Raw genomic sequence first — 576,716 nt, 5'->3', positions numbered from 1 at the left:
CCCTGCCCCTTGAAGTGTTGTGTTTAACTTTTGATCTTGTGTTAAGGTAATAATTAAATTAAATTGAAAACATGATTAGGTCTGCACCTAGAAGCAAGAACCAAATGTTCTGTTGATATTTAGGAACATTTTAGAATAAAGATAGCTTGTGTTATAATAGCCGGACAAAAAATGGAGTTTGTGTGTGTCCGTTCTTTAAGCCCTCCCACAAAAGAGAGAGACTTTGGCCCAGCTTACAAAGAAAGGTTCCTTTATCACATATAAATGAACTGAAACAGTTGCCTGCCTCTGTTATTTCTAATAATCGTTTAATATGCCTTGCCAAATGTGCTTGGGAAAAGATTGCCTTTAGCTAAAGCCTGCAGCTCTAACTTTAAAAGGCTTGACAGAAGATTACATCTTTGCAAGGCAGGGTTGCTAATAAATAGATTAGTTACAATCAGGTGGAATGATGAACTTAATTATCCTAAAGGGGAATGCAGTTATACATTAAAAGGATTGGTGCCAAAACAGAGCTGGCTTAAGCAACTGTGACCCACCTGGTGAGATGTAGAGATAACTGATAGACTGTGAGACATAAACGATAATTAAAAGAGCTGAACCAATCCGTTTGCCAGGCGCTGTGGTCCAAGGGATGGCAAAGTCCAGCTTGAGAGGCAGCGTGCAGCTCGAGCAGATGAGGAGGGCAGGTGGACAGATGGTGCTGGAACACAGAGGGAGAGGAGTTTGGCTTCTTAAAGCAAGAAGTTACCCCTCCTGGGGAAGTGCAACAGGTCTTGGTAATACTTAAACAATGGGAGGAAAAATGTGGGTGAGATGTAATGAAAGCCAAATGGCCTCCCCCCACGTCACTCCCTCCTCAATATTAGCCAAATCATGTCTCTCTTGTAGCCTTCTAAACAGCAGCTGTTTATTTATTATTTATTGCATTTTTTTATACCGCCCAATAGCTGAAGCTCCCTGGGTGGTTAAGGGGACCACCACAAAAGCGAAGGGAGCAGACCCCCTCTGGCTCCCTTGTAATTTGACCATGGCATCATCTTGGAATTTTCTAGCAAGCAATAGCATGGGTGTGTCTTTCAGGAATCACCTGATTTAGGGTGACCATATGAAAAGGAGGACAGGGCTCCTGTATCTTTAACAGTTGCATAGAAAAGGGAATTTCAGCAGGTGTCATTTGTCTGTATGGAGAACCTGGTGAAATTCCCTCTTCATCACCACAGTTAAAGCTGCAGGAGTGACCAGATTTAAAAGAAGGCAGGGCACCTGCAGCTTTAACTGTTGTGATGAAGAGGGAAATTCACCAGGTTCCCCATATATACAAATGACACCTGCTGAAATTCCCTTTTCAATACAACTGTTAAAGATACAAGAGCCCTGTCCTCTTTTTCATATGGTCACCCTACCTGATTCCCAGACATGAAGAAATCTGATGTTCCTGGCTGGAAAGTCTTCTTTTCCAGTGGAGGCTGGTGGCTCCAATGTCAGCAGGGTGGTAAATCCACTCCAGGTTTCAGTCAGAACCAGTCTGAACTCTAAAGGTGCTTCCTTGAGAGTCCTGCTTGGTTCTAACCGAAACCTGGACTGGATTCACAGCCCCACTGACATCAGAGCTATCAGCATCCGCGGCTCTTTCCCTCCCTCCAACCAACAGTCTCTGCCCTAAAGCAACTGTTTGAGTTCATGCAAATGGATCACTGTTTGGCATTTTTTTGTAACTGGCCCTTCCTCCATAACAAAGAAATTCCAGTATTTCTAAAGAGCACATTATTCAGGACCTCCAGCTCCATTTTCAGTTGTAACTGCACTACCTTTTCCTTCTACCACATTTCCCTTCTCCCCTTTTGTACTGGATCCTACCAAGGACAAATTTCTCAGAAGTCAAACTAATGATTAACAACGGTTTTACATATGGCAGGCATGCCCCCAACTCAGATCTTGGTTATAACCAGCTCCAGAGGGGGAGGTATTGCTTTACTATTAGACAGGCCACCATAGTTCTGACTTTTAGGTGCCTTTTGAGGACCCATCTTTTCACATAGGCTTTCCCTGAAGTCTGACCCAGCCAATTATTGTCTGTACCAGAGCAGAAAGTGCGGTTCTACTGTTTATTGACCTTTTTTTTTTTTTGGTGTGATTGATTTTACTGGTGCTTTGATAGCATCACACCTCTTTGATACCTATATCAAAAGAGAGATATAAATGTGTGAGAATAAATAAATAAATGTCCCTCTACTACCCACATTATGATCTTGATCCCTGTGCTTACTGTAGAGTAAGGAAAGGGGAAAAAAGATGTAGCTGCTAGCTATATCTTTAAAGTAATGTGCGCCTTGCCCTCCAACGTCTCCTGCTTGGAATATCATGATGCCTGACATCCATGAGCTATGCATGGAGGCAGTGACAGATTTTGTATTTCTGGGAGCAAAGATTACTGCAGACGCTGACTGCAGCCAGGAAATCAGAAGACGTTTACTTCTTGGGAGGAGAGCAATGACAAATCTTGATAAAATAGTTAAGAACAGAGACACCACACTGACAGCAAAGGTCCACATAGTTAAAGCAATGGTATTCCCCGTAGTAATCTATGGCTGCGAGAGCTGGACCATAAGGAAAGCTGAGCGAAGGAAGATAGATGCTTTTGAACTGTGGTGTTGGAGGAAAATTCTGAGAGTGCCTTGGACTGCAAGAAGATCAAACCAGTCCATACTCCAGGAAATAAAGCCAGACTGCTCACTTGAGGGAATGGTATTAAAGGCAAAACTGAAGTACTTTGGCCACATAATGAGAAGACGGGATACCCTGGAGAAGAGGCTGATGCTAGGGAAAGTGGAAGGCAAAAGGAAGAGGGGCCGACCAAGGGCAAGATGGATGGATGATATTCTGGAGGTGACAAACTTGACCTTGGGGGAGCTAGGGGTGGCGACAGCTGACAGAAAGCTCTGGTGTGGGCTGGTCCATGAAGTCACAAAGAGTCGGAAGCGACTGAACGAATAAACAACAACAAAAAAGCCCTTGTTATCCATGTAGGACAAGGGTAGACAGATTTGGAAGGTCCAAGGACATTTTTTGACAATCCTCTGTAGACTGCACCCCTGCTGCTGACACTCCACGGAATTCAGCAGCATAAAATTCCCCAATTTGCCACCTATTTTCAGTGGCAAACTGCTATGGAATGCTAAACCGGCCAAATTTTGTTTGGAAACGAGTTCAATTCGGCTATTGTAGCATTCCATAGTGGTTCTGGATGATTAAAAGAAAATGGATGTGAGTAGATTAATATCATAGCTTGATGTAGGCCAAGGGGGAAAAGATAAAACTGCACACATTTCTAACAGTATGAGACATTTGGCATCTAAGCTGGATAGCTGAGGGGAATAGAACAGGGGCACAGATGCATCAGATGGTGGCAGAAAGCCAAATTTGACAGCGGAAGCCTGGATGATCACCCTTCAAACCAGGGACTCCTGCTAAAAGTGGTATAATTGGTACTGGTGATGGCTGCACCATAAATTCGTAAGATAAGTGTTGTGCTGCATCCATGCGTTATCCATCTCTGAGGAAGAGGCTCACATGCAAGAATAATAAAAACGAACAGGAGCATTAATATCAATGGAGTGGAGATAAAAGGCATGAGACAGTGGCGATGATGGGTAGTTTAATTAAAAGAGTCATATGGAAAAAAAGCATCAGACAGTAAATGATATTAAGGCCTTTTATAACTACCCAATTTAATAACCAGTTTACGCAGCAAATTCCTTCTCTTTTTGGAGAGTCATTAATTTCCCGAGGTCAAGGCACTGGATAAACTTCACCAGGGCATGGACTTTGACTTATGCAAGATGCTGATCACTTTGCAGTATAGCAGTCTCAGTGCTGCCTCTAGATTTTTGAATGCCATTGCACAAGACACCCTCAATGGGCCGGCTCTGTGAGTGATTCTATCTTAGAATCACAGAATCATAGAATAGTAGAATTGGAAGGTTCCTATAAGGCCATCAAATCAAATCCCCTGCTCAATGCAGGAATCCACCTTAAAGCCTACCTGACAGATGGCTGTCCAGTTGCCTCTTGTAGGCCTCTAGTGCGGGAGAGCCCACGACCTCCCTAGGTCATTGGTTCCATTGTCATCCTGCTCTAACAGTCAGGAAGTTTTTCCTGATGTCCAGCCAGAATTGGGCATCCTGTAACTTGAACCATTAGTCCATGTCCTGCACTCTGAGATGATTGAGAAGAGATCCTGGCCCTCCTCTATGTGACAACCTTTCAAGTATTTGAAGAGTGCTATCTTGTCTCCTCTGTGTCTTCTCTTCTCCAGGCTAAATATGCCCAGTTCTTTCAGTCTCACCACCATTCTCACCAGCTGCTATTGCTCCTCATCTTCTTTCTCATGGGCTACCACTGGCTTGCTTGACAGGCAGAGAGCCAGTGAGCAAATAGGCAGGGACATCTACCTCTCCTCCTTTTCATTAGAGATGTCATGGGTGCCTGGCTGAGTCCAGGTGTCCAACAGACTCCCCAAATCTGCCCCCTCCCATATCCTGCTTGCTGGGCTGCAGTGCGTTTGCAGGCCTGCTTATCATGCATCCTGTGGCCCTAGGGAACATCCACGCCTTTGATCTTGCATAAATGGGTCTTTACGGCCAAGAGCCTCCATTGTGCCCAACAACAGAGGCCCCAGACCAGGGTGGATGGGCCTGCAGCCTCTTTGGGTGCTTGCCAAGCTGCGAAGAAGCTCATGGGGCACTGCAAGTGGGGGGTCGGCGGCAGCTTGGCAAGCATTCAACAAAACTGGACATGGGTGAGTCCATCCATCTCTCCTTCTCATTGCCTAGGGTGACCATATGGAAAGGAGGACAAGGCTCCTGAATCTTTAACAATTGTGTGGAAAAGGGAATTTCAGCAGGGGTCATTTCTATGCATGCAGCACCTCCTGAACTTCCCTCTTCAACACAACAGTTGAAGCTGCAGGAGCTATACTACAGTGACCAGATACAAAAGAGGGCAGGGCTCCTGCAGCTTTAAGTGTTGTGATGAAGAGGGACTTTCACCAGGTGCTGCATGCATACAAATGAAACCTGCTGAATTTCCCTTTTCTATACAACTGTTAAAGATGCAGGAGTCCTGTCCTCCTTTCCATATGGTCACTCTTTCATTGCCATCATTGTTTGGGCAAGAACAAGAGGCAGGTGAACAAGCATGTTGCAATGATGAAATGGAGGAACAACTCCAGGGAATTCTTGTCAGTGGGTCCCTGCAGTGGGGGGTGGAGGGGCTTGGCAGGTGCCCAACTGCCCCTATCCTTGTTTTCACCCTGGGAGATCCCTACATCTGTGTAGACAGGAACCAGTAAAGCCAGGGCATCCGCAGCCATTCCAGCTGTGCTTCATTCCAGGTGCAACAGCTGCAGAGTAGATCCTGAGCCACAAAGGAATTGATGGAGAAAATAAACAGAAGTGAACACAGATGACAGGAGGTAATCATGCAATGGCAGGCGTGTGCTCTATAGTTGCGTATGAAACAAGCCTATAACGCCATGTATTGAGAGTGTGATGACTTTTTTACCTAGTTGGGAAGAAGTCTATATGAAGTCATTCCAGCAAGAAAGATAGAAACAGAACCATTGCCAGGAGAAGGGGTGATGGGGAGGAATTTTGGGGTCCAACTGTCTCAGAGGTTCAAAGCTGAACTTTCTCTCAATACAAATAGCCCAGAGTGGTTATTGTGCTTGCTTGCTATTGTTATTGGTAATTTTGTTGTTGCCATACTGTTGCTTTATGCTTCTTTATGATTCTTTCAGAATACCTACGAGAGGGTGGGGGACCTCACAGGGAGATGTGCCTCAGGCAAAGAAAACATAGATCCTTTTATTTGCATTGAAAGAGCTGTGGGGGACCATTGGATTTAGCTGGGGTGGACAACCTCTTTCAGCCTAAGGTCTGGATTCCACTTTGAAGAAGCTCTTGGGGCCACATTCCAGTGGTGGGCATGGAGTAGGGCAAAAGGGGTAAGGCCCACACAGCCTCAAAATACTAGCATATCTTAGCTTAGAGCTCTTGCTGATAGTAACTGAGCCTTAGAGGAGGCATTTCAAACTTCTAGAAATGGGGGAAACCATGCAGAAGCCAGGAGTCAAAGGAAGGGGTGGTGCTTTCTGAGGAATCCTTCTGGGGATCCTTGGAGGACCAGGATTGGCTCCTGGGTGTGAGATTTTGCAGCACTGGTCTATAGGTCGGCCTTCCCCAACCAATGATCAAAAATGCTGGGAGTTGTAGTCAAAACCATCTGGAGGGCACCATGGGTAGAATCGAACTAAAATCCTACTCAGAGTAAATCCATGAATGGTACTTAAGTTAGTAACTTAACTAATTTAAATTGTTTTCATTTCACTGGGTCTACTCTGAGTAGACCCAACAATGAGTTCTTCAACATGCTTTGCAGCTTTCCAGCAAATACAAATGAGTCTAGTGGCAGCTTAAAGACTAACACATTTATTATCACATAAGCTTTCACGGACTACAAGAGGGAAGGGGTGTTTGTTGTGCAGGCCTGGGATAGAAGATGGGGAACAATAATCCCTATATGCTAAAGTATTTGTATTTATTTATTACTGTTCCTCCCTGCAATCCTTCATCCACTGAACTCAGAGTGCCACATAAGCAGCCTTACTGTCCGTTGAGTCAGACCATTGGTCTATCTAACACAGTAACACTGACTATTGGTGGTTCTCCAGGGTCTCATCCAGAGGTCTCTCCCAGCCCCAGATTCTTTAACTGGAGATGCCAAGGAGCTTAGGGAAACACATTCATTTGCATGCACCATTGCTCCTATTGGCTCTGGACACACATATTTTATAATCCCAATTCTCAAGAGCAGTCACACAGAATTGGGAATTTATTATTGTCTGCACTAGCTTTCCCCAACCTGTGTTTTGGATGGCAACTACCAGCAACCCTAACCACTGTCCATGTTGGCTGGGGCTGATGGGAACTGTAGTCCAAAACAAGTAGGGCACACCGGAGCAGGGTCTACATTGACTGGCAGTGGCTCTCCGGGTTTTCAGACAGATGTTTTTTCCCCTTTAGCCCTACCTGGAGATGTCAAGGATTGAACCTGAGACCTTCTGTATACAAAACAGGAGCTCTACCACTGAGCTACGGCCACTGTCCCACAGCAACCCCCTATTATCCCTACAACAACCCTCACAATCATGTAGGTTTTGCAGTCACAGGAAGGGCAAAAATCATTTTCAGTTTAATGTGTACAAATGGACTGCATGCATAGCATATATCCCCAGACCAGTTCTACATCACTGGATTGTCAATAGTGTGCTAAGAAGACTGTAACATGTGTCATTTTAACTCTTCTACAACTTGGTTAGATGTTTCTAATTTCCTCATCCTGTGAAGGGAAAGTAAATGTATTTTAATTTTCATTTCTACAGGGTACTGTTTTGTCCCCCATGCTATTTAACTTATACATGAAACCATTGGGAGAAACCATTTGGAGGGTGTGGTACCACTAGTACGCTGTTGACACCCAAATCTACTACCCCTTTCCACCCAATTCCAAGGAAGCTGTTTAGGTGCTAAACTGGTGTCTATCGGGAGTAATGAGGGCAAAGAAATTGAAGCTTAATCCAGACAAAACAGAGGTGCTCCTGGTCAGTCGAAAGGCAGATATAGGGATTCTGCTTTTGCTGGATGGGGGTTACACTCCCCCTGAAGACACAGGTCTACAGCTTGTGTGTACTTCTGGATTCAGCCCTGAGCCTGGATGCCCAGGTTTCAGCGGTGGCCAATTTGCACAGTTAAAGCTAGTGCGCCAGTTCCGCCTGCTCCTATAGACGTCTGACCTAGCCACGATGACACATGCCTCAGTTACATCCCGATTGGATCACTGCAACATGCTCTACATGGGGCTGCCTTTAAAGGGTGTTCGGAAACTTCAGCTGGTTCAAAGAGCTGCAGCCAGAGTGTTGACCGGGGCTGGTTACAGGGAGCGTACAACTCCCCTGTTAAAACAGCTCCACTGGCTTCCAGTCTGTTTCCAGGCACAATTCAAAGTGCTGGTTATGACCTATAAAGCCCTATATGGCTTATGTCCAGGTTATCTGAAAGACCGTATTCTCCCCATTCTTCAGGGGAGGCCCTTCTCTCAGTCCCACCACCACCACAGGCATGACTGGTGGGAACGTGGTTGAGAGCCTTCTCAGTGGCTGCTCCAGGGCTCTGGAATTCCCTTCCCAGGGAGGCTAGACTAGCTCCCTTCTTGATGTGCAAAAACTTTTTTTGTTCTGGCAGGCCTTTGGTGAATCTATGCATAGGATTTTTAAAACTGTTACCTGTGTTTTAAATGTTTTAATATTGAAGCATATTGAATTATATTTTTTAAAGTTTTGTATATTTCTATTTTTAGGTTTTAATTGTATATATTTTAATTTTGTAAAGGCTCCTTGAGACCCAGCATTGGGCAAAAGGTAGGATACAAATATAATAATAATAATAATAATAATAATAATAATAATAATAATAATAATAATAATACATATCAATAAGTATATGCTAATCTTATTCAAATATTCATCCACTATTGGCGTCACTTTGTTGTTGGTAATGTATTTTTTCTTTTGGGGGGCAATGTGTACATGACCACCCTTTCTACTGAGCTATGGACCTACATGGGTGAGAAGAGATTTGAACCCAGTATTCCCTGGTCATAGTCTAACACTCTACCCACTACTCTACACTGGCTCTCCTTCTTGGTTCTCTTCCTCTTATATACACATTTAACCCAAATTTTACTTCATGTACATCCATTTTAGGCCTGTATAGTTTGTGACTTCCCAGCCATTTCTGTCCAAGGTAAATAGGAACCATTTGACTCATAGGCCATAAAGTTCCCACCACATTCAGAAATTTGTGACAGTGTTGTTGTTATTGTTGTTTAAATGGGTGCTACTAATAGACGTACAAATTAGTTACAGCTGAGAAGGAGTCATCACCAGCTTATGATATAATTTGCTCAAAGTTAAAAAGACTGAAAACACTTGACTTCTTCCATATTCATTGAGTTAGCCTGATATCTCTGTTGTATGACGTTAAATGAAATGAGAATAAGTACTGAAGGAATAAATTTAAAAAGATCAGTGAGCGAGGAAGTTAAATGCTCCTCATTAATCTGCCAGGGAAGCAAGATTAAAATAATTACAGTTTAATTTTTTTTTACATAGGTTTCATTAAACTTTATCCAGGCTTCCCAATAATAGATTACTATTCAGCAACAACGGCTAGAGATGCAATCATCTCAGAGGACGGATGTATTATTGGTATTTTATAATAATGTTTTAAAATATATATTTATTTTCTGGACCAGAAGGCCAACCAAATGCCCACGGGAAACTCATGAGCAGGACACAAGAGCAATAGCACTCTTCTTCTCATGTTCCCTAGCAACCAGCATTCAAAAGTATACTGTCTCTGATATTGGAGACGAATACGTATAGTCATCCTGACTAGTAGTCATTGATAATTTTATTCCCCATGAATTTGTCTACTACCCCTTTAAAGCACTTTAAACTGATGGCCATCTTGTGGCAGTAAATTCCATAGATTAATTATGCACTATGTAAAGAAGTACTTCCATTTGTCTGTTCAGAATCTCCCACTCATCGGCTTCATTGGATGCCATCTTGAGTGCCATTTTTCTTGGTAAAAATGTGGGGTACAAATCAATCAATCAATCAATCAATCAATCAATCAATCAAGTTGTAGTATTTTGACAAAGGGAGAAAAATGTGTCTTCTCATTTTTTTTTAACATGATGAACAGGAGGAAAGGAAAACCTAGTAGGATTTGGTGCAAGAGATAGTATTAATGTGGGGGGTGTGTGTGTGTGTGTGTGAGAGAGAGAGAGAGAGAGAGAGAATGAGTGAGTAGTGGATTTGTTGAATCAAACAGTGAATTTGTTGAATTTCAGTTCAGTAAGATCTAGATGAACACAATATATTTCAAGAAGGACCAATACGGAAATCAGATAAAGGGCCAAACTATAAATTTCATTAAAAACATTATCACATTCAATTTGTCTGATATTTTTATAAGGAAGGGGGTGGTATTTGAAGTAGAAGTTGACAGATGGCTCCCTCAAAGAAAGGAGAGACCCACGGGTAGGGTGGCAAATTATGAAGTGTGAAAAAAGAAGAACTAACAAAGAGAGGATACACATCTGTATAAAATTTGCATATACTAATTTATAAGTATAGATGCAAATTTAAAAATAATTACTGTAATTTAAAGAGAAACACGGTACATCTCACCATAGTGTGGAAGACTATGACTAGATTTAGTTCTACGCTGGTGCTTTTGATTGGTATTGGGGCACACTAGGCATCCCATATATGTCACTTTTCTAGAATTATTTCCAGCTTCCCCCACCCCTTATTCTCCAAAACATTGCAACAGATGTCACTGTGTGTGTCACGAGGTATAATGGTACCAAAGGTATATACAGTAGAGTTGGAAAGGGGCAACAACGCTTGTTGGTTGTTTTGAAGGGATTAACCTGATTAACCTTCCTTTAATTTGTCTTTATTGGCTTAATTGGTTCTGCCCTTTCTTCAGCTCCTATATCTTGACCACTCCCTTTCCCATCTGCTCTGCCTTCACTCCTTCATTTCTTATCTCTTACCTCCTTGTTTTGTAATGAGATTTGTTTTCTCTTTCTCCAGTATATAGTTTTTACTCGATGACTTATGCATTTTTTACTTAGAATAAAAGCTATTATTGTTTTCTTGTTTTTTACCTTCACCATAAGACTTAGGGCCTTGCTAGACGAGGCCTTAGCGTGCTTTGAGGGCTGGTTTCCCTGCTGTGCGTCCACATGACGCACAGGGGAATCCGGCCCCAGGCTGCACCGAAGCCTCCCTTAACGCGCCATAAGCGAAGTCGCTTATGGCGCGCCTTTTCCACAGCTCCGGCCTGAGGCCGGGGCTGCGGAACGTCTAGCGACTTCCGTGGCTTTTTGCGGCTACTCGCTTATGAGTAGCCGCAAAAAGGCATGGACTGGGCACAGCGCTGAGCGCTCTGCCCATCGGGCCAGGGGGGGATCCTGGGGGGCGACACGGGAGAGGGGGAGGGAGGGCTGGCACAAGGTGACGAGGGGGAGGGAGGGCTGGCACAAGGCGACAAGGGGGAGGAAGGGCTGGCACAAGGTGACACGGGAGAGGGGGAGGGAGGGCGGGGAAAGAGGGGGCAGGGGGCTTAATTTTTTAAAAAACCCTTACCTTTTCCACAGTCTTCGGGGCGCACGTGGCCTCTTTAACAAAACTTAAAAAATGGCCGACGCTGCAGGGCTTCTGTCGTCCCTGCGTGTTGGCCGTCTAGGAGGAAGGGCGGCGCGTGCTAAAGTTAACGCGCTGTCGCCCCGCCTCCCTGCCGGCTTATCCGGCAGGGTCTAGCAAGGCCCTTAGACTGTTTATTGCAACTGCTATTTGCACACTCATTAAACTATCTGCATATATCCTACATATAACGTCAACATAATGGCACGAGGTGGAGATCTGACGCAGGTGACCCGTGTGCCTGCCTGTTCAGTCTGCTGTCCAGGTGCTAACGGCACATGGGAATGTTTTTATGGGTCTTTATACACTGGACTTGCACCTGGCAGCCCTTCGAAGAGAGGACATCTTCAAAAACATGATGGTCCTCTGGCAGCCCTCCAAATAGAGTCCTCCATCTGACCAAGGTCACTCTCCATTCCAAAACTAAGTAGTTCACACTGTCAGCATAGCAACACTGAACTGGAACCTCCTGATTTTGGGTGGACAATTTATCTTCCAGCAGCATTTAAAGTTTGCGAGACCCATCAAGCTGTGTCACCTAGATTCAGCTCACTAAAACCGGAGCAAGGATGCTCATATAGTAGAATATCATACTTCGGATTTTCATCCCACCTTTGGCTATCAAGCATGTGGGAAAGATTGCAGTAGACCGATTCTGTCCATGGTTTCTTTCTCATCCTGGTTTTACCCATGTTGAGCTGCTTTAATTATTGCAGCAGCTCCTCCCCTACAAATAATGGCCCAGAGAAACAATGTGAAACCCAGTCTTGCTGAACGCAGGAATTTGGAGACTCAGAAGTTTGACACCAATATAATGATTATATTAAAGTCACTAAAGAGATTCAGATGTTTATTAATATGATTTACTGAAATGTTGTTTTCATTTAAACCCAACTGTTTTTATTAGGGCAAACACTAATGCAACATTCACACAGAAGATGAAATTATGTTTCGACTCTGGCTGGGACACAGGGCTTAATTGCAACCTATTGGTGATTTTTTTTTTTTTTTGTCTTGGCATTTTAATTATGATCATGTATTATACTTCTGTACTGTTGCCATTCAACAGGACAACAAAACATAATTAACACAATAAGGAACATGGAAATACCTATTAGATCATGCAGTTAGATCCCCAAGCCAGTAAAAGGGTTGTTCCTTCCAGTAAATGTATCTAAATTAACATTTTTCCACAAACCAGCCACAACAGAGATCCACCAAAACTTTCAAGTTTGTTGCTTTTATCTTCAAAAGGACAGAATTTGGCTTTAATGTCTCTGTAGAGTCCCCCCCCCCCATAAATTTACAAATATCTCTCATTCCATTGCCCCCCTTTAAGAAATAAGACCAAGTTCATTATCAGACAGTAATGAGGAAAAACACCACAGTTGCTTTTGAAAAATGGCAAATATCTGAAAATTATAGCTAACCCAACCATTCCCACCCCTGCCTTTGCACGTACATTTGCCAGCTATATTGCATAACTGGTTCACATTATTCCCACAGTTGCTGACTTCAGGCTATAATCCACAACCCAAGTAAGCCAGAGTACTTGGAAGTAAACCACTTTGGGTTGCAATTCATGTCCCATTAAGAAAAGAAAAGACAAGAAAAGACAAAGGTCCCATTGATTTCAATGGCTGATAATTGCATCCTAATTCTTATTGACTATAATTATCATCGGCTGGGAACTTCTCCTGCAAAGGACTCTCTGTCCCACCCTCTGGAAAACCCTCTCCTATGTAGTTCGGAAGGCAGAAAATGTGGCATCTTTCAAACGTCTCCCCAAAACACACCTTTTCAACCAGGCCTTCCTTGGGCTGTAAGAAAACTAATTATGCCACTCTGTTTTGCTGCTCCTTCATAGTTTTTTAAGTAGTTGTTTTAAAGTTGTGTTTTAATGCTGTGTTTTAATGCAGTGTTTTAGTATTGTATCTAAGGGCATGTCTAGATGAGTTGTTATCCCGGGGATGGCCCTGGGATCATCCCTGTGCGTCCACCTGACGCACAGGGGACCCTGGGGACAGGGGGGGATGATCCCTCCCTTTCTCTGGGATATCCGGGACAGCTTTAATCCTGACTTTTCCCGTGGTCTCAGGATCGTCCCGAGATGGTGGGATATGTGGGCGGCCGTCCCGGCTCCATCCTGTTTCCTTGTGAGTAAACTTGTGGAGCCGGGAACTGGGCATGGGGCGCGGAACTCTTCAGGAGCTATGTGCCCATCAGGGGTGGGAGGGGGGAGCGGGATCTTTTTTTAAAAAAAACAACACCCAACTTTTTCAATGGAGCACTCATGCATTCTTCTTTAATTTTTTAAAAAAGCCCAAAATGGTGGGTGCGACATCCTCCTTCCTCCTGGGACATCGTGCACTGGCTCTCGCGAGCAGAATACCGCGTGATCTTCCCCCCTCCCTCCTGGAATGCCGGGAGGTCTAGACATGCGCTAAATGTATTTTAATATTGGGAACCACTGAGGGTTTTTACTATATCCAGCAGTATATAAATGCCACAAATAGATACAATCTCAGCATGGGGAAACAAATTGAAATCTCTAGAGTAAAGCTCCAATTTTTGAAGGAAAGCTCAGACCACAATGAGAGCTACTGACTTAATAAAACGCATCATCAGACAAGCGTTTTAGCACACGCTCATTACTGGCCACTCATGTTTCCTTAAGGGTCCTTTTGACAATGCCATCCACCTCCCGTGTGTCTCCCACTCCTTCTGCTTGTTTTTCCATCAAAAAAATAAGACCTGGTAAATCCATTTTTTTTATTGAAGCGAAACTTGCCACCGTTTCCTGCTGTGCTCAGGAGAAGCAGCACGATAAAAGCGCCCACTGAATGGGCCATGGGGTCATTGCTGCTTCCTCTTTCTTCCCTGTGTAAAGAAAGAGGAAGCTGCTCATTACTATTGTGGGACAGCAGCAGGAGGCCAAAGCGATGGTAGGAAGATGTGATCCCCCCACCATCTGATGATGCTGAAAGAGAGGAAACAGTTACAGATGGCTAATGTCTATCACTGAAGATAGAATATACGCAATGTTTATTGAAGCTACAGACAGGCAGGGAGGACTCTTCCATTTTCGCAGGATAACTGGTTGCCCGGTTATCCCGATTTTGCCCATGGTCCTGGGACCATCTGAGGACTGTGGTTGGTGTGCCATGTGGTCCTGGGGCCAGAAATGGGCACGGAGCCACATGGGGTGGCTCTGTGCCCATCAAGATGGAATGGTGTGGGTGAGTGGCCATGGGTGTGTGTGTTTTTTTACCTTTTTTGCTGCGCATATGTGCGCAGCTCCTCTTCTGTAATATTTTTTTTTAAAAATGGTGGCCAGGACATCCTTCCTTACTTCCAGGATGCCAAACGGCCATCTAGATGCTGGGGGAGGATCACAGAAGCAGGTAAGCCTGCAATCCTCCCCCTCCCTCCCTCTACACCCTTAGGTGGAGATATGCCCCCAGTGTTCTGAAAATTGGCATTCTGAAACGGATGTGGCATTGGAGAGGCGTGGGGCTGGAGTGCTCCCTTTCATTGCATGTTTATTTATTTATATTTATTTAAAACATTTCTTAGCCACCTTTCAGGGTGGAAGCCCTCCCAACGTGGCTTACAACCATACATAAAACAGTATTGTACAGAACGCCTGAACAGGACTCTTGAAATGCAAACATCTCATGTAGAAGCACCCCCTTGAGAGATGCTCTCAACCAGAGCAAATGAGTATGGGCTAAATTCTTTGATGGTCTGACTCAATATACAGCAAAGACCACTTGCATGACAGATTACAACCTAAATGTAAAATTGTAAGAATATCTTTAAAAAAAAAAAAAAAAAGATCAGCAATGCAAAAGCTAAAAACATCTAAGCCAATCCATTAGAACAGAGATCCAATTAAGTCACAACAACAGAACCAACTACCTCACTGACCAAAAAAGGGAGTATTCAGTCACCTTCAACTGCCCCTAAAGAGTTAGTTAATGGAAACATAAAAGACAGGGTCTGTAGCCAGAACAAAGCCGCAATGTGTGTAGGGTGGCCACTTGTGAATAACCCAAAAAGAGAGGAAATGTATCACTATAAAAAAGGAAAAAGTAGAGACCAATTTGCATAAAAGTGCATGTACTGATCAATATGTATAGATGCAAATTTAGAAATAATTACTATAGTTTTATTTATTTATTACATTTATATACCGCCCCATAGCCGAAGCTTTCTGGGTTGTTTAGAAAGATTAAAACAGTGAATATTAAAAAACAAATATACAATTGAATTCAAATAGAAAAACAGTACATCTCGCTATAGTGTGGTAGGCTAGGACCAGGTGGCCTTGGAGATAATATGCTTCTATGTTCCCCAATATTTGCAGATATTTTCAACAGGTATATTCATATAGGACTCCTTTTACATGTTTTAAATGGGTTATACTTTCATTTGCAGTATTAGTAAACCTTTGCAGTCGCATCCCTCTTTGTGGGCAAATTGGATGGGGCAGAAGGTAGGTACCCCAGAGTCCGAAGAATCCAGCTTTGTGTCAGATTGTGCCATTTACACAAGAATGTGCTGTGGCAGAAGAAGAGAGGAGACATACTCTTGAACACCATCTGTTAACTGTAGTCAAGTGCTGAAATAAGACATTATCAAATGCCAGACACTATCAAATGTTTAATGAAGATGCAGCAAATATTCAGAGAGAAGAATATCAAATAAACATTGACATCAAGATTCACAGAGGAAAGTTCTGGGGAGAATTTTGGAGAACAAATTTGCTACAGCTCTCAGAAGCAAGTCTGCTAATGAATTAAAATCGTTTTAAGTAGTTTTTATTATTATTAATAATCTACCTTGTAACCAATTAAATTTAAATTTATTCACAAAATTCACTTATTCACTTACATTCCAATTGATCTATATATCATCGGTCCCTCAAAATAGATGCCATGTTACGATGGTGAAGGAAACACGAAGTAATTTTAAATGTAATAAACAAAGGCCTACAACCATTGTTAGAAATTTAATCTTTGTACTTTCTACCCCATCACCTTATGATAGAAACACACCAGAACCAAAATAGCTTTAAAAAGCATTGTTAACTCATCTACTTTGATGAACATTTGTACTCACAGATGAACATTGCCACAAACAGATGAACATTGAAACATCTAATATAGGGTTGGTGAACTTGCAGCCTTCCAGATGTTTGGGCTTACAACTCCCATCAGCTCTAGGTATCACCAATGATGTAGCTTGATGGGAGTTCTAGGCCAAAACATCTGGAATTCAAATTGTCCACTTCTGATCTAATGATTTAAGGCTACAATCCTATATGGGGCCTGTTCAGACAACACACTAAGCCATGGTTAGGCTTTGCAGCAAATGGTTAGTGAGCTTGTTTAAACCATGGTTATGAAGCCACCATGGTTAGAAATGGTTCACATGACATGCTAAGCCATAATGTTTAGCTCAAAATGCTTAACTACCATGGTTTAGCATGTTGTCTGAACAAGGTGATGCACTAACTTGAGTGTAAGCCTACTGAATGCATTGAAATCTACTTCTGATAAATATGCAGAAGATTTCTCTGAACATTTCCTAGCTCTACTAAGAGTTTATGCCAGAAGACAAACTAGCTGTTAAATAGCATTCAGTTTATGCTTCCTCCATATGGGTGGAACATTACTCATTTGGTACAGTTGTTTGGGTGCATTGTCCCAGCTAAATCCTCAGGGCCTCATGTAGTGGTACATTTTGTCTCTTCGTTTTCAGCATTGTGGGATTCTTTTTTAAGTGCTGTGTATCTGATTTATGGTCGGATATTCCATATGAGGGCTACAGTGAGACTTAGTGACTACAACTCCCTCTGATCTCGGATTCCATGCAATCTATTTCTTTCTTCATGCTGGTGGCGAGTGACATATGCTGCACAATGGAAGAAGAATAAGGGATAGAAACAGCACATTCTACACACTGGAAGAAATATTTTTCAACATGTGAAATCATGTTTAAGATCTAACCCTGCTAAATCTTAACAGATGAAACCAATTTCATAAGTTTGTGGGAACTGAGATCCTTTGTCAATATGTACCACAACTCAAGCCCCTTGATTTTCAAGTTACACCATGGCTCTTCCCATAGTAAATATGTGGATATTTTGAGAAAGACTAATTGTTACTATATGTCAAGCATATGGACCTTCAATAATGGGCTGCCTTAGACAATAATCCTTTGTTGGCTACTCCATTTTGTCACCCATGGCTAATTCATTTTTTTTTTAAATAGTTCATTGAAAGAATAAGATGGAATAAGTGTAAATCAATCTTCCCCAACTTGGTGCCCTCTGGATATTTTGAACTTCAATTCCCATCAGTCCCCACCAAATAGGCCAATGGTCAGTCCTAATGAGAACTGGAGTCCAAGTGACGGATGCAGGATCTGTCTTCCACTGACAAAAGGCCTCTGCTCATGGAAGGTGCATCTGCCTGATTTTTGGGGAACCCTCCCACAAACCACAGTTCATCCCATTTAGCAAGGTCCCCCAACCCTCTCTGTGTAGCATTTTTAGGGGTGGAGAGTCTCCTGTGGGAAGACGTGGGCTGGAAAATTTGTTTCTACTAGCCTGGTTGCATGTGCCTTAATCTGGATACATCCCTGGGGAAGGTTGGTATTAGTGGAGGCTGGTGGCTCTGATTTTGGTGGGGAACAGAGAAAGCTGCCTGCCTTGTACTGAGCCAGACTGTTGGTCCATCTAGCCCAATACTGTCAGCCCTGACTGGCAGTGGCTTACCAGGGTTTCAGGCAGGATTCTTTCCTTGCCCTACCTGGAGAAGTTAAGGATTGAACCTGGGACCTTTCGTGTGCCAAATATGTGCTCTATCACACAGAGCTACAGCCCCTCCCCAAAAGGACTGTAAAGGTGCTGAACCCTATCTCCAAAATAGACTAAGAACCATGGAGAGCTCCTTTAGAGTTCTAACCGAAACCCAGAATACATTCACAGCACCCCTGGTATCTAAGCCACAAGCCTCCACTGGTATAAGCAATTATACAATATTATAATAATGGATACTCCAATTCCATTAGTGGCCATATGTGCATTATATCAGCCTTCCATTAATGTCTTTCTCAGTGGTTGGAGAATTCTGTGCAATCTCCCTACCTGGTCAAACATCTGGGGTTGAGCAGCAAACAAAGATGGAATGTTATTGACCAACTGTTCAGGAGTAGAAGTAGGGAGTTGGATTACGACCCCCCTCTCCATACACACTCCCTTTAGCATCCCAACTTTACACATTAAGTTTAAAGTTGGGAACAGGGATGGGCAATCCTACTTTCCATCCTCCACACATTCCTGTAATGGGTGAGAAGTGCTGTTTCCCCCTACTACCTTAAAATCCTTAGGAGCACATCCAAAATATTCAAGGTCCTCACTTGACTTACATTTCTCTAACACTGCACTAAATCTCCCTCCACTCACACACAGGGCTCATCTACACCAGGCAGGACATTCCACTATGAAAGTGGTATGAAAGCATTATATAAAAGGCAGGAGCCACACTACTGCTTTATAGTGGTACTGAAGTGCACTGACAACTGTTGGGGCCCATAGACACATTCCATATACCGCTTTCATACCACTTTCATAGTATTATATCCTGCTTGGTGTAGATGTGTCATGGGCCCCAACAGTTGTCAGTGCACTTCAGTACCACTATAAAGCAGTAGTGTAGATCCTGCCTTTTATATACCACTTTCATAGTGGAATATCCTGCTTGATGTAGATGAGCCCACACTCACAAGCTTTAATTCTGGAAGAATCAAGAAAACTGCAGTTGACTGTCTTGGCTAGGAAACAAAGAGAGAGATAAGACAGGAACGGATGAAATGTAGAGATCAGTATTTCTCCATCAATATGTTTTATGCCATTAAGCCTTTAATTTTGATTAGACGAGATACGTCTAGAGATATTTCAGTTTGGAAAGGATGCCACAGCAGCCATCAAACCTAACTCTCCATGAAAGTGAAATGCTAACCATTAGCTTACTTCTTAAAGTGTTAAATCTAATTTTTGCTTCAATACCTCTTCTGATGATCCCTTGATGAATCCCCTAGGTAAATTATTTCATTGCCTCATTGACCTCACTGTCAGGAGTAGATTTTTTTAACGCAACATGCAGCTTTGTGTCTTACTCAGATAAATCTCCTTCGGAATCTTCCTCTTGCTTTTTATTCAGTACATCTTTATTAAAATGCTGGTTGTCTCTCTTCCATTTATTTCCTACAGATTAAGGACAGATTAAAAGACTTATATTGGTTTTATGTTTATTTATTTATTTATTTATTTATTGTACTTTTAAAACATCCAATAATGAAAGTTCTGTGGGTGGTGTACAATACATTAAAAATACAATACCAACATTAAAACAAACAAACAAACAAACAACAGAGCACAGTAAAACCAAGATAAAACCAGCAGCAAAGGATAAAAACAAATTAAAATCAGTAGTAGAATAAAGTGCTGAAAACACATTTAAAAACAGTTCTTATAATGTCAGTCTGGAGAATAAAAAAAGGTCTTTATTTGGCACCAAAAAGACTCCAGGTGAGCCTCTCTGGGGATAGCATTCAACCAATGGGGTGCCATTACTGAAAAGGTCCTCTTTCTCGTAGCCACCTTCACTTCATTTGGTTGGGGAACCTGGAGGAGGGCCTCATAGGATGTCTGGGAACATACTTATTTAATTGTCATGGATTACCCCAAATAATTCTGGGTCTTATAGAGACTGAACTCTCAATGAAGTATCTAAGTCTATAATGTAGTGATACACCCTCAATTTTTTATTTATTTATTAAAATGAAACAGAAAATCAGCTATCCAAATGTTAAGCAGACCTTTTTAATATACTGGCCACTGGAGTTGGACTAAGGTCCTCCTCCAGGTGCCTACTTCGAGGGAGGCTCAAAAGGCGGCAACAAGGGAGAGGGCCTTCTCTGTGGTGCCCCCTCAATTATGGAATGATCTCCCTGACAAGGCCCACCTAGCACCAACATTGCTGACTTTTTAGTGCCAGGTCAAGACTTTTCACTTTTCCCATGCATTTAGCAATATGTGATTAGGTTAACTGATCAAGAATCTGTTTTTAGGTTCAGTTGAAAGCTTATAGTTGTTTTTAGATGTATGTTTTTGTGTATACTGTATGTTTTTTTGGTTTAAAATTTTGTATATCATTTTAATTGTAATAATCTGATGTAAAATGCATACAATCTCTGTGCTGAAGCCATATTTGAATCGTAAGACTTTGACTGAAAGGAAAACCATTCACATATGTAAATAGACATATATCAATGTAACATACATCCAAAACCTTTTTTTCTTACTCCATCTATCCATTCATCCATCCATTCCTTCTTTGCATAATGTAAACTTACCCCAGGGTCGCTTGGTGTATTATGTTTCTCCACCAGGTAACATATAGACACTGCTGCACAGTTTTATGAATAGGAATGGCTTTATTTATTTATTTATTACATTTATATACCGCCCCACAGCCAAAGCTCTCTTGGCGGTTCACAAAAGTTAAAAACAATGAACATTAAAAACAGATATACAAAATTTAAAACGCCAAAAATATTTTTAAAAACCAATAATCATTTAAAACAACTCTTCTCGGGTCAGTTAAAAACTCAGCATATGCTGTTAAATGCCTGGGAGAAGAGAAAAGTTTTGACCTGGTGCCGAAAAGATAACAACGTTGGCTCCAGGCGAGCCTTGAATTGTATGGAACTGTAAATGAACCAGCATGTAGGAAAAGCTGGGTATACTTTTTAGTTTGAGAAATTCACAGGGAAATATAACAGAGTTCACATTTGGTAAAGATAGGCTGACTTGAGTCTTCCGTGGCCTATTTTTTAAATTAGAATCCCTGTGGTCCACAAATGTGTTTTAAGTGTATGAACAAGAATGCATCCTCCCCCTCTCTTAACATAGATTACTTAAGTGGTCTTGACTATATACCACAGAACTTCAGATGTTTCTTGTGGGATCAAATTCAGTTCCACGGAGTCCAACATCTTGGGTAACAATCCAAGCAACCAACATTGCAAAGTGGTTGTTGCAAATTGGCCAATTGGCAACTTGTGTATCATGGTCTACTATCCATCATGCCTATTCTAAAGTATTTCACATAATAGTTAAGCCAACTCAGGGAACCACACCACCACTATAATCATAAATGCCAACAGTTGCAGATTTGACAATTTGGCACTTGACTTTACAAGTCATTGCCACCTCTCTTTCTTTTAAATTTGTTTCCTGACTCCTCCCCACCCTTTGTTCTGGTCCAATTTCTTCTTTTTCTGGAGATTTTCTCTGCAATATTTTAAGCTTTTATGATAGCATTCCCTAAGCTGAGGCAGGATCTACACTACTACTTTAAAATGGTTTATAACAGTAGTGACAACTGTTGGGGCCTAGGACACACTCCAGCCCTTTCTACACCTAAGGATTATCCCAGGAAAATTGAGGGATCATCCCTGCCTGCTCCCGGGATCCCCTGTGTATCATCTGCATGCACAGGGATGATCTTGGGATGATCCTGGTGGAAAAGGCAGGTGTAGAAATGGCCCCTGTATACAGTTTTCAAAATGTCATATCCTGCTTGGTGTAGATCTGGCCTGAGCTTACTAGATCAGTAGTGTTCACATTTTCTCTCTCCATTCCAACATTATACAACCCATAGGGTGACCATATGAAAAGGAGGACAGGGCTCCTGTATCTTTAACAGTTGCATAGAAAAGGGAATTTCAGCAGGTGTCATTTGTATATATGGAGAACCTGGTGAAATTCCCTCTTCATCACAGCAGTTAAAGCTGCAGGAGCTATACTAAAGTGACCAGATTTAAAAGAGGGCAGGGCTCCTGCAGCTTTAACTGTTGTGATGAAGAGGAAATTTCACCAGGTTCTCCATATATACAAATGACAGCTGCTGAAATTCCCTTTTCAATACAACTGTTAAAGATACAAGAGCCCTGTCCTCCTTTTCATACGATCACCCTAACAACCCATACCTAGGGTGGCCACTTATGCATCAGCAAAGAAGAAATATGTGGATACAAATTTGTATGAAATGTAGCTATGCTAATTTATATGTGTGGACAGTTAGTCATAATTGCCATAATTTAAATGGGAATACAATACATCTCACCATAGTGGGGAAACCTGAGACCAGGGCCAGATCTACACTATTGCTTTATATGGTTTATAATGGTTTTAACAACTATTCAGGCCCAGGACACATTCCATATACCATTTTCAAACCATTTTCAAAGCGTTATATTCTGCTTGGTGTAGATCTGGCCCAAGTGAACAATGCTCCTACTCAGTCTGATGTCTAGATACTGTTGTTGGGGGGGATCACAGATGGACAGAGAGGCCTTTAAATAGAGGCTACCTTCAAATAGAGTACTGTCTAAGTATTTCAAACCTGGTGAAATTTCCTCTTCAGCACAACAGTTAAAGCTGCAGGTGCCCTGCCCTCTTTTAAATCTGGTCACTCTAATATAGCTCCTGCAGCTTTAACTGTTGGGATGGAGAGGGAATTTTACCAAGTTTTCTATATATACAAATGACACCTGCTGAAATTCCCTTTTCTATGCAACTGTTAAAGATACAGGAGCCCTGTCCTCCTTTTCATATGGTCACCCTACCTTTGCTTTACTGAGGCCCCCCTCAAACGTGACACTAGTCCTGTCAGAAACCATTAAAACAACCAGAAAAGGAATAAAACAACATTTGATGAGTTATAGCAGAAACACACCACATTAAATGCTATCAGAAGCCCGAGGGGAAAATGATAGCCAATGCTTGAAAAACAGTAGCAAAGGAGCCTGGGAAATGGGCCTAAGGAGACTTTTCTGGAATCTGGGCCTTGCTGTGAAAAAACCCTGGCCTTGGTAGCTGTCTGTCTCACTTCAGAAGGTGGGACTGCTCAAGGCTCAGCTTTTGCTAAAGGTGTTAATAAATGGGCAGGTTCAGATGGGAGCAGACAGCTGACAGCCTAGTCCTAGGCCATAAAAGCTTTATAGGCCCAACCCAGAACTTTGCATTATGGCCAGAAACAAGTTGGCAGACAGTGTGTTGGTGAGATGTGATAATTGTGTTATCATGATAGCACTCTTCAAATACTTTAAAAGTTGTCACACAGAGGAGGGCCAGGATCTCTTCTTGATCCTCCCAGAGTGCAGGACATCGGCTCAAGTTACAGGAAGCCAGCTTCTGGCTGGACATCAGGAAAAACGTCCTGACTGTTAGAGCAGTACGACAATGGAACCAGTTACCTAGGGAGGTTGTGGGCTCTCCCACACTAGAGGCATTCAAGAGGCAGTTGGACAACCATCAGGGATGCTTTAGGGTGGATTCCTGCATTGAGCAGGGGGTTGGACTAGATGGCCTTATAGGCCCCTTCCAATTCTACTATTCTATGATTCTATGATTCATTGCTATGCTTGTGCCAGTTCCAACCCTTATAGGCCCCTTCCAACTCTACTATTCTATGATTCTATGATCTACCCCACATATACACAGCCCTTTCTTTTTTTAGCAATGCATGGGAGCGATGTGTGAAGAGATACTGTACTCTTCAAAGAGGTCTGCTGGTTTCCCCCCCTATTATTTATGAAGGCTTTATGATATTTAGTACTTTAAAAAATTAAAGTCTGCCTCCTGAGGAAAGAAAGAAAGAAAGAAAACAACCAACCCAAGTACTAAATGCAGCAAGATTAAACCCACTGCCTCACCAAAGCCCCTGATCAGCCTCAGGACCATTTTAGACACTTAATTACCTTTTGCAATGCTCGCTGTCTATATTCTAATATAGGATCAGAAGAATTTGGCTGACATGTTGTCAGGTAGATCATTGGATTAAGAGTGTTTTTCCTGGTTTTGTTTCTTCCCACAGGGTTCATAATGACTTTCAAAGATTGTTAATGGAACACAGAGACTATCAATCCATGTGTCTATTTTCACAAAGTATGCATTTTGCTATGCATGTTTTTTTTTGAGCCAAGAATGATATTGCATAATTTAGAGAACTATGAAAACCCAAGGAGAACTTTGTTCAAATCCATGTTGTAGCCAGGAAGGGTGAATCATGTCATTTAGCACAGGGTGCATTGTAGTTGTGTGGGTTTGATAAGAATTTATTGCATCTTGTAAATGTGACTAGTTCTATGTGTGTCTGTTGTGCGATAACTATGATAACTTGTTTTAAACGGATATTGTTGTTTTTATGCCTTTTGATGGTTTTAAATGTTTGTATCTTTGTCTTTAATGTTCACTGTTTTTAACTTTTGTAAACTGCCCAGAGAGCTTTGGCTATGGGGTGATATATAAATGTAATAAATAAATAAAAATAAATAAATAATGGAATATATTCTTGGAAATGGAGGGAGGCTGCCACAAGTGGGTCGTTCAAGTGCTGAAAGCAACATGCTGCTTAGCTTAGCAGAGATACCTTCATCTGTGCTTTACTGGCATCAGTGGCAGACCTGGCTACATTGAGAAAAAATGGGAATAGATGTATAACCAGTAGGGAATCTACACGTCGTTGTGAGGGCGCTTACATGCGCCCCCAGTGCACCCCCCCAATGACTGTGTAGACCAAGAAAGAAGAGACGGAGGAAGAGGCGGAGGAGGCAGCGGCTGGGGAACTGGCTGCGTCCTTGCCGCCACCTCCCCGTCGGCCTCTAGCTGCCGGGGTAAGACCCACCCGGGTTGGAGAGCTCAGCTTCCGCTTCTGCCGAGCTCTCCGACCTGGGTGGCTCTTAGCCCGGCAGCAGGAGGCCGGCGGGGAGGTGGCGGCAGCAAGGATGTGGCCGGTTCCCCAGCCGCCTCCTCCTCCGCCTCTTTCTCGGTTACACAGTCGTTGTGGGGGCATACGTAAGCGCCCTCACAACGACGTGTAGATTCCCTCCAGGTCCCAACTAAGGATGAGGTCAACAACATCATGGGGTTTATAAAAGACTAGGGTTTGATTAGTTTGGGAGAAATATCTTGGAGAAAGAGAAACCCGCCATACACACTTAGGCTGGCTTGCCCATCGTGCCTTCCATTTAGGTAAATATGAAACTGTGATATTGGCCAGATCTACACCAAGCAGATATGACACTTCAAAAATGGTTTGAAAACTGTATATGGGTACCAACAGTTGTCACTACTGTTATAAACTGTTTTAAAGCAGTAGTGTAGATCCTGGCATTGTCTGTTAGGTTGAGATGAAGCCAAGTTGAACAGTGGAGGCTCATGGCTCTGATTGGGATGGAGGTGTAGATCCATTCTGGGTTTCAGTCAGAATCCACCAGAATTCTAAAGGAGCTGTCCAAGGTGCTAAACCCTAGCCCCAAAATAGGTCCGGTACTTTCAATAGTTCTTTCAAAGTTCTGGCTGCTTCTGACTGAAACCCAGAAGCAGAAACCTTCCCCCACCACTGAAATTGGAGCCTCCAGCCTCCACTGATGAAACTACAACAGAAACAAACAAATGGTAGCTGCAACAAAATGTCGCAGTGTGGCCTACTCCTGTTTAGTGTTATGCCCTTTGCCAGTATGCCATTCCATTCCCCTTCCCATCTGATTTTCTGTTTCTCCCCCAACAGTCAGCCTGCTTTCTATGGCCAATGGACACACACAGTCCTCGCTGGGGATTTGGGGGAGTTCCCTCTCCACCTTAGATGTTTTCTCTAAAGATGTTTTGGTGTACTTCTGCAAACCTGCCAATACCTCTCTCTTGTGTGTAGATGCTGCCATTTTGGCTACATAAGCATCAGCATTCATACCTGAACTTCAAAAGTAGAGAGCATGATGTAGCATCATATACAAGTTTCCCCTGAAGGCAATTCAGGACAATTGCTCTTGTGTTCAAATTGGGCCTCTTAAAATTGCCACTTTGCTTACAAGAAAGCCTGCTGTGGGATTAAAGAGAAAAGTGCCAGAACTATGATTTGCCTCAGGACCATTCCTGTCACTTCATCAACTTACTGTCTAAAGTGCCTTGCTGCATCCTTAAGGGTCTTTGCTCTTGGTGGTAAATATCAAGAGCTCTGTCAAGAAGAACATGGCTGGAGCCAAAGGACAATTTCCCTGTAGACTGACTAAGCCAAAACTGCATTCACTTTTTATGAATATTTGTTGAAAATGCCTGTCTTTTCTGACAATTTTTCAGCACTGCTTGAGAAAATGTTCACCCATTCATTTACATTGCCCTGACTAGTTCTCACTCTCAACTGTCTTCACTTGGCCACGGTGACATCATCACCAAAGCTCATTGGCTACATAGCAATGTGACATCACCTTGTTCGCTGTGTGACCAATCCAGGAAGTATTGGCATCCATCTCAATTTGTTCTTGGTGATGTAACCACATCTTTGTTCTTGGTGATGTAACCACATCAATATTGCTCTTCATAGTAGTAATCCCTGAATGGTTTACAATGCAAATCAAAGCAACATGACCGCAAAATACGCAACAAAACAATTAAAAGCAGTAAACAAAGAAATCATACAGATAAATAACAGTTAAAACAGCAGTGAAAAATTGATTTCCAATGTTTAAAATATGGCATCCTTCCAGCACTTAAAATACAATATTAAAATGCACAATGGAATAAAAATGACTTAGCCTGATGTGACACAAGTCTGGTTAGGAAGGGAATTTCATAACTGGGGCACCACAAATGAGAAATCCCTCTTCTTTGCCATTACCCACTTGGTCTCCCATGGTAGTGGTACCTGAGAAAGACGCCTTAGTGGAAAATTGCAGAGTTTTGACAGGTTGATATGGGAGAAGGATGTATTTATGATTCCTGGGTACCATAGAATCATAGAATAGTAGAGTTGGAAGGGGCCTATAAGGCCATTGAGTCCAAACCCCCCCCCCCACTTAATGCAGGAATCCACCCTAAAGCATACAAAGGGTACCAAACCACAAAGGGTTTTAAATGCCAAAATGCTAAGAATGGTTGGGCTGGGTGTGTGTGTGTCTCATCTTATCTTTAAATATAAGGCAAATGTGTTCTTTATTTCTTTTTTCTCCTTATACTCCCACTCCAAAAGGTCTTACCCTCACTTCAGGGAACGTGGTGGCATTCCATCCCCAGGAAGGCCGGTGGGCTGCTGCGAATAGTCAAGCCACTGTTTGAAGTAGCACCAATGCTTTTGGCTGGAGGGGGGAAGGAGGGAAAGGGAATGGCAAACTTTAGCCACCTTATATTTAAATATAAGGCTACACCCGAAAAACAGTTAGAATTTTGCCTACCTACCCCCCAAATTCCTTCAATATACCCTAATAATTGCAGGGGATGAATGGTCCCTCAAAGCATGAAAATGCATGTTTTTTGGGGGGGGGGTTGTGCACTTTGAGGGTGATTTGCACAAATGTGAATGTATGCAAATTTAGGAAAATGGGGGGGAGATTTTACCATTGAGTAGAGGACAATTGGCAAAAAACAGAGAGATTTTACAAAATCCATACATCTATATTTCAAAGTGTGGGTTATAACCTTCAAAGGCCAAGTGGCTTGGGCCAAGAGACCCTGATGGGACTAATCTACACCTGCAGCCCTTTTGCAATGCTCCCAAAGCTTCCTTGCTTTCATAATCACCCCTCATGGGGCACACACAACTGACCTGTACCACAATTAGAGGAGTGCCATTGTGGGAACACGTGTGCCCCATTATGGTGGTTCCGTATGTGTATCAGTAGAAGTGGGTGGGGCAAGGGTGATGGGTACCGGGCACAGGATTTTTAAAAATGACTCATGAGGGATGTGCAGGAGCACAGACACACAGTAACAACTGGAGGGATAGAAACTCTGTCGAATATGCGCTCCTGTGCAGAGATTTGTTTGTATTAATAAAGAAAAACACTCAATGGTAAAATATGCTGATACCCATTCACATGCCCCTCACAGCTAATTGGCTGTTCACTGAGCCTGGAGCTCACGGCAAACAGCAACAACCTCACAAAGAGGGTGAGCACACCACAAACGTTCTTCTCAACGGAAGTGAGAGAGCTGGAAAAACCATGACAAAGCAGTCAGGGATATTCCAGTAAAAGTGAGACGTGGAGCTAAGATTACCACGGGAGCAGTTGAACATCATGTGGCCTGTTAGTGACAACTGTGATACAATCCTGCAATAAATGGCTGGTGTAGACACCCCCATGGACTTCCTCCTCCAATAGCTTCCTACCTGTACACTATGGTCTGATGGAAGGGGCCCTTTTCTGTGTCCTGACATGGGTGGGCACTCGGTTAGCCTGGACACAAGCCAGGGCCTTTTTATGGCCACATCCTACAGTCCAGGTCTGGGCCCGATTCAAAGTGCTGGTATTAACATTTAAATCCCTAAACAGCTTGGGGCCAGGCTATCTGAAGGAACGCCTCCTCCCATATGTACCAGCCCAGACCCTAAGGTCATCCTCAGGGGTCCTTCTCCGTGAGCCCCTGCCAAAGGAAGTGAGGCAAGTGGCTACCAGAAGGAGGGCCTTCTCTGCTGTGGCACCCCGGCTGTGGAATGAGCTCCCTAAGGAGGTTCGCTTGGCACCTATTATATGCCTTTAGACGCCAGGTGAAGACCTTTTTATTCTCCCAGCATTTTAACAGTCTATAAATAAATTTTAACTGGTGTTTTAAATTTGTAATTCTTCATTGATGCTGTTTTTATCTGGTTGAGCTTTTATATTGTGTTTTATATTATGGTTTTATACTGTTGTTTTATACTTTAATGTTTTTAATTTTTGTGACCCACCCAGAGAGCTCCGGCTATTGGGCGGTATAGATATGCAATCAATCAATCAATCAATGTGCTAACTAACAAGTTTCCATTATTTGCCATGCCATTTCTGGGTTTCGTTTTTCTCTTGTGTAATGAGGTTATTGAATGTCGTTACCCACTTTGAACACTGCTCTGGTAAGTGCATAGGTTATGCGTTATTCTAATATAATAATAATGCATAGGTTATGCGTTATTCTAATATAATAAATCAATAAAGTAAACTCTGCACATTCATGCCTACGATATTTAGCTGTTTCCTTATTAACTGCATTCCATTTTCTTCCCAGTGAATTCCCCATCACTGTCAATTCATCTTGGTGCCTCTTCACTGCAGGGGACTGAAGCTTTCAGATCTCCTTGCCTTCCCTTTTAACTTTCATTTTTTACAATGGAAATCAAAACCAGAACAATTAGATACCTTCTGATTCTTATTTGTTTTAGTATCACAAGAATGTCTGCAATGGCCCAAATCGAAAGAGAAATATTTAAAACAGCAACTCTGGAGTTTCTGAAGGAAAACTTCAAAGGTAGCTTACAAAGAGCAAAAGGAAATCAGAAACAATAATTATTTGTTGCATTTGTGGGGGTGTCCTGTAGAAATTGGTTGTGAGCATCGCGTGGAAATGGTGAAAGAATGTTGCGGGTAGGATTGGATGTTGGGTGAGGTAGGGGAGCAACTTTACTTGTTCATTTAAAGCAATGGCTATTTTGGAGACAGAAAAGTATTTCCACTCTCCAAACTGAATTTTGCACACAGAGATCCATTTATCAAATCCAATGTCCAGTGTTTGCAATCTGAATTCATTTTTCTCAGCCATTCAGATGAGCAATTTAGTCTCAGATTTGCAAGCGGTCCAGTTCTATTAGCATTCAAGAAAGCTATCAAGACTGATCTCTTCCGGCAGGCCTATCCAGTGGAATTTTAAGATGTTTTTAGAATTTTAGGATGTTTTAACAATGTATATTATCGTATTTCTTCGATTCTAAGACGCCATCGATTCTAAGGCGCACCCCATTTTTAGAGATGTTAATTTGGGGGAAAAAGGGCATCTTAGAATCAAAGAAATATGGTAGTTTGTTTCCTGTCAAAAGCTGCCTGAATTTCCTGTCTGTGTCTGCCCTCCATCTTGGAGTTTTGTTTCTGCTGCAAAGCAAAACCCCACCGCCCTCCCTGCACAAACGCAGGACGAAGCAAGAGCCCTTCTGCCACCCTCCTGCTTCCTCCCCGCTGAGCCCAGGGTCGCGGCAGGAAGGAGCTGCAGGGGCTGCGGGCAGGAGGGGGCCAGCCGAGGGGCAGCCTGAAAGGTTCGGGGGTCCTGAGCACAGAGGGGGAGATGAACCCCGAAAGGCCTCCAGCCACTCTCCACTGCATCCAGGGCGGGAAACGCCAGAGTTTGGTTTCGCGCCTAAGAAGGGAGGGAAAAGGGGCGGGGAAGACGTGAATGGCTCCGTTTCCTTTATTGACTCGGAGTGACTTCTGCGCCGCCTCAGGCAAAAGATCCTCCTAAGTGCCGCCACACACCCCCAAACCCTCATATAGGGGGGCGGATTCAGTCGTTAACCCTCGTTGGAGCTCAGAGGTTAAAGCAGCAGCAGGTTTCCAGGAAGGAAAAGCAACGCCCCTGCAGAGGAACTTAACCACCAGGACTAAATAGCTTTGGATAGCCTTCTCCTCAGAGGATTTATCAAACCTGCTTTTGAGCCATCCAAATCGGTGATGGGACGTACTAAAACAAAGGACAATACCGTATTTCTTCGATTCTAAGACACCATCGATTCTAAGACGCAGTCCATTTTTAGAGCTGTTATTTTAGGGAAAAAAGTGCATCTTAGAATCGAAGAAATACGGTATGTTTTAATTCAGTTTTATGTATTTTATATTTACTGTTGTTCTCCGCTTCGATCAAATTGGAAAGGTGGGTGAGAAATAATTTTAGTATTATTTATTATTATTAACCTTCTGTATTGCTGCTGTGGCTTTGGCTCTACGAGGAAGATTTGGCAGTGTCATTCATCTTCCTCCATACTGAACTGATTGGCAACACTGGCAAGTAAACATTACACATGAAAGGCCATGTGAAAACAACTGATTAGGAAGGGGCACATAATGTGGTGACTCCTGATGCCATGATGCATTGCATGATTCCAAACTTCAGCTCCCAGGATGCAGCTTAATATAGCACCATGTGCAAAAGGTGTGTATACAGAATCTCCCCCAGGAACAAATGAAGTTGTCATTTTCCAAACAAACTCATATGAATCCTTTTGGAGTAGCTAAGCCAGATGTTGATGGGAAGCAAAATAGTCACAAAATGGGTAATTGAAAAGGCATATTCCTTAATAGTTAAGAAAGAGACAATTAAAACCTTAAAAATCCTTTTAAAAGCTTTTCTAGGGTATTGGTTTGTGATGGCTCAGGAATGGAACGACTGTCTTCTCACGGGAATCTAGAATAAGCCTGAGTAATGAAGAAATATGAAAAAACAAATGAACAGCACAGGCTTGTGTTTGTTTAAATGGAAGGAAGTCCCAATATGACTGGAAGGGGCTCATTTTCGAGAAAGTGTGTAAAGTATTGCAACCTTTAGGGCAGGGGTTCTGAATTGGGGGTCCATGGACCCCAGGGGGTCCAGGTAACCCACCCAGGGGGTCCGTGGCACCATTCACATATTCACCATTCATTTCTGGAGTCCACTGACAATGAATTCCTACCAGAAGTAAAATATAACATCACTGAGCACCTGCGACTAGCTTCAGAGATTACTTCCCTGCACCTAATCCTGAAAACTCATGGAGAAGGAATCCTTTTGAATGTGGTGATGTACAACTAACAACTCTATCTATGGAAGAGCAAGATGCACTTGTTGACGTGACTTGGGATGGTTCATTGAAATCATTTTTCAAAGAAGATAGACTGGACCAATTCTGGGTGACGGTTTTTCCTGATTATAAGGTTAAGTGAAAAAAGCTTTGAAACATCTCGTTCCCTTTTGTTCCACATATCTTTGTGAACAAACATTTTCGACATTTTGTTATATGAAGAACAAGCATAGAAATCGGCTCGATGTTGATCCAGATTTGAGATTAAAAGTAGGAAATATTGAACTGGTTGTGGAAGGGATTGTTCGGGACAAAAGGAGGCATGATTTCTCCCATGACATTTAGGTTTAGTAGCTGCTAGACATGTCATAATTTGTTCAATTGTAAACTAGACATTAGTAAAAATTAAATTCGTCTTCATATTCCTAACTAAATCATTATCATTTTTGCGTGGTAATATCACAAATTTTATGGTCTGATTTTTAGTATACCTAAAATCTTTTGTTTATTAGGGGCTACCCCTTATTTTCTCCAAAAAATTGCTTCGCACAGGTAACTACCATAGAGATAACATTTTTTTCAAAAGTAGGGGGTCCATGGCTTGGCATTTGAAAAATAAGGGGTCCGCAGTACTTAGCTAATTGGGAACCACTGCTTTAAGGCACAGTCAAATGCACGTTTAGACAGAAAAAAAACTTCCTGTAACTCCCAGCATTCCCTAGCCAGTTGTAAGACTTTTTCCTGTCTAAAGGATTGAGCCATCAATCCCCTTGACCTGTCTACACATGTAGTTCTCTCCCAGTGTTAAGAATTCACTTAATTCTATTTGCCTATAATGGGGCAACTCATCAACAGTGTCATCTTGAATACATACGCTATATTCCTTTCCCCAAAATCATATGAGAAAGCTTCAAACAGCCTCTATACTTGGCATTGAGAAATCCCACTTGCTTTTCATAAAAAAGCCTTAAAGAGACAAAGAAAGAGACAAAAATCTTTGAAGCAAGGGAGGAGACATGGCTGAGAATAAGGGAGATTTGGGGAATGGAAACTGAAGCTCAGAGATGTTCTCCAAATATCTTATCTCAGAAGCGTGAAGCAAATCCAACTGTGAATCTATCTGGGAGTTGGTTATTCCACTGAACACATGAAATTAATAGGGGTGTGCACAGACCCCCCGCTCCGCTTCACTTGCAGATCCGCCATTTTCCGGATCGGGCCGCTCCGCCCCGCCCCCGCTCCGCCCACTTCCGCTCCGCTCCGCCCGGAGCTCCGGATCCGGATCCGGAGCTCCGTTTCCCCCCCCCATAGGCTTGCATTGAAAGCTAAAAAATTATACAACTTTATTTCTGTTCAAGTTAGAAACCTCATGTTTGGCACCATGACACCTCATGGGGATATACACACGCATGCCAAGTTTCAAAGCAATCCCATCATCCCCTGATTTTTGGCGAATTTTTGAAAATCGGGCACCCCACACACACCATCCCTGCGAGGTGGGCAGGGGAGGAGGGAGGGAAGGCAGGCAGGCATGCAGCTGGCATTTCTGGGGGCATAAGGAAGTGAGCCAAGGATAAGCCAGTAATGCATATAAAATGGAATAAATCAATCAATAAACAAAGGAGGGGTGGAATTAAAAGCAGCAGTGTTGCTCAATAAACAACAAGAAGAACTTTTTTTAAAAGGCTATATCTGTCTTTTACCAGCAATAGGGGGACGTGCCCGGGGGAGGGGGAAGTAGCTGCCAGTTCAAGACACTGACAGCCACAGCTCTGAGAAGAAGTAAAACGCTCACTTCGACTCAGAACAGGCATTGCTCCACCACTGAAAAGTGACCATTCACTTCAACTCATGATAGGCATTGCTCCACCGTTTTACTCTCTTTGGAAGGCTCTAATGGCCTTCCAGTGCAGGAGAGAGTGGGGGCACGTCCACGATGAGATGCCCTAGGGGAGCTCATCCCCTTGCACCACATCGATTCAGTTGTTCACCAAGGTTAGGGTGGGGAGCAGTGCTGTGTTTCTATCTCTTATTCTTGGCTTAGTATATGATTTCAGGTTGTGTTTGTGCATTTGGTGGGGCTACTGTGTTAAAAAACACGGGGAAAAGCCCATTCAGATGAAGAAAGAGAAGTTTCCCAGAATCCCAAGTTACCTGTTTTGCCTATGCCCTCCTCCAACTTTGGGATCATCATGACCGGGAGCTGACTCTGCCCCTCAGCCCTTTGAAAAAGGTATTTTTCCCGCCGATTTTTTAAAAACGTCTAGCCCGCGACCCGTACGATGCAGAAAGTTGAGAGTGGTCTCAAAATGACCCCCATCCACAACTCTCTGTGCACAAGAATTTTCAGAACGATAGCTTAACCCCCCCCCAGTTATCCCCGATTCTTTCCCTCAATGCAATCCTATGGGCGAAAAGCCGAAAACGCAGTTTGAGCCGCGCGGTTGACCCGATTTTCACAAAAATATAGCCCGCGACCCAGACAACGCAGAGAGGTGAGAGTGGTCTCAAAATGACCCCCATCCACGACTCTCTGTGCACAAGAATTTCCAGAACGATAGCTTCAAAAACAACGTAGTTATGCGCGATTATTTGCCGCAATGCAATCCTATGGCGAAATGTTTTCAAGATGGCGACCGGAGCGCTCCGCCTGAACTCGGAGCTCCGAAAAATGGGCACTTCTCTTCGCCTTGCTTCTAGGGGGTCCGCGGTCCGCTCCTACTCCGCCTCTGGGTAAGGCGGAGCAGGCCAATCCGCTACTGCTTCTACGCTCCTAATCGGAGCGGAGCACATCCCTAGAAATTAACCATCGAGGAAATACACATAGGATCAGGCTGCAGTACTTCAACAAAGTAGCAATAACAAATGGGAAGAGACAACATTTTAAAATCAAAACTTTGTAAAATATGATAGGGCAGTGTTTCAAAAACCCAACAGCCAAACATTAATTAACACTTTTTTAAAAAACCATTCATACTTCTTGTTCTCTGCACTTCGTGATGTCTGTGGCATAACCAAAGCCAGTGTGGTGTAGTGGCTAAAGTGTTGGACTGGGAGCTGGGAGATCCAAGTTCTATTCCCACTTGGCCATGGAAGCCCACTGGGTGACTTTGGGCCAGTCACAGCCCAATCTACCTCACAGGGTTGTTGTTGTGAGGATAGATATGGTGAGGAGGATTATGTATGCCGCCTTGGGTTCCTTGGAGGGAAAAAAGTGGGATATAAATGCAATAACAACAACAACAACAACAACAACAACAACAACAACAACAACCCACAGTACCCCACGTGGTCAGCTGATCATGTTCCAATATTTGTGGGGAGCCACAAGGGGGTATGGGCACATTTAACTTCAAAGGGAACACTGAGAACCCGAAGTGTAAGTCACCTTCACTTCCTGTTCCTGCATTTCTACAACATCCCAAACCAATCTCAGCTGCAAGGATCAAAGGGACCCAAACCACATTATCACTGGGATCATGTGAAGTCTACATTGGTATATCCATGATCATGTATCTAACTAAAGGGACACAAAAATATGAAATGGAAGGAAGGAGGAAAGGAACCTCTCATGCAAGCACTGAGTCATTACTGACTCTTGGAGGGACGCCAGCTTTTGCTGACGTTTTCTTGGCAGGCCTTATAGTGGGGTGGGTTGCCGTTGCCTTCCCCGGCCATACCTTTCCCCCAGCTAACTGGGTACTCATTTTACCGACCTCAGGAGGATGGAAGGCTGAGTCGACCTGAGCCGGCTGCCTGAAACCAGCTTCTGCTGGGATCGAACTCAGGCCGTGGGGAGACTATTACAGGTTGTCCTGCATATTGCCATTTGTTTATTTGGTGGACCTATGAATTGGCGATGCTAATCCATCCTTCTTCTGGACAAAAGTCCTGCTTCTTGGAAAGAGACAAAGGCATGGCCCTCATGAATTCCCCCTTTGGGTAGTCAGTCATCTGCCATAAATCTAAATGTGTACTCCTATTAATCCAATGAAATCTATCCAACGTCATATCCTATTTCTGATATTTTGGGGGTGAATATAAAATATGAACATTAGCATGCTAGTTTCCCATTTCATACTGTTTTCACACCCGTTTCATTACTTTAATTGAGAGGAAAATTGGTTCCCACTAACACTAATGGGAGACATATGAGTAAACGGAGAAGAAATATACACTCAGTTTACTCAAGAATCTCTTACCTAGACCCTGAGGAGTATGGCAATTAAATTACACAGAATAACTCTTGTAAGTCAGATTCCCTCTCCTCTGACCAATTATTTAAAACTTGACACCTGCAGGCAAAAAATTGGCTGGTTTGTTGAAGCCAATATGTAACATGCCTGGCAGTCTCCTCTGCATTTTCCCTCATATCCCCATTTTTAAAAATTCATTCTTTCCCTGTGTTCCTGTTCTTCTGCTCATTGCCTACTATCTACTTTTTATTTAGCCACCTTGCTTTTGGGCTCTCTGTGCCTCTTAAATTCCCTGTATCTTAGATTCCACACACACACACACATTTCTTAGCCTCCACAAAGTTACTCATGTGCTTAGAACCCGCATGAAGTTTTAATTAGAGCTGTGTGCAAATGACGTCCCAGAATTCCCCGCCCTATTTGTGAGTAGAGAAATTGCAGGGGACAATTTCACTGAATATTGTCAGAGAGAGGAGACATTTTCCAATAGTTTCTCACGGGTGTGGCTCAGTACTGGCAAGGGTTGTAGCACCATCAGGGCAGGTGCCAGACTATTTCACACCCTAGGCAAGGTGAGCTACTTTCACCACCGACCACCCAAAAATGCAAACTTTGATTTTTAAGAACATATGTTTCCTGGGAAAAATAAGAAGCACAAAACTTGAAACTGCTAAATTTATTTTAAAGTGCAAGAAATACGTCATGCCAATTATAGCAAACAAATTGCAAAAGGAACGTCTATGGATCTAAAATGTATTATTTAATAGGAATATCACCTCCAAATCATCTCCCCCCCAACTCACACACGCACACACACACACACACACACACTCAGCATCACTCACTCCAAACAAACACACACATGAACACATGCATTCACTCAAAGACCCCATGCACCCCATTCACCCATACATTCTCTCTCTCTCTCTTCCAGGCACATTCTGGAAGTCTGAACGTGGAGCCACCCCACCCCCACCACCGCTTCGGCTGGGCGGGCGCGGGGCACCATCTCGCCCGCCCAGGCCCAGCTGAATTCTCGGGCCGGGCCAGCTCACAGCCAATACGCATGAGTGCTGCGCTGTGCCCAGCGCCCCTCGTAGCTTGGCGCTCTAGGCGGCCGCCTGAGTGGCCTCTATGGTAGCATCGGCCCTGAGCACCATCCTTTCATGCTTTTCTAAGGGTTTTCAATGTTTTTGCTCCGCCACTGCAAGGGCAATAGCATTAACTTTTACATCCTCCACAATGCCCCATACCTGGGATTCTTGGGGGAGGAGAGGGAAAGCAGCCACCACCCCAAAAATGGTGAATAAAATTTGGAGTAAATTCTGCAAATTGACCTTTTATTTCTATGGGGATAAGAAAGGAAAAATCTTAGAACTTTTCTGAGAAAGATGTCTTCTGAGAAAACGTGACTTAGTTCAAGTTGTCATTCTTCAGGGTTCAGAACTTTCCTCAGGGTCTTCAAAATGGTACATTTCTGAGAGGTGATTGTGGATACATCTTGACTCTAATGCAGATGCTTATAAAAACACTACTTCCCTGAAAGCAGGTGTGAGGGGGCACAGTGCTATGTCCAGCTCTAGGGAAGAGTGGAGCTAGTGTTATGCCAAAATCTGTCCTCCAGTTTTCTGGACATTGTATTCCTCCATGAGAAAGCACTCCATTTTTCTGCCTTGTTCTCGGGGTATTTTATAATTTATTATGAATTGCTTTTGGTGGTGTTTTTGAACTTACCTAATCCCTGTGAAGTGGCTGAGGCTGCTACGTGCGTGTTTTCTTTCTTTTACATATGGCTCCTTTGCTCTGCAGCCTCCCATGCTGCCTACCCTTCCTGATCTGAAAAAAAGCCCTATAGGAGGAATTGCTTTATGATGTCTTCCGTTCTCCTTGGCAAACTCATAAGTCAGGTAAGCGCAACAACCTTGAACCCAACCCATGGGAATTTCTCCAAAATGTTCTTATCCTTTGAATTTCTTTTCAAAAGCCATTTCTTTGCCATCAAATTGAATGAGAATGGTCGGAATAATGTGGGAGAATTTTTTGGCATAAGAACTTAAGGACCCGCTGCAATCCCAGAGCCTGTGGGAGGTTTAAAGAGGGTGGAGTTAGTAATTGGTGATGTCTGGTAAAAACTAGGGAAGGATGCACATTGGATGCATATTTATTTATTTATAACATTTCGTGGCTGCCTTTCAGGGCAGAACCCCCCAGAAGGCAGCTTACAACAATAAAGTCCATCCCTCTTCCACCTCTCTTAGATATTTATTTAAAAGTTGTATATGCTGCTTTTAAGAGCAAAACACCTTGGTTTCCAAAGAACAATATAAATAATTGTAAACCTCCAGACAGTTAAGTCATTAATAAGAGCCAGAACTAAAACAAACACATTAAAAGCTTCCAGTCCAGAAAAAAAAAATAAACACAGCTAAATCCAACCAACATCAATACAATAAAACCTCTCCTATAAGAAGTCATGGAAAACAATTGGTTCCTTTAGGCATGTTTAAAAGCTTGTAATAATGGCGTGCGTGTGTGTGTGTGTTTGTGCATATGTTCATCAACCTGGCAGGGAGGTCTGCTGTGCTATTTGTAAGGTAGGATGACCATTTGCATCCTACTTTACAGAGGACAGTCCTCTGTTTGAAGCCATCCTCTAGTTCAGTGGTTCCCAAAGTGGGCGGTATTGCCCCCTTGGAGGTGGTGGGATTGCATAGGGGGGCATTAAGAGGCAAAGGGATGGCAGGGGGGCTGCTGGCAGGGGGCGCTAACAGGCAAAGGGGTGGCAGGGGGGCGCTCAAGGTGGTCTCTCCAGAAGGGCCTAAAACCCAGGGACCGAGCAGGAAAGAGCGGCAAATTCAGCTGCTCTCCCCACACCGCTCCTGCTCAGGAAGGACTTTCTCACTCACGCAGCCGCTCTTTCCTCCTATCTCAAGCCCACAGCGGCCCCACCAGAAGTAGGGGGTGGGGGAAGCGCCCACAGGAGGCAGCAGAGAAGGAAACAGCGGCGAATTCAGCTGCTCTGCCCACTCTTCTCCTGCCTACGAGGGCCCAGGGCTTCTTTCCTGCTGGAGCCACCACCACCCGCTCGCTCACTCTTTCTGCCAGAGCTGTTCCCTCCTACAAGCTGCCCCGGCAGACCTCTCGCGATAGTTGCTGCACAAGGCGGGAGCAGCAGCCATGTGGTGGAGAGGAAGGAGCATGTGGAGGACGGCGGGCAGCAGAGCAGCTGCCAAGAACAGCAGTCAGCCGGCAGGCTGGGTGGGGAGCAGGACTGCTTGTGCTGTTGCAAGGTATCACCAGGTTCCCTTCTCCCATCAGGAGTTGCAGTTTGGGGCCATCTCCCCCCCCCCGAGCTGCTGCCCTCCTGTCGTAATCAGCCCGGCAGCTATTGTGAGGCTTGGGGGGAGCGGGGGTTGGAGAGAGAGAGAGAGAGAGAGATGCTGTGTGTCTGTGTGTCTGCTCCCACCCCCCAAAAATCTAGACTACAACAGGAATGGGAGACAAAAGAAAAGGGGGAGGGGGAGAGAATTGCAATTCCCCAGGTCCTTCCTGGCTAAAAAAGATTCAGCAGCACCTTTTTCCAGAATGCTTGCTGAAACAATTCCTATCTGCCTTTGCTTATTTCAGGGTGTCCAACCCCCCTTTTTCAAGCGTTCTTTTGGTAAACATGGTATGTGTGTATCTTGTGTCACCATAAAAACAGAGCTGCAGCACAATCCTAAGTATGTCTACTCAGAAGTAAGCCCTACTGAGATCAATAGAACTTACTCTGAGGTGAATGTGCATAGGATTCAGCCTGAAAACGAAGAGAGGGTGAAGAAAAGACAGGAGAAAATGAATTGTAAAAATAGAATAGCAAGGTAATTGTGGGATATTTAACCATATTTAAAGACAATAAGTACAGTAAAATTAGTGCCCCTCTACTTCAGTCCCAGCCAGGTTTTCCATAGGAAAACTCTGTACCAGGTGGCAGATAATTATTTTATAATTTTAATTAAAATACATTATCCTTTCTTATAACAAAATGGTGCTTAGTCCTAAGTAAGTGTGTTCCACTGAAGAAGGAAATCCTATTTGATTCCTGTATTCATGCTAGAGTGACATGATAAGTTAAAGGCACAATTTTATGCATGTTTAGACAGAAACAAGTCCTTCAACTCCTAGAATCCCCTCTAAATGGGAAGCACCCGCCCCAGGCTTGCCGAGGGAGGGAGGGAAAAGAGAGAGAACGCCTCTGTTTGCAGCCAGCGTGGCAGGGCACACCAATTGGATTTTGAAAAAAGTATTCAATTAATTGTTACTGTTTTGAATTTTATTGTTATTATCTTCCTTGGTGGGTCGTTGAAAACCGCTATTCTGAATAATGATTTTTATAGTGTAGGGTAGGGGGGGCGCTAGGCATGAGTTTGTGGAACCAAGGGTGCGGTGACCTGAAAAAGTTTGGGAACCACTGCCCTAGTTGAAGGGATCTCCAGATCAAGGTAAAGAATCATTGGAAGAAAGAGCAGGACCGTCAAAGTTGCCCAACAGTAGTTAGCCCCTGGACAGCTGAGTGAGCAAGGCACACGGGTCACAATTTTCCCCACTACTGAGATGTACTGTACTTCCATTAAATTACAATATTTATTTCTAAATTTACATCTGCATCTAAAAATTAGCATACATACAGTACGTTTTACACAAACCGCCACCCTCATTTGTCCTCCTTTTTGGTCACTGAGAAGTGGCCACCCTGTGAGGATGTCTGGGTTTGCATTTATTTCTCGATGTGCATTTATACATTTAAATTAACGTATGTAAGTTTTATGCAAATCTGTCCTCTTTTGGGGTGATGCATAAGGGGCCACCTTACTGTTGCATAGGCATGGGAACAACAGAAAGAGGGGCTGATATTAGAGGTTACAGAGATTGCGTGGCTGCCACCAGAAGCAGAATTTCTGCATGCCGTCTTCCCTCCCTCCCTGGCAGTGGCTAAACTATGAAATGGATGACATCGGCCATTGTATTATTGTGAGATTTTCTGCCCTCGCAATTTTGGCAAATGAAGAGGCATTTCAGGCAGGGAAACTATCAACATGGGAATGCCACATCATGCTTTTCAGTTTACGGAGGAGGAGGAGGAGATGCAGAGATACTGCTTGCAGTGATGGCCAGATGATCGCCATAACATGTAGTTTGTTTTGTTGGTTTAATAGATTTATATTCCACCTTTCTGCTTGAAAACAAGACTTCCAAGGCAGCTGACAATAAGTGAAAATGAATACATAATAAACATAAGATTCTCTCTCTCTTCCTCCCTCCCTCTTTGGGCTCATCTACACCAAGCGGGATATTCCACTATGGAAGTGGTATGAGAGCAGTATAGAAAAGGCAGGAGCCACACTATTGCTTTACAGTGGTATTGAAGTGCACTGACAACTGTTGGGACCTATGACACATACCATATACTTCTTTCATACCACTTTCATGGTGTTAAATTCTGCTTGGTGTAGATGTGTCATGGGCCCCAACAGTTGTCGGTGCACTTCAGTACCACTATAAAGCAGTAGTGTAGATCCTGCAGTGCACTTCAATACCTCTATAAAGTAGTAGTGTGGCTCCTGTCTTTTATAAACCACTTTCATACCACTTTTATAGTGGAATATCCTGCTCAGTGTAGATAAGCCCTCTCTCCCTCTCTCCCTTTCTTTTTAATAAGCAGTGATGATTTCCATTCAGGATCTGGATGGAGCAATGATGGAAAATGTCCCCACCCCAGGCTTGGATGTTGCTGCTGCTGCTTTGATTGCTCCAATTGCTGCTTCTTGAACATAACCTCAATGGGAATGACAACCAGGGCCAGGTACCCACCTCTGTCTTGGGCCCTGGGTTGGAGAGCATCTCCTCATCCAGACCTTTGGAACATCTGTAGCCCCTGCCTTTTCCTGGTAGCCCTGATGGGCTCTGGGGTGGGCAGTGATGATTGAACATGTCCACTCCCTAGACTGTAGATCAGCCTTCTCCAACCTTCTCACCTACAATTGTGTTGGGCTCCAACTCCCAGCAGTCACAACCAGCAAGGACATAGGAACTGCAGGCCAACACACCCGGAGGGCACCTTTTTACGTTGTTTTGTTAGGTCACAATTTCACCCTAAGTCTAAACTACAGCAATTTACTGCAAGGGTAAGGTAATCATGCAATGTTTCCAGCATCCGTTTAATGTAAAAGCAACCGCTTGTAACTTGTAAAAGCAAGCACACTTCGGATTTGTGTGATGAAGTGAAAATACTTACATATGGAAGTCCCATAGGAACTGTCATTCATTAGTGTTTAAAACAGATGCTTCACTGAACAACAAATTTAATTAAATGTAAACCTGTTGTGCTTAAACAAAAGGGATTCCATGCTTTCTTCCTTCTTTTCTTGTAAAGCGAGCATAAAGTTAAATACCCTGGAACAATTAGCTAGAGTTGCTAAATGCTCTGTATTTTAATCAAATGGGGAGAGTAAGTGGGTTTTTTCCCCCCTTCCAAAGACAAATTAGTTCAAGAGTTAATCAGCGTGAGCATCAAAACAAAAGCTAGAGTGTCTTGTGTTCCTTCGATGACTGCATAGAGAAAAAACCCAGGTTATTGCATGTGTTCTAATATAGCTTCAATATTAGGTTCAAAAACAGTGGGGTTGACCCTTGATCCATGACTGCAGCACCTACCCATGAGTGATTCATTTAGTCTGCAAATCGCCATTTTGAGATTATGGCCAGATCTACACCAAGCAGGATATGACACTTTGAAAATGTTTTGAAAACTGTATATGGAGTGTGTCCATATACTAAAGCAGTAATGTAGATTCTGCCTGTGTCTGTCTAAACTGCAGACCTCACACCCACAATACCTGGCCAATTTCTTGGACTTTACGAAACACCAAAAAAGAGGACGTGCATCACAAAAAAGGAAAAAAAGAAAGGACAAAGGATGACAGGATTTGCAGAACATTTGCCAATGCTAATTTATTTGCACAGATGTAAATTTAGAAATAATTATTACAATTTAAAGAGGAATACATTATAACTTAAAATAGAAATACATTATATTATACCATAGTGTGGAGGCCAGTGATCAGGTGGCCTGTGGGCCCACCTGTTCAGTTTGCAATTTAGGTGCTGTTAATGGCCAACAGTTATTATGGTTTATTATCTCTGAACTGCAATTGGGGAGGACGGTCCTTTAAATAGGAGACATCTTCAAATAGAGAACTGTCCACTGGCAGCCCTTCAAATTAGGCATGTGCTCCGCTCCTATTAGAAGCGCAGAAGCAGGAGCGAATTGGCCTGCTCCGCCTTGCCCAGAGGCGGAGTAGAAGCGGACAGCGGACCCCTAGAAGCAAGACAAAGAGAAGCGCCCATTTTCGGAGTGCTTCTCTTTGCGCGGAGCGCTCCGATCGCCATCTTGAAACATTTCACCCATAGATAACTGGGTTGTTTTTGAAGCTATCGTTCTGAAAATTCTTGTGCTTAGACAGTCGTGGATGGGGGTCATTTTGAGAATACTCTCACCTCTCTGCGTCGTGCGGCTCGCGTGCTATATTTTTTAAAAAATCGGGTCAACAAACAGGGACAGCGCGGGTCAAACGGCGGTTTTCGCCCATAGGATTGCATGGCGGAAAAGAATCGGGGATAACTGGGTTGTTTTTGAAGCTATCGTTCTGAAAATTCTTGTGCTTAGACAGTCGTGGATGGGGGTCATTTTGAGACTATTCTCACCTCTCTGTGTGGTGCGGGTCGCACGCTAGAATTTTTTAAAAAGTAGGGTAAAGGGGGGGAAAAGATTACCTTTTCGATTGCTGAGGGGCAGAGTCAACTCCCGGTCATGATCACATGATCCCAAAGTTGGAGGAGGGGATAAGCAAAATGGGTAACTTGGGATTCTGGGAAACTTCTCTTTCTTAGTCTGAACGGACTTTTCCCAGTGTTTTTTAAAACAGTAGCCCCACCAAATGCACAAACACAACCTGTGAAATCATATACTAAGCCAATAATAAGAGATAGAAACACAGCACTGCTACCCACCCTAACTTTGGGGAACAACTGAAAAGATGTGGTGCAAGGGGATGAGCTCCCCTAGGGCATCTCATTGTGGATGTGCCCCCACTCTCTCCTGTACTTGGAAGGCCATCAGAGCCTTCCAAAGAGAGTAACCCGGTGGAACAATGCCTATCATGAGTCGAAGTGAGCGGTCTACTTCTCTTAGTGGTGGAGCGATGCCTATCATGAGTTGAAGTGACAGTTCCACTTCTTAGCGGTGGAGCAATGGCTTTCATGAGTTGAACTGATAGCCTTGCTTCTTAAAAGACTGGTTGACCACCAGTCAAATTGGCAGCTGCTGCTTCCCCCTCCCCTGGGCACATCCCCCTATTGCTGGTAAAAGACAGATATAGCCTTTTTAAAAAAGTTCTTCTTGCTGTTTATTCAGCAACACTGCTGCTTTTAATTCCACCCCTCCTTCGTTTATTTATTTATTTATTCCATTTTACATGTATTACTGGCTTATCCTTGGCTCACTTCCTTATGCCCCCAGAAATGTCTGCTGCCTGCCTGCCTGCCTTCCCTCTCTCCTCCCCTGCCCGCCTTGCAGGGATGTTGTGTGTGTCTGGCTTTGACTCAGGGGAGAAGTCCTCCCTGCGCTCACTTGGAGTTTTGGAAGTTCCAAATCCATTTTTCAAGTGTGGAAGAAGATTCATACTCCCCAATTCATGGCATGTTGGGATTTCCTTTGAAATGGCCCCATTGAGAGGTCTGCAGGTTTAAGCCCTGCCAAAAAACAGGGGATGATGGGACTGCCTTGAGTCTCAGCGTGCGGCGTATGTATCCCTGGATAAGCTGTCATGGTGGTGAGTTTGAGGTTTTTTTTTAATGTGCAAATTGACGGAGCTATTGGAAAGGGGTGTGAATGGGTGTTGGATTTTCATAAATTCCCCAAAAATCAGGGGATGATGGGACTGCCTTGAGTCTCGGCCTGCGTATGTATCCTGGATAAGCTTTCATGGTGGCGAGTTTGAGGTTTCTAACGTGCAAATTGACGGAGCTATGGAAAGGGGTGTGAATGGGGTGCCCGATTTTCAAAAATTCCCCAAAAATCAGGGGATGATGGGATTGCCTTGAAACTTGGCGTCCATGTGGACACATGGTGCTGAGTTTGAGGTTTCTAACGTGCAAATTGATGGAGCTATCGAAAGGGGTGTGACTTAGAGTTATGGGTGGTGCGTTAGAGGTTAGAGCCCCGCCAAAAATCAGGGGATGATGGGACTGCCTTGAGTCTGGGCGTCCATGTGGACACATGGATAAGCTGTCATGGTGGCGAGTTTGAGGTTTCTAATGTGCAAATTGACGGAGCTATCCCAAGGGGTCTGAATGGGGTGCCTGATTTTCATAAATTCCCCAAAAATCAGGGGATGATGGGATTGCCTTGAAACTTGGCGTGCTTGTGTATACGTCCATGAGGTGTCATGGTGCCAAACATGAGGTTTCTAACTTGAACCAAAAAAAACTTGTTTAATTTTTTAGCTTTCAATGCAACCCTATTTGGGGGAAAAACGGAGCTCCGATCCGGATCCGAAGCTCCGAGCGGAGCGGAGTGGAAATGGGCAGAGCGGGGGCGGGGCGAAGCGGCCCGATCCAAAAATCGCGGATCTGGAAGTGAAGCGGAGCGGGGGGTCCATGTACACCCCTACTTCAAATACAGGATTTCTTAAAGAAGACACCTGGCCACCCTATGAGAACTTGAAAGCTTCCACACTTTGCTGGCATTTTGGCTGGTCCCAATAAAGCTATTGCTGAACAATCGATTTTGGGATGGGGTGGGGCTTTCTCATGGACCACCACTGCTGTCTTTGCACACTCATGGTGACAAGCTGTTTAGGCGCCAAGCAAATGAATGAAGTTCAAAGGAGCATTTACAAGAATGACTAATCAGGGTGACCAAACTGTTAAGATGACACTTCTTGTCTTCCTAACCCAGCTTCAGTTGGTGAAGATGCACTGAACTTTTGAGGACTCAGGTTAACCCTTCTGTTTCTGATAGCAGAGAAGATGGCACAGAAGCAGACAGCCTGCTTCTCATGCATATTGTTCCGGTTGTGTTCAGCCCTTGCTAAACATCTGCTATACTAAGAATGAGTTTGTTTGTTTTAATTTTTGAGATATTTATGGGATTCCTAATAACACACATTCTCTCAGCAGCTGATGATCAAAGAGGAAGGGGAGAAATCACATTAAAATATAAAACCATAAAACGTGGGTCTGCACAGTTCTGATGTTCAGATGTCTTCTCAAAACTCCTCTCTTTACAGAGGGTTTCCATGAAGTGTGATCCAGCCAGCTGTAGTTTGTAGCACATGGTAGAGTGTGCAGTTTTATTCCTAATGAATGTGTATAGTGTTGTTTTATTGCTAGATTTATTGTTGTTTTACGTCATTGTATTTAGGTTCATTGCTTTGATACCATTGTGGGAAGCAGTATGTAAATTTGAATATAATATAATAAAATATAATAATAATAATAATAATAATAATAATAATAAAAACCAGGATTTTAAAAACCCAGCAGTAGAAGATAAAACAAATATTACAATCATAGCAGTATAAAAATCGTCAGACATGTCAACAGATCTATAGATCCTTAAAAAGATTAAAAAGCTTGGGAAATTTTTAAAAGGGGTATTTCAACTGGTCCTGAAAAAGGTTCCAAGTGAGCCTCTCTGGGGATGGCATTTTATAACCAGGGCACCACCACTGAAAAGGTTCTCTTCTTAGTACTATCTGCAACCTGTCACTAGGTGGGGGAACCCAAAGAAAGGCCTTCAAGGAAGATCTTAAGGTCTAGATAAATATATATGTGAGATTTTGTTTGCTAACACCATTTATACTAGGGCTGTGCAAGCCTCGTGCCTTGGATTTGGAAATCCGAATCACAGAGGCCATTTCATGGCAGATTCGCCATTTTATGATGGATCCGCCATTTTGTGCACAGCCCTAGGCCCCCCATACAATCGTGATTGGACCCAGAAGTGGAATAGAAGCCATTCAGTTTCAGAATAAAACTTGAACTTCCTGATAAAGTCTGATCATGGAGTCCAGAAAAATATATATACTGCACTCCATGGTCAGAGTGCTTATAAGTCTCAGTAAAACACCACATGGAAGGAATCTTGATGCAATCAGCTGTCTAATAACATCAATATTGCTTCTTCTTTTTCTTCTTGGTAGTGTTTTATCAGTGCATATGTATGCATCAATAATATGGCAATGGCAGGTGGGAAAAACAGAAATAAACCAAAGAAAGTGAAAGTTGTGACCAATTGTTAATCCACAATACCATGTAGAAAATAGAGATGTACAAGAATTTCATTCATATTTGCAAATCACATGAACAAGTCCCATTCATTTGGAACATTTGCAGGTATGTAATTCTAGGGAATTGTTTGCAATTTCCTGAACTTGCATTTGTGTTCAAAAGTGTGCACTTCCAAAAATGTGCAAGCACCCAGTTCTGAAAATATATACACACACACCTATCTGTATTTTTATGATTTTGCCTATGGGTGGGGAAAGTGCACATTTGGATTGTGTGTTTGGAGATGTGTGCACTTTGTGTGTGTGTGTGTGTGTGTGTGTGTGTTAAAAATGCAGACTTTTCCTGTTCAGAGGGGGATGGGAAGGGAAGATTCTCAAGTTTGGGAGTGAAAACAAAGTAAGATGAGCATCAGGGTGGAAAACAGAAAAAACTTGATGAGTTTGAACATCATTCAATCTGCCATCTCTAATAGAACACACGTAAATAGAAATGGAACAATGAACAATTCCCTGTGCATCGGATTTCCACTTTGAAAACAAGAATAGGTCACTCGGAATTCCAAATTCCAAGGAGAAATGTTGAATGTGAATTTCGGAAGCCTTTCTAATCTTGGCTGGTCACTGCAGGAATAGGAGGACTGGCCAGGATTAGAGATGGATGAGCTCTCTGAGGCTCTCTTTGGATTGGCTCAGGAATCTACTGAATTTCCTGGAAGAAAAAAATCGGGGGAAACTGGAAAAAAACAAACCCTGAGCTAAGCGAAGAGTTCAGAAAAATGTAACACGCATAGCAGAATATGTCACCATGATAGGAAAAAGTAATATGTCAACTTAAATTAGCTAAAGGCAAAATTAAAATGTCTGCTTTTTTTAATACAATATGGCATGATTTTATTTCACATACACATCAGGGACATATGCAGCGACATCTATCAAAGCCTTTCTTCAGATTGTGGGAAAGAGAGTAAATATAGTTTGCTATTTTAAAGAATCATAAAGAACATCTCCAAGCAGCCAATAGATTCCAACCCATATTTTTGCCAGTCAAGGGAGAAGGGGTGATATGTTAAACGTCCTACACTCTGTCAACAAGTCAGTTTAAACTTGATGTAATTTTCTTTTGTTTCATTTCATTTTCTTTCATTTTGCATGTATGTTTGTCTTTGTATCTGGAAAATCAACAACATCTTTACAAAAGAAAGGAAAAAAGAAAAATGTCTCACACATGGACAATTCTCCCACCAGCCCCAAACACACTTCCTCTTCCCTTCCCTTAAATTGTTCACAGCACAGGAGCAACAACAAAAGTTAGCAGCAATAGGAGAGGAAACAGGTTATGTCTCACCTCATTCATCTCCCTCAAGCTGGTGGACAGCATGCTGGGGGCATAGAGGACTTTGGGAGATGTAGTTCTCCCAAAGGCTCAACTGAGCTGGGGAGGAATTTGGGGACTGGTAAAGCTCATCTCTCATTTTGAAATGGGTTTTATGATCCCTTAATGTTAACTTCTAAACTGGTCTAGGGAGAACTTCACCACCATCTCAAGTCTGTTCTATTGACACTATCTATGTATATAGATACTTTGCAGGAGCCTTCCTCGACCCTGGTGCCCTCCAGATGTTTTGGGTTTCAACTCCCATCAGCTCCAGTCTGAAATATTAAAAGTTTTCGTCCAAAACATCTGGAGGTCACCAGGTTGGGGAATGCTGCTTTACAGAGTAATTTGACACAGACGGAGAGAGAGAGAAAAGTCCCAGCCGCTACAGTTTACAATTTTGACAGGCAGCACATGTGAGAGACAGGCAAAAGTGGTAGGGGAAGTAGATATAAATGAAATAAAATGACAGGGAAAAGGGCCACAAAATGATGAACTAAGACATGTTATGGTTCATTTCTGATGGGGGTGATGGATTAAACCAAAGTCTTCAGGCTTTTTGAACTGGAATTTGAAGGAAGTGAGAGCTAACACCACAGAGGTATCCTGGCAGGGCATTTCAGTCATAAAGGGCAGAAAGAGAGGTAGATCGTTTGTCTAATCCAACAAGGTAATCCTTAATTTTATTATATGTTCACCTGCATTGTGCCCTTGCTGACAGTGACATCCTTATTTATGCAGTCTTTGCTCATCTCACCCTTTAATGCTTCCTGACACTGTCCACATGGCTGTCACCAAACACTACCCAGAATATGTTTGCCTCTGTCTCCAGAGTAGCTAGTGCTAAAAGAAAAATGCTACCAGCCTGGACTTCTTCCCCACTGGTGAAAAGCTGATCCAGACCAGGCAGTTCTTCCAGCCTTTGTTTTGGGGATGTGAAAAGCTCAAATGAAGGTCCAGTCTTCTAAAATGTGTGTGAAAGAAATGTGTGTGCAAGGAATACTCCCAATACATAAGTAAAGAGAAGGTTAACATTTATAGGCAATGGCCCCTGGCTTTTGCAATATAATATATCCCACAGCAATAAGTGCTTTAACAGGATTTAAAACACACACACACACACACACACACACACACACACACACACACACACACACACACACCTTTTACTGAGGGTCCTGCTTGTTAATGAGTGAAATATGAAGATAGGAAGAAATGGTATCACGCCATAGTACTAAATCAATTAACACTCAAAGTGGGGACCTGTATTATTTCTCTCTTTGGGTCTTAAATTCTATATCATTTCACTTTGTCCCTCTAGGGCAGAAATATACAGTACAAGAAACACGGGACTGCCACTGAAAATGGCATCTCCTTGTCACGTTTTTTAGGTTCCCCACCATAACTAACTCTGTGTTTGGACATCTTTATGCTGGGTATTTCATCACCCCTCCATTTTCATCATATCATAGGCTGTGGCATGTGGGTTTGGGGAGGAGGCAACATGAATGCCTTATGGAGGGGGAGAATGTGACGTGGGGTTGTCATTTACAGTGATAGCCATGTGCTTCCTGAAACGCATGACAGTTCTGCCCTGTTTCACTCTGAGCAATGGCACATTTGATCATGTAAGAATATTTCAGGTTATTAAAAAATTGCAAACAATGGCCGGCTTTTTAGGCTGGTAGAATCTTGCAGATCCCTTCTCAAGGCTGAAGCCTGCAGAGAGTGACTCTACTGATCTCATACGGCTAGATCAATAGTGATCATATATGGGCTTATGATATTTACTTTGTCTTTTAGTTGTACCCAGAGATCCACTAATAAGAGCCAGGTAGAAATTAGTAGTTGTGGTGGTTGTAGTAGTGGTAATAGTAGTAGTAATAGTGTGTATCCATGCAATACATGTAACGTAGCCAATTACCTACTTTACCACATTTGATTTACTTACAGATCGGTGATTCTAACACAAAACTCTCAAGGGAACCAGTACAGCTTCACAAAGTCTTGGCCAAAAGCATTGGATTAATACTCATATTTTACAGGTGCAGATGGCTGAACCTAAGAAATAATCAATTAGCAGAAGGCCAAATATGACAGAAATCCTTGCTGAAGTACTACAGGTCTCCCAGATGTCTACCAGTAGAATCTGATCTACTTTCTGCCTGACCCTGAGCTAGATCTAAAATCCTAAACTTAAAATCCTTCAGTCAGGGTAGGTCCTCAGATGCCAGAAGAAGGAGGAGGAGGAAAGGTTGGAACTGGCACAAGCATATCAATGAATCATAGAATAGTAGAATTGGAAGGGGCCTATAAGGCCATCGAGTCCAACTCTCTGCTCATTTGCAGGAATCCACCTTAAAGCATACCTGACAGATGGTTGTCCAGCTGCCTCTAGTGTGGGAGAGCCCACAACCTCCCTAGTTAACTAATTCCATTGTCGTACTGCTCTAACAGTCAGAAAGTTTTTCCTGATGTCCAGATGGAGTCTGGCTTCCTGTAACTTGAGCCTGTTATTCCATGTCCTGCACTCTGAGATGATCGAGAAGAGATCCTGGTCCTCCTCTGTGTGACAACCTTTTAAGTATTTGAAGAGTGCTGTCATGTCTCCCCTCAATCTTCTCTTCTCCAGGCTAAACATGCCCAGTTCTTTCAGTCTCTCCTCATAGGGCTTTGTTCCAGGCCCCTGATCATCCTCGTTGCCCTTCTTCATAGGGCTGCTAACAAGACGCTGCTGAAAGACAGTCATGTGGCTTGCTGCTATTGCTTCCTCCATGCAACCAGCTGCATCATGGATGCTCCATGTAGAGAATTTTAGTGCATAAACTGACTTTATAAGGCTTCAATATACAGCTAATTTGCAAGGAAATAGACAGACAGACACACAAGCACACTTCTTATTCCTAGTTACTGACAAAACATATCCCATTGATTTCCCATTGAGTTTTACCTCCTATCTGGAAGACTGTAGTTGTTATTATCACTGTATCCGTTTGTTATTACATTCCCATCCACAGGCTCCACAACCTTTCTAACAATAGTTACCATCTGTGGGAGAAGCAACAGCATTCCCAGTTTATTGTAGGCGGTGTCAAAATATTCACAATGCAGAGATAATTACCCTTTCCTACCTGCAATTACTGTCTTTAATTTTCTGATTCAACACGCTGCTTTCAGGCTACATGGCATCCCATGGCGCCATATGACATGTCTGTGTTTAAAGTATTGTAGCACAATAAGCCATAAACGCTAAAAGGCCTGCCTGATATGAGAAGAACCCCAAGTCTGAATTACTCCTTTGTTAAAAAATCTCTCAAGACTTAGCTGGTGCGTGTGTGTGTGTGTGTGTGTGTGTGTATGGGATTTCATCATTAATATTTTCTAGTAGACCTTGAATAAGCATGTGCTTTACAGTCCTCGCTTTGTTTATCTTCAGAGCAACACGGTGAGGTAGGTCACTATCCATGAGGGCTGGTGGCTCCAATTTTGGTGAGGGTGTGAATCCATTCTGGGTTTCGGTCAGAACCATCCAGAACTCTAAAGAAGTTATCCATGGTGCTGAACTCTATCCTCAAAATAGGTGCAGCACCTTGGATAACTCCTTTAAAGTTCTGGATGATATTGACTGAATTCCAAAATGGATTCACAGCCCCACCAAACACGGAATCACCAGCTTCCACTGGTCACTACTGCTCCCTTATTAACAGATAAGAAAGTGAAGACTGAATGAGAGCAGGGTTCTCAGTTCCCAGGATTCCAGAACTTCATGGCTCTAGAACTGTAGAGTTGGATGTAGCCATCGGTCTATCCATCTAATCAGATCCAAACAAAGGGTATGTCTAGACCTCCTGGTGTTCCGGGAGGGGGGGGAGGATCTCACAATTTTATGAGCATGGAATCCTACCCCTCAGTCCACACACAGCGTGTGATGTCCTGGGAGGAAGAGGATGCTGCACCCACCATTTTGTGTTTTTTTGGACTGAAAATGAGTGCACGAGCACTCCATCGCACAGGGAGTGTTTTTTTTAAAATAATGATGATGATGATGATGATGATGATGATGATGATAATAATAATCCCGCTCCCCCCACCAATGCACTCATGAGGAGCCAGGACAAACCAGGATGGCCGCCCACACATCCTGCGGTCTCAGGATCATCCCAGGACCTCAGGAAAAACTGGGGGGGAAGTGTAGGGCAATATCCTGGGGAAATGCAGGCATCATCTCTCTCTGCGCCCAGGATCCCCTGTGCATCATGTGGATGCACAGGAACGATCCTGGGATGATCCCCGGGATATCGCCCCATATAGACATGACCAAAGTGGAGACCAAAGTGTCCCACAGGTTTACCATAGAAAACTTGCCAGCAATTGCCCAGAATATCTTAGGATTTTTTAAAATTGCAAACCCTGTTTCCCTTATTTTTGAAATTTTGTTTAAGGAATCCTTTTAGCATCAATGGCTGAAGTACAGTGGCCACTTACACATTTCCTAAAAAGAAGAAATGTAGCCATCTCCAAAAGAGGGAACATATTTGCATGAAATTTGCATGTGCTAATTTATATGTATAGATGTAAATACCATAAAACCTTTTCAATTAATTTAAATCAAATAAAAGCCATAGGGAACAGGTGTTCTTGTAAAGCCCTCTAAATGCATGCAAAAATGTTAAATAAAGTTTCATACAAAAATGCATATTTCAGGGCAGGTTGTGAATGAAAATACATGAATGGGAGAAGGCAAGTGTGGGCAGGTTCAAATAGGCTGTTTGGGGCATAAAAGTCAAAAGCAGCACTTTGAATTAGGCCCAGAAACTAGGGCTGTGCACGGAACCCCTGATTCACTTCAGATGACAATTCAGAGCTTCCAAATTGGCTCCAATCTGATTTGGTCCACTTCGGGCCTAGGCTCACTTCAGAGCTGGATCCAAAGTGAGATCTAGACACTCAAAGTAGGACAGACATTGCAGGTTCCCAGGCGCAAAGCCAACCGGGAGTCCATTGGACTCCCTCTCTTTCCTGTTCGCTTCCCAAATGTGAAGCCACTGCCTCCACCTGCCCATGGAACTTACTTGACCCATCTGGAAGCCACCTGTCCTCAATGAGGACAGCCATTTTAAACGAAGATGGAGGCTCTGTTGTTTCCTAGATCTAAGGTCACAAACTACAGAGGTTGTTAAGGCAGCAGCTCAACATCACCCCGAGTTGGCCTGAGGTGATCCGAAGCGCTTCTTCAGACCACCTCAGCCTGACTTGATCCCAAACTGGAATTGGACCAAAGCAAGCTGAATCAGCCCGCTTCAGTTTGGGTTTAGGATTCAGGTCTGAAGCCCTACACAGCCCTACTGACAACCAGCTATACAGCTAGTAGAGGACCATCCTTTGAAAGCAGAGTATGTGGTTGCCCTATGCTGAAGGCAGCTTTGCACACTAGACAGAAGTGGTGAAACAGCAAGTCAAGCTGGTGGAAATGGCTATTCAGCCACTGTGTGTAAGAGAGAAGGGCATAAGGCTGAGCAGATTCTTTGTATGAGAGTAGAAGGGCCTGCAGTACAAGGTTCTTCTTGGGCTTAATGCAACTACAACAATGGTTGCTTGAGCCTTTAATGGTCTCAATCATTTTTAATTACAAGGAAGGAACACAGAGCAGTTCTTGATTTTACCTTTACAATAACCCTGTGTGGGTTAGTCTGATAGACGTTGGCCGGTTTCTCCCAGTTCTGTTTTGTATCTGTCCCCCTACAACTGGTTACTTCCTGGTTTACCTCTAATGTTGGAGGTTCTTTCCTGTGTAACCTTCTGCTAATGGTTTCCAAAATGCCTTATAGGTAGCTTTCTGAATTGTTTGATGCATAGCAGCGAGTTAGGCTTAGGCACGTTTGCAGATGTGACTCCTGTAAGTAGCTACTATCCATGTCATGGCCATGTGGGTTGAGCCTTCCCAAAGGGACATGACCTAATGGTTTAAATCCTTCTTGGAAGCTTGCAGGGGTATAATTTGGGGGGTGGGGGGAAATGATCAGTTTGGCAACACATTCTGGCAGCCCTTGGTTTCAATTACACTAAATGGAATCAATCTCTTCATCTTAATGAAGGCCAGTCCTGTATCGCAAATTCATTGGTGCAATCTAAAGGCCACACGTACAATCAAGTCAGCATGAAGGACATGAAGGCAATCACCCTACTATGCACATTTACTTAGGAGAAGGTCCTGTCCAACTCAGTAACATTTTTTTTCTGAACAAACGGGAACAGGGAAGGCCTTCATGTCACACTGAAATCAGCAAAACTGAAGTTCTCCTTGAATACCTGGAGAGTTGCTCCAGCCAGTGTCATACTGGGCTAGATGGATCAATTGTCTGACTCAACAGGAGGCAGCTTCATGTGATCCTACATTCCTAAGCATAAAGGAAGAACAAAGTCCTAACAATTTCACTTAACATGGTTTAATAATATTCCAGGTACCTGCAGCTAAGGTAGGACTCGGGAAACTCCAGCCCATGAACCAAATGCAGGTCTCTGGACTCTGTCCCCTCTCCAGGTTATTTATATTATTTACTCCATCCTACTCTATCTCTTATCTACAAAGCAGATGGAAGCTTCCAGGGAAGTCCTTATTGTACAGGTAGATATGTGGACTGGAGTATGAGCACCCTTGTTGTAGTCCGTGAAAAGCCGGAAAGTCAAAACTAGCCATTTCAATTGGTGTCAGCAATAAACTGGGAGTGCAATTGGCGTATAGTACAGCCCTAATATGAGCATGACATCCAGTCTCCAGTAGTAACATAGTGCATTTTGGACTAACTGCAGTTTCCAATGTCTTCAAAGTCTGCCCCTTTTAGAGCACATTACACTAGTCTACACTAGTGACCAGAACATGGATAACTGAGACCAGGCTACCTCTGTCCAGATAGGGTCACACCTGACATAATGGCAATTCCCAAGATCTTTTGAGGAAGCCACAACTTTTTAAACTGGTACAAAAGTGATACAGGTTTGTAACGGGGATATGTCCTTTATTTTATTAGTGTATCACAACAACTGGACCCTTTCTCTGGACTATTAGGGATTCTCTCTCCCCCCTCCTCTCTCTTCCAAATAGGTCTTTTGTAGAAATGTCTCCCAAACAAGGATGTAGACAAGGCCTTTCCTCAGTAGCCCATCTCGAATGTTACACAACTTCATATTAAATATCTTCCCTTCCAGCGCTGCTGATTGCTTCACTAAGATGTGCAATGAAATCCAAGTGGTGGATTCAGAGCTGAAGAGCCCGAAGTGAATTTGGTTGTGCAAGTAAAGGTTTATGATGAGGGAGAAGAGGAAATGAACAAAGAAAATTATCTCTCAGTAGGAGGGCATTTTTAATTGACTTATATAAGAAGAACAAAGTTAAGGGAAGAGTCTTCTTTAAGATAAACACTGCACAATATATTTGCCTTTAATCTGTATTTATAACACACATTTATGGTAATGATCGTCTTGGGTCTTGCATCTTCTTTTTTGTCCGCTATTTTTTTTTTACATTGCAGTAGGCGATGCTGAGAAATTTGCCTGGGTGTGTCTCTGCTTTCCATATGAAAGCATGACAGTGATAGAAATTGCAATGAGCTTGAGGTAGACATGGTGAGATCTTGAATGGGACCCGGGCACCTTATTCTCTGCACCACTGTGGCAGCTTCCTGGAGGAAGGAGCTGCTTTCACGTTCTGGGATGTTCAACAGCGCCACCAGTATGGCTAACCAGAGGGTGGTATTCTACCTATCAGCTCAGCAGGGATTTGGTGCCATAAGGTGGCAAACAGAGTTTCACTCATCTGATGGTCCTAAGGACATGGAGGATAGGCAAGACTGGTGGGGCAGGACTCAAAGCTAGAGAGAGACCCAGGCCTTAGCTAGACAGGGCTTTATCCCAGGGCGATCCTCAGGATCGCCCCTGTGTGTCCACATGATGCACAGGGGATTCCAGGATGAGGGAGAGATTATCCCTTCCTTGCCCCGGGATCTCACCCTCCCTTTTAGGCCTGGTGTTTCCATGGTCTTGGGCTGAGCCCGAGACCGCGGAATGTGTGGCCAGGCGCCGTGGTTTGTCCTGGCTCCTTGTGATTCCTCACGAGGAGTCGGGACCCACGCATGAGGTGCAGTGCTCCTCAGGAGCACTATGCCCATTGGGGGTGGGGTGGGGGGAGTGAGGAAAGTAATTTTTTTTAAAAATTGCTTACTTTTTGTGCACAAGCGTTCGTGCGCTGCTGTCGCCTTAAGAATTTTTTAAAAAATGGTGGGCGCAATGTCTCTCCCTCTGAGGTTGTCGCGTGCCATGTGTGTACTGAGGGGGAGATCTCACGATAAAAAATATCGTGGGATCTTCACCCCTCCATCCCACTAGACTGCTAGGTCTAGCTAAGGCCCCAGAGAAACTGCTGCAGACTCTCACAGGGGGATGCTCACAGGAGACAGAGATGTCAGCATCTGTTTTGCCTGAAAAGGTATCCGTGACTCTCTTCTCTGGGTGGGAGGATTCATCCTCCTCCTCACAACTCTCCATGGTTTGGGTGGGCACACTACCACCACTACCACCCTACTGCCAGGAGCAAGAGAAAATTGCCTAGCCCCACTGGAGCCAAAATCTGTGGAATGGTCCATAACCCCTTTAAGTCATAACAGATTTCCTGGGCCAGGTATCTAGAGAGAACATCTGGCTGCAGGATTAGCTCTCTTCCAGAGGAGGCTGGTGGCCCTGATTTTGGTGGGGCTGTGAATCAATCTGGGTTTCTTTCAGAACCAGCCAGAACTCTAAAGGAGCTATCCAAGCTGCTGAACGTCCCCTAAAATAGGTTCAGCATCTTAATTTTTGTTCACAAATCAGGCAAACATGCCCCGTTTGCAATCCTGAATGTGAATGTGGGCTCCTTTATTCCGAGAAATGTTCACAAATTCCAGAATTTGCACTCAAGTTAAAAATAATGTTTCGTTTTTTATGAAATGTGCATTTCAAAATGCACTTTCTTTTTTAAAAGCATGTTCAGGCTTTAGTCAATGTGAGAAAAGTATGTACTTTTGAGAAATATGCAAAGAAATGGGCATTTTTCCTGTTCAATTGAATGAAAAAACATGTAGGAAACGAAACTGAGGGCACATCTACACCAAGCAGGATATTCCACGACGAAAGCAGTGTATAAAATGCAGGAGCCACACTATTGCTTTATAGTGGTATTGAAGTGCACTGATAACTGTTGGGGCCCATTGACACATACCATATACTGCTTTCATACCACTATATCCTGCTTGGTGTGGCTCCTGCCTTTTATATACCACTTTTATAGTGCAATATCCTGCTTGGTGTAGATGAGCCCTAAGAGTGAGTTGAAACTAGCTTAGAGTGTTTTTCAGAGAATTCGGCAGGTGCAAAAAAATTACTGGCACTCACTTCCCTAGTTGTAACAAGTTGATATCGGCTAATATCAAGTCCTTCTAAAAGCTTTCAGTTGTGTCTGTCTTTAGTGTGATGAGGCAAAACATACTCTGCAACAATAATTCTGTGCAATATATTTTTCCATGCAGCGAACATAAAAAATCAGGAATAATATGATTACTACATCCTAGTCTTCCTTCAGAAAGTTTAAGGTAGTTTTAAGATAGACTGGCTCCCTCCTTGATGTGCTTTCAGAAGCAGGCAAAAAATATAAAAAAATACCCCCCAAATATCTTTATTTATCTTTCCATTCCAATCCTTCTTGAAATTCATTTTAATGTATATGAAGATGTTTTAATGTGCTTAATGTATTTTCACCTCCTTGTAAATCTCTCAGAGATATTTTTAAAAATGTTATGATATATATATATACATATGGACCTCATAGTGGCCACCCATCTAGGTTCTTAGTCAAAATGAGTTTCTATTCTCCTATATGCCGATGACATGATTTTATTGTCATTCACCTAGAAGGCTGCTGTCTAAGCTCAGAGAATATTGTACTAAATAAATGTTGAATGTTAATTATGCTAAAACAAAGGTGATGGTGTTCAGAAAGAGACACTTCTGATGGTCCATTGAGAGGCACCAGATGTATCAGTAGCAGAGAATATAAAGTTTCAACCCACCTATAAAGCATCTCAAAGTCAAGCTGAACAATTTTTTTAAATGCCGCTAACTTCTGGACTAAAATACACATTTACCACCTGATGTGGTTCATAGGTGGTGTTGGGGGGTTGACCCTTCCCCTCCACCATTTTCACACCAAAAATCTCTCTCCAACGTGTAGTGAATGAAACGGTGGTGGTGGGAATAGCTGCTTGTGGGTGATTTCAATATTTGTATGCTTGTGGAGTGAGATTTTGTTCAAACTTGGTTTTTGTAATTAAGACTCAAACTAGACACAACACCACTCATACAATCCGCAATTGGAGTGAATTGGAGTCTTTCCCCAAAGCAAATAATAGTTGTACCCCCCCAATTTCTATCAGGAATGTAGTGGGGGCAAAATGTGAACACCCCTCCTATCCCTCCCCTTGCTAGGCTTCTGAAACAGATCAGGCCTCCACACTTGCAAATTTCTTTTGAAAAACCATTCATGGAATTGCTAATTGCATGAATGTCACATCATCAAATTTGGCCCTAAGCATAAGGACATGTACCAAAAATAACTGCATATCTTTCCCAATTTATCCCTGCTCCCATTTGTCTTCCTCTGTTGTCTCCCTTGTGACTGTTTCTAGATTGTAAACCCGTTAGGTAAGGAAGGCATCTTCTTATTCTTTGCAAAATGCCATGTATGTGGACCATAGAATAGTAGAGTTGGAAGGGACCCATAAGCCCATCGAGTACAACTCAAGGCAAGAATTCATCTTAAAAAATCTGTCTGTCCAGTTGCCTCTTGAAGGCCTCTAGTGTGGGAGAGCCCACAACCTCCCTAGGTCATTGGTTCCATTCTCGTACTGCTCTAACAGTCAGGAAGTTATTCCTGATATTCAGCCAGAATCTGGCTTCCTGTAACTTGAGCCCATTCTGGGATGATTGAGAAGAGGTCCCGGCCCTCCTCTGTGTGACAACCTTTCAAGTATTTGAAAAGTGCTATAGTGTCTCACCTCAATATTCTCTTCTCCAGGCTAAACATGTCCAGTTCTTTCAGTCTCTCCTCATAGGCCTCTCTCTCTCTCTCTCTCTCTCTCTCTCTCTCTCTCTCTCTGTGTGTGTGTGTGTGTGTGTGTAAAGCCGAAGAGAATGTAACAAGTGCTGGGATATGAGAAGGTTTGGGTTTATTCACATCATTTTTTGGCCAGAATGTATACATGCTGGGAATAACACGCTGGCACAGTTCCCCATATTCTAGCTATAGTTCCATCTTCTTGGATCACGAGCTCTTTAAATATAGAAGTCAGGACCTTTTTATTAATGCTGTTAGTGCATCACCAACATTATCAGCAATAACAATAAAAAAGAGGAATAATCTCCAGCTGACACTGCACACTCCAAACTAGGGGTGTGCACGGACCCCCCGCTCCGCTTCACTTGCAGATCCGCCATTTTTCGGATTGGGCCGCTCCGCCCCGCCCCCGCTCCGCCCACTTCCGCTCCGCTCCGCCCGGAGCTCCGGATCCGGATCCGGAGCTCCGTTTCCCCCCCCATAGGCTTGCATTGAAAGCTAAAAAATTATACAACTTTTTTTCTGTTCAAGTTAGAAACCTCATGTTTGGCACCATGACACCTCATGGGGATATACACATGCACGCCAAGTTTCAAAGCAATCCCATCATCCCCTGATTTTTGGCGAATTTTTGAAAATCGGGCACCCCACACACAACATCCCTGCGAGGTGTGTTAAAAAACACGGGGAAAAGCCCGTTCAGATGAAGAAAGAGAAGTTTCCCAGAATCCCAAGTTACCTGTTTTGCCTATGCCCTCCTCCAACTTTGGGATCATCATGACCGGGAGCTGACTCTGCCCCTCAGCCCTTTGAAAAAGGTATTTTTCCCGCCGATTTTTTAAAAACTTCTAGCCCGCGACCCGTACGATGCAGAAAGTTGAGAGTGGTCTCAAAATGACCCCCATCCACGACTCTCTGTGCACAAGAATTTTCAGAATGATAGCTTAAACCCCCCCCCAGTTATCCCCGATTCTTTCCCTCAATGCAATCCTATGGGCGAAAAGCCGAAAACGCAGTTTGAGCCGCGCGGTTGACCCGATTTTCACAAAAATATAGCCCGCGACCCGTACGATGCAGAAAGTTGAGAGTGGTCTCAAAATGACCCCCATCCACGACTCTCTGTGCACAAGAATTTTCAGAATGATAGCTTAACCCCACCCCCAGTTATCCCCGATTCTTTCCCTCAATGCAATCCTATGGGCGAAAAGCCGGAAACGCAGTTTGAGCCGCGCGGTTGACCCGATTTTCACAAAAATATAGCCCGCGACCCGTACGATGCAGAAAGTTGAGAGTGGTCTCAAAATGACCCCCATCCACGACTCTCTGTGCACAAGAATTTTCAGAATGATAGCTTAAACCCCCCCCAGTTATCCCCGATTCTTTCCCTCAATGCAATCCTATGGGCGAAAAGCCGGAAACGCAGTTTGAGCCGCGCGGTTGACCCGATTTTCACAAAAATATAGCCCACGACCCGTACGATGCAGAAAGTTGAGAGTGGTCTCAAAATGACCCCCATCCACGACTCTCTGTGCACAAGAATTTTCAGAATGATAGCTTAAACCCCCCCCCAGTTATCCCCGATTCTTTCCCTCAATGCAATCCTATGGGCGAAAAGCCGGAAACGCAGTTTGAGCCGCGCGGTTGACCCGATTTTCACAAAAATATAGCCCGTGACCCGTACGATGCAGAGAGGTGAGAGTGGTCTCAAAATGACCCCCATCCACGACTCTCTGTGCACAAGAATTTTCAGAATGATAGCTTCAAAAACAACGTAGTTATGCGCGATTATTTGCTGCAATGCAATCCTATGGCGAAATGTTTTCAAGATGGCGACCGGAGCGCTCCGCCTGAACTCGGAGCTCCGAAAAATGGCCGCTTCTCTTCGCCTTGCTTCTAGGGGGTCCGCGGTCCGCTCCTACTCCGCCTCTGGGTAAGGCGGAGCAGGCCAATCCGCTACTGCTTCTACGCTCCTAATCGGAGCGGAGCACATCCCTACTCCAAACAGCACAGTCGTCATATGTACGATCAGGAAATTCAATGCAATTTATACTCTTTCTGCCCAGCTTTCTCATATCCGGTCCTTTCCTGACACACTTGCTAAATTACGTGCAGACTAGCAATATTTAAATCTGGCATTTTGCAACTTCAACGACAGACTTTTGGAAGATGTCCCATTGCTCAGTGCAGCAGAACACAAATCAGGAGGACGGTTCTTTGCATCCTGACTTGCCTTTATTGCAGAAAAAAAAATTGTTTGTGTGGCATTTTTCCTCCCTTTTTACTCTTATCAGCCCTACAGGATTCTGATGCAGTAGGGACTCAAAGAGGCAGGACTGCAGTGGAAACAGAGTGGGAAGAGAGCGAGAAAAGATGAAGATGACAGAGGTGAGGTGACCCAGGCCCTTTCTACACCTAAGGGTTATCCCAGGCAAATGGAGGGATCGCCCCTGCCTGCTCCCTGGATCCCCTGTGTGGCATTTGGATGCACAGGAACGATCCCAGGATGAGCCCGGGATATAGGGCTGGTGTAGACATGCCCTTCCTTTAAGTCAAAGGCAAATGAGTGGAGATGGGGAAGAGATACAAGCAAAGGGTGGGTAGCATGCCGCCATGCTTGGCACCAGCATGTGGGGAGGGGGCAGTGTCAGCTCCAGATTTTGCGAGGTCCTTTGGCAAGACCCTCTCAGTAGGGACACTTCCTTGCCACTGTCACCTTCTTCCTCTGTGCCAACCTTTGAACCTTTATCCAGGAGAAGATAAACTGTTCCTTCTTAGGGCAGCTGCTTAACGCATCTCCAAAAATGAGGACAAAAGAGGGCACCATTTGGCATCACATTTTCATGGGCTAATTTATACGTATAGGTGCAATTTTAGAAACCATTAATAATCTTAACCTTGTGTCGAAGACAGTGACCAGGTGATCTGTGTGCCTTTCCCAGTCAGCTGCCCAGGTGCTGTTGGTGGGCAACTTCAAAGACCCTGGACTCTTCCTTCTGAGGATTCTTTACCTATAAATTGGACTTGGACTGGACACTTCTTCAAATATAGGACACCTTTGAATAGAGGACTGCCCTCTGCCAGCTCTCCAAAACTGAGGAATGTTCTCTATAGGGACACCTGGCCACCCTACATCTTCTCCTTCTCCAATATTTGCATGCTTGGAGAAGGCAGTTGAAGAGGAGGGCCGTAGGATCAGCAGTGGGCCCACTCTTCAGCAGTACCCAGTCCTCAGCAGGGGCCCAGAGATACCAACTTCTGACACCAGCTGTAGGCAAAGATGAGTTTAAACTCATCCCCAAACACCTCAAAGACATTCACAGCACATGTCACAAGTTTTGTATTGTAACGTGCCAAGGGATCTTGTAGTGATGGTGTCATTGGTGATGAAGGCTCTGGCAAGTGATTGGTTCAGATACCTTCTTGTCCCAAGAGGGCTGGCCAATCTACTTGCTATAAGACTATCTTGCCTGCATGTTGGTGGCTTTGTATTTGTTCCCCTGGCCTTCCATAATCCAAATTTGGCTGGAACATGTTGAAGGCTGGTTATTGCACAAAGCTTCTTTTCTGAGTGAGTGGAAGTGTGTATGAGTGTATGCCCTACTCTTGCCATTCCTTCTTGCTCTGGCTCTTCCCCCATCAATGCACACAACAGCCACACAACCATCATCCACACCTTTTACCATGATGTGAAGTATATGCCTAGAGCTCCCCCACTTGCAGGGGACACTGATTGGGCCAGGGTCCCCCTTCATATGAAAGAATTATGTGTGTGTATATTACTACATGTGGAGAGCTCCTTCACAGCTGCCAAACCCACAGACAGTGGCCCCATTCAGAAGATGCCTTAAACCATGGCTTTAACCATGGTGGTTAAGCCAGAAAGCCAGGCTGTGTTCAGAAGACACCTTAAACCACAGCTTTAACCATGGTGAATAAAGCAAAAAGCCTTATGTACTGTGGTTAAAGCCATGGTTTAAGGTGTCTTCTGAATGGGCCCATAGTGTGTGTGTGTGTGTGTGTGTGTGTGTGTGTGTGTGTACTGTGCATGTTGGTGGTAGAGGATGGTGATACCTTTATGGTCCCATGGTCCCTTTAGCAAGTTCTTTCAGTATTTGAGGGTGTCACCTGTACCTCCCAATTCTTTCTTCTTTGGGCTGTCACTAAAAACACCTACCAAATAATTAAAAGCACAATTCTATGCATGTTTAGATGGGGGAGGGGGAGCCCTACAACTCTCAGCATTCCCTAGCCATGTTTAGACAGGACTAGTTTCTGTCTAAACATGCCTGTGGTTGCACCCTAATGCTAATGTAGAGGTCCATTGTGTGACTGAAGCTGGTATTTTATACTGAAATGTTTTACATTTTAAAATCTATTCTTATGTATATATGTTTAAAAAAAATAAAGCTATAAAATTTAAATTAAACAAAGAGATTTTTTTAATTCTATCAAATTTATTCACTGGATATACTACTAGTGGTCATTTGTTTTGTTTAGATTGTTGTACTAAGTGCATCACCTTGCCTGCATATCGGTTGATTCAATGTGAGGAGAAAGACAGACAGATTTCTAATATTTTCCTGTTCAGGTGAGGTATTCTTCCATAAAGATGAGAAATTTTCTCTATACATATCTTTTATACTTTGCTTATGGCTCTTGACCATTTGCATCTTTCTCCTCCCTGGTTGCCATATCAGTGTTTCCTTCCACTTTGGTATTTCCACGAATAAAACCCATTGTGCAGTAACATTCTGACTGCGTTAAGGAAAATATTAGTAATAGTAAGTGGCTGCATGAATATTGCATCAGATATATGCATTTACATTGCGCCCTGAGGACACTTGTATTTGTACTAGATGGTGTCTCTTGAATACTTCTAGTTCCTCAAGTTTATATGGTAGGCATATCCCTGCAGAAAACTGCGAGTGAACCCATGGAAAACATAAAGCCAAGATGACCCCTTGGGATGCCATAAAAATGTAGGACTAACTGCTACTCCTAGATGTGCGAGTGAAAGTCATAATTATGTCAAAAGGTTTTTATATATATATGAATATAGCTGGCAAGGATGCTTGGATCCTTCATATAAAACAGGAAAAATGAAAACACACAAGGTTCCCCTGGAACTGTAAAATGCAGAAAATTGACAGTGGACTAATGTTAGCTTGGCTTTAGGTGTTATGAGCACAGCTACAGGGGGGAAAACCAATGCTTTGAGGGGAAGATCCATGCTCTAACTGTATTTCAACAACATAGATCAACCTTCTCCAACCTGGTGTCCCCCAGATGTTTTGTACTACAACTCCCATCAGCCCAATCACCATGGCCAATGGCAAGGAATGCTAGGAGTTGTAGTCCAAAACATCTGAAGGGGAAAAGGTTGAGGAAAACTGATGGAGATTGGCCAGATGTATTGTGGAGAGTTCTACTATAGCATGACTCCTCTACAGAAGCTGCTGGCAAGGTTGACATAGCACATGATCCAGCTATGTGGAATGCTTGTTCACATGCGCATATGTAGCACTATCTAACCCATCAAGTAATGACTCATCACTTGAGGATTCTTAGCTAATCTCTCCATTTGAAACCTTGTGTTTGAAAGGGTATTAGCTGCTATGAACATTGTCTGTGGCAATTAATCGGCAATTGAACCTACCCGTACACTGCGCTCAACATCTAAGGTCCTCCTCCGAGTGCCTACTCCAAGGGAAGCTCGGAGGATGGCAACAAGGGAGAGGGCCTTTTCAGTGGTGGCCCCCCGACTGTGGAATGATCTCCCCGATGAGGCTCGCCTGGCGCCAACATTGTTATCTTTTCGGCGCCAGGTCAAGACTTTTCTCTTCTCCCAGGCATTTTTAACAGCTTTTTAACAGCTTTTTAACAGCTTTTTAACAACGTTAAGTTTGTTTTTAATGGACCCCACAATTGTTGTTTTTAAATGGATACTGTTGTTTTTATACTGTTTTTATGTTTGTGTGTGTGTGTGTTTTTAAATTGTATACTTTTAATGTTTACTATTTTAAAATGTTGTAAACCGCCCAGAGAGCTTCGGCTGTGGGGCGGTATATAAATGTAATTAAATAAAATAAATAAATAAATAAATAAATTGCTCATTTTTACCGATACGTTACAACTTGTTGAATGTAGTATCAAGTGTTTAAAATGCACATGTAATAAGAGTAGAAGAACATCCGAAGAGTGTGCTGGATCACAGAACACAGAATAATGAGCTCAAGTTACAGGAAGCCAGATTCCATCTGGACATCAGGAAAAACGTCCTGACTGTTAGAGCAGTACAGCAATGGAACCAATGGGCTCTCTCACACTTGAGGAATTCGAGAGGCAGCTGGACAGCCATCTGTCAGGTAGTTTTTTAGCTTCATCACACCAGGGTTATACTGTGCAATCACTGCGAATTGTGTGCAAAGGACTCCAAAGTTTTCCAGTTTTTAATCTGCTTTGACTGTGAAGTACTCCCATGCATCCTGCTTTAATTGTGCTTCATATATAAAAGAACTGACCTATTTAACTAGCTCTTTACGAGCGAATCATTTGTTGTTCTCTGAGCGGCCACTGGGGGCATAGGAGGATAATTTGATATGTTTAAAGTACAAATTAAACAAATGCTTACATCTGCGTAAGTTTTAAAGATAAAGACATCAAAATTGGCACAGTAATAGATATTAAGGAGGCCTTTAAGCATACCAAATTTGAATCAGATTGGGTTATCCGTTGATTTTTTTTAATGATTTTTTTACATTTCGCCCCCTTAAACCCTTTCCTGGTATGCAAGGATCTTAGGAGCATGGCCGGCTGGCGTGTGATTTAGCTAAGAACAACAACAACAACAGCTTTATCCTATGGGGATAATTCGAGGGAAATGAGTATGTGGGATGAAGCCCTTGAGCAGGGGGTTGGGCTTGATGGCCTTATAGGCCCCTTCCAACTCTACTATTCTATGATTCTATGATCTAATCCAACAATCCGTTCCCACAGGGGCTGACCAGATGCCTTTGAGAAGCCTACAAGAGGTCATGTGTGCAATAACCTCTTCCAACATGTCTTTCCCATGCAACTGGTATTCAGAGGCATTGGTATAGCATGTCACAGCTGCCATTTGCATTGGTTTCAGTAGCAACTATCTTCTTGCAGATGTAAGTAGTAGATTGTACCGCTGCGGTTCAAAGGCAATCTTATCCTACACAGCAATCTTTTATTTCAGTGGCAATGAAGTTGATGCCAAAATTGCTTTCTCTCAGGTTGTTCAATCTCAAGTTCTTTGTAAGCCAAATATGAAGACATTTGGGAAATTCGTATCAAAACCAAACCGAACAGAAATCCTCACCACTGACACTGGCCAAATTAGGTAAATACAGCTATTGCTGATGCATTTCCTCTTTGGGGGCAATGCATAAGGGCTACTCTACTTACAAAAGTTTTCCCAAGATATTTGTTGTCTTTCTCCTTTTTTTTTTTTTTTTTGGAAAAATATTTTAATTATATTAGTTTCACCCTCATAATTACACTGCATAATTGCTTAGATAGTATTATAATTATCTAAAATGTTTATTGTTTTTATTCATAGTGACCCTGAAGGAGAAATATCATTTGAAACCCGTGAGGCCAATAAAATCATAATTTCAGTGCAGGCTGGAGATTTTATCTCCCTATTATTGCTGTCTTCCTGCCGTCGGTTTTTCTGTCAAGTGAGAGAGATACACACTTGAGAGAAGACGTGGTATTTCCCTTTCACAAAATATTGAGGTGAGGTAGGTGACTGTATGGAAAGGAGGACTTCTGTATCTTTAATAGTTTTAACAGTTTTCTAGAAAGGGGAATTCCAGCAACTGTCATTTGTATGCATGCAGCATCTGGTGAAATACCCTCTTCATCACAACAGTTAAAACTGCAGGAGCCCTGCTCTCTTTTGTATTTTGTCACTCTAGTATAGCTCCTGCAGCTTTAACTGTTGTGCTGAAAAGGGAATTTCACCAGGTGCTGCAGCTGTTAAAGATACAGGAGTCCCGTTCTCCTTTTCATACGGTCACACTAGACCTGCCATAATGTTTGCTCACAGAAAAGCTTCCTCACAATGCTTTTTTTGTTTTTTGGTTCTGGTTTTGTTTGTTAGAAACAGATCCCTTGTGTCCTTGCAGAGAAGGGATCTTGTCTACCACGTTTATGGAGCAATTTCAGAACTGAGGGTAGGATCTAGGAGTGAGCAAACTGCTTTAGTGTTGGCAACAATCAGCAGTCCATGAAGTCAATGCATTTGGCTAATTATCTATTTATTTCCACATTTCTCGGCTGGTAAGATGCTGTCAAGAGACAAGCCAGATGGCAGAGACTTTGGCACCTGTAATTAGAAAAGAAAGAAATACCGCAGAGCCACGTTTCCCCTCCTTTCGTCCTTTCACTCTTCTGGTGGTTACTGCAGCTGCTGAGATACTGAGTTGTTTTTTTCCCCTGGCTTCCTTAAAGGAGACAGCGCCTTTAATGAACATTGCCGCTATGAATCAGTTTTCACTGTCTGGTTTTATTTTGAATGCGGAGTCTGAAGAAGGCTTGTACTTTGAAACAGGGATGTAGCACAGAGCTGGAGGGCACGGGAAATATGTCCTTCTCCAACACTGGGGGGAGAAGTTCTGTTGTTACATTATGGACATCTGTGGAAGATGAAGCAACAACCATTACACAGTGTTTAGATCCAACTAGTTGCAGTGGTGGTGAATTCAGGCACAATAGAGAGGGCCTGATGGATGGGTCCTCTCTCTCTCTCTCCCTCCCTCCCTCCCTTTCTACATCTAAGGGTTATCCCAGGCAAATGGAGGGATTGTCCCTGCCTGCTCCCGGGATCCCCTGTGTGTCATTTGGATGCACAGGAACAATCCCGGGATGATCCCGGGATATAGGGCTGGTGTAGACATGCCCCTCCCTCTCTCTGAGTGATTAATGCAAATATTGTGGATTGGATCCAGAGTTACACTGGGTCAACTGTGCTGGTGGAAGTGGACTTCTCTGCCCTTCCTTCCCATAACATCCCCTCCAGACCACCAAAAATGTTACACAGAGGACCAGGAGACCCTGCAGAATGGGGTAAGCTCTAGTGTGGACAAGGGGGATCCCAAAAAATCAGGCAGAGGGTCCTTTCTCTTGCAGAAGACCTTTTCCTCTCACAGAAGGTAGATCCTGGATCCAACCCTGTTTCAATAACAGTCAAATGATATGCTTCAGTTTCTGAAAAGTCCAAAAGTCCCAAGATTTGTGATTAAAAGGATGGAGGTGACCTTTGTGGGATGAGCCTGTAAGATCAAGGAGGAAAATGAATGTTGCAAAGTGTGTTTATTTTTTATTGCAAGGCTTGAATATACAAACTTCATTTTTTAGTATGGATGTTGGTATGGGAGAACCTGAAGCAATACTGGCATACAGAATCACCTGAGAAGTTTATATGAGCATCCAAACTGTTTATTCAATTGAATGCACTGCAGATGGTATGTTTATACACCTTGGCCTCTCTGTATAGGTTATGATTTTATTGAAGCACAGTAAAAGAAAAAACAAACAAAAAGCCTAGCCATGGAACCACTCATTTTCATTTCTACTTTACATTAGAAAACACGTTCTATTTTGAGAGGCTGTGTTTCCTTTATCGACTATGGATTAATTTCTGAAACTAGAAAATGTAGAAAATAGGGACACTTCCCAGTTTGTATTGGGACTCGGCTAACTGGGCCCCATTACAACTTCCCTTGAAGTTGGAAAATAGCTTGGTTATTTCTGAGCCAAATGATGAGCCCAGTTCAACTTGATGACATCAGAAGGAGCACAATCTTTCCCCAACCCTCCATAAGCCCCAGAACTCACTTCCTGCAACCTCACATATCCAGCCATGGCTCCTGCTGCTCAAGGTTAGAATGGTGTCTCTCTTCCACCCATGTCCTGGCTCTTGGAGCATGGTTATGGCAAGGTGCAAGGAGTCCTAGGAAAGTTACAGTTCCTGTGGCTCCTGGTAACTGGGGGAAAGGAAGAATGGGACACAGACCTTTCTCCCTCGTTCTCTAATGGCACTGTAGCAGCCGCCAGGTGAGTGCATAGATTTAAGGGGGGAAGGCATTCTTCTCCAGGCGACATTAAACTTGGAGAGTCATAATCCCCACCTCATTTTAAAGGCTACTACAAGACACAGAGTTTTGTATTCTGTGCTAGGGATGGATGGATGTGTCAGTTTCACTTTCTCCTGCATTTGATGATGGTGGAGAAGGCTATCAATTGGTAATAGTCCTGATGGGCTTGTACTACCTCCAGTATCAGAGGCAGTAAGCCTATAGACACCAGTTGCTGGGGAACATGGGCAGGAGAGTGCTCTTGCACCATGTCCTGGCTGTGGGTCCCTGGCCAACAGCTGGTTGGCCACTGTGTGAACAGAGTGCTGGACTAGATGGACCCTTGGTCTGATTCAGCATGGCTCTTAGGTTTATATGTTCAGATCTAAAGGTCTTTCTCTCCCAGATATGAACTCCATGAAAGTGGGTAAATATCCTTATCATAAACAAAATGAAATGGAAATCACTCCCATCTGCACCAGCCAAATTCACTAGATCCAGCTACTCTCAGCTTGGGGTGAGTGCTTGCCTGCCATATAGTGCCTGCCTGCCATATAGCTGTTAAAGAGGAGCTGCCTCTCAGAAAAAAAGTCATAGCATGGTTGAAGACACAAGGATTCAAAGCATGATATTTAAGAGCTAAACACTTAATGGACCCAGGGAATTTCAGTTTCTCCTACATTCAGCTTTTTAAAAAATAAATAAATCTCAAATTCTTTTTGCAAATTTTGGTGAAGTCTTAGCATTTATCAAATGCTCACCCATTCCTGCTCTGAGCCAAGGAAATACAACTTGATGACATTTTTTTCTGGTAGGAAACATTCAAATATTAGCTTAGATTTCCTTTTCCTTGGAGAGGGATTACAAAGCACCTTCATGTTCCATGGTGATCTTGTGTCCACATATTTGCAAAGGCAGACTCCATGCAGGTACAGGTATGCCTGTTGGAGAGCTGAGACTGTTGAATGGATACTCAGAGGCAAACCCAGACTACTATTGCATCATATGTGAATATGTCCCAAGTTCCACCAAAAATGCTCTCCTTTGTGCAGGTTTGGTTACTGTGTCAGCGCAACATCCATTCCAGCTGCTCAAAATGTTGATTCTTTCCTTTATCACTTAGGCTACTTATCCGTGATGATACGTAACACTCCCAACATCCTAGAGTTCATTCTGCAAATGTGATGATGTAGGAGGCAGATTTTGCTCCTCATTCTACAAGTGTGCTGCTTGTAGGCACTAATCATTAGTGACTAATGAGAACATTTAATTGCAGATGGGGCCAGTGGGGGAGTGGAGCCAGGGCTCACAGAGACGCAATGCCAGCAAAAAAAATTTAACAAGGCACTCACATCATATGCCACCACCACCCCTGTTTCCTCTGAGCTTAGTTCCAAACTTCACAGTAGCTGCAGGGGTGGGGGTCCCAAATTTCCCCAGCAATAATACATTGTTCCCTGTTGTAATGCAAGTATTTTAAGGTAGCTTAGCCTTGAATGGCCAATTAAGACTAGTGTTGTGCCAAACATTTTGATTCTTCCATTTTTGGCATTTGGAGGGGTAGTGGGAGTGAAATGAAAACTCTGGTGAAAGAGGGTGGGAGAGGTGAAAATTTTGAATAGCTTTCTCCTTGAAGAGGAGGACAGGATTTCAGCTTATCTTTTTAAGTGTAGGTGGTGTCTGAAGGGTCTTCTTCTTCTTCTTCTTCTTCTTCTTCTTCTTCTTCTTCTTCTTCTTCTTCTTCTTCTTCTTCTTCTTCTTCTTCCTCCTCCTCCCTGCACTTGCAGGAGACCTGGACTCTTCTCCAGCCTGGAAACGCTTTCTGAATTTCCAGGAGACCACATTTCCAGGAGAATTCTCCCTCTCCAATAAGTATTCATAGGGTGACCACATGAAAAGGAGGACAGGTCTCCTGTATCTTTAACAATTGCATAGAAAAGGGAATTTCAGCAGGTGTCATTTGTATGCATACAGCATGTGGTGAAATTCCCTCTTCATCACAGTTGGACTCAGTGGCCTTATTGGTCCCTTACAAATCTACTATTTTATGATTCTATGAATTAACAGCAGTACTAGTATTTATGAAGGTTATTTGTAGCTTACCTTCCAGATAGAACTCCTTCCAAGGTCACTTACAAGCAGGGCTGGTGTTAAGGGTTGTGCACCTGTCAAGGTTCCTCACCACAGCAGGGGCTCACTGTCAGCAGCCCCCCTGGTGTTCCCCCTGTTCTTCAGCATTGAAACCTGCTTGTTCTAATGTCTCTTGCTCTGGCCAATGCAAGGGTGGTGGTGAGAAGGAGAAGCAGTAGATGCTACTGCCTGCTTGCTCACTGGCTCTCTGTCAAGCAAGTGGTAGCAATGATGGGAAAGAGGATAAGGAACAAGAACAGTAGGTGACAAGAGTAATAAGAAAGTAAGCCCACAAAGAGGGGAGGCCCACTGAAGGTGCCCTGCCCAAGGGCCCTCAAAAATCTGGAACTGGCACTTCTTAAAAGTAACACTAACAATCATAAATAAAAGCACAGCAATTTATATCAACAAAACAAGTAGGATCCTTCTCACATGGCAGTTGGTGTTAATGATCCTATGGAGCAGATTCTGAGGTGGTTTTCACCTGCCTGCTTCCCTTTCTGTTCTGGAACAGATGGTGGTAGATGGTCCTATGGAAGGCAGTCTAGTAGGAGGAGGATGTGATATAGTCATCCTCAGCCTGCTTCCCTTCCTCTAGCAGCAGCTTCGCAAAGGTCCACACTACTGAACAAGCTGACACAAAAGGCAGAAGCTAACAGGTATAGAAATATGTTTATGGCCAAGGACATTCACAATTGCTTCTTCAATGGGACCATTTCTTCCCCTCAGGAGAAGTACTTCTAATATGTAGAAGTCACCTTTGACTTTGAGTTTACTCTCTTCAGCATTCCACCAAAGAAGATAAATGGCTTTCCTGACAGAACCGGTGCAAAAAGAACAGAGTTCGCAATGGATTCTTGTTCACAGGGAGCTTGCTTCCTCCAGACTAAAAGGTGGCGGTCACATTTTAATTATTCTTCCATGGAAGAACTGTCACAGTTGAAATCTACCATAAATTTCCTCAGGAATAAGATAATCTCTATTTTATACACCAGGCTTCCCCAACTGGGTGTCCTCCAGAACTTCAACTGCCATCAGCCAAAGCCAGCATGGGCCATGGTCAGGAATGCTAGGAGTTGTAGTTCCATACATCTGGAGGGCACCAAGTTGGGGAAGACTTTGTGTTTTCCATGCTCTCATGCCATGGAGATAATTAGGTGTTGAGGAATCGCAACCCACACATTTGTGATAAAGTCTTCCGTATCATGAGATTTTAGTTTCAGGAACACATCACATTTTCTTAAGGATCAGACTAACTTTTCAAAATTCACATCTAGGAATGCTCCCTGTCTCCAACACACACACACACACACACTTCCTCATTTGTCAAGAAAGAAGGAATTGCAAGTTTAAACACAAGTGCAGCTGGAACTGACCCTTTCTCATTTTCTTTGTGTTGATTTACTTCCAGCCATTCTACTGTGGTTGTACCAGCTTCTGGTTCAAACAGCTGGCCTGACCTCTCCTGGCTGTGATGTCAGTGGAGGGGGAGACAATGGCCTGTAGTGCATTAGAGCGAACTAGGGGAGGGGGATAAACAAACAGACATGTCACAAAATATTAGTTGGGTGGATGGGTGCAAGTGGAGGTTAAAGATCACTTGGCGATGGGATGAGCCTCAAACTGCTAGAGTGATCAGTCAGACAACAGAAAACTCCACAGGTGTGTGAGGTTGCTGAATGAATCCAACATGAGGATCAAGGTCCTGAAACCTGAAATAAAGAGGTACAGCTTTTGATTCACCAGCGTGGCAAAGCTTTGTTAGAGATTACCGTACTTTCTAACAGCTGAGATCCCCTTCTTGCTAGCAGATGTAATCACAGCTGCTCACCAACACCTGTGTTGACATGTGGACTTGTATATATGAGCTGTTGCGTGGGTGGGACAGAGCAGGAGTTAAGTGAGTGAGGAAATCTAAACAAGGGAACACAATTTTCTCTTCACAGAGCAGCTTATCATATGGCTAAGGGATTCAAGTTGTTTTGATCCCTGTGCAGTTTCACAACTGCATGGACGCTACAACAGAAGAAGAGCCATGCTGGATCGGACCAAGGATCCATCTAATCTAGCATTGTCTAGTTCAGACAATGGCCAAATAGCTGCCCATGGGGAAATCACTTGCCCACAGGGCTTCTGTCTTGACAGGATTCCATTTCAGTTTATTGGCCCTCATCCAGTCCATTACTGAATCTAGGCACTGGTCCAGGACTTGCACAGCCTCACCTGATTTAGATGTCACAGGGAGCTAGAGTTGTGAGTCATCAGCATACTAATGACATTATCTTCAAAGCGGCTCACAAGAACAGCAAAGAGGTTACCAATATATTGGCACTATATCATCAATATACTCATAGAACGATACACAGCCATTCAACTATCAAACACATTTCGTAATATTTTAAATCCACATCAGCAACCAACACATTGCAATTAACGTTAATTACTTGTTTATTTATTTGAATTATATAACTGACATATGCCCTCAGGGCTATTTATAATTCTAAAGTAAACGATTCACATATTTTTCATAAATAAGGAACAATTATCACCAAAAAAAAGTATTCACGTTTAACTGATGAACCTTTAACTGACTAATCCATGTCCCCTGACAACATTTGGCTTGCAGAGGGATGGGTGGGGTGGTCATCCAGCCCCCACCCTATTTTATTTCCTCGCCCTTGAGGTAAACAAACTCATCCAGCCTGGTCAGTGAAGGCAATTTTCATTGACTGATAATGCCCTGATCAATTAAGGAGCCCATCCATCTTGGCTGCCATCTTGGTTCTGAAACACACAAGTCTTAGCCAGGCCAGAGTTGATGAATGCTGTCTCCAGCCTTGCCAAGCACTGTGCTGGATCACATCAAGAGTTCCTCTAGTCCAGCAGTCTGTTCACACAGTGGCCAATCAGCTGTCGACCAGGAACCCACAAGCAGGAAATAAATGAAACAGCACCCTCCCACTGACTGTGAAGGGCATTCTGGGATGTTATCTGAGTTCATTCACCCTCACTGTTGTGCCCCTCAGCCTGATGCAGTTATGGTCAAGCAGACCAATAGCCCCCTGAAAGCCAAGATTCACCTTGGATACAGTCATCCAGATTTCCACATGCAAACCAGGCCAGTGTGGACTGGCCCAGTAAGCCTGTAGAAGGTGGTGAGGTTGGATCCAGATTTAGCCGTAGAAATCAATAGGACATAAGTTAGTCAAGGTCGACCTGAGGGCCACTGATCTCAGTGCATCTGCTCTATATATGAGTAAGTCTGGATCCAATCCATCATGTCTGAGCATGCCTTTTTCTGTTTTTCCTGTGAAAAAGTGGAATTGGTGCTTTTGTAAACAGACCTGAGCCACTGCAGTCTGAAAAGCACATTACTCCCACTTCAAGTGATGCAAATCCCAGCTGGGCAGGAGCAGTCTAAAAACACCTGCTCAGTGCAGAGGGAATTAACCTTACATCATGTAACACTAATACAGGGAGGTATCATGTCTGCCAGCTGGCAGTCAGACACTGGACTGGACGTGTCTAATTAGCAGAGTACCCCACTTACTCTGTGTTGGCTACTCCACGTGAACACAGCTGAGATTCCAACAGGCAGCTTCATTTTTCTCAGCCAGACACTAACGCAAGGTGAGCCAAGGGAGAGTTTCATTCCAAAGGACAAGCTAGAAAGAGCTGGACTAGTGTTTTGTCACAGCTGAAAGTACGTAATATTTCAATCCTTACAGACAATGCTGTCGCCAATGTTCTAAGCATTCTTATAGGATGTCTACTTATGAATTATCCAAAAGGAGGACAAAAGAGGGCAGTGATCTGCATAAACTTTGCATATGCTAATTTATATCTATAGATGCAAATTGAAAAATGTGCACAAACACACTTTTACTAAGAGAAGAACGCACATATTTTTAAAATGTGCATTTTGAAAAAATATGCATGGGAATGTGCACAAATATTCACGTCATGTAAAATGAAAAAAGGAAGACTGTAATCCGATATAATCACCAAATGGAATGTGCTTCAAGGTGGAATTTGGAGAGCTATGCCGAACTTTGCTTTTGCTTGTATGCACATCCCTAGAGAACAGTCCTTAGACAGGACAGACCTTCAAACAGAGGGTAGTTCTCTGGCTGCTCTTCAAATAGAGGACCATCCTCTGTAAAAGAAGAGGACACATGTACATCCTATACCTCTTCTCCCACTGAAGTGAATATTTAGCATGAAGTGCCATCATTTCTTCGGAAGTAATGGATTCATCAAAAGGCTGAGGGCATGTCAGAGTTTGTTGAAAATCCATGAGATGGTTTCTCAGCTCTCCCTGCACTTCATGGAGAAATGTTAATATTTCCATATTTTCATGTAAATAAAGCTGGTACAAAGCTAATTCTTGGAAAAGAAGATGATGTTGGAGGCCTGCACTTCCTGCACCAGCCTGCCAGTTTAAGGGCAGAATCCTAAAGATTATGCTCACAGTGGTAGGAAGCCCCAGAATTTAGAGGCTTCAGGTCATCCAATACAGGGGTGAGAGGAGCAGTGGAGGTGATCTTGGTCTCCCCGTTCTCCCATTCTGCAGATTTCGCTAAATGCGTTTTTAGCTGATCAAGAAAGGGTGCTTCGGAGGGAGAGGGAAGGAGGCCGGAAGAGGCTTTGAATAGGTCATATCCTGACCTTTCTGGTCTCCTCCTTTCCCTGCCTGCTAGAATGCTCCTTTTCCTTCTCCTCCTCCTCCTCCAAGGTTGCTTTTCTGACCTCACAGGGCATCCGCCGTGGTTTTGTTTATTTGAGATGCAAGGGGGTAGGGGTGGGGGATGGGACAGATCCCTGACTCCTCCTAAGAGGAGCTCTGAGCTCAGAAGAGGAACTTCAGACAATCCTATGGTACCTGGGATGCTTGCCTAGGGACCATAGGATTGCTCTCTAGGTTTTTCCCCATTAAAAAAGTACAGAGGAGCAAGGAACCCTACAGATGCTAAAAAAAAAGGGGGGGCATGGCAAATTGGGGAATGCCAGGATTACACCAACATAGCCATGAGGATTTTTTAAAATTCTCTTGGCACACTCATAAAATAGTAAGAATGACAGAGTTGGAAGTACCAAAGAGGTCTTCTAGTCTTCTCCTCTGACATGAGGGAAACTCATCTGTCCACCCTACACCCTACATTTCATCATCATCATATATTATTATTATTGTTGTTGTTGTTGTTGTTGTTGTTGTTGTTATTATTATTATTATTAATCTCTTTCTTGCTCATGGCAGTTTTTCTAGGCTTTGCCAAGTCATGCTGTCTTTTACAGATACAGGAATTTCCTGACAATTGAGCATGTTTTAATTATGACTGCTTTCTGGATGTTGGTGTGGTTGTATTTTGGTAGGCCCAGTTTCTGAAAGGTTTCTGTATAGTTTTTTGATGTGATGCTAGTGGCTGATATGACCAATGGAATAATTGTGACCTTTTCCTGTTGCCATAGTTCTTTGACTTCCATGGCGTATATTTTTCTCTCTTTTGGTGTATATTTTTCTCTCTTTTCCTCTTCCTTTTCAACAACATTTTTGTCATTTGGTATTGCTATATTGATGAGGTATGTGTGTTTTTTCTTTTTTGTCTATGACTGTTATGATGGTTGGTTGCAAGGTATTGTTTTGTCGGTATGAATTGTTCTGTCCCAGTATATTTTAGGATCTGACTTTCCAAGATTGTTTCGGGTGAGTATGTATTGTATGGTGTAGCTTGTTTGATAAGGTTGAATTTGATGGCCAGTTATTATTATTATTATTATTTATATAGCACCATCAATGTACATGGTGCTGTACAGAGTAAAACAGTAAATAGCAAGGCCCTGCTGCATAGGCTTACAATCTAATAAAATCATAGTAAAACAATAAAGAGGGGAAGAGAATGCCAACAGGCACAGGGTAGGGTAAGCAGGCACAGGGTAGGGTAAAACTAACATTATAAAGTCCACACAACATCAAGTTTTAAAAGCTTTAGGAAAAAGAAAAGTTTTTAGTTGAGCTTTAAAAGCTGCGATTGAACTTGTAGTTCTCAAATGTTCTGGAAGAGCGTTCCAGGCGTAAGGGGCAGCAGAAGAAAATGGACGAAGCCGAGCAAGGGAAGTAGAGGCCCTTGGGCAGGCGAGAAACATGGCATCAGAGGAGCGACGAGCACGAGCGGGGCAATAGTGTGAGATGAGAGAGGAGAGATAGGAAGGAGCTAGACCGTGAAAAGCTTTGTAGGTCAACAGGAGAAGTTTATATTGGATTCTGAAGTGAATTGGAAGCCAATGAAGAGATTTCAGAAGTGGAGTCAGAGCGGTCAGAGCGGCGAGCCAAGAAGATGATCTTTGCGGCAGAGTGGTGAACAGAAACCAACGGACTGATGTGAGAAGAAGGAAGGCCAGTGAGAAGAAGGTTGCAGTAGTCCAACCGAGAAATAACCAATGCATGAACAAGAGTCTTGGCAGAAGAGACAGACAAAAATGATCGAATCCTGGCAATATTATACAGGAAAAAACTACAAGATTTAGCTACTGCCTCAATATGAGGAATAAAGGAGAGCGAGGAGTCAAATATAAAGCCAAGGCTACGAGCTTCCTTGACCGGAGTAAGCGTAACATCATTGACAGTAAGAGAGAATGAGAGATGAGGAGAAGGTTTAGGAGGAAGGAGAAGGTTGGCGAATTATTTTTGCAGCTTTATTGTGTCTATCCGTACAGTCCAATTATTATTATTATTATTATTATTATTATTATTATTATTATTATTATTATTATTTAGTTTTATGTACCACTTCACATATGTAAAATAATACAAACTATATTTTAAAAAGAAATAAAGATTAAAATACATCATAATAAATACAAAAACATTTATCTAAAAAAAGAAATTATACCAACATTAAAATACTCATAACACCATAATCAACAAACAAACTGGGCCATAATTAACAAACCACAATTGACCAAAAAAACAAACAACAACAACAAAACCCCAAAATATTTAGGGGTCAGGTGCCATGCAGAGTAATATGGACAAAAGAAATAGTTATGATCACAAATGCAATTGGGTGAATGCCAACTTTTCTTTTCTTTTCTACTTGGCTTGCCAGAGCCATTCACAGTATGTCCCATACATGCCACAACATGTGACCCCCTGATGTTTACAGCTGTATACTGATACAAACCTTTGCAAAGTTTTGTGTCATCAAATTCTGTAATATTACCATCATATTGGTAAATCATAATCTGTCTGCTAATTCTATTTGGAACCATCCATTGTGCATTTTACGTCTGTGGGCAGACTTTTTGGTCGATGCAATAAGCTGAAAGTTGAAAGCTTTTCATCTAATCACCCAAATATGCCTTGGGAAAAGTTTGAGATAACCTCGGAGATAGCTGATAAGCCATTTCCATGTGAAAAACTCAATTAAGGTCTTTGGTTCCAAATGAAAGATAGCTCACTGCTTCAAAATCTCATTGAAGTCAATGGAACTTTGCCTAAATTCCTTTGGATTGCAACTTTTATCTTTGAGACACTTCAAAGGGAACAAAACAAACCTAGGTGTATTTCGAGATCAAAAGATTTGAACAGCTGTATGAATTGTCCACACCCTAAACCAGGGAAACTATTTGGTAAAGCCAACTTGATAATGGGTTAGGCTTTTTGCAACTGATAAAATTCTGGCCAGGGATCAGAGACATAAGGCATATGTGTACCAACACTTTTCCCATCTCAGGAATTTTACCTCCATATTCCTGTTTCTTCCCAGCTCTTCCACAAACGTTACTGTTCATACAGGCTGCTGCCCATCCCATGGACCATGACACTAAACAAGCAAAAGAAAAGGAATGGAGTAAAGCCAGGCAAAGCCAGGATACATTTAGCCCAGTTCACATATGATGACCTTAGTCCAATAAACCGTTTCATTCTGTCTTTCTGTGTGTCTTAGTGAATTTGCACCAGAAGAATACTGCAAATGTAGTGTTACTATTTTGTATATTGATTTTTAATGGTCAGTCTTTTTAATCTAATCTTTGTACCCCACTTCGATCCAGAGGGAGAGGCAGGTAACAAATAAATATATCATTATATTATTATTATTATTAATTATTATTATTATTATTATTATTATTATTATTATTATTATTATTATTATCTTTGTAAACCGCCCATAGAGCTTCAGCTATGGGGCAGTATATAAATGCAAATAATAATAATAATAATAATAATAATAATAATAATAATAATATCACCAGTGGTGTAGTGGTGATTACTGAAGTGTGGGAGTTCATCATGGCACTTCATCCTCATAGCCGTGCCCTCAACAAGAGGTCAAAAATGCAAGCAGCTGGGTTGATCCATATATTAAAAAGCAACTAATTCTAATGGATTCCATCTCCATTTGTTTGGTTTAAGTTGCCCATTCAAGACCAGGCCATCCCAAACTACTTTGCGTTACAACAGGGATAGCTCCCATGGAGTCTGGTGGCTCCAAATTCGATGGGGATATGGTTCTTTTTGTTGTTTATTCGTTCAGTCGCTTCCGACTCTTCGTGACTTCATGGACCAGCCCACGCCAGAGCTTTCTGTCGGCTGTCGCCACCCCTAGCTCCCCCAAGGTCAAGTCTGCCACCTCCAGAATATCATCCATCCATCTTGCCCTTGGTCGGCCCCTCTTCCTTTTGCCTTCCACTTTCCCTAGCATCAGCCTCTTCTCCAGGGTGTCCTGTCTTCTCATTATGTGGCCAAAGTACTTCAGTTTTGCCTTTAATACCATTCCCTCAAGTGAGCAGTCTGGCTTTATTTTCTGGAGTATGGACTGGTTTGATCTTCTTGCAGTCCAAGGCACTCTCAGAATTTTCTTCCAGCACCACAGTTCAAAAGCATCTATCTTCCTTCGGTCAGCTTTCCTTATGGTCCAGCTCTCGCAGCCATAGGTTACTATTCTGGGTTTTAGTCAGAACCAGACAGAGCTATCCAGGGTACTGAAAACAAAACCCAAAATATCCAAGGTGCTGAACCTATTTTGGGTTCAGGGTTCAGCACTTTGGACAGCTCCTTTAGAGATCTGCCTGGTTCAGACTGAAACTCAGAATGGAATTACAGCCCCACCAATATCAGAGTCTCCAGCCTTGCTTGGATGGCTCACAACAATATATCGTTGCTGAGAAAATGCATTTTTCTACCCCAGCTACTATGAGGATTGCAACTAAACTAAAAGGAAACAAGGAATTCTCAGATAGGTGTCAGATGATGTCAGTGCTAGGGCAGCCATGCATCCAGTTTTACAGTGGGCAGTCCTGTATTTGAAGGACTGCCAGAGGACTGTGCTGTATTTTGAAGGTGTCCTCTTTGTGATCACAGGTCACCTGGTTTTCCACATGATGGTGAGATCTACTATATTTCCTTTTAAATTAAAGTAGTTATTTCTAAATTAGCCTATATGCAAATAAATTAACACATGCAAATTTCATGCAAATCAGTGCCTTCTTTTGTCTTCTTGTTTAGTGATTCACTTACTAATCATAATGTGCCCTGAGCCTGAAAGCCTGGGCTCCGCTGCTTTGCTGGATATAACAAAAAAAAGTACTGCATGTGGAGGGTCAGGAGGTGGGCAGCAATGTGTGCAATACAAGACCCATGGCTTAACTCACTCCAGGAGTTTTCAGTTCTGCCAGGGAAGGGAAGGAGAAGAAGGAGCAACAATACACTTTTTCAGTGTAATAAACCATGGTTTTGTTGGACTTAGATGATTGTGCCTGGGCTGGGCCTTAATGTCTCCACCAACTCCACAAAATGCTGCCTTCACTTCAAAGAGGAATATGCTTTGGCACAAACAAGCCAGGACGTACTACCCAAATAATGACAGTTCACAGGATGACCCTGTTCAGACAACATGCTAAGCCTCGGTGGTTAAGTATTTTGAGCTTAACATTATGGGTTAGCATGTCATGTGAACCACTCAAAACCATGGTGGCTACATAACCACAATTTAAACACACTCAGGCATAGCTAGACCTAAGGTTTATCCTGGGATCATCCAGGGTTCGCCCCTGCCTGAGCACTGGATCCCCTGTGTGTCACCTAGATGAACAGGTTTGACCCCTGGATGATCCAGGGATAAACCTTAGGTCTAGCTGTGGCTTCAGTAACCATTTATTGCAAAAGGGATAGCGGCCTAACCATGGCTTAGCGTGTTGTCTGAACAGGACTGATGCTGTGCAAAGAGTGAACCCTTCTTGCCAGAGCTGGCCCAAGACATATGGCTGCCTGAGGCAAAGGACAAGATGGTGCTCTCTCCCATTCCATGTTGAAAAGCTGACTGGACTGGCAGATGAATCGGTCTCCAGTACTAATCATGGGATGTTTTCCATGAACTTGAAGACATCTGGCTAACTTGGGGGGTGCAGAATAGGCTGCATGGAACACAATTCTTTCCTTGAAGACATTGTTGCTGCATCCAAGCATCTTCCGCCTGAGGTGATGATCTCACCCTGCTTAATTGTAGGGCTGGCCCTGCTCCTTGCAGGTCACACAAAAAGCTGCCAATGGGTACCTAGTCATGGAAAAATAAGTCACGTTTCCGTTTGAGGATGTGATTCCTTTGATATAAGGGGCTGTTTTCAACCATGTGTTAGACAGAGCTCAAAACTGTCTACCTTGATTAAGGTCAGATTTCTAGAGTGTCAGGCAGAGGATCACTGAGGTTTGAACCTCTTCCTGCTTCGTACAAAGCATGTGCTCTACCACTGCCCTAGATTATTCATACCATTGAAAGAACCAATGATAGTACCAACCATACCTCGGTAATACTAAGTTAGGTTGTCCCTATGTACAGACAGGGTGATCTAGACCACTCCTGGTGGCCAATTTGGGGGCACTGGAGAAGGGCAGCAGATTGATGGCTCTTGGGTTTAGTATTATATTTTGTTATATCCTCAGGGTGGCTCCATTTGGATTTTCTGCCCCAGCCACCAAATTGCCTTGGGCCATCTCTTTCCCAGATGAATTTGTTTTATTTTAGATCCCATGAAGCTGCTTCTGGTTATTGGTCCCATCAGAGGAGGCAGGTGGCTCCAATGTCAGTGGGTGGTTTATCCAGTTCAGATTTTACCCAGGACCAGCCAGAACTTTAAAAGCCTTGGATAGTTCCTTTAGAGTTCTGACTGATTCTAACTGAAACTTGGAGTGGATTCACAACCTTACTGACATTGGAGCCACCAGCCTCCACTGGGTCCCAGTGTTGTCTATTCTGAGTGATACCAGCTTACCAGAGTTTCAGGTAGAGGATTTTCTCCTCAGCCTCTTTAACCTGAGATTCCAAGTTTTGAACCTGGGAGCATTTGCGTGCTCAACCACAGCCAATCTCATGCAGGCCTGTTGGATAGCAGGGAATACATTTCTGCACTCCTGAGGCTCACAGTTGAATTTATCATGGATAGATGTGGTCTGAATATAAGTACTGGTCCCCATGCACAGCCCAAGCATATACATGTAGCATGAAACGGATGGCTCAAATGCTTTGCCTAACCTATTTTTTTTATTAGCTTTTAAAACTTTCCTAAACTTGAAACCAACTCTTGAAAAATTCTTTCTCCTTTTTATTTGCTACAAATTTGAGTGTTCAGGAAACAAACACTTCTCTCTCTCTCTCTCTCTCTCTCTCTCTCTCAGTATACAGTCCCACATCACCCAAGGTTTGGTTTTCAACATGACCAACATTTTCTCTCTTTCTCTCCCCCGCTCTTTGGAAAACCATTAGATATGGATGCCAGAAATCTGCAATAGTATCAAATTAGCTCAGATTTCTATGAATGGATTTCATAGGGGACCCGCTTTTCCCAAGTCGCATGGATTCTAGAGTTGTGGACCATTTTTTAAAAAAACTTTCCAGAATTTTACACAAATGTAGTCATAGAAAAATATGTAAAATTAAAAAGCACCTGCTGAAAATGTACATTGCCTCCATATGCTAAAGCATGGAAATGCACATTTTATGGAGATTTGTGCATTGGGGGGGGTGGAGAATTGGAAAAAAATCCAATTCCGTCAAAGAGCGGACAACAGAACAAAGAACACCTGACAATCCATGAAATGCATAGAAGTGGTTTTACAAAATTCATACATCCCTACCATTAGATAGTTCCAGAATGAACTTTTTCACCATTTAAAAACCATCATCTGTTAGAATCTCCTTGACACAGTTAAGGGATGGACATACGAAAGTAAGTAGCTGGTCACTGCTATGACTGTTTGACTAAAGAAATCTAGCAATTCTTATGTTCTTACCTTTAGGGTGCTCCTAAATAGAGAGATCCTATCCCTAACAAACCAAAGGCATTGTGCAGTTATTCCATCTTTTCATCCCTAAGAGCTTTTCCACAGTATGAAAAAAGACAGGAGAAGTGATTGGGAAATCATGGGAGTGTTACAAGAGGAAGTCGATGATGTCTGGTCCCCAGTAAAATTCCATGAATGAAACAGGGTGATTCCTACCTATAAAGTGGAAAGTATGTGTGTGTGTCATGTATGTTCAGAATTTTGGCACACTGATAGATCTGGCTGAACAATTTACCAGAAAAATCTGAAAACATGAAATTTTAGATTTAAAATATTTTAAAGAATTTTATTTAAAAATTTAGGCTTATGCCTACAACTCCCACCATGCCATGGGCAGGAGGCCAGCCTTGCCAGCCTTTGGTGACCATTGTGAGTGTGCAGCTGTGGGGGTGCTGTAAGCCTTTCACAACTCAGATTCCTAAGGTTGGTCATAGAATCATAGAATCATAGAATAGCAGAGTTGGAAGGGGCCTACAAGGCCATCGAGTCCAACCCCCTGCTCAATTCAAAAATCCACCCTAAAGCATCCCTGACAGATGGTAGTCCAGCTGCCTCTTGAATGCCTCTAGTGTGGGAGAGCCCACAACCTCCCTAGGTAACTGATTCCATTGTCGTACTGCTCTAACAGTCAGGAAGTTTTTCCTGATGTCCAGCTGGAATCTGGCTTCCTTTAACTTGAGCCCGTTATTCTGTGTCCTGCACTCTGGGAGGATCGAGAAGAGATCTTGGCCCTCCTCTGTGTGACAACCTTTTAAGTATTTGAAGAGTGCTATCATGTCTCCCCTCAATCTTCTCTTCTCCAGGCTAAATATGCCCTGTTCTTTCAGTCTCTCTTTATAGGGCTTTGTTTCCAGACCCCTGATCATCCTGGTTGCCCTCCTTTGAACACGCTCCAGCTTGTCTGCATCCTTCTTGAATTGTGGAACCCAGTACTGGATGCAATACTCTAGATGAGGCCTAACCAGGGACGAATAGAGAGGAACCAGTACCTCACGTGATTTGGAAGTTATACTTCTATTAATGCAGCCCAAAATAGCATTGGCCTTTCTTATAGCCATATCGCACTGTTGGCTCATATTCAGCTTGCAATATACAATTCCAAGATCCTTCTCGTTTGTAGTGTTGCTGAGCCAAGTATCCCCCATCTTGTAACTGTGCATTTGGTTTCCATTTATCCCTATTAAATTTCATTCTGTTGTTTTTAGCCCAGCACTCCAGCCTATCAAGATCACTTTGAAGTTTGTTTCTGTCTTCCAGGGTATTAGCTATCCCACCCAATTTTGTGTCATCTGCAAATCTGATAAGCGTTCCCTGCACCTCCTCGTCCAAATCATTAACAAAAATGTTGAAGAGCACTGGGCCCAGGACTGAGCCCTGCGGCACCCCACTCGTTGCCTCTCCCCAGTTTGAGAAGGTTCCATTGATAAGTACTCTTTGAGTCCGATTCTGTAGCCAACTGTGAAGCCAACTTGTTCCATCTAGCCCACTTTTAGCTAGTTTGTTAATCAGAATGTCATGTGGTACTTTGTCAAAAGCTTTGCTGAAGTCAAGATATATGACGTCCACAGCATTCCCACAGTCCACAAGGGAGGGTACCTTATCAAAAAATGAGATCAAATTAGTCTCAGGACTTGTTCTTGACAAATCCATGTTGGCTTCTAGTGATCACCGCATTGATTTCAAGGTGTTTACAGATTGACTTCTTTATAATCTGTTCCAGAATTTTCCCAGGGATGGATGTCAGACTGACTGGTCTGTAGTTCCCAGGTTCCTCCTTTTTGCCCTTTTTGAAGATAGGGACAAGGTTAGCCCTCCTCCAGTCATCCGGCACCTCACCCGTCTTCCATGATTTTGCAAAGATAATAGACAAAGGTTCTGAGAGTTCTTCCGCTAGCTCCTTCATTACTCTAGGATGCAGTTCATCGGGCCCTGGAGATTTGAACTCACTCAAGGAAATTAGGTGTTCTTTGACCATTTGTTTATCAATCTCAAACTGTAATCCTGCCCCCTCAACTTCAGCTTCACTTTTTCCAGGGGGGTCATAGACCCGTTTTTGGGAGAAGGCTGAGGCAAAGTAGGAATTAAGCACTTCAGCCTTTTCTTTGTCATCTGTTATCAATTTGCCATCCTCATTAAGCAGTTGAACCACCATTTCTTTCCTCTGTCTTTTACTACTCACATATCTGAAGAAAGCCTTTTTATTGCTTTTAGCATCCCTCTCTAATCTCAGCTCATTCTGAGCTTTAGCCTTCCTGACGCCATTTCGGCACTTCTTCACCACCTGTCTGTACTCTTCTTTTGTAGCCTGGCCTTCCTTCCACTTCCTATATGTATCCATTTTTGTTTTCAGGTCATCTCTAAGCTTTTTGTGGAGCCTCATTGGTTTCCTCTGTTGTCTTCTATCTTTTCTCCTTGTTGGAATTGTTTGTAACTGTGCCTTTAAAATTTCCTTTTTTAAATACTCCCACCCATCCTGCACTCCTTTTCTCATTAGGCTCATTTGCCATGGGACCTTACTTATCATAGTTCTGAGTTTATTAAAATCAGCTTTCCTAAAATCCAGAGTACGTGTATGGCTACACTCAACCTTTGTCTCCTTCATAATCAAGAATTCAAGTATGACGTGGTCACTTTCTCCCAGAGTTCCTGTAACTGCCACTTTATCCACTAAGTCATCCCTATTGGTCAATATCAAGTCAAGGATTGCCGATCCTCTAGTTCCTTCCTCCACTTTCTGTAGGAGAAAGTTATCACCCATACATGTCAGGAATTTCTTGGAAGGGCCGCTTTTGGCAGTATTGGTCTCAAGTAGTCAACCCAATTCCACATAAAAGGAAACAACTCACATAAGTGGGCTGTGTCCACTTGTGGTGCCTCCTCCCACCCGGCATGCATGCTTCTAAAGTCATAACTAGAGACAACAGCTTGACCTTGAGAGGCAAAGCTCTGAACATGCTCAAAGGCATTCCATCCTGATATTGCTGTTTTTGCAGAATCTGGGGGAAATGCCTTCATCCTTAACATGGAGGGAGAAAGTGGTGGCACTCTGTGCATGCCCAGAAACAGGCCCAAAGAAAGGGGGCAAGTGCCCTGGCCAACCCTGGCCCTTCAATACAGGGTCCTGATGGAGCACCTGGTGGACAAGAAGCATGGCCTGAGAAAGTCCCAGCAGGACCTGGCTGGAGCTGGGTATGTCCACTGACAGTCACTTATCTCCTCTCCTCAGTGATGCTACTCCTTGATGCTCTATAGAGGAGCATCATCAGCAACAAGAGGAGAGACGCATCTCAGAAGACCCGGGCACCTGCAGGCTGCCAAGGGCATGTTGGGAGGTGTAGTACTGGCATGGAGAGTGACTGATTTTAAATAAAGCAAGGGTTAGTAAGCCAGGTCACTATGTGCAAACCAGGTCACTATCTCTTAATCCTAATTCACTTACTGTCTTTGTTCTCCTTCTACCTGACTTCTCTAGCTGCCACTAATCCTGCTCACCATTCCATTCTAGCCTCAGCTATCAGTCATTCCTCCATTCACTCTTCTGTTTCAATAGTATAGCCAGGCTTTTACATGAAAATCACAAACGTTATTCAGTAATTTCTGCATCTGTCTTGGAATGTTGTCATTTAGTTATGATAGGGGGGCAGGAAAACACAGCATAAAATATCTCATCAAGTTAAAAGGCCTTGGGGGGGAATAAAATATTCAGTTGGCATTGGAAAGCCATTAATGCAGTCACTAGGCCAGCCTGCTTGGGAAAAAGAAATCCATAAGCAGGTTGCCACAACTAAGAAGGTGTGCTCTCCAGTTGTCTCAAACCACATCTCAGATGGTGTTCAAAGATTAACATGTTATTCAAGGACTTAGGCTTATGCCTATAACTCCCACCATGCTTTGGGTGGGAGGGAGGACTTATTGGGCTTTGGTAGCCATCATCTGGTACTGGCTCACCATCCTGGGCCTGAAGGGAGAGCACCTGAGGCTAGCTGCCTCAGTTACTAGGCTCCATTGGGAGTGGGAGGGAAGCAGCTCTGGGCCCATTGTCAATGGCAACAACCGAGCTAACTGTCAGCCAGTCAGCCAGCTGGCTCCCTCATGGCCTATCTATGGGTACCGATAGCACAGTGCAATGTGGACTGGCTTGGCCAGACTTCACTTTCTGTGAGTCTCAGCAGCAGGAATCCCATTGGGCAATTTGGGTACTGTGGCGAAAGGCATGCTGGGAATTGTAGTTTCATTTTCTGTGGGGACAAGGAAAATCATGGCGGCAGCTTCAAGGCAGCCCTGGCCATGTGTCTGGGGTGAGAGAGAGTAAGAGAAAAGAAACAAATCTAATTCATTTTAAAATTACCTCACAGGCCTAGCATCAGCCTACCTTGCAGGCTTGTCATGAGGGTGAGAGACAAAAAAGAAACAAATATAATTCAATTAAAAGTTAACTTACAGGCCTAGTATCAGCCTACTACATTAAGATGATGACCTTGCAGACATGTATCTTGGGGGAGGGGGGGCAAGCAACACCGGGTACATCAGCTAGTTGTAGAATAAAAGCCTCATCTAGAAGCAATACTACTACTACTACTACTAATAATAATAATAATAATAATAATAATAATAATAATAATTTTATTTATTTCTTACCCTCCTCTCCCTCTGGATCAAAGTGGGAAACACCATTGAATACAAAAATACTATAAAATACATGATTAAAAAAAGAAAACCAATATTTTTAAAATCTTAAAATCTTTTAAGATACATTAAAATTCAACTGGGTAAGCCTGCCAGAAGAGATCAGTCTTTATAGCTTTTTTAAATTAGGAAAGACTGTTAAGTTGGCGAATCTCTCCCAGCAGGCCATTCCACAGTCTGGGAGCAGCAGAAGAGAAGGTCCTCTGGGTAACAGTTGTCAGCCTATTTTTGGCTGACTGAAGTAAATTCTTCCCAGAGAACCTAACTGTGCGGGGTGAATTATATGGGAGAAGGCCATCCTGCAAGTAACCTGGACCCAAACCATGTAGGGCTTTAAAAGTAATAACCAACACTATACTTCACCCAGAAACTAATTGGCAGCCAGTGAAGTGATTTTCAGGTTGGTGTAATATGGTCATCCCTAGGGGTATTGGTGCCCAACCTGGCTTCCATATTTTAAACTAGTTGAAGTTTCCGGACTAGGCACAAAGGAGCCTATGTACAGTGCATTGCAGTAGTCAAGCCTCGAAGTTACCAGCACATGCACTACCATCTTTAGGTCTTCCAACTCTAGCAAGGGGCACAAGTTTCTGGCTACTCAGGTCCAGCAAAGTTTCTTGAGTGCTCAGGTTCAGCAAACTTTCTTTTGCCCTCAAGCCGTGGAGAAGATAACTAGTTTAAAATTTACAAAGTAGAATAATGCCCAAAGGTACCATTCAGTTTTTATAACATGACAACAGGAAGCATTTTAAATACCTGGGCTTTTGCAATGATGGAAGAAGACTGGGCTCTTACCTGCACAGAGAGCTCCTCTTTGTGCCTGCACAGAAGTGATGGTGAGGGAAAGGAATTTTCCATTTGTGAGCCCAACCTGACAACAGTTAATTGCCCAATGCAGCAGACTCGATCAACCTTTCTACTCCCTTCCCAGCCAATCAAGGAACAGCTGTGAGGGCAGAGATAAGGTGAGCAGACTACAGTGAGAACTCCTTTCCTCTGCTCTACTGCTCATGGATTCAGCGGCGGTCCACTAACAGTCCAACCAGTGTGTTTCTAGCCAGGGCCAGCCCTATCATCTGTCAGAGTGAAGCAGTCACCTCAAGCAGCAGATGCTTGGAGGGTGTTGGAGGAGAGACCTGTATGCCACCGGAAATAGCCTCACCACCACACCTGAAGGAAGCAGGCCAGCTCAGGGGATGCACACAACTCTCCCCTCCAAGAACTTGCTGCCACCTCCCAGCAAGTGCTGCTCAAGGCAACCGCCTCCCATTGTACAATGCTAGGGCCGGGCCGGGTCCCTGCTATGCATGCAGAAAGAATTCTGGGGCTGCTTAGTGGGCTGGTGCCCACTCCCCTACGTTTTTGTTTCATCCATACAAAAGTGTTTCGGAACAGTAGTTTAATCAATCTCCCCCTATCCCTAACTGTCTTAAGAATTATTTTCGTAAGTCGCCTTGAGAGCCTTCTATGGCTAAAAGATGGGATAAAAGTGTAATAATAATAATAATAATAATAATAATAATAATAATAATAATAATAATGACCTGTTAGTTTGGGTTGTTTAAAAACCCATGCATGCATCTGAAAAATAGGTGAGCAGCTTTCTGCAAGCTCTCTTCCAATGCCCCAGAGAACACTAGAGTTAAAATCCTGCACACACAGAAAAGGTGGGAAAATAAAGCTCAACCATTTGGACAAGGAGGTGCTAAGCTCCACTTAGCAGCAATGTGTCGGTGCTCAGAGCCCAGCTACATGATCAGCAGCATCTCATGGTGTATCTGTTGCTGGGCTGGGCCACTTCAAACTGCAGCTGGGGTATCACATATTTGAAAGCTTTATACACATAAAAATAGCATCTCAAGAAGCAGGCTTGACTAGGATATTTTCCGGGACATATTAGCTTGGAATGGAGGGGAAAGAACTTGAAGCTTACAATCCCACACCTGCATCTTGAAACAGTACAGACAACAAAAGATGCAGTAGGTGACTGTTCCCATGGTGTGGTTTTCCTCTTAGAGTTAAAGTATCTGCTTAGAAGCTCTGCATGTGTCAATATAAAGTCCCCCAAATGAGTAGACTAAAGATTCATCTAGCCGGTGCCATGTCCAGCTTTTTGAGGGCCTTTGGGCAATTCCTCCCCCTCTCCCAGTGAGTCCACCTTCTCATGGCCATTGTCACCCACATTATTGTTCCTCCTCCTCCTCCTCCTCATTGCTGCCACCTGCTTGCTCAACACGCAGAGCCAGTGAACATGTAGGCAGTGGCTTCTACTGCTCCTCCTTCTCATCACCTCCTTCTCACTGGAGCAGAGCTCCACCAGCATTCTATACCACCAGCATTTTCCAGCAGTGGTCAGTAACCAGTTGCCTCTGTGAAGCTTACAAGCAGGCTATCCTGTTGTGTGTTCCCAGCATTTGGTTACTGGGTTTCCTGTCTCCACGTATGTCCCATCCTTTATCATTTTTCTTGACAAGTGGAACTTGCAACAAAATGTAGTGTGGCATGCTCCTTGTTCATGATTCCAGATATTCCATTCTATTCCCCCTCCTTGCTTTCCCGTGTTTTCTCCAATACCATTCCATGACCACAATGCATGGTCATCACTGGGCTGTGGTTTTTTTTTTGCTGGCGGGGGGGGGGAGTATCCAACTCCGACTTCCATTAGAACAAATTATGTCGCAGTAGTGGAAACTAGGTTCCAAACCATGTGCAAGAGGAGAATCTGACTAAAGTTATGTCTGTGCAAGCGCGGTTGTCCAAGCATTTGTGTATTGTGCAATCCAGTTGTGCATAACTCATGTGCAACCCATTGTTCAACATCCTGCACAAATGGTTGTGCGCTCTGCTTGTGCATCTCATTGTGCAACCAGTTGCACACTGCTTCCACAATTGATTGCACAAGCATAATGGGAAACCACTTGAGCAATGGAAAGATTCAGTGGATCTCCACCAGCACTACTTGAGTTTGTGGAATTTATTTATTTATTTATTTATTTCATTTCTATACCGCCCAATAGCCGAAGCTCTCTGGGGGGTTCACAAAAATTAAAACCATGAAGAGCATAATAAAACAACCAACAATTTAAAAACACAAATACAAAACACAATATAAAAAGCACAACCAGGATAAAACCACACAGCAAAAATTGATATAGGTTAAAATATGAAATTAAAACAGCAGAGTTTAAATTTAAGTTAAATTAGGTGTTAAAATACTGAGAAAATAAAAAGGTCTTCAGCTGGCGACGAAAGGAAAACAATAGGTGCCAAGCGAACCTCTCTGGGGAGCTCGTTCCACAGCCAGGGTGCCACAGCAGAGAAAGCCCTCCCCCTAGTATCCACCTGCCTCACTTCCTTCGGCAGGGGCTCACAGAGATGGACCCCTGTGGATGATCTTAAGGTCCGGGCAGGCACATATGAGAGGAGGCGTTCCTTCAAATAACCTGACCCCAAGCCATTTACGGCTTTGAATGTTAATACCAGCACTTTGAATCGGGCCCGGACCTGGACTGGCACCCAATGAAGTTGTAGAAGGACTGGCATAATATGATCTCGTCGGCCAGTCCCTGTTAACAGTAATGATACTGTTGCATACTGTCCTTAATGTTTTTTGTACTTATGAAAACCTCAGGTTTACTCCAAGCCTGCTTGTATCTCCCTCTCTTGCTATGGGTTTGTGCTTGTGCCTTCTGGGTTCATAAAAAATGACATACAAAGCCTAAACATTGGACATAGAGGAAAGGATAGCTCTTGATTGACTACCATTTTAGAGATAATGTAAGAAATTCGTTTCAGTTTGTTTCTGAGCTGGATTTACCCATTTCATAAACTCAATACATTTCCAAGCTACCAGTGTGATTCGTGGAACAAATAATAATAATAATAATAATAATAATAATAATAATAATAATAATAATAATTTATTCCTTTTGGATCGAGGCAGGGAACAACATTAGTACAAGAATCAACACGTCTTAAAAATCCTTGATTTCACATTCATCTGGGTAGGCCTGACGGAAAAGGTTAGTCTTCAAAGCTGTCTTAAAATCACAGAGAGAGTTAATTTTATGAATCTCCTCTGGCAGGCCGTTTCACCATCTGGGGGCGACAGAAGAAAAGGTCCTCTGGGTAACAGATGTCAGTCTAGTTTTGGCTTACTGAAGTAAGTTCACCCCAGTTGACCTGAGTGTGCGGGGTGGACTGTATGGGAGAAGGTGATCCTGCAGGTAACCTTGAACCAAACCATGTAGGGCTATAAAGGTAATGACCAACACTTTGTACTTTGCCCAGAAACTAATTGGCAGCCAGTGGAGTGATTTTAAATGAAATGTGTTTGAAAAATGCATACATTTGAAAAATCTGCATGAAAAAAACTTGTGTACATTTGGGGGAAAAATGCACATAGTTGATGGATACACTTGAAAAAAATGTGCAGAAAATACACACAAACATTCATACGAACAGAGAAAAACAAAACTCACTGTCAGATATGGACACGAGCCAGAACAAGCCTCAAGGAGGAATTTGGAGACTCTTGACAAGTTTAGGTTTTGCTGATTCAGAAATCCCTCTACCCTTTATGAGCACCATTGCCTGTCGCCATGGCTCAATATGGGCTTTTCTAGTTCTATGTCTGTATAACTATATATTTACCAAGATATTATATAAGAGTACAGTAGTATTGGGCTTACTATACAAGACCTACTGGATCGATATTGCTCAGGGGAGAGGGATGAGGCAAAGGGGTTGTTAATGGCATGCAATGTAACATGTAACACAGTGTGTGTGTATACGAATGTGTCATAATGCTAACTCCTGTGAGCTCTTAGGGTGCTGGGCCAATGGAAGGATAGGCACAGAAAAATGGGGGAAAGGCAGAAGAAAAGTCAGTTGGTGATAGTTACAGGAGGAGGAAGAGAAGCTGAGGAGAAAGAGCTGAAAGGACACCAGAGGGGGAAAAGAGAGAGAGAGAGAGAGAGAGAGAGAGAGAGAGAGAGAGAGAGAGAGAGAGAGAGAGAGAAATCATACTTCAAGGGTTTTCGCCTTCCAACTTGAAAAAATGTTAAACGATCTTTGTTGTTTTCGTTGTTTCTTTTAAAGAAACATTCTTGGTCTGCTAGCCCCTGTGGTGACATGGGATCTGCACTAGTATTCTGTAAATAATATTTGTTAATGAAGCATTATTAGAGACTTAACATTTTTGCTAGGTTGCTTGCCTGTTGTTTTTTTAATTTCATGCCTCTTTGCAGGTGGGTTTTCAGTTTATCCTGCCTGTGTGCTGCCTCAATGGTTTGTTTCTTTTGCTGTTCTTATGTGCTATTCGCTCTTGCAGCACGTGGGTTTGAAATTCTTTGTAAGAGGTCACACTTGACCTAGTTATTACATCTGAATGAACATCAAATGACTAGGAGCAAAGTCTCTCCCCATTTTCCTCCATGTCTCTTCCCGGCTTCTTTTCAGACTCACATTTGTTAACGTAACAGATTGCACTCCCTGCTGTCTGATGTAGGAGCTCAAATTTAAGAAAGCTGATGGGTAGATGTATTTCTATTGATTCTGTCTTTGCTATTGCTACCTATAAAGCCAAGTACCAATTTATTATAAATATTGCTACCTATAAAGCCAAGTACCAATTTATTATAAATATATCTATGCACAGTACTATCGACATCATATTGTAGCAGAATATAGGTTGCTACAAATATCCCTGGGGAGGGGATAATATTTGACTCTCCTTTTAATGGTGCAATCCTGTTAATTTTACTCAGGGCCTTGGCTCAATGGCAGAGCACAGGCTTTGCATGCAGAAGGTCCCGGGTTCAATCCCCAGCATTCAGGTAGGGTGAGGAAAGAGCCCTTCTGAAAACCCTGGAGAGCCACTTCCAGACAGTGTCAACAACAATGGGGCAGATGGACCGTGGGTCTGACACAGCTGAAAGAAGCTTCCCATGTTCCTATAAGCTCAATGGCCATGCTGGTTGGGGATGTCGGGTATTTGAATCGGATTAGCCTGACCATACCCACCGGAGAAGTCCGGACACGTCAGGGAAAAGCAGGCTAACCGGAGCAACCGGAGTTGAGGGCCAACTCACCCGTAAAACGGGGGTTCCCAGCCCTGCAGTTGCGTTAGGTCTTCTTTTCCCCATTGGTCCGGCCTTCTTCCCCAGGAAATTGGAAGTCTTGTGAGACTTCCGGCGAGACTTCCGGTTTCCCGTGAGACTTCCCAACCGAGATCTCGCGAGATTTAGAGTGCATTGAAGACCCAGCTGGCTGCCTCCTGCTGTGCTGAAGCAGCAGCCATTGTGGTGGGAGCATCAGGCAGCAGCAGTGGGCAGTGTGGCGCAGCAGACGACAACCAGCAGCACCAAGAAGGTAGGTGGCCGGGGGTGGCTCAGTTGTGCAGCTCAGGTGACTGGGGCCTGGGTGTGGGCCAGCAGCATGGCCATCCTATTTCCCCCCCCCCCCCCGCATTCGCTTGGGAGCCGGAGGTGTGTATTTCCGACTTTGCCTGCCTGTGGCCTTGTCATGGTTTCTATGGTGCCCTGAGGGGCTGCTACGAAGGCTGTTTAGGGTGGGTGGGTGAGTCAGGGGGCGGTAGGTGGGTGGATTTTCCAGAGGTGAGTCTTATGGAGTCCCCCCCTCCATAAATGCCTCCTCTCAATCTAATAGTCTCCCTTAAAAGTCTTCTCTATTGCCTTCCCTTTTCTCCTTCGCCCTTTTTTTTCTCCTTCCCATTTTCTAGCTGTTTTATTCCCCCATTTTCTCCTTCCCCCTTTTTTTCTCACCCCCATTTTCTGGCTGTTTCCTTTCCCCATTTTCTCCTTCCCCCTTTTTTTCCTCCTTCCCATTTTCTAGCTGTTTTATTCCCCCATTTTCTCCTTCCCCTTTTTTTCTCACCCCCATTTTCTGGCTGTTTCCTTTCCCCATTTTCTCCTTCCCCTTTTTTTCTTACCCCCATTTTCTAGCTGCTTCTTTCCCCCATTTTCTCCTTCCCCCCTTTTTTTTCTCACCCCCATTTTCTGGCTGTTTCCTTTCCCCATTGTCTCCTTCCCCTTTTTTTCTTACCCCCATTTTCTAGCTGTTTTATTCCCCCATTTTCTCCTTCCCCCCTTTTTTTCTCACCCCCATTTTCTGGCTGTTTCCTTTCCCCATTTTCTCCTTCCCCCTTTTTTTCCTTCCTTCCCATTTTCTAGCTGTTTTATTCCCCCATTTTCTCCTTCCCTCTTTTTTCTCACCCCCATTTTCTGGCTGCTTCTTTCCCCATTTTCTCCTTCCCCCTTTTTTCTCACCCCCATATTCCAGGGCACATCGGAAGAAAAGTCTTTAAATTTGTACAGTAAATAAAAATAAATGTTAATTTCTGAACCATTGAATGTCTCACTTGTTCTTTATTTCAGTGATTTTACTATCAAGATATCATGTAGAACACTTTTGTGTTAATTGTAAGGTATAGAATTAGACATGTGACCGAGGCCATGCCCCCTTGGGGGCTGGACATGTTGAGTTGGCCCTACCTTCGGGTGGGCATGTTGGGGTGGCCACACACCCTTGAGGGCAGCCATATTGTCCCCCTTTTGGGTTTCCAAAATATGGTCACCCTAGTCTGTATAATTTGTGTGTGTGTGTGTGTGTGTGACTGTGCTAGTTGGATGTGTATGATTGATTGGTTGAATGGAGTATGTATGTAACTACTGTCTAGTTGGCTATACAGGTTCATCTTAGTGTGAGTAAGACCCACCCACCCCCAATTACAGCCTTAAAACATGGTGGAATGCTGTATGTACTCTTCATCCTTAAACACAGTGAACACTACTGTGTTCACTGTAATAAATGGGAGGCTTCAAGGAGATTTATTATATCGGTTTATATATTTTTATTTATTAACACCACCCACTTGCCCTCTTTCCGTCAAGGGGAAAGGGGGAGGGGGAGGGGGAGGGGGTCTCTCTCTCCCATCCAGCACTGCTGATGCCTTCTTAGCTTCAGCCCTCTGCTGGGGCTCCTCCTCCTCCTCCTCCTCCTCCTCCTCAGGGCTGCTGCAAGGCAGAAACACACATTCAGCAGGGGCTCTGCTGGGTACTCCTCCCTTGGGGCCTACCTCCCCCACACATCTGCCTACTTTGCCTCAGCAACCCAACTGGCCGAAGCTCCGTCTGCCCCCTGCATTCATTTGCAGCCATGAATGCCAAATTCATTCATGGGTTAGGTATTAGCTGGCTTCGTTGTGGGGGTGGGTAAGCCAGAAGTTTTCCCCTGCCCCGCTTAGCAAGTCAGACTTGCCTTCTGGCAGCAGCTGCCTCTGGACTCCCCAGCCGAAATGAGCCTCAGGTAAGCCCCAGCCCCATTTTATACTTTGCCTGACTGGACAGATGGTCTGTGACATCACAAAGCCCCCCTGGGGCAGCCCTCCCCACATCACAACCCCCCATCCCCCCATACCTTGAAAGTGTGTGTGGGGGGCCCTTTTGACTTCCTTTTATTTATTTATTTACTGCATTTTTATACCACCCAATAGCCGGAGCTATATGCCTGGGCAAAGAGGAAGGTCTTGACTTGGTGCCAAAAAGATAGCAGTGTTCATAGTACTGGTCTTGGAAAACTCCCCCCTCCCCGTGTCTCAGTGTCTGTAGGGCTAGGACTCTTATTATGAAGTCTAAATGGTGCTGTCCATCTTGAAAAAGGCAATGGGTCATAGAATCATAGAATAGTAGAGTTGGAAGGCGTCTGTAAGGCCATCAAGTCCAACCCCCTGCTCAATGGAGAAATCCATCCTAAACTGTATCTTTAACAGTTTTGGGGTAGCAAATGGAGCTACAAGCTCCTGAACTGTTAGGAACACCTGAACTCTAAGGAACCTCTTTGGTTCTGCCAGTTTATGAAGAGCAGGCAAAAAACAATTTTAAAAAACAACAGAAGAAACCACCAACATTAGTAACAAAGAAAATTATTTATGTCTCTGCTAGTCCTCCAGTGTCAAGACATAAAGCACCCATTCCCATAAAAAGAACTGAGAAAAAGGAGGGGAGACCAAGATTCAACGAATATGCATGACATTTAATCAGACTCCTTTTCTGACCTATAGCTATCACTATTGGTATTAGGTGGGCATGTTGGGGTGGCCACACCCCCTTTACGGCAGCCATATTGTCCCCCTTTTTGGTTTCCAAAATATGGTCACCCTACGAGTGGTAGAAGGCTGTCTTACAGGCATGGCAAACATAAGAAGGGACTTTATACTAGGTCAGACTAGAGCTGTGTGCAAATGGTCTCTCAAAATTTCCCCCTCTATTTATGGACAAAGAAGTTGGGGAGGGGAGAGTTCACTGAATTTCACTGGTGGGGAGGAGAAATTCTGTAAGAGTTTCTCAGGGGTGTGGCACATCATTAAGAGTGACAGTAGTTTCTATCTTTTTCCCCTAAGGTGTTGCTGTTGTTGCTGCTGCAGCTGCATGTGGCAGAACAGCAACAACTGTCCTGACAACTCTACTGGCCACCATTTTGCATCCATCACAATGACTCAGATGTACCATCATTCTGGGCACTGTCATGGGAAGGGAGGAAATGGTGACCACCACCAAAACATCATGGAGAAACTTAGGAGAAAATGTGGCAAAGTGCTCATCTTTTTCTAGGGAAAAGAAGTCTTCTGAGAAATTTCAACTCTGCTCTATTGTCTATCTATTTTAGTATTGTCAATCTAATATGGAGTCAAGTCAGAACAAGCTTCGAGATGGAATCTGGAGAACTTCAGCAAGCTCAAGATCTGTTAATCCGCACATGTGTAGTAGAATTCAGTATAAGTTATACTGAGTATACGTCTAACTCAGTATAAGTCTAACTCAATATAACTCTTGGCCGAGGTCAACGGCTGGCAGATTTGAGGCAGGAGCTCGTAGATCTGCCTATTTCAGGAATCCGACCAAGGATTGTGACTGAAGCGCGAGATCTGGATGTTATTCTTGACCAGTCCCTAACTATGTCATCACAGGTGGGGGCCGTGGTTCGGAGTTGCTTTTATCAACTCCGTGTGCTCTGCCAAGTTTGCCCCTTTCTGTCAGAGGTTGATCTTACCACTGCAGTCCAGGCCCTGGTTCTTTGCAGACTGGACTATTGCAACTTGTTGTATACAGGGCTTCCCTTGAAGCAAATCCAACACCTACAGGATGTACAAAATGCAGCAGCCAGGTTGGTCAAGGGGCTCCCAAAATGGTCTTCTATCACTTTGGTGCTTCAAGAGCTCCATTGGCTGCTGGTGGGTGCTAGAATACATTACAAGGTCTTGTTGACCATGTATGAAGCCCTGCATTGCTTGGGTCCTGGATACCTGAGCACTCGCCTTTCTCCTGTGTCTCACCATTGGCAGACTCGCTCTCAGGAGCAGGGTGCCCTAATGATCCCCTGCTACAAATTGGAATGTGTGGGGGCCAGGGCTTTTTCAGTGGCTGGCCCCCAGTTATGGAATAATGTGCCATTGGAGATTAGACAGGCTCCCACTCTCAATTGCTTCAAATGCCTTTTAAGGTGTTTTTATTTTCACAAGAGTTTGGGGAGGGGGTGATTTAAATTGGGTTGTGGGCTTTTAATGGTTTGAGGGTGAGGGTTTTAATGGAATTGTCTTAATGTGGGTTGAGGGTTTTGATGGAATTGTTTTATATGTTATTGTAAAGCACCTTGATGCCAGAAATGGTGAGGCGCTGCTATAAAAATGCTATAAATAAATAAATAAATAAATAAATAAATAAATAAATATAAGGCAGTTTCCTGTGTTAAGGGCTAGATCTACACTACTGCTTTATAGTGGTATCAAAGTGCACTGATAACTGTTGTAGCACAGGTCACATTCCATATACCGCTTTCATAGTGTTATTGCCTGCTTTTTATTCTACCTCAATAATGATTTGACACAAGGTGTAGATTTGGCCTCTGACCAGTCATCACTTTCTAAGGTCCCAGGCAGAGGTCTTCCTCATACCCTGCTACCTGATCCTTTTGAATTGGAGACACCTAGGGTTGAACCTGAGACCTTCCACTTGCCTCTGAGGTGCTGTACTACTAAGATACATGGTCTCTTCATGCAATCCATTTACAGAATTTCTTCACTTTGAAGTGTTTTACCCCTTTAACGTTAATGCAAAGACTTCATCTCCATGCACAAAGAATGTGCTCTATTGAAATGAAGAGAGACTGATGCATGTCATTGTGCATGTGATCAGATGGACAACCATCTGATCACAACCAGATGGACAACCATCTGTCAGGGATGCTTTAGGGTGGATTCCTGCATTGAGCAGGGGGTTGGACTCGATGGTCTTGTAGGCCCCTTCCAACTCTGCTATTCTACGATTCTATGATTCCTTCTCATACAAATCTCCAGATAACGCCCCAAACCTGTCAAAGCCTCCAGTAAGCCTCATGGCTTCCACGTATGGAATATACAGTGTATAAATTATATTACCAACCATGCATCCATATCCTTCCTCCTCCTTGGCTATTTTTTTTTAAAAAAAGAATTTGAACCCACACATAAAGACAAACATTTGGTCGATGACAGAACACGCAAACTGAGCACATCTGTGTTGATTTCATTTGTTTAACTTATTTTTAGTGGAACATTTGCATTTTCTCGGTGCAGAGTTTGTGAATTCTCAAAGGAGAATTTGGATTACGCCCCCCGCTCCCCCTTCCCATGCATGCACGCTTCAAGTAAGAGCATCCATAATCATAGAACTGTACTGTGGGAGACTGTGATTACATCTATGGAAATCAACATCTCATATATCCTTTCTCCCTCTACCTCCACACTTATCCCAGAAGGTAGACTCCAATGGAAACTCTACAAGTCGAAACTCATGTGGCTTCCTAGGCCTCGCATAATTGGTCCTCTCCCCCACCCCACCCCTTGGAAGGGATGATTCAGCCCTAACCTCTCTCTTCAGGACATAGCTGAAGAATTGGCTAGGCATATCTTCGCCAATGAATCTCCCTGATATATATTAGTAGCAAGGGAACAGAAGAACTTTGAAATTAACAAGGGCTGTAATTATTGTTATATATGGTGATATATATTTACATGGCACCAGCAGTGAGCACAGTGCATTTCAGAATACAATAAACAGGTTCTCGGCCAAAGGATCTTACAATCTAAAATTCAACACTGGGGTGGGGAGAAGGAGGGGAGAGAAGTGCAGGCAGGGATAAACAGCAATGGAATATGCAATTATGTTTGTTTGTTTAAACTAAGCCATTCCAAGGAGGCTTACATAAATCAAACATACCAACCAATCATCCACAAAGGGGTGCTGGAGGATTACTCCATGACGCCTGCCCTATGGCAGTGGTAGGCAGTGACACTGTTCAGATGACACGCTAAGCCAAGGTGGTTAAGTATTTTGAGGTAACATTATGGGTTAGTGTGTCGTGCGAACCATTCCTAACCATGGTGGCTACATAACCCCAATTTAAACACACTCACTAACCATTTGCTGCAAAAGGGTTAGTGACCTAACCCTGGCTTAGCATGTCATTTCAACGGGCCCAGTGTGGTGCCAACAGGCATACTTAACACCTTTGTTGGTGACCACTGAGTTGGCAGGGTGGTGTGTGTGTGTGCATGTATGAGAGAGAGACAGGCAGACATATTATCTGCTATAGGTTGTAGGCTGGGTAAGAAGCTACCCTCGTTGTGCCATGCACCAGGTTCAGATGACACAGCCACCCTCAAGGCAGCACAAGTAATTGGGGAAATGCCAGTCATGCGACCAACCAGCATTGCGTTGTTTTCCCTGCTGATTGTCCGACCCCAGTGTGTGTGTCTATGGGTGTTGCATGAGGGTGAGAGAGAGTGTATGGGTGGTGATCCAGTGTGTGCAAGAGAAAGAGAATCACGAATCTGTTTGCTGGTAGTGGGAGGGATGAAAAAGACGTTTTCTTTTGTGAAACAGGTTTCAAACAAAAGGGAGCACAAGCTTGCACAAAAGCAAGGCAAGCAGACAATGAAGAGATGCAAAAAATCATTTTGAGGAACATATCACTAACAACATCAAGGCCAATTATCTATCTCTATCTATCTATCTATCTATCTATCTATCTATCTATCTATGTTAAAATATATCAGAAGCTGTAATCCAGCTAGGAAGGTAATCAAACCGTGGAATGACAACAGAGTTAAAGACAACAAAATAATAAATGAAGGTCATGAGACTGTGGAGAAGCTGAATGAATTCTTTTCTTCTGCCTCCACAGCAGAAGATGTAGGACATATACCAATGCCTGGACTGATGTTTTCAGGAAGGGAGTCTGAGGAACTGAGACAAATATTGGTGACAAAAGGTGAAGTTCTCAACTTTATTCACAAATTGAAGGTTAATAAATCACTGGACCCAGGTGGTGAAATTACTGAACTTCTACCCAAAATATGTAAAATGTCCCTAAGATCAGCCAATGTGACACAAATTTTTAAAGAGTGATCCAGGGGTGATCCATCTGCAGGGAACGCTTATCAAATTTGCAGATGGCACAAAATTGGGTGGGTTAGCTAAGAAAGAAACAAACTTCAAAGTGATCTTGGAGGCTGGATAGCTGGGCTGAAAACAACAGAATGAAATTTAATAGGGATAAATGCCAAGTTCCACACCAAGGAAAAGGAAACCAAATGCACAGTTACAAGACTGGGGATACTTGGCTCAGCAATACTACAAATGAGAAGGATCTTGGAATTGTTGTAGATCACAAGCTGAATATGAGCCAACAGTGTGATGTGACTGCAATAAAAGCAAATGCTCTTTTGGGATGCATTAATAGAAGTATAGCTTCCAAATCGCATCAGGTACTAGGTGGGTGGGAGGGGGCTGGAGGATACGTTCCCATATGACAGGAAAAACCCGGATTTGTCAGGATTTTTGGTAACAAATCTGGGGAAGAGGGGAGGATTATGAAATTTGAAGAAAAATCCAGATTTTTTTCAACCTCACCGGCCAAAGGGCAGCTCTACTTTAATGGGAATTAACGAAAATGCTTATAACTTCATCATTTTTAAAGATAAAGAGATGAAACTTGGCATGATGATAGCTCTTAGGTAGGGCTTTAGCCATGCCAAACTTGAAGCAGATCCATTTGTCCTCTTATAAATTAGTAACTGTTTAAAGAATAGAAAGCAGAGTATTCTCCCAATGGCAGAATGTATTGTAAACCAGTGAGGTTCCACAGGATCTGTATTGGGATCAATGCTTTAAAATTATTTATAAACTAGCTGATATGCCCAGCGTTGATTGGGTCCATGAGTAGTGTTTATAACATGAAGCCCTATTGTGTATCTAGTTTAGTATTGTCAAACTACTAAAGGTTGTTCTACTGCTTGTACTTGTGTACAAAGCTCTAAACAACTTGGGACCAGGATACCTGAGAGAGCGCCTTCTCCTTTACCAACCTGCCCGGTCACTGAGGTCATCCGAGGGCCTGCTCCTGGTGGTTCCACATAGATCCATCCTCTGATTGGAATCCACCAGGGGAAGAGCCTTCAGCATGGTGGCACCCCTCCTGTGGAATTCCCTGCCTCTGGTGGTCAGGCAGGCGCCAACTTTGTACTCCTTTCGGCGCATCCTGAAAACATCTTTATTCCAAGAAGCCTTTCTTTAACATGCAGCCTTGGATTTCTGTTTTTGCTTCTTTTTAAATTTTGTTTTAACTGTTTTATTCTGTTTTTTTTTCATTTTACCTTGTACACTGCTCTGAAATTTTTCAATGGGGAGCGGTATATAAATATTCTAAATAAATAATAATAATAAATAAACTGATACGGACTCAAGTTAGAACAAGCTTCAAAATGGAGTTCGGAGAACTTCAGCAAGCTCAAGAACTGTTAATTCTCACATGTGTAGTCTAACTCAGTATAAGGCAGTTTCCTGTGTTAAGGGCTAGACCTACACTACTGTTTTATAGTGGTATTGAAGTGCACTGATAATAGTTGGGGAACAGAACACATTCCATACACCGCTTTCACAATGTTATTGCCTGCTTTTCATTCCACCTTCATAATGATTTGACACAAGGTGCAGTTCTGGCCTCGCTAGTTCTGGTCATCGCTTTCTAAGGTCCCAGGTAGAGGTCCTCCTCATACCCTGCTACCTGATCCTTTTGAATTGGAGACACCTAGGGTTGAACCTGAGACCTTCCACTTGCAGCTGAGGTGTTGTACTACTAAGCTGCATGGTCACTCCATGCACTCCATTTACAGAATTCCTTCACTTTGAAGTGTTTTACCCCTTTAATGTTAATACAAAGACATTATCTGCACGCACAAAGAATGTGCTCTATTGAAATGAAGAGAGATACTGATGCATGTCATCGTGCATGTGATCTCATACAAATCTCCAGATAACGCCAAAAACTGGCCAAAGCCTCCAGTAAATCTTTGCCTCATGGCTTCCACGTATGGAATATTACCAACCATGTATCCATGTCTTTCCTCTGATGCTCTACCGACTGATCTACCCGGGGCAAACAATCCCAACTTCAAGGATAAGCTGATGGGAGATCTTGGGATTGCTGATAAGAGATCTTGGGATTGTGGTAGGCAGCTCAATGAAAATGTAAACCCAGTATGTGGTTGCTGTGAAAAAGGGAAATACCATGTTTGGTATAATTAGGAGAGGAATTGAAAATAAAACTGCCAAAATCATACACCCTTCATACAAATCTATGGTGCGACCACACTTTGAATGATGTGGGCAGGAAGATATTTTTGACCCTCTCCCATATTAGAAACCAGGGTCATCATATGAAGCTGACTGGTGACAGATTCAGGACAGATAAAAGTATTTCTTCACACAGTGCATAGTTAAACAATGGAATTCACTTCCATAAAATGTAGTGATGGCAACCAATTTGGATGGCTTTAAAGGGGGAAATGGACAAATTCATGGAGGAGGAGACTATCAATGGCTACTTGTTCTGATGGCTATATGCTACCTCCAGCAGATGCAGTATGACTATTTACACCAGTTGCTGGGGAACATGGGCAAGAGGGTGCTTTTTCATTCATGTCCTGCTTGTTTGTTTCCCATGGGTAGCTGCTTGGCTACTGTGTGAACCGAATGCTGGACTAAATGGACCTTTGGTTTTATCCGGCATGGCTCTTCTCATGTTCCTATGTTTCTGTTGGCATTGAAAAGTGTGGGTTCAAAGAGGTTTTTTGTGTTGGAACTCATATCTCCCCACCTCTGCTTTGTACTCAAGACTTTGGGGCAGCTTACTTGTCCTTTCAGCCCAGCCATGCCTCCCATGACAGCCATTTTGTGGTGGTGCCCACAACAGCTTCCTCAAATTGTCAAATCTGCTCACCCTTGCTCTATGGTGTCCCATGTGATTCTATCCTGTGCTAATTTGAAGTTTTGGAGTAAAGTCTATAGCTCCTTTTCACCTAATTCCAAGCATGCAGTCAATATCCTTGAAAGTTGCCTGGGTTCAAAAATGGGCTGCATGAAGGTGAAAAAGCTGAGGCTCAATCCAGACAAGGCAAAGGTGCAGTTGGTCGATAGAAAGCCAGAATCAGGGATTGAGATTCAACGTGTTCTTGAAGGGTGCTTCCACTCCCCTCTGAAAGGCCAGATCTGCAGTGTGGGATTGCTCCTTGATTCTACACTGTTTCTGGACCTCCAGGTAGTGGGGGTGGCAAGGTGTGAGTTTGCACAATCGTGCTGAGTGCAACAGCTGAAATCTTTTCTGAGTAAGTCTGCTTTGACAACAGTCATCCATGCCTTGGTTACATCACACTTCAGCTGCTGCCATGCTGCAATCTAGGACACAGCTTTGGAGCAAAGCGTAGCCTCCCCCAACACATAGGGCATGTCTACACCTACAGGTGTAGAGCGAGGGAGGGATGGGGAGAATCTCGCAATATTGTGATCATGAGATCCTCCCCCTCAGTTTACATGCATGCATGACATCCCAGGAGGAAGATGACGTCGCCCTGCCATTTTTCATATTTATTTATTTATTTATTACATTTTTATACCGCCCAATAGCCGAAGCTCTCTGGGCGGTTCACAATATTTTTTATCGAAAATGAGCACAGGAGCACTCCATTGCAAAAGTAAGAGTTTATTATTATTATTTTAAAAGACCACCCCACTCCTGATGCCCAGGTCCCAGGTCCTCATGGTTACTTGTGAGGAGCCAGGATGAAACTGGGCCGGTCAGCCACACGTCCCGTGGTCTCAGGATGAGCCCAAGTCCACAGGGAAAAACAGGATTAAAGGCTATGCCAATTTCCCAAAGAAAGAGATGGATCATCCTTCCCTGCTCCCAGGATCCCCTGTGCATTATGTGGACACACAGGGACGATCCCGGGGCAATCCCTGGGATATCCCATCATCTAGCCATGCCCATAGAGTCTGTAGACAGGGACAGACGGACCAGGAAGTTGGTTTGGTCCCTGAGTGTACCGCCTTCCTTTCTCACCTATAAGTGAATGCCTTCCTTCCTCAAGCCCCCCTGCTGCTGAGCAATAAACATGAAAGCCACAAACACCAAGTGTGGACATTTGTGGGATCTACACACTCCAGCAGGACTCCCTGGGGTTGAAGCCTCCACTGCATGCCACCGCTTGGGGCCCTTGTCACCTGCACAGTCTTCGCTGTCCCACATTGTCTTCCTAGTGGGCTTACCCGGTGAGAATACTGCCAGTGTGGTGTAGTGGCTAGAGTGTTGGACTAGGCGTTGGGAGATCCGGGTTCTGGTCCCCACTTGGCCATGGAAGCTCACTGGGTGACTTTGGGCCAGTCACACGCCATTGCTAGATGAGGACATAGCCCGGTGTGAGGCTCGGGCTCCCTGCTGTGTGTGCAGACAATGCACAGGGGATCCCAGGGTCAGGCTGGGCTAAATCTTCCCTTGATCCGGGATAACCGGATCCGCTTATGGCCCAGCTTTTCTGCAGCCCTGGGCTGAGCCCGGGGCTGCGGAGGTTCTAGCTACTTCCATGGCTTTTCCCGGCTGCTTGCTTACACACGAGTAGCCTAGAGAAGCCGCACACTGGGCACAGCATTCCATAGGAGCGCTGTGCCCATCGGGCTGGGGGGGAATCACAGGGGGTAGATGGGGGCTGGGGGAAAGGGCGGACCCGGCAGGAGAGATGGGGGGGAAGAGCGGAGCCAGGGTGGGGAGATCATGGATGGGGGGGCGCGGAGGGAGCATCGGACATGGCAGGTGGGTGATTGGGTGGGCATGGCGAGTGGGCTGGCAAGCGGGCAGGGGGGGCATCAGACATGGCGGATGGGGGGGAAGACGAACGGGGCCAGGGCAAGGAGATCGGGGATGGGCTAGCGAGTGGGGGGCGGACATGGCAAGCAGGGATGAGCGAGCGGGGGCGGACATGGCGAGCGGGGGGAGGACGGGTGAGTGAGTGGGCAGGGGGGGCATCAGACATTGGGGGGAATCAGGGCAGGGGGAGCGGGGAACCCATTTTTTTTAAAAAAAACTTTACCTTTCCGTTGGTGCGCTCCTGCGCACATGGCCTTTTAATTAAAAAAAATGGAGGACGCGACAGGGCTTTCCCTTTCCCTGTCGCGTGTTACGTGTAGAAAAGGGCGACGGCCCGTGCTAGCTGTAGCGCGGCCTCGCCCCGACTCCCCACCAGATTATCAGGTAGGTCTAGCAAGGCCCACAAACTCTCAGCCCAACCCAGCTTACAGGGTTGTTGTTGTGAGGATAGAAATGGAGAGGAAGAGGATAATATATGCCACCTTGAGTTCCTTGGAGAAAAAAAAGGCAGGGTATAAATGCAATCAATCAATCAATCAATCAATGGACCTGGAGCTGAGCAACCGCTGTTAGATAAGCCCACTCATGAGCCTGAGGAGGCGGCTGGTGGCTACTCTACCCCTCGGCTGAGCAGGCTTACCCAACGGCAGTGGAGCTGTCATGGGCTTGAGAGCACTGATAAGTCCATTCACCCAGTCATGTGCGAGGGAGAGGCTGAGGTTAGATGCTGAAGCAGCGTGGTGGATAAGTGGTGGCAGACAGTGGGGTGGCTGATGTTGCAGTACGTTGACGGTGCCAGCTACCATGGGCAACCCTGCAAACTATGGAGCCAGGCTTGGCTGTGTGGTTGGGTCACCCTTAGTTTGGAGAATATCATTTGAAGCTACCAGTGGAAGCTGGTGGCTCCAATTTCAATGGGGCAGTGAATTAGTGCTGTGACAAACAAATCCTGCCCCCTATTTTTTTCTCACCTTGCAAAAGAAACATTGGGTTTTTTTCTGTCTCTTTCACAGGAAGGGGGAGAACTTCAGAGAAGGTTTTCCTTTGGGAGGGGGAGCAGCGTTTCCACATACCTTGTTAAAGTATAGCAGGTTGCTGAGGGGGCAGTATTTCTGTTTTTTTATTTTTTAAAAATAATAACAACACCCCCAGCACCTGGAGGTGCCAGGCAGTTCTTAGTGAATGCCTATTGGAGACCATGTTTCCTCCTCTTCTCCAATAGGCATTCAGGAAGAACTCCTTGGCTCCTGTAAGTGCTGAGGGTCTTTCTTTAAAAAAAGAAAAAGAAAAGAAGAAAGAAATAGAAAGAAGACCCCCCTCAAAACTGCCTACACTTACAATGGTATGTCAAAACCCTGTCCTTCCCCCTCCGAAAGGAGAAAAATCTCACCACCCCCAGCCTCTTTTGCCAGGGTTTTGTTTTTTCTTTTTCCTCACCCCGTACAAACTGCTGAAAATAGAATAATGGAAATTTTCAGCACAGCACTACTATGAATCCATTCTGGGGCTTAGTCAGAACCAGCCAGAACTCTAAAGGAGCTAGCCACAGTGCTGTGCCTATTTTGGAGATAGGGTTCAGTATCTTGGATGGCTCCATTAAAGTTCTTGCTGGTTCTGACTGAAACTTAGAATAGATTCTTGGCCCCACTGAAATTTCAGCCACCAGCCTCTCCTGGAGGCTGTTTGCTACCAGGTCGGACTGTTTCTCAGTCTAGTTCACAAGCAGCATGGATGTCTAAGATGGCAGGCAGGAAACTTGCAACCTGATTCTCATGACCTGCTACCTGTAGATGCTACATCTATCTGCCCAGAGAGCTTCGGCTATGGGGCGGTATATAAATAATCATAATAATGACAACCTGGGATTCTCTGTTTGAAAAGCATGTGCTCTGTTGCTCAGCTAGGGACCCTATCTACCCTCATTCCACGCCCTGTAAAATTCCTTTAGGTGGATTCACATACAGTGGTTTGCTCTGCCATCCTGAGGATCCTCAGGCACATTCCTCTGTACAACATGTGAACTTGGCGATTGCTTTCATCTCTTGCCATTAGGGAAATTACTGATGGCTGCATCTCTGATTGATTGCCCAGTTTCAACTGGATAATCTTTGCAAAGAATGATCAGTACTGTTTCTGTGGAGAAGGAACCCTATAGTTTAAATCAAGACTTAGGAAATCTTTTGGCCCAAAATACTTTTTCAACTCTGATAAAAAAGTGTTATCTTAAACCAAAAACAAACCTGAAAACAAAATAGGTTTAAGGAAACTGATTAGATAGCTGTGCCAGATTAGGGTGACCATCTGCCCGGTATTGCCTGGACATGTCCGGAAAACGGGGTACAAAGCTGGAGTCTGGCAGGAAACCCCTTTATTTTTGATAAAATCCAGAATTCACTGTGTGCAGGAGAGGCTGGAAAGGCCCGTTTTGGCACTGCCTGAAACAGGCCTTCCTAGCCCTGCTCATCCGGGCTTCTGCTGGGCAACGACCATGTGGGAGGTGCTGGGACAGCCCTTGCCTGCACTTCCAGAAAAGGGCCTTCCTGGGCCTCTGGAAACACTTTGCTGCCTCCCACACATGCTGGGGGCCAAAAAAGCCTGTCCTGCCTAGGAGAGTTTTTAAAATCTCGATGGCTCTGGTGGGCAAGAAAAGCGATGTTCTTTTGAGGCCTCCAGCAAAAAATTTGCTGCCCACCCTCACCGAGCTCCACGTGCTTTTAAAAAAACCTTATCCTGCCCAGGAGAGAGGTCTTTTTTTAAAAAAAATCCCGATGGCCCCTGCAAGTGGGGAAAAGGAAAGGGAAGGTGAAAGAAGATGCTGCTGTTTAAAAACTGCTCCGGGAGGGATGTGCTGTAGCTCCAGCTTCTCTTGGGCCATAGCTAGACCTAAGGTTTATCCCAGGATTGTCCTGAGGTCAAACCTGTTCATCTAAGTGCCACACAGGGCATCCAGTGCTCAGGCAGAGAAAAACCCGAGATGATCCTGGGATAAACCTTAGGTCTAGCTACGGCCTCAGTCTCCTTCTTCTGTCTCCTCTCCAAGGTAAGGAAACTGGAAACTGGAGCTCTCTGTTTTCTTTTTTCGTTTTCTTTTTGTTTGTTTTTTGCCTCCCCCACTTACAAAACAAAGCAACTCCAGTTTGGTAAAGACAATGGCCCTGCCTAAAAATGGCCTCTCCTGCTGCTGCAGGAAAGAGCTTTCTTTGAGTCCTGATGGCCCTGGGTGGGGGAAGCGAGAGGAAAGAGAAAGAAAAAAGGAACAACTTTATACTGGAGCCTACCAGTGATACCAGAGCAGGGAAGACTATAAACACTTGCAGGTCTTCACTCTGCAGACTTTAAAAACTAGGGACACACACTGCTGTCTCCAAACTGCCCAGGGAGAGTGCTAAAGTGTCAGAATAAAACTCCAGCACCTCTTGATCTCCTTCTTCTGTCTCCTTTCCAGGGTAAGGAAGCTGAAAATGTTAGCTTAGACAGTAAGGAGCTCTCTCTTTTCTTTATTTGCCTCCCCTCTTACAAAACAATTTATTACCAAGCAATTCCAGTTTGGCAAAGACAATAGTTCAGGAGAGCCCTTTTTTGAATCTCTATGTACAAGGTGGGGTGGGTGGGGAAGCTATCTAAATATTTATAAATTGGAGAGTACAGCACCATGTACATTGATGGTGCTATATAAATAAATAAATAAATAAATAATAATAATAATAATAATAATAATAATAATAATAATCCCTGTTCATGTAAATGACACACAGGGGATCCCGGGAGCAGGCAGGGACGATCCCAGGATAAACCTTAGGTCTACCTAAGGCCTCAGTTACCCCAGCTTAACCAGTTTGGTGACCTGCAAAGAAATAGCTGTAGCATTTTCCCCCTCTTAATTCTTTACACTTTAAATGTATTGTTTTGCTATTCGCAGGGCATGGTTCATGCTCTTTCCATACTAAGCTCTTATTGGAAAACTTGCAAAATCCCTATTTTCTAATTCTTTAGCCAAGCCATAGTGTTTTTACCTATTGCTCCCAAGTTTATTAGCATCCCACATGGTTAAGGAGAGACCTTAAACTATATGCACAATGTTCTGTACTAAATTAGATGGCCTGGGTTATTTGTAGAAACTCATTTGATTTGTCTAGTAGTTGCCCACTGTAACAGCTCAGTGACACTGTGGTTCAATAACATATCATTGTGGTTGGACAACATCACAGGGCATATAATAAAATGTTTAGGGAGCCTGATTAATTTTTCAATATTTCTTGTGAAAATGTTTGTTCCCTTGACTTTGGTGACATTAAGTTCACTACATGGATTTCTGGTTAGGCAAGGTCACTTGTCTTTTTAAATGGCGTCATTTAAATGGAGTTTGGAAAAGGAGAGGCAGGGCAGTCCAAGCATCAAAGTTAGCCTTTTCCTTAATTGCTTGAGCTGACTTCTTTCTCCTCCCAGTGCTACCTGTGCAATCCATTCCTAACCACATTAGTCCCTTGAGTTCAATGGGGTTTACTCTCCCTAGTAAAATCTCTAAATCCATGTTCGTGTAATGCCTTTATTGGTTCAACCTAAAGATTGCAAAAATATACAAGCTTTCAAGAGATCTCCAGGTCCCTTGAAAGCTTGCACATTTTTTGTGATATTTAAATAAAATAAATAAAAAACTTACCTCGCTAGAGGAATATAGTTCCAGTACATAACCATATCTCAGGAGCTTTTGTTGAGGGACTTTATCAAAATCTTTTGGAAGTAAAAATGTACAATGATGGCACTCCAAAAGAATTCCATAAGACTGGTGATGCAAGTCGTCTCTTTGCAAAAGCCACGTTGATTCTTTCTCCACAAACTTATATTTAGTACTAAATCTATGAAGGCCCTTAAATTCTATTTCCATGATCCTAGATGTGTTGTTATCAGAATTACATATTATGCTATCCTCACCTTTTCAGTAGAAGTTGCTTTTTGTTAGCCAATCATGACAAGTGCTCATTATTTGTTTTAACAGTTCAACAGGCGCATGCCCTAGAGAAGGTTATAGATACTTTCTTTTTGTACACATTGGATTCAGACTAAGTTATGCTTTTGTCTCATTGATTTCAATGGGGCCAACGCATGATTAACTTACTCAAGATCCAACGCATTAGGTGGGTGGGTACTGCTACAGATGGTCAAAAACAAGTGAAATCCTAAATTACCAGGGAGTGTATATACCGCTTTACTATAGTCTTGCTACAAAGCACAAAGTTTGGTAGATTTAGTGTAGTAGCTTTTAATTATTCATTTTTTAAATAATGCATTTTGACCCATAGACTTTCCTCTCAAATTTGCTTTGATATAATTGGCAAGATGTGTATTCTGTAACAAACCCTGATAATTGTTCATCCTTCTTAAAAAATCTTTTTAAAAAATTAACAGGGTTCCCATTATTATTATTATTATTATTATTATTATTATTATTATGTTTTATATAATATATATATATATATATATATATATAGTATTATTATTGTTTTGTACTTCGAATGGTTTTAGTTTTTGTGAACTGCCCAGGGAACTTCGGCTGTTGGATGATATAAAAATGCAAATAATAATAATAATAATAATAATAATAATACCAATTCAGAAATTTCCTGACTATTGAACATTTTTTAAGTATGACTGCTTTGTGGATGTTGGTGTCGATGTATTTTGGTAGGACTGGTTTCTGAAGGTTTTCTGTAAAATAATAATAATAATAATAATAATAATAATAATGATGTGACTGATGACAAATGGAATAATTGTAACTTTTTCCTGCTGCCACAGTTCTTTAATTTCCATAGCCAGTGGTGTATATTTTCCTCTTCCTTTTCTGCAACATTTTTGTCATTAGGTATTGCTATGTCAATGAGGTAGTTGTGTTTATCTTTTTTTGTTTATAACTGTTATGTCTGCTCAATTGCAAAGTATTGTCTTGTCCCAGAATTAGAGTGACCATATGGAAAGGAGGACAGGGCTCCTGTAGCTTTAGCAGTTGCACAGAAAAGGGAATTTTGGTGGGTGTCATTTGTATGGATGTAGCACCTGGTGTAATTCCCTCTTCATCACAACAGTTAAAGCTGCAGGACCTATTCTAGAATGACCAGATACAAAAGAGGGCAGAGCTCCTCCAGCTTTAACTGTTGTGATGAAGAGGGAATTTTACCAGGTGCTGCATGCATACAAATTGTGTGCTGTGAAATCAGACATGTGACCAAGGTCATGTTTGGGTGGGCACGCCCCTTTGAGGGCCGGACATGTTAGTGGGCACCCCCCCCCCCCTTGGGGTGGCCAAGTTGTCCTCCTTTTTGGTTTCCAAAATATGGTCAGCCTAAGATATCTGCCAATACTATTTCCCCTCAAATTGGAAAAAGTTTTTTTTAAAAGAGCTAATTCAGCTTATTGTGCATATACTTTTGAAGGCAGTGGTTTTTACAAGCCTGCATCAACTAGAGATATTATTTACACTTCAGATACAACTTGGAAGTCAAGTTTCTTGGAGACAGGTGGGAACGCCTAGTCCCCTGTCTTTTCTGCTAAATCTTTGAAGATTTATAGGAGACAGTTTTTGGTCCTATTGGAAATCCTTGTATTTGGGGCATAAAAAAAGGTGTTTTTTAAAATCTGTATAAAATTCTTTTCCCACTGATGAAGACCTTGTGGGTCAAAACACGTTTGGTATTTATGTTTGTGGACCAAAAATATTTTTTGCCACTTGTGCATATTCCGCTACATCAGCGTCAATTAGCAAGAAAATGTCAGAGCAATAAATTACATAACAAAGAGGGGTGTGGGGGAAGCACAGAGACTTTAACATCTACTTGTAATTGCTGTGTTGGTTTTCCTAATTATAATAATAGCAAACCACTCCTTTCCTTTTTACAAGATCCCTCCTTTTCAATCTAAACTGAGGCATGGCCACCAACTTCTATTTGAAATGCAGCATCATTGAAACCACCTCTTTATCTCACGATCTCAGACAATCTTCTCCAGCTTAACAAAGACAGAGTGACCCAGAACAGAACTCCTTTTTATTTTTTTCATCCTTTGAGCCCAGAGATCTGAAAGTGTTGGAATGGGCTCTTAGCTGAGAAATGCTGTAGGTAAGAAATCTCGAGATCCTTCCAGTGATATGGCTACATAAATCTCTGCATTTGTCAAAGCCATAAATAAATGAATAAAAATTGCTCGTTCTGCCAGGACATAGCTATTCTATTTCACCTATTTATCTTATCTGCATATGATCAACCTTGTTCAGATGACACGCTAAGCCACAGGCGTTAAGCATTTTGAGCTAAATATCATGGCTTAGCGTGCCATGTGAATCATGAGTTAGTGCGTCATGTGAACTATTCCTAACTATGGCTATCCAAGGCAGTAAGCCTATATGCACGAGTTCCTGGAGAACATGGGTGGGAGGGTGCTATTGCACCATATCCTGCTTTGTTGGTCCCTAGCTGATAGCTGGCTGGCTACTATGTGAACAGAATGCTGGACTAGATGGACCTTCAGTCTGATCCAGCATGACTCTTCTTATGTTCTTAAGATGTTCTATCTTGCTATGTGTTCAAGGAACTCAGAGAAGGGCAGGCGTATGGATGTTCCTGCTGTTCCTGCAACAATGTCATAAGCTAGGCTGTATGAATAGATAATGATTGGCCCAAGAGCAAGCAATCAGCAAGGATTTTAAATTTAAATTTCTCAATGAAGAAACAGAACATTTCAGTTAGATCACCGTGCTTGCAATTAAGCTGGGAGAATAGTCTGGGCCTACTTTATGGGGGGTGGCTGGTGATGATTGTTGAGAATATTGATGTCAGCTGCTCAGAAGTCTTGGGAAAATATTCTTTGTCAATATTAAATTTGTCATCATCATCATCATCATCATCATCTTCATTTTCTGTGCATTTGGCTCTAAGTGAATTCATTAAACAAAAAACCTTTGGCTTACAAAACAAAGTTAAGGCTGTACAGTTTTCAACCAAGCACCAAAAATTAGGGAAATTGGGAGTTAAGGCTCACCACCCTTAATGCCACATCTTCCCTACGGAGGCAGAAAGTGCCAGTGAAATTCTCATTCTTCCAAAGCAGATAAACCGTGAGGATAGGATGGAGAATATGATATGCAGAGGTGACTGTGGGGTTGTGGAAAACTGATGACCAACAACTTAGGTCCACCTACTTCTCTTTTTTTGTTTAGAACAGCCCATCCCCAACCTGGTGCCCTCCAAAGGTGTTGGACTACAACTCCCATCATTGCAAGTCAGTACGTACTAATGAATACTGGAATTATTAGGGGGACGAACAGCAGCAGTACCTGATGCATAATGTAAGCACCTTTGTCTACAACTTCTGCAAAATGCTAGCACTAAGAGATTATCACCTGCAATAAACCTGCATTATTTGCATGATACAATACTGAAATGACTAATCCAGCTCATGATCTACTTGCAGATACATAGCACTGAAACACATGAGAGTTGCTGAAGGGTGTGTTCCTGTTGTTAATTTGTTAATCTCTGTTGTTACAGCACATCAATATCTAAGATCTCGAACCACTGGGAGCAAGGAAAGATTCTTGTATCAAAGGAAGATTGCACAATTGCTGTCATCATCATCATCGTCATCATCATCATCAATTTTTAGAAAAGAAAAATGTGTGTGTGCAAATGTGAACAATCTCCAAACAAGATGAAGAAAAATGTTGCCTGGGCTATTTGACCTAAAAGCTCAGTCTTCTCAGTTCATCAACATATATACGTTTTTATCACTTCTTCACTGCACCTTCAAATGATGTCGTGCAATTGTCAGGGATGCTTTAAGGTGGATTCCTGCATTGTGCTGGGGGTTGGACTCGATGGCCTATAGGCCCTTTCCAACTCTACTATTCTATGAAATGAGTCATCACAGATTATTAAACACAACAGACAGAACTCTTCTATGCCCTCATTTCACCTTGTGCCAGTTCATACATTCAGCTGGGAATGAAGCCCTGTTTGGGACTACCTGTGAAAACTCTCTCAATTCACTTTAATAGTTGGACATGTATGCTTGTTCAAATGCATGTGTGCTTGTTTGGGGGTATGGAGACCTCTTTTTTTATTCTTACATTTATATCCCACCTTTTTCATCTTGCAAGGAACACAAAGCAGTTTACATGGTCGTCCTCTCCATTTTATTCTCCCAACAACCTTGTGAGGCAGGTTAGGCTGAGAATCAGCAAGTGGCCCAAAGTCACCCAATGAGCTTCATGGCCAAGTGGGGACTAGAACCTGGATCTCTGGACTCCCAGTCCAACATGGTCCAACCACTACACTACATCAGCTACACCACATGCAGAACTTCCCCATGGAACTTAAACATTCTTACCCATAACCAATTTTTTGCCCAGTGCTCCCAAGTCACTGGCTCAGTTAGCTCTGACAATCCTAATCATGGTTTCGAGGAATGGAAGCTCTCCACAGACTTGCACACTTGCTTCTCTCTCACATGGCTTCACTTTGAGTTTGCATCTACTGCTGTTCACATTTTGCTGTGATGTATGAATTAGCAAACTGTGTAGCACTAAACTAAAACTGGAATCCCTTTGCCCACTACATTGTGTGCAAAGGGATTCCACACCATGCCAATTTGAACATGATGGTAAAATATGGTTAATGCTAACAGAAAGTGAAGTCGATCATCCTCTATCTTCATTCTCTCCTGTTCAACTTGCATTAAAATGAAGATCTGTGATGGATTTAGAAATTGCCATTCTCTACCACAGTTGATTCTCTTTTTCCAGTCTTTGTCATGAGACAGAATATATATCTGTCTATATGATGACTCGAGAAAATCTGCATGAGATTAAATGAAGTTTTCCAGTAGAGTGTGTGCGTTTATGTTTATAATCTTCTACTGAAACCTGTTTTTGGCCTCTGCATTTTTCTATTGATTTCAATTAATTTTTATTTTATTTTTTAGCCCAGCTTTATTGCATTATTAAAATCAGAACAAACACAAAATACGTTTGCTGTCTGCTTTCATTCAGAAAAAAAGTATATGAAAAGACAGCCTGTACTGAATGATAAAGCTCTGTTTCTAATGTTGAGCCATGTGGTTTCTTCATAGAAAATTAATGAGTTAAAGATGAAATACTTCACTTTATTTGCATATATATATATATATATATATATATATATATATATATTCATATTCTTACAGGGCTCTGCTCAGCTCAGGCATATTGGAAGCACTTATGTCCCTAGGATCTTGAGAATTACAATCCTTCCATTCTCCTAAAACTTCAATTTTCAGCTATTTCTATTTTCAATCCTATTTTAGTTGGAGCCTGAATCTGGGAGGGAGGGATGGGGGAAGAAATGTGTTCACTTTATGTTTTTTATGCAGATTTAGGGTGCAATCCTATGTTTGTTTAGACAGAAAAAACTCCCAGCGTTCTCCAGCCAGCCATGCTGGGACTTGTAAGATTGTATCTTCTGTCTAAACATGCATAGGGATGCACCCTTACCTAATTTTGCTCTTTCAAACCATTTTTTAAATTACATTTATATCCCGCCTTTTTTCCTCCAAGGAACCCAAGGTGGCATACATAATCCTCCTCCTCTCCATGTTATCCGCACAACAACAACCCTGTGAGGTAGGTTGGGCTGAGAGTATATGACTGGCCCAAAGTCACCCAGTGGATTTCCATGGCCGAGTGGGGACTAGAACTCGGATCTCCTGACTCCCAGTCCAACACCTTAGCCACTATATCACACTGGCTCCCAAATGTGAATTCAAACCCAGTTATCCTTCCTCAAATGAAAAATATGTGCAACTTAGCAAAATGGTCACACATAAATGTGTATATTAGCAGAAGCAATGTTCTAAAAAGCATTAGATTAATAAACGGCACTTCGAAAAATGTATGTATAAGGCAAAACTACACACAAATAAAAAGAAAAGTGCACCAAAATGCCTACCTTTTTTTGCACCAACTTAAAAATAATCTTCAGAGTTCAGAGCAAACTTTGGAAAACTGAGACTCTGAAACTGACGTTCATCCCTACAGGTAGGGTTGCCAATTTGCAACAGAGAGGCTCTGCAGCACCTGTAAATCTCCTGCTCAGGTATGGCATTAGTCAGTCAGGCTTGTCTTACCTGATCCACATCTCTACTTACTTTATCTGTGTGGTGTAACATACAAGACTTCAAGAGAGCTACGCTGGAGTCAGGGTCATAGAGCCATAGAATAGTAGAGTTGGAAGGGGCCAACAAGGCCATCGAGTCCAACCCCCTGCTCAATGCAGGAATCAATGTACATGGGGTTCCCAGGTAGTCACCCTTCCAGAAACTGACCAGGCCTAGACCTGCTTAGCTTCATCAAGGTTGCAGCATCCCGTGCCATCACTCCACTGGAGGTGGTGACTGATGGCAGCAGTGGAAAACTGGGGGAAAGTAGTGGAATTTTTTTATTGTTTATCTTTATATCCCACTCTTTCGCCAATGATTTCAGGAAGGCATTCATGAATTTAGTGGGGGGGGGGTAGGAAAAATGGGTAGGGGGAGGTTTAACCCTGCCTTTCAGGATCCCCATGGTTCCAGTCTAAATCACAGGGTATTTTTGCCAGAGTAATTGAAAGATGCAATCACATGCTTAAAAACAAAATTCAGAAAGGAAAATGTTAAGTCAGATTATATCTACCCCCATCCATCTTTGTTTCTTTATAAAATTAACCTGCCTTTCGCTACAAACAGCCTCAAGGCGGCTTTCATAACAAAGTACAATAAGTTGTTCTGAAAGTAACATAACAAAGTACAATAAGATGTTCAGTGAGATGCAAACTGTAGTGTAAGTAGATAAAGGGATACGTTATTAAAAACAGCAACTAGATTAGCATTTAAAAAATAAATTCAAATGCTATTGAAAGATGAGAGAGAAGGCACCCAGGGGACATGACTATATATGCTCACATATAGCTGCTCCAAGGCTATGATCCAATTCAGATGGTTAATCAAGTGGCATCAATCTTCACAGGGTAGACAAGTAGATGTGCACCATGCCCCTGTACCATGCACATAAAGCTATCATGTAAAGCTAACATGTAATGCCACAGGTACACCATCAAAAGGCTTCCACTTGATGAACCAGTTCATGTAATCCCACCCCATTTATTGAGATGAAAAGAACCCCATTGATCAGGCCACATAGGGCCTGTTCAGAAGACACCTTAAATCCTGCTGGTTAATAGGGGTGTGCATGGACCCCCCGCTCTGCTTCTCTTCCAGATTCACGATTTGCAGATCGGCCCGCTCCGCCCCGCCCCCACTCCGCCCATGTCCACTCCGCTCCGCTGCGGAGCTCCGGATCCGGATTGGAGCTCCGTTTCCCCCCCCCCCCCATAGGCTTGCATTAAGCTAAAAAAGTATACAACTTTTTTTCTGTGAAAGTTAGAAACCTCAAGTTTGGCACCATAACACCTCATGGAGGTATACACACGCACGCCAAGTCTCAAGGCAGTCCCATCATCCCCTGATTTTTGGGGAATTTATGAAAATCGGGCACCCCATTCACACCCCTTTCGATAGCTCCGTCAATTTGCACGTTAAAAATCTCAAACTCGCCACCATGATAGCTTATTCAGGGATGCACACACATGCCAAGACTCAAGGCAGTCCCATCATCCCCTGATTTTTGGGGAATTTATGAAAATCGGGCACCCCATTCACACCCCTTTCCATAGCTCCGTCAATTTGCAAGTTAAAAATCTCAAACTCGCCACCATGATAGCTTATCCAGGGACGCACACGCACGCTCAGACTCAAGGCAGTCCCATCATCTCCTGTTTTTTGGGGAATTTATGAAAATCGGGCACCCCATTCACACCCCTTTTGATAGCTCCGTCAATTTGCACGTTAAAAATCTCAACCTTGCCACCATGATAGCTTATCCAGGGATGCACACGCACGCCAAGACTCAAGGCAGTCCCATCATCTCCTGATTTTTGGGGAATTTATGAAAATCCAACACCCCATTCACACCCCTTTCGATAGCTCCGTCAATTTGCACATTAAAAATCTCAAACTCGCCACCATGATAGCTTATCCAGGGACGCACACGCACGCTCAGACTCAAGGCAGTCCCATCATCTCCTGTTTTTTGGCGGGGCTTAAACCTGCAGACAGCTCAATGGGGCCATTTCAAAGGAAATCCCAACATGCCATGAATTGAGGAGTAGAGATCAACCTAAATGAATCTTCTTCCACACTAGAAAAATGGATTTGGAACTTCCAAAACTCTAAGTGAGCGCAGGAAGGACTTCTCCCCTGAGTCAAAGCCACACACACACAACATCCCTGTGAGGCGGGCAGGGGAGGAGGGAGGGAAGGCAGGCAGGCAGCAGACATTTCTGGGGGCATAAGGAAGTGAGCCAAGGATAAGCCAGTAATGCATATAAAATGGAATAAATAAATAAATACACAAAGGAGGGGTGGAATTAAAAGCAGCAGTGTTGCTGAATAAACAACAAGAAGAACTTTTTTAAAAAAGGCAATATCTGTCTTTTACCAGCAATAGGGGGACGTGCCCAGGAGAGGGGGAAGCAGCTGCCAATTTGACTGGTCCTAGTGACCAGTCTTTTAAGAAGCAAGGCTGTCAGTTCAACTCATGAAAGCCATTGCTCCACCATGAGAGCTCTAAGGAGTAAACCTCTCACTTCAACTCATGATAGGCATTGCTCCACCGGGTTACTCTCTTTGGAGGGCTCTGATGGCCCTCCAAGTACAGGAGAGAGTGGGGGCACGTCCACATGGCATGCCCTAGGGGAGCTCATCCCCTTGCACCACATGTATTCAGTTGTTCCCCAAAGTTAGGGTGGGTAGCACTGCTGTGTGTTTCCTATCTGTTAGTATGATTTCAGGTTGTGTTAGTGCATTTGGTGGAGCTACTGTTTTAAAAAAACACTGGGAAAAGTCCATTCAGACTAAGAAAGAGAAGTTCCCAGAATCCCAAGTTACCCATTTTGCCTATCCCCTCCTCCAACTTTGGGATCATGTGATCATGACCGGGAGTTGACTCTGCCCCTCAGCCCTTCGGAAAAGGCATTTTTCCCGCCGGTTTTTTAAAAAATTCTAGCACGCGAACCGCACCATGCAGAGAGCTGAGAGTAGGCTCAAAATTACCCCCATCCACAACTCTCTAAGCACAAGAAGTTTCAGAAAGATAGCTTCAAAAACAACACAGTTATCCCCCTTTCTTTTCCGCAATGCAATCCTATGGGCAAAATGTTTCAAGATGGCGATCGGACCGGACCGCGGAAAGAGGAGCGCTCCGAAAATGGTCACTTCTCTTCGCCTTGCTTCTAGGGGTCCGTGGTCCGCTTCTACTCCGCCTCTGGGCAAGGCGGAGCAGCCCAATTCGCTCCTGCTTCAGCGCTTCTAATCGGAGCGGAGCACATGCCTACTGGTTAAGGCTTTGGATTAAACAGCAAGGTTTAAGGTATCTTGTGCGATGTGTTTTGCTAAACCCTGCTCACTCACTAACCACAGTCGGATCATCTGCAGCAGGGTTAGCGGCTGTAACCGTGGCTTAAAGTGTTGCGTGAGTCAACACAGCTCGTGGTTAGCGCCAACCTCGCAGAGTTTTGCTAACCACAGAACCTGAAGTGTTATCTGAACAGGCACAGAGGCCTTTTCTACACCAGCCCGAAAATGATGCACAGGGACTCACGTGAGCAAGAGGGGGGCGCGGGATGAGCACAGGTTTTCCCAGGGATAAATAATCCCTGGGAAAACCCAATTCTTCCTGAGACTGCAGGATGTGTGTGGGGGCCCATCCCAGCTTCGTCCCGCCTCCTCATGAGTAAATGTGAGGAGGTGGGAAACTGGCACAGGGCACTGAGCTCTTCAGGTGCTCTGTGCCCATCGGGGGTGGAGGGGGAAGCAGGAGTGGTTTTTTTATAACTTACCTTTTAGTTGGAGCACACGTGCACTCATCTTCAATTTTTCAAAAATGTTGGGCGCAACATCCCTCCTTCCTCCCAGGATGTCGTACGCATGTCTAGACAAAGGAGAGGATCTCCCTCCCTCTACACCCATATGCTGTAGAAAGGGCCATAGAGTTCCCATAGCTAGGGATATATGAGGAATTCATTTCAGTTCTTTTTTAAAAAATCAGGATTTGCCCAGTTAGCACCTTGTGGATTGAACATAGGCTCGGAAGCAAACTACAGTCAACGTCTGTACATTTCTGAGCTTGCAATGTGATTTGTGGACTCAATGAATAATGAAGCTGTCTAATGGGTGTATGTATAGATGTATGTATTAGGAGTGTGCAAAGTGGGTCTTCTCTGCCTTGAAATTTGATCTGGAGCTCCATAAAGGTGATTCTCTACCTTGATTTAGGAGCCCCCCCCCCCTCTCCCTCTCTCCACCTCGTCGAATTACCCATCAAAGAACCATTCAGTATTCAGGTAACTGGTATTAACAGAAATGCTTACAGCTCCCTCATTTTTAAAGATAAAGTGAAAGATCTTGTCACAATGATAGCTCTTAAGGAGGGCAGTAGCCCTGCCAAGTTTGAATAAGATCTGTTCATGCTTTGATTTTTTAGGAATTTTTAAATTGAAATTATCAAAAACGCTTACATCTGTGAAATTTTTATAGATAAAGAGATGAAACATTGCAACATGATAGCTCTTAAGGAAAGCTTTAGCCAAGCCAAGTTTGAATCAGTTCCATTTATGTCTTGATTTTTTAGGATTTTTTTTAAAAAAGTTTCCCCCTCCAGCCTTCTCCAACCTGGTGCCCTCCAGTTCTATTGGACAGAGCCCCCCCACACACACACGCACACTGCACCCAACCACTGAAATAAAGAACCTGCTTGTGCCTGACTTTGATGTAGAAGTTTTCTAACTCACTATGCCAGCCAGCCAGCCCAGCAGCACTTTCACACTGTGGAAATGCAGATGATTGACTTCTATGAGTCCGAGCAGAAACGTGCTCCCTCTCTCCCTTCCACCCCCCAAGACCAGAATCAGCAGCCAGTTAGTGTTTCCCACTCCCCCAGACACTGCAATTGGAGGAGAATACGGTCACGGACAGCATTGTGGCTATTCCTAATTGGTTACCCACATATGTCAATATCAAAGCTACCCCTCACCCCACTAAGCATCTTCCAAATATGGAGATATTCAATGGAGAGACACACACACAACAGGATAATTCAGGAGACTTTAGAATCTCCAACTGGGCATGTCTCCGCTCTGAATAATCAATGGGTTTGGAAGCGGCCAATCTCTGCTCTGGAAGATTGAATGCTCGGCGGATGTTCACGGTTACCAGATAATTCCGGGGCGGAATGCACACCCCTAGTATGTATTTTTTTTCAACACATCTAGACAGATTAATTTGCCATTAAAGGCTTGGGTGAATAGGGCAAATTGAACCTGGTGCCAGGATAACAGTGTCAGTGCCTGGCAAAAGAACCTGGGAAGGGAATTATCAGGGTGCCACCACTCAGAAGACCCAATCTCCGATAGACATTTGCCTAACCTCTGAAAGCATGGGCATTCAGAAAAGGCCCTCAAGTGATTATCTCAGTATCCAGGCAGGTCCATATGGGAGAGAGCAATCCTTTTAAATCAGCTGGTCCCCAGACCATTCAGAACTGTATAGATTAAAAAGCCAACACTTTTAATTGTTTCAGGGTGGATATTATCTAGAGCCAGATGTGGTTTTTCCAAATAATTGAAAAACGAGGACTAAACCCTGGGGGTCAAATGTAGGAGCCAGGGAAAAGAACCACAGTGAAGGAATTAGAATGACTCCAGGGAAGCCAACTTTTGTGGGCCAGTTTTTGTTTGTTTGTTTGGAAACAGCTGGCATAATAAACCCCATTCACTGGAGAGTCAAATATGGTTACAGCCCAGGGCCGGATCTACACTAGTCTTATAACGTTGCTAGTGTCCCTTTCTAACGTGGTTCTCTGTAGCTGTAACGTTACCGCAGGGCACATTGTTGTTCTCCCTCTCTCTTCTCTGAGAGCTGTTGGGTTTGCTCCGTCCACTGCCTGCCTTATTCCTAGCCAGGAGTGCAGGGCAATAATCATAAACACACACAAATGCCCTCCGAAAACATCTTAATTCAGGTCCTGGGGAATAGCCTGAGTGCATAGGAGCCAGCCACTTTGGTGAAGCTAAGCAGGGTTGGGATGGGAGAACAAATTGAAAAGTTTTAGCAGCAGCCCCATTTAAGCCCCACTGGTCATAAGTTTTGGACTTTGGACCCTTGTTAATTTTCGTGCACGGAGCTACAGCGCTCCTTTGAGCGCTCCTCAGCTCCTTTGCAAAGAGGGGGGAAATGTTAAAAAAAAATCATAACAAATCAACCGATGACCCAATTTGATTCAAATTTTAAGGCAGGATGCATGGGAGTACTTCACAATAAAAGCAGATTCTAAGGTGGAAAACTTCTGAGTCCTTTGCATGCAATTGTCAGTGATTGCACAGTATAACGCTGGTGTGATTTATCTGCTGTAGCAGATAAGATAGCAAACGGGGCGAAGAAAGGAGAACAGGAAGTGGGCGGAGCAAACCCAGCAGCTCTGATACTGGTAGAAGGAGGCACATGAATCTGTAGCCACGCTGGAACTCAGAAACAGAACCTGTAAGTACGACTCATTTACAGCGTTGGAGACCCAGGGCCACATGACACTATGCATCACAGTAACCCATTCAAAACGTTAGAATAACACCAGTGTAGATTCCCACCAGGTTTGCTCACTGGCAAACCTAGGGTGCACAGCAATCCTATACATGTCTACTCAGAAGTAATCCCCATTAATTTCAGTGGGAATTACTCCTGAACAAGTGTGCATAGGACTGCAGCCTTAATGTGTCAAGTAGCCCTGAGTTCTTTCTTTCTTTACTCAGAAACTTGAGAAATGTGGAATCTTCATCTAGCTGGTAAGGTTAACCCTGATCCTATGTGGTGTGGCAGTAGATTGCTGGAACACCATCACAGCCCAATCTACACCAAGCAAGATATGACACTTTGAAAACAGTTTGAAAATTGTATTTGGAGTGTGTCCTAGGCCCCAACAGTTTTCGCTACTGTTATAAACTCTTTTAAAGCAGTAATGTAGATCCTGCCCCAGTTAGACTATTTATGTCATTGTATTTTTTAATCCCAACCTTTCTCCAAGAAATTGAGGACAACAAATATTCTCCCCTCCTATTTATTTTATCTTCACAACACTGTGAGGTAGCTTAAGATGAAACTGAGTGACTAGCCCAGTGAATTCCATGGCTGAATGGGGATTTGAACCCGGGACTTCCCAATCAAAGTCCAGCTCTCTAGCCACTTTGCCAAAGAGATTCTCATTTATAACAATCAGAAAGGCAGAGCTTTTCATTCACAAGGCCATAAGGTTAGGGTGACCATATGAAAAGGAGGACAGGGCTCCTGTATCTTTAATAGTTGCATAGAAAAAGGAATTTCAGCAGGTATCATTTGTATATATGGGGATCCTGGGGAAATTCCCTCTTAATCACAGCAGTTAAAGCTGCAGGAGCTATACTAGAGTGACTAGATTTAAAAGAGGGCAGGGCTCCTGCAGCTTTAACTGTTGTGATGAAGAGGAAATTTCACCAGGTTCCCCATATATACAAATGACACCTGCTGAAATTCCCTTTTCAATACAACTGTTAAAGATACAGGAGCTCTGTCCTCCTTTTCATATGGTCATCCTACATAAGGTTGAATTACCAGCAAAAAAGATGTAATTGCTCAACACTGTTACTTTATAGCCTCCATTCTACTGAACCATACACAAAGGAATACAAATTTGGAGCCTGTAATCAGTCTGCTATACAAACCTTCATTTTCAAAATCCACATTAACAATCTTTCATGAGAAAAGATGATGCCATCTTGATAAACTGTAACACATTGACAACACCTAGATTCCAATTAGGCTGCTCCTTTCATCTCTTGCTGACAGATCATGTTCACATGTTGTCCTCCCTGCCTTATATCACATGCAAATTCAACATTTGTTTCAAAGGTTTTGATGGCAGTAGAGCTTGACTTCACCAAGGATTAGCTGGGCCCAGCTTGTTGAACAAGTTCTCCAGACTCGTATGAATATAGTCTTTGCAAAGCTGGCACTATAGTGGTATGATTGTAAGTTATGTTTTTAAGAACATTGTGGCTTTCCAGCATCTTACAAATCTTCTCCTTCTCCTCCTCCTCCTCCTTTTATTATGGGCTCTTTGTGAGGAAGGATGGGATAAGAACCAATAAACAAGCAAACAATTTCCCACTATATCTACTACAGTGTCTTGAGTTGCAAATAATCTATAGGAGAATCATACAACTCAACTAGGTGGCTGTCTTAGATAAGTTCTATTTGCACAAAACTCTTGGGGAAATATAGGCTGGTGCCTTAGAAAATTTGGAAGAGGGTTCAGAGCTCAGTGGTAGAGCACATCTTTTGCATCCAGAAGGTCTCAGGTTCAATTCCTAGCACCTTCAGTTAAAAGCATCAGGTAACAGGCAATGGGAAAGACCTCTGCCTGAGACACTGCACATCCACTGCTACTCAGATTAGATAATAGTGTGCTACATGGACAAAAGAATTTGACCTAAAGGGCTATGTGTCCTACACTACAAATCACTCAGCGACTTTCAATATCATTGACCATGGTATCCTTCTGTATATGTTGTCTGGGTTGGGAGTTGGGGGCAATGTTTTACACTGGTTGGATGGTCATTTCCAGAGGTGATTCTGGGAGATCATTGCTCGGTTCCATAGAAATGATGTTACAAGTTTCAACAGGGCTTAGTTTTATCTGCCACACTATCTAACCTCGACATAATGTGGGATGAGATGTCATCAATATGCCAATTTCAATTTAAGAATAAAAAGTTCAGCATCTTGAGAACCTGTATCTCATTTCTTTCCTCCACACTTGGATGCTACACTCCCCCTGCTTTTGCTATCAATATGTCAATGACACCCAGTTCTACCTCTGCTTTTCATCTAACCCATGTGAGGTAGTGGATGCCCTTAATCAGTCCCTGAGCAGGGTAATGGATTAGATGAGAGCAGACAAACTGAAGCTCAATCCAGACAAGATGGAGGTTCTCTTAGCAGGATGTTTGTCTGCCTGGTTGAGTGATGTTCCACCTCTTCTAAAGGGAATTGCACTCCCCGTGTAAGACTAGATGCATAACTTGATGATGCTCCTGGATCCATTTTTGTCACGTGAAGCTCAGGTGAACTCAGTGAACTCATCTTAAATTGATATACCAGCTATGACCCTATCTGAACAGACATAGCCTGGCAACAATTATCCATGCTTTGGCAACTTTCCAGGTGGATTCCTACAAAGCATTGTATGTTCCGCTATCTTTGAGGATGATTTGGGAACTTCAGTGAGTTCAAAACAGAGCAGCTAGGTTACTAACTAGAACTGGAAGATATGGTCAAATGTGTTGGCTTCTAGTCCATTTCTGAGCCCAATTCAAAGTGATGATTTTGACCTTTAAAGCCCTAAATAGCTTGGGACCAGAATATCAAAAGGAACATCTCTTCCCAGATGTACCTGAATGGATCTTAGGCCATCTTCCAAGCCCTCTCCTCCAGGTGCGCTCACTGAAGGAAGCTAGGCAGGTAGCTACAAGAGAGACAGACTACTCAGCTGAGGCACCCTGTTTATGGAATGCTCTTCTCAGAGGCGTTCACTTGGTGTCTACAGTGTTGTCTTCTTGATGCCAGGCAAAGATCTTTCTTTTCCCCCATGCATTTTAAAGACCTAGTTCTAGATTTTTAAGGCTTTTCTTATATATCTGCATTCCTGTGATTTGTTGCTTTGCATTGTATTTTATTATTTTATATATTTGGATTGTATTTTTATAGTTTTCATCATTAGTTTTGCATTTTTGCCTTTTAGCTGTTTTTAATCCACCCAGAGAATTTTTGTGATTGGGCAGATTAAACATGTAATAAATAAATAAGCAAGATGCCACAGCAAAGAAGGCCCTGTTCCTGGCATACATTAGCCCAAGGAAGACATTTTCCTCTAGGTATGATTCAACGTAAGGGTAATAGCTGTGCATGTATTTATCTCTCTGTTAACGGTGTGTGGGGGGGGTGGGGAATTGTGCACTGAATTGCCATCACATTGCTTTCTCACAGCTTTTCTTGATTCAGTTTAAACTAGCTCTCTTGTCTCTTCCAGTGACAAGCAAATTAGAGTGATACTCACAAATACTCCCTATTTAAAATACATACACACACACACACACACACAGAGAGAGAGAGAGAGAGAGAGAGAGAGAGAGAGAGAGAGAGTTATTATGTCTGGAGAAATTTAGCCCAAGGCCCAATTCAGATGTGGTGTGAGGATAGCCACTTCAAGTGACTGCTGTGTCTACTATGGGTGAGTTCATGAAGGAGTCTCCCCAAGCTATGGTTGCTGTGAGGAGATGGGGGGGCTTTCTCTTTGACATTTTAAACCCTTTGAAGAAAGATTTCCTTTGAGCAATGCAAAGTCTTTGTGGTGATGGGAAACATACATTTATAATTAAGAGGAACACAGTGTACAATAGAAATGGTGTAATAGCATGCGATTTACCAAGTGTGTTATAGAGAGAACATCAATCTGGAGGCCTTCGTTGACCTACTTTATTTCTGGAGGCACTTGAAATGCAACAGCAAGCCAGGCTGTAATTTCCAGAAATGCAAATAAACTCCATTTCTTCTATGTAGACCCTGAACACCCCCTTATAATTTTAGCAGTGGAGCTGTGGGGGCCATAAAGGAAGTGCAATTGTGTCCATCCCCAATGAATTGGCATCTCCCCAACTGAACGGATTTCCTCTCCTCATGCAGCCCACACACTGCTCCAAAATCAGTTTTGGTTGTTTGAGGACCCTCCAGAGAAGATGCTGGGGATGCATGGAGGGCTGCAGAGCATAGGAGACAACAGGAAAGGTCTGTTGCACAATGAGGGATGCAGCTCCATGGGTTGTGTCCAACATTAGTCCTCCCAAGTATAGACCCATTGAAATAACTATCATTGGCTGTCATCCATTAGATACAACCACATATGTCCTCCTCTACAGAGAACAGCCCTCTGTTTGAAGGCATCCTCTGTATGAAGGACTGTCCAGTCCAAGTCTGGTTCAAAGATAAAGAATAATGAGAGGAGGGGCCATGAAGTGTCCCATCTACAGTTAACCCATCGAGAGGAGATGAAGCAGGCACACAGGCCAACTGGTCGCATTCTTAGAATCACAGAATAGTAGAGTTGGAAGGGGCCTATAAGGCCACCGAGTCCAACCCCCTGCTCAATGCAGGAATCCACCTTAAAGCATACCTGACAGATGGTTGTCCAGCTGCCTCTTGAATGCCTCTAGTGTGGAAGAGCCCACGACCTCCCTAGGTCATTGGTTCCATTGTCATACTGCTCTAACAGTCAGGAAGTTGTACCTGATGTCAAATTGGAATTTGGCTTCCTTAAGATGAGCCCATTATTCCCATGTCCAGCTGGAATCTGACCCCTGTAACTTGAGCCTGCCCTGGAATGATCAGGAAGAGATCCTGCCCTTCCTTGTGACAAACTTTCAAGTAAAGAAGAGAGCTATCATATCTGCACTCAGTCTTCTCTTCTTAAGGCTAAAGGTCTTCCCCATTATTGTTTTTTAATGTAAAGTATTTTTAGGCTGCCTTTTAGCATTGAAAACACTGTTAGGATGGCTCTAAAGATAAAGACAGGATAACCAGATGTATTATGTTCCTATTTAAATTCTATTTATAAATGTGTGTCTATATTTACAAGCTAGTATATGCCAATTTTATGCAAGGCTGTGCCCTCTTTTGTTCTCTTTTTTTTTGTGGGGGGGGGGTAATGCACTTCCTCTTTTTTGGCAATGTATAAGTGGACACCCTAAATACAAATATCTATGAATACAATTATATTTTTTTTATCCCAACATTATTTCCAGAAGCCTATAGTGGCATACATGGGGTTTACTCTTTTATTCTCACAACAACAGTTGGAGGTAGGTTAGGCTTAGAGCTCGTGACTGAGCTAAATCAATGGATTGAATTTCATCCATTGAATTTCATCCTCAGCTGGACAGGGATTTGATTCTTTGGCTTCCCTGATTAAGGCCTTAGCTCGACCTAAGGTTTATCCCAGGGTCGTCCCTGCCTGCTCCTGGGATATCCTGTGGGTCTTTTATATGAACAGGGATGACCCTGGGATGATCCTGGGATTTTATTTATTTATTTAAAACATTTATATCCTGCCTTATATCAGTAAGATCTCAGGACGGCATACAGATAAAAGCATATAGTATAAAACAGTAAATATACACAGCTAAAAACAAACCATAAACCAAGTTAAAACAATATATAATTTAAAAGCAGTAAAACTATTAAAACAGTTAAAACAATGTGCTAACTTAGTGAATTCAACTATTAAAAGCTTTGTTAAAAAGCCAAGTTTTCACTTGGCACCGGAATAAAATCAGCGTTAGCACTAGTCGGGCTGCCAAGGGGAGGGCATTCCACAGTCGGGGTGCCACAACAGAGAAAGCCCTCTCCCTTGTCCCATCATAGCGAAAGTGTTGTGCTGGTGGAAAGTGGAGAAGGGGTCCTCCAGCAGATCTCAAGTCTCGGGCAGGCTAAGGCCTAGCTAAGGTCTAGCTAAGGCCTCAGTCATACATTTTAGTCCCAATTGAATGAGGACTAAACTATCTATTATGCTAAATATATTCTAGTGAGTAATATATTTAGAAAGCTGGTGTGGTGTATTGGTTAGAACGTTGGACTAGGAGATCTGGGTTGTAGTCCCCAGTTGGCCATGAAGGTCATTGGGTGACTTTGGGTAGTCACTGCCTCTTAGCCTAACTTATCTCATAAGAACATAGGAAGTGCCATGCTGGATCTGACCAAGGTCCAATCTAGTCCAGCACGCAGTTCACACACTGGCCAACCAGCCATCAGATAGGAACCAACAACGCAGGACATGGTGCAACAGCACCCTCCCACCAATGTTCCCTAGCAATTGGTGCACACAGGCTTACTGTCTCGAATACTAGAGATAGCACACAACCATCAGGGCTAGTAGCCATTGATAGCCTTTGCCTCCAGGAATTTATCCAACCCCCTTTTAATGCCATCGAAATTGGTGGCCATCACTACATCTTGTGGTAGTGAATCCCATTATTTAACTATGCACTGTGTGAAGAAGTACTTTCTCTTATTTGTCCTGGATCTCCCACCAATCAGTTTCATGGGATGACCCTGGGTTCTAGTATTTTGAGAGACGGAGAAAGATGTCTCCCTATCCACATTCTCCATACTATGCATAATTCTGTACACCTCTATCATGCCTCCCCTTAGCCTCCTTTTTTCCAAGCTAAACAATCCCAGTTGATGTAACCTTCCGTCATAGGGAGATGCTCCAGCCCCCTTAATCATTTTAGTTGCCCTTTTCTTTACTTTTTCCAGCTCGATAATATCCCTTTTTAGGTGGGGTGACCACAACTGTACACAGGCTTCTAAGTGTGGTTGCACCATTGATTTGTATGAGGGCAGTATGACACTGGCACTTTTATTCTCAATTCCTTTTCTTATAATGCCTAACATGGAGTTTGCCTTCTTTACAGCGGCCGCACACTGGGTGGACATTTTCATTGCACTGTCCACCTCAATTCCAAGATCTCTTTCTTGTTCAGTCACCGCTGGCTCAGATCCCATTAGGTTATACTTGGTTGGGTTTTTTTGCCCCAACGTGCATCATCTTGCACTTGCTTACATTAAACAGCATCTGCAATTTGGATGCCCACTCTCCCAGCTTAGAGAGATCCCTCTGGAGCTCTTCACAATACCTTTTTGTTTTAACAACCTTAAATAATTTGGTGTTGTCGCCAAACTTGGCCACCTCACTGCTCACTCCTAATTCCAGATCATTTATGAATAAACTGAGAAGGATTGGTCCCAATACCGATCCCTGTGGGACCCCACTATTTACTTCCCTCCATCGGGAGAATTGACCTTTTATTCCTACTCTCTGTTTTCAGTTCTCTAACCAGTTACTGATCCATAAGAGGACCTCTCCTCTTATTCAATGACTACTAAGTTTGTTCAGGAGTCTTTGGTGGGGGATTTTATCAAAAGCCTTTTGGAAGTCCAAGTAAACAATGTCCACTGGATCATGCCTTTCTACATGTTTGTTAACACTCTCAAAGGGTTATTGTGATGATGACATGGAGAGGAGGAATATCTAAGCCTGCTTCGGTTCCTTGAAGGTAAAAGGTGGGATATAAATGTAAGAATAAATAATATAGAGATAAAATAATATGTTTGGAAAAATTATTTTAGTTTTTTCTTTCATGGAAAGCAGTTTTATTCATACCTTTACCCAACTGCTTCATACATTATGGCAGCCAGGTGAAGGTGTGTGAGGAATGTTTTCACATATTGACGGTTCCACATAAGGTCTATACCGGCTAACATGAAGAATCTGTGTTGTAAGAAATATTTGGCACTGCCATGGATACACTCTGTGTCATTACACCAAATTATCTAGGAGGAAATTTAACCTACATTATGGTTATTTCATGGATCCATCACCATGTGGACCTATGCCTTGATAGGCTCTACATGGCTGTCATAATTTAAGGTGTGTTCCTCAAGGATTGAACTTAAGTGAGGAAAGTATTGAGGACTCCACACCTTCCAACACTTTTTCTATGCAAAATAAGGACACTTGCTTGGCAAATCGGAAGTCACACAATGGTGCTGATTTTGAAGCTGAGCATGTTTTGGTGTGGCCAGTGCCCGGCTAGAAGACATCATAGAAATACAGTTGGAGTATATGGGAGACCTTCAACTTGCCTACTGTCCTCACTTCAACAAGAGTTGACTGAAAGGTTACTAAGGGAAACCTTGTGGAGAAGAGTTTTTGTATCCAAGCTAAAGCACTTGTATTTCCACCATGGAATCTCCCTGCCAGAATTTAGGATTGCTAAATCAATAGACTAAAATGATGGCCCCATTTAATCAGGCAGCAGGCTTTTTTAAAAAGATAAATACATGTTTTTGTTTTTTTTAAATGCAGATGGCCAGCACCTTCTGAAAAGAAGAATGATCTCTTCTCTCATACATACAGAAGAAATGTTTCTTCTATGCCTGCTATGACATATTGCATATCACCTAAAAGCAAAACAAAGATTCTTCTTGCTTTTGAAAGATTTTGTTTTGCCCTTATGCAAAACTACACAAATTTAATTTAGGCCCATTAATTCACTGGAAATCATATGATTCACCAGTTGTGAAGTCTTTACTGCAATGGCTTGCACCCCTAAAAATAATTTTCACCCCACTTGCCAGGGGGAAGATTCTGTGGCTGTTAAGCAGAAAAACTTTGAAATTGTCAGATGAGGCCATAGTCTCAGTTTGTTTTACATTTTTAAAGGCTAATAAGACACTAGGCCAATAAGATACTAGGGCATAAAAGCAAAATGATGCATCAGCCATATAAGGTGACAGCCCAGGGAATATTAAGACCAGCACTGGCCATTACAGTAGGCCAAGTGGGAGCAGCTTAGAAAATTGCAAAGAAAGAGGATAAATAAGTGAGTTGTGAATCTTTTCCCCATTACTCTGGGCATGGGGAGAAGGAGAAACATATGATTATCCTTCTGTGAAGAAGCCCTGTATTTTCACCTGTTTGTTAATGCTTTGTCATGTTTAACTACTTTGGGTGATCTCTGAGAGGCTATATTATGGCTGAGTAGGCCAGAAGCTTGGCCGGGTTACTGAGGCTTATACAGTTGTCATTGCCTTGGTTATGGTATGAAGGGTGGTGGTGGTGGTTCTGGCTATTTAAAATGGATAGGGGAAGAACTTAACTTTGGCTGTTGCTAGATGAGGACTTAGCCTGGTGTGAGGCCCGGACTCCCTGCTGTGCGTGCAGATGACGCACAGGGGATCCCAGGGTCATGCTGGGCTAAATCCTCCCTTGACCTGGGATAACCGGATCCGCTTATGGCCCGGCTTTTCCGCAACCCTGGGCTGCGGAAGGCCTAGCTACTTCCGTGGCTTTTCCTGGCTGCTCGCTTATTCGTGAGTAGCCGGGAGAAGCCGCGCACTCAGCACAGCACTCCATAGGCTGTGCCCATTGGGCCGGGGGGGGAATCATGGGGGGGAGATGGGGGCCAGGGGAAAGAGCAGACCCGGCAGGAGCGATGGGGGGGAAGAGTGGAGCCAGGGTGGGGAGATCACGGACGGGGGGGCGTGGAGGGGGCATCGGACATGGCAGGCGGGTGATCGGGTGGGCATGTTTTGGTTGGGCAGGTGGGTCAACTAAGATGATTGGTGGTTGAGAGATCCCTGGGGAATATGATTGGCCAGGAGATTTTAAAATGTATGGGAAGAAGAGTCTGTTAGAGACAGTTGGAGAGTAGTTGACAGAGGGTTAGAGTTACTGGAGGAAGCGGGGAGTGCCAAAGAAGTTGAGGGGGAATTCATCTGGTTTGCAGTCCTTTTGAAGAAAAATCTGTAAACTATTTTTAATTATTTGTTTGTAAAACAATTTTGGGGGCACCCTGGATTTTTCTTATTGTTAATTGTTTAAAACTGTTTTAGATATATGTGTGCCTCTGTGAGGGCTGTCTGTTCAGATGTTTGCATGTAAATAGTTTTTCTAATATATTTTTGAGGTTTTAATCTTCGTAAACCACCCAGAGAGCTTCGGCTATCAGGTGGTATAGAAATGTAATAAATGAAATGATAATAATAATAATAATAATAATAATAATAATAATAATAATAATATATTTATTACCCGCCTCTCCCTTTGGATCGAGGAGGTGAACAACATTAGAACAGGAATCAATACATCTTAAAAATTCTTGATTTTACATTGATCTGGATAGGCCTGCCGGAAAAGGCTAGTATTTAAAGCTGCCTTAAAATCACACAGAGAGTTAATTTTACGAATCTCTTCTGGCAGGCCATTCCACAATCTGGGAGCGACAGAAGAAAAGGTCCTCTGGGAAACTGATGTCAGCCTAGTTTTAGCTGACTGAAGTAAGTTCACCCCAGAGGACCTGAGTGTGCAGGGCGGACTATATGGGAGAAGGCGATCCCGCAGCTAAATGCTAGTTTTCAACAGTGTGGGGAGCGTGTGGCAGCTGCTGCTTTGAGAGCTGGGTGGAGCAATGATTACAGAGAGACAGCAGTGGCAGCTGGGACTTGACTGGCCTTCTCCTTCTCTTGGATTGAGGTATCCTATGCTTCACTCCAACTTAGAGACCAACTTAGAGAAACACCAGGTGGGTCAGGCCAGGCTCTCCCCAGCTGGCCCTGGAAGGCACCCATCATTCTCTTGTGGAGGCAGATGGTGGCAGCAACCAAGTGGACAGAATGGAAGCAATGAGCAGTTGAGCAGGGTGGATGGCAGCAGTGTCTAGCAGACAGACAGATGAGTCAGCCATCAGCAGTTGTGATGGTGGGTGCTCAACTCACTGTTTTCCCCAATCTAGCACCTGAGGCAAAGGATTCACCTTGCCCAATGATAGGGCCGGCCCTGTTCATCGCATCAAATGAATGTTGTAAAATCATCCTCTGGTGACTTAACGGTGTCAAAAAATATTGTGAAAATCAGGACTAACATTTCTTTCCAGGGGAGTATTCAGGAAATCCATTTCTTGAACAAAGGGGAGCAGGCAGGGCAGCTGTTCTTAAATCATCATCATCATCATCATCATCATCATCATCATCATCATCATCTTTCCATTCCCTCTCCAGCTCTGTGTCTACCTCACACCTAACCTGCCTGATCTCTTGTAAAATGGCACCTTTGCATGAGAGAAACTGGGAGATGTAGGGCAGGCAACATAGTGTTACGGGGAAGGAGTCTCAGAGAAGCAGATAGTCTTGGGAGACAGTAACATCGGCAGGTCTCATTTAAAAGATGTGTTACTTCCTTGCATATATCTGGTAATCATTCTTAGTGCTTTGCTATTCCTCATTTTGCCCTTGGATCCCAGGATAACAATGATGGCAAAGGTCACCTTTTCCCACTCAACCTGTAAAGCTGCTCAAGTGCTTTTAACCTCCATTTGAGATTCCAGTAAAAGCTACACTTGAGGTCTAGTTGGAAGTGAAGCTGTAGCTGACTTGTTACAGTATAAATTGAGAAGACCGAATCCAAGGCTGTATGAGCCAACTGGCTTCCCACAAGCCTCCAGTTGGTACTCATGGTGTCAGTTCTAATCTACACAGCTGAACAATTGGCTGCACTTGGCTCGTGATTCTGTCTTTTTCCCTGTGATCTACTGCCATATTATATTTAAAATGTGTACGGCAATATCTCTTGAGGTACTGATCAGAGATGATGGGGAAACACTCAACTCTTATTGTTATTGTCATCAATAATACAGAAAATTACCAAAAAATGTTGTCAGTAAGAATATTTAAATAAACTAGGTGGATTTCTTCCTCTGCTGCTTACAAAGACACATCAGGGTGGGCAACCGAAAAGGAGTGGGAGCCAGATGACCCACTCCACCCAGCCCAAATGACACCAGGGGGTGGAGTCATGCCCCTGGTTCAAAGAATAGAACTATGCCCCCTGATGTCTTTGGGTCCCCAGAGCACACATCAGAAGGATGCTCCTCTCAGTGTGTCCACTAGGAAACAAACCTCAATGTGTGGGGTCTTCTAACCAAGAAGGGCTGTGTACATTGAAGCCTCTTTGCCTTCTTTATACCTTCTCCCATTGGGGAGGGAATGTAGGGCAGTTGAATAGAATGACCATATGAAAAGGAGGACAGGACTCCTGCATCTTTAACAGTTGTATAGAAAAGGGAATTTCAGCAAGTGTCGTTTGTACACATGCAGCACCTGGTAAAAGTCCCTCTTCATCCCAACAGTTAAAGCTGCAGGCGCCCTGCCCTCTTTTCTATCTGGTTGCTGTAGTATAGCCCCTGCAGCTTTAACTGTTGTGATGAAGAAGGAATTTCAGGAGGTGCTGCATGCATAGAAATGACCCCTGCTGAAGTTCCCTTTTCTACACAATTGTTAAAGATACAGGAGCCTTGTCCTCCTTTCCATATGGTCGCCCTACAGTTGAAGCTCACCAAGGCCTAATCGACACCAAGCAGGATATTGTGGTATGAAAATGGTATATAAAAGGCAGGAGCCACACTACTGCTGTATAGCAGTACTGAAGTGCACTGACAACTGTTGGGGCCCGTTGACACAAACCGTATGCCGCTTTCATAGTGCTATAGCCTGCTTGGTGCGACTCCTGCTTTTTATATACCGCTTTCATACCTCTTTCATAGTGCAATATCGTGCTTGGTGTCGATTAGGCCCAGGAGTATGATCCTCCCAGAGCACCTGCGAAGGACCAGTGTTTGATGGGAGAAAGTCCACATGCAGTGAAACCACTTCACCTGTCCCATGCCTTCCCCTATTGGGGAGAGGTTGCAGGGCAGGCAAAGCTCCTCCTCCCTTAATTCCCAGGTTATCTCTTATCTGTAACTGGAGATAACAAGGTGAAACCCCTGAATGCTGCTCACACGCCATTATTTATTTATTTATTTATTGCATTTATATACCACCCCATGGCCGAAGCTCTCTGGGCAGTTTACAAAGGTTAAACATGGAATATCTTTCACATGGAAGACCAATATCTTTCAAATCTGAAAACATGAAAGAAGGACTTTTGTGAATGTCACTGTATCGAGGATGTCCTTGAAGGAGACTCTTCTCCTGCATATTCCCCCTTCAGGTTTGATCTTCAGAGGTGCAGTTCCATATGAAACCTGCCCACAAAGACAAGAGGGTTGGTAAAGCATAGTAAGACCTTCTCTGTGGTGGTGGTGGTGGTGGTGGTGGTGATGATGATGGTGATGGTGATGCATGGAATTCCCAGCATTCAAAGAGAGTTCCATTGAGAGTAAGACATTAACGTTGTTGACCACACATGCACAGAGTCTTGTTGAACATCCAAGGACCATTTGGTATGTGTATGTGTGTGTGTATAATACAGCTGCACATTATGAAGTGAGGGAAGTTCCCTTCCCAAACTTTGAAAGAACATAGCCAGAAAGTTGTCATGCCACACACGCTAAACTTGCCCTCTATGGTGCCCCCTACCATGCCCCCTACCGCCATTGCTCAGAGCACAAATTCTTCCCTGCAGCTTACGTGTTTGAATACCATGGGAAAGGACTATCCTTACATACTGATAGGCCCACATAGTTGCTCCTGCACACAAGGAGGGGCCCTGACTAGGCCAGGTCTCCCGCGTACAATCAGTGGGTGCCAGTACTGGGTGTGAGGCCATGGTGGCACATCAGCAGTGGTGGGCAGAGCTGGTCCCACAACCCCCTTCATGATTTTTTTCAAGGCATGGAGGAGAGGTAATTGAACTTCCTTATGGAGAAATTCATATTCGATAGATACATAGATCAAAATAAACAAAAGAAATAACTCAGAGCATCCTATTAATACAAAATTTGTAATACATAAATTCAAACAATCGAAATAACAAGTCTGGCAGAAAGCTATCCTGGGACTTATCATTCCTAAATGTAACAAAGATGCTCCATTTCTCAATAAAAGTCTTCCCAAACATTTGATTTGCACTTGCTCTTATATAAGAAGTCATTTTCCTCATGACAGCAACATCTCATGTCCTGAAAAACTATCAGACAATGGAGGGGCAATACTCTTTTTCCAATGTGACACCATGGAAATTGTAGCTGCTGTAAACAAATAACCATCCTTACATCAAAGATTTTGACACTCCCTTTTAAGTAAGTCAAAAGCACCCTTAATGGATCCAGTGGTATTTAATAGCGTATTATCTCAGTATTGAAGTCCAGTAGGGTTTTTATTTTACCACAACGCCAAAAATATGCACATAGTCTCCATCTTGCCGGCTCACAGGACAATTTGGTGAGGGGCAAAGCACATGTTTTGCACGCAGTTCCTAATATCTCCAGGTAGGGATGGAAAAATGAGACCACATCACGCCAGTTCTTTTCCAACTTCACAGGCTGCTAGTCCAGGTCCAGGCCCAATTCAAAGTACTGGTATTAACATTCAAAGCCCTAAAAGGCTTGGGGCCAGGCTATCTGAAGGAATGCCTCTTCCCATATGTACTTGCCTGGGTCCTAAGGTCATCCTCAGGGGTCATTCTCCATGAGTCCCTGCCAAAGGAAGTGAGGCAGGTGACTACCAGGAGGAGGGCCTTCTCTGCTGTGGCACCCCACCTGTGGAATGAGCTCCCTAAGGAGGTTCACCTAGCAACTACACTATATTCTTTCAGATGCCAGGTGAAGATCTTTTGTATTCCCTCAGCATTTTAACAGTCTATAAATTTACTTTTACTTTGCTGTTTTAAATTTGTATTTTAAATTTGTATTTCTGCACCGCTGCTGATTTTATCCTGATTGTGCTTTTATATTGTGTTTTATATCATTTTTATACTGTTTGTTTTATACTTTGAATGGTTTTCATTTTTGTGAACCACCCAGGGAGCTTCAGTTATTGGGTGGTATAGAAATGCAATAAATAAATAAATAAATACATAAATAAAAAGTGCTGCCTGAAACTGCCTGGAGTGTCAATCAACCAATCAACCTTGGAGAGCCGCTGCCAGTCAGTGTTGACAATGCTAGGCTATATGGATCAATGCTCTGACTCAGTAGAAGGCAATTTCCTATATTCCCACGTTCCAAATTCATATTTTGAACCAGGTAATGCTCACTAGTGGCTATTCAAGCACCTTTGCTACATTCCTGCCATGTCAATTCTTTGTGCAGTACTGATTTGTGCAGTACTGCCATACCGATTGCTGTACTGACTGGCTAGCACATGAGCTCCAGTAAGGGCAGCAGCATGCTAGTCACCAAGGAAGAAGGGGGAGCGGGAGGAAGGAGGTTTGTGGGTAGCTGCTCCACCCCCTTGTTCCTCTACTCATGAAGACTGCTGCCTTCACTTTATTTTTAGATACTGATTTGTTTTGATTGCGTGATATAAAACATTCTCCCATAACGTGAAGCCACTGATGATACATTTTGAAACTAACGAATAGGACTAAAAACACACAAAATAAATTAAAAATCAATAGCTGATTAAGCTAATCAATGCCTCCTGGGTTTCTGCAAAGCGGAATGAGAGTGCATCTCCTGTGTCATGCCACAGCCAAGGGGCAATTGCCCAAAAGGCTCCGCAATTTCCGCCACCAGCATGAATCTCCCAAAGTAACATCCGCCTGAGCAGAGACGTGCAGGTAGATCTTATCTAAAGGGGGCAGGAGGAGATCAAACAGGAATGTAGCTAATGCTTTTTAAACTATAACTCATTTGGAAGGAAACAGCAAGGTGAGAGTGCTGAAATGCAGCAACATCTTTGTTTATGCCTAGAGCAGGTGTAAAATTAGTTCTTTTGCTGTGCCTTTGATTTATTGTCCCACCTTGAGTCAGAGGAAATGCATCACAAAGCCACAAGGTATTTCAGCCACTCCAGATTAAGCCCTTTGTCAAGTTGCCCACCAAAGAACCTCATGATGCTGGCTGAGGAAGTGGACCTGTGATTTGCTCACATGCCCCAAAGCAACTGGTCAGAGGCCATTGCTCATCATAAAACTTGACCTCAAGTAACCGTAACCTTATGAAAGCTACAACATCTAGGACAAATCTGCCCTATGAATCAACACATATCTCCTGGCTTGGCCTGGTCTTTGGGATGAAAGATTGACTTAACTTTATATGTTTTCTCTTTTATAGAGGACTTACCCATTTCAGAGAAGGGTGATTTTTCACTGGGAAGACGACATGGGACGAAAGGATGCAGTGTGACCCTTTACCAAGTGCTCTTGGGTGAACTTGGCAGCCGTGGGAGAAGAGGACTGTTTCACTTATGGATTGGAGCAGACAGTAGGAATAAAGGATCAGTCTTCACAATGGAGGGATACAAGAAGGATCTGTGTTGTGACCAGTGCTTTTTAACTTATTTATATATGAACTAGACTTAGGGGTGAGCAGTGAGGCGTCCTGATGTTTTGATGGCACCAAATTATTCAGAGTACTAACAGCAAAAGGGGACAGTGAGGAGCTCCAAAAGTATCTCTCCCCAAATGGTGAATGGCCAATAAAATGGCAAATGTGGTTTGACATAAATAAGTGTAAAGTGATGCCAAACATCAAATACACACTGATGGAGTTTGAGCTGCCAGTGACTGTCTGGGAAAGGCATTTTGGGTTTGTGGTGGAAAACTCAATGCAAACATCGATCCAGTGCACAGCAACAGTGAAAAAAGCCAAATTCTGTACTACGGATCATTAGGAAGGGAATCAAAACTAAAACTGTCAATAGCGTAATACCTTATATGAATCTGTGGTGTGACCACACTTGGTGTACTGTGTATAGTTCTAGTTGCAGCATCTCCCAAAAAAATATTAGCCCTATGAGGGCTAAGGTGCAGTCAGGAACCCTTATAAAGCAAGCTTCTACTTGTGTTCAAGCAAACACAAATAGAGGCCAATTTCAGACCTTCCTGCTCAACATGGGAAGTTAGGGAAGGGGGATGTGGGGGGGCAGGGCTTGCATGTAAGCCCACATTCCCACACACACACCGCAGGGCCAGCACTACCATTAGGCCAACTAGGCAGCCGTCTAGGGTGCAGACCTCAGAGGGGCGCAGTACTTCCCTTTAAGGGTCACAGTTTTATACAAATTAGCTGTTTTAAGAATAATAAAAATAAAAGGAAAACATAATAGTTCATAAACTCTTCTTGAACAGCTGGATCAAAGCTGGCAAATTTGTTGTAGGGGTGCAAGGAGCTTGCCTTGCCTAGGGCACAAAATAGTCTGGCACCGACCCTGCCCACCCCCCCCCCCCCCCACACACTTCTAGCCTTTGTGTGAGCAGGCTCAATTTCTGCAGAGAGCTATTGCAGACCTAAAAAAGGTAGCGACAAGGACAAGCAAAATGATCAGGGAGTAGAGCAACTCTGCTACAAGGAAAGGTTACAAGGTGTGAGGCTTTTTCGTTTTAAAAAAAGAGAGCTTAGCTAAAAAAAAATGATGACATGTTAGGGATCAGTATAACTAGGCATGGTGCAGAGAGAAGGAGAGGGAGATATACATTTTTCTCCCTCTCTCATAAAACTAGAACGTCATCTAATAAAGCTGAATGGTAGTAGATCCAAGACAGGCAAAAGGAACTATTTCTTCACACAGCACACATTGATGGTGCTATATAAATAAATAAATAAATAAATAAATAAATAAATATAATAATAATAATAATAATAATAATAATAGGATTTACTACCAAAAGATATGGCAATGGCCTCCAACTAAGATTGGTTTAAAAGGGCATGAGACAATGGCTACTAGTCATGATGGCTATACATTATTATGATTATTTTATTTATTAAAGCATTTGTATCCCACCCTGTTATCACTGGGATCTCAGGGTGGCCTAAAGATAAAATCAGAACAATATAAACATAAATAATTTACAAACTAAAACCATATTAAACCGTTAACAAATTAAAACCGGTACAATTTTTTTTAAAGCAATAAAACAATTAAAATCAATTCAAGCTATGTGTAACCATGGGGAACAATTTAGCCCTTGAAAGCTTTGAGAAAAAGCCATGTTTTAACTTGGCACTGAAATGAAGCCAGTGTTGGCGCCAGTCAGGCTTCCAAGGGGAGGGCATTCCACAAGCGGGGTGCCACAACAGAGAAAGCCCTCTCCCATGTCCCACTATAATGTATGTCTCACATCGGTGGGACGTAGAAGAGGGCTCCTCCAACAGATCTCAAATCTCGGGCAGGCACATATAGGGAGAGGCGCTCGCCTCAAGTACCGAGATCCCAAGCTGTTTAGGGCTTTGAATGTCATTGCCAACACCTTGAATTCCAACTGGCCGTGTATACGCAGCCAATGCAATTCTTTTAAGACCGGTGTTATATGGTCTTTATAAGATGTTCCGGTGAGCAGTCTAGCTGCTGCATTTTGCACCATCTGCAACTTCCGAGTCATCTTTAAGGGCAGCCCCGCATAGAATGCATTGCAGCAGTAGTCTAATCAGGAAGTTACCAGCACTTGGACTACTGTGGCTAGGTTGTCCCTGTCCAGGAAAGCAATAGTTGGCTGATTAGCCAAAGCTGAACCCTCACCCTACCCTGGTTACTACTCCAATAGAACTTGGAGTTAATAGGTCAATCAGATTGCCTTCAATACTATTCTGTGTGGTTGTATGCAAATGCCCCTTCTACATACCAAGCAATGATAGCTGTTATATCAGTGGACATCAATGCTTTTCCCCCCCTGTCTATAGCCTTTGGTTCTTCAACTTTCTGAAGAACCAAAGCTGGTTTTGTGAACCGCCCAGAGAGCTCCGGCTATTGGGCGGTATAGAAATTTAATAAATAAATAAGTACTCCAGGCCACCTGGGCCTCCAGTAACAAGGATGGATCTAGGAGTACTCGCAAGCTACGCACCTGCTCCTTCAGAGGGAGGACAACCCCATCCAGAACAGGTTGTTGACCCAATTCCCGGACTTGGGAACCATAGAGCTTCCGTCTTATCAGGATTCAACTTCACTTTATTAGCCCTCAACCAGGCCATTACAACCTCCAGGCACTGGCCCTGCACCTTCACAGTCCCAGCTGACTCCAATGACAAGGAGAAGTAGAGCCTCCAGTATCAGGGACAGTATGTCTCTCAATAACATTTACTGAGAAACAACCACATGAGAGGGCTATTGCTCTCATGTCCTGCTTGTGGACTTCTCCAGGGCTGGCCCTGTCATGAGGCAGGGTGAATCTCCCACCTCAGGTAGCAGACTGGGAGGAGCAGCAAATTGGAGGAGGTGCTACCACCCACCCTCCTTTTCTCCACCTCCTCGGACACAGTACAGGCAATTTCCAGGGACACCCTTCCTCCCACAATGCCTGACTCTAAGGAAGGACCCTCAGACCTGGGGGCATTTGGAAGTAGCCAACTTTCTGAAGAACTATGTTGGCCATTTGTGGGGGCAGTGCAGCTGCCCTACAGATCAAGCAGCAGTTGCAATGGAGGAGGGGACACAGGAGGGGAGGAGACACAGACAGACAGACAGATGGGTAGAACAGGGAGACAGACACAGAGGAGGTGAGAGGGCAGTGACAATGCAGGTGTCATTGTCATGTGTAGTACTCTCCCGCCTCAGGTGGTAAGAGAGCTTGTGCCAGCACTGGACTTCTCATAGGTATCTGGTTGATTGCTGCTGGACTACATAGGCCTTTGGTCTGTTCCAGCAAGTCTCTTCTTATGTTTTTATTATCCTACCCTCACCCTACCCCTGTGGTTACTACTCCAATAGAACTTGGAGTTAATAGGTCAATCAGATTGCCTTCAATACTATTCTGTGTGGTTGTATGCAAATGCCGCTTCTACATACCAAGCAATGATAGCTGTTATATCAGTGGATATCAATGCTTTTTTTTTTCTGTCTATAGCCTTCTCTTGCACCTTGCTGTGCATTACATGCTGCATCCATTCTAGTATGCCAAGATATATGCTTCTTTGCATGCCAGAAGGTAGGAGACTGATTCAGTGCCTAATGGGAAAATCCTCCTCAGTTCTTCTCTCCTACCAGACTGTGATACAACAATGATCATGGTTGGGTGTTTTGTGTGTGTGTGTGTGTGTGTGTGTTTCCTATTTATGCAGCACCAACGGCATATTTTATTTATTTATTTATTTATTTATGTATTTATTACATTTTTATACCGCCCAATAGCCGAAGCTCTCTGGGCGGTTCACAAAAATTAAAACCATGAAGAGCATAAAAACAACCAACAATCTAAAAACACAAATACAAAATACAATATGAAAGCCACAACCAGGATTAAAACCACACAGCAAAAATTGATATAGGTTAAAATATGGAATTAGAAAAGTTTGAATTTGAGTTAAATTAGGTGTTAAAATACTGAGCAAATAAAAAGGTCTTCAGCTGGCAATGGAAGGAGTACAATGTAGGCACCAAGCAAACCTCTCTGGGGAGCTCGTTCCACAGCTGGGGTGCCACAGCAAAGCTACTTTACACACACACACACACACACAGAGTATATCTATTAAAAAACTACAGTATAACTCCAGATAACTAATGGCTACTGCAATAAATCTTAAACTATGCAATCTTATACATGTCTACTCAGTAGTAAGCCCCATTAAATTCAGTGGATCTTACTCTCAGGTAAATGTGGATAGGATTGCAGCTGGAAAATAAGTAAAACCATAAGAAGCCACAGTGCTGAAGTTATGTTGCTTTATGCACAGTGAAAGCCAGGATTGCTTCTGGATACCTTAAGTACAATGTGTTTATTCTTCATTCTCAAGATATGAATTCTGCATTGCAAATTCTGCTTGCATGTCTAGGAGAGCTCATCTGCTTTGAGCTTCCTTGTTGCCAGACACATGTGTGTGATGGAATGCTCCTCCCTGCACTGATCAAATAGATCACAGTGAATAATTTATCCACTTAAATTTAGCTATTTTTCCACCTGCGTATTAATTGGAATTACAAACAACTTATGTTTTCCTTCCGTATTGCTGAATGAATAATATCTATGAATAATGCATGGTCTGTAAGATGGAGAATTTTGCTGAAAGTACTGAAAAATGTGACTTGCCGTCCTGGTTCATCAAATGCATGACTTTGTGTTTATACACGTAAACCTCAGTACCAGGCATCCAGTACAGAGACGTGCTTTTGAGTGTGTGCAAAATTAAGTGTTGTATCAGTATTGATGGATTACCTTTTATTAGATGTTAATATCTTCACCAAAGACCCAAATGGCAAAAGGATGAAGATACAGTAACAAATGGGTACTAAAACGACTCACTGATGACATTTGAGAGGGAAGCATGGTGAGTGAGATGCTGGAACTCAGAAGGTTTGATTCTTGCTTATGGACAAGAATCTTACAGTTAAAAAGAAAAAGTCACTGCTGTGCTGGGCTTTATTATTTATTTATTTATTTCATTTTATCTCATTTCTATACCGCCCTGTAGCTGAAGCTCTCTGGGCGGTTCACAACAATTGATAACAATACAAAACACTAGGGATGTGCTCCGCTCCGATTAGGAGCGTAGAAGCAGTAGCGGATTGGCCTGCTCCGCCTTACCCAGAGGCGGAGTAGGAGCGGACCGCGGACCCCCTAGAAGCAAGGCGAAGAGAAGCGCCCATTTTTCGGAGCTCCTAGTTCAGGCGGAGCGCTCCGGTCGCCATCTTGAAAACATTTCGCCATAGGATTGCATTGCGGCAAATAATCGCGCATAACTACGTTGTTTTTGAAGCTATCATTCTGAAAATTCTTGTGCACAGAGAGTTGTGGATGGGGGTCATTTTGAGACCACTCTCACCTCTCTGCGTTGTCTGGGTCGCGTGCTATATTTTTGTGAAAATCGGGTCAACCGCGCGGCTCAAACGGCGTTTGGCTTTTCGCCCATAGGATTGCATTGAGGGAAAGAATCGGGGATAACTGGGGGGGGGTTAAGCTATCATTCTGAAAATTCTTGTGCACAGAGAGTCGTGGATGGGGGTCATTTTGAGACCACTCTCAACTTTCTGCATCGTACGGGTCGCGGGCTAGACGTTTTTAAAAAATCGGCGGGAAAAATACCTTTTTCAAAGGGCTGAGGGGCAGAGTCAGCTCCCGGTCATGATTATCCCAAAGTTGGAGGAGGGCATAGGCAAAACAGGTAACTTGGGATTCTGGGAAACTTCTCTTTCTTCATCTGAACGGGCTTTTCCCCGTGTTTTTTAACACAGTAGCCCCACCAAATGCACAAACACAACCTGAAATCATATACTAAGCCAAGAATAAGAGATAGAAACACAGCACTGCTCCCCACCCTAACCTTGGTGAACAACTGAATCGATGTGGTGCAAGGGGATGAGCTCCCCTAGGGCATCTCATCGTGGACGTGCCCCCACTCTCTCCTGCACTGGAAGGCCATTAGAGCCTTCCAAAGAGAGTAAAACGGTGGAGCAATGCCTATCATGAGTTGAAGTGAATGGTCACTTTTCAGTGGTGGAGCAATGCCTGTTATGAGTCGAAGTGAGCGTTTTACTTCTTCTCAGAGCTGTTGGTGGCTGTCAGTGTCTTGAACTGGCAGCTACTTCCCCCTCCCCCGGGCACATCCCCCTATTGCTGGTAAAAGACAGATATAGCCTTTTTAAAAAAATTCTTCTTGCTGTTTATTGAGCAACACTGCTGCTTTTAATTCCACCCCTCCTTTGTTTATTGATTGATTTATTCCATTTTATATGCATTACTGGCTTATCCTTGGCTCACTTCTTTATGCCCCCAGAAATGCCAGCTGCATGCCTGCCTGCCTTCCCTCCGTCCTCCCCTGCCCACCTCGCAGGGATGTTGTGTGTGGGGTGCCCGATTTTCAAAAATTTCCCAAAAATCAGGGGATGATGGGATTGCTTTGAAACTTGGCGTGCGTGTGTATATCCCCATGAGGTATCATGGTGCCAAACATGAGGTTTCTAACTTGAACAGAAAAAAAGTTGTATAATTTTTTAGCTTTCAATGCAAGCCTATGGGGGGGGGGGGGAAACGGAGCTCCGGATCCGGATCCGGAGCTCCGGGCGGAGCGGAGCGGAAGTGGGCGGAGCGGGGGCAGGGCGGAGCGGCCCGATCCGGAAAATGGCGGATCTGCAAGTGAAGCGGAGCGGGGGGTCCATGCACACCCCTACAAAACACAGCATAATAAAAATTGTCCAACACTTTTAAATTGTTTAAACCCATGCTTAACTAGGACTAAGTCCCACTGAACATGCACAGGTTCGTATTGTTAATCTTTCGAGATGGAAACGGCAGCACTGAGAGGTGACTCCTGGAACACCTGCTTTGCATGCAGAACTAGGGATGTGCTCCGCTTCTCTTCGGTTCAGAGAAGCAGGAGTGAGGCGGCCTAATTCGCCTCCGGAAAAGGCAGAGTCGAAGAGAGTCAGGGGGGCTGCGGATCGAGGCGAAGAAGATCGCCTCAATCTGGAGCTTCACCTGAAGGTAAGTGGGGGGGAGGGGGACTAATCTGGCGCTGCCGGCGCCGCCATCCATATGGCGGCGGCGGCGGCAGCACCAGGTAAGGGAGCAGGGAGGAGGGACGCTTACCTTCCTCCATCGTGGGCTTCAATTGAGGCCCTGGTTGAAGCCGGAAGTGAAGGCCGAGGCCTCTTCCGGCTTCAACCGGGGCCTCAATTGAAGCCCGCAACGGAGGAAGGTAGGGGGCGGGGGCAGGGGCGGTGGTCTGGCCTACCTGGCGCCACCGGTGCTGCCATCATGCAGCTGCGGCGGCACCAGGTAAGAGAGCAGGAAGGAGGGAAGCTTACCTTCCTCTGTCGCGGGCTTTAATTGAGGCCCCGGTTGAAGCCGGAAGTGAAGGCCGAGGCCTCTTCCATCTTCAACCGGGGCCTCAATTGAATCCCGTGACGGAGGAAGGTAAGGGGGCAGGGTGGGTGGTTTCTCTTGCACCGCTGCCGCCGCCGTCCATATAGTGACAGCGGCGAAGCCGGATCTTGCTCCGCGGATTTTCCGGATCGGGCCACGAAGCGGATTGGGGGGTCCGTGCACACCCCTATGCAGAACATCCCAGGTTCAATCTCCAGCATCTCCAGGTAGGGCAGGAAAAAGTCCTCCTGGGAATCCTGAAAAGCTAATGACACTCAGTGACACCAATACTGGGTTACATGGACCAATAGTCTGACTCAATAGAGGGCTGTTTGCTACGTTTCTATTTTGTCTTGCAAGCTAATGCTTATATTAGGGTGATCATATGGAAATGAGGACAGGGATCCTGTATCTTTAACAGTTGCATAGAAACTCCCTCTTCATCACAACAGTTAAAGCTGCAGGTGCCCTGCCCTGAGTGACCAGATACAAAAGTGGGCAGGTCTCTTTAAGCTTTAACTGTTGTGATGAAAAGGGGATTTTACGAGGTGCTGCATGCATACAAATGACACCTGCTGAAATTCCTTATTCTATACAAACTGTTGAAGACACAGGAGCCCTGTCCTCCTTTCCATATGGTCACCCTAGCTTATGTAGAATTTGAATTACTTTTCTCTCACCGGTATCTTTGCCAGACTGTTTGAAGAGCAAAGTTATTCCTAAGCAAAGCATTATCAGAATGTGCCTAGTCTTACAGAATGACATGTTTTGACCACAATGGTCTCTTTTCTCTTTTGGGTCCTCCAGTGCTGGAACAGGTCTCCAAACTGTGATGCATGCCCCTGGAGTTTTCAAGAAGCCAGTAAAACAAACTGAATTGCTGAATGACTGAATTATTTGTTTACATTACACAGCTGATGAAGTTAATTTTTTGTTTTATTTTACTTAGTTATGGAGCCTTTCTGTCTAATTACTGTAATTAGCTGAATTAATAAATCTTCAAGACACTCGGCATAGAAAACCAAATGCAGATGGCACAGTTGTTTCAGATGGTTTAAAACTATTTGCAGCATGGTAAATATAAATTTAGCATATGCCATGCTTTCCATGAAAAAGTAATGTAATATGGTACAACAAACCTTTTTACGCACACATTCTTATAAAATATGCATGCGTGCTTATATATATTTAAAGATGCTTAGGTCTCACAGACAGAGTCACTCTCTTACTCATAAGGGCATATATATGTGTGTGTATGTGTGTGTGTGTGTATGTATGTGTGTGTGTGTATATATATATATATATATATATATATATATATATATATAATTTTAAACAGTCGTTTTTAACCTTGTATTTAATTAACTTAGAGGTGTTATTATATTAAGTGTTATATAAGTATTATTAATAAATAAATACAACTATTAGGATATTTCCATGTGGCTTAAAATTAGAAAGCAGAAATTTGGTACATTCCTTGCATGTACATCCCTTTAGCTCCTGAAATCAGAGCACACCAACCCTTAGATTTAGGGAGCATTTCCCAGGTCATATGCAAAAGCTATTCCAACGTTTGGTCCATATCTTAAGTAGGAGAAATGAGGACCAATAAATCTGTGGATCAGATCTATGTCTGATAAATAATGGCTGCCATTTATATCTGTGAGCACTGGAAATAAGTGAGGTGAATTCATTGTGATTTATTAAAAAGAAAACCCACCATGGCTTCATAAGTGAATCACTTTCAAAATAACTAACCTCTAGCAAGTTCTTTTTTAAAAAAAAAAAGAAAGAAAGAAAAAGAAAAAATAATCTGTATAAAGAGATAATTCATTTGACTTTCTCTCTGCATTAATATCCTTTGATGCTTGAAGTATTCCTAATTAAGGATACTCTTATGCCAACCCACAAAAGATTAAACAGAAAAACAAACAAAGCACAAAAGTGTGTATTTCACCCTTCAGAAAACTTGAGTAGAGTTTTTTAAAAAACAGGAAAAAATACTAACCATTGGATATTATGGAGCATTTCTTGTATTGTTAAATGAGTGTTCTCAGTCAATATCTGTCAGACTGAAAAGTCAATAACGTTAAGTTCATCCACATGAGACTCGCTTCCCCTGACTCTTAATGCCTGCACAGATTTGTTCTATGTTTGGCTTCCAAATTCATTTCTGCATGAATATTCCTTTGAATGCATGGAGCGAATGCATCCGCTGAAGTGAACAATGATGCCCTTAAGGCTGAAGGAGCTCCATGTGCAGCATGCATTGCATTGCAAGCCTTTCTGCAAAGAAAAACTTGTGGCCGTTAAATGTAGCCATAACTGGAACTGGTGGGGAAAAGTCAGTATGGACAATGGTTTTTAGTTCGAGGTAGAATAGGATAGGGCTGTTTCACACAGTGGGTAGTATCCAATATTGCTGCTGTGCCTGACTGTTTGTCTTGTGCCAGTGGGACTCAGCACTAGCACTTCCCAGAGCAATCCACAATCAGCCAAAACACTCATTTCCATAATGGAATATGTCAGTAACACTAAAAGTAGAGAGCTCTACTGATCTGTCCCATTCTGGGAAGAAGTATTTCAGGCTGTTTCCAGTTGCTTTAACTGGGTCCTGCTGGTGCAAAGACAGCATTGGCTACTGCCCAATGCTTTTTAATTGTATGCATATAAAACATAATATGTTAACAATGTATCCATGATATAGGTATGAATACAAGGTTGCCAAGGTTCATAAATATTTAATCACACTCTAGCTACCTAGATTTTGATTAAATATAAGGGGGGAAAGTCCTGGTGATAAGACCTGTACAACAGTGAAACAGTCTACCTACAGAGGTTGTGGCTTCTCCATCTCTGGAGGTTTTTAAGAAGAGGCTGGACAGCCACCTCTCATGGGTGGTTTAATTGGTTTTCCTACACATTGCAGCAAGTTGGACTAGATGATCTTTGGGGTACCTTCCAACTCCACAATTCTATGATCCTATGTGTAACCACATATGTGTCTCTTTGAAAAATAATAACAGAGTAATAATGAAGGTGCACGTCCTTCCTGAAATGCGATGGATATGGCCGACACGCCTTTCTTAGCATGACAAATAATAATAAAAAAATAAACCAACAAAGCTGGTTGTACATCATGAGTGAGGAGCTTGCTGTGACGTCCCTTAGAATGCTGCATCCATCTTCACCTTAAGCTCTTCAGGGTGGCCCCGTGTTGGCCATTATCTAAGCAAATCACACAACAGAACAGACAAGACAGGAAAGAAAGAGTCACGTACTCATGCAAAACTGCCAAGGGGGACAAAGATGGAATATAATTATCGTATGTGTACAATTATGTACAGGTAGAATGTAATTATGCCAGCCGAATATTTGCCAGTGCTTTATGATAACCACCCATGCTTTGTGAAAGGCTGGTGGCTATTTTTTTTAATTACAATAAGTGGTCAGAATTTCAAAGTGATGCCATGGCCAAGAGAAGACTTGGTAATGAGATATCGTAACCACCTAAACTATATACACTGTGCACGGGGGGGGGGGGGGGGGGAAACAATGAGCATATTAGATTGTTTGTTGTGCTTGCAGGCCATCTAAGGTACTTGACTAGACTCTCCCCTTCTCCTGCATCCTTCAAACCTTATATGTATTAAACATAGCTAGGGTAGACTGAAGACTACATGAATCAGAGAGTCTGGATGATTCAGAACTTATAAGTAACACACCTCTTTTGGAACGACAGGTATGGATCAATTGGTTATCATTATCTTTAAGGTCAGTGCCCTTTTTCCAGGTGTAAATAATTATGGCCAACTGCACTTGTAACTTGTCATATGATTAAACACGTTATATGTGTTGACTATAGATGATGACACCTTTCTCTAGATGTTTTCAAGACCCACCTTTTCCATGAAACATCTTTCTTACCCATCCTCAAATAAAATGAAGCCTTGAAACAGACGTTCTTTATTTATCACAGGTACAGCTTCTCAGTTACTGTATGTTCTGCTACAAAGTCACACATCATGGTAGTGCAGGCATACCAAAGGGAACAAGAATGGTGTACTCCCCACTGTGTTGTAAACTTCTCCTGGAATAAAGTGTAGCTATTTGACAGGTGTACGCACCTGTAGAAAGCAGCAACAAAATATCATCATTCCATGTCCATTTCAATAAAGTATACAGTTTGGAAGTAGACAGTCATTCCATTTCAATAAAGTATACAGTTTTCAGTTTGGAAAATAAAATGACTGATCAAGTCCTCAGAATTCTTACAACCTCTGCCTCTAATCATTTAAGCCTAGTTCTTATACCATGGGCATGTCTACACAATCCATTTATCCCAGGGTCAGCTCAAGGTCATCCCAGTGCATCTAAATAATGCACCGGGGATCCCAGGGTCAACTGGGGATGACCTCGCACTCTCCCTGGGATAACTGCAACCATGGTTTCCCCAGGTTTTCCCAGTCCCAGGACAGCCCTGAGGACTGCAGGTGGTGTGGTGCCTGCTCCTGGTGGTCGTCTCTTCTTCCCCCAAGTAGCAGGGCTCTGTTGTGGGCATGGAGCTCTGTGAGGGGGCTCCGTGGCCATCGGGGGGGGGTGAGATGGGAGTTTTTTGCCATCGCAGTGATGGCTCTTGGTTTTTTTGTTTTGTTTTAATCACTTACTTTTTGGCACACGATCATGCCCGCGTTGCTGCACAAAAATCTCCTTCAAAAAACACCAAAAAAACACAACTGCGCCAGATGTCCCTCTTTCCATGTGGGATGTCACACTGATGTTTGGACGTGGGAAAGCCCAGGATCCTCCCCCCCTCCCTCCCAGAAGGCTCATAGGTGTAGATGAGCACCATATTAATCAGCACAGTATGTGATGGTCACACCTGGGCCTTTTGTGCAACTGAATATCTGATTTTCAGAGTGAAGCGATTATGCCTAGTTTATGGGAGGAGTTTGAATATACGTTCTTGCTTTATACTGAGTAAGGCCATTGGTTCATCAAGCCCAGTACTGTCTATTGCAGTTGGCAGTCTCCAAGTAGGTGACAGTTCACATCTGGTATCCTCAAGCAGCTGCCAAGAGCCTACAGGTGCTCACACATGCTCAGGGATGCGCCCGCTTGCCTACTCATGCCACCCACCTAGTGATGGACCACAGTGCCCAACTTAAAAAAAAAAGTCCATAATGCCCTGGAGTAATGCTGCAACAAGGCATTATGGTAAAATCAAAATGGCAGCCATCTCACAAGCACTTTCAGCAAATTGTGGCACTACTGCTACCCACCCCCAGTGAGGGATGTGGTGGTGGCAGGAGACCTGGTGGAGTTAGCAGGTGTGGGAGTAGCAGACTGCATTTTGTCAGGCGACCTCTCAAACTGCCTGTGTCATCAAGGCCTCTGGGAGAGGCCTTCTTTGCTGCTGGAGATTCTTTTAAACTGGAGTTCCAGGCACTGATCTTGGGATTTCCTCCATTTGAAAAAATTTTGTTGGGTCATTCACTTTCAGGGTGATGGGGAGCCTTGACCTCCAGGAATGGAAACCTTACAGCATGCGATCTGCAAGAACCTATGCCAAACAACTCAACTTTAGCAGAGCTGCTACTGGCTTCAGGGTAATTAAGTGCTAATCGTAGGGGTGTGCTGTTTTGTACGGAAGTAAACTAGTTTCCTGAGTGGATAAACCTTGGGGTCAGAAGCCAAGGAGTTTATTCTATCAAGAGAATTAGATCACTTCAGAGAAAAACAGCACACTGGCCCTGTTGTTGTGATTATGGTACAAATGGGAATAAAAGGGGGGAAAGAAAAAGTGGACACTTGACAAATCTGGAAACTATATTGACAAAACAGACCATAGTAACCTACTCTATGTAGAATCAACAGTTAATTCTCATTCTGCAGGATTGTGTGAGAGACAAAATATCTTACTATCTAGAGGAGAAGTAAAACAATTTGTTCTGAATCGAGGCTCCACCTCAACAAGCTTGTAAGCTGGAGAACTCCATGTATGTGAGAGGAATATAATTAACATAATGTGCACTCACATTTTTAATCAGTATGGCAGATACCAAAGTGCACTTGAAAAGCTTAAGGCAGCCTTCTAAAGATCTTGAATCATTGCTCTGGTTCGTACATTTGTTGGGCCCACCAACCTTCCTTTCCACCATGTACATTGCAAATTGTACTTATTTATTTATTTATTTATTTATTTTACTACATATTTATACTGCCCAACAGCCAAGGCTCTCTGGGCTGTTCACAATTAAAACCATAATATGAAGACGTCAAAATTTAAAACTATAATTTTTTTTAAAAAAAATGTCATATAAAACCAGAAAAAAATATAATCCAGGGAAAGCTTGTCTAAAAAGATGTGTTTTCAGGAGGCATTTGAAAGATGTTATATTTTCTGTCTCCCGAACTGCACGAGGGAGGGTTTTCCAGAGGGTGGTGCTGCTACAGAGAAGGCCCACCTTTGAGGTTCTTCATGATGACATTCTGTTTGTCTTGGAATGATGAGCAGGTCATAAATATCATCTGGGTGAGTATAAGGGAAGGCAGTCTGCTAGTTATCCTGGTCCCAAGTTGTTTAGGGCTTTGTAAGATAATAGCGTAACCTTGTACATGGCTTGGTAGCTAATAGGCAGCTGGTGCAGTTCTTTTAACACAGGTTTTATGTGGGCAGAGCTAGGTGTTCCTGTAAGCACCTTAGCTGCTGCATTCTGCACAAGCGGCAGCTTCCCCACACATGGGTAGCCCCACATAAAGCGCATTACAGTAGTCTAATTGTGAGGTTACCAGTGCATGAATGACCATGGCTAGGCTATCCCTAACCAGGAATGGGCGTAGCTGGCGTACCAACTGAAGTTGATAATGGGCACTCTGTGCCTCCAAGTACCATGTAGATGCCCACAGATACTTAACTCCAGTTTCTGCTATTCTTTCCCCTCAAGAAGGAGGAAGACATTTTCTCATTGTTAGTAGCAATTAGATGGGATGTTGCTAGCATTAAGACAGCCTTTCGTGTTCTTCAAGAAAGGTGATAATTTTAGTTATATTCTCCACCCTTTCCCCATTTTTCTTCATTTTTCTCCCATTTCTCTTTGTCATTACAGTTCTTCTTGGGGACAAATAGTTGCATTATAATATTTAGGTCTCAACATATCTAGGGGGGTTGGGTACAGAAGAGGAACGCTTTGCAGAAGAGGAACCCTTCTTGAAACAATGAAGCTTAAGTTAGACTATATGAATTCCAGTGCATCACCCGATCATTTTTCATGTTTCTTTTGTCTCAGCCATAGCTGCTTCTTTTGGATTACTTAGCACCTGCTGTAGGGCTTAACACAATGTGTGCTTATGCATACATTTTTAAATGATGAACAGTATATGCAGGCGGTGGAAGGAGACATGCAAGTATCTATATATAGTTACTGTGTAGTCTTCCTTACTGCACAATAATAACAAAACCAAATGATGCCAGAAACACCCCAGATTGCTAATTTCCAAATCCATTCCAAAATCAATGTCCTTCTTTCAGGGTAAACTGAAAATAGTACATTGAACACTGTAGAGCACTGAAGTCATTGAACACAGCCCATCCTCACCTGGTTCATATGACACCCCATGCCCCTCCCGTAGCTTGAATTTTCAGGCTGGCACCTGTGCCCACTGCAGCTTGTCATGACTTAAATAAGCCATGATGAGCCATGCGAACCCAATCAATATGTTCCTTTCCATGCTGGGAATACCTATACCTATTGAATCTGGCCAGGGCAAATGAGTGAGATTTCTGTTGAGTTTGTTTTTTGATAAAAGCTTGTCAATACCTGCAAATTTAGGCTTTCTGGATGGAAAGGACTTGAGATTTTTTTTCAAAAAAGAATGTCTGGGAGAAATCAAAATTGACTGATTCATCAATCAATGTGGACATTGACATGCTTTACAGAAAGAACCGCCCAGAGAGCTTCGGCTATTGGGCGGTATAGAAATGTAATAAATAAATAAATAAATAGATAAATAAACTTCTGGATATATATACTCAGGTGGACTCTAGTTCCATATGACCTTATTCTGGAGAACAATTCATAAGCTTTCAACTGCTCACACCTTTGTTCCCCCCTTCTTAGAAATGTTCATCTCCAAACATTCCAAACTGCCACTCTTGATAGCCATTTAACATCACAGCTACTGATGCAGGACAGAAGCTGAAACATTTAACACTAAGGGCTCATCTACACCAAGCAGGCTATTGCACTATGAAAGCAGTGTATAAAAGGCAGGAGCCACACTACTGCTTTATAATGGTACTGAAGTGCACTGCAGGATTTACACTACTGCTTTATAGTAGTACTGAAGTGCACTGACAACACTTGGGGCCCATGACACATCTACACCAAGCAATAGAAATCGGTATGAAAGTGGTATATGGTATGTGTCAATGGGCCCCAACAGTTGTCACTTCAATATCGGTATAAAGCAGTAGTGTGGCTCCTGCATTTTATAACATGCTTTCATACCACTTTCATAGTGGAATGTCCTGCCTAATATAAATGAGCCCTAAATGTATTTTGAAATTACTCTTTTGTTATTTTGTTTTTCATAACCATTGCATGTGCGTATGAAAAGCAGCCCAACAGCAAAGCAACAAGGATGCTCTGGATCCACTAAGAATACAGTCAGTCTTATACACACACACACACACACAGAGGGAAGACTTCTGATTACTGTCAGGAATTTCTTCACATTAGACCACTGGTAACTACTAAATCTATGCTGCTTCATCTTTCTGAATCTAATGATCCTAGATTCCTGCATAAAAACTTTCTTAAGCAATTGTATACAAATGCAAAGTCATGTATAGCATGTAACTGGAAGTCTCTAAATCTACATGCTAAAGAGTAGTGAACCCTCTAACATGATTTTGCACACCACGATTTCACCCCCTTTAGGATATATAAAGTGGTAATGATCTCGTAGGCTCACCAGGGGTCATGTGAGATTTTCTCTCAGAATGTGATCATAACCGTTCTTCCCTGATGCCAGATACAATCTTGTGATAATGCTGTTTCATCACTTCTACTGCCCTTAGTGTGTCAGATTATACATAACCACATGCCCGATCAGAATCAGACACTCTGTCGCTATGCAATATTCTTCATTATTATTATTATTATTATTATTTATTTATATAGCACCATCAATGTACATGGTGCTGTACAGAGTAAAACAGTAAATAGCAAGACTCTGCCGCATAGGCTTACAATCTAATAAAATCATAGTAAAACAATAAGGAGGGGAAGAGAATGCAAACAGGCACAGGGTAGGATAAGCAGGCACAGGGTAGGGTAAAGCTAACAGTATAAAGTCTGCACAACATCAAGTTTTAAAAGCTTTAGGAAAAAGAAAAGTTTTTAGTTGAGCTTTAAAAGCTGCGATTGAAGTTGTAGTTCTCAAATGTTCTGGAAGAGCGTTCCAGGCATAAGGGGCAGCAGAAGAAAATGGACGGAGCTGAGCAAGGGAAGTAGAGGCCCTTGGGCAGGCGAGAAACATGGCATCAGAGGAGCGAAGAGCACGAGCGGGGCAATAGTGTGAGATGAGAGAGGAGAGAAGAGAGATGTAGTCATAAGATAATTTCTGCTTATATCGCTCTTCATAGGCAGTGGGCACTCAAGCTTTGCCTCAATTATTGCTTCGGCAATAAAAGCCAGAGGCCCAAATCAGAAGATGAGCTGAATTTGCAAAGAAACAGAAGAGATCAAAGGTCATCTGGCACTCGTAAAGACATTAGGGATGCTAGTTCAGCATTATTAGGTGTGTCAAAACGATCTGTCTAGTCCAACATCCTTCTGAGGCCTCATACACAGGATCACAACTTTTTATTCCAGATTAGTCCACCAGGAATACTTACAACTATAATTCATATTTTAGATTCACTACGAGGATTTGAACAACAAAGACAACATGAACAACACACACACACACCCGCCCCCAAAAGTCCATCCTTATGCTGCTTTTCTCATTTCACAACAACCAGGGTTGTTGCTGTTTTTACTTTTAAAAACATCCTGGGTTGTTGTGAACAAAGCAAGAGTAAGTGAACTTGCTGGTTCTCACTGCCTGAATATTACCACTGCAAGCAGGATGAGCAAAACAACCCAGGGATGTTCCATCTTTGTGTTGTTAAGCATATCATTAAGTTGTTAAGCATAGATACTGTTGTTTTTATACTGTTGTTTTTATGTTTTTGATGGTTTTAAATTTTGTATACTTAATGTTTACTGTTTTTAACTTTTGTAAACCGCCCAGAGAGCTTCGGCTATGGGGCTATATATATAAATGTAATAAATAAATAAAATAAAATAAATAAAACTAGGATTTCTGGGTTATCGGAGGAGAGGCAATCCAGAGTTGTAATTCATGGTTTATTCTCGGCGTGAGCAATTGGGGATGGGATCTAGCATGCTCACTGCTCCCGCTTCATTTACAACAAAGAAAACCCTGGTTTGTTGTGATGTCTGAACCAAGCCACAGTGAGTGAAGAGTGACAAGGTATAATTGATCGACAGTAATTATATTGAATACATAAATACTATTATAGCATAACTCTGTTAGCCTTCTGCTTACAAATTCAAGAGTTAAGTGTAGCACACATATAGACTAAATGCATAGTTGCTCAGATGTTCTAATAAATTTGCAAGAGCTTTCATGGGTTACAATGCACTTCATTAGATGCTATAAGTAGAACTGGAGGCTTTATGTCTGAAAAAAAACATCCTATACAGGCACTGTGAATTAGTGTAGATTAAACATGTGATGAGTGGGAGAGCGCTAGCCCCTCTCTCTGTCATTGTGTTTGTCACCCTTTACACATGGAGGGTGACTTTGTGAAGACGAGAGCTTCCTCAATCCATGGGGGCTCTCTACATGATCTGGAACACTAGAAAATCAACTTTCCAGACCACATAGAGACTATCCACATATAGAGGAGGGTGTCCTCGTCTCAAAGTCACCCTCCATGTGTAGAGGGCAACAAACGTGATGATGGAGGGGGTGGGGTAATGCATCCCCTCATCATGCGTTTAATCAACACCGATTGAGAATGCCTGAATTGAGTTAGTTAAACAGTCAGATCTCAGGAAACATTCTATTCTCTTAAAGTGACCATTACACCACAAAGTGCATTGAAAGTCTTTATGAAGTGCATAGAAACCATAGTCCCTATTGAGTCCCTGACTTACACAATCAAATTTCTTTAATACACAGAGCCAAAGATTCTGTGTCATCTAAGCTAGTTGCCATCATTCACTTCTTGTGGCACAACATTCCCAGTGCTCTCTGTGCTGCATACTGCAGGGGATAATCAGTACTGGAGAATGAACTCTCTTTCAGGGAATGTTCACCATAACTTGTTCCCATTGAGGAACCTCGGATAAATTTCTGACACCCACCATGCCCTGGAAGACGAATGCTCTAAATTAATGAAATATCTCTCTGTATCCAGGATTCTCTTTCCCTCATTGTAAATCCACATCCTGCTGTTGAATCTCTTATCAGAACTCTACTGTTATAGGAGTCGGTGTACTTAAAACACTTGCTTTGTTTCCCTGCTACTAATTGCTTCTTTTTATATGGCATGGATTCCTATTCAGAGTGGCAGCTTCCTTTTATTTATTCTATTTTCAGACCTTCCACAGGTATACTTAACACGTTTTAGCTTGAAAAACATGGTCATAAAGCAGTCTGTCTCTAGGATAATCATAACATAAAGCATATTTTTACCTTTAATATAAGGAAGTGATGTGTCAAAAGGTAAGGCAGCTTGTAATTAATAGCAAACTTGGTGAATGGTAACAAAAGCACATCAAAGACTTTTGCTGCCCATTGGCTACTAGTCATGCTTTCGGCAAGCTATGAAGTCTAAAAGAAAATTAGCCCCATTTTTAGGTTATGGTCTGCAATTTTAATAATACAAGATGCCGATTAAGAGCATCATTCATTGATCAAATGATAGATTTCAGAATGTTGAATTATGCTGTTAGCAGAGAAATGTCCTGTGGATGTTTAGTTTATGCCCAATGTAAGGACAACGTATGCCTGATCATTCAAAGAAAGGAAGGGGTATCCTCATCCCAGAATTATCTGTCTGTTGACTAGGATAATGCACCATGAATCAGGAACTCCATGCTTTAAATTTTGCTACTGTGATGAAATTACTAGTTAGCCTTATTTTGATAGTTCTATTTATATCCCAACCTTGATAGAAAAACCCAGGATGGGTAGAGTTGAGTGCAAATGACTTCTGAAAATTCTTCACCCTATATACAGGCAGAGAAATTGGGGGAACAATTTCACTGAGTTTCTCTAGACAGAGAAATTCTCCAACAGTTTCTCACAGGTGTGGCTCACCCCTGACAGGGGTTGTAGCACCAATTCTTTATTTTTTAATAAGGGTTTTTAGATTTTGTTTTCCACTGCCACTGCAAGCGGCAACCACAGGCATTGTGAATTAGTGTAGATTAAACATCTACACTAATGCTGTGTTATCTACACTAACGCTTTTGCATCCCTCAATGCCCCATACCTGGGGCACAGTGTGGAGCAGAGGGGAGGCAGCCACCAAAATGGTGGCTGTCCCAAAATGGTGAATAATGTTTGGGTAAAATTCTTCAAAATGATCTTTTATTTCTATGGGGATAAGAAAGGAAAAATCTTAGAACTTTTCTGAGGAAGATGTCTTCTGAGAAAATGCGACTTCATTCAAGTTGTCATTCTTCAGGGTTCAGAACTTTCCTCAGGGTCTTCAAAATGTTACATTTCTGAGGGGGGTTGTGGCTCCATCTTGACTCTAATGCAGATGCTTATAATACCACTACTTCCCTGAAAGAGGAAGCACAGTGCTATGTCCAGATCCAGGCCAAATTCTGATTTCCTGAACATTTTCTTCCCTCATGAGAGAGCATTCCATTTTTCTGCCTTGTTCTCGGGATATTTTATATTTTATTATGAATTGCTTTTGGTGGTGTTTTTGAACTTACCTAATCCCTGTGAACTAACTGAGGGTTCTATGTGTGTGTTTTGTTTCTATTGAACGTAGCTCCATTGCTCTGCAGCCTCCAATGCTGCCTACTCTTCCTGATCTGAAAAAGCCCTATGGGAGGAAGTATCTCACAATGTCTTCCATTCTCCTCGGCAAACTCATAAGACAGGTAAGCGCAACAACTCTGAACCCAACCCATGGGAATTTCTCCAAAAATTTCTTCTCCGCTGAGCACTACTAACAGCATTAAAATATCTAATAATAACAAATAATAATAATAACAACTCTAATGAAACCAATTAGTTACCAGCAGAAGTAACCACTCATAACCACTTAGATGAATAAATGGATCTTAGCCTGGCACTGAAATGCTAGTAAAATTCATGCCAGACATGTCTCTTGGGAAACGGTATTCCAAAGTCATGGTGCCACCATAGAGAAGATGGTATCTCATGTTACCACTCAAAAGACTTCCCCCAATGGTGGGATGAGATGGCCTCCCCCACAGATCTAAGAAGAGGACAGGCAGGCTGGAACAGGGGCAGGTGTTCCACCAGATATCTGAGTTCCAAGTTATTTAGGACTTTGTAAATCAACCCCAGCAGCTTGAATTTGACCCAGAAACACATATAGACAACCAATGCAGTTTCTTTAGGATCATTTCTAGAAACTATCATAACATATATAACCCTTAATAGATCTCCCTATCAGCATGCTGAGCATCATATCTTGTGCCAAGTTGTAACATCTGGATCATGTTCGAGGGCAGCCCCATGTAAAAAAGACTGCAAGAACCAAGACATGAGATTCTCAGAGCATGAGTGACTGTGGTTAAGCTAAAACTAAGCCAAGGGACTCTGTGCTAATAATGTCACCTGGGACTCCAATTAAAAGCTGGATCAAGGAGGACCCTCAGACTTCACCCCTGCTCTTTTGTATTGATATTAAAAAGCATGGGAGACAAAACAGAACCCTGTGAGATACCATAGCACATTTGCTATGGGGGTTTAACAAACGTTACCCAAATCCACTTTCTAGAACCCTGCAGACAGACGTGGAACCACCATTTCAACATGCCCCCAACCCCCAGAGTCAGTCTAGCAGTATCCCATGGCTGATACTATCAAAAGCTGCTGCAATGTCCACAAGAATCAGCAGGGATGCACCATTTCCCCTGTCTCTCTCCTGGCTAAGTTCATCCATTTGTTTCAGTGCCAAACTGGGCCTGAAGCCAAATTGAAATGGGTCAAGATAGGCAAGTTGCGCATTCTCATGCCACTTTCAATATGAGGATAATTATGTTGACTTACATTGCCCAGTTAAGGTAACGCTAATTGAGATAATGTATGGGAAGTGCATTGAAAAGTACATTGATAAGTTAAAATGAATTGATTACATTCCATACTAACTTTCCTCCAATGAACTCGAGGTAGCGATCATAGTCCCCTCGCCTCATCTTTTATCCTCACAACAACCCAATGATGTAGGTAAGGCTGAGAGGTAGTGATGGGCCTGAGCTCCCCCAGTGAGATTCATGGCTGAATGTTGATTTAAACCTGAGTTTCCCCAGTCCTATTGTAACCCAGCCTTCCTCAAATGGGAGTTCTAGTAGTCCAATACATCTGTTGCTTTAGCCACTACAGCACACTGGCTCTCTAATTTCATATAGTTTTGGCATGAAATTATGTATCTGTGCAATCCAACTTGTAACACATGCCAACAACAATGAGGGTGATCAAGGGTCTGGAAACAAGTCCTATGAGGAGAGACTGAAAGAACTGGACATGTTTATTTATTATTTATTTTAATTTATTTATTACACTTCTATACCACCCAATAGCCGGAGCTCTCTGGGCGGTTCACAAAAATTAAAAACATTCAAAGTATAAAACAACAGTATAAAACCATACTATAAAATACAATATAAAAGCTCAACCAGATAAAAACAGCAGCAATGCAAAATTACAAATTTAAAACACCAAGTTAAAATTTATTTATAGACTGTTAAAATGCTGGGAGAATAAAAAGGTCTTCACCTGGCGTCTAAAAGCATATAAGGTAGGTGCCAAGCGAACCTCCTTAGGGAGCTCATTCGACAGCCGGGGTGCCACAGCAGAGAAGGCCCTCCTCCTGGTAGCCACCTGCCTCACTTCCTTTGGCAGGGGCTCGCGGAGAAGGACCCCTGAGGATAACCTTAGGGTCCGGGCAGGTACATACGGGAAGAGGCGTTCCTTCAGATACCATGGAGAAGAGAAGACGGAGAGGAAACAGGATAGCACTCTTCAAGTACCTGAAAGGTTGTCACACAGAGGAGGGCCAGGATCTCTTCTCGATCATCCCAGAGTGCAGGTCATAGAATAATGGGCTCAAGTTACAGGAAGCCAGATTCTGGCTGGACATCAGGAAAAGCTTCCTGACTGTTAGAGTGGTATGACAATGGAATCAGTTACCTAGGAAGGTCATGGGCTCTCCCACACTAGAGGCATTCAAGAGGCAGCTAGACAACCATCTGTGAGGAATGCTTTAAGGTGGATTCCTGTATTGAGCAGGGGGTTGGATTCGATGGACTTATAAGCCCTTTCCAACGCTACTATTCTATGATTCTATGATATCAACCACTTTCCCATCTGAATTTCTCCACTTCTTGTTTACAGCCCAGAAAAGACGTCCTTGTCAATATAGCACTAACTGCATTTCCCATCACGTTGAACATTCAGATAGGCACTTACTATTTCTGTGTTTCGGGTTGTTTTTTTCTTTCTTTCTTTCCCCTACCTCTGAGTTATTGCATCAATGCCACCCTTTACACAGCTGATGAATCAGGCCCATTATATTTTTATTTTTTAAAAAAGAGCTCAATAAAGCAAATGAAAATTACATAGTAAGGAGCACAAAGATCACACATAACAGAATAATACATAAACAGAAAAGAAAATTGAGTTTGAAGCCCCAGGAGTCTGAACAAAGCTTTGAGCTTTAAAGGGTTTTGGTTTTTTTAAAAAAAGAAACATTATGGTTATTTTACTCATAATAGTCAACTACTCTGTCATTAGTGCAATTGGGAAGTCTTCTACAGTCACTTGGCAAAAATATTAATTTAAAATATAAAAGCCAATCTTGCACAGGTCCTGCTTGTGGGTTCCTGGGCAACATCTGAAGAGAGTGCTGGACCAAATGGACGCTTGGTCTGATCCCACATGGCTCTTCTTATGTTCTTATGATCTACACATGGATAAATAATATGGTCCAGGTTTCCTGGGACAGTGAATCAGTCTATTTCTGGTCCATGAGTATTTCTGGTACTCCTAAGCTCCACTATAAGTTAGGTAAGTGTGCCTAGGACTGCAACCTTAATTATCCTGGCTAATAGACTATGTATGCCAAATCCCATTTTAGAGATGTCAAATCCAGTGCATTCCATAAGTCTGTTGTCCATTGTGTGATAGAGTAATTTCTTTTATCTGTCCTGAAAATACCATCATTCTTTTTCATTGTGTCAGCCCAAATTCTAATGCTATGATGGGGGAGGGGAGCTTTTCTCCCCACACACATCTCTTATCACCACTTTTTCCACACCAGGCTTTCCCAATGTGGTGCCCTCCAGTTGTGGATTTCAACTCCCATCATCCCCAGCCAGCATGAGCATTCATTCAGCTGGCGTGGCTGAAAATGGAAGGAGTTGCACTCCAAAAGTTCTAGAAGGCAACAGTTTGAGGAAAGACGCTCCACGCCGTTAATAATTTCCTAACCCTCTGCCATGTCTCTCCATTCTTCTTAGTTGTCCTTTATTTTGTGAACCGGCCAGAGAGCTCCGGCTATTGGGCGGTATAGAAATGTAATAAATAAATAAATAAATTTCTCCAACCCAAAAAGCCACAGATGTTTTAGCCTTTCTGTGTTGGGAGAAGCCGTTTGCAGGCAAGATTGTATATATTTTAAAGTTAAGGATGTGCTAGTATTAAGAAGTAGCTTGGTTTTACAGTGAACAAAGAAAAGGGAGGAGCCCTCACAAAGTGGAACAAGCAAGAGAAGAGGACCTAAAAGATAACCATAAATGTAGTGGATGCATGCAAGCAATAGTCAATGTGAATGAAACGGGATTTAAGCTATATGACAATGAGCGAATGATAACAATATGAATAAACAAAATGTAACCAGCGTCTATATGTTATTTAATTAAGAATGACAATAAATCTATATTAGCACAGTATGGGTTCCTGCCGGATAAGCTGAACCTAAGCAATTAATTAACTAATGTGACTGTCATAAATGAACAAAAGGGATATACACGAACCAATAAATTATTGGTAAATAACATACTGATTTACAATCATTCAGTAGTAGCTCAAATTAAACTCAAAATAAATAACAGGCAAATACAACTTGAATGAAATGACTAAATAACAAGCAAAATGAATAGAATGACTGAACAACAAGCAAAATAAAGACAGCAACTCTGGAATGTGTTATCCGTTTCAAAGCTTCGTCAGTAAACAGCACGATACGGTAAAGATAATAGAAGTCACTCTGCACTCTGACACCCATGGGAGAGTAAGCACTTCCTAAATAGGGTTTATGTAGTTTGGTATAGATCACTGTGACCCATTGAATGATCAGAAAAATGTATATTCTCAGGAATATACAGGAGCCTTCTTAAATTTCAGCTACTATTGAATAATTGTAAATCAGTACATTATTTATCAATCACTTATTGGTTCATGTATATCCCTTTTGTTCATTTACAGTAAGTAATTTAGAAGGACATGCACATTATTCCATATTATAGATTGTTTCAATATAAAGTTTAGCCTTATTATAACCTCCTCCCCAAAAGAGAGACTATGTGACATTGCCAAAACATATGAGTTAAGGAAGCATTAGATGTACATCTACAACAATTGTGCGATTTAGACAGACCTTTATTGAAAAGGCATTGTGGAGTCTAATAAACACGAAACAATTTTTTTTGCTGAATAAGACATAGCCTAAGGTCCATACAATTTCAGATATGGATACCAGGGCAACAGTCCATTGATTAGGTAAAATCTTGGAGAGGCAGTTGGTGTTCGGATTCCTTGGTCTAAGGTCCAAGCATTGTCTCTGACGCCAGATCTAGGAATCTAGAGTATCCTATCCCCTCCCTATTCCCGGCAATTGTCTAGGAGTTATAGAATTGCTCTTTAAACTGCTTATATACCACATAATATAAGATCTCTAGGAGGTTTACATAAGAAATACATAAAATACAATATAAAAGCCAATATTAAAACAATATAAAATAATAAAGACATTCGAGAAGTAGTAAAAAAGAGCAGTGTAATTACATTTAAGGGAAAGCCTGAAGTATAATCTTGATTAGAGAAAAGTAAGCTCAGTGCCTTTCAACCCCCAACTATGGTGAGGCAGGAAAACAGAGACAAAGAGATAATCTTCAGCAGCTATGTCACATACACAAGACTAAATCGGACATCATCAGATTCTAATCAAACTTGCAAATATGCACATTACAAATGTACAAATCAAACAATCTTTACCCAGTATCCTTTTGTGTCAGGAAGAGGGACATCAGAGAAATTTGAAACAGAATGTAATGAGTTCAGATTTCTATTAATCCAACCCGTGGATTCCACAGTGGACTAGCTTTTCCTGAGTTGCATGGATTCCACGGACCTGCGAATATATTTTTAAAACTTTCCGGCGTTTTAGCTGTAGAAAATTACATAATTAAAAAAAAGCCCAAATGCCCATTTCTACACATTTTGATTTGCATATTGCAGGGGGGATTTGCACACTTATGCAAATGCGAATTTGAGAAAATGCGAATTTGTGCAAATTCAGGAAATTGGGGGGAAATCTGACTCTGTCAATGAGTACATAAGAGAACAAAAGGCACTTGATATTCCACGAAATGCAAATAAAGCAGATTTTACAAAATCCTTACATCCCTAGTCAGAAAAAGCTTTTGCAGGAAGAGTGATCAAGTCTTTGTCTTGGGACAAGCACCACCATTCCCAGTACTCAAACAAGTTTTTTATGTCTTTAGTTGGGGTGTCAGACTGGTTGTGATGTCAATATGTTTGTGTAAAAAGTATAAGAACTAAGACTTTCACTAACCAAGGGTGCCATCTTTGTGACGGATTCAAATTCTGGTTTGATGAGCAAACTCCACCTGCTGCTAATGTATCCTCTACCCACTCCACCCCCACTTTCAGAGCAAGCACGCATTGGTGTGTGGGTGTGTTTGTGTGTAGGTAATTCAGCTCTATTCCTTAACTAATTTGGCCGTATCCTGAGCTTTTGAACGCATCTTTTCCTGGCTTTGCTAATGGAAAGGATTGCTGCTGAGACTCTCTTTGCGGATTTCCTTGAGATTCAGGGGATCTCGTCATCTGCGTTCTCTTCTAGAAGAGGTGATTGACTATGATCCCACAATAGAGGAGATATTATGTTAAAGAGCACGCATGGAAACGAGAGGACAAGTCTGTGAGGCACTTTAAATTGAAGTGTGTGAGTGTTACAAACTCCAGAAAGATCCCTTCCTGTAACCTTGTAAACAACAGTAAGTGAATGCCTGGTGTAGCTGAATCACAACCTCTTAACTTAGCTGCAGTCCAACCCTGTCCTTCTCCCCCCTCTCAATGCTCATCCCACTTTCATTTTCCCTTTTCCTATTCCCATGAGTGGTAGAAATTGCACATTACCTTATCCCCTCTTCCTTGTGCTATCATTCCAATCTGCCCCTTCCCCTTCAGACAGGCCTGGACAGCTCATGCCTGTCTGCAGCCTCATTTTGGGTTCCAGGAATTGGCCTTGCTGAGAAGGCTTATTGTCATTACCACACTGGTGTTTAAAGTGAGGGTGTTCTACCCAGTTAATTTCCCCCAAATCAACTTTTGCATTTTAAATCCTTGGTTGCAATCAATAAACGTGTCAAATGGTGTGCGGGTGGGTGTATTGGGGATGTCTGTCACTGGAAAATCCATTTCTTTTTCAGCTCAACAGAGTTCCGCAATATGTACAACTCGCTTTGTGTCTGCATATCGAGTTGTGGGCTGTTCCCTGAACTCCAGGAACATTTTTGCACATCAGTTTTTTGTTTTTTTGCCAGTTCTGCAATTTGCACAAATTTCTGAGCCAGACTTGAAAAACTGCAGCCCAGGGTGGAGCCTCTCATGTATACACACATATACATAAAATCCCTCTTCTGTGCATTTTAGGCTGTGATTCATGATGTAATCTTTGGTTTCTATGGCTTTTCCTCTCACTCAGATCATACTTTAGCATCCCATCCTTAATTATAATGAAGTTCCATTACTGCTACTTTAAGAGAATGCAGATTGCAAAGCTTTTCTCAGAGGAAATAGCAGTGTCTTTAATCTTTGACTGCTAAGAGATATTCAGCTCACTCTTGTGCTGTGCTAGGTCATTTTTAGTCCTGGCCCCAGTGACTTCTACAGTGGGGCCAAACCTGACATCCATAAGAACAGGCAGGCTTTGGTTTGCTGATGTGGGTTGCAATATACCTAAGATGACAAAGAAGCTTAATCAAACTCTTTGAAACTGCAGTAAATTAGCTGTCTAGCCAGTTTATCTTAACAGATGGCTAAATACAAACTGTTTAGCAACTAACTGCAAATATGCTCTTTTTCCTTCCTATTAAGGTGGCTACTTCTATATCAATAGGGATGGCCAAACTCACCCTCGTCCTCACCACATGCCACTTGCAGGACCATCACCAGCCACCTGACCCTGTTCACTATGCACCCTCTCACCAAGACACCATTTTGCATAAAATGGCGGCTTTTTTGTTTGTTTGTAAATATCCATTTGTGCAAATGGCAGCTATAAAGGGACTATTTACACCTGTAAAGTTGTGTGAATAGCCCCTTTATGGCCGCCATTTGCATAAATGGTTATTGATGAAAAATGCTGAGATGCCAGGTGGCATTGATGCAATAACTCAGAGGTAGGGGAAAGAAAGAAAGAAAAAAACAACCCAAAACACAGAAATAGTAAGTGCCTATCTGAATGTTCAACGTGATGGGAAATGCAGTTAGTGCTATATTGACATGGACGTCTTTTCTGGGCTGTAAACAAGAAGTGGAGAAATTCAGATGGGAAAGTGGTTGATATCATAGAATCATAGAATAGTAGCATTGGAAAGGGCTTATAAGTCCATCGAATCCAACCCCCTGCTCAATACAGGAATCCACCTTAAAGCATTCCTCACAGATGGTTGTCTAGCTGCCTCTTGAATGCCTCTAGTGTGGGAGAGCCCATGACCTCCCTAGGTAACTGATTCCATTGTCATACCACTCTAACAGTCAGGAAGCTTTTCCTGATGTCCAGCCAGAATCTGGCTTCCTGTAACTTGAACCCATTATTCTATGACCTGCACTCTGGGATGATCGAGAAGAGATCCTGGTTCACCATCTGGAACCTGCCCGAGAGGTAGGACTGGAACTACCAAAGGACAGTGCCCCCGATTCCCAATTCCCTCAGGTGTTCCAGAAGGATACCATGGTCAATAGTATCAAAAGCCACTGAGAGGTCCAAAAGTATCAGCAGGGACACACATGTTTTGAATTCTATGATGTGAAATTGTGTTGTAAGAATACAAGTAATTGTACATAGGCATTCTATTACAACCCCTGTCCCGCAGATGCAGTCTGGAGAGGGAACAGATTCCTGCAGTCAGGAAGAAAATATTCTCAGCATAATTTCAATACGATCGGTGACACAATGATGAATTTAAAGAATGGATTCTGAAAGTTGATACCACAACCGCAAAGTGCAGAGACTGTAATACTAACTTTTCAGTTAAATATGATGGCATGAAGGTGGTACAAAAGCATCAGAGAAGTGAAATGTGCATTAAAAACTCAGCAGCAGTGAGGCACAATGCTGCCGTGTCAGAGTTCAGAGCCTCTCAGTGTTGGGTGCCATGGACGTTGTCATTGTGTACCATGCTGTCATGCACCAGCACAGTTACTCAAGTCCAGACTCTATAATAAAAGTCACATCAACACTGTTTGAGGACTCTGCTGTTGCCAAAAAAAATGCACTGTGGGAGAACAAGGCAGAGAGCATAATTGAAAATGTGCTTGGATCCAAATCAGCTGGAAATATTGTGCAGACACTGGGTGGCCATTAAACTAAAAAAAAGTAATCCACTGATGCCTCTAGTAAGGGCAGCCATAAAATGTTTCATGTGGCTCTGTTGTACTTTGATACTGACCTTGGAGTCCAGGAGAAACTGCTGGACTTTTATGAGTTACCATCAGAGACAGCAGTTGTCATCAGTGATGACCTTCTTACTATAGGACTTTGGTTATCTATTGAAAAGGGAGTTCCTTATGAAGCAGACAATGCTGCTATGAATTATGTGGCAAAGAAGTCTATATTCCAGATACTGAAAATATACACGTGTTCTCTTGTCAAAGCCAACTGTTAGCACAATGTGCTTCACAATGCTGCCAGACAATGTTGAGGCTCTTGTTCAAAATGCTTATGCTGAGTTCTCTTGGAGCACCCTTAAAAACCAGAAACTCAAAGAATGCTTTGATGAGCATGGCATGAGGTTCCACACACTTTTCATCCATGGAAACATTTGGTAGCTCTCTCTCTCTTCCCTGCTGTTGATTGGCTACTCCTCTCATGGCCTGCTATTAAATCCAATTTCCTGGAGCTGGAAGAAGAGCAGACCAGTGAAACCATATGACATTTTATTAGTGATCAGGCAGATGAGCTGACAACTGATACCTCTTCCCAAATTTCACTCCCAGAGTGCTACCTCTTTTTTGTGCATAATTTCATGTCATTTTTCCATGACTTTATTATTATTTTGGAGAAAAACACACCATGCGCTCAGCCCACTGTTGCACACATTGGCGTGCAACTTGAGGGGAAAACTAATTCATCATCAGGACAACTTTTTGCAGTAAAATTGTTCTCAAGTTTAAATCAGCTACCTGTTCTCAGCATGTACATTTCAAAACAGATGTAATCGAAATGTACAATCAGGCAGTAACTTACTTTGAGAACTGGGATGACTTTGAGAATGCATCTCCACTGGACTTCGCAGACTTTGGTCTTGATCTAGAGTCATAGAAGCTAGCTTTGAATACATCTATACAATTGCCAAGATTCTGGACACTGAGGCTAATGTCAAAGACATTTTTGATGAGCTCAACCTAAGAGATGAGAAAATTGGATCTTCCTCCAGAGCAGAAATGGGGGCAATTACTCGAACGCATCAAATCTATGTATCCAACATGGGTGGTTAGTGCTGTGATTGCCATTCCAGTAAGTACTGCATACAAAGAAAGGGTGTTTGCTCACATGGGAAACATATGGACAGTCAACAGGAATCGCATGCTAGTTCCCTTTCTTAAAGCAGAGCTTTGTGTTACATTCAATTATAAATTGAATTGTGTCCAATTTTTAAATATATAAAGCAGCAACCACAGTTGCTCAGAGCATGCATGTCAAATTCCAAGTATAAATTTTAAGCACTGTGTACATATTTCTGTGATTCAGTTTGTTCATTATTGTAAAAAAATAAATAAACAGTTAAACATAATGATTCTTTTGTAGTTTAGAGCTATGCACCGCCTCGAGCTGAATCCAAAACGAGGCGGGCTGGCCTGCCTCAGCCTGTATACGAGGCAGTACTGGTTGGCCTGAGGCACCTTGAGGCCGATGGACTGAAACAGATTTTTGCAGGGGGGGCATAATTAAGGTGTGCAGGTCAACACCAAAGCCTCAGGGCACCTCGGGCCAATTCAGGGCGATGCTGGGCTGCTTCCTCCCACATGCCTGCCTGCCCATCTAGGAAAGCCTGGGCAAAGCTGGGCATTGGACTCCCTGGACTCCCCTCCCACCCCCTTCACTCCCTCCCTGGTCACCTCTAGCCACCTTTAAATTGCGTCCTCCTCCCTGAGAGCCAAGCCATGATTTTAAGTTACCACAAGGGCTCTCTGATTTTAATATATCTATTCCCTTTATGGTTCATAGAATCATAGCATAGTAGAGTTGGAAAGGGCCTATAAGGCCATCGAGTCCAACCCCCTGCTCAGTGCAGGAATCCATCTTAAAGCATACCTAAAAGATGATGTCTAGCCAGAATCTGGCTTCCTGTAACTAGCCCATTATTCCGTGTCCTGCACTCTGGGATGACCAAGAAGAGGTCCTGTCCCTCCTCTGTGTGTCAACCTTTCAAGTATTTGAAGAGTGCTATCATGTCTCCCTTTAGTCTTCTCTTCTCCAGGCTAAACATGCCCAGTTTCTTTGAGCTACAATATAAGATAACATTATTTTAGACCATGTTATTTTTGAGAGACACTTAATTTAGATGAATATTTTTATAGTAAAAACAAATAAATAAATCTCCAATTTCAAATATTCATAAATCTGTCCTTTGCTTTTTTAATAGCCTGTCTTTTATTTTTATCCACCTGTTTGACAGTGCCATATTTCTGGATACAAATAAATATAGCACGCCATGATATCTTACTTAGTTCAACCTACCAATATCCCCAAGGAATGAAATGTCACAGAGTCACAACAGCCTACAGAATACATTTTCCAAGGTAAAGTTTTATAGGCAAGCATATGGAACCAAAAGGCATTGCCTCTCCATTAACCAAAACTGGAGTATGGCATGATTATGTAAATGAACAAGAGCAACTCCAAATGTCTCTAACAGGGCAAGCCACAAAAACACACATTTTAAAGCATTGTAATGGAGCCTTTTCTTCTTCATCATCTTGGGTTTGTTTTTTTAAGTGCGTGTCCATCCTTTTATACACTTGAGTCCTAAGATCCAAATGTAATTAGGCTAATGGACCAATTAATTAAAATTTCTACAAGAGCCTTTTATTTACACTAATGCTTTTTGGTTTCCATTTGGAAAAACACTGAATAAACATCCCCCCCTTGCAAGCCATTAACCCTGTATTCTCACGACTATATTGTATTCATCAACTTGATTGGTACCAGCATGGAGCAGTGCTTGCCATACCTTGCTGCTGTTGTCATCACGGCTGGCATCAGCAGTTGGCATCCTTGGGCAGCCACTAGGGCCCTAACATCCAAGAAGGGCCCACCAATAATGCCTTCCAAGAAGGGCCCCCTTTAATCCCCTCCACATCCTGGCATTTTGAGCTCTGCCAGGCAGCTGAGTTTAACTGCCACTTTAATTTCCACAATGTACCCACTGTAGTATCACCCTGGAGCAGTGTGGGATATTTAAATGGTGGATGGTGCTCTGTGGAGCACTGACACCAGGAGCCAAGCAAGAGCAGGAGCATGATCGTCTGCTCCCCTTAAACTAGGGTGACCATATGAAAAGGAGGACAGGGCCCCTGTATCTTTAACAGTTACATTGAAAAGGGAATTTCAGCAGGTGTCATTGGTATATATGGGGAACCTGGTGAAATTTCCTCTTCATCACAACAGTTAAAGCTGCAGGAGCCCTGCCCTCTTTTAAATCTGGTCACTCTAGTATAGCTCCTGCAGCTTTAACTGTTGTGATGAAGAGGGAATTTCACCAAGTTCTCCATATATACAAATGACACCTGCTGAAATTCCCTTTTCTATGCAAGTGTTAAAGATACAGGAGCCCTGTCCTCCTTTTCATATAGGCCACAGCTAGACCTAAGATTTATCCTGGGATCATCCAGGATTCAACCCTGCCTGAGCACTGGATGCCCTGTGTGTCACCTAGATGAACAGGTTTGACTCCTGGACAATCCAGGGATAAACCTTATGTCTAGCAAGGCTCATAGTCACTCTACTTAACCCAGGGTATTAAGAACAGACTAACAAAAACTGGGTTGCCATTATGCACAAACAAGGTACTAGTGTTGTGGAGAATGCGGATTTTCCTCCCATAATACTAGAACCTGGGGTCATCCCATGAAGCTGATTGGTGGGAGATTCAGGACAAATAAAAGGAAGGACTTCTTCACTCAGCACATAGTTAAATTATGGGATTCACTAACACAGGATGTGGTGATGGCCACCAATTTGGATGGCTTTAAAAGAGGGGGGGGGGGGGAGTAGAGAAATTCCTGTAGGAGAAGGCTATCAATGGCTGCTAGTGCTGATGGCTATGTCCTACCTCCAGAGGCAGTAAGCCTATTCACACCAGTTGCTGGGGAACATGCACAGGAGGGTAGTCTTGCACTCATGTGCTGCTTGTGGCTTTCCTGTGGGTGGGTAGCTGATAGGCTACAGTGTGAACAGAATGCTAGACTAGATGGATCCTTGGTCTGATCCAGCATTGCTCCTCTTATGTTCTTGTGTTCTTAGTCTGCCAGTTGACCCAGCAGGATACAACACCCCCACACACCCCAAGAAAAGATCTGCTGTCAGCTAGGCATGTCAGTGAGCTTCACCTGCAGCTGTCTTATTTGCATGTTGATGCCCTCACAGGTAGGTGCCCCACCCTGCAGCAAGTTGGGGCCCCTACAAGTAGATCTACTTGCATGTAAGTGCTGGAACCAGCTGGAGTTAGCTGATCTGTTGACCTGCATGTTTTTTAAATTTTATTTTGTGAGCTACCCAGAGAGCTTTGGCTATTGGGAGTATAGAAACGTAAGAATAAACAAACAAAGGAACTTATCCAGGATGTCATGCCAAAGGGCAGGAGAGAAAGGCTTCTTTCCTTGTGTTTATTTATTTCATTTTTATAATGCCCAATAGCTGAAGCTCCCTGGGCGGTTCACACAAATTAAAAAAATTAAAATTAAAAATTGTAGTTTATGATGGTTTTAATTTTTGTGAACCGCCCGGAGAGCTTCGGCTATTGGGCGGTATAAAAATGTAATAAATAAATAAATAAATAAATAAATAATTCTTTTAAGTAAACATCCTTATGTGGCACTTACTCTTGAGTAGTTCTGGAGATTTTCTCTGGACTGGACCTGAGCAAAGACGGATGAATCAGAAAAGTTTACTCCTCCTAGTACAAACAACGTCTCTAAGGTGCCATGGAAGTCTTTGTCCTTTTGCTGCTCCAGACTATTACAACTTCTTTTCGGCTAAGACGGGATAATCAATAATTGTTCATTTGTTCAAATTTAAGTGCTGGCAGCTTCCCTTTCAGCTTATTCAGCGGGCAAGAGTCAGCTCTGTAAATCATAGATTATAACTTTAATTGTTGGCCTTCAGATTTGCTGGGCCCTGTGTGTACGGAAGTAGTGCTTCCAGAAGAACGACCTGTGAGTGAGGAGGCACATCAAGGAGCAGCCAAGCCTCAAAACCAACTCATCATGCATTTCTTCTGCTTGCTTATGCTTATGTAGTTTTTAAAATGGTAATGAGATGCCTACCAGATGGTGGAACTGTATTGCCAAAGGCAACCATAACTATGTATGATAGCTGCGTGGCCAGGCAGTACCCATCTCTGTTTGACTTACCTTGCCTGATCTGGCATTGCAGGATCTTTCACCTCCTTCCTTCCTTCCTTCCACCCTTCTTCTTTCTTAGGCCTCTTGCTTCCTCCACCAAACCTTACCTTGATTTAGTGTGTCATGTGTCATCTTTTACATCTTTTTTGAAGATGTCCTCTATTTGAAAGTGGTGTTCAATCCTAGTCCAGTTAAAGAACCATCATTAGGAAGACCTGGATCTTCAAGTTGGCCATGAACAGCAGGCTGTGCTGTTGGTGAGATGTACTATATTTCCATTTACTATTAGTAAACTATTATTATTAAAACTATTAAATGTGCATCTATACATAAATTAGCATATATGCAGGTTTTATTCAAATTGGCATCCTCTTTGGTCCTCTTTTTGGTGACACAAGTCCTCTTTTTTGGAAATTCACAAGTGGCCACCAGACTGTAACTTCTTGGCACTTCTTATTTCATTTTAAGAAGAGCCATGCCCATATTGAATCAGGCCAAGGGTCCAACTACTCTAGCATTCTGTTCACAAAGTGGCCAACCAGCTGTCGACCAGGAACCCACAAGCAGGATACAAATGCAACATCACCGCCCCACCCATGTTCCCCAGTAACTGGAATACATAGGCTTACTGCTTAATTGTATTTATTAGGGGTGTGATCCACTCCGATTAGGAGCATAGAAGCAGGAGCGGATTGGCCTGCTCCGCCTTACCCAGAGGCGGAGTAGGAGCGGACCGCGGACCCCTAGAAGCAAGGCGAAGAGAAGCGACCATTTTTCGGAGCTCCTAGTTCAGGCGGAGCGCTCCGGTCGCCATCTTGAAAACATTTTGCCATAGGATTGCATTGCGGCAAATAATCGCGCATAACTAGGTTGTTTTTGAAGCTATCGTTCTGGAAATTCTTGTGCTCAGAGAGTCGTGGATGGGGGTCATTTTGAGACCACTCTCACCTCTCTGCGTCGTGTGGGTCGCGTGCTATATTTTTTTGAAAATCGGGTCAACCGCGCAGCTCAAACGGCGTTTTCGGCTTTTCGCCCATAGGATTGCATTGAGGGAAAGAATCGGGGATAACTGGGGGGGGTTTAAGCTATTGTTCTGAAAATTCTTGTGCACAGAGAGTCGTGGATGGGGATCATTTTGAGACTACTCTCAACTTTCTGCGTCGTACGGGTCGCGCGCTAGAAGTTTTAAAAAAATCGGCGGGAAAAATACCTTTTTCAAAGGGCTGAGGGGCAGAGTCAGCTCCCGGTCATGATGATCCCAAAGTTAGAGGAGGGCATAGGCAAAACAGGTAACTTGGGATTCTGGGAAACTTCTCTTTCTTCATCTGAACGGGCTTTTCCCCGTGTTTTTTAACACAGTAGCCCCACCAAATGCACAAACACAACCTGAAATCATATACTAAGCCAAGAATAAGAGATAGAAACACAGCACTGCTCCCCACCCTAACTTTGGGGAACAACTGAAAAGATGTGGTGCAAGGGGATGAGCTCCCCTAGGGCATCTCATTGTGGACGTGCCCCCACTCTCTCCTGCACTGGAAGGCCATTAGAGCCTTCCAAAGAGAGTAAAATGGTGGAGCAATGTCTATCATGAGTTGAAGTGAATGCTCACTTTTTAGTGGTGGAGCGATGCCTGTTATGAGTTGAAGTGAGTGTTTACTTCTTAATCTCAGAGCTGTTGGTGGCTGTCTTGAGTTGAACTGGCAGCTGCTTCCCCCTCCCCCGGGCACGTCCCCCTATTGCTGGTAAAAGACAGATATAGCCTTTTTTAAAAAAATCTTCTTGCTGTTTATTCAGCAACACTGCTGCTTTTAATTCCACCCCTCCTTTGTTTATTTATTGATTTATTCCATTTTATATGCATTACTGGCTTATCCTTGGCTCACTTCCTTATGCCCCCAGAAATGCCAGCTGCATGCCTGCCTGCCTTCCCTCCCTCCTCCCCTGCCCACCTCGCAGGGATGTTGTGTGTGTGTGGCTTTGACTCAGGGGAGAAGTCCTTCCTGTGCTCACTTGGAGTTTTGGAAGTTCCAAATTTTGCAGGTTTAAGCCCCGCCAAAAAACAGGGGATGATGGGACTGCCTTGAGTCTCGGCGTGCGTATGTATCCCTGGATAAGCTTTCATGGTGGCGAGTTTGAGGGTTTTTTTTAACGTGCAAAATTGACGGAGCTATGGAAAGGGGTGTTGGATTTTCATAAATTCCCCAAAAATCAGGGGATGATGGGACTGCCTTGAGTCTCGGTGTGCGTATGTATCCCTGGATAAGCTTTCATGGTGGCGAGTTTGAGGTTTCTAACGTGCAAATTGACGGAGCTATGGAAAGGGGTGTGAATGGGGTGCCCGATTTTCAAAAATTCCCCAAAAATCAGGGGATGATGGGATTGCTTTGAAACTTGGCGTGCGTGTGTATACCCCCATGAGGTGTCATGGTGCCAAACGTGAGGTTTCTAACTTGAACAGAAAAAAAGTTGTATAATTTTTTAGCTTTCAATGCAAGCCTATGGGGGGGGGAAACGGAGCTCCGGATCCGGATCCGGAGCTCCGAGCGGAGCGGAGCGGAAGTGGGCGGAGCGGGGGCGGGGCGGAGCGGCCCGATCCGGAAAATGGCGGATCTGCAAGTGAAGCGGAGCGGGGGGTCCGTGCACACCCCTAGTATTTATTTATTTAATTATGAAATTGATTTATATACTGCTTACTATATCAAAAAATATTCACAGAAATGGATTTAGGACACAAACCTATGTTTAGACAGAAACAAGTCCTACAACTCACAGCATTCCTCTCCCAACATGTCCAACTGGGTTATACTGGAAGCCGCAGGACTTCTTTTTCTTTCTAAACATGCATAGGATTGCACCCTTAACTTGTATTGAATTTCTTGTATTAGTAATTATGTATTTTAGGGCTCAATCCTATGCAAGTTTAGAGAGAGAGAAAATTCCTACACCTCCCAGCATTCCCTAAACATGCATAGGATTGCACCTTGAAATATTTAAATTAATTAAAACCAAAGCTAAAAGCACAACAATTAATAAGCAGACTAATATTGGCACCACCGTCATTCAGGAAAGGCTTGGGAAAAGAGATGTGTCTTTAACAGGTGCCTTAAACCCACAACAGGTGTGCTTCCTGAATACCTGGAGGTTTCGTCCACTCCTTTTCCCCAGCCCCTACTATATCCAGCTGCATTCATTCCCCTGCCCTCATGCTACTTTGCTACCCACACTCATTGTATTATTTTTTTTACCATTCCTTTCCTAAAGTGCTTGCTTCACCTAATCAATTTTCTATTAGCTTTCAGAGCCTAATTAGGTGTGATTCATATTCTGTGCCTAATGACAGGGCTGCTGTGTAAATGCTTCCCTTACTGCTAGTGCTGGGCCCCATCACTTCTGATTTCTTTAAATTTAGAAGCAGGTCATAAATTGATTTGTCAGGTAGCACTGTAATTATGCAAATAGGTGTGAGAAGAATGGGATTTGTCCATAGGCTTTTGATATCTCAGAGGTACTGTAGGCCAAGTATCCCAAACATACTTGCTATGTAATAATAAAATAATAATATTAATGATGATGATGATGATAGAAGAGTGTTGGGGATATGTACATTGTTTGATATTGTCAAAGGATCAGAATCCTGGTCCTCTCAGGACCAAACTAGACATTAATTTAAAGATGCCTTGCTTACATTTTTATTCTAGAGTAGTCACAGAGGGCCCAATCTTAATTAGGATCCTAGCATAGGGGGTAGGAGGGCTTTAACCGTTCCCACCACACCTGCCATAATGCCCCCCTTGCTATGGGCCCACATCTTAAAAGTAACCCCTACTTGTGATTTTCTCTTCTGCTGTTCCTGATGCCTGTTCCTGGGCTTTTTTCTTTAATGAAGAGTTTCATTTTCCCCGAACGCAGCCAATTATCTTCCTCTCCATCTGTGCTATACGGAGGTACTCTGCTTCCTGTGTTAATGCAGTCAAACAGAAGACGAGGGACAGAAAGACAGGTGCATGTGCTTAACTGGATTTCCTTAGCTGGATTTACTTTTGCATTTCCTCAATGTAACAATGTTAAATGAGTGTATTTCAGAAACCATTATATAGGGATGTTCATACTGAACTTCTAACTTCCAAATTATCCTTTTCACTTCTCCAGACACAAGTGCCCTGTGAGAGAGGTCACCTTTCACAAATGGGTTGATCCAAAGCCACCTAGAGAAACTGCAACTTAGGGCCTTGCTAGACGAGGCCTGTGAGGCCCGGTTTCCCTGCTGTGCGTCCAGACGACGCACAGGGGAATCCGGGGTCAAGGTGCACTGAAGCCTCCTTTAATGCGCCATAAGCGAAGTAGAAACTCAAAGAATGCTTTGATGAGCATGGCATGAGGTTCCACGCACTTTTCATCCATGGAAACATTTGGTAGCTCTCTCTCTCTTCCCTGCTGTTGATTGGCTGCCGGGGCTGCGGAACATCTAGCAAGGTCCGTGGCTTTTTGCGGCTACTCGCTTACTCGCGAGTAGCTAGGAAAAGCCACAGACTGGGCACAGTGCTCAGCACTGTGCCCATCGGGCAGGGGGGATCCCGGGGGGGAGATAGGAGGAAGGCCAGACCGGCGGGAGAGGGGGAGGGCGGAGGGCGACACAGAGGATGGCGAGGGAGGGCGGAGGGTGACACAGGGGACGGGGATGGGGAGGGAGGGCGGGGAAAGAGTGGGCAGGAGGCATGGGAGGGGATCGGGAGCGGATGGAGGGGCTTAATTAAAAGAAAACCCACCTACCTTGTCCGGAGTCTTCGGGGCGCACATGGCGCCTTTAACAACAACAACAACAAAAAATGGCAGACGCTACAGGGCTTCTGCAGTCTCTGCGCGTCGACCGTCTAGGAGGCGGGGCGGGGCGCGCTAAAGTTAGCACGCCGTTGCCCCGCCTCCCTGCCGGCTTATCCGGCAGGGTCTAGCAAGGGCCTAAGAAAGGAACGGAACCATATTCTGTTGCCGACAGAACTCCCGACTCACTGAGCTGCACCATATAGCTCAAAATCCTGCATGGTCTTCTCCCAACAACAGTAGCTCCAAAAAAAAAAAAAAAGATATATCATCTCCCCTATTTGGCCATTCACATTCTTCCTAACAATCTTCCATTAACAGTGCAATTCTGTGGATGTTTATCAGAAGTAATTCCCACTAATAGGACTTACTCCCAAGTAATTTTGCATAGGATTGCAGCAAAGATACTGTATTTACCACCCCTATTGCATCTTTGTGCTCCGAGAACATGGATCCGATGCTTGTTGAAACATAAAACATCAGTTTCAATGCAATGAAATATTCTGGTATATCTTTTCCTTGGAAACTTTTAACAATTTTGAACATTTCACTCCCTCACCCTTCACTTGCAGTATAGATGTAGTTGTTTCTAAATATGTTTTTAAAGTAGGAAACTTTCCATAATATCAATTTTATATGTACATGTGTGTGTGTATGTATATATATAGCTGCATAGCCTTATATGCCAATAACCCCAGAGTAAGTAACTTGTCCAAATTTCCTTTGGCTGTTCCATATCGTCTCTCTCTCTCTCTCTCTCTCTCTCTCTCTCTCACACACACACACACACACACACACACTCTCTCTCTTTCTCTCTCTCTCTCTGTGTGTGTGTGTGTGTGTATGTGTATATATATCCCCTTCCAATAGTTTTCTTTAGCTGAGTTTACTTCTGTATTTCCTCAATGTAGGGTGTTAAAGGGCTGGCAGGGATATATGTCTTTAAGAAAATCATAATGCTAGTTATATTTTATTACCTTTACAGGGAAAGGGGATTTGTCCAGTACATTGGGAATGGCAAGACACTGAGATAAATTTTTGGAGAGCTTATTTTCCAAGGGATCCAAGAAAAGAATAAATAAAGACGGGGTTGGAATAACCTTTGAGTGCAGAAAAGCAAAAATGCCTTCATCTCTATGAAGCTCAGTACACTAACTACAAGACACAGTTGGTAAATAAGCTGTCTTTCCCATTCCAGATGCATTCCCCTCCTTGGCAATGGCAGGGAATCTGAGATTCGAACAAAGGAGAGGCTCCATTTTTCGAGCTTAGGACCAAACTTAGCTGGAAGGGAGTGCTCTGTCCCCCCTCCTACCATCCCAAACATTGAGATGGGTTTATTTTTTTTAGAAAGAAGGAAGAGGTTTAGCAATCAGTGGCTGAACTGCTCCGCTGCCAGAGGAAACCAGTGAAATGAAAATGAAGTGATAATATACTGTAGGATAGTTATGACAGAAATCCAAAGGAAAATGGCAGCCTGGGACTCTCCAAGGGAGCCCCCAAATCAGATGCAAACACATGCCAAAGCAGCTGCCAGGAAGAGTAGATCATAAAATGTCCTAATACGGATTTCATGTTTACTTTAAATTTGCAATTGGGGATGGGAGGGAACACCCGAAGAAGCACTCAGGGTTGAGCTATAATCTAACTCCGCATGTCATCCTTGCAACAAGCCTGAAAGTTATTTATTTAACCTACCACCTACTCTAAGCTGTGGAGTTGGATGATGGAACAGGGTTTTGAACCATGGCTTGCTGAATCTGCACATGCCCTAGTACTCAGAGTAGGCCACATGGTGCCCGTGGTCACCAATGTACTCACCCTTGCTGCCCATCAAGGTGCCCTACCTCTACTGCTCCCATTTCCCCCTTAACATATCTTCTTACTGGCAGCTAAAATTGCTGTGAAGTAAAACTATGGGTGCAAAGGAATTGTTCAGTGTGTTCAGGCTCAGAATCCACCTCTGCCTTGTATTATTATTATTATTATTATTATTATTATTATTATTATTATTTATTTATATAGCATCATCAATGTACATGGTGCTGTACAGAGTAAAACAGTTCCAATGGATTCATTTTTGAGGTGATGCCTAGGACATTTCTCAAATTGCCAAATGTGCCCTCAGCCCCAAACGGTTGCCCACCTTGGTTCTGCTACCATATATACATGCCAAATCTGCTGTTACATGTCATTTTCAGGTTTGACAAGATTATCTATAGATTTCACAACTTGGACCATTCTTCCCCCAAAGAACCCACGACAGAGAAGCAAAAGGCTACGTTACTTAAATTCCAGTACCAAGGTTTCGCACAGACTACAGGTTTTCATTTCTTTGCATCCTGCTCTAGTCAAAAATGTTTGGCAGGGTTTTATATGTAGGAAAGGTGAAAACAAGCCTGACCAAAACTGTTGCAATAGACGTGTGTGCTCTCAGTTTTGCCAGTCTGTTGACTCGTATAGGAACAGCGATGCTTAGGTCTTAGATGAACGGAGCAAACAGACTTCCTCCCCTACATCCGGATTCTTCTCATGCCAACATTCCCTTTGTACACATTCCCACTACCAATGTTGGAACAGGACTAGTCCCATAGCAGCAGAAATCTCTTTGTCACTCTGCCATATGTAAAAGGAGGGAGCAGCCACCATATAAAGAGATGTGAAAAAATTAGCTTATAGAGAAGGATATACCAACAGAGAAATGCTTTCAGAGAGAACATGCCCCATATTGAGTCAAACTTGAGGTCCATCTTGCTTGGTATTATCCAATATATTGTCCAGCAGTGGACAATGTTGTCCAGTATTGCTCCACCTAGCTCAGTATTGTCCAATGTGCCTGCAAACATCTCCCATGGCTCCCTGCCCTTCCTGGTTTTAATTTATTTCTTAAAGGTTGTTTATTATTATTATTTGTTAAAACTGGTTGGTGGCCATGTGACCAAACATGCCCACCACAACAGCCATTTTATGAATAAGCTAGACTCCCCTCCCACATGACAGCCATTTTGTGAGAATGCCCATGACACTCTATCAAAATTCTAAATGTGCCTAAGGTTGGGGAATTCCAACCACTAGTGGATCCCCAGAGGTTCAGGTAGGATCTTTCCCAGACCTAACCAATGATGGTGGAACTGAACCTGGGACCCTTTGCATGTAAAGCATGTGCTCTACTCTTGAGTTACAGCCCTTCCCTGATAATTATGCAGGGCAGGGCCCCTGACTTGACTGAGACCTTATGCTACAGCATACTAGAATAATGATTAATCCAGACCTAGTTCCACTGAAGTCTGCCAAACTACCCGGGAAGAAGTATTTTGAGAGTAAGATCGTTTTCTGCCTGCTTTTCAGTCTGATCACGGCCATTGGTTTTCCCCGTTTCTTCTTCTTCTTCTTCTTCTTCTTCTTCTTCTTCTTCTTCTTCTTCTTCTTCTTCTTCTTCTTCGTGCATTGAGGCTGGCAGGTATTTCTGCAAGCCTCCCAGGAGGAGGTCTTTCGTAAAAACTAAACCATTCATCAAATCTCTTCAAGAGATTTGGGACAAAAACTTTCCTACTCACTGTGTTCCTTCCTCGCTTTCTCTTTTAACACAGGAAAGATTCTTTTTTTTTCCTTTGCATAAAACGCCTGCCAGCTCTCCTAGCTTGCAGCTCTGCAGATATAGCCACGAGCCAGCAATTGCACAGGATACACAGCTATTCCAGAAGCAATATGCTGCAAGCATTAAGGTGGTTTTAAAGCACTACTATCATGCTGATGAATACACAAGGAAGGGGTGGAAGGAAAACAGGAAAGCAAGTTGGCAGGAAGTCTGTGGAAGAAGATCAACAAGGTTATCAAACACTGGGAGCGTGTGGTGCCCTCCACCAGCCATCTCCCCTCCCCATTGTAAATGCAAAGTAAACATGACATAGGTATTAGGTAATTTTACAGTCCACTATTCTTGGCAGCTGCTTTGGCTCCAGCGTTTGTGTCTATTTTGGGGCTCTGTTGGAGAGTCCCAGGCCACCATTTCCCTCTGCATTTCTGTCTCTTAAATATCCTACAGTATATTATCACTTCATTTTCATTTCACTGGTTTCCTCTGACAGCAGAGCAGGACAGACATTGACTGCAAAATCACTTCCTTCCATATATATATATATATATATATATATATATATATATATATATATGTGTTAATATTAGGGATGATGATGGGGAGCTTTTAAAAACAGAATAAAAGACTTGGAAATGTAACTTTTCCACTAGGCTTTTTAAAAGTCTGTGCCTGTAATCTTGTGTTCATTCAGCCATTCACTTACTTACTTGCTGTACAATCCTATACATGTTTATTCAGAAGTAAGTCCCACTGAGTCCAAAGGGGATAACTCTCAAGTAAGTAGTAAGGGATTGCAACCTGACTATGGGCAGAACCACTCTAAGAGCATGAGAAGAGCCATGCAAGAACATACCATCTAGTACAGCATTCTGCTCACACAGTGGCCAAGCAACTGCCTACAGGAAACCCACAAGGAAGACATGAGTTCAACAATACCCTCCCACCCACGTTCCACAGCAACTGGTGTACATGGGCATGCTGCCTCTGATATTGGAAGTAGCATATAGCTACATCCAATATCCGAGTTAGCATATAGCCATCAGGACTAGATCATAGCCTTAAGCTCCATGAATTTGTATAACCCCTTTTAATGCTGTCTAAATTGGTGGCCATCACTACATCTTGTGGTAGCGAATACCATAGTTTGACTTTGCACTGTGAGAAGAAGTCCTTCATTTTATCTATCCTGAATCTCTCACCAATCAGCTTCATGGGATGACCCTGGGTTTGTACACCTCTATCATGTCCCTACTTACCCTTCTTTTCCCCCAGCTAAATAATCCCACCTGTTGAAACCTTCCCTCGTGTGTGTGCATGCATGTGTGAGAGTGAGTGATCCAGCCCTTGATCATTGAACTTCCTGAGGAGGGGTGGGTGGGGAGATCCATGGCAGAGTCACTGCAGAATCCTCAGCCTGCCAGCTCATGACAGGTGTGTGTGTGGGGTCACGGGCAGCCTTTCCTCCCATCTTAACCAGTGGTTTTCCCCTTCTCCAGTTTAATTTTTCTCTCCTATTGAAACCAAACCAGGTTTAGAATGCCAGCTTAAGAATGGCATAGGTAAAGGGCCCAATCCTCTGATCTGGTCCCAACACAAGCCTGGAATGTTCCATTTTGGCCTCTGCTATCAGGAGGAAAACCACTGCTGGTACTTCTGTACCCAGGAATTTTTCCACAGGCCTATCAGGGGCTTCCACAGTGAATGTCTCTCTCTCTCTCTCTCTCTCTCTCTCTCTCTCTCTCTCTCTCTCTCTCACACACACACACACACACACACACACACACACACACGGGAGAGCTGAACTCGAGGGGCCAATGGTCTGATGCAACAGAGTGCATCTTCATATGTTTTTCATAATGTTACTTAAGAGAGGGCTGGGCAGCTCTCCAGTTCTGTTGGACTTCACTTCCCAGAAGCCCCTGCCGGCATGGCCAGTGGTCAGGAATACTGGAGATCTACCTTCTGCCCATTTCTGCTGCAAGGGATACATGGGTGCCAATAATGAGAATCTGGTCTGGCTTCAGACAGTTCATATGCACACATTTTAGAACTACACATAGCTATGTCACTTCACTTTGTGGCTAAAATGCGTTTCCCCCTTTGATTTTCGCACACACAGCCTGACTTCCATGCTTCCCAATGAACACTGTTGGTTATAAAAGGACAGATCACAGAAATAAGTTTTTCCAACTTTCCACAAGAGTTTGAACAGTTAGTAGCACAGAGTTTCAAGCAGTTTGAGCCCAAAGAGGATTCTTGTCATCAGTTATTGAATCAGTGTCTTCAGGGGTCAAGGGTATAAAATCTGAGATTTAATGAAATACCCTCATCCCTCACTTTTTCCCATCCAGCAACATGTGATGTATGGAGAAAGGCTCTGTACTTGATTATTATACATACTTTTATGTACCTTCTCCAGCTGTATACGATCATCCTTAAGATAGTAAGAATAGCACCAATATGTCACATGGGGGTTGGGGAGAGAACTTGAAAACTGACCATATATGTTGAAGCACCTTGTAGACTTCATAGCTACAACCCTGGAAACTGCCTCCCTGAAACCATCTGAATGGTATTTCTTTTCTTTTTTTGGACAAAAAATCTATTTCATAATTTTCCATGGAAAAAGTCAAAACCCCAAAACACTAAATATGGCTTGATTTTTAACTTTCAGACCCTTGGTGTGACATTGGTCTTTTTCATATTCTGACATACTTTAAGTCATGTTTCACCACTTCCTGTCTCAAATGATGTGTTCTCTGGTAGGCAGCAGGATCCAAGGATTTATCAGTTAGATAAAACAATGGGACTTCTCCACCTACAGGGGAAATCGGCTGAAAGCACACTTGATAGGTTGGCCATCTGGTGGCTACAGATAACCATTTTGCCAAACAAATGCATCTGTGTGGTAAAATTCTCCGTATCACTTGGCAAGTATCACTGTAGCTTACTTACTGTAGTGGCTACAAGCATACTGAAGTAATTTGCCATTTGGTAAATACTCGTCAGCTTTCACCCTAATAAAAGGAACAAAGTGAAAGCAAGAGAGAGATGCAATAGATGAGGTGATCCACTTTAGCAGCAAACCATTTTTATTTGGCAAGTTTTAAACTACACACAGCGAGTGAAATCCAACAGTGCCTTTCTAACAATAGAAAGGATACTACTAGGGGAACAAATTCCCCCTCCTTCCTGAAGCCCCTCTCTGGAGCAGATTGGGGTGGGGGTGGGCAGGAGACAAGGAAAGAAGAGGAGGGAGAAGACCCATTTTATACGCAGACGTCTGCTTGTGAGACATTGGATCAAATGTATGTAATATTGCATAATTTGTCAAGAAGAGGTTGATCCAATAAAACCAAACACTTTCCCTTTTCTTTATTGTATTGGACCAATGTATGAGCTACAAGGATGCAATTTTATTGCAATGATTATAAGCTTCCGAATTCGAAAGTGCAGGGTCATCTTTTGCAGCATGGGAGGAGCAGCAGAGACGGTCTTTGCCCCCCAGTCCCCTCACCCTGCATTTTTGCGAGGGAGGCTTCTTCTATTTTGCCCATCTAGCTGGGCCATCTCAGATGGGGAGGGAAGGAGACTGGAGAGGCCTCAGGATAACTTATATCCTGACCTCTCCAGTCTCCTCCTCTCCCCACCCACTAAAACACCCCTCTGCCCTTCTCTGAGGTTGTGTTCCTGACCTCAGTGAGACAGCCAGCATGGTTTTTTGCACACTGGCTGAAAGGGGGAAGGGAAGGAGGGCGGAGCACTGATTCCAGCCTGGACATTAGAGCTCTGTCTCAGACTTCAGATCTGGGAATCTGAACTATCCTATGGCCACTCAGATGTTATATTAAGGGGCCACCATAGCATTCCCTAAATAGTTTTTAAAATATATATGTTAAAATATTTTTTTATTATTTTAAAAAGGGAATAAACCTAAAGACAGTTTTAACTGAAGTTGAAAAGAAAACATTTCATGTATTATTAAATTATTATTTAATAATATAATATTATTAATAATAGTGTTACTATTATTACTATTATTACTATTTAATAGTATTATTAAATTATTATTAAATTATTATTTCATGTATTATTTCATGTATTATTAAATGTCATAACATCTTGTGGTTCTATTTCTTATCGTTGTTGTTGTTATTATTATTATTATTTATAATATTATTTATAATATTTATTTATTATTGTTTATCATTATATATTATTATTATTTATTTATATAGCACCACCAGTATACAGTGTACAGTGTACACCATCAGTGTACAGTGTATAGTTACTCTTTTATGAAAAATAATTGCTTATAATTTACCATTTGATTCATTTTCAAGCATAGATCAGCTAATAAAAAAATTAAATAGTAGGAGACAAATAAAAGAGATGATTCCTTTTGCTCACTAACCAAAAAAGCATTGAAGCAGAGATACAAAGCATTGCATAATACAGCTTATAATATTCGACATAGCTTGACATTATTGACACAATATCCAAGGGAAATACCATTTAAATTTACTAATTTATTTTACTTTCCAGACAGTTCCCAATATAAATTATTATTTAAAAATGCTAACGAATAAAACTCTGCAAATCTGAGTGATGTGCAACACATACAATAGCACAGGATTCATCATAAACATCAGCTAGACTTAACATATGGAAAGTCAATTTGGATCCCTTCCAAAGAAAAATAGAATCAAAAAGTCACAACTAGTAGCTCCAATCAGCACAGAGGATTTACCACACTAATTAATCCTATATCTCTGTTGCTTTAAGTGGTCACCCCTTTTGAATACCCTGGCAATTTTAATTTGAAATGTCTTCAATATTGACAAAACTTTGAAAGGTGAATTACCTGTTTTGCTGTTTTGCTAGCTGTTTTGCTACTGTACTACAACATTCTTAATTCTTTTTTTTAAAAAAAAACTCTGTCTGGGGGGAAGCTTACTGTAATAAATAATGGTAGCCACAGCAGTAGTTTAGGTATGATCTTTCTTTTGACCAGTAGTTTTGCCACCATACCACATCTATATGAATAACATCAGGGCATAGCATCATTCCAGGGGCATTCTTCCAATTGTAGATGCCCTATCTTCTAGACGGGGATATCACCCATCTAGACATGCCCCTAGGCAGGGTACAATGATGTAGCCCAGCAATACAGGAGAACAACAAGGGTTGTAAAGGCCTCGGAAAATGGAAACATTCTCAGGCGAAACTTGGTGTGTTTCAATTTTGAGAGATCTTTGGGGAAACACTCAACAAAAGCATTCTAGTCTAGAAAGCTGAGTGAAAAAAACATTAAAATACTGTTTCAAAATAGTAGTGCTTCAAAGCTGCAAAGACAGAGGGCTCATCTACACCAAGCAGATATTCCACTATGAAAGTGGTATGAAAGCGGTATATAAAAGGCAGGAGCCACACTACTGCTTTATAGTGGTACTGACATGCACTGACGACTGTCGGGACCCATGACACATACCATAAACTGCTTTCATACCACTTGCATCGTGTTATATCCTGCTTGGTGTAGATGTGTCATGGGCCCCAACAGTTGTCGATGCACTTCATTATCACTGTAAAGCAGTAGTGTGGCTCCTGCCTTTTATATAACGTTTTCATAGTGGAATATCCTGCTTGGTGTAGATGAGCCCAGAGTGTTCGTGGCTGACGTGAAATTTGAACCAGGAACTTCCTATCTCATATTTCATATTTTTAGGCCCAAACAGCACATTATAGGAAGATGGGTGAGCACTGCTCATTTGTGCCCCCCCACCTTGTACCTCCCTGGTAATATGAAGCTGAAAATCACATGATTTCATCCTGTTAACATTTTCTTCTTTGTTTCATTGGCTGCTGGTTTCAAGGGGGCAGAAAATTCAGCTGATGAATATGACATCAAATGTAGTTAGGGTCTTGGCCTCTATAATATACCAGAATTTTATTAGCTTATTTGTTTTTAAACCCATCAGTTTGCAACTGACAGGTAGCATTTAACATAAAGGGAAACCATGGACGACAAAAGTATAACTAGACTCAAATATTTAATTTGGTTTAAAAAATCAAAATGCCAGAAACACGGTCACAGAAAATAATTCAGACTTGCTTCATGTCTCTTCAATCCCTAGCATTCTGAAGCTTTGTATACCTCTTTTTAATAAAAAGGAAAAATAAATACTGGATTGTCGTAAGTGAGGTCATACTTTCTCCACGTCTAGACATCTCCAGTAATCACTGCCTTCATATTACCACTGTGCTTCCCATGTGCTTGGCTATGAACAAAGTGCCTTTACATTTAGCCACACTGAATGTACTGGATTTCCAGGTGCGGATTCACTACGGCATCACAGATTGCTTATGCTCATGCATTTGCGTGGGCATGCATGGTTGTGTGAGAAAGATTTTTTTAATGAAATGCCGCACTGATAGGAAAAGAATGCAGACTACAAATCAGAACTGTATTTCATCATATATAGGTCATTTATACTTACAGATTTTCAGCTATTGGGCGTTATAGAAATATAGTAAATAAATAGTGTTGATTGGATCTCCCCTTCCAAGAGCTCTGTAAAATAGTTAATACAAATACATTTATTTATGAAATTTGTCTGTGCACTGTACTTCTGAAGGCCTCCTCCCTGCACATGTTAATGCTATAGATACAGACATTTGGGGGAGGAGCTAAGTGCAATATTGGGCATTGAGAATAATAATAATAATAATAATAATAATAATAATAATAATAATAATAATAATAATAATGGTGATTGTCCCCCCTCACACACATGTTAATTTAAGGTTTTTTTTATAACACCTGCATAGAGCTTTTATTTATCTAGGTTGCAGTACTATGCACACTTTTTTTTTTGTGTGTGTGAACCGCCCAGAGAGCTTCGGCTATTGGGCGGTATAGAAATGTAATAAATAAATTAAATAAATAAATAAATACCTGGAAATAAGCACTATTAACCTCAATGGTATTTATTTCTGAGTAAAGCATGCATAAGGTTGCATCACTGATGATCTTTATGTATATCAAAACTCAATAAAATAATTAATATGATAAAAAAAATACCAGAATCGAGAAAGAGAGGGATGTCTCTTCTCTTGGAAAAGTTGAATGGCACAGCCCGTAACACCATGCCTTCCTTTTGCACCTATTTTCCTCCTTTTGTTTCATTGTGGCATTTATTTTAGTTCAAAAGCCAGTTTCAGCTGCAAGCTGGTATGCGAAGCATTATAAAAGGAATTTAACTAGGAAACACAGTGCATAAGGAACTGAATCTCCATTTAATTCACTAAGCAGACATGCTTACATGACCTTTTAAACAGGAATGAAAGAACTTTCATTGCACGTTGAAGGCAATTGGTGTTACCAAAGGGATTAAAGAAAGAAGCGAAATCATTTCTTGTGAGTGGCCTGTAATGAGAGTGAACCAGTTAATTCAAATATTGTTTCCTATCCCACCCATCGCTTCATATAAGATTCTGAACTGAATGAATCTTTAAAAATGTGGTAAGTCTGAGATGCACAACGAGTCTGGGGACAACAGCACAATGCTCACTCACCGGATAAAATATGATGCCATCTTTTACTTGCTGTCATGGGAAGATGACAAATGACAGTATAGGAGAATGGTTGTAAAGTTGTTTTAATTACTTTGGAAGCCTGGAAGTTGTCATAAGAGACTCCCAGCCCACCCGCAGAACTATTAGAGATGGGTGAGTTATCCAAAGCTTGCCTCAGATTAACTTGGGAATTACCTGATCTCTCTCTCTCTCTCTCTCTCTCTCTCTCTCTCTCTCTCTCTCTCTCTCTCACACACACACACACACACACGGAAGATGGTGGATAATTTATTCCAAGTCACTTCATACCTGACCATCTCTCTCCCCTTTCCCCATACCCCCAAAGCCACCCCCTGCCATCAAAACATACTCCACCTTTCATTTTCCTTATCTTGAGGCTGGGAGGAGGGAGGGATTTCCCCCTTGTGTCACCCCATCATGGTCTATAACACAATGCCAGAATGTGAGGGAGATGTAGAAATCCCATTTAAATAGGAGAGGTAGGAAGATATAGTAGACGTCAATATCCCATTAATTCTCTGGCAATGTTGTGACTCGTAAAGCTTGCCTCTTGTTGGGAGAGGCCTTTATGTACTTCCAAAGTTCATTTCCAAGCCTGGAATTTTATGAACCAAAAATTCCCAGGACTACTTTGGGCTCATTCACACGTAAAACATGCTTGCCATTGTGCCTGATGACTGTCATTTGATGGCTTGCAGCTCCACATGTGAAAGGATGCTGAAAAAAAACTGAGTGAGGTATATAATTTATTCACACATGAAGGTTCATCAGATGAGCGTTTTATCGCACGCTTGCTACTGTCCATTTACAGATGTGTGTGTGTCCTTTAGAAGACGTCATCCACCTCCCGCACGCCTCCTGGTCCTTCTGCTCATTTTTCCATTGCAAAAGAGACCTCCCAAAATCTGGCATTTTTAAAAAACAGAATGTGCCACAATCTCCTGCTGTGTGCAGGAAAAGCCACGTAATAAAACGGGCCCTGAATGCGCCACGTGGTCTTTGTTTACTTCCTCTTTCCTATCTGGAAAGAGAGAGGAAGTAATGAGGGACAGAAGCAGGGGTGGAGAAGTGACGGTAAGGAAATGTGATTTGTCCCCATGTGATGACGCTCATACAAATAACCACTTGATGCTCAAGTCTACCAGTAATTAACATGCATGTATAAATGAGCATTGAAGCAAAATGTCAATGAAAGGGAAGGAGGTTAAATGTGTAGTAGAGACATAGCCTTACTTGTGGCATTTTCTGCTTCAGTTGCCTAAATAATTTGGCCAGCCTAGAATATTATGCAGGGGGCATTTGCTGCTACACCTCAGGCAGCAACATGCAATGCACCATCCTTGGAGTTGGCCACTTTCTACATGAAAGGCAACTGAATAAATCTGAGGGAATTGAATTCCCACTCAGATTCTCCAGTATTGTCTTTTCATGTGAATAGTAATAATTATCAAAATCAGAATTTTGCTCTCTGAATTGTGTGATATTTTAGATTCTACCCATTGGCAAAGCTCTGTGTGTGTGTGTGTGTGTGTGTGTGTGTGTGTGTGTGTGAGAGAGAGAGAGAGAGAGAGAGAGAGAGAGAGAGAGAGAGAGAGAGAGAGAGAGACTAAAACTTGAGTTTCAGCAAAAACAAGTTCTTCAAACTCGATATCAATTTTCTCTATACCAAATACTACCAGGAAGAATATTTGCATAAAACGTCCTGATATGGAATAGAGATAAGTCAATCATTTTCATTATTATTTTCTAGACTCTTCAGTATTCTCTGTTCTATGCGCTTAATCAAATATAAAACACTCTGAAAATATCCCCAGTTTGTATTACTATTAATAACCCCCTACACACTTTTACTAGACCCTTTGTTCTCAAGTACAAGATGGTTAAACTGTTGGTAAAAGAATCCCCCTTCCCCCTTACACTCACTTTCAAAGTATGTGTAAGGTGTGGAATGATAAATTTAATCCTCATTAGTTATGGCTGGTATTATGTAGCTTGTAATCTGTAGCTGGAATCATTCTCCAGTGTGACAGGAGTATAAGCAAATCTGAGCCAGGTGGAGCCAGATGAATCCAGATAAGTAAAGCACATTGGAACAAAATTGGAAGGAGATGTTCTTTCAACCTCTCCCACCAACTCATCACAAATCCAGAAAGTACTTTGATAGTGTACTTCAATCTTTTGTGTCATCTAGGGTGACCATATGAAAAGGAGGACAGGGCTCCTGTATCTTTAATAGCTGTATTGAAAAGGGGATTTCAGCAGGTGTCATTTGTCTATATGGGGAACCTGGTGAAATTTCCTCCTCATCACAACAGTTAAAGCTGCAGATGCCCTGCCCTCTTTTAAATCTGGTCACTCTAATATAGCTCCTGCAGCTTTAACTGCTGTGATGAAGGGGGAATATCACCAGGTTCTCCATATATACAGAGGACACCTGCTGAAATTTCCTTTCCTATGCAACTGTTAAAGATACAGGAGCCCTGTCCTCCTTTTCATTTGGTCACCCTAGTGTCATGTCTTTCAGATTTTAAGCTAAAGTCCCCAGCATTAAATTACTTTTGGGGCCAAGTATTACCACCTATTGTGATTCTGTGGAGAAGTTTGCTTCCATTTATTTGCTAATTTCTTTAGTTTATTACTCTCTATGCTCTCTTTGACATACAAAGCAACAACACCCACTATGTCTTTTCTGGCCTTTCTGTAGAGTTTGTATCCAGAGATAACTGTAGCCCACTGATTCTCTCAATTCCTCCATATTTCTGATGTGCTCACTTTATCTATGATTTGTTTAGTACCTTAGTATATCTATGTATGCTTAGTTCTAGCATTTGCATATCAACACCTATACACTGGTCTGGTTCAGACAACACGCTAAACCATGCTGCTTAACCACAAAATGGTGAAGGGAATGCATTAATCTTAACCGTTTTGTGGTAAGCAGCATGGTTTAGTGTGTCATCTGCACCAGGCCAGAGTGTTTTTTTTCCTACAGCCCTTTGACCCCTTGAACCAGTTCCCATGGCCTTCTTGTTATACACTTGTTGTCAAGTTCTCCCCTACCCTCATTTGGATGACTTGGAACGTTGACACCTTTATCCCTTAGGAATTATTTGTCTTGGATCAGATGCTTCCACCTCCTGTTGGCATCCCCGTAAAGGTCCATTTCAAAGCTTTTCTTTTTGATATAAGCGCCTGCAGTCTGGTGCCATTTTGAGTCAAGGGAAGCCTATCTCATTTGTGGAGGCTTGACTTGAACCCAAATCTTTCCCAGAACTGAACACATCTAAACCACGCCTCCCAACCACTACTGCCTCATCCACACATTGAAACCCCTAATCTCTGCCCTGTGGGAAGCAGGCACATAAAACCTAATATATGTATGAATTTCTTTGAAGTGGCAGTTCTTGATCATTGTCATAGTGCATCCTCCCAAAGCCAATAAATGAATGTTTTCAGCCTCTCTGAATGTAACTAAGACCACTTTTTACGAGAGGCACTTAAGTAGACACTTATTTGGAACTCCCTTCCAATCGGCCTTCAACTCTGGCTTTTAGGTGGGCCTTGAAGCCCTTCCTCTCTGCCTAAGATTGATTCCATATGTTGGCAGAACAGCTTCATAAGTAATTTCTGGACATCTGTTCTGATGTGTTCACCTGTAATTTGTACCTCGTTTCTTCCTTCTCCTGTACATCGCTTTGGGAGGGTGTAACCCTGAAAAGCAGCTAAAAATATTTCCCATGTCCACACAATGACTTTATGCATTATGCTCAAACAGTTTTAGGTATACCAAACCCTCCATTTTCAAATGTAGAAGTACTCACTCCCTGTCTGGAGGAGAATCCAGATGCTGTTTTTTGTAGACCTTTCCAGATGGCTGATTTTTTGAACAGCCAATATTCAGTCATTACCCAGATGTTGCAGAGCATTCAAAGATGTTTCCTCTAGCTAATGTTACAGAAAGCACCCATTTTTAAAGGACACACACACACACACCATAATTTGTGAATAACATATGCATGTTCTTTTTTTAATTGCTGGGTTTCCTGGTGAGTAGGAAAAGATGGGGGCCCTGTTTCAATATCGATTGTAGAAAAATCTACCGATTTTAATATGTGCCTGTCTCCATGTGCATGAACCATTTACAACTGAGAACTGGAATCAGGGGGGCCCAAAGCATCCTTTAAGTTATCTCTAAGGTAATACCTCTTTTCCCCAGCTCACTGGAAACAAGAACAACAACAGCAACAGGTAAAAACATTGGGTCTTGAATCCCAAGATAAAAGAATGGAAAGATGTACCTGTAAGGTAAGTTACCCACCCTGTATACTCCCTCTGCAGCTACCTTCAACCCTTCCCAAAGCTAGGGTGACCGTATGAAAAGGAGGACAGGGCTCCTGTATCTTTAACAGTTGAATAGAAAAGGGAATTTCAGTAGGTGTCATTTGTATGTATGGAGAACCTGGTGAAATTTCCTCTTCATCAAAACAGTTAAAGCCGCAGGTGCCCTGCCCTCTTTTAAATCTGGTCACTCTAGTACAGCTCCTGCAGCTTTAACTGTTTTCCTCCTTTTCATATGGTCACCCTACCAAAGCCTCTCCGAAAAGTTGCAGGTGGGGGTTGCTGAACAGTGCAGGGTGGGGGGTTGGAGCTCCAGTGAGAGCAGGGGATTGTCTCCGATCAAACCCTATGCCCAATTTTGGTAGATTTCTTCCTCCCAGCAGGTCTCTCCCATTATTCAGGAGTCATCCCCACTGATCCCATAGAGAGATTTTTGAGGCCTGTAGGCAGGTGCAAGGGGGGGATGGGGTCAGGAAACTTTCCTTCCACGAGCTTCCATTCTCTTCACTTATCTTAGGATCGAAGCCAGGGAGCCTTTCGATTGGCCCACATCATTATCAATCCCTGCCAACTAGCTCCCCATGGGGAAATACCTACTCTCCATAATGAACAAAGATGAGGATGAAGTAAATCTCTCTCTTTTTTCCCTTCAGTCAAAATATCCAGAAAGAAACTGGACCAGGTCTTAGTCATGGGAAATATTCGACCTCTCCAGAAACTCTCAGTGCCTAGCAAAGTGTGCGTACAGAGTGCTGGACTAGATGGACCCTTGGTCTGATCCAGCATGGCTCTCCTTATGTTCTTAAGTGGCCTTCCATTTTGAGAACCGCAACCTTCTGAAATGATTCTCTGGAAAAATCATCATCATCATCATCCTTTATGGAGACATGAATGCAAAGGCTCTGTAATGGCATTGTCTCACTGCGGTAGATTTTTATTTGCTTTGAATTCATAATTGACATGGGGCACATCAGGACAAAGGGTGTGTGCTCTCTCACTTCAAAGCATGAACTTCATACATAAAAGTCCCATTGTTTTAAACTAACAATGTGTAGATGTGTGTGTAGAAAGAAACCTAATGCAACACTCTAAATCTCCTACCGTGTTTCCCCGAAAATAAGACAGTGTCTTATATTAATTTTTGCTCCCAAAGATGCGCTAGGTCTTATTTTCAGGGGATGTCTTATTTTTCCCTGAAGAAGAATACGGTACACATTTATTGTTGAACAAAAAAAAAGGTCTTATTTTTGGGGGGATGCCTTATATTACAGCGAGAGGCAAAACTGGAAGTAAGTCTTATTTTCGGGGGATGTCTTACTTTCGGGGAAACAGGGTAATAGGAAGTATGTGAGAAAAAACAAGGGATCCTAGAGACCATAAATGAACATGTAGCAAATGATCTGGGAGGAGCTGATCCTTTCGATTGCTGAAGCTAAGTGGGTGTTGCCCCAACCAGTACCTGGATGGGTGACCCCTGGGAATGCCACAATATTAAGTGCATGAAACTTTCTAGGGGGGAGGGAGATAGAATGTGTATATGAAAGTAATAATAAGGGATTTGGGGGAAGAGAGATTGAGCACAGACAACACACAGAGACACACACGAGGCACAGACCTTAGCTAGACCTACCTTATAATCCAGGACGGAGGAGGGAAGATCTTGCGTTGTGATTAATGCGAGATCCCTCCTCCGTTTACACGTAAGGCACGACAACCTAAGGGAGAGAGGTGTCATGCCTGCCATTTTAATTTTTTTTAAAAAAAAGAAGATGGAGCTTACAAACAGTCGTGCGCCAAGGTAAGGGTTTTTTTAATTCTAACTTAATTTCCCCACTCCCCCCCACCCTACCCCTGATGGGCGCAGCGCTCCTGAGGAGTGCGGCTCCTCGCACGGAGCTGGGTCAAGCCGAGGCAACAGGCCACACGTTCCTTGGTCTCGGGTTCAACCCGGGACTGCACAAAAAGCAGGCCCAAAGTGGAGGGCAAGATCCTGGGGCAAGGGAGGGATCATCCCTCCCTGATCTCAGGATCCCCTGTGCGTCATGTGGACACAATGTTCTTCAGTTGCCGTATTCTGAAATCTGAGAAGTGATCTGTGTGTTAAGAAAAAGCCCAGGATTCCGACCTAGGTGAGTGTGCAAATATTACTGCATGAAAAGCGAACAGTGTGGCGTTGACCCCTAGGTGCCACCTTAAAGACCTTTCATCCAGCAAGTTCACTATATCAATGCAGCCCTGCATAATCAGATTGCCACCAAAATTTAACACACTTGCTCATCTGCCTCGCCAAGAATGCTGCTGTGGCTACTGCACCACGTGGTACAGTTTTACCATAGCTCTGCACGTTGTTAGGATTCTACTGTGCTTGAAGATGGCGGGATACACACAAAAGGAGGAGGAGGAGGAGCAGGAGGAGGAGGAGGATGTTATTTTTATCCCACTGTTTTATCCAAGATTTTACAGGGTGTCTCATGTTTCCAGTTATTTATTTATTTAGCCAATGTATAAGCTGTCCTTCAGTAACCAGGCTTGCAGGCAATGTACAATTTAAACACAAATCCTGTAAAATCATATAATAAAACAGAAGTCATTGCAAAAACAACAAAGCTAAATTCCAGCAAACTATAAAATAATACTAAAACCAACTATAGAAAATGATGGAATGTCTGGGCAATTATTTTTTTTTAAAAAAAATCTTCTCCTTCTGCAGAAAATATGTCAAAAATTGCCAGGCAAGCTTCTTTGGGGGACATTCCATATTTGAAGCACTATGACCAAGGAAGGCCTATCTCCAGTCACCACTCGCCATCTTTGTTTGGGAGGGGGACACAGAGATCCTTAGATCAAGAAAGAAGTGCTCAGGCAGGCTCAAGGAAGAAAAATGGCCCTTCCCTTATCCACCCAACAGGGAGAGAATGCCCAAAGTCACCCACTGAGTTTTATGATCGAGTAGGGATTTGAGCCTGGGTTGCTGAAATCATGGTCCAATACTTTAGCCATACATTAGGCTGGCTCTCATTAGCAGAACATGTGAATTCCAGGAGAAATCTGTTGATTTAGTATCCCCAGTCCTTTCTCCATAGCTGTATTAAGTGTTGGTCTACTTCTACACTACTGCTTTATAGAGGTATTGAAGTGCACTGTTGGGGCACAGGACACATTCCGCATACCACTTTCATAGAGCTCCATTACACCTATTTTTCCCCCTGGTATGCACCTGCAATTTTGACCTCCATTGTATTAGCGCGACCAGCACTAGTCCCTTTCACGATCGCCACTGTACCGGTGAACCCTCTTTTCACTTGTTTGTTCTCCCGCTATTGTGCCCGCCCTGCCCCACCGCATCTCCTTTCCCTTCCAGTTCATTGGTTCTTGTTGCATGATGGACGTGGGCTCTGGTTTTGTTGTCTAGCCGTTTACCAATTCAGCATTTAATCGGCTGGGCACTGTTTCCGCGGGCAATGAGGGTGGGGATGGAGCAGCAAAAGTCCATTTAACCAACTCAGCACAAGACCATTTGTTCAACCAAGCTGAAGGAGAACTGCCCCACCCTCCTCTTTCGACAGCAGGACCACCCCCAACAAAAGCAGCATAGTGCGAGGGCGGCAATACACAGGGACGGAAAAGAGCTTTTATTTCACATGGAGAAAATAAATTGCACTTCCCCCACTCAAGAAAAAGATGGAAAATCAAGGGGAAGAGGCGAAGTGACTGCAGGACATGCACAACGTCATGTGAGTATTGTGTTTCAAAATGGCAAACCAGGCAGAATGAGACTGCAATAAAATGCTGGTGTGCTGGAGCTCGTAGGGTTATTTCCTGCTTTTTATTCCACATTCGTAATGATTTGACACAAGGTGTTGATCTGGTCTTAGTTGAGATAAGGTTAGACTGTTTCTGGGTCTATGTCTGGCAGAAATGGTGCATGGGTCCCTCTGGGCTTTCCAGGGAAGAACATAGGTATAAATAACAAGACCAACGTCAGGAGAACTACTTTAGCAATGCCAAAAGCGCTTGGGTGTTTCCAAAATGGTTTGCCAAACAGCGCTGGAAGCTGCTGATTGAGGAACAGAATCCCCAAAAGCCCCTTTTGGGTGCACATAACTAGCTGTGTGCATCGTTGGATCCCAGCTGAAACAAATCAGTAGCCCTGCAAGGCCTTAGAAAACAGCACAAATTCAGCATAACTATGTTTTAAGGAAGATTATATCTTTATGCCAACAGCAAATGGAAAAGTCTGAAGGGTTGTGTGTGTGTTTCCATGATGCAATGTACACTTCAAACTAATATGGAGAAAACAGAGCCGCGTTTTTATCACATGTCTTTTCCCCGATCGCATTTGCTTTGAGCACTTTTTTTTCGTGCTTAGCTAAGAATTTCTTTTAAACAAATGAAATGGTTTGGATTGGATGCTTCCCAGTTCTGTCTAGTGGAAGATATTTAGGTAGTTAAAACTATTTCACTTCCCCCCCCCTTTTTTTTTTTAAAAAGGTAGACATTGTTTTCAATATACACAGGACCGTATTTGTTTTACTGTATGGTGGAAAACCATTTCCAAATTTTTAACTATTTTGCCTTCTGCTCTGCTGTTGTATAAGCTATTTAAAAGGGTGGAAGCCACAGACGTCAATGCTTTCCTCTCCTGCTCTTTTCCAATCTAACATCAAAGGCTGTGCTATTATCTCAGCAATAATTTATGCAGTTTATCAAATGATAATCTGGGAAGAAGCAAGTTCTTTTTGTGATGCCACTTCTCATATGTAGGTGTGGTAGGTGTTTATTGAAATAGGCATTTCTGGTAGATGGCATGCCAACGTCTTAAGGCAAAAAGTAATTATTCCAATGTATGTTCTTTCTCTGCCAGCTAAAATGTCTTTCCCAAAAGCGTTTGGCCTGTTCAACATCTACAGAATGGTGAAGAGGAGCTGTATAAAAGGCGGGCATACAAGCGTATTGTTGCATACTTTCTGCTTCCCAGAGTGGTGTGGAATCCAGGGATAGCAGTGGAGGATTTGGTTCCCTTTGAAACGGAAAGCACTGGATACCTCTTTTATTTACAAATACACATTGTGGAAGCAAAGAAGCTCTGGTAGTAGCTGGCACAATAACTGATCCCATCCAGATCTACACTTTGTGTTGAATCATTACGGATGTGGAATAAAAAGTAGGATATAACACTATGGGCTCATCTACACCAAGCAGGATATTCCACTATGAAAGCAGTATGAAAGCGGTATATAAAAGGCAGGAGCTACACTACTGCATTATAGTGGTATTGAAGTCTGCTGCAGGAGCAACACTACTGCTTTATAGCGGTACTGAAGTGCACTGACAACTGTTGGGGCCCATTGACCACCAAGCAGGATATAACGCTATGAAAGTGGTATGAAAGTGATATATGAGATGTGTCAATGGGCCCCAACAGTTGTCAGTACCGCTATAGAGCAGTAGTGTGGCTCCTGCCTTTTATACACCACTTTCATAGTGGAATATCCTGGGTGTAGATGAGCCCTATGAAACTGGTATATGGAATGTGGATTGTGGCCTAACAGTTATCAGTGCACTTCAATACCACTATAAAGCATTAATTATCTAGCCAAGGAGGACCATCAGACGAGCATTTTATCGCATGCTCGCAACTGGCCACCCATGGTTCTTCACGGGACAGTTTAACCACTTAGCGATCTTGCCACACATCTCTTGCTTCATCGCCCAGTTTTCCCATTTTAAAATAAGCATAAGAAAATCTGACTTTTTTAAAAAAATAAGTTGTGATTTGTCAGGATTTCTTGCTCTGCGTAAGAAAGTTACACTAACAAAGGGCACAATTCCCATTGTTCTATTGGGGTCTCTGCACACCCCATGTAATTGGAGCTCGTCCCCAATATGGCAGTGAAGCAGGGAGCAGAGCAGCAGTACTAAACGGTAGGGAAATGCAATTCCCCACTCCACCCCCACCATCTGAAGGAGCTCTTAGTTTCACAGTGAGCAACTGTTTCAGAAAAGGCTGTAGGCCAAAGGTGTTTCAGCCTGAGGGTTGGATTCCATTTTGGAGAAGCTTTCAGGACCTGCACTCCGGTGGTAAGTAGAGCCAGAGCCAAAAAGGGGTGTGACCAAAATACCAGCATACTGTAGCTTTAAGCTCTTACTGCCAGTAATGGAGCCTTAGGAGAGGCATTTCAGCCTATTAGGATGGGAGGGGGGGAACAGCACAAAGCCAGGAAACTTGGGCCCTTTCTACACCTAAGGGCCTTTGGGGAGGAAGGGGGGATGATCCCAGACTTACCTGCTTCCAGGATTGTCCCTGGGCATCTAAACGGAAGCGCGATGTCCTGGAAGGGAAGAGGGACCTCACGCCCAACATTTTTTAAAAAAAACCCACAGGAGTAAACAAACAAACAAACAAACAAAGCCCTGACCCCACTCCCCACCCCACCCCTGGGACCACGAGTAAAACTGGGATAACCGTGGTCTCGGTTATCCCAGGGAAATGGAGAGATCATCCCTGCCTGCTCCCAGGATCCCTGTGCATCATTTGGATGCACAGGGATGTTCCAGGGATGATCCAGGGAAAAATCCAAGGTGAAGAAAGCACCTTGGTGAAGAAGGCTGTCTCTAAGACACATGTTAAGAAAGCCTAGTTGTAACAGCTGGAATATATTGCAATTTATTGGCCATATTCCAGATAGATACCTAAAACCAAGCTACTCCTGTACAGGGAATTGCTTATTTATATGTTTATTAAAATAAATAATACGGCCATTGCTGGCTGGGAATTATTGCAGTTGGGAATTATATCTGGCAGGCACCATAGCAATTATGCCAAATAGTAATTGTTTGAACTATACTGGATAAAACTAGTTTGGATAATCACAATATGTATCCAACCTTCCATAAAACACATGTAGGGATATACATTTGATTACATTTATATTGTTTTGTTATTGGATTGGATCTAGACGTATTCATACTTAGAGTAGACCCATTGAAATCAACGGGGCTTCAGTTAGCCATGACTAACTTAATTTCCTCTCATTTAAATGAGTCTACTCTGAGTATTACCAAGTCGTTTTTATCTAAGATATTGTAAACTGTCTTGAGTGTTTTTTTCCCCAAGAAATGCAATGGAAATATAAATTTTAATGAATATATATATATATTAAAATATATAGCTATCTTCCTTAATCACTGTTGGGCTTTTTAGTTCTGAAACTCAAGAAATGACATGTTGTAAAACTAAATGAGACTGACAGGAGAACCAAACCCTGTGATATTTATAAGAACCTTCCCATCCCTGTCTCAAAGCAAGCAATTGTTCCTCATACACATCTGACGTGTTCTTAATGGCTCTTTTAAAACATCTTTGTCTTCCATAATGTTACCAGTATCACATTAACAACCTTTTTCCTTCCAAGGAAGATGAGATTCCTTGGGCATCACTAAGGGAAATGTCATTTTTATTTTAGTACCAGGGTGGATACCGTGTTCAGCACTGCAGGCTACATTACAAACATGTCATGAACCAGAGGAACATGGCTCATTAGTTTGTTCTTCTTTGATGCGAGACACATAATTTACTGGGGCACAATCAGCTGCAAGTTTTGGTTGTGCAGTTATCAAAATAACACTGCTATGAAGCTCCACTCATTTCAAAGGTATGCAGGAAAAATTTCCCAGTCTAATGTGCTTTGTGCCATTTTCTTGACCATGTAAATCAAGCAAGAGTTGGCAGTAGAGAGGCTGGAGAAATTGAATATGAATTAAAATAATTTCAGGTTTCTAACGACCCAACATGTGAAATCTGCTGTGGAGCAGCATCCCCAGGCCACGTAGGGAATGGCTAGACAAGGGAGGTGGAGGTGGATGATCTCATGATATGATGATCACGAGATCCTCCCTCTCAGTCTATATGCGGCATCCTGGGAGGAAGAAGACGTTGCGCCTGCCATTTTGGTTTTGTTTAATTGGAAAAGAGCACAGGAGCACTCCTACATGTGGGGTCTTTTTTATTATTATTTAAAAAAGACCTGCTCCCCCTCCCACCCCCAATGGTTCTCGGCTCCTCACGGTTATTCACAAGAAGTAAACAGGACGCCTGGCCACACGTCCCGCAGTCTCAGGACGAGCCCGAGACCACGGGAAAAGTCAGGATTAAAGGGTATGCCAATATCCTGGGGAAAGGGAGGTATCATCCCTCCCTGCTCCTGGGATCCCCTGTGCGTCATGTGGACACACAGGGATGATCCCGGGGCGATCCCTGGGATAACGGCAGGTCTAAACATGCCCACATTGTCTGCGACTTCCAGATTTATTTATTTATTTCCTTTCCCAAAATTTACACAAATTCATTCACAAGAAAATATTCAGGTTTCTGCTAAGACATATGCCATGCCGTAAAATATACGTGTGGAAAAGTCAAATGAAATAGGGGACAATACACTAAATTTTATGTACTAAAATAAATTATGTAAATTGCTGCAAACTTTCTTATGGAATTATTTGCATATTTTTCCACATAACAGAAAAAAAATCGAATCCATCAGTAAATGGATGCTAGAACGAATGACACTGCACATTCCATGAAATACACGTAGAATGGATATCACAAAATCTGGACATCCCTAGGTAAGGATGGATCAGTCTATTTCTGGCTCGTTTTCCATTTGTTCGATCATACATCCATTCTACTCCATTTTTACATTAATTCATGATTTTTTTTTAAAGGAAAATACGTTTTTGATTGTATTCATTCAGCAAACCAAATTCTCACACTTGTCTGTGACCTCATGTAGTACTTGTATGAATACAACTCTGTACATGATAGGGTTGCAAATGCAAAAAAGGCAGAGTCGACAGTAAGGCAGAAGAGAAGTTGGGGTTTTGTTCATTCCCTTATATATTTATTTTTAAAGTTATGTTAAGGATCCCAAACATAATGCCATAGATGAAAGATAATGCCTTATGCAGTAAATGTTGCCCAGTTTGCTCAATGCATGGTTAAATGAAATATGGCTTGTTTGCAGATTCTATAACAGAGGAACAGAATTGAGAAACAAAATAAAAAAGCAATATAAGAAAATGTACTGATCTAAATTCAGACTACGTCAGTTGCAGTTAGCTCCCATTGAAATCAGTGGGACCAAGCTAAGTCATGCCTAACTTGTCCCACTTGACTTCAGTGGGACCTAAATTCATCTAATTTAGTCTGGATCCAACTCTGTCTCTGTGTGGGTGTGGGTGCGCGCAGTCAGGCGGGCGTTAACAGAGATAACATTTTAAATCATTTTTTAATCTGTGCATCTTTCTTTTCATAGATAACATGTCTCCAAACTTGAAATAGAGGCTCTGTTAAATCATTAAATATAGTTACTATTTTAATTACTTGATAAAGCTTCAGAGCATAGCATCCAGACAGATGCCATCAAGAAAAAAATGAGTAGGGAAATAATATTGTCTTAAAAGTAAATCTGAAACAGGTGGAACGATTTGGTATTAATTGAACTTATTCAAGTTCCATATGATATATATTTTTCATCTTTCCTCATGGTAAGCCCTCAATTTCACATAGTTAACTTAATTTCATAAAATATTGCCAGAAACTTTGTATTAGAAAGGGGAAGCTGAAAGAGGAAACATGTAGGGCTCTCTTAGGATGGCCTGCAGGCGAATCTTCTGGGGAAATACCATTTCACTTCCTATGGCCCTTCTGCATGAGAGCCTCTGCACACTTCTCCTTTTCAAAAGAAACAAGTGGTATTCTTACCCTAATGTCTGGAGGACAATCCATTCTCACCACTGGTCCAACACCAGAGACACTTCCTGGGGTTGGGAATTCTGGTTGAGCCAGCTCTTGGATAGATTCAAGATGCAATTACAAAAAAAATCGGTTCACAAATAAATAAATAAAATTGTCTAGAACCACTTGGCCAGACAATATATATGTGCCAGACAATATATATGAAGGATAAAAGTTCTGATGAAGGGTACCCTAATGCATAAATGCTTATGCCATAATAAATGTATTACTCTTTAACAGGCCACAAGACTGCAACAGACTAATATAACTACCCCTCCGGAAATGTTCACATGTGGAGTGGAACATGGTGTGTGAGTGTGAATCTGCCCATCTCAACCTAACTGGTACCACTTCCAAACAATGAAAAAGTTAATATGTTAACCTACTTATGAGAGGCCTTACCCACCAGAAGAATGCCAGCAGGGACCATAATCTTCCCCAGCTAAGTCCGATGTTATTGTTGGATGAGGAGAACCCTTTGAAAGAGATCAAAGTTAGCATGATGCCAGCATGTGACAAATGCAACAGATGATGTTGCAAATGAATAAAGACTGGACTGGGAACCAGGGCTCTACTATGTCATGAGGAAGCCTGCTTGGGCTGAACAGGCTTAGCTGAACATGTACACACAACCTGGGAAGGAACTACCTGCTCAGAACAGATGTTCTGAAAATAAATACCAATCCTTAACAATACATGGAACTTCAGCTTCCTTTCAGAAAAAAGAAATATCCTCCTTATTGGGGGATGTAATAATCAGTGGAAGGGCTGGCTGGAGATCTAGGACGGATGAAGAACACAGTTAAAATATGGAATTCACTACCAAAAGATGTAGTGATGGTCATCAAGTTGGATGGCGGAGTTTAGACAAATTCATGAAGGATAAAGATATCAATGGCTACTAGTCATGATGGTTCTATATTTCCTTTAGATTAAGAGGCAGTTGCTGAGACACATGAGCAGGATGGTACTGTTGCACTCACGTCCTAAATGTCCTACTTGTGGGCTTCCCACAGGCAGCTGAATGGCCACTGTGAGAACACAGTGCTGGACTAGATAGGCCTTTGATCTGATCCAGCACAGCTCTTATGTTCTTTTGGTCTTTATAGTTATATAATAGGCATTTCTAACTACCAGGTGATGGGCATTAAGGACTGGCGGTGGATATTTATTTATTGCATACAAATTTATTCTCCTTCTGAGGAGTTCACAGCAGCTTACATATGGTTCCCAGCTTTCTTGTGCTTCTGACCAGCCTATGTGATATCAAGTATATTATCACCACCACGACCTGTTTATAAACCACCTTCAGTTATCTGCCTGACTATTGTACATAGACCAAGGCCATAGCTAGACCTAAGGTTTATCCCTGGATCATCCAGGGGTCAAACCTGTTCATCTAGGTGACACACAGGGGATTCAGTGCTCAGGCAGGGGTGAACCCTGGATGATCCCAGGATAAACCTTAGGTCTAAATGTGGCCATAATGCTGAGCTAGATGGACCAATGTTGTGACCCAGCATGGCTACCTTAATGTTGTTGTTGTTGTTTTACGATCTTCCGCATGGTACAACTGATACCAATACAGATCTATTCATATAAATATCTTTTCCAAACATTACCCCATCTGTCAAATGGTACTGGACAAATGGCTCAATTGTCAGCACTGGGAATTTCTCTTTGGAACTGCGTCTTGCCATTTGTTTTTCGAAACATCATGAGAACCAAAGGCCTCCAAGAGTGAAAACATTAATGAGTTGGTGCTTTGAATGCACCACTGTTTTTAAACACTGGAAATGCTTTTCAGACATATAAAATTCCTCTACAGCCTGGGCATTCAATTTTTGATGCATTTTCATTGCGTATATACAGTGTAAAGGGAACAAATAAAAAGTGAACTGTAAGGTTGCATCCAATGGTGTCATTCTGCTAGTGCAAAGCTTCTACAAATTGAAGAAATACCCTTTTTATCCTTGCACATGAGTCAAATCCAATACTTTCATTCCACTTGTGGAAGCCATTGTATAAGCCTTTTCACAAGCCATTGCACTCCCTGTTACATGAGATTGAACTACCTATTACCCAACATATTTCACAAGCCATTCCACAAGGTGTTGCACAACTTCTTATGGCTTCATTAGGCTAGCAGTTGCACAAGCTCTATCAGTACAATACCAACCCTTGTACAACCAACGAAGAGTATAAATCATAAAATTAACTTCTGTTTTACATGTTGGAATGATAACTATATTCTTGATCAGGTAAGCACATCCCACCAAAAGGAGGCTTGACTACCTAGGGTCCAATCCTATGTAGGTTTAGACAGAAAAAAAGTCCTACAACTCCCAGCACTTCTTAGCCAGCCATGTTAGTTGGGGAATGCTGGAAGTTGTATGATGTTTTTTGTCTAAACATGCATGGGATTCTACTAGGGGTGTGCACGGACCCCCCGCTCCGCTTCACTTGCAGATCCGCCATTTTCCGGATCGGGCTGCTCCGCCCCGCCCCCGCTCCGCCCACTTCCGCTCCGCTCCGCTCGGAGCTCCGGATCCGGATCCGAAGCTCCGTTTCCCCCCCCCCATAGGCTTGCATTGAAAGCTAAAAAATTATACAACTTTTTTTCTGTGAAAGTTAGAAACCTCACGTTTGGCACCATGACACCTCATGGGGGTATACACACGCACGCCAAGTTTCAAAGCAATCCCATCATCCCCTGATTTTTGGGGAATTTTTGAAAATTGGGCACCCCATTCACACCCCTTTCCATAGCTCCGTCAATTTGCACGTTAGAAACCTCAAACACGCCACCATGAAAGCTTATCCAGGGATACATACGCACGCCCAGACTCAAGGCAGTCCCATCATCCCCTGATTTTTGGGGAATTTATGAAAATTCAACACCCCTTTCCATAGCTCCGTCAATTTTGCACGTTAAAAAAACCCCTCAAACTCACCACCATGAAAGCTTATCCAGGGATACATACGCACGCTGAGACTCAAGGCAGTCCCATCATCCCCTGTTTTTTGGCGGGGCTTAAACCTGCAAAATTTGGAACTTCCAAAACTCCAAGTGAGCACAGGAAGGACTTCTCCCCTGAGTCAAAGCCACACACACACAACATCCCTGCGAGGTGGGCAGGGGAGGAGGGAGGGAAGGCAGGCAGGCATGCAGCTGGCATTTCTGGGGGCATAAGGAAGTGAGCCAAGGATAAGCCAGTAATGCATATAAAATGGAATAAATCATTAAATAAACAAAGGAGGGGTGGAATTAAAAGCAGCAGTGTTGCTCAATAAACAGCAAGAAGAATTTTTTTAAAAAGGCTATATCTGTCTTTTACCAGCAATAGGGGGACGTGCCCGGGGGAGGGGGAAGTAGCTGCCAGTTCAACTCAAGACAGCCATTGCTTCACCACGAGAGCTCTAAGAAGCAAACGCTCACTTCAACTCATAACAGGCATCGCTCCACCACTAAGAAATGAACGCTCACTTCGACTCATGATAGGCATTGCTCCACCGTTTTACTCTCTTTGGAAGGCTCTAATGGCCTTCCAGTGCAGGAGAGAGTGGGGGCACGTCCACGATGAGATGCCCTAGGGGAGCTCATCCCCTTGCACCACATCTTTTCAGTTGTTCCCCAAAGTTAGGGTGGGTAGCAGTGCTGTGTTTCTATCTCTTATTCTTGGCTTAGTATATGATTTCAGGTTGTGTTTGTGCATTTGGTGGGGCTACTGTTTTAAAAAACACTGGGAAAAGCCCGTTCAGATGAAGAAAGAGAAGTTTCCCAGAATCCCAAGTTACCTGTTTTGCCTATGCCCTCCTCTAACTTTGGGATCATCATGACCGGGAGCTGACTCTGCCCCTCAGCCCTTTGAAAAAGGTATTTTTCCCGCCGATTTTTTAAAAACTTCTAGCGCGCGACCCGCACGACGCAGAAAGTTGAGAGTAGTCTCAAAATGACCCCCATCCATGACTCTCTGTGCACAAGAATTTTCGGAACGATAGCTTAAAAACCAACCCAGTTATGCCCGAGTCTTTCCCTCAATGCAATCCTATGGGCGAAAACGCCGTTTGAGCCGCGCGGTTGACCCGATTTTCAAACAAATATAGCACGCGACCCGCATGACGCAGAGAGGTGAGAGTGGTCTCAAAATGACCCCCATCCACGACTCTCTGTGCACAAGAATTTCCAGAACGATAGCTTCAAAAAGAACATAGTTATCCGCGATTATTTGCCGCAATGCAATCCTATGGCGAAATGTTTTCAAGATGGCGACCGGAGCGCTCCGCCTGAACTAGGAGCTCCGAAAAATGGTCGCTTCTCTTCGCCTTGCTTCTAGGGGTCCGCGGTCCACTCCTACTCCGCCTCTGGGTAAGGCGGAGCAGGCCAATCCGCTACTGCTTCTACGCTCCTAATCGGAGCGGATCACACCCCTAGATTCTACCCTTAATGGTTTGTAAAGTTCACATTGAAAGAGCTGCTAAGAGAATTCTGTAGATAATGTGTTGGGTTGAAGGGGAAAGCCTAAACAAAGACTCCCTCCATGAAGACTTCTCCTCGTTCAGCTGTTTATATCAGCAGCCATCCCAGCAGGCTATACTTAGGGAGGGGGATGCAGGGCAGTTCCATCAGCCCTGTTGAAAGAATTAGTTAGGGTGACCATATGAAAAGGAGGACAGGGCTCCTGTATCTTTAACTGTGGTATTGAAAAGGGAATTTCAGCAGGTGTCATTTGTATATATGGGGAGCCTGATGAAATTTCCTCTTCATCACACCAGTTAAAGCTGCAGGTGCCCTGCCCTCTTTTAAATCTGGTCACTCTAGTATAGCTCCGGCACCTTTAACTGTTGTGATGAAGGGGGAATTTCACCAGGTTCTCCATATATACAAATGACACCTGCTGAAATTCCCTTTTCTATGCAAGTGTTAAAGATACAGGAGCCTAAATTAATGTTTCCCCTTCTTCCCTCCCAATTCCCTTTTTCTTCTTGTGTGTAGGGCCGGGCAAAGCTGGTAATAGGCCCGGGCTAGATGGGAAATGTAGGCCACATTTCAAAGTGCTCATCAAGTATTTTTAATCAGTTCTATATACATATGAACTAGAATGATTTATAAAAAAGGTAATGGCAAGCACTTTTATTCGAGATATCTATAAGACATGTTTGCCTCTACCAGGGGGACTCGGAGGAGGCCCCCTCAAAATCGTAGGCCCATGCCAACTAGCCCCACTGCCCAGCCCTGCTTTTGTGTCTTGTCTTTTTAGATTATAAACCTGTGGGTAGGGACTTTCCTATTTATTTGATTATATGTAAGCCATGCTGTAAGCCGTTTTGGCTGAGGAGTGGAATAAAAATAATTTAAACAAACAAACAAACAAACATACATACATACATTCTGCTGTGTGCTTGGTCCTGCACCCCTATAATTCTAGATCAGCCTGTACAGATAATTAAAAAGCAGGTGATCACAAAAATGTGATCTCTCTCCATTGTTCTGTCCTCCAATGGAAATCATACCTTACAAATATTAACCTGAATTTCTCAGTGCTTCAGGAAAGGATTGAGTACTTAGCATTCAAATTGCTTTCCAGAATGTATAAGTTAAATAAAACAAAAGGGGGAAAGCCCTCATGGCTACCTGACTTCTCTAAAGTGTCTTGGGAAATGAAGAATATTAATGGGCCCCTCAGTTTTTCGTTCGACTGTTTAATAAAAGAAAGCATAATTTGGGTGTTAGAAGCAGATCATGGATGTTTCCAATTCCTCTGGGTCCTGCTTTCCATCTCTATTACTTTATAATTCTGAAAGGGATTTTCCAGTTTCAAAAGGTGAGCCTGTATCTAATTTGCAAATATTAGAATACAATACATTCTCATTCCTTAAGCACTTGATTAGGCAAACATCCCTGGGTGCCATATAGTTTGAACAGGATTATATAGTTACTCTTTTCAGAACAACGGTTTTAAACAAAGAAAAGTGTAAATCATACCTTTCATGAAGATTGAGCAAGGGACCTCAACAAAGTTCAAAGGGTAGACATTTCCAGGTGTAAAGAAGCACAATATGCAAATTCTCAAATACCAGTAGAGCAGAGGTGAGGCTTAGGGAGATTTAGATGGGACATCTGGGAGAGATGGTAGAACTACAAGTGACAAAGATGAATAATGCGAAGGAAAGTGATTGCATGTTGGATGGAAAAAATCAAACTTCAGCAGTAAGGTGACCATATGAAAAGGAGGACAGGACTCCTGTATCTTTAACAGTTGTGTAGAAAAGGGAGGTGGCATTTGTATCCATGCAGCACCTGGTGAAATTCCCTCTTCACCACAATAATTAAAGCTGCAGGAGCCCTGGCCTCTTTTGTATCTGGTCAGGAGGGCAGGGCTCATGCAGCTTTAACTGTTGTGATGAAGAGGGAATTTCACCAGGTGTTGCATGCATACAAATGACACCTGCTGAAATTCCCTTTTTGATACAACTGTTAAAGATACAGGAGCTCTGTCCTCCTTTTCATATGGTCACCCTAACTTAGTATGCATACAAATGTATTGCTCTGAGAATGGATTGGAGAAGGCAGAATTCTTAAGAAAATACTTGTCGTGTTTCCAAGCCCTCCCACTGCAGTGCAAGACAATAAAGAGGCCTACCAAGTAATCCACAAAACTTTATTCAGCAAATAAACATCTCTTCGCACCTGAAGGGTGTGTAAACACTAGGAACCTTCCTCTAGGCTAAAACTTGGCTGGCTAAGCAAGACAATTGTCCTTTCAACAAAAGGGGAGGTCTTTTCCATGAGACACTTTATTTCAGGGAGGGTTCTTTTGAAGAAGCCTTTGGCAAGAAGCTAGCAGAGTTGATCACTTCTCACCTTCATTTAGCTCCACCCATTTGAGTCTGTGGTGGACGAGTTTGTTAGCGTTTTCTCTGATAAAGTCTGGTGAAGATTCATCCTTAGTTCCTGAAGAGCCTGGGAGAATCTCCTCTCCTACTACCTGTGTTGGCTGGTACATTTCTAATCTTGTTTCTTGTGGTTCAGAATCTGATTCCGATTGATAGCCTGAAACTCCTTCTCCTCACACTAAGGGAACAGGCCTGATCAATAAACTAATCATAGAGGTTATTCCACACTGGAAACGTGGACTATTTTCCTTGGAAGGGCATTTATTTGTGATGTCACAAACTCAACCCAGAGCAATTTTGCTTTTTTTCCCCCAATAGTTTTTAATGGTAAGAGAAATTATGTAACTGAACAAACATACGTACTTTAATTTTAAAAAAAGAAAAGAAAAGGGTTAAAGCATAGACTGAAGGGCAAGACTGGGGGCTAAATCGGTGTTAGATCACTGGTATATGCACATCTATTAAGCAAACTGCCTGCAAAGCTGGCTCAGAAGTGGGTGAAGGACCTGCAATAACTTCTGCTTTTGTATTACATCTGTCGGCACTAGAAATGGAAGTGATCCACAAAAGACAGCCCAATGAACAAGTAGAAGGCAATGGAATGTGAAAGCAAAGCCAATCAGGGAGGAGTTTGCTCAGAGGGAGGAGTCTTTTAAAGTGATCCCACACTTTAAAATGGCTAGTGTTGCAGCGCAGTGTGTGTACCTGAGTAGGGGCAGGTAAGCAATGACAGTCACCAAGCCACCTCTAAAGACTGGACAGTTGAGTCAACAAAGGGAGCGTCTTATTCCCCTGATAGTAGTGAACTGATAAAAGATTATAACAGTTGCATAGAGAAGGGAATTTCAGCAGGTGTCATTTGTATATATGGAGAATCTGGTGAAATTCCCTTTTCAGCACAACAGTTAAAGCTGCAGGAGCTATACTAGAGTGACCAGATTTAAAAGAAGGCAGGGCACCTGCAGCTTTAACTGTTGTGATGAAGAGGGAATTTCACCAGGTTCCCCATATATACAAATGACACCTGCTGAAATTCCCTTTTCAATATAACTGTTAAAGATACAGGAGCCCTGGCCTCCTTTTCATATGGTCACCCTATAGGCCCTAGTATGAGATTAGACATAATTTTCAGTGGTGGCCCCTCAATTGTGGAATGATCTCCCCAATGAGGCTTGCCTGGCGCCAACAATGTTGTCTCTTTGGCGCCACGTCAAGACTTTTCTCTTCTCCCAGGCATTTAACAGCATATGCTGAGTTTTCAACTGACAGCAGAATAATTGTTTTAAACGGATATTGTCTGTTTTTGTTTGTATTTTATGCTTTTTATGGTTTCAAATTTTGTATATTTCTTTTTAATGTTCACTGTTTTTAACTTTTGTACCGCCCAGAGAGCTTCGGCTATGGGGCGGTATATAAATAATGATGATGATGATGATGATGATGATGATAATAATAATAATAATAATAATGTTGAACTTTGTTTAGGCAAGTTGTTTGTAGTTTAGCCAAGCATTCTGGATGTACTTTAGCCTGCTATTTATGTTATCTTATGGATATAAGTATCCATATGGTATATTTTATCATATATTTTATGTACAATATATTCTTCATGTATATTTGAAATCACTCAATGTACGTGGTTTATAAAGACTTGTAATTTATAAATACATGGAATCAGTTGAGTTTCTTCTTCTTCTTTTAACTCCCCACCCCACCCCACCCCACCCCAGGAGGGAAGGGATTTGGGGAGGAAATGGTAGGAAAAGTTAAATCCTTCCATCCCAGAGTGTACTGGTCCTGATCCAAATCAAGACTCTGTGCAGTTACACTGTAGTAAAGAAAAATATCAGGTTCAGCTACACCGATTCAAGTAGCAGAAAATGTAGTTTGGTCCCAACGCACGCATATAAAAAGATGTGCTCTCACCTAATGGCAAGGTGTGGATTAACTGTCTTCAGGCTCAAACTACAGCAGGGAGAAGAGTTTGTGTTTGTTTGTTTGTAACTCAAAGCACAGAGGGAGGATATATCAGAGGTTGCAAGGAGGGGCAGTTTAAAACTTTCCCCATAACATTGTTTTTAGCTCAAAATGCCTTCCTCAACCTGTTTCTCCACCTGCCTACCCCCCAGAAAAGGGAATTTCAGCAGGTGTCATTTGTATGCATGCAGCACCTGGTGAAATTCCTTCTTCATTACAACAGGTACAGCTGCAGGAGCCCTGACCTCTTTTGTATCTGGTTACTTTAATACAGCTCCTGCAGCTTTAACTGTTGTGATGAAGAAGGAATTTTACCAGGTGCTGCATGCATACAAATGACACCTGTTGAAATCCCCTTTTCTATTCAACTTTTAAAGATACAGGAGCCCTGTCCTCCTTTTCATGTGGACACCCTAACTAGGTGCTGCAGGCATACCAATTACATGTGCTGAAATTCCCTTTTCTGCACAACCATTAATGATACAGGAGTCCTGTCCTCCTTTCCATATGGTCACCCTAACTTTGGCCTGTTGAAAAATACCCCTAGGAACTTCAGTGTCCTAGCCTGAGGTTCAAATTACATGTAACAGGGATATGTAAGAGGGAATCCAGTGTTTTTTATTCTGCTGTTTTGTTTTAATCTAAGGGCAGCCTGGAGCAAACTTCTTTTGAGCACAAGGACAGGTAAACAGAGGCTATTTAACCTTTTCTCTCCAGTCATTTTTCACCTCAAGTCCCACCCTCTCCTTCTGCTTTTTCACTTGCAGGGGGAAGATTATGCAGCCCCCATACCTTCCCTTCATCCCCATTCCTACCCCTAGGTGAAAAAGCAGCTTGGGGAGGAATGTTTTTGAACCAAATAACAACTGGCAGGTAAATGGCTAATGAGGTAGTACCTGTCTGCCCTTATGCTATTCAGTCACAGACTGCCCTTGGCTACTTTGAGTTTAAAAAAGGAGAGAGGTAGTTTTAGCCTGAAGATATTTTTGACTGATGTCTTACCATTAATTCAGAGCGTATCTGTTCATATCTGGGAACTATTTCAGCTTTCTTGGGGTTAATCAAGCTGTGAGCCTCCTGTAACCTGATTTGGTGTGAGAACTGACAGCTGAAAGCACACGGAGCTATGTTAGAGAAAGAGCGCAACATATCATGGGACACCTCTTTGCAGTGTGGCGTATGACAGCTGTGCTGACCTAATATTTACCTAGTCTGCTGTGAGGACCACCAGGGTATTCACCATAGGTCTATCTCAGGTGCCTTGAGTTTTCAGGAATTGCATGCACTGAACATCTGAGGCAAATGGCATGGCCAACTTTCTTAATGCCTCCTTCATCTTACCCCAAGTCATACAGCTAGTAAATATTTCTTTCAAATATCTCTCACAACCTATGATTTCCCAGACCTTTGCTTCCTGAGTAGTGATTTAGAAAACAGCCCTTTTCTGAAGAATTATGTGAGGGATTTTTTAAACACCTGTCCTATCTTATTTGAGGCAGGTCTAAATAGTAATCTAATTTCAATAGTGCCTTTCAAAACACAATAAACAAATATGAATAAATTGTGGGGGAAATACCTTAATTTGTATTGTCTTGCTCCTATTTGGTACTCTTCTGTTCTTCTGGCTGGTCCTGCTATGTGATTGCTTTCTCCAACTGTCATCCCCCGTAGCATAGCCATGTAGCATGCTCAGTTCTCCTTGGGATGTTTTTAAGGGTATTCCACGTAACCTTAGAGTACTTTTTCCTACAGATTTTTTGTAGTTCTGTAAACCTTGCGGTTCTCCAAACAAGTTCTTACCGCTCTTGCCAGGCAGCTCTCTAGCTGTTCCCAACAAACCACAATGAAGTTGCCCTGCTGGATTTGTACATCACAACAAACTGCCCTGAAAACAAACCATCTTGAACAACCACCAACAAGCCATGGGTCCACAGGGTTGTTCGTTTGTGGAAAATGTTGCATGATGGAAAAACTACTCTGGGTTCATACAACATGATAAGCTACCCTGAAACAACCCACAGGGACAATCCACCATGGCTTATTGAGTCATGCGAAAAAGGCCATTGACTAGAAAGCCTGTGGTCTGTAGTTATCGCCCTCCCTCCTTTCTACTTTTTTTTGCTTTGTTTCCATGCGAATTTTTACAAAATCATATTTTTTCTTCAAATCTGCATTTTCACTTAAGTGTCCCAAACAATGAGGGGGTGGGGAGCACACTGTATCCTTATGAAAATGATATCATCCCTGATTTATAAGCTCCTAGAAAACCAGAGGCACTCTCTAGGGATGCAAGCATTCTCCTTATCACTCAAGTGGCCATTGCAAATTAAGTTTTCTCCATGTTCTTGGTCGATGGCAGTAAACCAGCTGAAGCTGAAAAGGGGAAAGTAATGGACAGCAAGAGGAGAAGTTTCTATACATCAGGTGAACATCTGTCCTGTGGGATGAAATGAGTTCACTAGGCCTCTCCACCACCTCAAGGAGTGCTCCTTGGGGCCGTGACTCAGTCAGCTTCACTCCCTCTTCGCCTTTCCTTGATCAGAATTCCCTCAGGGCAGCAGGGCAGGAAGTTGAAGTGGCTTGCTCCATCTCTTTCTAGTGCATTCAGTGTGCATTTTGCTCCTTTCTCAGTTCCACTTGGAGCTCTACTTCTCCTCTTTTACATCCTTCCCTTTATTTTCTCTCTCTGGCAACAAGTGGCCCTCCTGATTTTTTGGGGGGCCTACAACTCCCATGAACCCTCACTATTAGCTATACTGGCTAGGGCTGGTGGGAGTTGTAGGCCAAAATGTCTGTAGGGTCACACGTTGTCCACCCCTGCTTAAAAACACATTAATGGCCTTGCTGGATCAAATCAAAGACCAATCTAGACCAGCTATCCTGCCTCCCACCATGGTCTCTTATGAGATGTAGGTCAGTAAATAAAGGGACGACACACAGAACATTGGTTTTAAACAGGGCCACAGTTCATTAAAGATCTGCAAAGGGTGAACCTGAAGGGCATCCAGTCTGGCCTGGTTTTCAAACCTTTCTGAGTAGGGCAAGCTATTCATGTCCCTTGGGTTGGCGCTGTACAATTTGCCCTCCCACAGGCTGCCCCTTTTGGAGTAGGGAGACCTTCTGGTGTCACCACCAACCCAGACCACAAGGCTCAAGGTGGGTGAGAAAGGTTGACCTCAGAGGTAACCCTTATCTCCCAGCCCGGCCACAGGGCTCAATGCTGGGAGCCCTCAGGAATTACCAGTCACCGCAACAGTGCCTGTGAATGCTCACCATTACAAAATCCCTCTGGATGCCCATTCCTTCCTGTCTATCATCAAATGTGACCAAATTAATAAGCAGTGCCAAATCAATCTATTTATACTCCCAGGCTGTCTTACAGTGTGGAGTAGGTGAAAAACTCATGAACAATTTAGAACATGAGCAAAAAATTCCTACTCAGCTCCGAATGGTGACCAGAGAACTCATACTGCACACAGAGAGGGAGCCACGTGAACAAGAAGGAAAGTGGGAGGGTAAGTCCCTCTTTATAGGCCAGCATTATACCCCTGCTAGCTTGGTGGCACCACTTGCTCAGAGCAAATAGCAGAAGGGCTCGTCTCTATTCTTTCCCCGCTCACAAATGCTTCCCCGCACCCAGGCTGTGCTAGGCATGGCAGAACGGCCCTTGTAATCCTACCAGTAGGGCAGAGAGGCAAAAGCCCTCCTTAGATTGCGGCTAGTACTTCTGGAGACTGAGATTCCATAGAGCCATCAGGACTAATAACACTTGAGAGACATGCCCCTTCTGACCTCTCCTTCTCTCTGCCCTTTAGACAGTCTTTGAATATTATGACTGTTGAATATTAAGACTGATGGGGATGGACAGTTCTCCTGTCCATCCCCATCAAGTTTGTGCATTGTATCTCGGGCCAATGCCTTTCAGTGATGGATTAGGGAGGATCGGGAAAGTATACAGGCAAACCGTAGAAAGTCAGGAGGGACTGCAGGGGGGAATTTCCCATATCTCCGTCATAAAAAACATTAGCATAATTCCTCAAGTGCAGACTATCTAAGCTACCTTTGAGTTATTTATTAATATTTAAAAAGTTCTTTTGGCATCAGGCAGGGAGCATAATTCTTGAAAAGAGCTGACAGCAGAATACATTTGTTAACTAGAAAGACACGTCTCAACTTTGCCAAAAGAAACAAGAGCACTGAAAAAGCACTTGCTAGGTGTAGTGGGGTCTGTGTGCCTTTTTCAGTCACAAGGGCTTATTTATTACAAGGGAAGTTTTGCCTACCATTGTGTGGTCAGTTTTGCTCCTTGATGAAGTCTACATTCCCCGTAATGGTTTTTTTTCTCTCTCTCCAAAGGCAAGGACCTTTCCCATGGTTTAAAGTCAGTTTCATGTCAGCAAAAACAACAAAAGAGTCTTGAGGCAGTTAAAAGACTTAACAGATTTATCGTGGTATAAGCTTTCGGACTAGACTCCACTTCATCAGCTCTAGATGCTTCAGCAGATGTTAAGAACAAGTTACATTTCCAGGACTTGGATCCTGATTTCTTTCGTGTTTTTATTTCCAAACTATGGTCTGATTCCTCAGGGGTGGAGGGTGTGCTTGCTGCATCAGGAGAAAGGGCCATAGCTTAGCAGTAGGCTCAGAGCTGGTGTCAAAGATAGGCATAGTCCAGAACTTGCCTACATCCCAGTAGGGACCCACTGGCAAGAGCACCCTGGAGTTGCTCCACCTCTTCACCATGGCGACCTGCTTGTTCACCTGCCTCTCACTCTGGCTCAGAAAATGGTGATGATGAAAAGCAGGAGATGCCACTATCTTCTCTCTCAACACCTGCCAACCAACCAAGCAAATGGTAGTAATGATAGCGGCCGTCAGTGTGATGTAGTGGATAAAAGGTTGGATTTGTACTGGGAGGACCCAAGTTCAAGCCATCCGTCAGCTATCAAGCTCACAGAGTGATGGTTGGGCCAGCCACTTTCTCTCAGGCCGTTTCTACACCCACCTTTTCCCCTGGGATCATCCAGTGATCATCCCTGTGCATCCAAATGACACACAGGGGATCCCGGGAGCAGGCAGGGATGATCCCTCCATTTTCCTGGGATAATCCTTAGGTGTAGAAAGGGCCTCAGACTCACCTACCTCACAGCCATTTGTGTTGGTAATCTGGAGGAAGGGTGAGATACACATATGTGATACGCATTTTTCCCTGCAAAATCTAAACACCCCATCTAGAGATAGCCAGATCCAGCAAGGTGAGGAAAAGCAAGCAAGGTGTTCCCATGTAACAAGTATTCACCTTTAGAGGTCGCCTAGGCATCTGCATTATGCAGAGGGGGCTGAAATGACACTTGACAGCAGGAGAGTTCAGACAATCATATCTTCGCTGAGCTTATCCTTTGCTCCTTTGGTTGTAGCAAAAGCAAACAACCAAGGAAGTCTTCAATTCATAGTCATTCCTTTTTTTTCATCCAGACCAAGAACCTACGGTTAACAGCCAGGATAGTAATCCAATTGCAAACTAAGGCCAGATCTACACCAAGCAGGATATAGCACTATGAAAGCGATATGAAAGTGGTATATAAGAGGCAGGAGCCACATCAAGTAGAATATAGTGGTATGAAAGGGGTATATGGTATGTGTCAATGGGCCCCAACAGTTGTCAGTGCACTTCAATGCCTCTATAAAGTAGTAATGTGGCTCCTGCCCCTTATCTACTGCTTTCATACGGCTTTCATAGAGCAATACTGCTTTCATAAAGCCTGGTGTAGATCTGGCCTAAAGTTAAAATAAAATGAATGCCTAAGGCAATTATTGGGTTTGACAATGAAATCAAAATTGAAATCTGAACATAGGGCAGGGCTGCAAAACCTCAGTGAATTAACTGACTGTAGAACAAGACACGCAGGTTTATGTGCAAGCAAGTCCCACTGGGATAGTTGTAGACTTAATCATGCTTGGAGTAGACCCACTGAAATCAATGGGACAGGTCAGTCATGATTAACATAGTTGTGGTAAACTGCCCAGAGGGTTTCAGCTATGGGGTGGTGTAGAAATTAAATTAATTGACATAATAATAATAATAATAATAATAATAATAATAATAATAATAATTTTAATTCTTGTTAATTTCAGTGGTCTGCTCTAAGCATGATTAGATCCAGATCCAACCCATGTTGTTCAATGGGTTTCCTTCCTAGTTAATAGCCTTCTCCAACCTGGTGTCCGCCATATATGTTGGATTACAACTGTCATCATCCCCAGTTAATGTTGGCTAGTATTGATGGGCAGTGTACTCCAACACGTATGAAGGGTACTAGGTGGAATAGGAACTCCATCAAATGAGTGTTTTATTGCACACTCCTTACTGGACACTTATCGTGGGTCTCTCTCACCACGTCACCTGCCTCTCACCCCTTCTAGCCTTCTTCACATGACAAAAAAACACTCAGTAAGTCCAACTTATTTTTAAAGATGGAAGTTGCCGCTATCTCTTGCTGTGTGCAGGAGAAGCAGTGGGATCAAAACGGCCCACTGAATGGGCCACGTGCAAGTTGTTTACTTCCTCCTTCAAAAGAGGGAGTAATGAGGGAGAAACGCACGGGCGGAGAAGCGACAGTAAGCAAACACGATTTCCCCCTGTGTGATGACACTCTATGGCTGTCCTAGTGTGCATGTTTAACAATTCAGTCTTTATCTGTTTACATTTGCATATGAGAAAAAGCAATTGTTTTAAAGCAAGAAAAGAAAAGAAAAAGATTATACTTTGTTCATAAATGATGCACCCATGTATCACAGGCGCTATCACCTTAGACGGGGCATTCCTCTTTCTTTCTGACACAGGTGGGAATGTCTCTGTCAAGAAATTCTTGCCACCTCTGGTGTTTTGATTTTTATTATTATTATTATTATTATTATTATTATTATTATTATTATTATTATTATAGCACCATCAATGTACATGGTGCTGTACAGAGTAAAACAGTAAATAGCAAGACTCTGCCGCATAGGCTTACAATCTAATAAAATCATAGTAAAACAATAAGGAGGGGAAGAGAAGGCAAACAGGCACAGGGTAGGGTAAACAGGCACTGGGTAGGGTAAACAGGCACAGGGTAGGGTAAACAGGCACTGGGTAGGGTAAACAGGCACAGGGTAGGGTAAACAGGCACAGGGTAGGGTAAACAGGCACAGGGTAGGGTAAACAGGCACTGGGTAGGGTAAAACTAACAGTATAAAGTCAGAACAAATAAGTTCTTGTCTCAAATAACTTAAGAAATCCACCACTCACTTACTGATGGGCCACCTTTTGAATCAATCAGATTGCTTTAATCAATTGATCTAACCAATTCATCACCAAAAATTCCAGCTGTTATTTTGTGAATGTACCAGAAGCGATCTTTCTTATTCAAGCTGGTTTATGGTTGGGTGTGTTTGTGCAAAGCTTCCATTCATTTCAACGATGCTTGCAGAAAGGAAACTTCTATCAAGTCTTGTGGAAAAGAGCTGGAAACAGACAGAAAAAAAAACTAAGAAGCCCCAAACATTTTAATCTTTTCTTGTATAGGAGCTGCTCCAGCTTTCTGATCATTTTGGTTACTTCTTTTCCTGAGCTGATTCTAATTCACATCTCCAGTCTAGGCTCTTATCCCTGGATACCAATAGATGGGAAGTGGGGAATGGAGCTATCTGTGTTTTAAAGAAAGAGAGTATGTCCTTTCCCTCCCGCCCGCCCCCACAAAAGGTAATTATTACTAACATTTATATTAGTGATTTCACAGGAATTGAAATCCCGATTACAGCTTGGTATTGTGTGTCTTTTTTGTTTTTTGTAAGAGCTCAGATAGTATTAACAATTCTTTTAAGAAGTGGGAGTCTACAGTACAATGCAATTATTTTTATAGCTGATAAACTGAATGAATAAGTACCTTAGCACAACACAGATGCTGCAGGTCTGAACAGTTCTACATCTCTTTTGATTTACATGCCTATACAAAGATGTGAGCCTCCTTGACAAAGTATTATGTAGAATCGAGCAATTAAGCTAGAACAAAATGTCTCTTAACAATAAATAAAATGGAAATGAAACCAAACAAGAAAGCATATTATTTGATGTAAATGGAAGAAAGAGTTATAGTCAAAGTTCTATGTTACTTAAAAACTGTGAGCACCTTTTTCAGCCCCCACCCCTGCCCTTAAAAGTAAAATAAGTGAATTGTGGTGTGCAATATCTAAATAGTTGGAATAATAACAATAAAGGGTGTGGAAGAATTTCCTATGATATCATTAAAACTAAAGTGGGCAGATAGGGTTATAATTGTCACCCCAAGCACTGAAGGGAGAAGAAAAGAATCTCTGAGTTACGCAAGGAACTTAATTTTTCCTGAACCGGGATTATCATACCAAATAAGTCTGGAGAGAAGGTAGAGGAAATGCAGCTTTAATACAACATCCTTTTATTATGTGCAGATGTTTACCAAAGGGTGGGGGAAATAGCTGTATCATATGTTGGGGGGGGGAATCACCAATGTTTTTTCTATCCCTTTGTCTGTTATCAATTAAGGTCATCAAAACAAAATTATCATCCAAATTACAAGGTATCATTTCACTTTAGGAGAAATGAGGAGGAAGGCAGCTCTGAAATCTGCAAACCAAACTAACAGAGACATTTGTGTCCAATGGCGAGTGTGTTCATGTCTGTTTTAAGCTAGCTTTGGGGAGGGAATGGAAACCATGTTCACGTGGTCAAGATCAAGCTTGCGTCAAAGAAGTCTTTGAGGTTCAATTCCAGAGAGACAGATAGAAGAGAAGAGGAAGAGGGAAAAACTATTTGCAAACCTCAAAACATTTTGAGAGGGGGGAGGAGTTATCTCCTGGGAGACTAAGAAGGTGGCATCAGTAGAACTGAAGTGTGGGAAAGTCTTCGCAATGGGCTAGCTTTTTATAAGAATGAAATATCAAATGTTCCATATCCAAACCGTCTCCTCTTGAGCAGTTTTGCAGCTGAGAACTGTTTTTAATTTGCAAGCAGTAATTTAGATTCTGTTGTTTTCTATCATGGTTGGTATGAAGTTTTATAGTATTGTGTATCTACTTTGTAGAGACATCATCTGCCTCTACAAAAGATATTCATTATATCCTTAATTTTGCAAGTATACACATCTTATATGCACGATAGGCCATTGTTTTAAGAAAACCCAATGAACTTGAATGCAAAATGTCTTAAAGATGGGAATATTAAATAAGTATCTTTGGAAAACCTTAGTGAATACACTGCCAGAGAACAAACAACAGCATGATTATTTAGTAGTTCTTCACCTGAGCTCTGCCTTAGGGGCTTCTGAAGGAAAATATTCTACTCAACGTTTTCTCTTACCTCCTGATTTGTAAAACCCAGAAATTTAGAATGAGTGTTCTGTCATACCTGATGAATTGTGTACCTAAGATGTATTTCTCAAAGTTCTTCCCATGGTCAGGATTATTTCTAATTTTGCTCTTTAAAGTCTGAAACTAAGACCACAGACTTTATTATATGAGAACAAAGGCTGTACTCACATGCAAGTCAAGATTATTTATAGGTAATCTCGAGGCAAAGATGGACTTTTCCGCAAAAAATAGATAAGGGCATTGGGAAGAAGAACCCATTCTCAGTGACTTTGCTAATAGAGATTCCAGTGTCAAGAAGCCCAAATAACTAAAATGCCCTGTATAAATCCAGGTTTGGATCCACCTCTTTGCAAATGTATCCTGAAAGGTTACAGGTAGCTGTAAAGAGAAGTAATAATGCAGCTGTTGAATCAGTTACATAACATTTGGATTGAAGCCCATGCTGACCTGCTATGAAGGGTAAGTTCAGAAATACATGCTCAGGGTTACAGTTTCAAGAAATAGCACCTATGTAACAGATTTAAAGGCTTTCATATCACCTAGCATCTCCTCAAACACAAGACTGTGGAGACAGTACAGAGATTCACCAGCTGTAAGGCATCGGCTGATAAAGACTATCAACTGTCAGCAGCAAACGAAAGGCTAAGAAAGCCAGCTTCCATCCTGGCAGCTGATGCCGCAGAAAGGCGTTTAAACGACAGCAGCCAAGGGAGTGGACAAAGCCAGCTCTCAGCGTGATCAGAGGAAGGCAACCAGGATGATCAGGGGTCTGGAAACAAAGCCCTATGAAGAGAGACTGAAAGAACATGTTTAGCCTGGAGAAGAGAAGACTGAGGGGAGACATGATAGCACTCTTCAAATACTTAAAAGGTTGTCACACAGAGGAGGGCCAGGATCTCTTCTCGATCCTCCCAGAGTGCAGGACACGGAATAACGGGCTCAAGTTAAAGGAAGCCAGATTCCGGCTGGACATCAGGAAAAACTTCCTGACTGTTAGAGCAGTGCGACGGTGGAATCAGCTACCTAGGGAGGTTGTGGGCTCTCCCACACTAGAGGCATTCAAGAGGCAGCTGGACAACCATCTGTCAGGGATGCTTTAGGGTGGATTCCTGCATTGAGCAGGGGGTTGGACTCGATGGCCTTGTAGGCCCCTTCCAACTCTGCTATTCTATGATTCTACATTTCCATCAAGAATTGGTGGGCCTTCATACTGCTTGAGTAACCATTCCCTTGTGTTTCATCATATGGTGACTCAGGGCTCATCTACACCAAGCAGATATTCCACTATGAAAGTAGTATGAAAGCGGTATATAAAAGGCAGGAGCCACATTACTGCTTTATAGTGGTATTGACATGCACTGACGACTGTTGGGATCCATGACACACATACCATATACTACTTTCATAGTACTATATCCTGCTTGGTGTAGATGTGTCATGGGCCTCAACAGTTGTCAGTGCACTTCATTATTTTTTATTTATTTATTTATTACATTTCTATACCGCCCAATAGCCGGAGCTCTCTGGGCGGTTCACATTACCACTATAAAGCAGTAGTGTAGATCCTGCAGTGCACTTCAATATCATATAAAGCAGTAGTGTGGCTCCTGCCTTTTATATACCGCTTTCATAGTGGAGTATCCTGCTTGGTGTAGATGAGCCCTCAGTAAGAGCTTTCTTTAAAAAAACATGTATGTGGTCACTGCAATTTTTAAGTTGAGACAAGATCACTAGATGAAAGGACTCAGTTATGATAGAAGGGGGTGTCCATGGAACACTTCATCTGATGGGAAGTTTATCATTTATCATTAACAAAGAAGTAGTAGTAGAAGTAGTTTTCAAGAGGCTTACCTGACTTGAAAAGGTACAAAGATGTTTTACAGGAGACTTCCAAATGTCTTTCTACAGTGTTGCTTATGGTGTCCCCATATAGCAATGTGTCAGAGAAATACTGAGGGGGGGAGGAGTTACCATATGGTGTTTCCCTTCCATGTAAATGTAGGCTGGAGGTTGACTTAGGCAACTACTTTTGCCGCTTGCCTCATCTCCATCTCTGCTACCTTTCCCCACTATGTATGGAAAGAAACTCAAGATGGTGAAGAAGTCACCTGGCTGTTCCACCAAAAGCCCATGTTACAATTTAGTTCAGCATTATAAACCTTTCAAAAGGGTTGTTTTGGTTTCTTTCCTTCTTTGGTTTCTTCCTTCCTTCCTTCGTTTCCTTTCTTTCTTTTTTACAGTTGTAATTCTGAGCAGGGCCAAGAGCGGCACCTGAATGGGTGGGCACAATCTTTATCCATAACCAGGGCCAAAAGCCAGTTGTTCGATACAGTAATTTCTCTAATTACCAGCCAAACCTGGTGAGGTACACATCCCATGGCCACTACAACAAGCTATAGGTTGTGGGGTGTTTGGAAGCCAGCCCTGCCATGCACTTCAGTGAGTTTGGACAACACAGCAACCTGCAACCTGGCAAGGGTAATTAGGGAAATGGCTCTCATTCCCCGTTTATCTTCCAAACCTGGCCAATGTTTCATTGAAAAGAATGAAACATTCTATTACCTTTTAAGAGGATGCATTATAGTTATTTTGATACCTCATAAAACACAACTTGGGTAAATGTTATCTGATATGAAGGTCTGGGTTATAGAAAAGGCTGTTGTCACTTGTACATTGTGAAGAAGAATAAGAATAAGAATAAGAATAAGAAGAAGAAGAAGAAGAAGAAGAAGAAGAAGAAGAAGAAGAAGAAGAAGAAGATTTTTTAATTCATGGCTTGGATTCTCTTTTCAATCTTATTTGTTTCCCCCCCTTTTTCTTTCTTTCTTGCATACATAAATTATTCTCCAAGTCTCATGAATGCTAAATATACATTTGCTCTGCTGTCTTCCAAAAATACTTTTCTGTCTGTTCTACATAGCGTGCCTAATAGAAATGATTTTCTTTTTTGGTTTTGGTTTAACGAAAAGACAAGACATGTGAAACCTGGATAAGAGACTTCGTAGGCCTGACACCTTGTGTCTTATGATTTATTCGTTGATCCAATAAATAACATATTAAATACTGTGTCAACATTTCACCCCCAACAAGGTTCAATAGCGCTGTTATTGTTGGGCCAAATTCTAAAGTACCAACTTGATAGGTTAGTCTTCACAAGAATTGCAAGAAATAGGGATTTTCATTTCCCCCATGCTTGGTGCAGTCAGTTTGGTGTGATGAGGGTTTAGGCTATGGCTATTCTGTATATAGCTCTTCTTAAGTTTTCTGGGTGCTTTATAACCTTTTTCTTTCTTAATGCCTCAAAACCACCCTACGGAAGATCAGTATTTCTTACATAGTACAGCTAGGGAATTGAGGCTGAGGAGCAGTGACCTGGCCACAGTGACAGAGCAAACTGATTTGTGGAAGGGCGGCTTATTTCTTTATTTAAAACACTCATGCGCCACCTTTCAATATAAATATTTCTGGGCAGGCTTACAAGTCAAAATAATACAAGACAAGACAAACCCCTGACAACTATAAAAAAAAGGAAAGGAAAGAAATAGTAAAATATAGACAAGCAGGTAAAAGGGACATTTAAAAAAAGAGTTAGAACGCCTGGGAAAATAAAAAAGGTCTTAATCTGGACTTGAGAAGACCGCAGGGTAGGCACCAGGAAGAGCGTTCCATGAGTGGGATGCCACCACTGAGAAGGCCCTCTTCCCAGTATTTATTCATTCAAAAGATTTATATCTATTTATTTATTATTTATTACATTTCTATACCGCCCTATAGCCAGAGCTCGCTGGGCGGTTCACAAAAATTAAAACCATTCAAAGTATAAAACAACAGTATAAAACCATAATATAAAATACAATATAAAAGCTCAGCCAGATAAAAACAGCAGCAATGCAAAATTCCAAATTGTAAGTTTGTAAGGTAAGTCAGTATTATGATTATTCTTCCCTTATTGCTGATGCTGCAACTGAGACAGGTGACTTGTTTATTATAGGGGTGAGTGGGGAATTTGCTCATTCGTAAAGGATGGACTAAAATTTAATTAATAAAATAAGCCGGTGTAGTTACAGTAGAGTTATGAATGTCTTAGCCACTGCAGTGCCTCAGCTCACATTACTAACATTCACAGTAGAAGCAAACAAACAAACAAACTTCTGGACACAATGCCAAATCGTTGAATTACACCAAAGGCCTCACTTGACTTAGCCAATTAATAATATACCCTTAGGAACTCCGCCACAAAATTTCTGGCTGTGGGCCATTAGACATGTGGTTCACAAAAGCTGGCTATTACACCAGTGTAAGGACTGAACGAATAAACAACAAAAAGGCTGCAATTTAACAACTTTACTTAGCAAAAGAATCACTCTAGAAACTTGTAGGGGAAAATCGTGCTTTGGGTTCTGAAAAGTAATATATATGTTGCAGATATTGTAAATCCAAGTGAGATAAAGCATGTTAAAGACGACTAAACAAACAATTATCAATAACTAGCCTGTTAAAGTCTCCTCAGTAATCCGTTCTTTAGCCACTGAGTGGACGTCATAATTCTTCCTCGCAGGGGGATGCAATTGCAAAACGTTGACATTTTGTTTTGGCATTGATGAAAAGGATATGTCAAATATGTCAAAACAACATTTCAAATTTCAAGGCCTTCCATCACAAGGTTAGTAGTCATTGTAGGCGGGGGGCAGGGGGAGTCTTTCTTCATGTGCTTGTGAAAACATGAAACAGTGTTTGCTTTGAGATATATTAATAAATGGAATATTTTCTATATTTGCATAATTAGCAGATATGGTTTGAAAAATTGGTTTGCATAGATGCACATCTATGGATTGGTCAAGCAGTACACTCTTTTTTGTGCTTAATTGGTATATTTCATATTTTTATTTTGCATCCCCTTAGGTCTAAGGTAGTTGGTGATGCTAGAAAAATAAGGAATATATTCAGTTTTAAGAGTAAGGATTGTGGTCAGTTTATTTGCAGCCTGTTTGCCCCTCCCTGCCACTTCATCCGCAAAACAACCTAGTAATGGTTTCTTTGTGTGTTGTCCAAACTGGGGATCCTGGCTTGTTGCTCCCATACAAGCCAGAATTTCTTTCTTTTTTTCTTTTCATTTCATTTCTATGCCACCCAATAGCCAAAGCAAACCCTGGCTCATGATTCTGGCTTGTAGAGGTTGCAATGAGCCAGGATCACACATTCCTGGTTTATTTAGCAAATAGGGAGCAAAACAGCTGTGTGATCCAGCCTACAGCTTATTCACAATAATCCAAGACTCTCCAGAATCATGGATTATTGTTCGTAGGGTCGCCATGGGTCGTCATTTACAGAGGACAGTTCTCTATTTGAGTGGACTGTCCTCTGTTTCAAGTCATCTTGTATTTGTAGTGCTGTCCAGTCAAAGTCTGGTTTCAAGGTTAAAAAACAAAACAAAACAAAAAAGCCCTTGAAGAAGCCCATCAACAGCACCAAGACTGTAGGCTAAGCAAAGCAGAAGTCACCTGGTCACAGAATTCCTCACTAGGGTGAGATGTACTGTATTTCTATTTAAATTACAGTAATTCTAAATTTGTATCTATACATATAAATTAGCATATCCAAATATAATGCAAATTGGTGTCCTCTTTTTTGGTGAAGCGTCTTCTTTTGGGACAGTCCACAAGTGGCCACCCTAATGCAAATACAGCCTGCTTATTTTATTGTTGTTATTTTTGACTTTTCAATAAATGTGAAATGTTTTGATCACGATATAGATGGAAAGGTAGAATATAGATTGAATGGCAATTTTAATTACTTATTCATCCATTTACATATATAACACATTTATATACTACCTTTCTGCCAAAAATACAGGAAAATTTACATTTTATTAGGGTGACCATATGAAAAGGAGGACAGAGCTCCTGTATCTTTAACAGTTGCATAGAAAAGGGAATTTCAGCAGGGGTCATTTTTATTTATTTTTATTTATTTATTTATTTATTTATTTTTATTACATTTTTATACCTCCCAATAGCCAAAGCTCTCTGGGTGGTTCACAAAAATTAAAACCATGAAGAACATAAAAACAACCAACAATTTAAAAACACAAATAATACAATATAAAAAGCACAACCAGGATTAAAACCATACAGCAAAAGTTGATATAGGTTAAAATATGGAATTAAAACAGCAAAGTTTAAATTTAAGTTAAATTAAGTGTTAAAATACTGAGAAAATAAAAAGGTCTTCAGCTGGTGACGAACGGAGTACACTGTAGGTGCCAAGTGAACTGCCCAGAGAGCTCCGGCTATTGGGCAGTACAGAAATGTAATAAATAAATAAATAAATAAATAAATAAATAAATAAATAAATCTCTCTGGGGAGCTCATTCCACAGCCAGGGTGCCACAGCAGAGAAAGCCCTCCTTCCCCATATATACAAATTGTTTTAACTGCACATTGTTTTAACTGTTTTAACTGCATCTATTGCTTTTAAATTATATATTGTTTTAACTTGGATTATGGTTTAATTTGTTTTTAACTGTGGCTGTTGCTAGATGAGGAGTTAGCCTGGTGTGAGGCCCGGTCTCCCTGCTGTGCATCCAGATGACGCAAAGGGGATTCGGGGGTCAGGCTGGGCTAAGTCTTCCCTTGACCGGGGATAACTGGATGCGCTTATGGCCCAGCTTTTCCGCAGCCCTGGGCTGAGGCCGGGGCTGCGGAAGGTCTAGCAGGGTCCGTGGCTTTTCCCAGCTGCTCGCTTACTCGCGAGTAGCCGGGAGAAGCCCCGTACTGGGCACAGCATTCTATAGGAGCGCTGTGCCCATCAGGCCGGGGGGGGGGATCACGGCCGGTGGTGTGTGGAGGGGGCATTGGACATGACGAGCGGGCAAGGGGCGGGCATGGCAAGCGGGGACATGACGAGTGGGTGATCGGGTGGGCATGGCGAGCGGGGACATGACAAGCGGGCAAGGGGCGGGCATGGCGAGCGGGGGTAGGACGGGCGAGTGAGTGAGCGGGCAGGGGGGGCATCAGACATTGTGGGGGGGAAATCAGGGGCAGGGGGAGCGGGGAACCCTTTATTTTTTAAAAAAAACAGCCTTACCTTTTCCGTTGGTGTGCTCCTGCGCACATGGCACTTTAAGTTAAAAAAAATGGCGGACGCGACGGGGCTTTCCTTTACCCCGTCACGTGTTACGTGTGGAAAAGGGCGACGGCCCACGCTAGCTGTAGCGCAGCGGCACCCCTACACCCCACCGGATTAACAGGTAGGTCTAGAAAGGCCCTGTGTATATTTATTGTTTTATACTGTATGTTTTTATCTGTATGCCGCCCTGAGATCTTAGTGATATAGGGCGGGATATAAATATTTTAAATAAATTAATTAATAAATAATAAATAAATGACACCTGCTGAAATTTCCTTTTCAACACAACTGTTAAAGATACAGGAGCCCTGTCCTCCTTTTCATGTGATCACCCTAATTTTATAATAATGGCTTATTTTACTATCTGAGATATCAAAGAAATAAGGAATGGGGTCGAGGTACGGAAGATAAACATATTGAGGGACCAAAGCTTTGATAATGTTCCATAATGACCAGGTAGAATAGTCACTCTAGGAAACCAATCTGAGAAAGGAGGAGCCAAATGTCACTTGCTCCTTGCTGAGCCAATAGAGTTGGTGGGGAGGCAGGACCAAGTTCAGGTCATCACTGCTACCTTTTGCTTCATTGATAGACAGAGAGCCAATGAGCAAGACAGAGAGCCAAAGATCCAGGAGCTGGGGCATCTCCCCTATGAGGGAAGGTTACAACATCTGGGACTATTTAGCTTGGGGAAAAGGAGGCTAAGAGGAGACACGATAGAGGTGTACAAAATCATACATGGTGTGGAGAATGTGGATAGGGAGAGATTTTTCTTCCTCTCTTTATACTAGAACCTGGGAACCGATTGGTGGGGGATTCAGGAGAGATAAAAGAAAGTGCTTCTTCATACAGCGTGTAGTTAAATTACGGAAGTCTCTACCACAAGATGTAGTGATGGCCACCAGTTTGGCTGGCTTTAAAAGGGGGCTGGATGAATTCCTGGAGGAGAAGGCTATCAAAGGCTACTAGTCCTAATGGCTAAGTGCAACCTCCAGAATCAGAGGCAGTAAGCCTATGTGCACCAGTTGCTGGGGAACATGGGTGATAGGACGCTATGGCACCTATATCCTGCTTGTGGGTTCTCAGTTGACAGCTGGTTGGCCACTGTGTGAAAACAGTGCTGGACTAGATGAACCTTGGTCTCATCCAGCATGGCTGTTCTTATGTCTTTATATCCAGTATGGCTCTAATGTTTTTAAGTAGGCAGTGACATGTTCTGTTCCTCCTTCACAACTCCAACATCTGCTCCAGAGTGAGAATTAAGCAGGTTGCAATGGTGAAGAATAATATCAGTTCCAGTTGCCCCTTGAGGGGTACCTGGCCATACCTACCCATGATTCCAGCCCTGTGGGGAGGGATTAATGGACTCACCTCTTTCTCTGCTGTACCCAGGTGGAATGGTTATTGATGGAGACTATTAGTTGAAGCTGAACTGATGAAGGGGTTTTGCTTTCTAGCAGAAAGATCTGCCATCTGCGATTTCAGTTAATCAACTTAAAAATATTCACATCTTCATTTGGTTACCTGTGCAGATTAATTAGTTATTCAGATTAGATTGTAGGATCAAAGAGTTGAGAATAAAGCAAGGTTAGCCTGAGAAAAGACCTTCTAATGCTCCCTGCTGTCTCTTTATACCTTTGCACCATGTCATACTAATTAGTGTTTTGCCTGCGCTGTTTCTAAATGTCTCCGTCAGAAAGTGTTGTTAATGTGATCCCAGTATTACACGTTCTTTCTGCTCTGTTTCAATCCTTCTGTATTTGTATTTAAGAGTTAAAGACAGTTAAGTATTATTGTTACAAATGCATCAGCTGTGAGAATTTAATCTCTGGTATAATTTTGCCTCCATTTGAAATAACCCTGACAGCTAAGGATCTGTTGTGAAGGGAAGCAAGTTATTTTAGAAATATGTAAATTGGCCCATTTAAAATTATTTCAGTTCCTTTCTGAGAATAGAATCTTTCAAAGCAATTGCACTGCTTAGGAGAAAGGAAAGGGGAGGGGAGAAAGTATTTCATTTCTTTAAACGAGATATTTCTCCTTGATCTCGTCACTCAAAGGAAGCAGGTATGGAAAATCAGAGCTTTTTCGCTGGGAAGATCTATTCACTTGGGGACAGTGGACAGTTCAGTGGTAGAGAGGGTACTTACGCTTTGCCATGAAAGAGGACACCGATTTGCATGACATTTACATATGTTAATTTATATGTATGGGTATACATATACAGTCACATTTAGATGCACAGTTTAAAAAGAATTACTATCATTTAACTGGAAATACGATACATCTCACCATAGTGACCTGTTCTCCAAGTACAAACTACTCTCCCTTCTTATGGTTCTTCAACTTGGACTGGACAGTCCTTCAGCTGCTTCAGGGGTAGATTATTTATTTATTTATTTATTTATTTATTTATTTATTTATATAGCACCAACAATGATTTGGTGCCCACCAGATACTTTGCATTATGACTCCCACAGTTCCAGATGACTGACCATACTTGCCCAGGGATTATGGGAATTAGAGTTCAAAACCTCTGGAAGCCACCAGATCGCCTACACCCATACTGGAGGATGTTTTCAAACAGGGGACTTTCCTCCTTAGAGTAGAACACATAGCCACCCTATAAGCTTGGTATGCTTAATTTCCCAGACTACAACCTCGATGTTTGTATTTAAAGGGACCAAGGTAGCATGGCTGAGAAAGACGTGTGCCCGAGATTCTGGAGAGTCACTCCTAGTTAGAATAGCTCCTCACTGATTGCTTCTAAACAGACTCTAAAGGCCTGGTTGTTTACAGCTGCTTTTAATTGATCAATCTGAAGCTAGTTGATGCCATTAAAATATATTTTTTAAACCATCCCTGCTATCTTAACTGCTGGCTATTTGCTTGAATTGTTCGATGCTCGATTGAACTGTCAAATTGTATTTTATTCTTATTTTTTAATTTCTTTTATGAGGATTCGTTTTATTTTGTAATCTGCTTTTAGAAGGCTGTTTAGCCCTAAAAGGCAGTATATAAATATTTATATGAATGAATGAATAAATGGACTCTATTTAAGGCAGATTCATCTGTTCATAAGATAAGATTCATCCTGCCCCCTCGATTGTTATGTAATGTTTTTCTGCAATAAAACAGTTAAAAACAAACAAACAAAAAATGCCATAGCTGAAGGTAAGATATGACCCCAACATCCTGACTAAAGAAACATAATTTCTAATGGAACTCACTTGCATGCAGTATCAGGACCAGCTTACCCATGAAGCAGAGTGAGGTGCCCACATCAGGCGGCAGAGTGGGAGGAATAGTGAATTGCAACATACACACACATAGACCTCTGCTGTGACTGCCCCAGCGCTGTTGCATTGTGTCCTGCTTATGGGTCCCTGGTTGACAGCTGGTTGGCCACTGTTGTAAACAGAGTGCTGGACAAGATGGAGCCTCGATCTGATCCAACATGACTCTTCTGGTAGCTCCCAACCACATGAATTGTTGTAGCTTCCTTAGTGCAAACATTAGTTTGCATCAGGAAAGCTAAATCAAAATCTTAACCCAGGCCTGTTGATACATACAGACATCACTTTCTAAAACTGGAAACCAGTGTGGTGTAGTGGCTAAGGTGTTGGACTGGGAGTCGGGAGATCCGGGTTCTAGTCCCCACTCGGCCATGGAAACCCACTGGGTGACTTTGGGCCAGTCACAGACTCTCAGCCCAACCTACCTCTCAGGGTGGTTGTTGTGAGGAAAACATGGAGGGGAGGAGGAGGATCATGTATGCCGCCTTGGGTTCCTTGGAGGAAAAAAGGCGAGATATAAATGCAATAAATGAAATTTATTATGAATTTATTATAAATGAAACTTAATATGGCAAAGACTGAATTGCTTGTTTTCCCTCCTAAACCTTATCCTCATCTCTCATTCTCTCTTACTGTCAATAATGTTACGCTTACTCCAGTCAAGGAAGCTCGTAGTCTTAGCTTTATATTTGATTCCTCGCTCTCCTTTATTCCTCATATTGAGGCAGTAGCTAAATCCTGTCGTTTTTTCCTGTATAATATTGCCAGGATTCGATCATTTTTGTCTGTCTCTTCTGCCAAGACTCTTGTTCATGCATTGGTTATTTCTTGGTTGGACTACTGCAACCTTCTTCTCACTGGCCTTCCTTCTTCTCACATCAGTTCGTTGGTTTCTGTTCACCACTCTGCTGCTAAGATCATCTTCTTGGCTCGCCGCTCTGACCATGTTACTCCACTTCTGAAATCTCTTCATTGGCTTCCAATTCACCTCAGAATCCAATATAAACTTCTCCTGTTGACCTACAAAGCTTTTCACAGTCTAGCTCCTTCCTATCTTTCCTCTCTCATCAAACACTATTGCCCCGCTTGTGCTCTTCGCTCCTCTGATGTCATGTTTCTCACCTGCCCAAGGGTCTCCACTTCCCTTGCTCGGCTTCGTCCATTTTCTTCTGCTGCCCCTTACGCCTGGAACGCTCTTCCAGAACATTTGAGAACTACAAGTTCAATCGCAGCTTTTAAAGCTCAGCTAAAAACTTTTCTTTTTTCTAAAGCTTTTAAAACTTGATTTTGTTCTGACTTTTATACTGCCTGTTTGGTGCATTCTTTCCCCCTCCTTATTGCTTTATTATGATTTTATTAGAATGTAAGCCTATGCGGCAGGGTCTTGCTATTTATTGTTTTACTCTGTACAGCACCATGTACATTAATGGTGCTAAATAAATAAATAAATAAATAAATAAATAAATAATAATAATAATAAAAATAAATAAATAAAGCTCACCATAGCTACATAACAATAGCTTAAGTACCTGTTATTAGCTTCTTCTGAATCGACACCCCATGCCTGCCCCCTTTACCCCCTTGAGGCCACATGCCCAGACTCAGAAAGGCAGACAGTGTGATTCTTTCCACACTGGATACAAGGTGGAAGTGGCAGACCACAGATTCCCGGACCCGAGATTGGAGCACTACCTCCAACTTCAAATCCAGGAACCTGAAGTATCCAATCCTCCTCCCCTGATGCTCTCTAGGGGCCATAGGGTTGCTACCTATGTTCCATTCACTCGACTACATGATCTCCAGTAAGGATTCCTATGAAGAGCCTTTGTATTTCAAATAGACAGATCCTCTTGGTTTAAAATGAGTCCTGCCATGTGGCGAGCAATTGTCAAAGAGCAGCAAAAGGCAGATTCTTAGAGGACCTGTCATTCCAGTCTAGCAAGAGTAAACACACTGATTTATTTATGACTGAGTTCCACTTCCTTCTTTTTTTAAAAAAAAAAAGAGTTGTGAGAGGGGGGGAGTGTGAGAGAAATGTTCCCAGAGGGAGAGTGTATTCAAATTCTATTGCTTCAGTTAGCATTAGTATATTGTCTTACACACAACAGTAATTTACTATATTTATTGCCTACATTGTTTGCAGGGAGTTGCAATCATGCCTTTTTTGTTTTGTTTTGTTTTACATTTGAGTAGGTTGTGAAACCAAATATGCCCTTTGCCTTCCTTAATGGGAAGGAGTTGGTTAAGAAGGGATGTGAGCTGTTTGTACGAGATCATTGTTGCATTACAACAATGGAGTATGTCATTCACAAACTGGTTTAATTAAAACAAAACAACAGAGCAGCAAGGAAATGAAAGTTCTGTGATATATACATTGATTTCTGAATGAGGCTTCCCTCTGCTGTTTACCCATATATATATATATATGTTTGTCTATAGCTCATGAGAGCAAATGTGGTCCCTCAAAAAAGATATTATACTTGGCCTTGGGAAATGTGGGCTAAAATCCATATTCAATAGCTGGCTTTAGGCAGGCACATGAAAAGTGATAGATGGATAGATAGATAGATAGATAGATAGATAGATAGATAGATATTGAAAAGCCAGTTTCCTGTCTACTGACACATTGTAGTGTGACTGAGAATGCTTCCAGATGGAGGCTCTTAGCATTACCAGTCAGAAGGCACTGTGCTGCCTTTTCTTACTTAACAGATTTCCTACAATAAGAAGAAAAGATGGATGAAGCAGTGGAAAGACATGGGAGGGTTATGAGTAGAAGAAGTTGTCGTCTGGACTCCCCATAATCGTCTGTGAATGAGGCAGAGCAATAATGGGCCTGTTCAGAAGACACCTTAAACCATGCTGGTTAAGGCTTTTGGTTAAGCAGCAGGGTTTAAGGTGCCTTGTGCAATGTGTTTTGCTAAACCTTGCTCACTCACGAACCACAGGTCAGACCATCTGCAGCAGGGTTAGCTGAAGGATTTTACCCTATATATATCTATATAGATATAGATATAGATATGGCCTAATCTACACAAAGCAGGATATTGCACTACGAAAGCGGTATATATAAGGCAGGAGCCACACTACTGATTTATAGCGATATTGAAGTGCACTGACAACTGCAGGAGCCCATTGACACATACAACATACTGCCTTCATAGTGTTATATCCTGCTTGGTGTGGCTCCCGCTTTTATATACCATTTTCATACTGCTTTCATAGCGCCATATCAGGTCTATATCTATATATCCTGAAGACCTTTTCACATATTAAGAGCCCTACGTGTAGACTGTTGAAAATATTTTCTGTTCAGTGGGTTCTATTAGTGGTGAGGTTCCCTGACAACTAACAACTCGACCAGCTGAGAATATTTTTTTTACACAGGTAACCCCACTCAAACAGCCTCGTGTGGTGCAGAGTGGTAAGCGGCCGTTACTGCAGCCAAAACTCTCCCAACGGCCTGAGTTCGATCCCAGCGGAAGCTGGTTCTCAGGCAGCCGGCTCAAGTCGACTCAGCCTTCCATCCTTCTGAGGTCGGTAAAATGAGTACCCAGCTAGCTGGGGGAAAGGTAACCATGACTGGGGAAGGCAACGGTAAACCACCCCGCTACAAAGTCTGCCAAGAAAATGTCAGCGAAAGCAGGCGTCCCTCTAGGAGTCAGTAATGACTCAAGTGCTTTGCACGAGAGGTTCCTTTCCTTTCCAACCCCACTCAAGCAGCCTACCTTCCTTTTCTCATGGCTGAGGTTTGCACATATTCAAAGCGCTACACATGGCGGGGAAGTGTATTGTGTAAACCTTTTAAAACTTACATACTGAGAGCCAAACTATACATTACATCAGGGATGGACAATTTCTGGGGGTCTGGAGGCCATTTTCACTCCCCCTGGTCATGGGTGGGTGATGGCAGTTTATGGAGCTGGGTTTTTTGAGAACAAGCTAAATATAGTGCTCCGTGGATCTTTCTGATTCTTTTCCTGACACTGCTGAATCCAGCAGATGCCCACGTTGCGTTATGCTAATCGTGCAGCATGTAGCAGACAGTTGTCTTTTCCTACTCCAATGTAAGTGCATGTGGCCCTACTTCAGATTGGGACCGCCATGCCTATAGTCTTCATGGGTGCCTTTCAATTGTCATGAGTAAACTTCCATGCTGTGGCACATCTGTGTAAATGATGTGGCTTTGATGCTATGCAATCTGTAGATGAACAAGAGCTGAGGGTGTGCCAGGTGAATCTCTGTAGGTTCTCTTGTCTTGCACTTTTATATCACCTGCATACAATCTTCTGTTAGTCAAATTTATTGCAAGTGCTGGCAATTCACACAGGAAGCATGGCAAGCAGCCAATACTAACACTGGCCAAATAAATTAGAGATATTGCATATGAGGAAAGGAAAGGAACTCTTCCTTATCTACGGGAGCTTTAGTTGGTCTGCTTTTCCATTCACAGGTTGCTATTCGTTTAAGGCAGGGGTGGGAAATTTAGTCCTTTAGATGTTGGTGGACTACAGCTCCCATCAGCCCTTAGCCAGGAAGTCATTGATGAGGGATGATGGGAATTTTAATCCAACAACACCTGGAGGGCCATATATACCCCATCTCTGATTTAAGTCAAGGATAGCCAGTTTGAAACTTGTGGATTGGATCTAGCCAATGAACCAATTTTATCTGGGCCAGAGTAGACATTCCCAACTATAATCAAGGTGCGATTAAAAGGTCCCACTCCATTTCACTTGAAATGAATATGAAACTGTTTTGAAAAGTTGTGTATGTGAAACATTCTTGACTTTAAAATAACATCTGGTCAGGAGTTTAGCATGCATTGTCCTAATATGTGTACACCATTCTCATTGCTAGTTGATGCTGATTTTGTTATTCATCAAGACTGATCAACTCAAGAAGATCTTAGAGCCTGGATAACTCTTTGGAAGTAGATACCTAAAAGAATATAGATACTGTTTATATTGTCCATCCTACTCTCTGTCCATCTCTCACCATAAGTCACCTCTCTAGCTGATTTAGAATGCCTTTCCTAATTATTATTATTTTTCCTTCTTATTTCATCTATGTTTAATACTTCCATTTTTGCCTAGCTCTACTATGCTGCTCTTATGCTGCAAACTCCATCATTATCTGCACTGACAACACACATAAGTGATCTAGTTTACTATAGACCAGTATAGTGCTGTGTTCTTTAGATATGAAGCATTTTGGAATATCTACATTACAGTGATAAGGATCGGGGATGAATGAAATGATGAATTCAACTACAGTAATGTGTTGTAGATGGGCTGCCTTGGAAGATGGTTTGGAAATTCCAATTAGTTCCAATTACAGCAGCTAAGAATTTAGCAGAAATGGTTCATCGGGAAGTAAATTTTATTTTAGCACTGGAAATAAAGTTTTAAATTTGTTACCTAATTATATCATTTGTTTTAAAGATTTGTAATTGCTGCTGCTGCTGCTGCTGCTGCTGCTTCTTCTTCTTCTTCTTCTTCTTCTTCTTCTTCTTCTTCTTCTTCTTCTTCTTCTTCTTCTTCTTCTTCTTCTTCTTCTTCTTCTTCTTCTGCATTACAGACCACCCTGGGATAAATAGTTATGAAGGCTGTTATACAAATGCCTTAAATAAATGTCCGGTGAGTACTTACCATTTTCATGTGATTTCATAGACTGCATTGTTAGTTTGTCATTGTGAGTCTCATAATCTGGAAATTCTATCACTTTAATACAATACAAGATCTTTAATCCAAACTAACTTATGCTGTTCAATTCAGTGTCTGTGACAGTGACAGTTAATATCCGTGCCAGCTAAGCAACCTTTTTCTTCAAGCCCTGTCTGTTTCAATTCTCAATCTGATAATGTGGGAGGCAAATGGTCAGAATAATCCAATTCTTTTGCCAGTGTGTTGAGGTTATCTCAGGTCTTTGTTAAATAAGCTATTTAACACCGACATATTTTAGTGTATGATAGATAATTACGGGCCAAGGATTCTTTGCCTTGGTGAAGAGTAAAAAATACAAATGTATTTTTATATTGTATTTATGTTGTATTTATATTTTTATGTTGTGCTTTTTCTATTGTATTTCATATGTGTGTTTTAAATTTGTTGGTTGTTTTTATGCTCTTCATGGTTTTTAATTTTTGTGAACCGCCCAGAGAGCTTCGGCTATTTGGCGGTATAAAAATGTAATAAATAAATAAAATATAAACAAATAAATAAAATGGTTGAGCAGCTGGACAAAACATGAAAAATTGTGATAGGTTTGCTGCAAATCCAGGGGTGTTTCATGTCAGGGGCTAACGGGCAATTTGGTTGCTACATGGTATCCAAGAGAGGGAAGAAAGTCTTGGCCTTACATACTGGGATGTGTCATTTGGCAATAGCAGAGACAGGAGCTAGGCTATGGGACTATAAGTTGTGTGCCACAAGAATGGCTAATGATGTCAAATGATGGCCTCCGGTAAGGATAGTGTTTCCTCTCCCCTTGGTTGCCACACAATGATGATGGACGTGCTTTTGTACACCCTCCCTCTATACACATTGCCAGTATACCAAGACATGATGTTTCGGAAAGTCACTGGTTATCTGTTGCGCTTCCCATAACAGCAGAACCCAGGTTATGGTAGCTCAATTGATATTAACTGCACCTGATTTCCAGTAAAGGCCAGTATATACAGTGTATACGATGACTGGGGAAATCCCTATAGCAGAGGGAGGCAGACGTTCGATTGGGATCTATTGGTGGATCTCTGGATGATTTGCTGTAGAAAAAACAAGGGGTTATAACTCCTAAGGGTTGAACAATAGTGATGACAACCACCAAAGCTTTTTTTTCCACTCCCAAATTATGCTGCTGAAATCAAGAAGCCTGGGGGGAAAACAGGAGTAGATGCGTGTGTGAAAGGAGTTGTCTGTGAACTCGTTCTGGTACTGAAAATTAATTCCTGAGCTCAGGATGTGCTCGTCTCAATTCTCTGTTGTACTTTCTGAGCCATGATTTTGCTCCTCTTTCCAGCTGGTGGAACTCAGCAGGGTTCTTATGAAAAACAAAATAGCTCATGTAAGCCAAAGTCTGCCTGACATTCTTTAGATACGGAATATTTTTGACTATCTACATTACAGTGATGAAGGTGGGGGATAAGTGAAATGATGTGTTCGACTAGAGCAATATGTTGTACATGGGGCTGCCCTTGAAGTTGGTTTGGAAACTCCAATTAGTTCAAAATACAGAAGTCCAGATTTTAGCAGATATGGCTCATTGGGAAGTAAGTTGTATTTTAAACACTGGAAATGAAGTTTTTTCAATCTGTTACTTAATTATTTTATTTGTTTTGTGAATGAAAGCCTAAAGCAGAACCAGGCATAAGAATAAGAAATTCTTATTTTTGTCAAAGAGCATTTTATAGCATACTTGTTACTGGGCACTCATGGTTTTTTGTGGGTCCTTTTGACGACGATGTCCACCTCATGTTTGTCTCCTGCTCCTTCTAGTCTTTTTCCATCGTAAAATAAGACAGAGAAAAAATCTGATTTTTTAGGGCTATAGTGAAACTTGCCACCATTTCCTGCTGTGTGCAGGGGAAGCAGCATGATAAAAACACCCATTGAATGGGCCAGGTGGTCGTTGCTTGCTTCCTCTTTCTTCCCTGTGGGAAGAAAGAGTAAGCTGTTTATTCCTATTGTGGGACAGCAGCAGGAGGCAAAGGAATGGTAGGGAGATACAATTCCTCCCCCACTCCCGGTCTGTTGACACTCAAAGGCTTACTTTGTAGAAGGCATCCCTTCTTGTTTCCAGAGCCATCTTGTTTTGTGGATTATAAAGTCATGATACAAGAATGGACTTATTATGGCACCAAAAAACAAGGTAAGGTAATGGACTACTTGAAATGGATGAAACGAAGATCCCAGTAGGCACATGTCAATTGTCAGTTATGGTGGCACCAATCAATGTTTCTCAAGAGACTGGAAGGGGAGCGACATGTGCCAGCTTGTGTCCATGTGCATGTAGACAGCTTTGTCAGGGTTTGCCAAAGTGGTGGGGCAGAACGGATGAGAGCTCAAGAATCCAGGGTGATGGATGTTCACCTTTTGAAATGGATACCAAAATAGGCTGTCCTACTTGCAGGATCCATAATATTAGAGGTATAGAGACAAACACGAATACAGTACTAAGGATGTGGAGAAACACACATCCTCTTTAACTTAATTCCAAAGGGAAAAGATCACATGCAAAGTGCTTAGTTAATTCAAGCTGAAGATATCAGTCTTTCTAGGATTTTTGTTTTAATCTTCTCTCTCTTATCACCTGCTGTGCAGCACACCTTAAGGGAGTAGTAGATGACAGGGGTTTTTTTTTAAAAAAAATGTGCAGCAGGATATTAGCAGGCTGCTTTGCAGGAGAGTAAGTCCTGAACCCTCTCTGATACTGGCAGCCATGTAACTCCATCACACGTGGGAAAACACGCTCCCTGCCGTTGCTTCTCCGCTCCTGGTTTCATTGATCAATTACTTCCTGTTTCAAAGCAGGAAGTAAACAATGGATACTCTAATCACGCTGCTTCTCCTGCACAACTTCTGGTTTTAAAAATATTTCAGACTTTCTGTGGTTTTTTTCTTGTGATGTAAGGAAGGCCAGAAGGGGCGGGAGGCAGACGAAGTCATGTGAGGGACCTGCAAAAAATCCATGAGTGCCTAGTAATGAGCATGCAATAAAACACTCATCGGATGGAGCCTATGGTATGCTGCCATTCAGAAAGATTTGGCTTGACACTTTGACATTGACAAAGGAGATTACTCAGCAGCTTTAGGTCACGTACGCAAGGCTAGATCTGATATTACCAAATCAAATGAAGCTTGATGTAAAAAGCCTCAGGCAAGCAAGAGGTACAATTAATCAAATTGTGCAAAGCACCAGTCCTGAATTTCCCCCTCCTGATTAGAGAAAACACCTTCCAGGTGTAAGAAAGACATATTGTTTAGCTTGTAAAGGTTTCATAATTTTGCATTGTTGGGGCACAGCCCCAAGATGGAGCACCCATTCTAAGAATTCAAGAATGCTTTTGTGTTTAAGGACAGCTGTAGGTGATCAATCTTTATACAAATTTATGGTGCAACCACACTTAGAATACTGTGTACAGTTCTGGTCACCACACCTAAAAAAAGAAAAGAAAAAAGATATAGAGCTGGAAAAAGTGCAAGAAAGGGCATCTAAAATGATCAAGGGGCTGGAGCATCTCCCCTATGAGAAAGGTTACATCAACTGGGATTGTTTGGCTTGGAAAAAAAGAGGCTACAGGGAGACATGATAGAGGTGTACAAAATTATGCATGGCGTGGAGAATGTGGATAGGGAGACATTTTTCTCCCTCTCAAAATACTAGAACCCAGGGTCATCCCAGTAAGCTGATTGGTGGGAGATTCAGGACAAATGAAAGGAAGTATTTCTTCACACAGCACATTGTTAAATGATGGAATTCACTACCACAAGTTGTAGTGCTGGCTATCAGTTTGGATGGCTTTAAAAGGGATTTGGATAAATTCCTGGAGGAGAAGGCTATCATTAGTTACTGGCCCTGATGGTTGCGTGCTATCTCCAGTAACTGAGGCAGTAAGCCTGTGTGCACCATTTGCTGGGAACATGGGTGGGAGGGTACTGTTGCACCATGACCTGCTGTGTTGATCCCTGGTCAACAGCTGGTTGGCCACTGTGTGAACAGAGTGCTGGACTAGATTGGCCCTTGGTCTGATCCAGCATCAGGGCACTTCTTATGTTCTTAGCCTCATTGTTTTCAGCAAGGAACTGTCATTGTCGGTAATTGAGAATCTTCCTGCAACTTGTGTGCTTTTTGACCGGATAGCTGCTATGCCAAAGTTTTTGTGTAAAATATATAAATGCTTTTGAGTTTTGTGCACTCAGTGTGCCAGCTTGTGGTCAGTTCCAGCCATAGCTCACAGACCAGTAACATCTATATTGCCACTACTGGATGCTTTAGGGTGCAACCCTATCATGATTCCCATCAGCCTCCGAACTCAGGCACTGACAGGAATTCTATGCAAAGCAGGAGCAGCACAGAGGCGATGTTTGTCTCTGCCCTCCCTCTGTTCTGCATGTAGCTCAGACATCAGGGAGGGGGAGGGAAGGAGGCTGGGGAGACCTCTGGATATGGCATACACTTCCCTCCCCACCCAGGAATGTCATATTTTCCTAATCTCCACAGTCCATTTTCCGAGCACGGAGAGATAGCTGGCATGGTTCTCTCCGCACTGGAGGGCAGGGAGCATGGTATCCCTGGTTCTGAGATCAGAGTGCTATCTCCAACCTTGGAACCAGGAAACCAAAGTATCTTATGCCCCCATCGCCCAGCCAATGCTATCTGTGCCCCTTCCTAGAGTTGGAAGACCTAAAGGTGGTAGTGCACACACTGGTAACTTCAAGGCTCGACTTCTGCAATGCACTGTACATGGGGCTACCTTTGTGCCTAGTCTGGAAACTTCAACTCGTTCAAAATATGGCAGCCAGGTTGGTCACCGGTACACCTAGAGGTGACCATATTACAACAATTTTAAAATCACTTCACTGGCTGCCAGTTAGTTTCCGGCTGAAGTGTAAAGTGTTGGTTATTACCTTTAAAGCCCTACATGGTTTGGGTCCAGGTTACCTGTGGGATTGCCTTCTCCTGTACAATCTGCCCCACACACTCAGGTCCTCTGGGAAGAATCTACTTCAGTCAGTGAAAACTAGGCTGACAACCATTACCCAGAGGACCTTCTCTTCTGCCACTCCCAGACTGTGGAAGAGATCCACCAACTGCTGGGAGAGATCCGCCAACTCAACAGTCTTTCTGAATTTAAAAAAGCTATAAAGACTGCTCTCTTCTGGCAGGCCTACCCAGTTAAATTTCAAGATATCTGGCTGTTATTTAATAATGTAGTAGTTTTATATGTTTTTAATCAGTTTTATATATTTTATAGTATTTTTATATTTGATGTTGTTCCCCACCTCAATCCAGAGGGAGAGGCAGGTAAGAAATAAATTATTATTATTATTATTATTATTATTATTATTATTATTATTATTATTAGATTGCTCTCGCTGACTCTTGGCCAAACTATGTTTGCCAGGAGCTACAACAGAGAGTGAGAGAGACCAACCCCAGAGTCCCACTACCCTCAGATAAGTCCAAAGAGAATGTCCTGCAGGATGCTAGACAGGGTGGATCTATCACTCCTCTGCTGCTTATTTTGCCCATACAAAGCCTAGTCAGGTCTTCGCTCAAGTGTTTTTAAACTGACACAATTATCCTTTGCCACAGAGACTCAGGGGTTTCATTGGGCATGTCTACACCATAGGGTGTACAGGGAGGGAGGGGGGAGGATTGCGGACTTACTGGCTTCCACAATCCTCCCCCAGTGTCTTGACGGCCGCATGACTCCCAGAAGGACATCGCAGCTGCCATTTTTATAAAAGAACAATGAAGAGCCCATACTGCTCCAGCAAAAAAGTGAGGTTTTTATTTTAAAAAGCACATGGGTACGACAGGAGGACCCAGGAGCAGTGGCCACACGGCCCACGCTCCGCAGGATGGTCCCACAGAAAAGTTAGATTTTCCATGGTTCCCTATATCCCAGGGAAAATCCTTGGTTGTGCCGGGTTGCCCCAGGACCCCCTGTGCATCATTTGGATGCACAGGGACAATCCAGGGACTACCTCGGGATATAGGGCTGGTGTAGGCATGCCCAATGTGACCCAATCTTCAGCATCAGGAATACGTTGGATCAACCCAGGGAGAAGTATTTTTGAAACATTGGTCTATTTTGGGAGGGCTACACAGCAGAAACTCCCCATTGCTTCCTCATGTTCCACCTCTATTCCTACCTCAGTTGGCCAAGTCTTCCAGAAAAAAAGGTGAAACGAATGCTAGTAACTAATGCTGAATACAGTAGTAACTGTAAGTGCAAGCCTATTTCCCCTCTGTGAAGAGGAAAGAGGAGTGAAGTGGACAAAGTGCTATCAATTGGAGTGAATACATTTTGAGCTGTAGACAACGTCTTTCCCCATCTCCTTTTGTTATTGTGACACCATCAGGATTAGCCTGAATACACCACCTCCTTAGCACAAACCTCCCGAAAATCCGTTTTCTTCTTCCCAGTCTCTAAAAGTTCACCCCAAAACTTTCTTTGAGTTTCCCAAGAATATTAGGGACTCCGATTTACTCAATCCCCACCTCTTCGACGTCTTAGACTTGACAAGCTCATCATATAACAGGCCAAACTATTAATGCATGTTCAAGACCAAAGTTCCAAAATACTCCAAAGCAACATCCAGGAGAAATAAGTTAATTTCCCCATAATTCAGTTCTTACCAGAGACTCTGAAGGTTCTAATGGATTTGTACACTTTTATTGAATTACAAACACTCTACCAAGTTATTTCCCCCAAAGTAATGAGTCTACATTTTAATTTTTTGTTTGTATTTAATAAACTCCCCATTGTTTGAAGATTTTTTCTTGTGTGTGGATTACTGGGTTCTGCCTTGCCAAAGACACACTTGGCAAAGGTGTTTTTTTTCTTTCTCCCCCCCACTTTTTTTTAATTTTCAAAATACATAGACAAACAAAAACATACAAACAAAGAATTTTCACTGTTGACTACTGGCAGAAATTATTTATTTATTACATTTATATCCCGCCTTTTTTCCTCCAAGGAACCCAAGGCGGCGTACATAATTCCACTCCTCTCCATGTTATCCTCACAACAACAACCGTGTGAGGTAGGTTGGGCTGAGAGTCTGTGACTGGCCCAAAGTCACCCAGTGGGTTTCCATGGCCGAGTGGGGACTAGAACCCGGATCTCCCAACTCCCAGTCCAACACTTTAGCCACTACACCACACTGGCTCCATTTACCATATTTTATCCATTCCTTTACAGGTATAGTTAGTAGTGGAATCTATTAATTACTTGGAGAGTATGTAATTCTTCATAGCTGAACATTATAATTAGTTAAGACAATTGTTGGCGGAAATTTTAATGAGACCTTAGATCCCTCATTGGATAAGAATACACCCACCCCCTTAGACCCAAACAGTGGTGAGAAATATGCTTCAGGCCTATATGGTTGAACTTGGTGTGATTAATGTTTGGAGAATATTGCACCCTGATGATAAAGAGTACACCTTTATTTCACCAGTACATCGTAATTGTTTTCAATTAGATTAGTTCTTGATTACTACTTCTTTACTGCAGCAAATAAAGGCCTGCAGGATTGATACATTTGTAATTTCAGACCATGTCTTAATATGCTTGGAGCTACAGTTTTCAGACTTGCCTAGGCCTCCGGGTCTTTGGCATTTCAGTGTTTCTCTTTTAAATGATGAGATGTTTAAATCTTAGATCTTGGATGAATTATCTGAATATTTTAATATCAATGAGGATACTGTGAGTTCTTGCGCTATGGATTGGGAGGCCAGCAAGGCCTTTATTATGGGCTGAATTATCGCCTATGCTTCATACAAGAAAAAACTTAGAACAGCACAACAGGTGCTTTAAAATAAGAAACTGAAATCTCTTATAACTCAGTTTGCCAATTCCCCATCAGAACAATTGTATCAGGAGCTGCAAAAAGTCAAATGTGAGCTAAATCATATTCTTTCGCAGCAGGCAAAATTTGCTTTAACTTGTGTGTGTCAAACATACTGGGAAAATGGAGAATGTCCCAGTAAAATTTTGGCACATTGTCTTAAACACTAAAAACATTGAAATGTTATTTCCACCATTAAGGATGAGAATAACACAATACGTACTTCTACGGATATAAATCTACAATTTTTAAGATTTTACATAGAACTGTATAGTAAGGGTAGCAATATATCAGAGCAGGATATGAATACTTTTTTGTTCAGATTAAGCTCCCTTGCTGAGATTCCTTGCAAAGGCAACATCTTACGGCTCCTATAAGTCTTGAAGAGATCACAAAAGCAATTTTGAATATGAACAATGGGAAATCTCCAAGTCCAGATGGGTTCCAGTTGAGTTTATCAACGTAAAATATATATATTTGAAGAGGGTTTGCTTCCTTCATCATTAAATGATGCTTATATTACAGTCATCCCTAAAGCTGGCAACGACCATACTAACTGTGCTAATTACCAACCGATCCTGCTAATAAACGTTGATATTAAAATACTAATGGCAATTTTAGCTGATAGATTGCAACAAGGTATTACAACATTGGTTGGACCAGATCAAGTGAGATTTATTAAAAACAGGCAAGGGGCTGATAATTTGAGATTAGTAGTAGATTTGATAGCTTTAAATAGAGAAAGAACTGACCAGGTGGCCATTGTCTCTTTGGACACCGAGAAGGCCTTTGACAAAATTCATTGAAAGTTTATGCTTGTTACATTGAGTAATTTTGGTTTTCCAATGAAATTTTTGAAGTGGGTTAGAATCTTATATTCAACTCCAAGAGCAAGAGTCATGACTAATGGTTGGTTGTGAACCTTTTTTTGTTCTTTGGCGCGGTACTAGGGAAGCAAATCCACCCACCAGTTTTCTCTGTACGCTGGCTGAGATAGTCCTAAAAAAGATTTTTTTGTGTGTTCCAGGAACAGCATTACTGGCAAATGTCAGGGACAGCCATGGGATGCAAATTTGCCCCTGAATTGGAGAACCTATTTATGGACAATTTGAAACAGACATACATCAATAATGGAAATAACATCTTTTATAATAAAATCAAACATTATAAGAGATATTTGGATGATATCTTCATGATTTGGGAAGGTAATGTTAATGGCCTTTTTACTTCACGTTGTGTTTGTTGGATATTTGTTCTTGTGCAATATGAGGTTGCACTTTTAAAGCAAGACTATTGTTAACTTTTACTTTATTTTTGTTTATTAAACATTACTGTTCTAATATATCCTTAACTTTTTGTCTGCCTTTTATAAAACCTATGCATAATTCTCTCCCTTTTTTGCATGCATAATAATAATAATAACAATAATAAATTTATTTCTTACCCACCTCTCCATTTGGATCGAGGCGGGGAACAAAAATAAGTATAAAATACATAAAACTAAATTAAAAACATAGCATACATTGTTAAAACATCCTAATAACATCCTAAAATTCCACTGGATAGGCCTGCCAGAGTAGATCAGCCTTTATAGCTTTCTTAAATGCTAAAAGACTATTAAGTTGACGAGTTTCCTCCGGCAGGCCATTCCACAGTCTGGGAGCAGCAGAAGAGAAGGTCCTCTGGGTAATACTTGGCAGCCTAATTTTGGCAGACTGAAGTAGATTCTTCCCAGAGGACCTGAGTGTGCAGGGCAGATTGTACTGGAGAAGGCAATCCTGCAGGTAGCTTGGACCCAAACCATGTAGGGCTTTAAAGGTGATAACCAAGGGCTCATCTACACCAAGCAGGATATTCCACTATGAAAGCGTTATATAAAAAGCAGGAGCCACACTACTGCTTTATAGCAGTATTGAAGTGCACTGACAACTGTTGGGGCCCATTGAGACATGCTATATACCACTTCCATACTGCTATATGCTGCTTGGTGTGGCTCCTGCCTTTTATATACAGCTTTCATAGTGGAATATCCTGCTTGGTGTAGATGAGCCCCAACACTTTATACTTCGCCTGGAAACTAATTGGCAGCTAGTGAAGAGATTTGATGGGAAATGATGACATTCCTGTATATGTAGTGTGTTTTCTTTCCTTTTTCACAATTTAATTTTTGTTGTTGTTGTTCTGTTTTGTTGATATTCACAATAAAAGGGAGAAGGCAATCCTTTTATGAATGTGTATCGTGAGAACGAACGCCAAATTGAACACATGTCTTTGGAGCACATTCAGTAACAAGGAGTTATGACTGCCTTGCTGGCTGGTAAATGCTAGGCGTTGTAGGGCTTTTTCTGTATAAACATGCCTAGGATTGCATCTTAAAGGCTTCATCCAGGGTTCGGAATGCAAGGTGGAACATCTACTGGAAGGTTATCCAACATGTGATAACCTATCGTTTAAAGTGGCACCATCTAACAGGAGCTGCACCACACAATTCGGGTGAACATGTAACTCTAATTTGTGGCCCAAACACTCCATGCCCTGGGTGTGGTTTGAGCCTCACTTTGCAACTGCCTATGTCTGTCCAGGGCCTTGAAGCCCAGCTCACAATTTGAGAAGCTCTACCTACATTTGGAAAACACAACCGTATAGTTTAGCCAGTACAGGTCTTCTTTGATCAAAAGCAATGGCATGACGTTGGGATCATGTCAAAAAAGAAAACAAAAATTCTAGGATTGTACTCACTGTTGACATCTTCTTCATCTTTTTAACAGGCCTTTATTGCACAGATGTATTTGCTTTATTATGTTGCTACTTTCATTAGTCTCTGTTTTTAAAATTGGCAAGCATGGAACGATCACAGCGAATTTCACTAATGCATGGAGTATACATTCAATTTTTAACGGTAGTGACTGTGTATTGTATGTCAGATAATGTATGTTGACAGAAGACATTATTGTTACAATGGAGGGTGCGCTTTTAAAGCAAGGTGAAACACATGTATTTGAAAGATGTTTCCTTTTTTCTGAACTTAAACTTAGACCTCACACCACAAGCTATGTAAATAAATCTTGGCTACAGTGAAAACAGACAGCTTGGAGGCTGCCACTTTGCTTCTTTGCATTGCGGAATACAGGAAGAGCTCAGCACGGCAAGCGGCCTCTCTCTCTCTCTCTCTCTCTCACACACACACACACACAAAACATATTTACAAGAAATAAAATTAAGTGACAGTCTGGCATGAGTGTTCCCCGCCTCCCCTCCTTACTTATGTCTGTGTGGTATTTGGATAGCTGGACTCTTTTGGAAGAGCACAGCTATAGCGCGATTCCAGTGCTGTTAGATGGTTGCTTCACAAGGGGAAACATCCTCCATCTGAAGAGCCCTACTAGCTGAGTAGGGGTGGAGGGTAATGTAAAGGCAAGTGAATGTATGGTGAAGATTTACTTGTGTGAGTGTGAATTGGCCTAGGGTTTGCAAAGTTGGGGCTGTTTGGGTGATGATGATTGATGATGATTGATGATGATTGATGATGATATTTTTAAGCAGGTTAAGCAGAATTAATAGAAAATAAGCCAAAGTTCCCCAATGGTTGGACTACAAATTCTGTATACTTTTTTTTAATGTCCACTGGTGTTTTTTTTTTAACTTTTGTAAACCGCCCAGAGAGCGGTTTACAAAAGGCTATGGGGCAGTATATAAATTTAATATTTTTTTAAAAAAAAGGTGGTTGGTGCCAGCTGGAAGTGTAGGAAGTAGATCCAGGAAATGAAGATACCCGGTGGCACAGCAAACGTTCTCTGACACCAAATCTTACACATCTATCGTAACAGCCAGTGTGGTGCAGTGGTTGGACTCAGTCCCCAGTCAGCCATGAAGTTCTCTGGGTGACTTTGAGCCAGTCATTTTCTCTCAGCCAAATCTATTTTACAGAGTTACTGAGAGGATTAAATGGGGTAAAGGTAGGAAGAATTGGGTATACTGACTTGAACTACTTGGAGGAACGGTACATGTTGAAGGAAGGTAAGAACCGATCCAGGATTCCAAGTATAATTGGCTGCACACATGAACAGAGAGTCAGGATTCTGTTGAGTCTTGTGTAAACCAATGTAGCTGAGTGTGAAATTTGAACCAGGACAACCCTTGTTTAAATTTTGTCCCCACCATTTACTTACTTACTTACGAAATTTATATCCCACACATTTGACTCCAAACATTCCAAGGTGGCAAGCAATATAAAATAAAATAAAAACCTAAAAGCCATGTAACATTTAAACAATGCTACAACACCCTAAAACACAATAGCAAACAAACAACAACAACAGATAAATAGCAGCAGTTCAACTTCAGCTTCTCTAAACTTAGAAAAAATTGGAGGTTATAAAAGGGTCAGTAAATGTTCATTTAAAAAGCCTTAAAATCATGAACTCATTAGGTTGCTATAGGTAAGACCCATCTTTGGCATCTCTCCCCCACCCCCACCCCAGCTTTTCAGGGTTGTTGTAAAGACTTCTGAGATAATGTATGTCACATTAAACTCAAAATACATTATGTAAATACTAGCCCTGTTTAGGCAACACACTAAGCCATGGTGGTTAAGCATTTTGAGCTAAACATTACAGCTTAACATGTCATTCGAACCATGACTTAGTGTTCTGTGGGAACCATTCCTAACCACGGCGGCTACATAACCATGATTTAAACACACTCACTAACCATTTGGTTAGTGGCTTAACCATGGCTTAGTGTATCATCTGAACAGGCCCACTAAATATTATTAGATACAAGTCAAACAAAGTTTTACTTTATCCAAGCAGAAGTTCTCCGTTTTGACCCCATTATGACTATAGGGGGGACTACTTTTCCATGGGTGTTAAGGGTAGCCATAGAATTTTAGTGGCTGACGACACTGATCAACCTGACTACAAATTATCTGGAAAAGAAGACGTGCTTCTTTAGCAGATGTATGCTTCTCAACTCTTATACCGAAGTCTGTGACTCACAATCCTATTCAGCCAACATACTTGTAATTAAGCTGGGTCACAGCTAGCTTAAGCTTGCATACTACAATTAGCCGTAATAGTTTGTGGATAGCATTGACAGACCACAATCCTGAAACCATTTATTCAAGAGTAGTTCTAGTAAAACATGTAGTCAAGAGTGCCCTTTCAGGTATAAGAGAAGGATTTTCGTTTAATTTGCCAGCCTTTTGATGTAGATTTATATGAGAAGTAAAGTTGTTAATTTATAGCAGTGACTGGAAGTTTAGAACCAGAGATAGTTTTATTTATTCCATATTAATTAATAGGAAGAGAAAGAGCGTGATATTGTGTATGTGGAGATTAAATTGCGGTTATTACAAAGCTTTTGGGACATTTTGCACCAGTCTAGTGTTGACAATATTTGTTTTTCTGTCTTTGCTTCTGTGTCATTAACAAGTGCCTGACATATAGAGATTAAGCAGGTGACGTTTTCCTCATCACTTCATGCCAGGAAAAGTTTCTCTTGTTCGTTTTCTACCAATCAAGTTGCTGTTAAAAGCAAAGGAGAGTTACTAATTTAAAAAAGTTGGCCATGCACCCCATTTCTAAAAAATTAAAGCTGAACAAAATGTCCACATTTATTCTCAAACATCTGGAAATAATTATTTTCAAACGGGGAAAAAAAGTTGGCCTGAAAAGTTTTGCCATGGAGATCACCAGAACTACATTCTCCATGTTGCACTGTAAGAGCATGTGCCATATACTTTTATCAAGGCTTCAATCTGTACAAGGGGATTTGTTTTACTGAAAAACAATACGACTTGCTCATGCATAACTGAATGCATCATTGAACCTTAAGCAAAATTGGAAAGATGTTGCATTGAATTAATCTTCCTAGTAATTTTTTTTACTTATGGAAAAATATATTAATGAACAGGATTGGCTCTGAAGGGCCTCTATTTATTCAAAGACATGAGTGCAGCCTGGGAAGAAGCAGCCCTCAGTGGTTTTAGCATGAGTAGTTTCTACATCCATTAACCTTGCTAGTGCATCTCCTATGGGCGGAGCAGGGAGGGGAGGTAAATTTCTTTGGTCTTTTAATCCTTGACTACTGTGCTGAGAGTACCAATAACAAAATGGTGGAGTAAGGTCATGTACCTAGCCTATTTAATTTTATGTATTACATTTTTATTAGATTGTAAGCCTATGCGGCAGGGTCTTGCTATTTACTGTGTTATCTGTACAGCACCATGTACATCGATGGTGCTATATAAATAAATAATAATAATAATAATACCCAATAGCTAAAGCTCTATGAGCAGTTTAAAACATTAAGAACACAATATTTTACATAATATTTTACACAATATTTTACATAAATTAAACAATTTACATACAAACAGCCAGCACACACAGAGCTCCACGCCTGGTGTGCGAATTTGCAGCACAGTACTCACATGACACCATGCCTGTCCTGCTGACACCCAGCCTCTTCTCGTCTTTCCTAGAACACCTAATGTCTGGGTTATTTTCCCTAAGTGAATTTAGTGTGCCCTTAAGCCTCTGTGTAGTGCTGTTCTCCAGTTTTCTTTTGTTGGGGGCATGTGCTGTGACGGGAGACTTTGCTGTTGGCTTGAATGGATTGCATCAGGTCTTGGCAGGGAAAAGCGATTTCTCCCAGCCTCAATAAAAAACCAAAACCTTGCATCCCAGGCTCAACAGCGGGTGTTTTTTTTTTTAAAAAAAAAAAATCGTACAATGGCCAAATCTCTGCAGAGACAGGATTGTACTCCCTCGATGCCCCCAAAGAGCCAGACTAAAGGGTCATTCCATTTTTGCTGGGCATAAAGGTGGTCTGGTTGAAGTACTCAACTGACAGGACCTGTTTGTATATACCTTGTGAAGGGCGGGGGGGGGGGGAGGAAGGAGTAACCAATGTACTTGGAGGAAGAGAAGGGTCAGAGTGGAGTAAAGTGGAAGAGCAAACAATTGGAAGAGCAGCGTATTCAGGTGAAAGGAACCATAAGCCTGACGTGCTTATGCATCGGAGGTTAAAAAAAGCGGAGGGAAAGCAGAGAAAAAATTACGTGTGATGGAGCTCTTACACACACACACACACACACACACACACACACACATGCACAAACAATTTTAAAAATCAACAATAACAAAAAATCCAGGACCTGATTAAAAGTCTTATCAAATGCTGCCATACGCCTGAGAGTAGACGGTTGTAACCTGGTCCCGAAAAGATGTCAAGGTGGGTCTTCACTGTGCAGGTTGTTCCATAATCAGAAGACTACAGCCGAGAAGGCCTTCTCCCTTGTTGCCACCTTCTGAGTCTCCTTTGGACACCTGTAGGAGGACCTTATATGATGAGTGCAGCATATGGGTAGGTTAATGCTGGGAGAGGTGCTCTTTCAGTATTATAGTGTAATCTCTCATTTGTTAAAGATTTCAAATAATTTTGGGGTTGCTTTGGTCTGGGGGCAGGGAATATTTCCCATTGGTCCCATAGAATACATATATTGATACTGGGATCATGGCATTTCCTTAACCCCCTTCGGTTTCATTGTCTATTTCACCAACTATTCCTATCAGAGCCCTGCGCCTCTTCCTGTTTACAGTTAAACATTTTAATCATATTATTTATTAGAATAAGGATCAGCAAAATGAGGTCTCACGTACCAACTGGTGTCCTGTTGCCAAAACAAAGACGAGAGAGGGAAGGAGGGATCACTGTGGCAATGGGGCATGCTGCTACTGGCCCACTACACTCTAGTCCTTCCTCAAAGTGGTCTTCCCATAATACTAGTTGTGGGAAGGACCAGTTTGCCTTTGACTTTACCTGTTGGCTTTTGAGTATTGGGAATAATGTAGCAGTTGGTTCTAAATGAGAGAGATTCAAGGGAGTTGCTAGGGAGGAAAGGGGCTGTGGCTCAGTGGCAGAGCCCCTGCTTTGAATGCAGAAGGTCCCAGGTTCGATCCCCGGCATCTCCAGGTAGGGCTGGGAAAAGGAAGTGAGACAGGTGCCTACTAGGAGGAGGGCTTTCTCCACTGTGGCACCCCGGCTGTGGAATGAGCTCCCCAGAGAGGTCCGCCTGGCGCCTACACTGTACTCCTTTCATCGCCAGCTGAAGACCTTTTTATTCTCCCAGTATTTTAACACTTAATTTTAACTTAAATTTAAATTTTACTGTTTTAACTCTGTATTTTAATTTTATATCAATTTTGCTGCGTGGTTTTTATTCTGGTTGTGCTTTTTATATTGTATTGTGTATTTGTGCTTTTAACCTGTTGATTGTTTTACTATGATTTTAATTTTTGTGAACCGCCCAGAGAGCTTCGGCTATTGGGCGGTATAGAAATGTAATAAATAAATAAATAAATAAATAAATCCTTGGAAAGCCATTGCTGCCAGTCTGTGTTGACAATACTAGGCTAGATGGACCAAGGTGGCTCAGTATAAGGCAGATTCCTATGTTGCTATGCTATTCAGTGCATAGTATCAAAGTCAAAAGACCGTTGCTGGTTTCTTTAGAAAGAGACATGGTAGATATACTCTTTTAATTTATTAAAGTTGCAATCCTATACCCACTTACCTGAGAGAAAGCTGCATCGAGTTCAGGGAGGATTACTGGTCAGTAGATATGGATTTGTTCACACTGTACATGCATTTATTACATGTCTACAAAGACAAGAGGATGGCATTTATAGAATGATCTCATTTTGCCTACACTATAACCCTGTGAGAATTGGCAGAGAAAAATAGGCCATCATCAGACGGGGGAATTTTCGAGTTTCCCTACCGTCACTATGGCCTCCTGCTGCTGTCCCACAATAGCAACGATCTCGTTACATGGTGAGAGAAAGAGGCAGTAACGACCATGTAGCCCATTCAGCGGCTATTTTTATTGTGCTGCTTTTCCTGCACACAGCAGGGAATGGCAGCAAGTTGTTGTTGTTTTTTTAAAAAAAAGTTGGATTTTCCATGTCTTTTTTTGTGATGGAAAAACAAGCGGAAGGAGTGGGAGGCATGCAGGAGGCAGACATCGTCATCTAAAGGACATGTGGAAAATTGTGAGTGGGCAGTAACAAGCGTGCGATAAAACACTTGCCTGATGATGCTCACAGTGACTGACTCAAGGTCATCTAATGAGCTTCTTGGTTCAGTGGGGAATTGAACTCAAATCTCATTAGTCTAAGGACAGTATTCTGTCCACCCCATCACACTGGGTATATGTACAGTGAGCCATGGTGTGTAGAATTAAAATGTATACTCAACACAAAACCTCAGGCTCATGACAATTCACAGTATTTATTCTACATTATTGAACAAAATCTTAAATATAAATACACACACAGTTCGAGAGAGAGAATGAGAACATGATACTAACTGCTTGAGTCCCAGTACTGGGGAAAAAGTAAGATATAAATAAATATAATAAGTCTAACATATTTTTTAGACATTTTCTACCAAAAATGTTCAGGCTTAGGATTTAGAATGGCAATTTTACATTAAATATTAGGATAAACTACCCTGACAATATGAGCAGCAGCAGAAGCAGCTGCCTGATAATGGAATATCCATTTGGGTTGGTTCAAAAGAGTATGATTTATGCATTATGTGATTGTGAAGCCCTTGATACCTAGCAGATGTATGTGCGAACTGACCTCTTAGAAAAATATTTTAGGTGATACTGGGTGATTTGAATGTTGTTGTTGTTGTTGTGTGAATTTTGTTATGACTCACACATGCATCATTACTTTATGTTGTCAGCTGCAAATTCTATGGGTATAAGAGCCCTACAGATCATACCTAGGATCTATCTTGACCAGCATCCTTTCCAACAGTGGGCAGTCAGACACCTCTGGTATGCCCACAAGGACACAAAGGCAACTACCCTCCTCTGTTATTTGCCCACCAGCCTGCTGCCTCTAATCATGGAAGTTCCAATAAGTCATCATGACTAAGAGCTGATGGTAGACCTATCCTTCATGAATTTGTGTTGAAACCCCATTTGAGCCATCAAAGCCCTTCTTCTCATGAATGATAATCACACCTGTATGGATCCTTGCAATGGGGTCTTCAACTGGTGAGTTGCAACTCAAAAGTGGGTTGTGAGATCAGTCCAGATGGGTCATGGCAAAGTTGTTGCTGCCATGTTGGGCATGGAGAATATTGTGAAAGTGGGTCCCATGTTGCAGGTTGGGAGTTTGAGGTGGGTCTCAGGTCTGGACCAGTTGAAGACCACTGGACTAGACAACTGAAGGGCTTAACCTAGCTTTATGATCATGCACTGGAATTTTGAAGCTAGGAAATATTCCCTCAACAGTCTTTCTAAATGCTTTTGTTGTCTGCATTTGATGCATGGAGATCACTATTATAAAGCCACCCTTGCAGATAATAGAGTGAGACCACATAGGCCAGAAGGACATTTATTTCTAGGTTAATAGGTTAGACGTAATGGAGGGTTAGGACTTATGGAGTCTGGTATGTGGTATATGGTATGGTATATGGTATGTGTCAGTGCCCCCCAACAATTGTCAGTGCACTTCAATACCACTATAAAGCAGCAGTGTGGTTCCTACCTTTTATATACCACTTCCATACTGCTTTTACAGTGCAATATCTTGCTTGATGTAGATGAGCCCCTTGGGACACTAACAATTTTAGAGGACGATTGGGGTCATACAGTCTAACTCATCTCTTTTGATTACAGACATACAATCTCTTCAGATCTTTTAAGACCAGCTCAGAGTTTTAAGTGCTACTGTCTTTTGAGACATCTCAGGGCAGCGTTCCTGTAGTATGAATAAAATAAAGAGGACAAAGCAGCCACAGAATACAGGAAGAGCACAGAAATCTGTTTCTTGACCAATGGAAGTCCATTGGCTTCCAAAATTACAACAGGCTAATCCCGTGAGTTTGAAACCTAGCATAAGCTGACAATACTTACTTATTTTAAAATTAAAGCTCTGGTAAGCGCACCTGGAATGGTGGCCTCTACACTGTGATCCAGCCTTGCGAATTAGAGTTCAACACACAACTCTTAACACTGCGGTTAAGGTACTGAAAATAATAAGGATGTTCATCTGTGCATGGGACACATTTTCTATGCCCTGTTCCAAAGAGGACTCTAGTGCCTCCATCAATTTCATGGAAAGAAAGAAGATAAAGGCTTCTTCCTCCTTGGTATTTTAGTCACAACAAAGCTGCTCTGATGGTTTCCTCACACAGAGGTAATTAGAGGAACAAGAGCACTTTTCAGGGCCAAAATGGGTATTATTAGAAATCCATGCGCCCATGGGTTTGCAGTACAATTGCACACTGTCTTGTCAGCAATGGTGTTGAGATTCCCAAGTGGCCCAACTGCACACTGTTCCCTAGTGGACCAACTGCACACTGTCTTGTCAGCAATGGTGTTGCGATTCCCAAGACTTTTGCAATGCAGCACTTGAGACACTTAAGGAAATGCTCCTCATAAACCCTAATTAAGGAAGACAATAAAAGAAAATGGCTTTTACAGAACTTTCACACAGATAAAACTGGGCCTGGAGAGGTTCCAGTTTTTTTGTCTGCCACCCAACAGTCAGCTGTTTGGCTGTCTTGTGGGTAATGAATACACATGACCTCAAAATGGCCTCCAGGGCAATTGCGTGTTGGGCAAAGGCACCCTTAGAATTCGTATCTTACTAACCTGGGGTATAATAATGCAGAAATCCTTTGTTGGTGGTGTGACTGCAAATGCAAGAGACATTTTAAGAGTGATGGATGTCAGTCTTACAGTCTTTTTGGGAGAATTGCAATTTATGACATGTTAGAATAAACAGCTGGATTGTATTTCTGAAAAACGTGTTCCATCAGGTAAAATCATTGTGATTATAGGCTCTAGTAGTTTAAGTAAGGAAGTTATGCGCTAAAAGGTTGAAATTGTAAAACACGTATGCCTGTGCTTAACTGCTAATCCTTCTCTGTATCTATGTTGAATAAACTACAACAGTGAGAGAGAGAGAGAGAGAGAGAGAGAGAGAAAATGAGAGGGAAAAAACCCGCCTTCTCAGCATTAAACAATAAAGGCATAAATGGCATGTTATTTCATATTGATAAACAAAGACTGCTGTACTGTTTTCTTTCAAAATGTAACCGTCACTGGTTTTTCTAATCTGTCTCAGTGGAGAATATGAGCTAAGGAAGGAACTAATTGCACTGTTTTCAATGGGGAAAAAAGTTAAGCACATCAAAATCAATAAGACTGAAAAGTGCTTAACTTTGGTGGGACTGGACCTCAGTTTAATCTTTTCATGCTTTTTTTTTCTTGTGGAAAGGAAAGTATATATATCTTTAGTTGGATTAACTGATTTATGTTTATAGTCTGTATCAGTCATCAATAGCATTCCTGTGACAAAAACTGCCTTACTTTGTAGCTAACCTGGTTTCAAAGAACAACATATATTTTGTAAGCGTAAAATAACATGTAATAGATGTGCTTGACAGTAACATTCAATGTTTCTCCTAATAGAATTTATACCATGCAAATGCTGAGGGTCTCAAAAGCAAATTGACAAGTATTTGAAGGAAAATAACATAACAGCATACCCTATAATAAAGGTTACAGTCAAGCAATTATTTCATCAGCTCATGAGTTGGAAATATTTATTTTAGGATGCAAAAGGACACTATGACGCCCTCTGTCTCTACATATTTGACACATGCTTCTGATTGGAGCACAGAAGTTAAAAAGTTTCTGTAAATTATTTCATAAATAAAATAATTTACTGTATTGCTGTATTGTTGTTTGTTTTTGCTTTTGTTAAGTTCTTTGTGGATCTTTTATGGTTAACATAAGGCGTTTTCTAATAACATCTCTGTGATTTGATTTATTTTGACTGAAATTGCTGCGTACGTCAGGCAAACTATTGTAGAGACGCTTTCCTAAATAATACATTTTCCCGGGATTTTTCTGTTGGATAATAAGGCATTCTTGCCTTACCATTTATGAAGTGAACTGTGAAAAAAGAAATCCTTTTACTATCTTGTGCGTTAACAAGTAAGTGGCTTATTGTTCAAGCAGTGTTTTTGAGTAGGGAAAGATGTGTGTGTGTGTGTGTGTGTAAGTGTATAATGTTTATGCGTATCATAGGATGTATTGGTACCTAGTCATTAGCCATTTTATATTATAATTTAAAATGAGTATCATCTGGGGGGCTGGGAAGTATTACTCAGATTGAGAGGAGCCTTGGCTATCATTCCCTTTTCAAATTCAACCTGTGACAATGTTGACTCCTGTGCAAAAGAGAGCTGAATCTGCCTTTGTATATTTTAATTCAAACAGGGGCATGTAACAAATAGTCATATTTTTTTGATTTAAACTTTCCATATGGAATGCTGGTTGACAAACCTGTTCTGACATATTCTAAGTCGCTACCTCACAGCCAAGCCCATGGCCCATTTAAACCAAAGGGCTCCTACTTCACCTGGATTCATACCACCGAGACCAATAGATTATTACTAGATTAATTGAGTTCTATGTTGGGCCATAAATTACTTAGGGATGAGACTCTGTTTAGTTTAAACTAAGTATCCTAGAGTGTTATAAAACCTTCTTGGTAGAAAAATGAACTCGAGTCCTTGTTTGTGTAAATTATTCTACACATTGTCTTCCTCTAAAAATATATATTCTACAATTGGATTTATACCTTAATAAAATAAAACGTGGAGATCTCATTTCCCAAAAGAGTGCTTCTATGACATCTTACTACAGACAATTATTCTGCCATTAAAAATGCAAGCAGACCTTAGTTACAGACTTTAAATTCTACCACAGATATGAGTGATACTTTTCTTTGCTTTCCTGGTAATGGAGTATATAATCAGGCCTCCACATCATACAATATTAAGAGTTCTCTTCTCGCTCTTTAAAGCAGCATGGTATATGTCTGATAAAGCAGCTTTATTTTACTTACCTTACAAGTTCACCGCTTGCCTCTGAATTATTGCATTTTTATTCATGAAGCACTTATCAGACAAACCCTACAAAAGAACAAGCACGCGCAAGGAGTGGGTAGTGGAGGAGTATGAATTTATGACTCAGTTTACACATCTTCCAGTATATTATACACAAGGTGTGGAGAATTATTGCAAATTATTATTATTTTACTTTGTTTACAAAGTTGAAATATTTTGGTTGTATACCACATGTTTTTTCCTCTGAAAATTACACATTGAGGGAATATATTCTGAATGGAGTATAACATATTTTTGGGAGCAATAACCTTACTTCTAGCTAATAATTAGCTTTTTCATGCTTCTTGGTTGGATAAGCTCTTAGTAGGAGCAAGAAGGAACCAGATAATGACTGCTTAAAGTTCGAAGTCAGTTTAAAAAGTATTTCTAGGGAGAAACAAACTACATCAAGTTACCTAGCTATAGAAAAAAGCTCTCAAAATGCTCTGCATGTTTATATATATTAACAGCTATTGTATTTCACATTGAACGTTCTTTCAGAGTTGTTTGTAGATACTTAAATACTTCACAGAATTTTGGTAATTTTTGATATAGGGAACATGACTTTTGTTAATTAGAACATTTCTGTGTAAACATATAGATTTGGAGGTACACTTAAGATTAGTTTCAGTTGACCAATTTCTGCCAGCGTCCCTCTTCTTACACTTTTCTAACAACAGAGTGAACTGTTCAGAACATATACTACGTATATTACAAACCCTTGAGGGCTTCTGTCTCAGCACTGCTTTTCATATAGCATCTCGTTTAATGTTGCATTAAATGAAATGACCTAATATCTCTTTTTCAGACCGAGGATGTCCAGTTATATTTCATATGTAGTTTCTTTCTTGCTCAGTTAAATTTCTCCCCTGAAAATATTTCTTTCTTTTCAAACTTAATTTTCATCACTCACCCCAAGGAGAGCATTTGAGAATCCCTATTATTCTGTGTTTATATACATGACAGAATGTGTCCCAAATCTCTGCAAAGTGCTCTCCCATCACTACTCACCCCATCCCAATTGAAGCTGCAATCCTATGCACTTACATGAAAGTTACGTCCCATTGAATTCAAAGGGACTTTACTTCTAAGTAGACATGCATGGGATTATGCTGTTAATTATGCAAAACCAGCCTGATTAAGGGAGGGGCCAGAGCGCAGAGCACATGCTTGGCACGGTCTCGGGTTCAATCCCTGCATCTCCAGGCAAGATTGGGGGGGGGGAAAATTCCTGCTTGGAACCCTGCAGAGCCGCTGCCAGCTAGAGTCAAGAATATTGGACTAGATGGACCAGGGGTCTAACTCGGTATCAGCCGGCTTCATCTGCTCCTAGGCTGTCTGGATAAAACTTCCTGCGTGATGCATTTCAAATAATAATCGCTTCTCTGGGTAAGGAAGTCTTCCTTCTCTGCAAAACTGGAGGGGTCGGGGGGGGGGGAACTCCAGGGAAAGGCCTGCTCTGTGGCTGTTTATCAGCAGTGTTATTTCCACACACACACACGGCCGCTCCGCCCTCTCTAGATGTAAGGGCAAAGATGTGTGAATGATTTGATTCTCCCCGAGCCGCCTCCGCCTCGTGGGGTTGCTGCCGCTGCCGCCGCGAATTGCGAGAAAGAGCCCGAGCGAGAACGAGAGATGAGGACGCCGACGCCGAGGAGGAGGAGGAGGAGCAGCCGGCGGAGGAGGCCGGGCTAAGGCCGGCAGCGGCAACCAGGGGACGCCTGCACTGTCTCTTTAAGGGCTCCCCGGCTGGGGTGGCGCTTTTCTCTTGCTAAGGCTCCCTTTGATATTAATAGTGTTGGTGTCTTGAAACTGACGTAATGCTCGGAGACTGAGGTCCTGACAAGCGATAACATTTCTGATAAAGAGCTGATCTCCTTGCAATCTCCAAAGCCTGCTCGGCTCTCCTCCTTTTTTGGGGCTTGTTTGCTCCACTAGAAGCCAGGCTCTCTCTCTCTCTCTCTCTCCTCTTTTCCCTCTCTCTCCCCCTCGCTCCTTTTATAAACATAACCAGGCACATCCAGGTCTTTTACGCTTCCCCCTTTCTCTCTCGCTCTCTCCCCATCAGCAGAGGGGACGAGAAAGGGGGGGGGTTGTAAAGGCAGATCTTTTTTATTTTTTTACCCTCCTTCTTAACCCCCTCCTTCTCTCTCTCTCTCTCTTCCTCCCTCCTCCTCCTCCTCCTTTCTTTGCTTTTCCTCCTCCTTCCTTCCCTCCCCCCCCCCGCGCGCTTTCCACCTCTTCCAAAATAATCCAAGATCAACTCTGTTGCAAACAACAGAAAGACGGTTCATGGCTCAAGCGACAGTTCCACCATCTTTCACGCTGCTGCGATTATTATTATTATTGCTGATTAATCAACAGGTAAGCAGTGCTGCTGGTGGGGGAGATATTCAAAGCTGGGCTGGTTGGGGGGTGGGGGAGGGAGGCTGTTTGGAAATAACAAGATCAGGGACCGTGTTGTGTGTTTAGATATGGTGTCTCGGGGGGGGGGGGGAGGTGGAGATGGGGTGCGTGCAGATCCTTTCCTGCTTCTGATGATCACTGCGTATGTGACTTGTGTTGATTGGGTATATATATGTGTATATATATATATCAAATGTATATTGCGCGTGAGTATCTGGGGCTGTGTGTGCCATGAGAAATCAGAGAGAAAGAGAGAATGAGAATTAAGGTTGATTGAGAAAAAAAAGAGGGAGTTCCCCCCCCTCTTCTGTGTGTGTTTTTAAAGAGTGTAAAAGGAGAAGCAAGAGCTCAGGTTTCATAGTGATTCCCCCCCCCCACACACACTTTGGGTGTTTTTATTTATTTATTTATTTTTTAATCCTTCTCCTCCTCCTCCTCCCCCCCTCCCCGGGTCTGGCTTTTGTGGGTCAAAACCATGTGTTGATGCCTGGGAAATGGGCGACTTGAAAACTTGCAGTAGCCCTGTCGCTGGAGTCAGCAGGGGTCAAGTTCAGCAGCCGAGGAGAAGCAAAAAGGGAAGCCCTTCCCCCTTGCCCCCCCTCTCTTACCCCCAACAAGAAAAGAACTTCTAAAGCTACTGGTGTCTTTCCTGATTCTCCTCCCCTCCTATGTGCATAGCTTTGATTTAATTCCCTTCAATATAGCAAAGGAGGGGCAGCCCAGGGTTTTTCTTCTTTTCTTCTATTCTATTTGATTGGATTGGATTTTATTTTTTGTGTGCCAGTCTTGTATCCAAAGTACTTGCCAACCTTCTAGATCTGTGCACGTTTTGAATTCTTCTTGGAAGAAGTTTCTTTTCTTTTCTTTCTTTCTTTTGCTTCCTTTTCTTTTTCTTTTTTTTAAAAATGGGGATCGTGACAAAAATCCGGGCTGAAGAGGGGAGATCATCATGAAGAGTAGTAAGTTTGTATGTGCATGTGCGTGAGTGTGAGTGGGGATTTTGTGTTATGTGTGGAACTTTTGGGAAAGGGTGGGCAAAAACTTCCCAAGTGGATGAGCATTGTATGATATTACCTTGTATCTTAGATGTGGAAGGGGGAAAAAGAGACAACTCTCCTGGTCTCTTTTCCCACCCCCTCCAAAGGAAAAGGTGGCATATTGGCCGTGATTACATTTTTTTAAAGGAGTTAAGAACCCCCTTTTTTTAAAAGGCCAGGAAACCCCTGCTTAGCACTCCTAGGTTTGCTATACTTTACTTTGTCTAGTTTCCATTGATCTCCCCCCCCCCCCCACTTACTCTTGGGATCTGTGTGACAGATTTACTCCCCCCCTCCCGCCCCTTTGAAAGAACTGAATGAATGGAGAGGTGAAAACTTCCTAATACTCTAAGAAGGAAAAATTGCAGTGGTGCAGATAGTAACTTGTGATAAATAAAGCCAGGGAGGGGGGGGATGGCTTGTTATTAAAAGCTCAGGAAGGAGCTTTTTCTATTTAAAAAAAAAAAATAGAGAGAGAGGTTGTAGTGCAAACTTGACACTTTCTACCCCATGGGTCTCTTCCCCCCCTCCTCTGATCTTTGCCTTTGATCATAAAGGGACGCTTGCTAGATCTCAGTAGCTCTTTCCAGTGTTGAAATTTTACCTACCATTTTGGTAGATTTTAGTTGGGTTCACTGTTTATTTTCATTTTCTGGTAAACAAGGTGCTCCTTCACGTTTTAGGACCTTCGACAACTAATTTCTTAAACGTATGTACATTTCTTAAAGAGAACTAAAGAGAGCCCATAAGTACATTTGAACGTCAGCTACTATGTTTTTTCTATCCACAAATGTCAAACCTCTGAATTTCATTGACTGAAAGAAGAGAGAAAGAAAAAAGTCATAGGCCAAGTGATGAAGTAAACATGAGGAGACCTGTAAGGAACCTGCTTTCCATTCATCCTCTTGCCAATGACCAGGAAGCATTGGAACAAAGTTGGAGAAAAAGCAATTAAGAAAAAGTGCAAATGAGGAATTGGAAAGACACGTAGACTAGATGGTTTATATTTCTATGTGTGAATGCATTTAGTTCCCATCCTATCGTGAATGCAACTGCAAGTTAACGATAATAGTAAATAATAATTATGATAATAGGAATGCGGAGACTTTTTGGTTCTTTCTGTCGACTGTTAGCGCAATATTTATTTTAATTGGCCTGATATTCTATTTCTACAATTTGGTGGGTTTTTTTTCCCCTCATTTAAAAATATTTAAAAAGGAATCTTCCGATGTATAGCTGTTGGAAGAGTTTGTCTACTGTCTTCTTGACATTTGTGGCTTTAAAAATAATTTTATAAAATGTTGCATCGATTATGTAGTAAACAAAAGCCAGAGTTACAAATGTACAGTTCAAATTAGTGGTAAGAGTTAGTTCCTTATGGGGACAAAGCAACAATAAAAGTTTACAGTAGTCCTGTGTGAACAGAGAGCTGTGTCCTCTTGTTCACAATACATCCATTAGACGAGGAAGCCCTTTCAAAAGTTTCACCAGAGTGGAATATTAGAAATCTTAGCAAAAGCGAACTGTAAAGAAAGTTTTTTTTTTTTAAGTCTCCTTGCTATTGCAAGTAAATGCAAAGCTTTCATGAGAACACCAACTATTTCCTGTAAATTGTGATACTGACAAAACTGTCTGGAAATGATATCAACATTTTGCAAGTTTTTTTTTTAACAACTGTAGTTACAAATATGGACAAATGGAACACTTCATTTTCTCCTAAAAAACGTTGAGGCTTTTCTTCCTTTTTTAAAAAAGGTGCAAGGTTAGTTAAACTTTAGATTGTAGATTACATATCATCAGTGTTATACTATTGTGCAGCTGCTTAGGTTCATATAAAACTTGAAATCTCTAGCGCTACATTCACAAGTTAAATTGACATGATAAAGTTCAGAGTTGTATCTAAGAGGGAATTTTGTTCACAATCCACTATGCTAACTCTGAGTATTATGGGTAAGGAAGAATATAAACTTGCTTTTTATTGAGCCAGTTCATGACAAACTTCTAATAGTTTTCAGTTTTCTTTCTTCTTCTTCTTCTTCTTCTTCTTCTTCTTCTTCTTCTTCTTCTTCTTGCTTAGGATATGATCTCGGATACTGTTTTGAAGTGTTTGGGCCTCAGAAGGTATATTTTCATCAGTGGAATATAAACTGTTCTGGCTGTGATTTACTCTAGAATAGTTTGGTTGAGTTCATTGTTACATCCCCAAAGTAGGCACTTGGAGAACTTGGGGTCTGAGACTTCAATGTATCAAGTTAGCCAGGATTTTAATTATTAGTTTTTAAATGCATTTATTACAAAGCAAGCAGTTGCTTTTTGAGGTCTTTGTTGAATATAACTATGCATACTTTATAACAATAAAGTAAACTGTTATTTTTATGGAGGTGTGTATATAAATAATAATATTGTGTACTTTTTTGTATATTCCTATGAAGTTTCTTTCTCTCCTATAACATTTGATATATCATTTCCCCACCATGGGTCTAAGCATGTTTGCTCCTGTGTACGTTCCACTGAGTTTCCTGAATACTCCTGAGTAACCATGCACAGAATTGTAGCCTTAATCAACCCCTATTACACTCTAGATCGGCTCTGTACGAAGCATGTGCACACATATAGATCATTTGCATATTGCAGCTCTGTTGATAAAGGCAATAAAAGCAACAGTCCTTGTAAGAAGAGTTTCTTACAGTGACTGTTCATTAGATTTCAGCATTCAGCCCATATTTTGTTTTTCAGCCTCATTGAAGCTCTTAGGAATCCCTTCCGTTTTCCAATCATTAAGGTCACACTGACTAATTACTTCTTGCTGTTAAGGTAAGAAGGTAGTTTGCTTTATGGAGTCATTCTTTGAAAGTGATCTGTACCCTTGGTCAACTAGGAATCTATAAAGTTTAATAATTTCAGAAGCATCTCTTTTTGATTTTTTTTTATGGAACTTGAAAAGGATGAGTTTCATCATTGCCATTACTTATTATTCGTACATAATTAGTAAAAGCCTTAAAATGTGTATGCATGTCTTTGGATATATGTGGCTGACCTATACATATTTGTCAATATTTAAACATAATAACGAATTGAACATATTTCGAATCCCACCTGTAGCCAAACTGCCAACAATTATTGCCATAAACATTTGCGAGCCGTACCACAATTAACATTGTTACAAAGTTTGTGGTGAACGATTCAAGACAGTATGTGGTGAAATATTTTGAACGTGTCCGGTTGGGAGTCTGAAAAAAGTTATTCTTTGTCCGCAGAAAAACCAAGTGGGAATTAATGATGCTTTTAATGTGCTTTTAATTGAAATAAACTAGGAACTCGTGGGTCAGGATCCTAGGAGTATTTAGATGGACTTAAGATTCATTGAAATCAGTGAGAATTACTTTTGCCGTAACGTGTTTGGAATCAGGCTCTTGGTCAAAGGATTGGCTTCAGACAGCAAGATATTCTGATGTTAGGATTTTTGGTTGGTCTGTAAAATGAAGCCATTCATTCAGCAGACTGACAACTTTCCAGTTGCTGTTTGCTTTTGCTTAATTTAGTTTCCTCAAGACAACTAGTGAAGTAGTTTAGATTTGTATTTTTGGCAGTCTTGGTAACCATAAATGTAGAATTTTCTGCCCCAAATATTTCACTTCACAATTCAAAATATAGGCGATTAAAATTAGTTTTGTACAAATAACTGTGTGTGTGTGTGTGTGTGTGTGTGTGTGTGTTTTAAGGTACAGGAAAGTCTTTGTTGGCTAGGTTCTCAGTTTTTGAGGTTGTCAGGTAGGAAGGAAGGCTACTTGTTTTTTCAGGTTGCTGACTATTATGAACTATTAGTACAGCTGTCACTCAGTTAAAGATTTTCAGCTTATTAATTATGTACCTTTTAACTCTTGACTCCATTGATTACAGTTGCAAGACACCTGTATAGCAAGACATGTTAAAGATGCTCGTTTTAGATATTGAAGAAATCTTCTACTTATTGTTAGAAAGAAATGTCTTCTTGAATCTTTCCCTTTTTCATTTCCTATTTCAGTAGCACTCCAAAAACAGGCTAAAAAAATAACTGCCCAGTTCTCAGCACCACAGATCAATCAACATACCTTTTTGTTGATTGATCTATTGATTAAAGTGTGTACATTAAAAACTGTTTTTTTATTAATACTGATTATTAACTTTCGGAAAAGTTAATTAGCGCATACCTGTTGCACTTTTATTTTTGTCTCCTAAAATACAAGTTTTATTCTCAATCGTGTGTTTTTAAAGGAAGACATTTTTAAAAAGTTTGTCATGCTTTTTTGAACTTCCTTCTTATATACTGTTACAACAGAGTTATGATTTAGCTTTGACAGTTAAAACCTCCACCCAAATATAGACTATTTTGATAGTTACATGATTACTTTCAGTGCAAGATAGGAAGGAAACCGAATTGTTTTGTTATATTGATTTCTTTCCCAACTTTAAAAAAAGACAGCATATAAAACAGTAAAGTCGAAGACCTTACATTTTAGTCTGTTTATCCCATTCACTTAGTTGGGATTAAGAGAACAATTCTATTCAGGTCTACTTTGAAGCAAGTCCTCTTAAATTCAATGGGAATATGTCCCAGGTAAATATGTATAGGATTGCTGCCTGAATCAGTTTAATGGTGCGGTCCTATGCATATTTAGACAGAAAAATGTCCTATGTCTCCCAGCATTCACCAGCCAGCCTTTTTCTGTCTAAACATCCACAGGATTGTATCCTGAGGCTACAATCCATGCACAGTTGCCTGGTAGTAAGTCTTATTTATTGAACGCAATAAGACTTACTTCTGCCTAAATGTACATAGGATTGCATCGTAAAACATCGTAACACATTATTGGCCCAATTCACAATCTAGTTAGATTTAAAATGATTAGATCTAAACCAGTTTAATTCCAATTCTATTGAAAATCCTAAATAATCTCATATCCTTCCTTTAATGACAGTAGACTACAGTATATTCTATGAGATATGATTGACACAGTCATGGATCAAGTTTCTAGCAATAGTATTATATTCACTGATAACGGTTACAGTATTGTAGAGTAAATGTTTACTAAAGGTGTAACAGGGTTTTAAGTTAAGATTTACTTTTGAATTAATTTATAGAACTGACTTTGAAGCTAACTATTTAAAAGTCTGTGGTGATGTTAGTTTCATTGGCCCATAACATACTTGTATCAAAAGTCTTCCCCTCCCACCCTTCCCTTATTTAAAATGATAGTGTACTGTGACGGCTTTCAACTGTATGGCCCAATGGCCTATTTTTAAGCAAGAAAAATTAAAGGGAAGTGTACAACTGGGGATTATTCCACAAAAATCTTTAATCTGGAATTAGTGAGGGGGAGGTCTGCCATGGCACTATTGTGGGATGGTTGGGAAATCCTCATTTCTCCGGATTTCTTCTATTTTAGTCCTATTACCTGTACATACCTTGCACACTCCCACTAATTCAGTTGCCTGGTTTGTAGCTTCTGCTGTAGTCTTTATGCATGAATAAATTCCTGGTGGTTTGAGGTGCCCATATATCAGTGATGGTGACTTCAGTGAGTTAGATGAAAAGAAATGTCATATTAGTTAGAGACTTGCCTTTCCATGCATCTCAAATTCAGCATGGTTTTCTGTGTGCCTCAATCATAATGCACATGGAAAAGTTCTGCTGTCTAATAGCCAACTTTATAGCATCCCATAATTTTCCTATCAAACTCCTACATGTAGGATGTGGTTATACTATAAAATACTCTATCTGAAGAATATTATCCATTTGTGTTTATAACTACCCCCCCCACTACCACAGATTCCCCCCCCCCCAAGAACTTGAGTGATGTCCATTGTAAAATTGTAAAAAACTACTTTTCATGTTTTGGGAGTCAGTGTATAATGTTGGAATATTTCTACTTAGTATATTCAATCAACAAGTTCTATCCTTTAATACGTTATCTGATTCTGTAGTTATAGGAGATCAATGGGTTTTCCTATATGAGAAATCTCTACCCCCCTCCAAACACAGATTGACTTCGTTCCCTCTCTGAAATTTATTTAATAAAAATATTTAATTTTTCAAAATGCAACAAGTCCTTTTTAAAGCTTGCAATAAACCCTTTACAAGAGGCTAGACACCTTCCCCGGGTGGTTTTATTTATACAAGAAGGAAACTTTCTCTCCCTCTCTTTCTTGTGCGCTCTCTCTGTCTTGTTTTCTTTAAACCGACTGACGTAATGCCAAACTTTGCTTTAAAAGAACAGACAGAAGTAATTGGTAGCTTTTAACTTTTAATAATGTTCTGGATTGGTTTTAGTGGCCTAACTGCCATTTTTTTTGAAGCACTCAGGAAAAACCGGGCTTGAAGCCTGGAGAAGAAAGACCCTGTTGATACAGTTATTTTTATTCTTGTTTTCAATCAGTTATTAAAAAACACACACACAACTTTCCCGCTGAGCTCTGCTAGATTTCTCTAAATGCATTCTGTGAATCCTGGTGCATTTCAGGTTATGGTAACTTAAACTAGCTGGAAAAAGCAAAGTTTCCCTATGAAGTTTTGAAATGTATTTTTGCTCTTTCCCTCCCTCTCTCCCTCCTCCTTAATTCGAGAATCAATTTGCCTTTGGATTAATAACTGCTATTATCAGAACAGTTAGTAGTTTAAAAAAAGGTCAAGTAATAATTTACACCTGTTAATGTACGGTAAGAAACATTTGAACATTACAATGGGAAAATGGCATTGCAAATCCCAATAATCAGCCTGTTCCCAATCAACCAAACATAATAAAAACACACACCTTACATTCATTCTGTGGCTTATTTTATACTTCTTTTGGCTTCACAAATTTGGTGATTACCGAGAAGATAAACAGTCAACATTTAAAATATGCTGCAAATGCTGGTGATGATTATTTCTTCAACTATTTTAAGTTTTAAAAACTTAGCATTTACTTTATTCTCTCCCATAGTCACATTTCCCCTTTCTTTTTCCCAAGTTAGGGTTTTCGCACCAGCAGAACTTTCTGTCTGTAACTGGATTAGGCAAGAGACATCTTGGTGAAGTTGACGCTGGTGCGACTTCATAAATTGGCAAACTTGAGAATCTCTCAAAGGCCAAGTTAGCTTGTGCCAGTTTTCCCTTCCTTTAGGGGAGGCGCTCCACCCAGTCAAAGGGTACCCCACCCAAAGTGGAGAACTATAATTGAGTGGCACCACTTTTTAAAATGTCAGTTCTCCTTGGAGTTCAAACCCTAGACTTAACTTGTTTCATTCTTTAACTTTCATTTCAACGTCACTCTGTTCAAGTACTTTCTCATCTATAGACGCTTCTTGTGGGGCTGTTTCTGTCACTTGGGGAAAACACATTTTGATGGAACTTGATATTGTTTTTGGGATTAGCATGTAATTGCTGTTTTTGGGGAAAAGCTGATCCAATCATATTTTTAGATTATGCAATAAAATTAGATGGTTACAAAACTTTGCTTAGTTACTTGCATCATATAAAAATATACACATTACAGCCTTTGATAATATATTTTATACAAAAATGGCAGGATTTGAAAGATATTTGGAATAGTTTAGGTTGACCTCCTCCCATTGAAGGAAATTGTGGTGAAATGGCTTAATCTTGGTACTACATCTCACCTGATTTATCGATTAAGCTGCATATAAATTTGCTTACCACATGTCACTCAGTATCTCGTACTTCTTTGCATTTAAATTCCCAAATTGGTGCTTATCACACAATTGTAGATAAGATCAAACCAATTTATGTGCTAATCCAGAAATAGTATAGCATGGAAACTTTCTACATACAAATTTTAATAGACTTTAACTGGGATTCTTCCAAGTACGTTGAACCTGAGTGTCGTTGCTATCCATAGATTCTCTTATTATATGTAACTTAAATTCTTTGCTCTAATAATGAGGAAGAAAAAGGTGGAAAATAATAGGTTTTCCAATCCTGTGCAAAGATTGAATACAGCATGCTTGCTTCTCCCCAGGGTTGTTAGTTCAGTTGTGAGACTTAAAACTCCCATCTGTGGAAGATGATGTAAAATGTTCATCAATCGTGCTCATGTTCCTGTTCAAGATTTACTTAAATACTATGTTTCAGTTTTGCCTCAAACCATTTCAAACCATCTCTGGCCCAAGAATCTACCATTTCTGGGTTCCTGAGAGATTAAGTATGACAGTTTCTATTATATAATGAACAGCAGCATTGTTTGAAGAAAGGTAACATATTTTGATTTGTGTATTTTTTTTTTTTATCCCTGGCAGTTGGCAGTAGTATTGCTCTAAAATGGGGAGTGTAAATATCTGACTAGGTTTGAACTATATAGTTCAGAAGATAGTATTTTTTTAATCACTGGATCTATCTTATTTACACAGAATATGCAGTAGATTTATCGTTAATACGTGTGTGGGTCTGTGTGTTTTGTCATTCTTCCATCTGATGTTGTTTAAAACGGTTTTTGATGTGTATCGTTTTGTCACCACAACAGAGACACAGAGGCGAGTAGGCAAAAATGCAGGCAGAGATTGGTTATGGAAAAAATAATAATCAAGAGTTTTACAGAAGATGACACATATTTATAAGTCGATAGGGTTCAAATCTGTGTCTGCACAAATGTTTGAAAAGTAGGGATGGATGTTTGTAAGAATTTGGTTTATGTGCCTAATGTACAAAACAGACTGGTATAACATGTAGAGATCATTGTTAGGCCTAAATAGACACAAACCATCACTACTTCAAATTGAAACAAATTTCCCCTCTCTGACCCCTTCAGGCAAATATCTGTGAAGAGAGATGAGGTTTTTTTCCCTTTGCCCTGAAGGTCAGATAGTACTGGCTCTGCTGGACAAATTGGGATGAGTGAATTCCTGAATGGATGGCTCTCCAACAGCAAGTTCTGCCATCAGAACTCCAGATGTTCAGATCTCTGTGCCTCTCTAATAATGGTAGGAGAAAGATGCAGAACTCTTCGTGCATATGTGGAAGTACTCTTTTTATCAAATGGAGCATAGGAAAGATCTCACATTAATACCATTGGTCTTTGAACTAACCATAGAGAGTAGTCAGTATTATGCCGTGACCTGCATATTTATCCACTAACTTGATGTAATTTAATCCTATGGAAGTCGGCTGAACATACTGTAGGAATGCTACTATTTTTGTAAGGTAAATCTCATGTTTCCTGCCTTAAGAAAATAAATAAGACCAAAAATGTGCTAACAACGTGTATCTCAGTTGTACAGCACAGTATAACATTCCTTGGTTCGATCAATTGGCAGTTTGGGCTTGGACTGATTCTGTGGTATATACATAAATCTGTCTGCTATAATCAAAAGTGTATACTTTATCCATATCTTAATACTACCTTTCTTTTACCATCAAAAAAATTAAGATACTCTGTTGCATGTATAAACATAATGCCGGGTGCATATTAAATACTTTTTTTTTTAAAGAACCATGTTAGTCTTTTTTTTAGATGTTGTAAATAAATATTATGGCATTTAGATGCAGGCCCTACTTTGAGGGTAGTTAATGAAAATCACTGGAAAATTATCTGTTTGGGAAATTATTCTGTGATATGTTGCTTGATTTAGGCAGTGAACATAGACTGTTTAGGTGCTCAGAAGTACTTTTAAACAAACTTTTAGAGTTCAGTGTAGGCTTGTTTTAGTGACAATCCTATTAAAATCCCCATTTTTAATCTAAGACAAATGAAATGATTAGGTAACCACACTGATGACTTGATTTGTACTTCCACACCTATTTTTTTCCTCTACACTAAGCCGACGAAGGTCAAATTACACTATTAAGGAAGATCTCTTATTTGTAAGAATGTAACATAGTATATAAGGTGGTCCATATACCACCTTTTTTGAATACACAAGCATTTCTAAGGAATTGTTTTTCTTTAAAAAAATTCTTTTTAAAGATCTCTGTCCACAATGGCGGGTGAAAAGTCCTGCGGCAGGTGAAATACGGTAGCCATTTATTTTCATCCACACAAAATGATCGGACCAATTTTGCTTTTATATAGGTATGACTCTCTCATCCGCAAAGCATGCTATATCTTTTGCCATCTCTCCTTCCTTCTCCATTTTTATCCCAGCTTCCCTCCCATGTCAACGTCTTTTTATGTTGTGTATATATAAACACAGGACCCATCCTTTCTAAAAATACATGCAAATTAAGTTCCCTACGTGCTGCACATTTTTTTTAACAGAAAACATGTGTTTGTTTTGTTCTCTATAAGACTTTAATAAGTTTAAAGTATTTACTGTGATGTAATGAGAATTCTGACACAGATACTAATGGGCAGGGGAAAATCTCCTTTCATGTTCCACTTATACTTGTGGCTAGTTTTGTAAGGTCGTTGAGAATAGGGGTTCGTCAGCTCTGGAATAAGTTTAGAAATCTGCGTGTATTCAGTTTACTTTGTTTGCTTTAAAGATGTTTATGGCAATGGGATAAAAGCAATGAAGAGTAATGAATTTTGTGTTCGGGTTTTATTTGGCCGCTTAAATTATTTTATGAAAGTGAATGGAAAATTGAAGTCTCTGATGAAAAGAGTTTTGTGTGGATTTAACTTAATAATATAAGGTGGTAGGTGTTGTACCACATATCTTTAATTTAATCAGACCCACCAACTCTATGTTGTAAACTGCTCAGCAAGCTTTGGCTATTGGGAGGTATAGAAATTAAATTAAATTAATTAATTAATAACAATGTTGCCTTAGTTGAAGATTTAAATGCTGGTTGCCACCCCAACTAAAGCCTGCATGGGAATAGTGTATTTTCTTACAATAGCCTGGCCAGGATGGGCTCAGATGAGTGTTTGATCTTTTTGTGACCCCTTTGTTCCACTTAATCTTCTACCAACCATTACTGGTAAACAGTGATGAAAATGCTTTATATGGTTTTCTGGGACTCTCTTAATGATTTTCTATCAGTTATTTCCTGATTTTCACTACTGCTGGTAGGAGAAGTGGATGATTCTCAGATGATCTTTCTATTCCTCTTGGTATTCTGAGCTTAATACACCTTGCTAGAAACCTGGGGAGCTAGTTTCAAGGCACTGAGCACATTAATCCTTCATTTTAATATTTGTAGCCTCTGTTAAGATTGCTTTCTTTCCATGGTTACTTTCCGTGATAAACCTGAATTGATTTCAGCACATTTGTATCCTGTTTCCAAACACCCCAGACTGGGTGTGGACATGACATTTACAGTGCAATCCTGTATGTGTGTATTCAGAAGGAAGTATCCTTGTTTTCAGTGGAGCTTACTCCCTGGCAAGTGTGTATAGTATTCTAGCCTAAGGAGTTTTCGAGCATGGCATAGTGAAGCAGCACATACGGTTGAGATTCGGTCAATGCATGTCGGCCCAATCTACAAAAGGCCAAGTCATCCTCTTAACAGCAAATAATGACTGCAGCTCTGTATTTATTCTATTATTGAAGTGAAAACCGGACAGTTCCAAGGTGATGGAGGGACAGAACATGACGCCCCAGTTGAAATGTCAATGGGGAGAAATAGCTAAAGGCAATAGAGCTGGATTCCAAGCATGATTCAGTGTGTGTGTATATATATCTATATCTATTCATCGGAGTACATGGAGAAAATTTCAAAGCAACTACCATAGAGAAAAGTATTGTGCCTGGGCTAGTACTACCAGGCACCCGCCCCTACTGTAAGTGAAAGTTTGGTTGGTAAGCAGTAACAGGAGCAATAGTGGTCAGGGCTTCTCCAGGGTAGGGTGGATTGGGCAGGGGAGCACAGAGACCTGAAGAGGAGTAGGCACACCAAATTCCAGTAAGTCGACACCCCTTGCCAGGAATGTTCTTGCTGAAATTCAGTGACAACTAAATTACCCAAAGCCCGCCCAGCTTTTTCTGCGTGTTCTAGAGAGGTGCAGCATGAGCTTTCCTTCAATACGCTCTTCCTTTAACAGCTGCGTGCCGTTTACCGGAGAAGCTCGATGGATTCTTATGGAAGATTTTCATGCTCCACACATGGGTGTGAGGCAACATCGGAGGTGGGGTAGTCAGTGTGGCCTTACTCAATAATTCATAGAGTGCATGAGTGGTTTGCCTGACCAGATCTATAGAAGCCCCAGGCAATCTTCATTCCAGGTGTTGACCTAACCTTAGATTGCTTAGCTCCAAAGAGGTGGATGCATCATGTACTTTCAAATCATATTGGCACAGTGCCCTAGCAGTTGATAAACGTACTCTCCCCATGCTTTGATGTGGGTTTCAGCTTTTTCAGTATGTATGTATGATATTCCTGTAATGCCCAGTAGCTGTAGCTTTCCAGGCAATTCACAAAACAAAACTTAAAACCACAAAATATAATAACATAGTAATACATAATATACAAACAACAACATTAGTTTGAAATAGGATAAACCAAAGTAAAAACTGGAGTAAAATGTAGCACCAGTAAAAAGACCTAAACATGCACAAATGCGACAGAAGGACTAAAAAGCGTGACAAAATACAAAGGTCTTTAACTGCTGTTGAAAAGACCACAATGTACATAGGCCCTAGGTGAGCCTCTCAGGGGGAGGGCATTCTACAATTAGGGTGTCACCACTGAAAAGGCCCTCTCCTTAGTAGACACCCACCTCACTTCATTTGGTAGAGTCACCCAGAGTAAGGCATCTCAAGGATGTTGCATGGAATACTCTTTCTTTCAAGTCATTCTGTGAGTTGCAAATTATGCTTTTAGAGCCTGGTATAGTGTAGTAGCTAAGAATCCCCATTTCAAACCTCACTCTAACTTGCTCAAGCTCCAATCCTGTGCATACTTACTTGGGAGTAAAATCAATAGCATTTATTTTTGAGTATACATGTATGTGAGATTGTGAACTTAGAGGGTTGTTGTAAGAATGGAGGTAATGACCCAATTCGTACAATCAAAACAAGCCACCGTGGCTTGTTGTGAGCTGCAGCATGTGCTGGGCATCATTTGCATAACCCATGGGCTGTTGTAGGATTATTCGAGACGGCTTATTGCAGTTGTGTGAACTGAACCAGCCCATTGTGTATGGAGCACTTTGAATGTTATAAATGCTAGGTATTATCACAGTTGTTGTTTTTACAGTCTATTGTCATTTACATTGTTCATAATGATTCCAGCAAATGATTTGATAAATAGTATCACTTGGAAACTGATGTTGAAATGCAATGTTTAAAAAATCATTAATCAATAAAGTATTCTGCACGGAGAATACGATAGTGGGTTTTGTTTTAAATCCACCAAAAGTTTTCTGAAACTCCTTGGGGATGACTACTAGAAGTTTGTTTTTTAGAAGTCTGTACTTTTGAAGTCTCAAATAGTTGGGAAAATATAAATAGCAGCAGATCATTTAGCGCAAGTCTGACGTTTGAAATCTGAGGTGAAGACATTTGTTATGTATCGTTTTAAAACTTATGTGAGTGAGACGTAGATATTTCAGGTGTTCTATGGTTTTGTATGCATTTTCTGTTCATGCCATCACTGTACAAATCACTATGATGGTTCTTTGTCAGTTGGAATAATTGGTTTTGTATTGCTCCCTGCAAATTCCTTGCCACTCTAGATATTTCTCAGCTTGGAAGGCAATATAAACATATGTGATCTCCCACCCGTTTCCCTCCCCCCTTTTCAGTCATCCGAACAACCTGTTGTTCTGTGAGGACAATAAAAGTACTTTGTGGTATATTTTTTTTTCTCTTTCTGAGCAGGACACAATTGTAATTGGAACCACTGGCAATTAAAAAACACACATACAGACACAACTTCTGTTTCGGAAGCTTTCATTATCAGTGCAGAAGAAGAATTTTTCAAATGCCAAAGTAAGAAGAGGGCAATTGTGGAATTTGTCTTAGTGGGTGAAAGGAGAATCATGGTTAGAAGCTTCTGGCTTCGTAGAGCTTTTGGAATTTATTACCTTAAAAGAATTAGATATGCCTCTGAGGAGAAAGAAGCAACAATAGGGCAAAAGCCCATTATAATCTGAAGAACTTTCGCTGTATAGGAATCCGTATTTTTTTTTATTATTATTAATGTATTCCTTCCATATAGCAAATTGTGACTTTTTCTTTTCATTTGAAAAAAAAAAAAAATCTGACCAAATTTTACCACAGTGGAAATGCCATAAAAAATTGCACTGGGTAGCCTCTAAGTCCACAGTGCGGAGAACGGTCCTTACTAGTTTTCGGTGTGTTTCTAAAGTCCTTTCAACCAGGAGTAGGTTTGGGGAGACTTTACTTTTTTGATATTAAAAATTAACCTTGCTTTTGCTTTTGGCATTCATTATCGGAGAGAGAGAACAAAGAAAGCAAGGGCAGTAGTCTGAAGCAATGCTTGCTTGTTTGAAAGCAGGTAAATCTTTTTAAGTTTGGAAAGGAAGGAAAGAAATAATTCTCCTAGAAAGTATAATTCCAGTTAATGTTTGAATTGCTAGGAAAGTGAAGTGTCTGTAATCAGTTTCCCACAATATTTTGTGTCTTCCTTAGTTCAAATCCAGCCCTTCTGTGTCCAGAGAAAGTAAGGCGTTTCCTGTTCCAACAGGATAGCCTAGCAAGCTATAGGATTTCCGTGGATCTCCCTTATTCCCTAATATTTCACAGATTTGTTTGGTTTTGGTTTTGTGTCTGGAGGCTGACGTAGTGGATGAAACGTTTCGATATATACCGTATAATGATTTTATATAAGAGTAACGATTCCCCCCCCTTGCTGTCAGGAAGATGCTAGTTTCCCTGAAGAAGCCCCTAACTAATTGAGGTAAACCAAATTGTGTGTATACCAGTGCAATTTGTAAGTGCTAATTATGATATATGTCTAGCAAAATAAATATTCACCTAAAATATTTATTTTCTTTTTTCTTTTTACCCTTGATGACTATGTCAGTGAATGCAGGTCAGAATGCTTAGCTGTAAACTTAAATATTTTTTTAAAACTGTCCTCAAGTTTATTTCTCAATTGAGGAAGAAATAGTACATAGGACACACTCTTACTCTCCAGCGTATCACCATGTTGTTAGAGAGATGTTTCATTCAAACTAATTGTTCAGCACTGAGGCTCAAGTCCTTTTACTGTGTAACTGTTGTTAGTCGATGTTAGCTGTGCATTTATGTAAGGGGTGAAGTCTGGCTTCGTTTAAGACCCTGTCAAAATGCATATCCACTTGGTTGATTTGGGGTTTCACTGGTCTTTCTTGAAGGCTTAGAAGGCCTCCTTGTCTATATGGAATGACAACATAAAATTGTAACAAGCATTGTTACAATATCTCCCCCCACCACACCCACCCCCTTTCAAGTTTAGGAAACTTCTCCCTTTCAAGTCCAATCTGATAGTTTATGGGATGCAATTATCCTCAGACATCATTTTGTTTGAAAGGATTTGTAAAAATGCCCCCAGCATGTAATCTTTGGGAAATTGCTTCATATTGTTTAATACTAAAATACTGATAGCAATATTGAGGAAAGTGCTTTTTTCAGCGTGTGCAAGAAATCCAGAAACATTCGTAGTTCTGTCTTTTGGCTTTGCAAGTGTTGCATTAAGTGATGTGGAGATAACTTGCATTTTATCTTTAAGCTCTTGTCTATTCCTTGCTTTCTACTGTAGTTTTAAAGAATATGGTAGTTAAGTTTTTACACCCCTGTTTATTATAACGAGCTATTAAGTTTTGCTTCTTTTCATTCTTGTCAAAATAATGATGCTTTTGAGTTATGTGTTAGTTGATTATGTGACCGTCCGTCTTCCACCCTTGTCCTATCTTAGAGAGTGTTCTCAAGGTGGAAATTCCAGTGACTTGAAAAAACTTGAATCTCCAAACTTGAATTGTTAGCAGTATCAAAAATAATTCTTAATGTGTGGAAGGATCATCCCTTTTGCATCTCTCGATGCAATATGATCAGGGGAACTGTATGTCATCCCACTTTTTTTTAACATGCGTATAAAAAGCTCTAGGTTGTCTCTGACAATATTCTTACAAAGCTTTAATATATAGAATACAAAAATGTTCATCAGAAGGGTTTGGTATTGTTGTTAGTATTTTTACATAGATCTTCAGTGGAACAAATCACACAGTATCCAGGTCTTTTAAGACTAACTTCTTAACCTATTTAAAGTGATCAAGGGGAGAATATGTCTCTTTTATGACATAAATTACATATTAAGGCTGCAATCCTATGCACATTTTCCTGGAAATAAGGCACCTTGAACTCAGTAGGGCTTATTTCTGAGTAACCATGTATAGGATTGTGCTGTAAAAAGCTTCATGATTATTCATCCATATATGTGCATTTGGTAATTGAACCAAAATTCAGCTTGATGCTGTGTATACATAGGTTGTTTAGAAGCATGAAGATTGGAGTATCTTTCTCCCCAGTGAATATTTTTTCTATATTTTTCAGTTCTCCAAAATATCTGGTTCTTAGCCTGCTGGCTTTAATCTTTACACCCATTAGTTCAGCCTTTCTCAGCCTGATGCCCTCGAGATGTTTTGGGCTACAGCTCCCAGAGCTCTTGACCACTGGCCATGCTGGCTGTAGTTGGTGGGAGTGGATGATGGAAACTTTTGGAGGACTCCAGGTTGGAGAAGGCTGCATTAGTTCATTCAAACTCTTGGAAGTTTTTCTTAACTAGATCAGTTTTAATGGATAACTAACTGCTACTTATGGTTACCTGGTGTGTGTGTGTGTGTGTGTGTTTGTGTGTGTATATATATATATCTCAAACATGAGTAAAAATTCTGTAGATTAGGTATTAGTACCTGGAGGCCCTGTGGTAACCACCTGGTTCCCACTACAAAGAGGGGAGTGGACCTGCTGTCAAGAGGTCCTGCCACCACGTTGTTTTGAGGAGTTGGTTTTATTTTTGAGGAGTTGCTTCTCTAGCCCGCATTTGATTTTCAAAGTGGCTGTCCAAGAAAATCTGTTCTTGACCAGGGATGCATAGAAACGCTGCAGCGAGAGAAATAATCCCTCTTTGGTTAGACCAGTGAAATGGCGATTCCTTTATAATGAAACACGCATGTTGTGTATTTCTGGGATCAGTATAAACAATATTTAAAGAAGTGCCAGTGGCACATGGCAACAAGCAGGCATCTCCCTACCCTAAGATAAGCACATATTGAAGCCTATTTCAATAGCTCACTAGGCTTACTAAATTCCCTTTCTCGGTAATTTGTGTCCATAATGACATATTGCAAAATGAAATTTCAGGGCTGTATTGACATAACATTGCGTAGTATGTCATAATAGAATCTCTTTTTAAAAAGCCCTTAAATCTGTTCGCCTTCCCCCACACCCCCATGCAGATAGACTTGGCTGAGGAAGGGCAATACAGCATGCCTCATCTCTCAGCATTTCAAGGAGAGGGACAGTGAAAGCTGGGTATGTATCTACTGATGTTTTAAGGCCCTATGGGGTGGGGAGGTGGTGGTTTCTAGACTACAGAACATGAGTTAATTTTCTGTGCTACACAAGGAGGCAACTTCTCTTGTGTGAGAGGTTACAGTTGAGCTGACGTGACTGTAGAAGCAACCTAATGAGTGGCTTGGGGTGGCAATATGTTTTAGAGACGCCACGTAATAAGTGTACAATCCGAGGGGAAACTTTTGTAATGTCACAGGAGATGCTGGTGTTGCAACTTTTGCGTCGTGTGTGGCCGTGCATGATTTGAAAATTGAACCCACCCATCCCAGCTTGTTTGAATTGTGCAGTGTTGTGGCTCATGAAATCATGGGCAGGGGCAGTCTGGCTATGGTGATCTATGCTCTGGTAGTCTTCAGTTTGGGTTGAGATAATGTGTTACAAATATGAGGGTCATCTTTACAGTGGTCCTCTGGCTCTGAGTGTCCTTCTGACATAACTCGACATAACTCTGTAAGTTTGGGCCCTGACTTAAAACATTCTTAGGCTTTAGCTAGACCTAAGGTTTATCCCGGGATTGTCCCGGGGTCATCCCTGTTCATGTAAATGACACACAGGATATCCTGGGAGCTGGCAGGGATGATCCCAGGATAAACCTTAGGTCTAGCTAAGGCCCTGTTTGCCCAATTCCAGTTTAATTGTTTTGCTTGCTGGTTGAATACTCTTCCCTCTCAATTTTATTGTATTGATTTTATTTGTATAATAGGTTGTCTGTTTAAATTGTATGTATACCGCCCTTGTTTCCCTTGCATTTGATGTAGCAGATTGGATTTAAATAAATAAATATGGATTATTACTAACTGATCCAAGATTAGCAGAAAGATTATTTGAAATGGCTCCCATGTCTAAACATGTGTGACTCTCTTAACGACAAAAACTATTACATGTACATTGCAAGTCCTATTTCCTGATGGTTTTGAGGGAATGGGTGAAGAACAGTGGCAGCTCCAGTTTTTTGAGGGCCATTGGACGAGACATCTTTAATGGATCCCCCTCTCCCAGTGAGTCTACCTTCTCACTGCCATTGTCCCCAGCTGTTATTGCTCCTGGTCCCCTTTCTTATTATTGCTACTGTTTGCTTGATTGGGAGGCAGAGAGCCAGCAAGCAAGTAGACACTGGCATCTACTGCTCCTTCTTCCCACCACCACCATTGTCTGGTCCAGAGTGGGAGGCAGGTGAATAAGCGGGTTGTAATGGTGAAGAGGAGGAGCAACTCCAGGATGCTTTTGTCAGTGGGCCCCTGTTGGGCGCCTTCAGCAGCTGCCCAACCAGGTTTGCTTTTGGCACCAGTCCTGGTGAAGAACATAGTCTTTTAACAGAAGTAGACGTCCTCTTCTAATATGGAAGGAAAGAAGAGGAGAACATACTGATAGCTTTACTGTTTGCATATTACATGGTCCGGCCTTCCTGGAAAAACAAGCAAACGAAAAGGTGGAATGTGCAGCAGCCTGGCATTAGGCTATGGAGAAGGAGAAACAGACATTATAAGTGTAAATTGGTGACCAAGGGGGTTGGAAAAAGGGATACCAGGCTTGACCCTATGACATAGATATATATGTACACACAGATTATGTGCGATGTGTATACATAGTACTTTACAGTGGTTTGACAAGTTCTTATCACAAGGGGCTTAAAATCCAAAATGGGCACAGGCAAACAACAGAGGAAGGAGGGATGGAGGTAGGGGCAAATGGGAAGAATATGTCATCATTTCAAGTACGCATACTTCGGCTTAGTTACAATAAGGTATTGAGACCCCCCCCCCCCCAAAAAAAAAACTGACTGGGAAAAGATGGGTTTTAATGAGGGAAGGAAGCAAGGAAGGTTGTTGTATAGGGCCATTTTGGGAGGTAGTTCCAGGCATAAGGGAGAAAAGACTATTTCATTTTAGGGAACAGGAGATTTGGGGATGGTTGAAATTAGTTGACCCGGACAAGTAGAGGGCATTGGAAGGATATATCTGGATAGAAGAGCAGAGAGATTAAAGGAGGGAAGCTAGGCTATGTATGAGTTTGAAGATAAGGACAAGAAGATTGTGGAAGATCTGAGTGTAGACAGGAAGTCAGTGAAGGGATTTAAGGAGGGTGTCATATGAGAGCAATCAGAGAGGTTGGCTTTCTGATACAATGGCATCAATTAATTTCAGTACATGGCATCTTGTACTCTTGATCCACTACATTGAGAGGTGTATCTCAAGAACTTGCACTGGGGGTTCAATTTCCAAACCATGCTCTGTCGTACACAATCCCCAAAATTAGTGAGTTTCAAACTCCTAAGGGACGCTGTGTTGGAAAAAGCACACTCCAGGTCAGGATTTGGGTATGACCATCCACAGTACTGCCGTGACAAAGAAAACATTGTGGCTATGAATGTGCTGATGGAAGAGAAAGCAGGACTATGTCTATGTCTTGTGGATTCAGACTGGATGGGAACATTGGTATGTAGATTGGCTTTGGAATGTAGCTTTGGAACATTGGCTTTGGAATATGTGCCTTCTGCTATACTTCTGACCTTGACGCCTCCAAAAATCCAGAAAATATGTGCATTAGCCACTGCTGTTCCAGCCACAACTTCCTACCCTTACCATTTTCTAACACCATCCACCAACGTTATCGGAATGGGTAATAAATGAGTACCCTGCACCTATTTCTGGTGGGGGGATTCTAGGCTACAAGAAAACTTGAAGGACTTAGCCAAAATTTCATGTTTTTTTCAAATACCTCTCAACTGCCATGCTTGTTCCATAGTCTAGACACCATTGCTTCAGATCAAGTCTTTGTGGTATGTGCTATCATTCTTTTGAAAACTGAAATTCATGTATCTGCACAGCATGTGGGTGTACCTTGGTGTTCTTCAAATTAATGTAGTTTGGGATAACATTAAAAAAAAAAGAATATTCCTCTTGCAGAGAAAGAATAAGGCCAACATACTTCTAAAATGTGTTTGGTTTCTTATGATGGCAATATTGAAATCCTAATTCAGTGTTCAAATGTCATTTCACAGTTATACCCATTTTACAGATAGAAAAACCATGCAGAGAGTTGTAGGCAAAAAAATAAATAAAAAAATTCAGCCATACGATTCCATAAATGGGCTTTTAACATTTAGTGGTTTCAGTTCCTGGAATTCTTGTAATATTTCATTTGGCAAGTACTTTGAATTGTGACCTGTTCCTGAGATCAATTTAAAAAGGAATGAAAGTACCTTTTTGGGGTTGAAAAAAAGTCAGGGAGACATGTGACTTTCATATTTGTGCATTATCCTGGAAAGGTAGATGTGCAAATCATTCATGCATTATCTGTAGAACACATGAAGCAGAACTAAGAGGTGTATCCCACATAAAAGTAAAGTGTGTTTATGTTAGTAAATAATTTGGAAGCCACTATGGATACTTCCTTTTCTGTGTTTGCAATCTGTTTTTTGACTTGGATCTAAACGTGGCAACCTGTTTTGGCAGCTGGGATTGGATGTGAGGTAGCCATCTGGAAACACCACTGCACACCCAGATCCCAACTTGTCATTTGGGAGCATTCATGATGGGGGACACCCTAAGAACTGAGAGCATGACAGAATAATCAGATTACTACTTCATCTTGTATTCAGTCCAGACTGTCAAAACAAAATAAACATAAATTTTGACTACAACTCTGAATTTAGGTCAGGTCAGTTAGCTCTTGGCAAAAGGCCCTATTCACCACTTCAACATGTGGTTCTTATGGATGTTGTCTGCATACGCAACAGAATGAGGTGTTAAAAGTTTTGAGGAGGGAGAATAGAATCCAGCACTTCAAGCTGAAGATGAGGGGCATAGCGTAGAGGGGCATTTTAATGGTATTTGAGCACACCCTGCAGGTAGAAAACTAGCACAGTAAGGAATGAACTGAGAAGTTCTCTCTTCATTTTCTTCCCCGTCCCCAACCCCCCCCCCCCCATCCCAAACTTACAGGGTATTATTTGTACATGGCTGAACATTCAAAATGGATGATTCTGCCTGTGCTCAAAAGTGATAGTCTACTTTGCCGTCTTGTGATTTCGATTGCCTATTCTTGGCCACCTAGGTTCCTGGAACTGATCAAATAACATGTAATAGCAGTAAATATGTGGCAGAGTGGTGAATGGTGATTGGGAACAGTCCAGAACAACTCCTCCAATCACAATCCTGACCTCCCAGCTTACGTACCCACATGTAAACTGGTCTGTCGCTGAAAGGGTTTTTTTTTAAAAAAAAAAGAGAGAGAGAGAAAAGAAAAAAAATGTTGTGTCTTTAATTGTGTATGAATGGATTGTTTTTATGTTATGCTTAATTACAATTTTGCTTTGAGTCTGTATTTTATTATTGTTAGCTGCCTTGAACACCATTCATACATTAAATAAATAATAACAAATAATATTATCCTTGCATACTATACCATTCCGAGGCTCCTTTGGGGATATGTGAACATGCCCAAAGGTTTTGTAATCTTTGTTGAAGACCCTGCGAGGCAGTAATGATATATTGCTGGCCCCTGTGTGATCGAATGTGTTGTGCTTTCTGTTTTGCTGCTCAGCAATTTATTAGATGAAAGTCTCCCCAGCATGATACATGCCCTGTCTTGTATTTAATTATTTTGTTATTATCGAAGCGGTAATAACATTATATATAAGAATAGAGTATAGATCAATAAGAACCAGTAAAGAAATAATAATCTGAGAACTGATGCTGAAAAATACACTTTGCAAATAAATTCTCAGCATGGTTCTCTTGTGCTAATGGATCTGACTATTCCACCCCCTGCTTTTTTCAAAAAGGGATTAAAGACAACTGTTTTAAAAGAATTATCTTTGAACAACATGTCTGTGCATTTCTAGTTTAGTGATCAAGAAATAATCTACCATTAATATGCCAGTGTTTAATGGTAATATGTAACTGAATATCAGTTTCTGGGGAGCAACAGCAGGAGAGGGTTTCATGCTCTGTTTATGGGCTTCCCGTTGGCATGTGGTCGGCCGCTGAATGCTGGACTAGATGGCTCTTTTCGGTGTAATCCAGCAGGACCTCTTTTATGGATTTATTGTGGATTGGAGAGTTAAAACATTAATGCTGATCGACACGTAGAAAAGTTGCTCTGAGATGTTGAGAACCCCGAAAACTGCCTTGCCAACTATTGTGACTGTGTCAAGAGTTTTATAACCAGCAATTTTCCTGCTGAAATCTGGGGGAACTTGGGTTATGTCTCTCTGCCTGCCTGGAATGCCTATGCGCACATGGGCATCACTTTTGAATATCCCTTAAAAAAGAAAAAATAATGTGCATAAGCCCAAACACCGAGCTTAACATTACACATACAATCTGGAAATGGACTGAATGTTTGTACCTACGTTTATTGGATATGTTGTTTATGGACACTATTTAAGTGTACCATCCATGCTTCTGTGTAACCGCCCAGAGAGCTTCGGCTATTGGGAGGTATAGAAATGCAATAAATAAATAAAATAAATATATCTGACAGACTAGCGCCAGCGTAGGTGCTCCTGGTGGGTGAAGCAGGCGGTGTCCCAATCTCCCTCCGCCACACATGTAGTCTCTAAGATCTTTCAAATCATCTCTCCATGGAGACTAACTAGAACATGAGTAGGATGGGGTCATAAATTTGAGGCAAGACGCCAAGATGTTTCTGATACGATCAATAGATTAGGTAACTATTATATGTAATTGATTGACTGCCTTGTGCAATTTGAAAGCTTGTTGAAGGTTTTCAGACAGGAGAATTCCTCATTCTATAAAAACAGTATGGCTGAATTGCCCTGTTCTAAATTTAACTTTAAAATGTTAGCTTTCAATTTGGGTGACCTAGATTGGGATGGTTAAATACTTAGCATTGACTGTACTTAGTACAGTGTTTATATAAGCGCTGATGGTATAAACGATGATGAATAAAACAGGGTGAAAGCCTGTGAACAAATCAATGGGGCAGCCAGTGAATCACACTACTCTTACAGTACCATTGATTTCAGTGGAACTTACTTCCCATTAAAGGGGTCTTAGGATCACGAGTTAGAATAGCGAATGAACATTTTGATTCCTTAAATCTTTGTATGAAAAAGGAATACTTTCTCTTTATTTATAAATATGGCTACACAAAATATTTGACTATTTTTTTTTTATCTAAGTCATTTCTGTTTTAATTGGAAACCAATATTTATTTATTTATTTATTACATTTCTATACCGCCCAATAGCCGGAGCTCTCTGGGCAGTTCACAAAAGTATTATGTAATTTTATCTTTGAGTTCATTGTTTTTGGATGTATTAGTTAGGGTGACCATATGAAAAGGAGGACAGGGCTCCTGTATCTTTAACAGTTGTATTGAAAAGGAAATTTCAGCAGGTTTCATTTGTATATATGGAGAACCTGGTGAAATTTCCTCTTCATCACAACAGTTAAAGCTGCAGTTGCCTTGCCCTCTTTTAAATCTGTTCACTCTAGTATAGCTCTTGCAGCTTTAACTGTTGTGAAGAGGGAATTTCACCAGGTTCTCCATATATACAAATGACACCTGCTGAAATTCTCTTTTCTATGCAACTTAAAGAAACAGGAGCCCTGTCCTCCTTTTCATATGGTCACCCTATATTAGTCATTTCCCTGTAAATATAAACACTTATTTATCCTATCCCTCCAACCAGCCCACTCACATGGTCTTGTGGCAACTAATAATACATATAACAAAAACATCAAATATGATGGTGATGTTCATCAGACAAAGTTAAAAACGGGGGTGGGGGGAAGCAAGAGAGTCAACTATAGTCAGTCCCTGATTTTGTTTGTTTCCTGGTTTGGAAAGCTCTTGCAAGCCACAGTTTACCAATTTGGTTGTAATGTTTGCCACACACGTGCAACATTGCAAATTAAGTCAGGTGGAGAGGGAAGAGTGTGGGCAGGTGGAGAGGGAAGAGAGTGTGCACATGTTCAGGACTCATTCCTGGTCCTCCAAGCCATTGTTTGATGTTTCAGTAACATGTCTAAACCAAACCAGTATGCGTATTAAATGCTTTTGATTCAGTTTTGGTAAATATTTGTGTAGGCTTTAACTTGTTCGCTTCTAGTAAATTCAGTTTTAATTTTAAACTAGATTTTTTAAAACTCTATCTACACAATTTTTATCTATCCTGAGCCAGACTAATAGTTTATCTATTCTAGTCCAATTTTTGCTACAGGAAACCTCTAGTCTAGTACCTGGTCCTAATGATGTGTATTAACTTGAAAGTTAACCCATTTTAGACAACATACGTCAGAATTAAAATCTGAATTTACATTGGATTCCTAGAAGTTTATCTTACCTTTATCAAAGATGAATGCATGAATTTCCCAAATGGATTTTGTTTTTAGAAGTATCTTGAAGTTAGCTGAATTGTTAAAGACATTTGCTTGTATTATAAGGGTTGTTTGGGTTTGCAAAATATAAACCTAGAAGAATTCATGCTTGTTTAATTAAGAGTGACATTGGATGTTTTTTTAGCCAAAAGCTAGAGAATACAGTGATAGGGAAAGAAAGATTCTCATCACAACCTTTCCTATACGAAGAATACTTTGTCAGCAGAGCTTGTTTTATGATATTCTAATTTTAGTCATAATATACAGTTACGGAAGTAATTTAATTGATAACTCTGGAACTGACAGTCCTATGTGTTGGAGTGAAAAGGAATCCTGGGCTGATTTTATTTATTTATTTTCTGGTTTGTACCCTGCCTTTCTACAAAAAGCAGCACTCAAGGCAGCATGTAAGTAAGAATTGTGGAGCCATTTCTGTGTAGTTGGTTCCTGTTCTGTTCTGGCTATGTCTGCAGGAAGGAGCCACGTAATTTAGGTGAATGACTTGATTCTTTGCTATGTTGGTGTTTCAGAGCCCCCACAGAAGGTGCTGCTGGCATGGAAAGAAACCATGGGTTGTATTCAACCATGTCTTGTCCGCCAGCAAAACGTACACTGCTGGTGGAACAGACTCCTCCCTTGCCCCTGCAACTCATATATGTGGTGGAGGGTTGGGGTTCCTCTGGAGCAGGTTCGGGGGTTCAGGGAGGTGCAGGGGTGAAAGGGATGCCTTATTCACCAGACCCATGTTACCAAGTTAGTGTGTAATTGAGCTATGCAGAAGCTATACTGCTCTGGTAAGATGAATCAGAACTCAAGATGTTTCCTATTCTGGACGTTTTATGGTCCATTGCATGAGCACAAGTTCATTTTCTATATAAGAGTAGCAAATCGGTTCACTTATATATGGGCATTGTGTATGAATTTTACGGAAGAAGAGACATGCTCTCTAATGTGTAACATATTTTCTTGCAAGGTGAGCCTTCTCTCAAACTTTCTTAATCCTTATGGACACACATAACATTCAAGAATAATGTTGTCTCATAGCAGAAGCCCCTATTCCCACCCCTTAGGCTAGCAGAGAACATATAAACACACATCAGAGTAGTTTCTGATGTGTCAATATTGACACAAGCATTTGTTTAATTAGACTAGTCTAATGTATGTGAGAAGTATCTGACGAAGACACAGCTTGCCAGTAATCACAGTTCATGTACAGTAGCAGGTAATAAAATTTCAAAGGCTTCTAAAACACTGAGCTAAGCTTATTTTATCTTAACTGGGCACTAATTTATTTCTTATTAATTATTGGTAATTCCCAAGGCCTCTCAGCTCTGGGCATGGAAAAATCATTCACTGACTCAGGTAAATTTCCGAATCGGCTTTTACACATTGCTTTGTAAAGACAATATAGCTCACTTATTCCATATCTGCTTACTATTGGGAACTATGCTGCTATTGGAAGTTTTCATGGGAAGGTCTGTTGCTGCTGGGAGCTACGGATCAATGCAGTTTCCAGTGTTATTCGTCAAGTTGAACTGAGCAGCTTTTTAGTAATGTCCAAGCATTAGAGATGTTGGGGGTTGGTTTGGAAGGAACTTGGAGAGGTGCAGACTTCAGTTTTCCTGTTGCAAAATATTAGAACCTAATGAATCAGGTAGGCAGCAAACTCAGAACAGACAAAATAAAGGGACGCCTTCACACATCACATAATTGACTTGTGTAATTCATTGTCAAAAGTCATTCTGATGGCACTAGCTGAGGTGGCTGTAAAAGGGGGTTAGGTAATTCGTGGAGTTGTGTTGAATAGCTAGCTATTAGCTAGGATGGTTTTCAATGGAACTTCCATGATATGGTCACTCTAGAGCTGCAGTAAACCCCAAGCTCATGTGTATCACATCTGCTCTCATCCACAATCTTCTGCTTTCATTTTAGCAGAAACCACATTTCTACAATCATCCTCAACATCTTTATTTTAATTTGTATGCTGCTTTTTTATATTAAAAACATGCTGAAGGTGGCCTACAGCAACATCAGAAAAATTACACAATAAAATAATAAAAAAACCATTTCCAAATAATTCTTCCAAATAAATGTTCCAAATAAAAATCATAACAATATTTAAGTAGGCATATACATAGGCTAATTGAAACATCTCACATAAATAAATATACACAAAAATGCAACGATCCTAGAATAGTAGAGTTGGAAGGGGCCTATAAGGCCATTAAGTCCAACCTCTGCTCATTGCAGGAACCTACCTTAAAGCATACCTGACAGATGTCTGTCTAGCTGCCTCTTGAATGCCTCTAGTGTGGGAGAGCCCACAACATCCCTAGGCAATTGGTTCCATTGTAGTACTTCTCTAATAGGAAGTTTTTCCTAATGTCCAGGCAGAATCTGGCTTCCTGTAGCTTGAGCCCATTATTCTGTGTCCTGCACTCTGGGAGAATCAAGGATTGTGTAATACTTCAGACAAAAACAAAGGAAAAACAAAAAAACAAAATCCCATAAGAAGAGCCCTGCTGGATCAGATAGATAAAGTATCTAGTATAGCATTCAGTTCTCACAGTGGCCAACCAGCTGCCCACGAGAAACCAACAAGCAGGACATGAGTGCTACATGGTTTGTTCTACTCAGTGTTAGTTAACTAACCAGGTTCTGAAACCACAGTTTGATTCTAGTCAGTTTATCCAAATATTGTATGAATAAACCACAGTACCCTGGCTCATTTCCTATCAGCATACTTTAGGTGATGTGCAAACTGGGCCTTTGTGCATATCTCTGAATTCTGGATGGTGATCTGGTAGGGCGATAGCAGAGAGTTTTTGCTGCCTTGTTTGGAAATCAGTTTTTCAGAAGCATTTGGTTGGTTGCTATTGGAAACACAATGCTGGACAGTCTTTTGGTCTGTTTCCCCCCTCTCTCCACTTTTTTCTTTTTCTTTCTTTTAGAAATGTCTACTATGCCCTTCATGCAAGTGCCCCATATAATGTTCCTTCATAAGCCCTGTTCAGGCTTTCTCCTGAACATGTGGGGATTTAAACTGCATAGATTGATAGGTCCGAGCATCCTGTCGTCCCCCCCCCCCCCCCCGGGAAATATCTGGGCATGCTGACTGCACCTCCTTCAGATCTGACCTTTCTGTGTTGAGTAGGCAAGGTCTAAAAGTGACTTCAACTCCCTGTTGACTTGAATGCAAGTAGAACCCTTTGCACAATCAGGAACATTAGTAAGGCAAGGTCTGCAATTGCACAGAGTTCTACTCCTGCTTAAGCGAATGTGAATAGAATTCCCTTTAAGACCTTGCCGATGCCACATGGCAAGTTCTGAACTGAGGGGGCAGGGCCTACATGCCCGGAGATGTTAGGGGCGGGGCCAGCCCTCACTCTTTCAGCCATATGCCTGAACAGGACATAAGCCACGAGGCAGAATTCCAGTGTTCCCTTGCTCTGCCTTACTGAAATTCAGTTGGTTCGGGGGTTTTGGTGTGTTTTTTTTACTGCTTCCTCACTTAGTTCCATTGTTAGTATTTGCTTTTGCTCAGTTACTCTTGTGGGGAGGGGGACTTTTCTTAAGCTAATTTGGTAATTCCTTCTTTAGCTTCACTGGGTTTTGTGGGTTGGGGCTTCCTGGTAATCAGCTTATTTTAACTGCTCTCTAATGTTTTTTCTTTCACTGTGGTGTGGCTGTCGGTTAATATGTACTTTCTACATGTTAGTAAGACGATAGAAGCCCTTTTCTGCTTCGTATCCTGTAAGGCATGTGTAGCGCATAATACGTCCCTCTTTTATGAATACATTTAGCCTGTCTGTACAACTACTCTTTCCCACAAATATGAGGGAGACATACTTTTGGTTAATAACGTGAGGGGAGAGAAATGATGTCCGTGGTAATGCAGCTAGTTCTGAAAAGGTCTGGTGTATTTTCTTCCAATATGCTTCCATTGTTGAGTGGTGATGGTTTAATGTAATCTGAGAAGAAGAGGAAGAAGAAGAGGAAGAAGAAGAGGAGGAGGGAAGAGGAAGGGACTGAATGTTTAGGCTAAATACGGAACACACTTGATAGAAATAGTGGGCACTGCTGAAGAGGCTGGCAGTTGCCATCTGGTCTGTGTTTACTAATGAAACATCAGTTTTCCTGGCTGCGAAATATGTTCAGTGCCCTTTTCATTACAGGATCAAATAACTGAATGAACACATGTCAGTTTAGATTGTAAGCTCCTTTGGTGCAGGGGTCTGCCATATTTTTTTTACTGATGATACTCTTTATAAAGCACCACTGCCCTTTTCAGGCAATATTAGCTAAGAGGATATTTGAATGTATAAAAAGAACATGGTGCTGTGAGTGCCCCCCCCCCCCCCACGCACACTGTGTTGGCCTGGGAGGACTGAAAGGGGCTTCTACAGGGTGGGCCGGGCTGCGCTGGACCAGGGACATTTGGGGCAGAACTAGCATGCACAGACTCATGCCCTTTACATGTTCATTTTTCAGTGCACGTCCTGTTTCCTGTGCAATTCTACGTCTAGTCTGAAACTGATCTTGTAAATCTGTTATATAAGATGAACCATGCTGGATCAGACCAAGGGTCAATCTACTTCAGCATTCTTTTTACACGGTAGCCAACCAGCTGCCCATGGGAGATCCGCAAGCAGGACGTGGGTGCAATAGTGCTCTGACACCCATGCTCCCCAGCAACCGATGTACACAGGCATACTGCCTCTGATATTGGAGGTAGCATATAGCCACTGGGATTAGTAACCACTGACAGTCTTATCCTCATGAAAATGTCTACCTCCTTTTTAAAGCCTTCCAAATTGTGAGTCATCACTATCCCTTGTAGAAGTGAATTCCATAGTATGAGCAGTGTGAAGAAGTCCTTCCTTTTATCTGTCCCGAATCTCCCACCAATCGGTTTCATGGGATGACCCCATTGGGTTCTAGTATTATGAGAAAGGGAGAAAAATTATCCATATACCCATTCTCAACACCATACATAATTTTGTACACCTCTATCATGTCTCCCCTTACTCACCTTTTCTCCAAGCTAAACAATCCCAGCTGTTGTAACCTTCCTTCATGGGGGAGATGCTCTAGCCCCTTGATCATTTTAGTTGCCCTTTTATGCACTTCTTTCAACTGTACAATATATTTTTGTTGTTGTTCAGGATCTTCAAGCTGTCCCCATACCACGAGCTTGCTTACTTCCCCACTGGGGGAGATGGTCCAAGATCAGTTTTAGATAAAGCACATGGGATAGCAGTAGAAGTTAACTGTGGATCATTTAACGTACCTAACTTTTAAAACAAAAAGCAAACAAAAAACTACCTTTCCTCTAAGAAACTCAGTAAATACGGACCTTTGCCTTTAATAATTACAAAAGCAATGTTACGTAGTTAAGGTGGAGGTGGTGACTGGCACTGGGTCATCCAGTGGGCAGCACGGATGAATGGGGATTTACTTTATTTGTTGCACCATACTGGCATGGATTCATCTCCCTCTCCAGGCTTCCTGAGTGCCAGTTTTGAGAGTTTGTAAATTATGTTGGGTATTCAGGACAGGTTAGGGATTCTGATTGCCCATCCCCCCTGCCCAGCGGTCTACCTGCTTCAGTTGACAGATGAGATCTCGGACTTGGTGCTGAGGACTCCCAGGGTGGTTATTATTATTATTATTATTATTTATTTATATAGCACCATCAATGTACATGGTGCTGTACAGATTACACAGTAAATAGCAAGACCCTGCCGCATAGGCTTACAATCTAATAAAGTTGTAGTAAACAATAAGGAGGGAAAGAGAATGCAAACAGGCACAGGGAAGTGTAAACAGGCACTGGGTAGGGTGAAGCTAAACAGTATAGAGTCAGAACAAACTCAATATTTAAAAGCTATAGGGAACAGAAAAGTTTTTAGCTGAGTTTTAAAAGCTGTGATTGAGTTTGTGGTTCTCAAGTGTTCTGGAAGAGCGTTCCAGGCGTAAGGGGCAGCAGAAGAAAAAGGACGAAGCCGAGTAAGGGAAGTAGAGGTCCTTGGGCAGGCGAGAAGCATGCATCAGAGGAGCGGAGAGCACGAGCGGGGCAATAGTGTGAGATGAGAGAGGAGAGATAGGCAGGAGCTAGACCGTGAAAAGCTTTGAAGGTCAACAGGAGAAGTTTATATTGGATTCTGGAGTGAATTGGAAGCCAATGAAGAGATTTCAGAAGTGGAGTGACATGGTCAGAGCGGCGGGCCAAGAAGATGATCTTAGCGGCAGAGTGGTGGATAGAGACCAGCGGACTGATGTGAGATGAAGGAAGGCCAGAGAGAAAAAGGTTGCAGTAGTCCAACCGAGAGATAACCAGTGCGTGAACGAGAGTCTTGGCAGAAGAGACAGACAAAAATGGTTGAATCCTGGCAATATTATACAGGAAGAAACGACAGGATTTAGCTACTGCCTCGATATGAGGAATAAAGGAGAGCGAGGAATCAAATATAAAGCCAAGACTACGAGCTTCCTTGACCGGAGTAAGTGTGACATCGTTGACAGTAAGAGAGAATGAGAGGTGAGGAGAAGGTTTAGGAGGAAAAACAAGCAGTTCAGTTTTTGCCATATTAAGTTTCAAACGACGATGAAGCAGCCAGGCTGAGATATCTGAAAGACATGCTGAGATACGATCGTGAACTCAGGAGAAAGTTCCGGAGATGAGAGATATAATTGTGTATCATCGGCATACAGGTGATATTGGAGGCCATGAGATTGAATAAGCTTACCCAAGGGCAGCATGTATAAAGAAAACAACAACGGGCCAAGCACCGAGCCTTGCGGAACCCCTACTGAAAGGGGAAAAGAGGAGGACGAGGTGCCGTTAGCCGACACGCTGAAAGAGCGACCCTCTAGATAGGAGGCGAACCAGTTATAGACAGAGCCACAGAGTCCAAGGTCATGGAGGGAATCTAAGAGAAGATCGTGATCAACCGTGTCAAAGGCTGCAGTTAGATCAAGGAGAATAAGAACGGAATAATGGCCTTTAGACTTGGCAGTAAGAAGATCATTGGTGATCTTGGTAAGGGCTGTTTCAGTGGAATGCAAAGGACGGAATCCAGATTGAAAGGGATCCAGAGCAGAGTTACTAGAGAGAAAGTCAAGACAACGAGAGTAGGCCACACATTCCAGGATCTTTGAGACAAGAGGCAACAGAGAGACAGGTCGGTAGTTAGACAGAGATAGTCGATCAAGAGTGGGTTTTTTGAGAATGGGAGAGACTGTAGCATGTTTAAAAGCAGAAGGAAATGAACCAGAGGACAGAGAAGAATTAATGATGTGAAGCAAGGACGGGAGGATAGTGGGGATAAGATTAATAAAGACGTGAGAGGGAATCGGATCACGGGAACAAGTGGAAGGCTTCGACGAGCGCAGTATTTCAGACAGTTCATCAGCTGAGACCGAAGGGAACGCCGAGAGAGTTGCAGGAGGAACTGACAGGTGAGGAACAGGAGCTGGAAGCAGAGCAGAGCTGGCCAGATCGGAGCGAATAGTTTGGATTTTAGCATTGAAGAAAGAGGCAAAGTCATTGGCAGACAGAGAGGCGGGGAGAGATGGTGGATTAGGCTTCAGAAGAGAATTGAAGGACGCGAAGAGCCGCTGAGGGTGCCTAGCATTTGACTGGATCAACGTTGAGTAGTGCTGCTGTTTGGCCAGTGAAATGGCAGAAGAGAAAGAGGAGAGAACAAATTTGTAATGGACAAAGTCCGCCCAGTCCCTGGTCTTACGCCACAGGCGTTCGGCTGCCCGGGAACAAGAGCGAAGGTAGCGGAGGAAAGAGGTGAGCCACGGTTGGGGTTGAGAGGGGCGAACTATCCGAGTTGTAGATGGAGCAAGATTATCAAGAGTTGAAGATAAGGAGGAGTTAAAGGAGGAGACGGCTGAGTCCAAGGAGACGGCTGTGAAGACAGAAGGAAGAGAGGAGGCTAGAGACTGAGAAAAATCCTCATAGTTGATAGAATGCAGGTCACGACAAGGGCGTGAAGTGGGACGTGAAGGAGGGGGATTGTGAGTAATATTGAAAGAGACTAGATGATGATCTGACAGAGGAAAGTCAGCAATAGAAAAGTCCAGGACAGAGCAGTTCCGAGTGAGGACAAGATCCAGACAGTGTCCAAGGGAATGTGTGGGTGCTTCAGACCAGAGCTTAAGATCGTAAGAGGAAGCTAAGGAGAGAAATCGTAGAGCTGCAGCATCGTGAGGGTCATCCACGTGGATATTGAAGTCACCCAAGATCAGAGTAGGAGAGTTGTCAGAGAGGAGAAAGGACAGCCACGAGTCGAGATCAGAGAGAAATTTAGAGGATGAGCCTGGGGGGCGATACAGAACTGCAACCCGCAGTCGCAGCGGAGCGAAGAGTCTCACCACATGTGCCTCAAAGGAGGAGAAACAGTGTGACGGTGGAATGGCTGGAACTGGCACAAACTCGATAATAAAAGACCCACACCACCACCTCGACCCTCTGGGCGACTCTAGTGAGAGAAAGAGAGTCCTCCAAGAGAGAGGGCAGCAGAGATGGCGGTATCATGGGCAGGAAGCCAGGTTTCAGTAAGAGCAAGGAGGTGAAGAGATCTAGAGAAAAACAAGTCCTGGATGACAGGGGCCTTGGAAGCAATAGAGCGACAGTTCCATAAGGAACGCGAGAAAGGCAGCTGAGAAGAGGGGAGGCACCGAATAGGAACTAAGTTAGGAGAGACGAGATTGGAACGAGCCATAAGGAACAGATATGAGGAGAAAGGAATTAAGAGGAGAAATGAGGAGAGAGATAGCAAGTAGGCAGGGAAGTAAAACAGGCGCGGGACGGGATTAACCAGAACTAGCCTGGCCAAGACCAGTAGCAGCAAGCAAGAAGGTAGGCACAGAGAAGTGCAGACAGATAGGGTATGTTAAGGCAGTCGCATTGCCAAAATAATAACCCGACAGTGCAGGAGATCATGTCCTGAAGCAGAGGTAGTGAAGACTGGTCCGGGGCTGGGGTTCTTCCTCCGAGGTAGTCGATCCGCTTGATGGCTTCGCGGCTCGCGCCGAAGCCTCGCACCTCCAGCCCCCAGAGTCCTTAGTACCTGTAAGGGGCGGGGCAGACCAACACTGAGCTTCTAGCTTGATTGAAGCAGCCAGTTCAAATTCCCTGCAGCCTCCACCCAGCAACCTCCAGATTCCTTCTGGGGGAATCTCAACATTCATGCCAAGGCTGTCCAATCTGCTGCAGCTCGGAACGTCATGGGCACCATGACAGCCATGGGGCTCATCCTTATATCCCCCGCCAAATACATGTAGCAGGTCACATTCTGAGTGTACTTTTCTTGGTTGATCTGGTGCTCTTATCAAAATGCTGTTCACTCTATGGGACACAAGCTCCTTGGATGAATTCGATTGACCATTTGTGTGCTCAACTCTTGTCCATCTTGGCTTTTTGCATCTAATGAGGAGTCCAGGTGTTATAAATTCTTTCTTGAATGTGTGTGTTAGAAGTCTTTCTGAAAGAGGTAGAAATCAGGTTGCCTGTGAAGAAGCCTAATTTGCAAGTGGAGGACAACTATAGGCCAGTTGCTAACATCTCTTTCTTGGGCAAACTGCTCAGGTGAGTAGTTGCTGATCAACTCTAGCCAGTCTTGGCTGAAGCTGATTAAATTTTAATCCAGCTTTGGGACAAAAACTGCTCTGGTCAACCTGTGAGATGACCTTTGCTGAAAGAGAAGAGAGAAAGAGACACAGATAGACAGGGAGATTGCAGGGGCAATTTTACTGTGGTTCCTTTCCTGCTTGGATGGCCATTTCCAAAAGAAGTTGTAGGGGAATTACTGTTCTGTTGTGCGATAATTATATCATTGGGTTACGCTAGGCTCAGTTTTATCCTCAATGCTATTTAACATCTTCAAGAATCTGCTGGGGAGGTTATCCAGGGATGTGGGCTTGAGGTGTCATCAGTATGAAACCCAGCTTTATCTCTCCTTTTCATCTAACCTATTGAGACAGTGGATATCTTGTCTTGGAGCCAGAGCAGGGTGATGGACTGGATAAAAGCCAGTAAACTGAAGCCCAGTGGGTGGTTTGTCTACCCATCTGGGTGATGTCCAACCTGTTCTAGAGGAGGTTGCACTCTCCCTGAAGAAGCAGGTGTACTTTTTGGAGGTGCTGCTGGATCCATCACTGTCACTTGAGGCGCAGGTGGCCTTGGTAGTTAGGAGTACCTTTGGTCAAGTTCAGTTAGTTCAAGAGGGCTGCTACTAACAAACTGTACTAATTTGTATTTGTTGATAGGATCATGTGATACCAGTCAGCTGCACTTGCTTCCAGTCCATTTCTGTGCCTAATTGAAAGTGTTGGTGGTGACCTTCAAAACCCTAAGTGGCTTTGGGCCAGGGTACATAAAGGAAACTTAGTTCTTATTTATTTGAAGATGTCATAAGGGGTAACATCCAATGTTAGTCCTACATAGAGTAGACCCATGGAAATAAATGAGACTTAAGTTAGTCAAGTTCTTGCCCCATTCATTTGAATTAGGTCTATTCTACATATGACTAACATTGGATACTACCCAAGATTCTAGTCAGAGAGCTGCAGCTATTGGGCAGTGTTTGGGTGCCCCCACCAAATGAAGTTAGGCAGGTGGCTAGAAAGGAGAGGGCCTCCTTGGTTGTGGCACCCACTATTGGAATACCCTCACAAGGAGGTTCACCTGGTGGCCACAGTGTTATATTTTTGGTGCTGGACAAAGCCATGCCTTTTCCCATAGACATTTTGGATTCTAGACTGTATATTTTACAGTTTGGATTTGACTGAGAAGCACTGGAATGGCTGCTTTTTATATTATAATGTATTTTCTATGTTTGTTGTTGTTTTTATTGTGAACTGTTTTTAATCATTTATTATCTGCCCAGAAAACTTTTTGTGATTTGGCAAGCTAAAAATATAATAAATAAATAAATAAATAAATAAAATTGTATTTAATCAAGATGATAATAATAATAATAATTCCCTCCAGAGGAAAATAAACAAACAAACATACACCCCAGCCTTCTAGAATTCTCATTACTGATGGAGGTGTTTGTGGTAAAATGTTCGGTTAATCCCTCTTCTAGTCTTTTGCGTTATTCGTCATTATAGGCAATTTGTTGGATAGAAAACAGTTGAGTTTTGCCAACATTTACAGTAAATGCTTAGATACCAAGTTGTGTTTATTCAAAGCGTCTCATATTGGGGCATGTAGTTGCTAAGGGGCTAAATCTGTGTGTTTTAAAGAGGAGCCTGGCAGAGTGCCCTTCTGTAAAACTCTGAACTGCCTCCTTGTAGCCTCATTCACTCATTTCTTTGCAAGTGGCAGCGACGTGAATGACCAAAGGTACATACAGGAATGCTGTTCAAGATGGTTTTCTGGGACCACTGGGGGTGCAGAGCTGTGCAGAGAATTGATAAAAAGGCTGTGAGTGGCTTGGAAAAATTGGCGTTCTTTGGGAATGTTAAAAGGAACTGTGTAGGAAGTTCCTCCAGTGGCTGGTGGGAAATGGGAGACTGAAAAGCACGTACTCCATTCTCTCTTGCTCAGAAACAGTGAGGTGTCTCTCTCCCTGCCCTTTATATGTGAGTGCAAAATGTGGTGGAGGAATAATACTTCGCACTGTGGGTGTGTATGCATGCATGCATGTGTAGAGTGGGTCATATATTTGAGTATTCGCTCACATCTTACCTATGTGTGATAAGCTAGCCCATCCGGGAGAAGGCTTCACTTTCAATATTTTGCCCTGATGTGCTAATTTTCTACATGCAGGGAGTTGTTTTTTTTAAAAAAAATACCAACCCCAGCTGCCATCTTATTATTTATTACATTTATATCCCACCTTTTTTCCTCCAAGGAACCCAAGGCAGCATACATAATCCTCCTCCCCTCCATGTTATCCTCACAACAACAACCCTGTGAGGTAGGTTGGGCTGAGAGTCTGTGACTGGCCCAAAGTCACCCGGTGGGTTTCCACGGCTGAGTGGGGACTAGAACCTGGATCTCCCGACTCCTAGTCCAACACCTTAGCCACTACACCACACTGGCTCCAGTTGTTATGGCTCCAAAACATGACCATTTTGTGTCACCTAAATCGTAGAATGGCTCTTCTTTTGTTGCCCTTCTGGCCAGCATAGGAATCTCACCTGGCTGCAACACTCTTTCTCCTTACTCATAATATCTAGGCTTTCTTCTGACATGTCGTCCCAGTGCTTGGCAGTGGCAAATGTTAAAAATGCAGACATCTGAATGAAGCAATGCATGTGGTGATGCATGCAAATTAATGGCTGGTGTGAAGGCCTGGCTTTCCTCCCTCTCTGTAGGCTGGGCGGCTTCCACGGATGTTGGCATGGCTTTCACATACTCTCCAGCATTTCAAAGATGAAGACGAAGATGCTGCTGTCTATCCACAAGTACAATCCCACTTCTCATACCAAAGTCCACTATTTCCCTGCCATCAGGCCCCATGTGGTGTTGGTTCCTGCAGCACTGCAGCTGGCATTTGTGTCCCCCTGTGTTCCCGTTAAACAGTTTCCTTTACAAATAATAAAACAATAGGGATGTTTAACGTAGGGTTTTAGTCTTGGAATGCATCCAGCTACACTTGAGCCTGGTCAACAGGTGCAGCGAAATGAAGCAGGAGTCTCCTGAAGTGGTAGACTTGTCTGTACCACTTCCAACCACAGGTGAGGAATTGGATGTTTCAGTCCTTCTGTATGGAGAAAAAGAAAGAAGATATCCCAGCAAGCAGAAAACTAGCTAGCAATAGCTAGTTTTCTCCCTGGTGAGCTAGCAGGGCCGGCCCAAGACATTTTGCTGCCTGAGGCAGAGAACAAGATAGTGCCTGCTCCCATTCCAAGTACCAACCCTGACTGGACTGGCAGATGAATCTGTCATCAACACTAATGAAAAGACAACATTCTCCACTGAACTTGAAGGCAGCAGGCTGACTTGGGGTGGGGGTGCAAAGTAGGCTGCATGGCACACTGGTCTCTCCTTGAACATCTTTCTGCACCTCCTAGCGTCTGCCGCCTGAGGTAACCGCCTCACCCTGCCTAATGGTAGGGCCAGACCTGTGAGATAGGGGTAGTATCCAATGGAAATGCTACATAAACTATTCCCATTCACTTCAGTGGGCCTACTCTATGTAGGACTACCAGCCCTGCACTCTCCAATACATTCAGCAGCATTTGCTATCCAGATACATTGTTGTGGGGCATAACCCAGTGCCCATGTGTGCCCATTAACATACTTTTTTAAAAATAAATAAATAAAAAGGCACTCCTAAAATATCCCTGTGATATTTTAGGTAACGTAGGGCAGTGTCTTACCAGGGGCAGGTAAGAAAAATCGCCCTGGTCAATAGAGGCAGTGGGAGTGTAAGCATTCAGTTTTCAGCACTGGCCTCTTAGGAACAGCTGTTTCCCCATTGCTAGGATTTTCCAGGCCAGAGTTGAACTTCAGAGCTGTTCGGTTGTGTGACGAGAAGCTGTGTGCTTTGCTTTTAAACTTCTGTTTTGTTGGTCTGAGGAAGGGATCGTTGAAGCGGTGCCCTGCACAGAACTCCCTTTGTATCTTTCTTTTCCAACCAATTTAGTAATAAATAAAGGGCATGAGCCTATTCAGTTCAGATAACTGTTATCTCTTATAAAAGTCTACGTGAGAGTAAGTAATTGACTGCGCTTGGCTCTGGTACAGTAGAAGAAATCTGTTTGATCAGTGACTGCTTTTGTACACACATCCAAGGGGAAGTTATGGGATGATATGGGGACATGTTAGAGTTAATCCTTGCGGTTCGCCCTCCCTCGGTCTCTTTTTTCCCTCTGTCGTATTTACACTGCTTAGCAAGCCTTTTGAAACTTTGCAGAGGCTTGGGAGGGGAGGGAAACATCGTGTTGGTATGTATGTTACGGGGGACGCAGCAAAGAACGTTTGCTTGGTTAGGGCTTAAGACAAGCCAAAGGACTTGCTGTACATCCATCTGGTGTCCTTTTGTTCGCTATTTGAGTTTTAAATCCCATCTCCTGAATTCATAAAAACGTTGTGTGTGATTTTGTGGTTGTTTTTTTTTTTGCTGTCAGACCAAAGCAAAAGAAAAGGAAATCATCCTATTTTTTAATTTTTTTTTTTTAGATTTCCTTCTCGTCAAGCATATTTTTGTGGCAGTTGAGTCTTTAGTAGAAATCTGAGGGAACACAAGTCTTTCTCTCCCACAACCCCTTCTTTTCTCTTTGGTTCTGCGGCTGAAACGATTTTTCTTTTTGTGATCTGCTTACAGATGAGTCTTGTTTGTATTCACATGAACCTTTAAGCCTGGCAAAGCTTAAATATGTGTTTATCTGCAGCTGAATTTACTTGTTTTATCGCAGGAAGTACTCCAGAACAATTTTTGCTTCCCGTCTCTCCCCCCTCCCCACCCAGTCCTGTTTTTCCTTCTCTGTATTTCAAATAGAAACCTTGAAATATAACCCTAAGTATGTTTATTCAGAAATAAATCCCCATGAGATCATGAGAAAAGTGCTGAAGCTCAATGGTAAAATATAAGCTTTGCGTATGGGAAGTGCCAGCTTCGTTCTTCGGAATTTCCAGGTAGGGTAGGTGAAACACTCCTATATGGAACTGTGGAGAGCCAGGGTTCACACATCACGCTAACCCACCACGGATTATTGTGTCGTCTGAATGCAGTGTTTTCCGCAGTGTGGGTCGACATGTCTGAATGCAAGTCTACAGTAGTGAGCTAGTTGGACCAATGGTTTGACTTAGTATAAGACAGTTTCCTACGTTCCAGTGGAGTTTACTCCCTAGTAATTTTCTTTTGGATTTCTACCATAATGAGGAAATATCTATACATCTATAAGCTAGTTCATAAATTCTGAATCAGGCATCATTTTTAACTTACAGGGAATGATTTTCAGCTCTTGGGAATAAATAATTTTAAAATCAGTGAAACTTGCTTCCAGTTACTTATGTTTTTAGGGTTAGGCTTTAAAAGCATTACTTTTTCAAGAGCAAAATGCTATTTGTTTGAAGAATCTGGCAGTTATGTAACTCTGCATTCCTGAAGTTGCTTGAATGGTCTCTGCGAAGTTACTTTTGTCTCTTCCTATAAGCACATTGTCTAAAATCCTTCTTGATCAACTGGTTGAGTCTGATACTAATGTTATGCTTTCTCTCCCAAAGTGAAAAAATCAATGAAGAAATAGCTCTTTTTAAAGAAGTGCTAGACTGATGACATTTGTTTCTTCAATGGCAGGAAACATTTATGTCAGAATCAGTGCAAAATCAAAAGACCTAAAGATTTGCAGAGGGCTAGTCACATTTGTCTGTCTTGCTTCAAAACCAGTGCAGAATGTTAAAGCACATTCTGGACTAGCATGTATAATGGCATGAGCTGTCATCAGACACAAGCTCTTAAGAGTTACCCAAGTGGTTGGGATAGAACTCTGCACCCATAGTTGATTGATTCAAACTGGTAGCATAAAAGTGATTACAGTGCTATTGAAATAAGGGAACTGAGCCATATAGCTTTTCTTCTGTTGGGTGTGTAGCAGAAGCAAAAAAAGTGTGAGAAAGCAAAATTTTAAAACGTATTTATTAATAACACTCAAATAAATCAATGTCGGAGGTTTAATGCAACTTTGTAAATAGGCCCACAAAAGTTAATACCTGCATTTTTTTTACCAGCTTGCTAGGAGGTGGGTGGGTTAGCAGGAGAGGAATGGAGAGCTGCATTTTTGTGCTGGGTAAAGAAAGAGGGCTTTTCTCCTCTGACAGCCCACTTGGTTTCTATGCTGGGTGCAGAGGAGGGTCCATTGTCCTCATCACACTCTCCTCTGACAGTTCCATCACTCACCTGCATGGCATTCCATGCTCTTACCTACAAGCAATTCCTGGCTACCTATGGCAGTTAATCTAATGATTAAATACTGATGCTTGGATACAAATCGTTTGCTTCTGAAACGCAGTATGCTAAATGTTTTCTGGATCTTCTGCCGACTTGTATCATTTTCGTAATAAGTAATCTCAACTGGAGACAATATTGAGGAAACCTGGGGAAGAAGACCAGGATTAGAGTGTATGCATTGTGAAGTCTTCTCCATGAGTTCTCAATTCTGTGGTTAAGGTTTCTGTCATGACTATTTTTGCTGTGCAGCACAGGAAATAGACATGTGTCCTTATCTTGATGAGAATTAGTGTCTTCCTCATATTGTATGTCAGTGTACAAAATTGGTGCCTTACTATGAATCAGCACTTGCAAATTGGAAAATACTTAGTAAGTACGGGCAGTTTGCCAATGTATTGGTTAACATTATTATTATTATTTATTTATTTATTTATTTAGCACCATCAATGTACATGGTGCTGTACAGAGTAAAACAGTAAATAGCGAGACCCTGCCGCATAGGCTTACATTCTAATAAAACCATAATAAAACAATAAGGAGGGGAAGAGAAAGCAAACAGGCACTGGGTAGGGTAAAACTAACAGTATAAAGTCAGAACAAAATCAAGTTTTAAAAGCTTTAGGAAAAACAAAAGTTTTTAGCTGAGCTTTAAAAGCTGCAGTTGCTATTGAAGAGTTTAAGGCCAGACAGAGCATTTCGGATCTAAAAAATATCCCATGCCAATATTCTGTAGACAACCTACAGCTTAAGCAAAGGATACTCGCAATTTAGCAGAGCGTGTTCAGGGTTAATTCTTCTATCTGTTGTTCCATGTATGTTCTACCAGCTGGAAGGCTACATGTTGCCCCCGACACTCCCCAAAATGTGCAAAAGCACTCACAAGCATTGGTGTTTTGCTATGGAATTTCAGCAGCAAACAACTAGAGAAGCAGCAGCACGAGTGCAGTCCATGGGACATCTGGGGAGGCGGGGGAGAGAGATTGCCCCCCCCCGCCCCCAAGCTGCTCACTCCTGCTATCAGGAACTGAAATGATTTCAACTTGCACCTGGTCTTCTCCGCAAAGCTTTCTGGGAAGAAAAAAAATAAACAAATGATGATAGATTCCCCATCTTTTTATATAAATAAATAAATACATCTAGTTGCTTATTCAAAACCACTTCATCCTTAGTTGCCTAACAATCATGGAAAATATGAAAGCAAGATATGTGTACCAGGTAATAGCTTCTGTGTATAGAGGGAGATGAATTGGTGAAGTGGCTGTATACTTCAAAACCATTTTTTTTTTAAAAAAAAAAACATTCTATGTGAACCGTACAAATATCCACTGCGTAAAACATTATGAGAGGCTATAGAGACCTTTGTTCCTTTTCTTAGCAGGGAGTTGAAAACACACTGCTGATGAGCTCAGGAATGGCTTATTTATGCAATTTCTCGCTTCACACATTCAGATTCCAAACCTGGGACTCCTCTTAACTCTAAAATTCCACGTCATTGAACGTATGTCTGCTATTGTGTATACAGAGACACTTACGCACTTTAATGGTATGGCAAGTGGTGATGTGAGCACCATGTCAGTTACATCGCTTAAAAGGTACTAAAGCAGTTGTTCTACATTAAGAGTTCCCTTGTGGTTACCAGATGTCCCTTACTGTAAAGGATGTTGCTGATTTTAAAGGAGTGTTCCCAGCTCCAGACCATTATGGCTAAGCAGGACAAAACACATGCTGATGATCTGAGCTTATGTCCATGTAGAACAGAGAGTACATCTCCACATAGCTGTTCTCTAAGTGTGAGAAGGTGCATTTATCCATGGAAGCACAGAGAGTTTCTGCAAGAGGCAGGCTGCCAAAGAGAACCGTCACAGGAGAGCAGCATGCCCCATCTTTTGAGCTGACTGTTGATGGGGCCAGCAGAATTTATTATTATTATTATTATTATTATTATTATTATTATTATTATTATTTATTTATTTATTTATTTATATAGCACCATCAATGTACATGGTGCTGTATAGAATGATCCTATAGAATGATCCTATAGAATAGATCCTAGAGAATAGAATGATCCTCTATTCCCCCCCCCCCAAGGCTTTTTGCTTCTTTGGAATCGTTCCAAGGCGACATTAAAGAATCATGTTTTGGAGAGATATCTTGTAGCTTTTTCTTTCCATATGTATGTATGTAGATCTTACTGCTCCAGACAGGAGGAACCTAGGCTGGATAAAGAGTAGCTAAAAATGAAATGCATATGGAAATAAATATTCCTGATACAGAAGGTAGGCACCGATTGCTCAAGGGATATATGTAGTTTTCACAAATGCTGATCTTTACAATTCAATGTGGAAATCAATTATTGCACTGTAAGACTGAAGGGCGGCAGTTCTGGAAATCAAGCCATTCAGTTTGCTCGTGTAAGAAATTAAATTGTCTGACTTATAGCCCAATCCAATGCATGCATACCCAGGAGTAGGTCCCACAGAATTCAAAGGTATTTGAATTCACGCAAGTGAATAAAGGATTGTAGCCCTACACAGAAGTGGCCCACTGTGAGATCTCTGAGTCCGTTCAGCACACTCTTGTGTCTCCTTCCCCCCCCTGCCATTTCCCAGCTTTTGTATCAGTCTTGCAAGTAAGTCTGCAAAAAAAAAAAAAAACAACCTCACAAGTATATATTTTAATATCTCACTTGTATAATTATTTAAAACATCCCTATCCCAACTTTCTGCCTCTCAAGTTAGCCAAGATAATCAAGGTGGCTAACATTACAAAAATGCTAATACAATCATATAGTATTAAAAGTAGAATACAGCTCACATAACAGATAGGAAAAATGAACTTCAACAAGGCAATGGGGATGACAACTCACAAGGCGGTCCAGCCAAAAGGGCCTGCTAGAAAATATAACTTTTCACTTGCGTTTAAGGGCACAGTGCTATACTGGAGTCACGAAGGAGCTGTTCCGTTGGCAAGGATACACTGGTGAAACAGCCAAAATGGGCAAGAGTTATGTCAATCGGTATAGCTGCTGCATATTCAGCAGTAGCAGTGCTGATAACCTAAATATCCTTAAACCTTGCAGATCAGCCTTCCCCAACCTGGTGTCCCTCTAGAATGGCCATGGGGATTGTGGGAGTTGTAGTCTAGCACTTCTGGAGGGCACCAAATTTGAGAAAGTTGTTGGAGATCATGGGTGGCAACTTGTGACCCTCCGGATGTTTTGGCCTACAACTGCTATGATCCCTTACCATTAGCTATGCTTGATAGGGCTGAAGAATGATAGACCCTGTTTTTAAAGCTTCTATGGGCTCATCTACACCAAGCAGGATATTGCACTATGAAAGTGCCATGGAAGCGGTATATAAAAGGCAGGAGCAACACTACTGCTTTATAGCGGTATTGAAGTGCCCTGACAACTGTTGCGGCCCATTGACACATACAATATACCGCTTTCATATCACTTTCATGGTGTTATATCCTGCTTGGTGTAGATATGTCATGGTCCCCAACAGTTGTCAGTGCACTTCAGTACTGCCATAAAGCAGTAGTGTAGATCCTGCCTTTTATATACTGCTTTCATACCACTTTCGTAGTGGAATATCCTGCTTGGTGTAGATGAGCCCCCAGTGTGGTTCCAGTGTCACTTCTGTTTTATCCCTTACTCATGTTTTTCCTCTTTGACTCAAAATAGTTAAGGGAATTTAATGTTAATAGCTTCACAAGCTTAAAGTAGCTATTAGGTTGCTAAATTAGAGTTTTTACTGTGTGAGTAAGACTTCTTTACGGCCTCCCCTAGTACTTTGGACTGGAAGCATTCCATTTACTCCATTCACTTTTCATGACATTTGTATAAAGTCATATAGAATAAAAGCGCAATGGATTTGAAACAATATACAACGATTTATAAACACACACCTACAAAGGTTTCAAGAAGATGAGGATTTTAGAACATACATTTAATTAGGGCCTCTTTTGATTTAGCTTGATCTTAAAAAGTTAGTGAATTTCAAGGTGTCAGTCCTGTGTTAGGTTGTTCATGATTAACAGTCCATAGTTAAACTATAGTGTAGGCTTTGCACATAATGACAGCTCATGATTCAGCAACAACCCACAATTCAACAGCAATCCATACTCAACCTATACTCTGGGATGTCGTGATGTGTGAACCAGGAAATTGGCACTGACTTCTGTGTAAAGGTGACATTTCTATTCTTTCAAGCTATAAAATATTTATTTAACATGCTGTAAGATCTTACATTTATTATATGTTGTTCTGATTTGATGTATGATTTTGTTTTCTTAACCATCTTGCCAATTTTAAATCTTCTAAATAAATAAAACAAACATGCATAGGATCGTTTTGTGAAAGTACAAATCACTCTATAGCATTTATTATAAGGACATAAGAAGACGTATGCTGGATTCGACCGAAGGCCTACTTAGCACAGCAGTCTTTTCACACAAATGATTCTGGGAATTCCCATGAACAGACATAAACACAATAGTACTTCAGAATCATGTTCTTCAGCACATGGTATTCAGATGTATAATGCTAGACTAATATATGGCCATGATGACTAGTAGCCATTGATTGCCTTATTCTTCATGATTTTTTTCTAATTCCCTTTTAATTCATTCAGGTTGGCAGCCATCACTGCATCGTCTGATATTGAATTCCACAGTTTAACTATGCACTGTGTTAAGAAGTATTTTTGTTTCTCTTGAATCACCCACCAAACAGCTTCAGTTAATGACCCAGGGCTCTAGTATTTTATGAGAGGACGAAAAATGTCTCCCTATCCACTTTCTCCACATAATGCATAACTTTATACTCTGTCATCTGCCGCGTTACTTGCCTTTTTTTCTTGGCTAAAAAGCTGAAAATATTGTAACCTTTCCTCATAGGGAAGTTGCTCCAGCTCTTTGATCATTTTGGTTTTCCTTTTCTGCAACCCTTCTGAATATCCTTTTTGAGGTGAACACAGTACTCCTCAAGTGTAATCTCAACATATATTTGTATAAAGACATTATTATATTTCCTGTTTTATTTTCAGTTTGTTTCCTAGTGATCCCAATCATGGACTTTGCTTTTTCCACAGCAGCTGCACACTGGGTTGACACTTCAATTGAGTGTAGTATCCATCACAACCCCAAGATCCCTTTTCTGCTCAGTCTGTTCCAGCTCAGACCCTATCAGCATATATGTAAAATTAGGACTTGTTTTGCTCCAGTGTGCATCTCTTAACACTTGTTTACACTGAACTGCATTCACCCTTCTAATACATATCCCCCCACCCCTGTTAATATGTTTTGGCCCTCACAACAGCATGGTATGATAGGTCTTCGTTTCAGATTTATTTATGGGGAATATAAGTATTTATTTTTGAAAAGTCAGGGGTGAGCTTCATTAATAAATTGAGTTTAATAAAAATGAAACTAATAATTACAAATGAGAAGATTGGTTGATCTGGGTGTAGGCGTCTAATTAATTTTTAGTTTGTCTCTCCTGTGCAATAAGAAATGGATGAGTCAGTTCGGTTAAAGGCGTCCTGTTTTTGTAAAATTATCAGGTGTCTGAGACTGACTTTGCGTGGTTTTCTATATCTGAATCTGTAACCCTGTTATTTATTTGATTTTTTCTTCTTCTGCTAACATAAATACAATAAGATTGGCTTAAACCCTAAGTGCTTTAGGCTGTTATTTATTTGAGTGGCAAATTTTTTGCAAAAAGGTATTATATTAATTTAAATATTTACTTATAAATACACTATCTAGATGTTAAGGAACTGCTTTTGTGGAACTGCACATATCCTAGACTTTGCAGGAGTCACAGAAACAGTCTGGGAAGCCATTCTTTCTTTTTCTGGCTGTCATAAGGATCTAGCTGGCATCTAGCCTGGAATTGTTTCTCAGTCCTGGAAATATGTAGTAAAGAGTTACTGCAAGCATGTACAGTTTCCCTTGGTCACTGAAGAGCATCAGACCTCCTTGCTGATCTTGGGTTAGGAAGGAGGCTTTCTATTTCAGAAGGCCTCCAGGAGGGCATTTGCCCATATACTGTAGCTTTTGGAATTTGAGCTCTGTTTAACCTGCTTATTATATTATATTGAACAAGCCGTACAGGTACTTCTGGCATTGTGGGCCTTGATCGTATATTACCATACTCGGATAATTAAGGGCCATCCATGCAGTGTTTTAGAGCTAAATGAATACTCATTTTCGTAGACTCATTCTTTGTTCTTCATTAGCTCTAGCTCTCTCTGTGTTGAAAGTAAGAGATTGATTTCATGTGGGAGCCTGAGGCCTGACCACTATTAAGAGAGTTAGCATTTTGTACTGATCACCTTAAGAAGGATTCCCAAATAGGGTCTATGCTGCCACCTTCATCTCGCTGCTCTTTAAGGCTAAAAAACTCCCCAAAATGTATGCTGGGGGTGGGGAAGGGGGAGTGGTTGTAGGAAAATCATATGAATGTGCTCTAGGGTATCTCTTAGTTTACCCAGGTGATTTTCTCATTTCTTCTCTTCCCTTACTTCAGCCATTAATCTGGCCGCTATAGGTGCTAAGGGATTTCGTGCAGGCAAGTGCATAGGACTCAATGCGGGCAAGTGAGCAGGCAGGTGGGAGTGAGATGGAGCACTCTGTCTCTCTCCGTACCCAGCTTAGAAACCAAACATGCTGCTAGAGGAGGGAAAGAATAAGAATACAGCTCTCTGCCCCTCCTGTGCTAGCCCCCAACAGACTAGTGAAAAAATGCAGATTAGTAACTTTTGGGGATTTGTTTACATCATCCCAGTTTGAAACTGGTGCGGGTGTATACTACAAGGAGGAGGAAGAGGAGGAGGAGGAGGAGGAGGATGGTACCTTCCAGCAGGAGTATATTGTGCAGGTAGATTGTTTTGATAAAAGCTGCTACCTGCATAGACCTGTGGTTAAATGATCTTTTCTAAAGCTATTAAGATCTACTGATAATCTACCAATGGCTCCAGTTGGTCAGGTCATTTATTTTAGTCTGAAAGCAAGCTTAGTTGTTTGATGAGCAATCGTGAATAACACTTGATGTTCAGTAAACTATGAGAAACAGGATTGTCTGGAATTACTTTCCTGTTTCTGGAAGTGCCTCGTTCGTGTCATGGATAAAGTTAGCAATGGTCCCATAATATCAGCTGAAAATTTAGTCAGTAGGCTGCCTCTAACTCAGATTTTAGGTGGGTATGATTTGTATTGGAAAGGGAATATAGGAGGAATGTTGCATTGCTGCTGCCGTAGATCTTGTCTGAATGAATGGAGTGAGTATAACTAAATATAAATGTCTCTCCCTTGCAAGCAGTAAATTGCCTTCTAAAGGAAGTAGGAGTTCACAAGGGTATGTTTCCAAAACATGCACGTTCAAGTTCCAGTACTATCAAAAGAAGTTGGCAGGTATAAATAGCTGTCCATCATTCTTCATAAATTCCTTTTTTCAAAGGATTTCAGTGCACTAGGCAAAGAAGTGTGCTTTGTAAAAGGAGCTGGTTGCCTGTTCCTCAGAGCTTTGGAAAATATGATTAAATTTTCTTTATCCTAGTGGAATGAGTTGTCCCCTGATGCAAAACATGACATAGAGGGCTAGTTTTCCATCCTATCTTGTTTATATATGCCTGCACAACTACAGTCCAGGGGCCAAAACTTGCCAGTCGTGCTAGGCATTGCTGCTGTGTTACATTTCCCCAAACACTTAGTACCAAAGTTAGTGCTGTACTAAGCAGGGCTTGAATTCTCATATATCTGTTTGTGAGAATGCAAAGGGGGTTGAACTTTTACAGAGGCACCCAGTACCTTGTTCATATATGAGCATTATTCTGCACCTGGAAACACTGCCTTCCTGCCTTATACTAGCTCAGTCTGTTTAATCATTTAGCCCTGTGTTGTCTATTTCCACTGGTAGTGGCTCCTCCAGATCTTTAGCAGAAGTCTTTCTCATCAATCTCTTACTTTCAAAGGAGAGAGTGCTAGAGCAAGTAAATAACTAAGAATGAGCCTACTAAAATGAGTATTTATTTAACTCTAAAACACTGCATGGATGGCCCTGAATAATCCGAGTATGGTAATGTATGATCAAGGTCCACAATGCCAGATGTACCTGTACATCTTGTTCAATATAAGTGACTCACCAAGCCCAATGTGGCCAACTACTTATGCAATCCACCAGAGTATTGATCAACTTTATGCTTCTTCTGCCTTCCTAAAACTAAGAAATAGGAAGATTATCAATCATTTGGCTAGCCATAATACATGCCTTTGGAATGATGGGGTACAAGCTTTGCAGGCTTAAACTATATCAAGCTCTGTTTGTTGCTGGGAACACATCTGATCAACACATCAGACGACACTTCAGGCTCTTGTGGCTAGTGAGACTGTGGTTCTCTGGGGTTAGAACTAACCACAAGCTGTGCTGTCGCACACAATACTTTAAGCCACGGTGAGAACCGCTAGTGAGCAGGGTTTAGCAAAACGCATCACACATGGCACCTTAAACCCTGCTGTTTAACCAAAAAGGTTTAAGGTGTCTTCTGAACAGGCTTATGCTTCTTAATTCTGTACGTCTTATTTTTTCCCCTTTGCTGTGTTAGCAATATGTATTTGTCAAGCTTCACTCCCCCACCTGGGAGGTCAAAGGCTTGAAGGCCAATGCCTTGACTAGGGCTTTCTCAAAGACTACAATCAAATGTGGGTGTGACACCCAAAGTGCTTGGATATGATGTACAGATAAGTCATCTCAGTGTGGTTTTACATTAACATTAGGCTCTGTTCAGTGCAGAGAAGGTGATGGTGGGACATTCATCCTGGTTACTTAAGAGACTCTGCTAATCAAGGTTCAAGCAACTGAGGCATCCACCACATCTGTTGGCAACTGTAAAGTGGAAGTGTTAAACACCATATGGTGGGATGGATTATGCACGTAGCCCTGCACCATATGTTTGTAGTTTGGAAAGCCTTTTTGAACAAAATAATGTTACGTTTTACATGAGCATTGACATACGAATTCTCCAAACCCAACCAGTGCAATTTATTTAATTAAAACCCAGATTGTTTTGATGAAGACTAGGCAAGAGATAAAATGTAAGTTTCATCCCACACTGAAACTGTTGCACAAACCCTAAACTGATTGAAAGGTTGTCACGAAACATTCAGAAAGCTCCATTTGCCGTGATGTGAGTGGAGCACACACCCAGCCTTTACACAGGATTGTTGACTGAGCTCTCAAAACTGGTTTGTGAGTTTTCGCTACTTTACCATCAAATGCTTATAACTTTGTTGTGGGAAAGAATGTGACAAAGCTGAGGAGACCCTTCTTTTCCTTCGTACACACATATTTTGCTCATCCTGCTTTGTAATCATGTCTGCTGGTTCAGCCGTTGTGCGTTTAGCCAGCATGTCTGCCATTGGGATACTTCTAACTAATAAGATAGTTATGAAACTGTGGTCTGTCTCAGCAAAAGCTGTCATTTGCCTGCCCCCTTTCTCATGCCGTGCAAAGTTATGTCCGTGGGGTTAGCAGGGAAAGAGAACTAGCGGGGATGTTTGGAAGCTGATTAAGAGCAGGTTGCTTGTAAAATGGGATCACACATGTTAGTAGTAAAGGCCTAACAGGACTTTGTAGACATCGAAATACAATTAAGCATCCTTAGTTGAAACACAGATACAAATTCTAGACCGCACGCACACTCTCACCATAACAAGACTGTGGCTAAAATAAAAGCATATCTGAATTCTATTAGCATCACTCCGAATTGGGCCATATGTAAAGGTTTGTACAGGATCTCTGTTTGCAGAGCTTACCCCTTTACTTTTTGTTCTTGTACAGATTTCTTGGGAAGAATCTCACAAAACACAAAATCTGAAGCTGGACCCCCTTGCAGAACTGGGAGAGTTGATAGAGGAAATGTAGTATCTTCCCTAATTATACTCTTCTGCCATGTCCCTCTCACTTTGCATGGTTTTTGAATGTGTGGTGGAGTGTTGTTGGTTTTTGGAGCATCACACAAATGTCCTGATGGTTACTTAAGAATGTAGGTAGCAGGTGGGTTGTGTATCTCTTCATTCATTGTTTTGATTGATAGTTCCAGGGACCAGTCAGGAGTCCCACTCTTTCTCCCCCCTCCCATCTTAGATTTTTAGCATCTTTGTTTCCTCCCATTGTGAATCAGATCTAGTCCAACTTTTGTAATGTCTACCAGGTACCTCTGTGAAGCTCACAAGCAAGGCATTTCCTGCTGTTCGCCCCAACAGCTGGTATTTCATTTCTTAAATTCTTTTTACACTGTTTCCACATCAGTTTGCAATTTTTTTTGAAGTCCTCATGAAAATTCATACACATTTCTGTTTGCATTTCTTCTAATACAAGCATTTTTGTAGACATATTTATCTAATATATGCATTTATTTTTTTGGCTAGGAATTTCATCTAACGATGCATTTTTCTATGTTATTTTCATTAATATTTGCATGTTCCTCTGCACTTTTCTCCAATATAGGCAAAATGCTACATATTTTTTGATTGGAGAACAGTGTCGTAAAATTCAGAGAAGTACAAATATAGGAGAATAACTCCTTTTTGGTTTATGTATTGTTTCGGGAAGTACAAATTAGGTGGGTTCGCATGAAAATGCAAATTAAATTATTTCCCCCTCTTACTTGAAAATGGGGGCTATATTAGCTGTTGGATCTTATTCTCTGTCATTAATGAAGAGTGCCCTGAGATCATATCGTCCTTGCTACCCATCATTCAAGTGAACAGTGAACAGGACAAGCAAATAAAAATGCTCTCCTTCCTTCCAAAATAACTGTCCTCTCTATGGGGGCTTGACAATTTCAGTTCTGTATCTGAATGAACTAATACTCTGGCACAAATAAGTGGAAGGGCAAGGACTAGAACAGGGGTTCAAAGCCACTGGCCCTCTAGGGGGCACAATCTGGTCCTCTGGGTTCCCCAAAAGTCCACTCTTCTTGTCTTGTCCCTACCCCTTTTCCACTCACTACCAATTGGTTGGTACTTTCCCAGCTTTTGTGCAGATTTTCCCTCTTTCTAAATGGTTGAAATATTTGTCCTTAGACTTGGTTTCTGGCAGTCAGAGGTTTAAGCTAGAATATACCGGTGAGTGTAGTGTTTTGGCTCCACCCATTTTCCCCTTCAGCCCTGCCCAGCCCTGAACTGCAGCTTCCTTCTCTGAAATGGAATTTGGCCATTAGGTTGGGAAGAGGTTTGCTCCTCTGTACTAGAAGCTTGATGTAGAAGTGGCACAGATGCAGTAGTGTGGTGTAGTGGTTAGAGTGTTGGACTGGGAGTCTGGAGGTCCAGGTTCTAGTTCCCACTTCGTCATGGAAGCTCACTGGGTGACTTTGGGCCAGTCACTGACTCTCAGCCCAGCCTAATCTACAAAGTTGTTGGAGGATAAAATGGAGAGGAGAAGGATTATATACGCTGCCTTGAGTTCCTTGGAGGAAAAAGGTGGGATATAAATGTAATAAATAAATAAATAAATAAAAATAGAGCATCTTGAAGAGTTGTGATGTGATTCTAAGTAATCTATGTTTTGTCATCTTTTTTTTTTAATCTAAAAAAAGCTTAAGACTCCCAAAGACTTCTTCGAATTCTTTTTATATCCCGCAATTGTATTTGAGACCCTCAATTTGTGTCTGCTTTTCAGGAAATTTTAACTGGGATACTTACAACAGTTATGTTCGGGCCTCTGTAGTCTGAGAATGCACCAGACATCTCACAGCAGAGATGCAGTAAGCGTTCTATCTGTAGGTGCAAATGTTGGGACCGTTGTTCAATTGATGCTGAATAAAATGTGAGTGCCTTATTCCATGCAGGTATAATGGGAATGGCACAAGGCTGCACTTGCGTGCATAAGCATGTACCCAGCAGGTGTGCCGAGATCTGGTTTCTTGGCAATGTAGGACAATATGCTCAGATCTAAATGTCACCAGTTATAGTTAATGGATAAAAACACTGTAGTTTTGCTGTACAGGATAATACAGGATAATCCATACAACACTGGCATTCTGAGTGCCAGAAAGGCCCAGAGTTTTTTATATTATGTATCCAGACCTGTAAGGAGCCCATAGAATTTATTACTGTCATTGGAAAAAGTTTTTTTTTAAAAAAAGAAAACCGGAAGCAGCACTGTGTTTTGGGGAGATCACACTGCCAAGAGAAATACACCCACACACATACACGCACACACACACAAATACACGTATCATTATTAGGGAACACAGCATGTGTTTTAATGCCTAATCTCCCTTAAACATAGTTTTTGCACACTCTTAGCATTGGATCCAATAGTGTCCTTTGCCTTCCAGAAATTAGCATTTCCACCCATTTCAGTATTTGCCCCTGGAAGTGCTACAATGTGGTTGCCAGTAGCAGGGTGGTGGTGGGGGCATGTGTGTGCAACTCCACCACCAAGTCTGTCCCGCCTGCACTGTTGGATACTGTCCTTATTCTAAATACAAATTAATCTCCAAAAAGTGTTTTTTTTTGGGGGGGGGGTTTGCAATGTAATTTATATCAATATATGTTTAGGCTATTTTGCATCATTCCTAAAAGGTGAAGCCCCCATTGAATAATAAAAGTTGTTATCAATCCTTTTTTCAATTCTTCATGAAGTCACTGTTTGTTTTTTAAAATAGCATTGTGGAGACTTTACTTGCATTTTCTGTTGTGTAATAATGGTCTCTATTTTTAATTTTTTAATTTTGCTTTTCAGCAGAGCTTCAGAAATATCTTAAACCCTGTTTTTGGAATCTCTAGTTCAGAAGTGGTTAACAGGAGACATTTTGGTGGTAGGAGTCAGTGAGAGGAAATAAACTCAAATGAAAGAAAATGGCGATCCCTCATTATATGCAAAACGCTCAGAGTTATCTAAGATGGCACTGCTTGGTTTGGCTATTTAGCAACTGCAATTTCTAGTTTCATTTATAGACCTCAAAACTCATCACAGAACTAATTATTGTACCTTGTGTTGAGATGATTAATGTGATTTTCAGCTAAATGTGATGTGCTAGGGAGAAAATTAATTGCTTGAATCATTTAAAAAGTAGTTGCCAACCTTGAAAATGGGACATAAGTCCAGGTGACTGCATAAGCTACACGTAACTGTTGATTGGCTCAAAATTCTTCAGTGCGGTATGGTGTGACTTAATCTCAACCAACTGGGTCATGCTTTGCAGGCCGTTCTGTTTAGTTGCTATCTTGCTTCATCTTTGTTGGACTCTCAGCTTCTTAGTCTAATTGGCTGAATAATGCATAACCTGTGTCTTTAGATCTCTCGGTCACCCCAGGTTCCCTTTGCACAAGTTGCAACATTACTTCAAAGGAGGATGCATTTTAGCTTATGCACATAGTTCGAGGCCTTTCCCCAATACTTCATTATGCCAGAAAACTAGAAGATGCTTTATCAATTTGCTTGTAAGGTGTAGTTTAAGGGGGGGGGGGGGAAACGTTCTGGATTTGATTAGAGGAGGGATCAGTGCAATGAGAGCACCCCATAGCATTGTGAAATTCAGAATTATTACATTAAGACGAAGGTAGGAAGATGCTGTTGGTGGGACATTTTGTGGAAGAGCAGGCAAGACTGAGAAAACGTTAATTATGAAATATTGTTATGAAAGGGACCTTGGATAAGATGAAAGCTGTTGATTTGTTATGGGTACAAATGGTTTCTTTCATTGATCAATTTTTTTTTAAAAAAATTGTGTGTTTCTCGCTACTTATAAGCGTACAGGTTTTTGTCTACTCGAGAATTTGGTTCTAATTAGTGAATAACTATGTCAGTTTGTGGGTGTTATCTATTTGGGCATTTATGCCACTTCCCATTGATGGTTCTGCATTTTGTAGTACCTTACTATTTAGGTGAAAATGTATTTGACTTTCACAAACACTCAAGTTTGGAAATATCATTGTATGTACTTTATGAATCTTGGCAGACTCCCAGGATTTAAATTAAATTTCCGATGTGAATTGCAGAGGCTTCAACATTATATGCATTGACTTCACAAGACTGTAGTTGCACCCTCCGAAAATACAGACTTGTGGATTATATATTTTCCTTGCATTAGCTTAATGGCCTGATCCTTAGAGCACTACCCTGCCATTTAAATTTACAATTAGCACTTCTCCCTATATGAGCAGACCAGTCTGATGAGATTGGCAGAGACTTTGCTTGGCTCTCTGCTTGAGAGAGGGGTCGTCTGGTTTTTCGTTTTTTTTTGTGTTGTTGTTTCTGCTGCTGCTGCTCACCTTTCTGTTCTACCACCTATTTTATGGATCCTGTCTTGGGAACAGCTATCCTTCATTGTTAACCTTTTCAAAATTGGTTAAAATCTTCTTATTAGAATTTTTAAATGTCTTTTCAGATTTTTAGCGTTTGGGTTAGCATAAGCATCTGTTCTTCTTTTGATTATATTTTTGATTGCAGTGATGGTTTTTATTTTATTTTTTGTAAACCATGTGAGCAATTCGCCCAGAGTTTAAAAGATGCTTCTTCTTTTTTAAAGTGGTACTTCTTCACACAGCACATAATTAAATTGTGGAATTCATTATGGCTTTAAAAGGGGGTTGGATAAATTCCAGGAGGAAAAGGCTATCAATGGCTACTAGCCCTGATGGCTATGTGCTGCCTCCAGTATCTGAAGTACTAAGCCTATATGCACCAGTTGCTGGAGAACATGGGTGGGAGGGTGTTGTTGCACTGTGAGCTGTTTTGTTGGTTCCTGGTTGACAGCTGGTTGGCCACTGCGTGAACAGAGTGCTGGACTAGATGGACCCTCAGTCTGATCCAGCATGGCACTTCTGATGTTCTTATGTTCCTGAAGGAGAATGCTAGCTTTCAAATTAGGAGCTCTTCTGCAGCGGAATGCAAAAGTAGCTATTTCTTAAATGGGATTATTCTGGATAAAAGTATAAACATTATACCAATGTTAGGTAATGGCCTAATAACAACAGAACAACTCTTTCACAAAAATCAATTTGATGATTTTGGGAGCGGTTTCCCAAAATAGGCAGATTGCTTTAAACACATGTTGTGTGCTTGTAACAGGGAATATTTTTATTAACCTTCAGAAGTTGCTGCCACAGGATGTGGTGATGGAAGCTAACTTACATGGCCTTTTAAAAAGAATTAGACAAATTCATGGAGGGTGAGTCTGTTAATTCTATTAGTCACAACAGCTTATTGGAACCTTCACATACACAGGCATAGCAGAAGATGGGAGTAAACAGTTGCCACTAGAGGCAACATACTTGTTTCCTTGAGACTAACTTTGAAGGTGGGTTCTTTCCTTCATGCTCTGCTTCTAGGCTTCTCAGAGATGTCTTGGTGGCCACTGTTGAGAATGGGACAAAATTGACACTTAGGCCATCGTCACACATAGGGATCAACCAGAATTGCTGGCTTGTCCTGGTTTACCATGAACACACCTCATTTATTCCCTCTTCGCTCCTCCCTTCACATGAATGGGTAAAAGAAACAAGAAATGGAAATCTTCACCTGATATCCAAATTCAGGCTCCAGTTTGCTGTTCCCAAATAATCGAGGGCTCTACTTTAAGCCTGGCTTGTTTGGGAGCAACGTCACTCACAGCTGCCCATTTCCTGTCTGTTTTATCTGCTTGTATGAAGGGGCAAGCAAAGTGGGAGTGAACAACCTGCAGCATGAGCCTGCTGCTTATTCACAGTAAACCAGGATAAGCTGGAAATGCTGCCTTATTGTTATGTGCGAATGCAGCCTTGATCTGATCCAACAAGGCGATTATATTTTTGCAAACATCCATACTGCATTTCACCCTTACAGCTTTAACAAACTTAGAGCCACCTGTCTCTTTTGTCAAATCCCTCTTGAAAACCCACTTTGTTGTGTGAATTGTTTGGCTTGATACCGTTCCCTATTTAAACAAGCCTACTGACCTGTATCTAAACAGGAGGGATACGCTTCCCCCGTTACTCACATCTCTATCTTCCACCCCTACTTCTATTGCATTCTATGTCAAATTTTATATTGAAAGCTTCCGTTGTGTTGTTTGCAAAAAGCCATGCACCTTGATGGAATTGTCCAAAAAATTATTATTTATAGAAGCACCATGTAAATAACTACCACCACAACCTCCTGAATATGCATGAAAGCACCTCATACTCAAAATCTGTAAAATGTAAACATTCCGTGACCAAAGTCTACAACCACTTGGTGTGTGGTTAGTTTCTGATACTTTTGAGTCTTCTGTAGGGGCTTTGGTTTTGAAGATTAAAGCCTTATGGAATGAGTTTGGAAGTTAATGGAATGGATGAGGAGCAATAAAACACTGTTAGAAGAGAAATTAGTAAGCTTGGTTGCCATGTGAGGTATCTGATAATGAAATTGTGTGTGTGTGTGTGTGTGTGTGAGAGAGAGAGAGAGAGAGAGAGAGAGAGAGAGAATATGGATTCTAAATGCTATGCAATTAATGACTGTATTGGCTAGTGTTCATATTGAGCTCCACTGAAAGCACTACAGTTTCTGATTCATGGCCAAGTTTTTCTATATCTGTGCGGCTTGTATAGGAAACACACAACCTACTCTTTTGTTGCTGCTGCTGCTGCCTCCCCTCCCCTCACACATGGTAGAAAGTGGGGGCATTTGTATGTGGAAGTAGCAACGTTTAGAAATATGATAGGATATCCTTTGCAAGGGATGTAGAAGTGTAGAATATTATGATGAAAGTGTTTATTACCTTGCCTCACAAATGCATATTAATATGCTGAATCTTTTGCAGCCCAATTATAGATTATTAACTGGAAATGTCAATTAGTTTGTGCGTATATTCAAAATATTGATCTATTTTGATGCATCTATGCATAGTCAAGTGTCTGGAGAGTGGGGCAGTTTTCAAAACCTGTTGCAATGTGGCGATGCTACAAAAATGTTGATTATGTAGCACAATCATTATCATCATCTTAGCTCTGCTCACTAAGTCCAGTAACCTCTGTTTATACTATGCATACTACATAACACTCTGGTAGCCTTTTGGCATAATGGCAACTGCTGAAGATGGAATCCCTTTTCACAATTCAAACCTTTGTTCAACCTCTCTCCTTCAGTAAAGCCTTATCTGAATTGTTTTAATGTACCTCAGCTATGATTTTATCTATTGAAACATTCATGTATTGCCTTTTAATCCTAAACAGACCCTCATAGCAGCACATGGTCAATGCAGCACATTGTTTAAGATACAAAGCATCCTGAAAAGACAGTAAATGAAGTCCAGAGAGCAGTTTTTAAAAAGCACCGCACCAACATATTGAAAATTATCTGTGACTGCCCTGAGCAAAGACATTTAGAATTGAGCACTCAAAGGCAGAAAGTGATGAAGCTAGGTAGGCATCCTGTGGCTTCCACATGAGGAGGTGTCACTACAGAGAAAAGCCTATTATCCATATACCCACCTGGTCCACCTGAGATGACAAAGGGACATAGGCAGAACCAGCATTCAGATAAATTCATGTGGCAAGAGGTGATCCTAGCTATATGGGTCTTGGTAGGTCTTTTGTTTTGTGGTTCTCTTGTTACCTCAACTTTTGATGCTGTGGCCTGCAAAATGTATATTATACAAGACCCACATTACACAGCAGAATTTGCAGTATTAGGGCTACAGTTTGGTGCAACTTACTTGGGCATAAACTGCATCAACCCCATGGTGTCTTGCATCTGGGTAAACACACACTGGCTAGGACCATTATATAACATGTTCCATGCCAGTCAATAGGACCCAAATTTGGTTGTCTGAAGGATCTATCATGGGATGAACTCTGAGCCTCCTTGTGGCTTCAGAAAGCAAGATTATTGTAGCTCATAGAACACATGGTGATATCAGGGCCCATCCCTTCTTCAGTTGTTTCTGATGAAACAGTTCCACATGACTGTCACTGCATGAACACAAAGGTGCTGCACTGTGGCTGAAGAACAGTGATTGTGTGACTGTCCCCTTTGGCTACTGCCCTTATTACATTAAGAAAACAGTTTACATTAGTGTATCTGGTATAACAGGTATGTGTGTTGGTAAAATGATTTCAATGAGACGTCTTTGGAGGAAGTATCATCAGAATTACAACCTTGGGTGTGTAACAAAGGTCATGTGTAATAGGCACTCACCTGGCTATCCATGATGACCAAGAATTATCAGGCAGAGATGGTTTTGTAAATTACAAAACTCAAAGTAGAAGTGGTGGTTCTTCCTCCCCCCCCCCCTTAATGAGTGAAATGTCTATTGGCTAGAACTGTCTGTAGTCACTTTGGCAAGCTTGGATTGTTTGGCTATCAGACGATTTAAAATTATTTTAGGAAAAATGATGCATCATATCAACATGAAATATTGTTAAGTTCTTGGCTTGATGTTTACATGTAGGTCATTGGAGGGCATGCTCCTGGTGGTTCCACATGAATCTATGGCCCGACTGGAATCCACCAGGAGAAGAGCCTTTAGTGTAGTGTCCCCTTCCCTGTTGAACTCATTGCCCCTGGAGGTCAGGCAGGCGCCAATACTAGGCTGCTTCCCGCGACTCCTGAAAACAGCTCAATTTTGAGAAGCCTTCCCCAACTAAGTAGCTACTTTTTTTTCTGGTCCTTTATTTTAAATTGAACATTTTTAATTTGCTTTTTTAATCTTTTTTCTTTTTACTTTTTATACCTATGTTCACTGCTGTGGAATCTTTTAAAGATATTGAGCAGTATAGAAATATTAGAAATAAATAAATAAATAAATAAATAGTGATAGCATCCTGAGAGTAGTAGAATGACTGTGCCTCTTGTAGATGGTGGATATCATTTTGAAATGCTCCCCTATGAAAAAGTTTCCCTACAAGTAAATAAATAAAAAACTAGCACATCAGGAATAAACGTTCCTGCCAAGCCCCCTCCTCTGTTGTGCAAGTTTTCTTCTTTTCTTTTTAAAGAGAGGGAAGCATTCATAAATGTAATTCCCCACCTGTAACCTCAAGTGGTTCACCTCAGGACTCTGTGACCTCGTACCCTCCCCATTGTTTTGTTCGAGTAGACCAGGTCGGGTTCAGAATGAAATTAAAACGAACAAAAAGCCAAAACTGAAGAAAGATGACTGTTTTGTTCTACGTATGACCGCCAATGTGTACACTGGGACAAAGTTAACAATAGGGAAATATTGAAAAATTGGAATGTTCATTTGTGGTTAGATGTGGACCTAAATGATGAATAACAATGTCAGCTGCCTGTGTAAGCAAGCTCTTAATCCTTTTTGCCAGTGGTTCTATCTATATGGTTTACACCTACAAATCCAGGACAGTGTTCTTGTTTAAAAGGGTTTTTAAAAGGGTTGTCTTTTCTGATTCTGAGTGAAGCAAATATGTGTGACTTCCATTTCAGGCATTTTTGGCAGTCTCCTATAGTCCAAGCTGGAGGAGGAGTGATTTGACTACCCAATGACGGGAAAACTATTCCATTAGTAGGAGAAATAGAGGATTTGGACAGGCTAAATATCAGCCTTCTCAAAATCTCTATCGTTATTGGATATTCCTCCATCAATATGTAGGAATGTCAATACATAGGGATGTCAGTGTTCACCATAATGGAGCTTTACAAGTAAACAAAAGATTGAGTCAGTAAGAATGAAAAGACGACATTTTTTGTTGGGCCTCACTTGCTTGTATGTAGCTGATTGAAACCATTAACTCAACTTGGTATTGAAAAAGGCAAATTCAGTGGTTGGAATGATTAAGAAAGGGAATGAAAATGAAACAGTAATTATAATGTTAAGGTGAAGCTATATTTGGAATACTGTGTACAGTTTGGTTGGCCCATAGGAACATGGGTTGCATCTGAGGGAGACCTTTCTTCAGAGGAAGCTCCATCCATCTGTCTGAGGATGAGAACCTTTTTATTCACCCATGCCTTATCACTTAGACCTACAGTAAGTCTATAATATGTGTTTTAATAATTTAATATTTTAATAATTTTATTTTTGTTCTGTAAGCCAGCCAGAGAACTTGTGAAGGTTTGAGGCCTACTGAGGCAAGATATTAAAGTCAGGCCTGGAATCTTTTTGTTGGGAGGGAGGATCCCTGAAAAGTGTAGTTTCCTTTCTTTGGTTAAGCTTAATTTCTTCAAAGAGGGAACAGTAATTTCTGTTTTGGGGGAAGAGGGCATAAAAGAGTGAGGGAGCCAGCCAGAGCAGAGTCAGAGAAAGACCACATCATAAGGAAGAAGCAGAAAGATGCAGCTTGAAGAAGTCTAGGTGCAGCTTAGAATAAAATAACTTTCATTTTTGCAACTTTTGTTTTCTTAATATGCCTTGGTATCACTGAGCTTTATAGACTACCTTTAGTTGTAGGTTGCTTGTTTTACTTTACTAGTAAACTGTTGTGTTAACCCTGAAGTGCCTGGAGTGTGGCCTACCCTATGTCACCAGAAAGGGGAAGGCAAAAGAAGGAAGATGGGATTCTTAAGAAGACATGAGATCCTTAAGGAGTTGCTCAGTGGGTCCAACTTTGTGGATTTGAAAGCTCTTTTGCTGTCCTGTCTACTTTCAACCTCTAAAGCTTTCTAAACTCCAGTGTTGCCACATGCATCTTTCTACTTAAGTTTTTGGCAAAATGCTTACTTATGTTAGTATTTTTTCCTGCCAGTTTATTCATGTTGAGCAAAAAGCTGCAGTGTGTGTGTGTGTGTGTGTGTGTGTGCGCGCATGTGGACAATTCACCCCCTTTTTGATTTTAGGCCTAAGGTTTTGTTTCTTGGATGCTGAAACTAATTAAATAATAGTTTAGTTGTGTGTGTGGGGGGGGGGGGGTGGCACTTGTGCAGGGTTTGACCAGTTATCAATTCAGCACTTTACTGGGCCAGCAATTTTCTCTTGATTATTTCAGCACCTGCTAACAGCAGGCACTTGTCAAAGGCAGTGGATGGGGGGAACCATAGGATTGAATCCTGCCCAGATTAAAGGCAAATGGACTTCTGCCAATGATATTATCAGCTCCAAGTGATTGTCAGCTCAGGAGCGCATGGGTCGCTGTAGTTCCATAGCTGATTTTTATCGGCATGAGAATGAAGAAGCGAAGATGAATGATACTCTTGCATTGCATTCATGCATAGTTCAGTTCTACCACTACATCACTTAGTTAGAATTGGTAAGCACCACAAGTAGATTTCGATCGCTGGCTGAAATTCCCTTCTATGTTTCTTTTCTTTGGGTCAATAAAGTGACTGAAAAAATTCATCATATGAGGCTTTCTGTCAGCTCAAGCTTAGTATGGCCAAAAATAAACAACTTACCACTTAAAACATAATGCCTAAGTGGCAGCTGCGGAGAGTTCAGTTGTATTGACTCCTAGGACTCTGCAGTGGGCCAGTGGTACCCATGTGGGTGAGTTATCACATGACTACTCAAGGGGAATTGAGAGCAGCAAGCAAGTTCCAGGATCCCAAAGGCTATAAAAGACCAAGTGGTCATGAAACAATGGCTATATTGTTGAGTGCTTTCCTTAATAAGTCATTTTCATGCAGTTGTCTTAAACTTTCTTATTTGACCACTGGTTTTGACTTTCTTTACAATTTCGCTGCTTTTTCCTTGGCAAGTTCTGAGGTCACCCGAGGGCAACATTTTCAATGCACTCTGGTTTCAACAGCCTCTGTGCTTTTACAAAAGTTGGCTTCTTGTGGCTGTGCAATACAGAACACCTAGAGAGTCTGTTGATTCCAAAAGTCAAACAACCTCATTCCAAAGAATCCCATCATGCAACATCTCCTATGTTCTGAGTGGGTCACTGTTTCCTGCCCTCAGTGTTCCTATTGCTGCATTTCTATACAGTGATGTTCCTACACATGGCAAAGGAGTCTGGGGCATGTTAGAGAGAAGACACTTTTGCTACCCATGAATTGTGTGTGTGCTCAGGAACATGCCCATTTTTTTCTGTGGTTTCCCAATGGAAAGAAAGATCAGCAGTGATAGCAAGCTGTTTTTTTAGGGAAACTGGTTTACCACGACTGATCTTCCTTTGAGGAAACCTGATAAACTCCAAGGAGCTCCAGAGTTCCTGGTAACAATTTGAAAAGCACTAATCTAGAAGAACATATACTGCAATGACAGAGTGTGTGTATGTGTGGATCTATCTATCACATTTATATCCCACCTTTTTTCCTCCAGGCAACCCAAGGCGGCATACATAATCCCCCTTCTCTCCATTTTATCCTCACAACAACCTTGTGAGGTAGGTTGGGCTGAGAGTCTGCGACTGGTCCAAAGTCACCCAGTGGTTTTCCATGGCCAAGTGGGGACTAGAACCTGGATCTCCCTACTCCCAGTCCAACACTTGCGCCACTATACCACACTGGCTCTCAGATCTATCTATCTGAGTACTGCATTTGTAGAACTTATCTGACTCTATCACTTCAGTATTATTAGTGAAATTCCTTGTTTTTTGGAGTTATCTATGGAATGATACTTACTCCCAATCTAAGGATATGATGATTGCAAGTTCTTTAATTGCTTTATTTTGTCTTTCATTTTAAGCATGTGATTAGTAGTATCATAGCTGAGAATGGTTAGGATCCTGAATTCGTTAGCTACTATTAATTATTGAACGTTCACCCTGCCAGAAAGAAGACACTGCTCCAACTGAGATGTTGCCCTGAGATGATTGACTAGTGTGAGCCAATATTACAAATCCTATTAAACTACTCTGTCATGATGAAAAAGTATAAGAAACAGCATGGTTTGGTGTGAATGGCTGGACTGCCTGTCCGAGAGGAGCTAAGGGATATTAGCGCTTGATAGTTATTTCACTGCAGTGAGCAGTCATTTTCGATTTTTTTCTCTGCAATGAAAGAACTGATGGGGAACATGCAGAGAAGCCGTCTCAATGCACAACAGTTAAAGTGCCTTCAAGATAGATTTTAGACCTATCCAGAACAGTCTCGCAATCAAGCAGAGAAATAATCTCCAGAAAGTGTGGTCTTATTCTCTTCTGGATTCACATAGAAAATACGGTGTCACTTTATCCTTCTAGCCTCCCAAAGACAACCAATAGGCTTTTCAACTGAGTCACCTATTAAAATAGAAGACTTTGGCTCTTTGCCCTGTGCCATATTGAAGCTCCTTGCACAGAAGCGGAAGATTGAAAATGGAGCATGGAAGTAAAAGAGACAATGGTTCTGGCCGTGTGTTTTGTCGCGTCGTCGCTGTAGTCCCCAGGAACAAGATACAAAACATCTGTTGCCGACACACATGTGAGAGGCTTAAAATTGTTCAGATGGCTTAAGAGGCATTTGCAGACCTCCAAAGCTGAACCAAAATTTCTGTGATTTATAGAGGAAAGGTTTGTTGTTTGTGTTTCTAGACTCAATGCACACCAAGAAACCAGTACAGGCTTGCTGTGAGTTGGTGCCGTGTGAGAGACTCAGTGTGGGTTTGGACACATTGAAATCCTAGCTCAGCCATGAAGCTCACTGGGTGGCCTTGAGCAAGCCACAATCTCTCAGTCTAACACCTTGTAGGGCAGTCGTTAGGATAAATGAGAGAAGAATTGTTAAGCGCTGGTTTCAAATTAGAGAGGACCATGTCGAATGTTTAGAGGGATAATACCCAGTTCTCGTACAGCAAGCTGGCTTCTGTACTCTTTATGGCAACAATATGGTAGCAATACATGGAGACAGACCTTTTTTAAAAACACACACATAATTGTAAATACTATAATGTAAATAAATAAATAAATTTGAGATCCATTACAGTTGCAGTGTAAGAGCTGTAATGCTTCTTCAATTTGGCAGTTCCTACCCCTAAAATATTTCCTTTCGCTTTTCAGTGGGATTTATTTATTCCACACGTTTGTCTGAGAAGTTTGTAATAAGCTGGAATTAGACTTGAGTCTCATATTTAAAATCTACTGTCTTAAAACTTAATTCATCCTATACTCTAGAAGCTGGATGACTATTAATCTGCCTCGTTCTCTCAAGCATATGCTAATAGGACATATAGCTCTTCCTTAATTTGATGTGAATTAATAAGAGATTTATTTGATGAGAGGTGCTTCAAGAAGATGGCACTTTCTATCGCTGAAGGATTAAAGACGTCTTATTCTTTAAAGAATATAGAAGAATCAATGCCTGGAGAATAAATTTGAAGAGGAATGAACAAGACACTTGCTACAGAATTTGGCTTCTTTTCCAACAAACACTTTGATTGGTCTCTGGATGCCCTGGGAAAAGTTTTAAGGTGAAATTTTAATGCTTGTTTAGTCTGGAGTATATATGTATGTTAGGTTGTGGTGTGTTGTATGTCTGAATACTCTGGAGTGCATGATAACATTGCACAAACTTTTCCTCTTCTATTATTCCTTATCAGCATTTCTGTTGCTAATACTGTTACTGCTGCTACATACATATACACAAACCACAGGGCATCAAATGTACTGTACATTTACTCCAGACTAAACATGACCTTAGACTTTTCCCAGACACTGTTTCAAAAACTCTGCAGAGCAATTTAAGCGAAAGGGATCATTCTTTCCTCAGGATCATTAGGAAAGGGATGGAAAATATAACTGCCAGTATTGTAATGACTTTATACAAATCTATGATGTAGCCATCCGTGGAATATGGTGTACCGGTCTGGTTATTGCAACTCAAAGAGGATATTGTACGACTGGAAAAGATGCAGAAAGTGGCATCCAAAATGATAAAGGGGCTGGACTAACTCCCCTATAGGAAAGACTATAACATTTGGGCCTTTTTAGAATTGGAAAAAGAAAAGATATGTAAAGGCTAGACAGGTGGAGGGGTATAAAAATATGCATAGTATGGAGAAAGTAAATAGAATCTCTCTCCTTATTCTAGAACCAAGGGTCATCTAATGAAGGCAGGGGATTCAGGAGAGAAAAAATATGGTTCTTCCCACAGTGCAAAATTAACTTAATAGGATTTGCTGCCACAAGATGTAGTGATGGCCACCAGCTTAGCAGATGGACCTTTGGTCTGGTCTAGCAGGACTCTTCTTATGTTCTTTCAAACGTGATACCAGCTTTTTCTCCAAAGTGATTTGATCTCTTTCTTTCTTTTTTTATTTATTTATTTTAGAAGGCATATGCTGAAGTCTACTGCTACCATTGCAGCACCTTCTGGCAGCAAAAGCGTGTTTATAGATGTACAGAATACAACAGTGGCATGACCTTTAGCCAGAGGACAGACACCATTGAATCCATGTGCACTGACAAGTGAAGTGGGGACGGGAGGGAGAGAGTTAGCAATTATCTCATGCCTTGTTAGGCGTAGAATTTTGGGGCATATTTCTTTTCAGTTGAAATGATGTCCAGTGGAGATCTTGGGCAAAAGCAGACTAACTGATGCTGGAGTACTATGGAGGTGCCACTAGCCAATTGAGTGTGCACTAGAGAACATATGCGGTCCCTCTCTCCTTTCCTGTAGCATTAGGGCCAACGCAAACATTAAGTTAAGGCATACCTTTTTGCTGTCTTTTTTTGTTCTTTTTTTACATTATTATTATTATTATTATATCCCACCTTTTCTCCAAAACTGGGACTCAAGCGGCATTACAAATTGAAATGTGTACAGGTAAAACAAATAGAGTTATACAAAAATTAAAACAAGAATTAAACAAGCTACAACATTAGAACATTTAAAACATTTAAGAACATTTAAAATATGGATTTTTTTTTAAAAAAAATCCAATATATAAACAGTGCATTAACAGAGATTCAGACTACTCCCCAAAGTACAAGAGCAGTGAGCTCAATCTGGATCAGGATTGCAGTGTGAATGGCTAGGGGTGCTTTAACCCTTCCCACACTGTGGTGCTGATACAGACCCCCCCCCTCCGCACCTCCAATTTATAATGCCAAGGAGTGAACCATTTTCTTTAATGGATCAGCCTCTCCTCCCATTCCCAGGGTTAACACCAGAGCAAAAAACCCAAAAGACACAGCAATTAGCTTCATTTTAGGCATAATGTCCAGGTTCAGATGGCATACCATGGTTTGTGGTGTGTTGTTTAACCTTGGACGAGCATTCCATATCCAGCCCCTGCTTGGGGATTGTCGTGTTGTGTGAATCTGGCAAGCGTGGGTTGTGCAAGAGTTAAACAAACATGGATTAGCCCTAAAAGAGACCAGGGTTATGCAAAAAGAGCTTCGGCTATTGGGCGGTATAAAAATGTATTTATTTATTTATTTATTACATTTTTATACCGCTCAATAGCCGAAGCTCTCTGGGCAGTTCACAAAGATTAAAACCACAATACAACAACCAACAGGTTAAAAGCACAATTACAAAATACAGTATAAAAAGCACAACCAGGATAAAACCACGCAGCAAAATTCATATAAGATTAAAATACAGAGTTAAAACAAGTTAAAATTAAGTGTTAAAATACTGAGAGAATAAAAAGGTCTTCAGCTGGCGACGAAAGGAATAAAAATAAATAAATAAAAACTGTTTAACCCTTGCTTAACCCATGCATGTTGGGTTTGCATGAAACGTCAACTAGCAAGGGAGGGTTGCATATTCAAAATGGCAGCTACGCATGCTGTAGCTTCATCATAGGTTAAATAAGCCATGGTCATGCAGCCATGGTTGTGTCATGCAAACAAGCCCAATTTCTCCTTTGTCCCTTCTTGTTGTTTGCCTTCTAAGCTGAGGAGGAGGCAGAAGCAGGTAGGAATATAGGGCTGATTCTGTATGCGCATTCCTCAAGCTGGTGCCTCCAGATGGTTTGGACTAACGGGTCTCATCATCCTTGACTATTCGCTATGCTGTCTGGTACTGATAGGAGTTGTATCCCAGTACATTTGGAGGGCACTAAATGGGGAAAAGCTGCTCTGTACCACAATCAGGGCTGCAGACTTTGGAGCTCCTGACCAGGTGTTCTGCAACCTTCCTGTGTCCTAGAGATGCCATGTAGAATATTTGAGATTCTTCTTTCTCCCCTGAAAAAGCCCTTAGAGTTCTAGTCATGATTCTGCCCTCAAAACCAACAAAGCCACAAATGGCCTTGCATTTTCTTGATCTGTTAAGCGGGTAGATTTTAAGTGGTGCACTGAGAAGGTTGAGCATCAGAACATGTTGCGGCCAGGTTACATTTTAGTATAGTATTTCTAGGCTCACTCTCAGGGGTTTTGTGGCTGCAGAAAAAAAAATAACCTTATGAATCAAAGGAGGGAAAAGCAAAAAGATTATGTTGATTGGTTGGCCGTTTGTGGTGTAGATCCATTACTTCAACAGAATCCCCATCAGAAGCTCAGTGCAACCCCACTAGAAGATTTTCCCAACCTTGTTAATAATAATTGACACATCTGTCCTCTCTGAAATTTGTCCAGTTTTTTAACAAGCTTTCGGAGTTAGTGGCAATCACTGCATCTTACGCTAATAAATTCAATAATTATGTGTTGTGTGAACCATTGTATTTGTATTTTTTTATTATTTATTTAATATATTTCTCAGCTTCTTTTTAAGGCTGTGATCCTCCCTTGTCTTTGTCTTTTTCTTTTTTACTTTTCTCTCTTTCCTTTTCTTTTTCTGATTGTTTTTATCTGGGCTGAAACTGCTGCTAATCAGTTACATTAGAATATCCGCATTGTAGTGTGGCAGAGAGAGAGAGAAGGCGATAATAATAAGAAGGCGGAGAATGTGGGTAGGGAGACATTTTTCTGCCTCTCATAACACTAGAACCCACGTTCATCCCATGAAACTGATTGGTGTGAGATTCAGAACAGATTGAAAAAAGGAAGTATTTCTTCACAAAGCACATATTTGAACTATGGAATTTGATACCACAAGATATGGTGATGGCCACCAATTTTTAAAAGGGGATTGGATAAATTCCTCGAGGATATCAATGGCTATTAGTCCTGATGGATGTAGGTTATCTTCAGTATCAGAGGCAGTATGCTTGTGTACACCAGTTGCTGAGCACTGTTGCACTCATGTCTTGCTTGTGTGTTTCCAGTCAACAGCTAGTCGGCCACTGTGTGAACAGAATGCTGGACTATGTGGGTCCTTGGTCTAATCCAGCATGGCTCTTCTTGAACACAGGAAGCTGCCTTACGCTGTTCACCTTGATTGGCAGCAGCTCTCCATGGAGATGCCAGGGTCAGTTAAGTTCCCCTTTAGCACACTCACTCTGGCCTTAGCTAGACCTAAGGGTTATCCTGTGGTCGTCCCTGCCTGCTCCCGGGATATCCTTTGTGTCATTTACATGAACAGGGATTACCCAGGGACAATCCTGGGATAAACCTTAGGTTTAGCTAAGGCCTGTGTCTCTTATAGAACTGGATGCAGCTGTCCATTTCAGGTTCATGTCACTTTCTCATGTTTTGCTCCGCTTCCACCTCCATCAGTAACTTTTTTTTTAAAAAAAACTTTAAATTTCCTGTTTAAGTACACATATTGAAATGTAGATTTTTCACTCAAAATATCTATTTAGAAGTTTGCTTACTTTCAAAATAATATTTAACACATATTTTTATATATCTAAACTGTCAAAGATACCTCCACAAGCATCTCTCGTGTAGTCTCATAGATTGGGCTGTTTAATATTGCACCTCGTCTTCCCTTTGCAATTGATCCATTCTCTCCATTAGTAATGGGTCCCACCTGTTAGCTTAATAATGATTCCGGAATCAATGGACTATATGAATTGAGATGCAGAAATCTGCCTTTTCCTTTATTTTTGTAGGGATTGGCAGTTTGTAGTGGTGATGATTGCACCTAAAATGTCCAAATGTTGATCAGTTTGTTTTAATATAACAACACAGGTCTTGTCTGCACGCTTACAATCCGAACATAGTGAATAATTCAAAACCAAACTACACAGTCTTTCTTAATACAAACTTCTTAACACACATTTTCTTAGGACCCGACCCCCCCCCCCCCAATATATTAACTTTTTGGAACAAAAGTCTGGAGAACACTTTCTTCTTCATTTTCATTAAAAAAAAATGAAAAGATTGCTATAAATTCTGTGCACTTAATTAATTCACCAATAAGAAACAAATAGACATCCATTGCGTGAAGAGACAACCTGCCAGGCCCTGCTGATTAAATCTCCATTCATTTTGTGGGCTCCTTTTAAATAAATACTGGCTCTGCAATAGTTAGACTAAAGAAGTATGTGATGAATTGTTTCCTAATCTTGCATATGTTTAGTTGGAAAAAATTGTATTTGTAATTCACTGACAGTTGTCTATTACTGTCCTCTGGGCAAGTTTTCATTTAAAAGTGCACCTTGATTGTTTTCTTTTAATATAAGGATCACTCCTACTCTTTCTGACAAATGTTAAGAGACTGAAAATGATTTTGGTTCCAGTTATTCCAATAACATTGCACCATATAGTGACTGTCATCAGAAGATCACAAAGTTCTCCATAGTCAATTAATCAAAGTTTAACTTCCTAGGACAGTAGGAAAGTATTAAGCCATTTGCAATGCACAGAATTTTCCATAGCTACTTCTGAGAATTAATATATGATTAACTTAACCCACTGACTGCCTATTAGCTAGCTACTTAGCCACATACAAGGTTATGTTATTATCCTATGAAGCTCTTACAACTTTGGCAGACCGCCTTCCCTTGTATACACTTAGGTGACATTTATAATTGTCAAAGAAGGTCTTTCTCGTCATTCCAAAACGAACAGAACATTGTCACGAAGAACCTTGACGGCGGGCCTTCTCTGTAGCGGCACCTACCCTCTGGAAAACCCTCCTTCATGCACTTCAGGAGGCGGAAAATGTAACATCTTTTATACTCCTCCTGAAAGCATATCTTTTTAGACAGGCTTTCCCTGGACTGTAACTTATTCTGGTTTTGTATGGCATTTCTAAGTTTTTCAAGTTTTAAATCTTGACTTGTTATGTTTTATGTTTTTATTTGGAAACCCCCAGAGAGCCTTGGCTATTGGGCAGTATAAAAATGTAATATATAACATAAATGAATAAATTTTACATTTATATACCGCCCCATAGCCGAAGCTCTCTGGGCGGTTTACAAAAGTTAAAAACAGTAAACATTAAAAGTATACAAAATTTAAAAACATAAAAACAACAGTATAAAACAACAGTATCCATTTAAAAACAACAGTTCTGGGGGTCCATTCAAAAACAAACTTAGCGTTGTTAAATGGTGTTAAATGCCTGGGAGAAGAGAAAAGTCTTGACCTGGGGCCTAAAAGATAACAATGTTGGCGCCAGGTGAGCCTCATCGGGGAGATCATTCCACAGTCGGGCCACCACCGAAAAGGCCCTCTCCCTTGTTGCCATCCTCCGAGCTTCCCTCGGAGTAGACACTCGGAGGAGAACCTTAGATGTTGAGCGCAGTGTACGGGTAGGTTCATGTCGGAGAGGCGTTCCATCAGTAACCAGAAAAAATGGAAGAAACTCTGCTTGTAATTAGTTAAAAAGCATTTGTAGTTGGCTAGTTAGTGCACGTCCTAGACTTTAAATATAAAACTATAGGCCATGCCTTACTCACTAGGCTCAGGTGTGCAGTATATTCATTTTAAACCTTGGTTTTATGCCCCACCCGAAAGCTATGCATATTATTTCTGTTGTGAGGCACATAATTAACATTTCTCATTTCTTTCCTTCCCCCACATCCTGCTTTACAACTGTTTCTAATGGATATGCTAGAGTAAAAAAAAAAAAAGCAAATAAATAAAGAATTGTTTACCTACCCTGATTTTAAAAAGAAAAGAAATTTCCTAAACCTGGTGTAGTTCTCATGTGCGGTGTTATTGCTGTGTGCCATGGATTGTGCTTCAGCCAGTTCCGCCAAGTTTCTTGCAGGCCCAAGCTCACTCTTGTTGCCTTGTTCACATGTGATGGTGGCATATTGTGGGCTAATTAACCCAGGATTTGCCTTGGTGATTGCTGCCATCTCTTTAAATACGCAACCTCTGATCAATTAACTGGGGTGGCTGGATGTGGAAGGAGCACAAGGCAGAGTTGATCCAGCCCATTGCCTCTTTTGCCAGTACCCTTAGCTACTGTTTTGAGAAGGGTGGTGGTGGTGGGGAGACTTAATGAACTTCTATCACACACACCCCTCTCCTATAATTCAAGCTCTGGTATTGTGTCAGTAATCCCAGCTCATATATGCTTATTTTAAAGCTCTAGAGAACACTGCTAGGGGATGTGTTTCGCTCTCATCCATTCCTTTACATCAAAAGTTAACCCCACAGTACCCTTGCTTTATGGCTGAACTGGTGAGCACATGCAGAATATACACATGCACGCCTGGTTTGTCTTTTTGTTACATTTGGGAGGGGTTCAAAGTGCATATTTTTAACTTGATGTTGGACCTGCAAATCTATGCTAGACATTGGTTGTAATTGTGTGGGTAGCTTTTACACTTGCGAAGAGGTTAAGCTGTACTGGCATGCAGGAATGGAATGGTAGTGTGGAGAATCCTGACAGGAATGGAATGGTAGCGTGGAAGATCTAGAACAAATAAGGGGAAGTGCTTCTTCACACAGCGCATAGTTAAATTCTGGAACTCACTACTACAAGATGTAGTGATGGCCATCAATTTGGATGGCTTTAAAAGGGGGTTGGATAAATTCCTGGAGGCAAAGGCTATCAATGGCTAGTAGGATGGTTGTGTGCTATCTCCAGTATTCGAGGCAGTAAGCCTGTGTGCACCAGTTGCTGGGGAACATTGGTGGGTGGGAGGGTGCTGTTGCACCATGTCCTGGGTCCCTGGCCAATGGCTGGTTGGCCACTGTGTGAACAGAATGCTGAACTAGATGGACCCTTGGTCTGATCCAGCATAGCACTTCTTAGGTTCTTATGACACTGTTTCATAAGACCAGGACAGTTACCTACGCTTAAGAATCCCAGGATCTGGACTAGGGTGGTAACAGGAGAGGAAAAGGAAAGGTTATGATTTTGTGACTGATTTCCTGGAAGTTAGTGGAACAAGTTTTTAAAATTTGGGCAAGATTCCAACTCAGGCCCTACTCAGAGTAGACCCATTGAAATGTATGCTAGTGATGACTAACTTAAGGTCCATTCATTTCAGCGGACCTACTCTAATTAAGGCTTGAGCTGATTCTGCCCAAAGTGTCCGGATGCTGCTCTCTTTCTGGGGGTAGGATTGGTTGTAAAAAGGATGGATACATCCCAAATTTATTTATTTATTTATTTATTTATTTATTTATTACGTTTACATTCTGGCTTTTTTCCTCCATGGAACCCAAGGTGGTGTACATAATCCTCCCCCTCTTCATGTTATCCTCACAACAACAACCCTGTGAGGTAGGTTGGACTGAGAGTTTGTGACTGGCCCAAAGTTACCCACTGGGTTTCCATGGCCGGATCTCCCGACTCCCAGTCCAACACCTTAGCCACTACACCACACTGAAATAAATGGGATCGGAATATGTAAGAATGTGTGTGCAAGAAGTGTGCATGGGAAAGAAGGGAAGAAGTGTGTTAACTTTGTGTGCTTTTTGGTAAACAGGGTACAGTTTGCCATGAGCATTATTTCTTGCCATAGTAGATATGCTGAATATCAATTAGGCATGGTCATGTTTTTAAGTAAAAAAGCAACAATAACAGATCGTGAATGCATTATTTAGGAAGGCATTTTTTTTTGTTTTCTTTTGCAGATGTGCAGATCAGCTCTCAAAATGTCTTCTGTGTCTTCCGTGTACCTCCTAAGCCAGTTGTGTTAGCCCTCGAGCTAGTTGACTAATAGAATTAATAACTGTAAAAGCAAAAACAAACAAAATACACACACAACAAAAAAGCATTCTAGAGCCACATGCCTTATGAAGTCAATGCTGGGTATGATTTTACAAGTATGTAATATTTTTTTTTAATTTTTTTTTTCCAAGTGGAAATGTTAACTGGAAAACTTCTTGGCACACCATGAAGCATTGTGCAATCTGTTATTTGTCTTAGAGATAGTAATTGCAGAATGCCTATATGCTTTCTTTATATTCTCACTCTGTCTAACATGACTTGCCAGTAGATAGTTTCCTCCATTTAGAAGTACTGCAAATGGGCTTTTATTTAGATAATATGTCTTCTTGAAAAATGATATTGATAGTGCACAAATACAGAAGAAAAGCATATCTTTCTTTAAGGGCACACTGCCGCAGACACTGTCCAAGGAAACTGATTTTTTGGAAAAAAACTTGAGAAGGGGTGAAGGAAGGTTGAGGCTTTTGATGCTTCACAAAAAAAATATCTTCCCAGATGAAAATGTTGATACTTATTTTGTCATTTGGTGGGGGGCGGGGGGGGGGAGGTTCAGAAAGTTGTATCTTCTGCCCCACCCAGCCCATAGCCTGAACATCTTGTCCACAGATGAAGTTGCTAACTGTGCAGGGATCCGTGCATTGGGACACTGATGCAATACTGGCATTAGAAGCAAGACATTGGCTCAGTTCAGATAATACATTTCTCAACAGTGGTTTTAGAACTCCATGGTGGAGTTTTTACGCCACTGTTGAGAGATGTGTTGTCTGGAAGGAAAACTCCACTCCATGGTGGAGGTTTTTTTTTTTTTTTTTTTTAGAAAATACTCCATGCTGAATATCCACACTTTCCAGAGGAGAGTTCTTGCACAACTGGTGTGTTGTGTGTTGTGTGGAGGGTTCTTGGGAGTTTTCCATTTCATTGAGTTGACTTTTCCCACTGGCTACAGAGTTCTCTGGCAAGAGTGGCAAAAGGAGGCAGTGCCGCTCCAGGAGAGCCGCTGGGATTGTTTTCTTTTCGCAGCAATGGCTGATGAGATACCATTGGGAGGACTGGGAGAGGAGAGAGGGCGAACGAACTGTCAATCAAACATCACGTTGCCTTTTACTCAACTCCGTGGTAGCCCACAGTCACACAATGGTGAAGTTAGAACATGTTGTATTCTAACTCCACTGTTGAGTGAAGTTTTCCCACTGCATATAGAAAAGTGTGGTCTGAACTGAGCCGTTATTTGAATGAAGCAGCAGCTCTTCCTAAGCGCTCTTCTTTCCCAGACACATTGGGATGATTTGGGCAGTAGGGGTGAGGTTAGCTCCACCAATCCAATGTGGATCAGTGAGTACTTTCAGCAAGGGGATACTGAGCTCACCCAGTGGTTGGACAGCAGGAAAGTGATTCTGTACCTCTCTTCCTCTGTGGAACTTCATGCTTTACACCTTCCACTCAAGCTTGAGAACTTAGACCAGCCCTTTCCAACTGGTGCCCGCTAGATGTTTGGACTTCAACTCCCATCAGCCACATCCAGCATGGCCAGTGGTCAGGAATGCTGAGAGTTGTAGTCCAAAACATCTAGAGGGCACCAAGTTCAGGAAGGCTGATCTAGACACTACTGAAACGTTATAATATGAAAGCCAATTAAAAAGTATCATTTGAGCATTGCATTTACTTGATAACCATGCAGATCATGCACAGGCCATGAAAAATATGAAACTTTATGTAGTTTTTGTGAACTGTCCAGAGAGCTTCAGCTATTGGGCGGTATAGAAATGAAATAAATAAACAAATAAATAAATAAATGTCTGCCATTGTTTATCTTCTGAAATTCTAGATGGGGAAGATTTCTTGTGTGAGTGGCAGCTGTCTCATAACATCTAGTCTTTTTTAAAAGAAAATGTTCATGTAGTCTATTTGAAGAAACTAACAGCTTCCTGGTCCGCTTCAATTCCATGTTTTCAATATGAAGAGGCAATTCCTAGATTTGTCAACTTAAAATATAAGGTGGCTTTGAGGAAAGGGCTACAACAGTAGGAAGGCAGAACCTGTAAACCTGGTACATGTGTGTATGTACTGAACACTGATCTTGTTATGACCCTTTGGGAAGGCTCCAACACTCCTTGTGCACTAGTGCTAGTAATGTTGCACTAGCATAAACCAATGCTTGTGCAACATCAATAGCATTTGATAGTGCAATGGGTTTCCTGGTTTATGCACCAGCAATAGTTCTAGCACACGGATGTCGTTGGAGCCTTTCCTTTAGATGTTCTTTATTCTAATAATACTATTTATAAAAGGATTTCAACATGGTGTTATTGGAAGACCATCAGGAATGCTTTCATAAAGATGTCTAGTTAAGGGGTGAATTGAACTGGAAGAGTGCTACATTACTAGAGACACTTTAAACTTGCTCAAATTTCATTTTGGGAGGACATTTGTTCAGAAATCACATTGGAATGTATTTACATTTCCTTATAGAATGTTGATTTCATTGCTAATATCTGATCAAAAACATGCAGCCCACCCCCAAGCTTTTTATTTGTCTATTATTATTTTTAAAAAAGAAAAATTATCTTAGCCAACATTCAGTAAAACGACTAGGGCAGGCAGCATACAGTAAAGCAGTAAACATCAGAATAAAGTTATGGTTACTTGGGGGTTCAGATATATCCTTGTTTACCTGGAAGTAAGTCTTATTTCTTTCAGTAAGATTTATTCCCAAGTTAGCGTGCATAGGATGTCGCCAGTGCCTTATAAAATCTTCTGGAGATTTTTATTTTTATTTTTTTGGGTCTGGCAAAAACTGCATCTTTAAGTATGTGGGGGGTAAGGGATGCTGGATTTGATTATGTATGCTAACCGTCTTATTAACACATTGATTTCTTCTTGTGGTATGTGTTATGTTTTCAGATATGGTCCGGAAAAAGAACCCCCCTCTAAGAAACGTTGCTAGTGAAGGTGAAACAGAGACCCTCAAGTCTCCCGATACGGAAAGTGACAATATTGAAAGGAAGCAAGAATTTTCTGCCGGTCAGATGCAAGAAAACGCTGAGCCGGGTGAGGCTGCGGAGCAAAATGACAAGGAGGGGGTTTGCACGCATGTCCCAGAGCCATCTCCCAGCTCTAAAAAGGACTTGAAAAGCTCAACGTCGAGTGAAAAGGCTGGCTTCAATTATGAAAGCCACAATAAGGGAGGAAATGTCCCATCCTTCCCTCATGATGAGGTGACAGACAGAAATATGCCGGCCTTCTCATCTCCAGCTGTTGGGGGAATCTCAGAGTCCTTGAAGTCTCCTCACAGATCAGATGCAGATGACACCCAAGATGTGGTCTGCACGCCGTCAGGAGATCTGACAGAGAAAAGCGAAGAGCATCGCACGTCGCCAAAATCTATGGACGACGCAGTGCACGTGCAAAGCGGTCAAGCCGAGGGACGGGGTTCAAGCCCAGCCTCGGTGGCCTCAAAAAACCCACAAGTGCCTTCAGATGGGGACTTAAGGCCAAACAAATTGAAAGCAGATTTGTTGGCGAGCGAGAACCCAGATACGGCGCCTCTCTCTCCAGAGCTTCAGGACTTCAAATGCAACATCTGTGGCTATGGTTACTATGGGAACGACCCCACAGATCTCATCAAACACTTCCGCAAGTACCACCTCGGGCTGCACAACCGCACCCGGCAGGATGCTGAGCTCGACACTAAAATTTTGGCTCTTCACAACATGGTGCAGTTCAGCCACTCCAAAGACTTCCAGAAAGTCAATTGTTCTGTGTTGTCAGGAGTCCTACAGGACATCCATTCCCAAAGGCCCATCTTGCTAAATGGGACTTACGATGTGCAGGTTTGTATCTTGTACTTCCATACCTTCCTGTATGCTTCTAACAATGCAAACACGGGGGGACACCTTTAAGCCTGTGAAATTAGAGTCTTGTGAGGGTTGCTACCCAGTTAACCTTAGTTATTATTTTGAACATTTTTGCCTATTGTAAATCCCTTATTCATTTCACACATTCAGAGGCCAGTCTAGGTTTACTATTAAAGTGTTTACATAACAAGAAGCTGCCCAATCAGTGACTTTCTCCTTCCCTGGTGTGAACCAGAGGAGGAGATTGGAAGCTTCCTTATTTAAAGTAGCCAAGTTTTTTTTAATTACATGTGTACTGGGCTAAACATGGTTAGTTTGAGCTATGGTATCTTGAAACAAGCCAGGATCAGAAACCATAGTTTCATCTTGACTTGTTTCATTAAACTATAGTTTCAGCTAACCCATGTTTGTGCTTGTCAGATGGAACATATCACACCTAGCTTAAACCTGTAAGCGTGCCAGAGGAGGAGAGGGGAGTGTTTGAGCCCAAAGGCTCAAGCAGTTTCATTCCTACAGTGGGGCACTTTGGTTTAGTATTGTGTCCAGACCAGAGAAATTTGATGTACATGTTTGCAAGTCTTTATTTGCTGCATTTACACATTGCGTTTTTAGGTGTATGCTTAAAATGCATTGGCCCCAATCCTGCTAATGTTAGCTGTCATGACTAACTTGAGCTGGATCCAGGCCCCTTTTGGTAAAAGAAATTAATGGCTGAACTGACCTTGAAATTAGGAAACATACGTAGGACAATAGCTTAGTGGTAGAGCACATTCTTTGCCTGTAGAAGGTGCCAGGTTCAATTCCAGGCATCTCTATTTAAGGCTTGAAAAGACTGCTTTTGAAACCCTGGATGGCCACTGCCAGTCAGCGTAGACAATACTGTAGTAGATGGACTAATGGTCCCGACTCAATATAATTTGTTTAATTAATTTATTTAGAATTTTTATTTTTATCATTTTAAATACTTTTTAATTGTTCCCCCGTTTAAGGAGTGTATATGGCGCTATACAAATAAAAAGAGTGAAATACATTAGCTACAAAGAGATAAACACCTTTGTCGCACCCAGAGTGCAGGACTTGGAATACTGGGCTCAAGTTACAGGAAGCCAGATTCTGGCTGGACAACAGGAAAAATGTCCTGACTGTTAGAGCAGTACGACAATGGAGTCAATTATCTAGGGACTTAGTGGGCTGTCCCACCCTAGAGACATTCAAGATGCAGCTGGACAGCTATCTGTCAGGTATGCTTTAAGGTGGATTCCTGCATTGAGCAGGGGGTTGGACTCAAGGGACTTATAGGCCCCTTCCAACTCTACTATTTCATGATTTTATAATAAAACCGGGGAGTGTGAGTATAGTTCTGGGCAATCATGTGGAGGGTGTGTGTGTCATGCCAGCCATGGAACAGCCCTGCCCAGTTTGAGATGTACCTTTACCCACATCAGGATGTGGTGCTGACATGCTGGCCCAGAGCCAATTTCGCCCTTGTGCTAAAAAAGCTGGCCCATCCTTGTACTAGTGGGATAGCAGAAGCTGTCATTGCTGCTGTACAATTACTAGTTCATATCCTGTGTGGTTGCAATAGGGCATTTAGGGTATAGACGTGGAGCTGGCATCCTAATGGTTGAGGGCATGACTTTGCCTCTCTAGTTGCGGGCCAATCCTCTGTTGGCAATGCATAGTGAGATGTACATGGGGAGACCTATGGATGCTTAAATAGTAAACAGCAGAGCAAAGAGCATGGAGTGCCATGGCTCTGTGGTCAAGGGATAAAACACCCCTTCCTCAGATACGGACCATGAATTGCTCTTTGCACCATATGTTTCCAAATGGGGAACATGTACATTTGGTAGATCATATTTTGGGGTGGGGGGAATTCAGTCCTGTGGGAAATATCCCTTGAATAATAATGTTGACGATGATGCAACAGAAAATTAGTATCTGGTTTATTTTAAATGAACAATCTGATCTCTGTTGGTGGTTGGAAGCCATGACTTTTCTTATTGATTTTTGATGGAACAAGGAACATTACGTCTGGAAGAAAAGCAGCGTAAGTGATCTGGTGCCAGGGTATAAGGCCTACATTTCCGGACAACAGAAAGCCATCTGAGCATCATGAATATAATATTCTCTAATAAATCCAAGCACACTTCATCATCATAATAGTATGCGTTGAAAAGTAGGCCTGGGTTTTTTCTTAGGCACTGGGTCTAGTTTTTCACAGTTTTCCTTCTGAACACACAGATGTGGGATATTTTATGGATGGAAGGTGGATGGTTTATAATTTTGAAAGTTGTGTACCTTGAAACTGTGTATGGATTTGCCTAAATTCCCAGCCAAATTCTTATTCTTTCCCAACACTTGCTCTTTGATTCGACGCTACGAATAACCCGGGAATGTTGCTGCATAGCGCTCCCTTTGTTTTACAGTCCTGCTACCACCATCATTCACAGCAAATTTATGATGTAGGCTATTAAAAATACTGTCATTATTTTTACTTACATTTTGCCATCAGGGTACATCATATTTTACAAAGTAACATTCAGAAAGGGCAGCTCCCTGCCTGTGATTCTTACAGTTAGGGTCAAATTTCATGTTACTTAAATATGAAATGTGCATCTACATTTGTTCTTTTTCAATGGGGGGGGAGGGCTTTTTCATATGCAAATTGAAGTGGCAGGTAGGGTGAGGATCTTGATAAGAACCACAGCAGGTGGCAAAGAGTTAAAACAACCCTATGCCCAAGGGTGGGACCCAATCTGGTTTGGGTCTCCAAGCTTCCTTTTGAATAAGGAAACAGGATAGATATAGCTTCATGCTAAATATTAAAGACAACATTTAGTTTAACTCCTAGAGATGCCATCAACCATTGTAATTACTTGCTTTGGAATTCAAATTTGCCTAACTCACAATTAGAGTACCAGTGGCTGTCCAGCACTTGGACAACATTAGATGAAAGTTTAAGGCAGTACAATGCAGTATAGCCAGCATTATGAATCACTTTCTAACTTAGGGAGAGGGCTGTAGCTCAGTGGCCGAGAACATACTTTGCATGTAGAAAAGTCCAGTTCAATCCCTGGCATCTCCAGGCAGGGCGTATTTATTTATATATTTAAAAATGAGACATCCTCTCTCTTCGGCAAGCACAGTATTAAAGAGCAAGCATCACTATCCACAAATGAGACATTCCAATTAAGTGCAACCATGTTAATTGGAAATATACTGCAAAAAAACCTTGTTGATTCACATATCAGCCTACTAATATATCAATGCCAAATTGATTATCTTCTGTTTAGTACACTATCCTGAGATGATTTTAATGATACATAACAAGTACTATCTTTCTCATTCCTGTTCCCAACCAATCATACAGGGGGGTTAATTTGGCTCTCAATATTTTCACATTCCCCCAAATAATTTACTTTTGGGGCTTGGATATAATCTACCTGACCTGCAGGCAGGAAAATGATTCAGTTAAATAGAAAACCTCACCAATTAGTTTGGTGATAATATTATATTTTATCATCATAAATTTTACAGAAACAGAAGACTTGAGTGTTTGCCTGTTAGACATTTCAGGGTTTATGCCATGAAGCCTGATGAATTGACCTCTTATATTGATGGTCGTTTGCAGTTCTTTAGAAAAAGGCTGGGTCTGTTTCACTTTGTTAAAACTGCAATATCACACACATCTGGTTTATTTCAGCCCATGATGATAGGAGCAGTGGAGCATTATGCGAACCTATTCACAAGAATGTATCCCATGAGAATTTCTCATTAAATTACTGTCTGGAAGATACCCTGTGATTCAAATGCTGCTGGTGCTTTTACGAGTAATGTGGAAAACAAATAAGAAGCAAAAGCATTATTTCCGAATAATACCAGAATTTTATGTAAAACAGGACACAGACCTTTTTAATAACAATAATAGTTCCCAGCAATGTTGATTTAAAAAAGGTGAGGTTGTATGATTAAGGGGCATAGAGACATTAGCCTCTGAACATGCAAAATAGTGTAAACTTAAATGGGACCTAAAACATGTCACTGTGGGGTACTCTTGTTTTGGATTTCAGAAACTCCATTTCACACACACATATGTACAAGTATCATTTCCCCATTCCCCCTCTCACAACAGTCTGTCAACATTCTGTATCAATTGAGCATACTCAGTCCTCATTGGGCTGTTTTGGGATCCCTCCAGGGCCATCCTAAGACATTTTGAAACAAGATGGCACCGTCTCCCAATTCCACATACAAAAACCAACTGGACTGTTTCTTCAACACTTGCAATAGGAGAGAATCCTCCATTGCCTCTGAAGGCATCAGGCTACGTTGTGGGGTGGACAGGGCAGACTGCTTGGCACACATCTCTCTCCTTTAACACTTGGCTGCCGCCTCCCAGCATCTGCTGCCTGAAGCAAACACTTCACTCTGCCTCATGGTAGGGCCGTCCATGGATGTTTTGTATTTCTGCAGACCTCAGGATTCCCTTGGCTCCTGCTGATACCTCCCTCTTGTATGTGTGCAGTTCCATTTTGGCTTCATAAGAACCAGCACTCAGAGTATTGAGATCACTATCAGTATATATGTTTAATAGAAATAATTGGGCAATTCAAAAACTGATTCTCTGTGTCTCTAGAAAGCATCCTTTGAGTTATATCTAAGCTGTCAAGAAGATCCTTCCAATCCCGATGGCCAATATACAGGAATTTCTTTTGCTTTTAAATGTTCTCTTATGTCTTCCTAACAATGATATGGTTAGGTTCTTGTTATTTATAGGAAAGTTTATGCTTGATTAGATTGGGCTGGATACTTTTCCTAGGCGGCATTTTTTGAGACAAACCAGATGTGCACGATATCTTAGATTGAATAAATAGAACTAGAAATAAAACAGATCAATGAAGACTGTACTCGTTTAATAAGCCTTGGCAACAAGATACTGTAAGGAAGACAAAAAGTGGTAGGAAACAGCACACAGATAATCTAGTTAAGATCAGTCTTTTCCTCCAACCAGAAATATGCTCTAAAGTAGACCAGACACTCCTATATGAAGCTAGTGATTATTTGAAAGAAACAGTTGGCTCTGGGAACTTTTTTTGTTTCTTATATATGAATGTTAACTTTCCCTGGTGTGTTTGGGGGAAAGAGCATTAAAAACTCACTCATGCCAAATGTTCAGCTTCATCACTTGTGCATATACCAGATGTTGATTCCTAACGTGCAGGAAGATAAATAACTGATTAATATTTTCATGCTTTGCAGTAAATATTGAGCAGGTTTTATAAACATGCAGTGAAAGGATTGTTGAACTTCCCTGTAGTGCTCACACATTTTTCTTGCGATCCTGCCGATTTCAGAAGCCACCCCCCGCCCCCTACCCCCCCGGGCAAAAAAAAATCACATTAGCCCTGTTTTATTTGAAATGGATTGTAAATCAGGAATTCCAGCTTTTGGGTGGGGACACTAAAACTTTAACCTTGAGCATAGAATCATAGAATTGTAGAGTTGGAAGGGGCCTATGAGGCCATCGAGTCCAACCCCCTGCTCAATGCAGGATGGCAGCACTTTATTACTACATGCTTACTATCAGGGTGGATTTGATTTATATCAATTTGACTTAAATCATGATTTAAATCACAATTTAAATCACTACTCAGAAAGACTCGATTTAATCATGTGACTCCCCCCCCAAAAAAGTGCACTCTATTCATTGAATTTTTTTAATCTTAGCATTTAAGAGGTAAGGGGTTTATTCTGTGTATATAGATTTGCAAAGGAACAATGGAATTGTGATTTCATATATATATTTACAAACAATACAAACAATACAATATAAAATAATACCCCATAATACATAATAAGACATACTAAACAAATTAATAAACATATATTTTAACTTAATTCTGTTTAATCTAATCATTGATTAACATTAACATGCTCCCTCAACCCAGGGATCTTATTCTGATTTCCAAAATCTCATTAATTCCTCTGGAGGTGTTTTCCCTCTCCCCTTTAATAATACAAAGTCCAAAAACTGTTTCCATATTACTTCAAAACCATTCGTTTTTGTCATTCCTCTTCTCACTCTCATGTTACATGTTAGTTTATCGTTAATAGCAATATCCCATATTTCTTTGTACCAATCTTCTATATGATAATCCCCTTGAACCTTCCAGTTCCTGGATATCATTAATCTTGCAGCTGTTAACAAATTCGTTATCAATTCTTTTATCTCTTGATTACAATTCAATTCTCCATACACTGATAACAATGCCACAGTTGGTGTCTCTTCTATCTCCATTCCTATAATTTCTTTTATCTCATTAAACACCATTTTCCATAATTTTTGTACAAATTTACATTCCCACCACATGTGTAAATAAGATCCTTTCTCTTGACACCCTCTCCAACATAATGCCGAGTTCGTCTTATCATATTTAATTTCACTGGGGTTAGGTACCACCTCCAGACAAGCTTGTAATAATTTTCTTTTATCCTCACGGACATGTTTCTCAACACTCGTTGTTTCCATATCCCTTTCCAACTCTGTTGCCCTGTTTGTTCCTTCAAATCTATTTCCTATACCATCTTACCTATGCTTTCCATCTCTCCCTTTTCCACTAATATTCTATATATTTCATATAAATAATATTCTATATATTTTAATAAAATGCTTTTATATTTTAATAAAAGCATTTTAGTAAAACAATCCGATTTAAATAAAAAAAATCTGGAAAAAAAATCATTGATTTTTATCCACCCTGCTTACTATTAAAACATTGCATGTTGTATTTCAAATGTCACTTTACAGCAGAGATGGACAACTACAGGAGGTCCAGGAACCATTATTCTCATTGAGAAGCTGCATTTACATTTGAAACTCTACACATCATTCCTGAATTTCATTATCGCTTAAGCTGCTATCCATAATACATTGAACTCAGTGGCAACATTCCTGATGATTTCAATGCCTCTGGATTGCACCATAATTCTTTATTGATCCTTGTCTTCCAAATGCCAGATAAAGTGGGAGTGGGAGGAAGAGAGCTTATGCATTACATGGGGCCTCCCTGTTGTGCTGGTAGGGCAATGAAACACTGTTATTAATACCCAAGAAGTCATAATATTAGAACTCAAGCTTCAATAATGTAGATTAAAACAACAACACCTTCCCAACCCGTGATGTTCTTTACACTTGGGTGACACAATCCAGTTAGCTTTAGAAGTGTGCCTTCTGGCTTACACGCACCATAGCAGCCCCTCCCCAAAGAAAACCACACTTTGCATTTCAATGCAGCTTGCAAAATTGTTTGGGTTGAAAAACCGAAGAGGACGACTGGATACACACAGTTGATTACAACTTTAGATTGTGGCCCTGATTTATTAACTTGATAGCTCTATCCACATTTAATGCCCATGAACGTCAAGTAGAGATTTTACTCAAGATTGTTTTCTTGTTGCGTTGCCAAGGCACCCACCTGTTTGTTTATTTGTCAATCAAATATTTATATACTAGATTTTAGTTGTATCACCTGCCAACCATTATCTACATTTGAGTGCTGCATTCGGATTTCTTGATGCAGAGTTCCATAGGAACCAAATTACGTTGTCACATTTGTCCAAATGTGAATCACATTGGCAAGCTGGATACAAAACCTCTTTCTGAAACTCATTAGGCTCTTGATTTGTTTCTCTGTCATGGTCTGTAGCATCATTCATATGGAGCTTGGCAGCCTTGGGGTACTGATTTATACAGATCTAGTTTCCAAGGAACAGCCAAGATCGATCCTTCTCTTCTTTTCTCCTTCTTTTCATTTCAAAGATTAACATTGACTAAAAATACTTAACATTGTTTAGGATGGAATGTATTCTTTTTGGACATCAGCCCACTTTGACTTTGGGCCTTGAGGGTGTATAGTGCTTGGCAAGGATGAAGGAATTTGTTCACATGGAATAATTATAAGATTGGGGTCTTAGTCTCAAAGTGTACCAGACCAACCCTGAAAAGATGTTTAAATCAGAATGGGATATGCTATTATCAACCCCTTAATTGGAGGGGTTGATAATAGTGCAAGGATGTCAAAAAGATATCTTGGTAATGTTTCAGTGACTAGTTATTCCCTTTCTTGCCCATATTGACCTTTTAGGGTGCAGTAATAATATATTACTCTCCTATTCTGGAGTAACTAATATGTAATACATTAGCTTACATTTTGATTCCATAGTCATAATCACTACTGGAAGGTAGAAGTGCCTCTCCACAAATACATGTGCACCAGAAAAGTATGACTTGATTAGTAAATATGGCTCTTCTTGCAGCCCTCTTCATACATTCAGAGAGAACGCCGAAAGAGGGCAGAAAGACCATGTTTGTAAACTCTGCCCCCTATTCCTGTTGGATGGTGTTTCAGATGGTCACCTGTTCAGTGCAGAGGTCTGAAGGTGATTTCTCCACACCTTCAGTTGAACACACATAGAAGCCTCCATGTAACTGGGAATGCAGTCTGAAGGGACCTTCTGTGTGCATTTGGTTCCATCCCCCAAGTTCACGTAGAATTGCCCTTCAAACCTCTACCGGAATGGGGACGTTAGGGCTAACTTATGTGACCTTATTCTCCCTTGTCCTAAAGGAGGCAAATGTTTTTGGAAGGCTTGAAAATGACGTGGCCACATTTGGAATGTGGCGAACAGCTCCTGTTGCCTTGTATCGAAAAGGATGTTGGAACAAGTGCTGAAAAGGGTAACCAAAATTATCAAACGCTTGGATCACCTGCCCATCCTGGAAAGGCTGAATTTTTTGGAGGTTTTAATTTCGAAATGTATGGCCATAGTGGGGCGGGGGGAGGGGATATAGGGCAGGCTTTGCCAATCTGGTGCTCTCCAGATGTTTTGTGCTACAGCTACCATCACTCCAGCAGGAATGGCCCATTGTCAGGGGTGATAGAAATTGTAGTTTCAAGCATCTCAACAGCACCAAGTTGGAGAAAAATGTGACAGAGGTTTACAAAATTATGCTTGGTGTGGAGTAAATGGATAGAGAAAGGATTTTCTCCCTCTCCTGGACAGACAAAAGAAAGTACTTCTTCACACAATGAATATTTAATTCATGGAATTCACTGCCAAAAGATGTGGTGATGGCCACTAGTGCAGATGGCTTTAAAAAGATATTAGACAAATTAATGGAAAAGGGTAAATCTTTCAGTTGTCATTCTGTTCTGTCATGGCGAGGATCGGGCATTGTTGGGTGCTGGTGAGGCCTGTGTTACAGGGTTCAATTATGGACTGTGTCTTTGCCAGGATTTGGGGAAGTAAGATTTCCCAGGGAGGCCAGTACAGGAGTAGGCCAGCACCGCAGAGGACTCTGCGTAGAGTTGGAAGCCAAGCAAGCTTGTCTGAATGTTGCTCCAGCAAGCAGCAGATCATGACTAAGCCTTAAGTAAGCATTTGGCTTCATTTAGATTGGTTAGCCCATTCTGTTTACTGATAAAGGCCTTTTCTCTTAAAGGGGCCTCTTCTGTTTTCGTAGCCCCAGGCTGTGATGACACAGGGGTGGCTGTGGCAAGCTGGTGTCTTGAGTGCAGGAGTTGTCAGAGACTGAGGATGGCAATGCAACCTCCTCTGAATGAAGGAGGGCCGGTCCCTTGGATCTTCCTGGTCCGGGGGAGGTAAAAGGCTCATGATGCTTTTCTGTAACCAAGTCCTTTCCTTGAACAGTTAAGTCAGGAGCCCCCTATACTGGGGACAAGCACACGGCTTCCCTTAAGTGTGGGTGACTTGGGCAGTCGCCCAGGCCATCAAGCAGAGGTGAAGTAGGTGCCAAGCTGAGCTCAGCGGCTGTGTTTGGCATGTATTGTCTGCAGTGAGTTAGGGTGGCAAAAAGAAAGTGTCTCTAACCTTTCCCCCCTCCCCAAGGTTCTACAGGTTGTTTGGGTTTTACAGTATGCCAGCACCCATGACAGTTTGAGATTAACCTCACAGTCCTTCAAAACTGAATACAAGGGATGGGACCAAAAGTACTCCTTGCCCAGAACATTCTCTATCAAAGAGCTAGCCAGCCCTGACAAGGGGACAGCATCCTCTGCCATTAAGGGTTCAGGGTCCTGGTCCATGGACCTTTTGGTATTACAGCTAAATGGGATTTTGAAATTTAGAGACAATGTGCAACTGAATACCAGTTTCTAGGGTGAGAGGAATATGATGGGGAGGGTTCATTTCCTGCTTGCAGGTTCTCCAGAAGCAACTGTCTGGCCACTGTAACAAACAATGCTTTACTGAAATGGTCTAATGCATAATCTGTAACTTATACCCGAAATAATGGGTACAAGTTACAGCTACCTAGATTTCGATTAAATATAAAGGAAAGCTTCTTGACGGTAAGATCAGTACCACAGTGGAACAGTCTACCTATGGAAGTTGTGGGCTCTCCATCTCTGGAGGTTTATAAGAAGAAGCTGGGCAGCCATCTCTCATGGATGGTTAAATTGGTTTTCCTGCACATTGCAGAGGATTGGACTAGATGATCTTTGTGCTCCCTTCCAACTCCACAATTATATGATTCAGCAGGACTCTTATGGTCTTATGATAAAACCTCAGTTTTGTACTGACTATTCCCTAATTCATGTGGCCACTCATAAGTTCAGAGACTTTTTCAGATTATTATTATTATTATTATTATTATTATTATTATTATTATTATTATTATTATTATTTATATAGCACCATCAATGTACATGGTGCTGTACAGAGTAAAACAGTAAATAGCAAGACCCTGCCGCATAGGCTTACATTCATCATCATCATCATCATCATCATAAAAAATGTATTTCTTACCCGCCTCTCCATTTTAATCAAGGTGGGGAAAAGCAGTAAGTATAAAATACGTAAATACTGATTAAAAACATAGTATACATTGTTAAAACATCCTAAAAGCATCCTATAATTCCACTGGATAGGCCTGCTGGAAGAGATCAGTCTTTATAGCTTTCTTAAATGCTAAGAATCTCCTCTGGCAGGCCATTCTACAGTCTGGGAGCAGCAGAAGAGAAGGTCCTCTGGGTAACACCTGTCAGCCTAGTTTTGGCTGGCTGAAGGAAATTCTTCCCAGAGGACCTGAGTGTGCGGGGCAGATTGTACGGGAAAAAGTGATCCCACAGGTAGCCTGGACCCAAACCATGTAGGGCTTTAAAGGTGATAACCAACACTTTATACTTCGCCCGGAAACTAATTAGCAGCCAGAGAAGAGATTTTAAAACTGGTGTAATGTGGTCACCCCTAGGTGACCAGCCTGGCTGCCATATTTTGAACTAGTTGAAGTTTCCGGACTAGACACAAAGGTAGCCCTATGTGGAGCGCATTGCGGAAGTCGAGCCTCGAAGTTGCCAGCGCGTGCACTACCGTCTTTAGGTCTTCTGACTCTAGGAAGGGGTGTAGCTGGTGTATCAGCCGAAGCTGATAGTAGGCACTCCTGGCCATCACATCTAACTGGGCTGTCATTTGGAGTGACAGATCCAGAAGCACTCCCAAGCTCCAAACACAGTCTTTCAGGGGGAGGGTAACCCCATCCAGAACTGGTTTACACACCTCCAAACCCAGGTTGCAGCCTTTGACAGGAAGCACCTCTTTCCCATGCTCTTGGCTTACTGCTATAGATCACAGTAAGGATCACAGGAAGCATATGAGATCATCCATCCATGAATTGGGTGTGCCGATCTCTAACAACCTTGTGGATTGATGGGGACTAACAGAGGTGGGGGATTGCTTGGTGTGTTTGGACTGCAGGAATGATGAGCACAGAAATAGAGAAACGAAGGAAATCTGCTGGGTGCCAAAAGGAGCCATTGGGACCAAAGGGTCATATACCCTTAGTAAAATGTCACAGGGACTTTCATCATGTTAGGATGTATCTGTAGACCATGACTTGGATCCTAACAGAAGGTGGGAGAATTCTGCCTACTATTTCCTCCATCTGCAAGCCCCTGCACTGTAACCATACTATTCTCAAAGGTCCCCCAACTCTCAGGAGCACAGGGAAGTGAGAAAGACCTATTTTGTGAACATGAACTCTGTTCCATTCATGGAAGGACATTTAGGATCCAGGCCATGACGCACAAGTACTCTGTGTAATCAGAGGTGAAGGCGGTGTATAGGGTGGTGCTACCGTAACTTTACTCAAGTCCTAGCATCTGTTCTGACCTGTATAACCCTGAGAACTTTGTTAATCCTGGGTTAGATAATGCTTTCTGGATGTTATATTGCACAAAATGAGTGGATAAACAAGAGCATTAGAATAGATAGATAGATAGATAGATAGATAGATAGATAGATAGATGTGTGTGTGTGTGTGTGTGTGTGTGTGTGTGTGATTAGAAGATTAAAAGTAATAGGCAAGTGGGAGAATGGGTGACTCAGGGGTTGGGAAGAGATGTGAGCCTTTTACTCTCTGATTAAAGGTTGAAAATTGTGACCTAAGTAATTGGAAGGTTTGCTGCCATCTGATTTTGCAACTTCATTTAGTTGGATTAGTTCTTAGCTGATGGAAAGATTTTTTTAAAAATGGAAATCTCCATCAGTTTGTCCAATTTAGAGTGATTCATAACCTGTTTTCCTCCAGGAAGCCAAGCACTCAACACAGTCCTAGGAAGCCATCCAAACATTCCGTAGTATTTGCACACCCGAGTGTATGCCTGGCAACATTCACTTGCCCGGCAGCACTCCTACTCACAAATACTTTCCCACAAGTGAGAAACTCAGCTTAGCTGTGGGAGGAAAGTCCTTACTCTTTACTACTCAAGCTCCACCTGTCTCCCATGGAGGAAGTCCGTTGCTTATAAAAGTCAAACCACAGTCCGCTGCCATCCAGTGAAAAGAAAAGGATGATGTTTAAATGCTAACCCTCCTTTACGGGAATTGAAGTATGAAAGCCAATTTTGATACAACTAGTAGCCAGCCTAATATTCCCTCCTAGCCTTTGGAATGATTCAAAAGTTACAGCTTTCAGATGGAAACAGCTGCCAATGTGCCTGCATGATGCCTTTTTAACATCTGGAAGCTAGTGGTCTGCTAGATCATGAAGAGAATCTCTGTGATTACACATATGTTGTTTTGGAGTCTCATTGCCGTAGGCCTACGTTACATGTGTGGAACTGCTATCAAGTGTTGGCGTTTCCAGTGGCTCTCCTTGCCACAGCTGTAATGCATGTTTGAATGGGCCCTTATGATGCTAGTGCCATGCTGAGACCAAATCGCTTTGTGGGCTTATCTGCATGTAACCTTTCCTGAGGTGTTAGTCTCTTAATTTATAGTAAGTCTCTTAATTTATGGTACCTCCATTTTTTACTCTGCGTTTGTAAAGAGAAATTGTATGAAGTGTTACTGATTCTCTTGCTGATCTCTTAATGGGTCAATAATGGTTGGACAGCATGGAGGAGTGTAGGGCTTGCCTCTATGCTATAACTAGACATATGGGCCTGTCTACTCCTGCCCAGGTGAGCCACAAATTACGGCTTCCTGGTCCATTTGTAGAATGGTGTAGGTTTTCTTTTTCTCTCATTTCAAAGTAGGGATGGGTAAGAATTCCATTTCAGTTTGTTTTTGGTAAGAATTTACCAAAATTCACATGTCTTCAAATTCAGGATGGAAAGAACTTTATTTTTTTTAAAAAAAAACCCAGCACGAATGTGAGAGAAACCAATGCTGACAGATTCATCCAACCAGGCCCAAGGCTTTGAGTGCTTAATTCTGGGTTTGAGCCATTCAGCCATGTTAGTGCTTAATGAGGTTTGCTACCCCATTGTTGTTGTTGAGGGTCCTCATCTTTAACAGCTCCATGGCAGGTGGGTAAAACATAATCCTTTCCATACTGAGGATCGCTGTGCCTATTGGATTTGACTGCTGCAGATGGGTGGGGATTTTGGTTTGCCAAAATTCACAAACATTCGGTATGGAAAGAACATGAGATGTAAAAAAACAAAACAAAAAAACCCACGAATGTGGGAGGAAGTGAAACAGACAGATTTGTCCATTCCTAGCTCAGAGTGGTCTAATAAACTGAAGTTGTGCCTTTAATTAGTGATATGGAAAGTTGTGCCTTTAATTAGGGACATGAGAGAAGTTTGAAATATAAGGCAGGAAATGAGTTGGCAAGTCATCATATAGCATTGGGAAGTAGGGCTGTATTTTCCGAAAATATATAGGTGGTAAAAGGAGAATTAGGATTATGTGAATTGGTTTGAGGGTAGCTGGTGAGTGATATGTTCTTAGAATCATAGAATCATAGAATAGCAGAGTTGGAAGGGGCCTACAAGGCCATCGAGTCCAACCCCCTGCTCAATGCAGGAATCCACCCTAAAGCATCCCTGACAGATGGTTGTCCAGCTGCCTCTTGAAGGCCTCTAGTGTGGGAGAGCCCACAACCTCCCTAGGTAACTGATTCCACCGTCGCCCTGCTCTAACAGTCAGGAAGTTTTTCCTGATGTCCAGCCGGAATCTGGCTTCCTTTAACTTGAGCCCGTTATTCCGTGTCCTGCACTCTGGGAGGATCGAGAAGAGATCCTGGCCCTCCTCTGTGTGACAACCTTTTAAGTATTTGAAGAGTGCTATCATGTCTCCCCTCAATCTTCTCTTCTCCAGGCTAAACATGCCCAGTTCTTTCAGTCTCTCTTCATAGGGCTTTGTTTCTAGACCCCTGATCATCCTGGTTGCCCTCTTCTGAACACGCTCCAGCTTGTCTGCATCCTTCTTGAATTGTGGAGCCCAGAACTGGACACAATACTCTAGATGAGGCCTAACCAGGGCCGAATAGAGAGGAACCAGTACCTCACGTGATTTGGAAGCTATACTTCTATTAATGCAGCCCAAAATAGCATTTGCCTTTCTTGCAGCCATATCGCACTGTTGGCTCATATTCAGCTTGTGATCTACAACAATTCCAAGATCTTTCTCGTTTGTAGTATTGCTGAGCCAAGTGTCCCCCATCTTGTAACTGTGCATTTGGTTTCTATTCCCTAAATGTAGAACTTGGCATTTATCCCTATTAAATTTCATTCTGTTGTTTTCAGCCCAGCACTCCAGCCTATCAAGATCACTTTAAAGTTTGTTTCTGTCTTCCAGGGTATTAGCTATCCCACCCAATTTTGTGTCATCTGCAAATTTGATCAGCGTTCCCTGCACCTCCTCGTCCAAATCATTAATAAAAATGTTGAAGAGCACTGGGCCCAGGACTGAGCCCTGCGGCACCCCACTCGTTGCCTCTCCCCAGTTTGAGAAGGTTCCATTGATAAGTACTCTTTGAGTCCGATTCTGTAGCCAACTGTGAATCCACCTAATAGTTGTTCCATCTAGCCCACTTTTAGCTAGTTTGTTAATCAGAATGTCATGTGGTACTTTGTCAAAAGCTTTGCTGAAGTCAAGATATATGACGTCCACAGCATTCCCACAGTCCACAAGGGAGGTTATCCTATCAAAAAATGAGATCAAATTAGTCTGACAGGATTTGTTCCTTACAAATCCATGTTGGCTTCTAGTAATCACTGCATTGATTTCAAGGTGTTTACAGATTGACTTCTTTATAATCTGCTCCAGAATTTTCCCAGGGATGGATGTCAGACTGACTGGTCTGTAGTTCCCAGGTTCCTCCTTTTTGCCCTTTTTGAAGATAGGGACAATGTTAGCCCTCCTCCAGTCGTCCGGCACCTCACCCGTCTTCCATGATTTTGCAAAGATAATAGAAAAATGTTCTGAGAGTTCTTCTGCTAGCTCCTTCATTACTCTAGGATGCAGTTCATCGGGCCCTGGAGATTTAAACTCATTCAAGGAAATTAGGTGTTCTTTGACCATTTGTTTATCAATCTCAAACTGCAATCCTGCCCCCTCAACTTCTGCTTCACTTTTTCCAGGGGGGTCATAGACCCGCTTTTGGGAGAAGACCGAGGCAAAGTAGGAATTGAGCACTTCAGCCTTTTCTTTGTCGTCTGTTATCAATTTGCCATCCTCATTAAGCAGTTGAACCACCATTTCTTTCCTCTGTCTTTTACTATTCACGTATCTGAAGAAAGCCTTTTTATTGCTTTTAGCATCCTTCGCTAATCTCAGCTCATTCACAGCTTTAGCCTTCCTGACGCCATTTCGGCACTTCTGCGCCACTTGTCTGTACTCTTCTTTTGTAGCCTGGCCTTCCTTCCACTTCCTATCTGTATCCCTTTTTGTTTTCAGGTCATCTCTAAGCTTTTTGTGGAGCCACATTGGTTTCCTCTGTTGTCTTCTATCTTTTCTCCTTGTTGGAATTGTTTGTAACTGTGCTGTTAAAATTTCATTTTTTAAATACTCCCACCCATCCTGCACTCCTTTTCTCATTAGGCTCCCTTGCCACGGAACCTTACTTATTATAGTTCTGAGTTTATTAAAATCAGCTTTCCTAAAATCCAGAGTACGTGTATGGCTACGCTTGACTTTTGTCTCCTTCATAATCAAGAATTCAAGTATGACGTGGTCACTTTCCCCCAGAGTTCCCGTAACTGCCACTTTATCCACTAAGTCATCCCTATTGGTCAATAACAAGTCAAGGATTACCGATCCTCTAGTTCCTTCCTCCACTTTCTGTAGGAGAAAGTTATCACCCATACATGTCAGGAATTTCTTGGAAGGGCCGCTTTTGGCAGTAATGGTCTCCCAACAGATATCAGGGTAATTGAAGTCCCCCATCACTACTACATCACACTTCCTTGAAACACTGGCAATTTGTTTCTCAAAAGTTTCGTCCTCGTCTTCTCCTTGATTGGGTGGTCGGTAGTAGACTCCGATTATCATATTCTTTTTATTCCTAGCCCCATTTATTTTAATCCAGACGCTCTCGATGGGGCTCCCAGTCTCATCCGCCTGTATTTCTGTGCAGGGATAAGTATTTTTAACATATAGTGCAACTCCACGTCCCTTTCTATTTCTTCTGTTCTTTTTGAACAAGTTATATCCTTCAATTGCTATATTCCAGTCATGGGAGTCATCCCACCAAGTTTCAGTTATACCTATCAAGTCGTATTTGCCTTCATGTAATAAGAGTTCAAGTTCATCCTGTTTGTTTCCCATGCTCTGAGCATTAGTATATAGACATCGAAGACCATGTTTTTTATAGTCTGGCTTTGTTCCTACTTTGTTGCGGACACTATTTTGGGACACTATTGGAGCTGTTCTCTGTACTGTGGTGCATTGGCCTTCATCCATTGTTGCCTCGAAATTTACGTCTCCCGCCCCCGTAAGATTCAGTTTAAAGCCCTCCTGATGAAGTTCTTCATGCTGTGGCCGAACTCATTCTTTCCAGCCCTTGTGAGGTGCAACCCATCCCTTGCCAGCAGTCCATGTTCCAAGTAGCGTAGCCCGTGGTCCCAGAATCCAAAACGCTCACAATGGCACCACCTTCGAAGCCAGTCGTTCATCCGGAGTATTTTTCTTTCCCTTTCTAATCCTCTTCCAAGAACCGGGAGGATGGATGAGAAAACTACCTGGGCCCCAAAGTTCTTCAGTTTCCTTCCCAGAGCTTCAAAGTCTGAAATAATTTCTTCGTAGCTCTGCTTGGCGACATCATTTGTTCCCACATGGATGAGAAGAAAGGGGTATGTGTCCGTGGGCTTTATGAGCTTCGGTAACCCTTCAGTCACATCTCTAATCTGTGCTCCAGGGAGGCAGCACACCTGGCGAGTCCATGGGTCTTCACGACATACTTGGGTTTCAATCCCACGCAGCAGGGAGTCTCCCACAACGACTACTCTTCTCTTCTTCTTGGTTGACTTACCTTCTGCCTCTTGGTCACTGTTGCATGGTGTCTCCTGTACTTCTTCCTCTGCAAACTATCCTTCAGTCTCATTCTCCAGAAGCTGAAAGCGGTTGCTTAACTCTAATGGTTCCACCGGTGCAGAATGCCTTCTAGTTCTTGTGCTCCTGTCACTCTTTTCCAGAGAGTTTCCTCTTCATTGGCTTTCCTCCCCTCAGCATACTCCACTTCTGCTTCAGCTGGCTGTTGTTCTTCAATCTCATGTGCTTCTTGTTGCTGTTGCAGTTCCACCGTTCGGTCTAAGAACTCCTCGACTTCTCTTATTCCTTGGAGGGTGGACACTCGCCGCTCAAGTCCTCTCACTTTTTCTTCCAAAAGTGCCACCAGCTTGCACTTGTCGCAGGTATACGCCATGTTGAGCTCAGGCAGAAACACGAACATTGCACACCCTTTGCAGGTCACCACCTCTAGGGACTCCTTTCCATCCATATTGTCGATTTCTGCTTTGGTTTTTTTTTTCCTTTTTGATTATAGTGGAATTGCCTTTGCTTTGTTGTGTCCTCTCTGAAGGTACACAACTATATGAGGATGTCTTAAGGGAAAGTAAGATCTTCTTCTTCTTCTTCTTCTTCTTCTTCTTCTTCTTCTTCTTCTTATTATTATTATTATTATTATTATTGGTGGTGGTTTTGTGGGTGTTTTTTCTCTTTGTTTTTCTTTGGTTTTCCCACCTCTTTTTTATTTTATTTATTTATTTATTTATTTAGAGGCCTCCCCCTTGACCTCCCCTGCCAAACTCCCCCTGTTCAACTCCTGTTTGCTCTTCCTGTTCGCTCGCTCCCTGGGAATCTGGCTTACTTTTATAGCTCCTACTTGAGCTGGGCCAGCTGCTCTTCCCTGCTTCTGCTTAGCTCCAAGTCAGGAACCAGAATGAGGTCACTGAAAGGCCAACAACAATCAACAGCAATTAGGCACTGATTGCTGAGTCCAACTGACAATCAGGCCACTCCCCCTTCAGCTCCTGCAGCAACTATCCACACCGACCCTCTTACTCAGCACTCAGGAGCACATGGCAAGCACACGGCCTCTTTGAATTGGCAGCCTCCTGGGTTTCCTTGAGGCTTCTCTTCTTCCCCTTTCCTTGGTCTCCTCTTCCCCTACACTCCCCCTGTTAAACTCCTGTTAGCTCGCTCCCTGTTCGCTCGCTCCCTGGGTCCAATGGGATTAGAATCCCATTGGGTCCAATGGGATTAGAATAATATATGTACTCATAGTTGTTTCTCTATAGGCTTTATTTATACCTGTGTTTTCCCAATCTGTGGTGTATAGATCAAAATTAATTTTGCAAATGTGCATATCTATTTGATTGTCAAGGGCACTTCAGGCTCTTCCATTCATGCTGTGTTTCTGCGAATCATTTTGCACAGAAGCGTCTTTCTTTCTTTTTCTATTTCATCTGATGATCCTTTAACTATAATTTGTGCTGTATGAAAAATTCCTTTTTTAACAAACCAAACCAAAAACCTTTTAATGTACCCCTCTATTACCTTTCATAGATGGGTACATTCATTTTTAAATGGTCATAAAACACTCAGCGAACTGCAAGTCCAGCAGCTGGTAGTGCATTACATCCCAGAATTTATTTAGGTTTTTATGTTAATTTTGTTGTACCAGGTAACAAAATGGGACATACTGTAAATAATTATTTCTTACCTTGATAATAATGTAGGAGGACATTACTTTGGGTTGATGAGTTATCAGCACTGACCATTGGGTAGGATTACACAACATTACAAATATAAATACAAATAGCTGCTTCAGATATTCAATTTCAGATTTTTGGTAGAAACTAGGAGTTTTGGCGTGGTGCAGATTTGTCCTGAATATGATTTAGGTTTGTGTCAATATGAACTTTTCCCCAATTCCATTTAATACTGTTGTTTTCCCAGGCTGCTGTTGTTTCCTCTTTCGCAGATTGATCTCACCAAAAAGGGAACCACACTGTGAACAGAATAATATCATAGCACTACATAGCTACTAACATTTGGCAAGGTGATGAGGCCACTGAGAGCAGCTGAGGGCAATTGAAAGTGAGAGCAATGTGAATCAATAAGTAAAGATTCTTATAAAGAATGCTGAAGAATTGTCAGAATAGGAGGAAATGTTTACAAGAAAAGGTGGCCAATTTCCACTCAGCTCTAAAAATGTGGCCATTTTCAGCTTCCTGGCTGTATAAAAAGCAATTTATTATGGTAATAAATAATAGATGAAAACAATTGGGCATCAAATACTAGCTGGATTTTCACACACATTATGGTTGCTTCTCAAGTGTTGGGGGAAGATGGCGGTTCTTGTCACTTGAGATTGACCAAATGTGTTTTTCTTTGATGGCGGAGACATTTGTCTGACTTCCATAAAACAGTGTAAACAACAACAACATTGCCCATTTGGACAGAGTAGAAATGTATCCAGCCGTCCACAAACAGAGGGAGGAATATATTGTCCTTTGCTATTCCTGACACAAGTCTTCTTTCCCATGTAGTGAGAAGTGATGTGAGTAGCAGTCTCAAAGACATCATTACCACAAAACATGCCATAGCACTTTTAATTCTCATGACTGGTTTGCCACTTTAATGTGATGCTGTATATGCAGAGTACATGGTCAATGATGGCCCTGTCTATCAGTTGCTAGGATACATGAACAGGAGGGTGCTATGGCATTCACGTCCTGCTTGATGGGGATTGCAGTCCAACAACTGGTTCCCTATCCCTGTTCTGGGAGATGACTTGATTCCCAGGAGATGAAGGATTGTAGGCTATGGTGCCAAGGTCTCAGCACAAACTTTCTCTCTCCTAACCCACGACTCTGCTAATGCAGGAAGTACTGGATTCTGACCCCAGGGCTCCTGGTTTGAGTCTTGTGGCACCTGATGTTGGATACAGCAGTTGCATAAGGGCTGGAAAAATAATTTAAATTTTTAGGAGCCAGCTATGAAACGTTTAGGCACCAGGAATTATTTAAATCCCCTGGCGCCAGCCTCCTGCTTTAAAGAGCCCAAACCTCCCAAGACCTGGTTTATTCCATTCCCAATGATTGTTTTTTGGCCATTATTTAGGATGCTTTTATTAACTTCACAATGGAAAAGAAAGTTTTAACCAGTTTATTTGAAATCATGTTTACTTAAATAAATGGGGCCCAAAATCAACTCTTTTTGGAATGCCATTTAGCAATTTATTGACTCACCACGAGGGCTCTGTTTAGCTGTTCAGCATAAGATGTGTGAGAGTGCCGTCTTTTCTAAAGCTAAATGACTAAAAGGCGTTTATATTACATGCATTTTCAAAATGTTTACATGCCGTGTTCTTTATGCATCTGAATCTTTCCGTATGGTGCAATTCCGAAATGAACAGTGATCACATGGCTCTTTTATGGCACAGCTGCCAAACCAAACGGTGGAGGATGGGGAGGATGAATAACTTTATTTGCCTAGTGCATTATGAGAGAATCACCCAGAAAAGTAGTGATTTACTTTGCAGTTGGGGGATTGAAAATCTGCTCTTCCATTACAGAGTGTGTGTTGAAAATTTATAGGCTTTCAGTATGGGATGAAAAAGAGGTGAAATTGTTGAGTCCCAGCCTTCTGTTATGAGTCTGCTTATTAAGGAGAAAACTGGAGAAGCTGGTGGGTGGATTCCAATGTGTATTGAATGTTTCTGAAGGATTAATTTCTGGAAAATAGAGACCGTGCGCATTTTCACAGCCTCAGTAGAAGAAGTAAAGTAGTTGATGACATGGTAGTTGTGAAGGCGGTTTCCCCCTCTCACTTTCCATTCATACTTTGGCCCTGTTTTAGTTTACAAGCCAGACTATAATGCTGCAGTGAGTATTGTCCTGTTGCTGAGAGTAGGATTTTCTTCTTAATAGATGCCGGAGGATTGCGGCCCAGATGGCCAGGGGTAGCAAATGTTCCAATGTCCCAAGGCAGGTGTGGCACACTCGTGGGAAGGGCCGTACCGTTTCCTATGCAAGCATAAGTTTTCATTAATGTAAGCTTGAAGAAGCTCTGCTTCCTTCCTTCCTTCCTTCCACGAAATAGTGTTCATTGCATCATGAGAACACTTAAGCAATACATTCCTAGTGATGTAATGTTTTCTGGACATAGCAAAGACTTGCCGCCCCTTGCTATTGTGGTTTTTCTATATTTTGCTAAATTAGGGCTCTTTCTTGAGGGACATCTACATTAAGAAACATTGAGTGCTTGAATACACATTGTGTGGCATTTTCTGTGGGCTAAAATTAGTTTTAACTTGTTACCCTTCACTTGCAGTAGGCTGGCGTTAGCTTCTGATGGAACCTCTTTCTTCCTAGTGATTTGGTTTGAGCCCAACTCATTGACTTTGATGCAGCTAAGGGTAAATGCAGACATTACTTCTTGACTCAATAGCCCGTGAACAAAACACTGTGTTTTCACAATGCCTTGGAGAAATCGACCCTTTCAGGTCTACTTTTCTATACAGTCTTGTCCAACAAGAGGGTTATATCCAGTTAACGAAGTGCATTCTAGTGTTCACAGATCAGCCAGATTTCTTTCTGTAAGCTGAAACCATTTATATTTGTGCACGATTCTTATTTGAGGTTCCCAGGTGTAGGGTTGGTATTTTGAAGAAATATTTTTCTCCCTCTGCTGCAGCTGATCCTAAAGCGCATGGTCTTGCTGGCTCCTCCTCTCATTACCTTTTAGTCTATGTGTCATGCTCCAGTTCCGTCATTCTCCAGTTCTTATATCCCTATCCCTATTTCTCTGTGCTTTTGCCTCCTGCTGTTCCTTATTAGCTTGAGCTCATGCCCTAGGCCTATTTCATGGGATGTCCTACTATTGACTACTTTTGCAAAACTGGTATTCCCTATAAAGTGCTCTCCTCGGCATTGTATAGGTTTGCCAAGTAAGTGGTAAGGGTTTATTTTTAAACTGAACAAATAACATGGTATTCCTTTTGCAGAGTGATTTGTTGTACAGTGGGCCCAGGTTAATATCCTCTAAGCATTCTTATTTTGTACTTTTTCAAGGAAATAAAAAATCCCTTCTTTCATCTCTTGTAGGTGACTTTAGGTGGGACCTTTATTGGCATTGGACGCAAAACTCCAGATTGCCAGGGCAACACCAAGTATTTCCGCTGCAAGTTTTGCAATTTCACCTACATGGGCAATTCATCAACGGAGCTGGAGCAACACTTCTTGCAGACCCACCCAAACAAGATAAAATCCACTCTTCCTGCCTCTGAATCCAGCAAAGCCTCAGAGAGGAACTCGAGCAAGTCCAGTCCTACTGTTCGATCATGCGAGGCTGCAGATTTGGGAAAGTGGCAAGACAAAATCACCATAAAAGCTGGAGATGACACTCCGGTTGGTTATTCGGTGCCCATCAAGCCTCTTGAATCCTCAAGACAAAACGGTACGGATGCCTCCAGTTACTACTGGTGCAAATTCTGCAGCTTTAGTTGTGAATCCTCCAGCTCGCTCAAACTGTTAGAACATTACAGCAAGCACCATGGGGGGAGCCAGGCGGGGGGCCTTCACCCAGATCGGAATGACAAGCTCTCAAGGGGGTCGGTCATTAATCATAACGACTTAGCCAAAAATGCAGATGGAGAGTTAGCGGCAAAGACTGAGAAGGGCTCTAGCATGGCCAAAAAGCAAGACTTTTCAAGCTCAGGAGTGGAGGACAACGTGGTGACAAGCTACAATTGTCAGTTTTGTGATTTTAGGTACTCTAAGAGCCATGGCCCAGACGTAATAGTGGTGGGACCTCTTCTTCGTCATTATCAGCAGCTACACAACATTCACAAGTGTACCATTAAGCACTGTCAGTTTTGTCCCCGAGGCCTCTGTAGTCCAGAAAAGCACCTTGGAGAAATTACTTATCCTTTTGCTTGCAGGAAAAGTAATTGTTCCCATTGTGCTCTCTTGCTCTTGCACTTGTCCCCTGGGATGCCAGGAGGCTCCAGAGTCAAGCACCAGTGTCACCAGTGCTCTTTCTCCACCCCTGATGTAGACGTTCTCCTGCTTCACTATGAAACCACACACGAAGCCCAGGTGTCCGAAGTCAAGCAAGAAGCAAATGCCCTGCAAGGGGTGGATGGACCGTTGACTGTCAAAGAAAGCAAAGAACACTCGTGTACCAAATGTGACTTTGTCACTCAGGTAGAAGAGGAGATTTCTCGACACTACAGGTAAGTGTGTGTGTGTGTGTGCGTGTGTGTGCGTGTGTGTGTTTAACATTAAGCAGCTCTAGGTCCATATGCTGAATCTTGCCTGCACAGAGGACTAGTTCAGATGAGTTGATTCCATTGTATGATAGAGGAGTGAGCATTCATACCCCACCACAAGCACCACAACATCTGACACGAAGACTTCATTTGTATTGCCGTATGTATGTAGATTTGCTTTGATCTCTCCCCCGACTTTAGAGGGAGAAGAATCAAAGGGCCTCCACACATGAAGCCCTTGCATGGTAGGCTACCTTTTAGAGGAGGTGCTGGCTTCTTCGCCTTGCAGAGGTGATGGGCGAGGTGATGTATCAACTGACTTAGAAACTTCCCCATTCTGTTGATAGGGAAACTGGTTGACTCACACAACGGGATAAAGTCTATGTATGCTTCCTCCTCCTAGATAACTTAGCTCTACATTATCCACAAAGTCTTCGGTCAATACAAATGTCTGAGTCTGGGCACAAAGAAAGATTGGAGAGAGATGATTTTCAAGGGATTCACTGCCATTTTATTTAAGACATCAAAAGTTTATAAGAAATACCTCAAAAATACTAGGAAGAAGTTCATTCTGTTTCTGTGACTATTAAATGAAAATCTAAATTCTACCCTTCGGTCCAAATATTCCCTTAAAGAATGTTATTCATTGTGTCCAATAGTAGATTTATTAAGTTGGAAGGGTTTGTCTTCTTGAAGATGGGCTACAAATCCAGTGCAGCTGCTTGGAGGCATCATATTTTCCAATTGCAGAAATATGACGGGGATGAAAAGGTTGGCCATAATCCATCCAAGGTTAAAAGTGCTAAAATCTCATTGGTTTCAATGGGAGAATTAAACATGTGCCAGTACACTGTTGTTGAAGTTTCTTTCCCACAGTTGTGCTTTTAAAAAGAAAAGAAGCACTAACTGTTTTGGTGTGTAATGGTTACCAAATGGTTTTTTGGTTTTTTTAGACCCTGGTAAGAAATAGCCAAACTTTCATATTCCAAGAATGAGTATATGGAGCTGATTATAATGACTGCATTCACACTTTGCATTTGGCTTTAAAAATAAATAAATATATATTTTAATGTGTTTTTATTCTCTTTTTATTTTATCATGTACACCACTCTGAAATTTTGAATAGGGAGTGGTATATAAATATTGTAAATAAATAAATGCCAGGATTCTGGAGCACACAGACCATTAGCTCCTGTTTTGTTCCTCCCCACTAGCACAACCACTGAACAAACATGGACTCATATATATAGTAGAACACATGGTGGTGAAGGTAACCCCGGATTATCAATTCTAGTGATAAAATAGACAACCCCTGTCTTCATAAGCCATTTTTGCTTCCATGGCTCCTTCTACTCAAGAAAAGTTATTTTCTTGAGTTTCAAAGTCTTCAGGTTGACTTTGGGCAAAACAATGTTTTGTGTGATTGGCTTATTGACTTAAGTGTAAGGGGTTGGTTACAAAACAACAACAACAAAAGAAACACGTCTCCATGGATTCTAGCGGAGATGTTTAAAAAAACAAGAACAACCTGTTGGTGGTGGGGTGGAATTTCAGGACAAAAATGGGAGGAGGAAGCTTAAATTTTCCCTTCTAAATTGGGGCTATGTACATTTGCATGAAGTAAGCCATTCACACATAGTTCTGCTATGCATGATTAGCAGAATGTTTAGTTTGGTCCGTACATATTCATTTTTGAGGTTGAATATGTGGGTAGAGTTATCAAAAGTTGGCTTTCTTTATGTAATAAAGTGGTTTTGAGAATGGTACACCATTTGGAAGACTCACAAAGCTGTCACATATTACTGTAATAATTCATACTTTCTTAAGTCGATTTCGCATGTAAAATTTAGGGCAAAGTCAACTAGCGCTGAGCCTTTCCAGTTCAAAAATGGGGGTGTAGATTGGTTTCCCACGACATTGAGGAAGTTGTGTTACAAGAACGTCATGTTGGGCATCCTGGGAACATGTCGACTAAATACCAAGACATAAAAGGAGGGATCTCTACTACAATTCAATCATTCCGTGGAGATAAAAGTGGAAAGCACCTGGACATTACTCAACAGTCAGCTGTATTGACTAGATCTGAGAAGCCCATAAAATAATGGCTCCTACTGCTCATATTTAAAGAACAGCTGTGGCCCACACAAGCTGCAAGCTCCAGCACGTAATTCCCCCCTCTCAATCCAAGTGGGCTGTAAGGGTGGTGTTAGGATTAATTAGTTAATGATTGTAAACAGCTTTGAAGATGAAAAGCAGTTTCAATGTTTTAGATGGTATTATAATTTATTTTTATTATGGTAGCTCTGGGCCATGTTGGAAAACCTGAATACACAGCACTTTGACCACACTTTTGAGCGGCCTTTCTTAGATTTGAGATCTCTCAGGTGACTCAAAAGATTCCCCTGCTTGAGAGTGCTGTAGTTGACATTTTTTGTCTGTTTAAATTAAGATGTCCCTTCCCAGAAAAAAAGATAATAGTTTTTTTATATTCCCCGAAGTGGAATTTTAGACTGTAATGTTCATATTTAGACATTTTGGTTATTGGCCTAGTTTTCAAAAGAACTAAGTGTTGTATAGTTCCCATTGACGTCAATGGTGATTTTGTCAAGAGAAAAAAATCACACCACTTATTTAGGTGACTAAATATGCTTTCGGGAACCTAAAATTAGGCTCTTGAGCTTCAGAAAAAAATCTTGGCTAGAATTCTATAAACCTTTTGGCACAACAAACCAGCATTTACTCCGTATATATATTTACATATATTTTACCCAAAAAAGCATATCATGAACTCCTTTTTTTAGACAGTTGTTCTGTAACATTTGTATTTGTGTTGTTTTCATTCTTTCTTCTGTGTAGCCAAGCTTGCTTATTTTCATTTTAAGTTTAAAATATTTTGAAATAGGTTAAAATATTAGGATCAGTTTACTACCTTGTTTTCAGACTTTTATTTGGCTAACATGTATATGTCAGAGTATCTGGAATTTTCAAACCTTTGTCAGAGAGAGTGTCCTGAAAATGAGGAGGACAAATTTGGTTCAGGACTTCCTTGAGAATAAATAACTAACAGATAGCAAGGAGATGAAGATCATGGGCTTTTTTTTTTTTTTAAAAAAAAAAAAAGATAATCAGAAGGCTTAAGCAGGTAGAGATACTGATTCCTTTAGCAAAATAGGATTCTCTGTCTTGCTCCTTCTCTCTATTTTCTCCCCATTTCTGTATGTATGTCTTCATTTCTCTTCCTCCTCCACTCTCTTTTGACTTCGTTCTTTGCCTTTTCTAGCCTAGTGAAGATACAGTATTCCTTATCTCCTAACCACGATTAGGGATTAGGAGTGAACTATGGCCATGTATACTTTCTCCTTGCTTTTACTCATCCGTCTTCCTTTCTCCTTCAGCAAATTTCCTTCTCCTGCCATTGACCCTGTTCAGATGACACGCTAATCCATGATGGTTAAGCATTTTGAGCTAAACATTATGGCTTAGCGTGTTGGGTGAACCATAACTTAGCATTTTGTGTGAGCCATTCCTAACCATGGTGGCTACATAACCATGGTTTAAACACTCTCACTAACCATGACTTAGCATGTTGTCTGAATGGGCCCATTATGGTATAGGGTTCCATCTGGACTGCTGCTAACCATGCAGAATGATAACCATAATTGTGCTAGCAATCAAAATTTTAAACTATTTAAAATCCTTACAATGTTTTTTTTTTACCATTAACCAAATCAAATCAAACATGAAACTGCAAATTATTAAAGCAAGCTATGCAAGTGAGAGGGAAATTGCACAGGAGAGAAGTGTGGAAGGAGATCAAAATATGGAGTGTAGTTCTGATTAAAATCTGATTTAACTCTTCTTAATGCTTTCATCTAATATTTTGTGAGCTCAAAAAAGATATATTAACACAAATGTAACACTGCTGCCCCTATCGGTTTGGGGGTACAAATAAAAATTCTCTTTGTTCTTCAACTTACATATTTCTTCAGTTAATTTCATTGCCATTTTTGGCTTATCAACTTTCTCTCTGTTCCTCTTTCTCTCTGTGTGTATCACTAAATCCCATTAAATACAAGATGTTAGTGTTCATCCAAAAAACAATTTCCACTGATTTCAATGCTGTTTAGTCATAGCTAAAACTCAAAATACTGAGTTTTGCATTTAAGAGCTTGAAATAAGGATCCTCTTAGTTGAATTTAGCAGGAATGGCCACTTTCCACAAAGTCATTCTTGATTTCAAATGAGCCTTCATACAGTAAATGACACCTCTAAACTCTGATGTGTAACAGCAAAACTCAGGGCAAATCCATATTACACATGTAATCAACTTTGAAAAATGGTAAATTGTCACAATGACTTACAACAGGGATAGACAGAATGTAGTTCATCAGTTGTTTTGGACTTAAACTCCCAGAAGCCCCTGCCAATAGGACCAGTGGCAGGAATGCTGGGAGCTGAAGTCTGAAACACCTGGCCATCCTCTTTCTGCCCACACTTGATTTACAAAGAATCCTAGGAATTGTGATGATGTAGAAATCTGTGAGTTCTTTGATAGAGATCACACTAGCCTTCCACACATTACAGAAGGTTATTTGGCTGGGAGTTGTTGGCACAACATAGTTTTAAAAATGATTTATATTTATAGTATGTGGCAAGAAAACAGGCACCATCTAATGATGTTCCTGTATACACACATTGGAAAACACTATATAATCTAAAATAGCCCCCAAGATTAGTTCTATAGAATGGAGAAAATGTATGACTGCATGAGACCGATGTTCTGGTATCAAACGATGCGAAGCACAAACCTGAACTCTATAGGCATCGTACCAATTTTCTATTCCCTGCATTATCAGGTAGGGATTATGTTGCCATTCAAGCCAACAGATATACTTCTTAGACCAGGCTTCCCCTCCCTGGGGCCCTCCAGCTGTGTTGGGCTGGAACTCTCATCATCTCCATCTGGCATGGTCATTGGCCATGCTGGCTGAAGGCGATGACAGCTGAGTTGAACTACAACTGGGAGGCATCTTGTTGGGGAAGGCTGTTATAGACTAAGACTCTCGATACTGGTAGTCATGAGATCCCAGAGAGCCAATCTACTGCCTTTGCCTGCTACATAGCTACAAAGCCTGCTGCTTTCACTATGTGGGGGCAAATTGTAGCTGAGGTAAACTGCTGAGCACTCTTAGCTTCCAGACTCTGGCGCTATATAAATAAATAATAAATAATAATTTATTTATAAAATGTATATCCTGCTCACTATGAAATAGTACTCAGGATGGCTATCAGATATATATTATTTAAACATCAAATGCAAACAATTTAAAACTTATCAATAAAAATTACATTTCCTTCTTGCTCTCCTGTTGTCTGCCTGCTTGTCATGACACTTTCTAGTAGGTCCCTTTGCCCTACTGTGCCTTTAAAATCCAAGAGTTGCCTAATTATCCTGCCTAGGCTACAAACTGGATCTCAGCCTTCCTGCTCTGGTTCCAGGTACCACTACCTGCAGGTCCTCCGGACAGTGGGACATGATCTCTGTGTGCCTTTTAGATGTTGAGTGTCTATTTCTTATTATGTATGTTCTGATATAATCTGTGGGAAGTAAAGCACCAGGTCTTGTAGAAAGGGTTGTGCTCATGAGCCAAAAGCTGTCCTTAATGAAATCAGTAGGAACCTGGCTACTGGCTTCAGTGGGATCAGAATTCCTTGTTCATTTTCTAGCAACTGGTGTTGTCATGACAATAAGACATTTGTTCTGTGTGTTTGGCCCTGTGTACATACTCAAGGGCTCATTTCCTCCCTCTTCATTTGGCCAGAACAATTGGGATTGCTTTATGTGTAGCATTACCAACACCCTAGTCTCAATGTAAGGGGACCACCACCACCCCACACACAAATATAGTATGTACACAGCCATGTGTATTTTTCTGCACTGAGTACATGGATTGGGAAAGCAAAGGAAGTTGCACTGTATCTGTGGCAAATTGTACATACTACAAATCTATGTCTTTATCATTAAGTTAGCAATATTTCTTTCCTTACATGGAGATCATTTTGGCATAGGAACAATGTTGTATGCGATGCATTCCTCAAGAAGCATTTCTCAGTATTTTTGAATCCCTAATACGTCAGGTGTGTGTCTCCATATGTATTTTTGGAATAAGGGTTTGCAGACTTGTGCATGTTTTGGTAAAGGACATGGACTACTTTCTCTCTCTCTCTCTCTCTCTCTCTCTCTCTCTCTCTCTCTCTCTCTCTCTTTTTAAAAAAATCCACTTTATTACAAAGCCTAGCACACTCGGGGTCCTGATCCTGACTGGGAAGTCTGTGCGCTACTGTAAATGCTAATAAAACAGTATCATGTTAGCTCATAAAAAGTGTTCTGTTTCTATGGCATACACAGGAAATTGGCAACATATTGTTCCAATGTGGGAACATATGTTTTACATAGTTCAGTAATACAGTACTTTGCATGGTCTGCTTGAATGAAAATAGGCATGTGTGTTATTCTGAGGTATATGGGACACTTAAATCAGCTGTGCTGGAGGCTGCATATTAGGTAGTTTCTCTCCTTTCTTAGTAGAAGGTTTTATGATTGATCCAAGTGTCCTCCTCCTCCTCCTCCTCCTCCTTCTTCTTCATATCACAGCACACTGTGATACTCTAACACACAATCTGGTCTCTTGTTTTTCCTTAAGAAAAGTCTCTTTAAAAAATTAAGAATGTCCATAAAAGAACAAATATGGTTTGTTCCTTGCAGAAAGCAAACTGCCTTTGGAGTAAACAGTTTAAGCTCAGAGGACTCTCTGTACTTTGAATTGCTTTTTGTTTGTCTGTTTTCTGGATTTAGAATGAACGAGATTTTGTTGAATGGGGCAAAATTATCAGTGATTGACACAGTAATTTTTTAGACAGTAAAAATTGAATGTCTCCATCCTGCACAGTATTTTCTATATGTATCAAAAGTTCACAATATCATTACCATTTAATCATTAAATCCAAAACCTTTAACCCCCAAATAAATTGAATCACAATAAAGAAAATGCTTTACAAGTATTGTTCCCTTGAAAGAATTCCAACAATTTAATAGAGAATGATCCAGAGGGAGAGGCAGGTTGTTGTTGTTGTTGTTGTTGTTGTTGTTGTTGTTGTTGTTATTATTATTATTATTATTATTATTATTGATGGTTTCCAGTTTTCATGTCATGCATCCAGTATGGAGCTAAATACATGGATGATAATAAAACTAGTGAGTTTCATCATTTTGGGTAATTCCTGTATATGCTATACCCATTTGTTAAATAAACAGAATTATTTTGGATATCAGTATGTGGCTATTTCCATTACTGATGTTAACACTTTTTTACAAACTGGTCTGGTAATATTTTAATTAAACAAACAAAAAGATCTGAGCAATTCTTAGGTAACTTCTCCTTGGCCATCACCAAAATGGTCATTTCCCCAAACATTGTGAATTCCATATTGGAATGCTATTATGTATATATAAAACATCTTTGCAATTTGCAGGAACCAACTTTGTAGCTAATGTGGAAAGAGTTAGCTACACATGATAGGTCATTAGCTTCCATCACAAGTCATCTTCATCAATGCTTAATCCCATATTTACGTCTTTATCTATCTTGTTTTGTACTTGTGATATTGGTGCCTTTGACACCGATTAGCAGAGCGTAGTGGTGGTGTGCCCCATTCAGCTGCTCAGGGAACAAAAAACTTGTGCAGATATTGAAACTGAGTGTGTTTGGAGAATGGAGTGGAGTCATGATCATGCTGGAAATTCCATCAGTTTGCCTGGCTTCCATACATTAGAAATCTCAATTGGGTCAACTAGTAGGCTGTGTACTATCTGTACGTCACAAAAATAAAATGCACAAATCATCTAGTTGGTTCCTGTGTACATGGAGGTCAGACAAGGGCCTGGAGACACACACAAATCCAAATCTGTACTTTGAATTTCTGCATAGGGTTAAAATAGTTTTCAGTCCAGCTTTTGTAATAAAAAGTAAAGTTGTCAATCTGGCTGGGATGAAAACTTCACACAGGATTTCAAGAATGTAGGAAAACCAAAGCCTGAGAAGCCCAGAGGCAGAAGAAGGAAGGGTTCACATAAATCAGTTAGCCCTCTACAGCTGTTCATTATACCCATGAGTATTGAGCGTATGAATGGTCTTCTGAGAATGTATCAACTAGTCCTGCCCCCTAGGCTCAGGCTGAAAGGGCCCCTACATGGATATGGATGTAGGGTTGTGAACTGTGGAGGGAATCCTGTGTTTATACATCTGTGTGCCTGGGGGGGGGGGGGGCTTCAAACTGAAGCCAATCACACATTGGCATCTATGGGGTAGAGATAGCTATTATGTTCTCAGAAGTCCTTTTGTGTGTTCATTACCGAATGGCTGAAGATGGTAATGATAAATGAAGAAGATGGCTTGAGAAAAGGGCAACAGAAATAGAGATCTGAGAAAGCTAATCAGAAAGGGGCTCTGAAGAAACTTTATGTAGGGGGCTGTGTGATCTGAAGAGGTTTTAATGGAGTGCTCAGGAGTTGGTCAAAAAATAAGGTTACCGAAGTAGAGTGTCTGTACTCTACTCTGCTTTACAGTAGTGGGCTGTAAAGCAGAGACGGGAGGAAACAATTATTGCAGACAAGAGGTTGAAGAAATGTGGAGCAAAGAAAACATTAGGACTGGTTCAAAACTATAGGATTGTCTGCATACTATTGGCTAGAAGTGGGTCAGAAAAGGTAGGAGCTGGGGAAAATGGGATTGCTATGTTTGTGATTTAGATCCTGGTAGCAGGCTGCTGTCAGTTGTACAACTCCCAGTGGATAGATGGGGAATGCTGGGAATTGTAGGACTTTTTTCTGCCTAAACATGCATAGTACTGCATGTCTCAAAACACACATTTTCTCCAAAAGAGAATTATTATATAATTATATCCTTCAATCTTGTCATATTAGCTTCTTCACATCTTGAAAGACCCTGTTGTTAAGCTCTTCTCATTTTGAGATCTCAAGAAAAGGAAGAAATGGACTGAAATAATACAACTCTGCTTTATTTGCAGCAGTTTTGCATTAATGTCAAAAAGCTTTGATTTCTATACAGAACATTCTCACTACGGATAGCTGGTTTTACAAACTTGAATCTACCTTTTCCATCTTCCTATTTATCAGGGAAGTTGCCAAGGTGGAAGAGAAAAATATAAATGTTGGCCAAACCCCTAAAATCTAGATATGGGGGTGGGGTGGGGCTGGAGGATCTTTTATTTACTACTTTTGTAGTAGTGAGTCCCAAGTCTAGTTATCATTATTCTTTCACTCACTCCTCATTTCTTCTTCTCTGTGTCTCTGTACTTATCCTTGATGTTTTGCGAGCTATATTCATCCTATCCAGGGACAGAAAAAAAAAGTATTTCAAAATTTTCTGATTTCCACAAAAGCAGCCCTAACCAAATTGTGTAAATAGAAGAGAATTTGCAAACCAATATTATTCAATAATATGAATAATTTTATTTCAGTTACGGAATCTGAATCCTCATGAAGTAGAATTTCCAAACCTTCAACTCATAATAGCCAATATCTTGGGTATAAGAGGTGTGTAATAGGGATTCAGCCTGGGCAGGATGAGGTTTCACTCCCCATGAAGAGTCGGGCTCACAGTTTAGATGTAATCCTGGCCTTGGCCTTGAACTAGATACCCAGGTTACAGAAGTGGCCAAGAGTGTTTTTGTGCAGCTGATGCTAGTGCGCCCACTATGCCCATGTGCAGCTGATGCAGTGCACCATCTGCTCCCTTTCCAAGGGATGTCTGATCTGGCCACAGTCTTATGTGCATCCCGTTGGGACTACTGTAATGTGCTTTACATGGGGTTGCATTTGATGACTTTTCAGAAACTTTAGCTGATCCAGAATATTGCTCCCATACTATTGACTGGGGCCAGTTACAGGGAGCAAATGACTGCTATCCTTCCAATGGCAAGCAAAGATCTTTTTTATTCCAGCAGGCTTTGGCATGTAAGCAAATTTTAGTTATGATTGTAAGCTACCTTGAATGCCCTGGTAGAAAGGCATTTCTTTCTTGGTACAATGGTGCAATTAAATTAATAAATACATACATTTTAAGCTAAACATCTCTTGTAATTTTACTTAGGGCATTGCTTTTCTATGGGTGAATTGTGACACGTAAATAATTTGCTGCCTTTTTGCGGATGATAACATCTACAGCACCGCTGCCAGCTTTTGAATGGAGGAGGAAAGAGATATGGGGCAGCATCCATTGAGGTCCAACCACTAATGTAATTTTTGTTAAGGTAGTGTAAACTACTCTAGTGCAGTGTTAATAGCATTTGCTGGCATGCCGATTTCCCAAGGAAACTGGTATGCCAGCTACGCTATTGGTGCTGCACTACAGTAATTTACACTGCCACAACATAATTTACATTAGTGGTAGCATCCCAAAAGATACTGCCCAGAATGTATAGAAAGAGAGAAGAGATGGACAGTCAGACAGAGAAGAGGAGAAAAAAGAGAAAACAAGTGAAAGACAGACCTAGAACATAACCATGATAAACATAATACACAAGATAAATAATGAAAAGTGGATACCATATTTGAAGTTGGGGTTAAAGGTGGATCCTGATTCTGGAAGGGTTGAAGGCCACTGGAAGTGGAATATTAATTTCCATTCCTTTCTGTTATCTTTAGGAAAATAAAAAGCGTTGGAACTAGCTGGTTGAAGTTATATATATATTTTCCTGTTTCCTTTCTCTGTCAGGAGAGTCCATAACTGTTACAAATGCCGTCAGTGCAGCTTTACAGCAGTTGATACCCAATCCTTACTGGAGCACTTCAACTCTGTACACTGTCAAGAGATGGACATCACCACAGCCAACGGAGAAGATTGCCATGGGGTGGCTGCTGTTCTCAAAGAAGAGCCCAAAATTGATCTGAAAGTCTATAGCCTGATCAATGCAGACCCCAAAATGGGGGAGCCCGTCTCTGAAAGTATTGTGAAGAGGGAAAAGCTGGATGAGAAGGAAGTATTGAAGGAGAAGTGTTGGCCTGATGGGTCCAGCGATGATCTTCGTGGTGCACATTGGAGAGGAGTGGACATTTTGAGAGGGAGCCCATCCTATACCCAAACAAGCTTGGGCCTTCTGACCACGGTGTCTGTTGGCCAAGAGCAGCCAAAGCCCTTAAGGGATAGTCCAAATGTAGAAGCTGCCCATCTTGCACGGCCTGTTTATGGCTTGCCTGTCGAGACCAAGGGGTTCCTGCAGGGGGTACCCCAAGGAAGCGGCGAGAAATCTGGACCACTCCCTCAGCCATATCCTGGATCTGGTGATAGCAAGTCAAAGGATGAATCTCAGTCCCTCTTACGGGTAGGACATTCTATTTTCCTTTTTATCATTTTGGTGCACGTCTATGATTCACTTTTTAAAATCAGATTCTTAGTAATCAAATGCACATTACCAATGTTAGTGCCTTGCAGCATTCAGACTTACATAAGTAGATTGTCACGTAATAGTTTCAGAGCATTTGTCGAAAAGCTACACACACTAGTTGTGGTAGTAAGTGATCTTTGTTTGCCTTTGCTATTAAATTTGGTTGTACTGAGTTAATCATTCCTGCTGATTTTGCAAGATGATGTTACATTTGGAAAAGAAAAGTACAGAACCCCAGAAGGCTGCACATCTGTTACAGTAAAGCATCTAATCACCTCCTAAATTTTAAGGTGGTTTGACAGTACACAGTTAAGCAAGCCATCGCTGGATCAAATAGCTGAAAATGTGAAACCTGAATCAAATAATAATAAAAAGTAGGACTGGGGAGATCACAATGTAATTAAATATAACATTTGGTGCTTATTTGGTTGTGTTGGAAACTGAAAGCATTGAGGAGACAAAACTTCAGTACGTCTTTACTGCATGGCTTCTTTGTTGTATCCTCAGGAAAAAACATACCTTTTACAGGCCTACCTTTATAAAAAAATGCAATACACTGTAAGCCCTCATTCACTTGATTTACTGTGTGCTGTAAAGTACTACCTGCTTGCTATCGTCGTGTGGAAGAAAAACATATAAATAGCTGTATATTAAGGCTTTGCAGTGTGGGCATTACAGCATTCTGTTTTGAATCTGATCTGTTAAGCCTTTCTTTTCATAGTATGCTTACTACTCTGAGTTCAGCAGTAACTCAGCAGAAACTTAATGGGTAAATTCCTAGGCTGTTTTTGAGCTACATGCACCACAGCTTAGCAACAGAATCACTTTGGACTATACAGGTGTGGATTTCCCGCTTGCGGCCACCCAAGTGGATTTTGCTGTTGAAAAACCCCCACACATTATTAGCAAAACAAATAGTTTTAAAAATGGTAGTCATTACAAATTTGCTTCACAAGGAATCTAATCTGGGGGATACCAAGGATTGATTTCACAATATGAGAATCCAGCAAACGTTTGCCAAAGGGGTGTTTGGGCATTGAAGGTGCAGTTCAATTTGCTCCAGTAAAACTTGCAATGGCTCTACTTGCCACCTAGCTGTTGAGCTTGCGCTAAGGATACGGAACGCTCACATCACAGCATTCAAACTAGGCATATCTTACTGTGATATACTGAGGCCAACTTTGACAGATGTATTAAAGAAGAGCTTTCAATCTGCATGTAAGTGAGGATTTGGGGAAATTAGCGGAGAACAGCAGCTAGCATAATCTATTTTTTTCTCTCTGTAAGTGCAATATAACAGAACTATTATTAGAGCAGTCAGTCTTTCTGTTAAAACCAATCTATTCAGGATAAACTCTCCTGTGCCAGTTATAGGCCCTGTTTAGAAGTCACCTTAAACCACGGTTTTAACCATGGTGGTTAAGCCAGAAAGCCGGGCTGTGTTCAGAAGACACCTTAAACCATGGCTTTAATCACAGTGAATAAGGCAAAAAGGCTTATTCACCATGGTTAAAGCCATGGTTTAAGGTGTCTTCTGAACATGGCCTGGCTTTCTGGCTTAACCACCATGGTTAAAAACATGGTTTACGGTGTCTTCTGAATGGGGGCAGTCAGTATATTTGATTTTTTTGCCCCGTTCAGTGATATTGCAGTATTGGGGTGGGATTGTAGCATTCTGAATATTTTTGACATGGATTGGAATGGTAAAAAGCATCTAGGAGGAACAAGGAGGCATTGGTTGGGGTGGGAAGTAAGACGCAAGAGGAAGCAGGATATATTTATTTTATTTATTATTTAAATAAGGATCGTGTATCTGCATAGATGAAAGATCGTGTAACATTCTCATTTGTCATATTTTGGAATTTAACCGAGGGAATATGGTTGTGGCTGTTGAAATACCTTCAACTAGCAAATTTCCACATTTTATAAAATTAGATTAGAAATAAATAAATGTATGAATGAAAGGAATGGGAGTATTAAATGCCGAGTCTGCAATCCACAATAAATAAATAAAAAAACTACCCATTTCATCCAGTCATTTGGAAAACTTCTAGTAATGAAATAAGTCTGCTGTTTTGCCATTCAAAAAGCTCTCAAGCTTTTTGGGAGTTTCAGATAAACAAGTCTATCCTTTTACGTTTTGTTTGCTTGTTTGTTTAAAGTATCTGAATGAAGTTGAGGTCAGATAGTGATGTGTTTAGTGGTGGAGGGACAAACCTACCCCATACTCAATGTTATTGTACTAGCTTGTGATTTTTACCTTTCCATTTATAAAGACGGGCAAAGCAGAAACATATGAGCATTTCAGCAGGTGCCATAAATGTGCCAAAGAAAGGCAAAGCAAATCAGTGGCAAAATAGAAACCAGGCCCTTGATTTTATTATCCTCTTTGGGGAGTCCTGCATAACCTGACTACAAACACTGCTGTATGGCGTTTAAGTGTATGCATGTGTGTCTTTATGTGCAGACAAACAAGTGTGCATTGCAGATGGCAGATGGCATTTTCACTGCTGGAGTAGAGTTATATGTTTTGGCGGGATGGACACTTTGGAACAACATTCCTCTTAAATTGGTGAAATCAATCGATAGTCAGTTCAGAAAGGCTTTTCCACCTTCCTTTCCAGCCATAGGGAAATTGTGCTACTAGTTGTAGGAAAAATAAACGAACAAACATGATTTATACATTTAAGCTATTCTATTTGGCATAGAATATATAAGCTAACAAAGTTTTCTTGGATTTAGAGCAAGCTTGTGCCTGTGTTTTGTGGGGTAATCAACATAGAGCAGTTCCCAAACTTTTTGGGCCCGTGGGTGCATTTGGGAATAGACTGTGGAGTCAAAGGCCTGCACAAAGTTTTGACCAACCATGTGTTTCATAAATGTAGTATTGCCGCTGTCTACATTGGACTATGACAACAGGTGAGATGTCAGGCACAATCGATGGGGGTGGGCTGCATTCAATTTTCTTGATGTACTTATTCCTTTTTTTTCATGGGACAATAACGAAGGAGTAACTGGTGCTAGAAATGCTATGAATCTAGTTTCACTAGATGGAATGTGAAAGAAGTCTTGCTGCTTCTTATTCCATGGCTGACTTGCAGCTGGCAGAATAATTCCATTTTCCGATTACCTGGCTTGTGGAGTATTCAGCTGTGGCTGACTGAGTAAAGATATGGGTTTAATACAAATGTTTAGCCTCTATGTGTTAACCATGCAATGTCTTTTGCATTCAAATAGGAACTTTGCAAACTTTGTTTCCCACGTAACACAGTGCATAGACACACACAAGGCTTCCCTTATACTGAGCCAGATCATTGGTCAATCTAGTCCAGTATTGTTTCCTGTGACTGGCAGAGTCTTTGTAAGGTCTCATGGTACTTCCACCTCTGCTATGTAAAATCCTTCTCATTGGAGACACTTGGGGCTATACCCCGCAGAATCTGCTTGCCCAAGTTGGACAGGATTAATCTTTTGAGAGGAAATAAAAAATACCAGAAGCAGCAACTCACCCCCACCCCAGTTGTGGTGAAGCTAAACACTGAGGGTCTGTTTCCAAATTCTGTTGTTGAAATGGTGATGGATTTATCTCATACATTTGAAGGTACACATAGCGGGTACCCAGTATGGCCCTAGTCCAGACATAATGCCTAACCATAATTAATGCTGACCATCTTGCTTTTAACTCTGGTTAAGATGCCAGAGGTTGTGACTTAGCTTGTTACCCCTGGAAAATAAGTCATAGAGGGATACCAGCAAGACTTTTTTGACACCTTGCAAGCAGAGAGGGTGGAAAGGACAGAAAACTGCCTTATGTATGGTTTTCTCAGTTCAAATTTAATGCTTAGTTTAGTTAATACAAATTACAATTAGCAAATGTATTCAAACTATGGTTTTACATCTTCGTTTGTGACTAATCCTTATTCTAGGGCTTTGGTAGTGAGAAATAATAATTAACCACGACTAACGAATGCAAACCATAGTTAAGTGTTATGTCTGCATAGAGCCTTTTTTTTTGACATCTTCAGCTTATGTGGAAGGGCACTGTATGCTATAATGTTCTTACAAGATTTTGAGTAGAATTAATTCATTTTAGTTAATATTTTTTCAGCCACCATTTTCTGAGGGTACCTTCACACTTTCGGGAAGTGAGCACAAATGTCAGTGTTGATATTTCTGTCCTTCTCTCTTAGTTTGGCTTAATTTTATCTTTTAAAGATTTGTTGATACAGGAGGTGTCTATTGATATGCAAAAATGTTCTTTTGAGTGGTGGAGGGAAAGATTTGGCTGCTGCTATATAGTACAGGCTAAGTAAAGCAACATTGTTCATTGCTTTGGGAACTCTCGTTTTCTGGGCAAGCACGGACTTTTTGTTAAATTTTATTTCAAATAAAGCCTTTATATAACACTTTCCTTAAGTTCTCAAAGCATTTAAACACATAGCTGTAAGGTAGGCTGGCTTTATTATTCCCATATTACAGATGTTGGAGAAAGGGTTGAGGGATGGTGGCTTGCCACCCTACGTGGTGAAAATTGAGTCCAGGGATCCGTAGCTCATTTTCTAAACCAATAGAAGATACATACTGTTTTTTTACCCAGTTCTTGGTTACTTGTGGATGCTGGGGTACCATATTTTCTGGCACAGAAGAAATACTATAAGAGCTTTGGAATTTGATACTGTGCCTTTTATTATCAGAAGGCAACAGGAAATGCTTAAAAAAAAAGAATTCCCATCCATATGGAAAATGTCTTCTGAAGTATTTTTAAAAATGCACACCCATGTGTATGCTTATTCTTCATAGTACAAGCTGTACGCAACCACACAACCAGAAATCCATGGACTAGTGAATCTTAATGCCCCTTTTGGCTTAATGTGAAGAAACAGATTAAATATAAATGTATATATTGAAAGTATATTGAAATATTTTCATTCGTTACATCTAGATTCTCTGCTTAAATTTACCAGTAGCATTGCGCTTTGTAATGTATAATTTTAAGAACATAAAAACATAAAAAGTGCCATGCTGGATCAGACCAAGGGTCCATCTAGTCCAGCACTCTGTTCACATAGTGGCCAACAAGCAGGACATGGTACAACAGCACTCTCCCACCCGTGTTCCCCAGCAACTGGTGCACTAATTTTCACTTAGAAGTTTCTACCTAGGGAACATTCACCCGTGTATTTAAAGAAGTGTCCCTAAATTGACACTGAATGGAATGCTTTTTTTAAAAAAAACTTCTCTGCACTATGCTATCAAAGTCTCCTGTTTTCATGTATGCACCAACCTATATGTTCTAGTAAAGAGAACAATGTAGGTTCCCTCTTCCCACCCCACTAACATCTAGGTTCCAGTATGATGAAAGTTAGTTGCACTTAACCTCCGCTGACTTCAATAGGTGAATTCTCATGAACATGGGATTGATTTCATTGGGATAAGAGCATGATTTCATTTAGTTGTTCCGGAAGCCCCATTGATTTCAGTAGGGGAAATTTAAGAATGTGATTAAATCTTTGATTGGAATTAGTAGAACTTAGGCTGCAATCCTATACACGTTTTTATGGGTATACTCACATAAGCACATATATTATGGGTATAAGGATTCCTAGTAAACATTCATGAGATTGCACTACTAGAAGTGTTTTAATTTTGACTGGTTGTGGCTATTACTAATAATATTCGATGGTGCTCTTTATTAATTTAGATGATGTCATAGAAATATATTGTTTCCAAAATATTGGCTGTGTATATGCACACACACAATTAACATTATATTTAAATATATATTAATGTTTACGTATGTATGTTATGTATATATGTATGGGAATGAGCTGGCCAAAGTTAATCATTTTTAACTTCCTTTGATTTCAAAGGAGGGATTTTAACCGAACTTTCCCCTCGACACCAAAAGAATTGAGAAGTACTTTACTGGCTGGAACGCACACAAATTTTATGTCTATTGTTTGTATATTAGCTTTTGGTTTTTCACAAAGATCTTGCACAATGTATCCCAGGCCTCAATGCCCTTAAAAACATAGCTGTCGAAAGGAGGAACATCTGAAATAGTTTCTCTTTAGCTGCATTTCATTTTCCTCTCATTTCCTTTCACTCTGTTAGGGATCTTTCAGGAAGTATTTATAGTCAAGGCTATTCCTTGCCATACGGGTTCCCTAATTAACTGAGGGAAACTCAGCGGGTGCCATGTCTTACTAATGCACATAGCTATGTTGGGTCAAACTCTTTCGGCTTTGTTAGAAGCACCTGTTTCCACAATTCAGCGTTTGGGGATGTGGGGAGGTTAATTTCTAAGTATAAACTACATCCTGGAAAAAACTAAAATAATCATCCAACGAGGAAAGTGTTAAAGCAACTGATTGGAAACATTTGCTGCCAAATGCTTGAGGTCCCCGAACTTTTAAAAATAAAAAGGGACAATGTTGCTTTTTAATTGCAGAGGCTTGAAACTTCTATTGCGTTTAAAGTAGTTTAGTAAGAATTTTTTTTCTTAGCTGTGTTTAGTAAACTACTGAAATAAATTTGCGTGCAAGTGGATGTTTTACATCACTCCTTGCATGTGAGCAAATCAAACATCGGCAGAAAGTAACATTTAAAATGTTAAACCAGCCCTGCTAAGTGGATGTCTGTGTACTGTGTAGATCGAATTTAAGCATTGTTGGGGTGGGAGGGGCATTCTCTAGACAGCCTCGCCCTCTGGATACTTACTCAACCACAGCTAGGTATGTTTTGGGAAGAAATGTGTAGAAAATCATTATTTGGGTGTGGTGATATAATAATATAGTGCATGGAAGTTTCGTCACAAACCTGGAGGAAAAGGTGAATCAGTTTGTGGAACAAAGAGGTTTGAACCCTTCTAGCTTTTATTTTTATTTGGGAGACCAATAGTGTATGTCAAAGTTCCTAGGATATGGAGCGAAATGATGCAAGTGGAGAATGTCCAATTGAATCCTTATTCAACGTGAGCTACATAATTTGAACTGTCGTAAAGCCTGTATATATAAAATATTAGAACACACCAGGGCCGGATCTACACTACTGCTTTAAAGCGCTTTAAAGTTTTGACAACTGTATATGGAGTGTGTCCTGGGCACCAACAGTTGTCAAAACCGTTATAAAGCGCTTTAAAGCAGTAGTGTAGATCCTGCCCATAAGAAAATCTTGTGGCTGAGAAAGACCTATTGCATTTGTATCTGTGTTAATTTTTAAGTGTTGCAAAATTACAGCAAGTTACCTTCCTGATCCAGGCACTGCCAAAGTAAGTGGGAGAAACCAACTTTGGTTTACCTTTTGCGCGAGTGTGTTGGAATCGCAGAGCAGGAAGAAAGCTGTGAGCCTTGCAACACACCCATCTTGTGCCAGGAAATCTCAACATTTGCCCAAAGACTCCCTGACCCCCAAGCAAAGAACAGGGGGATCTACACTACTGCTTTAAAGCGCTTTATAACAGTTTTGACAACTGTTGGGGCCCAGGACACACTGCATATACAGGTTTCAAAACGTTTTCAAAGCGCTTTAAAAGCAGTAGTGTAGATCCCCCCCAGGAGCACCACATCAAGGTGCCTGTAGAGCTAACCGCTCCAGCAGTCAAAAGCAAACACCACATCCTACATGGAGAGGCACACATATTATATGTTCGGTTCCCGTTTAATAAGCGTAAGAGCTTAAGTAGCACTTTGAATGTGTACTTCCTTTCTTGTGAGAATCTTTTCTCTCCTCCACTCTCCATAGACAGATTTCAAAAGCTGGTATATTCCAACCCCGGCTCCCCTTGAGGTTTGATACTTTGAAGCAAGGCATTAGAATTGTTGTTTGATTTCACTAACTTTGCTCACATGCTGCATAGGAGTAGAGCAACTCTTTGCTCCCGAGGGGGGGAAAGAACAACTTTAGTGATGGTTTTAACCAGCCTTCTCTAACTGATCACCCTGCAGATGTGTTAGACTGCAAGTCCCATTTTACCCAGTCAGTGTGGCAGGGGATGATGGGATTTGTGGTTCAAACACATCTGCAAAGTGCCAGGTTGGAGAAGGCTAGTTTAAACCATACTCTTGAATCACACTGTTCACCGTTGCATTTGCTGTGGGTAAGCAGCATGCTGTGTAGCCTGTAACCTCATAAAAGATCTCACGTAAAACATGGTTTCTGGTGAGAGCGAGAGAGAGACAATATCAGAACGTTTAAGCTGATTTATTATGAATGGAATTGGAGACACAAACTTGGTCAAAATAGATTCTTGCTTCACGTATTGTTTCGGGAGTCTGCAATCTGGGATGAGAAAATGCTATTATTATTATTTTCAAATTTGGAGCAGTCATGTGTTCAGATGAGAAGTTTGGCTACTTCAAACTAATTTTAGTTAGGTGGGGCACAAATCTGATGTTGCTGCTCCTGCAAATAGCTTCTGATCACAGCTGTTTTGGTGCAAAGAGAACAAGGATCAACCATGACTCATTTGTGCTATATTTGCAGGCAGTTAGGAAACTAAAATTCAACCATACGGACAAGGAAACAAAAATAAAGTAAAAAAGTTGTTTCTTTATAATTTTGTGCGTTTGAATTTGCCATTTGTGCGGGAGAGGTGGGGGTAGTTGTTTGTCTGTGTAGCATTCCCACCCACTAACCCTTTAAATTCCTTCCCAAAAGTTTTGAAGGTGCTACCGGGTACTTTGCTGCTGCTGCTGTTGTTTTTATAAGAAATCAAGTCTGTTCAATTTTTCAAGAAAATCAAGTTTTTGTTCAGTTGAACTATCTCTGGATTTTTCTGAGGCAATTGTATCTTTTATGTTGCGATGGATTTCTGAGCTTGCAAATCACATGAAAACTTCTCAGACTAACAACAACAACAACAATAATAATAATAACCACCTTTGTTCCACTTCAAAGCTATCACCTCTCCCGTCTGTACATGACTAAAAGGCTTTAAGGCATATAGTACAGGAGGGGAGATGCTGAAATCAAAGACAGGCTTAATATACAACTATTATAGGCGGTATAAGACATTTGAAGAATAATATCTGTAAATACTTATAGGTTCTTCTACTGATTCATGCATGTTAGCAGTTGCCTTTCATGTTTGTGGGCTAAGGTCCTTGAAATGCAGCGAGGGAGGGAAGAAAGGAGAAGGTTACCTTTCCATAAGCTGTTTGTATATTTTTTCCATGTTGCAGTGGATGCCTCATTCAAAGTCCATCTAGCTCAGTTCTATCTATATCAGCTTCCCCAACCTGGTGCCCTTCCAGATGTGTTGAACTTCAACCCAGCCAGCATGATAAATGGTCATGGATGCTGGGAGTTGTCATCCAAAACATCTTGAGGGCACCGGGTTGGGGAAGGCTGGCCTGTACTCACTGGTTGTGTCTCCCCAGATGTTCCTCCCACTGCCATCCCCTGGAGATAATGGGGATTGAACCTGGGACCTTTTGCACACAAAGCATGTACTGTACCACTGAGGTTTACCCCTTCTCTATTTAGATCAATGCATCTTTATCATTTTTATCATCATCATCATTAAAGGTTTTATCCAGTTAATACCATCAACAGTGTGGGCAATGTGACAGTCTAATACGTAGCTGAAAATAAGGACTATCACCTTAGAGAGAGAAAGTGTGTGTGTGTGTGTGTGTGTGTGTGTGTGTGTAAGGTTGCAGTCTGTTATATATTTGTTTGGCAAGCCTTATTTCTTTTAGAAGTTCTGAACTATTTGAATGGGAGATTTCTCCTCCTAAACCTCTAAGACAGAGGTAAGGGTGAGAGATAAGAGTCTTGTCTAAGACCACTTAGTGAGTTCTGTGGGTGACCAAAACTTGAACCTAGATCTTACCCGTTCAAGTCTGCCATTCAGTCACAATATTAGACTGAGTGGGTTTATGTGATCATTGCAGCCCACTGTGGCCTATTTAAACCACGGGGGGTTGCGGTGTGTGCTGGTGGCCATTTTGAACATTCAGCCCCCAGCGCAGGGTGGGATTGCCATGTCATCTAAACCTGGGAGACAGGGGGTGGAAACAACCCTCCAATAACCCATGGTCTGTTGTAGGGTTATTGTAGGGTGGTTTCTCCAGCCAACAGCCCTTCTCACAAAATTTCAGATGACACAGCAAACCACAGCAACCTGTCCTCTGGGGGTTGAATATGCAAAATGGCTGCCGGCATGTGCTGCTTATATAAGCCATGGTGGGCTGCAGTGATCTTGCAAACTGTCTTACTGCCTCAGGGGATCTTAAATCTAGTAAAACTATGGATTGGGCAGAGAGAATGGCTGTGTTAGCACAAAACGCTAAGCCAGAATTGTTAAGAATTCTGGCTTATCAGTAATGAGCAGCACGGTGCTGCCTGCTTTGTCCTTCTTGGCTCTTTGAAGTGGGAGAGGCTAAAATAACTAGAAACATACCAGTTTGGAAAACTCTTAACATCCGAACAAGGATTCTTGGTTTTTCTGTCCTCAAATAATAAGCCAGGGTTTGAAACTGGCTCATGGATCCAGCCTTGTTAAAGAAGCAACAAGCCAGGGTCCATGTTCAGAAGTTTTGTGCCCTTGTAAGTTTCTGGTTAGTTAAGCTGCTTCTGCTTGCAGGAATGACTAAGCATGAGCAATCAGGCAATATGAAATAGTAAACTGATGGTTACTGATATGCCAGAAAGCTCAGTCATTCTGGCTTATCAGCTTGTAGCCCTTTTATTGGCCTCCCTTAACAAGGCTGTTGTAAGGCTTGCAAAAATGATACTGACCCGATTCACACAATCACAGGATGGTTAATAAGCCATTGTGGCTTGTGAACCACCATGTGTGTACCTGTCATGTGCTGGCCAGATTGACAAAATTACTGTTGCCTGAACAGCTTCTTGCGCTGTCCAAACCTGGCTACAGTGAGTGGGTGGACAGTTAATACTTTATACACTTTGAAGTTTCAGTTTTCTGGTTCACGTAAGCAACTTGGCACTTGCCCTGTGTGTGGGAGTGGGGTGGTGGTGGCTCCTAAATCTTGTACTGTTGTGTATAAAAAGGGTACATTATAAATGCTAAGTGCTTTATGCTGATGATGTGGTGCTTGGAAACGAATACCATAAAGATCCCTCCTGCCAGCCTCTAAGCTATACTCTGGTGGCTACTGACTCTTGGCCAAATAGTCAATCCTCCTGAACTCATCTCACTATAATGTATTATTTGACAAAGTACCTGTAGCAGAGTCTGTTCAAGCTCTAAGATTTAAGGCATCTTAATCCCTTTAAATTCACTTGTACTAAATTGTCTGAAACTAAGCACTGAAACTAACCCTACAGGTTTATGGGGGTGCGGATTGGGCCATAGAGGGCTTTGCCTGGTCCACTGGCACTAAAATGAATATAGATCCCCCTCCCCAATAATTTAGAATGCTTTTGCTTAAAAGCCCCTTATACACCCTAGGCTACGCATCTGGAGCTTAATGCAAATGTTGAATACAATGGCTGAGGCTTCTGGTACTAGTAAGCAAGTTGGCATTTGCCTCATGGTACTTGTGTGCGTGTATGTTTGTGTTTGTCCTGAATTTTGTACTACTGTTACAAAGAACCACAATGGAAAAGCCAGTACTCTTAATTTAACACCCCACCCGCCCACTTTTTCATCAGGCACGGATCAGAGATGTTAGTCAAATGTTTTATAGACTCCATGATAATAATTTTAATAGCAAAAGAGCATGTTCCAAGCCTACTGATTTTTCCATGATGGAAAATTACATTAGGCTTCACAGAAGTTTTAAATCTCTGCTGATTTTTCTTTTGAAATACTTGGATGCCCTAGAGGACTATAAACTTCATCATTCCTTAATCAACTTGGCCTGTCCGGAATGGAGAAGGCGAGGGGCTCTTCAAAATGGCTGTGCAGGGCAACTTTCAGATGTGCATCTTTGTCTTTGTGAGGGGTAAAGACAGATTTGGAAACAGAGCCCCGATCTCTCCTTTTTCTTTAAATAAACTAGTGCTGGGCTGAATCCTGCCCCCTTTTTGGGGGGAACTTTCTCTTCTCATGTGAAAGAGGCAGTGCTTTTTCTACCATCTTTGCAGAGGGGAGGGGGGAATTTGGAGAACTTTCTCCTTGGGGAAGGGAACAGGATTTCCACATACCTTTTTTTAAGTGTAGCCAGTCGCTGAAGGGCCTTCTTCCTGTTTTTTAGTTTTTAGAAAAACAACAACACCCTCCTCCCCTTGGCATTTGGAGGAGCCCAGCAGTTCTTAGTGAATGCCTGTGACCTCTCCCTCTCCAATAAGCATTCAGGAAGAACTCCTGGACTCATGAAAATGCCTGGGGTGTTTAATAAAAAAGAAAAAGAAAAAAGAAGACCCCCCTCAACAGCTGGCTACATTTAAAAAGGTATGTGGAAAACCTCTCTCAGCTTCTTTCGTCCATATTTTCATCCCCCCCCCCAACCCCCACAAAATACCGAAAAAGAAATGGTCAGAATTTTCGGCACAGCACTAAAATAATCATACGACCTTCCCCTAAGCCCTGGGAATAAGATAGGATACAATGACAGAAAGGATCCTGCAGAAAGCACAAGCTTCACGTGCTCTCTTCTCCTTCCCTTCTCTTCTGTGACTAGGAGAAGGAATAAGTCTGAAGAAACAAGCAACAAAACAATCCAGGGTTACAAGTGACTAGAGTTTTATTTTAAACCACACTTCCTGGTTCACATGTAAGGACAAGCCAGGAAGCTGTTAAAGTGGAATGCAAGTCTAGCTTATTCCTCTCCTGGGGCGTTACTAGACGAGGCTCTAGCGCGCGTTACCTTCCGCAGCCACGTCGAGGCTTCCAGATGACGTTCACGAGGATCCGCCGTTATCCTGCGGTGAAGCCTCTTTCTCCCGACTTTAAAAAAGTGAGTTGTAGTGCGCCTTTTCCTGCTGTCCCGCGGTAATTTGGAGTACGTGTGGGAGGATGTGAGGTCACTGCGGTCGGCACTGGTCAGGAAAAGGCGTGCTAAGGGGGAGTGGTCAGCGGCTTCGGTCAAGCCGCCTCCGCCATTTGCGCGCAGTCCGGCAGCTGGGGCAGCGCGGCGGAGCGGCTTTTTTTTTTTATTTCCCCAGTGACAGTTTGCGCAGGAACGGAGGACCGGAAAAGTGGCTGGTGACTCCTTGCGGTGGGCAGCTACCGTGGCCGCATAATGGCGGTGCTGTACGCTGCCTGTTAGTGTGGGTACCAGGCTGGCAGAGGGCAGAGCTGTTTGTGGGCTGCTGCCATGGCTACGGCCAGATGTGGGTTGGCTCCTTGGGATGGGGCACAGGGCACAGAGGCGGTCATCGCCGCCGACACCTCAGAGGCATGATGGGAGATGTAGGCACAGTGGCCATGCAGACGATTGACCTCGGGTCATATGACACCCGCCACGACCCCCATCAGGAAGTGAGCGCATCAATGTTGACCCTCAACAGCACCAGCAGCACTTCAGCTGGCACTGGCACTGCCGCCGCTGCCGCCGCCAGGGCCGGCGGCGGCATCGCTGACGGCTGCGCAAGTTTGCGGTCTTTCGGACGTGCGCAAACCGTGCAGCGAGCGAAAAAAAAAGCCGCGGCAATCAGGCCGGTGTGGCTGCGCAACCGTGCTCGCGGCGGCAGCAGCACAACCGGCGCAAACTTCCGCCATAAATCGAAGGCAGGTGTGGATCATGAGGCGTCACGGCTGAACGGGAAAAGCCGCTTTCACCGCTCCTCAACGACGGAACACCCGGTAGGTCTAGCAACGCCCATAGTTTCATGGAAAGAGGAGAGCTGAGGTGGGGGCGGGGAGGCATGCAAGCTCAGGGCTTTGCACCACCTCTTTTCTGCCTGTGTGTGAAGCGGTAAACCATACGTGCTTTAGTGCATGTAGTGCTAAATCATTTTCATGGTTGGCCATCTCTAAGTGTACTAACATAAATTTGAGAGCATTCCTGCATGAAACACCTTGGAAATGTTTCTTCATGTGATCAGATGCTGCCTTGAGATTCAATCCTTTGAATCTGCTATTGTGCAGGCCCATAGGAGAAGTAGATAAGAACTGGATGGGTGAAGACAACTCACAGGTTCCTGCAAGTTGCGTTATGGTGGGAAATATCCAAAAATAACCACTGATCTCAAGCATAGATCAACAATGTATTTGTGACTCTTTGTCCGCTGTACTGAAGAGCTACTGCTGAATGGGGGTTCCTTTACAATTATGGCATCCAAGAGCCAATGTTAACCTTTTATCGACATCATTTTAACAGGCACAGTGCTCTTTTTCACTCATTCACTGAGTGAAAAATACAGGAAACAATCTACCAACTTGTGCAGTTTTCCCCATTAATTTAAATGGGAGACTTCAGCACAGGCTTAAAACCTTCTTCACTGGAATAAGTCGTACTTCAAAGTGCTTAATTTTTTGATAGATTGTGCTCACAACCAATGAACAAATGCTGAAGAACAAGGAATGATTGAACAAACTCAGGACTACTACTTCTTCTATATCATCATCATCATCATCATCATCGAAAGCTCAATTAAGTGCCCACAATTGCAGCACACACACATGCATATAAATGCACACAGCCCTGATTTTGCCCTTAAATTTATCTTTACCTACAAAAATGTTATTGTCACTAAATGAAATGAGTGTTGCACTTGTTCTGCTGTTTCAACAGGGTTTTTTGTTTTTTTTAAAAAAATCTTCCCTGACAGGCTGTTAAGCAAAGATTAGAATGAGTGCAATTGCTCTTCTTTGCAGGCAGAGATTTAAACTTAAATGTTTTATAAAGGATGTGGCATGCTGTGTTTCGGCTAACATTATTCAGCAATGGCTATGCACAATTTTGCAACCTGAAAGGCTATAATTATTAGATTGAAAGTGTGATCGATACAAGTTTTAATGCAATCAATAATAAGAACTGCCAAAAGGCATTTTACCATATCTCAGACTGGGGGAAAAAGTGTCTTCTGTCATTTTTTGAAATCAGCCTTCCACTTTCAGTTTATCAGCAGATGGCAAGAAATGTTTCAACGGAGCCCATCTGCCTATCCATTTCTGATAGCGTACAAACTGAAAATTAGATTTGTTGGCAAGGTTGCAAGGGAAAATGAGGATACACTCCAAACCCATCTCTTCTAGTTCAGGCAATAATGCCCATTCAGAATTTTTCAAAGCCCATTTTGTTGACTCCAGTGTTGCTTCATCACTTGAAATCCTCTTCTGAGGTGTGCATATGCATATTTCAACTCTTTTTACGTGGCATCCATCCTTGGTTCGCACATAGCTCAGGAAGGTGGAGGAAGTGATTGTGTGAATTGGGACATCCGCACAAGATCTTAAAATACATACATCACTTCATCTGCTTGGTGCAACTTCCAAACTCACATCTGCAACATTGGGCGCTTCCAGCGGAAGGGCTCCTAGTTCTACCAATCAATAGGCATTGTGCAACGATTCCATCTTTCCCTCCTTAATGTATTTTCCTTTTACCAGTAAGGAAAAAGACAGAAGAAGCAATGGGGAAATGGGAGGCTTATGAATGGAAGATGTCATTATCTGGAACCCCCCTCCCCCTAAAATCCTGTGAATGAGGCAGGGTGATTTCAGGATAAAAGTCACTTCTCACAGCACCCATTGAATGCAAACCTAAGCACTCTTGCTTAGTGGGACTGAATTCTGAATAAAACATGTGTAGATTGCACTGTGCAAGTATAAAACCAATAACAGTAATCACCACTTCTCAGGTTAAAGGTAAACAATATAATGGAATGCATTGACTGCAATTTCTACTGATTTGAGTTCGTGTGTGTGTGTGTGTGTCTGGAAATGACCGCCCTGCTGATTGACACTCTCATTGTTAAAAGGGCTGAGCTGGGATCCTTGCGACAAATCTGTGGGCCATGGACACTATGGGTAAGTAGGTGGCAGACAGGAGGGAATCTAAGTTAGGTGTGGTTTGCCCCTAAGCTGTTCAAGTGCCCACTGAGCAGCAAATTGCATAGTTCCACTGCTGTACCCCCCTTGATCTGCTAACCCTGATCCCCATGAGAAAATACATACATTTTATATCTAGTTGGCCTCAGTGCATACAGGATGCTGGACTAGATTGGTCTTTGGTCTTATCCAGCATGGCTCTTCCTATTTGCTAGGAGCCAGCACTTTGCTGATATAGGGTGTTTAGGTTTCCTAAATACTATGACCCTTTGGCTTGAGAATAGTACTATTCAATCAAGAGTATACCCCGCTATAAACAATCATTATTTCTTTTTAAGGAATGGAAGCTTCACAAAGTCTAGAGTCAAGATAAATGTATGTGTGACTTACGTCTATCAATATACAAATTCCACAGCTCTCCTTGTGCTATTTTCAAGTCAAGCTATTCCTAAAAGTTCATCAGTCATCTGGTTGTTGACGATCAGAAGCTGGTTTGTGTTAGGATTTGGCACTAAATGCATTGAGTGCTCTTAAATTATTTAGGTCATGGCTAGGCAACGCTTTTGGGCACAGTTGGCAATTTGAGAAACTGTCCTGGATACCAGCACAATATGGCTGCCTTTGGAGATGTGGCAAAGGACACGAAATGTGCCCCAAAAGAGTGAGTGCATGGAAATGTGACTTCTGAATCCGAACACATAAACAATTCCTTTCAACCCATAATTTTCAGTACCTATTTCACAGCAATCCCACATGTGTGCAATTGTGTTAATTAAAATAAGGAAATATGTAAATTAAAATAAAATGTGGGAGAGTTAGGGCTCCTTGGTGGAACACCAAGAAAGATGTCTGTGGGTGCCTTGGTGCCAAAGGTCACCACATTGCCTACCCCTGATTTAGGCCAATGGTCGATGTACTCTTAGAAGAGGGGAGGACAATGATCCTCCAGTTGTTTTCTACTTCAACTCCCATCATTCCTCACCCTTGGCTATGCTGCCTGAGATGTAGGCCAAAATATTTGGAGAGCCACAAGTTGCCCATCTTAGAATAAACAGAACTGTGTAGACTGTTTCGTTAATGCTCAGATTTTTCGCTTTGCCCGGCACGTTTGGAGCTGTAATGAAGCAGAAGATGAAGATTGGCATCAGGTCAGACACTGGTCTTCTTGAGTCCACCTGCCCAATCTATTTTCAGTCAGACTCTAGACCAATCCAAAATGAAGCTGATTATGGGAGGCTCTTGGTTCAGCTTCCAGGGATCATATTAGTAGGGATGCTGGAGAATTTCATTTGGCCTACATTTTTAAGTGAACTAACCGTATTTGTACTTCCCAGAGTAATAAATGGATCAGAAGGCAGTTATCATTTGGATTGCGCACTTCTCTGAAATTTGCAATGCAGTTCTTGGCTCAACCAGTTCATACAAAATGTCTATTATAGAGGAAAATGTGTATGAAAATACATATTTGGGGTGGGGGGATAAATACAATTAAAATGCAAATTTATGTTGACTTTTTTTTTTTAAAAAATGGCAGAATATGGGATAGACTGGACTAACAACTGAACACATACAAAAGTGGATACTGCCTAGAAATAAACAGATACAGTCATACCTACATCATAGGGTCTCTTGGCTTTGAGCTGTTGCTACAGCAAACAGGCATGACTACATCCATGAACACTGAAAATCGTGGAAAAATAGTTCTCATGGTTCCCATTGTCTATAGATACTGTGGGTATACATGGGAACATTCAGGGCCAGAAGTGTTAAATCAGCCTTAGGGGAGCCTGGGGTTCCATTCCAGCCCTCCAAGGTTCCTCAGATGGCCACAACCTCTTTCCCATGACTGCTAATTGTTCGATGTTTTCTCATAACATAAGAAAAGCCATGCTGGATCAGACCATGGGTCTTTCTAGTCCAGCACTCTGTTCACAAAGTGGCCAACCAGCTGTTGACCAGGAACCTACAATTAGGGACATGGGTACAACAGCACCCTCCCGTCCATGTTCCCCAGCACCTGGTGTATATAGACTTACTGCCTCGGATGCTGGAGGTAGCATATAACTATTAGGACTAGTAGCCATCAATAGCCTTCGCCTCCAGGAATGTATCCAACCCCCTTTGAAAGCCATCCAAATTGTTGGCCCCTCACTACAATGCGCTGTTTGAAGATGTACTTCCCTTTATCTGTCCTGAATCTCCCACCAATCATCTTCATGGGATGGCCCTGGGTTCTAGTATTATGAGAGGAGGAGAAAAATGTCTCCCTATCCACATTCTCCACACCATGCATAAGTTTGTACACCTCTGTCATGTCTCCCCTTAGCCTCCATTTTTCCAAGCTAAACAATCCCGGCTATTGTAACCTTTCCTCATAGAGGAGATGCTCCTGCCCCTTGATCATTTTTGTTGCCCTAAAAGCATTTGTCCTTTCCACCCTTCACATTCTAAAAGGTTGAAATGCCTCCCCTAAGGCATTAAGATATAACCTGCAGGTTGTTTTGCTATTTTGGCCCACTCCTTTTACCCCATCTCTGTTGGCCTTGCCCATCATAGAATGTGGCCCCTGGATTCTTCTCCAAAAGGGAGTTTGGCCCTCTGGCTGTAAGAGTTTCTGCAGCCCTGTCATAAACTCTACTCTTGAATCCTTACTCAGACATTTGAAGAAAGATTGGGGAGGGAGGCAACAGGGAGAGAGAATTGGATCTGGTGGAATCTGCCCATCTTTCGTCTGGAGAGGATATTATTCATAATGACTAAAACCAAATGTTCAATAAACGCTAATTTATTTTTATTTCATTTTAATCCAGCCTTTTAACAGTGTGACATCTGTGGCTTACCGAGCCGTGATAACGCTTCTGACACAAACAAATGGTTTTACAACCAGTCATGTTAGGTCAGGATGGTGTGAACAGCCTATGGAAATAAGGCTGGTGCTGGAAAAACAGCATGCTTGTTATACTGGTCTAGCGAAATGACAGTGTCACTTTTCAGTGTTTCAATGTTGTCAGCCGCATGTTACTCCCTCCGTCCCTCAGGATGGCAGGATTCCTTGAAGCCGTTCATTTTCAAGATAGGGTTGATCTTTTCTTGTCTCGTCTTTCCCCCTGCTCCCCCTCCGCGCCCCCCATCTCCTATCTCTGCTAGGCCTTATTAACAGATTTTATATACGAGCATTTCAGGGTCTTGCTCAGCTTTTCGTCTCTCAGCCTCATGCATACTGAGACTTGTTAGGAATAATCAAAAGGGGTTGTGAGTGGGGGAGATTACTCCAAATTCCACAGCCAATGACAAGATGAAAAAGGAGCATTGAATGAGTGGAGAACATCCATTAAAAAAAATAAAAATAAAAGAATTTGGCAAAGGTTTCTCAAAATGTGTTTGACACATCCTCAGCTAAAAACAAGTAGTTCTGGCAGTTTGACTCTCATAAAAAAACGGTGGGGGAGATTTTGGAAACAGTGCCTTTGAGGATTTTTTAACAATAATAATAAAAATAAAAATTATAATTGTTATATTTTTTTCTATAGGCTCCAGTCCTATATAAAATGGGATTTTATACAAGACTGGAATTCATATCAGTGAGACTGAAGCGGCTACATTTTATCTAGAATTGTAGCTTTGATTTTTCTTCACAACTACCTATATGAGGTGGGTAACTAAAGCTGAGAAAGTGATTCCCCAATGCCTGGCTGTGTGCTTGTGCCTAAGCAGGATTTTGAACCCAAATCTTCCAAGTCTCTGCAAAGTTAAGTGGTATTATTTATTTATTTATTGCTCTCTGGGTGGTTCACATAATGGTTTTGCCTAGAAGCAAGTTCAATAGCTACAGCCACAACAAATGGAGTTGACTTGAAAAAAATTCTGCAAATGCTGTGGCCTTTATATATTTATTACATTTTTATACCGCCCAAAAGCTGAAGCTCTCTGGGCAGTTCACAAAATGTAGAGACACCCTATGGCCCTACCCTATTACTCAAGCCTCAACAAGGTCCATCTGTTGCCAGTAATTGGAGACCTGCCACCACTGCTACCCTGCCTGGGCTAGGATTGCCACCTTAAGTTTTGTTTCCCTGTCATGGGTCTTCAAACAGATATGTGGCATGCAGAAGGTCAAAATGTGAAACTTCTCCTGGGATGGTTTTGCAGGAAGGGTGCCATTTAGGGAGGGAGGGAGGGAGGGAGGCATCAAAGCCTTTCAGCTCTGCCATATTTCAGGCCTCCACCTATGATTATTCTTAGGGAGCAGGTAGATTTCTAATTATCATGAAATAGCCGTAACACATGCTCTTACATACATTGCTTCCTTCCTCCTCCTTGTTTAATCTTCAGTACATCCCAAGATCAAGCCTTCCTTCTTCTCCATGAAACTGGCGATGGCAGGATATTGCAAATGTTGAACCTCTGCCTTTCCTGTTTCCTCTCTGCTTCTTTTATGGGGGTTGCTATGAGTCGTCAGCACGTTGCATCCTTGGAAGCGGATGAGAGATAAGAGCGATTAATAGCCACACCTTAGGAGTTCATGCCATCCTATTCCAGTGTGTTTTCCTGTCTGATGCATGTCTCACGGGTCTCAATTTTGTCTTTTATTCCAAGCAAAGGTTGTCCCCTTGGTGGGGATATCCAATGTTATCTGTCTGTGATGGGTGGATCTTATCTAATAAAAGTGTTGGGGCTTACCATTTCTACTGGCTCTACAAGGGTAGTGGGACACATTAAGATGCTCTAACCATGAAGGCTTATGAATCCAAATGGTTCTAGATTGCATCAGGAGACATTCAAGCTAATTTGGGTTGGCTGTTTCAGTTGACTCCTACAATAGGTTGACTCAAATGGTTGATGCAGGAGTTTCTTGGTGCCCTCTTTTATTTCCAGAGCCCCAGTCTCCCTGTGGCTTAATGTGAGTTGCAAAACTGGTAGGAGTTATTATTTGGAAGCAGGTAGAAAACTGAAGACAAATTTAATTGAATATGGTTTCAAACCCCTTTGAAGGCCTATGATGGCACCAAAGGTGTCTTACTTTGCCATTATTGAATCTGTACAGTTTCATCTGGCTGTGCTTTGCCCTTTCAGAAGGAGGATTTTTATAAATGGTGTTTTATTTTCATTTACTGCCTTTAAGGATGGAATCTTCTAAATAACTAAACAAAATGATGAATGGATCTCAAAGTTTGTTTAGAATTTCAGTCTTGATCATGACTATTCCCCCCCCCCTTTGGGATTATGTCAAAAATGCTTCAAATCCAGTTTTTGTACAGTCTTTTCTGAACATGTTTTTTTTTCTCTTTTGTTGCATGTACGGAGGTATGAATGGGTATGTGTGTGTGTGATCTGAATGTGTAAAAGACTCATGATCAAAAATCTTTAGTCAGGAGAAACTTTTACAGAAAGTTGGAAGTTACATTATTGAAGGGAAGAGGGTAAGGTAGGGTGGGGAAAACATTTCTGTCATAAACTATGATAAACATTCCACAAAAAATTAATTAATTGACACATTTGTAATGAAATTAATAAAATGTTTAAAAACTTGAAACAAATGTTGAACTTTATTTAATGATTTTCTGTTGAATTTAAATATTATTTAAATTAAATCTTTTAGTAAAAGAAGTTGCCTAAATTTTATACAACAGCATGTCCAGATTAAGAAAAATTTCTCAATTGGTGATATATATTCCATGTGCACATTGGAATTTGGAATTTTGGGCACAACACTCCCAAGGAGTCCCACAAATGAAATCAATAACCAATAAAAAATAGTGACTTTTGCAAAAAGTTTAGTCATCTGAGCTTAAATTCTGGACCACAGAAATGTAATGGTGGAATTCATACGAATTGTTGCTACAAGTATCTTCTATCTGCTTTTTTTTTTTTTTTTTACCTTACATTGAACTGAATGCAGTTTACCTCTGAATAGATATGTATCGGATTGTGCTATAAGATCACATTTATATCCTGCCGTTCCTTAAAAGAACTCAGATGGCGTGAATGAATGGTTCCCATTTTTTCCTCGCAATTGCCCTGTGAGGAGATATTTAAGACTAAGAGAGGATGGAGGTAAAGAAAAAAAAAAAAGATCTATGTTTAATCTACCATCCAAAGGTAAAGAAAACCTGATCTCTGCTTTTTCCAGCCCAAGTCCACCACACTGAGCAATTTATTTTTGCTCGTGGCTCTACACAAATACAAAATCAAAGTATGAGATAATACGTAATGTGTGGCGTGATTAAAATTAATAGCCTCTCTCCATCCCCACCCCCCAATTTAAGAGCATTTTTTTCTTTGTTTGGAAGATCTGTTGTTACAAGTAATGAAACTATTTTCTTCTTGCATGCAACTAGAAATCTTTCTGAGGTGACTGCTAATGAACATCAGATATGAATTTCTAAGACAACAAAGGGAAGCATCTGGAGTCAACGTAAAACATTATATATACATATTTCAAAAAGCCCTTTGGAGCTGCCTAAATATAGGCTACATTATATTTGCCCCAGGCTTCACTTAATGTGTTGTATATGGCAATAAATTTACTGCAAATAGAGTTCTCCCCACTTGGAGTGTGCATTGTATTCATTTGTACTTTTAAAATGAGAACTTCATTTAGATGGCCTAGCCACAAGAACCGCCGAGGTACCTTTGATGAATTTCTCACGGTTTGGTTGCTCAGCATCCATGAGGTTACAAGACAAACGATCAGTGAGGTCTTCCTGCTAATTGGTGTCAGATAAGTGTTGGGTGTGGACAGCAGTTAAAGGAGAATGAAGAGCTTCAAAAGAAGGACCCAAGCAACTACGTGACTGTCTTTCTGTGACTCAGCCATCTTGGCTATGTTCCGACCCATGATCAAGGCTGGAGAAGGGATGTTCTTTCTCTCTCTGTTTTAGATGGGAGAAATGAACTAAGTGTGACTTGGGGTAGATGGGTTTGCCACAGATACATTCAAGGTTCAGTTCTTTGACTTCTTTGTTTAACATAGGGAACATAGGAAGCTTCCTTATATTGAGTTAGACCATTGGTCCATCAAGCCCAGTATTGTTGACACTGTCTAGCAGCAGCTCTCCAGGGTTTGCGATAGGATTCCTTACCTGGAGGTGACCAGGATTGAACCTGAAACCTTCTGCATGCAGAGGATGTGCTTTACCAGGGCATGTCTACACCAGCCCTATATCCCAAGATCATCCCAGGATCGTTCCTGTGCGCCCAAATGCCACACAAGGGATCCCGGGAGCAGGCAGGGATGATCCCTCCATTTTCCTGGGATAACCCTTAGGTGTAGAAAAGGCCCCAGTGAGCTTCAGCCCCTCTTGAAGGAAAGCTCTGGAAAACAGACATGGAGCTGCTGTTGGAAACAATGCTTCAATATTGTGTTTTCCTTATTCTGTGACATGGTATTTGGGAAAGAACCGCAGGGCAGTGCTAGAGTGCAGGCTTTTCGTGCATAAGATTTGGTCTGTGGCAACTCCAGTTATACGTAACAGGCGATGGAAGGGTGTCTGCCGGAAACCCAGGAGTGTGACCACTGGTCAGAGTAGGCAAAGCTGGGCTAGATCAACACATAGCCTGACATGGGGCATGGTAATTTCCTATGTGCCCTGCCCTTGTGATGCTGTATTGCAAGCTACATGAAACCGAAGCTCAATTGCATATGTGCAGAGTGCTCACATGAAGCCAGGGGAGCAGAGCTATGTTACTGGCCCCATCCCGATGTCATGTGGCTGCACTAGCTCCACCCCTGTCCTCCTGGGTTGGTCTGAATAGAAAATGCAACTTGTGAGCAGCTGCTTGTGCTTCGAGGCTCCATACAAGCCCAACAGCCAACATCACCCAGTTTCCGGATAGCGAATTTGTAGAGGCATGGCAAGAAAAGAACATTAGGAACACTGCTGGATAGGATCAAAGGTTTTTCTAGTCCAGCAGATTCCCACAGCAGCCAGCCAGATGCCCATTGGAAGCTCACATGCAGGATGCAAGGGCAGTCACTCCCTCCAAGTGACTGGTATCTAGAGGCAGGGCATCTCTGGTCCTGGAGATGCCCTGCCTCTAGATAGCCATTGATAAGCCTTATCCTTTCTCTAATCCTCCATTCTCCACTTCTTGTGGCAGCATGTTCTAGAATTTAACTTCGTGGTGTATGAAAAACCATTTCCATTTGTCATTCTTGAATCTCCCACCATTCAGATTAACTGGTTCTAGTGTTACGTGATGAGGGTGGGGGTGGGTGGGAAAACCACACACCTCTATTTGCTTTCTTCACACCGCACATTATTGTATACATCTCAAGCATGTCCCCACCCTGCCTCACTTCTCTTCTTTTCTAGGCTAAACAAGCCCCAAACATTGTAACCTTTCCTCATAGAGCAACCCCTGATTGCTCTGTGCTCCGGTCCCCGGATTATTTAGCCGCCTATGTGCTAACCTTTTTTGAGATGTGACCAAAACTGTATGCATTATTCCAGGTGCGGTCATGTGGTACATTTGCATAAAGTGATTCTGATATTTGTAGAAGAAATGGGTTTTGAGAAGTTTTGTAGAACAAGTAGAATTTGTGAAGGGAAGGAAGACTGTACCTGATGGACCACGGTGGGGAGATTTTACCAAACCCTGTAAGGGTGCAATCCTATGCATGTTTAGACAGAAAAAAGTCCTACAACTCTCAGCCTAGCGGGCTGGGGAATGCTGGGAGTTGTAGAACTTTTTTCTATCTAAACATGCATAGGATTGCACCTTGAGTAAATAATGTTCTGCTCTGCTCTAAGTAGCATATGTATAATTTGCACACATTTTGATAAGCAGTCCAGTGTTAAGATCGGGGTTAAAATATAAATTGTTCAGTGTTGTCTGTTACTAAGCATCTTCAAATAACTCCAAGTAACTTTAAATCATAGTTACAAATAACTCGGTGCAGGACTTCCCACTCAAAGAACTGCTAATCAAAATCTGCCCTGAAGCGCCAGTCTTTCAAAGAGAAATTGCAACAAGGGGAGAAAAAACACACATCTGTTCTTTGAAGACCCCACAAAAAGAATGTTGCAGGCCCCTCCCTTCCACTCATTCCACATCAGTGGTTAACTAACACGCAGTGTTTCCAAACGGAGGCAGGTCAGCAATGCCACCGTGCAGACAAAGCCTGGGAATGGTATGCTAATGTTCAAAATGGTAGAGAAAAGACTAATGAGCTTTATAGGGGGCTTCTGGAACTTCGTGGATATTTTTTGTTTACTACTGTTAAGGCAGCAGAATCTCTCTGATGGGCCTTATAGTCTTTAAGCACCCCGCTAATGGGAGAAATGCTGTGCACTGATGTTTACTGTTTTCGTCCTTAAGGTGGTAGTTACAACCTATGTCTTGACTGCCCAGGTGCAGAAACGGGTTCTCAGGTTTCACTAGAGACAAGTCTTGATCGTTCTACAGGCACCTGCTTTTTGTGTGCTTAGTTTGTGAAGGAGGCTGGCTTTTATGGGCGACAATGGCTGTTGATTGGCCAACTGCCACTTTGCCCAATTATGGCACCTTTGCCCTGCCTCTTTAAAATGGAAGAGTGGAGCTAAGAAAACAGTTGGTGTGAATGCAGAATCAGGGTGCACAGGAGATTGAAAAGGAGACACAGCCTGTTTGCTCTGCCTTGCTCGCATGTCTGAAGAAAATTGGAATTTCTTTTCCTTATTTCCCCCCATGGAGAAAAATGTGGATAGCAGAGCAGAAAATTAAAGGGAATCTGGAGAGGAGGCTGAATAATTGAGAATAGAAATGAATGTGGGAATGATTTGTGGGAAACGTATTTGAAGATGAACAAGTGATTCAGTGATTAGATCCCGTGTCCTCCATCTTGCACTGATCTTCTCGTCTTGGGTGAGATATTTGTCTCCATCTAGGCTGGCAGTATCCACCAAGGCCAGCCAAATCCCTTTGAGAATACCATAAGAAAAGCACAAAGGCAACAGTGTTTCCTTCTTGTTTGTCCCCTGGAATATGGGGTAGAGCAGGAAGCACAACTATGTATAGGTGAAGCTGTAAGAAATGTAGTAGAAGTGATATAACAGGGGACTTGAAGAATTATTTTTTGATGTTTGCTCTTAGGGCTGCCTGCACATGACTTTAGGCAAAGAGTTCTGCATGTTTATCTGTGTAATCAAAGAATAGTGAAGGACAGAAAGGTTGAATAAGTTTCAATGGTGGAGATGGAGACTTAACTCAAAAGTCTTCTGAAATGTTGGTCTAATTACATTCATGGGCCTGGTTTATGGCATAATGTACAGCAGGCTGGTGTTAAAGATCGTTCTAAATGTTATATTTCTTCTGTTTTGTGGTTATTTCCCTTGCAGAAAGAAATACTCTGCTTGTTTCACAGGTTCAGATTCAATATCTAAATGTGCAGCAATATGTGAAGCAATCCTTCTGTATTGTCCATCCCATGAATGGTTGAGGAACATAATACTTTCCTATAAATAAGTGTAACTCCATTTATATAAGTGGGACCAGTTTATTTGGTATTTTAGATCCACTTTCTCTGGTTTCATATCTTCTTGATCAGGCTTTTGTCACCTCTGTGTTCATTACAGCAGCTTCAGGAGAGCAATATTTTGTTTCTTCCATGATATGAGATAACTGCCACCTCTTTTTTTTTATTTATTACATCTTTGGTCCCGTAAAGGTGATACCTTGCAGGAATTAGGAAATTACTGGGATGAACTACAGCAATCTTGTGCCCCCGTAGGGTGGGGTGAGAATGGGATTAAGAGGGATAAAGATACTTGAGCAACTGTATCAGTCAAGCATATGTGGAATGCCTCTAACATAAACAAATCCTTTTGTTTTTATGAAATAATGAGAACATAAACAATATGCTTGAAGTGTGACACCTATAATATGCCCCAAGTCTGACACCCATAAATATACCAATTAACAATGGGAAGACTATTCATGGCTCTTTTACTCACTTCCCACCTCTCAGTCCTATTATTATAAAGAGATCAAGACATCTTGGTGGGCACCTGGTTAAGACAACAGACTACTTGCAGCTACACCTTTGTGCCTTTCGTAAGATGTAACCATGAAAGCTGCCCAATAAATCATAATAACTTGAGAGGTGTGCTACGGTCTTGCATAAGGGTAATCCAGACTGTGATTGCCACTGCCCTATGATTATACAAAATCCTTCTGGCAAGAGATGCTTTCTAGAAGAGTAGCCAAGATAGTTTGTATGGGTATTAGATTGTAAGCCTATGCGGCAGGGTCTTGCTATTTACTGTTTTACTCTGTACAGCACCATGTACATTGATGGTGCTATAAATAAATTAATAATAATAATAATAATAATAATAATAATAATAATAATAATAATAATAGGTAAGATGGTCATGTATCAGCCTGGCTTCAGGCATGGTTTTGGTAATGGAACTAACTTGGTTACTGTGGCAGATAATCCATGCTGGGAGAAAGCCTATATACACCAGTAGCTTGGGGACATGGGTGGGAGGGTACTGTTGCCTCATGTCCTGCTTGTGGGTCCCCAGTCAACAGCTGGTTGGTCACTACATGTACAGAGTGCTGGACTAGATGGACCCTTGGTCCGATTCAGTATGACTCTTAAAGATGTGGGAGTGAAATCGTGTTAATTCTTCTAGAACTCTCGGCTGTATCTACAGCGGTGTCTTTCTGGGTTACTTGGCAGTATTGCGGTTGCAGTGGTTCCACTCTTGCCTATCAAGTAGGCCGCAGAAGATAGTGGGGGAGACTGTTGTTCTGCTATATGGGAATTATATGCAACATTACTAAGTTCTGTCTTGTTCCTTGTGCCTTTTTAACTTTAGATTGAAACCACAGGAAGAGGTCAGCTTGAAATTTGGAATGAGTTGTTTCAATGTCTTTCAGCAGAACCAGGTGGTAAATATGTTAAGCAGGAGCGTATACAGTATCAGAGACTGATAGGATGAAGATGAATAAACTGAGGCTCAGTTTAGACAAAACTGAGATATAGATGGTATAGATAGCATTCTGTTCTGGAACCTGGCTTCTGAAGTAGAGATTTTTCACAGCCCTGCTCCCTCAGATCTCCTATTCTGGATGGGGGTTGTTGCCCCCCAAAGGATCCAAGGTGCTTCTGGACCCAGTATTGCTCCTGGAACCTCTGCTGTTCATGGTAGTAAGGAGGTAATTTTACCAGTCAAAGTTGGTTGACAAACTACAACGTCTTCAGATGGGTGACCTTGATTACCTCCAAACACATTTTGTTTGGACTGCCTTTGAGGATTGCTTAGAAACCTTAGTTAAGGAGGACATCTATGCTTAGAGTTTAGTATTGACTCCCAATACCCCAAACGACTATTCTCATTCAGCAATTCTAAATTTAAATGAGGGCTAGGATTTCAAGGCGGCGGCTGCTGCTGCTGCTGCTGCTGCTTTACTTTCAATAGCAAGGTAGTCTGGGCCAGTGTCCTTAAAGCCAGTTGTAGAAGATGGGGGCTGAGCTAGGGATACAGCAGATAAGGGCCTGGTTGAGCAAGCTAGAAGACCAACCTTGTTATGCTGGGCGAGGTGTTATACTTTCTACTGATCACAGGGGACAGTGTTGCACAAACCTATTCCTAATGGGTTTGAAGAGGGTTCTGAGGAATGTTCACAGCCAGCTTTAGGCTGCTTGTTAAGGCTGGTCTCCACTCAAGATCATGAGGTTCCTCATTCAAGACTAAGATTCTCTAATAGCTCCCCAGATTTCATCACAATTGGCATGGTTGTCAATAGCTGTTCAGACTTGCATGTATGCCCTTACTTTACTGTTTCCTTGCCATACCAATATGTACGTTTCCTTCCAGGCAACCATAAAACTACTTCTGTGGAATGTATAGGGGTAATGTGTGAGCTCGTGACATTCACCGTCATAAATCTGCCTCCAGAATAAAGCCAAGATTGAATGCTGCTCCTTCAGTGAAAAACTAATTAGTTCTATAACCAGCACATACGGACAATGCTACGTTATTGCTAAACATGCAAATGTGTTTTTTTTTAGTGTATCACCCACTTAAAAGAAGGGGTTAGGTTAATTAACGTGATTCCACCTTTGCCATTCACATCTCAATCTGATATTAAATTCTCAGGTGCCACACCCCAGGAAATGGTCTGTTGCAACCTCAAAGTTTGTGTTGGAATTGCCTAATTAGATACACCTATTGGACCACCTTTGAACAGGGTTGTAATCCCAGCAATTGGGTGGAGGTCACAAAAGTGCTTTCGTTCTTTATTTAACTGCAAAAATTAAAATTAAAAAATGGTCAAGCCAGAGCAGTTGGGACCTTGTCGTTGCTGTTTCACTGTGCTTAGTTAAGGCTATCTGTTTCTGATGGAAACTGTGTTTGTGAGGTGTATGTGTGTGGGGGGGCTTACATTAAGGGGTGAGCGTGCCTGGTCCCTGTTCATACTACTTCCCCTTGCCACAACCCCACTGGTTTAGTGATTAGCCCAGGAGCCCTTTTGCATTGTGTTTGGAGAACAGTTCCCCGGCTGCAGTGCACTCAACCTTGACGTAAATTTGAAATACGTACTTTGTGAAGGGATAGTCTTTTGTGCAGGGCGTGTGAGAAATCCTGCCTGACCAGGTTTGTTACAGAAGCCAGTGTCAAATTGCCTTGCCCCAAGTATTTTACTATCAAAGTGAGGATGAGAAGGAGGAGGGGGAATAGAAAATAGCAAGGGGAGGGGGGAGAATTCCACCCCCACCCCCAAAAGAATATACTCTTGGCTTCTGAGAGGCAGTTTGAAGATTTCTCAAACGGAGAAATCTCAGTTTTAGGTTTGTATATTGTATCTATTTTGTGTTATTACATTTCGGTCACTCTTTTCCTCGAAGGTGGCATATACGTCTGGTACATTAAGAAACCCCTGTTTTGATCATCTACAGTAGACAAGTACAAGAGGGAGGTATGCCATTCATAGACTTCACCTTCTCTGTGTTTCTTGTCCAGGCTAGTTGGCTTTTAATTTAATCTATTTGATCATGCTATTTGCCTGAGGTGATTAGCAATCTTTTCATGTAAACCCCAGCCAATCCCATAAAAGCGATGAAAGAGGGGGCAGAGGAATATGTCATTTAAATACAAACAACAACAACCCAAACCAAAACTTATCAAAACATAAGAACTACCGTTTGGCTTTCACGGTCGATGTTAACGCTGTCATAAGAAGCCAGGTAAGGTATGTGGTGTGTCTCTCACCCCACCACCTGTTCGTACAGTACAACATCTCCCTTTTTTTAAAAAAAAAAAGGAAGAAAGAAAGTTATAGCCTTTGAAAATGGAAACAGTATATTATCTTTCTGCCTCGGGGGCCTTGTGCTTGAAGTGCCTATTGAAAATATTTAGTCGAATCTTTGCTCACGGCCTTGGAGGAAAAGCAGTTATTCTCAAAGAGCTTTCCAAACTGAGTTTCCATGCACCCGTTCTCCCTTTTAGCAAACTTTATGTTAATTGGAGTTATGCATTTGTTAAAGCCTTTTGTGCAAACTTCATCATGCATGGCCATTTGATTGGCAAATGTGTTTGGGGCGAGGTTTTGCATGCATGTGTATTTTTCTCCTTGGATTTATTTATCCCCCCCCCTTTCCTTCTTACAGATTTGCTGGAGCAAACAAATCTAATGGTAGTATTATGTGAAATACTAACAGTTGTTTTATATTCTCTCCCCCTCCCCTTCCTTCTAAGCAACAAGGACACTGAATTAATAAAGCGCCCAAGTGACTGGAATCCAAGGAGAGGTATGAGAAGCCGAAAGCAAGCTTCTCTGTTGAGCCAAACAATCCGAGTGAGTGGAATGTTTCTGAGCTGGTCTCCACACAGGCTCCATGTCTCCTAAGAGCTGTGATTTATTTAATGGAAGCATTGACTTCAGGGGGTTGGGCTGAGGAGGCCGAGGTGTTTCTCTCCTTTGATCCTTTCTTTGTCAACAGTTAGAATTATAGCTACTTTCCAAGACTAGCAAACCCAGTGACAAATGCTATTACACCTTTAAGGACTGAGCGCCACGACAGCTTATTCTTTTCTTCATCAAAGGCTTGGTTAAAGTTTTTGCTTTCCGTTGCAGACACACAAAGCTCATTGAGTTGCCCCTGCAACAGATAATAATAATAATAATAGTAATAATAATTATTATTTATTTACCCGCCTCTCCCTCTGGATCAAAGTGGGAAACAACACTGAATACAAAAATATAAAATACACAAAACTGATTAAAAACATTAAACCAATACATTATTAAAATCTTTTAAGACATTTTAAAATTAGACTGGGTAGGTCTGCCGGAAGAGATCAGCCTTTATAGCTTTCTCAAATTCAGAAAGCCTGTTCAGTTGGCGAGTCTCTGCTGGCAGGCCATTCCACAGTCTGGGAGCAGCAGAAGAGAAGGTCCTCTGGGTAATGGTTGTCAGCCTAGTTTTCTTCCCAGAGGGCCTGCGTTTGTGGGGCAGATTGTACGGAAGAAGGTGATCCCACAGGCAACCTGGACCCAAACCATGCAGGGCTTTAAAGGTAATAACCAACACTTTATACTTCGCCTGGAAACTAATAGGCAGCCAAGGGAGAGATTTTAAAGTTGGTGTAATATGGTCATCCCAGGTGTACTGGTGACCAACCTGGCTGCCATATTGTGAACTAGTTGAAGTTTCTGGACTAGGAACAAAGGTGGCCCTATGTACAGCTCATTGCAGAAGTCGAGCCTCGAAGTTACCGGCGCATCTTTAGATCTTCCAAGTCTAGGAAGGGACATAGCTGGTGTATCAGCCGAAACTAATAGTAGATGAACTTACCACTAAAAATCTTGACTTCCAGGAAATGGAGGCATCTACTCTAATCCGTCTTCCTCTCCGCCAATCTGTTTTCCACTCTTCATTCTAAAAATTCTCCTATGCGATGCCTATTTGCCTCCCTAAACTGGATACTGACATTTTGCTTCTTATCCGTTTATAACCAGCTTCACATTTTTACTTTAGATGTTTGCTGTCTTGTTGAAGTGCACCATAAATCTTGTACGTTGCTCCAGGCTTTAGGGGGTCTAATATTTCATCAGTGTGTTTGATCATAACTTCCCCCCCCCCTCTTTTTTACAGTAAGTTAATACGAACTTTGCATGCATTGACTGTAAAAGTTCAGGAAATAGCTCTATTTAAGGCTGAATGGACGGCTTCTTTCTTTCTTTCTTTCTTTCTTTCTTTCTTTTTGCATTATCTGTTTGAACACTGATCATGTGAAGATGAATGCATATGTTGGGCAATGGTGGCGAGTAATTTTCCATGAATTCAGTGAGATACAGTAGATACGCTTTGTATACACACGCAAACATGCTGAAAGAGCAGGGGTCTGATCAAATTCATTAGCTCACAATCAAATTTCCCAATATGCAGTTTAACACATTTCTTTCTTTTCCTAAACATTTTACACCTGATCAGGATAGATCCAAACTATTATTATTATTATTATTATTATTATTATTATTATTATTATATTATTTATTTATTTATATAGCACCATCAATGTACATGGTGCTGTACAGAGTAAAACAGTAAATAGCAAGACTCTGCCGCATAGGCTTACAATCTAATAAAATCATAGTAAAACAATAAGGAGGGGAAGAGAATGCAAACAGGCACAGGGTAGGGTAAGCAGGCACAGGGTAGGGTAAAATTAACAGTATAAAGTCCGCACAACATCAAGTTTTAAAAGCTTTAGGAAAAAGAAAAGTTTTTAGTTGAGCTTTAAAAGCTGCGATTGAACTTGTAGTTCTCAAATGTTCTGGAAGAGCGTTCCAGGCGTAAGGGGCAGCAGAAGAAAATGGACGGAGCCGAGCAAGGGAAGTAGAGGCCCTTGGGCAGGCGAGAAACATGGCATCAGAGGAGCGAAGAGCACGAGCGGGGCAATAGTGTGAGATGAGAGAGGAGAGATAGGAAGGAGCTAGACCGTGAAAAGCTTTGAAGGTTAACAGGAGAAGTTTATATTGGATTCTGAAGTGAATTGGAAGCCAATGAAGCTCAGAACTGTACGACTTGTGATCAACCATGTCAGATGCAGCATACCTCCACTTATGGTTGTCAGTCAGGGGCTCCATAAACCTCTTTTTGCTTCCTGGTTGGATCAGCAGAGAAAAAAACAAAAGCAGGAAGCTTTTAAAACATATGACAGCTCATAGTAAAATGTTTGTGTTTGGCTTGACAAAGTTTTCATTGATCCAGGGTTATTATTCCCCCCCACCCCCCGGAAGTTGCCAGTCTAAAATCTTCGTATTCGTTTTTTGTTTTCTTACTCATGAAAAGAATCAGTGGGGCTGGCGGCTCCTTATGAATATATGAGTATGTTCATATGTAGACTACACCATAGCATCCAACATCGCTCTTGGGGAGGGCGCATAGTTCAGAGGCAGAGCACATGCTTTGCACACACAAGGTTCAAAGTTCAGTTCCTGTCATTTCTAGTTAAAAAGATGCCATGCCAGGCAAGAGGGCTATGGAAGGCCTCTCTTTGAACTCCCAAGTATGCTTGATTAGACTAGATAGGTCTAGAACGATTAATGAAGTTACCCAATGGGCCATTTCACCTGCTACAGTGGCAAATCGTGGAGTAATTAATCCACAGTGTGCTGGGATGTGCACTGTGCACAAGCTGCTTTTACAATCGGAGATTGTAAGCATGACCTGCGAACCTAGACCAATGGGCTATTTAGGGAATAAACAATCCAGCAATTAACTCAGCAACAAACCATGGGTTAACTGCTGGGTTGTTTAGGTCCAACTTCACATGTAATGCTCACAACCTCTGATCGGGCCGATGTGTGGTTGTTTACAGAATACAGAAGCAGCTCACAGGCAGTGTATGTCCCCACAAACCATGGGTTAAATAATAAGATGTCTGTTTAAAGCATTATGGAGAAAGGTAGCATAGGTGTGTGTGTGTGTGTGTGTGTGTGTGTGTGTGTGTGTGTGTGTGTGTTAATTCCTCACTATTAGGACTATTCAGACTTGAAACATGAGTAGTTGTGAATTCATTATTAAAAACATTATTTCATGAGATTGCAAGGAGAGTCACAGATTTCAAGGAGAATTTTGCTTGCATGTAGCTAAATGCAGCATGGATTACCACTTTCTTCTGTCTGTATTACTGAGTACTTGAGAACTTTCCCCCAAACTTTTGTACGGGAGTAATATGTACTGTCTAAAACTTCAGTTATGATTTCTCCTCCTAGGGGAATGAACCTAGGTTGATCAGAGAGCATTCTTTCCGCCATAATGTCATACAAACACAACTCTGTGTATTGGGATAACAAACTTCAAAAGCAGAACTGACATTTGCGACTTTCAGATGGAAACTCAGGAAGATTTTGGCCTCCCAGCCAATGCAGATGTACAGGACAATTAGTCAAATGTGATATTGGGTGGCTTCAAAAAAGGTCAACATTAGCAACTTGAATAAAGGAAACAAGCAGCATTAATGAGCAAGAGTTGGAACACTCAATTCTCTTCAGAATGACTGCATTGAGTACACCCACCAGGATTAACATTGTAAGGAATCCAGGCTGGGAATAATGGTGGCTTGTGATTTTTTCCTTTCCTATATGAGCTTGTGTTTCAGCACAGATTGCCAGCATATATAACACCAGCTGGTTTTCACTGTGGGAAAGAAAATAACAATAATGAAATACAAGTGGCAATTATTTATATTAATAGACTAAATAGTGTAGAACAACCATAGCAACAAATGTGTAGGGTTACATATTGACTTTTAATCAAAGTTTCAAATTATTAAAAGACAACTGGGGCATGACGGCAGCTTCCCTCAGTCAACTCAACTCTCCCACCGCACGCTTAGGACTACTGCTTGAGGGCTGCCCTCTTCTATCAGTAATATTACCTAAAAGTTCAGTGGAGGTACTAGGTAATGGGAAAGGCCTCTTGCTGAGAGCCTAGAGAGGACAGACAGTTACGGACTAGATAACCTCACCCCATTTAAGACTTCCTATGCTCCCTGCTATTTTGTGGAAAGGCTGAGAGATAGCGCAGTTAGGTGGCACAATGAACTGCATAACCGAGCAGGAATTTAAACCTGGATCTTCAACACTCAAGTCTAATGGACGTTTTTCAGTTTGAGAGTTATTTAACCTCACTGCTTCTGTTTTAAACCAAATTAGGTCAGTTCCACCATTACATAATATCAGCAGCAGCAGCACTCCCCCACCCCCAGAAACAGAGAGAGCTTTCGCCCACCAGTTTTGGTTTGTTTTTATCTTAACCTGAAACCTACGACATGTTTTGAACCACAACACCCATCACCCCTACCCAGCATAGCTAATGGTCAGGGATAATGGAAGTTGTAGTCCAACATATCCATAGGGTACCAGGTTGCCTAGCCCTTTTCTAGGCCAGCCTTACCCAACTGCTGTTCTACATATATGCTGGACTGCAACACCCATTATTCCCAGCCAGCATGGCCAGTGGTCAGAGGAGTGATGAGAGTTGCAGTCCAAGATATCTGCAGGGCACCTAGCTGGGAAAAGCTGCTCTAGGCACTAGCTCTCATTATAACAAGACCTTTATAATGCATTTGTCATAAGAAGAAGTAGGGATTGTAAATATATCACGCCTAACTTCAGCTCTGTATTAGATCTTTATAGATCGACCCTAGAGAACGTTACTCATACTCCTGGATTAAGAGAGAATTTATGTTCCTGCTTCTGCAAATTTAAATTTCCTAGAAACTGAAAAAAAAAGTAGATGATACATATTTGCTGTCAGGATACAACATGAAATGAAACTCTCTTCATTAGTTCAAAAATCAGTGTTTTCTGATGGTTGCTGCTAGTAATGTGGGATTTATGGCTAACAGTGAGTGAATCGAACTACTAAGGCCATTGATTTAAAGTGCCTGAGCGCAGTAATTTTTCATACCTATAGCAGTATGTACATGACCCAATATTTATGTTCACAGTAAAGCAGACCAGAAACATTTAATGATCACTAATACTTCTCAAAGGTTTTTATGCAGCCTGTGAACTGTCACCTCAGCAAAACTCAAAACATTGACATGGCTGACCAGTTCCCATCCAATCCAATGGTGTGGCATTTCTTCTCAAACCTGCTACTAGGTTTAATGGAAACAACACAAATAGAGTTGAGTAACGAACATTTGAAATTGAGGTGAAATGTTGGTTCTTGAACACATTTATGAAAAATGGGAAGTAGAGGAAGTCCAGACCTGTACAACCTGAGATGTTCCAAGCTGAAAACAGCCATTTATGGTCTGTTAGGTAACTGACAGCTTCCTGCCTCCTTTTTTTGTAATCATGAACAGGCAGAAAAGTCAGGAAGTTCATCAGGCCTGATTGTCTGACAGGTTTTTGATGGACCACAACTTGTCCACATCCTATCTATCTATCTATCTATCTATCTATCTATCTATCTATCTATCTGTCTGTCTATCATCTCTATAACACCTTTTAGCTGAAACCCTCTGGCCAGTTCACAAAACACACCGTATAAGATTTACAATATTGGTTCCATCTTGATTTATAACTCCAATGGCTGTTATTCTCAGGAGTTGCAAAATGCATGAAACAGAAGTGTTGGACTTCCTGATTCAAATCCCCACTTACCCACAAGCTTACTGGGTGACTTTGGTCCAGTCACTCTCCCTCAGCCTAACCTACCTCACAGGGTTATTATGAGGGTAAAAATGGGGATGGGAATGAAGCATTTATAGTAAACGTTTTATACCAAACAGAGCTCTTTGGGTGAATCCATGACTTTCCGCCATTTCACACTTCAAAAAAGAATGCTCCCGATGAATGTTCTACTAGCCGAGAAGTTGTGCAGTGTTACCATCTGTAGGACAGAAAAAGGAATTAGTAGAATAAAGCTGAAAGACTGGCATGTTGAAAAGTGGGCCACACCCTGTCTCTCCCAAATTCCCCATCCTAATTTGCTTTTCAGAAGTAGATACCTGCTCCTTCATGAAAGACAAAACCTTTGCTCAAAATGAGTCATGGTGAAGCCCAACTAAAGAGGGAGGGCAAGAAATTGTTTATTTTGGGTAGAGCAGCGATGGCTCACCAAGGCTACAGTGTTTATTTCCTGGAGGATTTTAAAAGCACAAGAGGTTTACCAAGATGTAATCTACGTTTAGTAGAAGCTCTGAAAAGACTTTGTCTTAATATGTTAAAATTATAGGTAATCACCTTGGGCTAGGGCATAACCCACAGGGAAGTTGTCCTGGGCAACACCCATTGAAATGAATGGAAGCCACACACAAAACCTCTGATAGTTCCTCAGAGAAAAATGGATTTAAAAAACCTTATTTACCACTGTCTCTGATCAGGAAACAGTTGCTAGTAAAAGAGAGGATTCTTTGGACCAGGGACAGAGAGACAGCGCTTGGGGATGGATTTGGGCCAAGAATTACCAGTTGCCTGCAAATCCACTGTATCAACATTGATAAATGAGCTTTACATTCCTTAAAAGACTAAACATCAGAATGCAGGCACTAAACATCTATGCAATAGTTCTGCTCGTGGTCATATTAATTCACTCACAAAGCTACAGACAATTCCTGCTTGGATTAAATATTGTTGATACTGGCTTGTACCCTTACAATTGTCTGTTCTTATAGACTATTATTATTTGGCCATTCAGTTGTCTTTGGATCAGTATTGATCGTCACGTGGCTACAAAAGTGTCTGTAAATTCTCTTAAGTAAATAATATGTGTTAAAAAGAAAATGCAGAGAAAATGTAGGTTTTTATTTTTTTGCAAATACAATAGTTACATTTTGGTTTTTACAAAACCAAGAGCATGATCCAGCCAAGGTTAAAAACATTTGTACTCTGTTTCTATGGGAGACTTAAACTAGTGACTTTGGCTAGTTTTACAGTAAAATTACTAATGCAAAATATTTGATATGGAACTAAAAGCACACACACATAATGTCTAAAGCTTTCATTTTCTCATGGGTTTCCTCTTCCTATATTATTTTTTAGACAATGAATCTACTCTTGGGACTCACACAGATGCTTTTTTGAATATCCTGAAATGATAGTTCTGTTCATGTGACTAAATGACATACACGGAACACATAGAGAACATAAGAAGAGCCATGCTGCATCAGACGAAGGGTCCATCTAGTTCAGCATTCTCTTCACACAATGGCCAACCAGATCTTGACGGGAGGCCCACAAGCAGGACATGAGTGAAACAGCACTCTCCTGCCCATGTTCCCCAGCAACTGGTGCACGTAGGCATGCTGCCTCTGATTACTGGAGGTAGCATAAGGCAACAGAACTTGTAGCCAGTGATAGCCTTCTCCTTTTGTCTAATCCCCTTTTAAAGCCATCCACATTGTTGGCCATCACTATGTATTATGGTAGCAATTTCCAACATTTGACTATGCACTGCGTGAACAAGTACTTCTTTTTATTTCTCCTGAAGAAGGAGGAAGTAGAATAGAATGGAGTGGCAGGACCTCAAGATGATGTTGGACTATATCTACCATTACCCCTGACCATTGGCCATGAGGGCTGAGGGAGTTGGTGTCCGACACCTTCTCTGTGCTTTCTCTTCTGCACAGAACCTAAGCTCTGTAGAGAGGACCCTGCTGACAAAATCCTGCTTCTACCAGTCAACATCTTGATTGATTGATTGATTGATTGATTGATTGATTGGTTTGATTTGTTACCAAAAATGGAGCTCAAGGTGGCAGCAATGGCATCTTCTGTCTACCCTTTTCAATTGTGTTCATTGGAATTATGTCCATAGGCAATACACATTTTCTCAGCGTACAGCAAGTCTCTAGAAGTGATTGCAAGGTGTATGGCTCTCTTTCAGATTGGTGCAGTCATACATGCCAGATCTGAAAAAGCCCATGTTGGAGCCACACAGGTGGGAGAAATCTTGATTGTCAGTGGCTGGGGTCATGATGGAGCAGGGATATCTCACAATATCTCTGAGTGCATCCCCTAAAAAGTGAATGGTTCCTATGCATTTCTATGGTGGAGTTGGATGCATGCAAAATAAAGCAGTGCACTGGCACACTTGCCGTGAGGGTATATCGTTCCCTCCATGCCAGACACTGAATGGCCAGGCCTCACTGAAAAGTATCTCAGTGAGATGAGCAATGTGTTTCTGTGCACAGGGATCCTTGGCTGTACAAGCCAACCTTCTTATATATCCCAAAACAGGTGTTTTGTAGCGTATACAATTTTGTTGTTTTTGTTTTCAAGATGCAGGATAGGTGCTGTTGCACTCATGTTCTACTTGTGGCAGGCAGCTGTTTGGCCACTGTGTGCTCGAGGAGATAGACCCTTCATCTGATCCAACATGGCTCTTCTTGTGTTTTTAAGATTATAATTCTATGCATAATTACCTATGAGTAAGGCCCTTTGAACACTATGGACCTTACTTTGCAATAAATCTGCATAGGATTGTGCTGTAAATGTTCTTTGGAAGTTTAAGGCAGGGTATGATTTTCAAGAAATCTGCATGTCTTTAAACATAAAAAAAGAGAATCTTGCATTTTAAATAGTAAGAAAATTATTGCGGTATAAGCTTCATGGACTAGAGCCCACTTTATCAGCATGAAGTGGTCACTTCAGTGGTAAGTTTTCTCTCTCCCTCCCTCCCTCTCTCTCTCTCTCTCTCTCTCTCTCTCTCTCTCTCTCACACACACACACACACACACACACACACACACACACGTATTGGAGGAGGGAAATTGTGCAAACAGTGGCACTAAAAGGCTGTCAAAGTATGTGACCACTTCTATGTAAACTCAGATGTAGTGAAGATGTGCAGTGACATCAGTGACAGAGCTAATGGGAGTTGCTTTAACATTATATTGAAGGCTACACATTCCCCACCCCTGCGCTACAACAGTAATTGGCAATGATACTACATAGCTCTATTCTATTAATTTAACACCCAGAGTGGGAGAGAAATCCTTATTCTTGTTTGAGGCATACATGAATAGAAGCAAACTTAAGATGCCTTTTAAAAATCCTTTTAAAATAAATAAGCAGAGGGACCCGATGAGTTTAAAACCTGGTATAACCACGCAAGACTTCCAGTCATGCCTGTGTGTTGAAAATTGGAGCCTAAATGGTGAGTCTTAGGAGAAGCAAAGAAATAGATTTCTCTAATCAGGATATTGATACTCCCTTGGGTTTTTACAGCTGAACACTCAGCTCCAGTCTGTTAAAGTGCAGGGAGTGTGGGGAGAGTTAGTTAATTATATTAAACAAACAAACAAAATGGTAAAGGTCTTTAAACCTCTAATTTCCTGATGCACCGTAGCAATAGTGCATCTTGTTAGATCCATTGATGTAAGGGTCAGGAGATAAAACTGTAACTTATAACTCTGTTTATTTTTTTAATGTATTTTTTTGACAATGTTAAATTAGCAACCCCTCAGACCTCTTGCTGAGAAGTACAACCTGAGTAATTGGACGTGTCACTGGGGAGTATGCTTGGATAAGCTGATTCCTATTATGTTGACTTGTCAGGGACCAATAATTAAAGCTGAAGAGGGATGCTCATTAGTGTCTACAAAATGATTCAAAGAGTATGAGAGAGAAGTCCTTGAGGCACACCTGCAAAATGACGGGCATTGCAAGCTGTAGAAATGTGTATGTGTGTGTATGTTGCGGGGTGTGTGTGTGGTAGAATAATTCTGTTTCTTTCTCCAGTGCCAGCCATTGCAACAAAGCTCTAAAAGGGTGACAGTGGAGTACAGTAAATACATCTTCTCTCCGAATCGTTTTTATAGATGTAGACATCGTCTTTCCCATGTAATTTTATTGTTACATGGCAGTGTTTTGGCAAACAAATAGCAGAACTGCTGTACAAACTTTCATTTTCCCCTCTTAGACCTGACTAATCATTTAAATCATTTTGCTGGAAGCGTCATAATATTAGTAATCTGTTCAGTTTCTTTGAACTCTCAAGGGTACGCTTGTATAATGTGAAAGAGTTTCGATGTCTTTGATGATAAATTAGTATACATTTTTTACACTTCATTCCCTCCCATCCTTAAAAAAACAAAACCCACCTCTTTTTCTTCCTCTCTATTCCTACTCAAATTACCTATATCACTTACACTAGAACATTTGTATTGGGAGAGTGGGAAGAATAGTTTACAAAATAATGAATATCCAAATAACAGTGTAATTTAGGGAGTAGTATCATTTGCTTCTCAATACCATAGGAAACATGAGCAGGTGAGTGCTATTGCACTCATGGCCTGATTTCCACAGGCATCTGGTTGGCCATTGTGGTAGCAGAATTTTGGACAAGATAGGCCTTCGGTCATCACAGCTTTTCTTTCACAGCCTCTCACTTAAGAGGCACACATTTTGTACAGAAATGGAAATTTGGAGCCCTAAATGGAGCTCTGAATTTAAGGTAAATGCTAATTATGATCTATTTCTCCCATGAGCTAAAAGAGAAATGATGCCAGCGTAGTGAATCTTCAATGTCTTTGAGTCAAAGTAGACATGGTGATGACAAATCTGTGTGCTTTTAAACCTGGATCTGCTACTGTTATGTAGAAAGTGGGATGTGGTCTGGTCTCAGAGGAAACATTGGTTGCAGTCGAAGAGTACAGAACTTCATAGCTCACCGTCCCAACGTTTGCCTCCCAGTACCGTGTTTTCCCTCTGCTGGGGTTCAATTGTGGAAGTGAACCTGGCTAGGAAAAAAGCTTATGGCAGGAAGACCTCAAGGGAGGAGATAACCCATAACCGGGGAGAGGTTTTATGCTCCTTATTCACATTCTCCTTTTTGGACCTTAAATTTCCCTCTCTCCCACTTTCAATGGCCCTTTCGACACCTATCCCAGGAAAATGGAGGGATCGTGCTTGCCTGCTCCTGGGATCCCCTGTGTGACATTTGGATGCACAGAAATGATCCCAGGATATAAGGCTAGTGTAGACATGTCCTATGTGATTCCAGAAGATCATGGTTTAAACATGCAGACTCATTGCCATGCAGTGTAGCTTGGCTTTTTTATCTTTGTCACCGTGAAACGTTATCACTTAATAATTACGCCCATTCAAAAACAGACAGTTCCCCCCATTTAGACACACGAAGGCTTGCACTGTGGAAGACTTAAGTTCTGGTACTCTCACTTTGATGGGAGCAGGAACACTGCCCCCCTCCATTCATACGCTCACACACTTTTCTTGACTTGCACTGTCACGCTTTTGTATAGACAATTTTTTTAATACACATTATAGTTATGTGATTAAAATGCTAATTTTGAATGGGTGCCCAAGAAACCATATGACTAACCCTAAAGCTATCAGGAAATGCAAACAGAAAGCCTTTACCAAAGATAACCTCCCTGAAGCTGATTTTGAAAGAGCAATCTGTAACGGGAAAATGAAAGGCGTGTCAGGTTTCTCTGTTTGATAATGAATGTTTCCCTTTTCTGCTGTCACAGTATTTATGATAATTTTATTCTTCAGACATGAGTGTGTCAGATAGGGATCTGTGCGAGAGGTGGTTCAGTGTAACCTGGTGTGCCAGCGTTTCCAAGCGTTATTTATTTACCACACTGGTTTCATGACACAGTTTCCTCTTTTGGAGCCATTGCCATAGAAGCATTTACAGAGAAACATTTTATGTAAGCCTTAATCATCCACTTCAGTGCCAGATATCTGTTGGTAAATGTGCTTATATCTTTTTATATGGATGTCAGGTTCTGACATCTATATGAAAAGTTCTATGAGCATTAAGCCTGTGAACACTAGTTGCAGGGGAACATGAGTGGCAGGGTGCTGTTGCACTCATGCCCTGCTTGTGGGTTCCTGGTCAACAGCTGGTTGTCCACTGGGTGAACAGAGTGCTGGACTAGATGGACCCTTGTGGGTTCCTGGTCAACAGCTGGTTGTCCACTGGGTGAACAGAGTGCTGGACTAGATGGACCCTTGGTCTGATCCAGCACGGCTCTTCTTCTGTTCTCATGATGCAACACTTTCTACTCCTCTTCTTCCATTAGGATGATTCCAAAAAAATCTTTTGTCAGGGAGGAACTTATGTGGGGCCTCTTGCTATCTTGTTTCCCCACTTCCTTGGGAAAGGGAAACCCAATAGATCTTCCTACTGCTTGTAGTAATCACTTGTTCAAAACTAATTCCAGTACCTCTTTGTAACATTGTTCTCTTCCCACATTGTGTATGAAAATTCATTTATTAGGAGAAATGTACTGACAAATACATACGCATTTTCATGCAAACTTCAAAGAAATTCTCAATGTTTGGCATAATCCTAAATTAAGATTGGAAAACTGAAAGTGAGACAAACAGAAGTTGACAGATCTTTCCATCTCTATCTCCTAGCCATACAAGACAGCTAGGTCTACCTCAACACCTCAAGTCTCCTGTAAATAGCTGACACTGGACCTATTCAGACAAGTTGCTAAGCCATGAGTAAGCCTCTAACCCTTTTGCAGCAAATGGGTTTGAGGCTTACTCATGGCTTATGCATGTTATGTAGCCACTATTGTTAGGAATGGTTCACATGACACACTAAGCCATAATGCTCAAAATGCTTAACCACCGTGGTTTAGCATGTCGTCTGAACAGGGTCACTCACAGAAGCACAGTTCAGTCTCAGTTTGTGAAGCAGCCTTGTGCTCAAAGAGTAGCTTCTACATAGCATGGAAGGAAATCTATGTTGTGTCATGTTGTAATGTTTTTGTGAACCGCCCAGAGAGCTCTGGCTATTGGGCAGTATAGAAATGTAATAAATAAATAAATAATTGCAGGATAATGTGTGAAAATCCATGGAAAAGGATAAAGAACCACCTTGTCTTTTTATCGTTCAGTTTGGTACAACAAACCACTGGATACTCTTGGACTAGTTACTGACTGGTCCATGCTCTATAGAAAACATTAACATTATTAGAAAGACTTCAATTATCTGGATCCCCAACCCCATGCGCACGCACACATGCACAATAATCGAAAATGGAAGAATCCTGCCTGTTCATGCAGGGCTTTGTGGATTACTAAACTACAGGTGCCATCTCTAAGGATATGTCTAATGCACACTTGATGGATAAACAAGAGAATTTAAAGCTGTTAGAAAATAACTAATAAATGTAGTCATTCCTCTGTAAGAACATGGAAGCCAACTTTGCAGTACTGCTTTGAGTTGGCGAACTGGTTTTGAGTTAGTGAACTGACCCAGAGGCTCAGCTGGGTAGAGATGGCTTTGTTTCCTACAAATATGTAGCTTCACAAACTACTTATGCCTGACAAGTAGTTTTGGGAAGAGTCTTGGCTTCTTCCCACAGGTATGTAGGCATATGTTGATTTAATGATAACAGCAAATTAAATCCCCAGGACAAACTCACTGGCATTGAGAGAAGACATGAAGCTCATTCTCTGGCACTGCTTCCTGACTATATTTGTGTTTCTTTCTCTCTCTTTTCCCCCCTTTCGATTGTAGTAAAACCTTCAGAACTGGGAAGTGCCTGTTCTGCAGAAATTCTTTATTGACGAATAATCAAAACCTCATTAATTCCCTGCTTTGATGTCTGCAAATCGACTATTCTGGTGGGGAAAAATGGGGGAGGAGAACAGAACGTTTATCTCTTTTCATAGAATCATAGAATAGTAGAGTTGGAAGAGTCCAACCCCCTGCTCAGTGCAGGAATACACCTTAAAGCCTACCTGACAGGTGGTGTCCAGCTGCCTCTTGAATGCCTCTAGTGTGGGAGAACCCACTTCCTCTCTAAGTCATTGGTTCCATTGTTGTACTGCTCTAAGAGTCAGGAAGTTTTTCCTGATGTCCAGCCAGAATCTGACATCCTGTAACTTGAGCCCATTATTCCGTGTCCTGAGCTCTGGGATGATCGAGAAGAGATCCTGTTCCTCCTTTGTGTTACAACCTTTCAACCCCTCATTCGTCTCTTAAGTAGGCTAACCATGCCTAGTTCTTTCAGTCTCTCCACATAGGGTTTTGTTTCCAGACCCCTGTTTGTCCTCATTGCCCTCCTCTGAAACTCCTCCACCTTGTCTGCATCCTTCTTGAAGTGTGGTGCCCAGAACTGGATGCAGCACTCAAGATGAAACCTAACCAGTGGTACCAGTTGTAGCATTTTGATTGGTCAGAGCCACTTCTGAGCCACTTGACATGGTGAATTTTCATTTCGTGAATCAGCCTTCCCCAACCTGGTGCCCTCCAGATGTGTCAGACTACAACTCTCAGCATTCCCCAGCTAGCATGCTGAATGCTTGGAGTTGTAGTCCAGCACTCCTGAATGAGGAAGGCTGCTGTGATTAGTAACGACCTGTCACCTGTGCCTTCTCATCAGTTTAGACTTATGCTATCTCCAGAAGCTGTTAGTTACAGATTAGAAATCTACTCCATATACTCTTGGACATAGAGTCCAACATTTTTCTTCAGGAAGCAAACAGTCTACCATGGGGGTTAGAACTCGCAGCCATTATACCAAGCCTATATGTTTATGTTATGGTGAATTCCTAACTTTTGAAAATTGAAAACATTCATTACTGACGAAGGTGGAAACGGAGTATACAGTCCGGAATCATCATTTAATTTAATATAATACTTATACGTTTTCTCTTGTTTGTAATCTCTCATGTCTATGACATGTTCTTGTACTTGTTAATCACCACTAACTCTCTAAATTTCCATTTGTGCATGTATGTTATGGTCGCCAATTATGTGGCGATGTACATTTCTGTGATTTAGAGACTAGAGGATTATGGTCCCACAGCTGTGAGATATTTGCATCCAAGCACACATATGTAACCTCGTGATCCATGCACATTGTTCTTTAAATGTTTGTTAAATGTCTATTAAATATTTATTATATGAATGTTAACTTCTCCAGTTTAGATAAATTATATTGAGGTATTTATACAACACACTGGGCTTCCCAGGCATAGTGCACTTAACTTTAGGAGTGTTGGTGGATCCTTCCTCTTTCTTTTTAGACTACAACTCGCAGCGTTCCCCAGCCAGCATGCTGAATGCTTGGAGTTGTAGTCCAACACTGCTGTATGAGGAAGGCTGCTGTGATTAGTAACGGCCTGTTACTTGTGGTAAAGTTGATGCCAATGAATTAAGTCATCCACCTGCAAAAGTAGATAGTGGGGTTCTATACTATTCTTTGCTAGAGAGCTTTTCAATATTAACAAGGGATGTCCCCTTAACTCTGTGTTTGTGTGTGTATGTGTGTGTATGTGCGTGTATTATATATATAATGATGCTGTCCATATGCCCCCTTTTTGTTTGATACAATGCCCGGGTGTTATGTCAACAAAGAAAAAATATTGTTAGCATTAAAGCTGAGTGAACACCTCTGAAGCATGCATTTGATAATCGCCCTGATAAAGCTGCTGCAATTGGAAAAGAATATGTGTGTGTGGGGGGGGGAAACCTCTATTTCTATCAAGCTATATTAGCCACCTCAATTGTATTTAAACTTGTGTGTGGTTCTGAGTGCACATATAAGGATAAAAGTATTCTCGAAGCGGCATCCTTCGCATAGATTTATTGAAGTCTATGCTAATTCAAAAGATTGCAAATTATCCCCAGGTGGTAGTTTAATTAAGATCGTCATTATATATGTTCTTGGCAAATCTTGCCTAGAAGTGTTCACTTGTACAGTGCTGGTGGTTTGGTGAAGAAAGGAAGATGAAGGTTACATCAAAGCGGGTAACACCAGTTGAAGCGATCAGGCTGTAGTAGGCATTCTAAAATCACAAAATGGTAAGTGCTTTGACAAACTGAAATTGTACTTCAGAATGACCCCAGTGTGATCCCAAAATCCCATGCCTGCATGCACAACATCTCCAGTTCTTTCAGGATCAAGCGCAGATCTCCCACCAGAGCTTTTAAACCAGTGGTAGCTCCTTAGGAAGATGTTCCATCGTCTCCTGTGGGTGCTAACTACAAAAATGATCTTCTTTCAATTTTCTTTAAGGAACGCTTCATTTTCAATTTTCTCTTTGATGTCATTTCTAGTCTACTAGCTATTCTGGGTTTTTGAGGGAAGACAACCCAGAGTGGTAATCACCACAACCACCCGTTTGTAAATACTAATTCTGAGAAGGAAAATCCTTTTTGGGTCAGTCATGGCTCAACTAGTCCTAACACGAGTTAAAAACAAATATCATCATAAAGCTCACCCCTCTTTATTACTGGTCTTATACCTTTGGTGCTATTAATTCCTACAACTGAGAATGGTTGTAGGGATTGATCATATAACTTCTGTGTGGATTTTATTAATTTGTGTGTTCCATAGTCTTCTATCAGAGTGTGTCTTAACTGTGATAGGTGCAAAATGTGGCAACCTGATCACCTCTGCATTTGATAACCTGGTCAATGCAAGATACTGTGTGTATGTGCCTGGCGGTCATTGCTGCCCATGGTGGATAATGAGGTTGATTATTCCCCTTCCTGATAAATTACATTCTGAGGCACGTCATTAGTTGATCCTTTATCTTACTTCCACTTGGAGAGGCTTGCACAGCTTCTGGGCTTAGGGATGGTTCAGTGTGATAAAGTTGTCTGAGCAAATAGCTTTGCTTAAAAGATTGATCTGGCAAAAACAACAATTCCGTAAGTTGTCATGTACATCATCAGTGTTTACAGTAGTTTCAGTGCCAATGGCATACCCTTCTCAGGAGTATATCAAAACCTCCCATAGTTGTTAATATTTAAAACTACTATTGCGCAAGGGAATATTGGTCTCGGCAAAGAGCTAACACTGGCTCACCCTTAAAAAAAAATGCTTTGCTGATCAAAAGCCTGATATGGGAACATATGTTCCCTCATCCTCACTCTCTGGTACAAATTATTGTCTTTCCTTTTTTGCAATTCCTTAATTGCGGTTTAGCATAGATCTGTACCAGTGCTGACCATGATTAATGCTAACTAGGCTTCAACCACTCCTTAATCCTGCATTGAAACCAGTCGGGGCTCATCTACACCAGGCAGATATTCTATTATGAAAGGGGTATGAAAGCGGGAGCCACACTGCTGCTTTATAGTGGCACTGAAGTGCACTGACAACTGTAGGGACCTATCACACATACCATATACCGCTTTCATACCACTTTCATAGTATTATATCCTGCTTAGTGTAGATGTGTCATGGGCCCCAACAGTTGTCAGTGCACTTCAATACCACTACAAAGCAGTAGTGTAGATCCTGCAGTGCACTTCAATATCACTATAAAGCAGTAGTGTGGCTCCTGCCTTTTATATACCACTTTCATAGTGGAATATCTTGCTTGGTGTAGATGAGCCCTGGGTTTGCAAAGCATCCCTAAGAAGGTATCTGTTTAGCATTAACCATGGTTGGTGTCAGGGGTGGCCCTGGGTTGGGCGAGCTGGGGCACTGAGCTGAAGGAGACACCCAGCTGAGCTCCCTGGCTGTGTTTTTTGAATGTATTGTCTGCAGTGAGCTAGGGTGGCAAGAAGCAAGTGTCTGTAACCCTTCTCTCCCCACACCCTCCAAGTTTGGGTGCTAACTACAAAAATGACCTTCCTTCAATTAGCTTTAAAGTATGCTTCATTTTCAATTTCCACTTTGATATCATTTGTACTAGCTCTTCTGGCTTATTGAGGGAAGACAACCCAGAGTTGTAACTGCCCCGTTTGTAGATACTAATTGTGACCTGTTTCAACTAGTCCTGCCACAAGTTGAAAACAAATATCATCATAAAGCTCACCCGTTCTTATTACTGGTCTTATACCTTCTGTGCTATTAATTCCTACATCTGAAAACGGTGTTGCTACTGATCATATAACTTCTGTGTAGATCTGATTACTTTGTGTGTTGGATGGATTTCTGTTTCTCCTGATTTAATCATCTGGAAGATACAAATGCTACTGGTGATACTTGGTGGGGCTATTCTGTTCTCTGCAGCTTTAAAAGGTTTAAAAACCTTTAGAGTTTAGTGATCATCTGAATTTTCTAGTGAATTCCCCTAGAATCTAGAAAAGCTTCAGTAATCCTACAAGAGCAACATTTTGCCACATGAGCAGAGACATTGCTTATTGATGGACTTAGCCAAGACCAGCTATTGTATGAAAGGGTAAGAAGGAAGAATCCGTTATTTTAAAATAAAATAAAGGAACTGAGCTTTCTTCAACTTCAAAGCAAAGTTCTGTTCTGGTTTCAGTTGAGGTTTTAGTTAATCGTTTATCCAAAGCAGATTTTCTATTCCAGACTCTTAACTAAATTAAAAGATTCAGTTTCAAGTTATTTCATGTATTCTTTACTATGTATGTGATGTATGTAATTTGGATTGATCTTCCTTCGGGGAGCAGGGGGGGTGGTTGGAATAAACATTACTACTAACACTGTGCATCACAACAAACATTAGCACAGTCTCGCTGCATCGTTATTACACAGATGGAAAAACGCAAGGCTAAGTACAAACTACATATTTTTAATCCCATGGGACGTTCCTGGGGATGATTCAGATTGGGAAACGATAGGAGGAGAAGGGGTTAAGCTGTCCACTCTCCGCACCACATTTTTGTACTAAAGCCTCCCCCATTTCTGAAGCAGTTTGTTTAAACGAACAGACAATGTCCAAGCAGTATTATTTACCATATTAGCATATAGTTTTTCCTTCAGGTTCAAAATGTGAGTAACTTGATTTATAACATTATTATAGGTGGACAAAGAACTAAGAAATAGTCCCTTTTCAAGCCCAATTCAAAGTGCTGGTATTAACATTCAAAGGCCTAAGCATCTTCTCTTCTTATATGTGCCTGCCTGGACCCTAAGGTCATCTTCAGGGGTCCTTCCCTGGGAGCCCCTGGCAAATGTAGCGAGGCAAGTGGCTACCAGGAAAAGGGCCTTTTCTTCTGTGGCACCCTGGTTATGGGATGAGCGTCCTAGAGAGGTTCACCTGACGCCTATGTGTCATTTCCTAAAGAGGTTCACCTGGCGCCTTTTCATTTCCCCAAGCTTTTTTAGTATGTAGCATCCCAGTTTTTAGCTCCGCTGTTTTAAATCTGCTATGGGTTTTTAAATCTCTGCGCTGCTGCCTGTTTTTGCTCTGATTGCACTTTTACACTGCAGTTTTAAGCCATTGTATTTTATATTATATTTTATGCTGTATTTTTGTGGGGCTTAATGTTTGTGAACTGCCCAGAGGGTACACACTATTGGTGTGGTACAGAAATGAAATAAATAAATAAATAAAATATCAATAGGAAACTCAATACCTGACAGAACGCTTTTCCTGACATGAACCTATCAATAAACTATGTTCAACATCTAATGCCCTTCTCTGGGTGCCTGCTCTGAGGGAAGTAGCAACAAGGGACGGCCTTCTCAGTAGTGGCCCCCCAATTTTGGAATGATCTCCCCAATGAGGCTCACCTGGCACCAACATTGCTATCTTTTTGGCATCAGGTTAAAACTTTTCTCTTTTCCCAGGCATTTAGCTTCATCGATCCTGGATTTGTTTTTATAGATTTTTTAGATATATGTTTCTGTGATGTTGCATGTTTTTGTGGTTTTAAATTTTGTATATTGTTTCTAATTGTTTTTAATTTAATATTAGGGTGGATTCCTGCATTGAGCAAGGGGCTGGACTCGATGCCCTTATAGGCCCATTCCAAATTCTATGATTCTATGTGGCAGTATAGACATGTAATAAATAATGATGATGATGATGGTGATAATAATAATAATAATAATAATAATAATAATAATAATATTTTTGAAGTTTAGTGCTCAAATTGGTACTTGCTTTGATAGCTACAGGGCCAACCTGAAGGAAGGTAGGAAATGGTACCAGAATGGGGCAGAATTTATTTTAAATCATTGCCCCCCAATAGGGGAGCGGATACCATTTGGTCTCTGTTACATCAGCAAAATGTACTGGGTTAGTGCCGAATAGCTTAACACTGGGGAGGCCTCAGATGCATGGACTTGCCTGTCTGACTCACTCATTTGTGTATCAAAATTTTATATGAATAGCATTACAATCCTATACATTTCTACTCAGATATAAATCCAATTGAGTTCAGTGGGATTTATGTCCCGGTAAGTGGGTATAGGATTGCAGCCCTCAGATGCTCAACACTGGAATGCATAGTCCAAGATTATGAGAGAGAGAGAGAGAGAAAATCAGTAAATGGGACACTTGTCCATTTCCTCCACAAAATGTGCAAAAAAGAAGAACAAAAGAAAGAAAGAAAGCAACCCAGTGATTAAAAATACAACCCAGTGATTAAAGTGTTCGACACCAGCCAGTAAGTTTGAAATTCGGAACCTACACAATCTAAAACCACCCTGATTATGAAAGCAAAATAATTCTGCAAGGTGCATATCTGTAGATCTCTGAAAGGCAGGGCAAGAGGTATACCCCCAAATGCTTAAGCAACTCTTTTTAGTTCTGTTGGCATGCCTTTTAGAAGTGTAGAGACTTTGAATCTTTATAGTTTTGAACTTACGTGTTGGAGGGGTGGATAAATAAGTGTGTGTGTGTGTGTGTGTGTTCCATGGCAGGAAAATGTGGACTATTTACACCTCACTGATCAGTCTTCAGATACTATAAAGCAGTGTGCTTTTTTCCCCTCCCATGGTAATTGCTTCGGGGTAATATTTTACTTCCTATATGCATAATAGATCGTTTAAATTTTGACATGGTGTAAGGCTGGGTTCTTTTTCTTCACACGCTCATGGACACGGCAATGCTTCAGTCTTTTTGAAAGATGTGGGGAGAGGCAAGGAGGACACTTTGCTGAAAGATAGATCTAATTAATTGCCAGTTAACCAGATGTTTATCATGGACGGTGTTTTCTTCTACATACCAGGAGAGGGATGTAAACTCCCTGCAGGTCTATGGATTCTCATTTGCAAAGTGCGGATTTTCCCACAGGTTTAAAAGCAGTCCTGCAGTAATTCTGTTCCAGCTGACTTCAGTGCAATTGGCTTTGCCTCACGCCATCATTGCAACCTCCAATAGCACTGCACGAATTTAGAATAGCCCTGGGATAAGTATGTAAACTAAATATTGCTAGGAACCTAGGTAGGAATTAAAAGCAAACGCAGGGGCGAGATCATGCCTTTACATTTTGTTCAAAAAGAGCTTCTTTAAACAACAACAGTAATGATAGTGATTAGTTAACAGTAGCACAGAAAACGTGCATTTAAAATTAACCTGACAGGGCATTTTGGTGTCACTCTGACTGATGTGTACACAGTCCATTCTTTTAAAATTCAAGGGAGCTTATTTGAATTGTAAATTGGCAGTGCATTCACGTCCAAGCCTTATTGTGTGGTAGTGTGACAAATTACAAATGGAATATTGGCTGAGCTTCCATCCCTTGAATTCCTCCTTCCCCCCTCCCCACACCCCTTCTTCTTCTTCGTTTCTGGTTTCTGCAGCTATTATCATTAATCTGTTTTACAGAAGTTCTATAGAAGATGGTTCTGGACATGGAAAGTACATTGTTGGGTTTAGCAGAACTCTGTGTGGCTTCCTTGACCTGTGGCTTCTCTTATTGGTTGTAATTCAGTACAGTCGCTACGAGTTTTGTGCCATGCTGTGTGTGGACTTAAGATCCTAGCACAATTCAGGCCTGACCGTTCATTTCATAAGTGTTCGTTTGCAGAACATTGGCTAAAGGAACACAAACAAGGGAAGAATTGAATGATATTTAAAATATAAATAAAGCAAGTGTGTTTGTTGGTGTGCATAAGAGAGGGCCGTGATGACTTTAAAAGTTGTTGCAGAAGCTTTAGAATCTAGAACAGCCTTCTCCAGCTTGATGGCCTCCAGATCTGTGGGACTTCAACTCCCATTAGCCCCGCCAACATGGCCAGGAATGCTGAAAGTTGTAACCCTAGATATTTAGAAGGCGCCAGGTTGGAGAAGTGTGATCTATAACAGTGGTCTTCAACTGGCCCAGACCCAAGACCCACCTCGTACTCCCAACCTGCAACATGGGACATGCTTCCACAATTTTCTCTATGCCCAACATAGCAGCGATAGCTTTACCATGACCCATCTGGACTGATCTTGTGACCCACTTTCAGGTCGCGACCCACTGGTTGAAGACCACTGATTTAGAACCTGTATCTGACCGTGAACTCTAACCCATGAAAGCAAATGCCACAGAACATAAAGGTATTAGTCTTTTATGGTGCTGCAGATTTCTAGATACAACAGACCCAAAATGGCTACGGATTATCAGTGGAGTGTTTATGCACTAAATTTTGGAAACATCCCCTGCCAGAGTTCTAAGCCATTGACAGGCTGACGAGAATTTAAGTAGAGATGGTTAAACCAAGTGATATTGTGCACTAATAGGTGCTAATTTCTGTGCATTTAAGATTTGAATGTTTTACCTAGCAGCAAAAAAAGGAGAGGCACTTACTGCAGGCACATGCTTACTGTCGCCCCTCTAGAAAAGGAGGGGGCTGAAAATGAGAGAGATACCGGAGCATGCAGAGTAGGGGGCAGGTGGCGGCGGGGTGCGGAACAAGCATCAATGTTCTATAGATATGGTGCAGTTGTCCAGATGTGTAACAGTAGAGAAGAGTACTGATCCAGGATCTGGATTCAAATCCCTGCTAAAGCTGCAGGGAGGACTTGCTTTGAGCATTCTCTACTTATATGTTTTGTTTCAAACATTTAATATCCCTCCGCCTAACTATAGGGTCCTCAAAGCTCGTTACAAGTGGAATAAAATATAAAAGAATTATACAAGCAGAACCACAACACAAATTGAGGGTGTAAACCAATGCAGGTTTAGGCAGAAAAAAGGCTGCGACTACCAGGTGCTGGGAGATGTAGGACTTTTTTCTATTTAAAAATGCAGCAGTAGTCGTAAGACAGTAAAGCTTCAATTTACTATGCCATCATCATCATCATCATCATCATCCTCATCATCATGTCTCAAAGCGGCTCATAAAATCATATGGAATACAATAATAACAAATGCAAATCAAAAGACAACAATATGACAAATTAACAATAAAAAATACTCCAATAAACCAGTAAACAAACGTTCAGTTCAGGACTGAATCAGGTCAGTCAATAAATACAAAATTCATAAATATATTAAGCAAGGCAATAATACAATACGGCTCATATTTTAGCCCCAAATTTCTTATGAATGCATAGGATATATATATATATATATCTGGCAAATGATAACATGTTGGGCATGTACACTAGCTTCCTAGCTAAAAAAGCTGCCCCTTGTGGATGACAATATCAGCAGGGACTTTTAGCAGAAGTATAAAAGCTTTTTTAGCAGAAGTCTAAAAGCTAAAAGCTTTTCCTCAGAATTCTTTAGTTTCCTCAGTCAGTTGCTGTTCCTGTCAGCCATTCTCCGTACTAAACATCAAATGGGTTGGATGTATCGGTTGGGCACCTTTCTTATACTTTTACTGTGCGTTTCTCACAGCGTAGAACTCACTGGCCTGACCTTCCTTGTTATTTTTGGGGGTATGGCTACCATGTTGGTTATGTTAGGTCAGGTTGAATGTGCCCCCCGGTGGTCAGAGCTGGCATCTGCCACACAACAAGGAACTTAACCCCCGCCCATCGCTCCCGTGTGCTCTACAATCACAATCATCAATAACTGTCATTAATACAACTGCACTTCGGTCTGAAATATGAAATTGGGAATCTACTTTACAACCAACGAAAGGCTGCAAAAGGCAGCCACAATTCTTCTCTTTGCTGTCTCCTTCCTCTGGCTTTTCATGTCAATTTGTTTCACTTTGTCCCTTCCAAGAGATAGTCTTCTAGCACCAGACGCTTCCTGCTAGAGCTTAAATTGACAAATTTATGCCAGCTCACTGTGGTTTTGCAGTGCACTGTGTGAATCACAAAGGAAATAAGCTTCTAGCTATTTTAAGGTTTCTTTTGTTGTATGTGTGTCCATTGATTTTTGTGGGTTCTTTCATGTTCCTTTTGCACTCGGTACACACATTTAGCATATCTCACCACCACCACCACCACCACCACCCCAATTTCTCCTAGGGTGCTTTTCTTTGTACATGCATGAATACATGAGATTTATGCTTCTGGCTTTATAAACTTCCAAAACAGCACACACATTTTAAAGCAGCAAAGACGACTTTTCATCTTATGCAATTAGGAACACAGGAAGCTGCCTTATCCTGAGTTAGGCAGTTTATCTGTCTAGCCCAGTACGGTTGATGCTGACTGGCAGCAGCTGTGCAGTTCAGGTAGGAGATTTCCGGCTCCTCTGGGTGATGCCCGGGATTGAATCAAGAGCTTCTGACTGCAAAGCTTGTGCTCTGCCTCTGAGCTAGGATGCTGAATATAATTCTAAGACATTTGCACACATTTTTAACATTTCTTAACATGTCTGTGTATTTCTGCATATCAGTGGTTGAAGGTCTCTTCCAGGTTCTCAGCTGTACTTTCCTGAACAAACACCATGAAGTTTCCACGAGGTTAAAGAGAAAGTGTTTTGCTATGGCTGATTCAGCTAATGCTTTTAATTGGTGAAACCTTCAGACCAAATGGACTTGATTTCAAATTTTATTTATTTATTTATTTATTACATTTCTATACCGCCCAATAGCTGAAGCTCTCTGGGCGGTTCACAAAAATTAAAATCATAGCAAGACGATCAACAGGTTAAAAGCACAAATACACAATACAATATAAAAAGCACAACCAGAATAAAAACCATGCAGCAAAATTGATATAAAATTAAAATACAGAGTTAAAACAGTAAAATTTAAATTTAAGTTAAAATTAAGTGTTATAATACTTGGAGAATAAAAAGGTCTTCAGCTGGTGACGAAAGGAGTACAGTGTAGGCGCCAGGCGGTAATGCTAACAATCCATCCTGGGATTGAAATCTGCTGTTTGGATTCTGGTAGGGTGACCATATTTTGGAAACCAAAAAGGAGGACAACATGGTCGCCCCAAGGGGGCGTGTCCAGTACCAAGGGGGCGTGCCCACCTGAACATAGCCTTGGTCACATGTCTGATTTTACAGCACACATTTAAGACAAATCTGTTCTACATAACATCTTAATGTTAAAATCACTAAAATAAAGAACAAGTGAGAGATTAAGTGTATCTGAAATTAACTTCACTCACTCCTACTTTTGTAGGTTTTGCTGTACTTTGAAGCTTTTGCTATACTCTGTGTGTTACATTCTCCCCTTCCCTCAAATATCTTTTCTGACTGTGTCTTCACTCATTGCAAGCTGCTGCTGTTGTTAACAGGGTTTGCTACTGGCTCCAGATCTGTTTCAAATTTGGTATGGCTAAAGCTCTACCTAAAAGCTATCATGGTGCCAACTTTCAGCTCTTTATCTTTAAAAATGACAGTTTAAGAAATAATAATTTTAAAACCTCATTTTTAAAAAAAATCCTAAAAAAATCAATGGATGAACGGATCTGTTTCAAATTTGGTATGGCTAAAGCTCTACCTATATCCTATCAAGGTACAAAGTTTCATCTCTTTATTTTTAAAAATGACAATTTAAAAAATAATAATTTTAAAACCTCAATTTAAAAAAAAAATCCTAAAACATCAATGGATGAACGGATCTGTTTCAAATTTGGTATGACTAGAGCCCTTCCTAAGAGCTACCATTGTGCCATGTTTCATGTCTTTATCTTTAAAAAATGACGGAGTTGTAAGTATTTTTGTTAATTCCCATTAGAGCTGTTCTTTGGGGGGGAAATCCAGATTTCCCCTCCCCCTCCCGGATTTGCCATCACAATCCCGGACAAATCCAGGCAAATCCGGTCATATGCTCACCCTAGATTCTGGACTCTGTCAGTGTGCGTCACTAAGAAGCTAGTTTAAAAAAAGTCTGAGTGCACCTGCTTGAAGGAAGAAGGAGTTGCAAAGAAAAATATCGTAGGAACTGATTTCCAAGGTGATCCAGGAAAACTAAAGTGACAGTCCAGTGTTAAGAAGGAAAAGAGAAATTGGATTTGGATAATAGTGTAAATAAAAATCAGCAGCATGTACTTGATTCTTCAGTAAATACAGCAACAGCAGCATATGATTCTTCTATTTCAAGCTAAAGATAAGCATCAGGCTCTGTATAGGTGCAGATGTAAGTGCTTTAAGCATGTGCAAAGGCTCTTTGGATCTCAGCCACTGAATCCAAAGGATGCATTTGGTTTTGTGAGGCCTTATGCAGAAAGGGGGGAAGAGACAAATGACAAGAGAAATGGTAACCTCATGGGACTAAAACTGCCATGTCACAAGCATCTGCCGGGGATGCTTTAGGGTGGGATTCCTGCATTGAGCAGGGGGTTGGACTCGATGGCCTTGTAGGCCCCTTCCAACTCTGCTATTCTATGATTCTATGAAGTGTAGTAATAATGAAGGAAGAGTGAAATAGCCTAAGTAGTTCACAAGCAGAAGAGATAACGCCTCATGCTGAGGAGTGCCTAGAGCTACATTAAGATAGTGAAAGAAATGCTCTTATTGGCTCACTCACAATTCTGTGGAGGAAATCCGTTCATTTCTTATTCTGATTATTTGCTGGCAGCACTGTAACACTGGATTCTCAGGCCTGGCTTTCAGTTCCAGTGGATAACTGGGCTTGGGATGAGGAAAACAACTGTATTTATTCTGAGATTTTGGCACTATAATGCTGGAACTAAGTGTAAGGCCATTATCCTGCATGCAATGAATAGATGGGTATACTTGTGCAATAACTGACAGCAGACATTTACTGGTGATTACTCAGTCCTTTTCTTATTACCTTAAGGTTCAAATTCCTTATATCCTCTTCAGGCTATAGCCCCTCATACGCCCTTTGAAGGGTCCTGTAATTTTCAGAAGTGGCTGTTCTCAGAGGTCCATGGATGGAATAAGACGTTCAAAAGACCTACTTCACCTGCTATTTGAATCGCTGTGCAGAAATAGCGCTTCATCAGGAAATCTCCCCCATTTTTGTATGTTCAAGCACTTTACATCCCTATCAGAAATGCCTGTCTGCAAAATGATTTTGGGAAGTGACTTTTCTGTTACTTCATTTATTATTATTATTACTATTTGTTGTAATCATGAAAATCTCAACTTTTCCTTTTCTCCTTTGAAAAGTATCTTTCGTGTCACTCACATTTGTAGAAATTGGGCAAACAAATTCTGTCTAGTTTGAAACTCAGAAAGCATGTTGATTTCTGAAAATTATCCCACCGTCATTATTTAACCACTCTCGTGATATTAGAAACTTGAGTAATTGTGGGGCAACATTTTGTGATTAGCGACTTTGCTCTAATCATATGATTGTGTAAAAATCGTAAAAGGGGGAGAAAGTTGTCACTTGAGAGCAGTCTTGTTCTTCAGATTTTGCAAAACGTGTGTGTGTGTGTGTGTGTGTGTGTGTGTGTGTGTGTATTTTTATACTGAAGAGGATATGAAATAACAGGGAAATGTTGGATGATATAACAGGGCTAATTCCACTGGGGATTAAAAGTCAATTTTAAATACGTTGAAAAGAAATAAACAGCTAGGGTAGTAATTAAGTGTTGCCATTTTAAGTGGGAATTGGTTTTCACCCATTACCAGACTATTTGTCTGTCCTTGTCTTCAGCTTTTTGAAAGGCTGCTGCACATAATGAAGAGTTTAAGTTGTCAAGTTTACATTTCAAGGTAGAGTCTGGAATAGCAAACACTGCAAGTGATAATTACTAGCACCTGGAAATCATTTGTACCTGGGGGTTAAGCAAAGCATTTCCTCTTCTACAGATAGGCTGTTTCAACCTCCTGATAACTGTAACAGCAGCCACTTCGAGATTGCTATGACACAGTCAGCACTGTCTTCTTAGAGATAACCACAGCATCAAATATTATGTGTTGGACCAATAGGGACCCTGCTCCTTAGTTCACACCTCTTTTAACTTAAGTCTAATACTACCCATACGAGGGTTGCAAATCCCGTGGGGAAAAGATCCCTGCTTTTTGTAAATATAGTAAATTAGCACTTCTCAGGAGAGGGTTCCACACTAAACGTTGCTCTGGATCTACGGTGCTTCTGGAAGAGGCTTTTATTGTGCAACTATCCTGCTTCATTCATGGATTTTTACACAGAGTCCAGACATTGTTATCTTTCATTTGTAGCCTTCCCAGGTTTTCCCATCGCTGGTGACAAACACAACTGTAGGCAAAACTATACTAGCAGCTGATTTTGGGACTTGGAGCCTACTACAGCAAAGAACTAAGTCCAGTAGGATTCCCAAAGGTGGTTGTTGTTGTTAAGTATGGTTCTGTTTTATCTTTACTCCCTTTTTATACTCTTGGGATAGAAGTAAATACAGATTTTAAACTGTTAAAAGCTTCGATAAAAGTTCTAAGGTTTTGAATGAATTTTAGGTGAAAATGTTTTCTCATCAGTCATCCAAATTACCATAAGCAAGGCAGGGTTCAGTGGAAATTATTCTGCATATATCTTTAAATGGGGATGTGTAGTTTGAAAAGAGATCTTCTGGTTTTGTTCAGAAGCTATTGCTGCCCTTCCCAATTTCCTCCCCCCTCCCCAAGAATCTTGTGACATTCGTTTTGAATTTGTTTATCAAATTATACTAGGAGGGCTTAAAAGGTTCTGAAGAAACATATGCTGTAGTCCATCTTCTCTTCTCTCTTTCTCTTTCCAAGAGGCTTGCTAGAGGAAGGAAAGAAGCAGAGGAGAGCCATGGATGTGATTGAAATTAGGAAAGATCTTTCTCTTATTTCATGATGTAAAGCATGTGTGGGCAAGGTTTTCATCTCTAGCAGTTATTTGCCCCATGCAAAGAATCTTGAAATGAAAATAACCTTCCAAATTAAAATAGAATGTGCATGTTCTTGCTTAAAATCACAGTTGGAAGAGGTACCATCATGTAGCACACTGGACAAATTTGATATTTAGAGAAATGTTGCTTGTGCATTCATCCTTTTATTTTTATTATTTATCCTTTTGCTAAAATCTTTGGTTTCTTAGTATATCACTGTGTACACTTAAATTGTGGGTTAAGGTTTATTAATAGCTCAGCTGTGCTTGTAGGATGAACATGGAGCTACTTTAACTCTGAACCCAGCGTTAAGAGTGACATTTTGGGTCCTAATGAAGGCAAGACCTTGGAAAATTCTCCAGCCCTCAAGTGGTCTTTGAACCTTTCCTCTAACATCACCATGAACCAAATTATGAACTCTTTGTTGGACTTCATTCTCTACCTCCTTCAGGTAGTTGTTAGATTATAAAAGCAGCCTGGTTTGGAGCACCACAGCTTTATCCCAAGCTACTCCAGCAAAGTAGGAATTAGGAATGGGATACCGAGGGGGAAACCATGCAACTTTCAGAGGCCAAGTTGTTGTGCACTTATTGCCATAATTACTAAATTATCAGAGTGGAGTGGGATGGTGCCACAGGTTACCATGCTGCTAAAACAAAGTAAGAATCTGTCCCCGTGGAGAAGGGAGAAATCGCCATTGAAGAAAGTGCATTAATGCTGCTAGCTCAGCTAGTGTGGTCTACATATTTCAGAAATAAAATTGCTGCCCATGGCAGTTGTCTCACCCCACTTAGCCCTCGTTCTGGTGTTCTGCCTCTCCCTTCTTCCTGCCACATGGAAATGGCAGCTGTGAACCATGTGCTGTACATGCTTAATGTTAAATGCAGTGTAAAACTTTGCATCGGTTATCTGCTTAGCTTTGACAGTGCCCAAGATGATGACGTGAGGATGGTTTTACTCAAGAGCATCCCGCTGCCAGCCTTGATGAGCTGAGCTACCCTGATCAGCTCATCAAGGCTGTGCTTACCTGAGCACTGGTGTGAAATGCCACCTGACATGGCATCCCCATTGTTGGAGAAATTATACTTACTCAATTTTTGATTAGCAGACACAGCTTCTGTTTCTCTTGCCTTTGCAAGTAGACCCAGGCATATACAGTTGCCGAGATTCTGTATGGATTGTGGCCTAAATAAAATTGTGCTAAAAGTCTGTTGTAGTGAATATTGTGTTCATAGTGATATAAATGAACAGTGACCAGCATTTTAAAGTGGCTTAACGTTTACGGCATAGCCACCATCTAAGTATCTTTTCTCTCAGAGATCTCTTTTCTCTCTTTAAAAAATATTTATAACAATAAATGCAACGCAATATGGATAGTATCCTGTGCAGCCCTATCAAATCTGGCTGAAGGGTTCAGGTCCATTGTATAAAACAAGGAGATAACTTCAAAAGCAAGGAGTATGCCGTAGCGAGGGAAAAGCAGTCAACTGAGAGAACCTAAAGATCAAAGGCAGACTATCTGATTTTAATGATGCAGAACATATGGTTTGCCAAAACCTTTTGGATTAAAGCAAATAGCTAATGTAATCAAAGGGAACTGAGCCCTTTGTTTGGACCAAAAAGTAGAGTGTCAAGGAACAAGAGGCAAATGCTTTAATTTGTGCTTCATGCGGTAATTTTGTGTGTGTCACACATGGAAAAAAGAGTATTAAAAAAGAAACAGGACGAGGCCGGTGTTTCTGCGTAAACTTACCATGAAAAGCTAGCATGATTTTCTGTAACTGAGATACTCCTTGTTGAAGCAACACGATGAAATGTAAATAGGTTGATGAAGATGATGCCTGGAGCAACAAAGGTCGATTTTTTTGAACCCCCAACATTCATGAATTTCTTCTGTGCTCTCTTCAATGTGCATGCAATTTCAAAAAGAAGAAAAGAACAGTAAGGGAGTGGGTGCAAACAAAAATCACTTGTGAATTTTGGAAAGCTAAAAAAAAAATGGTTAAAAAGAGGAAGGAATAAAAGGAATGTAGGGAGGTGATATGCAAAATGATTTATTAAAAAGGTATGCCTATAATAGATGTGAGCTTTTGTACAGTGAACAGTGCAACCTATACATGCCTAATCAGAAGTAAATTCTATTGAGTTCAATGGAGCTTACTTGCAAGGAAGTGGGTATAGCATTGCAGCCTTAGATTTATGTATTCAATTTGTACCCCACCAAGAAAATGGCACTCAAGGCGGCTACACATTTATTTGACATCTACACATTTATTTGAAAATGGATCATACATCTTACTGTTTTGTTTTGCCTGGAAGCTTGGTCCAGCAGATGCCCATCATGGATCGTGGTTCAAGATCAAGTCCTGCTGTAGCTAAACCATAATCCTGCCCCAGTCCCTCATTTTCTATAGCATTTGACCCACACATTTGTGCCGACCTCTGAATTTACCTGTGAACCAAAGTGGTCATATAAAGGGGCTAGAGATGCCTCTCAAATGACTGGCCCAGTGACCCTTAAGTCACACAATTGTGTTATGAGGGCAAGGCTCTTAGTTCCAGAGAACAAGTTTTCCATGGAAAAAGGTCCCAAGTTCCAGTTAGGGACCTGGGAAAGATTGGAGTTTGAAATCCTGCAGAGCTGTTGCCAATCAGTGTAGATCACAATACTGAGCTGAATGGACCAGTGGTTGGGTTCAACATTGGCATGAAGGACTCCAGTTGGATATCCATTTGGCTGGGGTACTGCTCAAGGAAGCATAGAGTCTTCTGCCCCTTCACTCTGATAGATTATATATATTATCCCCGATGCACTTAAATGGGATCAACTGAGCCATGGGCAATGATTAATTGCAATTTAAGCATTGAAACGTGTGGTTTTTGCCTATTTAGAAACTGAACAGTCTAGTCTAACCTTTAATCTTATAAATGTGAAACAGTAACAAGATTGTAAAATTGGTGAAAAGTTGTTGTGGTGGTTGTTATTCCCAATGACAATTTATCATGACTCTCGTGCTGATGCTGGTAGTCAGAATGTAAGCCTCTATGCAAGCAAATCCCATTCTGTATTTTGCTGTTTCAGTGTGAGGATAAAGGAGTGGCATTTGAAAGCCATTAAATTCCCCCGAATTCCTCTTTGCATCATCAGGGTTATTCAACTTCAGAGGCTTTGCGCTGCTTCTGCTTCAAGCTAAACTTGCATGGAGGTAAAGGGGGTAAAGAAGCAAGACATAAAGATCAAAGGCAACTTCAATAATGTATCATCACTACCTTTGCTTTATGATGTTTGAACAGAAAGTGTTGCTTGGTCTTGGATGCTGTGAGCATTTCAGAGGGAGGCTAATTCTTTAAGCTGTGATGTGTTGGAATTCCCTTCATCAGCTGACCCATAATTTCTTTTTTATGAGTTACCTTTGTTCCTAGGCCATAGTGTCCCAGATTTGTTGAAGAAATTTAGTGCCACATTAAAGAGTAACAAAAATTCTGTAATATTGCTTTCAGTGTCAGCACTGCTCTTCACATACAATTCTGTAATCTGGACCTTCACAATATTGCCTTTGATGCCTTCACTGGAATTCATGTAAAAATCTGTAAGGGCCTGTTCAGACGACATGCTAAGCCATGGTTAGGCCGTTAATCCTTTTGCAGCAAATGCTTAGTGAGCATGTTTAAACTGTGGTTATGTATCCACCATGGTTAGGAATAGTTCACACGACACACTAAGCCATAATGTTTAGCTCAAAATGCTTATAGTTCAGTGTGTTGTCTAAATAGGGCCACTAAGTTATGGTTCACACGACATGCTAAGCCATAATGTTTAGCTCAAAATGCTTTGTGTTTGTCTGAGCAGGATCTAACTTGGGTTTCCAGAAGAAAAAAACAATAATTAATACCTCATTCTTGTAGTCACTACTTGTACGGTGTATACACTGTGCATCAGAACTTCCATTTTATAAAGTATTCAGATCTCCCAGTTATCCAAATTATGCTCTCCTCACATTTAATGTATGTAAAGATAATTTACTGAGAAGTATATTTTAGATTGTTGCTGGTTTTTATTAATGGTTGACTTCATTTGTAAATTCATTACTCTATTATTTTAGCTAACGTTTATATCAGTTTTTGCCTGGAGGGAAACCTCCAAACAATGGCAAGTTGGGCAAAGAGGCGAGGCTAAGGGAAAGAGATATGGAAATCTGAAGAACCATAGAGGCCTGGATTGGGAGCCTGAAATTCTGAAGCCCAGGCTTAAATATATGAAAATCATTAAAAGGGTGCCTCTAGACCAGGGCAACTTGTGGCCCTCCAAATATTGGTGGAATGCACCTTCCATCAGCACTGGACAGCATAGACAGGGGTGAGACACAAAGGGTATTGAGGTCCTACATCTGGACGGCCACTAGCTCCCAACCTCTAGATGGAAGCTTTCCAGTGCACATGATTTATTGAATGTGTGACCCACAAGCCAATGTGCCACTTCTTGTGCTGCCCCATGCTAGTTCAAATGGTCACCACGGCATTAGCCACATCAGCATGGGTTCCATAGTCCAAGTGAATGAGTGTGATGTTGCTCATCTTCATACTTTTGGGGGAGTGGTGGGAGGAATAGTTTCCTGATATTTCAAGCAATACAAAAGCTCCCAACTTCTCTATGTTGCTTAATATTATTTGTACGACAGTTTAATTCATAATAACGCCTGATTTCCCAACTGTCTTATACTTTTCCTCTGAATATTTGTTTCATTGAAGTATTTTGTTTACCATTTTGGTTTAGTATGTTTGGAAGACTTCTTCTTGTCATCCCTTTACTTTTCTTATTCCCACAAATAAATTATTGGTTAACCCTAACCAGCAAATGTTAGGGATAATATAAGCCGCATTTTCTTAGATCTTCTTTTTATTGGAACTGTATAAACAGTCATGAGTCATGTCAATTTATCGGGTTGGGCTTACTGATGATGCTTTAGGTATTCTTAGGATAAATGCAAGCCTGCACATATAGATACTTTGTTTCTACCCCAAAGCCACTAGAACAATTTATTTAAATAGAAATCATATAAAAGATCAGATGTGCAAGGCAAATTGATAGATCAGAGGGTTAGAAACAGCTACCCAACACAACAGTGCATGCCCGTAAGTTTCTTTTCTGTCTGTCTTTTTCTTTTCTTTTTAAATTGGTACATATTGCAAGTTATAGTATTTGAAAAGGCTTCATCAGCCCTATTAATTAATGAATCAGCTCCATTAATCAGATGATAGACTTCTGATAGTTTTACATTTCTGAATGCAATTGCATAAAGCAGGAAAATTAGAATTATTCAGTTAAATCTCACTTTCATAGACATTATTTCAACAGATGCATATAAACATCTAAAAAGCATCTTTGCCAGAGGCTGCTTTTTCTTTTCTTTTTACTACTGTATTTAATTTACCTTTTACTCCTTGAGCTGAAAGAGCGTGATTTGACAACTCTGAAATAAGTGAGACTCTCCTATGCAATTTTCAGCTGGCAACCAATTATGTTTGACATAACAACAGCAAAATACAAAACAGGGAGGGGAAAAGTGTGATGCATGTAGCATTTTTATTCATAAATTAATGATAATCAATATATTGATTTTCAAGGCAAATTCAATTCTGCAGAAAGTTCCTTGAATGCAGTGGAGGCAAACAATAAAATGACCACTGAATTAAAATGTGTTTGTTTGTTTTTTGTTATAGCAACATCTCCCCTCTGCCATGAAATCTATGTAGGTGTGGATGAGTGAGTTTAATAATTGCTACATTGGCACATTATTCATCTGAATTCAGGGATGAATGAATATCTGTTAACTTTTGATGGATCTTCATGTTCAAAGGCGAAGTACTTTTGACTGCCGGATGGAAACAGCCAGTGTTGGCAGTCTCCATCTTGCTCTGCTTGTGAATTTCCCAGTGGCACCTGGTTGGCTGCTGTCAGAGACGGACTGCTTGGTTTCGATCAGGGCTGGATGGGGAACCTCCAGCCCATTGGTCAGGGCCTGTGAGCTTCTCCTACGTGCCCCAATCCTTCTCCCTCCTGCCCTGTTTATGAAAGCCCTGCTTTTATCTACAATAGCTGATCGAGATAAGAGCTATTTATAATACCCTAACATGAAATAAGCTTGTAATATAAAAAGGAGTGCAAATTATGGAATTTAGTAAATGAGCAAAGATCATGATTGGATGGCTCTCTGCTTGAAACATACCCACACCTTCCTAATTCCTCAACTTCCTCACAAGCTTCTTGCTGGGATGTCTTTATTCCCTCACATTGTTCCCTACTGAAGACAGAGATGGACTTAACCTGGAAATGATTAAGGGACCTGGTCAGGACCCACCCTAGTGCTTTATAATGGTATTGAAGTGCACTGACAACTGTTGGGGCCCATGTCACAGTCCATATATCGTTTTCAAACCGCTTTCATTGTGCCCAGATCTATAGCACTATGATAGTGGTATAAAAGTGGTATATAAAAAGCAGGAGCCACACTACTGCTTTATATTATATTGAAGTGTACTGACAACTTTTGGGGCCCATGACACATACCATATATATACTGCTTTCATACCATTTTCATAGTGCTATATCCTGCTTGGTGTAGATGTGTCATGGGCCCCAACAGTTGTCACTGCAGCTCCGTACCACTATAAAGCGGTAGTGTAGATCCTGCAGTGCATTTCAATACCGCTATTATTATTATTTATTTATTTATTTATTTATTTATTTATATAGCACCATCATTGTACATGGTGCTGTACAGAGTAAAACAGTAAATAGCGAGACCCTGCCGCATAGGCTTACATTCTAATAAAACCATAATAAAACAATAAGGAGGGGAAGAGAAAGCAGACAGGCACAGGGTAGGGTAAACAGGCACTGGGTAGGGTAAAACTAACAGTATAAAGTCAGAACAAAATCAAGTTTTAAAAGCTTTAGGAAAAAGAAAAGTTTTTAGCTGAGCTTTAAAAGCTGCAGTTGAACTTGTAGTTCTCAAATGTTCTGGAAGAGCGTTCCAGGCATAAGGGGCAGAAGAAGAAAATGGACGAAGCCGAGCAAGGGAAGTAGAGACCCTTGGGCAGGCGAGAAACATGGCATCAGAGGAGCGAAGAGCACGAGCGGGGCAATAGTGTGAGATGAGAGAGGAGAGATAGGAAGGAGCTAGACAATGGAAAGCTTTGTAGGTCAACAGGAGAAGTTTATATTGGATTCTGAAGTGAATTGGAAGCCAATGAAGAGATTTCAGAAGTAGAGTTACATGGTCAGAGCAGCGAGCCAAGAAGATGATCTTAGCAGCAGAGTGGTGAACAGAAACCAACGGACTGATGTGAGAAGAAGGAAGGCCAGAGAGAAGAAGGTTGCAGTAGTCCAACCGAGAAATAACCAATGCATGAACAAGAGTCTTGGCAGAAGAGACATACAAAAATGATCGAATCCTGGCAATATTATACAGGAAAAAACGACAGGATTTAGCTACTGCCTCAATATGAGGAATAAAGGAGAGCGAGGAATCAAATATAAAGCCAAGACTATAAAGCAGTAGTGTGGCTCCTTCCTTTATATACTGTTTTCATACCACTTTCATAGTGGAATATCCTGCTTGGTGCAGATGAGCCTTCAGTTATATCCTTCTTGGTGTAGATCTGGCCCTAGTCTGCAATCCCATGCACATTTTGCTATCCATAAGCACCATTTAATACATTTAATATATTTAATATTTAATAAATGTTTATTAATATTTAATAAACATTTAAATTCTGTCTAGGATTTCAGCTTTATTTGTTTAAGATTACGAGGTGTGCATTTCAGCCTTTTAGGTTGAGAAGTCTTCGTTCTATTGTACGACCTTATGCACTGATGTCGTTAGGGTCAATGAGAAGGGGGTAAAAATATTTCTGTATGCCTATATATACAAAGTCAGAAAACAATTCAGCTGTGTCCTTAATAGCTTTTAAATAGGCAATGCTGTCTGCTTATGTCATTATGACTGGGACGAGATGTTATGTGTGGTTCTGTGATACTCAAACACAGAGTTGGTAATTGAGCAGCTGACAGACCATTGAACTTTATTTAATAAAATGCTGCCCCCGCCCCTCTGCTTCTAATGGATGTTTAGTTTTGAAATGACCAAGGAAAGCCCTGTTCTGATTTAAAGGGAAGTGCTGATGCAACCTTAGTTGTAGGTGTCCATCTTGGTGAACACACACACACACACACACACACACACGAAAGGGGCACCACATAATTGTAGAGTCAAGTGTAAAAATATGCAGCCACAAACTCGAGCATCATTTGAGCATCTTCATGGAGTGTGGTTCACTTCGCTCCTCAATAATTATGTTCTTCATATATGGCATAAGTAGCCCTTCATATCACTAGAATTATTTGTTCTTTCTGAATATAGCACTTTACCACAGATTATAATTAAAGGTGTTAAAAGGCATACTTGACTCTAGATATTGTGGAGCCTCAGTGTACAGACTCTGCACACTTGCAAATGAGATTGGCTGGATGACCTGTTTGCAAGGTCTGGCTTACCATCTGTGAATCATTGTAATTTGTAGGAAAGCAGTCATTTAACACCTTTCGAGATAACCACATTGAAATGCAGAGTGGTGAGTCCTGACTTTGCCTGCTCTGCAGCTGCTGTTAACATGGTTCTACAAAACCAGAGGTCTTTCCTGTCTACATCGTCAACAGCATCGAAGAAAAAATAAACAAAACTCATGTTCTGGACGATAGCGCATGTAGTGCATTCTCTGCTCATCTTGCTATTAATATCCTAAGTCTCAACAGAGATGTTTGGTCAGGTAAAATGCTCCTGTTCTGAATGTGAAATGAAAAAAATAACATGCCCAGGTTCAGGCAAAGAGGCTTGGAAAGAGCTTGAATGTTCTCCAAGCTTTGGAAGCATCAGAAAAAGGATATTAAAAAGTGAAAAATAGAGCAATTTTAGTATTTTAAACAATATGGCTGTATTAGGCTTTCTGCATTGTCTAAATTAAGCAGTGTGGAGGCAGAAATAAGGAATACTTAGGGGTCCAACACAAATCCTATTAATATAATTGATGTTGGGCTCATCATGGAGCAACTGATGCTGTAGCATGGTTGAAACTAAGGCCTAATCTACAACAAGCAGGATATTACACAATGGAAGCAGTATGAAAACAATATATAAAAGGCAGGAGCTACACCATGCAGGATATAGCTCTATGAAAGCGGTATATGGTATGTGTCAATGGGCCCCAACAGTTGTCAGTGCACTTCAATACCACTGTAAAGCAGCAGTGTGGCTCCTGCTTTTTATGTACCGCTTTCATACCACTTTCATAGTGCAATATCCTGCTTGGTGTAGATTAGGCCTAAGTGAGAGTAGAGCTGAGAAGAGCTTGGAGAGGTGACTGCTGGAAGTCCTTCAGACATTACTCTGAGCTTTCCTTAAGAAAGTGGGTTATTTGTATAATGAACAATGAAGATAAATTGTACTTGTACAACTGTCTCTCATTGAGAAGACTGTCAACTCACAGGAGTTTTCAGAGGGGACATTGCTAGTGATCATGATGGCTCTCAAAATGTGGAAGTCCAGAAGCCTAATAATAATAATAATAATAATAATAATAATAATAATAATAATAATACCCTATTTCTTCGATTCTAAGATGCACTTTTTTCCCCATATAAACATCTCTAAAAATGGGGTACGTCTTCGAATCGCAGGTGTGTCTTAGGGTTTTTTTTTCTGTTGGTGGTACTGAAATTAGTGTGCGTCTTACAATCGATGGCGTCTTACAATCGAAGAAATACGGTAATAATAATAATAAATTCATTTCTTACCCGCCTCTCCATTTTGATCGAGGCGGGGAACAACAATAAGTGATAAAATACATAAAACTGAATTAAAACATTGTTAAAAACATCCTAAAAACATCTGTTCTACTGACATATATTGCCCCGCAAGCCGAGACTACAATAATATGGCTTGGATTCACACAATGGTCTATTTTCTGGAACAATCAATGATGGGTTACTGTGTTGTCTGTGGGATGTCCCCCTCATGGTGGGTTATTTCCCCCAAATAAGCCACCCAGAGAACCCATGGTCTAAAGTAAGGTTTAGTGTGTTGACTGTCATGCCAGCATGGGACAACAGAGCGGCTCAGCAAGAGCAGCCAAGAATACTGCTGCTGCTTTGCTCTGATCTCAGGTGATCTGTGTTCCCACCACAAAGGAAGCTGGGATACCGGTCTGGCTGGGCGAGGGGACTACAGGAGGAGGAGCAAGGGGGTAAAATAAACTACTCTGTGTAGCTTGTGCAGCTCTGTATAGTAGGCTGTTTGCATAACCACCTATCCAGAGTAGTTTGCCACCCACCATGGGTTAGAGTGACGTGTGAACCCAGCCTAGGAAAGTTATGTTTGTATTTGCTGACATTCCAAGATTTTTTCTCTTGTGTAATTCATTACAAGATTTTGGAAAACTCAAATGGGATGACATTGTAATATATGTTAGTCTAGAGATGTTAGCAGATTCTTCTAGTTCCTGAATTTGTGAGATGAACAAGGCATTTGATAATTTAGGGAGGCTCATGAAGTTAATACCACACACAGCAGATGCTAATTCAGCACAATATTCCTGAATCAAAACTCAGCAACTGCTAACATTTATTTGGGGAAACATGTGCATAGGCTTTCTTAAACCTTGCTTTTGAGGAAAAATAGAAAAGAGCCTTTGGCAGTTGTATTTTTTTGATAGGTCAGAGTTATTAAAATGATAATGTGAGTGATTTATTGTATGCAATTAAATAATTGAAAATTAATATGAAATTCTTGCTTTAAGCATTGCACTATTTATTTATTTATTATCTGGGATTATGCTTAATTATAGATATGAGCATAATTAAAATTATAGCCTGCCTTAGATTTTTCTTTGATTGATTATGGCAGTAGTACACACTGTTTAATAGGATTTATTCAGCCGTTAGCGATTCTTTAAATTTATGATCAGGTTCACATTTATAGGAGAAATCTTTGGAACATCATTGCAAATATGCATTTGATTTTTATGATTATTTAGGCTGCATTGAAAGCTGTCAGCTTACTTTATTTCAACACCTATTTTATCTTGTGGAATAAATGCAATTTAAAGTGGCACTAAGTTGGAATTCCTTAAAGGGACAAACACAGTTACTACTTGGGAGAAAAATAGCCTCCTCTCTGATACCTTCCAGTCTCGGTTTTGGACGTTCATTTATTGCAACAATGGTCATGGCTGGGTGGGTGATTAACATTCTATCTTATATTTCTGCTGATTAGGCTGTGAAGTTCAAAATATTTTATTTTAGGGGAGAGGTCACTGCTCAGTGGTAGAGCATATGAATTTCACACATAGGTCTCAGGTTCAGTACCTGCTATTTCTAGTTTAAAAGGGATCTAGATATCAAGCCTGGGAAAGAGTCATTCCTGAGGCATTAGACAGCCAATGCTAGCCAGAATACTCTATGGTACTAGGCTAGATAGTCCACTGGCCTGTCTCACTATATGACAGCTCTTTGTGTACTTTTCATGAACCTCCTTATAGTTGCCACCTCCATGTCAGCTCAACAGGTGACCTAACTGAAACGTTGTCCTTTCAGACTAGTTCCATTGATTGTGATGTCCCCAAACCCAACTTCTGTAAAGGCAAAAAAGCCAAGAAAATATTTTAAGAACGTAAGAAGTGCCATGCTGGATCAGACCAAGGGTTCATCTAGCAGTTGCTTCACATAGTGGCCAACCAGCTGTTGACCAGGAGCACACAAGCAGGACATGGTGCAACAGCACCCTCGCACCCATGTTCCCCAGCAACTGGTGTATACAGGCAGGGTGACCATATTTTGGAAACCAAAAAGGAGGACAACATGGTCGCCCCCAAGGGGGCGTGTCCAGCACCAAGGGGGCGTGCCCACCCGAACATAGCCTTGGTCACATGTCTGATTTTACAGCACACATTTAAGACAAATCTGTTCTAGATAACATCTTAATGTTAACATCACTGAAATAAAGAACAAGTGAGAGATTCAATGTATCTGAAATTAACTTCACTCACTCCTACTTTTGTAGGTTTTGCTGTACTTTGAAGCTTTTGCTATACTCTTTGTGTTACATTCTCCCCTTCCCTCAAATATCTTTTCTGACTGTATTTTCACTCATTGCAAGCTGCTGTTGTTATTAACAGGGTTTGCTACTGGCCCCAGATCTGTTTCAAATTTGGTATGGCTAAAGCTCTACATAAAAGCTATCATGGTGCCAACTTTCAGCTCTTTATCTTTAAAAATGACAGTTTAAAAAATAATAATTTTAAAACCTCATTTTTTAAAAAAAATCCTAAAAAATCAATGGATGAACGGATCTGTTTCAAATTTGGTGTGGCTAAAGCTCTACCTAAATCCTATCATGGTACAAAGTTACATCTCTTTAACTTTAAAAATGACGATTTTAAAAATAATAATTTTAAAACCTCAGTTTTTTAAAAAATCAATGGATGAATGGATCTGTTTCAAATTTGGTGTGGCTAAAGCTCTACCTAAATCCTTTCATGGTGCAAAGTTTCATCTCTTTATCTTTAAAAATGATGATTTAAAGAATAATAATTTTAAAACCTCAATTTTTAAAAAAAATCCTAAAAAATCAATGGATGAACGGATCTGTTTCAAATTTGGTATGACTAAAGCCCTTCCCAAGAGCTACCATTGTGCCAAGCTTCATGTCTTTATCTTAAAAAATGACGGAGTTATAAGCATTTTTGTTAATTCCCATTAGAGCTGCTGTTTGAAAAAAATCCGGATTTCCCCTCCCCCTCCCGGATTTGCCATCAAAAACCTGGGCAAATCCGGTCATATGGTCACCCTAATACAGGCTTACTGGCTCTGATACTGGACTTAGCACATAGCCATCAGGACTAGTAGCCATTCATAGCCTTCTTCACCGGGAATCTATCCAACCCTCTTTTAAAGCCATCCAAATTGGTGGCCATCATCACATCTTGCAGTAATTTGAGTATGCATTAGTACTTAATAGTAATCCAAATATACAGGTTTGTGTCTGAACTGTGGATCAAAAGCTGTCTTTAATGAACATCCTGAGTTTAGAGGATTTTTGAAAAGTATAATAATTCAAGTTTATTCACATCTAGTCCCATTTACCTCAGTAAGCTTTACCCAGGACATCTAGGTTGTGTGCCTCTATATTTCTAAAGATTTTCAACCTTTGATATGCACATATTTATACTAGAAATGCGTAGGGTGTCTGGAAATGTACTATTTTAGTCCTACCTGACACTAAGCTCCTGCTATAATATGAAGACTATAGAAGAGATCATCTGAGCTCTGGAATTGGTATTATCACTGTGGTGATGGTACCCAGCTATACAGTCCATTAAGTAAGAATGCAGGAGATGCTGTCTTGGTTCTAAACCATTGGTTGTACCCTGTGGTTCTGTGATGAGGCTAAACAGGTTGAAACTGAATCCAAACAATATGGAGCTGATGCTCGTAGGTCATTCCAATGCTGTCGAGGAGGTGATCCTTCCTGTCATAGTAGCAGTAGTAGCTTTCCTGTCCAATCAGAGTCAGGGTGTTTCTAGAGCTTGCTTTACAGCTAGGTGCTGGCAGTAGCCTGGAATTTATTATTGATTGATTGATTGATTGATTACATTTTTACACTGCCCAATAGCTAAAGCTCTCTGGAATGCCTTTCGGTCTTAATTAGCTACACCCTGTTCTAGAGATCTATGGCTGTATAACATATATAATATTGACTACTGAGATGTATTTTACATGGGGCTGCCCTTTGAAACAGTTTGGATGCTGTTGTGTGACTCTTGATGGAGTTTGGGAGTTGGGAGAGCATATGCACCAGTTAGCTTCCACGCCAAGTCAAGCTGCTAGTTCTTAGTATAATGTTATTATCCCTGAAGCCCCTCATGGTCTAGGACCCACATATATATCTCCTCTCCCCATATATGTCTGCGTCTCCACCCTGCCAAAGCTAAGGCAAGCAACAGGGTCTTTACTGAAGTTCCTCTGAGGCTGTGGAATTACTTCCCCTGATGAGGCTCGGAGATGATCTTCTCTTCTGGCTTTCTGGCAAGGATATAAAACCTACCTGCTGAGAGTGCATTTTTGCTGCTATTGGCATTACTGTATTTATTAATAATTGTTAATCATTTTAAATAATAAAAATAATTTATTTCTTCTCCGCCTCTCCGATTGGATCAAGGCGGGGAACAACAGCAAGCATAAAATACATAAAATACTGATTGTAAACATAGTATACACTGTTAAAAAAAATCCTAAAAAACATTCTAAAAGCATCCTAAAATTCCACTGGATAGGCCTGCCAGAAGAGATCAGTCTTGATAGCTTTCTTGAATGCTAAAAGACTGTTAAGCTGACGAGTCGCCTCTGGCAGACTATTCCACAGTCTGGGAGCATCAGAAGAGATTATTTTTATTATTTTATTTTATCAAGCTTTGGAGTGGTGGAATATTGTTTTAACTGTTTTAACTGCTTTTACTGCTTTTAAATTATATATTGTTTTAACTTGGTTCATGGTTTAATTTGTTTTTAACTGTGCATATTTATTGTTTTATACTGTATACTTTTATCTGTACGCCACCCTGAGATCTTAATGATATAGAGCGGGATACAAAAGTTTTAAATAAATAAATGTTCTACATGAATCACCCACCATTCCTCTGAGAAGCTTGTGGCAATGTGCATGGTGCTCTTCCCCTGGCCTTTTATCCTCACAACAACCCTGCGATGTAGTATTGACTAACAAATGGTGACTGGCCTTAATGAGATTCGTGACAGCGTAGGGATTTCAAACTTGGATCTCCCCAGGCTTAGTCAGACACTCTAACCAGTTTACTAGCCAAGATGCGAAGAAGATCCCTCCAAACTGTGATGGTTACTAACAAATGATGATTTGCAGTACTGGCAACACATCTGATATGATTGGATTGCTTTTCATGATAAAATATTTTACACTAGGTCTTCTACAGCTGTGTATGGGATGTTGTTGAGTTAGCATTATTACCTAATTAAATAGGAACAGAAAGGGGAAACGGAGGCAAAATGTTCTCTCACAGAAATGTATTTATAACTCTGCTTAGAAAGATCTTTGTTCAGTTTCCAGTCAATCCCTGTGAATGAGGTAAAGGCTTCGGTCATGACGGTGCTAAGAATACCACATATAAATGTTTGTACAGTTTCACTCTCGTGGTCACCTGAACGTCTTATTGTACTGTGAGGGGATTAGGGGCCTTCAAGGGAAATGGCCTTGAAAGACCTGTGCTCTCACCATCAAGGCATTCCTGGCCATCACCACACCCCTCTATTCACATTTGTGTCAGGCCTGACCTAAATTCCATTGGACTGAATGGAAAATGTCCCATCGACTTCCCTTAAGGCTGTTATGCACTATTTGGTGAACCTCTGAATCATTAGGAAGGAACTGCCAAAGCAGTAGCTTGCACAGCAAAGCACAAAAATGAACACAAATAGAGAACCCCCCCCCTCTGTGTGTGTGTGTGTGTGTGTGTGTGTGTGTGTGTGTGCCCAAAGAACTTTTGGCACGATTCCTTTGTAAACCAGATATATAGCAGTGTACTAACTTGTTACTGTCACTGTTAGCAATGCTTAGTTTGTTAAAATGTAAGTATTCAGGTTCATGCTTGCCTGGGGATCTTGCTGTTTAGCATTAGATGTAGGGATGTGCTCCGCTTCTAATCGGACCGGAGAAGCAGTAGTGGAGCGGGGGGCTTCGCCTGCCCTTAAGGCGGAGGCGAAGAGGATTGGGGGGCCGGCGGAGCGTGGTGAAGAGGATCGAGGTGAAGGCGGATCCTTCGCCTCGATCCGGAGCTCCGCCAGAAAGGTAAGTGGGGTTTACCGGGCCCTGCCGTTGTCGCTGTCGCCCATGCGGCGACGGCAGCAGGGCCCGGTAACGCCCCCCGCCCTCCTCTCCCTTACCTTCCTCCGTCCGCGGTCCGTCAGCGTCTCCAATTGAGCCCGTGGTTCCAGCAGGAAGTCTGGGCCGCACTTGCGGCCCAGACTTCCTGGTGGAACCACGGGCTCAATTGAAGACAGCGATGGACCACGGACGGAGGCAGGTGAGGCCCCCCTCCTCCTTACCGGGCTCTGCCGCCGTTGCCGCATGGGCGGCGAAGGCGGCAGGGCCCGGTAACCCCCCCCTATGGGGGGGGGACCGGAGCTCCGATCCGGATCCGGAGCTCCGAGCGGAGCAGAGTGGGCACAGGCGGAGTGGGGGCGGGGCAGAGCGGGCCGATCCGAAAATGGCGGATCTTAAAGTGAAGCGGAGTGGGGGGTCCGTGCACACCCCTAATTAGATGCATAGAGACTGACTGGGTGTCATAGACTGGTGACTGGAAACAAAGTGTCTGCAGAATAGTGTCTACTGCTTGCTGCAATTCAGGCTCCAGCTTCTAGTTGCTCAAGGGCAGACCTTGTATGGAAGTCATGTGACAGGTGTGGTTGCCCCAATACTACATTCTGGTTCTGTGGATACTCAATGGCAACTTCCACCATTCAGGAATACGTAATTTCTCCCCACCTGGAAATAGATTTGGTGTCAGGAGAGACAAGTGGTGCAACAGTGCTGATGTTGACCCTGGATCTGCCCTTGTATGAGCCATGCTGACATATCTGTAATCTCGGAAATGAAATGTTCATTAGGGAATTCCATCTGTCACATGTAGTTGTGTTCCCACATCTGAACAAGAGATGCATCTGAACTGGTCAGCAGGTCTCTTTGCCCGACACCTATATGTGACAGTGAGGCTGCAATTCCTATTCACACTTACACATCATTTATACCATAGGCCCATGGTTGACTGTAATTTGATGCATTTGGACATTCACAATGGGATCCAGAGTTCCACAATCATCACTGTTAAGCAATCTTTATGGAAGGCTATTTTACATTATGTGATTGATGTTTTGAGAGTGAGCTTTCTGTATGCTTCTGAAGATGGATCCTGGTGTTACAAACAGGTTCTAGGATTCCATCAAGTCTGAGAAGGCAATTCAGAAACTTGGGGAGATTTTAGCAGATAAAACCTAGAGCAAGTAAACCAAATTCATTCCTCTGTGATACAAGGTGCAGCATCTGCCCCATAAGAAAAAGGAGTAAGATAAATAGATTTATCCGAGCCTGGTATAAAATTCTTCTCATTGAATGTTAGTAAAAGAGAGTAGATGGCACTAACTGAGGAAATGCATCTTTTGGTAAACTCACATCTTCATATCACACTCGCTTTTGCAATGTAAAATAAGTGGTGTGATCATCCAGGAGCCTTCACTATAAGGTAGGGTAGGATATAAATACCAGTAAGTCAACAAAAATCAGATTATTTGTGTATATGTGTATGACTCCCTGTCCCAAAGGCTCAAGTTGAATTTTCTGATTAAAAACAGAAAATATGAAATACAATACAATAAAGAAGTCAAGTAAAACAACTCCTCCTCCAGTACTAGCTTAACTCTTGAGCCAGTCTTAGCAAATCAGGTTTACATCACCTCTGAAAACTGCTCCAGAATAGACTATGATGAAAGCAACTCCAGAGTTTCATGTCAGATGGGCAACCACTGAGAACACCTCTGCACATACTTGGGATAGAATCTTCTCTCTGAGCCGAGATCACGATGCAATGTAGAAAAGGAAGCGGTCTCAAAAGAGCATAGGTTAGAACAGTGTCTTGCAAACACCATGTTTCTTTCTTCATGGTTGGGTAATTAGGATACAGAACAAGAATGTGAAATGGGGATTTAGAAAGCTAAGCAAAATAGGAAATGAAGTAGCATAATTTCTTTTTAATGGAAGGTCACACTCCACAGCTGTTAAGGATGCAGACGCTTTTTCCGGGGGAATACGTGCATTTCTCCTGCATCTGTCTTGTGCTTATGTAATCTAAAGCAGTTGCAGAGATTTGAATACTTGCAGCTACGAATATCTATCTAAATGGTAATAAGAACTTTGACGGTTAAGCCACACTAGTGAGCAAAGCCCTCAAAATATTTGGATGTGTATTGAAGTTCCTTATATTTTTCATGCTTAAATAAAACCTTGGTGTTCCCTCTCCTCCAAAATGTAGTAAGTTATGTTTTGCTTCTGCAGATCTTTGTCTCATTATTATTATTATTATTATTATTATTATTATTTATATAGCACCATCAATGTACATGGTGCTGAACAGAGTAAAACAGTAAATAGCAAGACCCTGCCGCATAGGCTTACATTCTAATAAAATCATAATAAAACAATAAGGAGGGGAAGAGAATGCAAACAGGCACAGGGTAGGGTAAACAGGCACTGGGTAACACATTTGTATTTGAACAGAGAAACTAAGCTGTTGTCTTCAAACCTTTTCGAAATGAAGTTTCCTCAGAGGACTACCGGATTACGGAATCAAAGTCCTCCACTATCTTGTAACTGGCTCTTGACTGTCATTGTGATGTCATATGATGTTTATAGTCTAAGAATGGAAAAAATACAAGCTGTTTTAATTACTAGAATGGCCAGCCCTTTCTCTGCCCCTAAAATTCAAAGGGGGGGGGATACATTTTCATGTGAAGATTTAAATCTGTGTGCCTTGAATATTAATGTTGGTTTTCCAACACTGTTGAAGGGACTGCAGAAAATCACCTTGCTGCAGGAAAGAGGTCATGCAAATACACCCCATAGTACCAGGACCACATCCTATAGTTGTTGCTTTGAGATGTGTGAAGCTTAACCTTCCTGTGGGTAAACTGCAAAGAGCCGAAGGGTAAACATACTCAAAAGATATATACTCCCACTTCTGAGTGGGAGAAAGGCTGTCTTGAATGAATGAAGATCCAGCTTGTATGATCAGCAGACTCAGTCAGTGTTTTTCTTGCTAGGCTGTAAATTTCTAATCCAATAACCTCCCTTGAAACACCAGACTACTGTTACGTGCCCTAGAATAGCACTATCCCTTATTTGGGGCTTGATTTGTGGCGTGCTTGCCAAAAAGGCTGGGCACTCCTACTGCACTTCAAGGTAAACCTTCTCCTCAATTGTTACTTCTGCATGTGCATGGAGGTTTCTTTGTTAATTGGCAGAAGGGGTGTTGTTAGGCCTGGACCTATGAGTCCTAGCCCTGGATATATTCCCCAGAGCCTGGAGCGTCCATTGATTTTTTTTCTTTCTTAACTTAATTACCAAGGGGGATTGCAGCTGAGGAAGGAAGAGTTAACTATCCCCTCCCAATATTTATTTGTTACATTTACGTTTATTTATTTATTTATTTATTTATAACATTTGTATACCATCCCATAGCCGAAGCTCTCTGGGCAGTTTACAAAAGTTTAAAACAGTGAACATTAAAAACGAATATACAAAAATTTTAAACCATCAAAAGCATAAACACAAAAATATCCATCCAAAACAACTATTTTGGGGTCAGTTAAAAAACTCAGCATATATTGTTAACTTCCTGGGAGAAGAGAAAAGTCTTGACCTGGTGCCGAAAAGATAACAATGTTGGCACCAGGTGAGCCTCGTCGGGGAGATCATTCCATAATTGGGGGGGCCACCACTGATGTTGCGCGTAGTGTATGGGTAGGATCATGCTACAACTCTCCCCCCCCCCCCCGGGGCAACCCACTCCCTGCATGGCAATTAAGCTGAGGGGGGGGGGAAACTTTCCGTGGATATGGGATGATCTGGGAGCAGGGTGCAGATTAATGGACAAATTTATTTTATTTTAGATGATTTGGATGAGAAATGAATTGGCTGGCTTTGCCTCCTGTGAAATTTAAATAAATCATGGTAATTATTTCTATATTTGCATTTTTAGATAAATCAACATAGGCAAATTCTATGTGTCCTGTGCGCATGGACCCCAAATCTTTTACGTGCATAACAAAACCCGTGATTGGCAGCATGTAAATATTTTTTATCCTCCTGTAGCCTGAAGTGGTACAGTCCAGCCACGCATACATCACATGAGTCTGCTGATCATGAAGATCAGCTTCAACCAGGGAGTAACATAACAATGTCAAGACCAGTGTTCCAGGATCCACTCTGTGGGCCTGTTCAGACAACATGCTAAGCCATGGTTAGGCCGCTAACCCTTTTGCAACAAGTGAGCTTGTTTAAATTATAGTTATGTAACCACCATGCTTAGGAACGGTTCATACAACACACTAAGGCAGGATCTACACTATTGCTTTAAAATGGTTTTTAACTGTTTTGACAACTGTCGGGGCCCAGGACACACTTTTTATACCATTTTCAAAGTGTCATATCCTGCTTGGTGTAGATCGGGCCTAAAGTCATGGTTCACACAACACACTGAGCCATAATGTTTAGCTCAAAATGCTTAACCATCATGGTTTAGCCTGTTATCTGAGCAGGGCCTATATATTCTATTGTAGAGGAGACAGAGGAATTGTAAGTGGCATGCAGAACCCTTTTATCCTCTCGATGTGTGAAGCAGCCCAAAATCTCCCATTAGCGCTTTGGAGGCTTGTGGCCTCTAAAACAATAACACACAAGCGCAAGTAAAAGTTTAGGGCTTTTTTCTTGTGGCATTCAACAAGATTTAGAATGATGTACAGCCAGAATTAATAGCTATTACCTGATGAAAGCCAGACATCCTTGGGAATGTCACTCTGTGTACAGAGTGAGACCAAGGGCATGCCTACACCAGCCATTTATCCCAGGATCATCCCTGTGCATCCAAGGCCATGGCTAGACCAGGACTGTATCCCAGGATTGTCCCGGGATCATCCCTGTGCATCCAAATGCCACACAGGGGATCCCGGGAGCAGGCAGGGACGATCCCTCTATTTTCCTGGGATAATCCTTAGGTGTAGAAAGGGCCCAAATGAAATTAAAAGGTATCGACTGAGTCAAAAAATGGCAGAGGATGCAGAAGGCCATAATATATTAAGGGAAAGGAAAGGAACCTCTCGTGCAAACACGGAGTCATTACTGAGTCTTGGAGGGACGCCAGCTTTCGCTGACGTTTTCTTGGAAGGCCTTATAGCGGGGTGGTTTGCCGTTGCCTTCCCCAGCCGTGATTACCTTTCCCCCAGCTAGCTGGGTACTCATTTTACTGACCTCGGAAGGATGGAAGGCTGAGTCAACCTGAGCTGGTTTAATATATTAAACCATTACAATAAGTAAAGCTTTACTTCTTCTTCTTTTTTAATGAGCAAAGATTTGGAGGAAAACAAAAACCAAACCGTTGCTTTTCTGCAAAATATAAAATATTTCAACAGTTGTAGCAGTAACTGGAAAGCAGCCCTGACTGGAAGTGTGTGGTGTGTGTTTTTTTCTTTTTTTGTTAAATGTCGACACTGGCAGAATGGGTGAGTCAAGTTGTAAATGATGATTCACCATTAATACTGTAATTGGAAGACTCGCTTCACCTGCAGTTGATTTACAAAAATACAAACCTCAAACCACAATACCCTACTCTCACTTCTAAGAGAATGTTATGTCTGTCTGCTGTACATTGATTTCATACCTATCCTAATAACCAGAAGTCAGAATGTTTTCTTTTTAACCTGTAGCCATTTAAAGTAAACTATGTCAAACACTGTAATATATTAATAGCAGTGCAAGCTCAGGAGCTTTTTTTCTTACATTTTCCAACACAACAGCTACCCTGTCAGCTCAGTCAGATAAGAAGGAGCAATAGCAGTACCTAAAGGGCAAGAAACTGTTGTAGTCAGGAATTAATGCGTAAAAAAAAAAGCAGTCCTGTAGTGTGAGGAAATGGGCAAAGGCCTCTATCTCAGTGGAAAGAAGAGTCAAGGCAAATGATCACCAGAAGAACATTCTTTTTGTTCTCCCCCCCCCCCCACCAAAAACCTCATTTGTTAACAACAACAAGCAACCACAAAATGTATAGGAGCTCCATGCAACTGTAAGATCACTTTAAAATGCAGTTATCTGTCAGGATCAGGCCCGGGCTCCCTGGTGTGTATCCCAAACTTGACTGGAGCCTGAAGAAGTAGAACAGCCAGAACAGGAAGTGGGTGAGAAAATTCTCCAAGACTCTCCAGGAGTCAAGAAGAAATCTTCCCAGTAGCTTATCAAACAGGAGGCCCAGGCTCAGAAATCACACACACACACACCAGTCCCTAGGAGGGGGAAGGACCATTGAAATGGACAGATCCCAGAGTCCACTGCACGGTCAAGAGGGCAGAGTTGAGCGGAGGTGGGAGGCGGTCCGCTAGCCTAACCACTTGCCAGGGGTTAAAACATGAAGAGCCTCCCTGAAGGAGAGATTTGGTCAAAGCCTGTCAGGCATGGCAGGAAACTGTCCATTTAGTTGATAGGCAACTGCCTTGCTTTGCTAGGCTAATTAAGCTTAGAGGATAGCTTTTAGTGTTCACACTCCCTACAGATGATGTCTATTTACTGAATAAAGCTTTGTGGATTGCACAGCGGACCTCTTTATTGTCTCACATCTGGGCAGGAGGGCTTGGAATCACATCAGTTACCCATAAGACAGGCCACGTACCTCGTTTGTTACCCCTTCAGTCTATGGACCAGGTATAGGCAGGACCAGTATGGAGGTGCTGCATCGTCTGAGCTGGCGCATGAGGTAAGCACTTCTTAATCTTGGTGCTTACTGTGAGGAGTATATACAACCCTCTTTCATCCCGAAGGTCAAATTGCATTTCAGAGAAGTTTTGTGTGTGCATGTGTTTTGGTGGGGGTGGGGGTGGGAGGCTGTCCCCCAATGGTGGGTGGAGCCAAAGGCAGGGCCCAAAATTACCAACCTAGAAGAATCATAGAATAATAGAATGGTAGAGTTGGAAGGGTCCCATAAGGCCATTGAATCCAACCCCCTGCTCAATGCAGAAATCCACCTTAAAGCATCCCTGACAGATGGTTGTCCAGCTGCCTCTTGAATGCCTTTAGTGTGGGAGAGCCTACAACCTCCTTAGGTAATTGGTTCCATTGTTGTACTGCTCTAACAGTCAGGAAGTTTTTTCTGATGTCCAGCCGGAATCTGGCCGCCTGTATTTTGAGCCCATTATTCCGTGTCCTGCGCTCTGGGATGATTGAGAAGAGATCCTGGCCCTCCTCTGTGTGACAACCTTTCAAGTATTTGAAGAGTGCTATCATGTCTCCCCTCAATCTTCTCTTCTCCAGGCCAAACATGCCCAGTTCTTTCAGTCTCTCTTCATAGGGCTTTGTTTCCAGACCCCTGATCATCCTGGTTGCCCTCCTCTGAACACGTTCCAGCTTGTCTGTGTCCTTCTTGAATTGTGGAGCCCAGAATTGGATGCAATACTCTAGATGAGGCCTAACCAGGGCCGAATAGAGAAGAACCAGTACCTCACGTGATTTGGAAGCTATACTTCTATTAATGCAGCCCAAAATAGCATCTTCTCTTCTCCAGGCTAAACATGCTCAGTTTTGTTTTAGCTTAACCCTCTAATTGCCAGTATCTCTACCTTAGAAGAGGCATTTCCGTCTTTTAGAATGAGGAAGACTCTTTTAGAATGAGTCTTTTAGAATGAACAAAAGTCAGGAATCCATCAAAGAATCAGTGGTTTGGGGAAAAGCAGAAGGGGTTCTGTAAGTCCTACAAGGCAGTGTGGAGTATCTTATAGGGTACAATTATGTTAATTCCCAAATTGCTTTCTTTTTTAGTGGTCGGAGTCCCAAACTTGAAAACTTGATCTTTTAACTGGCATGCACTGTCTGCCATTTTTATACAGCATTGTAAAAAGTCTTTCAGCTGACAGCAATATTAGCAGAATATTTTATAGATTCTGGACTACCTAAAAACAAAAAACACACAATGATTTTGTATCAATGAAGAGAGGGGAACTGAAACTATATGAGTTCAGGGGCCAGGATACGATTGCTAGGAGATGAGTCGGCGTACACAGAGGTTCATTGCAGATGAACATCTGGGTAAGAGATTGATTCCACGTGTCTTTAAAAAAATTGAGTTCAGTCCAAATAATGACCAAAATCAATCAGCCGTCAGCCTAGAACTCATGTACACCAGTACTGATTTGTTAGACAACCAGAATTGCCACCACCCTGCATAATTTGGCACCGATTGACAAAGAGTAGACTGTTTTCGTCCACGGACGGTTATTAATTTGACCCCATCAAATATTCTGTAAAGTGAAATCAGCTGGCTCACTTTTGTCCTCGTGCCCACTTCTCTCCTTTTCATCCCAGGTCTAATTGTTTCAGACAAACTAGCGATCTTGCAGCCTCTTAGCTTCACACAGGACGACACACATTCTTTGATCCACACCAATATTCTCGTGTTCAGCCTTGGAGCGATTTATGGAGATTTCCTCGCAGACAGACAGTACAGTCATTATTAGCTAATGGAAATTAGTTCAACCTCTTTGATCTTTTTTTTTTTAAAAAAAATTGTGTTTCTCAGATTTCTGTTCTCCCCTCTCCCCCCTTTTAGTGCAGAAATATAGTAAAATAGTTCATTCACACCTGTGTGATCTTATTGATTACTTCTAAAAGGAGTGGAAAAGAGGTGTGGGCAGGGCTGAAGATGAAATTAATAATAATAATAATAATAATTTTATTTCTTACCCGCCTCTCCATTCTGATCGAGGCGGGGAACAACAATAATGATAAAATATATAATACTCAATTAAAACATAATATACATTGTTAAAAACATCCTAAAAACATTAAAAATGTCTTAAAATTCCACTGGATAGACCTGCCGGAAGAAATCAAATATTGCTGTCCCCACCCCCTCAAATATGCACAGATCTGCTAGGGTGACCAGATGAAAAGGAGGATAGGGCTCCTGTATCTTTAACAGTTGTATTGAAATGAGAATTTCAGCAGGTGTTATTTGTATATATGGAGAACCTGGTGAAATTTCCTCTTCATCACAACAGTTAAAGCTGCAGGTGCCCTGTGCTCTTTTAAATCTGGTCACTCTAGAATAGCTCCTGCAGCTTTAACTGTTGTGATGAAGAGGAAATTTCACCAGGTTCTCCATATATACAAATGACACCTGCTGAAATTCCCTTTTCTACGCAACTGTTAAAGATACAGGAGCCCTGTCCTCCTTTTTATATGGTTATCCTACAGATGCAGAATCTCAGGCCCAGGGCCCAAATCCTGCCTTCCTAGGTTCCATATCTGGCTCCCCAGGTTTTCCCCGATGGCCCCACCCTTTCCCCGCCCCCGCCCCTTTACCCATGCCATCAATAGTTTTGTGGTTTCCTAACATAGGCTTGGTTCAGACATCACGCTAAGCCATAACCATTTTGTGGTTAAGCAGCATGGTTTAGCATGTTGTCTGAATCAGGCCATAGTCTGTATGCAAAAGGAAGAATTTGTCAGTGACCAAAGTTGGACATCCTCCTTTCACTGAAATGGAGTCTGTGCAAAGATACTTAATAGCTATAGAACTGAATGGAACTTTCACAGGTTTAGCCACTGAAGAAAAGTTGCCGAGATATAACCAAACTACTCTTATTTGAGGTACAAAAGATACTATCTCTAATCTTGCGTTGGAAGACTGTAGTTATGCTGATGGCACAAATAGGAGGGGAAGGGAGGAGGCAGTGTGTTAGATTTGTAGGGCACAAGCAGTTTTTTTTTTAAAAAAATGGAAGTATAAAATGCTGTAATTTGTGTAATTACTGTAATTAAATGTCTAGCAGTGATTAAGAATCTTTTGGAAAACTGGACAAACAGCTGTAATATTTTAAATATTATTTTAAAATATGTTTTTGTTTGTATTAAAAACATTTCAGATGGCACATGCTAATTATTTCAGGGTCCCCCCCCCTTTATCTTGGAATAAAAGTGACCAAAGTAGGGAACTCCCCTCCATTTCTCTTTTAAAATGTGTTTAGTTTTTAATATATATTTTTCTGGAACCCATAGCCCTGTATCTTTAATATTGTAGTCTTACCGCTCACAGTCAAAGAGAAATTTGGCTTTGCTTACTGACAAAATCTACAAGATACAAGAAGCTCCTTATTTCTTGTAATGTTTACGTCTCAGATGAGTAGTTCATAATCGGTAATTTGTTCCTGCGAACAAGTGATTTTCAGTGTCTGGACGTATCTTGCTGTGGATGATATTTTATTTGGCTTGTTCCTTATGCATAATGAAATGCCTTTCACTTGAGATTTTCTTCTTTTATGGTTCTAGATGACTAGACCACTTGCTGTGAGGCTTGTAAATAATCTCACTCTCTCTCACGCAGCATGTGAAGCTTCAGGCACAGGGCCCAAAACAATTGCTTTTGCCATTTTTATCTGCCTGCTTTGCGATTCCCCCATAACCTGTGTCAGCAAGAGGGATGGGTGAGAAATTTGTTGGGTTCGCATTTTAATGTGAACTTCCACGATTTTCACATGCTGAACCGACGCACAAACCAGAATGCGATTATTCACACTTTTCAGAATTTTGTGATGGACTTCTGAAATGAAAAAAAAAATGCACACAAACATGCATGTAATAGGGAAAAGGCGTATATTAGGGGAAAGAGCACACAACCTTACATTAAATTTGGGGAAATTGGAAATTGTATGTATTTGGAAAGTTACATATAAAATATGTATATTTGGAAGTGTGTACCAAAAATTGTATGTATTAGGAGAAGTGCATACAAGTGTTTGGATAAACATATGGGGCGGGGGATTGCAAACGGATGTGCAAATGAGATGGAATAAATGTAAGATTGGAAAAATGAGAATCTGAGCAGAATCAAACTTGGCAGATTTGTTAGTTCCTAATCAGCAGTAGTTGAGGAGATGGGACAAACGAAAATGCCTGTTGCTGCTGAACAGGAACTGTGCTCATAGTTGAGTGGGGCCCTGAGTTCTTAGCAGTAGCCATCTTTAGAAGGCAAGGTCAATGCAAATGATGCCATGGAGGTGTGCTGCTCATGAATGGCTGCCACAACCAATGATGTCATTGGCCCATGGCGTTATTCATCAGCAGTGCACAATGATGGTGCGACCTCTGCCCCACCTGCTTCACAGTGACGGCCTGGAGTAAGGACATGCCCCTCCTTCAATTGCTGTTCAGAGGCATCAGCCACTTAATGGTCTCCATGGTGGTTCACTGGCTGTTGAAGGCCTCTATTAATTTCTCCACACCCAGCATTCGGTCTTCTTCCAATCTTGTAGTCCATGCCTTCCAGGACTATGTGATGAGAGGCTTCCTGGAAGCAATGGGGATGGAAGTAATGCAGCAGGGGGACCCATATGTTTCTGTTTCATTCTGGCTCTTTTGTTTAAAGAGAGACGTGTACCTATGTGTGAGCGTGCATGTATTACAGAGAGGAGGAGAGAGAATGAAATCCCATGTTCCCTAGAATTGTTGTTTTTAAATGGATACTGTTGTTTTTATACTGTTTTTATGTTTTTTTTAATTTTTGTATACTTTTAATGTTTACTATTTTTAATTGTTGTAAACCACCCAGAGAGCTTCAACTGTGGGGCGGTATATAAATGTAATAAAATAAATAAATAAATTCTTTGTGTGTAAATGCATTTGCAGAAATTGAGATATGTAATGTGATAATGTGACACCTGATAATTATACAATGGTTGGCTAATTTAGGGGGCCTAGGGCTGGTTGCATGGCACATACAGAGCTATCTTCCTCTGCCTTATCACTCTTTGCCACTTCCAGCACCTCTTGCCTGGGGCCGTTTCTACACCTCCTGGCGTTCCGGGAGGGAGGGGGAGGGTCTCGTGTTATTCTTATCCTCCCCTTTGTCCTCAGGTGAGCACGACATCCCAGGAGGAAGGAGGTACATCACGGCTGCCATTTTTAAATTATTATTATTATTATTATTATTATTATTATTATTATTATTATTATTATTATTATTTTACAGAAGATGAGCGCATGTGTGCTCCAATAAAAAAGTATGGTTTTTTTTAAAAAACAACAACACCCCGCTCCTGCTCCCCCGCCAGCCCCGATGCGCATGGAGTGCCTGAAGAGCTCCATGCCCTGTGCCTGTTACCCGCCTCCTTGTGTTTACCCATGAGGAGGCAGGACAAAGCCAGGACGCACGGCCACACACCTCCCGCGGACTCGGGACAATCCCAAGACCGCAAGAAAAATCGGGTTTTCCCAGGGAGTACTTATCCCTGGGAAAACTCGTGTTCATCCCACTTTGCCCCCAGGAGTCCCTGTGCATCATTTGGACTCACAGGGACTCGGCTGTGACCAGCCGGTATTGTCGGGCTGGTGTAGAAACGGCCTGGGTCACTCTGTGCAGAGACTGGTCTAGTGTAATGTTATCTTTCATACTTTACAGCACAGGTGGACAACTGGTGTCCCTCCAGATGTTTCGACATACAACTCCCATCAGACCTAGCTAACATAGCCAATGGTGGTGGATCATGGGAGTTGTATTTCAAACTACCTGGTGGTAGTTTGCCCCACCCTTCTTTACACTATCATTTAAAGGGTGATTTACGTAATAGCGTTGTAGTTTTTCCTATTTGTATACTTGTTTTGTTATTCCAGTGCAAGAGGAAAGAGCATTTCAATGATGAACAGATAAATAAGTGTGGACATTAAAATCAACTATCTCTGGTCTGAGTAGCGGGTACATTGAGCCCAAGATGTATTCCCCTGGATAAATGTTTAAATTTGGATGTGTGAGCATTCATTTTGCTTCAAGTGGATCCTTCAAGTCTCTTTTGACAATGGTTGTGGTTGAAATTTTAGAACATTAAATGACAGGGATGGAGTGGTACCTCGTACTGAAGAGCCTATTTAAAAGATATATAGCAAGATTTCATTTTTGCTCTCCCAGAGTATTCTTAGTTTATGATTTGTAGGTAATATCTGCCTTCTTAGGTATCTGAAAGTGATTTGAATTGGTAAGAACTGATTCAGAGTTATTTGAATCAGTAAGTATCTCTGTAAAAGTCAAAAACATGCAAGCACTCTAGTGAGTTTCAACTCAGGCAAAATTGGCTGTGAAATTCATTCTTCATGCAAGCTATATAAAGTACAATAGATACTTTGTTCAAAGTTTGTTACATTCTAGATAAACGAAACAAAGGAAGAGGAGCTCTTTATGATAGTGTTGTGCCAAATCCTCCCCCTCCCCCTATTTTTGGGAACTTTTTCTCTTGCTGCAAAAGAGGCATTGGTTTTTCTGCCTCTTTTGCAGGGAGGGAAAGAATTGTGGTTATTTTTTGCCTTGGGGAGGGAGACAGGTTTTCCACATAACATTTTAAGTTTGGGAGGTGGCTAAAAGATGTTCTTTCATTATTATTATTATTTTTAAAAAAAAAACTTGAAAAACACCCCCAGCACAAGACTCTTCACCAGTCCATCAATACTTTCTGAACTCCCACGTGACTTTGCCTTATGTAATAGGCATTCAGGAAGAACTCCCAAGTTACAGGAGCTTCTTTGCAAAGAGCAAATGGGTCTTTGCGAGCCTTAGAAAAATGCTTATCTTGCTTGCTCTGTGTTGTTGGAATGAAGAACAGATTTTTTTCTAAAGCTCAAAAAGGCCCGATTGGTCGTGCTTTGCAAGGAAGCTTCCATAGCCCCTGAGCCTTTCCTGAATGCCTATTGGAGATGGAGGGGTCATGTAGTCTCCTGGGAGTCCAGAAAGAGCTGCCAAGTTGGAGAAGAGTCCTGGACTTCTGCAAGTGCAGGGAGTGTTTAAAATAAAAGATAGGAAGACGACCTTTCAGCCACTTCCTACACTTAAAAACGTAAATTAAAATCCTGTCCAACCCACTTCTCCCCAGCCTCTTTCACCAGAGATTTCATTTCATCCCCATCCCCTACAAAATGCCTAAGATGGAAGAGTTTAAATTTACAACACAGTACTAATTTATGGTTGTTGTGCAGAAGAAGAACTGAGATACAATGGGATTTGAAAAGAACCTTTTGTGCCTTTTTAAAAATGCACCTTGTTAGTTTTATTTCTTCAGTAGGAATTAAACTTTGGCCAAGACAACCAAAGTGATGGGGAAGTCACTATCTGTGAGGATACACCAGCTCAAAACTTGGTCTCTAAAAATATGTGGCCATCATCACATTAGCTAGATAATTGCTGCTAGTGCTGTTCTCAAATCTTTGTAGCACATGGGGGAAAAGACATCTTGAAGTGTCCTGAAGAATAATGATTTGACTCCCAGTCTTTTGATGGTCAACATCCATCCAGTGCTTTCTTTGAAGCATCCTCTACCACCAGAAGCCATCTTATGAAAGTTCTGCTCTAGGCTAGGAGATCATGTGTTTCCATTCCTTGGTGGGACTTGACCTACCACCACCTGATTCTTTGGCTCTCCCTCCTTTTGCCAAGACCTTTGTGCAGTGAAATTTCACACTTTACACTTGGCATTTCCCACAGCAAGCATATAACTTCTGGATATGGGATAACACACTTTGGATCATGTGGACAAACCCTTAAACATCCTTGCCTATGATCTTGGGTGTGGCAATGGGAACCTGGATTGGGCTCAGTTTACCAGGTACTTAAAGATGTCTGTATGTTGGTCACACTTTTTAGACCTCATGCCTTTAGCCAGGCTTTAAACAAATGATCTTTTCTGAACACTAGAGTCCATCGTCTGTTGCATATCATACAGTATATCTAAAGCGATCAAAACAGATCATCAACTCTGCTTTTACAATGTGCACTTCTCAACTTTGGAAGTCAAGTTGGATATGCTATCTGTTCACTTTTGGTATCATGAAGCACAGAAAAGAGCCTCTCTCTCTCTCTCTCTCTCTCTCTCTCTCTCTCTCTCTCTCTCTCTCTCTCTCATTTTCTTCTCTCTCCTCCTCCCAGATGCTCTGCACTACCAAATAAGGGGAAAACATGTGTTTCTCAATGCTGTGATAAGTCAGAGGTATAAGTTACAGCCCTACCATAATGAGAAAGGAATGCAAAGTGCAGCCCTCTCTAGCGACTCAGAAGATGTTTACAGAATCCGTGAAACACACTGACACACTGCAGTAACCACCATGCTATGCTATGGGGATGGCAGGATGTGGGGAGAGGAGAAAAGCCCATATGAACTGAACTTTTTCTTGGGAAACATTTCTACATGATCATGTACCAATACTCACTTCACCTATCAGAAAGATCCTTTTGCGATCAACAAAGCTGCAGAATATTGAAAGTAGGCTGAGTGAAACTACTTACCCAATCTTGTATTTCTTTTCATGGACATTGAAAAGTGGAGCTAGTCATCATATGATGCAAATGCATTTGCATTGTTTCGATGCTGATAAGAACATAAGAGCCATGCTGGATCAGACCGAGGGTCCACCTAGTCCAGCACTCTTTTCACACAGTGTTCAACCAGCTGTCGACGGGAAACCCACAGGCAGGACACACATCCTCCCGCCCATGTTCCCCAACAATTGATGTATATAGGCTTACTGTATCTGATACTAGATGTGGCACATAGCCATCAGGGCTAGTAGCCTTCTCCAGGAATTAGTCTAACCCCCATTTGAAGCCATCCAAATTGGTGGCCATCCCTACAACTTGTGGCAGCGAATTCCATAGTTTAAATATGTGCTTTGTGAAGAAGTGCTTCTTTTACTTGTCCTGAATCACCCACCAATCAGCTTCATGGGATGACCCTGAGTTCTAGTATTTTGAGAGAGGGAGAAAAATGTTTCCCTATCCACATTCTCCACACTCTGCATAATTTTGGACACCTCTATCATGTCTGCCCTTAGCCTCCTTTTTTCCAAGCTAAACAATCCCAGCTGTTGTAACCTTCCCTCATAGTGGGGAGATGCTCCAGCCCCTGGATCATTTTAGTTGCCCTAGTTCTTCTCTGTGACATTTTCCTCCTTTGACCTCCCTGAGCACTGTCTCTTTTAATGCGATTGACTGTAGAGAGTCATGTGATTTTGTTAATGACATGCCAATACTATATCTGAAATTATGATGCAGTAGTACTTATAAACAAAGTCATGTTGGTCACAGCCTATCCCTTACCTAAATGGCAATGTGGGTAAATTAAGCACAAAGAAAACAATTGCCAATCATGCCAAGAATAAGCAGTGAATAGGGCAGTCTTCCCCAACCTGATGTTCTCTAGATGTTTTGGACTACTATTCCCAGCGTTCCTGACTATTGTCCATGCTGGCTGGAGCTGGCTGGGAGTTGAAGTCCAAAATACTTGGAGGGAACCAGGTTGGAGAAAGCTGGACTGGGGGGGGGGAAGGTACCAACTGCAGCGGAATGCTCTGAACCCTGCATGGAGTGGGCATTCCCCCCAGCAATTCAATCAATTATTCTTAAGAGCGAACTACACAATACAAATCTCTCTAACAGTGTGTTAAAGCTGCAATTTTGTTGATAATAAAACCCAGAAAGGAGATAATAGAGATGTTTAAGATGTTTGACTTATTTGTTCACTGGAGTTCCAATTCTTTCTTTCTTTCCCCCTCTCCCCTTATTTGGGATGGTAATGGAGAATTTGATCTGGTGAGTGTCCAAATAAAATTAAGGTGAAGTGTGTGTGTTTTGTTTTACGTTTTTTCTTCTTCTGTGTTCTATTCTTTTTACTCTGTCCTATCCAAAAAACAGGAAATGATTCAATGAAGAAGAAGAAGAAGAAGAAGAAGAAGAAGAAGAAGAAGAAGAAGGGGGGAACACTTATCCCTAGCCAAAGCAACGTTCTCAATATGTTGCTAAGTTTCTGACTTCTGAATAGGAAATAAATAAATAAAAACAACTTAACAGTGCCTGGCACTCAGACACCTAAAAACCGTAAAATCGGAAGTCTTTGCCTCTGCCAGATTACACGGAGGGGGTGCTTCTGTTTTCTGGGCTCCTTAAAGAGCTTTGGTGTTTGGGTTTTTTTTAAAAAAGAAGATAATGTTGGGGAGGGTTTTTTGTCATTGTTTTGTTTTTAGAAGGAGAATAATGGCTCTGGTGTGTTTATTTCTTCCCTGACAGTGTATCTTCTTTTACACATTTGGGTTTGAAGACTTATTTTAATCTACCAGACGTCAACAGCACACTAGGGAGAAGCCAGGAGCTTCAGAATTGGACTTCATGGTCCAATTCAGTTGTCTCACTTCACTTCATATATAAATTTAAGAACAGCCGTTAAGGGGCGATGAGATAAGGTCAATAGTGCCAGCCCTAGAAGGATATTTGCGTAATGCTGCAAGTTATGGCAGTAAAAGACATAAATGTCACAATCTCTCCTTGCTACACTTTATCAAAGCCACAGAAACACCTTTGCTGTCACAAAGTGGCAACTTGAATTGGTTATTTCCCACCATGGTGTTGGATCCAGATTTTGTCATACTTAGAGTAGGCGTATTGAAATCAGTGGGACTTAAGTCCCATTGATTTCAAAGGCTCTGCTCTAAGTATGGCTAAATCTGGATCCAACCCATATGCTGCAGTCAACATGAGTGGCAAAGTTCTACTCTTTGTTGTTCGTTCCCAAATCCTGGGAGTCAGCATGATATCGTCGGGCAGCTCAGATTCAAACCATGACTTCGCCCTGAGGCTGACAGATTGACCCCAGGCCAGTCACACTCCATTAGCCTAACCCACCTCACAGGACTGGTGGGAAGATCATCATCATTATCTACACAGTTGTGCTGTAGATCGAGCTACAAAAAGTATGTGTGTGCAAAATAATAGTGGAGTATTCCCCCTCCCCCCGAAGTCTGCAAAAACAAAAGAATTTGTACTTACAATTGCATACAGTATTAGGTCATGGTATGCATCCCTTGCCAGAGATGGATTACTGTATACCATATATCTTCTTCCAGGGGCTTTGACCTGTCCACTTGTAAATATCTCCAAGGATAGAGTTTTTATCTCCAAATCCATTTCAGTGACATTATTCTGCCAAAATCTGAAATGTAAGCATTGTTTTCATCAAGGTGTTGATTATTATGACATGGAGCGGGATTTTAGGGTTCTTCCTTTGTCATATGTTAGGCCAAATACATAACAGGGTTATCCAAATACCTTCATCAGTTCCCTTTTTCCAGGGTACTGCATACCAGCTGTTCCAATTCATTTTTATTCCCAGCCTTCACTACCAACATTTTTATTTTAGCAGCGATGAAGCATATAAGAATTTGCAAATCATCTTTACAACCTGAACAAAAGCAGGCACATTTCATTGTTTGTCTAAATGGCCTGTACCAAAAATAAATATGTAAACAGAAAACAAATTCTGAACCAAATTTGGACAAAGAAGCACTATGAAAAACTTCAGAGAAATTGCCTGATTTTTTTTTCTTTTTTATGTAATCATTTCAATATACAAAGGCAGTAATTTCTCTCTATTAAGAGCTTTGATGTATTTTGAGCAATTCAGAAATTTTGCCTTTAAAATGGGGAAACACATTTAAATATATAGGAATGCAATGCTTTTCTTAATAAAAATACTTATTAGCAGTTTCCATCACAAACTGAAACAATAAGAACACTACTAAATTATGGACCTAAAAACCCTATTCAGGCATTGTGCCTGACAAGGATCCACTGAGCATATGTAAGAGAGATTGGACTTCTCATGCCAGCTCTGTCTCAATGTCCAAGAACTCCCTATTTTGAGTGGAGAGGTCTGCAGTGGGCTTTCCAGGTATGATTTGGTTGACTAAAAGTAGAAGACTCTTATGTGATTGCACCAAAGATTCTACTCACACTCAAGCAAGCGCAAGTAAAAGCCCCATGAAGGTGTCCCCCTACCCAACACGGAGAGGTTGGAGACTTTGGGTCAAACTACATATTGACTGGGTTTGGGCAATCGCATAGGGAGAAGTCGTCACTGTGGCTTCTCCCCCACCCCTGCGTGCGTAACCACTATTTGCATAATTCCCCGTGATGCAACGTGGGTTGGCGGGTTGGCCAAACTTGGCACGTGTTGCAGCAGGGATGGCTTCATACTCAGCCTACAACCCATGACTTCCAGTAAGGGTTGTAGAGTGGGTGCAAAGCTGCCCTGTGCACCGGATTCAGATGACATGTCAACCCACACTGCATTGCAGGGGATTATGCAAATAGAGGTTGCACGCGCGCAGCGGGGGGGGGGAGCCACAATGACTTCTCCCCATGCTATTGTCCGAACACCCCCAGTATGTTAGTTACACAGGACTCTTTTTCTTCCACTGGAAGAAGTGTTTACAGCCCCAATCCTGATCAGAACCACTGAGTGCTGGGAGAGAGGGTTTAAACCTTTCTTCCTCTGCATGATCAGGGATCCTGGGACTTGTAGAGCCAAACATTGGGAGGCCACCAGTTTGGGGAACGCTGAATTAGAAACTGGTAGGACTGGAAGACATTGAACTGGCAGCAGAAAGCAGCACATAAAAGGGCAATGCTTGGTGAACCACTCAGAGAGCTTCGGCTATTGGGCAGTATAGAAATGCAATAAATAAATAAATAAATATCAAAGGCTTTGCCAAAGTAGTATGTTTGATAGGAGATTTGGAAGGAGGAGCTGAAGAAAGTCTGGTGGATAGAGAGATGGGGGCTGTTCTAAGAATAGAAAATCCCATGACAGGAGATTCAGAGTTGGGTGTGATACAAAGAAACTGCTTAATGAGATGATGCACACACTGATGCATGCTTACTTGGGAGTAAGCACCACTGGATTTGGCAGGACTGATGTGTGGACACATGCATGAGATTGGGCTGCATGTCTACTGTAATGATCAATGTGTGTGCATGTATGAGGGAGAGGGAGGGAGAGAGACATGTACCGTATTTTCCGGCGTATAAGACGACCCCCAACTTTTGAGAAGATCTTCCTGGGTTAAAAAATCATCTTATACTGGGCGTATAAGACGACCCCCAACTTTTGAGAAGATTTTCCTGGGTTAAAAAGTAGTCTTATACGCCAGAAAATACAGTATATAGACAGGGGAGTGGGTCACTACTTATAGTAGCGCTGGTGGAATGCCCCTAAGAACTTAAGAAATATATTGCGACATAAACTTTATAGGCAACTTCATCAGATGTGTGACGTCCTTTCCTAGGTAGGTGGGTAGATGCAAACATATTATATACACATGGGTATGGGGGTGAGAGAAAGGGCTTACATTGTGTGTTTAATGGATGAGCCAAATCATTCAATTTATGCTCTGTGCTATAATTGTATGTTTCTTCAATACTGCTATTGTTGCCTTTGTGTGCTGTTATGGCCCCTCTGTAAATATCAGATGGAACGTTTTATGTCAATGAAAATTTGTTTTTGTTTTTAGTTGGCAGTCTAGTCATGCATCTCAGGTTACTATCCAGCCACTCCTGCAAATAGGCTAAGAAAAGTTCATAATAATCATAACTACAAATTAGTTGTCTGCTTACTGGAAGCTAAAATATCCCCTGGGGGGAAATGGAAAAAGGCAGATTTTTCAAATACGTGCTTAGGAATTCCGTCTTGGTGCTTTAATTTAGCCAGATGATAGACCTTTAGTTCAGCAGTTCTAGCCATTGTCTCGCCTGTTCTACAAGATTAGATTTAGTTTCTCAACCCATGACCACTCAATAGATTAGTTGCTAGCTGTGTACACCTTCCTATTTTTTTTCTTTGAACAGCGATATTTTTCCAGTTCTGTTAGCATGCTACCCTTCACTGCATTGCATCTGCCTTTACATTGGCAGCTGTTCCCAACTCTTCTTTTTTAAAAAGTCACTTTAACCCTTTCTTGGATCCAAGTCGGGCTTGAACTGAGATTGCCCAACTTTTTTAAAAAATAAATAAATCCCTAAACCCCAAACCTGCTGTGATACACTTTCACAGTAGCTGGAATATAGAAATTAAATGAATCAAGTGTTTGCTGCTCTGGATATAAGTGATGGGGTAAACTGCACCTGCTTGATGCCTGCATGTCAGAATGATGTTAGAGACACAGTAACTATGAAAAGTAGGCAACGTTATCAACTGGGATCCTGGATCTATATCAGAGGTTGAGTCGGGGCTGCCCATTTTGGGGCTTTGAAGACCTGGTCCAGACTGTCTTGTGCAAAGACTCTGGGTAATGTACAGCAACCATATCTCCACACATTCTGGCATATGTTGGTTTGTGTATATGTCTGCATCCAAGGTGTGGTGCAAATTGTCTTTACAACTTGTCAAGTTTATAGCAAGGACCCAAGGTACCATGGGGTGGAGAAGTTCATTCAGGAAGAGTTTGGTCATCCAGCATGGCCCTTCATATGTTCTTATGTTCCATATACTCAATTGACTGTACTTGAGACATTCCCATATTATCGCTGGTGGTTTCTAACCCACCAAAAAAACACAGATATTCCAGGGGAGAGCATGGGAGGGGCCCTGGATGCTGAAGTCATCATGAAATGAACCCGCAAACATCCATGAGTGGCCAATCATGAACCTGCTACAAATCGCTCATTTAGAGAAGCCCTTCATCGGTCTTCTCCCACTTAGTACCTCATAGATGGCCATGCTGGGTGGGAGATGCCAGGAAATCTGGTACCAAATCCAACCTATCTGGTGGATGGAGAATATAGTTTCTAATCACTGTCTTAACAGACAGCCATCTTCCTATCTGCCTTTACAGGTAACCACACACACACACACACACACACACCGGCCAGGGAATTAACTAAATTCATTTCTCAGCTGAGGAATTTGCATTCTCAGACCAAGAAATTAGTCCCTTTTTATTCATGAAGGACAGAGAATGCTGGATTGGGATTACCACTAGCAGCCCGGCTACAAAGGGCAGACATTGATGCTTATTTTCATCCCAAGCAGTGTCTCGTCAGTGGTTTTCTATTTTATTTTAGGAACCTGAAGTAGGTGATCTCTGCCAGAGTCATGAAATGTAGTCTGCTTTTGTTGCCAGATCCAAGCCAAGGATTTTTGCCCACAGCACGGCAGTCCAGGAGGGAGGAGAATTCTTGCCCTTCCCCATAAGCATCAGGAAGCCTAGGGTGCTTCACTCTGACCCTTAGAAGCATGTGGTTGCTGACTGGCAAGCGACCCACCACATGCAAATATGTGGTTGCTGACAGGCTAGCCACCCTCATTGATTTCAGCAGCCTGCGCTGGGGCGGCTAGCAATTCAGCAACTACGTGGTTGCATGTGCTGACAGAGGCTCTGTCGGCCTCCATTGCCACTATCTCCCAACACTACCTTCCTCCCTGTAGTGGGGAATTCCACTACAGGGAGGAATTCTCCTCTCCCTCTTGGTTACTCTGTAGTGAAAGCCATCAGTTTCCACTGGTGAAGCGCTTCACCAGCCACCGCTAAACACAGATAAAATCCAAAGCCATTGCAACATTATTTTCCTATTATATTCTGGACCGCATACTGTTGCTGTTTTATTTGTACATACTGTACAGCACGAAGTACATTGGTGGTGCTATATAAAAAATAATAATAATAATAATAATAATAATAATAATAATAATAATAATAATAATAATAATGCACCAGCATTATCATATCACTAGGTTCCTATCAGATCAGGTTCAGTTTAATTTTCATCAGAAGATAAGGACATAAGAAGACCTGTGCTGGATCAGACCAAGGGTCCATCTAGTCACACCATGGCCAACTTAACATTGCAATATTATCAATGCTGCTTTTAATGAAACGTTGTGATAGTTCATTATCAACATGCATCAAGACATTATCAATATGCATCAAGTAATCTTCCTCAGATTTATGTTTTGAACAGTTAAAATATTCTCCAAAGCTGTCCTGGTTGTGCTTTTTATACTGCATTTTGTATTTGTGTTTTTAGACTGTTGGTTGTTTTATTATGGTTTTAATTTTTGTGAACCGCCCAGAGAGCTTCGGCTATTGGGTGATATAAAAATGTAATAAATAAAATAAAATAAATAAAACAAATATTCATAAATAACACAGGCCATGTATAACAAAAAACTTCGTAGACCGAAGCCACCTTTCCCAGCATTGGGATGCCAATAACCACACCTGAACTCCTTGATGTTCTCTCTAAGTAACTGTAATGACTACTTTAAAGAGGCCAATCCTCTATTTGAATGGCTATCAGAGGACAGTCCTCTGTTTGAAGGCGTCTTCTGTTTGAAGGACTGTCTAGTCCAAATCTAGTGTAAAAGAGAAAGGATCATAAGAAGGGAGTGTGATCTGCTCAGGCACCTGGTCACAATCTTCCTATGACGAAGAAAAGTAATGGACATGTAAATTGGCGTGTCCAAATTTTACACAAATCGGAGTCCTCCTTTGTCTTCTTTTGTTGTTGTTGATGCATGTACTCTTGCTTGGCAATGTGTAAGTGGCCACACTAGTCAATACGTTTTTACCTTCTACATGTTTTTTTTATATATATATGAAAATAGCAGGTGTGAAGATTGTGAGCAGAAAGATGGAGTCACCTACATGTTTGCCCCCATTGGGCAAAAAGCTTCTAGGGGGCTGGCAGTTTTAATCAGGAAAATAGTTAGGGGAGGGGAATTAAATACCTTCTACCAAAGCACTATCCTAATCCAGTTTATCCCTGCATGATGCTTTTAACTTCTTCTTTTTTAAAAAAAAAAAAAAAGAAAAATCTGGAGAAGATTTATTCACATATTTCCCATCAACTTGGCTAGCCATTCCCAACCTAGTGCTTTCCAGATATGTTGGACTGCAACTCCCATCATCCCCTACCATGCAATGCCCATGCTAGCTGGGAATGATGGGGGTTACAGCACCAGGTTGGGGGAGGCTGTTCTTGGCCCTTAGATGTGATATTCTCTCTCTCTGGCCTAATCTATACCAAGCAGGCTGTTGCACAATGAAAGTGGTATATAAAAGCCACACTACTGCTTTATAGCAGTATTGAAGTGCACTGACAATTGTTGGGGGCCATTGACACATGCCATATAGTGCTTTCATACCTCTATATCCTGTTTGGTGTGGCTCCTGCCTTTTATATACTGCTTTCATACCACTTTCATAGTGCAATAGCCTGCTTGGTGTAGATTAGTCCTGTGTGTGTGTGTGTGTGTGTGTTTGAGAGAGAGAGAGAGAGAGACGGGGTGGGTGGGATTTCACCATATTGGAACCTACCTCAGAGCAAAACCAAGCAGTGGGTGACCTTTGAAGAGGGAGAATGGAATGTTCATTTCCATCCATAATGTCTTCAAAAAGGCATGGAGGAAGAAACAAATTCAGTTAGATCTGATAACTTAATCTGAACCTTAAATCTGATGAGACTTTCAGTGGTGTCAGGCTTCCTTCAGGATGCATCCCCTGCCTTCCCTGTCCTGTCCCCTTTTCCATATGTCAGTCTTGCCTCTTCTTATCATCATCTGCTATCTATGATTTTTCTGGGGATATTACACAACACCTTCTAGACTGTCAACAGGAAACTTGCATCAGCCACACAACCAGAGCTTAGAGTTTATCCGTGGGTATCTTTAAGTGATTATTCATCATCACTCACATTTCTGCCTTTTGGGTCATTTCTCGGAAGGTGAGTTTAGGAAAACTTTCTCCCCACTCCTTTCTTTTATACAACTATTAAACAAGGTTGTTGTTTATCATTGATAACACTTGACATTCCCTTCCGCAAGCTTACTTGTCAATATTGACGAGATCCCAAAAGGTCTTCAAGTATCTTCCTCTAACAAAGGATCTTTTTTAAAAATGGAAAAAATCTAAAACATTTATAACTTGCTCTTTCCTCAACAGAGCTAGAGGTGTCAAACAACAATAATTAAAACAATGATCCAGTCATGATAAAACACTTCAAAGCAGCTGGACAAACAGTAAAATTAGCAGAATAAAAAAGATAAAAAGTACAAACAGCCATTAACAAATCAGGCAGTTTCTAGCAAGATATAAACAATTCAGTGAAAAGCAACCAATCATGGCCAGAAGCTTTCCTTAAATGGAAGGTTTTAACAACCTAGCAGAAGGCCGTTAAAAAGGGCAAATTAAGCCTCCCTAAAGAAGGAATTCCAGAGTCCTGACAGTTTTTTGTATATCAGTGTTAGGGTTTTACCTAGTCAATGTCAAGAGAAGCACCTAGTGTGCTTGTACATCATTGCATGCTTTTTATGCTCATTTATTTATTTATTTATTTATTTATTACATTTTTATACCGCCCAATAGCCGAAGCTCTCGGCTCATCACACCCGAGAATACCTTAAAATAAACGCAGTCCAATACAGGACAGGCAAGAGGCATGTTCAAAGAGACTTTGAAGCCCAGAGTCCCCCATTCGCTTGTGAATGCTTTTTATTTTCTCCTGAACGACTACTTATTCATTCCAAATCTGGAGTACGTCCCTGCCAATTTTTGCCTGATGATGAGGACTCATGCATCTATTCCCTACTTTCTATAGCAATGTTTCCATGTAACAAGACAATGTTTCATGTATCCAAAAAATGCTTTTGAGCTTTTAACAAGCTTCTAGATCTGCCTGGAAAGTAGCACCAGAGAATATAATCACATGCCCACAGACTGCTTGATGAACAGTTAAAAATTCACCTCATGTCTTTGACCGCATGGAAATGCAGTCATTTATTTGGGATGGCAGCAAACTTTAAAATGGGCAGTTCAGATGCCAGAGTTTAGGTTTGGACCCCTATGGGAGGAGCCATCAGGGAGGAGAGGAACTGGGCCATCGTTTTTAATACTTATTCTGTTCTCTCTTTTTTTTATAGACAGGGTCCTAGTGCTGTCCCATAGATGCGATGATAATGTAGCTTCAGCAATGTCAGACTGTCCGTGAAATGATCCAGTCAGTATTGCTTTAGATTTCTGAGAGGATGCTAGAAAGTGCATTCATGTTTAGCTTGCAATCTGCATGGTAAATTGGTTGGTTGGTGGGTTGCTTTTACACACTGACTGGAACTAGAGGTAATGGTAGGGTGCTGATGCAGTCATGTCCTGCTTCTAGGTTTCTCGTGGGCCATTGGTGGGCCATTGTGTGAACAGAATGCTGGACTAGATGGATGCTTGCTCTGATCCAGCAGGGCTCTTCTGATGTTCTTATGTAATCTCAGAATGTAATCTGACTGGCCATATTGAAACTGTCATCTACTACCCCCAGATTTTAGATTTAAAGACCACCAAAGCATAATTGTACTGATACAAGATGAGTTATAAGTATGCTCAAATATACCATATCAGATGTATAGTAGAGTGGTTGGGTTGCGTCATTGCAGGCTGCTGTCCACCCGTGCATGTTTCTTGCTTCTTTCATGAATTGTATGCTACATTAGCACAAACTGGCTCACGCATTTGTCTGAAAGCTTATTTTTGGCCTTGAATCTATTTACTGATAGCTGACTGAAAATAAACAGAAGCGAAATACTTCTGTAGATGTCCTTTCCACCCTAGCACGAAGACTCAAACTGAACTGTCATACATTGTTACGGCATATAACAGCTAGGTTGATGGAAAGCCAATTCAAATCTGCACTCAGTTCTGGGAATCTCTTGGCATGTTATGATACCAGAATTCACAGGGCTGAGATGGGGATAACAGTCCATCCTGAGTTGGAGAGGAAAAGACGAGATGCAAATGATCCCCAATGGAGACAAGGCGCAGTGTGCAAAACCAGTTGCTCAGCCAGCGGTGAGAGGAGTTGCTTTAAATCAGTTTAAAACAATTGTGACAATTGTTGGGGCCCAGGACACCACATACAGTTTTCAAACTGTTTTCGAAGTGTCATATCCTGTTTAGTGTAGATCTGGCCCCTTTCTCTGGAACTCTGCCTCTCCCCAGCAGGGAGATATAAATAAATAGATGTGAAAATACTGATTTGTCCTCTGGCAGAAGTCCTCATTGTAAAACACCTCTTGATTTATCGATTATTCTTAGCACAAATAACAACCACTGCTCTCATGAGATTGGAGGCAGTAGTAATAATACTTCCCATGCACAAGATGTGTACACTTAGATACCATTTCAGAGCTACTTTAGGCTGCCACCTTATACGCACTTTGGAGTAATTCCCATTTAATCCAATTGACCTTACTTTTGAGTAGGCATGTATAGCATTGAACTATTTGTGTGTTAAGTAAGATGGAGCTGTGGATCAAAAAGCCCCCACTTCAAATCTTGCCTCTTCAATGAAGTCACTTGGCATTTTTAAGTAAGCTACGTACTTCCTTATCTCTGCAAAAAACAAAGTGTGTGTGTGTGTGTGTGTGTGTGAGAGAGAGAGAGAGAGAGAGAGAGAATACTGCCCTACCTGTGCTTTGAAGTGCCTGAAGCACTATTTCATAGAATCATAGAATAGTAGAGTTGGAAGGGGCCTATAAGGCCATCGAGTCCAACCCCCCGCTCAATGCAGGAATCCACCCTAAAGCATACCTGACAGATGGTTGTCCAGCTGCCTCTTGAATGCCTCTAGTGTGGGAGAGCTCACAACCTCCCTAGGTAACTGTTTCCATTGACGTACTGCTCTAACAGTCAGGAAGTTTTTCCTGACGTCCAGGAACTGGCTTCCTGTAACTTGAGCCCATTATTCCGTGTCCTGCACTCTGGGATGATTGAGAAGAGATCCTGGCCTCCTCTGTGTGACAACCTTTCAAGTATTTGAAGAGTGCTGTCATTTCTCCCCTCAATCTTCTGTTTTCCAGGCTAAACATGCCCAGTTTTTTTCAGTCTGTCTTCATAGGGCTTTGTTTCCAGATCCCTGATCATCCTGGTTGCCCTCCTCTGAACACATTCCAGCTTGTCTGCGTCCTTCTTGAAGTGTGGTGCCCAGAACTGGACTAGGTTTATTTAAGTGCTCAGCTATTATTTCATTGGGACTGAAGCGGTAATAGAGAGCCGTGTGCATGTGTGCACGCGCACACGTTTTAACCCAATACTTCTGATTATTAGAAGGTCACTGAATGATAAGAGATCACAAGCTTTTTGTCTTATAACTTATTGTAGACTTCCTGTATTGCATCCACTACTAATCACTGTCGGACACAGGAAGGATATAAGGCTAGACAGTTCACCAATATGCTTGTGTATTGTGCGTCTTGGGTTAGGTTAGATTGCTCTGAGGGGTGTAGACTGGATGAATATTAGCACTTGATACATGACTGAGCTTTGGGCTTTGAGAAGTGTTAATGTAATTTAAAATTAAAGAGCATGACCAACCCGAGTTAAGCATTTCTAATTCCCATGGATGTCAGTGGGCAGTGTTATGTAAACGCTTCACTCTGCCATTGAAATTAATGTGACTTGGAAGTGCTCAACTCTAACTGTATGGCACCCAAAGTAAATAAACAGCAGTCGCATTTATATGTGCAGCACCCCTGCTGATTAGGCAACTCTAAGCACACTTCAGCTGGGGAAGAAATCTTGTAATTTCCAGAGGGAAATGAGCAAAGATGGCACAGGAAAACGCAGCAAAGAAACAAGAGGCGACGTGTGTGTTACTTTGGCAAATAAATCCCCAAATTGCATTTTTTCATTTTAGCCTTTTCGCCATAAATATTGCCTGATATATGTATATTTTCTTGACGTTGGATCTCTTATGGTATGGATGGGTTTCGTCACAGGAGTAAATAACAGCTTGTTTCCTTGGGAGCAATTGGAAAACAGAGTAAAAACACGACTTACTGTTTTTGAAAGTTGTGTCGGATTGTCATGGCAATAAAGAGTTGCTTCATGTTTCCATGGCTACTGAAATTATAAAACTGATTTAAGGAGAATCAAAGAGACACCCTATAGGAAGGAGATTTCTTTTCTTTTTTTAAAGAAATGGCTTGAAAAGTTTAGCTCCTGTTTCTGACCAGTCAGCTTTTTGCTCTCCTCTTTGCAAGAAAAAATAGTTGTGGTGCTCCTACTGGGTATAAAACTTTTACAATTGAAGGACTGAAATGTGGGGAAAGATGCATTGTTGTTCCTAATCATCCTTACCTGGAGCTTTCCCCGGGATAACTGGGCTGGCTTTAATCCCGACTTTTCCCGCGGTCTTGGGATTGTCCCGAGACTGTGCGATGTGTGGGCGGCTGTCCTGGTTTAGTCCTGGCTCCTCGTGAGTAAATGCAAGGAGCCAGGGTGGGAGGGAGGAGCAGAGTCTTTTTTTAAAAAAATAATAATCACCTTTTCGATGGAACGCTCGTGCGCCCATCTTAAAAAAGAAATGGTGGGCGTGACGTCCTCTTCCTCCCAGGACATCACACGGCCACGTGTGGACTGAGGGGGAGGACCTTCCAATCATAAAATAGCAAGATCTTCCCCCTTCCCTCCCGGAATGCCAGGAGGTCTAGACATGGCCTAAAACTGCAGTGTAACTGTCATTCTCCATCACTTTGGGCGTTTTCCCCCCCTCTTTCTTTCCCTTTTTTAAGTTTTCTGGGCAGAATTTTGACCTATCTCTTCCCTGTCAGTATGCAGTAGCAGAAACACTAGAAAATGGAAAGTTCTTCTCCACCATTTCTGGTGCTGTGCTTACTTGCGAGTAAGCAGGCACCAGGCGGGACAGATGCCCACACCTCCCATGGTCTCGGATTGTCCTGGGACCGTGGGCAAAATTGGGATAACTGGGCAACCTTAATACCTGGTTGCCCCCAGGATGTCCTGTGCATCATGTGGACGCACAGGGATGACCTAGGAATGACCCTGGGATAAAAGTCTCGTGTCGACATGCCCAGAGATGAAAATAGAGACAGTTGTGTAACTGTGAGCTCCTCACCACTTCCTTCATTATACATTGCTCCAGCATCTTATCTTCTTAGTGCATGGGTTCAAAACCTGTGGCCTGTGGAACTGATCTGTCCTGCTGGGCTCCATGATCTAGCCAACAGACTCTAGGAAGAATTCCTGCTATTCTCTCTGATCTCAGATTGGAAATAACAGCAGGGATAAAGGCACAGGGGACTCAGGCCTTTCCGGCATTGGCCAGTGGGTGGGGTGATGAAATCATCCAGCCCATGGAGAGGCTGATGGTGTGTAATCTGCCCCCCACCCATATATAATTCTACACCTCTGCCTTAGTGCATGCTCTCTTCACTTTCTCTGCAATATCTTGTCCTGTACTGCCTTCAGAAGGACGGTGTATTAAGTAACAAGGCTGGACATACCATTAATCAGAATGGCACTCTTCAAATACTTAAAAGGTTGTCACACAGAGGAGGGCCAGGATCTCTTCTCGATCCTCCCACAGTGCAGGACACGGAATAACGGGCTCAAGTTAAAGGAAGCCAGATTCCAGCTGGACATCAGGAAAAACTTCCTGACTGTTAGAGCAGTGCGACGGTGGAATCACCTAGGGAGGTTGTGGGCTCTCCCACACTTGAGGCATTCAAGAGGCAGCTGGACAACCATCTGCCAGGGATACTTTAGGGTGGATTCCTGCATTGAGCAGGGGGTTGGACTCGATGGCCTTGTAGGCCCCTTCCAACTCTGCTATTCTATGATTCTATGAAGCAACTGCCTCAGGTGGCAGATGTTGGGGGGCACAATGGCAGACCTCAACTGTACTTCTTGAACCCCCAGCCGTTCCACTCTCTTGGAAGACAAATCTGTGGGTTCCATACAGCCTTGAACTAGCCTGCTGCCCCAGTTATGGTGGGGGCACCTATCCTGTTGGTAGTGTTGAAATAACATTCAACTGCCAATCCATTCAGCTTCTCTATGTGGAATCTTCTCCTTAGACACAGGTAGTGAAATATCTTGGGCCAATGCTGATTAGTAAATTGACTACAACGTTAAAAAAGAAGAATGAAATAAAGTTAAGGATTTTAATAGAAAGAATAGTTGCAGCCGGGTTGTATGCATGTTTACTCATAGTGTGCATGGGGTTGCAGTGGTGTTGACAACTGAAGGTGTTGTCTTGCCTCCCTTTTATCCCAGAACAGTTAATCATGGCTGTAATCTTATGCAGTAAATAAGGAGTAAATGCCATTGAATTCAGTGGATTGGATCCTGATATAGGCCTGCAGAAGTGGCTGAGTTGAAGCTGGCTTTCCCACGTCTCTCTTCCAATCATCCATCCAAAACTATTCCCTCGGGGGACAGGCAATCCTGCTTTGTAGAGTGGGCTTTAGCATGTGGTGCTAAGGGATGGCAGGACCACAGAAAATTGGGTAGAGGAAGTGTTATCTGTGAGTGTAGCAGGGGCCTCTTCCTGATTTTCTGCTATCTCCCCCTTTGCAACATGAATGTGTTGCATTCTTGAAAAATATGAGAACTATATTAAATGCATGCAGCAGAAATATTCACACTTGTAGTTCTCCAGTGAATACTGATTGATTGATTGATTGATTGATAATCAACACTGGCGTCTCTACACCTGCCTTTTTTTCAGGGATCATCCCTGTGCATGGAAATGACACACAGGGGTTCCCGGGAACAGGCAGGGACAATCCCTCCATTTTCCTGGGATAATTCTTAGGTGTAGAAAGGGCCACTGTTTCTGATGCTCAGCGCAGGTTATTTTATAAACCCAGACTGTATGTTGGCAATTAAAAGAAAAACACACAAAATAAAGCATAGTGAAAATTCATTTCTAGTGGGCCTTTTGCACTTGATTCCCCAAACCTTTTTAAATGGTGTGTTTAGAAAGCAGTGGTTCAATGTACATAGCTACTGAGAGAGAACCTGGACAATTCCCCTTTGCATCATGGCCATTGTTGTTATGTGCACTTACCTGAGAGTAAGACCAATTGAAGTCAATAATATGTACATTTAAGTAGATAATGTATAGGATTATGCTGTGAGTAAGCCAAATGAGGCAAAATAGTACATAGACACAGTTTCAGTTATTTGTATTGTCTGAACGCTAACTACAGTTTTGCAGATCTAATTCCTTTGCATTCATTTCCTTTTGTCTTGCTTCTCCAGACGGTTTTAACAGACCATTTAAGAGCAGTACAAGTTACAGCAAGTTTTAGGAATTAATAGTGGCCAGGTAGTATTATATATATTTTTAATGAATGTCTGTTTTCTGTATTTACTGTGCTTTCTTTGGAAAGAGGCCCGTGAAACAAAGTATTAAGAAAACACACGGCTATCCTGGAATGTGTATATTAGCTGCAGATTACTTCCTATTAGCAGATTAGCTGTGAGGCTATTGGCTCAGGAAGAAGAAAAAAAGGAGGGGGTATTTTAGAGTATTTTGTTTTGTAACTGATTCAAGCCATGGGAGGGAACTGCCATCGTGATTGGACAAGAAGAATTAGCTACTGTTGCCATGGTCACTGGAGTCCACAGCTCCATTGTTAACTTTTTAGTGCTCCACAATGAGATGTTACAGCACGAATCCCCTGGTTTTGTTAATGAAATTTTAGAAGTAGATGGTTTTGGGGGGTGGGGCGGCAAAGCTAATTTGGGGTCCTAGTCGAGGAAGTGATGCTACAGGCTCTTCCCTCCCATTCTTATAATTTCATTCATTTCAGCATGCATTGCTTCCTAAATTCTCCACCACTGCTTACTTTTTCTAGGGAAAAAATGTTTGGGTGAGTTCTTTTAGGGTGATTTTGGCATTTGCTTTCTACAGTGGCTCAGCAGAACAATATTCTCCTATGTTCCTTGCCAAGAGTAGGAACGGGATGTGCTGAAAAACAAAACAAAACAGTAAAGTGACCACTCGGGCTTCTCGCTATATATATTATTATTTTTTTAAAGCATGTGTCCGACAGTTGTAATTGCTGATGTGCTTGCTGTTCTGCCATTTTGTTCTGCATAGCCACTGGGCCTTCCAGTGCCCTAATAGTAAAGGTACTATTTCCACAAGGTTCCCCCCTTACTTTTCCTGCATAGCTCCAACCACTTTACTGCTTGTGGTTGGGAAGTGTAGATTAAGGTCAGTCATTGGTTACTTTAGCTGCCCCTTTTGGAATGTTGTCCACAGATTTTATATCAGGTATCTGGATGACTAAGGGAGCAGTTTGGGGGAAGGGGACGATAGGATAATTCGGATTCCTGGATCCAAGGTCAGAGTCAGCACTCCGACCTTGGAGCCAGGAATCCAAGCTCCCCTCCTTGCAGCTGACACAGAGAGAACCGCATTGTCTCCCTCTCCAAAATCTCAAAAGTGACTTCAGAGAGGAAGGAAAGGGGCGTACCAGTGAATGTGGAGAGGAGGAGACGGGGAAGGCTGGTTTATGTCACCTCCCCAGCTCCTTCCCTCCCAATCCGCAGAGCCCCACCTAGATGAGCTAAAAGCCCATCTAGAAAAACATGAAGGGGAGGCTCACAAAGGCAAATATTACCTCCGCTGCTGCTCCCACTCTGCATTGGATGTTCGTAAACCTCTGAGTTCAGAGGATTGTGCCCTAAAAAAAAAAAAAATTGTGTGGTGGTGGTGGGGAATTAAAAGGTTTTCACTGAGTATAGGATCTGTATACTCCAAACTAGCAAAACCCACCAGCAGGGCTAGTGTCAAGGGTAGGCATGTTTACTAACAAGAAACTCCAGGACTTACTACATCTTTTCACCATTGCCACCTGGGTGTTCACTTGTGTCACACTTTGGCCCAGGCAATAGTTAGAAGGAGAAAGAGATACTTGGGAATGTATGTGAATTTTGTTGCTGTTCACAAATCATGCAAACGTATCTCATTTGCACCCCGAATGTGAGCAGGAAGGTAATTCTCACTAATTTTTCATAATTTCCCAAGCTGGGATTTAAAAGCTCACATGTGTGCAAGTGTGCACTTCTGCATATTTATTTATTTATTAAATTTATATGCCGCCCCATAGCTGAAGCTCTCTGGGTGGTTTACAAAAGTTAAAAACAGTGAACATTAAAAAGTATACAAAATTTAAAACCATCAAAAATATAAAAACAACAGTATAAAACAACAGTATCCATTTAAACAACAACAGTTCTGGGGTCCATTAAAAAACAAACTTAGCATATGTTGTTAAATGCTGTTCAATGCCTGGGAGAAGAGAAAAGTCTTGACCTGGCACCGAAAAGATAACAATGTTGGTGCCAGGCGAGCCTCATCAGGGAGATCGGTCCATAATTGGGGGCCACCACTGAAAAGGCCCTCTCTCTCTCTCTCTCCCATGCATATGCTCATTTCCTCTCCAAACCACATTTTCACGCATTAGCCTATGGCCGGAAAGTGTGCATTTGGGGTGCTTGCTTGGAAAAGTGCACATTTTCGATGTTCAAAAATGCACACTTCTCCTATTGTGTGTGTGTGGGGGAAATGTCGCTAATGCTCGGGAATGAGAACGAGGCGAGCATCAAGAGAAAAAATGCAGATACTCAATGAGCTTGAACATTGCTCATTCTTCCATCCCTACATAGATGCCCCTGCTTACTTGCTCACTGGCTTTCTGCCTGTCAAGCAAGCAGGTGGTAGCCAAGATGAGAAGGAAGATGAGGAGCAATAGCAGCTGGTGACCATGGCGGTGAGAAATTGGCTCACGGGGAGAGGGTTGGCCCATTGAGAGCCAAGAGCTCTCATAAACCATGAGCTGGCACTGGCCACAAGGCTCTGTCCCGCATACCACACCCTGATCCATTTGGGCTAATCAGCCTGGTAACACAGCAAAAATAACTACTCTCGACTTGAGTTGGCTACGAAAACCTTCTGTTTCTTTCATTTAATGTGGCAAATGATATTTGATGACTTTAGCCTAGACAGCTTTTAACCATCGTCTGTTCCTATAACCAGAAACTAATATAAAACAAGCCTCTGCTTGCTTTTTGCCCAGAGAATTAAAGAAGAAACACCAGAATTTAATATTTTCTACATTTTGCAAAATCTTTCCAGCGTTTGAACATCCAGAGTTTATTACGGTTCCCTTTGCAGCTTCTCTTTGAGAGGCCTGTGGGGTGGGGTGGGGGGATCTCATAAAAGTTATCCACACCAAAGAAAGAGGGAGAATAACAACAATCACAAATGTCTCCATCACTCTATATTGAAAGAGGACTAAGTTGTCTGTCATATTTTCCATGGAATACTTTTGCTTGTGTGTAATATTGATTTTCCATCTTTAGTAGGAAATTGTTTATAATAAATACTGTGGGGATGTACATTTGCTTCTGTAGCTGTGGCTCACTGGAACTATGTCTAAGGAGTTAGGAGCTTTTGGCAAGTAAACAAATCAGAATTGGTTATTGCTCTCTTAGAAAGTGAAATAAATGTTTACCAATGGCATCAATTTTATTTTCCTTCTGAGCACAGAAATTGGCACCACTCTGTCACTATAATGAGAAGATAATACTTTTTCTATTCACTCTGAAATTCACTCTGAGTTCTCTTCACTCCCAAGTTCTGCAGGTAATGCAAAATGCAATTTTACAAAGGACATGAATAGTGGCATTCTGTTGTAACTAATATGGCTGCATTCGGACAGCACAATAGTCAATGGTGGGTTAATAGTCAACTCCACGGTTGGTTATCGAGGGGGAATCCCGACACGACATGATTATAATCAGCTGTGGTGTGGGTTAAGACCAGTGTTGAGTTGACTATTAGTCAATGGTGTGTTTGATTGACACATCGTTTGCCCCCTCTCTCCTCCTCAGTCCTCTCGCTGGTATCCCATCAGCCATTGCGAGTTCTGTTAGCTGGACTAGGGGGGCAGCCGTTGCTTTGGTTACTCTTGTCAGGGGACTCTGTAGTAGCCAAAAATAACCAACTGTGAGCAATGAAATAGTCAATGGTGCCCAACACATGGCACAATGACCAACGATTGTTTAAATAAATTTGTGCAGCGTTGCTTATTTGCACTGGTTATTTTAGCCGAATAACCAGCCATGGTGAGAAACAGTCCTGACAGACAACACAATAACCAACTGTTGACTATTTAACCCACCGCTGGTTATCGTGTTGTCCGAACCCAGTCAATAATTTCAGTATCAGCACCCAAGGACATACTCTGGATCTGAAGGAATGTTTTCTGGTGTTGCATCCAACTATGCGCTTGTACAAACTACATCTCCCATAATCCCTGACAAACATGGCTGGGGATTAAGGGAACTGTAGTTGAAAGCATCTGGAGGGTACCAGGTGAAGTCTCCATTTTATATTGGACTTCATATTTAAATAACATGTCAGTTTGTGTCTCTTGTATAAAGGGTGTACTGTTGGATTGGCTTTCTTTATATTTTATCTTATGATTGCAACTTATTTTTCTATGTTTTGAGAATTTTTATAATTGAACCCTTCCCTGCATTTTTTTTTAAATAAATCATTATTACACCATCACTGTAGATGGCATATGACAGTGTAACAGAAGCAAAAGCAAAAGTCCCTGTCCTGAAGAAGCTTAAAATTTAGGAACGCAATAAAAAAGCAAAATAAATTTTAGTTTGTGGAGAACCGGAAGATAATACCATTTAATTAATAGTGATGCTATTTTTTAATCATATCACTGGCTGTTTCAGCATAGCAGGTCATTTCACTGAGTTGCACGATGCCATACCCTACTATTAGTTGTCCTACGCCACTGAGCTTCTATTTGCTTCCTCCAAAATCTAATTCACAACCAGAAATTGCTCTAGTACATCAGTATCTTGCAGATTAGTCTTTATATTGGTAGAGTTCTCTTCCATGCATGCAGAGTTTTGCTTCGTAAGAGAATGTACTTGAAATCTGAAAACTGAATAAGCAATGCCTGTTATACTTGATACGATATGAGACCCCTTTCAGCTTCAAAAGCTAATACATTCCATGCCAGAAGAAGTGGGGAGGCAGCTGAATGGTGTAATTAATGGATTAAAAGACAGGAGGAGTACTTGGATCTTCTGATGAAAACATGGAGATAGGATTGCTTCCCTGCCCCCCTCCTCCTTTTTTTTTAACTTAGCTGAGCTGCACTTGTTTTGGCTTGTCATGATGAAAAGGGATGTTCTCATTGCCTCAAGGATATTTGGATTAAGCTAATTTAGCCCCATTACAATAGAAAAAGAAGGAGTAAGAAGAGGAGAAAGAAAGAACTTTTTTTTTTGTATCTGCCTTGGAATTATGAAATTACTAAATTAAAAAATAGCACTGATGTCTTTCATATTTTCTTAAAGGGTAAGCTTATTATAAACAGGCATCAAGTTTTAAGCAATGACAAAAAAGCTAGAAAGACAATGAGTCTCTTGCCTCATTGTAAAAACAGGGCCATTGGCTGTAGCTTTACGTTGCAGTGCCTTCCAGTTGTTTTAGGTGTATAACACAAGAATCTTCCTGACTTTTGTTCACTGTTACACCATGTATGTGCTTTGGGATGTCCACTCTGATTTTCTAATTGCAGATCCAGGAATGCAGAAAGACAAGATGTACAAAATGATGCATGGTGTGGAGAATGTCGATAGGGAGACATTTTTCTTCTCCTGTAATACTAGAACCCAGAGTCATCCCATGAAGCTTATTGGTAGGAGATTCAGGATAGATAAAAGGAAGGTTTTCTTCACACAGCACAGAGTTAAATTGTGGAATTCACTTTGAAAGGAGGTTGGACAAATTTGTGGATGATAAGGCTATCAATGGCTACTAGCCCTCCCTGATAGCTGTATACTACCTCCAGTATCAGAAGCAGTAAATCCATAGGAAGGCCATGCTCAGAATGATTCATTGCATTAAGCTCATCTGATCAGGGCTATATTGTGTTTCAATATTGTGTGGTTATACACAGAGGTGGGGGGGGAGTTTAAATATCTCCCTCCCTGCCACAGCTCTCTGATAAAAAATGTCTCCTCAAAGCTACTATTTGCATTTCAAGGGAAGGTCCCATTGGTGCCATGGAGATTTCACACAATTAACATCACAGATAGTTTTAACCTGAGAATAGTTTTAAAACAGTCTAGCCTCCTTCATCTTTTCCACTTCATACTCTATGGAAGTTTCTTGCAGCCCAAGATATTTTGACGCCTAAGGTGAAGCAGCAAATGCCCCACTCCCACGTCCACCAAAGTCAAAATACATCACCATAGTACCCTAGGGCTGCGCAAGTTATTTTGGCTTCTGAGGCTGAAAATTGAACAAGTGCCTTTCCCCCTCCCTACCAGTAAATATACAAGAATAATAAAGTAAGCAACAATTTGCTTCCCTTTCATCACATGCAAAATAACTGACATCACATGATACCTGATTCTTTTAATTGGAAATGTCAGGATTAAACTTGGGGCCTTAGGTATGTGCAGCATGTGCTCTGCCACTGCTGCACACTGCTCTTCCCCATCAATTTTTTTTGCCAAAAAAATCTTTCGGTCCAACTTCAGGATGAACTAACCACATGAAGCAGCTTGGCTTCATTGCCTGAGTCATCTGTGAGTATTTTTGTCTCTGGTTACAACATCTTACAAAGGTAGCACAGAAAACAGATGGACGAGCAATTCTGTCCTGTTGGATAGTGCATAAACCTAAATGGCCATTTAGTACCTTCAAGCTCTAAGAGTCTTTTGAATAAAAGCGGTATTAAACATATGCTCATTTAGAATAAGACATGCATGAAGTCTCCAGTACTGGAGTTGTCCAGTACTGGAGTGATTTATAGCACTTAGGATCAGCTATGGTCTCAATGTAAATGCACTCTATGGCTCACTTCTCTTTTATGCTCTTAGGGATGACATCTTATTTATTATTTATTACACTTAAGGCCGACTGTTCTCCAGGGACCACAGAGCAGTTGTACATAAAGTTAAAAAAAGGTATTCCAAAACATCAGCTATGTAGTTTGGATGTAAAGGCAGCCTTCTGTTTTTCCTGCTCACGGAAGGACTATTTCACACGTACTTGAGGAGTGATGGTGACATGATATCCAAACATTTTGTTTTGCTTGTGGAAGACAACCTCTTGCACAAGTGGGATAACCACGATTGCTGTGGAACCTTTACCTACCTATAAACTTACCTACAAGTCTTGCACAAGGTGTTGCATCGTAGCTCACCATCGTTTGGATCCCAAAGCCATTTTAGGGGCGGAGGAACCCATACATGACATACAAGTAACCCAAAAAGCCATTCCCTGGTTAAGTCATTTCCTTATCCTAAGAATCCACTTTTTGTAATCTGGAGGCTGGAAAATCTGTCTTCAGGCCAACAGACTGAAGGGTAGAGTTCTCAGACACTCCCTGATCCAAGCAGCTTCTTGCTTATCTTCAGCAGTACAATTGTGTACCCTGTGCCTTCATGGTCAATGTAATGAAACTATATGTTAAAGTTTTCCAAGCAGCGATCATGCATATGTTAGCCCAATTACTTTATGCATGGTTGCAATTATTAACTATTCATTGCCTTCATTCTTATAAAGTGACCCTGCCAATAAATCCAACTCATCCACTTAGACTGCAATCCTGTACCTACTTACCTGGGAGCAAGTCCCATTAAATTCAGAGGAACTGACTTCTCAGTAGATGTAGAATCACAGAATCATAGAATAGGAGACAGGGGAAGGGCCCATAAGGCCATCGAGTCCAACGCCCTGGTCCATGCAGGAATCCACATTAAAGCATCCCTGACAAATGGCTGCCCAACTGCATCTTGAATGCCTCTAGTGTGGGAGAGCTCACGACCTCCCTAGGTTATTGGTTCCATTGTTGTAATGCTCTAACAGTCAGGAAGTTTTTCCTAATGTCCAGGTGGAATCTGGTTTCCTGTAACTTGAGCCCATTATTCCATGTCCTGCGCACTGGAATGATTGAGAAGAGACCCTGGGTCTCGTCTGTGTGACATGCAAAGGATTGTGCTGTTATTTGCTTAGGGAATGATCAGTCAAAATTATGCATGTTTAAGCCTCACAGATTTCAATGGGAGATATTTAAATATGTCCTTCATTCTCTCTTTGAGATTAATGGGGCTTTTAAAGTGCTAGACTTTGGCTACATCATGCCCTCAATCTTGTGTGGCACAAAAGTCGCCTGAAAGCAAAAAAGAAGACAGCAAACATCTGATTTCCACAACCTTTCCAGCCTATACTTCTGAGAGTATTTTTTATCTTGTTGAATGATATCTTAACAAGTTTGAACTTCAGAACTCCATAAAGAGCAATATGGTTGAGGTCAATAGGCTGAAGTTCAATGGTAGAGTACAAGTTTTTCATGAAGAAGATTCCAGCATCAATCCATGGCATCTCCACGTTGGGTGGGAAAGACCCACATCACAAACCATGTAAAGTGTCTACCAGTCATCACCAACAATAATGCTAAGTTAGATGGACCAATGTCTGACTTGAAATAAGGTGTATTCCTTTGACTATTTCAAATATACGATTCCTAGACTTCAGCTTTTAAGAACAACATTTTAAACGTCTCAAGAAATAATTCTGGTGTGAATGAAAGAAGGATGCACAGGCATTGTGCTTACAGAAGAGAATGGAAGGATCATGATAGCTGCTAGTTTTAAAATCTCTGTAAAACCCATGTTATGAATGTGCTTCGTAAGCAGTTTTGCTGGGTATTCATTCAGTTGGCATGGTTTCAAGAAAGAAACAGAATTGCATTCAGCTGCGTTACTGGATGCAACTGTTCAGAAGGAATGAAAACTGCACTTATCTGTTGAGAGCTAGCATTACCATATTATTTAGGCTAGGTTATGCCTTCGAAAGGTTTTGGTTGTACTCTAGAGGTGGACTTTACAGAAAGTGCAGAGACTTGATGATACCGCACAAGAAAAATGGCAACATATCAAAGAGAAAAATAGCAGCTCTGGGATGCTCCTTGCCATGTGCCCAGACTGACTCTTCGGAATGTGATCCTGCATTCACAAACCACAGCAGCATGCAGCAGCATGATATTGCAGGAGTCAAGGGTGATGAAGCAAGCAAAGCCAATAGCATTCATTAACTAGAGGAATTGTGCAAAATAAATGGTTAGCGAAAGTTAGGAGAAGTGTAGTTTTTGACATCAGTCGAAGGACAGTTTTATCTTCAATATGTTTCCTTTCATTCAAAATTACAAATTTGGTTGGTTATTTTACCAACGCCTGTTTACAATTCATTCAGTATTAGAGTTGATTGTTTCAAATTGATTCGGTTGTTGAAATTAAGGCAATTTTTCGGTGACAGACCAGATCAAGAGTCTTCCAGATTTAGAACCAGATCCAATTTGGTTTCAGTCATCAATAACCCCAGCATTATTACATCTGAACAGGTTGTTTTACGAGATCTAACAAAATTGGAACAGAGTTCACATTCCCATTGGCATAATTTATCTTACAGAGAATGATTATTTTAACTGGCATGTGAAATTCAAGGTCCTCAATCTCATTGGTTCCCTTTACAGCCTTGGCTTCTCATTTCTTGGCCAGCCTCTAGACACACCTTCCCAGCTCTTATGTTTGAACACATAGGGTAGAATCCAACTGAAGTAGACACATTGAAATGAATGGGACCCATTCACTTCAATGGGTCTACTTAAGTAGGACTTTAGTTGGATTCTCCCCATATATTCCTTCCACCAAGACTGCTCAGCTATGTGTCAGGTTCTTTTTGCTACCTTATTTTCCTTACTGTCCTTAAGAGTCGCTATGGCTGGATCTACACTACTACTTTAAAGCACTTTATAACAGTTATAAAGGGCTTTAACTGCTTTAAAGCGCTATAAAACTGTTATAAAGCGCTTTAAAGCAGTAGTGTAGATCCGGCCTATGCTGATATCTTCCCTATGTTCAGGGGCTGTGACATCACTGTTGCTCAGTGAGTGACTTAGGGTGGCAAAGTTCCTATAGGCAGCCAGCTTGTAGTTGATTATTTATTAAAGAGAACTTGTGACTTGAACGGTTTGGTCTGCAACTTTCAGAAGTGGTACATAAAAGCTGATGAAAACCTGGAGCAGTTAATTTCAGAAAATTCCATTCGTAACAAACCTGTATGTACCTGATGAATCACATGTTGTCCCTGATCCAGCATGCTGCTTCCTTTTGCCAATGTTGTCTCACACTAGAAACACAAAACAATTCTAAACATGCAGACATCACTTAAATAATAAAGCAAATCTGGGGGGGAGAAAAATTAGTTGATTTGTAATTTGCCATTAGCTGTTCTGTTTCTTGGCTTCTAAAGTGTATTGCCTCCTACATCCTAGGGGTGTGAAAAAGACAGAAGGAAGATAAGTGTTTTTGGCAAAGCTGAGGAGATTTGGTCATTGATGTCTCCTAAAGATTGTTTTCAAAAAAATTGCCAGTTTCTTCTCTAAAGTTTTGAAAACAGTCTGCTTAGAAATTAGTCGGCTGTTGCATGTGAATCACACCCATCACCCTATTTTTTTTAAAAAAAGGCAAACTTGCTTCACCCCGATATTTGTCCTGTTAGAACCCATAACCATTTGCTGATGTCATCAGACTTTTTTCTATAGCAACTAATTGCAAAAGCAGACACATAATCATCGGAAACATTTTGTCAAATCAAATAGTGTTATTTGCTCGATTGCATGCAGGCCTGCATTTAAAATCTCAGATTTTAAAGGGATTTTCCTCCGTAATTTGATCCTGTTATAAATTCAATTCTCCCTGAATTGACTGTATAAACACAAATTTTGTCAAATATGTCTAATTCATTTTTAAGGATTGCAGGCAATGATGTTCTTTCCTCCTCCAAACACACACACACACACACATTAAAATGGTGCCCCTAGTGCAGGGATGGGTAAGAAATTTTATTTGCATGAAAATGCGAACTTACCAAATTCTCACCTCCCAAACCTAAACACGATCTGGAATGCAGTTAAGATATCGACAGCCGTGCTTTTCCAAAGCTTGTGATGCAGTTTGTACCACTCACAAAAAGTGGAAAACATGCATACATTTGACAAAGGTGTGCACAAAATAAATGCATACATTCGAAACAGTGCATACAAAAAAAAGTTTATATTGGGGAGGGGATACTCACAAAACTGCTTTATTCAGTAGAAAAAACTATGTATGTTTGAATATAGATATAGATATGGGGGGGGGGGAATGGTATATTCCGAGGGGAAAAACATGTGTAGTAAAATACATATGAATTCTCATGCAAACTAAAACAAATTCAATCTGATGCAGAAACAGGATGGAATCAACTTAGTAGTGGAAAAAATGAGATCTTGGAGGAAATTGAGCTTGTCAGATTCACCCATCCTTTCCCTGGGGTGGGAGCATACGCTGCTTTCTCTTACTGTGTCATACCATTGGTCCATTCAGCTGGATATTGTTTATCTTGACTGCCAGTGCTTTCCAAGAGGATTTCCTAGCATTTCTATATGAGATCTTTTTAACGGAAGATGTCAGGGAAATAATGTAGCCTGCCTTCCTCATGCAAAGCATGTGGTCTATCTCTAAACAAAGGCTTCTCTCAATTAGATTAGTCTTGTTCTGCTACTTGGCATTATATATATATATATATATATATATATATATATATATATATATTACAGTAGATGAATTGTACATCCAACATTTTCATAAAGTTGCAAAGTTCGTCTACTGCTCTCATGTCCTTTCCATTGAATTGAATGGAGGTGGTTCTGAGTTGCCGGTGTCTTTTTGCGGCATTGTTACTGAAGAAGCAGAGGGGCAATCAGAAAAGAGTGCTTTATGATCGACTCTCCAGAGACAGGATGAGCTATTCAAGGCGTTCGACACTAGTGGGTTTCTTTTTAAAATGTTGTCTTCTTTCCATCTGCAGTATATGGCTCCTAAACATGTAAATGTTTAACAGTGTGCGAGTCATGTACAAAATAACACATTTTACAAAAACCAGCCATCTGCCTTCCTATTTTAATTAAACATCTCCTTGTTCTCCTCTCTCTCTTTCTCTCTCTCTCTCATCTCCCCCTTCCCCACACACACTTCTTTAAAGACAGAAAGTTTTTATTCAGCAGTTAACATTGCTGCAGATGAGCTGGAAAGTGCAATAACCACAAATTACCTGTATGTTTTGACACACTATTTTACTTTCCATTCCCATAAGGGATGATCTGATATTCAAACAGCTGCCAATTTTGTTTCGTAGTGTATGGTTCTTGGTGTTTTTTTTTCTTCTTCTTTTTTGTCTATTTTGTTTTGCTTGGGTTTTGTTTTTGGTTTTTTGAGGGTGTTTTTTTTTTTTTTTTTTTAAATCCTTTCAGTCAAATGGAATTTTGCAGGACACTGCCAAGATTCTGAGTCATGGGGACTGCTTCTGTTCTGTCAAAGATAATGGGAACTTTGCCATTGCCATTAGTAAGTGCAGGATTGTCTGCCTCCTAAGGGCTTCAGCATCCTTGCTTCTCTCTCTCTCTCTCTCCCTCTCTCTCTCTCTCTCTCACACACACACCTTTAATATTTACAAAATGTGTATACCGCTCCATATCTGAAACAGATTCAGGAGCGGTAAACATAAGAATTAAAACAGTAAAAGATACAGAAATTAAAGCACCATTATTATACTAAAAGAAAGCCACATAATGCCAATAAAAACTGCAGCTAACAGTCAAGGAATGCTTCCTGCAATAAGACTGTTTTCAGGAGGCACCAGAAATAACCCAGTGTTGGCATCTGTCTAACTTCCAGGGGCAGGGAGTTCCAAAGGACATGGGCCACCACACTGAAGGCTCTTTCTTGGTGGACTGCAATTGAGCCGTACGTCCATATGGAACCACCAGGAACATGCCCTCTGACAACCTCAATGACCAGGCATGTTGGTAAGGGAGAAGGTGCTCTCTCAGGTATCCTCATCCCAGGTTGTTTAGGGCTATAAAGACTGTTTTCTAGAGGCGCGTGCGGGAAGAGTAAATTGGAAAGGCTCCTTCTTGCTGTGACTTGCAGCCCTCCTATTAAGGGATCCGTGATGCCTTCTCCCTCTTTCTTGTGTTGCTTTGCTTGATGGGTGCTTTCAAATACAGAGCCAGGTGCTCGCCTGATGGCGGGAGTAGAGCCTAGCAATAGCAATAACCCAGCAACGCTTTTTCTTCTTAGGGATGAATCACACAATTGGCGAGGGCAGCTCCAGCTGTGTTCATGAGGCGTAGTATTAGGTGACTATCCCTCCTCCTATCTTGGGATTCCTGTGATCACAGCTGCCAGCTGAGCAGCCCTAAGAGCTGTCTTTTGACACCATCCTACGCAGCACCACCCAGATTTACAGAAGGCTGTGTGATGGAAATGAGACCGTAGATCTGTGCTTTGTACAATCATTGTGATTGCACAGTCAAGCATATTATTCAATCATCGTTTGTATGAGCTGGTCCTTACTTTGCCTTTGACAAGTCCATTAGAACACACACACTAGCATCTTTTCAATCAACTGCTCAGTTTTGTTGTTCCTATTTTTGCTTTGTTTCAATCCAAAGCAACTCTTCGTCAAGTTGCACGTTTCAGGCTAGAAGGCTAGGATCCAAAGGAACTAGAACATGGAATCATCCAAAGAAGGCAACAGGCAGAAGAATCGGAATGAAAACGTGGCTGGCTGGGGATGGTGGGAATTGTAGTCTTAACTAAGCCCAGAGGGCACCACATTGGCTAAGGCTGATGAATAATTAACTTGTGGAATTCACTGCCACAAGAGGTGGTGATAGCCACTTGTTTATGTGTAGGACAAAATTCTCTTTGCCCACATTTCGCCTCAAATTTTTAGGGTTCCAGAATTCTGTATCCAGATCTCAGAGCATTACCAATGGATTCATTTTTCTTATTTTTTTGGCAATTCTTTCCATTTAGATTCCCAGGCTTTATAAAAACTAACTCTGTCTTCCTGCTAGTCATTCACATTTTTAACAAGTATGCGTAAATAAGCCATGCCCTTGAGCAATTATGTACATTAAAACAATGCTTTGATTTTTTTTCTCTTGGTTGCTATATAGTGTATCAATTAAATTTAAGCTCCTTACTTCCCTTGACCATTCCCTATTGCGGAAGGAGCGTATAGGAAAGCAGTATGATGGTAGTGGTGGGATCAACTTTTGCAAGGCCCAAATGTTGGTCCAAAATGTAATTTACTTTGTGGGTTTGGGAGCATATTTTGGCTAGGAGCGAGTTAGCAGTTCTCTTCAAAGCTCAATGGGAATGAAGAGCACCACTTTGGACTGCCCAGTTTTGAGGGAGATTTTAGAAAAACAATGGCAGCATCAACGAGTGGCCAAAGTTTTCCCCTAAATGGGGCATTCTGGAAAATCTAAAATGACAGCCATTACCCAAACAGAGCTTTGAAATTTTGCCTGCTCTCTCCCTGGAAAATTACAGAAATGTTCTGACATTTTGTGGCAAGGGTGGCTGTAAAATTCTTGAAGGGTTTTTTGCACAGACTAATTAATGCCAGAAAAGGCATCTCTCCCTAGTCCAGATTAGAAGATCTTCATCAGATTGTGCATCCCATCCAAGTGGCTACAGAAAGCTTGGTATTTCATCGTTAGTGCGACCCACTTACAAGACCATTTAATTTACGTATCTGCAAACTTGTAACAAGGATCAGCCCCAAGGCACATGTGAGGGAAGATACTTATATTTTTGAAAGATAAAAGTTGGTTGACTAGAACTTGATAGGTTAGCTGGAGGCTCTGTTTAACTCAAGTTTGTTAAAGGTGCTGAACAATGCCTGCTTGTTAATGCCAGTTAAAAAGCGCCTCCAGCTAATATATCAAGTATTTTAACTAAAAGGAATGTTGATGTGATTGTTCACATGATCGCATGATTAAATGAAGGAGGGGCAAACTGCTCAGAAATTTTATCTTTCACGTACACAGTATCTTCCCTCCCACGCGCCTGGAGGTGATCTCTTTTGACAAGTTTACAAATATGCAAGTCACACTGAATTATCTTGTAAGTGTGAATAGCCCACTTGCGATGGCCACGCCTTCTCGATGCTCAGTCTGATGTGGATCTCCTCATCTGGATTAGTATTAAAGTATGAAATCAACGCATACGTGCATTTTTGTCCAGGTGACTTGTTTTATCAGTAGGGAATTTACAAGGGCAGTAAACAAAATTAAATTTAACTGTTGCATGTTCACTCACTATAACAAATAAAAAAGCAGTGTTTTAATATGCATACTTTCTCATGTGTGGATATGCCCGCATGAGGAGAAATACCATAAAAGTGGGAGGAACTTTAGATTTGCACATTCAAAATTTAATTATATAGATACTCAGATAAAATCAGAAGTTGAACATAGTGGGAAATGGGACATTGGCAATCTATAGAAGATTCTACATGCCCCTTGTTTGATGACATATTTAAAAGGGATTAGATTATGGAAAATGGATCTAATGACAGTTAATATGTATGAAAGTTGAATGAAACTTCATATGCAGGAGCAATATATCTCTCAGTACTTTATGCTGGAGGCAACTAACAGCTAGAGTGCTCATACCATCTGAGTCACCACCGTTGAAATTGAATGTTGGATAGTCAGTGGCATCATAATTCAACACTTCTGTTGTTCTACCATTCTGATATCTCTTGGATTTCTTCTACCCCAGCAGGAATTACAAGCAAGAAGTCAGATAAGCCATCACACTCCAGTAATAATTTGAAAAAACAAAAAATCTGCATTTTTTGAATGAAATAAGCAATTTAAAATTTTAAAAAATTAAGAAGAAATAAGTATTTCAAACCCCTTTATAATAATATTAATAATAACCATGCTTTTTAAAAGCTTTTTAAACAATGGTATTTATATTTTTTAAAAAATAACTGCAGGGATGCAAGATTGTTTTCGTTTTAAAATATAAAAATAATACAAACGTTAAAAGAAAGAAAAGGAAACATTCCCAATGAAATCTCTACAAGTTATTTATTTAATTATTTGTAATTGCTGACACATAGGTGGGATTGTTTGTTGGTTTAATTTCTTGCCACATTCCAAAAATACGCCTCTGCAAAACCATACATTTTCCAGCATTGAATGGTTCCATCCAATAAACATATGCAGTGGCAAGTGGAATCGCCATATTGAGGGGGAAATCTTTTAGATGATCTTTCATCCTTTGGGATGAAACCATTTTTCTTGTATTGGATCATCTGACCTTGGATACCAAATTTCAGATGCTCAAGACCACCCCTTTTAATACCTTGAAATAAGCGTAACCTATGCTACTCGCCATCACCAATGCTAACAGAAAACTCTACAGTATCTATTATCACATATTTCAAGGTTAAACAGATCAAATTCCATTACATTCAGTGGGGCTTATATCTTAGTAAGTGTGCTTAAGATTGTGACCCTGTCAATTTAAATATGTGTGTTTTCCACTGGCCATCTTATAAAAACACAATATTGCCAAAATGTCTCATAGAATTACTAACATGACTGAGTAAGCAGCTGACTCCCATGAAGGTCATTGATGTCAAAGCAATGCAGCGATTAGTGACACATGTTATGGCAATTAATATGGCAAATATTTCTGGGATCAGGCCACAAATGTGTGTGAATCAATAGCTGCCCTAAATTTAATTGCAAGGGGATTTCAACACAGCCAAAATCAGGATTCCTTGTTTGTTACAAAATCTATTTTCTTTAAAAATAGATGTGCAATGGCAAGGACACAGGAAAAAGCAGGATCCTGAATAGGTGCCTGATTAATTGGCTCAATTTTAGGATCATCAGACTGTTCAGTGTTCTGGAAAAATAATTAACACACTGATTTCTTACTGTTAATAATTACTGATTCAAGCTTAATGAGAAAATTTCCAATAATTAGTTTACAACTTTTCAAAAACCGAGAAATGAAATTCGGCTTTTCCCACTCTTATTTTCCAGATATAGTTAAAATGTGTTTTATGGCAACTCTTTGACATTTCAAATATTTTCCCTTCTCAAATTTCAGATTTTAAGTTATAATTAAAAGGTTGATTTCTGTTTACAGTCTTCTATAGCACTCAGCCTTTGCGGGCTTGACTATAATTCATGAAATTAATAAAATTCAGATTCATATCAGTTCTAACCAATGATGTAACATTCAAGCTAACACACATGTGTTTCTCTCCCCTCCACTCCTTTAGCTGTTTTGCTTCTGTGGTATGGTTTGATCCACTGAAATCTGTTCATTTTCTCCCAGGCCCCAAAGTTTTTCCTCAGTAGACATCACAGTATTTACCCACACATATACCAAAACTAGCTACCTTCCGATTATGGACTTATGTTGATAAGAATGATATGTCATCTCATTTAGAACACACTGGAAAACTGCTTTCGTAACTGTTACTACTTTCACATGCAACCCCTAACTGGTGTGTATAAAATTATGCATGGTGTGGAGAAAACTGATAGGGAGAAGTTTCTCTTCCTCTCTCATAATACTAGAACCAGGTCATCCATGAAGCTGAATAGTGTGAGATTCAGGACAGATAAATGGAAATACTTCTTAACATAGTGCATAGTTAAACTATGGAATTTCCTACCACAGGATGTTTTGATGGCTTTCAAAGGGGACTAGATATATTCATTGAAGGTAAGGTTATAAGTGGTTGCTAGTTATGATGCCTATACATTACTTCCAGTATCAGAGGCAGTATGCCTCTTTATACCAGTTGCTAGGGAACATGGGTGCTATTGCATTCATGTTCTTCTGTGGACTTCCCATAGGCATCTGGTTGGCTACTGTACAAGCAAAATGCTGGACTAGATAGGCCTTTGTTTAATTCAGCATGGCTGTTCTTATTTACATGAGCATGACACAGAAGTGTGTTTATTCCTTTAGTCATTTCATGAACATTTCAAGCAAGAGTCATAACATTGACAACTAAAAACCAATTCATATTAGACTGAAATAAACTCTTCCAGAGGTTACTTCATAGGAAGAAGCAGTTGAACTTCAGAATCTTTTGCAGCCCAAAATACTTACATCCCTACTTTTATCACACAGGTGATGCTTGAAACTGCTTCTTTGTTGTAACATGTAGTGCAATCTATCCTGAGTTTCTTTCCCACGGTATGCAGGATTCTTGTACTAGTGCCTCACATGTCTGGTGATAGTTAGCATTGGCGTGTAGAACAGTCACAAGATGAGAGCCATTCTACTTTTGCTTTGGCAGCAAGGACAAATGATTGAGGTGGCATCTGATATTGTTTGCACTTTATGTATGACGCTGTAAAGTTACCTTATAACTTGCATATTTTCTCTTGTGATGGGACCTGAAATTTGCCATCCTAGCACGATAATTGATTGATTGATGTCTTTAATTTGATTTGTTCCCTAATATGGATATACTCAAAAGAAATACCTTAACAGGAGAAAGGGTCAAAGTAAAAATCACATGTGAGATACAAGAATCAGAATCTGACCATTGTCCCATTGAAAGCAATGGGGACGAATCAGTTCACATCAGAGTACTTCAGCAATTTCTGAATCGCCATCTTGAGAGGGTTCCTTCCTTAAAGGTAGCCTAGAAATAGTCATAGCTAGATAACAATTGTTCAAGGTCCCAATGGATTTTCTTATGAAAGAAGGTGGTGGGATTTTCCTCATTCCCTTGGGACTTGCCAGTATCCAGATAAGATTTATTAGCATGAGTGTGAATGAGAGCAGAATGTTGCTTGTTAATCATCATTGACGGCGTTGAGTGAATCCTGCATAAAAACCTGAAGTTTTTATTGACTCATTAAAACCTACTTTGTCTGGTTTTCTTTTTGATAATTGGAAAGTGGCTTGTTCTTCCTTCAGATAGCAGAGTCAAGCAGGTATGTACATGCATGTTTTTGCAATAAATCTGTCTCTGCACAGATTGTGCAGAATGCAAATCACCCAATGGAAAAGGTGGCTTGGCAGGTTGGCCGTTACTCTACCCAATTACAACACAGCTGATTTAGGGTTTATTTCCTGGTTAAAATTGCCTTGCCTTGCAGGATTGGTCTGCATGAACCATATGAAAAGGGGCTTGTTACCATGCGTTGAAATAACAATTCAGGAAGCTTTTAAAACTAGTGCAAAGGCATTTCAAAAGCAAAGTACGAATCATGTTTCAGAAACACACACACGCACACACCTGGAGGAACTTAAGAAGCTATCAGATAAGTTGCATTTTGTGTTCCAAATGGAACCAGAAGTGTAACAAATGGAACTCATATGAACTGATACACAAGATATGAAACTAGTTCTCTTTGGATGCAGTATCTGTTTAGAGTTTTGAGACCTACTGGTGGATGAGAACAAAATTCACTCCTGTGAGACCGACATAAGTCACAGCATTAGGATATTTTTAAAAAATAACTTCACTACTTTCCAAACTGTTCACTAGGGCGCACAAGTGTGCCATGGGAGAAATGTTAGTGTGCAGTGAAACGCCAATTAATTCAAAAGTTAAAGTCTCCTGTAATCCTAATGTACATACATATAAGGGAAGCTTCCGGCCTTTCCAATCCACCTCTGCTGAAGCTGATAATTTTACCCACTTATTATTATTATTATTATTTATTTATTTATTTATTTATTTATATAGCACCATCAATGTACATGGTGCTGCACAGAGTAAAACAGTAAATAGCAAGACCCTGCCATACAAAAGAGGGCAGGGCTCCTGCAACTTTAACTGTTGTGATGAAGAGGGAATTTCACCAGGTGCTGCATACATACAAATGACACCTGCTGAAATTCCCTCTTCTAGACAACAGTTAAAGATACAGGGGCGTTGTCCTCCTTTCCATACGGTCACCCTAACTTAAATGAAAGTCACATGACAACCTAGCTCTTCAGAACTGAGGCACCTTCACTATCACAGACAAGGCCTGGCTATTTACCAGGAAAAGCTGACATGCCACTCATCTGTCAATGGGACACAAGCTGGTGTATGATCACTGCCCCTTCCAGTGGGCACAAGACTGTTTGCCATGCCTCTGGCTCAATGCAGTTTCTGTCTCCAACTGTTTGGTGTGATTGTCGTTATTGGGATGATTTGCAAAGTAGATTTTTTGGACAATATTGCACAGAATGGCTTGTACCATACTGAGAATTGAATTAAGTCTTCATAGCAGTTGGTAAAAAAAAAAAAAAAACTACACACAGCTTATTCCATTCAGTTCCTCTAAACCACATAAAGTTAAATATTATTTGAACTTACATGAATCATGCATAAAATATACAACCTCCTTTGTGTAGCAAATTGTTGTCCTTTCGGCCCTTGTGGATGTACACTGGGATAATAGTCGGAACTGGAGACATGAAACCAGTAATTAATACACTATTGAACCAAGTTGGCTTATTGTGCATTTGCTAATTAAGGGTGATAGATACAGTAGCTTAGACTGACAGCAAGCATATTGCATCTAGCCAACAAAAAGTAAAAGGCCCGTTTTAATTTTGATTGTGTAGATCAGCCTTCTCCAATCTGGTTCCTACCCTGCATCATCTGCAGCCAGCATTGGCCATCTGGAGGGCATCAGGTTGAGAAAACTTGATGGAGATTTTGTCCTCACTGCCAGAGCATTCGGACTCCTGCAGGCAGAATCCAGTTGTTTCTTTCTGTTAGCACAACTGATGCTGCGCTAGTGGAAATGAGGTTTCAAACTATACACAAGAAGAGAAACAAACTAAAGTTACAATTGCCCAACCAGTCGGCCAGGTAACTAATATGCACAGTGATAAAGCCAAGCTAAAATACTATGGTTCCAACACTTTCCCTTACAGGGGCTTTTTTGTCTTGACAGATGAATCTCAAAAATGTCTCAGTACTTGTTGTTCTTTTATCATGGGCTGAAGTGACTAGAAAAGTGTTCCCGTGAAGGATCTCTTAAAGGTACAGAAGCCTTTGACAGGAAAGGAACAATCCTATGATGCCACCTATCATCACGTTTTGTGGTATTTCCCATCATAACTGTAACGCTTCATCTGCTAGTGCAGGATTAAAAGAATCCTGGTACCTAAGACTTGGTGTGTGGAGGCCTCCTGTGCAGGACAAACAAGAGAATTGGAAAGAAGTCCATTAATCAGTATGAGAGACAGATGAATTCCAGTGACAAAATTGATCCTAGAAATGCTGCATTATTAAATGGGAAAACTTGATTTTTAAATAAATAAACTAAGCGTGCAATCCTATGCATATTTAGACTGAAAAAAGTCTTACAACGTACAACATTTCCCAGCCAAACATGCTGACTAAGAAATGCTTGGAGTTGTAGGACTTTTTCCTGTCTAATCATGTATAGAATTACATACTAAGCTGCATATGATCCAGAGCATTTGAGACATTTGAAACAATTTGGAGTTACATATCTGCAAAATCATTTATTTTATATAATTTTCAATTTATAACATGCAAAAAACACATTGCTATTAAATAGAAAGAAATCTATTTCCAGTTTCTCCTGTCATCTGCAGAAAATTTTATCACGTATTGCTGCACTCTAAAAAGTGTGTTGTATGTAAATGGAATCATACTTCAACAATCCATTACTAGGTAGTTTAGCCTCTGGCATTAATGGAGCAATTAGAATTCTATTCATAATGCTTCATGATGAAGCCTGGTAATATGTATTTGTGTATATGCAAAGGATGTATTCAAGGATGGTCTTCTCACTGTAGAATTAGTTTCTGTTCTTTCTCTGATTGACTGGCATATTACAGCCCTGTTTCATTGTTTGACTGCAAGTGGACATGGCTTCCAGCAGTCATTCCTATTGATTATTATGCATGGTGTGAAGAAAGTGGATAGGGGGATATTTTTCTCTTCTGTCATAATACAAGAACCCCAGGTAATCCTATGGAAATGATTGGTAGGAGATTCAGGACAGATAAAAGGAAGGACTTCTTCTCACAGCACATAGTTAAACTATGGAATTCACAACCACAAGGTATGGTGATAACTACCAATTTGAATAGCTTTAAAAGGAGGTTGGATAAATTCCTGGGGGAGAAGGCTATCAATGGCTACTAGCCGTGATGGTTATGTGCTACCTCCTGCCTATGTACAACAGTTGTAGGAGAACATGGGTGCTGTTGCACTCGTGTTCTGTTTGTGAGTTTCACGTGGGGACCTGGTTGGCCACTGTGTGAACAGAATGTTATACTAGAAGGATCCTTGGTTTAATCTAACATGGCTCTTTTTCAACTTCAGCTATTGGGTGGTAAAGAAATGCAATAAATAAATAAGTTATGTTATTTATTAAGTACCATTAGAGTACCTGGTTTAGAGCATGGGAAGGGAATCTCCATGCTTAATCGGGCCCACAGAGGTTCCACATCTGGGCTTTGGAACCTCCTTGAATTATCCGAAGGCACAGAGCTTGGCATAAAAGCACCACCCTCTGTAGAAATCACCCCTGGAGGAACCCCCACGGTTATCTCTGATCTAGGTATTGGGGGAACCTGCCAGTGGGAGACTAAGGTAGGCCAGGAGGAGCGGCTGCTTTTCCCAATGCCAGCTGAATCTGTTCCAAGGTGCACACCATCCCTTTGGGGATGACTGCCCAAGTCCCTTTCTCCATACTGGGAGAGACAAGGGAGCCTTTCTCAGCATGGAGAAAGGCAAAATGCAGGATGATGGGGGTAATGATATCAGCAGGCGTGGCCATGCCCACTGACCTCCTCTGGTCCATGAAGGGGGGGAATTCAGGCACCCACCTAAAACTGGTTGCTCACCTCTGGTTTCAGAGCAAATGTTTCATAAACAAAAAATAGTCAGGCCCCTGACCATAAGGAGCTTTCAGGGTAAATTATATATACCCTATATAGTGGGGAAGAAAGAAGGGAGAGATGTGTCTCACAAGGCATGAAATTGAGACTATATAGTTACATGTACATAGTCTTGGTTGCAATGGGGGATGATGTTTGTTTATATATATTTCACTATAAAATTATTTGTATCCTGCCTTTCAGCCCTCAAAAGGTTGCTCACAATCATAAATTTATAAAATACAAAACAAACAAAAAACTAAAGCAAAAAATAATAATCCATTTAGCAGGAAAGAATTAATTAGAAAGGTGATAGATAGGCAGATAGACCTTCCATTCTGTGAATGTAGATCTACGCTCTCAGCTTAATCATCGAGGTCTCTCAAAGAAGAAACATTTCGAGACCTCGATGATTCAGCTGCCAGCAAAGTAATTCCCACTTTGTTCACTGAGGCATCCTCTCAGGAAAGTGTGCTTCGGATTGTAGCCAATGGATTGACTTCATTGGAGTCAAAGGAGGGTTTTTCCCCCGGTTTTTTTTGATCACCGCACTGGTGTGTGTGAGGATTTCAGCAATCAGGTTGGAGGGGAGTTTAACCCTTCTCCCTGGGAGTGTCGTGGTCCTACTGAGTTGGGCTGTACACACTTTTTCTAAAGTATAAAACAGAAGGGGGCAAAGAATAGACTCAGCTACATGTTTACACAATTAACATAACATGTAGTTTGACGCTAATTGTACATTCTGTTGTGTAGCAGTGTAAGGCTTGGTCTACAGCTCCATTTGGTCGTTAGCATCTTCTGTCCTCCTCCCCACCCCCCTTGATATTTAATGTAATATTGTAACTTTTAAAATTTTGCTGTAATGAATGTCAATTTCACAGGGTGTTGCTTTTTATTACACTCACAAGAACTAAATATAACACACACACTTCCAGGAACTCATAAAAGACCTCCCCCTAACCACCTCCACCCCCACCTCCTTTTTTTGGCCAAAGAATGAGTTTTTAATGAATCCAATAGCTTGAGTGTTTCATTCAGCTCTAGTGAGTGTAATAAAAAGTATTAGCCTACACACTGCTGTTGGATGTGCCTGTAAATTACATATCCCTTCTGATAGTATGCAATTATTTCTAAGCCGAGGTGGAGCATTCGTTTGCAATTGTAGATATTCAAATAGATCTTGCACATAAAACGATCTAGCTATTTAGAAGTGAAAGCCAGGGCTGCCGTTGTTTTTCCTTTACACGTTTATTGGGTAAGGAGCAGAACGGATTGGTAGTCTTGCCACAACAGCGTGTGTTTTCCTTTTTTAGGTTCGACTCTTGACGTTTTAAGTGCTGTTTTCATACTTCGATTACCATTTGAGTAGGAAACGGTATTTATGTGGAATACCAACGTATATTCATAGGCAAAAGAAATTCGGTGTTCCGTATTCTTCGTTGAATATCTGAGTCCGATGTCCTCATTTATTGCTATTGTTGTACATGCCTTTGTAATTTCTTAATTGGATGGGCTGTAACCTGCTCTATTTGGGGCTACTTTTGTACACAGCTCGGAAACTGCAGCAAACTCCTGAGTGGCATAGTGGCCTCATTTTGAATGGAGAATTGTTTTGTTTCCCCCACCCCAACCCAAGAATTGTTGATTCTCTTCCAATGTGTTGTTGCTATTGTGTCATTATGGCATTACGAGCCACTCTCGGAAGCCTTAGGAGGCCGCAGGGCAAGATAGAAATTGTTTAGGTCATTTATTTTGCTTTTTTAGTGGTCCTTGTAAGTCATGGTTTTAAATCAAAAAGGGTTTCAGGCTAAGAAATCTGTGGCTAAGATACACAGGGTGGGAGGGAATAATATAATTACTTGTAGCTTTTGATAAACATCCCAAATTTTGCTTCAAAGAACAGATGTGGCTCTAATAATCTGAACCATTTGCATTTTTCGATTAAACCTTTCTTGATTGCATTGCACTTGATATGTATACTTAAACCTCTATGTTAAATGTTGCACTTTGATACAGAGCATATTGTTTGACTTTCTTCTTATGATCTGACAAGCTTCATTATATAATAAACTAGTTTAAATAAATCTTAAAGACATAAAAGTGGTCCTGACAAGATGAAAAAATGAAACACACACAAATGATATATTGGTTAGATGTTCCAGAAAGAGTCAAAAGGGTTGGTCTCTCTCTCTCTCTCCCTCCCTCTCTCTCTCTCTTTTCATTCAGATTTTTTTTTTTTGAACATGTGTTTTGAATAAAGCTGTAAGGCATTTTCCAGTAACCAGGGTTGTATTACAAAAATGAGTAAAGTAAAACAAAAGGAAAACGTGTTTCAACATTTTATAACGTATTGTCACACATTGTTGCACACTTCCAGCTGGAAGTAAATGTGACATTTATAATGCTAATTTTTCAAACCTAACCCTTTGAAAACATACACAGTGTTACTTAGAATGATTTGTACTTGTGGAAAGAGCTGGAGTAATGAGCTTACTCAATCAGGGATGTTGTTGGGTTCCTAATAGTCTTGAGGCAACTGGAGTTTCTTGCAATTTCTCAGAGCCAGTTTTAAAATGGTTCATTTTAATGTGATCTGCTACCAGCTACTGATGAACAAGGTTATAGAACATTTGACTTGGGCAGGACCTACACTACTGCTTTATAAAAGTATTGAAGTGCACTGACAACTGTTGGGGCCCATGACACATCCCATATGCCATTTTCCAATCGCTTTCAAAGTATCCTGTTTGAAAAAGATCTTGACTTAGATTGTTAGAAGCACTAAGTTAGTATTATGAGGGTGGAACTAGATGTTATAGAACCCATATGGTTCTGAGAAACATAGCAGCTTAACATCTCTGCTTTCCTCTACTCTGGAACATCAAGTAATATAACATTTCTGACATGCCGGAATTGCTTTGCAAGTTTCCCCGGCTTAAATTTACTGGGTGCCCCTTTTTGAGGGCAGGGAAACTCACAACATGATGAGAACATGTCTCCCATTCTTTGTAGTAATAAATGTTACTGGAAGGGAGAGGAGAAAGAGGAGATGTGGGGTTGGTGATTTCATCATCGAGCTGTGACCTGAGGTGAGCCAAGAACCATATAATAGTTCTAGGATTATGCTGTTTACTTCTGGGGACAAAGGGCATGTCTACACCATGCAGTTATTCCGGGATCAGCTCAGGAATGTCCTCGTGTATCCATATGATGCACAGGGGATCCCAGGGGCAACCAGGGATGCGCAGAGACACGACTTGGGACCACAAGACCTGACGGAACTCCTCTCCCAATATGAACCTACCCGTACGCTATGCTCAACATCTAAGGTCCTCCTCCAAGTGCCTACTGCAAGGGAAGCTCGGAGGATGGCAACAAGGAAGAGGTCCTTTTCCATGGCGGCTCCCCAATTATGGAATTATCTCCCCAATGAAGCTCGCCTGGCGCCAACATTGTTATCTTTTTTGCGCCAGGTCAAAACTTTTCTCTTCTCCCAGGCATTTAACAGCATTTAACAACATATGCTAAGCTTCTTCGTTTTTTAATGGACCCCAGAACTGTTGTTGTTTAAATGGATACTGTTGTTTTATACTGTTGTTTTTATATTTTTGATGGTTTTAAATTATGTATACCCTTTTAATGTTCACTGTTTTTAACTTTTGTAAATTGCCCAGAGAGCTTCGGCTATGGGGCGGTATATAAATTTAATAAATAAATAAATAAATTTCCCCAGGATAACCAAGACCTTGGTTATCCCATTTTTTCCCCACAGTCTTGGGAAGATCCCGAGCGCCGCAGGGGTGTGGATACCTGTTCCGGCTTCTCCAGCTTTCAAAATGGGCATGGAGTTGTTGGGGGGGGGGAGGCTCCATGCCTTTCGGGGGGGGCAGTACTTTCACCATCCCTGGGATGGCGGAGAGTTGGGCACAGAATTTTTTTTAAAAAAATTGTCTTTTTTTCTGGATCAGGGCCACACAACCGGCTCCGCTTCTAAAAAAAAACAAAATGGTATGCGTGGCCGTATAGAAGCTGGGGGAGGATAACGGAAGCAGGTGAGTCCGCGATCCTCCCCCCTCCCTCCCACTACACCCTTAGGTGTAGATGAGCCCAAAGTTAATGTATCCTGAGCTGCTGCAGTGTATCCAGGGGAGAAATACCCTATGCGAACAAGCCCAAACTGTGCCCTTAATAGTGTAATCTTATAGATGCCACCTCTGAAGTTGAATTCAATGGGTCTTACACCCAAGTAAGTGTATATAGGATTGCAGCCTTGGTCTCATTTCCATGGCCCCATGCAATACTTGTTCTGCTATTTAGGGATGCTGCCATAATTTGCTAACTTTGATTTCTGACATGGATATTTTAATTCGGTGGGGATTCAGCAACTAGATTGCGAAATCTTTGTGTATGCTTCTCTTAGGGAAATTCCCCTAACCTGGTAGGGAAGGGACGACTTCACAACCGGTCCAGAAATGGAGATTCTTTATTTTCTGTGTACACAGGAGAAAAGCCCCATACCTCATACAAACTGACAGCAGAGACTCTCTAACCATTAGCCACATCAGCATACATTTATACTTTATCCAAGTTGCTCTAATGAAGTCATACTTTTCCCGCCTCCCTCCTTTGACTGATCACAAGTCCCATACATGTTCTACAAACAGAAAACCATTCTTACATAAACAATGCCATATTTCGGCAGTTGATGACCAATACAAAAGGTTGCATTCTGTTCTTTGATAAGCACCACAAGGAGAGATAGTACTGCCAGAGTATACTCTGACCCTTTAAAAGTCCCTGGCCAGAGGGTTTTCAATGGTTTGGATGCCTCTATGTCTGGGGAAATATGGAAACTTGCTTCTGGCCTCAAGGCCTTCTTTCCCTGATATGTTCTGCTATCGGGTGTGGGGCAAAGGGTTTAGGACAACCTTGGAGCCTCAAGTGAAGACTGGAAACTTTATTATTTTCCATGAGGAGCCACGAAGGTGGCTGGCAAGGCCAGAAGTGTGCATGCTTTTGTACTTTTATTCACATTGGAGTAAGGGGCTTCAGGTGGGCTTTTCAGATTTCTTTATCACTTCTAAGGCAAAAATGGAAATGAAATAAAAATGGGCAGCCTTGGATGTGCAACATCTTGCACATGCTCAGAGTTTTCTGTACAATGCCAGCAAAGACTTATGATTCCTCCCCAAAGCTTGACAGGATTTGTACTCCCACTGGGTCTACATCTTCTCCGTCCCATCCCATCTTATGATTTCTGTAGGTGAACCCCTGGGCATATTTAGAATGTTAAAGTAGAGTTGACAAGTGTATGCAACTTCTTATTTTAGTCTTAGTGAAACTAATTAGGGCCTCTCTCTCTCTCTCTCTCTCTCTCTCTCTCAAAAAAAAAAATGATTTAATTGCTCACGTGTAAAATACAAAGATCTTATAGAATGTCACTCTTCAAAAGAACAAGAATCCCAACCAAAGAGTTTAATTGTGTTCATTTCAAGTTGAGGAAGTTTTAAGGCTGAAAAACCAAGCCACTAACACCTGAAATGATCGTATGTAGTTATCTCTTTTGTATTCCAAATTTTCTAGCAAAAAAGAAAAGAAGAAAAAGATCCTATTATTTTCCCCAATCAGAATTGTACAGAAGAATCCTTGTCTGCTATAATTGTGATGGATGTAAGCAATCTGGTCTTTGTATGCAAAGCCTTTAAAATACTTGCCCGTTTAAATGTTATTACACAGTATAATTATCATTGCATTGTAATTGTTCTTTACAACTGCTTTGTACTACTTTAATGTTCTATCATTATTCACATTTTTCAATCAGTTACAAATGTTTAAAAATCTAGCTGGAGCTGTAAAATTTCAGTCCAGTTCCTTGGCAGGAGCGATGCTTCTCCTTGGTCAAAGGAGTTTGTCCAGCTGGTGGTACCCCATCCCGTATGGAGTTAGAACATTCATAAGATCATAGAATCATAGAATTGTGGAGTTAGATGGGACCAGAAGGATCATCTAGTCCAACCTTCTGCAATGTGCAGGAAAACCAGTTAAACCACCCATGAGAGGTGGCTGTCCACCCTCTTCTTAATAACCTCCAGAGATGGAGCACTTACAACCTCTCCCACACTAGAGGCCTTCAAGAGGCAGCTGGACAAGCATCTGTCAGGGATGCTTTAGGGTGGATTCCTGCATTGAGCAGGGGGTTGGACTTGATGGCCTTGTAGGCCCCTTCCAACTCTGCTATTCTATGATTCTATGATTCTATGAATTCACATCATTGGTTTGACATGGTAATGATATGATAAAACCACCCTGGTACAATGGCATATTAACCACTGGCATGGTAACCAGTCTTGGGAGTGATCTGATACACACTATGGCTGAATTCACATAACACGCTAACCCATGATGGTTTATTTTCGGTTAGCTTGTTGTCTGTGGGATGTTTCCTCCGCACACACAGTGGATTATTTCCCTGAAATAAGCCACCCTGAGAACTCATGGCCTGCAGTAACAGCTATCCACCTATGGTGGATAGCTGTTACTTTCCTAATTAGTTTCACCTATCCTATGTGTTCCAGAAGACTAACCAAAGCTCTTTAATTTATCTTCCACCCCATATTCTTAAATTATATAGCAATTTATTCCAGAGAACGAACTGAAGCAGTTTCTTAAACATTCTCAGAAGACATTCTAAATCCTTAAACTCTACTGCAGAATATTATTTATAAATTGTAGAAGGGGCAAACAGTTCCAGACCGTGCAGGAAAATCCTTCCATTTTTGTTTCAACAGAATTTTTATTAGGAGACTAGAACTGAACTAAAAGACATTTAGAACTTAAACTCCCGTTGTTTATTTACATCAGTGTGACAGTAACAGTGATTAGTTTATCATCATGTGTTCATTAAATAAAATCACATTTGTAGTTAGGAGTCTTATTTAAAAAAGATGAAGTCATCAAGCACAGATATTATAGCTGTAAAGGCTGATGAAAGACCGAGTGGCTAGTGTTCCCTTGTGGAATTAAATATGTCAAAACAACTTATATGCAGTGGAGCAAATTCTGCATAAAAGCCAATAAAATTGCGGGGGAAACCTTCAAAAGGCAAGCAGTTTTTTTTAAAAAAAGGAAAAACAGAACCTCCTGGGAAATTTTCACAAGTTTGACCATGATATTATTTGACTTTTCATAGGTTAGCTAGATAATAGGATAGAACTGTTTGGTTGTTGTTTTTTAAAAAAGGGGGGGTTAAAAATGTCCTCACATAGTTGTAGTAGGTGAAATGAGTTGGTTTGGGCTTGCAGCCACTCTATAAGGCATATGTAATAGCACGTAGTGGTATTGTCTTGAGCTGGTAGTGTAGTGCCACTTTAGGTAGATTATAATATAAGCATGCACTGCAAGCAGAAATTTAGCTCTGCAGGAGTAGGTCTAGAACCTTCTACTTTGTATACCCATTTTCAATGGGTTTCTTTTCTTTTTTTAATTGCAGAGGGATTTTGCAATTAATTGCAATTAATTGCAGAGGCACCATTGCAATTCATGCCAGTTCAGGATTTTATCATCTCTTTAATCTACATGTAGAAGTCTTGTTGTACAAAATGAGGTGATGAGCTGAAGTGATAAAATTCGGGACTGCACCACTTCAGAATGCAATTGGAAGATTACATTTTGTACAGAATGCAGAGAGAGGTCTATCCTGAATCTTTCTTCTTCCTGTGTTAGTTTACTTTATGCAGGCTATTGTTTATTTATTTGGTAATGTGGACAAGATTTCAAAGATGTACAAGCCCAGATATTCCCGCCTCTGTCTTCCACCTCAGATTGAGTAATTTGTACATTGGGTTTCACAATTTAATAAGTATTGGGCAAAAGGTGGGATACAAATAAACATAATATTAATAAGGAGAAGTAGTAGTAGTATGTCTTTACTACTCATGGTGTGTGACAACTAAGATCGACCAAGGCAATCTCCCAAGTTCTATCTATAATGAGTTTCAAACACAGAGTTTACTAGGTTCCATCTCCTACACTATTATAGCCAATGGTTGCAACCCCATGTATCATTGCCTAGATTTAAATACCATTGGAAGTAACAGGACTTACATACAGTTATCTATGTTGGCAAATCTGCAGCCAGCAGTGGTTGTATTTTTGGCTGCAAAGGGTCAAAGCTGTTAGACAGATTAGTGATGACAGCATATTCAAGCCAATGTTAGATGATTCACTGGAGATCAGTGGTATAGTGGAGAGGGGAACATAAGGGAGCGGTCCAGGACTTTTTTCAGAGCAGGAGTGTGATGAAGTCATCTGCTGGAGTGCTAGGGTAATTGATGGACTCTCCTTGTTCTGACAAGGGGATGAGATGATGATAAGGCTTTCAAGTTTTGCTTTGTTTGTGACAGATTAGCATAGAGGAGGTTAGGAAATTAGGAAAATAATCAGAGTCTGGATGCTTCTTTCCTTTTATTTGATGATGTTCCTACTTCATGTTAACAGTTGAAATGCTGGCACTTCTTTGCAGGATTATTTGCATTACTAATTAAAGACTAAAGGTTGCATTTCAGTTAACTGAAACATGCTCAACATGTTTTGCAAGTTGATATTGATGTTGTTATTACTTATTGCATTTGTATACTGCCCATAGCAGAAGCTCTCTGGGCAGTTTACGTAAGTTAAACCTGTGCACTCAGAAGAGAGCACTACTCAGTTCAATGGAGCTCAATCTCAGGTCAGTATGCATAGAATTGTAGTCATGCCCTGTAAACTTAATTATGAGATTTTATTAATGGTTGATTGTTGGATGTCTTTCTTTTACGATGAAGCTTTTAATCAGAGAGAGCTAGCTGTTTTGAATATAAATGCTAGAAAATCAGTTTATCTATTTAGATAGGTATCTCTCCAGATATATTTTTGGAGGCATGACTATAGATTCTGCTTGGGGCCTGACTACGGGGGCTGTAGTTATGACCAGATACAAAAAAGGGCAGGGCTCCTTCAGCTTTAACAGTTGTAATGAAGAGGGAATTTCACCAGAAGTTACATGCATACAAATGACATGTACTGTAATTCCCTTTTTTATGCAACTGTAAAAGATACAAGAGCCCTGTCCTCCTTTCCATATGGTCACCCTACAGTTTGATTGCTTCAGTCAACCCTTCTTGCCAAATTCTGCTTTTAACTGCTTTTATTGCTTTTAAATTATATATTGTTTTAACTTGGATCATGGTTTAATTTTTTTTTAACTGTGTATATTTATTGTTTTATACTGTATGTCTTTATCTGTACGCCGCTCTGAGATCTTAATGCTATAGGGTGGGATATAAAAGTTTTAAATAAATAATAAATGAATTCCTCAGAGGAGGTCTCCAGGCTTGCATTGCAGTGGTGGGCAAAGGCAAAAGAGGAGGGCAAAAATACCAACAATTCCAGTTTGCAGCAGCAGCAGCAGTAGTTTATTACGGTCACAAGACAAGCAAACTAAAATAGTACTGTGAATAGAATGACATAAAAGCAGTAAGAGTAAATTAAAAATACAATTTAAAAATTAAATTGAATAAGTAGATTTAAAAAACAACAGCACACAATTGCATCTGCCCCACTCATAAAAATACAAGATTTAACAAGTAAAAACATTGTCAGACATTTAACATCATCCCACGCCGACAAGCAATTGAAGCAGCACAGAATCTAGCCATCTTGGCAGCTACCTGTGAATTCTGGTCAGCCAAGAGATAAGCTATATAAAACACTTCAGATCTCCCCGGTATTCCTTGTAAAATAGGAGTTCTAAAAGTATGCCAAAAATCATGATAGAAGGAACAGTATAGCAGTACGTGGCCAACAGTCTTCACTACACCACCACACCGTTCACAATATGGGGTACTATTGTATCTTCCTTCCAGAAGTGCATTGCAAGTAATAACATCCACCTCCTCTCTCTAAATTTCGGGTGTCTGATAGCTACACTTATATGAGCTTGTCTACGGTCATAATACCCTGAATGTGTCCAATCTCATCTGATCACGGAAGCTAAGCAGGGTCAAGGCCTGGTTAGTACTTGGATGGGAGACTGCATGGGAATACCAGCTGTTGTAGGCCAGTTATGTTGTAGCTTACAGCTCTTACCATCAGTAACGAAGGCTTAGGAGAAGAATTTGACCTTTTAGATTGGGGGGAAACTGCACAAAAGCCAAGAAACCATCAATGATTGGGGGGTCAGGAAGGGGCATGGCTCAGACTGCTGGGTTGGGACCCAGGCCTGTGGTTCTGCAGCTCTGCAGCAGAGCATGCAAAGAGCTAGATGGTTTTGCCAAAAGCTTCATAGAAAAGGTGGGTTTTGAGGCCAAACCTGAACAAATTAAGAGATGCGGCATCGTGCAGGTGTTCTGGAAGGCAGTTCCCAGTGTACAGGGCAGCCAGAGTTAAAGATCAGGTGGCTTGGCTCACCTGCTTAAGCTCACCTGCTTGTTTTGCTAATGATTCTGTATAATCTGAATGGCAGGGGGCGATTGTGGTTTGGGATTGAGGGGTGAGTGCCAGTGGTGGGGTTGGGAACTGCCTAGTGATGATGGCGGTAGCGTTTGTTCTATGCCTCTGCCACTTACATTGGCCCTAGTTGAATGTCCCTGTTTGGAAAATGCCATATATGTCAAGAGAAACAAGAAGTATTACAAATGCAATGGTGTAAACAAAAGCCACTTTAGCACTTTATGAAAGCACAAGCCTCTGCCATATTAACCCAAGCGAAATTTGTCCTCTCTGTGGTTAAAAATCTGCACAATTTAACCTCTAGATAAAGTAAGGCACAATAGCATATTGCATTTTCTTCATTTAGAGCTTTTGGACCTGTTTCATTTTTGTGCTTTTTGCTCCCCGGTGAGCAGCTGCCTGCTTCCTTCTTATACTAGAGGTCATCTGCGGTCAGGACCACCAGTTACATCTAAGCTAATGTGCAGAGCTACATAAAGGTAAATGCAGCCATCACTGTCAGAAGATAACAGTGGGAACGGACAAGCTCCTGCCTGCAAGTGCTTTGGCCACAATCCGGCTAAAGTTAAGCAAGTTTTTTTAAAAAATGCCTTTGAGATCAAGCATATGCTTTGAAACTCCTATTGAATCCAATAGGTCTAAACTCTGTGCTTGGCCTTCCATCATGAAGAAGCATCGACATTTCCTACACAGGAAATTAATGCAATACTTTGGGGGAAAGCTCATAGTATATTATCAGCAAAGATGAGGATGCCATTCTCCCTTCCCCTACCAAAAAAGAAAAGAATGGATAAGAGAGGACAAAGAGATGGTGTAAGATGGTAAATTAAGTAGTTGTTGATGAAGAACTGATTTACATAGTCAAATTGCTATGTTGTAGATACAGGCTGAGCTCACAACATGCTTCATCATGACCACTTCTCAATTCATCTTGATTGCCCCACTATTCAGGCCACAAAGGGCTGCTCTGAAGTTACTTGGAAATGTGGATTGACTTGCACAATCAGTGCAGTAGATGCCCTACCCATGTTCAAAACCCATCTAGTTTGGTTGTGCGAATGAGTCCAAAGTCACCACTGAATCCCCATCATGGAGCCAGGGCTTGAGCAGCCAATGCACCATGCCCCTGAACAAGAACTGGCAATAAAACATGCTAATTTAGCTGTCAGAATGGGCCCTTCTTGGTGAGATTAATAGAACTGATTTATTGTCTTGACAGCCATTCCATTCGCAGCGATGTACAGGTACGTTTTGTACTTCAACAAGTGCTGACATTTATTTATTTTTTACCTAATACTAAACAGGCTAGGAGATCTTTATGTTTCTTTTCTTTGTTTATGGAACCTAACATACTGGGCATTTGGTATTTATTTTTAGAAAAAAAAAATGTTCCCATTTACCATCTATCATTCCTTCTATTAACCACCCCCACTACTGTGGGTTAATCAAACATACACTTTTTTTTAAAAAAAAAAAAACATATTCCTGTTTTTTTGTGTTTTTTTAATTGATTGCACCAATCGGACACATGTGAATGATAAAGGCAACCATTGGAACTGTTTGCTCAAGAGCTGCGTTACTGATGATAGCACATTTTATATGGCAGCCTGTTGAAATGATTTAGGTTGGAAAGATGCTAGCTACCTTATCTTCAGCCGAGATGATGGATGTTCCTTGTACATCTGCACTCAAGAAAACACAACAAATGCCGTCTCATTTATATAAATACTTGTCAGGTGACTGCCTAATTTTACAGGCAATTGAGTCTTATCCAAGCAGCCCTGGGTACTTGGAACACCCATTACATCTTCTTCTGTGGCATCATAAAAAAGCTACTCTTCTTCACCTCCCCCACACACCCATGCCTTCTTGTACAAAACCAACTTTCTTTCTTTCTTTTTACCGTTATCACATCAAAAGGGGAAGCATGCCATTGTCTAGCAACTGTCTTAGATCTTGTCATAGTAAATCACAAGGCAGGATTAATTTATTGTATTATTTCATCCAAACAAGAGACTCCCCATTTCCTTTTCAGAAATGTAAAATATATATACATCTAGAGTTTGGTGAAAAGATACCGGTAAAGTGATAACATCTGGCTGGAGCAAATCGCTGCCAGCTAAAGAATGGTTTCCTCTCTGTGGGCCTGACCAGAGACTGATGTTGTGCAGATGTGCAGCCAGGCCTGACTGTAAAAGTTATAAACATTGTCATAACATTGTTCGACTTCTCTAGTATTTCCTGTCTTCTGCTTAACACTTTATTACTAAGTTTGGCCGCCTGCCAAGGGCAATGCAGGGAGTTTAGGGCCTCTGGCTTGAAATTTAAAACAAGTCCAGAATTCATTGGGTTTCATTTGATATGTGAACTCTGATAACTCACACTTGTTAAAATAAAGCCGCTTACGATTCAAGTTAGATTTACACAGGCTTTGAAGGAGCACGGGAAAGATGAGGAAAACGCTCACTTTTTCCCCCCTTGCGTCCCCTTTCATAACTTTACTATTTGGCACTTGGTCCCGTAGATATGGAGGGCGGGAGAGAACCGGGGAGAGAGGAGGAGAGAGAAGAAAGAGATTTGGAGCAAGGAACAGCTGATTCAGAAGCTGGACAGCTTACAGAAAACTTGTGTTCATTTCCTGTATTAGACGCAGTTCCCTAGGCAGAGAATAGGCCTTTTCTTTCAACACTTCGGAGCACGTTCTTTCTCTTGGCTCCTTTTCAGATTAGGCAGGCCGCATGAGGCTCATTGCCTATACATCATAAAAAAATAAAATAAAAAGAAGGAGGTGAAAACAAACAAATGAGATACCAACAGGGTTCTTTTCTTCAAAGCTTATTATGTGCCAGGAGTTGCACAGAAACATTAACCAGTTTAAAGGCAAGTTAACACACACACATACAGACACAGACACACAGTTTCTTTTTCTTGTTATGTAGATGTGATTGATTGGCAATTTTTTTGACCACAATCTGTGGTTAAGATTACATCAGTTCATGAAGCACTAAGTCTTCAGGGACTTCCCTAAAACAATCTCTTTCATATACGTGTGTGCCTGCACAAAAAAAGTGGGGTTTTTTTTGTTTATTGCAGTCCGTTGCATTCATGTATGTGTTTATCAGTTCCATTCCCCATACAAAAAACTAGACCAGTTGTTTACCAATAGTCTGTGGCCCAACTTAAAGACAGACTAGAGCTTTTAGAAGCCCACTTTCCTCCTCTACCATGATTGCAAGTTTCCCAGAAAGATGTTGCTTTGTATATGGGGGTGGTTTCATTGCCATCAAGTCGCTTGATATACATATACCGTATTTCTTCGATTCTAAGATGCACTTCCCCCCCCCCATATAAACATCTCTAAAACCGGGGTGCGTCTTAGAATCGCAGGTGCGTTTCTTATTTCTTAGAATCAATGCTTTTTTTCTGTTGGTGGTACTGAAATTAGTGTGCGTCTTACAATCGATGGCGTCTTAGAATCGAAGAAATATGGTACTTTAAAAAAAAAAGCTTTCTTAAATTTAAAACATTTTCAAGGTGACTTACAACACTTAATAATAAACAAATAAATAGTTTAAGTCTGCAAGTCTAAACACACTTATTTGGAGCAAGCCTTATCTGTTTTAAACATTTATAAGCCACTTAACCATTCCAAAATTCCTAGGTGGTATGCAAAATGAACATCGGTTGAAACACAATGAACTATAAACTCAGTGCAATACAGTGGTTGGTAACTGCTGCCCTCGTGACTGCCATTTTTTCTGGGAGCAACCTTATATCCACAGGAAGAGGATATACTGCCCCAACAGTCACAAGGTGCATGTGGCAGTACCTGAGAGGGTTTCCGTAGATGAGCACAGTGGCCAGGCAGGTGTCGTAAATCACCAGCGTTGTGAGATAAGCAGTCTAGAAACATCAATGAACAGTCTGTGGTCGTATACTAAAAGTATCTGTCAGAAGCCGAGTCAAACAAGACCGGGTTCAGCAATGCGCAGAAGAGTCATTAAGGTCCTTTCCAGAGTTGGGTTGCGTTCAGGCAAGGTCAAGGGGCTGTATATAAGCGACGAGGACGAAGTATCAAAAACAACACTTGCTTCCAGCACCCACTCCGTGCCTCTGGTTTGCCCATATTGGGATGGTGGTGATTAGGGATTGAAGTCAGCTGCGTCGGCCTGCAGCTAGCTTCTGCCTGTTCCTGCGAAGGGCTACTGCCCAAACAGTCCCAGGCTCAGCTGTTCCTCCTTCCTGCTCTATCCCAAACTGAGGCACAACAGCAGGGACATAAAGAATCAAAAGGTCCCTTCATTGTGCACAGTAATACTTAACACTAAACTAGCAATCCTAAATTCATTTACTAGGGAGCAAACCCGATCCATAAACATGCATTTATGTACAACTTTATTTCTCGAACAAAGGTAGGATGGAGTGTGGCAGGTGGAATCAAGTCTGTTTTTCATTACTTGTATTCTGCAGTGCTTCTTTTAATGAATAAGTAGTGAGTCAGGTTAGGACTGACACAGAGCTAGTTCTTCATCACTGGAAGGAAAAGAGAAAGAAATAGGTTTTAATCTCCAAATAACTTATTCCAAAAAAAAATTCTATAATTATAGAAGTCAATATAGCACTTTACACCATCAGCAAAACTTGCAGGTCCCTGCCCCATGGAGCTTACAATCTAAAGATTGACATTGTGGAGAGAACAGAGGAATAGAAGGGTCTGGACAGGCAAGCGTAACGAAGGATGCATGTGAGGAAATTCAGTTACCCTTGCTTAGATTTCATTGTGGTTTGAGAGTTATGGTGCTTCCAGATAAGGCTTTTATGATGCAATCACCCTGCCTTATTCCTAGAATTGTATGGGGTGGTGTACAAACACCAACACCTTCTATTTATAGCCCTCTGGTTTTCCCACCTCTTCTCCTTGTCTCTGTTAAGGAAAGTCCAAATAGTTGTGCAGTATCTTCTGATTGGTAGCGCTAGAAGCCATCCATCTGGAAGCATCCTTAAGAGATTTGGGGAGAGGTGGAACTTGAGGATGAAGTTGAAGTAGTAGGAACATCTCGTTGTTTTTTGTGGGACTACTCAAATGGTAAAGCAACTTAAGGTCAGTGATTAAGGGGGGATAAACAGGTGAAAAATGGGGGGAATAGCATTGCGAACAACAATGTGCAAACAGTTTTGGGAGCCCCATTAGATCTTGTTTTAGTATACAGGGCAGGTGTCAAGGGAAGGCATGGTTGGGCATCTGCCGAGGGATCATATCCCAGCAGAAGCCCACTGAAAAGGGTCCTTGGTGTTGCTCCTTCCCTTTGCCATTGCAACCTGCTTGTTCATCTGCTACTTGCTGTGACCCAGACAACAGTGGTGATGAGATGGAGGAGCAGCAGATTCCACTGCTTTCTTGCTTACTAGCTCTCTGCCTGTAGAGCAAGCAGGTGATAGGAACTGATGAGAAAGAGGAGGAACAGCTGGTGACTGTGGCATTGAGTCAGTAGACTCAGAGAGTGTGTGTGTGTGTGTGTGTGAGAGAGAGAGAGAGAGAGAGGAGAACCATTGGGAATGTCTTGCCCAAGGGTCCTTCAAAACCAGTGGAGCCAGCACTGTTAATTATACTTCCTATGTAAACCCCCATGTAATCTGCATTGTCTGATCGTAATAGATGCACCCACACACTGTGACACAGACACGTGTATTACACAATGAACCAGCAGCATTCGGAGTATGGAAAAACTACAAAGCATTTCTGTTGATCGAAGAGCCAGCGAACAGACCTCCCGATTCGCAACACTCATAAACACCAATTGTTCCAATTGGTTGCATTTGGAATTCTGTTTCTGACTCCACGTTGTCATTAGAGCAGATGGGAAGGTGGGTCTCCAAGGTGGCTGCAAGAAGTGGATTTCAGAAATGATTTGCACGGCTGGCATCTTTATTGTTGAAGAATGTCCTACTGAAACCTACCCACTCACGTCTGAAAGTATGTGGTATGTGTGCATTCTGTACTGTTTTAGCCTGGCTGCACTGCATTCCTACATGGCATTCTTTTCTTCTCTTCTCTTTTCTTTTTCTACACATTGACGTTCCTGCATTGCATTAGAATACTTCTGTTCTTGTTTTTGAGCACTGGATGTTATTCATCACTTGTTGTGCTGGAATCTCATATATATATACATACACATACACACACACACAAATACTTTGAAGTGTTGTGTATGTGAGACTGAAAATATTTCCTGTGGGGAGTGGGAATCTATATTTCCTGTGGGGAGTGGGAATCACCCACTTTCTCCCTCAGATTATCTGCCTATAATCCAGATTCTAATCTTGTATGTCTTTATCATGCTGGTCCTTTTTAAATAGCTCATCTTTATTTACTGGGACTCTGGATACTAGGTGCACATTACTGAAGCATCAGTCTTGTGTTTATTTCCTGCAGCTCACTCTTTCAGTATGCTCTTTTAAGGGAGAGAGATACAGCAAGCAAGGACTAATAAGAAACTGAAATCACAAAACCTTGGTTGCAGGCCAACAGGCATTTAGTTTTGCAGTTAGGTTGGCTGTGTGTGTGTGTGTGTGTGTTTGAAGAAGAAGAAAGGAGGGGGGAAAGAACAGCTTTCTTACTGTCAGCCTCAACATTACTCAGATTGCTGTATCCACTCTGAAGGCTTTGGATTTGTTTGCAATGAAAGATTTGTTGTGGATTTTCAACAAGGCTCCTGTGTGTGCATGCCATGCTTAGTAAATATTGGCCTTCGGGGTATTTTTCAGTCACACTGAATGGACTGTTAATTTCCCCAAACTGCAAAGTGCAGAAAATCCATTTCCCCGATTTTTGTTGCCATTGCATCACTTGCTTTTCCCCATGCAGAAGCAAAATAATAAAAAAAATCTTAAGCGAGACAGCCCTATTTAGAAAGCAGGAGAGCAGCAGACTGGAAAAAGAAAGAGGACCGGTGCTCTTCCTTTCAAAATAAATAAATATCTCACTAAATTAGGTACAAAAAAAATCATGCTGAGGCACCTAAATGGCAGAAACTTTATGCTTCCCCCCCCCATTGATTTCGTTTTGTTATTTTATTTTAGAGTGACATTAAAAATGACCATGTGACAATATTTCATTGACTAATATTTGACTACTAATTTTTGTCACAACGTAATATTAATTACAGCCCAAATTCTAAGTTTTTGCCCTTAAATTTTCCTTGCTGTGCAGAATTGAAGATTCAAAGAAACAGGATGTTAATGGTTTTCTATACTGCTACATATTCTACATAATCTAACCAAGCTGAATACTTAAAAATGTGCAATTGCATGAATCTGTGGAGATTTTGTAATTCATGGAGAGTTTGTTGTTGTTTAATAATTTCTGAGGAACAAGTATTAGTCTCAATCTTCTAGATTTGGACATGGGTTGAAATGAAAGCAATTCTTCAGATTCCTATGTTAAAATTCAGATCACGCTATATGTATGTGTATATCATTAGAGCAACATTTATCAAACTGTGTGATGGAGAACCTTTGGAAAACCTATCAGTTCCTCAAGAACTTATGATGAGTTCATCAATAGGAAGTTCAGAAATGACAGACAAGCCTTTCTGGAAGACGGTTTGTTTGGCCGCTACTAATCTTCCCCTTGAATGAGAAGCTGAAGGAAAATGTTGGTCTCTCTCTCCATTCATGCAAAGCGCTAGGGAATCCCAGCGACCTAACCGCTACACTATGTGAATGGATTGTACATGCTAGGATATTCCCTTTTATCTCATTCAATGCTCAAGAGTCGCACGGCAGTCTCCACGGCAGACAATTCAAGGTGGAAAAGGTCACCCCCAAAGTCAAAAGTTTGAAAACCACTGACTTAGAGGAATAGGCAGAAGGTGGGTGATCACTTCTGTACTTGTAACCAATTATTATAATTTGTTATTGTTTCTATACTTCCATCATCATCAAGTCATAATTATTTCATTAGTCACATCAGCCACTGGCATCACATCAAAAACCTATACAGAAAACCTTCAGAAACTGGGCCTACCAAAATACATCCACACCAACATCCAGAAAACAGTCATGCTTAAAACGTGCTCAAAAGTCAGGAAATTCCAGAATCGGTAAAAAGCATGATTTTACAAAGCCCATCATGTCTGTCTAGAAAAACTGCCGTGAGTGAGAACAGAGAGATAATAATACTAATATAGAAACAAAATACAGGTTTTTCAGCCACAGTGGAGTTGTATGTAAGTGGTACTGCTGTTCAAAACTCTCCAAAAGTCTTTTATTGAAACACCTACAGGGTAAGAACTTATAACATTGTTTACCTTTTGGATTTACCTTGAGTTGTCTAGAAGCGCTGATTTGAAGAACACACACACTCTTATGTTCTACGCATTCCTTGTTAGCGACTGGAAAAAGCTTGTTATTTGTGCTGTCTGCTAAAGGGCAGCTTTGTAGAAGTATTGCCTGGAATTAGCTTACTAGGCCCATGTGTTGCCCATTTGCTTGTCAGGGATAGTTTAAGAGGGCAAAAGAGGAGGCTTGAGTGACTGCCATTCTGTCTTAAGGTATGGTAATGAGGCTAATTAGAAGAGATGAGAGCTCAACCAGATCTGTGAAGGCAATTATCTGGGAAACTTTTGTGTCATGGTTTATCTTTATCAGATGACTCCTTCTCTATTTTGGCACTTGCTTGAGGCACAGGGAGACTTCGAACAGGGTTGTTGCTTTCAGAAGACTGAAATGGAAACATTAAGATACTACAGCATGTATTAAACCGGGGACATCTTACACTATTAGACTGCACAGCCCCAAACGGAAATATGTACTTCAGCAAGAATCTCTCTGCCTTGTCCTATATTCCTCTGTTGAGGTTGCATAAATGAAAATGAATTCGTGTTTAAAAATAGCATGCCTGAAAAGTCAGTGGTGCCTTCTGCTGTCTTACTTCCGATTGTTGAAACATTGTGCATTTTAATGTGACTTGTACAAAATTAGAATTTGCCATTTTTGATGGGAGACTGCATAGGAGCGCGTAAAGGGATATAAGAAAAAGAAGAATGCCTCCTAAACTAAAGAGCAACTGGCTGGTTTTCAAAACAGTGCCTTGGGAACCACATTTGTCCATTCTCCATTGAAATGAATGGAGTTCTTGCTCTTGTTCAAGTCCCATTTATTTCTGTGGGTTGTACGTATGGAAAGTTCCCACTGGATTGTGCCCTTTGTTTCAAAACTTCAGCACATCTGACTTTGACATCTCATCTTGCCGCAGACACTGATTAGAAAGGAAACATTAAACACGGCAAATGAAAAACAGGTGCTCTACATATTGATGGAAGAACCTTGTGTACATCCCACAAAGACAGAAGAGGTGGCACATGATGACACAGGCGCCTTAATTCAGCGTGAGTGTGTTTGACGACTTGAAGAGCAGTGCTGCAATGATCTCGGGCAACATTCCCCAGCCTGGGGCTGGCTGGGGAAGATGGGAGTTGTAGTCTTAACACTTCTGCAAGGCACCTACCATTGACGTTTTACACATCTGGAGGGCACCAGGCTGTGGGAAGGCATGCACACACACACACACACACTATAATTCAAGCAACATTTGAAACTACTTTTCCAAACCTGCAGCAGAGGCATTTTGTGGTGCTTGGTGTGGAGGAGGGTTAGTGGGGGCGAACGGGCAAGTTCCTTACGTGGAGTGGAGGAGTGCTTTCTATTCGCTTTCTTTGTTATATACATGATGTTCATATGGTGGTCATGTTTCCTGTTGTCAAAGTATGCAACAGCTTATCTTTTTGTTATAAGGGGTCATGCCTCCATTAAAAGCATCCCTGAAGAGTCGCAGCCAGTTTGCGATTGACGAATAGTGTGACTTGATCTAAGGCCGCTTCCTATGTTCTTAGGATATATAACCTCTTAAATTACAAAATAAAACCACCAAATTAGGGAAAAAACACCAAAAAAATCTCATTTCTCAGAAGTAATCTCAGAATTTCACAATAAATCTGAGCACCACCCACCAGGATGTTCTCCTACACATGTTCTCCTACGACAATGGAATCAGTTACCTAGGTTGTGGGCTCTCCCACACTAGAGGCCTTCAAGAGGCAGCTGGACAAGCATCTGTTGGGGATGCTTTAGGGTGGATTCCTGCATTGAACAGGGAGTTGGACTCGATGGCCTTGTAGGCCCCTTCCAACTCTGCTATTCTATGATTCTAAGTCACTACGGTTGGGTTTGCACAGAAGTTTCCAATGGACTGTGCCTATTGATGATTCAGTGGTCTAAACGGGCACAAATAAATGGAAATTTATTTTCCATTTATATTTTCCATTTCCATATATATATATATATATATATATATATATCTATCTATCTTAGGTTTGTATAATAAATTCTCATTTATTTGTGCCATTTAGACCATTGAGGATAATGCAAACATATTTATTTCCAATGATGGTTATCTAATCCCATTATTCCTGGCTCCAAGGAGAGGTCCTTTGAAGCCAGTAATAATGTGATTAGGTAATCATCTTTGAAAATAAAGACTTTCCCTAGAGAAAAGGGTACCCTAGACAAATAGCTCTCCCAAATCTGAAATGCGTTGGGTGCTGTTCTTAAAGATTTTTCTATAACAACTTTTGGATAATTTTTCCATTTTTCTAGCCTTCCCCATGCCTGCTGGGAATGATAGGAGCTGTAATACAACATTTCTGGAAGGTGCCGCATTGGGAAAGTCTAGTTCTAGTCACTATACCGCAAATGATAAAATGACCACAGCTGATAAAATGACCAAAGGATCACCAAAAGTGTGGTTAACTTCAAATTCTTGTGTCAAATGTGTCATATTAGAACTTTGTCCAGAGAACCGCCATGTTTGACCAGTGTTAGAAAGACATTTTTGTGACCTTTAATAGTCTACTAATGGTATTTCTTCTGTCAGGAATGTCATAGCTGAATGAATGGGGCCAAGTTTAGAAGCGGGGCTACTGCAACTAGTCATTGATTATCGGTAGACCGCAACATGGCCTTTAGGGGAGGGGGTAAGCTGGGGCAGGGAGACTAAAGCTTTTGAAACATCTGACTTGGAACGATAAACACTCGCTGCCTGAAAAACAAGAATAATGAGGCCATTTTTTCAGTATTTTCATTTAATGGATTCCAAAATAGTTACCTCATAAAATAAATAGTTTTAAGTTTCCACATTACTTTGCCTTTAATCCATATAGGCAATGAACGCTCGTAAAGGAATAAAGAATGTTTGTACCCTCAAATATCCTGGGTTGAATCTACCACAGAACAGCTAATTATCTTTCTATCTCAAGAGTGAGGTATCATTGAGTGTTCCACAGAAATGCTAATTTTGCCAAAATTGCTCTTGTCCCTAAGGCTGAGGCCAGTGTGTATATTTTGTTAAAGAAAGAGCATGGCTGATATTCCTCTTGTATGTCCCAACTTGACTTAAATGTTTAAGACATATGTGTGCAACTTCATTTTTGTGAATACTCTCATTAGGGTTTTGTGGAGATGCAAGTACATAAAATTCTCTATTATAGACATTTGTTATACTTCATCACTGCATGATACAAACAAGATGGCTGACGGAATGGTTGAGTCTCTCTTATGTCTTGACTTCCTCACTTTTTTTTTCTTGTTCACCAGAGGGCTTAACCCAGTGCTTTGGGCCTCAGTATGCTGGGAAGGGAACTTTTCTTCCTTCCACTAGGACCTGCTGCTTATCTGATATGGCCCCTCAGCAGTGTACAATGGTTCTGCTATGGATCTTCAACCATGTGTCAACAAGAATGGAAAACCTGTGGCCTTCCAGATTTTGCTAAACTCCAGCTTCCATCAGCCTCAGCCAATATGGCCAATGGACAGGGATGAGGGATGATTGGAATTATAGTTCGACAATATCGGAGGAGTACAGGTCGCAGACCTGTGCTTGTCACCACTAGCCACCCATATGCTGCCAGTGTGGTGTAGTGGCTAAGGTGTTGGACTGGAAGTTGGGAGATCCGGGTTCTAGTCCCCACTCGGCCATGGAAACCCACTGGGTGACTTTGGGCCAGTAACAGACTCTCAGCCCAACCTACTGCACAGGGTTGTTGTTGTGAGGATAACATGGAGAGGAGGAGAAGGATGTACACGGCCTTGGGTTCATTGGAGGAAAAAAGGCGGGATATAAATGTAATAATAATAATAATAATAATAATAATAATAATAATAATAATATGCTGCCAAACAGCCACAGACACTCAACTGCCCTTCTCTCTGCTCTTCTACACAGTATCATTCTAGACCCCTTTATTGCAGCTTGCTCTGAAAATAATGAGATTTATTGTTATTTATTCATTTTTAGAATGGGTTGCTTGTGCGTTTGGTTTCTGGCTAGGATGAGAGCGTGTTTTGAAGATGTTTTAACAAGCTCTTTTGAGAAACTAAGATGAAATGCCACCACTTGGTTATTGCAGTTTCGGAGACAAAATATGCCACCCACATTTAGGGAACCTTTGGAGGAATGGAGACTGTGGTCAATAGTGTAAGCACAACATGAGCTTAATCCTTCATCACATACTGCATGGGGATCACAAGGACGGTATCAGGGACACTATTTCAGGTTTTGATAATCAATGTGTGTTCAGGAGGGGGATGGATTTCAGTAACAGGCAAGATTTTCATCTTAGTTCAAAGGACTGTTTTTCTTTAAATGTCCTCCTTCTTCCCCACCCCTTCAAAAGCAAAACAACAGCAGCATTTAAAAGCATGAAGTATTCCTTTTCCAGAGGCAGCGTGCCTCTGAATACCATTTGCTGAGAAACATGAGCAGGAAGGTGCTATTGCACTTAATGTCCTCCTTGTGAGCTTGCCATGAGCATTTGATTTGGTCTCATCCAGCATGGGCCATGGCTCTTTCTTATATTAGTTCTTGGTTTATATACTTCATTACAACGAGAAGCATAAATGTTCCTGAAGAATAACCACATATACTCTAAAACATGGGTCTGCTCTCCTGATTTCCCTAAAAGGTGCCCCTAATGGGCATGGCACTAGATTTTCTTGCACAAACATTTGGCCAATCAGTCCTGACAGACACAGGTTTTTCCAGTAGCTTTCTCCCATTAAACCCTTTGTGTACCAGCACTGGTATTTACAACCGTCAGACCAATGTATTTTGGCACCGTTGTTCTTCTACACCCAAACTCATAGTTGTAATTCCCAGGGATCACAACAGTACGAGAAAATACATGACTGGCCTATAAATCACATACTTTTCGAAACATTAATTAACACAAGTCCGATTGTCAACCTGACTGTTGGAAGTTAAGGCCCAGTGAATCCCCAAGAACTTACAATTAAGTGGAAACAATAACAGATGAAATTGTGAGATGGACCTGCTAAAAAAACACAAAATTGTAGTACCAAGAATAAAATTAAAATGTGTAATAGCAAAAAAAGGAAAAGGAAAAGGAAAATCCACTTGCCTCCTGGCTTTGGTGAAGAAGTCTTTCTTTTTCATTATTCAGTTTGTCCCAGCAACTTTGCTTTACATACTAGCGATCAATCCCACAGATCCTGCTGAAGCATGTTTTCCTCAATTGAAATATCCTCCTCACTTTCTTGTAAAAGCCAGATGAAGTTTGCAGTGCTGGATAATTAAAACAAATCTTGAATAAACTGTTTCGTGGAGATAGGAGTTTGATGGCTGGGTATATAAAAATTGTAACCAGATGTTGTGCAGAAGCCACAGCAATATAAAGATCACGAGCCTTTTTTTTCAGTCCAAAGTAAAAATATTCTAATTGAAGTTGTCAGCAGGAGTGAGACTAATGTGCCTGTATTTGATTAAATAATAGTTTATTTAAAATTCAGTGTGGCCCAGAATTGGATGAGACCGAAATAGGAAAAACTCGAGTGCACTTTTTCCCCTCTCTTTTGGCCTAAATAAAGGGGGGGGGGAAATAGACCTTGTGAAATGTTAACAATTTTGTGTAATATTGCCAGTTCCTGTCATTATCAATTGAGCATTTTCACCCCATCAGAGTTCCGCAGCAGCGCCTAGTGCCCAGCATTTATTTCCTTTTCACTCGATGACTGACTGAGTAAAGAAATGAGAGAAACTAAACAATACAACATGGAACTCTTAGAGCTGTTGTAGATGTTCTGGAAGGCTACACAAAAAGGTTTTATTTCCCATGGCAAAACAGTCCATAGTTTCATACAAATCATCTTCCTATTGCTATGTTCTTAAAATGGCGGCAGTTATAATTATCTTTTACGTAAATTGTGTTTGAATACTGTAGAAGACCAAAAAGAAAAAGTTTAAGAAATATATCCTATAAAGTAATTTGGTATCCCTGTGTAGAAAAGTACTCTTAATACTCACACAACTATAAACTTGATTTAGGAAGGATTATATAAATCTAGCCATTGTTCATAATAGCAACAGTTCAGATACCTACATGGAGCCGAGTATTTGTAGAATAATAATAACAACAGCAACAATAATAACAACAACTTCTTACCCGCCTCTCCATTTTGATCAAGGCGGGGAACAACAGTAAATATAAAATACATAAAACTTAATTAAGAACATAATATACATTGTTAAAACATCCTAAAAACATCCAAAAATTCCTAGAACCCTTCAAGTTGAGCAATGGAAATATTATTCTACATATCTAAGAAAATGTGGCACCAAATATTTTCAATTGCCACAACAACAGTTTTCAAAATGCTTGGGCTGGATCAGAGTGAGAATAATGGGTAGTATCCAATGCTGGCAATATGACTGCTCTAAACACATTGCACTAGCAGGAATGACTGCTAGCGCAACAGAAAAGTAGCACTAGCGCAACCTAGGACGCATATGGAAACGACAGCTTCCAGAATGGAACGAGTCAGCGGAGATCCCTTCCGCATTCTCTGCTGACTTACCCATTCCAGAAGTGATCATTTCAGCTAGTTTCTAGTTGCTCCAGTTTCCTGTTATGCTAGCTCTCATTCCCGCCAGCACAGCAGCATTGGACACTGCTTTATATTGGACTTAGTGGTTCAGTTATGTTGGCAGAATTATTGTCTAGTGGAGAAGAATCCTGAATTTTCCTCAGACCTCATATATCAAGTTGTCCCAAGGAACCTGAGACCTTTTATGGTTGTATTGTGTCTTGGCCAGGAGGCCCACCTCTCTCAGCGTCACCATATCTGCAAATTTGGTATGAAGTTGGCTAATGCACAGTTCTTCTCACAACAAGAGTTGCTTTAGAGATATACCAAGATAATTGTTGGTGCAGTTTTTGCTGTGATCTCCTATTTATGTCTTTGCTTAGTGGTCTAGATATGTAGTCCTTGTTTTAATGATACAACAATAGGTCTCCGAAATAGGCACTTTGATATTAAAGTATGATATTATGAGTGATATAATTTTATTTGTACATATGTGTAAATCACTTTGATTACTCAGCTAACAAGCGAGATGCAAATAATTTAAAATCCTATATAGCTTCAATATGGAGTTCTCCAGATATAATGGGCTACAATTCCTAGCATCCCCATCCAGCATACTCATTGCTGCTTATGGATGATGGGAGTTGTTGGCCTACACATCTAGAAGGCACCGGGTTGGGAACACTGCTATGTCATGATAGCAAACTTATTCCCTGAGTATGGATCTTTATACAATTCATACACAAGTGGAAGGAATCAGCAGGAATCAAAGTTTGCAGAGTAGAAAGAAACTTGGGGGGATTAAGGGGGAGGGAACCCCAAAACAGCTCAACCAGGACTGATTGGGCATGGAAATTCTGAATTGTTGGGGTAGGGGAATGGAATGTAATATCCTGGAAAGAGGCAATGCTTCCTTGCTGGCTGGAACTGTGAACAGACCGCAATAGTTTGTTGCAGGTTCATTGTGTACATCAATAATTGTTTATAGGAGGGGTAAGCAACCCAGTTTTGGACAATAATTCCCATCAACCCACCAGCATGGCCAGTGGTAAGGGGATTATGGGGGTTGAAGTTCAAAACATTTGGAAAGGCCCAAGTTGCCTGATCTAGAACTCCACATTGAGTTGTGTCAAATTCATCTCTGTCTAATGTCCAAAATGTCTTGTACTTTTTCTTAGTTAATAATCTCTTTGCAGGACGTGAGACAAATATTTCTAACTGTGAACATGTTGCTTGCTGATGAACCCAAAGTCTGCTCCTGTCCTGTTTTTGTTTTGTTTTTTGTTTTTTTAATAATTCAGATAATAATAAGGGTTAGGGCAATCTTGGGGACAGGGGTGGTAATTAAGACCCCGTTTGCCAGGCATAATAAAGAATAATAGTTGATTGCAAAAGATGATAAACAATTCATACATCTTTGTAGTTATTCTTGTCTGTGTTAATGAGGTAATAACATAAAGTCATTTAAACCATATATTATACTACATTACACTATATTATGCTATAGACCCATGTTTTGAAAAGCTTCTGAATGATTACTAAATGATAAATGGTGAGGGAAAAGTTAATTTCCGTAGTGCATTATCTAAATGAAACTTAACTGATTCAAAATCTGGCAGTGACTGTTATTTTATTTCCTAAATCCTACTTATAAACATGCCAGAGGGATTTTTTTCTTTTTTGGCTTAACATTGCATCTATACAGAAAAAACCCTATCACCTAATCAAGAGAAATATTTATTTTAATTTTTTTTTTAAAGAAAGGTTGCAGTCCCTAGAGAAAGGCCTCATCCACACCAAGCAGGATACTGCGCTATGAAAGCAGTATATAAGAGGCAGGAGCCACACTACTGCTTCATAAGTGCAGCTTATATGTTCCTCTGTTCCAATTTCATTGTTTCATTGTGCTTCTTATTCATAGAAAACGTTTGGAAGGTGTGGTTTATGGAACAGGCTCAGAGATTAAATACACACTTTCTTTTTAATTCTTCTTAAGCTTTCTTTTCCCTTAACTTAATGTATCAGGAAGCTTTCCTGCTAGATACGTTTGGTATTTCCCTGGAAACCTAGCCGTTGTGTTTCATTTAGATGAGGGGAATAATCCACAAACCTGAGAATTTTTCATGTTTGGCCTTCCTCCAAATTATAAACAGCTGAACTGATTTAAATAAAGTTTTAATTTTTAATTTTTTTTAAAAAAAATCCTCACATCTGCGCTGACCAATTTGTGTGCCAAATTTCAGCCCAATGTGATTTGAGACAACTGATATATTAAACACCCAACCTAGGAACTAAGATGGAAACACTGACAGACCCTTAACTGTAGTGGTCCCTTCAGGCAGCATTATTATAATGTACTGGCTAGAAGAATCCACATAATTAAAGTTCAACTTCGCAGAAACGTAGTTTCAATTATAGGCCCTTTGGGCTTTCTTTCCCAAGCACGTACAGGAAATTTACATGGATAACTCCAATTAGTAACAAGTGGCATTGACAGGAATCCAGGTCCCTTCATCTGTGTCCATTGGCTCCTTCCATCAGACATGTTCAGAAGTTCTGCTAAGAGATTCTGTTGGAGCTAGGATAAAACAGGGCTGAATGAAACTGAACACAAAATTCTATATGAGAGTGGCACCCCGTTAATTAAATACGTGTTTTGCTGGTAACGGCTAGCAGGACTAACCTTGGGCAGAGGTTCCAAAAGTTTATAAGTGTTTTGCCATGTTACCACCCTGCTGCATAATTGTGATAACCTGCCTAGAGGATATGCAAGTTTTTGAAGAGAGATTGTCTGTGCTGAAATTGTGGTTAGGAAGAGAATGATTTTCAAGAAGAGGCAAGCACGAGCGATAATAGGAACACCCGCCATTTGATTCAGTATTATGAGCTTTCTTGTGTTCTGAGAGTTTGGTCTCCTCTTATAATGTTAGTCTATCAGGGCCAGCATCCGGCATTGGCATCATTGGGTACGCCTCATGGCCCACACCCTAGAAGGGGTCCATTGCCAACCCCTGATGTCCCTTGACCCTAATTGCTCCTCTTTTGTGCTCCTACCTGTTCACCCAACCCAGCTAAGAAAGTGGGCAGTGAGAAGGCGCAACAACTTCAGCTCACCTTGCCGTATCTCTCTTATCCTATGTGGATTGGGCCCAAAGGGACGGTGCAAGCAAATGGATAGCAGCAATAGCAGTGAAGACCAGGTGGGTCCACTGAAGACATCTTGCCCAAGGACACTCCAAACCTGGAGCCAGAACTGTAGTTCATGTCACTTGTGTTTACGTTATTATATTGTCTGCTGGGAATTGTAGTTACCAGAATCAACCAGGGCAGAAAACCACTTGGGAATCCATCACTCTCCCTCTGCCACCACCAAGGAACAAGAGGGCATTTGAGAACTGAATGGGAACAATCACATTTTGCAAGATAATTAACTAAAATAGAGAAGACCTTTATTTATTTATTTATTTATTTATTTATTTATTTATTTATTTATTTTATTACATTTATATACTGCCCCACAGCTGAAGCTCTCTGGACAGTTATTTGATTATCTTCAACATCAAATAAAAGAATGCTTGGTTGAATCGTCTGGTCAAACTTTTCACATCTCTCCATCAGTGAGAGATTTAGCCAAGAGTATGGCTTTATAAAGTGATTGCCTATAGAGCTGACATAGCAATCAGTAACAGCTTCTGCAAGAAGGTTTGACATTAATGAACTTTTTCATGTGTGCCTACAAAGGCACTGGCTTTGGACACCAGTGTTTCCGAGCATTGATCACATATGCACAGAATTCTGTTTCTTACTCCATGCTGGAGAAGAACTTTTGAATGAAATGCCATTCAATTTATCATATAGCTAAACATTACAAACTATAGAGATTTGTAGTGTGAACAAGCAAGTTATGGGCCATCCAGAGTCCAAAGACCATTGCACTCCTTACCCAGAATTTAAGAGACTCCTTTTAAAAATGGTTTCATATGGAACATATGGTGGGAGATTCCGGACAGATGAAAAGAAGTACTTTGTCATGCAGCACATAATGAATCTATAGAATGAGCTTCCACAAGTTGTAGAGATGTTCACGAATTTGGATGGCTTTAAAGGGGGATTTGGACAGATTCATGGAGGATAAGGCTAGCAGGGGCTACTAGTGAGGATGGATATATGTTACCTCCAGTATCAGAGGCAGTTCCTAGGGAACATGAGCAGGAAGGAGCGCTTGCATCCTGCTTGTGGGTTTCCTCTGGGCAGCTGGTTGGCTACTGTGTGAACAGAATTCTGGATGCTATGGACCTTGCTTTAATCAAGCATGGCACTTCCTATATTCTTACGTTCATGTTCTTATGAAATAGCTTAGAAAAGTATTATTAGTTCCCAAACAGACAATACATTTCCTGAATGATTGTGTAACCAATGTGTACATTCCCAAATATTAATGAATGTGTATCTGGACTTTCAGAATATTTTCCATTTGGAGATTATTTCCTTTCTTCTCACAGACCAACATTTCATGATAATTTCTATGTCTGGTATCCTCACCCCCACCCCATAATCTTTCAGATTACCAAGTTAGATTACTTCCAGTTATAGGAGTGATTTTATACCACTGTGACTTGGAATACAGGTTACAACAGATGTGCCACAACATTGCTTTTCAGAAAGACCAGTGGCCCCAAGATGTGAAAGAAGGCAAGAAGGCACAAAGGGTTACGTGCAATGTTGCCCTAGCAGCCATCCGCTAGCAAGGCAGGACTCCCTCCCCCTCTCCTCCCCCCTGCAGCTCTTCTCACTGTCTGAAAATTCATTGTGGCGAGTTTCCCACCACCACCCTCGAGCAGATTTAGAGGGCACATGGGGGGACTGCAGTGGGGATGGGAAATTGCCCCACCAGTTCTAGTGAGCTGCTTCCACCAGTGGAATGACACCACTGGATACAAGCCACTGGATAGTCTCCAACGGTGTCATTCCGCACACTCAATTAGCACTAGTGGAGCTCCACCAAATCTTTCAGTTGTGCAAGCACTTGCACGTTGCACTAGCACAGTACCTGGACCACTCTCCTGAAAGTGATTGCAATAGTGGTTGTACAAGCAGAACTTAATTGAATTCTCCCTTTGTGCATAGCTCAGAACACAATGCCATTTGTGCTAGTGGAATGACACCACGTTGGATACTGGCCTTTTAAGTTCATTGATTTAGCAGGTATCCTTCCCAAAGTCCTTTATCTGGTATCTGCCCATCCAGCCCAATCAATATGGCAAACTAGTTATTATTATTATTATTATTATTATTATTATTATTATTATTAATTTATTTATTTATATAGCACCATCAATGTACATGGTGCTGTACAGAGTAAAACAGTAAATAGCAAGACCCTGCCGCATAGGCTTACATTCTAATAAAATCATAATAAAACAATAAGGAGGAGAAGAGAATGCAAACAGGCACAGGGTAGGGTAAACAGGCACTGGGTAGGGTAAAACTAACAGTATAAAGTCAGAACAAAATCAAGTTTTAAAAGCTTTAGGAAAAAGAAAAGTTTTTAGCTGAGCTTTAAAAGCTGTGGTTGAACTTGTAGTTCTCAAATGTTCTGGAAGAGCGTTCCAGGCATAAGGGGCAGCAGAAGAAAATGGACGAAGCCGAGCAAGGGAAGTAGAGACCCTTGGGCAGGCGAGAAACATGGCATTAGAGGAGCGAAGAGCACGAGCGGGGCAATAGTGTGACATGAGAGAATGAAGTTCACTGCTGTTTAGCTTACCTTGAATGCAATGATGCCTCACATGTATTTGATGGAACAAGCATTCCTACTAGTGTGGTTGTGATTTCTCCTTTAAATTTTGCCCACATTGATAAGCACTATTAACTAAGCTATGTGCTCCTTAGCGAGAAAGAGCATTCGTTTTTAAAGAGCCACCTTCTCCATTTATAGTTGAGACCATTCTCTTCAATTTAGAGCCATGCAGAGCTTCAAGTACAGGCTGGCATGTAAGTTGCATGGATTTTTTTTTCACTCAAGGTATCTCCATAATATGCAACATAGTAACTGCAAACTGTAGTTTGTCACAGATAATTTGTTCAAAATAATTCCTTGGCTTTAAACAAAATAAAATTTCTGTGAATAATCATCGCACCAAGCATGCAAGCATGGAAAGACTCGTGCTAAGACTACACCCTGTTCAGCATGCCAGTGCAAGTACACTTCATCTCTAAGAAAACGTGGCATGAAGCAGAGATATTCTTCAGTCGAATCAAAATGATCAGCATGAAGAAAGGTTTCCATTTAATCAAAGTCTTTGCATGGTCAACAGTGAATTTTACTGAATTATAAATTTATTAATCTCCAAGAAAGTATCTTGACAATCAGTTGTCAAAATCCTTTGACAAGGATAAGTTAGCAATCCTTTAAAGAAGAGTTTTAGATACTTGTTATGCAAACTTATTAACTGAAGTTAATAGTTAGCTTGTATTTTACCTTGTATCACTGTCTGTTTCCTCATGGTTTCAGTTATGGAGAGAAACAGTGTGGTGTAGTGGCTAAAGTGTTGGACTGGGAGTCAGGAGATCCAGATTCCAGTCCCCACTTGGCCCACTGGATAGCTTTGGGCCAGTCACTAACTCTCAGCCCAACCTACCTCACAGGATTGTGGTTGTGAGGATAAAATGGAGAGGAAGAGGATTGTGTATGCCACCTTGGGTTAGCTGGAGGGAAAAAAAGGTGTGATATACAGTAAATACAATATTATATATAAATAAACATGCTAACATATAAATCTAAAATCACTGCAAAGGCTATCACATAAAGATCCATCCTGTTACATTAAGATTTACGTGAGACAATGAGGTGTAATTACGAATCTGATTTAGTAGTTTTGGGTTGGAGGGGAGGGAGCACTGATTATTCCATTGACATTCTTGATTTTATTACCCCGACTTAAAGTAACACAACCTGCTACACTAATGAAATTGTGTTCTTGGTTTAAAAGGGCAATTGTTAGCCTGACTTTGGTGCTCACTGAAAAACATTTCCCCAATCTTGTTAAATTATTGCACTCATTTTAGATTTTTATGGTCGTGTAGGTTACCAGCCCTCGTTTCTCTATGTTTCATTCATTTTCCTCGTATTGATGATTAATGGGGGATGTCGAACGTTAGAGTGAGCAGGCATCAGCAAATGCAAGATCATAATTAGTTTAGCTGACGAGGGCCTCTGATAGCACTTGCATCTGGATGGAAAAATTACCCTATAGGGAACTGGCTGATCACCAGGTCTTTTTAGTGATACATTGTGAAACACCCGATGAATCAAATGCCCTTTCAATGCCAAGAAAGTGTTCCACACGCCAAGCCAAAATTATGTCTGCAAAAAGCTTTCCATTTGAAATGTATCAGAGTACAATTATAACCATTGTACTTTCTTGGCACCGATACCCCTTTCCCTACAGTATGGAGCAAAGTTAAATAAATTACTTAAATTTGACGAAACCTTGAAATTTTGATTTACAGGGCTAGTAATTTTTTAATTTAGAACAAAATCAGTTTAATCTTTTACTGAAACTGTTATCCGTCCACACTTGTGCAAGATGGAGAACTTTTAATAAAAGTTTATAAAGAAATAATAATATTGGAATAGATTGGTTGTTCAGTTTGTGTGTGTGTGTGTGTGTTTTGCAGTAAAAAAAAAAAAGCCTGAGCAAGACAGACATATCATTGTTTTTAACAGTTGTGCTCACCAATGCAGCCTGGTTTTGAGGTGGTTTTCTGGGTAGTATTCATATTGAAATGAAAAGTCTAATGATATCATTACACTACAGATAAGCTTCTCTCATCATTGATGCCACTGCTGAACAGATTGGATTATTAGTAAAGCTGTAGAATTCATCCACTGGCCCAGCTACTGTTCATATTGCATTTGGATAAGCTATGCCTTTACTTAGGACAAATAAAAGGAAGGACTTCTTCACACAGCGCATAATTAAATTATGGAACTCACTACCACAAGATGTAGGGATGGACACCAATTTGGAGGGTTTAAAAAGGAGGTTGGATAAATTCCTGGAGGAGAAGGCTATCAATGCCTACTAGCCCTGATGGTTGTGTGCTATCTCCAGTATTCGAGGCAGTAAGCCTGTGTGCACCAGTTGCTGGGGAACATGGGTGGGAGGGTGCTGTTGCACCACGTCCGCTTGTTGGACATGGTGCAACCAGTGATGGCTGGTTGGCCACTGTGTGAACAGAGTGCTGGTCTAGATGGACCTTTGTCTGATCCAGCATGGCACTTGCGTTCTTATATTTTCTTAACTAAAATCTATTCGTTGATGAGGCAGTTTTGCCTGATTTCATCTCAGCTTTAAAAGTAGCATCATTAGCAATGCCATACCTTTTCAGTACTGAAATTGAGTCGTGATCTCCGTAGGCTGTGGGAAATAGAAAGGCGGTATACGTGGGTTTTAGAATTACGTTAGCTGATAAGTCAGTGTTGTGTGTATTGTTAATGAAGTATCAACTCTCTTACAGCTACAGGAAAGAGACAGGACACAAACTTGATTTAATTAGAAAGAAGAGAGAGAGAGAGAGAGAGAGAGAGTTCGCTGTTAATGATCACACTTTTAAAATAAAACAATTAAAAATTGCTACAAGCAGCTAATAAGATCAGCAGGAATCATTTTGTGTCAAAGCAGAATATTGAAATTCAGGGTTTGGAACCTAGTCATTAAAAGGCACAAACTCTAAAGTTCAAAAAGTTAAAGCTGTTACTGGGGTGGGGGCAGTGGGGGTTGGAAGAGAGGCGGTGGTGTTTTGCACACCTCATCCATCACTGTAGGGTAAATTGTAATGAAAATCAGCGGTGCCTATTAAGCACAATTGAACCTGACCTCATTATGGGCAGTGCGGTTTTATACTATCAGTTGTTGCCAGCCTAGAGACAAAACTCCTGTGTTGATTTGTCCTAACTTCACAGATCATGTGACTAACCTTTGACCTTGTGTTCCCCCCCCCCTTCCCCTGTTTCAGAGACGTAGAGGCTCGGGTGTTTTTTGTGCCAATTGCCTGACCACAAAGACCTCTCTCTGGCGAAAGAATGCAAATGGAGGATATGTATGCAACGCGTGTGGTCTCTACCAGAAGCTTCACTCGGTAGGACAAACTTACTTGTTTTTTGCAGCAAAGACTTTAGGCAGCTCGGCTGAAAGTTGGGCAGCTGCGGTTAATTTCCTAGCTGTGCTTCTTTCATTGTGGTCACTCTGGCATCAGATGTGATTCATTATGGAAGAGGTTGAAACACCATGGAGAAAAGCCCATGTTGGAGGGTACCAATGAGACATTGCTTAGTTTGATCCAAAATCAAATCCAAATCAAAATGGGATGATTTCCTTCTCCTGCCCAAGGAACTCATAAAAATGGGTCGCAAACAGAACTTGTTGAGATGCTCATTTTGATCATGTCGGGAGCAGGGCCGGTGCTACCATAGTATTGTAGCAGGGCCGGTGCTACTCAGGCAGCCACCTAGAGCGCCAAGCTAAGAGGGGCGCTCTAGGCAGGCACTCACGTGCATTGTTGGCTGGAGGCCGGCCTGGGCCGGCCCGAGGATTCAGCTGGGCCTGGGCGGGTGAGATGGTGCCCCGCACCCGCCCAGCCAAAGCAAAGCCAGGGACGCTGGGGTGGGGGGGCGGCTCCATGTTCAGACTGCCGCCCTGAAGGCGTCCTCCCAGAGCCACTCTAGCTGCCCGGAAACCGCCCTCCCAGAGCGGGGAGGCCCTGCCGCCAGAAAAAGAAAAAGCACATGGTGAGCTCGACCTTGGCTCAAGCCAGCCTATGCCTTACTCCCAAGGAAAGGGCACTGGGTCGCCTCGCCTCTCTCCTCAAACAGGCCGCGATGTCCAGGCAGGTGGGCAAGCGGGACTCCCTCTCTTCCCCCAGGAAAGCTAGGGACTTGTGGACTCCTCACAAGGCAAACTCTCCTGCTTCCCGATCCTGCGTGCAAGGATCAAGGGGACTTGCATTCGAGAAAGCATTGCACCGGGAGGCACCAGTGCAGCCCTATCCACCTATGCCTCCTTGCTCGGAAGCCTTATTCCCCCGAGTAAACGTGCAGAGGGGATCGGGACGCCAGGCTGCATAGCGGGTTGCGTTCGCACGGAAGTAAATCCCGGTGAATTCCAGACGGCTCGGTCCCACATCGAAGTGAGGGCTCTCCACTCAGTCCCAGCTGTCCACTCAGCGCACACGTTCGGACTTCCGCGCAATTTGGGGGTGGGGGTGCAAGTAGCTCGCCTTGCCTAGGGCGCAAAATAGTCTGGCACCGGCCCTGGTCGGGATGGCTCTTTGCATGAACACGGTCCCAGGTTCAATCCTTGGCATCTCCAGGTAGGAGACACCTGTCTGAAATCATGGGAACGTAGGAAGCTGCCTTTTACTGACTTAGACCATTGGTTTATCTAGTCCACTATTGTTGGCACTGACTGGCAGAGGCTTTCCAGAGTTTCAGGGAGCAATTTTTCCAGCCCTACCTAGAGACACCAGGGATTGAGGTTCAAAGCACATGCTCTACGACTGAGTCATGGCCCTTCCCTGGAGTGCCAAGACTGGTAAGCGCATACCAGCTTTTCCCAACCTCATGTCCTCCGTATTCTGAGCATCCCCCAGCTAGGGGTAGGTGAAACTAGCAGTTCCACTTTCTCCTGCCTTTAAATCTCATGTTCTTTCTCTCCTGAATATGAATGTTGCAAATTTTGGTAAATTCTTATGAAAAATGAGCTGAAATGAAATTCTCACCCATCTGCACCAGCTAATTTCAATGGGTACAGCTGTTCTCAGCACGGAGAGGAGCATGTTGTACCTGCCTGCCATGCAAAAGAGGAGGACCCTACCAGGAAAAAAGAGGTTGCGACTTTAAGCACTAGAATCATCAGGTTCAGCCCAAGGCAGGTCGCCGCCTGAAACGGGGACCCACTGCAACGCCTGCCTGCCCACTACCAGGAAGTTTACTTCTTCTGGCACGGACATATGTGCCCTCATCACCAGCACACTGTCTGTAAGGTCTTTCTGGCTTCAGGACCTGTGTGGTGCCTGTGTCCCCGGCAAAATATTGTGAGAGGTCCCAGAACTCCAGGACCTCTCGCAATTGCCCAACCTCATGCAGGCGCCGTGTGGCTCCTGAAGGCAGAAAGTCCTTTCAGGCAGGTGCTGATGATGGCATACATGTCTGCACCCTGAAAAATAAACCGATTGGTCAGCAGGGTTCGGAAGCGCATGAGCAGGTGGGCATGTGCATGCAGTGAGGTGGGACATGCACAGACGAGCGAGCAACTGCTTTTTGGACATCCTGGCCGCCTGCATGGCCAGCCGTGCACGCGGCCAGAAGGACCAAGAAGAAGCAGAATCATTGGAGGGGGAAAGCGCTGTTCTTCCCATACTCTGCCACCTGCTGTGCCTACTTCCTACCGCTTCATGATAGGGCCGGCTCTGACCATCACTGAATATCTTGACCTCAGTTCAAACCATAAGAAATAGAGTTGAATTTCTTAATGAATTGTACTCCAGCAATTTAGATACATGTTTTTGAAAGTTTTCCCAATCTGTGCAGGCTCATTTACATATGCTGGTTAGCGTTGCCACCTCATACCCCCAAACCCCGGAAGTCAGCTGTTAAACCTACAGCTGACATGGGATGTGGGGAGGCAGCCTTAATGTCTTGCCGTCGGCTCACGTTGCTGTATGATGTGCCTGGAAACCTGTTAGCTTCAGCAAAGGAGGGGAAAAGGGGAGAGGAGAAATGGTTGGGGGGCTTTGAGGCAGGGGTCCCCAACATTTTGAGACTTGTAGGCACAATGGGGAATTTAAGAAACTGCTGTGGGCACCAGCTCAAAATGGCTCTTATAGAAGATGTAGCTAGTCACATAATGGCTGCCTTGGAGGGCCTGGTTAGTCAAAAGTGAGCTAAAGAGGTTGTAGGGAAAGAGATGGTGAGGGTGTAGGCTGGGAGGGATGGGAAATAGCAAGGTAGAGTTGAGAGAAAGAGCAAGGCCAGAGGCTATAAAGGAAGAGACTGCCATAACATTTTACAGGGTTTTAGTTAAAAATAAATAAAGGGGGGAAGGGAGTGGAGAGATTCATGGGAACCCTTTGAGGTCTCCATGGACTCCTCACAGGACAGCCCTTTTCTAAGGTTTCCTCTCTCTTGTTTCAACTGGAAAGAAGATAGAAGTTGGCATCACCATGACTTCATATTTTTTGGGTTGGATCCAGAGAAAAGGCCACAGAATGGTCAGGCAGAAGGCAATGCCATTGTCACCCCCCCCCTTCCATAATTTTTTTTTAAAAATTACCCTGACCATTGGTCTGAAATATTGAATACTTTATAGCTGCAAGAAAAAAAATGTTTGAGGGAGATTAACCCCCCCACACACACACCTCATAATATATAGGAAGCAATCCTTATAGATGTGTGCTGGCAACATTGCTAATTGGCAATAAGTTGTAAGACCTTTTATTTCATTAGTACAGAGCGAAGATAACACCCTTTTCAGCAGCAGTATTGGGAGTATGGCAGGGAACGGCCACTCGATGTACACTGATGTTAATGGCTTTAATTTAACTCTGCCCAATCAAAGGCCAAAGATATAATTAAACCGTAACCCTGCTAGACTGTGACAAACAGAAACACACTGAAGTAAATGTAGGTGTTTATAGAGATTTCCTCAGTTTTTCTTCTAATTTGAAGGCTCTTTTTGCTTAAGCTATAGAAAGCTATTCACAGGGAAATACTAATTCCCGAATACCAAGGTTTTCATATGCACGTAAATTAGTATACACTGTAGCCAATATGGATAGGTCTTTTCACTTTTGGAAATAGGGTACACAATAATTCACATTCAGTTATTTAAATTTGCATATTGATATTCTGACCCCACCCCCTTTTAAGAACTGTGATTTATTTTTGCAATAGCAAAACAGGAATAGCCAAAATGCCCATCATCACGTCAAAGAGTGGCGTATGCAACCTGTGTGAGCACATTGTTTCAGCATGTTTCACTTTTCAGTTGGTGGAAATTAGACCAACTTTTCCTGTTGGTGGAAATTAGACCAACCAGTAGGAGGACAGCATGGGTAGCTTTTGCTTCTCCACTGAAATATTGCTCATAAATTCAATGCTTTCCTTCCCCTCCCTGATATGAGTGCATGGCATTATTCAGTGTGTGTGTGTTTGTGTGTGTTTGAATGAGGGAGTAAATGGAGATAAATTAGATTAGTGTTGTGGGGGTAAATCTGCCCTTTGCCCCTGAGGGTGCTAGTGTGCAGAGTAATGGCTGGTCTTTGCTCCCCTTCAACGGTGTGCTAAATTGAAGCTAGTTCACTGTGTCCCATAGATCATTGTGGACACTGTTTAGAACTTAACTACCATTTAGAAAAGACAAAAAATGAGTCTAATTAAGATTAAGGCAAGACTTAGCCTGTACAGTGGATTTATTATCCTCTACGGCTGCAATCCTATACCCACTTACTTAGAAGTAAGTGTTGAGAGTTAGCGCAATCCCTCTCTCCCTTCACAAAAACCACTTTAATCAAAATGTTTGCAGTGGCAAATCAGCCTCGGTATCTTATTCCCAACTCTGCCACCATGTGAAGGGGGAGAGGGGGGAAATCCCTAGTCCCCAGCAGTATATGTGAGGGCAAACAGTTGCCACCCGTTATGTCCACCTCAGCCTGAGCCAGGGGACTCTCAGACCTTACAGGATACTCTTGGGGGTTGAGGAAAAGGGGTTCAGCTTCATCCCACCCTATTCACAAGCCTTAAACTTAAAATAATCAACAATAGCAGTAGCCAACCAGGAGGCTCTGGATTTAGTACTAAGGCTTACAGGGAAAAGAGACACGCGCAGCTCTAGAAGTACAGATTAAGGGCTCATCATGACCTATGAGCCTTTCAGGACAGGGAAGGGAGGATTTTGGGCTTTCGCAAGCCTCCTCCCACATCCATATGCCAGTGTGTTGCCCCAGAAACCAACAGGGATATTCCAGAGTGGCTTTTTTTAAAAAAGGAGAACCTAGGTCCTGCACAACGGTAATAATAATATTTACAAACCAGGGAACTTGGCACCACCGTCCAAAGGATGGCAAAAATGCTACCCCCACGCCCATGGGCACAGAGCCACCCCACACAGCTCTGTGCCCATTTGAGGACCTGGGAGCCCGTGCAACACCAGCTGTGGTCCTCGGGGTTGTTCCGGGACCACAGAAAAACTGGGAAATCCATGGTTGTAGTTATCCCAGGGAAAATCTCTGGTCATCCCCCATTGACCCCAGATCCTCTGTGTGTCATTTGAACCCACAGGGACAACCTAGAGACAACCCCTGGATATATACATGGTGTAGATATGCCGTAAGTTTATTTACAAAAGGAAAAGAGGGATAAAAAGGCATACAAAAATGGAAGTAACCCCCGCTCCCCAAAAAACCTTACTTAAATTTGCACTGTACATTACCTAAGTATAGGTCTTCCAATAGGACAGGATCCAAAGAACCACAAACCTGAAAGCAAGTTGAAACATGAAGACAAATGAGCAGGTCCAAGCTCCCTCTTTGTATGCTCAAACCCCTGACAACTCAAGGGAGATCTTAATTAGCCAATCACAGGCCAACTGAGGCGGCATCCCCAAACCCTAAAGGGGAGGACAAAAGTTTCCACAGGAATACAGCTGCGATCATTCTGTCCATTTAACTGAGTCTAACTTAACAGGTGGTTGCAACATTATGTGCCACTTCAGCCTTGTCAAATGGAGTCAGACACACAGTCAGAGCATACACAAGAAATGGCGTTCTTGACAAGGACTCTTATAGGTAAGAGTCGGAGGGGTGAAGATCTCATGATGTTTTTATTGTGAGATCCCCCCTCTGTTTACACATGGCGCGCAACAACCTCAGAGGGAGAGGCGTCGCACCCATCTTGTTTTGTTTTTTAAAGGGGAAGATGTGCACGAGCGCTCGTGTGCAAAAGGTAAGTTTTTTTAAAAAACAACAACCTTATTTTCCCCGCTCCCCTCACTCCGCCCCCAATGGGCGCAGTGCTCCTGAGGAGCTCTGTGCCCTGTGCGCGGGGCCTGGCTCCTTGCGAGGAGCTGGGACAAACTGCAACGCCTGGCCACACATTCCGTGGTCTCAGGCTCAGCCCGAGACCGCGGAAAAACCAGGCCTAAATGGGAGGGTGAGATCCCGGGGCAAGGGAGGGATCATCCATCCCTGATCCTGGGATCCCCTGTGCGTCATGTGGAAGCAAAGGGACGATTCCCGGGGATCGCCCCAGGATTTCATCCCATCTAGCTATGGCCTAGGTCTATTCTACATAGGACTAACATTGAATACTACACACACACACACACACACACACAGGGCTGGTTCAAGACATTTTGCTACCTGAGGCATAAGACAAGATGGTGCCCCCTCCCATTCCATGTACAAAAGCTGACTGCACTGGCAGATGAATCTGACTTCAACACTAAACTTGAAGGCAGCAGGCTAACTTACTGGGTGCAGAGTAGGCTACAAGGCACACAGGTCTCTCTTTGAACACCTTACTGCTGCCTCCTAGTATCTGCTGCCTGAGGCGACTGCCTCACCCTTGCTAAGGGTAGGGCCGGCCCTGTGTCTGAGTGTGATTTAAAATTAAGGAGTCAATTTCTAGTGATTGTTGACCTTGCAGCTTCTTGTTTGAGGAGAACCATTCCTTAAGACCATCCTCCTGAATTGGCTTGATGGGACTCAGCTCTTAACTATAGCCAGAGATTTGTACTAACGGTTCTGCAAAGCTTTGCTTAGCATTGCTCTTTTATTTATGATGTTATTGTGTTTTATATGCAGACTCCCAGGCCTTTAAACATCATTAAGCAGAACAACGGTGAACAGATCATTAGGAGACGGACGAGAAAGCGCCTCAACCCGGAGGCACTTCAGGCTGAGCAGCTAAACAAACAGCAGAGAGGGAGCGGCGAGGAACAAGTCAACGGCAGCCCGTTAGATAGGAGGTCAGAGGATCATTTAACAGAAGGTCACCAGAGAGAAATCCAGCTTCCCAGCCTGAGTAAATATGAAGCCCAGGGTTCATTGACTAAAAGCCATTCTGCTCCGCAGTCAATATTGGTCAGCCAAACTCTGGATATTCATAAAAGGATGCAACCTTTGCACATTCAGATAAAAAGTCCTCAGGAAAGTACCGGAGACCCAGGCAATAGTTCCTCTATATCAGAAGGAAAAGGAAGCTCAGAGAGAGGCAGTCCAATAGAGAAATACATGAGACCTGCTAAGCACCCGAACTATTCGCCACCAGGAAGCCCCATAGAAAAGTACCAGTACCCACTCTTTGGGCTTCCATTCGTACACAACGACTTTCAAAGTGAAGCTGATTGGCTGAGATTCTGGAGTAAATATAAGCTGTCCGTTCCTGGGAATCCACACTACTTGAGTCATGTGCCTGGCCTACCAAATCCTTGCCAAAACTATGTGCCTTATACCACCTTTAATCTGCCTCCTCATTTTTCAGCTGTCGGATCCGACAATGACATTCCTCTAGATTTGGCGATAAAGCATTCCAGACCTGGGCCAACTGCAAATGGTGCCTCCAAGGAGAAAGCTAAGGCACCACCAAATGTAAAAAATGAAGGTCCCTTGAATGTAGTTAAAACGGAGAAAGTTGACCGAAGTACTCAAGATGAACTGTCAACCAAGTGCGTGCACTGTGGCATTGTCTTTCTGGATGAAGTGATGTATGCCTTGCATATGAGTTGCCATGGTGACAGTGGACCATTTCAGTGCAGCATATGCCAACATTTTTGCACGGACAAGTATGACTTCACAACTCACATCCAGAGGGGCCTACATAGGAACAATGCACAAGCTGAAACGAATGGCAAATCTAAAGAGTAAAATAAAATAAAAAATTTAAAAAAAACCTTAGCACTTAGCACAATTAAACAGAAATAGGTTTCCTTGATGGGAATTCAATAGCTTGTAATGTCTTATTAAGCACTTCATATAGCAAGCATGCCTTATCCAGTATACAATCCTTTATTCTTTTCTCTTCCCTCCTTTTCCTTCCTAAAAACAAAAAAGTAAATTCCCAAGAAGGTAAAGCAAAATGGATGGCAGCTGGAATGGGGACAGGGGGTGGGGCGGGGTAAGGAAGCATCACTTGGGACGTGTCCCAGCAAAACTATACAAAAGACACTATATCAGGGCAAGTTTCTTTGAAAAAAAACTTAACCAGACAACTAATGCTTTTGTTCTTGTACAAGAAACATAGTTGGCTAGAATGCAAAGATGTGTAATGCTGACGCAAGCAGGTGTACAGTAACATATGCACACTGTATAGTGAAATGGACTTGTTAAATAAACTGATGTCCAGAAATCTAGTAGTATTTTTTTTCTATTTGGGTTCACTTTGGCCTTATTAGAGCATCCCACTGCATCATCATTTCTGCAATCAGGAGGCAGTAGTTTTCTCTAGATATCTCTCATGCTAAGCCAGTAAGTAGCTACTATTTGATCACTGCAGCCTGCCGTCTACAACAATGCTCTGTCCCGAGACTTTCAAAGTCTAGTCCAGCAACAATGACCCTGTTCAAAAGACACGCTAAGCCATGGTGGTTAAGCATTTTGAACTAAACATTATGGCTTGGTGTGTCATGCGAACCATTCCTAACCATGGTAGCTACATAACCATGGTTTCAACACGCTCACTAGCCATTTGCTGCAAAAGGGTTAGTGGCTTACCCATGGCTCAGCGTGTTGTCTGAACAGGCCCAATATGTTGAATAGGTACCTGCAGATCTAGGAACAATCATTATGAGCATTCAAGGCCAAGAAAGCCACAATGTTCTGTCTCTTCTCTCTTGATCTGAAAGCAATTTAAAATAAAATTCTCAGGAAAGATCGAAGTAAAATGATTTGGGTCCCAGCAAATAATAACATCTATTTTGCAGAGAAAACCTTCTCTTTTCCAGCCTGCCTCATAAGCTTTGAAGGATGTGGGAAGGCCCTTTAAAATGGAGACTGTGCTAGTCTTCACTGAATTCCAGCTCAAAGCAAGCCCTGGGATTTGCAAACAACAACTCAGGAGATTGTGAGTAACATGTCTGGGCCAAAATATAGGTTTAGGAAGTACCATTTTTATAGGAAAGTATGCTGTCTGACGGCTCGTCTCTTATATGGAAGCTACTTTATGAACTTGGTCTGCATAGTATTAATGTTCTGCATTAGCTGCTCTTTCTCAGTTTTGCTTCAGGGTAGACTGCATGGCTGATTTCCCCCAAAGTCTTTTGGTTATTTATATTCAGCGGTCAATCTCTTCACTAGACTTAACGCCGGCTTTCGCTAGCGTTTGCCTTCATGGCCGTTCTTATTTTTTTAATACTTCAAAAGGAAAAGGAAAAAAAAAAGCTTTTGTAAAAACTATTCCATGAAGGGGAAGCTCCTCAGCATAACTGCTCAGGGAAATAGGGCTAAATAACTAAATATTCAATCATGGGTTGAAGGTGCTGTTAAGCCTCCATAGATGCTACCAGGATCTACAAAGGACGGACTTCAAATTGTTTGCCCAGACAGTAGTTTTGATTGGTGTTTGTTGTTTGTTTGTTTTAAAGAAGGGATATACAAGAGATATTACAAGCTACTGGATGCACTGTCAGATTAACTTATTTCATTTAAGAAGTTGGGAGAACAAATAGGAAAAAAAACTTATTTTTCTAGTAAATATTAATGTATTACATTTCAAATAATGGTGCCTGACATATTGAATAATTATTTTCTACAGTGTACGTATGCAACAAAGATATTCCATCATGCATAAGATTTCAGCGCTGGCTCTGCCTCGCTCTGTTTACATTTGCAAATGTAGCAAACAAGGTAATGAAGCAACTTTCTATTGCAGTAGGTATCTTTTATTTGTGCGCGTGCGTGTGTGTGCATTAAAATTGTAAACGGTAACATGAAATGAATGGACTTTGTTGATATTAATGATATTGGGGGGGAGGGGAAAGAAGACGAAGATGGAGAAGAAGGAAATGAAAATATTTTTATGCCTACTTAGGAGGAAGAAAAAAAAAGGGTAGCACTATTCATTCCAAGTACTTTTTGTATTCTTAAGCTCTTAACTCACATTGTTATGCTTAAAATGATAAACATATATCCTCTTTTTATTGCTTTGTCTATGTTTCAGATGAAACATTTCAGAGATTATGTCGAGAGGTGCCATCTGACTCCTTGGCACTGATGTTTTTATTGCATTCTGTCGTAGCCTTGCACTCCATTTTTACCATATTACACAGTCGCTTCATGTTTTTCTTTTGTTTTGTTGCATTTAGGCTTTGTTTCTCTATTTTGCATTGCAGGGTCTTAGTCTCTTAAGGTTGTGCAGTACAACTGGTTCCTGAATGTTGCTGAGAATGAAGTTTAAAATGTCTGTCTGTTATTCCATTGTCCTCCCTCCCTTCCTCTTTTTATTTTCTTAAACGTACCAGGACATTGTTTCCAGGCAAGGACCCCAAGTTCAGAAAAATATGTTGAGGGGCCCACTTCTGATCCCACTTACTCGGTGCCTATCACAATTGTTCACATAATTAAAATTAGCATTAAATATGTTTCAGAGATGCATCATTCGATTGACCTAGAAAGTGAGCATTTAAAATATATTTGACCAGGTAGAATTGGGAGGAGAAACAGAGGACATTTCAAGCCAGAGTAATTTTCTTAGTATAACACTAAGAGGAGTCGATCTGACCAGCAGTAATTTTTGTACAGTGCTTGAGTTGTCAGGGGAAAGGTAGGTTGTTTTTTTAATGAAATCCACGAGCCACCTCAATGCTAGCCAAATCATGTCGGCGTCCCCCGCCTCCCAGTGAAGCCTTCCAAAATCGATAGCTAAGGCTGCAATCCTCAACATAGGTACTAAGGTGTAAAAGCCTATTTCAACACAGTGGAACTAACTTTTGCATAGGATTGTCGCACAACGGGCCATCATAAAAGGTAAGGGAGTCGGGCTCCCTCCTGGCTTCCTCTGAAATTTATGCACTGCTTTGATAAGCAGAAATCTTAGGGTTAAGGCAAATGACCATTTGCCAAGTGGTAACTATCCAAGGAGTGCAATGTAAACATTTGGCAATCTGGCTACTTGCATTCTTCAGCCAAGTGCAGAGAAGAATTTGATCACTCTTCTGCTTTCTCAGATTTCTGAAGACAAATGGTGGAAATTGCCCCTGCTTTTTGGCGTGATAACCATTCAAAACATCAGTGGTTGTGTCAGCTTGGCAAGTGGTTTATATGCACTCCATCATAAACTGCCATTCGCTCATTCGAGATGTATATTTAAAGCAAGCTGTGGGAATTTTTAACCTGCAAGGGAAGCACTCCTAGACCTGGCCACCAAAGGTCTTGCTGACCTTGGCAGAGACACACAAGTTGCATTTCTCATGGGTAGCTTGTCATGTAATCATTCTTCCAGTTTGAAAGTCGTAGTGAGCCTGGTGTTTAATTCTGAGGCTGCAAATCCTCTTGGCCTACCCATTGCTAGCACTACAGCCGTGGACAAGACTGAACCACCAAATGCAGTCAACCACTTCTGTACGGCAATCCCTCAGGGGCTTGAGATGCCTCCTAGTTTTACTGTGTCCTTGGGACTTCAGAAGTCAGAGTTATCAGGCACCTGGGAAACCACAAAAGATGGATGATGGTTTCCATTTAGTTTGATAGTCACAACTTGTGCAGGCCTGGGCTTGGTCATTGTTGAGAACGATGCTCACTATTTGTTGAAGGTTACAGCGAACAACTGTTCGGTTGTACCCTTGGTGAAGGAAGGATGATTTCCACATTCCTCCTCCTAAAATCTTAAACTTCAGCAACTTGAAGCATTTACAGTTTCCCACTGAGAACACTTGTATCGATGGCAGGAGCTGAAATGGATTTCCCTTTTCTTGTTACTTGTTGTTCCATTTAAAACTGACATTGGGCTCATCTACGCCAAGCAGGATATTCCACTATGAAAGTGGTATGAAAGTGGTATATAAAAGGCAGGAGCCACACTACTGCTTTATAGTGGTACTGAAGTGCAATGGCAACTGTTGGGGCCCATGACACGTCTACACCAAGCAGGATATAGCACTATGAAAGTGGTATATGGGATGTGTCAATGGGCCCCAACACTTGTCAGTGCCTTTTATATACCACTTTCATAGTGGAATATCCTGCCCGGCGTAGATGTGCCCATTGTCATAGCAAGCTCCCAGCAGAAACGCCAAAAATTAACCTGCATCATAGGACATTAAAACTCTGTAGAACTAGTATTCCACCATACTAGGGTGGGCAATGGACATTGTCAAAAGTGGGCTTATGGGGCATGTGCCCCTCAGGAGTATTTCAGACCCCTCATTGAATGTTCAGCTTCCTCTTTTTTAAAAAACAAACACAGTCCCTAGTTCTTATCTTGTGGATAAGGATAAAAGCATGCTAGCAGTATTCTACCCACTTGCTTGCTAATCAGTAAACTTGTTCCCTTCTTCCAGTGTTCTGGTCAATACTTACAAAGGTACTGGCAGAACTCACAAGCTCTAGGCCGTTGTGTTTAAAGTTATAAAAATTAAATTTTATTTTATTAATATTTAATACAATTAAATAACTTTCAACATATCAGGCTACCTGGATTTATGTTCTGGTTCTTCTGCAATGAACACCTGCCCTATTAGGTCACACTCAGTGCAGGTTGTAGGCCTGAGCTGCCATCAAGGGAGCTATTCCTGGAGGAAAAGGAGGAAAAGCTACTTGAGGCAAAATGCCTTGGTGAGCTAGATAGAATCTGAGACTTTATGTTGCCTACCCCAGGTTTGGACCACTAGTGCTAGACTCAAAGCCGGAAACTATGGGAGAGATGTGGTTGCTTGGTAGCTTACTATTTTAAAAAAAATCTGGAGAATTTTGCAAAGAAATAAACCTGTTCATGTGTGGCAGGATGGAGCTCTCTGTTGTAACATTTAACATATGTAAAAATCATTAAAACATTAAATAGATTGACCCAATCTGTCTAGATTGATAAATTTATCTTTGGGGGAGGGGTGAAATATTGAGTTGTTCTAAACATTCTTCCTTTATAATAATGCATTTTACATGTAATCCCCACTACATTTGCGGGGGCCAGGAGTGACTCTAGCTTTATTAAAAGGAATGGGTTTTTTTAAAAAAAAAAATACTGAAGGGTGTGTGCCATTGACACTTTATTTTCATATACTGGCAGGTGGCAAATCATTAGGCCAAGGTTTGCTGGGATATGCTCCCCTACGTAAACCTGTTCCACTTACTGTAGAAAAATAATCATCTCCCATCTATGCAATCTAAGGTTGTGAGCATAACATGCAAACCCAGACCGCTGGGTTCTTTAGGGGCTAAACAATCCAGTGGTTAACCCAACAACAAACCATGGGTTGTTTAATCTGAGTTTGCATAGCAGGCTGACAACCTCCAATCACATTGATTGGTGTTACTTACCATAACTGAAAGTGGGTGGGTTTTTTTACAATAAATAACCCACAATTTGCTGCTGTGACATGCAAACTGGGTGGCATCCAATGAATTGACTTTTCCTTACTTTTCTCTCCCCTGCACTCCCACCCTGTGCCACCCAAACCCACCCTAGGGAGATGTAGGAGTTGCAGGGGAAGGGAGAGTCTATTTTGCCAGGAGTGTCTGTTCTGCTGGCAGGCAGACACAGTTGAATACAACCTAACACTCCACTTCAATTTACAACTCATAAAAACCATATCACAGTGGATTCCTACTGTGGCCTTCCCATAATATTAGAATACACAACTGGGGATTTCGTTTTGAATGCTCCATAACTTTTAAACACAAAGCAAAACAACAACAACATAGAAAGCTAGCAGGAAAAGGAGATGGATTCTAGCTCAGGTTTCTCCATGACATGCTAACTGTCTATGTTTAGGAAGGATTTTGTCTTTGGAGATAGTCAAACATGTATTTTCCCACCTCTGTTCTGAGAGTGGGTGGCTGGGTGGGGTGTTATACTTCCCAAAGTAGTGCTACCACATTGTTCTGCTGTAAGCTGCTGAGGTGTCTAGTTGTATCCCATTCTAAGAACTTGTAGTTCTGTGTCCCATTTCTGGACCTATTTCTGCTTCAATGGTCCCTCACCGTGGAAAATTGGACCACTTTCTCAAAATGGACATTCAAAAACAGAGACATCCAGAAACACACTGTTCACTTGGTAACGACTTCATGTTTCTGTCTGCCCAGTAGTTGACACATTTCTCTCTTCTGCTTCTGAAAAGAAAATAATAGAAGAGCCATATGCTATCTTAATGCTTAAATGCATTGGGTGGTCACTCCTGAGATAGATGGATGGATGGATGGATGGATGGATGGATGGATAGATAGATAGATAGATAGATAGATAGATAGATAGATAGATAGATAGATAGATAGATAGATATTGAAAATGACTTCCCCACACATGGCATTCCTCCAACAGCTTAAGAACTAAAGAGCTCTTTGCAGAGTTTCTTATTTTGATTTCTGTTGCCCATAGATCTGTTCCATTTATGAAGATTCAGGAGTGATCACCTCATGCCTAAAAATAAATAAATAAATGCAGGAGCTGGGTCTGAATATAAAGGAAAAATAAAGTCCAGCACTGAATTAGGCACTCTGAAGCTTATTGATTATATCCCAAACTACCCAATCCAATTTAAAGACAATGAGCATTTTGCCTTTACCAAACAGGATCTCAAGAATCCAAATACAATAAATACAAAGTAAATTCTGTGAATCAGAATTCTGTTTCCCAGTAGTGACCATTTTCCTGTCCAAATGGTTGAGTTCAGAGAACAAAATTATTTGCCACCTTACTGATATAATAGTAGGCAAAAAATTGTCAGCAAAGAGGGGGGAAAGAGATGTCAGAGTTATAAAATGAATTGTTGAGAAGAAGTTATTTTTGAACTATGAATATGCAGTGAAAGAGATTCACCAGTTCTATGGGTGTTGAGGCAGCAACTTAGCCCTATATCTTAATATATCTATATCTATATCTATATATCTATACACATATATTACTTTGTTTTAGCTACTGTTAAACAATATTATTAATCAATAGATAGCAACGCCTAAGTTCAGTGCCAACAACAAAAAAAGTATAGTTATTATCTGTTCATGTCCATGCCCTCTTTCAGTCTTTTAAAACGACATTTCTACTTCCAAAAGTTTTGTCTGGTTTGGCTCTCTTGACCTGACTAGGCTGATCCTAATGATCAAAAAGCCGAAGATTCCAGCAATTTGCTCACTCTTATAAATACAGTACATTTTTGTCGAGTTTGAAAAGCATTTGCTCCTTTCCAACAACACACTTGGCAGCATGCCTTCATCATAAAGAGGGTAGTCACACAACCCACATCCCCCATGTGCCCATTCTCTGCCGTGGAAAGTAGATGATCAGGATGCTCTCCTAATTGCGTGTTAGGAGTGTTTCCATCACAGAGGAGATAATAAGGGTGCACCTTGACCCAAAGGACTCTGCATGCATACATCTCGGCCAAGAAGCTGGAAGTTGCACCCACCATTTTCATTTAATAGGCTGAAGAAAAGGACACTGGAAAAGGCTAATTACTTCCTCAGATTAAAGACACCCACAAGGCACAAAGAGTTTTAAAATGGCAGCTTTTGTGGCAAAGAAAAAAAAAAGCCTATTGTGATTGGATCAGTTGCCTAAAGCTTAGAAGTAGCGACCGGGCAAAGAAAACTAATAGCGTCTTGAAGGATGTTAAAGAATGAGTCCCCCCTACACACACACACACACACCCCTGCTCTGTGATCCACTTTTAGGGTCAAACTATCACATGTTTCCAGCACTGGCCCCATGCTTCAGGTCAAAAATCTGAGTTGCACCTCCTCCTTTCCACTAACTGAGATGATGTACAATCCATCCGAACGTTCTGTTGTGCAAGCCTCATTGAAATTAATTGGAACTCTGCAAGAACACTACTGTGCTTTTCTTTTAATGGCGAAGAACTTCCAGTGGATTGTGCCCCATGAGTTAGAGTATGTCCTCCATCCCTCCTCCCTCACTCTTCCACTCCTAATGGCACCTAAAAGCCACCACTATAGGCGATTGCTTCATTTTGCTTCATCCCAGGGACACCTCTGTCCCTTTCCAGGCATGTTCTTCCCCTTTTCTGGAGAGGGAAGAAATGATAGCATCTCAAAATGTCATTCGCATTTAATGTAACAGCAGAATTCACCAACGGAAGTCTCACTTCTGGAATGAGGTCAAGTTCCCAAGAAAGTTCTTTCAATGTTTTGACTCTAGAATGCTCTGAGTTGACTCTAGAATGCTCATTACTGTTCTGTCTTTTACAACACATGGGTATTTTGTTTCTGTTTTCTCTATTTGTGCTTTCCCCACCCCCACCCCTCTCCACTGCCTTCCCGTTTTCATAGTGCATGTTCATTTCTACTCACAAACATGTTCCTGGTGTATTTCTTATGCAAACAATTCTTCAGGCAGCAAAAGATGTCTGTTACATCTAAACTTGAATAATAAAGTTTTACCACCAGTTATAAAAAAAAGAAAGAAAGAAAAAAGTTTGGAGTCTTGTTTTATGGGGGAAATGCCAATATTGGTATCATATGGAGAGAGCAAAAGTCCAGGGTTTGAGGACCTTTGGCCAAAATATTCTCAGTAGGCCCTCTCCCTCAGTGAGTCTACTTTCTCAGTGGGCCTGTTCAGAAGACATGTTAAACCCTGCTGGTTAAGGCTTTTGGTTAAGCAGCAGCGTTTAAGGTGTCTTGTGTGATGCGATTTGCTAAACCCTGCTCACTCACTAACCACAGACGGACTGTCTGCAGCAGGGTTAGTGGCTCTAACCATGGCTTAAAGTGCTGTGCTTGACAGTGCGGTTTGTGGTTAGTGTTAACCCTAGAGAACCACAGTTTCGCTAACCACAGAGCCTGAAGTGCCGTCTGAACAATGTCATTGTCACCAACTGCTGTTGCTTCTCATCCGCTTTCTCATTGTTACGCCCACTTGACAGGCAGAGAGCCAGCAAGCAAATTGGCAGTGACATCTTCTGCTCCTCACGACCACCGTTGGCAGATGAACAGGCTGCCATGGTGAAGAAGAGGAGCAAGTCCAGGGAGTCTTGTCAATGGGCCCCTGCTGGGGTATTGTTCTTCAACAGGTGCCTGGATCATGTCCTAATGCAGGCCCTGTAAGACACCGCCAGCATAGTGATGTTGCCATGCTCTTTGTTCCACTGAAGGTCATGGATGGTTGGACGATGACTCTATGCTCCCTGAAAATGATGCGGGCAGATCTAGTCGCACCTGGGTATGCAGTTGTGGACATGGAAAGGAAGCTAGTGTACCCTATGTATAGTCAATACATATACACATACTAACGTATGGCTTAGATCCAGGATCTGCTCATGGAAGGTGCCTCTGCATGAATCTGGGGGATTCCTCCTCGCACCACAGCATGCCCCATTCAGCAGGATCCCCCCACCCCCTCTCCAGGGGGCCTGGAGAGGCTACCATGAGGAGTAGGGGGCAGGGAAGACTGTGTCCGCCAGCCCAATTGCACGTGTCTCAAACTCGATCCAACCCACAATGTTGAGCAAGGCACCCACCAGACCCAAAGATAAATCTGGATAGTTCTTTACAAGGGGTGACTCCCAGAAAACAGGAAGCCTATTGGTAAATATGGACAGCGAGGGCATATGTAACTTTAATTGCCACTCCCACCAGATGGATGGCATTCTTTCCCCCAACCCCGTAATAAAAATGCAGATCGAAGCATGTCCTCTTTGAAGTACATTCCTTCAAGAAACAGCAGGAGGAATGCCTTCGCCAAGTCAGGCGGTCCTAAGGCCATTATAGGGTCAGTGTACATGTTTGATATTCCTGCTTCTGCTGTTCTTCTGCATTTGCACAGGCAGGAAGTGGGGAGGGGGGAGGCCAGCGACGGGAGGGAGGAGCAAGCAAAAACATTGACATTGTAATCTGACCAGAATCCTGAGGTCACCCATGTTGTGCCTTGTGGAAGACACTGCTGATCCACGACGCACAACATTGCCTGGCTTCAGGAAATGGGGACATCTCATCTGGAACCTCCCACAGACCAGCAGCTCTCAGCAGTCGAGGGAACTTTAATTAAATCCTGACTCTCAAAGACGAGCGTGCCACCTACTAGGATACCACCACACCACATTTCCTTGTCGCTTCCTTCAGAGATCCCCTTATTTTCTGTGCTAACCGAATCCAAGGCAGCTTAACATATTTGCTCTGATGAGATCACACAGCCCATAGTGGTATGGCTTGAAGCCATTTGTTCCATTATACTGCAATTTCCTTTCTTCATCGGGTTTTTCTTTTTCTTTTTTTGGTGTCTCATTTGTTTGGAAGACAGGCTCTCAGCCCGCATTTGAAATATTTCAAAGTGATATGAAAGATGGTGCAATTAAAACAAAAATGACTTCAAGGACTGCAGCTCTTAATGTAGCTCACACCAAATGCATCTTAACTTGTTCATCATTTACACTGCTGCGAACAGGAGCTCTGGAACATTTTAAAGGCCCTTTCCCCCTTCTTTAAGTACTAATTGGCAAAACCTAAAAAGAACATCTTGAAAGCAAAAAGGGGGAAAGCTTTGAAGACCCTTGCTTATGTGGGCAGCTTTTTGGGAGTGTGACAAATATACATTGAGCATGCAGTGAGTAATTCTCCATTGAATATATTAGTATCCCTCCAATATAATGTATATTATTAATATACTACTCCATTACCAAACCACAGTTGTTTCCATGTTGCCCTGTGCCATTGTAATTCAATATAAATAGCTTTCTTAATCATCCAGTCATAAAAAATTGTATACACACAATCTGCACTACACATAATATTATTCATCAGATGTACATCCTACCCTTTCCCCAAAGAGTTCAATAGAACATACAAGGTTTGTCCATTTCCCCCCATGAGTAATCAAGGCTAAGAAAAGATGACTACATTAAAGCATTATTCTTATTACTGTTATTATTATTTAATAGATTTATGTACTGCTGAACATATTCAAAATATCTCTTAAGTGGTCCACAAAATGCATTATAATATACATTAGAATACAATTAAGTTACATAAACATTGCTAAAACATTTGTATTTTATGCATGTTTCTACAGAATATGTCCCACTAAATAAGTTCAATGGACCCTACTCCTAAATAAGGACATAAGAAATGCCATGCTGGATCAGACCAAGGGTCCATCTAGTCCAGCACTCTGTTCACACAGTGGCCAACCAGCCATTGGCCAGGGATGAACAAGCAGGACATGGTGCAACAGCACCCTATGTATAGAATTGTGTCTCAGAGAGATTTGTAGCCCAAGAAGATTTTAAGCCAAGTCTTAAACCAGTCCAAATGCACTACACTATGGCTTGCTGCATAGGAACAATGGCTCGGAATAGCTGATACATTGGAACTAGTTTGGATGTGTGGCTAATTCCTCCGAAATGTGGGTGCTGCACATCCCCTCTACTTTGCCAAACCACGCCTGCCCCATCTTCCCTTGCCTCCATCCAATCAAGGCTCCTCCTACTGCTCTGCTCTGGCGTTGCCTACGGAAGCCCCTCCTATCAGTCATTATAGCTAAATGAAACCTCCATGTTCAAAGGCAGTATTTGTCTGGATATTAGATGTTGGAGACAAACAAGAGGGAAATATGGTTGCTCTCATGGCTTTGAGGCCACATCCAAGTCTACAATCCCATCCCTCTATCTCAAAATATGGGCAGTAGCATCATATTGAAGAAGGAAAGAAGGGTGCCCTGGGCTTCTCTGGTTGATCACTTCAGACTGATCCTGCAGGGGAATCCCAGAAGTACGACCATTTCCTGGAAAGCACTGGGTGAAGGGAAAAGATATTGGGAGACAATATGAACTGAGGCATTGCACAGCTGCAAGAACAATGACTGCATTATATTACAGGAGCTGATTAAGGAAAATCACTCCCTCCCCCCTCTCTTGTATGCACGTATTAAAAATATGTATTTCTCCATCCCTATCTTTCTATAACTACATGGGGATAAATAAATGCTATAAAATGTTTCTTTATTACATTTATACCCTATGAGAGAGAGAGAGAGAGAGACTAACTAACTAACTGGTTTGGAGAGTTTCATGGCAGAATGGGGATTTGAAACCCAGTCATAATCTGACACACTAACCACTACACTGTTTGCAAAATAAATACATTGATTTGCCCCAACAACCCAATATTTCAGAACCCTCTGAGTTTAACCCTTAGTATCAGAGACAGTAAGCCCATATACACCAGTTGCTGGGGAACACGGGCGGGAGGATGCTATTGCACCTGTGTCCTGCTTGTGGGTCTCCGATTGACTGCTGGTTGGCCACTGTGCAAACAGAGTGCTGGACTAGATGGACCCTTAGTCTGATCCAGCATGGCTCTTCTTATGGCCTTATGCTCAGCTGAATTTACTATGGACCCAATCCAGCACTTTCTCAAAACTCAGAGCTCAGACTTCCATATTTATTCCAGTCTTCATATGAGAAGATAGGACCTCATTTGTCCTCTGGAGTGTAAGAAGGTGAGTGAGTTTTCACAGATCCCCTCCCTGACACACACACACACACACACACACACACACTTGCTGTTGCCGTCACTAGGGAGTTTTTGCATGTATGTACATCTGCCAGCCACACTGTCCTGTTCAGTTCCAGCGCCAACCATTTAACAATACTGATGGACAGTAGGGATCTCCTGAAACCCTGTTAGAGATTATGTTTGCAGTGACATTGGTCTCCTTTGATTTCCCCGAAGAATATTGGGGAGGCTGATGTGAACAACAACACTTAACAGCAGCCTTTGTTGCAAATGAAAGGCTCTCCTACACATCCCGAGGAATAAGACGTGCTTTTCACACTCTGCAGTTACAATGTCGCTGGAAGTGTCTGATTCACTTCCAAGTGCTATTAAAGGATTGACATCTTAATGGTGAGATTGATACTGTGACAGTCTGGTCACGTACCTCCGTGAGCATCCTAACAACTCTCTTCCGAGCTGCCCATGCAATGTCAGTGGAGGTGGCTACGATAAGACCTAGCACAGTTAGCACAAGCCTCTCTCATCCTACTAAAAGAAAAAAAGGAGGGGGGAGAAAGACTGAGAAATCACATCGCAAACCATCGTATTGACTTTTTAAACAGAAGCATGATTTCTATTGGTCATCCTATAAAGGCAACTGTGTTTGGAAAAGGCAACTGGGGGGCAAGTATTAAATGAAAAAGCCATGCCAAATTTGCTCCAGTTTCCATGGCTAGGTACATATCTCTGTGCAGTGGAAATTTCCCCCTCAAAAATAGGTAAGACCATGTGGCTTTTCAGATACAGCTCAGTCCTACGCTGTGGTGTTGCTTCGTCCTGGTTGCTGCTGCTTTAGTGCTGTTTTCTGAATGCTTCTTTCTTTATTGCCCTTCCCAGATTAGTCACAACAGTGGTCCTAGTCACATTGGTGATTCCGGCCAATCTGAAATCCCACAGTAAATGGACTGACATCACAAGGCTACTGAGCCAGGAATATTTTGTTATGAATTTTGTGTTTGCTGCTGTTTTGGTGCTGTTTTTCCCAATATTTAATTCTTTGCTGCCCTTCCCAGATTAGTCACACATTGATGATTTTAGTCACATTAATGACTCCATCCAATCAGGGATCTCGCAGTAAATGGAACAGACATCACAAGGCTATTCAGCCTTTCCTATTTTGTTATAAATTTTGTGACATTTTGGTTGGTCCTAAGACAGGTATGGATGTTTAGGACAAGTGACAGCAGAGTAAATAAATGTGGCTGCACAACTTGTGACTCACCAGGCTGAACATGGACTATCACTAAAGTACAAGGCCTGTTAGACAACAATGATACATCTGTCGTTGCTACCAGCCAGGGATGACAAATTGGTGGTGGTGGTGGTAGTGTGTGCATGCTTGAATGAAAAGAGATAACTCATCATAGATAAATTGGTCAAGGAGCCATGTGCACAGTGCATATGAATAGCACATCTTGGGAGGACTTCAGTGATACAAAAGAAGAAAAATGAATCAGGTCCTAGGAAAGACAAAAAAAAAAAAAATAGACTAGGAGGTTAACCAGACAGTGAAAAAACTAGGATCAACTCTGTTCATAAAAAAACCCCATCACCTAATCTGAAAGTTGCAAAATGGTGTCACACCAGAAAGAAGCTCTGAGAGCACATCTTTTGCATGGTATGCTTTGTCTTGCAAAGTTCATGTTGATATGATTTTAGACATATGCACTACCATATTAAACTGATGTAGTACATTCACGCAAGGCCTGTACTACTTCAGAAAAAACCATACAGATGACTAAACTATCTTGGGTGAGTTCACACATGTACCACTTCAAGCAATGTAGGGGGGAGACATTTAATGCTTAATTGCTCCCTGATTCTTGGTGTGTGTGTGTGTGTGTGTGTGTTTCTACGCAAATGGAAAAGTAGAAGAATTCTAAACTATCCTCTCCCTGATTTGCTAGTTATGTATATGCAGGGAGATTTTGCAATAGGAAAACAAACCAAAATAATTCAACACACACAATGCCTGCAGTACAAAATCCTCCATTCCAGGCAGAACTCCACCAAATGATTATGCTTTATGTGTAGCATAGAGAAAAGTCACAACAACAACAACAACAACAACAACAACAACTGTTATTATTGATATAGTTGCATATAGTGATATCTAGTAATATTTTCACTTGTCCTTCTCCCAGGAGATCTTAAATTCAATCTTTGGAGACCTTTTACAATTGACAGAACTGTAGAGATTTCATAATCTAATAACCTGTCCAGAAACATCTAGATTATATTCACTTGAGGTTAATGGATCAACATTAGACTCTCATACATCAGGTAAGTGAACTGACCTAATCAGAACTTATAGTCATTCTCTGATCAAGTACAACAGAAATAAAGTACACAGATGTTGGGAAAGATGTCAACTGTTCACTAAATCTTCCTATGCTTTGCTAGTATTGTTGTCTTGAAGTTGTTCTCAGTTGGAGGTAGTTTATGCTGCTCACCAAATAGGTATGCTATTAAATACACTACTGCCCTCTCCTGGACATGTGTCCACCAAGTCTTCCTCAGAATGTCAAATTAGCTTATAAAAGGAGTATATGAAGTAGGGAGCTCACCTGCATTGGTACAAACCCAAAGCGAACCCAGAGAATGAATGAACATCCGAAGAAAAGGGACCCCAAATTAATCTCCTGAACTGTCCGTAAGAGACTGCCATTTGTATAGCATCATCAAGGTTTGCCACTTTGTCAGGGCTGTGAGTTCTCCAGAACAGGAATGTGCAAATCAGCGAAACATGCACTTGCTGAGGTTCACTGAATTCCACCTCAAAGGTTGTTCTGACTCATGTCCATATCAGATTATGAGCTTTCCTCTCATCTCTCTCTCTCTCTCTCCATGAAAATACATGCATATTTCCATTCACGTTCCCCCAAATGAAGGCATCAATGATATGCTTTTCTAAAAAAATATGTACAATACTTTTCCCACTGATTAAAGACTTTTTCAAAAGTCTGCAGAATTGCGTGTGTATTTTTCAGCCACAATTTCTTTGGATCCACAAATCACATCACAAGTTTGGAAACGTACGTGCCACAGATTGCATTTTTGTCTGGGAGGTACAAATTGGTTAAATCCTGTGCAAAAATGAACTAAAATGAATTTCTCATTTATCTCTACTCCAGAAGAAGAGAACGGGGGGGGGGGGGGTTGAAAAAAAGTAGTGCTATAGTGTTTCTCTGGGATCTCTAAGGGGCTGTCTTGTACTGATATAGAAGAGTGATTTATCTACACCAGCCCTGTCAAGACTTCTGCAGGGCATAAGCTTCAGGTTGCTCCTAACTATGTCCTTAAACGCAGATGCCTGAGTTTGAACCTGAGAGTTCATAGGGACAATCTGGGTTCAAATGTAGCGGATACACCACTTACTCATCACTCCTTCTTAGGTAAAGTGGCCGTGTATCCTGTTTTAAGGAGGACAGTCCTTTATTTGAAAGGCCAGCAGAGGACTCTCCTCTATTTTGAAGATCTCCTCTATTTAGGGTGACCATATAGAAAGGAAGACAGGGCTCCTGTATCTTTAACAGCTGCATCGAAAAGGGAATTTCAGCAGGTGTCATTGGTATGCATGCAGTACCTAGTGAAATTCCCTCTTCATCACAACAGAGAGCTTCGGCTGCGGGGCGGTATATAAATATAATAAATAAATAAATAAAAATAAAAGCTGCAGGAGCCCTGCCCTCTTTCGTATCTGGACACTCTAGCTATACTAGAAGGTAAAGAACCATCAGAAGGAAGAGCTGGGACTTAAAGTTGCCCATCAACAGCAGACTGATCAAGCACACAGGTCACCTGGAAGCTGTCTATATGAACTGAAAGCTCTGTAGTAGGTGTGTGTGTGTTGGCGCTGCGTCAGTTATACGACACAGCAGCCACCTCACAGCCATCATGGGGATTTCATGCAAAGCTATGAATTTAAAAAGTTGGGGGCTTACCTGGACTTTTTCACTGGAGTGAGGTGAATATGGCACATCCACCATCTATTCTTGCTCTGACGTCAAGGTGGAGGTGTTCCCTAGGTGGATGGCGACCCCTGATTGGTCACTGTCCACCCGGGAACCTGGAAGCCTCACACCCTCCCTCTGCATTGGGCTTAGCTACTGCCAGCCTGCAGCAGAGAAATCATGGGGTTTGGTTTAACACGGTGGCAACCTGGTACTGTATAGGCAGACCCCGGGCCTCAGTCTTCCAATGGAGGCTTTCCCCCCACTCCTCCTCCTCCCTGCTAGAACTGGTGGTGTTTAGGGGGACCCTATGAAAAGGAGGACAGGGCTTCTGTATCTTTAACAGTTGCATAGAAAAGAGAATTTCAGCCGGTGTCATTGATATGCATGCAGCACCTGGTGAAATCCCCTCTTCATCACTACAGTTAAAGCTGCAGGAGCCCTGCCCTCTTGACCAGATACAAAAGAGGGCAGGGCTACTGCAGTTTCAACTGTTGTGAAGAAGAGAGGATTTCACCAGGTGCTGCAATGACACCGGCTGAAATTCCCCTTTCTTTACAACTGTTAAAGATACAGGAGCCCTGTCCTCCTTTCTGTATGGTCACCCTAGTAGTAGTGGAATTTCTCTCTCTCTCTCTCTCTCTCTCTCTCTCTCTCTCTCTCTCTCTCTCTCACACACACACACACACACACACACACACACACACACACACACACTGGAGGGAGGGAGGGGAATTTGAATCCTCATCTCCTGGAGTGCCATGTTCCTGATCCAAATCTATGCATGTTTATGAAGAGTAGAGAAAACTCACATACACAGCTCCACTAAATGTGCTTTAATGAACAGCTGGGACTGTTTAGCTTGGGTGAAAATAGGTGAGTAAGCAGAGACAAGATAGATGTTACAAAATTATGCAAGGTATGGAGAAATTGAACAGGGAGACATATTTCTATTTCTGTGATTTTTAAAAATGTATTTTAGTTACTGTTTTTATAATTTGTCATGGGTTTTTTTTTAAAAAAAAAGTCTTAAAAGACTGAAATCTTTTGAAAAGTGTGACATGAAAATGAATTAAATAAATGAATATACAAAGATGCAACAATGCTGATGGATGTGCGACAGCTCCTCCCTGGCCTCAAACTGTCCTCAAATTTTACTTTAGAGCTCCCAAAATTTGTGGGTTTCCTGTTTTCCAGATGTTTTGAACTACAGCTCCCAGCATTCCTAACCATTAGCCTGGCTGATGGGAGTTGGATTCCTAGTTGAAGAAGTCTGCAATAGCTCTATCAGCCTTGAGCACTGATATTCAACAGTATGCCACTTCTTACTAGGTAAGTTGCTTTTAGTCTTCCCTAACATGGTGCCCACCAGATATTTTGGACTACAACTCCCATCGGACCCCACCCAGCATGCCCAATGGTCTGGAATCCTGGGAGTTGTAGTCTGAGCCATCTGGAGGTCTCCATGATGAGCAAGGCTACTTTTAGCTATCATGGTTAAGAATATTAACAGATGTCTCATCTAACCCTCTTTTAAAGAGGCAGCATTGTGTAGTGGTTAGAGTGTTGGCCTGGAAGTCGGGAGGTCCAAGTTTAAGTCCCTACTCAGCCATGGAATCCCACTGGGTGACTTTGGGCCAGTCACAGACTCTCAGCCCAACCTACCTGACAGGGTTGTTGTTGTGAGGATAGAAATGGAGGATTATGTACACTGCCTTGGGTTCCTTAATGAGAAAAAAGGCAGGGTATAAATGCAATAAATAAATAAATAGGCACCTAAGCAAGTGCCCACATCATATCCTGAGGCAGCAAATGGTAAGAGAATATATATAAGTAAGTACACTTTGAAGAAGTTTTTTTTCTTTTTTCTTTTTTTAAAAATAATTTTATTTATTTTCCAAAACAAAATCAACCTAAAGAATGAAAAATAAAACAAAGGAAGTAAGTAAATAAAAAGAAATACATTGAATTTAAATCAAATTATTGGCAGAGAGGTACTTTTTCTAACTCTCCCAAATCGACTGCAAGATTGGACAGGTCTATCCATGTACCTTTTGCATGTGTTCACTCATAAATCCCTTCCACCACTGCCATGATACATAACTCAACCTGCAAGAGAATGTGCATTTTAAAAAGGTACTTTCATTTCTTTTAAATTGCATTTCTAGCTATACTTCCTTTCAAAATATTTCTAATTACATTTGATCTCAAAATGTACATTTTAAAATTCATTTTGTACCCCCCCTTTTTTTTTTTAGTTGAGAAGTGCACCACAGCATTCAGAGAATTTTGGAAATCCAATGGATAGCTATGTCTTGATCCAAACATTCATCTGTGAGCTGTAGATGAGGTCAGTTCCTATTGGAATTCCTCAAGCACCCCCAATCTACTATTAATCAATAGGATTAAATGACCCCACATTCTAAAATGACAACTTTTATGAACTTGTATTTTCTATTTATAAATAGCTCTGGCTATTGGGTGGTATAGATATGTAATAAATAAATAAATAAATAAATAAATAAATAAATAAATATTTGATCCCCCACCCCATCCCCAAGCTGAGGGTGCAATCTTATGCACGTTTGGACAGAAAAAGGTCCTACATCTCCCAGCATGTCCTATCCAGCCATGATTCATGACTTCTCTTTTGACTTCCTGGAGGCCACTGGTTGACCACTGCAGTCAGCAAGAAGCTACATTAGATGGTTCTTTAGTTTGACTCTTATGTTTTTACTATATGTTCTGAAGGGTTTGCGTACTCCTATAGAAGCTCTTTCAATTTCCTTTAAAATCCTGCATATGTTCCAGCTGAAAAGAACCCCTAAAAATCACTTCAAATTTGGCTTCAGGCACAATTTCCGTGGCTTCCCTTGATGCCAAAACAGCGATTATTTCATAGTGGGACACCTTGACGGAATTCTTTCCCTTCTCCCCAGTTCATTGAGCTGCAGCCCAGATAATCTGGACTGGTTGGGTAATACCACCCACCGCTTTTTCCTTGCACAGTCGGCTCCATGGGTTTTCAATCACATATATTATGCGCAAGAAGTTTGCAGCTCTCTTTCAGACCAAAATGGTTATTATTTCCTAGCTTTGACTGTAACCATGACTTAACTAATTTGTATTGAAAGGCATTCTCAGCTGTTGGGATTGAAACGCAGCCACAAAACAGAGTACAGAGAGGAAGAAATACTCTTAGAACAGAATTACAAAACTCTTAATTCCTGGCTCTGTGTCGCGGGTTCAGGCTGTAGAAAACTCCCTCTGTGTTCGCAAATATGATCTTTAAGAAATATTGAAGACAAGGGTTAGATCTTGGCAGGAGGAGTGCTTCACTTTACAGCGACTGCAAGCAGACACTATTCAATCTGTTTCCAATCGCTGGTCAAATTTCTAAAAGGTCCCCTTCAAAGGGGCAGCCAATACTATTAGCATTACTCAAATCATTTCCTCAGTAGCTACTTTAGAGGATGATATATCACGGCAGTCTTCAGTTTCCTTTCATTTCACGGATTGGAATAGATAGCTGAAAATTGAATTCTGGATTCCATGATATTTGGCTGCAGGAATTAACAACCAAACATGTTTCTTTTGTAATTGTCATAAATCATTGGGTAAACATCTATGAGCTACAGAAAGTCCATGCAAGAAGAAATGAAAATATCAGGGCTTTGTTACATATATTTGAAAATACTGTATAGTTTCCCCCTAAAAATTAGAAGCAACTTTATTTTATTTTATTTTATTTTATTTCTAAGAGCAGTTCTAGACCACTTTTCTACACTAACCAAGCCCCCATGAGAAGTTTACAATATATTTAAACAATAAAATTATTTAAACAACTGAAACCATTTTAAACAACATGTAAGCAAATTAGGAATGCAGTTTAAAGGGAAAGAGAACAAAGAAATGTAAACTTTGATATTCTAATTAAATATTGGTGAAAGTCAGGTAAACAAAAATGCTTTTACTGCCAATCCAAAAAACCATGGGGAAAGGGGCTAGTCTAACTTCTTTTGGGAGGGATGCCACAGAGAAGGCCCTGTCTTGAATTCCCACCAACCAAATCTCTTTAGGTGGTGGGACAAAAACCAGGGCCAATGACAATTATTCTAACTTTCAGATATCCTGGTCCTAAACCTATTTTCTTCAATAGGTGACTGTCTTATGCTCCAGCATATTCAGCTTCAAGAATAATTGGGCAAGTCTCTTTCAGTGATGGTACCTGATAGGGATGTGCTCCGCTTCTAATCGGACTGGCGAATTAGAAGCGGAGCAGGGGGCTTCGCCTGCCATTAAGGCGGAGGCGAAGAGGATTGGGGGGCCGGCGGAGTGTGGTGAAGAGGATCGAGGTGAAAGCGGATCCTTCGCCTCGATCTGGAGCTCCGTGACAGCGGCAGGGCCCGGTGACAGCGGTGACAGCGGCAGGGCCCGGTAAAAAAAACCCCTCCTCTCCCTTACCTGTGTCCATCTGCGGTCCGTTGGCTTCTTCAATTGAGCCCGCGGTTCAACTAGGAAGTCTAGGCCGCACTTGCGGCCCAGACTTCCTGGTTGAACCGCGGGCTCAATTGAAGAAGCCGACGGACTGCGGACGGAGGCAGGTAAGGCCCCCCTCCCCCTTGGTCCCTTTGCAGGCTCTGCCGCCGTCGCTGCATGGGCGGCAACGGCAGCAGGGCCCGGTAACCCCCCCGCCCTCCTCTCCCTTACCTGCCTCCGTCCGCGGTCCGTCGGCTTCTTCAATTGAGCCCGCACTTGCGGCCCAGACTTTCTGGTTGAACCGCGGGCTCAATTGAAGAAGCCGACGGACCGCGGACGGAGGCAGGTAAGGCCCCCCTCCCCCTTGGTCGCTTACTGGGTTCTGCCGCCATCGCCACACGGGCGGCGACGGCGGCAGGGCCCGGTAACCCCCCCACCCTCCTCTCCCGGCCTTACCTGGCGCCACTCCCCTCCACTGCGGAGCTCCGATTCGGAGCCGGAGCTCCACGGCGAAGAGGAGTGGAGTATGAGCGGCGCGGAGCGGGCCGATCCGAAATTTTCGGATCGGCCCACGGGGCGGAGCGGGGGGTCCGTGCACACCCCTAGTACCTGAATAGTGGAACATCCTCTCTAAAGACATCATCTAACATAATACTAGGCTCAATGGGGTCATCCCATGAAGCTGATTAGTGGGAGATTCAAGACAGATAAAAGGAAGGACTTTTTCACACAGCACATAGTTAAACTATGGAATTTGCTACCACACAATGTAATGATGGCCACCAATTTGGATGGCTTTAAAAGAGGGTTGGATAAATTCCTGGAGGAGAAGGCTATCAGTGGCTATTGATCCTGATGGCTATGTGTTACCTCCAGTATCAGAGGCAGTAAGCCTAGATACACCAGTTGCTGGGGAACATGGGTGGGAGGGTGTTGTTTCACCCTTATCCTGCTTGTGAGTTCCTGGTGAGCAGCTGGATGGCCACTGTACGAACAGAGTGCTGGACTAGATGGACCCATGATCTGATCCAGCATGGCTCTTCTTACATTCTTATCTGTATGTTTCAGTTAGGAGAGTTTCAGCTGGTGGGCAAAGAGATTTTATTTTATTTTAAAAAGACTTCCCTTAAAATAGCTAGGAAGTGTTAATCAGGCTTGCAAAGCAGTTTTGGTACTATAATGTGTATTTTCACATCTAAAGTTTTCGCATTGTATCTCAGTAGATTAGTAATCACCTTGACTAGTTTTTAACAAAAAGGTGACAAACACACACACACAAATTTTAACTTTCTAGGATAACAGCCCTCATCCAAGGAGGAAAATCCAAGGACAGAAGCAGGTTGGATTGGGATCAAAGTGCAAAACACAGTGCTGTTCAATTCCTCAAGCAGGACGTCTGCATCCAGTAATCAGAGCTATGAATGTGTTACTTGAAGTTGGGTTGAGAATTGCAAATGCTGTGTCCAACGTACGGTAAAGGACAGAAGCAATCCTCATCAGCACTAGCCAGTGTGAATCAATTAAGCCTTCCCATCATCCTAATGATCTGGAATCAACACACATGCCATGTTCAGACAACACCCTAAACCGTGATGCTTGTTAAGTATATGAAAAGAAATACTTGCTTAGTCATTAAAATTGTGTGTGTATGGCTATCTCAGGGTTAAACAGAGAAAGTATCTGTGGGCAATTACTTTGAGATAGAGGCTGTTCTGGGAACCTTGCCAAGATTCTAAGTTAGCCTCATCACAGCTGTATGTAATGTAGATAAGAATTGTGTAGATCTGTATATAGTTTCTCACTTGTGTAAAATGGAACTGATCACCGCTTACTGATCACTGCTTACTGATCACTGCTTACTGATCACTGCTCTATGATCACTGCTCTCTGTGCATGCCTCAGTGTGCTGATCTGAACTGATCTGAATTGAACTGCACAGAAGCCTGAAGGAAATAAACCAGCTCTGCTGTGTAAGACCTGTGTGATGTGTGTTTGTTTCTGAGCACAAACAGAGTTCCAGAGAGAGAAAAGTTCTGGCACAATAACCCAACAAAGGTTATGGGCCCAGCCCAGTCCAGTCCAGGAAGCCTACGCCAGCCTAACCCAGGCAGAAGAACCAGAACTTGGTGGGAACGGTGCAGTATCAGAACCAGAACCAGGAGTCTGCTAAAACAGAAAACTGTTGATGGAGGAAGACATCAAGCTAAAGCCAGTACTGCAAAGTGAGGAAAAATCTCAGTCGGCTGACTCTGAGGAGGACTCTGAGCAGAAGGACGGTGAGATACAAATTCCTAAAGCAGAGGAAATGGCAGGAGCTAATATGTCTGGTTTGCATCAATTGTTAGAAAAGCTGAATGACTCTAACTATGCATTATGGTCTTACAAAATGCAAATGTATCTGATTCAGGCTGAACTGTGGTATGTAGTCACAGAGGATCCACCAGATAGAGCAGATCCACAGAATGCTAAATGGTTTAAGGACGATGCAAAAGCAATGGCAGTTATTGCATTAGCTGTGGAAGACTCTCAAATTTCCTTCATTCAGTTTTTGAATACATCAAAAGAGTGCTGGAATGCGCTACAAGCTGTATATCAAAGAGAAACAGCGGGCAGTAAAATAATTCTAACCCGGAAGCTGTATGGAATGAAGCTGAAACCAGGGGAGTCTATGTCAAACCATTTGAAAAGCATGAGAGAAATCTTCAATCAACTCAGGGCACGAGGGATGGAGTTTACAACTATACACCAAGTCTATGTGATTTTGTCAAGTCTTGATTCATCGTACGACGCGGTTGTCACCATGATGGAAAGTCAAGAGGAGAAAAATTTAACCCTTGAGTATGTAGCTGGAAAACTACTGGAAACCTATGAAAGAAGACAAGCTTCAAAACAACAGAGCCTTAAACTTCCTGTGGCTGAATTTCAACAAAGCCATAAATCTTCTGACGTGGTGGCTGCATTAAAGGCAAGGAAATGCTTTAATTGTGGTTCCACAGAACACTTAAGGCGGGATTGCAACAAGAAGAAGAAAAAGCAGTCGACAGCAAAGTGGAGAGAAGAAAACAACATGAATGAAGCTGAATCAACAAAGAAGTGTCTTCTAGCAAGAGAAACAATGAATCCTTGGTTTTTGGACTCTGGGGCTTCAATAAGTATGGCAAAAGACAAACTTTCATTTGTAACCTTGGAAACTTCTACTTCAGAGCAAAAGTGTGTTACCCTTGCAAATGGAACAAAAATCCAGATTTGTGGTGTGGGTAATGTATATTTTGATTGTCTGGGAGTTGAACTACAAAGTGTTTTATATGTACCAGAATTAGAAACAAACCTTCTAAGTGTGTTTCAGTTAACAGAAATGGGGTATGAGGTTTGTTTTACTGAAGAAAATTGTACTATAAAACAGGGAAACAAGGTGTGTGTGCAGGGAATAATGAAAGAATCTTTGTATGTGATTAATACTTGTACAGAAAATGAAGTTGTAGCCAGCAAAGTCACAACAAAAACAATAGCCAATTGCAAACCACACCAAGAGTGTATCCATTTAACTCATAAAAGGTTTGGTCATGCTAACTATAAAACAATTTCTAAGATTCCAGAATTGTGTGAAGGGGTGAAAATCAAACCATGTTCTAACTATGTAGAATGTAAGGTATGCAGTGAAACCAAGTGTCATAAGTCAAACATTCCAAAACATAGTGAGAGAACAACAAAAAGAATTTTTGAATTAATTCATGCAGATCTTGCAGGTCCTTTTGAGACAAGTCAAGGAGGAAACAGATTTTTCTTGTCTATTGTTGATGATTACAGTAGATTTGGATTTGTGTATGTGTTAAAACAGAAGAGTGAAACTTTTGGAAAGTTCAAAGCGTTTGTTAAGTGGAGTAAAAATAGATTTAAAGAACCTATAGCTAATCTAAGAACGGACCGGGGAGGTGAATTTCTT

At 41.6% G+C, this 576,716-nt stretch overlaps 1 protein-coding gene and 1 pseudogene across 9 annotated transcripts; both read left to right on the top strand.

The window, feature by feature from the left end:
* The first annotated feature begins 265,117 nt into the window (after positions 1–265,117).
* Positions 265,118–552,036, top strand: TRPS1 (transcriptional repressor GATA binding 1). 9 transcript variants are annotated; one of them, XM_063131076.1, is made up of 8 exons: positions 266,217–266,250; positions 339,692–339,883; positions 342,690–343,618; positions 366,505–366,856; positions 367,457–367,634; positions 378,467–379,073; positions 543,651–543,773; positions 550,494–552,036. In XM_063131076.1, exons 2-8 carry the CDS (start codon positions 339,847–339,849, stop codon positions 551,553–551,555), a joined length of 3,288 nt encoding a protein of 1,095 aa, XP_062987146.1. In that variant the 5' UTR covers positions 266,217–266,250; positions 339,692–339,846; the 3' UTR covers positions 551,556–552,036. The 9 variants fall into 9 exon arrangements, with proteins under 9 accessions (XP_062987140.1, XP_062987143.1, XP_062987141.1 ...); XM_063131070.1 differs by lacking the exon at positions 266,217–266,250 and adding an exon at positions 265,118–265,249 and having other exon boundaries at positions 366,505–367,634; XM_063131071.1 differs by having other exon boundaries at positions 266,210–266,250; positions 339,692–339,869; positions 366,505–367,634.
* LOC134402031 (5S ribosomal RNA) lies at positions 519,186–519,305 on the top strand (annotated as a pseudogene).
* Positions 552,037–576,716: the final 24,680 nt, after the last annotated feature.

The sequence above is a fragment of the Elgaria multicarinata genome, chromosome 7 (assembly GCF_023053635.1).
Source record: "Elgaria multicarinata webbii isolate HBS135686 ecotype San Diego chromosome 7, rElgMul1.1.pri, whole genome shotgun sequence".
Classification (NCBI taxonomy): Eukaryota; Metazoa; Chordata; class Lepidosauria; order Squamata; family Anguidae; genus Elgaria; species Elgaria multicarinata.
Note: the sequence above shows the minus strand (reverse complement) of the source record. Positions and strands in the feature narration are given on the sequence as shown.

Bases quoted from the DNA above. Each gene is read 5' to 3' on its own strand.
- TRPS1 (XM_063131070.1), top strand. From the start codon at position 339,847: ATGCCTTATGAAGTCAATGCTGGGTATGATTTTACAA. The intron at 339,884-342,689 runs GTATGTAATATT...TTATGTTTTCAG, and splicing joins TGCTGGGTATGATTTTACAA to ATATGGTCCGGAAAAAGAAC. The intron at 367,635-378,466 runs GTAAGTGTGTGT...TTTCTCTGTCAG, and splicing joins GAGATTTCTCGACACTACAG to GAGAGTCCATAACTGTTACA.